This window comes from Saccopteryx bilineata, chromosome X, assembly GCF_036850765.1.
Source record: "Saccopteryx bilineata isolate mSacBil1 chromosome X, mSacBil1_pri_phased_curated, whole genome shotgun sequence".
Classification (NCBI taxonomy): Eukaryota; Metazoa; Chordata; class Mammalia; order Chiroptera; family Emballonuridae; genus Saccopteryx; species Saccopteryx bilineata.
This window is the reverse complement of record NC_089502.1, coordinates 137,776,638-138,353,353: the sequence shown is the minus strand read 5'-3', so window position 1 is coordinate 138,353,353 and position 576,716 is coordinate 137,776,638. Positions and strand designations below refer to the sequence as shown.

The window sequence follows — 576,716 nt, the reverse complement described above, 5'->3', positions numbered from 1 at the left end:
GAGATTTCTGAATTAATGAATATTAAAGCTCCTCCATCTCCTATTAGTATGCTTTGGGCTCTAAGTAAAACAAACCCCAGATCACATAGACTTGAACAATAAGGGTATATTTGTCTGACAAATCACTATGTCCAGAGGTCAGGCAGTGGATAGTAGTCGACAGCTCAATAATGTTGAAGACTCAGTCTCTCCCCGACTCTCCTTCCCTCTCTTCAGCACCAGCTACACCCTGAAGCGGAGTTTTCCTCATGGTCACTAAAGGGCTTCTGAAAGAAATACTCTAGCATCTTCTTTGGTCACATCAAGCAAGAGAGAGAGAGGAGGTACTGGCACTGCACTCGCACAAGCATTGTAAGTCCTTCAGTTTACCTAGAGCTTGTGCCAGTGGCCTGCTGGACTAATAGGGAAAGAGTCAGCTAGGAGCTCAGGTGAGGACAGCAGAACAAAATCGAAGTTTGTTAGGAAGGAGGAAAGGAGAAACTAATACTTTGCAAGGCAGCTCAACAGGAAAAAATCTAGCACCTAATGCAGTTTCATAAACCTATGAACTGTTTAATGTTCCGATTTGCAAACCTGATACTTGGGTATAAATAAAATCTCCTAACACGGAGCTCTACCATCTGTTGCTGACATAACAATTTTACATAATATGAAAAATGCCAGATGGAAGCTACACATTAACCATGTCCAAGATGTTTTATGCTCACAACATACACTGAATAAAAGAAATAGCTTTGTTCCATACACTGTTGATCTTGTAGTTCTCCAGTTACAATTCTGGCCATTGGGGGGACAGCTCCAGAGCTTCGTGATCTCCTGTGTTTCCATGGTGGCTGGAAAGCGACATGCACCAGTGACCCTGGCATTTCTACCCAGGATAGACTTAGAAGCTATAATTGGTTTAGAGCTAGAGCCCGAGAAGGGGAAGGCGTGCATATTGGAACTGTGTTTGCAAGGCCTAGCCATTGTTTTTAGCTGAGAATTTATATGAAGAATTTATAAGAATAGTGAGGTCTCCTAAAGATGTTTTTATTTGGCCTGACCTGTGGTGGCGCAGTGGATAAAGCGTCGACCTGGAAATGCTGAGGTTGCCGGTTCAAAACCCTGGGCTTGCCTGGTCAAGGCACATATGGGAGTTGATGCTTCCTGCTCCTCTCCCCTTCTCTATCTCCTCTCTCTCTCCCCCTCTCCTTTCTAAAATGAATAAATAAATAAATAAATAAATAAAGATGTTTTTATTTTTACTGTATATAAGATCGAGACGATATTATTTGCTCGTATCATTGAATGAGAAGTAAAGGAATAGATGTTGTTTTGGAGCAAAGATGATAAAAAATGTTCCAGGGGGAATATTTCTACCATAAACTCTCTGGCAGCTGAAAGAACTTTATCAAGTATAGACAACAATTTTCCCATTTTATTATAAAATGTTTCAAACATATATTAAAATAGCGATATAACCAACATTTGCATGCTAAAAACTCAGATGTAAACATTTTGACGTTCTTCATCTATTCCTACGTATGTATCCCTTCCTCTTTCTGTAGAGATTACCCCTATCTGGTATCAGTCTTCTGCATATTTCATACTTCCACCATATGTGCATGTATTCATAAGAAGACTATAGTTTTGCAAGTGGCATCAAATGAGGTGTGTCTTTCAGCAGCTTACCATTTTGTTCGCTTTGATGAGTTTTTACCTTTGTTGCTCTAGTTCACTGTTTTGAATGAACTGGTTTATAATATCCCATTACTGAGTGTAGTACAGTCTGCTTCCCTGCTCTTCTGCTGCTGAACATTTAAGCTAGTACCATTTTTTACCATCATAGCAATGCTGCAGAGAATGATCTGCTGTTATTCCTTGTGCATATCTCAGAGAACTTGTCTAAGTTACACATCTACAAAAGTAGAATGAGAAATTCCGTTCCATCATGATTTATCAAGTAGCGTCTACACCAGCAATGTATAGAAGTTCCTTTTTCTTCATTTTACTAATCTGTTGGCTATGAGGTAGCATTTTCCTGGTAACTAGAAAAATAGGACAACTTTTTATTTCTTTGACATTCAGGTTTCCTCTTCTGTAAATTTGCTTCTTGACATATTTTGTCCATTTTGGGGTACTTGTCTTTTTGTTGCTGAATTGTAAACTTTTTACATATTTCAGATACCAACATTTGTTGATCTTATGCATTGCAAATATCTTCTACCTTTCTATGACTTGTCTTTTAAATTTTGGTTAAAGAGTTTTGTTGTTGCATTTAGGTTTCTAATTTTATTGTAGTTACGTTTGGGTGATCTTCCTGATGTTGTCTTTCCTTCTATGAACCTGCTGCATCTTCTCATACAATCAGATCTATTTTTGTATCCTTCAGTGCTATTTTGCTATTTTCTCAATGAAAGGTTTTGCATGTCTTGTGTAAATTTATCCTTAGATATTTTATCATTTTTGTGGCTCTGATAAATGAGACTTTATTTAAGAACATTTTTTAATTTGTTGTACTCTGTGTAGGAATGCAAAAAATGTTAGTATGTTGGTTTTGTATCCAGCACATTGCCAGACTTACTTATCAACTTAAAAGCTTCTTTTAGATTCTCTTGAATTTTCTATGGAGATAATCATATTGTTTACAAATAAAGACTGTTTTATCTCCTTATTAAAAATTCTTAGACTTCTTAGTCCTTTGACTTATCTACTAATAGAATCTCCAATACTAAATTGACTGATGAGTTTATCTTTTCAGTCCTGATGTTCCCATTTCTGTAGTTTCTGGAATGTGTATGTGTGTATACATATACATAAAAAGTCGAACATTAAAATGATTCATCTCTTCTTAAGGGAAGTAGTAAACCAGGAGTCACTGGCATAATTTTTAATAATTTATATTATGGTTTAATATCTAACGGAGCAGCTCAATTAATTACTCTTGGAGTTGTAATCAATATGCTAATTTGTAAAAAATGTAGTTCTGTAATATTCAGTCTTCTCATCCCATTATATGGGCACATATTTATTTATGCATATTTTCTTTGAACCCTTTCAGTAAATTTTACAACTTTCCTCACATAGGTTCATTTTTTGAATTAAGTTTATAGCTGGGTATTTTGAGGTGAGTGGTGTTTTCCCAACTTTTCATATATTTTTGGCTCATTACTTTGGGTAGGTAGGAAAGCAGGTTACTTTTACACTTATCTTTAACCAGCCATTTTATTAAACTTCCGTTAAGATAACCTCTTTTCAATTATCTTGGGGTTTCTCCATAGGCAATTATATCATCTCTGACAAATAGTTTTTGTTTTTTCATGTTTAATAACAATGGTCCTCTATCTGCTAGCATTGTATTACCAGTACAATGGCACAGAGAGCCTTGTTTTCCTTCTCATTTTAATGAGATCCTGCCTCCGGTCTGGTTCTTCACTCAGCAATACATGGTGCTGATGAAAGGACTGCGTTTCTGTCTAGTCTGGATTCTCGAGGCAGCCAGTGAACTCCCTGTGAGACAGCCCACCCTGTGCAGCACACCTGACACTCTGGGTCTGGTTTCCGCAGCCCTGGCACGGAGCAGGGAGCCTGGCCAGGGCCAGAGAGAATCTGTTTTCTGGATTCTGGGCAGGCCCTAACAGATGGGGACTGCTTCTCTCTGGATGCGGCCACGTGTCTGGGCACTTCTGCTCTCCCAGAAGCCTGGAGTGTCTGCTCCAACCCCGAGCAGACACTCGGGCTCTCCTCACATGCTGCTGCCTGTCACTGGTGACATGCTCAGGAACAAATGGAAGTTGCAGCAATTGCATCATCTGGGCTCCACATGACAGACTGAGAATGATGCTAAACAGAACCTAAACAGAAGTATTTACTTGCTATAAAATAAAATATGTGAGATCCCAGTTTTCCACTAAACTTATCACCAGAGGTAAATACTATTAACCACTAAGGGGGGTGTGCACACACATACTATATACAAATGCATCTATGCTTTTCAAACGTATGCATGCTTGAATGTGAACCCAATATAAATATTATTTATTTTTTTCAACAGCTACATAATTCTCCACCACATGGCCATTCTATAATTATCTTTTCCCCTATTAATATATATCTCAGGTTGTTTCCTTGTATCTTGAATCAATATACTTTTTTTTTTGACGGAGACAGAGAGAGTCAGAGAGAGGGACAGATAGAGACAGACAGACAGGAAGGGAGAGAGATGAGGAGCATCAATTCTTTGTTGCAGCTCCTTAGTTGTTCAATGATTGCTTTCTCATATGTGCCTTAACTGAGGGACTACAGCAGAATGAGAGACCCCTTGCTCAAGCCAGCAACCTTGGACTCAAGCCAGTGACCTTGGGCTTCAAGCCAGAGACCTTTGGGCTCAAGCCAGTGACTATGGGATCATGTCTATGATCCCATGCTCAAGGCAGTGACCCCGCACTCAAGGTGGTGAGTATGTGCTCAAACCAGATGAGCCCGCACTCAAGCTGGCAACCTCTGGGTTTCAAACCTGGGTCTGATGCTTTATCCACTGTGCCACCACCTAGTCAGGCGAATCAACATACAATTAGAATACATTTCTAGAAATCTGTTGTCAAAGTATAAAGTAAACATATATAGTTTTTAATTTCATTTAATTTTAAGAGATACTTTCAACTAGTCTTTCGTCCATGAATTTAGAATCTGTTCCATGAACTGTTATTTACTGTTCCATGGTGAGATAAATACAGAACTTGAGAGTGTTTAGAAATGTTTATCTTAATTTGATACTTCTATGATATCCAGACATGATTTTATATTTTATAAAAGTATAAGACTAGAAAAAAATTATTATTTAATAGTAATAATAATAGTGCTAACACAAAAAGAATATGGAAAGGTCTGTTTGAAGAATATGGATCAAATGAGATCAAGAGCCAAGAGCTTTTCATTATGAAAAAATATATATATATATATATTAGGAAAAGTTTCTTAAGAGACATTGAGGGATAAGTATAGAAAATTGTTACAGTTTTTTAAATATTATATTGGGGAAAAGTGCAGGCTGTGTTTAGGGTCAGATGTGAGAGATGATCAGTATTATAATACATTCTTGTCAGGAAAAAGAATAAAAGAACCTGGTTCTCCACCACAAATAATTTGGAAGGCACTGCTCCCATGAGCAGTCAGTGAGTTTCCGTTTTCTTCTCTAAATCCTTGCCACGAGTTCATATTGTCAAGGGTTAAAATCCCTATTAATCCATTGGTTACAAACGTGGTCATTGTTTCTAGGTTAATTTTCCTGATGTTTATATTTGTATTGGTTATGTGGGTTTCTTCTTGCTACTTAAATTGTTTGTGTGGTTTCTATTGGTTTGGAGAGTCTTCTTTCTGGTCTTTGTGAATTTCACATTTCTGTTTTTGAATTCCTCTATTATTTAAGAAGCATTTTTGTTTTAATCTATTCAGGAGTCTATGTATTTAGAGTGTGAGGAATGGCCCTCCCCTGCAGGCTTCTTATAGTTTCTTATTGGGCATTACTGGTTTAATGAACAGGCCCAGATTTTTGTGTAGTTACTTTTCTCTGGATTCTCCAATTGGTGACAAGTTTTGAAGGAAGGCAATTTTCTTTCTCTGTATGTCTTCTTTCATATTCTTTCCTCATACTTGCTGGATATGTCCCTGTGGACATTTGTTTCCCTTGGTAACATGTATCTTGGTCCTTAGTCTGTCAATCTGTTTTCATACTCTGTATGATGGCCCCCAAATTAAAAATGTAAAACTGCTGCTCATTAAGTAGAAATTATTTGGAAAAGGAAATGTTTGGGGTCCCTGTGAGTCAGTCTCTGATATCAGGGCTGTGGATTCTCTCAAACAATACTTTGGGGGCTTCCAGATTTGGCTCATGTCTGTTTTCTGTTCGTGAGTTATTTCCACTCACCACTTCACGTCCTTTCCCTGAAGCCAAATAGCAGGTCACATGAAGCCCTGAAATCGAGCATGTAGGGTGTTGAAGCATGGACGATTGTGGGCAGCCCTGGGAAGCTGAGCATGTGTGTCAGGGCAACCGTTGCTCAGATTTGTAAACAACTGCTGGGCGGCGAGTTGACAGAGGGCAAATGCGCACATGGAAGCAGAGGAAGAGCTTCAAGCGATCAAATGTCAGTGCAGACAGCTGGGCGGTGAGGTTGGCTGACACTGCCTGCTGGTGCACAGCTGTCAGGGGAGGGGAGAGCCAAGTGGCGCAGCCGCAGGCAGTGCCAGCCCAACAGGTGAAAGCCAGGACAGAGAGGATCCCCGAAGCTCTGAAACACAGTTGGGTCACGGCCTGGAATATGTCCTCATGCCCCAGGCCCGCAGTGAGGTGCCCGCCGCTGTTTCTCTGGACTAAGAGACCTCTTCCCAGGCGTCTTCCATAGCTAAGGGTCAGGGTTCTGAGGCAGCCTCTTGAGCCACACTGGCCTGAGTTCTGGGGTTTCCAGGAGTCGGAATGGCCTGTATGTCCGACTACAGGATGGGCTCCAATCGAGATGAGCTGCCAGGTGAGTCACAAGGAGTGGTGCTGGAGACATGAAGGACAGACGTCAGGTGCAGGAACAGTCATGGACCTGGCATCAACCCAGCGTGGCCATCGTTGAGGAAGACTCTACCCACGACCCAGTGCTGGCGAACAGTGAAGGAGCGATCACCTGGAATGTCTGGAGGTCATGCCGGAAAGACTCAACAGAAAAAAAATGGACTCGGGAGTCAGAGTGTCACGCAGTCTGTCCACAGGCTAATTTCTGGAGGCCCAAAATCCTGTCATGATGGAAAAATCTTTGTGATTTAAATGTGCTTATGAATACAGTGTCTGGTAAATAAGGTGTGGTGTCTTGATTTATGGGTCCTATAATTAAGTTGGACATAAAATGGCAAATCATTTTGATACGTTTCTGCTTGTTTATTTAATAAAAAGCTCAGTATAGGCAAAGGGGCAGGGGAAATTATGCCCACATGTACAACACGCAAGAAGCCTTCCTAGGGAGTAATGTGGTGACTCGGACCAAATCCTTCCATTGTGTGGCACCTTTGACCTAGCATCATCAAGTCAATGGTCTTATCTCAAGGAAATGATCAAGGGCATACATCAAAGTAGAGCTTCAAATACGTCTGATGCTGTGCAGCAGCGAGACAGGAGGCCACTGAGCAGGCACGTTGATGCTCCTTGCCACTGTGTCAGCCCCCGGCTCTTCGTGCACCTGTGGTGGACAGTTCCAGCCATGGTCCCAGCCTCCTCCTTATGCTCACGTTGGTGGCTGCAGGCTTTTCTGCTTCCAGACTTGCTTAAATGCCACTGAAGGCCATTCTGCCTGTGCCCAACAGAGTAGAGAGCTGAGGCATTATTAAGTAATGGACCATCTGCCATCAATGGGAGAAAGAGATGGGGAATGACTGTCCCAGCTTCACCTTCCTCCAGAGAGACCGTTGTGGGAACTATTCTACATGATTCCTGGTAAGGACCCCACGGGGTTGAACTCCAGTTATCCACAGTGGCGACAGCTCCTTAGCACACCTTTTGGCTTTGTCCCTTGCCCTGACTCACTCTCCTTACCCCTTCTGCTCCACTTGTAGGATCCCTCCTCACATAAATGGCCTGCACCCAGATCCTTGCTTCTGACCTGTTTTCAGGGAACTCAAGTCAAGAGTCGATCTAAACATCAAAAATCGGGGTTAGATTAAGTGTGGTACATTCGTACAATAGAGTACTATACAGCCATTAAAATTACCTTGGATGCAAGGAGGAAGAAAGCATATGATCATACAAAGATTTATACATGAATGTTTATAGCAGATCTGGTTGTTTTGTCCCCAAACTGGGAACAATCCAAGTGTCCATTAGTGTGAGTGGGTAACAAGTTGTAAATATATACAGTGGAATACTATTCAGCAACAACAAGGATTGGACTGTTTATATAACACCATAGGCCTCAGAATGAGTGTGCTGAGTGAAAGAATCCAGACAAAAATGTATATAGTGTATGAATTTATTTATAGAAATTTTTAGAAAATGAAAATAACCTACAGTAAGAGAAAAACAGACCAGTGTTTGCCTGAGGACAGGGAAAGAAGACTGCAGAAGAGGGGAATGGGTTACAAAGAGGCACAAGGAAACTGGGGGACAAAGGCATATTCATTATCTTGATTACAGTGACGGTTTTCAGGGTATATACATGTTAAAACCTACCAGAATGTACCCTTTAGATACGTGTGCTTTAGTGTTCATCTCAGTCTGAGGATTATAGTGATTCTCTTTTTTTTCTTTTTTATATCTCTGTATCTTCCAATTTTTGTAACAAATATATATAACTTCAATAATGTAGAAAATCAATACGTGAAACACAAGGTACACAGACAACAGTACAGTGGTTACCAGAGGGTAGGGGGTAGGGAGGTAAAGGCTAAAGGAGGTCAAATATATGCTGACAGAAGATTTGACTTTTGGGGTGGTGGTCACACATGTAATACACAAATACTGTATCATAGAAATATATACTTGAAACCTATATAATCTTATTAACCAGTCACACCAAAAAATTTAATTTAAAAAATATGTATCTAAATCCTTCTAACAACCACAAACTCAACAAAATATCATATATTACATGCCAGAAAAATGGTCGAAGCTAATTGTGGGGCAGCTGTGTTAGGCTTGCTGGCTGCTTTACCGGCTGCAAGCCTTTTGCCTGATTAGCACATAAGCACGTGGCAGAGGCACGTGTGCATAGCCCGTATAAGGCTATGGGTGCTTGGGCTCAGGAGGATCGCGGGATCGTGGATTCCCTGCTTGCCATTGTGAGGGGTCATTTTTCTGTTTGCCTGAGAGGCGGTTTCCCCTGCCTGTCTGCCTGTGTGCTTGTCCGCCATTGTGAGATTTATTAAACAGGAATGGCTCAAATGCCTTCCAGCTCCGCAGTTTCTCTGCCGTCTGCTCAAATCCAGTGTGGACCTGCCTGGCCTCAGCCACCGGCATTACAATACCTTTTTCCTGTTATTTCCATTACTATTCAATTCTTCACTTGAGTCAGAGCTAGCCACTGCAGAAGGACCAATTCTAGGCCCAACAGGGTCACTCAGGCTGTGAATCCCAAGGACTCAAGAGCAGTGCCAAGGGTGGTGGGGTGGGGACGCTAACAAAGAGGGGTTTTATTGTCTCCCCCAATTTCCATCAGATCACCTCACCCATTTTTTATGTGTAGTAATCATATTTTCTCAAGATAATATGCATTTCTTTGCCCACACAGCTCTCAGGCCCTGCCAACCCTCCAAATAGGTCACTGTTCTTGTGTCCCTTCAGGAGCCACCACACACAGAAGTGGCAATTTGGAGAGGGCCCCCATGAGTCATTGCCCGCATGAGAAACTCTCCAAAGAGCTTTCTGACGTGTCCAAAAGACCTGCTTGCTTGCTTGCTTTTCTCCCAGGGTCCTTAGCCGCCTTGAGCTTGTAGCAATAAATTCATGACCATTTTGGAATCAACCCAGTGGGGCGTAGGGAGGGTGGGTGACAGGAGCTACTTGTGAGATGTACATGAGGCAATGAACTGGCTTTGCAGGGACTCAGCCCCAAGTCCACAAGCCAACCTGTTCTCCGTGAGCCAACCTGTGCTGCACGAGCCAAGAGGGGGGAGAAAAGGACATGCACGGGGTTTACTGTCTCCTCGGTCCTCAGAACCGAAGCTCAGTATTGGACAAAATACTTCTGTAGCTCCAAAGTGTGCGTGAAGCACTTCCTTTTAGGTCGGTGTTTCAAAGACACTTGAAAGTACACGAATGTCCAAGGCTTGCCAAGGAAGGAAAAAGCAACTGATTTGTCCCCTGGCTAATGGCCAGCTGCAAGACTTTCTTAAATGAGAGCAGGGGAGCAGTAAATCGGTCCAGTGGGGTCCTACCCGTGGAGAGCTTGTCTTTAGAAAGTGTGCTTCACGTCGCATGGTCATGGACAGTTGGACTTTGGAGGGACTGAGAACAGCATGCTCATCGGCTTGAACCTGGGTTCTATTAGAATAGGGAAGTATTCATCTAATCCAGTCCTCCATTGGCAAGCTCAGGAAGATTTGCTCAGGAAGATTTGAAAAGAAGCACAGCTGTGTACTCAGGAATGATTTTCTGATTTACTTGCAGAAAATAAAAAGTTTCTTTTATTCTCACTAGCGAGAGACAATCCTGTTGAAAATCACAGTTTTAAATGCAGCATGTGGGACCCAGAGAAAGTATCACTTGAATGCATTGATATTTCTCAGTTTAGATGAGAGTGAATAGTTAAATTTAGCTTTATCAAGAAAAAAAAATGTTCCACTTAACCCCGTTTAAGGTATTTCAATAACTTGAACATAGTGCTTGTGTTTATGGCTGCTTATATCCTAAGTCATGGCTTCCCAACCTTTCAGGTCAAAACACACGTGGAAACTGGTCACATATTCAGGGCACCATGGGTAAAGTGATGGAGCCTCTCACAGGAGATCCCCGCTCCGACCACCTCGTGTGCTCTGTGTGAGCGTGTGCGTGTGTACAGGTGTGTGTGTGTGGGGGGGGGGCAATATGTATGCACACCTGCAACCACTCGGGACCAGATGAGTTGTAATACTCCAGTTGGGATACATGACCAATCAGGTCCCAGGCAGCTGCTCCTGAGAGGTTTTGGAGTGGGTGGTTTCAACCTAGGCTGCACATTGGCCTCACCTGAGGAATTTAAAAGTCCGTACTGACTCAGGAGGACCCACCCCACAGATCCTAACTGAATTGGCCTGGTCTGGGGTGTGGCCTGGGCACCGGGAATAGCAAAGCTCCCCAGGTGGTCCTGACACACGGCCACAGTGGAGAAGCTGTTTTAGAGCAGGACTCACCACTCACCAGCCTGGTTTTGCAAATAAAGTTTTATTGGAACGAAGCCACCCTTCCTTTACACATGGCCTTCCTGCTACAGTGACAGAGCCAGGTAGGTGCCACAGAGACCTGATAACCTGCGACGTCCGTCACACGCACTATCTGATCCTTTACAGAAAATGCTTGCTGAACCTGCTTTGGAGAGAAACTTCGGGAAGGCGTTGAGTATTGCGTGAAGACCCGTTTTAGAAGGATTTTTGCTCACAGTAGGGGCAGAATTCCCTGATGGGGTTCTAACAGAATATTCAGAGTATGGAGATATCAACACATTCTAAAGATAAATGAGCCACCATAGCTGGCCGTGCTTTCCACCCTCGGGAGCAGTGAGACGGACCGGAGGCAGGAGAGCCTAGGCGGCTTCCCATTGGTCAGAGCAGGGAGCTGCTTTTCGGAAGAAGCCCTGGAGGGTGGAGGCTGATGCGGAGACAGCCCGGAGCACGCTTCAGGTAACGGTTTGAAGGGTTTGTGGCAAGCGGAGGGGGACTGGGGTGCTGTCACCCTGTGAGGACTGACACAGTAGATGTGGTTGATTTGGGTAATTTTGAGAAAGTTGGCTGTGTGCTTAGTCCAAGAGGCTCTTTTAAAGTTGTACATGGTTTCCATACTTGGTTAGACGTCAGTTTAGTCTTTTTGCAATGTGACTCTGCACGGTGATCACTCCGGTGGAGACTGGCAGCATTTGGGCTCCAGAATGAATGTGCCTTAAGACCACCAACCTGCAGCAGCAGTGTTGGGCAGATAAAATATATTACACTCACTTTGTTAAAGATGGCGCTGCCCACGTGGAAGCCCGTTGCCCAGGTGATCATATTATTTGCCCTTTTGCTTGGGATGGGCGTGATTATGTTAATATGTGTTGGGGAGCGCTTTCTCCTCAAAAGGCTTTAAAGGGAAGAAAGATCATGTTGTTCTGGGAGAAAAGTGATTATGTTCTAGAAGGAGAACAGATAAAGACCACGTGGAGGAGAGGAGAAGCAGCCAAGATGGCAGAGTGCTGAAGGAGAAGCCAGTTTGTGCAGAGTTTGTGTAGAGAGAAGGAGATGGAAACAGGTGAATAAGGCTGGTGAGCTAGAAATCTTTGATTCTAGGAAACTCGGATAAGTCAGTGGCTTTGGGAGCCCTGAATGGAAAGGGAAGTGTTTTCCCACTGTGTGTATTTCTTGCCTGCCAAGTATAAGCTAGGATTAAAGCTAATGGCCCAGCAGTTCTTGGCTCTGTTGTTTCATTACCATCTGTCCGAATCAAATGCAAACCTGCCTTGGCGAGGCGGCTGTGATGGTGACCATGGCTACTGGCTTTACAAGCAGGGCCTCCAGGGAGTTGACAGCAGGAAGTAAACTAGGAATAAGGTGTGGGAGTCTAAAATCTTACCAAGAGCAACGTGACATGCCCGGGTCAGTTTCCCCCACTCTGAGCTCGCAGTAGCTCTGATAGGACATGTGTAAAACAGCATCCGCTCCGCTCCTGTCACTGGAGTCCAAGACCACAATCCTCATACAAGTCCACTGTGAGGCCCACAAACCAGCGCTGTCCTGCCCGTCCACAACGACATTGTCGCCGGAGGAATGGCCTCGGGCAGTCCCCTTCGGTGTCAGCTTTCCGTCACCCAGAATCAAGGCTTCCAAAAGGTGGAGGAAAGGAACCGGAACCGGAATGAACAAACGCTGCCCCAGAGAAGGCTTTCCAGAATGATCAGCAAACACTTGTTGAATGACAAAAGCAACAATTTAGTAATGAGTTTGATGTCCTTTGTTGAAGGGAAAACAGTCCATGGGTCGGGGAGTACAGTGCCTCACAAGCAGAGAAATGCTCTTCCCGAGGGATTCTGGGCAAGAGTGGGTTTTATAAAATATTAGAAGAGGCAACATGGAAACGGGGCAGATGGAGAGGGTGTGAGTTACATATAATATTTTCCACCGCCAGTGACTGATATAAAGGAGTCACCAATGAACATTAGCTGAATGTGATGGCTTTTCATTTAAGATGTTCGTCTTCAAATACTGACCAGTGAAACCATGACAAGATAAGCAGGGCTGTGCCTTAGTGTCAAATAAGTGGGGCGCCTGGTTGGGGAAAAACTTTATTAAGTGGTCAATTTCTTAGTACGTATATATTTTTCATGTTGTTTTGACTTTTGCTTCTCTATCCAGTCTGTGTGTATTTGGATAAGAAATATTTGCACCGCAAGCACTACTGAGATTGATTACCAGTCTCCTTAGCAGATGGGCTGTGACTTATTCATCTCCTACCTTTTCACCTAAGATCTTCACCTTCCAATATTTCCAGTCCATCCAGAAAAGACTTTGCATCACCTACAACCTTGCCTAAAAGTCTTGAGTGACTAAAGTAATAATTCCTAATTCATTCTCTCCCTCTCCCTCTCCTTCTTTCTCCCTCTCCGTCTCTCTCCCTCTCTGTTAAAAGATGTTAATGTCGATGATGACAGAGAGTCAAGGTGCCCCCAAAGAAAGAGTATATGCTAATCTGGGCACTCTGGGCGCTTGTTGTCAGTGGGGAGGAATTGTAATGTGCTGATTTACTTCTCCAGCCTTCTGGACACTCTGGCCATTTGGCTTACTTGCTGACTTGCTCTTCCACGAAGCAGCCATAAACAGAAAGCTCTGAATTAGGAAAGCCTAGAAAGCCCCTTTACAAATTAGGAAGATGGGAGGTAATGATCCTCCACTGTTCCCGTTGCATTTAAATATGCACTGAAAAGCACCTTAACTTTCTTTAAAAAGACAGCTAAAATGTCACAAAAGGCAGGAATAATTCAACTGCACTTTAGGCTAATGAGGGAACTGTATCCTTTCACTATTATGTTCTGGGAGCTTTTCAATCAGTTAGGATTGGCAAAGCTTCTGAACAAAGGCAGTAATTACCAAATAAAAATTGCCTTCAGTACATTGTCTGACTGTGTTCACGGTTTGGCATAAACGGATTTCTGATCCTTTTATTCCAACAGGAACTACTAATTCTCCATTCCCTTCAAATAGCCTATTCATCTCAGCATAAAAACAGCTAAAATACACCAGCAGAATATGCCGCCGCTGCACCCCGAGCCACAGACAGCAGGAGCCAGCCTCTTCCAGCAGGCCCGACGTAATAAAGCAGAACAGGCTTTGAAACACTACAAAACAAACGCTAAAAACCTCATGAAGAATTGTTTCGAAAAACAGCAGTTATTTGGTTCCAGTTCTTTTTAGCTACTTTGTATCTTTTGCCGCAAATTTAATCACATTTTGTATAAAATGGTCAAAAATGCAGGTTGCAGTAGGAAATTTATACTTAAATAATAATAGGGCTGCCACTTAGATACATCATTTAATACTTTCTATTCGTTAGGGGAAAGTGGTATATGTATATCATAACGAATCACTTTATTAGAAACAGCCTACTTGAGGGCATTATCAAGCAATTTGCTTCACTCCCAACATCCATTTGCAATGCATTATCTTTTTCTACCTTCTATCCTACATCCCATGCTTGAGGTCAACGTGTACATACATACAAAGCACATATTAGAATCCTGGAATAGCGTTGATAAAGGAAGTCTCCACAGAAAATTGAAACCTTTACACAGATCATTATGTTGCAGTCTAATACAGGGCATGTTAAAATGTTGACCCGAGACTGTCTACAAGTATAACGGTTAAATGATCAGTTCCAGCCACAACTTTCTCGTTGGTCAACATCACATTATGTCCTCAAAGCAGTGGGAGCTTAGCTATTAATCCCTTTGGCTTTGATTATCAACGTTTTTCCATTAGCTGTAAACCAACTGTACACATTAGTTTGTCCCAGATGTACACTGGACATGGTAACTGTTTGGCTAACGTGGGTGTCTGGCTATAACAGAGTGAGGTCTTGGAAAGGGCACTGTCCACAGGTTGGGAGACTTGTTTCTACACCTCAACCTGTTACTGTCTATATATGATATCAGGTGACTCTCTTTGCCTCTCTGAACTTCAGGATGCTAGTGTGAAAAGATAGAGGAAGGAGTTGGTCTAGATCATTCTTTTTGTCTCAAAGTGTAGTTCATGGAAAAATGATCTGTTGAGATATATCATTGCATCTGCTCGTTACTAAGCCCTTCTAGAAGAATCACCATGCGTAGGGCTCCGAGTCACATGAATTCAAATTTTGCAAATGTCTCCTTGCTTGTGGTTTCTTGGTAGATGTAGATAAAGGGTCATCCCTGAGTAATCTGAATGTATATGAAGCAGTAATATTCTGCCTTGTCCAGCTCCTGTCTTTTGAAATCAATGCAAATTATACCTTTAAGAAATCTACACAGATACCATAATCTCCACTCTTAACTTCCCGCATGTCACTGATCCTGCCAGGACTTTGCCCAAACATCATCTGTTTTAAATTCCAAGCGTTCCCATGTTGGCTTACTGCCACCTTCCTCACTCTGGATGCACCCAGAGAACACTGTCAGACGCCACCCATACAGTAGCAATTTGCATACCCAAAGTCTAAATTGTTCCTCAGCCTTCTTTCTTCATTTAATTTACCAGTTTTTAAAAATTCCACCATCCTAAATGTTAATGGCTTTGATTGCTTTCTGTGGACTCTATCCAAGTTCTACATCTCTCCTTTGAACTAAAAGTTCCCAGTTTGAACACAGTGCTTCCATGGAGATATGACTAATAATGCATTTGCCCTGAAATCTGGCTGAACACAGAATTAATTTTTCCTGAATTATAGATTACTGAGCTTCACACAGCCCTGTATGAGAAAAATTAAATTATCAAATTAATTTCCATTGGAATGGCTTCCTTCTAGAAGTCCAGGCCCATTTCAATTGTAATCTCTTTGGGAAGGCTTTTCTGACCAAAACAACTCAACCCCACCCCCACCATTTATAGGTCCCTTTGAGGATTGGATCATATTGCATTATAGTGCTGGCCATATATAGTAACACACCCTTCAGAGACTTTTAAATTGTGAAGTCCCTTACTCTTGTGTTTGTCTTCCCACCCCAGGACTAGAAATGAATCAACTGGCACAAGTCCTCACCATATTATTCTGTATACATTTCCCACCAAACAGCAGCCAAAATGGAGACCCCCTTCAATTTTGAGGACAGAGTACTTGTAATCTGCCTATCACTACCACATGATGTGGTATATAGTAGCTAGCTATTTTAAAATATTTTTTAATGAGATTTTTCTTTTTATTAATTGAGAGGCAGGGAGGCAGAGAGACAGATTCCTAGGATGAGCCCCAACCAGAATCCACCCAGCAAGCCCCCTACCGGGGCAATGTTCTGCCCATCTGGGGCAGCTGCTCTGTTGCTCGGTAACCGAGCTATTTTCGTGCCTGAGGCGAGGCCATGGAGTCATCCTCAGCCATTTGAGCCATGGCTGTGGGAACAGGAGAGAGAGGGGGGGAGGTGTGGAGAAGAAGATGGTCGCTTCTCCTGTATGCCCTGGCCGGGGATCAGACCTTGGATTTCCACATGCCAGGCCAATGCTCCACCACTGAGCCAACTGGCCAGGGCCTCCAGTGAGATTTGAAGCATTCTGGAGGTGGGTGTTATGTCTTAGCTTTTTCATTTCCTAAAGTGGCTGTGCCTAGCATATCATCACGATTCAGTTCTTGTGATCTCAGGACCTGAACCTGAAAGGTAGTTTGGTACACATTTTTTTTTTTTCTGAAGCTGGAAACGGGGAGAGACAGTCAGACAGACTCCTGCATGTGCCCGACCGGGATCCACCGGGCACGCCCACCAGGGGCGATGCTCTGCCCACCAGGGGGCGATGCTCTGCCCCTCCAGGGCGTTGCTCTGCCGCAACCAGAGCCACTCTAGCACCTGGGGCAGAGGCCAAGGAGCCATCCCCAGCGCCCGGGCCATCTTTGCTCCAATGGAGCCTTGGCTGCGGGAGGGGAAGAGAGAGACAGAGAGGAAGGAGGGGGAGGGGGGGTGGAGAAGCAAATGGGCGCTTCTCCTATGTGCCCTGGCCGGAAATGGAACCCGGGGACCCCCACACGCCAGGCCGACGCTCTACCGCTGAGCCAACCGGCCAGGGCGAAGTTTGGTACACATTTAAAAGAATTCCAGGAACAAACAAACAAACATATACCAAGAAAGTCTTTAACTTGCAGAAGATGTTCTTTAAAAGTGTTTCCTAAAGCCATACTAAACCATCTTACGTGCCCAGATACTGAAAACCCAAAGTCATGCTTCTTGTAAGTGTCCCCTGTTTGGTAGGGCCAGGAAGTCTCAGAAGGAAGGCGGCTCCTTAGGCAGTATGCGCCTGAAACATTCAAGTCCAACAAATGAGTCAGCAGACTTCTGGAACAGCCAAGGAGAGGCTTCTCTCTTTAGGCGACTATTTATTTGGTTGCTACATAATACTGTAGATTAATTAGGAGTAACAATGAGTGAACTTATCTGGAAAAAGTGATAGCAGTTTGGAAGCTTAACCCACCCGTTACCTAATGGAGGAAGAAACATTACAACTCATTATTTTGAGGGAGAGTAAGAATGTGACATCAACCTACATGTTATTATAAATATGAAACCTTTTATCATATCAGCCTTGTAAGGTCAAGATTTTAGAAAAAGTGAAGTGTTTCAAAATTTAAATAAGCTCTTGATATTTAAAAGTATAAATTATGTCCAGTGCCACTCCCAATACATTAAGAAATGCATCAAGAGCAAAATCTAGCCAAAATACAAATTAATATGGCATAGAAACATCTTTTCTCATTTTCTAAATAAATGTTTTTGTATCTGGCAAAATGACCAGGGTGGAGAGTGATATTTTCAATATGCTCAAGATTCAAACTAATTTTACAGTGATTACTTGGGCAACTCGAGTTTCTGAAATCTACCTCCTCCTGTCATAGGATGTCCTTGAATGTTTGCTTCTGAGGCTATTTTCTTTTCTTTTCTTTTCTTTTCTTTTCTTTTCTTTTCTTTTCTTTTCTTTTCTTTTCTTTTCTTTTCTTTTTGAGTGAGATCCATGGAGGCAGAGAGACAGACTCCAGCATGCCCCCCAATGGGGATCCACCCAGCAACCTCCATCTGGGGCCACTGCTCTGTTGCTCAGCTACTGAGCTATTTTAGCACCTGAGTTGAGGCCAAGGAGCCATCCTCAGAACCTGGGGCCAAATTACTCAAACCATTAGAGCCATAGCTGTGGGAGGAGGAGGAGGAGGAAGAGGAGGAGAGAGAGAGAGACAGAGACAGAGAGACAGAGAGGAGGGGGGAAGGGTGGAGAAGCAGATGGTCACTTCTCCTGTGTGCCCTGACCAGGAATCGAACCTGGGACTTCCACATGCCAGGCTGACATTCTATCACTAAGCGAACTGGCCAGGGCCTTCTGAGGCTATTTCTCCTCTCTTGGTTATCAACTGCTCCAGCTCTACTGGACCATCACCATGAACATACCTTTTCATGTATTCATCACCAGTTCAAAACAATGACCAACTCATAACTAACTGTATTTCATCCATACCCTTTCCCTTGAACTATTTTGAAGCACTTTCCAGAAATTTTATTGTTTTATTCACCGAGAGTCAACTGTTTATCTCTAAAAAAGTAAACATTTTAGAACGCCTAACCATGAAAGGCATCATCCCACCTAAAAATATTAGTGTTTTTAACAGTCTATTTCTTACTAAGAGCTAGAAACCATACTATTATAGAAGCTGACCAGAGATCAAAGAAAGAACACCTGGTTTTTTGTTTTTGTTTTTGTTTTTTTTTAACACAAAGGCTCTCCTGTCCACCTAAAGAGGGTATGGCCCTCTCTAGTCTACCCTTAGGGGCGGCATGACATTTGGGGATGAGAGAAGAACACTGAAATGTCATCCCTCTATGCCAGGGGTAGTCAACCTTTTTATACCTACCACCCACTTTTGTATCTCTGTTAGTAGTAAAATTTTCTCACTGCCCACCAGTTCCACAGTAATGGTAATTTGTAAAGTAGGGAAGTAACTTTACTTTATAAAATTTATAAAGCAGAGTTACAGCAAGTTAAAGCATATAATAATAATTACTTACCAAGTGCTTTATGTCGGATTTTTGCTAAGTTTGGCAGAATCAATCTTTTTTTTTTTTTTTTTTTTTTGTATTTTTCTGAAGCTGGAAACAGGGAGTGATAGACAGACTCCTGCATGTGCCCGACCGGGATCCACCCGGCACGCCCACCAGGGGGCGATGCTCTGCCCCTCTGGGGCGTCGCTCTGCTGCGACCAGAGCCACTCTAGTGGCTGGGGCAGAGGCCAAGGAGCCATCCCCAGCGCCCGGGCCATCTTTGCTCCAATGGAGCCTCGGCTGCGGGAGGGGAAGAGAGAGACAGAGAGGAAGGAGAGGGGGAGGGGTGGAGAAGCAGATGGGCGCTTCTCCTGTGTGCCCTGGCCGGGAATCGAACCTGGAATTCCTGCACGCCAGGCTGACGCTCTACCACTGAGCCAACTGGCCAAGGCCAGACTCAATCTTTATAAAACAACTTACTATAGTTAAATCTATCTTTTTATTTATACTTTGGTTGCCCCGCTACTGCCCACCATGAAAGCTGGAATGCCCACTAGTGGGCATTCGGGACCAGGTTGACTACCACTGCTCTATGCTGCATCTAGAAATGCTGATTTCAAAGGGTGGGTTTTTCAGTTATCATTCCTTTGGTTTTAAAGAGAATATATACTGATAATTTTTAAAATGAGGGCTTACAACAACAACAACACAAACCTTCCCTTAAACATTGGCTCTGCAGATTAAAGAAGATGGACCATTGTGGTGAGATTGGCCTTGTAGAAGTTTTGTGGCTAAATAGAAAAAAAGGCAGGCAGGTCCCTGGAAACTTTCACAAGGTCACGTTTTCTTCCTAGGCCTGGCTGGTACTACTATTTTTTTTCAATTGAAGAAATCAATCTTTTGTTTTATACATATCAATTTTTTTTACTCATATCAATTCTGTTTGCTTCTTAAGGGACGTGGTTAAGGTGTGTGGGCTGTTAGAGGCTAAGAAAGCCCTCTGTCTTAAGAAAAGGCCCGAAGAGGGAGGGGAAGAACTCAGGCCACAAGACACCCATCAAAATTAGATAGACACTGCCTGGCCCAAAAGACAATCCGCTCTCCTCTGCCAGCCCCTAAATTCTGCCTGGCCCCCAGAATGCAGCCAAGATGAATGCGCAAGTTTTCGGTTTCTGAGCTGAGAACCCTCCCCCAGGTCCAACACCCGCAGTTCCCAGGCTCTTAGGCTCTTCATTGCAGGAGGCAGGGCTCACCAGATTCACTCATCAGCGTGCCCATGGCCTAATTAACACATAATCTAATAGAGCTGGGCTTCTCATTGCTGGCATTGCTGACGTTTGAGGCCAGGCAAGTCTTTGCTGGAGGTAGAGGCCATCTTGTGTACCGTAGGACGTCCAGCAGCGTCCCTGCCTCCACCCACCAGACACTAGCACTGTTCCTCCTCAACTGGGACAACCAAAACGTCTCCAGATATGTCCAGATGTCCTCTGCTTGGGGGGAGGCAAAATCAACCCAGTTGAGAACTGGTGCAATAGAAGCTTTTTAATCAGCTATATGAAGTGTAAAGGTTGCTAAGGGATATAAAATTTTCCATGTGCAGTTTTAAAAGGAACCACTGGCATCATCATTGGGGGGGAAAACAGTGCTAATAATTGAACATAAAATAATAAGCAAAACTACTGTTGCTTTGAAATATTTCCTCAAGGAAGTAGAATTTTCTAAAATTCCACCTTTTTTGCCCACAATGACCGTGATGGCAGGTGCGATAAAAGACATCGTCCAGGAGTCCAACCCTGTTTGCTGGTGAGAACTGTCCCCAGCTTAAGGCTGTACCCACCTCTCTGCTGAGAGTCTTTCTCAGCCACCCCCGAGCCCCCACCTTGTTACACAGAGGCAGGTTCTGAGAACCAGAAATGAAGCTATTTGACCAAAGCGGGAGAATATAGACTAGCCGGCAACTTTTGATTTCTGTGGTTTCTGAGTACTCATAAGTTTGGTGGGGAAGGGTTTTGGAGATGAGCCTCAACTTGTCAGAGGCCCCGTCGTTTCTCTTCACCCACAGCCACGTAAAGAACTCAACTCGAATTCAAGTGTATTTTAGAAATACTCTTTATGGGCCTGGGTTGTTGTATGTGTAAGTTAAAAAGAGTCAAGTTATGCACCTGTGTGCATTCTGGTCGCTTGATTCATGTGCATACATATGGCTGCATATGTAATATAAGTTCATCTCTCTAAAAGCCTAAGGTAATGAAAGTGATGGGAACAGTTTAAAACGTTAAGCACAAATTGGGGCTGAGACACGACCAGGGAAAAATGATCTGTAATGCTGAGAAAGAGCCATCTGTCATGGCTGGAGGCTCAAGCTGAGAAGACATAAGTGAGGAGGCCCAGGAACAGATGGGAAGGCTAAACCCCCACCCAGAGCAGAGGGTCCAACAGCTGGGGCTGATGAATTCAGACGGCTGGCTATTACGTCATGTGTCAGATTACACCCAAGTGCGCAGCTTCATTCCGGGCAAGTTCAGGCCAACATGGAGGCGCTGTACAGACAGTGTCGGCCTTGGGATTCCGTGAGGGATAGAAACACCGTTCAGTCCTGCGTTGTCCTCTATGGAGAGCGCAGACAGAGGGGGTATAAGTTTTCCAGGCTCTTTATTCTTTTTTATTCTCACAGTAAATGGGAGTAGAGAGTAAGAAATTGAGCTTTTTATTTATTTATTTTTAGATTTTATTTATTCATTTTGAGAAAGAGAGAGAATGGGAGGAGGAGCAGGAAGCATCAACTCCCATATGTGCCTTGACCAGGCAGGCCTGGGGTTTTGAACTGGTGACCTCAGTGTTCCAAGTCAACACTTTATCCACTGTGCCACCACAGGTCAGGCAAGAAATTGAGCTTTTAAAGAAGCTTATTGACCTCTGTCTTTGTTTTCTGTTTGCTCTCTAGATTATATTATAGAGGGAAAGATAAGGAACCTTAGTTTATGGACTTCAACTCAACAAAGTGATTCCATAGTCCAAGATGTGTGTATGGGGAGGAGAGGGGGTTGAGCAAGAACTTGATCCATTCATGCTTCTGAGTGATACCACAGCACTTCCAACAATGTATAAGAAGCTGAACTTGATGACTATGCCTCTCCAGTGTCCCTTGAAGTCAGAAACCGAACTCTCGCCAGCCGTCAATCAGTTACGGAGTCTTGTAGAGTATCCTTAGCATCTCTTGAAGCCATCCTGGCTTTGCCATTCCCGTCGCCATTGCCTTAATTCCAGCCTTCATTAATTCCTTCCTGGGCTGTGGCAATTGTCTTTTCCAGCTGGCCTCTTTGCTCCAATGCACTTTTCATAACTTCCAGAATAATCTTTTTAAAACTCTTATCTGTTTATATTATTTTCTTGTTTACAACTCTTGTATGGTTTTCCTATTTTGAAAGGTTTTAAATATATATATATGTCCTGACCTGTGGTGGCACAGTGGATAAAGCGTCAACCTGGAAATGCTGAGGTTGCCAGTTCGAAACTCTGGGCTTGCCTGGTCAAGGCACATGGGAGTTGATGCTTCCTGCTCCTCCCCCCTTCTCTCTCTCTCTCTCTCCTCTCTAAAATGAATAAATAAAAATTAAAAAAAAAGAAAATGTTATACAAAGACTTTGACTTTGCTTGATTTAAATATATATATATATATATATATATATATATTTTTTTTTTTTTTTTGTCTAACAGACACAGTACAGATGAAATTAATCAGAGCAGCAGAATCCTACAGGCAGAGTCAGATTTTAACCAAACCCTATTTTTTTCAGGGACATAAAACTCAGTACAGTGAGTCAAGATGCCTCCTTACAAGGTATGGTGTAGATTATATAGATTAGACAATGTGCATAGTTGCCTTTGTGCTAGGTCTAAGACATCATCTCCCTTTCACAAAAAACACATGTGTTAGTAACAATGTTGATTTCTTTGTCCTAATAAATGTACCATGGTTATACAAGATGTTACCCTTAGGGGAAGCTGGGTGAAAGGTATTTGGGAATCCTCTGTACTATTTTTGTGACTCTTCCAAAAATCAACCGAAAATGTTACTATATTACACTGAGGAACAATTTTTTTTTTATTTTCTGTTGCATGAGGTTTTAGAACTGTTTCTATATATTTCTGCATAGCTGATTCCAAATGTGAAATCCATTTTGTGGTACATGTTCTAGTTTTTATGCAATTTTAATTTCTTTTTGTTACAGTTAATGTCATGCATTGGTTTTTAAATTGGAGTTAAAGGGCAACGACTCTTGGATCGAACATAACCACAAGGCAATTGATGTTTTACAAACATCACTTTTACACAATTGTAGTTGTTTTTTTTTGTGTGTGTGGGTTTTTTTTTTTGTAGTTGTTTTTAAATGTAAAAAAATATTATCTGATAAAAACACCCTCTTATTTTAAGATTGAATCATGGCTTCTTCGAGTAGGCATAAATGTAAGAATAGTCCTGACACTGTCTGTTATATACGTGGCTATTACACACTTCAACGTCAAAAGCACAATATTTCATCATTTGTGACACGTGCATATATTGCCTATTTTCAAGTTCCCCTTGGCGATCAAGATAAGAATTGGGCTCCTCATATTGTGTGTCATAATTGTGAGGAAATGTTCCATGACTGGACAAGAGGAAAACGCAAAGGAATGCCTTTTGGTATTTCCATGGTTTGGCATGAACCTAAGGACCACAGCAGTGACTGTTATTTCTGTCTGATCCATACAAAGGGCATCGGCAAGAAAAAACAGCATATGATTGCATATCCTAATATTCCTTCAGCAATACGACCTATCCCACACTCTTTGAGACACTCCTGGTTCCAGTTTTCAATGGTTTTATTTCTTCTAAGGATGAAGAAAGTGAACATGGTGATCAAGTGTATTTTGATAAGATGCATGAGGAAATGGTTGTAGAATCTGAAGGGTCTTCTTCTGATGCCAAGCAGTCATTAACCCAGTGGTAGTCAACCTGGTCCCTACTGCCCACTAGTGGGCATTCCAGTTTTCATTGCGGGTGGTAGCAGAGCAACCAAAATATAAATAAAAAAATAAATTTAACTATAGTAAGTTGTTTTATAAAGATTGATTCTGCCAATCTTAGCAAAAATCCGACATAAAGTACTTGGTAAGTAATTATTATTATATGCTTTAACTTGCTGTAACTCTGCTTTATAAATTTTACAAAGTAAAGTTACTTCCCTAATTTATAAGTCACCATTACTGTGGAACTGGTGGGCGGTTAGAAAATTTTACTACTAACAGAGTTACAAAAGTGGGCGGTAGGTATAAAAAGGTTGACTACCCCTGCATTAACCCCTCAGCAGTTTAGCCAACCCAAATTGAATGACTTAGTAAGAAATTTGGGCCTATCAAAGAAAGCAGCTGAGTTATAAGCCTCCAGGCTTCAAGAAAAGAATGTACTTCACCAGTCAGCTAAAGCAGTGGTCCCAACCCCCGGGCTGTGTACCGGTACCGGTCCATGGGCCATTTGGTACCAGTCCACAGAGAAAGAATAAATAACTTACATTATTTCTGTTTTATTTATATTTAAGTCTGAACAATGTTTTATTTTTTAAAAATGACCAGATTCCCTCTGTTACATCTGTCTAAGACTCACTCTTGATGTTTGTCTTGGTCACATGATACATTTATCCGTCCTACCCTAAAGGCCGGTCCGTGAAAATATTTTCTGACATTAAACTGGTCTATAGCCCAAAAAAGGTTGAGGACCACTGAGCTAAAGTATCCCATTTCAGGAAGTGTAAACAAATTTTTGTGGACTTTTTTCTGAAGACAAACACTTTGTTTACTGTCATGATATCAGTAGTCTTCTCAGCCAGCTAGGTGTTACCACTTACAGTCCAACAGAATGGCGGTTATCTCTTGACAGCTATAAATGGAGTCTGAAATGTGTTCTCCTACACAATGGTAGTGTTTATACAGTGGTTCCAATTGGTTATTCAACTCATCTATGAGATTATAATGATATAAAAATTGTCCTCGACTTTCTGAAGTATGAGGAGCATAACTGGATCATTTGTGTGGATCTTAAAGGGTAAATTTCCTGCTAGGACAACAGAGAGGTTTCACGAAGTATCCTTGTTTTCTGTGTTTGTGGCACAGCCGAGCTCAGCAGAAAATTGGACAAAAAGGAGTGAATGAAATGTGAAGCTCTGGAAGTAGGGATGCAAAATATTGTGAATGAACCTGTAGTTCATCGAGACAGGATCATTTTTTTTCCCACTTCACATCAAACTTGGCTTAATGAAGCAGTTTGTTCAGGCTTTGAATAGAGAAAGTGAATGCTTTCAACATATTATTTCTGCTTTTCCTGCCTTGTCTTTCAAGAAGATAAAAGCAGGTATATCCAATGGACTTCAAATTCGAACCCTCATACGTGACAAAGAATTTGTCAGGAAGATGAATAAGGAGGAGAAAGTAGCATGGCAGTCTTTTGTGGCAGTTACAAAGAACTTCCTTGGCAACAAAAAAGCAGAAAACTATGAACTTCTGGTTCAAAGGATGCTATTGGCTTTCCGCGACATTGGATGTAACATGAGCGTTAAGATTCACTTCCTGAACAGTCACCTTGATAAGTTTCCCGAAAATCTTGGAGCTGTTAGTGATGAGCAGACTACTGCTGGAGCATCAAACAAGATTGTCCTCAACAAGTACACAAACTCAAGAGCTACAAACGCAAATATTTGCCTGAATAGAATTTAAATAAGTTTTGCACAAATTTTATGATTAAAATAAATGTTTTAATATGTTCTATTTTGAAATTGTAGACAAATTCTGATGCAATCATATCTTTTAGTGTATTAGTGTATTTATTGCATTATATAAATTATTATATTTTCACAAAGATGATGCCCAAGAAGACATTCTACTTCATTATGTTAAACTAAATGTCGAAAAAAAAATTTTTTTTAATTAGGAACACTTTTTTTAAAAGATTTTATTTATTCATTTTCAAAGATTAGAGAGAGAGAAGAGGGAGGAGCAGGAAGCATCAACTTCCATATGTGCCTTGACCAGGCAAGCCCAGGGTTTCAAACCCACTACCTCAGCATTCCAGGTTGACACTCTATCCACTGCACCACCACAGGTCAGGCTAAATGTTGAAAATTTTACAAGATGAAAACCTAAAATCTTGAATTGCAAAAATACTGTAGCTTACAGAGAAAAACTAATGTCAGATTTGAGATCAGCACACTCGAATTAGGGAAGAACAAGTGTTTTTGTGGATGCAACAAAAATTTTGTTCCCCAATGTTATCTATGTCCTTGAAGTTATGTAAGTCTATTCTACCCGAATAGTGGAAACACCATATAACGACGTACTATGGTGAGTCTCTTACCGTGCATCTCTCCCCAACTTCACGTTCAGTGGTACCTAATTGGTAGTTTGATATCAGACAACGTGGGGGTATTTACAACATGACAATTGGTAAATATTATAAGTGTTTATCAGCATACCAAAGCAGCCAGATGTTACTCTCTCTTCCTGAACTATTGATAAATATGGGTTGCTGGAAGAATAGAGGAGAAGAAAAGATGGTAACTGTGAAAGCCAGCTCCCTCTTTGCTCTGCAAGGGCTGTGAGCGTCCTGCTGAGGGCTGTTTCAGAGCCACTGAGCAGCCTGGCCCCAGGTGTATGGCCACGATCCCTGTGCTTCTCCGGGCCCCCAGGAAGGAAGGGTGTGGAGCCCACCATTTGAAATCCTGAAGAATTTGCAGGATAGGGGAGGGAGTGGAGACAGGGAGAGCCAAAGAGGAAGATTCCCATAATTTTAGCCATTGTGAGTAAATTGAGAACCATTCAAAATACTTAAAACTTGGCATCAGGGAGCAGGATAAATCACTTTTACATAGCAGATAAAACTTTCCAGCATGGTTTTCTGTCCATTGAACGTCTGTTAAATGTCCATAAAATAATAGTGTCCTATGCCAAAATCATAAGAATGATATAGTACATAGGAAAAAGGAACGTTTAGGGACCACACATCCAATAGTGGGATGTTGAAAAGGTTCACTCTCCAGATCTTTCATGGCAGAGATGATCAGCATTGAGGGTAAATTTATTTAAGGCAGAAACTCTATTCAACTTGCCATGTGTACAGGGTTTCCTCCTTCAGGGAGGAAAGTGGTTAGAGGTGGGGCTAAGTATTAAAATCAGGGTATAAGGCAAAAATGATTCACGATCATATTGATTGTGAACCATCAATCAATCTCTAAAATCTCTTACCTCTGTGTTTTGACCGAGAGGGGACACCCCTGGGGGGGATTTTGGGGTGTTTCGTTGTGTTTTTGGTTTTCCCACCAGCAGGGAGGGCTAAGGTGCTGGGATTCTAAGCACCCTCATGTTCAGGAAGCCCGGAATGAGGAAGGACCCTCCCGAGTCCTGAGGCACTTGGGCGGGTCCTGCTGAACCTTCAGCTGTGCAAAAACCTGCTCAAGATGATCTGAGGAGAGACCGCATGCCCCTTGACAGATAAACAAAAAGGGTTTTGGCACAGTTTTAATAAATTGACTGTTAAGTAAATTATTGCATAAATCGGATCGAGTTTTGTTTTGTTTTGTATGGAAGTTTAGTACAAGTTGTTCAGAGTTCTGGACAATCATGGCACCGCCAGGGCACACGGGGGCGCCCCTGGGTCCACAGGCGTGTGGAGCTGCTGCACTCTCCGCAAGCCGGTGGGCGCAGGTGGCTGATGGCTCCATGTCAGCTCCTAGCACAGCTTTAAACAAATCAAAGGCGTATTCTTTTATTGTAGAGTCTTTTTATTTCTCCCTGATACGCTATAATCATAACATTATATTGATATGTTAAGATTATTTGCATAGATAGTTTTATTGTTGATAAATTTTATTTCAGGGTAGAAAAGGAGCTGTTATTTTAAAAAAGAGCACTGGGTCTGATGAAGTGGGGAAGCATTGCCTTAAATTTCTTTCAATCACTGGAACCTGGTCTGCTTGGAACCAAGTGGAGAATGAGGTTTATGTTTTTCATGGTGCCTTCAGTCTGTGGTCTCCTTTCTCAGGGATACTGGAGGTCCTGGCTTTGCTTTGTTTAAGACAAGATTTCTCAGCCTTAGAACTATTGCTGGCCCTGGTCAGTTGGTAGAGCATTGGCTTGGTGTATGGGCATCTTATGTTTGATTCCCGGTCAGGGCACACAAGAGGAGTGACCATCTGCTTCTCTCCCCCTTCTCTCCCTCTTCCCCTCCTGCACTCAGTGGCTTGATTGGTCCAAGCATTGGCCGCGGGTGCTGAGGATAGCTCAGTTGGTCCGAGCATCTGCCCCAGATAGAGGTTTCTGGGTGGATCCCTGTCAAGGCACATGTAGGAGTCTGTCTTTCCATCTCCCCTCCTCTCACTTAAAAATATTATAATAATAATTGCCATTTGGGGATGGCTAATTCCTTGTGTACAAGGGGTGGTTGGGTGCAGAGCTGTTCTGTGCATTGTAATATATTTTGTAGGGCCCATCCCTGGCCTCTACTCTTCAGATGCCAGCAGCAACGTCCCCCTAAGTTGTGACAAACAGAAATGTCTCTAGACATTGCCAAATGTCCCCTGAGGGAAAATTGCTCCTGGTTGAGAAACTCTGCTTTTGGGCAACTCTACTCTGGAGTTCTTTCCAGAGAGTGAGGGGGATTTGGTTATGTTTCTGAAAGTATGATCTGCAAATGGAATTTAAAAAGTAAGACCCACCAGGGTGCTGGCAAAAAGTGCAAATCCATATCTGGGGTGGGGAAGGAAATGTGCGTTTTCATGTCGGTGTCATGCGGTGAGCACGTGCAGAGATACAGAGCCACAAAGACCCCGGCTTGATCCCAGTTCGGCTGGGGTCACAGTGCGAGTTCATATTTCCCAACAACAAACTGAGAGGGAAATCGTGCCACATGCCTGGCTTGTTGCAAGGACTCATGAGATGCTGGGCGGGAGAGCTTCACAATGGTGCAGGTCTGGTCATGCCTTGTTATTCGGACCCAAGCCAGGAGCACGCTAAGGGTCCAAGGTCAGAGCCCCTGGAAGCACAGCAAGTGCTTCGCACTGCCCCGATGGCTGGCTGTAGTGCTCCTCAGCTGCCAGCCGTGACCTTGGCGGTCAGCTGCTGTCCAGCCCGCGGGTCAAGGAGCTGACACTCCCTTCTTCCTTTTATGCCACCTTCCTTTCAAGGGATCAACCACAGCTCCAGGAAACAAGTATTAAAAAAGAAAAAAATCACAGAGCTTCTGGGGTGATAACCTTAGCCACCAGGTGCCCAGCTCTCCTTTGTGACACCATCTGCCCCTCACCCAGTAAAGACTGTGGGGACAGGGAGGAGCTAGGTGCCATTCTGGACCACGTCCACATGCGGTGATTGCTGTTATGAGGCCAGAAAGGTCAAGTCTCTCAGCCAGTGTCACACAGCTGGCAAAGGGAGAAAGCAAAGATGTGAACCCAGTCAGTGTAACTGGAGTATATGCCTTAGACACACGAATGAGAAACAACATGTCAAAGTTGCAGTAACATATCAAGGCTTTGACCAGCATCCTCAGATATAGTAGCCCCTAGTCATGTTTGCCTATCTAAATATAAATGCATACTAATTAAAATGAGGTAAAAGTCAGGTCTGAGGGCACATTAGCTGCATCTCAAGTACTCAGCAGGCACATGTGGGGCTGCTGTATTGGTCAGCACAGATATAAAACATTTCCATCATGGCAGAAAGTTCTATTGAACAGCATCGCTCATTTAACTGCAGACGCCTAGCTCGGCATTTCTGTCCTTTTTTAATAGAACTGTGTTCAACTAAAATGAAAATATGCATTGGAAATGTTTGGAGAAAAGCCCTGTTTGCACAACTTAATGGGTTAATTTTTGTGTGTGTGTCGCTTTAAGGAAATATACCAGAGAGGAAATTAAAAAATGAAATACTCCCTCTCCCCATATTGACTCCTCATTAAATTAATACCTGAGTCACAGAAAAGGTATTTCATTTCCCAATACCCTTTGCTACTGCGCAGGCTGTTTTCAAAGAGAAAATATTTGGAAAATGCCCTACTCAGAATTTTCATGTTTTCCCTAAGTATAGAGTTCTCTGTATTTTTTAAATGACAAGATTTACTACAAAATTTACCAGAAGAGAATTATTCAGAAACAGCCATCCATCATTTTCTGCTGGTTACTTCCAGGCAGAGCAAAGGACAACATGGTAGTTAGATCTTTAGCTGAAAAGCTTGTGTTCACAAACCCAATGCTAATGGAGAAAAACTAGAGCTATTTACCGAGGAGGACATGTAACTATGGAAGTACCCAAATAAGACAAGTTGGATCCATTCACTCCTCGGAACAGTAGGCTCTCAGAACTTATTAGAGGAATTGAATCATAAAGTGTCAGTGCTAGAAAAACTCTGAGAAAACATTTTATCTAATCTGCCGATAAAGAGCCCGAGACCCAGAGTGAAGGAACCCCGCCAATTAGTAGCAGAACCGAGACTAAGGGCGTGCCGAGGATCTGTCTGGCTTCAGATCACTGGTGTTTTCCTTTCTGAAGCCTGGCCAGACAGGGAATGGCCTTTGGCCGACGTACTGCGAACAGACCGGCATGTCTGGGTGTCTGTTATAGCCCATATCAGCTTGAACCACATCATGTAACGTCCCCAGATGGGGACTGTCAAATGTCTGACACTACATAAAACTACAAACAGCCCTTCCCATTCACCAGCTCCCAGTGTCTTTGAAAACAGAGAGATCAGCCATTTTTGCCCTGCAGGACCCTCTGATGCTCCCTTCAAAGGAGGCAGCAGTTCAAAGGGAAGTAGCCATGTGGGGGCTCATTGTTTAGGCACGAGCTGGCTGGGTTTCCAAGGCCTCAAAAGAATGGGAGGTTGAGGACCATGTCAAGTTGATTAAGCCTTCAAACAGCCTTTCATGAAGTAATCTTTGAGAAGGTCTCATTTGGGACGCAAGGGGATACCTTTCTCCCTGCCTCAGTGTCTTGTATCTGTTCCCCTCTCTATGCTTTGCCTTCTGTCTCTCCTACAATGCAGAAGCCATTGATATTTATGAGGAAAACCCCCAGGACTTTTTTTTTTTTAATTTTTTTTTATTTATTTATTAATTTTAGAAAAGAGAGAGAGAGAGTGAGACAGAGAGAGAGAAGGGGGGAGGAGCAGGAAGCATCAACTCCATATGTGCCTTGACCAGGCAAGCCCAGGGTTTCGAACCGGCAACCTCAGCATTTCCAGGTCGACGCTTTATCCACTGCGCCACCACAGGTCAGGCACCCCCAGGACTTTTATCAATACTATCCCTCCAAGTTTGTGTACCTCACTAAAGCATAATTCAGTCCCCTCAGCTTTGAGATCAGGCAGCTAGTGCCTGCATCACAGGGTTGTTGCAGGATTAAATGCAATCTTTTGTTAATGAGTTGGAGATTCTGGGTTTATGAATTTCCTAAGGGACTTTCTGCCACTAGAAACTTACTAGCCAAGAGGTGCTCCTCACCAGATGGAAAATTACTTGAGCAAAAACCCTTTAGACAACAGGGAAGTAAAGAGTCATATGTTACATCCACCAATACCAAGAGTTCAGGGAGTGTCTTTCTTGTATGAAACCTTCTTTGCTGTTAGATAGGTGGATGAGAGAAGGAAAATTCCCAGACCCTAAAGCATGCCAACTGGATCCAAATAGCGATATTGGGAGGGCCGGGATTATCTATCGCCTTGTAACAAATTAAGTGTTGTAGCTTAAAATAATGAACAGTTACTAGCTCGCAGTCTCCGAAGGTTGGGAATCCAGATGGTGGTGGCTCAGGGTCTCTCATGAGGTTGTAATAGAGATTTCGGCTGGGACTAGAGTCATCTAAGGCTTGACTGGGGCTGGTAGATCAATGTCCAAAATGGCACACTCCCCTGGCTATGGGCAGGAGGCTCCAGTCCCCTGCCAACTCCTGCCATCCAGCGGGGCTGTTTGAGTGTCCTGATGACATGGCAGCTAAGCCATGAGGGAGAGCAAGGAGGAAACCGCCACGTGGAGACCATCTAGTCTCAGAAGTCACATGTCACTGCTGCTGTATTCTCGATTTAGAAGTATCCTAGGCCCTGGCCGGTTGGCTCAGCGGTAGAGCGTCGGCCTAGCGTGCGGAGGGCCCGGGTTCGATTCCCGGCCAGGGCACACAGGAGAAGCGCCCATTTGCTTCTCCACCCCTCTGCTGCGCTTTCTTCTCTGTCTCTCTCTTCCCCTCCTGCAGCCAAGGCTCCATTGGAGCAAAGATGGCCCGGGCGCTGGGGATGGCTCTGTGGCCTCTGCCTCAGGCGCTAGAGTGGCTCTGGTCGCAACATGGCGACGCCCAGGATGGGCAGAGCATCGCCCCCTGGTGGGCAGAGCGTCGCCCCTGGTGGGCGTGCCGGGTGGATCCCGGTCGGGCGCATGCGGGAGTCTGTCTGACTGTCTCTCCCTGTTTCCAGCTTCAGAAAAATGAAAAAAAAAAAAAAAAAGAAATATCCTTTAGTTTAGCTCACACTCAAGGAGGGGAGAATTAGTCTCTACGTTTTGAAGCGGAAGAGTTTCAGATAACTTGTGGACGTACTTTGCAGCCACCACAGGGCCCGTTCCAGGGTAGCTGACCCCCAGCTTTCTGCAGCGCCCCATCCCTGCTGAACCTCAGTGGTCATCACTGCAGAAGCCTGGTTGGGCAGAAAGGCTCTGACAACCAGAAAGAGAACAAGTGAAATATAATAAGAAGCTTCGCATTGCTCGTTTTTTCATTCTCCTTTGGTTAGATTTTCACAGGAATGTACATTTCCACACGCTCTGCGTAGTGAAACTCCCTTTATGGGCCATTATTAATCTAAAACCTATGGTGATTGAGACAGGAGTTGGATTCTAAAATAAGTCTGTAAGAGCAAATAAAAATATATAAAAGATCTGACAAGCAGTGTTTATATACTTTAACACGGTCACTGCTTTCAGGCACTTTATCGGCAAACTTTTCATTTAGTTGCAGAGGACAGAGTTAAGCTGACAGACAGAAATGTTCGTTAAAAACATTCATCTTGTACCCTGGACCCGAGGGAAAGACGCCGAAGCCCTGGGTGTGTGTTGTATGCACACCGTGTTTTGAGAAAGGTGGATCAGCTATTTTTTCAAGCTGTTTCTCTTTGTTATTTTGCCCTAAAATTCAGTTGTGAATTTTTTTTTAATTTCAGTATGCAGAAAAGTTGAAAGAACAGCACACTAAGTATTTGTATACCCTCTACCTAGATTTTATCATTCTGCCATTTTGTCATACTTACTTCTCTTTCTCCCTCAATAGTGAGTTACAAATCATGCCAAAATATTGCCCTTTTGTTGTTGCTGACCCATATAAAAGTAAGTTGAAAATACCATGGAACTTCCTCCCTAAATACATCTCACAAGAGAAAAGACATTCTCGTATGTAATCTTAATACCATTATCAATCCATAAGGAATTTAATAATCTTACTGTATGATTTCCAGATGCAAATTTTCTTCAAAGGACGTGTTAAAAGACACAGAAGCCAGCTTGAAGGTACTCCTGCTGACAACACCAGGAAATATTTGAGCATCAAAATAAATAATGAAATACAGGCATTCCCTGGGGTAGGAACGAGATAGGTTCTGTAGGTTTGCTCTGAAGTTGAGTTTGTACGTAAGCTGTAACAGGTACATTTACCTATTAAATGAAACTTACACAGATGTTTGTCTTAACATAGTATTTGCATTTACCTCTGTGTACATAGAAATACTTAAACATTCTCAAACCTATTAATAGTTAAAACGTCCATACTGCCCAAAGCAATCTACAAATCCAGTGCGATTCCTATCGAGATTTCAATGGCAGAAACAGAAAAAAAAATAACGTAGAAATGTTATAGAACTTCAGATCCCAAATACCCAAAGCAATCCTGAGAAAGAAGAATGAAATGTAGGTTTTGCTATTATTCATATATGGTAAGGCCAACAGCTCAGTAGATGCTTGTAATTGAAAAGATTGTTGCAGATCCCAAGAGGAGGAGGCATGTCACACCACCCAGGGCCACACGGGGAAGCACTGAGGGTCAGGAGGCAGGGGGGGCTAGACAAGAGCAATAGCCTTTACTGTGGTTTCCATAGGAAGAAACAAGCGAGGCAGGGTCGGCAAGGTTAGGATTGGCTAATACGAATAATTTCAGTGGTCTCTGGGTGTAGAGCTCTCTGGTTGCCTAGTGCCTGGCCCTGGGATGCTTAAGGTGAAAGATTAGTGATCTAAGTGTAAGAGCTTCACAGAGGAAGTGATTGAGGGTGTGGGACCTGAATTGCTTAGTTTGCAATGGAAGGTACATTTGCAGGCAGGCTTTTTGCTATCTCTAGGAACTGGCTCTCTCTGGGAGTGGCAGCTGCTTTATGGTCAGCAAGGCCCCAAGATGTCAAAGCACCAGAAACACATGGTTAATACACACCCCCAGAGATGGCAGCTACCTAGTTTGGTCTTCCAAGAGGGCTCACTCACATGGCTGGCAGCCTAAGGCCTCATCCTCTCAACATGCACTCCTCGATAGGTCTTAAAAATCTGCCATTTCTGACCAAGAAAGACTCACATGGAAATAGCTAAGTAAGATAGAAGACCTTTAGTGACCTGCACACTGAGGTGTCAGCAACTGATGCCACACCCTGCCCTCAGAGCAGGTTTTGATAGACTAGGGCAGGGGTCCCCAAACTTTTTACACAGGGGACCAGTTCACTGTCTCTCAGACCGTTGGAGGGCCGAACTATAAAAAAAACTATGAACAAATCCCTATGCACACTGCACGTATCTTATTTTAAAGTAAAAATACAAAACGGGAACAAATACAATATTTAAAATAAAGAACAAGTAAATTTAAATCAACAAACTGACCAGTATTTCAATGGGAATTATGGGCCTGCTTTTGGCTAATGAGATGGTCAATGTCCGGTTCCATATTTGTCACTGCTAGCCGTAACAAGTGATATGACGCGCTTCCGGAGCCGTGACGTGTGCGTCCCGCATCACGGGAAGTAGTACTGTATGTGAGTGACGCTGCGCTTTGCTGTGCCACCATATACAGTACTCACCACCAATGAAAGAGGTGCCCCTTCCGGAAGTGCGGCAGGGGCAAGACAAATGGCCTCAGGGGACCACATGTGGCCCACAGGCCGTAGTTTGGGGACCCCTGGACTAGAGGAATGACAAGGCCCATGTCCTTTAAGGGGAGAGAACATTTGAATAAAACAGAAAAGGGAGATTGATGTCTGCTGTGCCATTTTATCTGGGATTCCACCTGTCACCCACTGAATGTACTTGGACACTATGGTGTTTCAGATCCCAAGATAAATTGCTTATTTTAAAATTACAATTCCCAACCTGTACTATAGCATTATTTGGCTTTCTTCCCATTAGTCTGCCTTGTCAAGATGCCTCTCTATTAGCATGATGCTTCATGATGAAGCCTCCACTCATTCAATCAGCAATTGTTTATTGAGCATACATCAAGCACTATGCACTTTGTGAGTGCCGGGGATCAAATGGTGAAAAGACAAAAACAAATACAGTCCCCTGCATGAAGCTTACTTTGCGCTCTAGTGGGGAAGCCAGGAAAGCAAGTAACATACAAATAAATCGAAGATTGCAGCAATGATCAATGCTGCAAGTCCCACTAAGCACGAGGGCCGAGGGAGCTGGAGGAGATAGTTTCCCCGAGGAAGTTAGAAGAAGGGTGAGTATCCGATGTTCTCTACAACACGACATCCAGCATTACCACATTGAAGCCACCCAGGGTGACACCGTGTTTTGAGGTTGAGATGAAGGCTGTGAGCAAGTGGCAAAAGTGTCCCATAAACGATGAGGTGTCACCAAGAGGTCAGTAGTTGAGACAGAAGGTGGTACAGGGGTGAAATGTCATGAGCTAGGAAGAAGTTTCATTTTGTTTTTAATGAGAATATGGAGAAGAATAGCCAAGAAGAGATCATGAAGAGCAGGAGGAATAGTGATTTTAAAAAAAATGAATACCAATTTTATAATTTTCTAAAAATACCCATGGGAGATTAAGACAATGTCAAGTTGATTTTTGAAAGGACTCAGTGTTGTTCCACATAGTATTCAGAAGCTGTTTGCTAATGATTCCCCCCACCACTTCCCTTCATGCCTATGACTTCATGCTTTGTCTATATTCCCAAATAAGCATCTTTCAGAATTATACACTTTCCATTGCAGACTGACATTCATAACTCTAGTGCCTTCTAGCACACAAGTTGTTCCCCCATCTCAATGTACTTCTTTCTGCAATAAATTTGTTATCCGAACAGCAGCCTTAAGAAACAGCTAGCACAATATAATATAGTCCATCAACCACAGAGTGAATTTCTCAACAGCGCACTTGCATTTCATAAATCATTGAGCAATTGCTCAGAAAGTTTCATACTATTTTCAGTTCAATTATTGTGATTGATAAAAGTAAGGTGGTTGATGGCTTCCTTTTCTTAAAAAGTTGCAAACTAACTAGCTTGTTAAAATCTTGAAATCCAGCCTGACCTGTGGTGGCGCAATCGATAAAGTGCTCACCTGGAACGCTGAGGTCACCATTTTGAAACCCTGGGCTTGCCTGGTCAAGGCACATATGGGAGTTGATACTTCCTGCTCCTCCCCTTCTCTCTCTCTCTCTCTTTCTTTCTCTCCCCTCCCTAAAAATTGAATAAAAATAAAAAACATGAAATACATCTATGTCATAAAAATCATCATTAGTCTCTCTACCAGTGAGAGAAATTACCTTCTAATGCACAATTAAGAACCTGTGGCTGAAATCTTGGTGAGGCAAAATTTAACCTTTGGCTTCCTGTTTCAGTAAATCTGGTATCTCTGTCCATCTCAATGTCTGCAATTCAAAACATGTACACAGCGATAGTCGGAATCGTCAAGGAAGTAAATAACGTTACTGACCAGACATGCCTGCTTGTACAGTCACCTTTACACCTTGCAGGAAACTTATTTTACCTTCTGAAAATTGTTTTAAGTATCTGTGAGAACGACTATTCCATGAAACAAAAGTTCTACTGGATATGGAGTTTAAGTTTCCCCCCAAAAAGGATTGAATGTTTAAAAGGAATATCAGAAAATAAAAGCCATTCCTTATTCTAGACTTTGGAGACCAAAATATAAATAAATAAATAAATAAATAAACAAATAGGCATAAACTTATATCATCTTTATTAGATCCCATGAACTAAAAATGTATTGTTAGTGCAGATTGATAGAGAAGAATGGTTAGTTATGTTTATGAGTTTATGTGTAGGAAAAAAACAGTCGTGCAAAACTGTCACGTGAAACACCCACTGAGTATTTCCTGGAAGTGTGTTGAAATAAGTTAAAGGGTTAATGACACAGATATGACTATGGCTTGTAAGGACATGAAAGAAGAAGTAAATCGCCTAACAAAAAGATGAAAACAGCGCATCACATAAGATTATGGAGACTGTTCATATTAAGCTCCTGCATTCATGTTGGAGATTATCTAGAAGGGTCAAGTCAAGAATTTCCTACTCTGAGAAGAAGAGGTGACCATAGATTTGTGCCTTGTGACTCTGGTTAACTGCCCAAGAACTTTTTTAACATCCAAAAGCACATAAGTAAATGCCCTGTAATGCCCCCCCCAAAAAAAAGAGTAATAAAGGATTAATAAAGGCCATAGAGAGAAGCAAATGGCCACCACGGCAGTGTCTCAAGCCTGTGAACTTGATACCTGCAACCCCATTCCAAAAGTAGAGTTCAGGGACCACAAGTACTACAGGCACAGATGATTTAATATTCATATCTAGAAAGGATTAGCATATTGACACGAATGCACGCAGCAGCATAGGGCTCTCATAGTTGCCGGAAATGACTCAGGGGTCAGGTTCTGGTGGCCAGGCCGGCTCTACTTTTACTGGAATGCTATGAGTCATGGGTTAGTCGGCTGGGTGAGGAGACCACACTGGCCCCATCCATTCTAATATTTCACACAACCCAGACAGGGCAGCCACCTGACAAAAATTCCAACAAGACTCACAAGATAAGAAGAGGAAATGAATGACATGTTCAACCAGAAAAGAGAAAGTCTGACCCTTTTTAAACCTCCAAACCAAGAAACAAAAAGTAAAACAATTTTCTACCACATGACTTTTATAAGACCAGTAACTTCTATGTTCCCCCAAAAGTATTTAAGAGACTATTGGATTGGTGTTAAATCTTGATTATCCCCCCATTTAAACACTGTTTTTAAAAAGATCTGCATGGACAGCTGTGTAGATTGGAAAGAACAAAAGTCAGATGTCTGGAATACTTCCAAGTCTCCTGTGGAAGCCCGAGCTCTGTGACCATGTCAGTTCTGGTTTCAATATGGTTCATCTCATATTGAAAAGTCCAGAGGTGGTTAGTCCAGACTGGTGTGGTGGCTTAGCAAAGGCATTGGGCAATCAGAGTCCTGTCTGTGTCCCTATTTTCATATGCCCGTGGCTCCGTCCTCACTGGTGTGATGACTGCTCCAGCTGCAGCCATCACGCCCACATTCCAGGCTTCAGGAAGGTACGGAGGAAGACAAAAGGCAATCTTATTCCTTTTTTTAGGAGCCTTTCTGGAAGTGCCTCCCAACAGCCTTCGGATTGGCCAGAACTCAGTTACGTGGCCACAGGTGACTGGGCACAGGCTCTTTTAGTTGGGTTGCCACCCTGAAAAATATCAGGATCCTATGACTGACGAAGAAGAATGAGTACTGTATTAGGTAGGTAACAAGCAGTCTAAGAGTGACGTTTAAAACTGTTAACCTGTCTGAGTCTGTGACCTCATTTATAAAATGGGTGAACGATGCCTGCTTCACATGGTAGGTGAGGTGAAAAACACTATCCAGATTTAGCTGTTAATAGCCTCTCAAAACCTAGCAGAATCATCGACATCCCAAGCGTACGTGCATTAATGCACTCTCGGGTCTCTAGTCAGAGAGTGCAGAGACTCCGTTTCACTTTACTGCCTAATTCTAGTCCTAGTGGCTGGACATCTGCTCTTTTCCTGTGATTTCATTCTTTTCTTATGGAATGAGTTTAGGAAACGGCTCTCTGTCTGCATTCTCTTCCTCGTTCTCTAGTTCCTCCATGACTAGGCTTAGCCATGTTCTCCCCTGAATCCTGCCACCTACTATAAAACCTGATCTCTCCCATGTTCCCTACAACATTTCAGTGGTTTCTAAAGCGTTCCAAATCTCCAGAAGACCATTACCCTCTCATCTTCCTCGTCTTATTAAATTGCCTGGGAAAGCAGACGTAAGCAGTTAGTAAACATAAGCAATGCGACGTGTGTTAGTGACAACTACTGTGCTTTGTCACCACCGTTCTTTCTACCTGATGTTGTAATGAAGGTCAACCTGCAAAGTTTTAAGGATATTTCTCATTAAAATTCTTCAATGTCCTATAAGATATGCTCTTCGGGCATTCCAGCAGTGTCAAGAATAAGTTAATATTTTACAGATGTTAAAATTTTCATTTAAGGAATTAAGTGAATTGTTTCCGAATTGAAGTAGCTTGTCCAAGACCTTCTGGACTACAAGATGGAGGAATAAGATCTATACCCACAGTCTGATTCCAAACCCATGCACTTTTTTTATTTTCACCAAAACAAAAATGCCCAATTGCCCTTCAGATCAATATGAATCATACTGCTGTATTTTACAATGCATTGAGAAAATCCAAGGTTTACAACTTAGAGGTATAAAATCTGCTTCCATCGTGATAAACTATACTATTAACACTCAAAATTTCAAAAAATGAAATAAAGGGGTGGGTATGAAGGAGAAATCTATGCTAGTCATTAGTTTATAAGGCTTTATCCTGTGCTGGTGTATTTGACACATAGGCAGGTCAATCGATCTTCACTATAATGAAATATCTTGCTTATTTAAGAATAGGTATATTGCTTAGACCATGTTTTCATAAAAAAGTTATTTTCCTGTAGGTAGCTTTATAAAAACAGACATTTGAAACGTTAGTAGATTTCGGAACTATTAGTGACATTTGAAGCCACCAAGGCTAAAATAATAGTTTCATATAACCATGCCCTTGCAGGCTGGCCGCAAAGTTGGTATACTGATGAGGAAAGGGAAGGTCTAACCTAATGCAGCCTGACATTTTATAGAGAGGATGCTGAAGACTAGGCATAGAAAATTGACTGCACCAAGGCCTGGAGCTAAACATATTGATTGGAAAGGTCAGCAAATTATAGGAGTCCTAAGCCTTCTCATCCATTAACCCAAAATATTGAGTGTAACCAGGGAAACCAAGTGGAAAATGGAAAGCTCTTAAACAATGAAATGGCTTTTGTCTTCCTGAGACGAGACTTGATATCCATAGCTCCATCCCTGGAGCGTTTCCGGCGGAGCCCAGGGCTCCTGACTGGGGTGGCGAGCGCTGCCGGAGAAGTAAGAAATCCATTGTGGAGCTCAGCTGACATGTGAAAGCTTGCAGCACACTTACTAGCATCAAATTTATCACTTGGTCACAACAATAATGAATATTAGCCTTCAGACCTAAGAGCATAAGGATTTATAGATAATGGCCACCAAATAAGGTTAAAATTATATATAGTATATGTATAAAGTGTTTTACAAATTAACCATATTTATCCAAGTGTGTGACAGGATACAAATGCTGCCTATGGGAAGCACTTTATGGTCAAGCAATCCTGGCCAGGACACCATGGAACTGGCAGAGGGTATGGCCCTGGGCCTCCCAGGTCTGTGTGATCTCATACAGACAAGGCAAGGGAGGCTAAGAAGACACTGCTGGAACCCAGACATGGCTTTGCTAGTGTTAAGGAGAGGGAAGGCCTCCCTCCCTTGCCCTACCTCCCTTAGGCTCCGAAGACCTAACTTGGGAGGAACAAACAGACCAGGACATTCATTCAGCACCACTCCCCAGGTCTTCTGGACTTTCAGTTCTGCCACTTGGATTAGTCTGTCCTCTACTCCTCCTTAACTGGGAGGTTTCACTCAGATGAAGTCTAAGCATATATGTTCAGGGGTCCCATAAGTTCTAGAGAATTTATAGGAATAGAACATAAATTCTCTATAGAAATCATGAAATTTTGTTCATTTCTAGGTTTGTCTTAAAAATATAATAATACAAGCATATTCTGAAATATCTGGTCAACCATTTTACAATTTCAGGGTCCACTTTTACATTTCCCTGGATCATTGTATTGGTGCCAAGTGATCTGTTTATGTGACACGTTTGACTTTTAATGCAGGGTTTCTCACCCTAGGGCAGGGGTTGGGAACCTATGACTCACGAGCCAGATGTGGCTCTTTTGATGGCTGCATCTGGCTCACAGACAAATCTTTAATTAAAAAAATAATAACGTTAAAAATATAAAACATTCTCATGTATTACAATCCATTCATTTCCTACCGCTCATGTTCATGGTTGCGGGTGGCTGGAGCCAATCACAGCTGTCCTGCAAGACAACACCAAAGTTTTATTGGATAATGTGTCACGTACACGGGTCGTTGTATGGCTCTCATGGAATTACATTTTAAAATATGTGGCATTCATGGCTGTCTCAGCCAAAAAGGTTCCCGACCCCTGCCCTAGGGTTAGTTAGCACATATATCCACAGACATAATCTTAGGATCTGAAAATCTTGAGAACTCCACCTCCCTCATTCATCCCCTCAGCCCTTGGGTGTTTTGTCCTAGGTAGTTATTTGAGTTGACATGATTTCCGTGGGAAATTTTTAATGTCTAATTAATGTCTGTCAACCTCATCTCTTGCATAAAGACACTAATTTTTTTTGACTGACACTGTCTTCAGTGAATTTTTTTCTCTTGTTTTCTTTTACCACACTACACTTAATATGCTCTAAATTTTGAAAGATCATTATGGTCAGATCTCGAGAATTGGTAATGGGAGTTGGGGATACCACATATGAGAGAAAAGCACCAGTGAGACAGTGGCAGGGTGTGTTATTCTTGTCTGCTTAGGAGGAAGGGGACAGCAAGAGAAGAACTAACTGGTAATTCCCATCATGTTTACAATGGATGTACAACGTGCTGTGATGGGAGAAAAAGAGCATGGTTTTTGGAGTCATCCAGATAGTCTTATGTGACTGGAACAAAATGCTAGGCTTTTACAAGTCTTGATTTCTTAATCTAAACAATAGCAACAAATACACTAATACCTCTTCAATCAACGGCACTAGAATAACTAGATGTACGTATTTTTAAAAATAAGGACTTTGATTCTAACATCACATGCAAAGAAAATGAAGTCAGGATGAATCATACACCTAAATGTAAATGCTAAAATGATAAAGCTTCTAAAATAAACACAGAAGAATGTCTTTATAACCTTGAGATGGATAAAGATCTATTAGGGCACAAAAAGCTTTAAATGGAAGAGAAAAAAAATGATAATTTGAACTTCATCAAAATTAAAGACTTCTATTTTCCAAGGACACTGCTTGCATTTCAGTAAAATTACATTTCAGTGAACCTCCTTGAGCAGCTCAGTTAGCCTCCATGACACTGAACTACCAAGGTATCTCCAAAGGGCAAGCCTGTGATGGATGATGCTAATGGCCTGGAAACCTCTCTTGAGATGTTGAGGAAAGGGCGGGTAAGTGGGCCAGGGCGGGAATGTTGGGGAGGTTGGAGTTTCTTCGTGCTGTAATGAAAAAGAGTATCTACTTTCAGTTTGACAAAACCATTTGCATGTCACATTTTCTGAATATGCTATTGTGTCATTGCTATTTCAAGTGGGGTGAATTATATATTTCTGAGAACAAAGTAGAAGACCAGTGGGCAACTCAGAAGCAGCCAATTGAATACTACAAGAGGTAGGGGGAGGGTTAAGCTTGGAGCAAAGGTCCAAGAGTAAATTACTGAAATATGCATGCTTAATTATCCCCAGAAAATAACACAAAGAAGTCTTAGATTTGCATACTAAAATTTCATAATGTTTCCTGAAATATTAATGTTTTGTATTGATGCATCTCTTTTTTTAAGGCTCTTAATAATTGAAATGTTTCTATAATACGTGGAAACACAACATGACAATAAGAATTGTGTAGCCTGTGCTCTCTTGTTTTCAAAAGTTCATGACCGTATTAGTGAAACCGGCTCATGGGCTTGACTGCATGTTTGACAGAACGTCAAGGTCAATGCCAAGTTTCCAAGAACAATCTTTTTTATTATTGTTTTTCATATTCCCATCCAGTAAAAGGCATCCAAGAATATAGTTTGAGGTAGGACTGTAGGAAGAATTGATCAACTTTTTCTGCTGCTGGCTAAATAGGAAATATTTTCATCTTCTGGGGCTGTATGGTCTCTGTCACAATGATTCAACTCTGCCACGTAGTGCAAAAGCAGATAGGATTATACACACATAAGTGGGCTTGTTGTATTCCAACAAAACTTCACTCATGGACACTGAAAGTGAATTTCATATAACTTTTGCATGTCATGGAATATCCTTTTTTTATTTTTAAAAACCATTTCACCATATTAAAACCATTCATAGCTTGAGAGCAATGCATAAACATGTGACTGCCTGCATTTGGCCTAACGGGGACAGTTTGTTATTCCTTGGTGACGAATGAACTCAAAGAGAATCTGGAGGCTTTGCTAGAAATAAATGACAGAGATTTATTCAAGGGTCTTAGAGTTTGCACACAGGAAGCACAGCTAGGAGGAAACCCAGAGTGTTTCAAAGAAGAAAGGAAAGGTAAAAGTGCTTATGGTGAAAAGTACATCTTTGAGAATGATCAGTTCTGCGTTCTTAGCCATAGGACTGGCCCAGGACAGTTGTCAACTGTCAGGCAGTCAGGAGGATGCATGCCAGGTGGCCCAGAGGCTGGGCAGCAGGAGGTCCCGTCAGGTCCGGGTGGCCTGGATAGTGGGTGTCAGATGGATGATGTCTACGTGAGTCCTTCAGGGGGTGATCAGAGGGCTCTCCGGAGGTCCAGACCTATGTCCAGGCATTGACACAGGACTAGAAAGTTCAAGGTTTAAGTTCCCAGTCTAGTTAGAGCAAGAATGGAGTCTCTCCTCAGGCCTCAACCTTCTTAATGTTAATAAATCTAGCAGCTTGGTTAAAGTGACTCCATTTTATCTATTCCGTCTTTACTCTTTTCTCACTGGGTTAGCCTAGCACTGATTTTTTTTTTTTTAGATTTTATTTATTTTAGAGAGGAGAGAGAGAGAGAGAGAGAGAGAGAGAGAGAGAGAGAGAGAGAGAGAGAGGGAGGGAGAGAAGGGAGAAGGAAGGAGCAAGAAGCATCAACTCCCATATGTGCCCTGATTGGGCAAGCTCAGGGTTTCAAACTGGCGACCTCAGCGTTCCAGGTCGACGCTTTATCCACTGCGCCACCGCAGGTCAGGCCAACACTGATATTTTCTAACATAGTGACTCTTAAGTCATTTAACTTTCCTGAGTCTTAGTTTCTTTAGCTGTACAACTTGGGTTGTCAGTATGCCTTAGAAGGTTGAGGATTAAACAAATAAAATGAGAGGTTCTGTATATGCTAAAAAAACATTTTAAAATTAAATATTAATATACTTAAGTATCATTAAATAATATATTTGTTGTTATATCTTTACATTGTTATTATGCAAATGATCTACCATATAGCATTATAATATCATCTAAGAGAAACATAATAAATACTAGTAGTGGAGAACCTGAAGCAAAACTCCCCTACAGAAATTGGAGTTTTTTTTCTTTTTTAAAAAGTTGAGTATGTTTGATATGTAGCATTGTGTAAGTTTGGAATTCATTTCTAACAGCAGAGAGCTGGAACTCTGACTGTCCATGTTCCTCTTTGGGTCATTTATTTGGGAAGTCGGGCAAAATTGGAGGGAGTTGGAAACAGGAATTTTCTTAAATTTCCTTGAATTCCTCCTGCTCACCTGTTCTGGTCGATCAGACCTCTCCCTGCCTCAAGGCAAGGTGGGATGATCTCCGTGCCTTTCTCATTAGTGACAGACTCAACCAGCTTCTAAAATTAAACTGAAATTGCTTACCACTGAAGAAATCACTGCAAATATTACTGTTTCTTATATAATTTCTGTTTGGAGAACCTCCAAACAGAAGAATAAGCTCCTGTTTAAAATCATGTCTTCATTTTTGAAGAGCTTGTTTTTAACTTATTAGAATGTGTGGAGATGGAAACTTACCAGACTCCCTCTTTACCTTCTGTTCTCTTAGTCCTCTAGCTATACAGTGCCAGCCAGCCAGCAAGAAAAAAACGAATGTCATCCACAGCCTTATTCACTTACCCAGGATCACCTAGGGCCTTGAACGCTGTAGGAACTTAATAATATTACATTTGAAGAATTGCGTTTGATAAAGTAATTATCTTCTACTGAATAAATCAATGTTAGAATCATGGGGACAACACACTTGGTGTCACTACCCTTTTTCTTTGTTTCTTTGCTTCCTCCTGTCTTCAGCTAATGAAATCATTTAAAAAAGAATCACTAGAAGAGTTTTGCAATTTCAAATGGGCCCACAGGCCTTGATCTCCTGCAAACAGTCTAGACAGAGATGGATATGGAAGCCTCTAGTGAGAATTTCTTTAACTGTTTGTTGTACTTGTTGAGAAAACCATACACTGCAGAGAAAGCAGTGAGAATCTGCCGTACTTGTGGAGTTTATAAAATATTAATTGTGCTTTGTTCTCATGGTATTTTCCCCTCCATATCAGGAAGGTAAACTCTCATTACTTCATCTACCCAGAGAAGTGTCCGTTGCAAGGCCAATAGTTTGTTTGGAGACAGCTCTCCCAACAGCCCTGCCTCCTCGCCAGCACTTGGTATTATCTATTTGATTCTAGCCATCCGAGTGGGTGTGAAGTTGTGTCGCATTATGGTTTTTATTTGTATTTCCCTAATGACCAGTGATGTTGTGCAGCTTTTCACATGCTTGTTGGCCATTTTATATCTTCACCCTCCCTCCTGCTGAAATGGCAGTTTTACAATTAGAGATTGGTTCCTTTCCTTTACTCTCAAAGTGGAAATACATAAATCTAGTGGTTCTCAAGCCAGGAATTTTGGCCCCCAAAAAGCTGGCCAAGTAAAATACAGATACATTACTCATTTAAATGTGAAGTTTGAATATATAGCAAATGATTTTTCAATATATGCATGTCCTAATTTGCATGGGACATACATATACTAAAAAATTATGAGTTGTTTATCTGAAATTCAAATTTTCAAATTGAACTGTATGTACATCCTGTATTTTTATTTGTTAAATCTGGCAGCTTTACCTCAAGGAGGCATTTAGCAAAGTCTGGAGTCATTTTTAGTTGTCTCAACTACACGGGGGGGGGGGTGTGCAGGGGCTGGTAAACATCACGCAGTGCACAAGAGCGTTCCTCACGATGATGAGTCATTTCAGCCCCACCCGTCAGCAGCTCAGAGTTGTATAACCCGGCCTTAACCACTTAATGATAACTTAGTCTGTGACTGAGTAGGGTCTCCCAGAGAAGGGGCTGATGATGTCAGGGGAATGAGGTTCTGAGGAAAAAAGAAGCTGAAGGAATTCTAGGGTGAGTAGGTGGGGGGTTCTCCTGAATTCATTCCCTTCTCAATGAGGATTTGGTTGAGAGTCAAATGACAGGAGTCCTCTGCAGCCTGCAAACAGGCAGGCAGGGACCCTGTCGGCCACTAGAGAAGTCATCACCCAACAGGCAGAGCCCCAGGGGGCACCATGTGCTCCATCTGGCCGCACCAGCCGAGAGGGACCTGAGCTCCTAATAGCAGGCACTGGCAACACAGCCACCCGCCCTCACCCCCAACCCTGGCCCGCAGGGATCACAGCACCTCCATGGGGCTCTTGTCCATGGGAAACAATCAAGTTTGCTTTGAACAGCAGGCAGCCGAATGAAAGATTGCTTACCCTTCCCTGTCAGACCTGTGACACTATCATTTTGTCACTGTCTCCCAATTTTCTGTCACCCCAAACATGAATCACAATGGGCGCAAGCTAGCATTGACCAAGTCCCAATGTGTGTGGATCCTTTCCAGTAACGCCATCATGAATGTCATCTTCATAGAGTAGAAAAGAGATATTAATAGACTTGATTAACGCTGAACGCCAGCACACCGGGCCCTAGAATAGTTCTTCTTTAAAACGGTCTCTGCGGACTGCTTTATCTCCGTTTGCTGTGATTTATGCAGCGTCGCCGTGGTGAACGGGTTCACAGGAGGGTATCTGTGCACAGGGACACGAGCAACTCAATAACTCAGAGGGCTCTTCCTCAGCCGTGTGAAGTTGCCTCAAGTAGTTCCATCAAAAATAATTGAATTGCTAAGAGCCACCTTCAGACTCCCAAGATGCCAGACAAGTGTTTCCTTCCAGCAACACAAACAAGCAAAAGGCTCATCCATCTCAAAAGTGCTTCAGCTCATTCTGTAGAGAGTCTTCTGAGTGACCCTGGTACTTTCATTGTCCCTGTGTTTGGGGCCCTTGTTTCATTACGATGTTTGGCTTTAGTTTCGTGAATCTGTCCCAGAAAGCGAAGAAGATAGACAAGGTGATAACTGTTTTAAGAAACAAGTATTGCGCTCAATTGCTATTGACAAATCAAAGAATAATTGGTGCTGCACATATTTTTTTTTTTAGAAAATGATTCATAATCTCTTTTACATTCATCTGGTTTTTTTCTTCTACTAAACATTCTTTATTCCTCACTGCCTTAGAGGTCCCGTGTTTCTGTGGTCTATTTGGATGACAAGTTGAGGGTCCAAGAGGACTCTGATAAGGCAAAAGTGACAAAGAAGCTGCTCTTCAGAAACAGGTGACTTTTTCTAGACAATGAAACTTTTGGTGAGCCATGAAGTCATGACGTAAGTCCACTGTCTCTGGTCCCGCTGGTTTTCTCTCCGTGACAGCTGCACCCACGGCGTCAAAAGGTGTGCTCAGTCTACTTGTATGGAGACTGCATTGCAGTCAGCGTGCACGTGGTGGGCTCGTGGTCCTGCGTGGCCGTTTACCTTGGCGATAACTGTCGACTCTGGGGTGTCACCTCTTCATCCCCGTACTACTGTTTTAGAGCTTGCCAAATTTGGGAATATCCTCCTGTGCCCTGATGCCACCTTCCATTTCTTGTGATGAGGTGGGAAATACCAGAAAGTTGGGGACAGTTTGTTATCCCTTTCTCCCCAGCACAGGAAGGGCCACTAGTGTGAAGGCATTACCCAGGCTGCTCTCGCCTGAAGCGGAGATTCTTTCCTGCTTGAATGGCCCTGGGTGGGCCCTGGAGGGGGTGGCCCCCTTCACAGGAGAGCTGAGGACGGAACTTGCCAACACCCACACCAGGTCTGCAGCCCTGACCAGGCAGGAGTTCCAAAGGCCGAGCGTGATGGCTCTCCTGTGACCCTGGGGTCCATAGGTACAGAGTCTATTTCACTTCGAGTGTTTGCCTCTACACAGACCTTAAGTCAGTAACACACAAATCAGTCTTACTACTGCACAGCACAATCCACCAGGCTGGGCAGGAGATACTGACGCACTGCCCAGGGATCCAGGTCTATCCATGCTGCTTAATTTTAATTTGAGTACCAGCTCCGAGTACCAGTGTTTCCCAGCTTGTCTTTGAGCAAGCACAAAGCCACATGCTGGGGCTAGAATCTGTTTTCGCCTTTTATTCTTCCCTTTCCCCTTGCAAAAATAAAAAGCTATCTTCTGCAAAAGAATCTTCATTACCTGGACTAAACATGCCACCTTTGTATAATAAAAGAAAGTATGAGGAAAATTGTGGGTTTTAAAAGCCTGGTGGAGCCTGACCAGGTGGTGGCGCAGTGGATAGAATGTCGGACTGGGATGCCGAGGACCCGGGTTTGAGACCCCAAGGTCGCCAGCTTGAGCGCGGGCTCATCTGGTTTGAGCACAAGCTCACCAGCTTGGACCCAAGGCCGCTGGCTCCAGCAAGGGGTTACTCGGTCTGCTGAAGGCCCACGGTCAAGGAACATATGAGAAAGCAATCAATGAACAACTAAGGTGTTGCAATGCGCAACGAAAAACTAATGATTGATGCTTCTCATCTCTCCGTTCCTGTCTGTCTGTCCCTGTCTATCCCTCTCTCTGACTCTCTGTCTCTAAAAAAATAAAAAAAGAAGCCTAGTGGAGAAGACAGGAGGGGTTCTGGGAGTAGGGACTGGGTCCCAAGCCCCAGCCCTACCCACTCCCAGAGAGCCAGTGGTGGATCAGAGTTCTCTTCTGAGGAGATAGGCTCCGAAGTGAAGCCCTTGGAGCGATGCTGCTCCTAAATGTAGGGTGCACTCCACGTGCATTCTGACCGGAAGTGCTGGCAGCAAGTGCACCCACCTGGTGTGTCCTTGTGCAGAGAACACAGCCCTCATTGCAACTGACACTGAGCAGACAAGGGCTGTGTGTGCGTTTAAAGAAGGCCAGGCTTCAAAGACCATCTCAGCAATACATTCATTTCAGAACATTATTAAGAATCATCTTCAAGTGCCCAATTTCCTGTTTCCTTCTAATCAGCCTCTTAAAAGATAGCACTGTATCCCTAAGACCAGGGGTCCCCAAACTGCGGCCCCCTGAGGCCATTTATCCGGCCCCCGCTGCACTTCCGGAAGGGGCACCTCTTTCATTGGTGGTCAGTGAGAGGAGTACATTGACCATCTCAGCCAAAAGCAGGCCCATAGTTCCCATTGAAATACTGGTCAGTTTGTTGATTTAAATTTACTGGTTCTTTATTTTAAATACTGTATTTGTTCCCGTTTTGTTTTTTTACTTTAAAATAAGGTATGTGCAGTGTGCATAGGGATTTGTTCATAGTTTTTTTTATAGTCCGGCCCTCCAACGGTCTGAGGGACAGTGAACTGGCCCCCTGTGTAAGAAGTTTGGGGCCCCTGCCTAAGACAGAATGGTAGAAGCACACAGAGTTCCGGGGAGACAGCGTAGTCATTGTTGGGAAGGCCTAGGAAATGGACAGAAAGGGCGGGGCCCGGCCTCTGAGCCTGTTTTGACAGGTGTCAGGGGCAGGAGTGACTTAGAACAAAATTTACCAGTTGGAGAACTTTCTGTTGTACTTGAAGACTGTACACAGTGCCTGGAAACTTCTCACACATTGGAGTGAATGTACTCTGTATATAGCAGTGTGGAAACAGAATCCAAGAACCAGGCATTTGCCTGTAATGGCCCTGCTCTCCGGTGTGTCAGAACATGACCTAATGTAAGTCAATTCAAATTTAATACACACAGAGGAGGGACACACATCTGAAATGGTGTGTACTCGAAATAGAAAAACAAAAGATACAGTAACCCAAAAGTAATATTCTAGTGAGGAGGCAGAATTAAAAGAAGTAAGCACACACCGTAACAATACATGTAAACACTTAATGTGTATGATCATTTGCTGTAGACAAGGTCCTTGAAACTCAATATAACAAAGACGCACTTCTTGAAGAAGAAACTGGGCCATCTGTTGCTTTTCCTTTACCTTGAAGGTATAACAGGATAGCGTGAGGAGAAAACATCAATAACCCTAGAAGTAGGGCACTCAAAATGGCTGGTCTCCCTCTGGCCTGCTTCCTAATTGCGTTTCCTGCTTTGTTCTTCCTCCTAAAGGTGAATTCAATATCACACGTGCTTCTTGAATTTGCTTATGATGTAAGGCTCAGAGGCAAGGACAGTTTCATCTTCTCTTGCTATGACTGTTCCTTGCAGAAGGGCTTGGCTCTTGGTTTAGTGAATAACCAGTGAGGAGTGATTAAAATCCAGTACATTTCAAGCAAATGCATTCTAGATGTTCATACTTCTTCACTCACATTATTTCATTGTGTTGAAACATTCCCTGCCCTCGGGCCCTAAAACCCTACCCACTGGGATAGGGTCTGTGAGCAGTGGGGTGGGGAGAACTGTCCTGGGTCCCTGCCCTCGGGCCCTAACACCCTACCCACTGGGATAGGGTCTGTGAGCACTGGGGTGGGGAGAACTGTCCTGGGTCCCTGCCCTCGGGCCCTAACACCTTATCCCCTGGGATAGGGTCTGTGAGCACTGGGGTGGGGAGAACTGTCCTGGGTCCCTGCCCTCGGGCCCTAACATCCTATCCACTGGGATAGGGTCTGTGAGCACTGGGGTGGGGAAAACTGTCCTGGGTCCCTGCCCTCGGGCCCTAACATCCTATCCACTGGGATAGGGTCTGTGAGCACTGGGGTGGGGAAAACTGTCCTGGGTCCCTGCCCTTGGGCCCTAACATCCTATCCACTGGGATAGGGTCTGTGAGCACTGGGGTGGGGAGGACTGTCCTGGGTCCCTGCCCTCGGGCCCTAAAACCCTACCCACTGGGATAGGGTCTGTGAGCAGTGGGGTGGGGAGGACTGTCCTGGGCGCATCAGCTTGGTGGAAGCAGTGGGGCGGGGAGAACTGTCCTGGGCGCATCAGCTTGGAAGCAGTGGGGTGGGGAGAACTGTCCTGGGCGCATCAGCTGGTGGAAGAGCCCGGGAAGCCCGAGAGCCCGAGAACCGGAAGTGTCTGAGTGGGGAGGAAATGCCGCAAGGTCAAAGTCATCTGAACCAGTTTCTTCACAATTCACCCCAAAGGCGGCCCTGCTCTGAGTACTGCAGAAGTCTGGACGACACTTTGCCTAAGCACGTGTAGAGGTGAAGCTCCCGCCATTCCCTCTTAGCGCACTGGGCAGGGTGTGCTGAACCCTGACACCAGATCGGCCTCTGTCCCCCTGAGCAGTGTCCCCAGCAGTCGGGCTATACACTTCCCTTGATCAGTTGTACTTGTTCCCAACCTGTGTATGCCAGCCGTGCTCGGAACTTGAATTCTGTTATTTTTTCCAGGTTTACTGAAGTATAACTGACAAATACAAATGGTATAAATTTTGGTTGCCTAGTGTGATTTTTTTTTCCAAATTATACAATGTGATGATTTAATATATGTATACATTGTGAAATGGTTACCACAATCAAGTTCATTAACATCCATCACCTCATATACTTACCTCTGTGATGTGTTTCTGATGAAAACACATAAGATCTACTCTCAGCAGATTTCAAGTGTACAATACTGTCCTTATGACTTTTAGGAAAGCGGTATGGGTGTGATCTCGAACCACACAGAGGAAGACTTGAAACGGAGGTGAACTGTTCAGGGTTTGGCAGGGCCTATAGGCTAACACTCACTCAGCCTCCTGTACATTCTGCTGGTCCTGAGGGTAGAGGGACACAAGAAGATACAGTCTTCCAATGTTCTTCTGTCTCTCTGAGCATCTGAGAACCACCAGGAGGGAGCTTCATCACATACCCTGGACCAGAAGTTGAGAATCAGACCTGAGCCCCAAATTTTTAGAATTGTAAGAAGTTATACGGTCTATTGGAACTTGCAGCAGCAGCAACAGAAAAGTAACTTTTCTTTGGCTTACAACTTGAAGAATATTTGTATTTATTACAATGACTCAAACTAAATAATTCAGAGCTATCACTTGGAAACACTCAAAATAGCAAAATATTTAGGGTGTTAATCTAAAACTCTAGCAAATCAATATTAGTGAATATTTCAGCAAGATTGCACAATGTTTCTTAAAGAAATTGACATTAGAGTTTATCCCACATTTAGAATTAACGGTAAAAATTGTGTAACAAAGCAATAAATAGTGGAAAGTCATTCTGGGTTTAATTTTACTTCACATGAATGTGATAGTCCAATGCTATTTATTGTGGAAAAGGAAAAATTGACCTTCATAGAAAGACTGGTATTTAAAAATGATTTTTAAAATATGAATATGCCATAGACACTGTACTTGGGTTTTAAGTACTCCAAGGCTAGCTATTTCCATCCCTTCCATTGTGAAGGAACCCTTGAAATTCGAAATGAAAATATTCTTTTATGATGGTCATCAATTTCTGGGAAGTGTGCAGAATTGTCAGTGCTTAAACATTTCCTTGTTCTTGGTATACTGTAGAATCTTTACAGAACAAAGAATTATTCTCAAAAGGCCGAGAAGCAGCCAAAAGGCCGAGAAGCAGCGATAGTCATTCTCAATTCAACTGACAGAGCCACACAACTCTACTCCAGCATTGTGTCAGAAATTCTGTATTCGTTACAGGGTGGAACAAAATAATTGGAGATGGGGCTCAGAGACCTTCAGGGGAAAGTACACTTGCTGTTTTCTACAGCTTTTTCTTCCTACTTGTTTGTCTGCCTTTTGCCATCCCTCCCACCCACTTGTTATGCCAGCAACTAGAAGATTCCAGAGAATAAGAATATTGTATGTTCACTAGTTCAATTACTTGGGGTTGATATCCAGGTACCACAAATCTAACCATTCAGGGCTTTCCATCAATTTTTTTGCAGCTTGCTAAGAACAGTTGTCCATAAGAATGATTTCTTCTGCTTCATGTACATATCACATATAATAGGGCCTAATATACCATGTCCTGTTGACATTTAGGCTACTCTGTACTGAATCATACAGCCTTAATCACTTTCAAGTACTGATTTCTGACTCTTGCGCGTGGGTAGTTAGGCTTACGTAGTTCAATTTAAATGGTTCCTTCCTGTACAGACTAGCCCTAAAGGGGAACTACATACAATGTTACCAGAATATAAACACATGCCACTGGCTTTCATTTTTAATGACTGGTTTGAAATTGAAATGATTCATTAATTCAGCTTTTTCTACTGAGTGCCTACTCTCCACTGGGCTATGAAAAATGATATAAACAGAGCCATTCCAAAATGGAGTCGGAGCCACCATCCCAGATGAACTTGCTTTGTACCCGTAAACCTTTGGAATGTTTGAACTGGGCTAATAACCTTTGGACTGGGCCAGACCAACATTGTCTTCCAAACAACTGCTTCTAAAACAAACAGGAAAGCAGACCTCCCGATGACAAGGACTGAGAATTAAGGACATTCTTTAGAATTAGCACCACCATGTACAGCTAAAGAATAACTTAGCTTATCTGTATCAATAGAAATTCCTTCCTTCCATTGATGCGATGGTTCCCCTTTCCTTTCTCATAAATACCCTTTGCCTTCACCTAATTGGAACACTATGTGGGTTTCTGCCTGAATCAGTGCCACCACTTTGGATCTCAAATAATTGCTTGTTGCCACTCACTTTAGTCTTTTATTTATTTTTTTAAATGTTAACATGGCCATAGGCTAAGCTCTGGGATTTTTTTTTTAAATGCCTGGTAGTTGCAATATCTATAGATCACATTTTGTGCTTTATGCAAATCAGTAATCGAGCCAAGGGAATAGACTCCCAAGCGGAGAAGAGAGATGTGCACAGTGGCACGGAAGAGGTGCCACGGAGAGCCTGGAGGAGGGCTGGGCCTCTGCAGTGTTCACACAGATGGTTTCGTGGCTCTTTCTTTCCATTTCTTTTGGATAACACCTAGGAATGAAGTGGTTTGTCAAAGGGTAATTTGATTAGAAACGTTCAGATTGTTTCCATGGACCTGTAGCAGGGACATCCCTCCAGCAGGCTCTGAGTGCCATTTGCTAAAGAACATCACTAACACTTGATATTGTCAGACTTTTTCATTTTACCAAACATTGTCGTGTGTAGTGGTAGCGCAGTGTGGTTTGAATTTACATTTCCCTAAGAACTAATTATTAGTTATATAAGTAAGACTATATATTATATTTAATAAATGTAATTATATAGTTATATATAATATATATTATTACCTAGTTATTATATGTTGGACAACTTTTCACATGCTCATCAGCCTATTGGATAGCTTATTTTGTAAAGTACCTGTTCGAACCTTTTTTCTATCTTTAAATTCAGTTTTTTGTTTTACTGATTTGGAAACATTTTTTTGTGTATTCTGAATACAAATTCTTTGTTGGACATATGTATTGCAAGTATATTCTCCCAGAAATGAATATTCTTTTATACTTGGTAAAGAGATTTCACGTTTGCATTTGGTATGCACTGTTCATAAGTATAGGAACAATTCTATAGATTCTGTTTTACTACTGACTGCTCCAGCATGCCTATACAGGCCATAAGTGAAATGAGCTGAAAGTCTAATGTATGACAAGACACTGAGTTTCAATCAGGTGCTTGTGGGTCTTCAGTCATGTGCGTAGAAAGTGTTGAACACTCATTTGTTGAATAAACTAATAATTGGAAAGAAAGGTGCTCCTTAAATGAAATTTACTTTAAGCCTACTAAATGAAAAAGTAGAATCAGAGCAGACACATTCTTGAAATTATTTTTCAATTAAATCATTCATTCATTCATTCATTCATTTATTCAATAAATACTTAAAGGCCTGCTAAGTGCAGAGCACTTTCGTTAAACCCTGCAGGGGATATAGAGAAACATAACAATAATGCTTTTCTTTGAATAACATCTCACAATTCATAACATGCCCTCAGAAATTGTATTTGAACTTGAAATCTAGTTTCTCAAATTCTGTATTGCTTATTCATTAATTCAAGAAAAATATCTGGGCCTGGCTGGTTAGCTCAGTCGGTTAGAGCTTCATCTCAAAATGACAAGGTTGAGGATTCGATCCCTGGTCAGGGCACCCCAGGGAAGTAAGCAGTACCGCTTCTGTACTGCCTTCCCTCTCTCTCCCATACTCTCTCTGTCTCTCTCTAAAAAATCTATTGATAAATAAAAATAAAGCCCTGACCTGATAGCTCAGTTGGTTGGAATGTCTTCCTGAAGCACAGAGACTGCCGGTTTGATCCCCAGTCAGGGCACATACAGGAACAGCTTGAGGTTCCTGTATCTCTGTCTCTCTCTTCCCATCTCTCTCTAAAAAAAGAAGTGTCTGCTATGTGTCAGAATGAATGTTTTGGAACAAGATGGACAATAAACAATAAATATGTGAATGGTGGAATTGCACTACACCCATCTCTCTATCCCTCTGACAGTGTTAACCTCCTGCCTTCATGAATCCGTGTGAACTTTGGACAAACTTCTTTAATTTTACTTCTTTTTTAAAGTGAGTAATACCTTCACGTGGCTCCAAAATCAAAATGGCATTTAGAAAAGTATATATTGGGGAGCCTTGCTTGCATCCATGGGCTGGTCTGCCCCTCCTCCATCCTATCCACTCATTCTCTGTTTTCATTTCTTATGCGTCCTTCCAACGTTTATTTATGGGAACAGGTGCAAATGCCAATGTATCTTCTCAATTCTCCATCTTACGTAAGAGTTGCCACATTACAGTCATATAAATGAGTGAACGGTGGTAGCTCATGCACATTGGCCTCATGTTTAATTCTTTGCAGCAGGTTAGGACCATTAGCTCAAAGCTCACCAGTGTCAGCATATCTTTAGCCATTTAGAACCTGCCTGCTTTGCATACCCAGTGAAGCTGCACCTACCATGTACTAGCCATAGGTAATATGAGGATACAAAAGACCCCAAGGTGCTGCTGCCGTTGGAGGTCTCTGACCCAGAGATTCCCCAGTTTGCTGCTGTATGACATCATCTAGACCACTGGTAGTCAACCTGGTCCCTACCACCCACTAGTGGATGTTCCAGCTTTCATGGTGGGCAGTAGTGGAGCAATCAAAGTATAAATAAAAAGATAGATTTAACTATAGTAAGTTGTTTTATAAAGATTTATTCTGCCAAACTTAGCGAAAATCCGACATAAAGTACTTGGTAAGTAATTATTATTATATGCTTTAACTTGCTATAACTCTGCTTTATAAACTTTATAAAGTAAAGTTACTTCCCTACTTTATGAATCACCATTACTGTGGAACCGGTGGGCGGTTAGAAAATTTTACTACTAACAGAGATACAAAAGTGGGTGGTAGGAATAAAAGGTTAACTACCCCTGCTCTAAATGCATGAGCCCTCTTCCCAATTCCCCTCTTCCTGGGACTTCCCTTCCCATCTTTCTCTTCTTGGTGGTGCCCATCCTGCACCTCTGAAAGTTCTTTTCTCCAGACATCGCTCTCCCATAACCTGCTCACACACTGCCCACACAGAGAGAATTATGTGCAATTTACTGTCACTGCACAATCATGTCTTCCCTTGACCAGCCCTGAGATCCTCAATATTACCTCACTACTATGTGCATTTTCATCCTGCACTTTGGGATGTCTAATCTGGGCAAAGCCCTCACCCCTTCAGAGTACTTCACTGCACAGCTGTGGTAGAGTGTGTGTAACCAGTCTCGAGGGAAGGACGTTTGGATTATTTCCAGATTTTGCTATTACGATAATGCTGCACTTAATAACCTTATATATCATTTTGTTCCCGTGCAGGCAGATCTATAGGATAAATTCCCAGATGTTTGATTGTAGGGTCAAAGGGCAAACACATCTGTATTTTTGAAAAACATTGACAAGTTGCTCCTTCTAGTACCCGTACCTGAGAGCGTGTTTTCCCACACCCTCACCATCTACCAGTCTGGTATAGGTAAAAGCAAACAAATGCCTAATCCAGCATTTCTCGCATTGTAAATGCTGTTAATATAATATTTGTTAACATGTCTGTCTCTGCCACTGGATTGTGACGCACTTGAAGTCTGGGACCATTTCTTATTCATCTTTGTGTCCTGCTGCTAAACTAGCAAGGCGCCTCATGCTGAATAGCTTCCTCTCCCACCCCACCCTCCCCCCCAAAAACCATATACTGAGTTGAGTGAATCACCACTTCAGTCTAGAGAGTCCCCCCAATCCTTTCCACTGTGGGATGTGCTGCCCGACTTTCATGTTCTTGCCAATGTTCTCTGGAGCTGAGCCTCCGTGGCCCTCCCATAGTAGTAGGCCAGAATTCCCTGAGGATGAACACACCGGTCCCCACCCAGCAGCCCTCAACCAGTGCCTGCAGAGAGATGGTATATAATAGCCCAGCAAGCTTCTCCCTTGGAGGCACATCTCTGAGGCATGTGGTGGTCTGCACTGGGAGAGCCTCATGGCACGAAGCCTTTGTTGCCCACAGTGGGAAGTGGCTTGACCACACTCCCTTTACTGGCCTCCCATCTCTCCTTTCCTTCTGTGCTCACTGTCCTACTCCATCATTGGAGCTTCCTTGAATCACCTCCCAAATACACAACTTCTACTTTCTCAGGGTCTTTTAATGGGGAACCTAAACAAAGACAGCTGCTTTTTCTTTTTTTTTCTCTTCTTTCTTTTCTTTTTTTAATTAACTGAGAGAGAGGCAGAGACAGACTTCCACATGCAACCCAACTGGGATCCACCTGTCAAGCTCCCTACAGGGTGATGCTCTGTTGTTCAGCAACCGAGCTACTTTAGCATCTGAGTCGAAGCCACAGAGCCATCCTCAGTGCTCAGGGCCAACGTGCTCATACCGTTTGAGCAATGGCTTCGGGAGAGGGGGAAGGGGTGGAAAAGCAGATGGTTGCTTCTCCTGTGTGCCCTGACTGGGAATTGAACCCAGGACATTCACATGCCAGCCCAACACTCTACTGCTGAGCCAACCAGCCAGGGTCAGCCTTCTTTTCCAAGTGAAGAAACCAAGGTGCTAAGAAAATAACTGAAGTGCTCATGGCAGAGCCAGTAAGGGCTGGAGCTACATCCTCTAGTTTCTAGCAATGTGCTCTTCTTCTAGAACATAGAGTTTGTCTTCATGAGCAATAAACACAACCGCTGACACTTAGGAGAACAGTACGGGAACAAGAAGAAAAAGAATCTGTATCTCAAAGCCAGGATAAGGCTCTATAAAATGAGTGGTGAATAAGCAGAGCAGTTCTCACCTACATGCTTACTATGTGCCAGGCGGTGCTTGAAGTGCCTTTTTGTGCAGTATAGTCACCCTTTGTTCACAGATGAAGAAAATAAAACACAGAGAGTTGTAAGTAACTTGCCAAAGGTCACACTCACCCAGGTCTGACTTCTGGATTAGTGCTCATTGCCGTCAAACTCCACTGCCTGTGGGGAAGTGCTAGAGAAATCGGAAAAGTGGCAGATTACCGCTGGCTTTTGGCAGCAGGGGTCTTGAAAATAGAAGATGGGATTATGCCTAATTAAGAACTAATTCTTCCTAGAACCCTCAAAAAATCGTTCATGTCAGCTAGGATATTTCCAGGGGCAGAAGTTAATGCCCTTGTAAAATGACTTAAACAACAGGGGGTTACTAAGAAGTTTCACAAAATAAGAGATCTGGAGGCAGGAGGTTCCAGATGTGGTCAATTCAGAAGTTCAATGACATCAAAGCAGCAATAACTCATATATTCATTCGGTTTTCCACCCAGCTCCATCTTCTTTGCAGTTCTCTTGGTTCTTCATCAGGGCATTTTAAAGGTTGCCCTAGTTCCAGTTAGCAAGTACTGTATTGTCCAAAAGGGAGGAAGAAAATTTGTCCCAGAATCCCCAGAAGACATCTCTTTTGGTCCCATTGGCCAGGATTGGGTCACATGATCTAGACACAGGGAAGCTAGGAAAATGAGTGTCTGGCATTCTAAGATGGTAGCAGGCACATCTGCTGGAAACAAAAAAGTGACCAGAGGCTGGCAGGAAAAGACAGCCAATCATGATTCCACATTACTTATATCCCATGTTGAAGCCTTCTTTTTTAGCCATGCTGAAATTTGGAAAAGCACAAAGACAGTCATGGGCAAACAATTTGAGATGGTGTGCAAGATTTAGGCCAGAGACCACACCATCTGATGATGTCATATTTCAGGGCGGGATGTCAGACATGCCAGAAACGAGGAACGGAAAAAGTCAGTGTTGTTAAGAACACAGAGGCACCATATTGACTGTATTTAGGAAGCCGCAGAGTCTGGCTACGAAATCCAGACCGGAGCTGGAAGTAGGGTTGCTGAACTCAGCCAATCAATGGAGCTCAGTGAACGGTGACTGTTCCCTCCTCTTAAGGCAGTGTATTAATACTGAAGTGGGGTGGGTGAGGTGGGAACTGAGACATCAGAAATACATCCTGACCTTAAGAAGGACACAAAAATCTAATAGCATACACTGACCACTTACTATCTACAAAGCCTGTTTACAGCAATTTACATTGTTCTAGACACTGAACTGTGTATGTAATCCTCACAGTGACCCCGTGAGACAGGTTATATTCATTAGCCCCATTTACTGATAAGGAAACTGAGACTAAGAAGGAAATAGAGGCATGGAGAGTTTTAAGTCATCTTGAGGTTAAGATACTCAATATTTGTTGAATGTTTTTATAAAGTAAAATCCAATTAAAAATTGAAGACAGTGTCTGTAAACTGTCAAAAAAGACTAGGTATGATATTCTATAACACTATAAATATCGGGGCATACATTCAAATTGATTTAAAAATTTTTTCCCCATTGATTTGAGAGAGAGAGAGAGAGGAAGGGGGGGAGAGAAAAGGAGGGGAATGGAGAGAGAGAGAGGGAACATCAACTTGTTGTTCCACTTAGTTCCATTTAGCTGTATGTGTCCTGATCCGGATTGAGGCACACTGGGATGATGCTCTAACCACTATTGACTTTTTCAGAAAGGTTGAGACTCAGCCCAAGATGGGTAGGCAGAGAAATCAGCAACCCGGGTAATACAACAGACAGGGTTCTCCCAGTTTCCATGATGATCATGAGGAACTGCAAACATGAGCTTCCTGCTTGCAGGAAAGCTGGAAGGTCATCGTATGCAAGTGGACAGTTGCACCTGACTCAGGGTGCCAGGGCAGTAGCCAGGAAACCAGACAGACCTTCAAAACATTCAGGAGTATAGCAAAGCCTGCTGCCCAGGCTCCGAGGACAATCCCCAGACTTCCAAGGTGATAGAATGTGAGATCCAAAGTAGCTTTCAGAAATACTGGGAGGCCTCAGCGTTTAGATTTACAGCTGCAGATGAGTTCAGAATGGAAGCACCACATAGGCTCTGGCTCTTCAGGCAGCATTGAACCTTTTCTTCCAGATTTAGGGTAACTGGTTCATCCTGGCTTGCAGGGGTCTCTCCCTGCTTCGGCACTGAAAGTTCCACACCTGGGAAACCCTCTTGTTCCTAGGCAAACCCGAATGGTTGGCCAGCCAACAAATGATAGACACACCCAATCTGGGTTGCCCTGACTATCCGATTAACAGATAACAGAGAAGGAAAAGTTAGAGATGAGACTTGAGAGAGGGAGTGTGCCCCTCTCTCATAATTTATTCCATAACAAAGCCCCCTGAAGTCAGAATAAAACATTTTCTAAGTCTCTGCTTGCTGATGGTACAGCACCCAAGCTGTCCAAAATGGTAGCCACTAGTTACATGCGGCTGCTGAGGACTTGAAATGTGCAAATCTGAACTGAGCTACGCTGGGGGACATCCAGTGTAAAACAGCCACATGATTCAAAAACCTATTACAAAAATAATAAAGTTTCTCATTAATACAGGGTAGGGCAAAAGTAGGTTTATAGTTGTGAGTGTACAAAGCAGAGTTTTTTCTTGTATCATTATTTATTATTGTATTATTTTTCATACAATTGTAAACCACCTTTACCCCACCCTATGTGCTTTATATTGATTACATGTTGAATGATAATGTTTTAGATATTTGGGGTTCACTTAAATATATTATTAGAATTAATTGCACTTCTTTTTATTTTTTCATGTGACTATTCAAAAATTTAAATTACACATGTGGCTCACACTTTCGCTTGGCCAACATTCTTGTAAAAAGATAATTCCAGAGAGAATGGCTCTATTAAGAGGGATTCTCTTTGTTTGTTTGCTTTTGTTTACAAAACCAAGTTAGCCATTAATTATCAATAGTTAAATCATGCAAATCGTGCAAAGGCCTGGGAGGTGGTTTGCAGTGGGAACTGCTTTGCCTTGTAGGCGTTGCCTTGGAGCTGTTTCAGGCAGAAATGCTGCCCAGCACACACTCAGACTTTCTTGTGACCAGTGATTCCAGGCCAAGCTATAGCACATTTAAAATAACACTGGTGAGTTCATTATTCTGAACTTTTAGCTAAATGGGCTGCCGGCTCTTCCCATGTGGTTTGAATCTTTTATGACCAGAAAATATAAAACATATTTTTTTAAAACAGTAACTAATGCAATCCAAGTTTGTTTTTTTTAACTTTTGGAAATTGAGCAACTTTTGGCTATCCAAAGATGGTAATGATGATAATGCCTTATGTTTGTATAAATTACTATATTTTCCAAGTGCTTTACAGTTTTTTTTATTGATTTTAATTTATTGTGTTTACATAGATTCTAGTGTTGCCCCAAATGCATCCCCCCCTCCCCTGTATTCCCCTCAACATCTCCCTTGCCCCCCTCCCTACAGCGCCCTTCCCCCTTCCCTTCAGGATTATCCCATCCCATCATCCCCCTTCCCTCTGTCCTCTTTTCCTCTGATCCCTTTGATCCCTCCTCTGTCTCAATTCCGTTCCTCAGTTCACATTGTTCATTGGATTCCTCAGATGAGTTTTTCTCTTGTTATTTTCATTTGAACGTGACTAGATGTCCCTCCTGAGCTGTTGTTTAGTGCACATTTTATGGACGATGGCTGTCCCAAGTCTACTCAATCCTGCAGTGTTCTTTTGGCTCCACCAGTAGTGTGATTGAGCCAGATCGTGCCTACACATGGAAGCCAGTCAGAAGTATCTCTTTACAACACAGTATTCACATTGTGGTGGTGGCTTGAAATTGGCCATGGTGTGAATATTTATACCATGGTAATTGGCAAATGCTACAAATCACGTTTGTTTATTTTGTTGTTGTTGTTTTTCTGGAAAGCCAATTATTAAATATTTAATAGGACACTACTAGGAATATATCCAAAATTAGAGAACTTCAGGATTAAAAGACATGAGTTAGAAAACTTGAGCAAATACACAAATTCTCTGATTTCAAGAACTGAATTATATAGAGATAAGAGTCTTTCGAAGTCAAAAGAATCATGCTACCTTCCATTTGTACGTTGTAAGAAAATGATGATGCCCCTTCTGTACCTAGATAAGGGAAGATCAAAGTTATTTAGACCCGATCTAGCATTCATTCATAAAAGATGGAAGTCACCCTCCCAGCTCTAACACAATTGTTTGCTTCTGTCTTTCTGTTCCCTGTCCCTCGCCCTCATCCTCCCTCTCTTTCTTTCTCTCTCCCATTCTATTCATTTTTCTGTTTATCTTTTTCTGCCTTATCAACATGTCTGCCTCATATGTTCATGGGAGATACCCAGGGAAAATTGAGTAAATTCCTGAGGTGGCTTAGAATTGAGGCTTAAACACCATCTTACTAGAAAAAGGGGAGGATGGATATTGGCCTCCTAAGGGAGAGGAAGCACTTTTTAGGAGAGAAGAGCAGGCCTTTAGAATAACAGGTGGGAGATTTAATAGTTGGAGACAAAGTTTATCTGAGTGAGATGTCACCTTCTAATCTCCTCTCCTGTGGCAAGAGTTGACCTTTCCTGATTGAAGACACTCCTGGGATGGGGGTTTATGACCACTGAATTATTTGAGAGGATCTGACTTGAGGCAAATAAGGGGAGTTCAGAGAAAGTCCACCCCACACCCTCATTTGCTATTTTTCAAATGCCTACTGCTCAAAACAATACATCAAGCAGCATATTTTGGGGTTGCTTCTCCTGAACTCCAACAGTCACATTGCAGAGGCACACTCTGCTTCCCTTCAGTCTCTGTCATACATACACAAATAAACGCACCATTTTGACTACATAGGTCACTGTGGGATAGAGCTACAAACTTAAGAAACCAAATAATACCAGTGCAACACCAGTGAAACTGGTGATAAAGTCCTTCCTTTACTTCAGTGGAAAAACAGGCAAGCACCAAATTCATTGGCGAGGGGGAAATCTTTGAAACCAGCAACCAAAGGAGTTGTCGGAGGTAAAAACCTACCTATACCTAAAAGGAAATCACGTCAATCATTTGCAGTTGTCTCATATCAAATCAAGCCCACTTTTTTCTCAATGACTTCATTATTTCCCAGCAAGAGCGCCAGATTAGATAATCACGTGAGTTTCAGATTGTGCTTAGTAACGGAAGCTTCTTGGCAGTCACTGAAAAGAGCTGCTCTAAGACAAACCGTTCTAAATGAGAGCCTTTGGGGGTCATTTTCTTCCCGGGCCACCCCTCCCTCCCCACACATCAATGAATTAAGCACGATGCTTACCAGATGGCTCCAACTCTGAACCTTGATTAATTCTCCAGTTCACATATTAGACAATCTGCTGATCAGTTGGTGCTGAAAAAAAATGAACCAAGAACCCATGGTCTCAAACTGTATGCCAACCATCCATAAAAGTATGGCCAAATGCTTTATTACCATGTTTGTTTGTTTTTTTAAGATGACATTGAGAAATCAGGAGATTTTCAGGAAAAATACAGACTTGGGGTTTAGGAGCCAGAAGTTGACACAGTACACACATGTCCCTCAAAGGAACAGTAGACAGAGCTTCAGTTGTTGCCTTAGAAACATTTAAGTTTACAACCCTGCAATAAAACGAAAAAGGCATCTTTTCACCCTAACCTTATAGGAGCTATAGGAATGTCATATCATGTGGCTTTTTGGAGTCTCACATGTTATGTTCAGTAGCTTTTGTTCCCAGCAGGCCCGCTAATGCAGTCATGACCCTGATATATGGTTCCAGGTCCCATGCGGCCATCTGCCCTTCTGAAATCAAAGCTTTCTCATAACTCCTTTGGTGCCAGCATGTGACATGAACTGATGGAAAGTTGTTTATTATCTTTACTTTTCCTATATCATGTGAACATTCATGCCTGTAGCTGCAGAAATGTGAACGCATTTGATGCTCTGGCATTACCCACCCCACTGCTGGTGGTGTTTGGTGATAGGCAGCCCAGGCTCCACATTACCTTTCAGAGAAGCCCCAAGCCTGCAGTCTGACCAGAGCCGGCTCTGAACATTTCTGACAGGGGCTTTGAGATCTAACATATAAAGCCCTTGTAACAGTATCATCATTTGGGAAGCACTGATAAGTGGTTGCTATTAAACAATTAGAATCACATTGCCTGACCAGGCGGTGGTGCAGTGGATAGAGTGTCAGACTGGGATGTGGAGGACCCAGGTTCGAGACCCCGAGGTCACCAGCTTGAGTGCAGGCTCATCTGGTTTGAGCAAAAGCTCACCAGCTTGAGCCCAAGGTCGCTGGCTCGAGCAAGGGGTTACTTGGTCTGCTGTAGCCCCCAGTCAAGGCACATATGAGAAAGCAATCAATGAACAACTAAGGAGCCGCAACGAAGAATTGATGTTTCTCATCTCTCTCCCTTCCTGCCTGTCTGCTATCCCTATCTGTCCCTCTCTCTAACTCTGTCTCTACCACACACACACACACACACACACACACACACACACACAAAGAATCATATTGTTACTAGTCCTTAAGAAGTTGACGAATCAGGGGGACAGAAGTCAGTATGGCGTTTGGAAGTAGAATACAGGTGCTGGCCAACCGTGGCTCCTTGGTGGCAAGGAGAGGGATGGAGTTTTAAGTGGAAGGTAGTCTAAGGTCCCATTTTAAGTTGCTTGCTATACTGGTCTGTGATATAATCAATACACACAGTACCATTGCCCACTGCAGTCCATAAAGTCTATTAGAAACGGAACCTTGAGTTGGGAGCAGTCCATGGATGGAAAAGGAAGCAGGACCACCCAGTGCAGAAAACAGTGGCCATGAGCAGGGAGGGGTGAGTAGCAGAGAGAGTCCATGGATTCATCAGAGCCAGGAGTGTTAAAATTTTCAAAATTGCACTGGCTCAGTGGTAGAGCGTCGGCCTGGCGTGCAGGAGTCCCGGGTTTGATTCCCGGCCAGGGCACACAGGAGAAGCATCCATCTGCTTCTCCACCCCTCCCCCTCTCCTTCCTCTCTGTCTCTTTCTTCCCCTTCCACAGCCAGAGCTCCATTGGGGCAAAGTTGGCCCGGGCGCTGGGGTGGCTCTATGGCCTCTGTCTCAGGTGCTAGAATGGCTCTGGTTGCAACAGAGCAACGCCCCGGAGGGGCAGAGCATCGCCCCCTGGTGGGCAGAGCATCGCCCCCTGGTGGGCGTGCCAGGTGGATCCCGGTCAGGTGCATGCGGAAGTCTGTCCGACTGCCTTCCCACTTCCAACTTCAGAAAAATACAAAAAAAATTTTCAAAATTAGTCTGACCCCGTGGCAGCGCAGTGGATAGAGCATTGGCCTAGAGCATGGAGGGCCCAGGTTTCAAACCCTGAGGTCACTGGCTTGAGCATAGGTCACTAGCTTGAGTGTGGGATCATAGACATGACCCCATGGTCGCTGGCTTGAGCCCAAGGTCACTGGCTTGAGCAAGGAGTCACTTGCTCTACTGGATGCCCCCCTACCCCGGTCAAGACACATATGAGAAAGCAATCAATGAACAACTAAGATGCCACAATGTAAAATGAATACTTCTCATCTTTTCCCCTTCCTGTCAGTCCCTGTCTCTCTCCCTCTCCATCTCTCTCTCTCTCTTTCTCTCCCTCTCTCTCTCTCTCTCTCTCTCTCGCTTAAAATTTTTTTTTCAAAATTACATGTGAATTTTCACTTCAGCCTTCTAAAGCAAGCTAGAAGAGAAAGGGACTCCAGTGCTAGCACTTGGCTTGTTGATGCAAATAGCATCATTTCAGTGCCAAAGTCACCATGTGTTTAAAAACTTTAGTATTTCCACCTCACTGCACTGAAGAACCAATTCCCCACCCCTCCTAGTGCTTTAAAAGCACTTTAAACATATTTAACTTAACTCTAACACTAACCTGTGTTACAAATATTTGTGTCATATATGTGTTTGTGTGAGCTTACATCTATATAATATATGTTTTAATATGCACATGTCTATTTTTTTTTCTTTTTCTGAACTAGGATAAAAATTCTCAAGGCAGATAAAATTTCTTCGTTTTTGTTTTTTTTAAATCTTTTTTACTTCAAAATCTCATGCAGTGCCAAGAAGACACTTAATGTTTGTCAAATGACTTACAAAATCAGCTTGACTCAGCCCATCTTCATTTCACTTTTCCTCATCCGCAAGGACCAGAGAGTCTCGACCCTGAAGGACCGAGGGCCTCTAGCTGGTCATGGACAAGGTCACATAACTCAGGTTGGATCTGTCTTGCTGGCAGCTGCCTAAAGCCTCAGATTATTGGGTCATCTGGTAATGATATAAAATACCTCCACAAATCACGGTTCTGTCTTTTAGGGTCTCCAGCCTGGACGGCGATCAACTCCAGTGGTTTCCGTGGTTCTTCCTCGGATTCACTTTGTCCCTCCCTTGCTGTCAGTCCACTTTGTCCCTTTAACCCTTTCTGTTCCTTTTGTCCCCGTTAATCTCCTCCACTCTCGTGTAGTCACTTTGCACATAGTTCCTGGTCCAATGCAAAAACATTCTTCCTCCATCATTCTTCCTCCATCAGGGGACCCCAAACTTTTTACACAGGGGGCCAGTTCACTGTCCCTCAGACTGTTGGAGGGCCACCACATACAGTGCTCTTCTCACTGACCACCGATGAAAGAGGTGCCCCTTCCGGAAGTGTGGCGGGGCCAGATAAATGGATTCAGGGGGCCGCATGCGGCCCACAGGCCATAGTTTGGGGATACCTGCTCCAGATCAACATTCATTCATTCATTGGTTTATGTAACAAGTCTTCAGAACCATGTGCTGATGAAAAGAACAAAAACAGACCTGGTTGGTCCCTGTTCTCATGGAACTTATGATTTCACAGGGGAGTCAAGCACTAAGCAAATAAACACACAAATGGGTGTATGATTGCCAACCAAACAAGAAGGAAACGGAAACAGAAATTATTCTATGAAAGCATGTGACAAAGGGAGCTGATCTACACTGGGAGGCTGGGCTGGGCTTGCTTGAGGTACTACCATGTGAACCGAGCTGGGGGGAGTAACTAGGAGGGAAGGAAGAAGGATCCAGGTGCAGGGAAGACGGTGCCTTGGCCCTGCCGCAGACAGGAGAACAGCAGCTAAGGAACTGAGCAGTACATGGGCCGGAGCAGACTTACCTTATAGACCCCAGCAAAATGGAGACTCCACGCTAATTGCCTATTGATCAAGGAAGAGAAAGGGAATTAAAATAAGCAAGTCATTAACATCTTTGCTAACATAGTTTCTTCTCCTGATTGGGAGGTAATTATAACAAGAAGAGACATGAGCATTCTATACATGCGGCGTGACTGTGGTGCAGTGTAGTGAGCACTAGAGCCAGAAGGTGAACAAACCCCATGTTCCCTGGTAATGATCAAGCTTTGAGAAGCAGCCCTTCAACTCAGAAAGATGTGTCAGGGAGGAAATGCTGGCTGAAGAGTTTGATCATCTTAAAGAATATTTTAAAGCCATGGCTTTGCGGATTCTTTGTGCTGCTGGGGGTTGGTGTTGGAGGCAATTTTATTTATGGCATTGTCTAGCTGTGCAAAGTATGTCCCTAGAGCTTGCGTCTGGGGAACAAAGCTGCCCTGATAAATAAAATAAGTCAGTCACCATTGAAGGCAGAGAAAACCCTTGTTATATTGCCCTTAGGAAAATGTTTTTCTTCCTTGAAATGTATCTGAAATATATTGTCTATAATCAGCTTTGTTCATCTTTGGAAGACATGTTTTGTTCAAAAGCTATTTAAGCCTGATCAGGCAGTGGCACAGTGAATACAGCATTGGGTTAGGACACAGAGAACCCAGGTTCAAAACCCCAAGGTCGCTGGCTTGAGCACAGGTGCACCAGCTTGAGTGCGGGGCTGCCAGCTCGAGCATGGGATCATGGATATGACCCCATGGTCACTGGCTGGAGTCCTAAGACCACTGGCTTGAGCAAGGGGTTGCTGGCTTGGCTGGAGCTCCCCGCCATCAAGGCACATATGAGAAAGCAATCAATGAACAACTAAGGTGCCACAATGAAGAATTGATGCTTCTCATCTCTCTCCCTTCCTGTCTGTCTGTCCCTGCCTGTCCCTCTCGCTCTCTCACACTAAAAAAATAAAATAAAATAAAAATAAATAAATAAATAAAAACCCCACCTATTTAAAATTTTTTTCAATTACTATTTATATTAAATATGATTTTATATTAGTTTTAGACAATCATATACTTTACAAAGTAGTCCCCCTGATATTTCTGGTACCCACCTGGCACCACCCATAATTATTATAATATTATTGATTATATTTCCTCTGCTATAGTGCAAGAGCTGTTTCTATCTCAGCCTAGTGGACGGTGTCAGACGAGCGCCAAAGTGCACCCATTCCAGACTGGCCCACTAAGGCCCTGCAGCCTCCTGTGCTGTTACTTCAACTGCTAACGTCAGATTCGAGGAAATGTTGTAGGTTAGTATATTCTATATGTGGTTACCCAGGTGGGAAAGGGTGATGAACCCTAAGAAGAAACCAAGCCCTATGGATTAGAGAAGGGGTTACATTGGAAATAAGGGTGGCTGAGACTCACACAATAAATAATCAAAAGAGGGCTCTCTCTGATGGTAGAAGGGGAAGGCAGTTTTCCGCTGAAGGTTCAACTGGAGAAGAATTTGTACCCAAGCTCATGTAGTTAGTGGACTGAGTTCCTTGTGGGTTGCTGGACAGAGGCCTCGGCGTCTTATGGGCTGTTGGCTGTTGGCCAGAGGCTGCCTCTGCTCCTCACTGTGTCCTCCCCATATGACAGCACGCAACATGGCAGCTTGCTTCTTCAAAGCCAGCAAGCAGGGCCAGTCTCCTGGCAGACACATGAGACCCTCTGTAACACAATCACACACGTATAGTCACATACATCCCATCACCTTGCCACATTCTGTTGTTTAGAAACAAGCCGCGTGTCCCACTTACACTCGGGGAGGGGATTATGTAAGGGTGGGGACACTAGGACCTGGGCTTCACAAGAGCCATGCTCGAGTCTGTCTGTCCCAAGAGGAAAAGAAGCAAAGCCTTAAACTATTGCTGGCTATTAACATTTTAGCTGTAGTAGTTTATCAATCAAGAGTCACAGGTTAAGTGCAGAATACAAAAAGGCAGAAGTAAAGCCTGACCTGTGGTGGCGCAGTGGATCAAGCATCGACCTGGAATGCTGAGGTCGCTGGTTCAAAACCCGGGTCTTGTCCGGTCAAGGCACATATGGGAGTTGATGCTTTCTGCTCCTCCCCCCTTCTCTCTCTCTCTCTCTCTCTCTCTCTCTCTCTCTTCTCTAAAATGAGTAAATAAATAAAACATTTTAAAAATTTTTTAAAAGGCAGAAGTAAAACCTTTCCAGTCCTGGCCAGTTGGCTCAGAGGTAGAGTGTCAGCCTGGTGTGTGGATGTCCTGGGTTGGATTCCCAGTCAAGGCACACAGGGGAGGCAACTATCTGCTCCTCTCCCTCCCTTCTCTCTGTTTCTCTCTCTTCCCCTCCTGCAGCCATGGCTTGATTGATTCCAGCATGTCATTCCTGGTGCTGAGGATGGTTCCATGGAGCCACTGTCTTAGGTGCTAAAAATAGCTCGGTTGATAGCATGGCCTCAGATGAGTAGAGCACTGGCCCCAGACGGGGCTTTCCGGGTCAATCCCAGTTAGGTGCATGCAGGAGTCCGTCTCAGTGTCTCCCCTACTCTCACTTAAAAAAAAAAAGACTTCCTTTTTATCGACCAAGACACAACCTATATGCAGGAGAACGGCTAACACTATGCCAACTTAAGTAATAATAGTTGTATCTGAATCCTTTTATTTAAAACAATAAAAGCACTGGAAAAGAAGGGCAATACAAAAATGAGGGAATGACAGAAGTTTGGGAAGGGTCCAGAACTGGTTGGAAAATGAGTGAGAAGACAGGAGAGAGTTGCTCAGACTCCCCTCCCCTCTGAGAATAGAAACACCCTGTCACATCTCCGACCTTGCGGGCTCTGAGACCCAGTGTGCTCCTGCCCAGATTTTGTCTGCCTTCCAAGCTCTGACGGCATTGCTCACCCATGCTGTGATGTGGACTGGCTGCCCACTGCCTGGCTCCGATCCCGTTTCCCCTTAATTTTGGTAAATTATCCACTTTCTTCGTGAATGCTTACTGAGTATAACGGAGGATGATAATAACACCTACTTCCAAGAGTTGATGGATTAGAACAATTTGCAACATGGAAAATGCCTAGAACTGCACCAAGACGCAGTAAATGCTTTGTTAATGGGAGCTACTACTATTCTTTGTATGAGTATTGATTGGGTGTCTGTTATGTGTACAATTAGACCATCTCTTTCACCAACCAGTTATTCTAGGACCAATCACAAATTTCATCATGTTTGTCCCTATATGACAGTGTGTTGGCATGCCCTTAGTAATGCAGTGCTTGGCTGTCTCAATTTTTTTTTAATGAAACTCAATGCATAATAAAGTTTTATATTGATCTAAAATTATGGTAATTCATTGCAACAGCACTTAGTGAATGTGGTTCAGCTGATTTATTTCCCCTCTTCAAGAAGAAAAAGCAGCATCCACAGTCCCTCATCTCATTAGGCATGTGGTCACTTCAAAACACCGATCTGTAATGGAAAACCACTCCCACCCATAGTGGTGGTCACCCCTTCTGCATTCGGACCATGAAATTCACCCTTATGTTTATCCTTTATTTTCTGTCTCCCTTATATTTAAAACTAGACTCATGATTAATGGTTCCAGTACTTTAAAACATTTAGTCACAGTAACCCCCAGGACCTAAAGAAAGCTATGAAATCTGATGTTCGTTACGCAGTGTGGGGATATATATAACTCCTGACATAGCACCTCACTACTCAATCTGGTAGCTTTTAGATTACATTCTCAGCTCCACTGTATTTTTGTCTTTGCTTTACAAAATCCCTCACCTATTACATTTCTGCAAAGAGTATTCAAAGCAGCTCTCAAACTTTCATGTGTATGTAGTCCCCCGGCTATCTTGTTGAAGTTCAGATTCTGCTTCAGTAGGTCTGGGCGGGGCCCGAGATTCAGCATTTCTGACAGCTCCCAGCTGAGGCCCATGCTGCAGGGCAAAGGACCACACTTTGGGCAGGAAGGACAAATGCCAAGACCAGTTACAGTACAGACTTAGGTGGGCTTCTTGAGAGAATCCAAACTGCTCTCAGCTGTAAAGTCAGCGTTCAGTGCTGACATTCAATCTGGCTGCTCTGTGAGCACCAGCTGTCGCGGCGTTGCCTAAACAGAGATGTCTTATGGGTGGTAGACTCTGAGAAAGGGTGTTGGCCCCTGAGAAACGCTCTTGTCTTCATCTATAATCAGCGTTTTTAAAAGAAGAGCTGTCTTTAAGCCAAAGGACTCACTTCCTATTTATGGATGTAAAAATTGGGGTGGGGCGAAGGAGGATAAGAAATTACATCATTGATCTTGTATTTATGCTCAGAAAAGATACGGTGTCCTATCCCCCAGCTCTGATCTTGAGATTGTGTTTCCTGAGGGCTTCTGTGTTTTCACCTTCTGCCAAGAACCACATACACAACAGATGGGCCCAGATATGGCTTTGAGCTTTGATCTTTAAAACCCATATGAAGTGGTTGAAAAAATGCCCTATCAAATCAATGGGTTGAATAGTTTGTGAATCACACAATACTCGGCCACAACCAGAGTCCCTGATTTAGTAGCTTTGCCTGAGAATTTGTGTTTTTGACAAGCTTGCAGGTGCTGCTGCTGCCGCTGAGCTGGGGACCGCGCTGGGAGCCGCTGAGTTTGTTATCTTTAGCATTCTGTAAAAGTGGGCTTTCTTACAAGCTCTGAGTGTCTAAAAAGGAAGATGAGTGAATATGTGGTGGCTCTTATGGATACCAGGCCTTCTTCATAAATCTTTGTCAGAGAGAACGAGAGCAGGAAAGAAAGGCTGAGATGTGACTTTGGGATTCCAGTCGGGGAGAGAACCCCAGTCGCAAAAGCCTCTTTCTTCTCGCAGATACTGGATTGAAAGTCAGAGCTCGCAGCAAGAGGCAAATTATTCTCTTCTTTGGAAAGCTGTAATTAATGATGAGTTGGCACAGTTCAGACGCTCAAGCTGGCTTGACAAGCTGTTTTAGGTATAAAAACTGTGAAGCAGGAGAAGTTAGAAGGAACAAGCTCTGAGAGGTCTGCAGCTTGGTGGCACTGAGAAACCAAAGACATTCTGAAAGAAGAAGGCACAAATTTCACATAGAGACTGACAGCAGATGAGTTCGGCGAGTGGAGTCCTTGGTGAAAGCATGTTTTCTGTTTTTCAGTTGCTCCCTATCCTTTGAACCTACCACTCTATGGCACAGAGAAAGCTTCTTAACACGTTGACTATCTCTACTCTGCTTTCCTTTGTGTTCCCTTCATCCACAGGCAAGCTCTTGGTGGCCCCACGCTTCCCTGGTCTTACCGTATTTCCCCATGTACAAGATGCACCTTAATTTGGGGGCTCGAATTTTGAAAAAAAAATGTATTATATAAAGTTATTGAACTCAAGTTTTATCATCATAAAATTCATACAACTCCTCATCCATGCAAAAAAGCGGGAAATGCAAGTAAAACAACTACAACCATTGTATAAGATACACCCAGTTTTTAGATCCCAGATTTTTCGAAAAAGGGTATGTCTTATACATGAGGAAATGTGGTATGTCTTTGCAGCTCAGCAACCTCAGTCAAAAGAGTTTGTATTTCCCAATAGTTGAGACTCAAGGCCAGGGATTGGGTTTGGTGGGATTGACTTTGGTCAGTACCTGTCCTCAAGCCATTCACTCCTGTGGATGCGATACCCTGAGACTGTCCCTGATTGCTTGGGATGGTGTCAACCCTACCCAAACTCCTTGGTGTGAGAGCGGCAAAGGAGGGGTCCCTAGAAGACAAGCAGGAGGAATGGAAGCTGGGAAGCGCAACTCCAGAGGTCCACTTCAACCTCTGTTCCCTGAGGAATGGGACATGACTGCATCTTGACAGTCAGGAGCAGAGACTCTCATACTAGCCTTCGTTTTCAGGATCATGGAGTTTGGGGCCGGCAGGCAGAGGGCTCTGAATGACAAGGGAATGAGAAGGAGCCTGGATGCTTCTGTTTCTGGTGAAGAGCCACATAAGGGTGTAACGAAGGAATAGATTTTGAAGGGATTAATTGAATTGGTTTTATAGGGAAGCTTAGAAAGCAGAGAAACCACTGAAGGGACTACTGAGACAGGGTAGAAGTAGGATGCTGTGGAAAAGGGCTATAATGCTCATGGGAGGAAAGTACTTGATGGACGGTCTTGTAAGTCTAGGAAATTGACAGACCTGTTAGAGACAGATGTCACCTACATGCAGTCACTGCCCTGGACTGGAGCTGGCAGCAGCAGGTTTAGATCCTCCTGGCTTGGCTGGGAGAGCCACCACTCAACCAAGTGCTGCTCGTCAGCCTCCATGGGCAGCTTTACCCCTTACACCTCCAAACCCCCGTCCCCTCTTCCTGCCTCTCTGCCCCGGCTCAGCCGGAATCACCTGTGTGTACATGATTCTGCTCTGTCTCTGCCCTGCGGAGTCATTTCCTTAAGTATGACCTTCTGTTTCTTTACATTTTATTTCTGTATAACTTCATTTGAAATGTTTGGAACTGAGGAGTTCTCAAGCAACAAACTCAATAATGCCATCCTGACCAAAAGTTTGCTCAGTTGCTTGTCTTAAAAGTGTCCCCAGGCATTGCATGCTTTGTGCCAGTCCTGCTTGCTCCCTGCTGCGTCTTTGTCTTTTTCAATAGTAAAGGGAAAAGTTAAGAAACTATATTTTACTTTATAAAAAATGCAGTTGGAAAAAAAATGCATTTGGACAACTTATTTTATACATATAGGTTTTTAAAAATAGCATGATTAGAACCAGAGCTGTAGCAGATCATGGTAAAATCATTTTCAAAGCGTACTCTATGAATTGTGAATAATTCTCCTGACAGAGTAATAAGGAGGACATGGAAACTTTTACTAAAAAATATGAAAAGCTTATGATTTTCATTAGTGGAGGAATGAAACCAGCATAGTGTGTCCTGGTAGGGGAGGGAAAGTGTCAATCAATACCACCACTGAGTTTGTTTCTTTTACTGTCATTCAATGGCGAGTCTCACTGTGTGATTTTCAGATGGACACTGAAAGGGACACAGCCCCACATCTGCCGGGAGTGCTCCACAGCTGTCCAGTTGTATCCCCATTAGTGCCTTTGGCTTCTGCCATCTGGCTCCAAGATGTCTGCGTGGGTGAGCCTAACCAAGTAAGAAAAATGGATAGGTTATGTCGTGGGTGTACTTTTGCAAATGTGGTATTTCAGCAGCCTGGAGAATTACCAAAGCAAGGGAGATGATGCTGTAGGCAAATTTAATTGCTTTTATAGAATGGGCAATTCCTAATTCCAAGTGTCAAATGAAGTTCTTATCTAATTTCTCAGGTGTTTAAACAGGCTACTTTCACTTGGAAATCATAGCTTAGAGGAAAGAATTAGAGCAGATTTAGAGAGACTTGAAGTTTTCCTTTTTAATTACAAAGGTACTAGAGGCTGAAAAAAGATTCCAAACAGTGGTATAGGAATGATAAATTTGAGCCCTCTGCTTGTTGAACTCATCTGTCATTGCATCTTCTAGGAAGTTTGTTCAAAGAGCTTTCAGTCCATTTTCTGTGGATATATTTATGTCTGTAATTATATCTATCAATATAACCAGAGCAGTAGTTCTCAGTCCAGAGTCATTTTGCCCCCCAAGGGACACTTGGGAATGTCTGGAGACATTTTTGGCTGTCACAATGGGGTAAGGGGGAGAGGGTTACTGGCATCCAGTGAGTAGAGACTGGGGACGCTGCCCAACATCTCACAATGCACAGAACAGACCCCACCCCAAAGAACTCTCCTGCCCAAGATGTCAAGGGTGAGAAGCCTAATCTCCAGATGTAATTCATATAGGGACATTTTTAATGGGAATGAGCGAAACCCCATTATTTCTTAGAAGTTCGTATGGGGAATCTAGCCATTAATGATCTAGTATTATTTTCTTTTTCTTTGTAAGTTATACTGTTTTTAGAGCAGACATCAGAATACATTCACTCCCAGTTCCACTCAGTTAGGCAGAGAAGGTCACTGTAGGGATTTGGTCAGGTTGCTCCTAGCCTGGAGAGGATCAAGACAGCAGATCTCGGATTTGGAGGCCCAAAGCTGCTTGGATGAGTATCCCTAGGGTACAGCCTGAGAGCCATGACAAGGGTGTAGCTGTGGATGAGGCCCTGGCTGGGAATAGAGAGGGTCTGAGGCACTGTAGGCTCACGATGGGCCTTGCATCCTTGGTAGCTAGAAAAGCCAACAGTTCCATTTGTGCCCACCTCCCATACCTCCAGGGGACATGGCAACTTGGATATATTTTTTCCCTTTATGCTTATTTTGATTGTCACTTGAATAAAAATGTCAGGAGATGAGAAATGCAGGAAATTTGAAGACAGTGGAACCTAAGGGACTTTTTTCCTTAGGCTCCAGACTCCATAGGGTGCATTCTGAGAATTGCGTCCTAGTGCAGAAATTCTAGCCCCAGCCCTATGTTGGCAGAGAAAGGTGTCTTTGAGCCCCAGTTCATGAGTGCAAACAGGGGCCGCTCTGCCAATGCCAACAGGATGTCCCCTGGGGAAGAAGTTACAGCAGAGGCAATGGGGAAATGAACAGGGCTGGAATGACTCCTGCCCCCGTGTGGGAACCTTGGTTAGGCTTCCCTACGGTTTGTGTCTCACAAGCCCTGAGGACCTTCTGGGAGTGACTCCATAGATAGTGTTGGCCAAACCATAGCCTCACCAACACTGCCACTCTCACCAGCTCTACAGGGTCGTCTCCAGTCTGCTGTGATGAGTTGTCTAGGCAGGTCCACCTCAGAGGAAAGGACTTAAGAAACCCAGCTGGGAGTTAGAATGTCCTGGGTTGAGCATTCTCATGGCATAGCTGTAGGTTTGACTGGTTTGGAATCCTCAACTGCAGAGAATCTTATGGGTGAGTAAGAAAGCAGGTTTCCTTTCCTTCCTCCCTCCATAAGCCCTTCCCTCCTTCCTTTTCTTCCCCCTCCCCCCTCCTCTCCTCCCTCTCTACCCCTCCCTTCCTCTCCTTTGCTCTCCTTCTTTCCAGAGAATAATATTTTAGAAACTTTAAACTTAAGAAACTACTTACGGAAAAGAACAAATATGCAAAATGAGAGCATTTCGGTATATTCCAGAGTATTAGGGAGCAAGACAGAGCAGAATCAAATTTAAGGTCATTCATGGGCACTTTGAAAATCTTGTTATAGAAGCCACATATTTTATAATGTACTTGTTTCAAAATATTAATATATTAAATCATTAATTAGACTTTTGTCACCAATAGATATTTAATGGGAACTAGCATTTGCCAGATTTGATGCATATTTATTCCAGATAAGTAAACATAAAAATCCTTCCTGTAGCCTTTATCAAAGGCCATGATTTGTCACTTAACATGAAACTGAAATATCCTTTGTCCTGAGTTGAATTTGTCTTCATCACTGAAAGCAGGGATAACACAGAGCTGTGAGCCAGGCGAGCCTGCTCTGCCTCCAGACCCTGGTGTTGGCGTGAACCAGCAGGTCTGCACTTTCTTAGGAGAGAGACCTCCAGTTTTACCCAATATAATATCACTGTGACACCCGGATCTTTGCTTCCTCTGGTTGGCTTCTAAGGAAATGAAAAGGAAAACGAATAGATCCCAAATCGAGCCACTTCTCCCCACTCCCGCTGGGCCACCCTGGGCCGAGGCACAGTCTCTTCTAATAGATTAATGCCGCAGTTTTCTCAAGGGTCTCCCTGCATCTGCCCAGGCCCCCTGCCACTCTTCTCCTCAGAGCGGGCAGAGCAATTATCTCAAAAAGGAAGAAAGACCGTGTCAGGCCTCGGTTCAAAAACCTCCAATGGCTCTCCATTTTACTTGAAGCCAATCTTTGGCTCTCCCGTCCCCCAGGCCTCTGCACGTGCCATTCCGCTGCCCGAAGGCCTTCCCTGCCTAGCCAGTCAGGGCTCACTCTCTCTCACTCCTGCCATTCCCGCTGCCCGAAGGCCTTCCCTGCCTAGCCAATCAGGGCTCACTCTCTCTCACTCCTGCCATTCCCGCTGCCCGAAGGCCTTCCCTGCCTAGCCAATCAGGGCTCACTCTCTCTCACTCCTGCCATTCCCGCTGCCCGAAGGCCTTCCCTGCCTAGCCAGTCAGGGCTCACTCTCTCTCACTCCTGCCATTCCCGCTGCCCGAAGGCCTTCCCTGCCTAGCCAATCAGGGCTCACTCTCTCTCACTCCTGCCATTCCCGCTGCCCGAAGGCCTTCCCTGCCTAGCCAATCAGGGCTCACTCTCTCTCACTCCTGCCATTCCCGCTGCCCGAAGGCCTTCCCTGCCCAGCCAATCAGGGCTCACTCTCTCTCACTCGCATGTCACTCAGTGGATCGGCCTTGCCTCCCAGCGTCCCCTGCAGCCCTCCCCTCCGCCACAGCACCCCTGATCCTTCTGTCCCTGAAACTGTCTCCACACCACTTACAGCTCATTCAGTGCACTTTATTTACTGCTTATGATCTGTCTGCTGCACTTGAAGGAAAGTTCCATGAGGGCAAGAATTTTTATCCATTTTACATGGAGTTACATCCCCAATGGCCGGAACTGGGCCTAGTACAAATACACTATTTGTTTAATGAATAAAAAAGAACCACCCCTCGTTTTTCTACCCCAGTGAAAGGAATATAGGTGACATAATTGTGAGGAATGCTAAACAGATCAGGATCCATCCAGATGTCTTTCTATCCAATTTCAAATTTTAACTATCTTGTTAAGCTTGAGGAAGCTGCTGACCACACCGTATTTTCGATGATAGGTTAACGCATGTGGCATACAGGTGAGTGCAGCTGACGTGCTGAACGTGTGTACTGAATCGCAGACCTCTCTTCGTAAACTTTCTACCTGCAAACTCAGATCTTACCACCAGTCAGTCCATCCTCTCTGAGCCATGGGCAGTATTTTGCTAACATGTCAGATGGAGGGCCAAGTATCAGTTAATCTCTTGATTTTTCTTTTTCTTTCTGCCATCCAAGCTGGCTAACAGCAGGTCTCCAATTTCTGTGTGTGGCTGCCTGTGTGGGCGTTGAAGATAAGCGTATAACCTGGCACTATCTATGAGAATTATAGTGTGGGCTACATTTTACATTTTCTAGTAGCTCCATCAACAAAGTAAAAGGGAACAGGAGAAAATTATATTATTTAAGAAGCCTAATCAGGTGGTGGTGCAGTGGATAGAGCATCAGCCTGGGACTCTGAGGACACACATTTGAAACCCCAAGGTCACCGGCTTGAGTGTGGGCTCATCTGGCTTAAGCACGGGTTCACCAGTTTGAGTACAGGGTCGCTGGCTTCAGCGTGGGATAATAGACATGACCCCAAGGTTACTCGCTTGAGCTCAAGGCTTGAGCTAGGGGTCACTGGCTCAGCTGAAGCCCCCACAGCCAAGGCATGTATGAGAAAGCAGTCAATGAACAATGAAGGTGCCACAATGATGAGCTGATGATTCTCATCTCTCTCCCTACCTCTCTGTCTGTCCTTCTCCTTCTCTTTCTATCTCTTTCTCTCTCTCATGAAAAATAAATTTAAAAAGTAATATATTTATTTAACCCAGTCTATCTAAAATAGTCTTTCAACAAGTAATCAATATGTAACAGATTAATGACATACTTGGTATCCCATTTTTGTACTAAGTCTTTAAAATCCTGTGTGTATTTGACACTGAGAGCACTTCTCAATTCGGATATATTTCATGTGCTCGATAGCCACAGGAAGCTAATGGCTACTGTTATGGATTGAATATTTGTGAACCTATGAATTTTGGGATGTGATGGTATTAGGAGGTGGGGCCTTTGGGAGGCGATTAGGATTAGATGAGGTCATGAGGGCAGAGCCCTCATGAATGGGATCAGTGCCCTTATAAATCACAAGAGAGTTTACTGCTCCCTATTGTCGACCCTGTAAGGACACAAGAAGAAGACTGCCATCTGTGAAGCAGGAAGAGAGGCCGCACCAGGCACCAGATCTGCCAGCACCTTGATGTTGGACTTCCGGCCTCCAGAGCTGTGAGAAGTATGTTTGTTGTTTAAGCCATTCAGGCTACGGGATTTTGTAACAGCAGCCAGAACTGACTAAGCTATCACGGACAGTACGGATAGATCCTCTTCTTCAGTGTTTCATTGGCCCATGTTAATAATGTTACTAGTTACTCAGTCAAAACAAATTTCTGCATGTCTACCATGTCAGGAGCTCTGTGTTCTAGGCTCTAGGACACAGCAGTGAACAGAGCAGGCAAACTTCCTTCCCGCCAGAATTTCCATTCTAGTCATGAACAGAAGAAGCAGCAACAGGTTTATAGCAAGGAGGACAGTGACCAGTGCCGTGAGGGGTGACCAGGAGAGCCTGGGCTGGGCTCGAGGGTGGCAGTGGTAGGAGGATGATTCCAGAAGACTACACGGGGACAGGGGCGCCTGAGCAGCCCAAGCGAGGTGAAGGAGCAAGGCATGGGGCCTCTTGGGGGCGAGGGCCCCGGGGAAAGGAAGGACAGGAGCAAAGGCCATCTTGGAGTGTCCTGGGGCCTGCAGGAGAGCCCCTGTGGCTAGAGAGGGGAGAGCAAAAGGCAGTAGGGGAGGGGGGGGGCCAGGAACAGTATCCTAATTTGAGGAGTTTGTCTTTTCCCCGAGTGAGCACAGAAACCTTGCCAGGTTTTCACTGGAAGGTAAAGACCTACATTTCACCAGCACCTCCTGACTGAGCCCCTACAGTTGCTGCAAAGTAAATCCCAGCACTGTCTCTGTCCTGTGTTTACTTCTGCACATTGTCCTAGGCTGTGGCACTGGAACGCACTGTTGAAATGTGAAATGTGGTGGCTCCCATCCTGTGAGCTGCTGCAGCTCTGTGCCCATTTGGCTACGCACAAGGACAGCGGAGCTACACGTTCAGCTCTCAGCAAAGCTACCGGCTGGGAGGGAAAATTGGGTTTCTGGGCAGTGTCTTCCACAAGGCAGATGCTCCTGCAAATACAGCACACCTCCTCCCGACAGTGAACTCCATTTGTTCAGATGGGAACATCTCCTCAGTGAAGTGAAAACGTCTGCTGCAGAGGCCTGGCTCCAAAATGTGGAGGCCAGGACAAATGCCCCCGGACCCTCTGCTCAGGCGGTCCAGGGCCCACAGCGTCCGCGCCAACGGCAGCAGCCCCAGCCTAATGGCGCTCAGTCGGAAACGCACTTTAACAAGCTCTCCGGGTGATTTGTACGCACAGTACAGCCAAAAATCGCTGCTCTAGACCTTTTCATTCTTAATCCTCTCTGAAGTTCTCCATACAAATAATGTTTTAATGACTTAAAATGGCAATAATCCTTTATTATTTTTCACGATTATGATAAACTGGACTCCGCTGGAGTATTCTGCTCCACATGGAATCAGCTAGGACTTTGGCCATCTGAGGCTTGACTGGACTAGAATGACAATGGCTCAGGCACATGGCTGGTGGTGGCATGGGGATCACGCTGTCCCATGCTTGGTCAGCTGTAGATGCAGTTACCTAGGGGTCCAGCTGGGCTGGAGCACCCATGAGGCTCCCTCTCACAGCTGAGAGTTAGCGCCGCTGCCCCGGGCGCTCGGCTGGGGCTGCGGCTGCGGCCCTGAGAGCCCCTGGTGCACGGTGTGTGGACCCTCCGTGCCACTGTCCTTCTCAGAGAGCCGTGGCTTGGTTCCGGGGGGGAGCTTCCCAAGGGCTGAAGCTGCGGGTCTTAGGCCCAGCGTTGGAAGCCACCCAGTGGGACTGTTCCGCAGGTGACAAAGCCAAACTAGATTCAAGGGGAGGGGAAAAGACCACCTCTCCACGGGAGGAGTGGCCAGGACTTTGTAGCTGCCTTTAATCCATCTCCAAAAAGAATAACTGATGTTTATTGAGCAATTGTCACATAAGTACTATTATCCAAAATTATCCGATTTCATCCATTTTAAAAGGCAATTTTTTTTAACTTTTTATAGAGCCACAGAAAGTTGTTAAGAAGGTACAGAAAGGCCTTGTGTACCTCCAGTGGTTAAACCATGCATAATTTTAGTGCAATATCAAAGTCAAGAAACTGACACTGGGACAATGCGTATGTATGGGTCCATGTTATCTCTAAAGTGCATACCTGGCTCTGCCGGATAGCTAGGTTGGTTGGAGCATTGTCTCAAAGTATAGAGGTTGCTGGTTTGATCCCCGGGCGGGACACATACAGCAACCAACAGCTCAGTGTTCCTGTTTCTCTCGCTCTCCCTTTCTTCCTTCCTCTCTTGCTGAAATCAATCAATTTTTTTTTAAAGTGCATAACTGACATTTATGGGGTGGTTGCCATGTAAGTAGTATTACGATGTTTTATCTGTTCTAAGAAGCACTTACTTCATAGTTAACTTCTCTGACACAAGAACGTATCCTACAATTGAACACACCTTACAATAAGAAGCACCATTTCCTTTTCCTTAGTGGTATGTAAAATAATGGTGTGTTCAGTAATATCTATATATGTCTTAGGTTCAATAAAATGTTGGACTACCCCCCTTGAAATAAACCTGCCCAAGGTCACACAGTGAATAGACTAGTAATAGGAACGCAGGGACAGAATTCACACCCAGACACTCTGATCCTAGAGCCAATGTGGTCCACCTAGACTCTCTTGGAAGATAGTTGTAAGATTAAACAGCATCTTCTGTATTTAGCCTGGCATTGGTGAGGTTCAGTGGAAAAAGAGACAAAGCAGCCCTTGTTCTCTGGGTGCAGTACAGTGTGCTCACCCTTCCCTGCATCGCTCACCGTAGTTAATATCCCATGCATCCTGTGGGCTTCCCTTTTCTGATCACAAAGGTATCTGATTTAGACATTTCACAGGAGCAGCAAGCTCAATAGCTATTTGATTGTGAACTCCAGGCAACAGTGCCCTGCACTTCTGCAGCTGCTCAGTGAGCAACGAGCTGTTATACCCCCTGCTTCCTAGAGCAGCAAGACTTTTCCTTAGTACAACACAGTCAACTCTGCAGGAACTGGAAATTGAAGAGGGAAAAATAAAATGAAGAAAATGGGAAGGAGGTAATTAGTTTGATTTTCACTTGTGTGCTGAAAATAATGCAAATTCTGCAGATCAACAGACCACCTATGGGTTGAAAAAATTGTTTAAATTACAAAGCTGTTTCAGCCACTTCTTACAGATGGTGCCCCCTTCATTTTCTGTACCAGCAAAAATAAAAAAAAAAAGTTATTCATTAGTAGTTCGGAGCTAAATATGATGCTTACTACATAAACCACCGCCAAGAAGAAAGGAAATTAGTTTAACCAGAGGGGATGTGTACAAAATAATTACACCTTACGAGTTTAAACTTTCCTCCCCAGCAGCTCTTTGAAACCTTAATCTCTAAATTGGGGATAACAAACAAAAACGCTTCTGGTCACCGAACGGAGCAGGCTTTGGTCCCAGACCAGCCTGGCTTAACACATACTAATTCTTTTTTCTTCCATGCTTTCTTTGATATGAGCTATTTCATAGGCCATGAAATGTAGCAAAATCCAGAAAAATGTGTGCACTAATACGGTACAAGCAGCTATCTAGACCAACTGGGCATTAGTTGGTTCCACTGATCGTTTCTGTATAATCAGTTTCATCTTGTCCAGACTGGTGTGGTCACGTGCTACACTTGAAGCACACAAGACAAATTTCATCAACTTAGAGAAGATGGTCAAATACACAGGCCTTTGCTTGGGGTCAAGGTTTAGCTTGTAAAACTGGATATAGGGAAGGTGTCAGAGGAAAATAGAGCAGTCATTCATCTAACACTTAACTCAAAACCACATCATCTCGTTGAATGCCTCACAGAACCCTGGAGGCAAATGCAGTCGTTCCTATTTCACAGATGAGGCGCTCTCTCTAGGAAAGGTTCAATCATTTCTCCAGGGCCACACAACGAATAAAAGGCCAGTTGGGCTCCAAACCATTCTATCATATGTGACTCATTATACATGTATCTCTGTTGTAAACATGTAAATATGAATTTCAAAACGTACCTAGCCCTAGTAATTTTGCATAAGGGATTTTGGAACTAGATTTCAGGGAGGTGGAAAATCCAGTCAGGGAGCAAGACTCCATTTTCTGCTCTGGGGTCCTATAACCGTGGTGTCTTGCACAACTCCCCTAGTTGGGGTTAACTGTGTAAAGGCAATCCTCAGCCACACACACCTAAATATATTTTTTATTTTAGAAAGGCAATACAGTGTCTATTATTATTTTTTTATTTATTATTAATTTTTATGGGGTGACATTGATAAATCAGGGTACATATGTTCAGAGAAAACATCTCCAGGTTATTTTGACATTTGATTATGCCGCATTCCCATCACCCAAAGTCCAATTGTCTTCCGTCACCTTCTAACTGGTTTTCTTTGTGCCCCTCCCCTCCCCAACCCCCTCATTCTCCTCCCTGACCCCCATCCCCTGTAACCACCACACTCTTCTCCATGTCTCTGTGTCTCATTTTTTTGTTCCACCTATGTATGGAATCATATAGTTCTTAGTTTTTTCTGATTTACTTATTTTGCTCCGTATAATGTTATCAAGGTCCATCCATGTTGTTGTAAATGATCTGATGTCAACATTTCTAATGGCTCAGTAGTATTCCATAGTATATATGTACCAAAGCTTTTTAATCCACTCGTCCTCCGATGGACACTTGGGCTATTTCCAGGTCTTTGCTATTGTGTACAATGTTGCCATAAACATGGGGGTGCATTTCTCCTTTTGAAACAGTGCTATGGTGTTCTTGAGGTATATTCCTAAAACTGGGATAGCTGGGTCAAAAGGCAGTTCGATTTTTAATTTTTTGAAAAATCTCCATACTGTTTTCCACAGTGGCTGCATCAGTCTGCATTCCCACCAGCAGTGCAGGAGGGTTCCCTTTTCTCCACATCCTCGCCAGCACTCATTCTGTGTTGTTTTGTTGATAAGTGCCATTCTGACTGGTGTGAGGTGATATTTCATTGTAGTTTTAATTTGCATTTCTCTAATGATTAGTGATGTTGAGCATTTTTTCATATGCCTATTGGCCATCTGTATGTCCTCTTTGGAGAAGTGTCTATTCATTTCTTTCGCCCATTTTTTGATTGGATTGTTTGCCTTTCTGGTGTTGAGTTTTACAAGTTCTTTATAAATTTTGGTTATTAACCCCTTATCAGATGTATTGTCAAATATATTCTCCCATTGTGTAGTTTGTCTTTTTATTCTGTTCTTATTGTCTTTAGCTGCACAAAAGCTTTTTAGTTTGGTATAGTCCCATTTGATTATCCTGTCTTTTATTTCACTTGCCTGTGGAGATAAATCGGCAAATATCATATATTGCTGCGAGAGATGTCGGAGAGCTTACTGCCTATGTTTTCTTCTAAGATGCTTATGGTTTTACAGCTTACATTTAAGTCTTTTATCCATTTTGAGTTTATTTTTGTGAATGGTGTAAGTTGGTGGTCTAGTTTCATTTTTTTGCAGGTAGATGTCCAATTTTCCCAACACCGTTTGTTTAAGAGGCTGTCTTTACTCCATTGTATGCTCTTAACTCCTTTCTCAAATATCAGTTGTCCATAAAGGTGTGGGTTTATTTCTGGGTTCTCTGTTCTGTTCCATTGATCTATATGCCTGTTCTTATGCCAGTACCAGGCTGTTTTGAGTACAATGGCCTTGTAGTATAACTTGATATCCGGAAGTGTGATACCTCCCACTTTATTCTTCCTTTTCAAGATTGCTGAGGTTATTCGTGTTCTCTTTTGGTTGCATATAAATTTTGGAAAATGTCTTCTATGTCTTTGAAGTATGTCATTGGTATTTTAACTGGTATTGCATTGAGTTTATAAATTGCTTTGGGTAATATAGACATTTTAATGATGTTTATTCTTCCTAACCATGAGCACAGTATGTGCTTCCACTTGTTTGTATCTTCCCTGATTTCTTTTATCAATGTTTTATAATTTTCCAAGTACAAGTCTTTAATCTCCCTGGTTAAATTTATTCTTAGGTACTTTATTTTTTTGGTTGCAATGGTGAAGGGGATTGCTTCCTTAATTTCTCTTTCTGACAGTTCATTGTTAGTGCATAAAAATGTCTCTGATTTCTGAGTATTAATTTTATATCCTGCCACTTTGCTGAATTCATTTATCAGGACCAGTAGTTTATTGACTGAGACTTTAGGGTTTTCTATATACAATATCATATCACCTGCAAATAATGATAGTTTTACTTCTTCTTTTCCAACTTGAATGCCTTTTATTTCTTTTTGTCTGATTGCTGTGGCTAGGACTTCCAGAACTATGTTGAATAAGAGTGGTGAAAGTGGGCACCCCTGCCTTGTTCCTGATCTTAAGGGGATTGCTTTTAATTTTTGCCCATTGAGTATGATGTTGGCTGTGGATTTATCATAGCTGGCCTTTATCATGTTAAGGTATGCTCCCTGTATTCCCACTTTGCTGAGAGTTTTGATCATGAATGGGTGCTGGATTTTATCAAATGCTTTTTCTGCATCTATTGGAATTATCATGTGGTTTTTCTCCTTCCTTTTGTTTATGTGATGAATCACATTGATTGATTTGCAAATATTATACCAGCCTTGCCTCCCAAGAATAAATTCCACTTGATCATGGAGTATGATTTTTTTCATATATTGCTGAATCCAGTTTGCTAATATTTTGTTGAGGATTTTAGCATCTATATTCATCAGGGATATTGGCTTATAATTTTCTTTCTTTGTGTTGTCTTTGCCTGGTTTTGGAATCAGAATTATGCTCGCCTCATAAAAGGAGCTTGGAAGTCTTCCTTCCTCTTGAATTTTTTGAAATAGCTTGAGAAGGATAGGAGTTAGTTCTTCTTTCAATATTTGGTAGAATTCACTTGTGAAGCCATCAGGCCCAGGACTTTTCTTTGTTGGGAGTTTTTGATAACTGTTTCGATCTCATTTGTTGTAATCGGTCTGTTTAGGTTTTTGGCTTCTTCCAGATTAATTTTTGGAAGATTATATGTTTCAAGGAATTTGTCCATTTCATCTAGGTTGTCTAGTTTTTTGGCATACAGTTCTTCATAGTATTTTCTTACAATATTTTGTATTTTTGTTGTGTCAATTGTTATTTCTCCACTCTCATTTCTAATTTTATTTATTTCAGTCCTCTCTCTTTTATTCTCAGTGAGTCTGGTTAAAGATTCATCAATCTTGTTTACCTTTTCAAAGAACCAGCTCCTGGTTTCATTGATCCTCTGTATTGTTTCTTTAGCCTCTATGTCATTTATTTCCACAACGATCTTTATTATTTCCTTCCTTATACTAGTTCTAGGTTTTACTTGCTGTTCTTTTTCTAGTTCTTTTAGATGCAGGGTCAAGTTGTTTATTTGAGCTTTTCCTAGCTTCTTAAGGTATGCCTGTAATGCTATGAACTTCCCTCTCAGGACAACTTTTGCTGTGTCCCATAAAATTTGAGTTGATGTATGCTCATTATTCGTTTCTAGAAATTTTTTTATTTCTTCTTTGATCTCATTGTTAACCCATTCGTTATTTAATAACATGCTATTTAGTTTCCAAGTGTTTGAGTATTTTTCAGTTTTTCTGTTGTGATTGATTTCTAGTTTCATGCCACTGTGATCAGAGAAAGTGCTCAATATGATTTCAATCTTCTTAAATTTGTTGAGACTGTTTTTGTGCCCAAACATGTGGTCTATCCTAGAGAATGTACTGTGAGCACTTGAAAAGAATATATATGCTGCTGCTTTAGGGTGAAAGGTTCTAAAGATATCTATTAAATCGAGTTGATCTAGTGTGTCCTTCAAGTCTGCTGTTTCTTTGTTAATTGTCTTTCTTGAGGATCTATCTAGTGATGTTAGTTGGGTATTGAAATCCCCTACTATTATAGTATTGCTGTTGATCTTGCCCTTTAAATCCATCAAAGTCTGCTTTATATATTTAAGTGCTCCTATTTTAGGTGCGTAGATATTTATAACAGTTATATCTTTCTGTTGGATTGCTCCTTTTATCATTATGTAAATACCTTATTTATCTCTTACTATAGCCTTTGTTTTAAAGTCCATTTTGTCTGATATAAGTATTGCTACCCCAGCTTTTTTTTTTCATTTCCATTTGCATGAAATATTTTTTTTTCCATCCTTTTATCTTTAGTCTATGTGCATCTTTTGTTTTAAGGTGTGTCTCTTGTAGACAGCATATGTATGGGTCCTGTTTTCTTATCCATGCAGCTACCCTATGTCTTTTGATCAGATCATTGAATCCATTTACATTTAAGTTTATTATTGATATGTAGTTGTTTATTGCCATTTTATTCTTTAAAACTGTATTCCTCTTTTGCTATATTCTTTTTTCTCCTTTGATCTGTTTACAACAGGCACCTTAGCATTTCTTGCAGCATTGATTTAGTTGTAGTGAATTCCTTGAGGTTTTTTGGTTTTGTTTTTGTTTTGTTTTGTTTTTTTTTTTGTCTGGAAAGCTTTTTATTTCTCCTTCAATTTTAAATGATAGCCTTACTGGATAAAGTATAGTCTTGGTTATAGGCTCTTGTTCTGCATTACTTTGAATATTTCTTGCCATTCCCTTCTGGCCTCAAGTGTTTCTGTTGAGAAGTCTGATGTCATTCTTATGGGGGTTCCTTTGTAGATGATAACTTTTTTTTCTAGCAGCTTTTAATATTTTCTCTTTATCACTTAGCTTTGATATTTTAATTATGATGTGTCTTGGTGTTGATTTCTTTGAGTTTCTCGTTAATGGAGTTCTCTGTGCTTCTTGAACTTGTAAGACGTTTTCCTGCCTTAATTGAGGAAAGTTTTTAGCTATGATATGTTTGAACAAAGTCTCTATCCCTTGTTCTTTCTCTTCTCCTTCAGGAACCCCTATTATGCGGATGTTATTTCTCTTCGTATTGTCACAGAGCTCTCTTAGAGTTTCCTCAGACTTTTTGAGTCTCTTTTCTTTTTTCTGCTCTGCTTCCGTGCCTTTGTTTATCTTGTCCTCTAACTCACTGATTCGATTCTCAGTTTCATCCATCCTGCTTTTAATTCCTTCCATTGTGTTCTTTATTTTTGATATTGTGTTTGTCATTTCTGCCTGACTGCCTGACTTTTTTTGTTATTTTAGTGTTCTTTTTTATATTTGCTATCTCTTTATTTAGGTGTTCGTAATGACCATCTATTGTTGTTCTAAGATCTTTGAGCATCCTAACAATCGTTATTTTATACTCTGCATCTGGTAATTTGGTTATATCTGACTCATTCAGGTCCTTTTCTTGGGATTTCTCTTGATTCATTTGTGTTGCATTTCTCTGCCTTCTCATTTTGTCTTTGTAAAAGAAGGTTTTGGCCACTAGAGTCCACTGGGTGTGACCTCTGTGTTCCCTAGGTGTGGTCTGTCTGCAGGCCTGCCACCCCCTCTGCTGCTGCTACCTAGGGTGTTCGGGTGCGGGTGTTGCCAGTGCCAGCCCACTGGGGCTGTTGCTTTGGTTTCCACCTCTCCTTCACGGGAGGGGCTGTGATCACCTGCCTGGGTATACAAGCCTCAGTGGCCTCGGCCTTTGCCCTGCCCCTGCGGGTGGGGTTATGCTCAGCCCTAAGGGCAGGGGTGAACACCTTTGCTCAGCTGTGGGTCTCTGCCTGATTCCAGGCTTTTGCCCCGCCCCTGCAGGAAGAGCCCGCTCATGGGACAGCTACAAGCCTTGGCTCCACAGGCTGGGTGGGGCTGCATGCCCTCACTCAGTTGCAGGACTCTACCTGTTCTGAGCTTTCGCTCCACCCCCACGGGAGGAGCCGGCTCCCGTGTCAGGCCACAAGCCTCAGTTCTCGCGGGCCAGGCGAGGCTGCGCTCCTGTGCCCTTGCTCAAAAGTGGGTCTCTGCCCCTTTGTGGCTCCTGCCTTTCCCCACAGGCTGGATTGCAGGCGGCCCACAGCTGGGTTTGACCACTTTCGCCCTTCCCCTCCACCCTAGTCCGGCAAGACTGAGCTCACACCTGGGCCTCAGTGGTGGCCAGCCAGCTTCCGCCCTTGCCGACAGAACCACACTTCCACGTCCCACCGCCTGCCCACCCTCCGGTGAGCCCTCAGCTGTGTGGGTGGGGGCGCTGCAGCTCAGACCCTAAGACTCACTACTGTAGTCCCAAAAGCTCCCTCCTTCTAAGCGACTCTGCTCTGAGTGCCACAGGAAAGCCTGTTTGGCTGGAGTCCTGCTTCCCTTTGCTGTTATTGCTGGTTCCAGGGGAAATATTCACTTCAGATTTGGGGAGTGACTCAGACCAGGGTTTAGGGTGGCTGTCCTTCAAAGTGTTCCTCCCTGTGCCTCCTAGATTTCACTCTCTTCCCACTGCTCTGGTCCTCTCCTCTCTCCCCGGCCCCTCAGGTGAGTGGTTGTGAGAGAGATTTTCTGTGCAGTCCCTTTAAGAAGAATCTTGGGTCTGAGAAATCAGTCTCGTTCTCACAAACAGTATCCTGGCTTGTTTCCAGCTAAATACTGTCCATATGCCTCTTCTAGGCTCTGGGGCTGCAGGCTGGGGCTTTGTTCCTGGGACTCAGGACTGTCTCTCTGCTAAACTCACTTCCCACCATGCGAGTCTCTCCCAGCTACTGTTCACTCTGGGGAGCTGGGCAGCCCTCTCTGCATTTCTGCTTTTCCTACCAGTCTCAGTGTGCCTTCTTCAGTGTTACTTGGTTAAAGAGTCCTCTTAGTTTAGTCCAAAGTTGGTTTTTTCAGATGATGGTTCTTCAAATTAAGTTGTAATCCACTTTGGTTCTGGGAGGTGGAAGTTGGTATATCCGCCTACTCCATCACCATTTTGTCCTCCACAGTGTCTATTATTAAATTCCTCAGCAGGGTTGGGGCTAGCTGACCTATAACCTTTAATTAATCTTTCTGTAGCGAAAGGTATGAATATATTTATCTTAAATGGGAAAAAGACTACAAGTAGCCCCCAGAAAATTGAAGTCAAATTTTGCTAATAAATTACAGATGGAAAAAACTTTGAATTTTCACGGCCTTAGATCATGGAATTGTGTATAAAGAAGTATATACCGGGCCCTGGCTTGTTGGCTCAGCAGTAGAGCATTGGCCTGGCATGTGTAAGTCCCAGATTTGATTTCCAGCCAGGGCACACAGGAGAGGCGCCCATCTGCTTCTCTACCCTTCCCCCTCTCCTTTCTCTCTCTCTCTCTCTTTCTCTCCCATGGCCAAGGCTCCATTGGAGTAAAGTGCGCCTGGGCACTGAGGACAGCTCCATGGCTTCTGCCTCAGGTGCTATAATGGCTCAGGCCACAGCTGAGCAACAGCTCAGAAGGGCAGAGCATCGACCCTGGTGGGCATGCCAGGTGGATCCCAGTCGGGCGCATGCGGGAGTCTGTCTGACTGCCTCCCCACTTCTAACTTTGGAAAAATACAAAAACAAGAACAAAAACAAAACAAACAAAAGAAAAGAAGTGTATACCTATATATCCCATACTTGTTTACCATTTAGAACTAGAATTTTCAGGGATCCTAGTCACTGGCTCCAGAAAGTTCTCCCTTTCTCTATAATAGGTAACCCAGTGGGCTCACACTAGGTGAGGCCCCTCCCATGGGGTGTGCAACTGGCTCTGTGTCACCTTCTGTGAGATCATGAGAGCTTGAGGTGAATGGGAGTAAGACACCTGCTTGTTATCTTTCTGAAGTTTTCCCCCAAGACAGCCCATTTCAAACTTACACCTTCTGGGGCTAGCACTGTGTATGGCTGCATCCCCTCTGTACAGGCCCGTAGAACCTCTCAGCTAGAAGAAAACTTTGAATTCACTGAGTCTAGCTCACTGTGATAGCAGCTTCTAAGAGGCCTACCTCCTGGTATGAACCCCCTAGGGTAGTCCCTTCTGCTACAGTGTTGGTCCCTGTGACCAACAACACAAGAAAAATCCTGATGAGTCACTTCAGAGATTAAGTTAGAAAAGACACTATGGCTTCCATCTCTCTTTCTCTCTTTCTTACCCCCCCTTCCTTTCTCTGTCTCTGTCCTTCTCTCATCAGCAGCTCTGTGTCACTAGCTCAGGGGACACCAAGTGGCCATGTCATGTGGATACCCAAACTATCCTATACAGGAAGGGCCCCTGCGGTGATGAACTGAGGCCTCCTGCCAACACCCATGTGAGTGTACCATCTTGGAAGCATATCCATCAGCCCCAGTCAAACCTTCAGATAATTGTAGCAGAATGACAGACCCTGAGCCAGAAGCACTCAGCTAAACTGCTCCCCAATTCCTGATCCACAGAAACGGAGATAACAAATGTATGTCATTGTCACTAAGTTCTGATGGTATTTTCATATGGCAGTACATAAATAATACACCCTCCCCATTTCATAGATGAGGAGATAGATATGAGAGGAGAGGCTGTAGGCTCCTCCAGTGCTGACTCCAAGAGCCAGCTCAGTTCATTCCACTTGTGTGGAATGGACAGGGCGTCTCTAATTTTATATGGTCTTGGGTGCCATTTCCCAGAATCTTCTGTTTTCTCACAAAGAAACTAGAAGCCCCTGGAAAATGTAGCCATTAATTCAGCTGTGGAAAGAAAAGTTTGACACAGATGTCCTGGTTTTGGAGTCTACCCACTTGCTAAACTTGCCCCAAAAGCCTTCTTTTGTGGGTTTGTTTTTCAGGAGTCAATTTTTGTTTTTCCTGTAAGGGTAAAACTTTCTAGACTGTAGTCATTAAGCAGGGAAAAGGAAAAAGCATTTCTCCCCCTTCCTTTCTTTGTCGTTGAAGAGCGTGTTCTTAATAAACCCTCCACGCTTCAAAGATTTCATCTGGGCATTGGCGCTGGCCTGGCTCATGAGATGACATCGTGTAGCAAGCCGCAACCGTCAGCCTGGCTCTGTTACTGGGTGAGTGGCTCCGTCCCCTGCTCTGATGCTGAGTGTCTCCTCTCTCCGGCTACAGTTTACATACAGGATGCCTTTCCTGTCTGAAGCCCCCGTCTGCCTCCCATATCTCTGTAAACCATATGCTTATGTGTTTTAAGTACAGATGGAGACATTAGTCATGTAATTCATCATATGGAAAAATTCAGAGGCTGGCTATTTTATTTCAATATCAGTATTACTTTTTACCTTTGATACTGGGAGGAAAAGCCAAAAATGTCATTGGGAATTATAGGGAAATCATCTACCCCCACTTAATTTTACTGCATGCTTCTTTTTAAGGTTCAAATGTGGCCCAAGCCATCCAGAAATTATAGGAAGAAGATACATAAAGCTAGTGTGCTGGACTTATGGCAACAATGGCCCCAGCTCCTCACCCCTTCCTGTAGCCCCACTCTTTGGCCTGTGACTTTGTAGACCCTCTGTGTAAACAGTGTCTATTCCTCATCCCTTGAATCTAGGCTGTTCTTGTGGCTTGCTTTGGACAACATGATGTGGCAGAAATGACTGCATAGCAGCTGTAAGCCTTGGCCTCAAGGGGTCTTAGAGCTTCTATTACCTTTCTTGGACCCTTTTTATTTTTTATTTAAGTGAGAGGAAGGGAAATAGAGAAACAGGCTCCTGTATGTGCCCTGACTGGGATCCACCTGGCAACCCCTGTCTGGGGCTGATGCTCAGACGAACTGAGCTACTCTCAGTGTCTGGGGCTGATGCTTGAACCAGACGAGCCACTGGCTGTAAAAGGGGGAGAGATAGAGATGGGGTAGAGGGAGGGGAATAGACTCAGATGGTCACTTCTCATGTGTACCCTGACCAGGGATTGAACCCAGGATGTCTGCATTCCTGGTCAATGCTCTATCCACTGAGACAACTACCTGGGGCCTAGCTGGACCCTTGAATATACCATGTGAACATGCCAGCCAGCCAATCCCCAAACATGTGAGAAGGGCTAGCCAAGATTGAGCCACCAACTTGACCACAAATGCTTGCATAAACATAGCAAACATCAAGAACTACCAGTCATCCTATAAACTCATGAGCAATAATAAATAGTTGGTTTTTTAAAAGATTTTATTTATTAATTTTTGAGAGAGAGAGAGGGTGGGAAAGAGAGAGGGGGCGAGAAACATCAACTCATAGTTGTTTCACTTCAGTTGTTCATTCATTGATTGTTTCTTGTATGTGCCCTGACTGGGCAAGCCCAGGGTTTCAAACCTGCAACCTCAACGTTCCAGGTTGGCACTCTATCTACTGTGCCACCATAGGTCAGGCAATAGTTATTTTTAAGCCACTGAGTTTGGGGGTGATTTGTTATACAGCATTATTTGTGGCAATAGATAATGGATGCACATAGGCCACTTTGTTTGCTTGCTTGTTTGTTTGTTCGTTTTTGGTATCATTTCTATGCTTCAACCCCAGGTAAGAGGCTATGAGAGGTATTCAGAAAGAGCTTCCCATTGCCGGTCTTGGGGTATAAGCCTGACTGACAGTCTGAGGCCCCAATAAGAGGCAGGGCCTTGGGGACTACCCCTCAGTGTGCAGACTTCCAGCTTACTGTCCTGTTTCCTGCACGGTACCGCCACCCTGGACTGGGTTCAGTGCCCTTCTCCCGGAGTCTAGTCGCACTGATGAACACTTCTAGAATAGAAACCTTCTCCCCTCTGCCAGGGTCTGACTATCTCTTACAGAGATATTTGACAAATCCACCTACTTCCAGCTGTCCTCCTATTTTCAGTAGTACCTAGTTCTGCCGGTTCCTGAACATTCGGGATGGGGAGGCTCTTGTTCTGGCTTGAATTGGTTATTGGCTTTCCCTGCAGTCAGCTTGGAGTTCTCTGGGCAGAGGAGGCAGAGCCTTGAGGCAGAGCAGACTCCCTGGCTCCCTTCCTAGAAAGGACTGTACACCCGCATGGGGCTGCGGAAGGGAGAGCCTGGGTCCCAGGCTTCTCAGTGTCATCGGCAGCCACGACCCAGAGAAAAAGAGGACGGGTTAAAGCAATGTGCGAGGAAATAGTCATGGGAGAGATACAGAGAGTCTCTGAATTTAGCTTCAGCAGCGTTTTCACTGGCTGGCATAAAAAAATTGCTAAATGAAAATTTATAAACAAGGACCTGCTTGGATGAAACCTTTCAACCATGTCTTTCCAATTCTATCCCAATAGCCTAATGTTTACTTACACCCCAAAACTATCAATGTATACTTTGGGACTTGAATTTTTCCAAAAGTTGAGTTTTCATGTCATTGGTAATGTTTAGATTCCATGTAGGAACTATTCCATACTTAGTATTTTTATTAACTGTTATTCTTCTTTGAGCTTTTCTGGGTTTTTCTTCAAAACTGTTTCCCAGGCGCTGTCTCAAGAAACAATGAAAGAAACAAAAAACAAAGAGAAAAATGTTCATGGTCACTGCAGAGTACAAACAATTTCATAACCTTCCTCTTGTCATTCTTCCCCACTTCCTTCCCCACTGGATCTGGTTCCTCAGATAATCTTTTTAAAGTAAATGTTACATGAAGAGGAAAATACATCCTACACTAGGATGACCAGACCGCTTCTTGCAAATATCTTTCAAAGGAGAGACAAATTGTTGAGGATTAATTACACGGTCCCATTATAGTAAATGTAAGCTTATGTTCTACAGGTTTTTGTTTGGTTTTCTGGGGCCACTACCACGGGATTTATGCCGCAAGGTCTCATGGGACTTTCCCCCTAACTTCTCCCTTGGTCCAACATCCTCTGACCTCATTGCAGTGTTTGTTTGCAATGTTTTCTTCAATAGGTGGAAATATGTTTTCCTGCTCATTTTGCTATTGCACATTTGGCAAATACTATCTTGCCTTCCTTAGGATCCTATATCTGAGTCCTCTCCTAGCTTATAACCAGAGCTGACATTTTAATTGTCCTTGTAAGTTCTAAGCCCATTTCAGAATGTAGGCTCACCATGATTTATTTAGTACTTTTAAAAATTGAGGTATAAATGACATATAAGATTATATTAGTTTTAGGTATACAACATAATTTAATATTTTTATCTATGTGAAAGGATCTCTATGATAAATCTAATTAACATCTGTCATCATACATAGTTATGGAGTGTTTTCTTGTGATTAGAACTTAACTTTATGCTCCTAGCAGCTTACAAATATTACAATACAGTATTAACTATAGTCACCTTGCTGTGCATTGCATCCTATGACTTATTTTATAACTAGAAGTTGGTACCTTTTGACTTCCTTACCCATTTTGCCCCCAACCAATCCTCCTGCCTTTCGCAACCAATCTTTTCTCTGTATCTATGAACCTGGGTTTTCATTTTTGTATTTTTAGATTCCACATATAAGTGAGATCATATGGTAGTTGCCTTTCTCTGACTTATTTCACTTAGCACAGTACCTTAAAGGTCCATCCATGTTGTCACAAATGGCAAGGTTTTATTCTTTTTTTTATAGCTGAATATTATTCCATTGTGTATATATACCACATTTTAAAATTATTTATTTATTTGTTTGTTTGTTCATTTGTCAGTAGGCAGGCTCTTTTCAGATTTTGTCTATTGTGAAAATGCTATAAAATGTGGGGGTGCAGAGAGCTTTCTGAGTTAGTGTTTCTGCTTCCTTTGGATAAATACCCAGAAGTAGGATTGCTGGGTCATATGGTAGTTCTAGTTTTAATGTTTTAGGACCTTCCATACTGTTCTCTATAGTGACAGCACAGTCTGCATTCCCACCAACAGTGCACAGGGTCCCCTTCTCCACACCCTCTCCAGCACTTGTCCCTTGACGTTTTGATGAGAGCCGTCCTGATGGGTGGGAACTGAGAGCTCACTGTGGTTTTGGTTTGCACTTCCCTGATGATTAGTGATGCTGAGCACCTTTCCTGTGCCTGTTGGCCACCTATATGTCCTCTTTGGAGAAGTGTCTATTCAGGTCCTCTACCCATTGTTTTGGTTTTGGTTTTGGGGTGTTTTTTTGTTTTTTGTTTTTTTGCTATTGTCTTATATATTTAGTACTTTTATTGAAGATGAGTGAAGAGTGGTTTGATAAAGGATTTCAAGATTAGGCATGATTGTAATGCTATATTTACTCCTTGTCTCAATATCTAAAGGATTCTATATGGCTCCCTAGATTTCCTAAGACGAAACAGATATAAAACTTAGAACTCAGAGCCTTCAGAAATGAAGATAGGCAAAACCAGGGGGGAAATAGAAAAAAAAGTTATGCAGATTCCACTCCAAAGATGAGCTGAAAATTTGGCTCTCATCTTTCTGATGGCTCAGTCAGAAAGGGAAAATAGCCTGGCCAGGCAGTGGTGTAGTGGATAAAGTGTCGGACTGGGATGCGGAGGACCCAGCTTCAAGACCCCAAGGTCGCCAGCTTGAGCACGGGCTCATCTGGCTTGAGCAAAAAAAAAAAAAAAAAAAAAAAAAAGCTCACCAGCTTGGACCCAAGGTCACTGGCTTGAGCAAGGGGTCAACTTGGTCTGCTGAAGGCCCACGGTCAAGGCACATATGAGAAAGCAATCAATGAATAAGTAAGGTGTCACAACAAGAAACTGATGATTGATGCTTCTCATCTCTCTCCATTCCTGTCTGTCTGTCCCTATCTATCCCTCTCTCTGACTCTCTCTCTGTCCCTGTATAAAAAAAAAAGAAAGGGAAAATATAGTCAAGTGTGTGATTCATGTTGTCTGAGAAATAAAGTGTGCCAGTAACTCTGAGGAAGTAATGCTTCCCGTCGCACACAGAACTACAAGACCATTCCTGTGCAGTTGCTCACAGGGGGCGCATCAGCTCTGTAATAAGTGTGATTGTGGCTGCGCTGGCGCTGTTTATTAAAAGACCCTCAGTGTGAAGCTGAGAAAGGTGACTGTCAACGCACTTGGCAGCAAAGCCATTTTCCGCGAGAGGCTTCCACAATGCAACCTAAGCGTGCAGCTCTCCAGTGGCCTCCCAAGAATAAAATGACGAGTGTCGCAGGTGAACAGCTGGCATATTTTTAAAATAAACTTCTGTTAATACCATTTCTTTCAACAAAGTTTTGACTTTTCTTCCTAATGCTTTTGAGCAGGGAAGTTCAGTAGAGAAGTTCACTTAATTTGCATTGGGAACACTTTCAGGTTTGTTAATAAAAAATGTCCTGAGATGGTGAGAATAGATTCCTTTCAATATAGTTTCTGTACGTCCATCTTAAAGCACAGAAAAGTCTGCATAAGGCTTTTCCCAGCCCTGTGAGATGTTGATTGTGATGATTCATTTCCGTTGTGCTGGAAACACATGACTGTTTCACTGTGATCCCCGAGTCCAGTGCTGGATCCAGTAGGAAGGGGAAGAGGAAACATAGAGAGGGGCCCCTGGCCAGCCAAGAGCTCCATTTTATTCAGGGTGTAGCTCCAGGTCCACAAGCCTGGAGTCAGGCTTGCAGCCATGTGTGTGAGGTTTTGTGGAAACCAAGAATTCCAGCGCCCGTTGAGGTGGGAGAGCGCCCAGAATAGACTCTTCATTGAACTTTGTTTCTAGTCCCGGATGGAGAGCTCCGGGCTGAGGGATTCTAGGGCTGAGGGAGGAGCTTGACAGGCACCTTTGGAGCTCACACTGAGACACACCATGGCCCTTTCCCACAGAAGAGCTGACCCTTGGAATGAGATCTTCGGACACTCCATATGTGCCTCCTGAGACAAAATGACCCAAAACAAATGCAGTGAACGCTGCTGATGACCTCATGGAGGTCACCAATTGTTTCCAACCCCAACAAAACCAAACCGCATGCTACACTGATCCTAGCGAGTCTGGCTGGTTAGAAGGAGTTCATTTGCCACCCAGTTCCTTGCACCTAGAATCAATCTGTATGAGACTGAATTACCATCTAGTCAAAAAACCTTCAAAATTATAGGTGGGGGCATAAAAGTTGTGGCTATGAATCTTAAAGCAATGCAGACGGGTTGCCCAGATCTGGGTAGAATAACACTAAAAATGTTCTCCTTATGTGCCCGGCCCCACCCGTACGAGGAATATCTTGGAGGTGAACTTTCTCACTGCCTCAGGTCAGCCTCCCCAGAAGCAAAGCCTGAGATAGGGGTCCTTAGGCAAGTAATTTATCAGGAGCTGCTTGCAGGAGAAACCTGTAAGGCAGTAGGGAAGGCCAGATTGCGAGAAAAGCAGGAATGTGATTTCAGAAGAAGCCGGGCCTCTCTGCCCTATCCCTTGGGAAACTCGGGAGCATAAACAGCTGCGTGTGTGGATGTGAGGGGCCTGCAAGCATCTTCAGTTGAGGCAGCTCCAGATGTTCCAGTTCTCAAGAGCACCCTCAGGAGAAGGTTTCAGATGTGAGCTCTTAGCCACAGTACTTGTAGCCATTTAGGGAAAGGGACACCAGGGTATCAGACAAGACACCATCAGCAGCTGCTAACTGGCGCGCTTCTTCAGTGTGCGTATGCACTACATTAAACACAGGCTCCAGAGCTTCTGAGTCACTAACTCTGGGAGGGGACTAAGAATTCGCATTTCCTAGGTGAGACTCTTGCTGCTGCTGGTCCAGGGACCGTGCTTTGAGAACCTCTGTACAAAGCTAACATCTTTTTAAAGCAATCAATCGCCTTTGGAAAGCTAAATCATGGACATCGTCACTCTCTGGGCATTCGCATCAACATATCATTGTACGTAGAGATAAATGCCAAAGCAGTTCAATGACTAGGTGGAAGGAAGGCTGGACTGGAGTTAGGCAATGTGGGCCCTGGTGCCAGCTCTCCCCTGGTGACGGACTATGGGGTCCTTGGCAAGTAGCCTTCACCTGCTCTGCTTCTGTCCCCACAGGTATAATAGGGAGGCCTGAAAGGTTACTTCCAGCCCTGAGCTCTCCCATAACTTCCACTAGTATTTATCTCTGGTACCCCAAGCAAGCTACTGGGCTGCAGGTCTTAGTTTCTGAATCTGTTAAATGGGTATGGTGCACTCAGTTATGTCTCCAGCACTTCGACCCAGCCTTCTTGGCTGATAGTGACTGTATACTCCATTCTTTCTAAACTGCCTCAGAGTCAAAGCCCCAATGATAATTGACATATTCCAACCAAAAATCTCTAGATTTTTAACAGACGTTCTAGTTTAAGACAATTTGTAAACAGGTAAAATATAAAGCTATGGTGATTTTAAATAGAATTGGTGTTCAGATGAAGGCTGTAGGTGTAATTTTGCAACCAGGACAAGCATACTCCAGGGACATTCTGAGGGTCAAATCAGTCAGCTGACCAGCTGGAGTCAGAAAAAACTAGCCCCCTTCATGCCTTTGTGTAAGAAAGGATCAGGAATTGAACTTCATCAAAATTAAAGGATTTTAGTGCATCAAGGACGTTATCAAGAGAGTGAAAAGACAAGAAACAGAATGGAAGGAGCCTGACCTGTGGTGGCGCAGTGGATAAAGCGTCGACCTGGAAATGCTGAGGTCGCTGGTTCGAAACCCTGGGCTTGCCTGGTCAAGGCACATATGGGAGTTGATGCTTCCAGCTCCTCCCCCCTCCTCTCTCTCTGTCTCTCTCTCCTCTCTCTCCCTCTCTGTCTCTCTTTTTCCCTCTCTCTCTCCTCTCTAAAAATGAATAAATAAAATTTAAAAAAAAATTAAAAAAAAAACAGTAGTTAAAAAAAAAAAAAGAATGGAAGGAAAAATTTGCGAATCACATACCTGATAAGGGTATACTGCCCAGAATATATGAATAGCTTTTACAATTTAATAGAAAAAGACAAACAACCCAATTTAAAAACAGACGAGGGAATTAAATAGACATTTCTCCTAAGAAGATCTACAAATGGCCAAAGAGCACCAGAAAAGATGCTCAACATCATTAGTCCTTAGGGAGGTGCAAGTCAGAATTCAGTGAAATACCACATCTAACACACTGGATTTATTGTAATCAGAAAAATACAGAAAAACAAAACAAGTGCTGGCAAGGATGTGGAGAAATTGGAAGCATTGTGCATTACTGGCAGGAATGTGAAATGGTACAGCCACTGTGGAAAAGAGTTTGCTGGTTCCTCAAAAAGTTAAACAGATCATTAGCATCAGACCCAGCCAGTCCACTCAGGTGTATTCCCAGTAAAGTGGAAAATAGGGACTCAAAACAGGTGCTTGTACACCAGTGGATATTCACAATATCTAAAAGGTAAAGTGTTAAAAAAAAGAATCAAAATTCAACTGAGTAAATTTGAAGATGTAATTGGCTTTCTTTGAGGGCAGCGTCCCATCTAGCAAGGACAAGGGTGTTATAAAGAGTTGTACAAAGTGGGAGGTTTTATAGGAAGAAGGGGAGGCAAGGGACTATCAACTAAAGAAAAGAGCGGATTAATCTTGGCCACGCCTCTACTCTTTGGGAGAAGAGAACCAGAAGGGTTTTTACCAAGCAGATGACCTCTTCTTCCTCTGTGGGGTGAGGAGAGCCCTCCAGCTTTAGTATCATGGGCTTTTAGCACGAGTGATGCCATTTTGGACCTGTGGTGTTTTTTTCAGTTAACAGTAGAAACAACCCAGATGTCCATCAACTGATGAATGGATACACAAAATATTGTGTGTACACATGATGAATATTATTCAGCCATGAAAAGAAATGAAGTTCTAATACATGCTTCAGTGTGGATAAACCTTGAAAATATTATACTGCATGAAAGGAGCCAGACACAAAAAAATACATAAGATATGATTCCATTTTTATGAAATGTCCAGAATAGGTAAATTCATGTGGGAAGAAAGGGGAAGGGTGGCGGCCAGGAGCTGGGGGAGACTGGGAGTAGGGAGTGATTACTTCAGGGTTCCTGGGGTTTCTTTTGGGGTGATGAAAATGTGGCACTAGGTAGAGGTGGTAGTTGTACACTGTGAATGTGCTAAATGCTACTGAATTGTTCACTTTAAAATGGTTCATTTTACGTTATGTGAATTTCAGAGTCTATCTCTGAAAGAATGAGATATTCTTTCATAAATAAGCACTAGATGTGTCACATATGGACTCAAAGTCAACGCAACAATTTCTCTTATGCCAGAAGAGCCAACATCTTCCAAAAGGGCGAGCATTGAAAGTTGGTTGTTTTTCAGATTTACATCCATTGCTTTTATATTATTCCATTGCTTAACAGGGTTGAAGGGTTTTGAAAGTAACTCCTAACCAACTAAACAGAATAGTCTGATTCCTTGTTTACCAAAAAGGAAAATGAAAGAGATGGAAAGGCAGAACTGAGCAAACTGTGCCTTTGAAAGCACAGACTGTACGGGGAGGGGCGCGCTGCTATTTCCAGGCTTGTGTGGGTGTGAGGATAACAGTCCTCTTGAAACAGCTGGTTAACAACAGAATGCGAGAGGCATCCTAGGACTCAAAGACCCACCCTCTACAGAGAACCGAAGGAGAGTTCATGAGAGCTAGGAGTGTTCAGTGCATTAGGAAAATTTGAAATGGGGATCTTACACTGGGCTTCAATTGAGCTGCAGTACTTAGCAAGGCTTTGCTCCCTCTGTTCAAAAGAACGACTCCAGGAAACTGAAAGGCTAAACCAGAAACAGATATGGCGTACTTTCCGGAAAAATAACTGTCCTCAAAGCCACTCCTGCAGGGATCCAGCCTCCCTCTGGGGGTCTGACAGTCTGCCCACTTCTGGAAGGAAACAGATTTGGGTGGAGGGACAGTTCACCCCTGTGCGAACTTTTGTTTCAGCATCTAGTATGTGAATTCTTTGTAATGATGAAAGATAGAAGATGGCTTGAAGTCTGAACTTGCTTTCATTTTTGTTGTAATGAATCATGATATCTACCTTTAAGAGGCTGTCCCCATGGACTGGAAAGTAAAACCAACCCATTTACCTCCAGCTACAGAGAACACACTATAAATAGGGCCCAAACGGTGGCTCTTTAATAGCTGGGTGCCAAGGTGATCCATTTTTCTTTGTTTTTCCTATAAAACCTTGAATCTTAAACATTAACAGGAATAAGGTAGAAATCTTATAATTTTAGGTATAATTATTTCAAGAGTGCTATATCTTCAGCCATACTCTAGTCAACAGTTTTAGCATTTGTTTAGTCTATCATTCATTTATTCAGCAAATATATATTTATTGCTTGCAGCATGGTAGACATCACACTAGATGTGGAGATACAGTGATAAGCAAAGCAGACACAGGATTTGCCTCAGGGCGCAGGTCCACACACAGAGGAACATAGAGAACTGTTTACCCAGTTGGAGGCTGAGGCAGGGGAACCTTTTTTCCATCACCCAAGTTCAAGGCCTCCTTTCTGAATCCTTCTTTTCTGTTCTAAAATGAAACTCTATCCATGATGAAATGCAGTGAGACCATCCACTCCCCAAAAAACAGGGACCCTCAAAATCATCACAAGACAATATTCTGATTTTACATTTCCCAACAGGGATGATTCAGAGTCAAACTATGGTAACGCTCTGAGCTGGACGCATGCCTGCAGGTCCTTCCTTCAATTCTCAGGTTCTCAACTCGGCATTTCCTGTAAACAGCTGCTAACACAGCACACATAACTCCTCCCAAAGCAACACTTTCAGTTAAATTTACTGAGAAAAATAACAGCCCATTCTCCTAGAAAACTGCGTGCAATTTATACAGTCAAATAGGAGTCCTGGGATTCCCAGTCAAATCTAGTCTCCCGGATAACAATAGATACTACTTGCTTCATATTCGCATAACTCGGAGGCCCACAGTAAGAGTTTTCTCCAAACAAAGGGATAATTTGCCTGAAATGTAAATCCACATCTCTGCCTCTTAGGAAGCAAAATACAATTCTCAATTTTTAACCACCAATTTTTCAGTATCTACTCTTCAAGACACCTCCCCACTCCACCTGCCCCCAAAACTTTTTTTTCTCAAGTGAGAGGAGGGGAGATATCAAGACAGACTCCCACATGTGCCCTGACCAGGATCCATAAGGCAACCCCACCCAGGACCAATGATCTGCCCATCTGGGGGCACACTTGCAACTGAGCTCTTTTTAGCACCTGAGGCCGTGGCTCTATGGAGCCATCCTCAGCACCTGGGGACAATGCGCTTGCATCAATCAAGCCATGGCTGCAGGAGGAGAAGAGAGAGAGAGAAGGAGGAGAGGAGGAGAAGCAGATGGTCACTTCTCCTCTGTGCCCTGACCAAGAATTGAACCTGGTACATCCACATGTTGGGCTAATGCTCTACCACTAAGCAAAATGGCCAGGGCCAGCCCCAAAACTTTAAATAAGGTCCAGTTATAAGCAGGATCCCTGTTTTATATTTGTTTACAAAATATACAGTTAGTGCAAAGCTGAGTGTGGGTTGGAGAATGGGCCGAAAGGACTGATCTAAATAAGCCTTGACAGGCTGGATTCAGGAAGCAACGTTACCCAGATGACAAGTAACGTCCAATTTAGGGTCCTCCACTTCTGGTGGGACACATCAACCTCAAAGGGATCAGATTGGAAGCTGCCACTTAGCCACCACGCACAGGACTTCAAGCCTGAATTGACCGCAAATCTATATGAAATAAATTAATGGAAAGAACACGGCTTTTGGGATTACAAAATAAGGTCTCAACCTTTATTTAACCTCTCTCATACTCAGTGTCTTTAAACAATAATATTATAATGTTCCTTTAAATTCTCTGATTTAAGTAGTTTGAGGGTGTTTTCCCTTCTTCAACACTTGGAGAATAGAAGTTATTTTCTATGTCCTAATATTAAATTGTTTTAGTGAATATTTGGGTAGGGTAGGAGAGAAGCAGTTGCCTTGAGGTTGAAAGGTCCAATGCCAGTTGAGCAATAATGAGTTTATCACAGTGAACCACTGACCTTCCTAAATTTGGATTTCAGAGTGGCTGTAGAAGGCCTAACATTGAGGGCCTGCAGAGCCCTCAATGAAAACAATTTGTGTAGAAGCAAAATAGTAGGCAGGGGGTAGATGAGAAATCTCTGTACCTTTCTCCTGGTTTTGCTCTAAACCTAAAACATCTCTAAAAACAATAAAATGTTAAAAAACACACATTAGTACCTAGCCTCTACAATGGCTTCCTGGCATTCCTCACACCCTTGTGTGATTACCTCCATTTATGGGTGAGCTGAACCTAATGACTTTTTCTTTTTTTGCTTTTTTATTGAGTTTATTAGGGTGATGTTGGTTAATAAAATTATATAGGTTTCAGGTGCACGATTCTGTAAGCCATCATTTCTTTATTGTATTGTGTGTCCACCACCCCAAGGCAAGTCTTCTTCCATCACTATCTCTCCCCTTTACCCTCCTCCACCTCCTTCACCCCCTTTCCCTCTGGGAATCACCATACTGTTGCCTGTGTCTATGACCTTTTTTGGGTTTTGTTGTTTTTTTCTTAGTCCCTTCACCTTTTATACCCAGTCTGCACCCCCCCCCCCCCGACAGCTGTCGTCTGTTCTCTATGAGTGTGTTTTTATTTCATCTGTTGGTTCATTTTGTTCATTAGATTTCACATATGAGTGAAATCATATCATATTTGTGTTTCTCTGACTGGCTTATTTCATTCAGCATAATGCTCTCCAGGTCCATCCATGCTGTCATGAATGGTAAGATTTCCTTCTTTTTTATGGCCATGTAGTATTCCATATGTAAATGTACCACAGCTTTTTTATCCACTCATCTACTGATGGGCACTTCGGCTGCTTCCAAATCTTGGCTACTGTAAATAACACTGCAATAAACATAGGGGTGCATATGTTCTTTCAAATTAATGTTTCCGTTTTCTTCAGATATATTCCCAGAAGTAGAATCGCTGGGTCAAAAGGCAATTCCATTTTTAATTTTTTGAGGGAATTCCTTAGTGATTTCCACAGTGGCTGCACCAGTCTGCATTCCCACCAGCAGTGAACGAGGGTTCCCTTTTCTCCACACCCTTGCCAGCACTGGTTTGATTTATTGATGAGAACCATTCTGACAGGTGTGAGGTGATGTCTCACTCTGGTTGTAATTTGCATATCTCTGATGATTAGTGATATTGGGCATCTTTTCATATGTTTACTGGCTATCTGTATGTACTCTTTGGAGAAACGTCTATTCAGATCCTTTGCCCATTTTTTAAACGGATTTTTTGTTTTTTCAATGTTGAGTTGTATAAGTTCTTTATAAATTTTTTATTTTAACCCCTTATCAGATATATCATTGGTAAATATGTTCTCCCATTCAGTGGGTTGTCTTTTCATTTTTTTGATGGTTTTCTTTGCTGTGCAAAGACTTTTTAGTTTGATGTAGTCCCATTTATTTTTCTTTTGTTTCCCTTGCCTGAGACGTTATAACAGAAAAAAATATTGCTATAAGAAATGTCTGAGATTTTACTGCCTATATTTATTCCTAAGATTTTTATGGTTGCAAATCAAACATTTAAATCTTTAATCCAACTTTATTGTGTATGGTGTAAGAAGGTGGTCTAGTTACATTTCTTTGCATTTGTCTGTCCAACATTTTCAACACCATTTATTGAATAGACTACCTTTACTCCATTGTATGTTTTTGCTTCCTTTGTCAAATGTGTGTGTGTGTGTATGTGTGTGTGCTGTGCATATTTTAGTGAGAGAGAGGGACAGACAAGGATAGACAGTCAGGAAGGGAGAGAAATGAGAAGCATCAACTCATAGTTGCAGCACTTTAGTTGTTTATTCACTGCTTTCTCATATGTGCCTTGACTGGGGGGCTCTAGCTGAGACAGTGAGTACTTGCTCAAGCCAGTGACCTTGAACTTCAAGCTAGAGACCTTTGGTCTCAAGTCAGTGGCCATAGGGTCATGTCTATAAAAGCAAAATTGAAGATCAGGGGACTCCAGTGCTAGCACTTGGCTTGTTGATGCAAATAGCATCATTTCAATGCCAAAGTCACCATGTATTTAAAAACTTTAGTATTTCCACCTCACTGCACTGAAGAACCAATTCCCCACCCCTCTTAGTGCTTTAAAAGCACTTTAAACATATTTAACTCTAACACTAACCTGTGTTGCAAATATTTGTGTCATATATGTGTTTGTGTGAGCTTACATCTATATAATATATGTTTTAGTATGTCTATGGTCCCTCGCTCAAGCCAGTGACCCTGTGCTCAAGCTGGTGAGCCTGAACTCAAGCCAGGTGAGCCTGTGCTCATGCAGCAACTTCAACATTTCAAACCTAGGTCCTCAGTGTCCTAGGCTGACACTCTAGCCACTGCACCACCCCCTAGTCATGTGTGTCAAATATGAATTGACTGTGAAAGCATGGGTTTATTTCTGGGCTCTCTGTTCTGTTCCATTGATTTATATGTTTGTTTTTATGCCAGTAACATGCTGTTTTGATTACTGTGGCCTTGTAGGTTAGTTTGATATCAGGTAGCATGATTCCTCCAATTTTTTCCATATCAATTTTTGGAATATTTGTTCTAGTTTTATGAAATACACCATTGGTATCTTAATAGGAATTGCATTATATTATAGATTGCTTTGGGTTCTATGGACATTTCAATGATGTTAATTCTTCCTATCCATGAACATATATGCTTCTACTTATTTGTATCTTCTTCCATTTCTTTGTTCAATGTCTTATAATTTTTTGAATACAGATCTTTCACATCCTTAGTTAAATTTATTCCTGAGTATTTTTTTTGATGCAATTGTAAATGGGATTGTTTTCTTGTTATCCCTATCTGATAGATCATAATTGATGTATAAAAGTGCAATTGATTTCTGGATATTTATTTTGTGTCCTACCTTACTGAATTTATTTATCAGTTCTAGTAGTTTTTTTGGTGGAATCTATACTGCCATGTCATCTGCAGGACTTAAGGACTTCTAAGTGGCTTTTATTTTTAAAAAAAGTTTTTAACTGACTTTATTGGGGTGACATTGGTTAATAAATTATATAGGTTTCAAGTGTACAATTCTATAATTTATCATTTGTGTATGGTATTGTGTGTTCACCTCCCCAAATCAAGTGTCTCCCCGTCACCCTTTATCCCCCCTTCACCTTCTTCTGCCTTCCCCCAAGCCCCATCCCTCTGTAACCTCCGTACTGTTGTCTGTGTCTATGAGGTTGTTTTTCCTTTTTGGTTAATCCCTTCTCCTTTTCCACCCAGCCCCTCAACATCCCTCCCCTCTGACGGCTGTCAGTCTGTCCTCTGCCAGTCTGTTTCTGTTTTCTAAGTGGCTTCTGAGGATACGGCAGAAATGATGGGCTGTCACTTCTGAGATGAGGTTACAGAAAGACCATGGCTTTCATCCTGCTTTCCTTCTCTTCCTCTTCACTGGATCACTCTGACGGAAGCCAGTGACCATGTTGTGAGCTGCTTACAGAGAGGACTTAAGTGGCAAGGAGCTGAAGGAAGCCTCAGCCAACAGCCAGTGAGGAACTGAACCTGCCAATGTCCCTTGAATGAGCTTGGAAAATGTTCCAGTAATGTAGTTATGTAAAGTTTCAGTGGTAATTGATTGATTTTCTAATCAAAAGTGCAGGCGTACACTCTTCTTTTCAAAGGACAAAGAACATACCAGTATGCAGGGTTTTCTTTTCCCTCCTCTTCCCTCTCTCTTCCTTTTAATGAAATCAACCCCAAAGAAAACCTTGCATTTGTTGCATTTTTTAGTCTGCAACAAACACTTTACATTTGTTGCAGAGTCGATTTAGGGAAGTATGAGAGTGGAGAGCAGAGATCAGAATGGGATACTAATCACCTGAAGAACACCTCTCAGGGGTGCCAGACAGCTTGGGTGATTAATCTTCTTAACACTTTACAGCAAAACAAGAATGATGACTGACCACTTACTATCCGGCAGCCTTCCCGTCTGCTGGTAACCTGGATTTATTCCCTGTTGTCCAGAACCACATTGGAATTGATCTCCGTCCAATTTGTTATGGACAAGTGCTCAGATCACCAGGCATCCTTCTCAGTTTCTTCTTGGCTAAAGGCAAGAAGATGGTCAAGACTGAATGGACGTGCACATGTCCTCTATAGTGGTCCTGATAGTGCGATTGTGATAATTAGGGCCAGGCCCCCAAGAGGTCATGGACCCCCTCTGATAGGCTCAGCTTTGATGCCTGGACATCCAGAACCATCAGAGGTGATAACTTGGTTCTGAAGAAACACAGGCTAGCGCTATGAAACAGAATGGATGGAAGGCCAGCGCCACGTCAGCAAGTGTGCAATGGAACAGAGTCAGGGGAGCACCCCGTTCTGAGAACGCTAATGACAGCTCAACTGTTGGCCAGATCTTTCCAATAAATCCGTGAACAGTTTTATGCTTTTACTTTTTCACCAACTATAAAACCATACCATCCCAAAAGAGCAATGTCAGGGCAACCCCATAAACAAATTTTATTTTAACACTATTTATGCTCATAAAGACTGTGGAATCTGTACTGGGTCAACCCAAGGCTGTTTAGTTACTCAACTTTTTTCTTTTTCTTTTTCTTTTTTTACAGAGACAGAAGGACAAATAGGGACAGACAGACAGGAAGGGAGAGAGATGAGAAGCATCAATTCTTTGTTGTGGCACCTTAGTTGCTCATTAATTGCTTTCTCATGTGCCTTGACTGGGGAGCTACAGCAGAGCAAATGACCCCTTATTCAAACCAGTGACCTTGGGCTTCAAGCCAGCAACCTTTGGGCTCAAGCCAGTAACCATGGGGTCATGTCTATGATCTGACTCTCAAGCTAGCGACCCTGCACTCAAGCTTGTAAGCCTGTGCTCAAGCCAGATGAACCTGCACTCAAGCCAGCAACCTTGGGCTTTTGAACCTGGGTCCTTTGCATCCCAGTCCGACATTCTATCCACTTCACCACTGCCTGCCTGGTCAGGCTGGTTACTCAACTTTGATACTGCATTCTTCCTTGTATGGTCTCCTGGACCTTAAACAACATTATTATATCATCCAGGATTTATCAAGCACTTTACTTTTAAAATCTCATTTGCTTTTCACTTGAGGGGAAGATCTGTTTCTAACTAGTTAAAAGATGAGTTTATGAAGGATAAACAACATGCCCAGCGTAGGAAAGCTCAGGTCCCAAACCTATTGGACCCCAAGGTCTTTAAGACCACAAGGCCTCTCATTTTAATGGGTAGTCTACTTACTCCATTTCCATGGACAAAGACCATAAATCAAAGGCAGTTCACCACCCAGGAAAAGAGATCATTGATCCACAACATCAAGTAAAAGAAGGACACTCCAGTCAGACAGTGTCCCCACCCTACCAACCCTGCATTATGGGCTTGGAGATTACAAATTATCTCTTTTGGTAGAACCAAACAATGTGGTGTCTTCTAGGTTGCCTGGGAGAAGCCAGAGAACTACACAGAGCGTCCATCTCTCCCTCAGAGGGAAATCCCGATTGCATCTCTGCAGATTTGCTTTAGACCCCTCAAATTCTTTCACTTGGAATCTCTTAGATTTAAGAAACAGCCTGGCTGAGAAGTACAGATGGGCAGTTACAGAACAGTTACAGGATGTAAACTCCAGCATGGGGAATAGAGTCAGTAATATTGTAATAACTATGTGGGATCAGATGGGCACTAGAAATATCAGGGGGGACACTTTGTACAGTATGTGATTGTCTAACCACTATGCTGTACACTTGAAACTAATACAAAATTCAATGTAAACTGTAATTGAAAAAAATTAACGAAAAAAAGCCAAAACATCAAAAACTAAAGACCCTTTTCTGATTCATCTAGTTTTCCCAGTAGAAGTCGTCCGTCTTCTTGAGATTTTTGCTGGGTAGAGCTAGCAGGCTGTGAGGGGACTGGGAGGAAGGGAGAAAGTGCTAGAAGAAGGGAAGGCGATTCTGTAACCTCCTTAGGACATCTGGACAGGAATAACATACCCCATCATTGCCCAAATTCAGGCTATGGACCAGACCCTATGATAGGCTTTGTGAGAGCAAATGACACAAAAAACTGCTGTATATAGTACTTATTATGTGAAAGGCAGCATAGGACAGGACTTTACACACAAATACTCACTTAAGCATCTCAACAGACCGTTAAGGAAGTTGCCATTAGTATGGTCACTTTACAGATAAGGGACCTGAGTCGCAGAGAAGGTTAACAATTTGCCTTAGGTTACACAGCTTGTAAGGGGCAGGGCTGGGATTTGGACCACATCTGGCTCCAAGTCTGTGCTTTAACCACTATACTATGCTACATCTTATTCTTTTAAACATTGTCATTTATGTACTACAGACGCTCAGACCTAGGTATAATAACTTACTTTTAACATTTGAAGACACTGGGGCTCAAAGAGATCAAGTAATTTGCTCAAAGCCCATCAGCAAACATTGTCCCACCCCCTTCACTCAATCTGTCACACAAGCCTGACCAGGCGGTGGCGCAGTGGATAGAGTGTTGGACTGGGATGTAAAGGACCCAGGTTCGAGACCCCGAGGTCACCAGCTTGGACCCAAGTTCACTGGCTTGAGCAAGGGGTTACTCAGTCTGCTGTAGCCCCTCGGTCTAGGCACATATGAGAAAGCAATCAATGAAAAACTAAGGTGTCACAATGAAAAACTAATGATGCTTCTCATCTCTCTCTATTCCTGTCTGTCTATCCTTCTCTATCCCTCTCTCTGACTCTCTCTCTGTCTCTGTAAAAAATAAATAAAATCTGTCACACAAGTCACTGAGCGGATGAGGCTCTACTTTCAGATCTGCACATGTGCCAATCTTTCAGGCACCCACACCATGTAGCAACGTTTCTCTGCATTTCCCCTGCCCCTGTTGTGGATTTTTGTCATAAATTGCTGAATCAATATACTATCTATTGTAGATACCAGTTTCAAAAGGATCCACCGGCAAATCTGGTACAATGCCTATTAAAAAGGAAAGTTTTATTTCCTTCTAAAAATTATTTCTTCCTTTTAAAAATTTTAAAAGAATTATAATTTACATTCACTATTATTTTGTATTAGTTTCAGGTGTACAACCTAATGGTTAGATAATTCTATACTTTACAAAGTGTTTCCCTGATATTTCCAGTGCCCACCTGGCACCATAGATAGTTATTACAATATTATTTGCTATATTTCCTATGCTGTTATCTCATTTTTTAAGAATGGAGGCGTAACATTCCTGTAAATGTGTAAAATCTGAAGTGTACTGAAGCTTGATGAAAATTTCCATGTTTATATTTATGGAACTACCATTCAGTTCAAGATATAAAGGAGGGTGGGCGAACCGCAGGCAGACAGGATTGAGCCCTCTGCCTATTTTTGTAAATGAGGTTTAGTGGACCCCAGACGTGCCAATGTGTGTACGTGTTGTCTGCATGTTTGCCACAGAAGCAGAGCTGAGTAATTGACACAGACACTGCATGCCTGCAAAGACGAAAATATTTACTATCTGGTCCTTTACAGAAAAAGTATGACGACCCCTGTTATGGAACATTCTAGAGCACACCAGAAGGCTCCCTCATGCCCTGAAAATAAATTTTACCCATCAAATCTTGGAATCGGTGAGCAGGAATGATTGTAGGAAGAGGAACATGTGAGGAAGACCGCATTTCCCACGCAGGCTAGAAGGCTCTTTCGGTTTTCTCATCCTCATTGGAACCATCTAGCGTCTAACAGTTTTCAGCTTGTCAGCGGGTAGCCTGCCAATGCATTGCAGAGCTCCTATTTTTAAAGTTATTTCCCAAGAATGACGAAGAATTGCATGGAAAAAAACAGGAGTGCAGGGGGAACAGGTTTCCTAGGCAGCTGCACCCCTTCATTTGGTCTGCCCTTGGCCTGGGTCATCCTTTCCTCCGTGTCGGTACTCACACTTCCAGGACATGGAGAATAGGAGGCAGGCTGAGCTTTCTGGAGTTTGCTTTGGCCCCATTTCTTGCCTTTTTCTTCTTCAGTTGATTTTAGAGCATCTATTGCATCATTTTTGTGCTTTTTGTACTTTCTCCACTTTCAGTCTGCTACTTGAGGTTATATGGAAGTTCTCAAAGGCGTCTGCCCTCTTGACAATACCAATGGTCAAATAAATCAACCCAGCAGCTCAATAGCATCTGTCCTTTTGCTTACGCCAGAAAACACACACCCACAATAAATCACCACTGAGCAACAATGGCATGACCGGATTAATGAGAAGCTTGTCTAGAACACTCCAAAAATATCAAACATGTTGGAACGGCAAGTCAGCTGCCCTGATTAGATGGCAGAGAACAGGTGCCCTCCTCTGCTAGAGATCTTGAGACAAACAGTTCAAATTCTAGAGTATTTTATCCTGTGCACTACCCCATTTATCCAAATACAGACAACCAAAGGGCCACCACAGTGACAAAGAGGACATCCTGGATACACATACCCTAAAGCACAGACAGACAACCAAGACCACGCCCAACACACAAAGAGATTCCATTCTCAAACTTTGTGTTAATGTTTTAAGACCTCCAAAAGCATGCTTATATTAGAATGAGGATTAATGGGTGACAGGCTCTCACCCTAACTCTGTAAAGTCTATTCATTCTAGTCTCAAGTTAAAATAAAATAATTATTTTCCCAATATGCTTGGCATTGGTAGAATGTCTGAATCCAAATCGTTCTTGTGTGACCCTGGGCAAATCAGTTAAGCTCTGTTCCTCAATTTCCCCATCTGTAAACCAAGGGTAATGATTGTACCTTCCTCATAGGGTGGTCACAAGAGTTAAATGAGCATAAAACCCTTGGCATAGAGCTTGGCATTTAATAATCCCCTAATAAATGTCAGGAATTGGTATTACAAGCCAAGATCTTGACCTTGTTTTTTTTCTCTTCAAGATAGAGCCCATTTTTAAAAATTGAATTTATTGGGGTGACACTGGTTAATATATGTATACAGATTTCAGGTGTCCAATTCTACTGTGTTCAATTGTCTGTGCACCATATTGTGTGTTTGCCACCCCCCCAGTCAAGTCTTTGTCCATCACCATTTGTCCCCCCTCTACCCTCCTCTACTCCCCCACCCTGGCAATCACCACACTGCTGTCCGTGTCCATGAGTTTTCTCTCTCTTTTTTTTTTTTGGTCCTTTTTTGCTCAATTCTTCCACTCCCCTTACCCAGAACCCCCCCCCCCCAGCTGTCAGCCCACTCTCTATGTATAAGTCTGTCTCTATTTTGCTTGTTAGTTCATATGCTACTCGTATTTCTCTGAGTGACTTATTTCACTGAGCATAATGCTCTCCAGGCCCATCCATGCTGTTAGTAAAAGGTAAGCTTTCCTTTTTATGGCTGCATAGTATTCCATTGTGTAAATGGGCCACAGCTTTTTCATCCACCCATCTACTGTTGGGCACTTGAGCTGTTTCCAGATCTTGGCTATTGTAAATAATACTGCAGTGAACATAGAGGTGCATCTATTCTTTAAGTTAGTGTTCTGGAATTCTTAGGATATAGTCCCAGAAGTGGGATTGCTGGGTCAAAACGCAGTTCTAGTTTTAATTTTTTGAAGGAACTCCATACTGCTTTCCATAGTGGCTGCACCAGTTTGCATTCCCACCAGCAGTGCACAGGGATTCCCTTTTCTTCACACTGTCCTCAACACTTTTTGTTTGTGGATTTATTGATGATAGCCATCCTGGCAGGCGTGAGATGATATGATAGCTAATTGTGATTTTAATTTGCATTTCTCTGATGATTAGTGGCATTGAGCATCTTTTCATATGTCTATTGGCCATCTGTATGTCCTCTTTAGGAAAGTGTCTGTTCAGAACATTTCATCCTAAAGCAGCAGAGTATACATTCTTTTCAAGTGCACATGGAATATTTTCTAAGATAGAGCCCAGTCTTAACATTGCCATTCTCTTTAGAAAAAGCTCTCTCCCCTCCAGACAACCATTATGCTTACCTTAGGTCCTTTCTCCATCATGACGATCCTCGGCACATACAGGGTGGGTCAAAAGTAGGTTTACAGTTGTGAGTCATCAAAACAGTTTGTTCTTGTATTGTTATTTATTAATTACTCTATTTTCCATATGAACAATTGTAAACCTACTTTTGGCCCGCCCTGTAATAATTTGCAGAAAAATTCAGAATGGAGAAGCCACAGTGTGGACGACTCTAAAAACTCTTTGAGATCCTGCCAGTGGAAGTAAAATGACTCCCTCGTGCTTCCGGTAACCTTCCGGTTTCCTGTGAGTGACCCCTGCGTGGTAGACACGCATGCACATGCACACGTACTCTCTTCCAAAGGACAAAGAATACTCAATTCTCAGGGACTGGCGGAGTCTCAATTGTTTCCTAGTTGAATCTACCCTGATTCTTTTATCCACAGTGGAAATGCAACTTAATTTGTGCAGAAGGCCAGTTCTCTTTTCTCATCCTCCTGCTTCTCTACCATTGCTAAGGACATCTGAGTAACAGGAACCAGAGTTTAAGAAAGTAGCACCTCAAACAGAAAAGCCGTTTACCCTTACTGTTTACTTTTAGCTATATACAAAGACTTAGCTCAAGACTTGAATCAGATGTGTTTGTTTTTTTACCTTGGACTAGAAAAATTCTTTTTTCAGATCAGCAAAAAATATATATATTTTGATGTGCCCCAGGATTTTACTTTCTTTTATTTCCCTTTTATTGAATTTATTGGGGTGACCCTGGTTAAGAAAGTCAGGCAGCTTTCAGGTGCACAGTTCTACAGCACATCATCTGAACATGTGTGTGTGTTCCCTGCTCCAAGTCAAGTGCTTGTCCGTCACCATTTCTCTCTCCTATGTCCTCCTTATCTTCCCCAACCCTGCCTCCCCTGGCAATGTAGAACTACTTCTTAGGAAGGACTCCCACTCCCTTCTATCTGTAAAGAGAAGGAAAAAGTATAGAGATTTATTTTCCTTTGTCCAGAGCTAAAAATGAAGGGCAGTTCTTCTAATTATAATCTTGCAACACTTGTTAATTGGGCACCTGTGATTTGTCGGTGTTAGGCACTGAATGGGAATCAAAGAAGTACAAATCTGGTCTTTTCTTCAAATAGATTCTAATCTGGTCAGAAGAGGAGATGCTAGAAAGGGGCAGAGGGAGAAAAGGAGGGGTGTCCTATGAGTGATTGGTCCTAGATGGCAAAGTTAAAAATATGGTTTAGAAAGAGTTGAACAAGTTTGGAGAAAGCTTAGCATATGTTAACAATCCATTCCAAGCCCAGAATTCATCTTCGCTATGGTTTCCAAAAACCACCTAATATGCTATAGGATTTTCCTTACAAATTGCTTCAATGTGCTCTACCTTGTACGTTCTACAGTATGCACACGAATCCCAAATAGATTGTGCTACCCCACACTACCTGTCAGCTGCCACCTAGTGTCTGTCAGGAGGTTTTAGAAGGACCAGTGTTAGAAAGGGCTAGCTAGCATTTTTAGGAAAACATTTTAAAGTAGGAGATTGAAGAGATGATGATTCTCCTTTTGATCACCACAGCCCTGGGGCATTCATCTTTGATTAACAGATGATGTCACTATGAGAAAGAGAATACCAGGCAGTCCAAAGAGAGAGAATGCTGACAGAAAATACTTCTCACATGTTGTCTCTCCAAATTAAAGAAGGCATTCTGAATGAATGGTGGCAAATACACACCTGCTGTGACCGGCAGCTTGCACCACAAAACCTGTAAACTGAAAGGCATGTAAGCCAAGAGTTCCCCTCCTCTCAACCTTGAGGGAATGAGTCACCAGAGCGGGTTTCATGTTTCTCCATGCCCAAAAGCAAGCGACTTTCCAAAAATGGCTGTGCCTTTCTGTTTCCTTGGTTCCCTGACACACAGTCCAGCCTTATCACAGGCAGGAACAGGCAGGAATCTCTCACCTTATTTGGGAATCCTGTAGCCCTATTTGTAGGGAGAATAGGGCAGACTGAAAAGTCCAGATGAACCCGCCAACTCACAAAAATAAGGGGAATCAGATAAAGGAAGTAGATATTTTATCTAGAATAATGATAGAGAACTGTCTGATCCAAGGAATAAATATTTCCATACCCATTTCCTTATAAAGATCTCCTAGGAAAATACTTACAATCTTTCATTTTCTGTAATGATTTCTCCCATTTTCTCTCTAGCCATAATGCTATCTGCATTTCCCAGCTGCTGCAGGGATGGCTATGCTGGGCGGGAGCGGGGGGGGGGGGGTGAGTCACATTCACTCACAACTGTCTAAGCAAATCCTTCTCAAGTGTCCCTCATGCTGACCCTGACATGTGCTGTGTGACATTCCTTGTGGCATGCAGACAGCAAGAGCAGTCTCAGCCCAGAACAAGGAGACTGTGCCCTGACAGGTGGAGGCTAAAGGTGCAAATGCTCTGGATTTGAGAGGCTCCAGTCTGCCTGCCCTTAGGGGGTGTTACTGGGGGGGGGAAGGGGGCTGGACCCATCACAGACTTCAAGCACACACTTAGGCCTCCTTAGAGAAGCAGGACTTCTAGCTGGTTCTGAAGCACATGATGGTGTTTTTTTTTTCTTTAATCTGTTAATGTTGATTGATTTTCTTAAGTGAATCAAGCTTTTCCTCCTGGGATAAATGTCATTGGTAATGCTGTATTTTTTTTAAATACTTTTGTTTCAATTTGGTTAGGAATACTTGCATCTGTGCTCATAAAACACTAGAAGCTGTTCAGAAACCCTATGGTCCTCTCCTCAGGTGTTCCTTCAGCAAGGCTGCAGCCAGGGATCACTCCTTTCTATTGTTTCTCCAAACATGAGGTCATCCAGCCGAGAGAAAAAAAGAAAGTAGGGAAAGGGAGGGAGACAGTGGAACAGTAAAGGGTGTGTCACCTCAAACTGGAATGTGTGTCCATTGTCAACCCCAAGTAACTGAGAAAAACAAACACAAGTCCAGAATTCCTTCTCCTGGTGGCTAGTGTGTCAACAGCATAGTAAGGGGAAGGGCTCCCTCTGCTGTCACCTGTGATTTTGTTTTAAAAAGGAAAACTTCAAGCTCCATGTCAAACAGCTTTAAGAAATATTCTATAGTCAGAGCAGCTCTCACGCTTTGGTCTAAGTAGAGCCTCATAGTCCGCCAGCCTGAGAGTCGATCCCACATACAAAGGGCCAGTAGCAATCAAGATTCAGTTACAGCGCTGGGGATGGCCCCTCGGCCTCTGCCCCAGGCGCTAGAGTGGCTCTGGTTGCAACAGAGCAACGCCCTGGAGGGGCAGAGCATCGCTCCCTGGTGGTCGTGCTGGGTGGATCCCGGTCAGGCGCATGCAGGAGTCTGTCTGACTGTCTCTCCCTGTTTCCAGCTTCAGAAAAATACAGAAAAAAAAAAGATCCAGTTACAACAGGAGGGCCCACATAATCCATACAAGGGACATTCCTGGATCACGCAGCTTAGGTGATGAAGGAGACTGCACCATTGGACCCAACTGGACCCAACAGAACATCTACTATATAAGGCCACTCCATGAAGACTGGGAGTCACAGCAGATCTATCTAATACATAGAAACAAACACAAAGAGGCAGACAAAACAGGGAGGGGAAAAAAGGCCAAAAATAACAGGAGAGCTCTCCAGAAAAAGAGCTAAATGAAATGGAGATAAGTAATTTATCAGATATAAAGTTCAAAGTAATAGTTATATGGATGGCTCAAGGAACAAAGTGAGAACTTTAACAAAGAGATAACAAGCAAAAAAAGGACATAGAAGACACAAAAAGAAACCAATCAGAAATGAAGAATATAATATCCAATATCAAAAATACATTTGGCCCTGGCTGATTGGCTCAGTGGTAAAGCATTGGCCTAGCATGTGGATGTTTTGGGTTTGATTCCCTGTCAGGCACACAGGAGAAGCGATTATCTGCTTCTCCACCCTTTCCTCTCTCCCTTCTCTATCTCTATCTCTCTCTTCTCCTCCCACAGCCATGGCTCAGTTGGAGTGAGTTGGCCCTAGGCACTGAGGATGGCTCCATGGCCTTGCCTCAGGCGCTAAAATAGCTCAGTTGCTGAGCAATGGCCTCAGATGAGCAGATCATAGCCCAGTAGGGGGCTTGCCAGGTGGATCCTGATTGGGGCATATGTGGGAGTCTGTCACTCTGCCCTCCCACTTCTTAAGGGAAATAAAATAAAAAAAGAAGATACTAGAAAGAATAAACAGTAAGTTGGATGAAGCAGATGATTAAATCAGTGATTTGGAAGACAACTTAGAAAAAAAAATACCCAATCAGAGCAGCAAAAAGAAAAAATAATTAAAAAGAATGAAGATAGCCTGACCAGGCAGTGGCGCAGTGGATAGAGCATTGGACTGGGATGCAGAGGACCCAGGTTTGAGACCCCGAGGTCACCAGCTTGAGTGCAGGCTCATCTGGTTTGAGCAAAGCTCACCAGCTTGGACCCAAGGTCGCTGGCTCGAGCAAAGGGTTACTCAGTCTGCTGCAGCCCCACATTCAAGGCACATATGAGGAAGCAATCAATGAACAACTAAGGTGTCGCAACACGCAACGAAAAACTAATGATTGATACTTCTCATCTCTCCATACCTGTCTGTCTGTCCCTGTCTATCCCTCTCTCTGACTCTCGCTCTGTCTCTGTAAAAAAAAAAAAAAAGAAAGAAAGAATAAAAGAATGAAGATAGTTTAAGGGACCTTTGGGACAACATGAAGCATAATAACACCTGTACCATAGGGGTAACTAGAAGGAGAAGAGAGAGAGCAAGGGATTAAGAACCTAATTGAAGAAATAATAACTAAAAATTTCCTGACAAAAAAAAAAAATACACGAATCCTGGAAGCACAGAGTCCCAAGCAAGATGAGCCCAAAGGGCCCACACCAAGACACATGGTAATTAAAATGGGAAAGGTTAAAGGCAACGAGAGAATCTTAAAGTCAGCAAAAGAAAAGCAGACAAGGAAAAGCTAAAGGAATTTGTTACCACCGAACCAGAATTACAGGAAATGTTAAAGGGCCTGCTTTAAGAAAAAAAAAAATAAAAAACAGAGGAGCATAGTTAAAAGAATAAAATGGTAAAAAAAAACAAAAACGTACCTACCAACAACACTCTAAAAGTAAATGGCTTAAGTGCTAAAATCAAAAGATATAGGGTAGCTGAATGGATAAGAAAGCAAGATCCATATATATATATATATATATATATATATATATATATATATATACTATCTACAAGAGACCCACCTCAGAACAAAGCATACACATAGACTGAAAGTAAAGGGATGAAAAAAGACATTTCATGCAAATAAAAAAAGCTAGGGTAGCAATACTTATTTCTGACAAAATAGACTTTAAAACAAAGGCTATAATAAGAGACAAAGGACACTATATAATGATAAAGGGGGAAATCCAACAAAAGGATATAACCCTTATAAACATTTATGCACCTAATGTAGGAGCACCTAAATATGTAAAGCAAATCTTGATGGCCATAAAAGGAGAGATTGACAGCACCCTGTTGACATCAATGGATAGATCCTCCAGACAGAAGATCAACAAGGGAAAGGCAGCCCACCTCAAAGTAGCAGAATATACATTCTTTTCAGGTGCACATGGAACATCTTCTAGGATAGACCACATGTTAGGACACAAAACAGGTATTAATAATTTTAAAAAGATTGAAATCATATCAGGCATCTTCTCTTACCATATGGTATGAAACTAGAAATCAATCACAAGGAAAAACAAAAAACCACAAAGATGAGGAGGCTAAATATCACACTATGTTACTAACCAATGAGTGGGTTAACAATGAGATCAAGGAACAAATCAAAAGATACCTTGAAACAAGTGAAAATAAGGACACAATAACTGAAAACCTGTGGGACAGTGAGAGCAGAAGAGAAATTCATAGCGTTACAGGCCTACCTCAAGAAACAAGAAAAATCTCAAACGAACAATCTGACTTTACACTAAAAGGAACTTTAAAACGTACAACAAACAAAGCCCAATAGAAATAAATAGAGGGAAGGAAATAATAAAGATCAGAGCAGAAACAAACAAAATAGAGTCTTTAAAAAATACAAAAGATCAATGAAACCAAGAACTGGTTCTTTGAAAAGATAAACAAGATTGACAAACCTTTAACCAAACTCATCAAGAAAAAAAAAGAGAGGACCCCCTTCCCAAAAAACGGGAAAACATTCTACACATTAAATAGGGAAGACAACTTGGGATTTCAGCTGTTTTAACCAGGCTGTGTTCTATGTCAAGTGAGAGACATTTGAGAAAACTCCATCTCACCTGGCTGTTAAGGGAAAATTGTGGCGTGCCAGGAGGCCTGTGGGCTTTACAGACCCAGGACAGTTTGGTCTCTGGTCATACCGCCCTGAATGTGCCCAATCTCATCTGATCTAGGACAGTTTGCCTGGAAATAAAACCATTTCTGGGGAGCAGAGCCCTTTTTGGGTAGTACATACTCTGGCCAGCATTTTGTTATTTTCCTGTTCTGGTTTTCTGTTTGTTTGTTTTTGTAAATTAATTTACACTTGTTATTAAATTCCTTGGTTTGTTTCTCTAGGAAAGAAAAATATGTATAGTTTTCATATAGGAGATAAAACTCAGTGAGTTTGCTCACAAGCATCACATGAAATAAGGATTTAAAATAAATGCATGAAAGATAAGTTATATAATTCAATGTACTTTTCTAGGAATATCAACTGAGATATAAAGTAATTAACCCAGACATTTACTTTAGAGTAAACTCAAATGCAGTCTACAGCTTTGTGCCATAATGGGATGAAAGTCAAATATATATTTCTTACTATAAATCATAACATTACACCCATGCCACTTGTAGGAATTTACCCTGAAATACACTTCTAACAATATGAAAATACATACAGGGGGTGGGCAAAAGTAAGTTTACAGTTGTGAGTAGCATACACAAACCACGGAGTTTATTCTTGTATTACTATTTATTAATTGTTGTATTGTTTATTGGTATTCTATTGTAAACCTACTTTTGCCCACCCCTGTATGCAAAAGTTCATTCATTGCAGCATTACCTATTCAGTTATAGAAGACTTGTTGAATAAACTATGGTGTGTCCACACAATGGAATACTATTCAGATAACTTAAACTTGACAGCTGGAAGCCATATGCCTGCAGATGTACTGCTCTGAATAGAACACAACATCACCCTTATAATGTTCTAGCCAAAGATATGTAACATATTCAAATTTGCATACCTATGAACATTCCTTTTGGACCCCAAAGTAGTTCCTAGAGGGGTTGGGGAGGAGCATCTTGTTTGTAGTCATGTATGAAATAGAGCTTATTTCTTCTGCAGTCCTCCTCCATCTCAGGAAAAGACAACTCGAAGCTTCCAGTTGTTCAGACCAAAAGCTTTTGCTCCTTGAGATTCAATATTCCCTTCTTGATAAGTTGTAAGAAAAATGTATCAAAAATGGATCTTTTTGCTACAAGGCACTCTGATCAGACACCTCAGAGTTGGGAGAAAGAGGTAGAAGATCTGAGGATAGGCAGATCACATCTATACCAACCAAAATGTGGGGACTTTCAACACTGTAGAGTTGGTACCCGTTATAAATGTCATATCTTAATACATTATTAGTTTAAGTCTCACACTATAATTTTTTGGGGGGAGGTGATATCTATAAATCCAGGAAGTCATTAGGTAGAGCAGAGAACTTCAAAGAGGAGGTAGCACAGTGCTAGAGGCCACAATTCCCCTCACCTTCTACTGGCCAGCACTCAGTGACATGGCCAAACCTAGCTGCAAGGGAGGCTGAGAAATGGAGCCTAGCTGTGTGCCCATAGGAAGAAAGAAAATAATTTGGTGAACAACTGGCTAATCTTTGCCACCCTGGTGATAGATTACAAAGAATATCTTCCCTTTCACATATTAATTGACTAATATGAATCCATTAACTAATAAAGTATGTTTTTTATACTTTTTAAATTATGATAACTTGATTTCTTTTTATTTATTAAGTGGATGGCCTACATGAAACTCTTGATAGTGGAGAAAACCCATTAAGGACAGTACGGATGCCAAACATCAAGTAACATTGCACTCAAGTCGATACCAAACCGTTTCTCAGAAATATCCCCTGGTGATGGCACTGAGACTCAAGAAAGAAAGTGGGTGCCTCTGTGAGAAATAAAATTAAGTGTTGCTGAAGAAATTTTCAAGTGGTAGCTGTCCCCATTTTAAAATACTTTCCCATAAAGCCTGGCAGTTTTGCTCCCTAGGGGTTGAGGTGGGATACAACTGGCATCTAGTGGGTGAGGCTGGGAATGCTGCTAAACACTTTACAATTCATAGGACAGCCCCCAAAGTTAATAACTAGTGAGACCAAAATATCCATAGTGCTGAGGTTGAGAAAACTTGACTAACAGCAGTCATATCCACAAAATCTAAAGGGAAAAGCTATTTTAGGGGACTGAATGGCCCATTTTAATGATCAGACAGAGTGCATTCAGTTATACCATGCTTATTGTCATCCTGATATGGACATTGTAATTGACAGGTCCAGAGAGTGGCTCTCTTCACAGGAATTTAGGCCCTAGAGATAAAGAGTTAGCTTATTTTTGTTTTTTTCATAGTTAATGTTTGTATTGATGATGGCTGTTAAAGGAAAAAGCAGACATACCTATTTTCTTGTTCACTCACATATTCTCTATGGCAACTTTCATGCTGTGCTCATAGGGTTGAGTAGTTGTGACAGATTGTAAGACTGAAGAATCCTAAAATATTTACTATCTGGTCCTTTACAGAAAAAAATTTCTAACTTCTGTATTAAGTGCCTCCCCCAAAACCCAAGAGGTAGATTCTATTGTGTTTCTACTTCATATGTGAGGAAACTGAGACATAAAGAGGTTAAGGACTTGCTCAGTGACATTGCTCTTATAGAGTCAGATCTTGACCCAAGTGTATCTCAATTCAAAGTATGTGACATAGCAGCCTCACTATAAGGCCTCTTCAAAAGATATTTGAGTTAAATCTGAACTCTCGTAGTCTTAATTTCTACTTCTATCATAATACCTCCCTTTCAATCAATGATAATGGTTGGGCCTTGAAAACAGTCATAGGTGTCTTTCCCATTGATCACAGCATGCTGGGGTGTAAGTCCTCCAACAGAGACCACATCTCAACTTAAAATCAATATACCAAACTGGAACTCAGGGAGGTGGATGAAAGATTGTCAGGGTCAAGATCTATGAAGAATCTGAGATTTGATCCTACTAGCAAGCTCGTGAATTAGTCTGCAGTTTCATGGATGCTGGCAGAAGACATGAGATGATAGGTCAGACAAAGGGCTTTATTATTCTCAGAACCACGAGCAGTATGAGCTTTATGTTCACATCAGATCCTTCTTGCTTTCCATGTCCCGTAAGGGCTACACAGAGTGGTCCAGATAGATTCTGTATAAACAGTGGGTTTGCATCAAAACTGAGGGAGCCCAAACGTAGGGAACCCAAATATTTTATAATGGGCAGTAGGCAAATCTGCCTTTTCTTTGGAGAGAAATGCTGTTTCTGCCTTTCAAGTGATGTTATGCAAACGTCTTTGAAAAAGAAATCCTGAACAAAGGCCATCAGCACCTCTGCCTACAAGACCTGCAGAAACTTGGGAGACTCATGGAAAACTATCTCCACCCACTATTAACAAAGGCTCTGTGTTCCTGTGTTCTATGTGTTTATTTTTCATTTCCATATGTTCTCAAATAGTAGATAGTATTAAATTTGCCTCTTCATAAACCAGTATGGGGGTGAACTTGTCTTTACAATTAGTAACCCATAATTTCACTTTATTTCGGCTGACTGTGCTCTCTTCTTACAAAGATAAGCTTCTTTTTATTCATGAAACATGACAGTGAATATCCTAAGGCTTATTATTTTGACAGTCCTGCCCAGGTGGAAAATTTGAGACCAGTACAAACTCCCCAACTGTCAGTTCCAAGTCTTCAGCTCTTTCCACTGCACTTGATTCTCTTAGTCTCCAGGAAAAGCAGAGTCTGCGTAATTTAAGTCAGGGGCAATCGTCAGTCTTGCTAAAGCCGAGATGGGTGTGGGTGTAGGGAAGGAAGAAGTGCTGGGTAGGTGAGAACACTGAAAGCAGCTATTTTAAAGCCTCATCTGAGAAGCCAAGTAATGGCATCTGATACCAACCAAATACAAGGCCACATAACTACCTTTACAATACAGCAAGTCATTTTATCTTCTGAAGTGCTTGATGCCACCGGGTATCATGAAAACAAACATGAGACTTAAAACCAACAGTAGAAGATGATGGCTATTAAAGGAAAAAGCAGAAAAGCAAACACATCTATTTTCTTAATGCCTGACTGTAAGCAAAGCAAAACGTACACACTTAACATTGTCAAGAAAAAAGGCAGCAGCACATCTTCATTCAAAATAAACATTGCCAGCAGGTGTAAAACACACACTTGCTTCCTATCCATACTTGTTGATGAGACTGCCAAGTAAACATGTGTGTAAGTGTTAAACCGAAGACGGCAAGTAGAAGTGCACATCTGTCAAGAGAACCGACCTCACTCCTGTCTTCTCTGGTGGATGGCTGACTCCCAGCAGGGCACTTCTGGCCACTGACAAGTCAAAGTTCATGTCTGGACAAGGATCTGAAAGAGGCTTGTTTAGCCATATATTTTAGGGGGCTGGATGGCCCATTTTAATTATCAGATAGAGTACATTCAGTTATACCATGCTTATTGTCACCCTAACATAGAATTGTAATTGACAGGTCTGGAGAGTGGCTTTTTTCACAGGAATTTAGGCCCTAGAGATAAAGTGTAAGCTTTTTTTTGTTTGTTTTTTCATGGTTAATGTTTGTATTGAATATACTACTATATGTCTTTGAAAGCTACCTGCAATTCTTTATTAAATGAAATATATATAATACCTACCTTCAAAGGATTGTTAACCTAGTTAAGTGGAACGTATATTCAAAACTGTTCAAGCTTCATAAAAGAGGCATAACACACTAGGGCCAAAGGAAAGAGGGCTTGTCTTTGGAAAGAAAGCAGGAAACAGTTCTTAGAGGAGTTGGTGGTTGAGATGCTAAATTAAAAAAAAATTCCTCACATTTCTACTACAACACATTTATGGTGTCCAAAATTGACTGGGTCTTCAATGTTGCTGCAGCCCTATTGTGCTTCCCTTGTCAAACCTTTCTCCCATTTTCCACATTAACAATTTAATATATTCTCCATTCTGCATATTTATGTAATGACATGTGTGCGTAACAACAAGAGATTGGAAATAAGCCATGTCCATTGTAAAGAGACTAATTAAATAGACTGATACATCTACCAAATGGAATACTGTGTACCTATTAATAAAATGGAAAGATCTTCAGGATATATTGTTTTAAGTAAAATAAAGTGAAGGTCAAGAGTAGTATTTATCATTTCCTTTGTCCAGATGGGTACATTGTATGCAGTAATAAACAAACTATGACATCTTAGCAGCTTAACATAATCCTTGTTTATTTCTTGCTTATGGTACAACTCAATGTGCGTCAGGTGGCTCAGATCTAGATGTCATCATCTAAAACATGTGGCCTTTGAAGCCATAACAAAAGGAGCATAAACAAGGCTCAGGAAGTTGTACAGGCAGGCCCACAGGTGGGGTAATCACTTCTGCATACCTCCTATTGTCCAGAACCTCACATGGCCTCAACTTAACAGCAAAAGAAACTGAGAACTAGAGTTTTCCTGTGTCCCCTACAGAGAGGAAAAAAGAGGGGAAGTTGCTGACCACATAAAAGTGTCTTGGCCACAGTTACATTTAAGTAAAAAGGGAGGGAAGGAGAATATTTAAATTTGCTTGTATTTGTAGTTTTAAAAAGTTTAGTATAGGATAGCCATAAACATGATTACGTTAATGAGGCAGGGAAGAAGAGATGGACAGGGCCAGGGTAGATGTAAGATTTCTCGGTGTGTGTGCATAAATTACTAAACCAGGTAACTGTTAACTATTTAGCAAAATCCCATTTTAAAAAAAAACTAGCAAATAGCCTGACCAGGCAGTGGCACAGTGCATGGAGTCGAATTCGGATGCAGAGGACCCAGGTTTAAAACCTCGAGGTCACTGGCTTGAGCATGGGCTCATCTGGTTTGAGCAAGGCTTCCCAGCTTGATACCAAGGTCATTGGCTTAAGCACGGGGGTCACTAGCTCAGCTGTAGCCCCCCGGTCAAGGCACATATGAGAAAGCAATCAATGAACAAGTAAGGTGCTGCAACAAAAAACTGATGATTGATGCTTCTCATCTCTCTCCCTTCCTGTCTGTCTATCCCTTTCTGTTCCCCTCTCTGTCTGTCTCTGTCACAAAAAAAACAAACAAACTAGCAAATAAGTAGAACATTCTCCACTTTTCTCAGACCTGCCACCCCCAAGACAGCTTCCTGTGGAGAACTGTCCTACTTCCCAAAGAAAACTGAAGCCATCGGCGACAACTCCCTATTGGCCAAGTTCTGCTCACCCCTCAGGTCTAACTGACTTCATGTCCCCTGAGAAGCCATGACTCGCCCAGGTCTGGGCCACACAGCCCTCCCATGAGTTCTTGGAACACTCTCAACACCTGCTATCATCACACTTTGCTCATTTGTCACAACTGTTGTTTCTCCTGTCTGCCTCCTGCCGCCCCGGAAGCTCCCAGAGGAAGCAGTCCTGTATACTCTGTGCACCCTCCATCCCATCAGTGTTGGCCACAATGTCAGAAGCTGGTCCAAATGTGTCTGAATGAACGAAACAGCAAGTCCACCTGGCAAAGGGTTAGGACGTGTTGTCACAACACCGGGAGTATCTCACCACTAAAGAAAGAGTCTAGTTTGTAGCCAAATGAGATACTGTTCCTATTGATACCTTCTAAGTAAAAACTGTTTGACTTAAGGGAGTCGCATCCTTGGCCTTGAACTGATCGCTTCTATTATATCACAGATCACGAGGCGACATCCACACTTTCTTCTTCCAGGGCTCCTGTGTTCTCAGGAGATGATAACGAACCTTCTGATTTTCAATAATTTTTAAAATACACATGAACTCCTAGCTCTTGTTCACTCCTTCCTGCAATTCTTAAGAAGTTGAGAAACAAAGAGGGGTAGTTTACATATAGAAACTGAGGCAGACAGTGAGGGAGGAAGGCAACTTCGGGCTTAGCTGAGGTGCTTTGGCTTGCTCTTCACAGATGGAGCCAGCTTGTCTGTCACCTGAGGTCTCACAGCCCTTAGTGACACCCACTCCCTGTTCGGTTGCATTCTCACTCATCGCCTGCCACAACACTGCTTTTACTGATCTCAGCATAGCTCCTCCTTAGGAGAAGAAAGTGAGTCTGGCCCAATGCACTGCTGCTGCAGCAGGTCCCAGCCTTCCTGGAGCAGTCCTGACTGACCAAGGGGGGAGGCGGTAGGAAAAGCCCAGGCTTGGGATTGAGAAGGGCTGGCTCTAACTACTGCTGCATCCCCTTCTGGCTCAGAAACCTCAGGCAAATACCCCTTCTCTGAGCTTCAGAATCCTCAACTACAAAAGAAGGATAATCATTTTTATAGGGTTGTTATAAAAATTAAAGTAATCAAAACAAAGTGTGTTATATCATTCCTGGTATATAATAGATGCTCAATAAACTATAACCATCATTCCTATTATTATTATTAATGATGATATCAGAATACAATTCCTACATATGAAGAGGGACCTGCAGTTCCTGGGAATATATATATATATATTCGTTCTCCTGAACTGCAAACTGGAAACACAGCTTGCATTTGCATTTGCATTTGAATTTGTACTTGTATTTGCAGTTCATTCCTTACTTCCCATAACAATCGTATCACGAAGTCTGGGACAGCTAGCCCCATTTTCCAGATGAGGAAAACAGAGCTCAGGGAATTCAGGTCACTTGCCCAAGGTCCCAAAGGTCAGAAATTCAGAGCTGGGACTCAGTTCTTTTGACTTCCTGCCACACCAGAAGAAACCAATGAAGCATTCCCTTACTTCCGGTTGAGGGGAGTCCCGGCAATTTTTTTTAGCAGATTCAAAGCAGTGAATAAACAACGTGGGGAAGAGAAGGAAGGTGGTTTACTGGGATTGCATTTGGGGATTACAGAGCCGGAGCAAGAGAAAGCCTTGGCCATGACTGCCTGGCATTTCTCACCCTGGTGCTGAGGGCATGGTGGCTGGATCAGGCTTTGTTGAAAACCACTGTCTTTGCCTAGCCTTTCTTGGATAGCGAAGGCAATAGGAACTGACTCAACTCAGGTGGGGTCCAGCGGCTCCCAGCAGAGCAGAGGTCACTGTCTTTTTCTTCTTGGAGGCTCCTCCAAGACTCCATAAGGTGTCTTCAATGACTGGCTGACAAATGGGCAGGAAATGACATCTGGCCAGTCGCCTACACATACTAGGAGAAAGTACTTGGACCCAAACCAAGGCATGCTAGTGGGTGGCTCTCAGTTTAAAAAGTAAAGAAATGGAGAAGAAGAGAGAGAACAAAGGGAACAATATTATTAGAAGACTGCTTTTTATTTCACTTGTTTTATAAGTGATTTGATATGCTCAAGCCTTCTGTTCTGCTTCGCATCAAATGGAGGTAATCAAAATGTTTAACAATATGATAAAAGGCATTTCAAATCAAGAAGGGGACAAATGCTTGAAAATCTGCTTTAGAACCGATTGTGATTATGTTTAAAGCCCCCGCCCCACCTTCCTTCCCATCTTGGCTCTTGTTTAAGAAACAAAGGAGAATGATACAGTGCTCAAGTTTCCCTAATGTCCTCCTGTGGGATTAATGGCCCTTGACATCTGAATAATCAAGCACTTTTATCAATGTACAAATACCCAGCGATAGAGCAACGCCAATGTCCTTGAGTTTTCAATTGCTGTATTGTGCAGGCCCAATTTATGATCCCAGCCAGGAAAACAACTTAAAAACTCCTCCCACTAGGAGATTAGAACCACTTGACCCATTTTGGTCTACAGTAGTGATTCAAAAAGTGTGATCCGTAGATCAGCAGTGCCAGCATCAGCTAGGAGCTTGTGAGAAATGCACATTCCCAGGCCCTGCTGCGGACCTGTACCATCAGCACCAGCTCTGGGTGCGAGGAGCAGCGATCTGCATCTTAACAAGTCCTCCAGGTGATGCTCATGCACGTGACAGTTTGAGAACCACTAGTTCTGGAACTACTGGCCCAAGACTTGGTTTTATAAATAAAGCTTTATTCTAACACAGCCACATCCATTTATTTATGGATTGTCTATGGCTGCTTTCATGCTACAAGAGCATGCAGAGTTGTTAGTGCAGGGCCTGTCTGGCCCTCAAAGCCTAAAACATTTACTATCCAGCGCTTTACAGGAAAAGTTTGTTGACGTCTGATATGGAGTTTGGGGAAAAATAAATGACAAGGCTTTTTATTATTATGGAAAGATCTTGAAATGTATTATTTCTTAGCCTTCAAACTCCTTCCCTTCTGCCCCCAACACACACACACACACACACACACACACACTGGCTGAAGAGACAGTATAACAGGCCGTGTGCAATATATACTGCTCACAAGAATTAGGGGATATTTTATTGCTTCATATTTGTTTTGAAATATCCCTTAATTTTTGTGAGCAGTATATTTATGCAGTTACCAGTGTTGACTCTTGAAGTCAGATGGCCTGGAATTTCATTTGGACTCAGTCATTGACTATCTTTATGACCTTGGGTGAGTTAAGACCTTTGGCTTTCAGTTTCCTTGTCTGTAGAATGGGTATAACAATAGAGCCTACCTCATAAGATCGTTGGCAGAATTCAGGGAGTTGGTACGTGTTCTGCACACTGAGCACTGAGCACTCACACTAGTACCTGGCACATAGTAAGCCCGATCTGCGTTAGCTACGCCATTCCTGGCTTCCAGTGCAAAATAGCTATATGACAGATGTTCACTATTGTGGTTATCTGAGCCATACTGAGACACTTTCTGCTTCATCATTCAATACTTGGGGGAAAATCTGAAGATCTAAGGAATTTTAGGAATTGAAGAAACACCAGTGTGTTGTCCATCCAGCCCCTTCTCCTAGCGATGTAAATCTAAAGGAACCAGAAAGACTCTCTTCCCTGCACCCCCATTCAACTCCGCCCCCTTCTCCAAACCTTTGCCAAGAAGGAAGAGGAGGAGCACAAGAACGTGTCTCCAGGGCAGTTTGTGATGGTGAACCTAGCCCCTCCCCCTTTAGTTAAGCCACTTTCCTCTCTGTCCCTCTGCAGAGAGGTGAAACGCAGAGTCTGTTTCCAGGTTCCAAAGTCACTGGGTTGTCTACCTGCTGAAGTTGACAGCTGGGCTCATTCTCCTGGCTCACTTCACCTAGGACCTACTTCAAGGGTGTGTGACCTGTGCAATGGCACAGGACCCCATCCTCAGAAGGGCCGCACACTTAGCTCAATGCTGGATGGTTGCTCTTTTGAAATTCTTAAATTGTGAACCAGCCCTGGCTGGTTGGCCTGGCGTGTGAAAGTCCTGGATTCAATTCCTGGCCAGGGCACAAAAGAGAAGTGCCCATCTGCTTCTCCACCCCTCCCCTTCTCCTTCCTCTCTGTCTCTCTCTTCCCCTCCCGCAGCCAAGGCTCCTTTGGAGCAAAGTTGGCCTGGGCACTGAGGATGGCTCCATGGCCTCCACCTCAGGCACTAGAATGGCTCCGGTTACAACGGAGCAACACCCCAGATGGGCAGAGCATCATCCCCTCGTGGGCATGCCGGGTGGATCCCTGCTGGGTGCATGCAGGAGTCTATCTGACTGCCTCCCTGCTTCTCACTTCAGAAGAAAAAAAAAGTTGTGAACCAGAGTTCACACATTTACACTTTATACCGAGTCCCCACGAAGGCTGTAGCCTGTCCCACCTTCATCCTTTGCAAAAACCGATTCTAACCTAAGCCTTCTGCCCCAAGACTTACTATCTATTCAGAACTCTGTAGAAGCATGAGAAGCTATTTTTAAAGTAAATAACAGCAACAACAAGACAACTTAATTGTTAAGAAGGTGAAACATATCTGGCACTTTCCAAAATAAAGCTGCCCAATATCAGACAGCAGATGGCACTCTAGGTGCATGGCAGGAGAGGAGATGAACAAGGTAGCTTGTAATTTCAGATATTTGAGCCTTTAGAGAAGCAAGGCCTTAAAGGTGCTGGATCTAAGAACTGTTATTATAACATCTTGCTCCTGATGAGGATACAACAACAAAGACAGGAAATCTACCACCCATCGAATCTAAGCAGGAGAACTACAAATAATAACTGTAACAAGGTACAGAGGCACCTTGAGATACGAACAGACCAACATATGAATTTTAAGATACGAGCTCAGACTCGGTCCATATTTTTATTCGAGATCTGAGCGACATTCCAAGATACAAGCTGTGATTCGGGAAGCTGCCGCTAGTTGGCACATTGGCACACAGGTCCAGTATCGGCAGTCTGATATACGAGTTGACTGACTTACGAGCTCAGTTACAGAATGAATTAAATTCGTATCTCAAGGTAACACTGTATTAACATGGAATGGCCTCAAATTTTTAAAGGGAAGGTACAGAATATTGCGTTTTTTTGTGGATATGCAAAGAGAAGGCCTTGAATGATGCAAAAGAAACTGGTTGCAGTAATTTCTCTGAATTGGAGGAAAGGGTCTGGCCTAGGGGTTATTTTATAACTTTCTCCTGTTGGAACTTTTGCCAGTCGTACTGTTTTGCCTCCTTGAGTCAAGAGAATAGAAGGTGGAATATGCCATAATACCAAACTCCCACCGTTTGACCTTACAAACACCTAGAGCAGTAGTTTTCAACTGCCAGCTTGTGGACTGGTGACCCTCTGCCCAAAAGTCTGTAATCTTCATACAAATCAGGGTGGTTAACTCTTTCACGGATCGACACTAAATTTCTGGTGGCCCGACACTGGTCCGCACACCAGTGGTTGAAACCCAGTGCTCGAGCACTCAATATAGCTAGACATTTGCTCCACACATCACACATCATCTCCCTTACACACCTGCTCAGCTTGGAATGCTCCATTTTTACAGGTGCTTCTGAGAAGTTAAATTACTTCCTGAGTCATTCAGCTTATGAGCAGCAGAGGGAAGATGTGGGCCCCAGTGCTTCTCCAGAGCCGCCATTGGAGACACGGACAGGGGGCTTTGTGGGGGTCAGGTGTGTCTTTCATTCCTCAAGGGTAGCTGAGGCCCTGCTCTCTACACGGGGAAGGCTCTCTCCTGTGAACACCTGTGCTTCTTGGCTTGATAGATAAGGATGCATAAGGATGTTTGATGAAGCAAAGTGTTGGAAACATAAGTTCCAGAAACACCATTCAGCCAAATGCGCTCCCTCGCCTCCTTGGCTAGGCTAACTCTTAGCAAGCCCAGCAGCACAAGTCCTGTCTGTCCCTCTACTATCAAGTTTCCCAAGATTCCACCCTCCGCCCAACTCCCCTGACTGCTTGTATTTGTTTTCTTGCCCCAGGGAGTGCTTCTGGGAACCTCAAACTGTGACAGCAGGAAAAGCAACAAAGTGATCATTACCCCAACATCACTGGGAGAGAGGAGACTCAGAGCCTTCAGTTTGTAGGTGGATTGAAAACAATGCTGACTCATTCCATTCCAAGGGCACATCTGATTTCTTATCCACACACCATTGTGTGTGCTCCTGGATTCTTCCACATCACTTTGAGTTGGTAAGCCCAAGAGTCCAGCGCTTTCCATTGGAACGCACAAGGACAGAGGGACAGCTGTTGAACATTTGTCCAGATCACATGTGACCTGGTCGTTGGGAGACTGCGGAGTCGTCTCTGTCTGTGAGGAAGTGTTGGGCCGACTGCCGCAGCCTGTGTCAGGACTCAGAGAGAGCAGAGGCACCTGCTCAGATGCACTTCCGCTGGGGTTGTGCCGCAGAGATGGAGCTAACGCGTGCATTCGCCTCTCTCCCTCCCTCCTGGCCTCCAAAGCCTGAGTGCCACTCTGTCCAGACCCTCCCTCTCTTTGGGCAGGGACTGACTGATCACTACGTGCCTTGGGCTTCGTCACAATACTTTATACCTTTTAATAATTTGGAAAGAGATTTTTTTCTCCTGTTCTTAGCAAAATATGATATAACTCAAGATGCATGGAAATTGCATACTTGAGTAACGGCACAACTCAAGAAAAGACAAATGCGCAGTCGTCTTGTCCTGTTTACACTGTTCCCACCGTCGGGCGTCGTCCCCTCCGTCTTTGTACCAGTGGAAACGAAGAAGAGCTGCGAGGAGGCTTGGACGCATGCAAGGTACGCGGGAAGTGAGGGCTGCTGTAGGTTAAGACCGGCTGTTTTACGGGATGGTAGAAATGATGAAGATAAATATTGTGTGTTTTTCATTGTCACTTGCTTTGAATTTGGGTCACACCGAAGTGTGAAAGTGAGATGGAGGATGGACTTCACAGCTCGCCCTTATGCCCCCTCACTGTGATCTCTGGCATGACACCTCCGCACGCCTCTGACTTAACGCCTGGAGTCTGGGTTGGGGCAGCCCAGCTGCTGGCTCGCAAACCAATCAGCTCGCTGACTTTCAGGAGAGCGCGCCCACTGCCGCGCGTTCCTCTGTAACGGAGACCCCGGTCCCAAAGGCAAGGGTATTTTTTATCGTTTTGGTCACTACTTCGCCTCACGTATCAAATCAATCACTAATCAGGGGTTTGTCTTTCCTAGCACCTTTCTAAGTCACATTTTCCTTTCCATTTCTACTGCCTCTGCCCGGGCAGGTCCTCATTAACAGGAGAGCAGAGGACTGTTGGAGTATCTGGATTCTTCTGCTAGCATCCTAATGGAGTTCCTTACTGGAGTTTAAGCCCTTCTCAGAGGCAGGGTCATAGTAATCTTCAAAGCTGCTGATTGTGACACAGCACAGCAGAGCAACAAGGGTGACACTTTAAAACACAAGTCCTCCCGTGTCCTCTACTCAAACCCTCCAGTGGCTCCTTATTCCACTCATGGTATAAATCAGTCTTTTCTATATGCCAATATTTTATTTAGATATAACTGTCATATAATGTGATATTAGTTTCAGGTGTACAACATAATGATTTCATGTTTATATACAGGGTGGGGCAAAAGTAGGTTTACCATTGTTCATGTGGAAAATAATACATTTTTTAATAAATATAGTACAAGAATAAACTGTTTCACATACAACTGTAAACCTGCTGTCACCCCACCCTGTATATTGGGAAATGATCACCACAATAAGTCCAGTTAACGTCTATCACATATGTAGTTAAATTTTTTTTCTTGTGATGAGGATTTTCAAGAGTTACTCTCTTAGCAATTTTCAAATGTGCAACCCAGTGTTATTAACTATAGTCACCATGCTGTACATTGTTACATTCTTATAGTGCACAAGGGTTTCCTTTTCTCCACATCTCGCCAGCCAGCACTGTTATCTCTTGTCTTTTTTATAGTAGCCATTCTAACAGGTGTAAGGTGATTATTTCATTGTGGTTTTGATTTGCATTTCCCTGATAGTGATATTGACCATCTTTTGATGTACCTGTTGGCCATCTGTATGTCCTCTTTGGAAAAAATATCTATTCTGATCCTCTACCCATTTTTTATAATCAGATTTCTTTTTTTTTTTTTTTTGCGCTAAGCTATATGAGTACTTTATATATTTTCAGTATTAACCCCTTATCAGATATATGATTTGCAGATATTTTCTCCCAAAAATCCAAAAATGAAAAGTGGATTACCTTTTCATTTCGTTGATGGGTTTTTTTACTGTGTAGAAGCTTTATGGTTTTATGTAGTCCTTGTTTATTTTTGCTTTTTTTGACTTTGCTTTTAGAGACAGATCCAAAAAAAAAAAATCATAACCAAAACTGATATTAAGGAACTTACCACCTAGGGTTATTATTTCTATGACTGTTACGGTTTCAGGCTGTGTGTTTAAGTGTCTAATACATTTGGAGGTAAGTGTTGTGTATGGTGTAAGACAGCAGTCCAGTGTCATTCTTTTCATATGGCTGTCCAGTTTTCCCAGCACCGCTTAGTGAAGAGGTTGTCCTTTCTTCATTGTGGACTCTTGACTCCTTTGTCATAAATTAATTGACCACATGTACATGGGTTTATTTCTGGGCTCCCTGTATTGTTCCATCGATCGGTGTACCTGTTTTTAGACCAGTATCATACTGTTTTGATTACTATGGTTTTGTAATATAGTTTGAAAGTGTGATGCTGCCATCTTTGCTCTTCTTTCTCAGACTGCTTTAGCTGTTTGGGGTCTTTTATGGCTCTATACAAATTTTAGGATTTTTTTTCTATTTCTGTGGTTATAAATTAAACTTTATCATAGGTGTGTACGTATGTATAGGAAAAATCTAGTATATACAGGGTTCCTTTCTATCTGTGGTTCCACGCGTCCACTGGGGGTCTTGGAACGTATCCCTGTGGATAAGGGGGCCACTCTGTGTGTATACGTACTACAAACATGTTGACAGCAAAGAATTATTCACTAATCTAATTCAATTGACAAATGTTTATTGGCAATCACCTTGTTAAAATGGAAACAAAGGGAAAAAGAACTAAAGGGGCTACAAAGGGTGTAGGGAAAGGCCCCATTGTTGATGTTTTGTGAAGAAGAGAGGTGTGGCCATTAGGAAAGCAGCAGAGGAAAGCTAGCCCGTGAAGGACACGGAACCTAGGAGCTCCAGGGGCGGAGAGCCAGCAAGAGCAGCGGGAAACCATGGCGAGCAGGTGACTTAGAGGAAGCCAGAGTTAACAATGAGCCACCACGCAGGGAGGCCAGGGCAGAGGAGGGCCGAAGAGCAGCCACTGGGTGGCCGTGACGAGGTCCCAGTTCGTGTAGAAGGTTCATTCCATCAGTATGCTCCCTGGTCACATTTCCAGAACACATAGACAGGAAGTCTCCACTTTCAGACTTTCTTGCAGTTCAGTTGGGGCTGTGTGACTACTAACCAATAGGAGGTGGGAAGTAGTGATGTATGCCCAGTCCTAACAATTCCTCCTCTCGGCTTGTTGGCTGGCAGAAGGCACAGGATCCAGCACGGAAATTCAGGAGAGCTCTGAGGGAGGGCAGGGCCATGGCGGGAAGGAACCTGGACCTCTGGGCCACCAAGCGGAGGACTCATCCTGCATTGGATTATGACAGGACAAGAAATAAATGCTAACTATGTTAAGTCCCCTGGGAATTGGAGGGTGTTTGTTGCTGCAGTTGTGTTAGTTACCCTAATGTAGTGACATGCGGAGGGGGATTTTAACAAAGGGGAGGACAGCAACCAGACTGTTGTGGGTTTAGAAATAAAGAGAGGGGCTATAAAGTGGAGACAATCTGGACAATTTCCAGGGGGAACTGGGCTATAAAGTGTGCTTTGCCGATATCTGCAGCAGCCGAGGGACTGAGTGCTTCAGTTTTGAGGAGTGAAGTCGGGCTCCAGCTTGGCGTTCTTGCCCCATCAGTGTATAAAGAGCTGCCTGGTTACTGCTCATGGGCGCGCAGCGTCTCATCACGTCGCGTCGCCTCATAGGAGCATGTAGCAGCTTATTAACGTTTTACTTACCAGTCAATGTTTAGATTGTTCTAAATCTTTTGCTATGCCAAATATGTATTATATATTCTCTATATATTCTAATATTCTATAATATTTAACTTAAACTTGCCAACGTCACGTAAATTCATTACTTTTCTGGTCTTCAGATTTTATTATATGTGTGATGAGAATAAAATGGATAGATTGTAGGTGAAAGAGAGAAATGATCCCATTTATTTTTTCCAATGAGGTCACCTGAGATAGAAAGCAAAGAACCTGAAAAAGAGCCAGTGAGAAAGATGGAGGATGACCACAAAAAGGACCAAGAAAGGACACAAAAAAGTTACTTTTATTAAGAAATTTGGCTATGCGTTAAGACCAAAACAGTCTTCCTACTGCAGTTCTCAACAGCTGAGAGTGTTCTGAAGTAAAGCAGTTTCGCCGAGACTGTCCGAGCTTCCAGACCTCAGAGCACACGCTGCCCCTGCACATCGCCGGGTGGCTCTGCCCTGAGGGAGGCTTGGCTTCCCTCCTGCATGCTTTCCATGCCGCAGGCGGTCCATTGCTTAGCAAACACGGCGGTCAACATCCAGAATGTGAGCGCAGCACACCACCCATTCTGAGAGTTTGAACACTCTCAGTCCTGAGTTTTCCAAGTTCTAAAAGCAGTGCTCCCAATGGAGGACTGGCAGCAGCCTGGTGAAAACTATTTCAGTCACCAAAAGAATGTGTAAATTCCTCATTTTTGCCAGTGTCTATATTTGATTCATGCAGGGCTTGCTCAAGATGGCGCTGAGCCCTGAAGGGAGTCGTGTGGAGAATGCTTTCTTTGCTGGGCGTGGGAGTTGGCTACTACAGTATGGGTAGCATTCTTCATTTCTTTACAGTTTTATTTTAGAAAAATATATTTTGTAACCCACTGACACATCTGTGGGCCACATGAAGGTCCAATCCAGATCAGTATAAATGAGAAGAATTTTGCACCTATCTCAGGAAGTTAGGTAATGAAAAGAAAGAGAGCTTCAGGAGAAACTTGTCTGGCCTCAGATCTGTGTTAGCAGCGGCGCCGGACGGGGGAGCCTCCCGTCTGCGTCTGGGGGCCCCTGTGTGCTCTGCGCTCTTACCAGCATGCTGCTGCCTCCTGCGCCAAACGCCAACTTCAGATCCCTCGTGGCTCAAACCGCTTCACATGTGTTAAGGAACCGAAGCTTTGACTTTTAACTGCTCAAGTGGGGACCACCCAGGCACGAGAGAACTGCTGGGGTCCAGCTTTTCAGACTAACTATTCAGAGGATGTTTGCATTCATTTTTTTCTAAGTTTGATGAAGTTAGCTTGCTATGTCATCTACAAATTGTTTCTCTGAGCTGTCGGGAGTGGCCACTGTCCTGGCCTGGTTCAGGTGATGCCATCCATGAGACACTGAGGCCAGTGTTCCCTTATACAATCAGGCATATGGGTGGGGAAATGGGCTGATTGAGTTCAGCTCAGTTACTTCTCGTTCTTATAGACCCTGGAAACACAAAGCGTTAATTCTTTACTTTCCGTATCCTGATGCTGATGCTGACCCTGACCCTGACCCTGACCCTGGCTCTGACCCTGACCCTAACCCTTACCCTGACCTAAAGTAAAGTACCAGTTCAGGATCTCATAGATGACTTAATTACTCAGAGGGCCTTTCAAGTCACGAGGAGAAATTCCTGGCCATCTAACCCACCCCCCATACTGCAAAATTTTCACAGCAAAACAGTGATTCACTTAAATTTTTTAATTGATGATCTATAATGAAGCATGAAATATGCTTGCATTATAAGCAAACCTGATCCCATAAATCTTTATGTCCCACTCAGGGCTCAAAACATGAAAGAGTGCCTTTCTAGACCGATGGGACCATTGATATACCTAATCACAACTGTGAACAAAAAAATACCATTCTGACCCAAAAATACTGTCAACACCATTCTATCCCACTACAGCCAGATAAATAGTAAGTGAGCAAAACCTCAAACTACCTCTTCAGAAACGTTATTAGTCAGTTTTCAGTGACATTTATCTGTTATGGCTTTTTCATCTTCATTTGGGGGCCGAATGGTGGCTCATTGCTACTGTGACAAAATTTGAAATGCTATTAAATATTGCTGAAATGATGTGAGACTGTGCAGTATTGAGTCACAGCTATTAAACCGGTCCCATTTGCAGTCAGTCTCTCTACCAGCTCCCAGTCTGTGAGGACAGCCACCAGCTGTGATGCACAGATTCTTCCATCTCTGACTCACTACAATCAGGAACACCTTTACTCATGTGATGATATGACACTGAGTTATTAGCCTCTGCTGCTTCTTCCGCTCTTTCTTGTTGTCCCTTCCCTTCTCCTTCAATGTACAAGCAGCCTTGGTTCACTCAGGGGCTTGATGATATGAGCAAAAGCAACTAACCAAGTAGTCAAAGTTTTGAGTTCCGAAAGCCCAGGTGTGAGTGTGATATGAACATCTGGACAAGTGCATGGCAAAGAAAAGCAGGGTTGTTGCATGTTGAAGCCTACAGAAGGCTATGGGAACTGAGAATCATTTCAATGCCAGCGGACCCTGAAGAAGACTGTGTCCTTGACCAGGCCAAGCAGGGCAGATGGGAGGAAGTAATAGAAGACCAGCCTCACTGGGGGATCTGAGTGCAGAGGGGCCCTGTGCCCTTCCCCTGGTTACAGTGGAAATGGACAGAAGATCCTGCTAAGGACATTTCTTGGACTCTGTATAGAAGTCCTCATTCCTTTGAAAACTATAAATGAGGAGGCCAGAATAGAGGTCTTTTGAATAATATTTTTCAAACCTATGGCAGGAAATAAAGTGCAAGCATGCCAACATATTTACAGCACTTCAGTTTTTTCTCCCAGCGCTCCTTACAGTAGTAAAAACAAGGAATTTCAAGTGCCTTGTCACGAACCACATCAACACAGAGCCTCTCTTTCCTCAAAACCAGGTTCCTGTCTTTGAAATAGGAAGAGGAAATTACATGGCATGGAATGTCCTCCCACCCACCTGTCAGGAACAGAATTCTATCACATCTCTCCGGCATTTCAGGTCGCCTTTGGGATGAAAGAGTGAACTCCCCCTCTCCCTCCCTTGTCGGTCAACAAGCTTTAGCTGTCCCAAACATCAACAGAGCCGCCTCCCAGCAAAAGATGTAGCTTCTCATAGTTCCTACAAAGCCCCAGAGGGAGAACAAAGGAAGCACCACCCTGATCCCAAGTCCATTCTTAGCTATGCAGCTAAACCCAAATCAGGTCAAATAGAAATTCATCTTTTCTCTTCAGTGAGGACTCTTACAGTGGAAAGCAGGAATGTTCTCACCAGTGGGTGGTAAGTGGCTTGGCCCGAAGGGGCACCTCTTAGCATTTCACAGCTAGTGCAGAGCGGGCCACTCCTTCAGGGTGGAACTAAACCAACGCTGGGCATCTCCTCGCCAGTGCGCCCTCAGCTGGACCGCTCCTGCTCCTGCGCTGCTCTCCCGACCACGCCCCCTCTCGTTTCCATGAAAGTGGTTTTAAAACTCGGCAGCAATACGGAAGAAGAGCCCTAGGAGAGTGTCGTCAGGGCACATGCTCAGGGGCTAGGCCAGAGTTTAAAGTAGAAGAAATTTCTGGAGCTTTTTCATCCGCTTGTCAGAAGAGGTCCAAGCCTGTACTGCCTCAACAACCTGAGGGCTTTGCTGTCTTTCTTTTTTGTTCTTTTTCTTAGTCTCCTATTCATCCTCTCCCTTTTATATTCTAGAAAAGGATTCCTATTAGTTTGGATTGGCCCAGGAATCTTGAGGCATGTCAGGTTACCTTAGCTAGGTACATCGTTTCTCTGTATTGTCTGTTAAGAGTGGATGTCATTCACATCATCATTGTTATATATGAGTTTAATTCAAATCAATTCAGTAAGCACTGAGGATATTTTATGTTTTTTAAGGCATCAAATATATAACATCAAGGTCTTTCCATCCACCAATGGCATTTTGAGCGTAGCTCAGATATACAGAAGCAGATTCCCTAATGACATAGCACCTCAGAAGGTCAAGGATCTAAAGAAACAGATGGAATCCGGGTTCTGACCAATGGAATAGTTGACATGTGTCCAGAGACACGTGGGTAGGTGGGGGAGGAAGGATGCCTGTCAGAGATGCCTCTTTGTGGGCGCCCCTACTCTGGTCAGTGGCCCCCTCTGTTATGTTGGGGTGAGCTTACTGGAACAATTGGCTGGGATGACAGAGGAGTGGGACTCCAGGTGTCTGCACTGGGAGTAAAATTTGAAATTCAGTCTTTTTGTAAGATTTTCCAGAAAAAACATATTTATGGAAGCTCACCAAACAGTACATGGTCCATCCATTGCTCTAGGTGAGCATTTCTCACAGGAGGTTTGCATCAGAACTAGACCTGGTAAGAGACTGAAGAACACACGTGGCTCCAAAGGCATTTATTTTTAGGTCTAGGGTGAGGGCTAGGCAATTCATGGAGAAAGTCCCTATGTGGGTTTTATGTGCATGCCTGGTTCCCTCTCACCAAAGCCTCCATTCTCTGTAAGATTCCTATTATGTAGTTTGACAAAGCTCCTCAGTTCATTCATTTCTGTACTTACACCAAGAATCACAACTTTACAATTTATCCTTAGTTTAGATAGTTAATCAGATAGCTGTTTGTTTTAGTGAGAGAGAGAGAGAGAGAGAGAGAGAGAGAGAGAGAGAGAGAGAGAAACAGGAAGGGAGAGAGATGAGACGCATCAATTCTTCGTTGCGGCACCTTAGTTGTTCATTGATTGCTTTCTCATATGTGCCTTGATGGGGGGGTGATACAGCAGAGTGAGTGACCCCTTGCTCAAGCCAATGACCTTGGACTCAAGCTGGTGAGCCTTGCTCAAACCAGATGAGCTTTGGCGACCTCGGGGTTTCAAACCTGGGTCCTCCGCATCCCAGTCTGATGCTCTATCCACTGTGCCACCACCTGATCAGGCAGAGCTTAATTTTTTAGAGGAGTTTTAGAAGTTCAGAGAAGAAGGCATGGAGAGTTCCATATACTCCCTTCCCCCATACAGGCACAGCCTCCCCACTATCACTACCCCCACCAGAGAGGGACGTTTGTTACAATCGATGACTCTACATTGATGCATCCTTTTCACCCAGAGTCCATAGTTACCTTAGGGTGCACTCATAGTGTGGTACATTCCGTGGCTGTGGACAAGTGGAGAATGATATGCATCTTTCCTTATTGGGGCTAAATTTTGAGTTAAATACTGCTGGAAAGTGCGGGCATTCCTGGAAAGGCAGCCCCGTATCTACAGAGTCACAATGTGTCTGGCACGCATGCCTGTCTTAATCCTCCTGTTCGCTTTTGGAGGTTTGCCAAGTAGATACAACTGCACCTGCTATGAATTTGGAAAGAGTTGGGGGAAATTCTGATGGCCAATTCTCGCTCTATTGTCCCACTGTTGTTAAAAACTGTATGTAACTGTTGCCTGGAGACTAAATCCAATCCGCAGAAGCAATTTTATTCTTTCTCTACCTTGAAGTGATTTGCCAAGGGGCTTGGCTGCCAAACCTTTACCCTATTCTGTACATAATTATACAGCACACATATTTCATGCAAAGTTAGCACAACTCACTAATACTACAGAAGATGTGTCAGAACCCATTTCAGAGCAAATGAAAATGTTAGATAAAAGAAGCTGTTTTAAGCCTTCTGTGGGACCGTTTGGCATGTCCCTAATTTAATCCAGCAGATATCTAGATGGTGCTTAACATTTGTTTTTTCTTACCTGAAATATAGTTATCAACAACTGAAAGAATTTTTCTTTCGCTTAGTTGCCCTTTTCAAAACACTCTTGCTTTTAACCTCATCACAAAAGCAATCTTGAATGCTTGCTGAAATAACGGTTTTGTGGGTGCTCCTGTGCCTCTGAGACCAAGACAGCTGTACCAGCGGAAAGGGTCTGAGATGACACTCCCTACAAGCCTAGTTGGCCTGCCAGTTTCCTGGAGGTGGGCAGAATACAGAGGCTCCTGGGACAGAGCGACAAGCTCAGCAGGCAGCCTGAGCCCCTAAGTCCCATGGGTGATGTGGCGCTGGGCCCATGTGGAGACTCTGTCAGAGTTTAGGAGCCCCAAGCTTAGGAAACCCACAGTGGCAGAAGTGGACTGCAAGCAAACCAACCCAACCGCTACCCTGGAGACAGACAGCATCTCTACTGCTCTGGTCAGGAGCCAAACCTGCACTTTGCCTCAGAGGGAGACACTGCCCCTGTTTTCCAGGCTGCGTTGCTATACAAACACCCCTGGAAAGATCATCTGGAACAAAAGTTGGCCATGCCTTTGCTCGGAGGAAGGGCAGAAACACCCACGGAGGGTGGCCCCCCAACACCATTGTCCGTCTCCATTCTGGTGTCTGCTCTGATGTCCTTTCTCTAAAACAGCCCCAATCACATATGATATTATAAATTTACTTATTTGTTGTATGTTTCCTCCACTACAACGAAAACCCCAAGATATCATTTGTTTTGTCATTACTATTTCACCAGGGTTTAAAATACTGCTTGGTCCACAATAGGTGCTCAATAAATATTTACTAGATTAGTGAATGTGTGAGTGAATGAATGAATGAATGAATGAATGAATGAATGAATGAATGGATGGATGGATGGATGACTAGTCTGTGTTGAGTATCTTCTTTGTGCTAGGTGGTTCAGTGAGAACACTTATTAAGTGTTCCCGAAAGAGTTTCCCTAAACACTCTGCTCAGTCATGGGAGTCCCTCCAAAGTGAGCAGGATTCCTTAATCACCTCACATTCTGAAAGATCCAGCTAAGTTTGAGATGCAAGTTCATGGTTAACCCATCGAATAGTGAGTTTTTTCATGCTCGCTAACCCCCGGGAGTGAGGGGGTTTTTTCTCAAAAAATAAAATTAGTTACAGTTACAGTTTTATTAACTTAAAATCATGTTTGTTTGATAACTAATTTATGGAAACAAGAAGAACATAAATTTGCCTTGTTTTAATGTTGCCTTACACATTTTTAAAACAAATAGATTGTACTGTGGATGATCGGGAGGCACGAGTTTATACGTGAATGTTTATACTACTCAAAGGGTTAAAGCAGATGCCTCATTTCAGCCTTTTAGTACATTTAGCATTTGTCTTTTTGGAGAAAGGGCAAGGCCCCAGTAACCATGTGTCCAGTGATCCTAAGCCTGGAGAACTCGAAGGCTGGGCACAAAAGGCCTTGGAAAGTAATTCCCAATGGTATGGAAAGCAGACCTCAGGCTCAAGAATTTAAGATAAGACACTGTCATTTATAAGAACTTTACTGCAATGGAAGAGAATGCTCACTAGCCCTGGTTCTGTAACACCACAATTAGAAGCTGTCCCTTATAGCTGAGCATGCACAAGACATTCTCCACTGTCCCCACCATCCTTGTTTAAGAATGACTTGGGATTCATAAACAAGCTTCAAAGGAGCAAGTTGATGTTTTACCCTCCCAGCCATGTCAGAAGCACTGGATCAGATGAGAAACCCACTCAGAGTTCTGGGTTACAGCCCCACAGGGACTCTTCTGCCACCTTCTAGGTTCAGATAACCCCAATCACTTCCCTCTGTTCCCACCAAGCCTAAAGGTCCTGACTGCTTCCGGAAGGTATTGTCTCCACGTTCCCTTTGTCTGTTTGCAGTCCTTCTAACACCAACTTCTCTAACTCCTATTAAAGTCACTCTGTTGAATGAACTGTCAGAAGTTCTGTTTCCCTGCCGGGACAGTGACTGAAACAGGGCCTATTCACTGGACACAGTGTCATAGGAGGCACAGTCTTCATTCACATGAGTAAAACATTAATCGTCTCTTTGTTAGTTTAGCTCTTTAACTTTTAGAGTAGTTGACCCGAAGCTCTGTTGATTATGGAGGGATTGGCACCATCACTGATGGTGACAGCGTCCCTTCATTACCTGAGCTAGAATTTTCCTCCTTATTTCATTGGACCCATGAAGAAGTGACACCTGAGTACTTCACGCATTGTGGGATGCAAGCACAGAACCCTGTGTTCTAGTTACAACTCTTACATTACAGTCAAGCATGCATTTTTCATCATATCACAAAGATGTGTGGTCTGTGCCAGATGTCACCATGCTCTGTTTTCAGTGTTTCTGAATGACAAGTACTTCCACATTACACACAAAATAAGTGGGTAATTTTTCACTGAAATATAAGGGGAGGAGACATTTAGTGCAATCCTGGGTTCCGTCCTGACCCTCTGTGCTCAAGAAGCCTTCCTCAGCAGGGTCGCCCAGGCTCCCTCCGGGCAGGATTACCTAAGCACAGCTGGCCTCCTTGGAGCGTTGGGGATGTGCTGTTCAAGTTAGTATTTCATACCTGAAAACAGACAGCATGCATTGTTCTTGTAAAAATGCCTTAGGGATAATGAGATGGAATGTGCCTCCTGAGGAAAGGACACACCGCCCACAGGCTTACCGAAGACAATGATCTTGAGTCCGTTCAGACCTCTGAACCCACATGACGGTGGAAGGAGATAAAGAGGACAGCAGTCAGGGTTGAACTGCCCAAGAAGAGGAAATAGTCAAGTCCAGACATTGAGAAATTTTATAGATCGAATAGCCTTAATTTTTCAACAGATAAATTATAAGGAAAAAAAGGATGGAGAGAAAATTACACATTCAAAGAGACTCAAAAGTTATATCAAGTTTTTAAAAATGAACAGAACTAAAGCACAATGTCTAGGGAGAGACCTCATGTGAGAAAGTGGGAAAGAAACACAAGAAGTGATGACTGTGACAGTCCAGTGGCTCCCTTGGGGCTGTGACTGATCGGGGGACCTGCGGGGCTTCTGGTGTGGCTGGCAGATCTGGACTTCGACCTATGGGGTGTGCACAAGGGTAGTTATTTATAAAGGTTCATTCAGCAGTGCTTTTATTCTGGAGTGGGATTTGTTCCTGCATTTTATTTCATGGTAAAGATTGAGAAAAAGAAAAGCAGCTCCTGACAGCACCAATATGAGACAAGGCCACTCTGACCAGGATGGACTAAGACAAAAACATGGCATCCCTGTGTGAGTATAGAAAACAAAACGTGAACATTGCAAGGTCACAAAAATCACCAAACACATCCTACTCTGGCAAATATGATGACTGCTGTGCCGTCCAATTATAGTTTTGCCCTCAATCTAGTCTTTCTACTTTATCAATGAGATTTCAGATATCCAATCATAGAATTACCCCACTTCACCCCTGGCCGGTTGGCTCAGCAGTAGAGCCTCGGCCTGGTGTGTGGAGGTCCAGGGTTAGATTCTCAGTCAGGTCATGCAGGAAAAGTGGCCATCTGCTTCTCTACCCTTCCCCCTCTCCTCTCTCTCTCTCTCTCCCTCTCTCTCTCTCCCCCTCTCCCCCCTCCCCCTCTCCTCTCTCTCCCTCCCCCCCCCCTCTCTCTCTCTCTCTTCCCCTCTCACAGCCATGGCTCAGTTGGAGCAATTTGGCCCCAAGTGCTGAGGATGGCTCCATGGCCTCGCCTTGGGTGCTGAAATAGCTCAGTTGCCGAGCAACAGAGCAGTGGCCCAAGATAGGCAGAGCATCACCCTGTAGGGGGCTTGCCAGGTGGATCTCTGTCAGGGGGCATGCAGGAGTCTGTCTCTGCCCTCTGCTTCCTGCCTCTCACTTAAAAAAAAGGAAAAGAAACATTTCTTCATGCCATCCACTCTAATGCAAAACCCTACTTCCTTCGATTCTTTCTGCGTTGCCTAATGCAAGCCCAAATCCTAAAATAAGTCCTTTCTAAACCCTTTAAAGAGATGCCCACTAACTGCCCATGGCATGTAGTCTCCCTTGTTGCAAACAGGGGTAAACCCAACATGTTCTACTATAGTGTTGAACTACAGCTTTGTGTCAACTATGGGTGTTCCTGGTGGTGCTGGTAGGGAGGTCTTTGGGCAAGGTAAAGAAACAAAGAAAGGGGGGAAAATGCTCAGAAGCTATCAGTTCCTGTCTGTTGGGGAAAGAATGTTCCAGGCATCCAGAAATCTCTTCAAATCAAGGTGCATGTTTGCTATGACAGAGTAAACAATGCTATGTGTGGAAACATTTCTATTTTCTGATTCTCTAGGGAAATGGATGCATACCATTGCAGTTGAGTATAAATTGGAAAGTGTGGTGAAAACATCTGGATGCAAGTTCCAGAACTCTCTGGCTTCTCTGCTGGTTTTATCCACAGGGAGGAAGCCACATTGCTCTGGACTAATCGGCCAGTCACTGTGAGACTACTTGGCAATGACCAAATTTAGGAATCTGAGAGAGTGTGAGGCCCCACACAGAAGTCTCCTGGAAGTCTCCTGAAATATTCATATTCACTTCAGACTGGAGAAGCTGTGAGCACATCATAACCACAGTCCCTTATACTTGTGAAGCTCTATGAATCTTAAAGGAGCTTTCTAAACCTTGTATTCATTTACCTTCAAAACAACCCTGGAAAACACTGAAAATACGTTTTCATAACTATTTTACAGATAGGAAAACAGGAAAGTGAGGTGACAATCTCAAACACACACCATTAGCCAGGGTCGAAGCCAGATCTGCGAGCTCCTTAACTTCTGACTTTTCAAAATGCTCAGTTGTGGCAAACTTTGATCCTCCCAGGATTGATTTGATTACTCCGAAGAGTCGCGTTTCATTTCAACAAAGTCTGGCAAATGAGGTGAGTAATACTTAATACTTTTTCATGGTTAAAGTAATATAAAAGTTATTATCCTTAAGAATAAGGCAGTGTGTGTGTGTGTGTGAGAGAGAGAGAGAGAGAGAGAGAGAGACATTCTCTAGCTCCTTGGCCAATTCTCTTTCCCAAATACCACATGGTCTCCATGTGGACACTATAAATTGTGTATTTATGTAGTTCAAGGGAATGAAGGATTCACGAGGAAACATGTTTAACATATTATCACTCTATTACTCTTCATGGATTTGTGAACATGGACCAACATAGTAAATTCTATGGAAACAATATCATGGTACAATATTTGCTTCTGGAACTTTCTGTTCATATGCTTAAGGAGTCCAGGCCATACTAGAAGGCTCTTCATATTTTGAGGTGAATGTGAGGGCCCTCAGATGAGGCATGGCACCTTGCTGAGTTTTGATTCCCTTGTCTGTATAGTGGACAGTGAGGCTAGAGGAATCCAAGTGGCTTCCTGCTCTGCTCTGCAATACAGCAGCCTCAACACAATCTCACAGCCCACGTCCTTTCCTGTCTCTGGCCTCATCACTTCCGAGGCATAGCTCAGGCCGTCACTTTCCCTCTACGCCAAGGCACATGGCTCGACAATGGCTCACTACCTACCTGAACCCCTACTGTCTCTTATTACAAATAGTTTACAGTCTCTGCTCTCCTATACTTATGTGAAATTCACACACAAATATAATCTACCTTCACATACATTTTTCCCTTCAAAAGTTGGTATGAAAATAGTTCATAAAATATATTTCAACAGGCCCTGGCCGGTTGGCTCAGCGGTAGAGCGTCGGCCTGGTGTGCGGGGGACCTGGGTTCGATTCCCGGCCAGGGCATATAGGAGAAGCGCCCATTTGCTTCTCCACCCCCCCTCCTTCCTCTCTGTCTCTCTCTTCCCCTCCCGCAGCCAAGGCTCCATTGGAGCAAAGATGGCCCGGGTGCTGGGGATGGCTCCTTGGCCTCTGCCCCAGGCGCTTGAGTGGCTCTGGTCACTGCAGAGCGACGCCCCAGAGGAGCAGAGCATCGCCCCCTGGTGGGCAGAGCGTTGCCCCTGGTGGGCGTGCCGGGTGGATCCCGGTCGGGCGCATGCGGGAGTCTGTCTGACTGTCTCTCCCCATTTCCAGCTTCTGAAAAATACAAAATATATATATATATTTCAACAGGTAAACAGTCAAGCGTGACAACACTACAAGCACCCCTGCCCTCTACTTATCAGCAAATATTTTGTTTTCATCAGCAAATATTTTTAAAGGACTCCATGATCAAATAAATTTAGAAAATTTTCGATTAAACAATGTGTAGCATTTTACAGGACTGCTCAGAGATTTGAACATACTACTGTGTATTGCCAAGTTATAAGGGAGAATTTGGTATGTAGCATTTTCTCAAATCATAAGATCATGCAAGCCAATCTTTCGGGATGGTTCACACAACTAGTGTTCTTGAGGACATGCCTTGAGAAACATTTTCCTCCATCAGTCATAGGTGACACCCAGCCATGAGTGACATCACAGTCGCATGAACTATTTATTCTCAAGGCTGAATGCTCTTGAGTCTAGGGACACATGATAAAAACAGAAGTTTGGAGTAGTGACGTCACGGAAATGGCGCCGTGAGCAGCGCGTCCGACAGATCTCCCCTAAATCACAACAAATTTATCAACTAGAAACAGAAAAATTTATCCTCGGAGCATTCCGGAGTTCCACACAAACTGAAAGCTAAAGGACTGTTATCACTTGAATCTGAGAGACGAGGGTGTGGAGGAAGCTACCGCAGCGACGTTCATTCAAGCCGCGAGGGAGTGCGCCTGTGGTGAGTCAGCCCACACTCGGGAGCCGCGAGCAGCCGCGGGCGCGCACCCGGTACAGTTGCAGAGCGAGCACCACCCACACTCCAGAGCGCGAGCAGCCACCGGCGTGCCCGGTCCGGTTGCAGAGCGAGCATCGCCCACACTCAGGAGCCGCGAGCAGCCGCCGGCGCGGGCCTGGTCCGGTTGCAGAGCGAGCACCGCTAACGTTCCCAGCGGCCCTCGCACTGCGAGTGAGAGTCGCCAGCCACCGGTGCCTGGAGCACCCCATTCGCGCGCGTGCCCTGGGCATTCCACACGCCCAGAGCACCCTACTGGCCCGCACACCCAGGGTGCCCCATTATCCTGCGCCTGGTGGGATTCAGCCGCCAGCAGCAGGGCGAGCGGGAGAGGCACCAGGGTGGTCTTCTACTTGGGAGATTCTCTCCGTGGGCGGGGCACCTCACCCAGCCATTCAAGCTAACAATCAAGCGTTGGGGGAGGGGCGCGCGCAGGCAGGCTAAAATACCTTCGGGAGCACAGCTGCGACCCAATCACTGAAATTAGCTTAACCCATGAAATCTGCGCACCCTCGGTTCTAATTGATAAGATCTCTCTCAGTTCAGCGACCCAAGACAAGAGGCGTGATATTTTTTAGTGCCTCTCGCTAAAGGGGCGGGGGCAACTTCTGATTGATAGAGCCTCCATATTCAGGGATAAACGCTAACAAGAGGGACTTGGCAGATAATAAGATCTATACTACACTAGTCGCAAGCAGAGACTAGTGCCTCTTCTTCCCAGCCAAAACAGGCTACAAAGTGTGGAAAGCCTGGGTTGAGAGGTCCAACTGAATGCTAGGCGCTGAACAGTCACCTTGACAACAATTGACTCCCACCCCCGCCTGATTACACTGGAGGCCCTGACTGCCAGAGCCTTTCCCAAAGCCTTGCACTGAGTGGGGATAGAGTGGGGATTTCCCAGCTCTTTGAGCCTCTTACTCCCCAGGGAGAAGCAGTTGCAGCCTTATAGCTGGATCACCAGGCTGCTAATTCAGGAAGGGGGGACTAGGAGAGAGAATCCAGGAAAGCAAACTCTCTCATCGTTGGACCCTGCAAACGCCAACAAACCTTGACTACCAGCAAGACTAAAGCCAATTATATGACATTGCCATAGAATCCCATCAACTGCAAATCCCTACCTAAGTGTGACACAGGGGCAGAGCCTGGGGTACAGAGTCACCGACCAGGAAGAGGGAGAGAAAAGAAAAAGGAAGAAGTTAACCTCTCAAAATCAAGAAAAATCCACAGACTTTACAACTTGTTCCACTAATTTTTTTGTTGTTGTTGATTGTTTCTTCTATCTTATTGCCTTTATTTCCTCCACCTCGGTCCTTCTATTCTCTGCCCATCTTATGCTTCCCTTTTCTTGAACTACACTACCCATAACTGTTACATTTTATTTCTCTTCTTCATCCTCACCCTCCTTTAAGGTTATATTCCAAAACACTTAACTCTCACTCTCTTTTGTTTTTTTTTGATTTGCTTTATTTTGGTTTTTTCTCTTCCTTTTTTATTTCTTCCTTCGTTTTTCTCTTTTTCTTATTTTTTCCTTTCTATTCGTTTTTTCTTTTCTCATTTTACTTTCCTCCCATTTAATCCTTAATCACGAACAAATTAGTTAATTTGGGACTCAAGGCTTTTTTTGGCTTTATTTTTCTTTTTTGCTTTTGTTTTTGTTTTTTTCTTATTTGTTTATTTTTGTGGCATTTTGGGTCCTCCCAACCCAAGGTCTCCATTATATTTAGTCTTCGCTCCACTTAATACAACAGATTTTTACTTATTATTTTTATTTTTTTCTTCTTTATTATTCTTTTTTTGGTCCTTTTTTCTGGTTCCCTCTTATCCCTCTCATTATATCTCTTAGTTGACCATCACTTACAAGCAAATCATCTTATGCTTGTCTAAAATTTTCTTCCTTTTTTTTTTTTTGCATTTAGTAGGTCTCTACTCCCTTTTTTTGCCCCTTGAACTCTTCACCCCAAATCAGGCCCTCCATTATAGGCACGATATTTCCCTGAGGAGGGGAGAGGAGGGAAAGAGAAGAGAGAAAAAAAGGGGGAAATAATAAATTATTACTGTTTTTTTTTGTGGGGTGTTTTACCTTTTTTTTTTTTTTTTTTTTACTTTTTACTCTTTATTAATTCTAATTAGTGCTATCAATAAGACCACCCTCAGATGCCGATAAGAAAGAGGAAATCGAATATTATGGATACAAAAGAAAGAGAGGTAACACAAATAGATGTGGAAAAATCTATGGAGAAAAGACTTAACATATTGGAAGCCTTGGAGCTAAATGACAGAGAATTTAAAATAGAAATCTTAAAAATACTCAGAGATATACAAGAAAACACAGAAAGGCAATATAGGGAGATCAGAAAACAACTCAATGAACACAAAGAATATACTACCAAGGAAATTGAAACTATTAAAACAAATCAAACAGAAATGAAAAACTCAATTCACGAGCTGAAAAACGAGGTAACAAGCTTAGCTAACAGAACAGCCCAGATTGAGGATAGGATTAGTGAAATAGAAGACAAACAACTTGAGGCACAACAGAGAGAAGAAGAAAGAGACTCAAAAATAATAAAAAACGAGAAAGCCCTACAGGAATTGTCTGACTCCATCAGAAAGAATAACATAAGAATAATAGGTATATCAGAGGGAGAAGAGAAAGAAAATGGAATGGAGAATATACTCAAACAAATAATAGACGAGAACTTCCCAAGCCTGTGGAAAGAACTAAAGCCTCAAATTCAAGAAGCAAACAGAACACCGAGTTTTCTTAAGCCCAACAAACCCACTCCAAGGCACATCATAATAAAGATGACACAAACCAATGATAAAGAAAAAATTCTCAAGGCAGCCAGGGAAAAGAAGAGTACAACATATAAAGGAAGGCCTATTAGATTATCATCAGATTTCTCAGCAGAAACTCTACAAGCTAGAAGAGAGTGGACCCCAATATTTATAGCCCTGAAAGAGAGGAACTTTCAGCCAAGAATACTATACCCATCAAAGCTATCCTTCAAGTATGAAGGAGATATAAAAACATTCACAAATACAGAAAAGATGAGAGAATTTATCAACAGAAAGCCCCCACTCCAGGAAATACTAAAGGGGGTTTTCCAACCAGATTCAAAGAACAAAAGAAAACAACACCACAAGTAACAGCTCCACCAAGAACATAATAAAACCAAACTTAAACTGTGACAACAAAGGAAAAAAAGGGGGGAGAGGATGGAGATTAACAGTAGCAAAGGACGATGAAGTGCAGAAATACTTATAAGATAGGGTACTACAATGAATATGGTAGGTACCCTTTTCATTACTTAATGGTAACCACCCTTGAAAAAACCACCACAAAAACACTGACTTAAAAAAGGTAGCAACAGAGGAAAGAAGTATGGAACAAAAACAAACAAAAACAAATGATAGAAAAACAAAAGAGAAGAATCAAACTAGATACAAAACTAACAGAAAGCAATTTATAAAATGGCAGTAGGGAACCCACAAGTGTCAATAATTACACTAAATGTAAATGGATTAAACTTACCAATAAAAAGACACAGAGTAGCAGAATGGATTAAAAAAGAAAATCCAACTATATGCTGCCTACAAGAAACACATCTAAGTAACAAGGATAAAAACAAATTCAAAGTGAAAGGCTGGAAAACAATACTCCAAGCAAACAACACCCAAAAAAAAGCAGGTGTAGCAATACTCATATCTAATAATGCTGACTACAAGACAGAAAAAGTACTCAGAGACAAAAATGGTCATTTCATAATGATTAAGGGGAAGTTGAATCAAGAAGACATAACAATCCTTAATATATATGCACCAAACCAAGGAGCACCAAAATATATAAGACAGCTACTTATTGACCTTAAAACAAAAACTAACAAAAATACAATCATACTTGGAGACCTCAATACACCGCTGATGGCTCTAGATCGGTCATCCAAACAGAGAATCAATAAAGATATAGTGGCCTTAAACGAAATACTAGAACACCTGGATATGATAGACATCTACAGGACACTTCATCCCAAAGTGACAGAGTATACATTTTTCTCTAGTGTACATGGAACATTCTCAAGAATTGACCATATATTGGGCCACAAAGAAAATATCAGCAAATTTAGAAAAATTGAAATTGTACCAAGCATATTTTCTGATCATAAAGCCTTGAAACTAGAATTCAACTGCAAAAAAGAGGGGAAAAAAAACACAAATATGTGGAAACTAAACAACATACATCTAAAAAATGAATGGGTCAAAGAAGAAATAAGCGCAGAGATCAAAAGATATATACAGACAAATGAAAATGAAAATACGACATATCAGAATCTCTGGGATGCAGCAAAAGCAGTAATAAGAGGAAAGTTCATATCACTTCAGGCCTATATGAACAAACAAGAGAGAGCCGAAGTAAACCACTTAACTTCACACCTTAAGGAACTAGAAAAAGAAGAACAAAGACAACCCAAAACCAGCCGAAGAAAGGAGATAATAAAAATCAGAGCAGAAATAAATGAAATAGAGAACAGAAAAACTATAGAAAAAAATCAATAAAACAAGGAGCTGGTTCTTTGAAAAGATCAATAAAATTGACAAACCCTTGGCAAGACTCACCAAGGAAAAAAGGCACAGGACTCAAATAAATAAAATCCAAAATGAAAGAGGAGAGATCACCACAGACATCATAGATATACAAAGAATTATTGTAGAATACTATGAAAAATTATATGCCACCAAATACAACAATCTAGAAGAAATGGATAAATTCCTAGAACAATACAACCTTCCTAGACTGAGTCATGAAGAAGCAGAAAGCCTAAACAGACCAATCAGCAGGGAGGAAATAGAAAAAACTATTAAAAATCTCCCCAAAAATAAAAGTCCAGGCCCAGACGGTTATACTAGTGAATTCTATCAAACATTCAAAGAAGACTTGGTTCCTATTCTACTCAAAGTCTTCCAAAAAATTGAAGAAGAAGCAATACTTCCAAACACATTTTATGAGGCCAACATAACCCTCATACCAAAACCTGGCAAGGATGGCACAAAGAAAGAAAACTATAGACCAATATCTCTAATGAATACAGATGCTAAAATACTAAACAAAATACTGGCAAACCGAATACAACAACATATTAAAAAAATAATACATCATGATCAAGTGGGATTCATCCCAGAATCTCAAGGATGGTTCAACATACGCAAAATGGTTAACGTAATACACCATATCAACAAAACAAAGAACAAAAACCACATGATCTTATCAATAGATGCAGAAAAGGCTTTTGATAAAATACAACACAATTTTATGTTTAAGACTCTCAACAAAATGGATATAGAAGGAAAATATCTCAACATGATAAAGGCCATATATGATAAACCATCAGCCAACATCCTATTAAACGGCATAAAACTGAGGACTTTCTACCTTAAATCAGGAACAAGACAGGGTTGTCCACTCTCTCCACTCTTATTTAACGTGGTGCTAGAAGTTCTGGCCAGAGCAATCAGACAAGACAAAGAAATAAAAGGCATCCATATCGGAAAAGAAGAAGTAAAGGTATCACTTTTTGCTGATGATATGATCCTATACATCGAAAACCCGAAGGACTCCACAAAAAGATTATTAGAAACAATAAACCAATACAGTAAGGTCGCAGGATACAAAATTAACATACAAAAGTCCATAGCCTTTCTATATGCCAACAATGAAATATTAGAAAACGAACTCAAAAAAATAATCCCCTTCACGATTGCAACAAAAAAAATAAAATACCTAGGAATAAACATAACAAAGAATGTAAAGGACCTATATAATGAAAATTACAAAGCATTGTTAAGGGAAATCGAAAAAGATACAATGAGATGGAAAAATATTCCTTGTTCTTGGATAGGAAGAATAAATATAATCAAAATGGCCATATTACCCAAAGCAATATACAAATTTAATGCAATTCCCATCAAAATCCCTATGAGATTTTTTAAAGAAATGGAACAAAAAATCATCAGATTTATATGGAACTATAAAAAACCCCGAATAGCCAAAACAATCCTAAGGAAAAAGAATGAAGCTGGGGGCATTACAATACCTGACTTTAAACTATATTATAGGGCCACGATAATCAAAACAGCATGGTATTGGCAGAAAAATAGACACTCAGACCAATGGAACAGAATAGAAAGCCCAGAAATAAAACCACATATATATGGTCAAATAATCTTTGATAAAGGGGCCAACAACATACAATGGAGAAAAGAAAGCCTCTTCAACAAATGGTGTTGGGAAAACTGGAAAGCCACATGCAAAAGAATGAAACTCGACTATAGCCTGTCCCCGTGTACTAAAATTAATTCAAAATGGATCAAAGACCTAAATATAAGACCTGAAACAATAAAGTACATAGAAGAAGACATAGGTACTAAAATCATGGACCTGGGTTTTAAAGAACATTTTATGAACTTGACTCCAATGGCAAGAGAAGTGAAGGCAAAGATAAATGAATGGGACTACATCAGAATAAAAAGTTTTTGCTCAGCAAGAGAAACTGATATCAAAATAAACAGACAGCCAACTAAATGGGAAATGATATTTACAAACAACAGCTCAGATAAGGGCCTAATATCCAAAATTTACAAAGAACTCATAAAACTCAACAACAAACAAACAAACAATCCCATAAAAAAATGGGAAGAGGACATGAACAGACACTTCTCCCAGGAAGAGATACAGATGGCCAACAGATATATGAAAAGATGCTCAGCTTCATTAGTTATTAGAGAAATGCAAATCAAAACTACAATGAGATACCACCTCACCCCTGTTAGATTAGCTATTATCAACAAGACGGGTAATAGCAAATGTTGGAGAGGCTGTGGAGAAAAAGGAACCCTCATTCACTGTTGGTGGGACTGTAAAGTAGTACAACCATTATGGAGGAAAGTATGGTGGTTCCTCAAAAAGCTGCAAATAGAACTACCTTATGACCCAGCAATCCCTCTACTGGGTATATACCCCAAAACCTCAGAAACATTGATACGTGAAGACACATGTAGCCCCATGTTCATTGCAGCACTGTTCACAGTGGCCAAGACATGGAAACAACCAAAAAGCCCTTCAATAGAAGACTGGATAAAGAAGATGTGGCACATATACACTATGGAATACTACTCAGCCATAAGAAATGATGACATCAGATCATTTACAGCAAAATGGTGGGATCTTGATAACATTATAAGGAGTGAAATAAGTAAATCAGAAAAAAACAAGAACTACATGATTCCATACATTGGTGGAACATAAAAATGAGACTAAGAAACATGGACAAGAGTGTGGTGGTTACCAGGGGTGGGGGGAGGGAGGACATGGGAGGGAGGGAGGGAGAGAGTTAGGGGGAGGGGGAGGGGCACAGAGAACTAGATAGAGGGTGGCAGAGGACAATCTGACTTTGGGCGACGGGTACGCAACATAATTTAATGACAAAATAACCTAGACATGTTTTCTTTGAATATATGTACCCTGATTTATTAATGTCATCCCATTACCATTAATAAAAATTAAAAAAAAAAAATTTTAGTTAGCAGCACCCCTGGTCTCTACCCACTGGATTTCAGTAGCAGCCCTCTCCCAAGTCCTCTGGGGATCAAAACTGCCCTCAGTTGAAACCCACAAAACATATTTAAATACACATATAATAAATCATTACTTTAGAATTTTTCCCTGTTCACATTTTATAAAAGACATTTTATTCAGATTCTCCAAATGCATCTTCAAACAATGATGCCTTTACTATTCTGGAAGGTACTTCTTGAGTCATCTAAAGGAATCTTCCAGCTTTCAATCGCCTTTCCTTCTAGGTTGTTTTGTGATACAGCCACTTTCTTGTATCTCATGTCACTTTCATGCAAGTAAAAGGCTTAGCCAGTGCTTGGCTCCCAGTAAGCAGTCACAACATGTTGGATATTATCATATGCCCAGGAATAATGGCCAAATCTGTATCATAACACAACTTTTACTACTGACTTCTTTCAGTGACTTCTCTAGGTATCCAAAATTAGTACTGATTCAAGTCATTTAATGTATTGTTGTATCCAGTTTGCTATATTTTGTTGAGGATTTTAGCATCTATGTTCATCAGGGCTATTGGCCTTCAATTTTTTTTCTTTGTAGTGTCTTTATCTGGTTTTGGGATTAGGATAATGCTGACCTTATAAAATGAGCTTCAGAGTTTCCCCTCCTCTTGAATTTTTTTGAAAAGTTTGAGAAAGATAGGGGTTAGTTCTTCTTTGAATGTTTGATTCAATTTACCTGTGGGGCCATTCAGTCCAGGACTTTTGTTTGCTGGGAGTTTTTTTTATTACTGCAATTTCACTGGTTGGAATCTGTGTATTCAGATTCTATGATTTTTCCTGATTCAGTTTTGAAAGACTGAATGTTTCTAAGAATTTATTCATTTTGTCCAGATTATCCAATTTGTTGGCATATTGTTGTAATATTTTCTTACAATCCTTTATATTTATTTGGTGTTAGTTGTTGTTTCTCCTGTTTAATTTCTGCCTTCCACCAAAAGTACTTTGTTGTTAATAGAATTTAGGAAAGACTTTGTGATATGAAAGACTTTCTATGAACTCAAATATAAGATGACGCCTTTTCCCTCCAAGGGGTGCTTTTGAGAATTGCTTTCCTTAAACTCAGAAAACTATGGTAAATTAAATTTAAATTTATATAATAATGACAAGAGCAAAGTATATTGATTGGTTCAAGTAGACAGTCTTTACTGAGAGTTTACCACATAAAAATGGAGCTCTTAGGCAGTTACCTAATGTCAACTCATAGACTTGAAAATGAACTCCCATATAGGTGTTTCCTTCAGATGGCCAGTCCCTCCTTGTCTCTCACAGGCCTGGAGGGGACAGCCACATGTCCTAGTACATCATCTGCTTATTGCTTTCTTTCAGACTCAAAGGTGTTCTAGTTTAGAAAATAAATTATTTGTATATAATGATACATCTGATAAGGAGTTAATATCCAAAATATATTAGGAACTCATATAGCTTAACACCAAAAAACCCCCAAAATCATTCAATTAAAAAAATGAGCAGAGGATCTGAGTTGACGTTTCTCCAAAGAGGGCAAATGGATGCTCAAAAGACATGTGAGCAGATGCTCAATGTCACTAATCATCAGGGGAATACAAATCAAAACAACAATGCAATGTCACCTCACAGCCATTAGAATGGCTATCATCAACAAATATACAAATAAACAAATAACAAGTGGTGAGATTGTGGAGGAAAGGGAGCCCTTGTGCACTGTTGTTGGGATGTAAAATGGTGCAGCCATTGTGGGAAACAGTATGGAGACTCCTCAAAAACTTAAAGGGAGAACTGCAAGCTGACCCAGGAATACCAGTTCTGGGTATATATCCAAATAAAACAAAGACACTAATTCAAAAAGATACTTGTAGCCCTAAGCTCATTGCAGCATTATTTACAATAGCCAAGATATGGAAGCAGCCCAGGTGTCCATGGATAACACTGGGGAACAAAATGTTTGTTGCATCCACAAAACACTTGTTCTTACCTAATTCGAGTGTGCTGATCTCAAATCTGACATTATTTTTTCTCTGTAAGCTAGAGGTTTTCTTGCAATTTAATATTTTAGGTTTTCATCTTATTGTAAAATTTTCAACATTTACTTTAACATAATGAACTAGAATGTCTTCTTGGGCATCATCTTTATGAAAATATAATAATTTACAGAATGCAGTAAATACACTAATACACTAAAAGATATGATTGCATCAGAATTTGCCTACAACTTCGAAACAGAACATATTAAGACACTTTAATCATAAAATTTGCGCAAAACTTATTTAAATTTTGCTCAGGCAAAAATTTGCGTTTGTAGCTCTTGCGCTTGTGTACTTGTTGAGGACAATCTCATTTGATTGTCCAGCAGTAATCTGCTCATCACTAACAGCTCCAAGATTTTTTGGAAACTTACCAAGGTGACTATTCAGGAAGTGAATCTTAATGCTCATGTTACATCCAATGTCACGGAAAGCCAACAGCATCCTTTGAACCAGAAGTTCATAGTTTTCTGCTTTTTTGTTGCCAAGGAAGTTCTTTGTAACTGCCACAAAAGACTGCCATACTGCTTTCTCCTCCTTATTCATCTTCCTGGTAAATTCTATATCATGTATGAGGGTTTGAATTTGAGGTCCATCAAATACACCTGCTTTTATCTTCCGGAAAGACAAGGCAGGAAAAGCAGAAATAATATGTTGAAAGCATTCACTTTTTCTAATCAAAGCCTGAACAAACTGCTTCATTAAGCCAAGTTTGATGTGAAGTGGGGGGGGGAATGATCCTGTCTCAATTAACTACAGGTTCATTCACAATATTTTGCATCCCTACTTCCAGAGCTTCACGTTTCAGCCACTCCTTCTGTGTCCAGTGTTTCTCCCAAGCTTGGCTGTCCCACAAACACAGAAAGCAAGGATACTTCGTGAAACCTCTCTGTTGTCCTAGCAGGAAATTTACCATTTTAAGATCCACACAAATGATCCAGTTATACTCCTCATACTTCAGAAAGTCGAGGACAATTTTTATGTCATTATAATCTTCTCGCAGATGAGTTGAATAACCAATTGGAACCACTGCATAAACATTACTGTTGTGTAGGAGAGCACATTTCAGACTCCATTTAGAGCTGTCAAGAAATAGCCCCATTCTGTTGGACATAAATGGTAACACCTAGTTGGCTGAGAAGACTACTGATATCATGACAGTAAACAAAGTGTTTGTCTTCGGGAAAAAAGTCCACAAAAATTTGTTCAGGCTTCCTGAAATGGGATACTTTAGCTGACCGGTGAAGTACATTCTTTTCTTGAAGCCTGGAGGCTAATAACTCAGCTGCTTTCTTTGATAGGCCCACATCTCTTACTAAGTCATTCAATTCGGGTTGGATAAACTGCTGGGGGGTTAATGACTGCTTGGCATCAGAAGAAGACCCTTCAGATACTACAGCCATTTCCTCATGTATCTTATCAAAATACACTTGATCACTATGTTCACTTTCTTCATCCTTAGAAGAAATAAAACCATTGAAAACTGGAACTGGGAGTGTCTCAGAGTGTGGGATAGGTCGTATTGCTGAAGGAATATTAGGATATGCGATCATATCCCGTTTTTTCTTGCCGATGCCCTTTGTATGGATCAGACAGAAATAACAGTCACTGCTGTGGTCCTTAGGTTCACGCCAAACCATGGGAATATCAAAAGGCATTCCTTTGCATTTTCCTTTTGTCCAGTCACAAAGCATTTCCTCACAATTATGACACACAATAGGAGGAGGCCAATTCTTGTCTTGATCGCCACGGGGAACTTGAAAACAGGCAATATATGCATGTGTCACAAATGATGAAATATTGCACCTTTGACTTTGAAGTGTGTAACAGCCACATATATAACAGATGGTGTCAGGATTATTCTTACATTTACACCTACTCGAAGAAGCCATGATTCAATCTTAAAACAAAATAAGAGGGTGTTTTTACCAGATAATAATTTTTTACATTTAAAAACAACTACAATTATATAAAAGTGATGTTTGTAAAACATTAATTGCCTTGTGGTTATGTTCAATCCAAGAGTCATCGCCCTTTAACTGCAATTTAAAAACCAATGTATACCATTAACTGTAACAAAAAAAATTAAAAATGCATAAAAACTAGAGCATGCACCAAAAAACGGATTCAGATTTGGAATCAATGATGCAAAAATATATAGAAACAGTTCTAAAACCTCATTCAACAGAAAATGAAGAACTATTTGTCCCTAGTGTAATGAATGGATAAAGGAGATGTGGTGGGTGTATTCTACTCTCCCTGTATAGTTCCCCGGTGTAATGAATGGATAAAGGAGATGTGGTGGGTGTATTCCACTCTCCCTGTAGAGTTCCCCGGTGTAATGAACAGATAAAGGAGATTTGGTGGGTGTATTCCACTCTCCCTGTAGACTTCCCCGGTGTAATGAACGGATAGAGGAGATGTGGTGGGTGTATTCCACTCTCCCTGTAGAGTTCCCCGGTGTAATGAACAGATAAAGGAGATGTGGTGGGTGTATTCCACTCTCCCTGTATAGTTCCCCGGTGTAATGAACGGATAGAGGAGATGTGGTGGGTGTACTGTACTCTCCCTGTCTAGTTCCCCGGTGTAATGAACGGATAAAGGAGATGTGGTGGGTGTATTCCACTCTCCCTGTAGAGTTCCCCGATGTAATGAACGGATAAAGGACATGTGGTGGGTGTATTCTACTCTCCCTATATAGTTCCCTGGTGTAATGAACGGATACGGGAGATGTGGTGGGTGTATTCTACTCTCCCTGTATAGTTCCCCGGTGTAATGAATGAATAAAGGAGATGCGGTGGGTGTATTCTACTCTCCCTGTAGAGTTCCCCGGTGTAATGAACGGATAAAGGAGATGCGGTGCATGTATTCCACTCTCCCTGTAGAGTTCCCCGGTGTAATGAATGGATAAAGGAGATGTGGTGGGTGTATTCTACTCTCCCGGTAGAGTTCCCCGGTGTAATGAACGGATAAAGGACATGTGGTGGATGTATTCCACTCTCCCTGTAGCGTTCCCCGATGTAATGAACGGATAGAGGAGATGTGGTGGGTGTATTCCACTCTCCCTGTATAGTTCCCTGGTATAATGAACAGATAGAGGAGATGTGGTGCGTGTACTCTACTCTCCCTGTAGAGTTCCCCGGTGTAATGAACAGATAAAGGAGATGTGGTGGGTGTATTCTACTCTCCCTGTATAGTTCCCCGGTGTAATGAACGGATAGAGGAGATGTGGTGGGTGTATTCTACTCTCCCTGTATATTTCCCTGGTGTAATGAACGGATAGAGGAGATGTGGTGAGTGTACTGTACTCTCCCTGTATAGTTCCCCGGTGTAATGAACGGATAGAGGAGATGTGGTGGGTGTATTCTACTCTCCCTGGTGTAATGAACGAATAGAGGAGATGTGGTGGGTGTACTGTACTCTCCCTGTATAGTTCCCCGGTGTAATGAACGGATAGAGGAGATGTGGTGGGTGTATCCTACTTTCCCTGTCTAGTTCCCCGGTGTAATGAACGGATAAAGGAGATGTGGTGGGTGTATCCTACTCTCCCTGTATAGTTCCCTGGTGTAATGAACGGATAAAAGAGATGTGGTGGGTGTATTCCACTCTCCCTGTAGATTTCCACAGTGTAATGAATGGATAGAAGAGATGTGGTGGGTGTATTCCACTCTCCCTGTAGAGTTCCCTGGTGTAATGAACAGATAGAGGAGATGTGGTGGGTGTATTCTACTCTCCCTGTAGAGTTCCCCGGTGTAATGGATGGATAAAGGAGATGTGGTGGGTGTATTCTACTCTCCCTGTAGAGTTCCCCGGTGTAATGAACGGATAAAGGAGATGTGGTGGGTGTATTCCACTCTCCCTGTATAGTTCCCCGGTGTAATGAATGGATAGAGGAAATGTGGTGGGTGTATTCTACTCTCCCTGTATAGTTCCCCAGTGTAATGAATGGATAAAGGAGATGTGGTGGGTGTATTCTACTCTCCCTGTAGAGTTCCCCGGTGTAATGAACGGATAAAGGACATGTGGTGGATGTATTCCACTCTCCCTGTAGCGTTCCCCGATGTAACGAATGGATAGAGGAGATGTGGTGGGTGTATTCCACTCTCCCTGTATAGTTCCCTGGTGTAATGAACAGATAGAGGAGATGTGGTGCGTGTACTCTACTCTCCCTGTAGAGTTCCCCGGTGTAATGAACAGATAAAGGAGATGTGGTGGGTGTATTCTACTCTCCCTGTATAGTTCCCCGGTGTAATGAACGGATAGAGGAGATGTGGTGGGTGTATTCTACTCTCCCTGTAGAGTTCCCCGGTGTAATGAACGGATAAAGGAGATGTGGTGGGTGTATTCCACTCTCCCTGTATAGTTCCCCGGTGTAATGAACGGATAGAGGAGATGTGGTGGGTGTATTCTACTCTCCCTGTATAGTTCCCTGGTGTAATGAACGGATAGAGGAGATGTGGTGAGTGTACTGTACTCTCCCTGTATAGTTCCCCGGTGTAATGAACGGATAGAGGAGATGTGGTGGGTGTATTCTACTCTCCCTGGTGTAATGAACGAATAGAGGAGATGTGGTGGGTGTACTGTACTCTCCCTGTATAGTTCCCCGGTGTAATGAACGGATAGAGGAGATGTGGTGGGTGTATACTACTTTCCCTGTCTAGTTCCCCGGTGTAATGAACGGATAAAGGAGATGTGGTGGGTGTATCCTACTCTCCCTGTATAGTTCCCCGGTGTAATGAACGGATAAAAGAGATGTGGTGGGTGTATTCCACTCTCCCTGTAGATTTCCACAGTGTAATGAATGGATAGAAGAGATGTGGTGGGTGTATTCCACTCTCCCTGTAGAGTTCTCTGGTGTAATGAACAGATAGAGGAGATGTGGTGGGTGTATTCTACTCTCCCTGTAGAGTTCCCCGGTGTAATGGATGGATAAAGGAGATGTGGTGGGTGTATTCTACTCTCCCTGTAGAGTTCCCCGGTGTAATGAACGGATAAAGGAGATGTGGTGGGTGTATTCCACTCTCCCTGTATAGTTCCCCGGTGTAATGAACGGATAAAGGAGATGTGGTGGGTGTATTCCACTCTCCCTGTATAGTTCCCCGGTGTAATGAATGGATAGAGGAAATGTGGTGGGTGTATTCTACTCTCCCTGTATAGTTCCCCAGTGTAATGAATGGATAAAGGAGATGTGGTGGGTGTATTCTACTCTCCCTGTAGAGTTCCCCGGTGTAATGAACGGATAAAGGACATGTGGTGGATGTATTCCACTCTCCCTGTAGCGTTCCCCGATGTAATGAACGGATAGAGGAGATGTGGTGGGTGTATTCCACTCTCCCTGTATAGTTCCCTGGTGTAATGAACAGATAGAGGAGATGTGGTGCGTGTACTCTACTCTCCCTGTAGAGTTCCCCGGTGTAATGAACAGATAAAGGAGATGTGGTGGGTGTATTCTACTCTCCCTGTATAGTTCCCCGGTGTAATGAACGGATAGAGGAGATGTGGTGGGTGTATTCTACTCTCCCTGTATAGTTCCCTGGTGTAATGAACGGATAGAGGAGATGTGGTGAGTGTACTGTACTCTCCCTGTATAGTTCCCCGGTGTAATGAACGGATAGAGGAGATGTGGTGGGTGTATCCTACTTTCCCTGTCTAGTTCCCCGGTGTAATGAACGGATAAAGGAGATGTGGTGGGTGTATCCTACTCTCCCTGTATAGTTCCCCGGTGTAATGAACGGATAAAAGAGATGTGGTGGGTGTATTCCACTCTCCCTGTAGATTTCCACAGTGTAATGAATGGATAGAAGAGATGTGGTGGGTGTATTCCACTCTCCCTGTATAGTTCCCCGGTGTAATGAACGGATAAAGGAGATGTGGTGGGTGTATTCCACTCTCCCTGTAGAGTTCCCTGGTGTAATGAACGGATAAAGGAGATGTGGTGGGTGTATTCCACTCTCCCTGTAGAGTTCCCCGGTGTAATGAACGGATAAAGGAGATGTGGTGGATGTATTCCACTCTCCCTGTATAGTTCCCCGGTGTAATGAATGGATAGAGGAAATGTGGTGGGTGTATTCTACTCTCCCTGTATAGTTCCCCAGTGTAATGAATGGATAAAGGAGATGTGGTGGGTGTATTCTACTCTCCCTGTAGAGTTCCCCGGTGTAATGAACGGATAAAGGACATGTGGTGGATGTATTCCACTCTCCCTGTAGCGTTCCCCGATGTAATGAACGGATAGAGGAGATGTGGTGGGTGTATTCCACTCTCCCTGTATAGTTCCCTGGTGTAATGAACAGATAGAGGAGATGTGGTGCCTGTACTCTACTCTCCCTGTAGAGTTCCCCGGTGTAATGAACAGATAAAGGAGATGTGGTGGGTGTATTCTACTCTCCCTGTATAGTTCCCTGGTGTAATGAACGGATAGAGGAGATGTGGTGAGTGTACTGTACTCTCCCTGTATAGTTCCCCGGTGTAATGAACGGATAGAGGAGATGTGGTGGGTGTATTCTACTCTCCCTGGTGTAATGAACGAATAGAGGAGATGTGGTGGTTGTACTGTACTCTCCCTGTATAGTTCCCCGGTGTAATGAACGGATAGAGGAGATGTGGTGGGTGTATCCTACTTTCCCTGTCTAGTTCCCCGGTGTAATGAACGGATAAAGGAGATGTGGTGGGTGTATCCTACTCTCCCTGTATAGTTCCCCGGTGTAATGAACGGATAAAAGAGATGTGGTGGGTGTATTCCACTCTCCCTGTAGATTTCCACAGTGTAATGAATGGATAGAAGAGATGTGGTGGGTGTATTCCACTCTCCCTGTAGAGTTCCCTGGTGTAATGAACAGATAGAGGAGATGTGGTGGGTGTATTCTACTCTCCCTGTAGAGTTCCCCGGTGTAATGGATGGATAAAGGAGATGTGGTGGGTGTATTCTACTCTCCCTGTAGAGTTCCCCGGTGTAATGAACGGATAAAGGAGATGTGGTGGGTGTATTCCACTCTCCCTGTATAGTTCCCCGGTGTAATGAATGGATAGAGGAAATGTGGTGGGTGTATTCTACTCTCCCTGTATAGTTCCCCAGTGTAATGAATGGATAAAGGAGATGTGGTGGGTGTATTCTACTCTCCCTGTAGAGTTCCCCGGTGTAATGAACGGATAAAGGACATGTGGTGGATGTATTCCACTCTCCCTGTAGCGTTCCCCGATGTAATGAACGGATAGAGGAGATGTGGTGGGTGTATTCCACTCTCCCTGTATAGTTCCCTGGTGTAATGAACAGATAGAGGAGATGTGGTGTGTGTACTCTACTCTCCCTGTAGAGTTCCCCGGTGTAATGAACAGATAAAGGAGATGTGGTGGGTGTATTCTACTCTCCCTGTATAGTTCCCCGGTGTAATGAACGGATAGAGGAGATGTGGTGGGTGTATTCTACTCTCCCTGTAGAGTTCCCCGGTGTAATGAACGGATAAAGGAGATGTGGTGGGTGTATTCCACTCTCCCTGTATAGTTCCCCGGTGTAATGAACGGATAGAGGAGATGTGGTGGGTGTATTCTACTCTCCCTGTATAGTTCCCTGGTGTAATGAACGGATAGAGGAGGTGTGGTGAGTGTACTGTACTCTCCCTGTATAGTTCCCCGGTGTAATGAACGGATAGAGGAGATGTGGTGGGTGTATTCTACTCTCCCTGGTGTAATGAACGAATAGAGGAGATGTGGTGGGTGTACTGTACTCTCCCTGTATAGTTCCCCGGTGTAATGAACGGATAGAGGAGATGTGGTGGGTGTATACTACTTTCCCTGTCTAGTTCCCCGGTGTAATGAACGGATAAAGGAGATGTGGTGGGTGTATCCTACTCTCCCTGTATAGTTCCCCGGTGTAATGAACGGATAAAAGAGATGTGGTGGGTGTATTCCACTCTCCCTGTAGATTTCCACAGTGTAATGAATGGATAGAAGAGATGTGGTGGGTGTATTCCACTCTCCCTGTAGAGTTCCCTGGTGTAATGAACAGATAGAGGAGATGTGGTGGGTGTATTCCACTCTCCCTGTAGAGTTCCCTGGTGTAATGAATGGATAGAGGAGATGTGGTGGGTGTATTCTACTCTCCCTGTATAGTTCCCCAGTGTAATGAATGGATAAAGGAGATGTGGTGGGTGTATTCTACTCTCCCTGTAGAGTTCCCCGGTGTAATGAACGGATAGAGGAGATGTGATGGGTGTATTCTACTCTCCCTGTAGAGTTCCCTGGTGTAATGAACGGATAAAGGAGATGTGGTGGGTATATTCTACTCTCCCTGTATATACTCTCCCCGCAAGAAGCCATTAGTTTGTCTTTTCTAGTAATCACGTTGTTTGTGTTTTGGGTGTGTGGTTTTTTTGCCATTTTTAATAGTTTTGTTATCAGATATGTGTACCAAAACACTATATAGAGTCTTGTTCATGTTTTTAAATTTGATGTGTCTTCTAAGTCTCTTTCAATCTGTAGGTTCCCTGCCCATTCCTTCCTTTTGCTTACAGTTTATCTGACGAAGGACCTAGGCTGTTTGAGCAGTAGCCTTTCCACAGTGGGAATGTGTAACTGCAGGCTGGTGGTTTCCAGCTTCCCAGACAGTGGTCCTCTCCTGCTGCTGTTCATAGGCCTGGTAGTCTGGGGGACCGACCCGATACCGCCGAAGTGGTAGTGTGCAGCTCAGTTTATCATAAAATCATTGTGCGCCTCCTGCACTTCCCTCTCAGATTGCTCAGCGGGAAAAGGCAGATTCCATGTTGTGAGGACTCTCAGGCAGCCAGGGACAGGCCCATGTGGGGAGGAGCCGAGGCCTCCCTCCAACAGAGGCCGATAAGACAGGCTACTGTACAGACTGTAGGGAAGGACACGTAAGAACCTGGGAACGGTGGTCTCCAGGGAGCAGAACGGGAGATGGGTGTCCCATGGAAAACACATCTAGGCTTAGTCATTAGAGACTTTGTTGGAAAGGATTATTGCAAGAGAACACAAGAGACCATCACCATGAGCCAGACACTCCCAGCAAAGATCCACCAGCTCTCAAGGCTTCCCTTTGTAGGGAGGAGTAAGCAATCCTAGAAAGAGCCAGGGCATGGGAGGGGGGTGACGGGGAGGGCACCGTGGGGCTGTTCCTCGGCGCATGCCTGCCCCCAAGACCTGCCTGTCCTGGGGAGACGTTGTCTGCCAGCTCAGACTGAGCATGCGCAGAGTTCTAGGCTCTGGGGGAAGGAGAGCTTGACGAAATTTTGGTTAGAAAGCATTTTGGCCGATTGATCAGTGGTAACAAAAGAGCTCAGTGAATAATTTTTAAGACCAAAAAAGGGAATTTGGAGAGTCTGGGTCTGGCTTTGTGCTAGGCAGACAAGGGGCTTGTCCACAAGTCTTACCAAAGTCATTTGGCAAAGATGGTTGTTCGCCTTTTCCAGGAACACAAAACAGTGCGGGGAGATTTGTTTTGTTTTTTAATTGAGGTATAATTGACATATAACACTACATTAGTTTCAGGTGTAGGAAATAATGATTCAATATTTGTGTGTGTGTGTGTGTGTGTGTGTGTGTGTGTGTATATATATATATATTAAAATAATCACCACAATAAGTGTACTTAACTTCTGTCATTTTACATAGTTACAATAATTTTTTTCCCTTGCCTGACCAGGCGGTGGCGCAGTGGATAGAGCATCGGACTGGGATGCGGAAGACCCAGGTTCAAGACCCCAAGGTCGCCAGCTTGAGCAAGGGCTCATCTGGTTTGAGCAAAGCTCAGCAGCTTCATCCCAAGGTCACTGGCTCAAGTAAGGGGTTACTCAGTATGCTGAAGGCCCGCGGTCAAGGTCAAGGCACATGTGAGAAAGCAATCAATGAACAATTAAGGTGGTGCAATGCACAAAACTGATGATTGATGCTTCTCATCTCTCTGTTCCTGTCTGTCCCTGTCTATCCCTCTCTCTTCCTCTGTCTGTGTCTGTGGGGGAAAAAAATTTTTTTTCTTGTGATGAGAGCTTTTAAGATTTACTGTCTTAGCAACTTTCAAATAGAGTATCTAGTCAAATGTAGTCAGCACCCTACGGAATTTCCTCACTTCCTGCAGCTTTCCCGGGGCCCAGGACTTGGGCAGAGTTCAACATTGTCATTTCCGACAGAAGCAACAGGGCATGAGTTTTCATGGCATATTCTTTTGTACTTTTGATTTTTAGCTACCTAAAAATATACTAAAAATTTTAGCAAATACTACATTTTAAAATAAATATTAAATGAATAAATAGAAGAGCACAGATTCTAGAAACCTTTTTTGCTACAGTTTCTTCCCAAATGACTGCGGCTGCAAAAAGAAGCATTAGTCAGGGTTTACTGAAACTCCGTGCAAGCGTGGAGAGGTCAGAAATGTTCTAGTGTTTTGAGAACTGGATTGCGAGTTTCAGTCCTAAGATAGGAGGGGCAATGTGCAGTCAGCCGGCACCACGCTGGGAAACCACCCCCGTCTGGGTTTAATCTCTCAGGCCGGCATTGTATTGCATTCCCACGAACATGCTGTGTTTCCTAATCTCCACTTCTCATACAAACCTGACCAAATCATGAAACAGGAGACAAACTCTAGCCCAGGCAAATGCAAATACACGTAGGGTATTGCCATTCCATTCGTCTGCTCTAGGGGATTTTTCCTACGGGGCTGATGGGGCTGTTGGGCAAGGTCCCGGACTTTCTCCGGCCTTCAGGGCTGCTCTTTTTCTGCTATACATCTTCCGCGCCATCAGCCAGGGTCTCCTTCCTTTACAACGCTGCCACTGCCTCTCACATTGCGGCCATGGCCTTTTGTCCACCAGGGGCCTGGGCGAGGCTTACCTCCCTAGAGGAGCTTACCTCCCTGGAGGGGCAGACCTTCTCAGGGCCCAGGCTGCACAGAGCACTTGTCAACTTGAGGTGCCTCTTCCGAGCACCGGAAACTTGCTTTCAATTGCCAAACTTCACCAGTCCAATTCTTGGTACAATAACTGAGAGGGTTGTTTTACTGAAGATAGCATAACGACAACAGGAAAGTTACTCAAAATAATGAAACCCACCCTAGGGAGAGAAACGATACACAGCTTTCTAAATAATTAACATTAGGGATTGATGAGGGCAAGGCTGGTGATGGATTGCTTATGACATCCAATTCCAAGTCGGCCTCAGATGGCAATGACTGATTCGTACGCAGGAGGCCTGAGAGAAGTCTCTGTCCTGGCCTGTGAATGCACTTTGCAGACCTCTAACTGCAGGAGCACAGTTGATCCAGGGCCTCGGCAACTGTGCTCTGAAATCCATCTCAGCGTTTGTGTTGAGGACACAACTCCCATGCAGTTCTCCCTGCCAATGACAAAATCTAATGGGACCCTGAAGCAGCCTGTCACTGGGAATCATGACTTTCCTCTAGTGATGGTTTAGGTTCCAAGACTTTGTAGCAGCTTGGCTGAACCTTCCCTAGTCTGCGCAGCTGTCTCGTCTAGGACGCGTCCACCGACGTGCCTCTGCCGCTCCTGCACTGAGGGCCAGATGAGGTCTGATGACTCCAGCCTTTCCCAGCGTCCTCCTGCTTTCTCCCACAGGATTTCTGCTAGTGCAGGGGTCGGGAAACTTTTCGGCTGAGAGAGCCATGAATGCCACATATTTTAAAATGTAATTCCATGAGAGCCATACAACGACCCGTGTATGTGACGCATTATCCAATAAAAATGTGGTGTTGTCCCGGAGGACAGCTGTGATTGGCTCCAGCCACCCACAACCATGAACATGAGCGGTAGGAACTGAATGGATTGTAATACATGAGAATGTTTTCTATTTTTAACGTTATTATTTTTTATTAAAGATTTGTCTGCAAACCAGATGCAGCCATCAAAAGAGCCACATCTGTTTTACGAGCCATAGGTTCCCGACCCCTGCACTAGTGAAATCTACCATCCCTAGCACAGATTTAAGAAATCCCAGCAAATCCCATCTCTGCTTTGATAGTCTGGAATTCCCTCTTGAAGGTCTCCCATCCCTGTGCTGCAGAATTTGGGGGCATTCTGGGCTTTGCCTTTCTAAGTTGCACAGATGGTGTTGAAGAGGGTTAAAGTTGCAGGATTTGTGGTGCAGGAAGAGTAACTTATAGATTCAATATGATCCAAAAAGTGCTCCCTGGCACAGAAGTCACTGACTCAATGACAATTCGGGTGTCTCCCACCCAACTTTACCCACTGACTGTTTTACTGCCTAACCTCTTTACACTCGTTGTGCACCTACACAAATAAGGGGCAGATCTCATTTCACTTCATTGACAGTTATTTTGTTGAAATGGAACTTGGCTGCATCAAATATTGAATAATGTTAGTGCAAAAGAGTTTGAGCTCAAGGCTTGTGTTCATTTTGAAAATGAATCATCTCCATGTAGGAAATGGTAACTATTATCTCTGGGAGGGAAAATGAGCAGCTACTGGACAGGGGCAAAGGGGACAGGCTTTTCACTTACAAGCTTTTGAACCTTCTGAATTGCTATGTACTGAGTATAAAGCCAGTATACAAGGCCACCATCGCAGCCACCTGGCCCATGCAGGTTCGCATTGGATTTGGACAGTCAGTAAAGAAACAACGGAGCCAAGAACTGGTGGGCCATCATCTTTAATCCTAGCTTACACCCGGCGGGCAAGTAAAACACACACTGGGCTCCAAAACCCACTCACATTCAGTGCTCACAAAGCTACTGACTTATCCGAGTTTCCTAGAATCAAACGTTTCTAGCTCACCAGACTTATTCACCTCTGTTCCCCATCTCCTTCCTTCTCCCTGCACAAACTCTGCACAAACTGGCTTCTCACTCAACACTCGGCCATCTTGGCTGCTTCTCCTGGCCTCTTCCACGTGGCCTTTCTCTGCTCTCTCCTCTCTGCTCTCCTCTCTAATGCTAATCTCAGGAACTAAGAGCGCACAAGGTCCTGGTCTGCCCCACTTTATAGTGTAGAAATCAAAACCTTTAATCCAATATACAAAATAGGAAGTCTCTAATACAAAGTCACTTATCTGGGGCATGATGGGATTGTACCACCCCACATCAAAAAGGGTGGGAAAGACTTAGTCCTAAAACCAAGCCCCAGGCTACAAGCATCTTGCCTGCCCACAGCCTGCCCCCAACACACATTAATATCACCTGGGCGACAGGCTTCCATGTGGGCAGCACCATCTTTAACAAAGGGAGCATAATATATTTTATCTGCCCAACACTGAGGAAGTGTTACTATTTTTTCTAGAAGTTTTTAAACAAGAAAAAACCCCGAATTAACTCATAATAGCTAACCAAACAATGAAAATGTGATTCTCCTTGGATTTTTTAGACATTTAGCTTTACCTCATCGAATGACTCCTATGCATGGCCCATTTAATGAAAGCTGGATGGCGACAATCCTGACTGACTTCACCTTGAACTTGACTGACTACCATTCCTCTCTTCCAATGCCGTTCTTTGTGCAATAATGTAGAATCTGACTATTTTTGCTAGGGGAATTAATTTAACTACTTTTGTTTCCAATGATGGTCAACTTTCAGTTAAAGTCTTTGTAGAGTTTATATATTTGTATAGGCACAAAAATATCTCAAAGAGAAAGTAACTATAACATTATGATGCTCTTCCTACTTGAAAAAGTAAAACATCCCTAATGTCTTTAAAACCTGGTGGCTTTTCGAGGGGGAAAAGGCTGCTAACAGAGAGGTGTAACATTGCTAAACCAACATATGGAAAGTATTATAGGCCCAGAAGGGAAGGGGTCCTGAATTCCATCCAGAATATCTCCCTGGTTATAATTATAAACACTTATGAAATCACTGATGTATAAATGCAGCAATACGAAGCCATCAACTCTTGGCCAGAGGCAAGCAAAGATTTTTTTTCAGTCCAAAGCTAATTATTTATAGTTATAACACTTCCAAGTTAAACTAAGCACTCTCATTGCATTTATTAATAAAAATAATAAATGGGCCATTTCCTGATGAATGAGCAGATTTCCTTCCTACCATTCAATGGAAAATAAAGTACAAAGCATCTATGTATCTTTTATCTCTGGACAGACAACCAAAAATAACATGAAAAATGAGTGTCTTGCAACCGTCTAAATTCGATGTCACCTCAGGGCTCCTGAGGGTCAATTCTCAGGTATAACAAAGCCAGGAGGCACTAACCGACTGTGTCTAACTTTCCAAACGAGGCCGCAGAAGCCCCGTGAGGAGAGGAGAGTGCAGGTGGTCTGGGATAACCAGCCTAAGACCTTGGACTCTGCAGGCAGCGCCTGGGGTTGCTGATCCATGGTGGGAACTGCTGCTGGCAGGGCGTTAACGGAGAATTAAATCAGCAGTTCTGACTTCCACCCTGCATTTACTACTGGGCCTGGTCAAATGAGTCACTTGTCCAAACCTACAGTTCATCTTTTTTCATCAATGTTGCTTTTGTATCCCTCCCAGCTTCTACAACGCTTTGTCTCTCTCAGAATTCTTCATTCTTTTCCACAATTCTCCATTCCCTCCCATAATTTCAATCCTTTCCCACATTTCTCCATCTCTCCCAAATTTTCTCATCTGCCTCACAATTTTTTATTCTCTCCCACAAGTCCCTGTATCTTCCAAAGTTTTAAATCCATCCCACAATTCCACGTCCTTCTCACAATGCTGTGCTCTCCCACAATTCCTGATCTTTTCTTACAGTTTCTTGTTTTCCTTTACAATTCTCTGTTCACCCACACAGTTCTGATTTTATTTTCTCACAATTCTCTATTCTCTCCCAGGTTTACATTTCTTCTCACAATTCTCATTTCTTCCTATCCTGTCCTGCAATTCCAGTTACTTTCAAAATTTTGTCTCTCCTACAATTCTTTTTCTCAGAGAGAAGGTTCCCACAATTCTTCCTTCTTGCTGATAATTGTCCATTATCTCCCATAATTTTCCATTCTCTCTCCCAAAATCTTGATCTCTTCCATAATTCCTAGCTTTCCCATAATACCCTGCTTCTCCCACAATTCTCTATTCTTTCCCACAATTCCCAGTTTTCATCATTGCTTGCTTTACCCACAATTCTTGTTTCTTTTACTTTGACCCTTTCCCCTCAGTTCCTACTGCCAAAACTCTAAAGCTTTTTTTTGAGAGTATGTTTGTTAAAGCTGGGGACAGTGAAACTAGGAAGGGCTTAGGATAGGAGAAGCAACAGGAGACTAAGTGGGGCTGCTTTGGCTCTCTGGAAAGTCAGAGAAGGGGGGCCGTGGAGACGGGTTTGGGGAATTACCCTGTTATAAAGTACCATATCCCAGATTCTGAAAGGCATTGTACCTCACTTCATTGAGTCCACGTAGAGACATCCAGTCCAGATGAATTTTGAAGACTTTTATTGAAGGAGGAAATTTGTTAAATATGCTGGCCGCCTTTTCTGACACGGGGCATAGCAGGCCCAAATTGTGTACCCTGAGTATATTTCAGAGGCTGGTTATATACCCTTTGACTATATACAGGTTGGGGAGGCATGACAGTGTGACATAATCATTAACAAGATTAACATTTAACAAGATTTGTGTTAACAAGATTAACAGTTAAGACTTTCAAGGTAACACAACCAAAGACATTAACAAATCTTTCAGGGTTCCTCTTCCCTCACTAGCCTAGAGGTATTTTACTCTCAAGATACCAGGAAAGGGAAGAACTACAATCAAAGCAAGGTGGTATGTAAATTCTACCTCCTATAGAAAGAGAAGAAGTTTCTCAGGTAACCTTAGCCCTTTCAGAGAACTTAAAACCAAGTGACCCTAGCCGTCCTTGTAAGTCAGGAGACTTTTACATTCCTTTTCCCCCATTTTCCAAGGAAAGGACAGGAAAGCCTGATATTCCTAGAATATCAATATTAATTTGCAGCTTCTTGGTACCTTACAACAACCCCAGGAGGGCCTGCCACTGCCCACTGCTCCCCTGGTCGCAAGTCTTGCGGAAACCCTTCGAGCTTAGAAGATGCACACCTAAGAGGGAAGAAAGGCATAGGTTCCTCCCACAAAGGGAGGAGCATGCCAAGCCTTCATTTTTTTTAAAGATTGTATTTATTGATTTTACAGCAGAGGGGGAAGCAAAAAGTATAGTTGCTTCACTTTAGTTGTTGCTTGTTGCATGTGCCTTGACTAAGCAAGCCCAGGGTTTTTTACCTCTGAGACCTCAGCATTCCAGGCCGATGCTCTATCCACTGAGCAACCACAGGCCAGGCAAATAACTTTTTGTTGTTGTTGTCTGTTTTTGCTTTTTTGAGAGAAGCACGGAGAGAGAGAGAGAGACAGGAACATCAAGCGGCTCCTGTATGTGCCCTGACCAGGGAATTAAACACGGTTCTGACAGCTGGGCCTGTATTAAGTCATTTTTTGTTCACAATTACCCTAGGAGGTAGCATCTTTCTGTTTTACAGCTGAGGAAGTAAAGAAACAGAAATTGAACTTGCTCAATGTGATTACAGCTAGTCTGTTTCATATTTGTAAAAATGACCCAGGTCATTCAAAGTTCTCTTCTACCTCTGAAATTTTATATCATAAAAACAAAGTCAGCCAGACCAGGCGGTGGTGCAGTGGATAGAGCATTGGACTGGGATGCGGAGTGTAAGCCAGGAGCCGCCATCGTGGCCATTCACATGCAGGTTCGCATTGGATTCGGACAGTCGGTAAAGAAACAGCGGAGCCAAAAACAGATGGGCCATAGTCTTTCATTCTAGCTTGCACCCGGCGGGCAAGTAAAAATACACACTGGGCTCCAAAACCCAGTTACATTCAGTGCTCACAAAGCCACTGACTTATCCGAGTTTCCTAGAATCAAAGGTTTCTAGCTCACCAGACTTATTCTCCTCAGTTCCCCATCTCCTTCCTTATCCCAGATACAAACTCTACACAAACTGGCATCTCACTCAGCACTCCACCATCGTGGCTGCTTCTCCTGGCCTCCTCCACGTGGCCTTTCTCTGCTCTCCTCTGCTATCTCTTGCTAATCTCAGGAACCAAGCGCACAAACTCTGGCGCTCTTGGTTCCTGGGATGATTAGAGAGAAAAGCCACGTGGAGGAGGCCAGGAGAAGCAGCCAAGATGGCGGAGTGCTGAGTGAGATGCCAGTTTGTGTAGAGTTTGTATCTGGGATAAGGAAGGAGATGGGGAACAGAGGTGAATAAGGCTGGTGAGCTAGAAACCTTTGATTCTAGGAAACTCGGATAAGTCAGTAGCTTTGTGAGCACTGAATGTGACTGGGTTTTGGAGCCCAGTGTGTATTTTTACTTGCCCGCTGGGTGCAAGCTAGAATGAAAGACTATGGCCCATCAGTTTTTGGCTCCGCTGTTTCTTTACCGACTGTCCGAATCCAATGCGAACCTGCATGGGCCAGAAGGCTGCCGTGATAGTGGCCCTGGCCGTGGCTTCTGGCTTTACACGGAGCACCCAGGTTCGAGACCCCGAAGTCGCCAGCTTGAGCGCGGGCTCATCTGGTTTGAGCAAAGCTCACCAGCTTGACCCCAAGGTCGCTGGCTTGAGCAAGGGGTTACTCAGTCTGCTGAAGGCCCACAGTCAAGGCACATGTAGAGACAGTAGCCAGGGCTACCATCACAGCAGCCCGGCCCATGCAGGTTCGCATTGGATTCGGACAGTCAGTAAAGAAACAACGGAGCCAAAAACTGGTGGGCCATCATCTTTAATCCTAGCTTGCACCCAGCGGGCAAGTAAAACACACACTGGGCTCCAAAACCCACTCACATTCAGTGCTCACAAAGCTACTGACTTATCCAAGTTCCTAGAATCAAAGGTTTCTAGCTCACCAGACTTATTCACCTCTGCTCCCCATCTCCTTCCTTCTCCCTGCACAAACTCTGCAAAAAATGGCTTCTCACTCAACACTCCGCCATCTTGGCTGCTTCTCCTGACCTCCTCCACGTGGCCTTTCTCTGCTCTCTGCTCTCTAATGCTTTCTCAGGAACTAAAAGAACAAGATCCTGTTCTGCCCCTATTTTATAGTGCCTCTGTATTTGCCTGTGTGGACATTTCCCATATGTTGGGCAGATAAAATGTATTATGCTCACTTTGTTAAAGATAACACCTCGCCCAGGTGATATTAATGTGTGTTGGGGTGGGCTAAAGGCAGGCAGAATCCTTGTAGCCTGGGGCTTGGTTTTGGGATTAAGCCTTTCCTACCCTTTTTGATGTGGGGTGGTACAATCCAATCATGCCTCAGAAAGTGACTTTGTATTAGAGACTTCCCTATTTTGTATATTGGATTAGAGGTTGTGAAGCTACAATATAAAGTGGGGACGAGCGGGAGCTGGTGCTCTTGGTTCCTGAGATTATCATTAGAAGAGAGAGCAGAGGAGAGCAGAGAAAGGCCACGTGGAGGAGGCTAGGAAAAGCAGCCAAGATGGTGGAGTGCTGAGTGAGATGCCAGTTTGTGTAGAGTTTGACGCTGGAGAAGGAAGGAGATGGGGAACAGAGGTGAGTAAGTCTGGTGAGCTAGAAACCTTTGATTCTAGGAAACTCGGATAAATCAGTAGCTTTGTGAGCACTGAATATGATTGGGTTTTGGAGCCCAGTGTGTGTTTTTACTTGCCCACTGGGTGCAAGCTATGATTAAAGATGAAGGCCCATCAGCTTTTGGCTCCGTTGTTTCTTTACCGACTGTCCGAATCCAATGCGAACCTGCATGAGCCAGGTGGCTGCCGTGATGGTGGCCCTGGCCATGGCTTCTGGCTTTACACCATATGTAAAGCCAATAGCTGCAGCCACCATCACAGCTGCCTGGCCCATCCAGGTTCGCATTAGATTCGGACAGATGGTAATGAAACAATGGAGCCATGAACTGGTGGGCCATTAGCTTTAATCCTAGCTTGCACTCAGCGGGCAAGTAAAAACACACACTGGGCTCCAAAACCCACTCATTCAGTGCTCACAAAGCTACTGACTTATCCAAGTTTCCTAGTATCAAAGATTTTTAGCTCACTAGCCTTATTCACTTCTGTTCCCCATCTCCTCCTCTCTGTACAAACTCTGCACAAACTGGTTTCTCCTTCAGCATTCCATCATCTTGGCTGCTTCTCCTCTCCTCCATGTGGCCTTCCTCTGCTCTCTCTCTAATGCTAATCTCAGGAAACGAGAGAGAGCAAGCTCCTGGTCTGTTCCATTTTATAGTGTAGAAATCAAAACTTTTAATTCAATATACAAACAAGGAAGTCTCTGACACAAAGTCACTTAAGGTGAGAAAGGCTTAGTCTTAAAACTAAGCCTTAGGGTATAACGACCCTGCCTGCTTACAGCCTGTCCCCCACACCCAATGCAAACTATAAGCGAGCAAACATATATTTTTTTTAATTTTTTTTTTTAGAGAGGAGAGGGGGAGATAGAGAAAGAAAGAGAGAGAGAGAGAGAAAGAGAAAGAGAAGGGGGAGGAGCAGGAAGCATCAAGTCCAATATGTGCCTTGACCAGGCAAGCCAGGGTTTTGAACTGGCAACCTCAGTGTTTCCAGGTTGACGCTTTATCCACTGCACCACCACAGGTCAGGCTATTTTTTTTAATAAATTTTTATTAATTTTAATGGGGTGACATCAATAAATCATGGTACATATATTCAAAGAAAACATGTCCAGGTTATCTTGTCATTCAATTCTGTTGCATACCCATCACCCAAAGTCAGATTGTCCTCCATCACCTTCTATCTAGTTTTCTTTGTGCCCTTCCTCCTCCCCCTCCCCCTCCTTCCCTCCCCCTACCCCCTGTAACCACCACACTCTTGTCCATGTCTCTTAGTCTTGTTTTAATGTCCCACCAATGTGTGGAATCCTGCAGTTCTTGTTTTTTTCTGATTTACTTATTTCACTCCATATAATGTTATCAAGATCCCACCATTTTGTTGTAAGTGATCCGATGTCATCATTTCTTATGGCTGAATAGTATACCATGGTGTATATGTGCCACATCTTCTTTATCCAGTCTTCTATTTTTTTTTTAAACAGAGTTGTAACTGTTACAACCCTTGAGGATTTTTTTTAAATTTTTTATTTTATTTTATTTATTCATTTTAGAGAGGAGAGAGAAAGGAAGAGAGAGAGACAGAGAGGGAGAAATAGAGGAGAGAGAGACAGAGAGAGAAGGTGGAGAGGAGCTGGAAGCATCAACTCCCATATGTGCCTTGACCAGGCAAGCCCAGGGTTTCGAACCGGCGACCTCAGCATTTCCAGGTCAACGCTTTATCCACTGCGCCACCACAGGTCAGTCCTCTTCTATTTTTTTTTTTTTACAGTGATTAAAACCTTTAAGCAAACTCTTGGCCAATACAGCAAGAATCCATAAAAAAGTAGTGTCCTTAACAAGTTCACCAAGTCCAAGTTGGCCCCAACACCATGCCAAGTCCCTGAACCCAACCCCAGTTCAGTCCGTTAGGAGCTGTCACAAGGAGCAGGAGTCCAGGAAAAGTCCACATCCAGGAAAAGTCAGCATGGCACTGGAATTGTTGTCACAATTCTATACTTTGCAGCTCACGTCCAAGTCCCAATGACCACTGCTTCTAGCTGGTAATGATTCAGATAGACTGGAAAAGCCATCTGCAGCATGTGTGGAGATGGAGCTTCTGTTCTCCTCTGCCTGGAGAGATGAGACCAGGTTGCTTTTCCCTGGAGCTCTGCGACTGTGGCTCAGTAAAGAGAACCTTGGGATACACTAAGCTGGGTGGCAAAGGTAGGTTCATAATAGAAGTTGGCAAAAGGGGGAAAGAGAGCTCTAAATTAGGAGTAGGTCCCAGCCTGAAATATGAGTAGGGCATTGAGGTAGAAGGAATAGAGGAAACACTATATATCAAACAAAGCTGCAGAAAATAGGACTATCAACACCCACAACAGAGATCTTTGAGGGAAGAATAAAAAACCTGACTATTCAGGCAACACATAGTTAAGTGGCCCTTGTGCAAATGAGATCAGTTTACCTGATTCTTGGAAGAAATACCCTAGGCTCGTCCACAATGTCATAGAGGGGGCCGATGGCCCTGGGCACCTTTAGCCTTTAGTGGCAAACCCAGCATTCTGGGCAAGGTTAGGTCATAGGTGACTGGAGCAGGGCTGGAAGAGACTGAACCCTCCCTTAGAGGAGCTAGGGGGAAGCCCACCTTCCAGTGTCCCTGTTTCCTCACAGCAGAGGCATGTAAGTCTGGCAGGCTTTAGCTCAATGACCTTCCTTTCCACTATTGAAGCAGGACCCAAATGGCATCCTATGAGACACCTTTGGGGTGTTGGAGCCTTTAAGGGCGTATCCTAAAAGCTGGTAGTTCCCCTGATCTCTATTGGGCTTTTTCTGCCTCTTGGTATCTTAAAAGCCATGCTCAGAAGATCTCGCTGAGGGGTTTGAGGATCCCCATCCGCCTATATAAATCTTTTCCATATATCTGGGGCTATTTAGAAAAAGACAAAACAGTGTTATTAGCTGGATCAAATAAAGAAGGTAATAGTTTGCAGGAGAAAAAGATTTGAGGCCCTGGCCGGTTGGCTCAGTAGTAGAGCATCAGCCTGGCATGCAGAAGTCCCGGGTTCGATTCCCGGCCAGGGCACACATGAGAAGTGCCCATATGCTTTTCCACCCCTCCCCCTCTCCTTTTTTTCTGTCTCTCTCTTCCCCTCCCACAGCCAAGGCTTCATTGGAGCAAGGATGGCCGTGGCACTGGGGATGGCTCCATGGCCTCTGCGTCAGGTGCTAGAGTGGCTCTGGTCACAGCAGAAGTGAAGCCCCAGATGGGCAGAGCATCGCCCCCTGGTGGGCGGGCCGGGTGGATCCCGGTCGGGCGCATGCGGGAGTCTGTCTGACTGCCTCCCCGTTTCCAGCTTCAGAAAAATATAAATAAATAAATAAATAATAAAAATATTTGGCATCTCCTGTTCATCAGCATTCAAAAGAAATCTAAAATTTATTAAGTAAAAAGCATGATATGGTAGACCCATAGTAGTTCCAGGATATGACTCCCCCCTTTTAAATTTTTTTAATTGACCTTAAAATATTTGCCGGGGCCTGACCTGTGGTGGCACAGTGGATAAAGTTTCAACCTGGAAACGCTGAGGTTGCCGGTTCAAAACCCTGGGCTTGCCTGGTCAAGGCACATATGGGAGTTGATGCTTTCTGCTCCTCCCCCCTTCTCTCTCTCTCTCTCTCTCTCTCTCTCTCTCTCTCCCCCCTCTCTATAATGAATAAATAAAATCTTTAAAAAATATTTGCTGGGTACACTTTAATAATACCTTGACTTTAAAGATTGTAAGAAATACACATAATTTGAAAGGTTTGACAAAATACAGTAAATGCTTTTGCTCCATATGCAGGAGCATTGTCAGTTTAACCAGTTTAGGAAATCCAGTAATAGAACAATGCATACAGACAATGAGCTATAACATGCTTAGCAGCCTCTCCTGTTCTGGCAGAGGTTACTATAAATCCAGAATATGTATCCACTGTAACGTGGACATAGGACTGTTTGCCAAATGAAGGTATATGAGTAACATCCATTTGCCAAAGTTGTCCTGGTAGGGGTCCTTGAGGGTTAACTCCAAATTAAGGGACAGATTGTAGTATAGGACCCCTTGGACAGGATTTCCCAATCTGCTGTGCTGCTTCCCGAGAAAGTTGAAACTGTTTACACAGGGCTGCAGTGTTCTGGTGATGAATAGTATGAGACTGAATTGCTCGATCTGTCATGGTTGCTCCAAATAATTTTCTTTCGGGTAGCTTGATCAACAAGGGCATTCCCTTGTGCTAAAGCTCCAGGGAGCATGGAGTGAGCTCAAGTATGTCCTATAAAACCTATATATTATATTTACAAACTTATTTGACCAACACCTACATTCTCTTGTTTTCTGTCCATTTATGAAGCTGGCCCTTGTAAAGCCAGTAGCCACAGCCACCATCACAGCTGTCTGGCCTGTGCAGGTTCACATTTGACTTGGACAGATGGTAATGAAACAATGGAGCCAAGCACTGGTGGGCCATTAGCTTTAATCCTGGCTTGTACTTGGCAGGCAAGAAATACACATAGTGGGAAAACACTTCCCTTTCCATTCAGGGCTCCCAAAGCCACCAACTTATCTGAGTTTCCTAGAATCAAAGATTCTATTTCACCAGTCGTATTCACCTCTGTTCCTCATCTTCTTCTCTCTGCAGAAACTCTGCACAAACTGGCTTCTCCTTCAGCACTCTGCCATCTTGGCTGCTTCTCTCCTCTGCGTGGCCTTTCTCTGCTCTCCTCTAGCATGGGCTCCTCTGTCCCATTTTATAATGTATAAATCAAAACCTTTAATCCAATATACAAACAAGGAAGTCTCTGATACAAAGTCACTTTTCTGAGGCATAATGGGATTCCTCATGAGAGTGCACCACCCCCTATCATGCAACAGTCAAGGGTGTGGGGAAAAGCTTAGTCTTAAAACTAAGCCTTAGGCTATAACGACCCTGCCTGCTTACAGCCTGTCCCCCACACCCAATGCAAACTATAAGCGAGCAAAAATATACATCATATTTACAAACTTATTTAACCAATAGCCCTTCAACCTTCCTGCCATTTCTGTTAGCCACCCAGCATTTCCCCTGTCAATTTCCTTTCTGCATAAGCTAACCTGAGGCAGATTCTCTTTTGTGATAGTCAGTGTTGCTTAACTGCAAGAGGAAACAACCCTACCCCTTCAGTGGCTCAACACAGTAAGTGCTTCTTTCTCATTCATGCAGCTGGCTAGGAACTCCTATCACCTTCCTCCAAGCAACAGCCTGGAGATCCCAGTTCCTTCCATCTTGTTTGTGGCTTTACTACCCCCAAAGTTCTCCTCAGCGTCCTCCCCAGGATCTTGTTCATCTGGGTGACCTATAAAGGAAAAACCCGAGGGGAGGGTCCCATAGCGAGTTAGGGGACCAGGCCTGGACATAGTATTCTTCACTTCTGGCTCATTCCATTGGTCCAAACCCCATATCAATACCTGGAGTCAAGGAGATATAGTCTAGCTGTATACTAGGAAGAAAAAAATCTTTGGTGTACATCTAGCCATTCCCTGCCACATCTTGTTTGCAAGCTGGATCCGAACCAGGAGAGCCGATACAGACAGGAATGCCACCTGAGAGACAGAGGCCTGGAAAACAGGGGTGAAAGGACAGGGCACCCTAGAGGTGGCAGTCTGAGGTTACAAGGAAGGTGCAGGTCTTGGGAAATACAAACATGTCAGTAGGAGATGTATATTATAATAATAATGGCATGTTTTGCTACATGATTTTCATTTTTGTCTCATCCATTCAGTGAATACTTATTCACTCATCTATCCATTCATTCATTTATCAAGCACTTACTATGTGCCACTTTGCCAGGTTTTAGGGATGCAAAGGTGAGCAAAGAGACACAGTCCCAGCTTTCATGGAAATTTTTTTTTTTTACAGAAACAGAGAGGGATCGACAGAGACAGACAGACAGGAACAGAGAGAGATGAGAAGCATCAATCATTAGTTTTTCATTGTACATTGTGACACTTTAGTTTTTCATTGATTGCTTTCTCACATGTGCCTTGACCGCGGGTCTTCAGCAGACCGAGTGACCCCTTGCTCAAGCCAGCGACCTTGAGTCCAAGCTGGTGAATTTTTGCTCAAACCAGATGAGCCTGCGCTCAAGCTGGCAACCTCGGGGTCTCAAACCTGGGTCCTTGGCATCCCAGTCCGACGCTCTATCCACTGTGCCACCGCCTGGTCAGGCTTTCATGGAGATTTTATATGAATGGTTAAAATATGTCTATGAGGGCCCTGATTGGATGGCTTAGTAGGTTAGAGCATCATCCTGAAGCACAGAGGTTGCTGGACCAATGTTCTTGTCTCTCTTTCTCTCTCTCTCTCCCTCTCTCTCTCTCCCTCTCTCTCTCTCTCTCTCTTCCTCTATTTAAAATTAATAAATAAAAGTTAAAAAATATAAAATATGTCTAACAGGTAGATAAGGGACAGAATGAGAGAGAGAGAAGCATCAGCTTGTTGTTCCACTTAGTTGTGCATTGATTGCTTTTTGTGTGTGCCCTAACCAGGGATCAAACCCATGACCTCTGTTGCGCCAGGTCAACACAATCCACAGAACCACCCATCCAGGGCCCAATCCCTCCTTTATGCAGAAGCCTCAGTGCTCTCAAACTCACATATGATCATATATTGTGTCAGTGTCTTGTTTAAAGTCCCCCCAGGGCTCCCACAGGACAAAGCCCATCAAATTAGTCCAGTGCTTCATGACAGGATGCTACCACCTTGAGGGTGTTTTGGAAATGTGCAGTGGGCTTTTAGGTAGTCATAATAATTGGGGACACTGATGATGATGACACATGATGTCAGTTGACACTAGACACTCTGAACATTCTATCACCGACACCAAGCATGGTGCCTGGCACCAATGGGAAAGGAAGAAACTAACAAATATGTGTGCAGGGTCTACCAGAGTGTGTGCGATCAGAGCGAGAAACAAAGCAGGCTGGATCTTAGCTGCAGTGGAAGAAACAGGTCATCTACTCGTTTATCTGCCCGTTTTTTCATTGAAACAAAATTCCTTATTTGCTGAAATTAAATCAGCTTTGCAATTTCAAATGCAGTCTTTGGGTGATAGTTGATTTTTCCTCCTACCTTCCTGACAAAGGAAGTGTTGGAATCACATAACTTTGGAGAAAGACACTTGAGGATCCAGAACCTTTTGCAAGCATGGGATAGATGTAGGAAGGCTGCCCACAGAGGTGAACTGGCTGCTCCAAGGTGAAATTAGTTGGGAGAACCCTGAACTATACCCCGATTCTCCTTGTTTCCAGTCCTGGGCTCTTGTTACCAAACAATGCTGCCTCACCCAAAAGTAGCAGAGCTATGTCTCTTCACAATGTGGTTTGAGGCAAGTTGTTATCTGCACAAATACAATTTGCAAGATTTTCTATTTTATAAAAATCTTCCCATCTAGAAATCATTTTATAAAATGATTCATGAAAGTAGGAATAAAACAGGGACAATCACTTTTATGTATAGAACACAAAGAATTTCTCTTCTTCCTTTCTTATTTCCATAGCACTGTGAAGTACTTCCATTACCACTTATGTCGTTAATTCTAATAATATACTTACATTTCTGTCACCCAGGGAAATGGATTGTGTCCCATTCATTTTTCTATCCCAGTCAAACTCAGTGTCCAGTACATGACTGGCATGGATACAACAGATGTTTGTTAAAGGCATGAATAAGTCTGTAACCATGCATGAGAACTTTTTGAAAATACAGAGGTATACATGTAAAAAAGAAAAAAAGTTGTTTTAGAAAGTTTTGCTATTTTTATTCTTTAAAAAGAGGGATTAAAAATGTAGTTGTAATTTTATAATCCACAGAACGTTTCTTAACCAAATTTTCTCAAATTACTTTGGAGTGACTTTGAATTAGAGTCTTTATTTTTAACGCCCATCTAAACTGAGTTGCCTGGGTTTAGTTCTTATAAATCATTATATAACCTTTATAGATGAAAAAATAAATAGATACGCCTAGCATGGGTATGCCAGGTTATTATACCTTCCATTGTGAACAGGAAAATAGCAAAGGGTATTTACACATGAAACAGGAAGGAAGTACACAGGATGGACTCAAGCCATGCCTACTCCCAACAGACCCAAAAAGAAAACCCCTGATGACTGAGGGCCTGAAGTTGGAAACTTAAGAATTTGGTAAAAGTCAAGGAAGCTACCATTCAGACAATGAGATTTCATTCACGGCAAGGGGACTTTTCTATATAACAGTGACATTTAAAGGGTCATAGCCTCGAAAATCAGATGAAAACCATGTTGTTTCTCACCAGAACATACTTCCCTACGCAGAAATGTTGTTCACTGTTTCTGGTGGTGAACTGACTGCAACCCTCCATCACTAGGTTATGAATCTGCTATGAGGAATGAAGTCTGGTGGCAAAATTAATCTCTGGTGGGATCTGACTTCAGAATACATGTTCTTTTCTATTACATTGATAGATGACCTACGACGAGATAGCTAACTGCTCTAAACTTTACATTCTTCGCCAGAAAAATGGTGTAATAATATCTATCTTATAGATGTTGTCAAGAGTAAATAAACTACTCTCTATAAAATGTCTAGCCTGTTGTAATCATCCACAAATATCAATTTCTTTTTCTTCCTCAAGGAGAAAGTGGAGAGTTCTAAGAGGGGAAATGAATCATGGTGTCATTTTATTTCTCTTTCATTTCCACCTTAGTGATTCTCCCCAAGAGGTGATTCTCATTATATTAAAGAAGAAAAAACATTCTAAAAACTACATGTTAAGTTGTCCATCCCAGGTCACTAGGGAGAAACAAAAACCAGCAACTGTCTGGTAGACACATCTCCACCCAGTGATCCCCACTGCCTAGCACAGGGGCAGTTTGAGGGTGAGGACTATATGATGGAAACACAGAGACAAAAGCTCACCAGCTTGGACTCAAGGTCGCTGGTTTGAGCAAGGGGTTACTCAGTCTTCTGAAGGCCTACGGTCAAGGCACATATGAGAAAGCAGTCAATGAACAACTAAGGTGTCGCAACGAAAAACTGATGATTGATGCTTCTCATCTCTCCATTCCTGTCTGTCTGTCCTTGTCTATCCCTCTCTCTGACTCTCTTTCTGTCTCTGTAAAAAAAAAAAAAAAAAAAAAGACTCAGGCCTCATTCTAGAGCTACAGAGTCAGAATTACCATTTTAACAAAACCCATCCAGGTAATTTGTGTTGAAATTCAAAACTCCGGCCTAGATACCCTCCCACCCAGCCCTTTCTTCTGGCAGTGCTTTGCTTCTGGTGCTGATATTTCAGTGTACGTTCTGGATATCGGTGCCAGGCACATCGTTAAGTGTTAAACGTTTTCTAGGTTTGTTATGTGCATATATTCAGAAAGCACAAAAATATCCCACAACACCTGTTCTACGCGGGGGCTAAGTGGAAATAGACTTGCAGAACAAAATGTAGCCCTGTAAAGGGTGTGAATGATTTTCTGAAATTTTGATCAAAGATTGTTTTCCTTTTTAGAATGGAGTAGAGCCCACTACAGAGCAGTTCTCTTCAAAGTCAGCGAAGCCAGGCGTATTATTAGAAACACCTGCCTCTGTGTGGCAACTTGTATATCCAGCCTGGCAGCACATCATTGCCAGGTTCCTGCTCTGTTCCTCACACTACCTGGTGGCACTTTTGTCCTCCAGGAAATAGTAGGTGGTTGGCCGAGGAGCGTTTGACCTCTGGAAGTTTCCTCTCATAATGTTCATCAACTCCTTCAAGCCTACAAAAGGGAAGTCAGCTCTTATGCAAAAAAATAAAATAAAAGAGTAGAAACAGCATCGAAATGCTGAAAGCAAAACTAGATTGTGACAGATAAATGTTATACAAGAGGCTACTCCGACCCTCTATAACTCCGGGCTAAGAAAGCAGGTTGTCTCCCACATTCTAGGCTGATCATGTTTTATTAGGACTTTTTTTGAATAAGAGTGTATTTGGAGGACACAGTGATTTGGATCTGAATGGTTAGGAAGAGGTGGCATGGCCACAACCATAGTTTTCTATTCGATTCAGTTGCTAGTCATTCGGGGGCAGCCAGTGTGAAGCCCCACCCTTCTCCTCCAGGCTGGGCAGCGCCAGCGGCACATCAGCAGTCAGCATCTGCGGGATTTTCTCTGCCCTCAGCGGTGGCGGTGGCGGAGGTCCTAGGATCAGCACTCTGGTGGAAGCCTTCAGGCAATGCCTAACTGGAGATGGTGTCTAAATGCCTCAGCCCCCTGGCCTTTCCGGTGAGATCACGGGAAGACGCATGTTCTAGGCTGGCTCTGGGAGGTGCTCAGCAGCACGAAGCTGCAGTCCCCCAGTGATACCTTGATACACACCTGCTATTGTTTGCCTTCCGTCCCTGTGTTTACTCCCTCTCTCCCCTGCCAGGGCTCCGTGCTCTTCCAGAACAAACTGCTGCCACTCCAACCCTTGCCTCGGGGTCTGCTTGTGGGCAAACCCACACCAAGACAAACTTTCTATTCCATCTGCTTTAGGATATTGGCAGGTATACAGTTCATGCCTTATATTCTTTCCTTTCAACTTTACTATTTTCAGTAAATAAAACTGGTTATGGTATGAAGAGTTCAAACAGCCTTGACAAGGTCATCTTGTTACCTTATTCATGAGACTCAGTTCACAGCTGGACCGCAAGGAAGTAAGATGAGGAAGGGGCGGTGTTCAAGATGGCGACTATAAAATGTTTAGGACAAAGACCTGTCACTGTTGACTATGAACAGCTCAGTGGCCTAACTGGTTACTAACCAGGGATATTGAATCCATTAGGATGTTTTCAACTGTAAAACAGGAGATGAAACTGAACACGGCTTACGTCAGCAAGGATAACTCCAGTATAAATCGGGAAGCTGCAGCAGCAAGAACCTTCCTTATTCTCACTTATCACATTTCACTGGCTAGAAGTATGGCATCAACTTGTCAACCTATGGTCATTGGCACCAGTTCAATGCTAACAGGAATCCCCACTTTGGAGTGAAGTGAAGAAGGAAACTACAGCGTGCAGTGCAAACAGTTCAGTTGTGACACAGCATAGCCAAGGAACAGATGGATTGTGAAATAGCAGTGCTGTGAGGCAGCCCTGGGGCCAGGCCCCTTTCAGGCTAGACAGTTCTGCTTGCTCTGCTCCGTTGTTTCAGTCTTCAGTCTTGGTGGACACAGAACAAGGTGCTCCCCAAACCAGAGGAGAGCAGGCTTATATGGACAAGAGTCCCGCTCCTGATCCCTGATTGGTACAGCCATGAGGACTCCAATTTCTCACAGTTTGATTGGTCCAAAAGGCAATTATCACAACAGAGCTGCTCTGATCGGCTAGAGCTGTGCAGCTCCAATTGGATGAGGAAAGCCACCGTCCTATTAGTTGAAATAGGATTCCAGGAACTCATTTATAAGGGTTGGCTCAGTTGGCAGAAATACGGTGCAGGCAGGCAGTTCAGGGAATGCTTCTCCCTGAGTTGTGGCTTGTGTGAGAGGCCCCTGTGCAGAAATAGCTGCTGGGCTCCTTTTTTTTTTTTTTTTTTTTTTTTTTTTAATTTGAGCCCATTTAGCCACCAGGAGCCCTTCGTAGTAGGTGTCTTTCCCCCTCAGGTTTCACAAACCCATTATAAAACCATGAATGAAGCTTATAATCAAGACAAACCTCCTCTTTCTCCATGTTCTTTATGTCTACACCAGGTCATAGGCATGTCAGCTGTAGCGTGCGTAACAAACCATCCCAATAAGCCTGGGTAGCTCGGCCCGCACCGCTGACCTCAGCTGCTACACACTAGGCTTGACCGAGTAGCTTTGCTCTAAGCGATAGGTCTACAAATTGGTCAGGTACTCTGTTTCACCTGCATCTCATCCTCCTTGAGTTTCTGCCATGAATTTCTGCACTGGTTACTATATTACTGTATCACTTGGTGTCTCCATATAAGTAACCTGTCGCAAGTGAATGTGGCAGGACACTTGTCAAAGAAGGGTTTGCACAGGACTTGACTTTCCAGCTCTAGCAGCCCATGATTTGTGGTTTGTGGAAGAAAACTCCGCAGAGTGTGAAAGTCTACACAGAAGTGTCATTCTCAACTGTCGTCCTTGGTTCCTGCTTTGACTCCGCAACCAAGGTAAGTCCTAGAGCTCATCTGCCACTGAAAGCTGCCCGTGTCTGAAAGAGCCCGGATACGCCTAGTGAAGTGAACTGAGCGTGGGGTAGGGTTCTTGGCGAACGCTGCACGGAGGATGCGCGGGTGGGGCTGGAGGCGGCTCCCAGCCAGATGTGCACGGTCCCTCCCCGCCCTCCCTCGCGCACCGATCCCACTTCACCCGCAGAGGAGCTGCTGCGTCCCGCCCAGGGCGCCCCCAGCTCTCCAGGGGCCGAGAGCGCCCCAGTCCCAGGGCCGGCCTCCCTCTGAGCCCCGAGCCCCGCAGGACTTCGCGAGGAGCTCGGAGGCCCCGAGCAGCCAGCCAAGGAGAGAGGAGGTTGCAGCCCCGCTGCGCCCAGGTCCCGCACCCTCCCGGGAACAGGAGGAGGAGCGGCCGGCGACAGCGGCAACAAGGGGTACCCCTGCACAAAGATGCCGTGGCCCTGGGCCTTTGCGCTCCCTCTGCTGCTCCCCTGGGTGGCAGGTGGGGTAGGGAACGCGGCCAGGTTAGTGACTGGCGATCGCTCCCCGTGGGGCCCCTACTCTTTGTCCCCGCGCGCCGGTGTGTGCCAGCTTAGCCAGGACTCAACGAGGATGCCAGTTCCTGGAGCGCCCACGGGCTTCGCTCCAGCTCCCTGTGCGTCCGCGGCACCCCACCCGACCACGTCCTGCGGGTCCGGGAGGAGGGAGGCTCTGCGCGCAGCCCCATGGGTGTGTTCTGGCTTCGTGGGCTGCAGACATCTACCGTGGGGCCGGGTGTGTGAGGGCCTGTCTGTGGCTGGGTGGGTTCTGTGTCTGTGCAGTTTTGTGTTTCCCACTCTCTCCGAATGGCGCCAACTGATTGTCAGTCGCTAGTTTTGCTGGGGAAGGAGGGAAAGAAACTGGGGAGGACGCGGACTAAGCGCTCACTGGGCTGAGCCCACCGGGAAGGGGGCTCCTCTACTCAGTGCTTTCTGATTAGTGTTGATGAACTAGAAAGAAAGAACACTGTTGTCGGATGAAATAGACTCATTCATTCTTGCCGCGGCAGTTCAGAATCTGAAGCTGTTGCTGTACTGCCCATAACCTTTTCTAAGCCCTGAAGCCTATTTTAGCAGAGATCAGCAAAGCCACTTAGGAAACGCACACTCATATCGTGCGCCCTGTAGACCTGGCACTGTTCCAAACGCGGCAGGACTATTAACCCATTTAAAGCTCCCATAACTGCAGTGTGTGGAAGGTCCTATTATTGTTGTAGAGGAGAAAAATGAGGCTCAGAGAGGGGGGGAAAGGTGCAAGGAGGCATGCAGCCAGTAGGTGACGGCCCGGGGAATTGAAACCCAGGCGTCCTGGCCCAGAGTCCCTGCTCTTCTCCAGTGACTAGGGCCACCTTTGGGGAATCACTCACTGGGAAAGGTTTCCCGGTTCCCTGGCTGTGATGTCTTGCTTTCTGAGTGTCCGCTAGAGCAGGGCTTCTCCACTGTGGCACTATTGGCCTTTCAGGCTGGGATTGACAACTATTGGGGTGTTGTGGGGGGCTGTTCTGTGCATTGTAGGATTTGTGGCAGCGGCATCTGTGGCACTTCTACTCACTAGATGCCAGTAGCAACCTCCCCAAGTTGTGACATCCAAAAAATGCCTGCACATTGTCCAAGGTTCCCTGGGGAGAGGGGACAGAATCACCTTCTGCTGAGTGGGAACCACTTCAGTTGAGATTTTTTAGTGGGCAGTTCCTGTGGAGAGCAGGCTGAGAGCCTTGCTTTGGGACATGGTCCAGGCTTCCTTAAGGTGAGCCTATCTGTGTTTGGTTTATAGAAAAAAGCTTTCATCAGAGTCTGCCATAGTATTCAGGGATATTGAAGTTCAAAGAGAACAAACCTCAAATCAGGTTCTTAGAACGGACGTTCACAAGTTTCAATTTTCTTTTCGTGATAAAAATATGAGCAGGTGTCATTTGCTCATGAGCAGGTTGTCCGGGAACGGTGGCGGTTCTCGCATTGCTAGAAAGCCCAAGTGCTCTTTGGAGATGAGATTTCTAGTTCTCTAACAACCAAGAAGTCGAGCTCCAGGATGTCACTCTCAAAGTGCCACCAAATTAAATGAAAAGCTGAAGAGCCCAAAAATAAACCAAAGGGAGTTCAAATAGAGAATCCATGGCAGGATTCTGCAGTTTTCAAGATGTAAAATATGGTTTCTTTACACCGTATGAGGTTCACCCGTGGGTGTGTTTTTTATCTCAACATGCTTGGAAATGCACCGTTCTTAGTCAACTCCAGGCTCCCAAGTTACAGGGACACACTAACATAAAAGGCTAGACATTCACTGCAGAAAATTATGTCTCCTGATTATTTTCTGACGTTTCACAACTTATAGCAAAAACTGCCCCCACTATAGGTTTTTAATATAATCACCAATTGTTTTTTTAATTGAAAAAGTGCCCCCATAATTTTAGTAACCTAGAAACTTATATGCCTCTTAAATGGTGCTCAGCACATAGTGCACAATTAATGCTCGTCAAATGAATAAATCATTAGCAGCATGCATTTCTGTGGTCTTACACATCGATATTTGGCTTGAACCCCAGACTTTCTATATGCCCTTTGGGTATTGGGACAGTTTAGATGCTCTAAACCAGCTTAGTCTGTTCCTAGCTTCCCATAATACCCTGCTTCTATCACAATGCTCAGTACTCTCCCATAGTACTCCATTTCTCCAATAAACCCATTCTCAACCATAATCCCCTCCCATAGTTCTCTGCCTCTCCCATACTCCTATTCTTATATAATTCCCTGCTTTTCCCATAAGACCATTCTCTACCATAGTTCTCTGCTTCTCCCATAATCCCATTTTCTCTCACAATTCCCTTCTCCCACAATTCTCCAGTCTCTGCCATAATCCTATTCTTACCCATAGTTCTTTGCTTCTTTTATAATCCCACTTTATAGTTTCATGTTTCTCCCACAACTCCCTTCTCTCCCAGTTTCCTGCTTCTCCCAGAATCCCACTCTCACCCATAATTCTCCATTCTCATAATCCCTTTCTCTCCCATAATTCTCCATTGTCATAATCCCATTCTCTCCCCATAGTTCTCTGCTTCTCCCATGGTATCATTTCTCACATAGTTCCCTGCTTCACCCATAATCCCATTGTGTCCCACAGTTCTCTGGTTCACTAATCATTTTATATCCATTGCATATTGAAATGATAATGTAGATATTAGGTAAAATATGTTATTAAAATTGATTTCATCCCTTGTATAGTTTTTGAAATGTGGCTACTAGAAAATTTTAAATGCCATCATGTGACTCTTTCTATTGGACAGTGTCAGACTAGAACATTTGTTGATCTGAACTCTAAGCCCTAAGTCTGGCATCTTTTTGCCTTGGTGACATAAGATAGATATGTTATTAATTTTGATATGCTTAAGATTCAAGTTTGGAGCAACTCCCTACTTAAAATATATTTCTGCTATACATTTTTTTCTCTATTGAATTAAAGTGCAAGTAATGTGAGAGAGGAAAGAATGACTGTGTTCATACAGAGGGTCTGCACTCATGGTTTCCTGTCTGCAAACCACACTCTGCATGGAGAATTGATTCTTCTCAGAGCCCCAGGAAGTAAACGCCATTGTAAGAGTTGACCACAAACTTAGTAGCTTAAAATAACACAGATTTGTTATCTGATAGTTCTGGAGGTCAGAAGTCCAAAATGAGTGTTATGGGGCTAAAATTAAGGTGTTGGCAGGCTTGTTCCTTCTGGAGTCTTCAGGGAAAAACAAGTTCCTTGTGTCCTACAGCTTTTAGAGGTTTCCAACAATCCTTGGCTTATGACCACATCACTCTAATCTCTTTTTCCTTCATCACCTTGCCTTTCCTCTGACTCTTAGTCCTCTTTCTCCCTTGGAGAAGAACCCATGTGATTATAACAGGCACACCCCCACTCCCCACCAGATAATCCAGGATGATCTCCTCATCTCAAAATCCTTAATTTGATCACATCTGCAAAGTTCCTTTTGTAAGGAACTTTGTAACTGTAAAGTTACACTCAGGTTCCAGAGAGTAGGAGGTAGACATCTTTTGGGGGGGGGGGACATTATTTAACATTCCACAGGAAGCTTGAGCCATGAGTTTGTTGTTTTAGATTTATAGAATAGATCTTATTTTTAAACATGGTTTTAGTGATTTGTGAATGGTTGGCATGTCATTTATTTCTTTATTCTTTTTTTTGTGAGAGAGAGAGGAAAAGGAGAGGAGAGAGGGAAAGTGGGAGAGAGAGAGTGAGAAAGAAAGAGAGAAGTATCAAGGCATTGTTCCACTTGGTTGTGCACCTCATCGATTGCTTCTCATATGTGCCCTAATGAGGGCTTGAACCAGTGACCTCAGGGTTGAGCCCACTACCTCGAGACTGAGCTAGTGACCCTGGGATTGAACTAGGCACCTCAGCACTCCAGGACAATGCTCAATCCACTGCGCCACCTGTCAGGGTTATTTCTTCTTAAAACCAAAATTTGTGGGAATATACACAAAACTAAAAAGCTGAGTGTTTATAGGAAATAGTGACCATGAAATGTCCAATTACAATATAGAAGTTATTTCTGAGCAACTTTATTTAAATTGTTTCATTGGCTTAGAAGGCATTCAAGTCCTATTTATATGTGATTTATGTGTATAAACCACAGTTGTATGGGTAAACATAAAATGAGAATAAGTATATTATCTAGTCTTCATAAGTCAGGTTGGCATTCAGAAGATATTGTTGAGATCCTACTATGTGTCAACATGTTTCACTATGATTTCAATCAATTCTCTCATCATCCCTAAGAAATAGGTGTTGTGTCTATTTGACAGACAATGGGAAGGCGAAACTTGAAGTGAGATGATTTCCCCAAAACTGCATTTGATTTAGTCTTCTGCTCTAAGAGCAAGGACATTCTAGTATAGGCATACCTCATTTTATTGTGTTTCACTTTATTGTGCTTTGCAGACACTGAGTTTTCATTGACATGCGGGCAAGACCTCCACCAGCACAAAGGTTACAGCTCACTGATGGTTAGCATTTTTTTAGCAATAAAATATTTTTAATTAAGATATGTACATTGTTATTTTAGACATAAGGCTATTGCACACTTAATAGACTGCAGTATAGTGTAAACATAACTTTTATATGCACTAAGAAACCAAACAATTGTATGAATCACTATATTGTGATATTCACTTTATTGTGGTGGTCTGGAATTGAACCCATAATCGCTCTGAGGTATGCCTCTATTCCAAATGTATCCCCCGTCCAAATTGAATACATAAACGCTGACGTTTTTACAAAGTGCTTTCACACACATTATCACCAGTGATCCTGTTAGCGTGACTCTACCCAGCACAATCAAAGAACATGTGTAGAATAAGTGGGAGTTCCTGCTGCTCCACCCCCCTAACACCACCACCTTCCCCTTTAAGTTTACGTTATCTCAGAAGCAGACTCAGGCCAGGGTTTGAGTGTACATGGCTTATTTGGGAGGTAGCCCCAGGTAGTTCTAATAGGGAAGCCGGGAAGTGGGACAGAGAAAGGAAAGAAATGTTATATAAGTAAGTTACCACTATGATTGAATCCTGCTGAGGAATTCTGGGAGATAGTAGGGCATGAGCATCAGAATATGAATCCACATAATATAAAACAAGGGAAAGAAGGCAGGTACTCCACTGCCTAATTTGTAGCAGGTATTGCATGAGAATGAATGGATAGCTGTCAGGATAGATACATACCTGCAAAAGGAATGCAAATAGAAGGCTTTGGCCCAAAATGCAGAGTGAACTGGCCAGCATCTGGGGTCATGAGCTCACTGGCTGCCAAGCAGCAGAGAAGGCAAGCTGGAACCAGGCTGTGTGGAGCCCCGTATGTCATGCCAAGGAGTTTGGATTTTGCTCTCAGAGCAGTAAGAGCCAAGCAGGGTATGCAGGCTCTGTGTTCTGTAAAGATCATGACCAATTCATATTCATAATTATCACACAATTGCACAGAATTATCATTAAGGCAATGAGCCATGTTAACATTTTTTCTTTCCTAATGTGCATAATGACAGTGTACCTATAATTCATGGACTCTCAGCTTTGGTTAATATGAATGCAAAATTAAAAATCAAAGTATTGGCTCTGGCCAGCTGGATCAGTGAATAGAGCATTGACCTGGTGTATGGACATCCCAGGTTCAATCCCCAGTCAGGGCACACATGAGAAGTGACCATCTGCTTCTCTCAGCTTCTCTCCTTCTTCTCCTTCACAGCCAGTGGCTCAATTAGTTGGAACATCAGCATTGGCCCCAGACTGGGGATTGCTAGATGAATCCCGGTGGGGTGCATGCAGGAGTCTATCTCTGTTTCCCCTCCTCTCACTTGAAAAAAATAATAATAATAAGTAAAAATCAAAGTACCAAAGCTGCAAACACTTTTAGAAAGATCATCACCTTGCTCTTTTTTTTTTTTAAGATTTTATTTATTCATTATAGAGAGGAGAGAGAGAGAGAGAGAAGGGGGGAGGATCAGGAAGCATCAACTCCCATATGTGCCTTGACCAGGCAAGCCCAGGGTTTTGAACCGGCAACCTCAGCGTTTCCAGGTTGATGCTTTATCCACTGCGCCACCACAGGTCAGGCACCTTGCTCTTTAAGTATTTTCTTTGCTTGATTTCTGGGCACCGTATGTATTAGTTGTCTATTGCTATTCAACAAAACACCTAAAAACTTAGTGGTTTAAAACAATACGTATTATCTTGCAGTTTCTGTGAGGCAGGAATTTAGGATCAGTTTAGCTGGATGGGGCTTGTGGATTTTCACTAGGTGGCAGTCAAGTTGTTAGCCAATGCTGCAGGCATCTGAAGGCTTGACTCCCACTGGAGGATCTGCTTCCAAGATGGCGCACTCACATGACAATGGGGGGGAGGCCTCAGGTCCTCGTGTTATGGACCTCTCCATAGAGCTGCTTGAGTGTCCTCACGACATGGCAGGTGAGTCCCCTCATAGCAAGAATTCCAAGAAAGAGAATAAGAAGGAAGTTGCAATACCTTCTATGTTGTAATCTCAGAAATTACTCTCCATCATTCTCACCGGGTTTCCTTTATCTGAAGCCCGTCCCTAAGTACACTCCACATAAGGGGAAGGCATTAAGTTTTATTTGTGGAAGGAGGGATATCAAAGAATTTATGGCCATATTTTAAAACTAACACACCACACGTGCTGGTTTTCCTCTTCCCACACTGGTTACACCTTCTCAACCTCTCCTACCAGCCTCCATTTCCAGAGATCAGTGTGACCTACTTTCTCCCTATCTGCACCCTCTTCAGTCCAGTGCCTCTAATACTATATCTATATGCAGATTATGCAAAATAGGGATCTCAAACCACAGGCTCTCACTGAGCTTAGGACATCTAAAACAGAATTTTTTAAAAAATACTTTATTGATTTTACAGAGACAGGAGAGAAAGGGGAGCATGGAATGGGAAGTAACAACTCATAGTTGCTTCATGCTAGTTGTTCATTGCTTGCTTGCTGTATGTGCCTTGGCCAGGGCAGCCCAGGGTTTCAAACCAGCAACCTTGGCATTCCAGGCCAAAGGTTTATCCACTGTGCCACCACAGGCCAGGCTAAAAACAGAATTTTGATGAGCTCTTCAGAACTCGCTGACCCCCGCCTCACCCTTTCTCCCTATCCCAGAACAAAAGCATCCAAACCCATTTAAGCCCCAAACCTGGGCATCCCCGCTTGTATTCGGTCTGGTGCTCAGCCCTGTTACCCACCGTGCCTGAAGTCCGCCGGCCCTCCCCTCCCCTCCGCCTCCACCTCTGCCGCCCAGCCACATTGCCATGGTCTCACCTCGGCCCGCAGTAACTTCCGTTTGCTTCTGCTTTTGCCTTCCCCAGTCTGCAGCCCAAAGTGTTGTTCTTAATTACAATTCAAATCAGATCATGGCAGCCCTCTCCTTAAAGCCTTTCAGTGACTACACTGGATTAGGAATACAATCCGTTCTATTTACAATGGTGTGGAACGGCCCGCCCGATCCAACCTCTGCCTATTTCTCCAACTCCATTTTATGTCGTTCTCCCCCATGTTCACTATGAATGAATGAATGTGGTGGAAAATAAATGTTGCTGTCATGCTAACGCTGGCTTTTTTGACCACCTTCCCTTCCTTGTCTCAATTCCTCACTCCCATATCCATCTGCCCTTCACCTCCTCAATAAACCACTTGCGTTCAAATCCTTGTCTCATGGTCTGCTGCTGGGGGGAGTCTAAACTAGCACACTCCTCTTGCCCGATTTCTGCCAACCTCCTGAGCTTGGAAGATAAGTGAGAGAAATAGAGGAAGCAATGGAAAGTTCCAAGTTTTGCCCTACCACTCATGTTCTGGGGACTTGAAGATGCACGCTGGGACTGGGCAGCTTGATAGCCTATACATTCAGGTAGGTGAGAGGCTTTAAGGTATCCCTGGGCCTGTTGGACTTGGACTTTGTAGAACGAAGATGGATTGAAGCCTAGAATTAATCTTAACTCTGTAGGTATAACAGACTTGCCATGCTGGGAACGATGAAGAAAACACAACAGAAATCAAAAACAAAAATAAAAAACCCATCACAGTTAGACTTTGTTATTCCTATTTAGAAAAGAACAATTGTTTCATTTATTTGGCAATATTTAAACAGATCTAAACATCAGTAAAAGAAGTTCTAACTTCTCCATTTGTCTGGAAGAATATCATGAAGTTTCCTGGAACTATAAGCAAGCATACAGGGAATTCTGGCACAGTGTATTTTTGCAGAAAACGAGGAATCCCATGAAGAAATACTACACTACTTACACAATCCCTGGAATGTTTTTAAATTAACTTCAGCTGTGGAGACGGCGATTTTCTGATTCATTTGATCAATGGAGGAGACAGCAGGCTGTATAATGCATTCAGGATGCTCTGGTGGCTCAGTGTTTTAGCTCGGAGTTCCGCAGCTCAGGGCCTCCTCTCCACAGAGACATGCTCACCCACATCAATCTTCCCTGCCTCAGGACCAGGTTCCCTGCACCTGCTATTGTTTGAGAAGAAAAAGGGAGGGGGAAGGGGAGAGGGAGAGGGAAGCTGGCTTAGCCAGACCTCCCAAGATGGCAGAGGACAGAGGATGTTGGGATCATTTTTGTCTAAGATCAGGGATTCTTTTTCTGGGTTCAGAGACTCCTTTTTTCTTTATGACCTCAGATTTGTCAGGTTCCATGGGGTTGGGTCAAACCAACCAAATGCATAAAAGCTCACTATACTCAGATAGCTGATAAATTCCGATGATTGATACTATGCTGTAACCATGTATCCTTGATCACTCCAGAAGGCATGGGTCTAATTTTATACATTTTTAAAATATATATATGCTTCACTAAATAAGGACCTAAATGCAATTGATGTAGATAGCTTTGTAAGTATTTTTTGTATGAAAGGATTCACATATAAGGACAAAATCGTGCACTGGACTTTAAAAAAAGAAATGGTTCTTGAAATACTACTACTGCATTGGTCATGATAGGCTAACACTGCGTCAGATACTTTCAAAATCTCAATGGCTGAATACTGTAAAAGTTTATTTCTTTGCCCCAAAGTCCAAGGCATGTTTGAAAGACAACTGCATGCCTTTATACGGGGCCACGCTCCATCCATCTTGAGAGGCACCATCTTCCTCCAGTTTGGCAGAGTCTTTAGTCAATGGGTTGATGGAAGAGGAGCACATCAGGGGTCACTTGGGGGTGTTGTGAGCAGGCATGGCGGTGATCTCCCACATTCCATTGGCCAAAACCAGTCCTGCGGCCCCAGCTCACTGGCAGGCTGGCTGGGAAGCACAGCGTAGCTTTGGAGACACAGATGCACCTTGATAAGCACTTAACCTTCTCTTCTGTGGCCATTCAGTTGCAACATATGAAATTAAAACTCTTTGGCCTCTTTTAACTTTAAAAATGGCAGTTTCGTATAGTTTAACCTACTAGTTTATGGCCCTTATCCAGAATACTCACAACAAGATATTAAAGAAAAATAATAATTGACTTAGTGATGGGCAAGTTCATAAATAGGCCTGGTATTTGAGAAGGAGAGGCTGATGGGAAAGTAATTTGAATCATTTGGCAACATTAACATGGAAGGGCACGGGAGAACTATGTAGAAGCTAAAAGTTAGGGCTGTTTTTAGCAGTTTTAAAAAGATTTTAGAAAGCAGTATTGTCAATGTCATCCTTGCTGATGCTGGATTCCTTTCTTCCCCTCAATAATATTGTTTCAATTAAAACAAAAACATTTATCATTAATTTTCTTTTTATTCACAATTTAAAATAGCTGCACATGTGCATTTAGTAAGAACTGGCAAGCAGAGAATGCAGAGCTCAATTTCAGTGTAATAAATCAATTTCTTCTGGCATCTATAAATCAGCAAGAAATTATTAGCAATTCTGTCCAGTAGTGATTTCCCCCCTTTAAACTAACTTTCCATTTTCATGACCAGATGCAGAATGTGATGACCAATCAGTAAAATCCCATTTTTAGCTGTCCCTTTGAAGCTCTCTCTCAAAACTGGGAGAATATATGGCTGGCACGCCCATTCATTAAAGAGCATGCTCCTCATTTATGGGCGCACATGATTCTCTGATGGTTTTTCCTTCATGTTGTTTCAAACTGCTTGGTCGTCTTTAGAAAATATGCACAGAGCATGTTGCTGCATCCACAGAGCAGCTGGAAGCTGAACCAGTGTTTTCTAATTTGTATAGTTGCCTAAACATCAGAATCCATTTTATTGTTTCTAATCGCGAGTTAATTCTTAACTATTATTTTCATTTTTTAAACTAAAATGAGACTAAGGCTAGATTTAATGACAAATTTCTGTTCTAACCGAGCTTGAATTCTAAGATGCATTTGTGACTGGAGAAGGCATTTCTTACAGTGAATAAAAAATTTGTATTAACAAGTTTTTGATGACCCAACTGTTACTAATTAACATTTGGGAAAGTTTTACAAGTGATACTTTGTACCACGTCAAAAACAATGACTTGGGAGAAAGTAATACACCTCAGATTTCTAAGTTTCACCTTTTCACCTACAGGCAAGCATGTGAAAGCAATAAAACTGGAGAAAGAGGATGTCTCTGGAGAGTTGTGGTATCGTGCAAACAGTATATATGAATTTCATCTTTTGGTAACTCTCTCCTGTTAGCTAACCCCAGGCCACATTCTGCATGATCGAAAGTAATTGACTTGCCCAATACAAATGAAATGAGTTTGGCCACCGGTGTTGGGGAGCCTGGGTTCTTTCACAAAAGTTTCTAATTAGACTTTTTGAGAAATACCTGATTTCAACAAATTTCAGTTTGTTTTTGTGTGATTTCACATCTAACAGTTTTAGTAATTTTGTTAGAGCTTATCAGGTTCACCACAGTTCTATGGAGGCTGGTTTGTATTTTGTCAAATCTTTGATATTTCCCACCACTTGGAATCCTTCCACAACTCTCCGGAGCTTTCAGGATGGACAAAACATTTCACATGACACATGTCTTTTCTTTCTGGTCCCTGGCAATCTTCCTGCTCCTTCTCCATACTACTGTTCATTCTCTCTGCTTCCCTTTTCGCTCCCCTAGTCCAAACACACTGCTTTCTGTGCTCAAGTCTATAAGCCACCAACTCATGTTCTTTGTGGCTGCATCCTTGACACAGACTGTGTTCTCTGCCTGGAACACCTTCTCCACTAAATAGACTTCTCCCCTGCACCTGGGCAAGTTCCACCAGTTACCAGAATTCATATCCGGCTCCATTTCCTCCAGAAAACCCCTTGATGAGGGTGTTACAGGGATCTGGGGGTCCCCCTAGGGATGGTCTGTGACCCACTGTAGTTCTTGAATTTGCACAAGAAAGAGTTCAAACACAAGCCAGCGTAGAGTTTAAAGTGAAAGAGAGTTCATTAGTGAAGCAGTGAGACAGAGACTGTACCCCTCCCTGGTGGGTTTTACTCTTTTTTAGTTGAAGTTCATTTAATTGATGGGTGGGACATTCGGTAAGGGGGAGGAGGAGTATTCAGGATCTTTCCAGGGGAAAGTGGTGGAAATTCCTGAGAAGAGCCTTGGGGACCATGTTGTGTCCTTATATGGGTTTTCTGTTTCTGGTCATGGCTGCTCAATGTGTGTCATTTATATGCTAAGCATTTAATGAGGCTGGGGTCACCATAAGGTGAAATTAGTCACCATGTTGGACCAAACTGGTCTTCTGCCAGTTCTAAGCCATAAATCCTTTGAGGGATGATCTTACTATTTCCTTGATAACCCTTGTAGCCCTTCTTGATTACATCCATTTTACCACATCCCTTCTATGTCCCTCTCACCCACCCACCTCAACCTAACAACTCCTGTATCTTCCCCTAGCTCCTGCGAACTCACCCTTTGGTAGGACTCATCATGTTGGAGTATAATTAATCTGTTACTTGCCCATCTTTGTCCCTAGACTACAAATTCTTTGTGGCAAGGGGCTGTTCTTATATACCTCTAGATCCCCAGTGCCTACTACAATGCCTGACATGTAGTTACATAATAAATTTTGGGTGAGTAAATGGCTAGATGGATGGATGAATAGTATAGAGGAGGAAAAATAATTTTCCTTAGACCCTTCTAGGTTCTTGGTGAAGACACCTGCCTCCATAACAAAAGACAGATTAACAGCAGAAAAATAAACAGAAGTATAATAATGCGGATAGCTCCTAGGTACATGGGAGAAACCCAGGAAAACTGAGTAACTTCCGGAAATGGCACAAGACAGCACTTTAAATATTATCCCCATTTATTTTATTTTATTTATGCATTTTTATAGAGGAGAGAGAGAGGGAGAGAGAGACAGACAGAGAGAGAAGGGGGGAGGAACTAGAAGCATCAATTCCCATATGTGCCTTGACCAGGCAGGCCCAGGGTTTCGAACCGGCGACCTCAGCATTTCCAGGTCGTCGCTTTATCCACTGTGCCACTACAGGTCAGACCAATATTATCCCCATTTAAAGACAAAAGAAGTTCTTTGGGGGGGGGGGGGTGAGACCAGTTACGGCAGGTTATTAGGTAAGCACAATAAACAAGGTTAGGGTGGTTATACAAATTTGAGCCTTTGACTTCTCCATGGATACTGTTCCTAGAGATTTAGAGTCAAATGAAGATTTCCCTTAAAAATATAACTCTTGCCTGACCAGACAGTGGTGCAGTGGATAGAGCATCGAACTGGGATGCAGAGGACCCAGGTTTGAGACCCCGAGGTCACCAGTTTGAGCGTGGGCTCATCTGGTTTGAGAAAAAAAAGCCCACCAGCTTGAACCCAAGGTCGCTGGCTCGAGCAAGGGGTTACTCGGTCTACTGAAGGCCTGCGGTCAAGGCACATATGAGAAAGCAATTAATGAACAACTAAGGTATTGCAATGCGTAATGAAAAACTAATGATTGATGCTTCTCATATCTCTCCATTCCTGTCTGTCTGTCCCTATCTATCCCCCTTTCTGACTCACTCTCTGTCTCTGTAAAAAAATAAAATAAATTAAAAAAATTAAAAATATAACTGTTACAAGGGGGTAATTTCTATTGGGTTTTTCAATTTCCTTTTGTGTCTGCTGTTACTTAAAAATAACCAGCCCAAAGAGGAGTATTTTGGGACGGCAAATTCTGCTCCCCTTTAATAGTTTGGTGAAGTGAATTCTCCTGTGACTTCCAATACCAATGAAATGTCACCCAGTCTTTCTTGGCCCTAGTTTATTCATGTGTAAAATGATAGGTTGGCCCTGGATGCTAAGGTCACTTTCCTTAATGTGAAAATCTATGACAATCACCCCTTCCCTTGTAGTAAAAATTGATTCCTACTTATATTTTAAAAATCAAGTCATGTGGAAACTGGCAGCCAACAGCTGGGGGCATAATTGACCATTGACCCAGGGGAGGCCCCAACTTTTCTGCTCCAATGAGCCCTCAAAATCAGCGCATCCCAAAGAGAACCCATCATTTACTCTATTCCCTAACAAGTTTCTCCATCCATAGCCCTCATTCCAGAAACACAACACTGCCCTCTACCCAGCATCCCTCTCACACTCCCCGTTCAACTGGCCAGAATATTATCTCCATGAAGGCAGAGATCTTATGTCCTTCTTGGTTGCTGCTGAATCTCTGGAGACTAACCCAGTGCCTGAAAGATTGTAGGTACTCAACAAACAAACAGACAAATAGTGAATGAATGACTAATCTACTACCAAGTCCTCTGGTTCCCGCTTGATTCCATCCACTTGTCCCAACCTCCATTACTGCTGCTGAAGTCCAAGCCACTAGAACCTTTCTTCTGAGCCAACTGGTATCCCTGCTTCCATTCGACCTCCCTCCAGTCCATTTTCCAGATTTCTGCCATAATAACATTTTTTTCTAAAGAAAAATCTTTTCAAATGACCTCCCTACCTAAAACCCTTCAGTGCTGTCCTGTTGCCATTAGGATATGAGGCCCCACAGTCTTAGTTTGACTCATAGGACCCTCAGTGGTGTAGCCTCTGCCCACCTCTTGAGGCTTATCTCCCTCCCTTTCTTCAATCCTCTGGTCTTCTATTTCTTCCTCTTACCTCTTACCCCACACTCATTCTCTGACCTCTGCCTGTAAGATTCTTTCCCTCAGTGCCTGTGTCTGACTCCTTGTCATCTAGTCTCATTCAGAGGTTGCACCCTCAGAGAGAACATCTGGATCCCTTTGAACAGATTATGTTTCTTTGTTTTAAGGTTCCACAGCTGACTGAATATGTTCAGTGCCTCTCTTACCCTCACCTGCTTGCCTAAAAGCTCATTACCAAGGGGTTCTGTCTGCCATGTTCATCTTCACAAACCTATACCTAGCACAGTGCTCGATACATATCACTGCCCTGTTGAGGATTAAGCTGGGCTTTTTGGCATCAGGAAATAAGTAAAGCCCTTCCTTTGGGAATTGCAGAGCGTATTTCTTGCAAACCTGCAGTCAAGAATTGGCAGGTCATCTCTAAGGTTTTGTTGATAGGTTGAAATCTAATTAAGCGAATCCCACATTCCTTATAAAATATACAATTAAAATCCCATAGGCAGAAGGTCTCCTATCTAGCTATCCTGTCTATCATGTTTTCTTTTAAAACCCACCTCGTATGGCACCTACCCCCTCTTTCCCAGGTACAGTTAATTTCTCCTGCCACTCGGCTCCCCAAACATCAGCACCACGTTGTTAAAGGAAGAGATGTAGGCACTTGGTCACTGTTTCTTACAGGTATGTATGGTCAAGAAACAGACTCTCTGAGGATCTAGGTAGAAGAGGTTTTCGCAGGATGAGACAAAGTTACATTACCTTATTCACCAAGGTATGGGAATAGTTGTTTTTACTGACCAGTCTTTGCATTCCAGTCTTAAGGACATCATGACAAATAGTCCGATGAAAACAATGAGCAAAGGACCTGAAAAGACTTTTCTTCCAACAAGGTGCACAAATGGCCAATAAACACATGAAAGGTACTCAACGTTATTAGCCATCCGGGAAATAAATGCACATCAAACCGCAACGAGACACCACTTCTCACCCACTAGAATGGCTGCAATTTAAAAGTGGGCATTAACAATGCCAGTGAGAACTGGAGAAAATTCTAACCCTCCTACATCTCTGGGGAGAATGAAAAATGATGCAGCCATCTTGGAAAACAGGCAGTTCCTCAAAAAGTTAAACATAGAGTTACCCTACTGTCCCAGAGACCATGACTACTTGGAGACCACACGGAGTGCACCAGGGTACCCAGAGGAGACTATCTCACAGTCCCATCTATGTTCAGGTCTCATGAGATGGCCCCGACCCCCAGTCCTAACGGGTATTCATTGATACACACAAATAGAAGCAGGGACAGAATAAGGAAGTAAAAAAGCAGAGACAAGAATGAAGAAGTCACCTGACCAGGCGGTGGCGCAGTGGATAGAGCATCGGACTGGGATGCAGAGGACCCAGGTTCGAGACCCCAAGGTCGTCAGCTTGAATGCGGGCTCATCTGGTTTGAGCAAAAGCCCACCATCTTGGAGCCAAGGTTGCTGGCTCCAACAAGGGGTTACTCGGTCTGCTGAAGGTCCGCGGTCCAGGCACATATGAGAAAGCAATCAATGAACAACTAAGGTGTTGCAACGCGCAATGAAAAACTGATGATTGATGCTTCTCATCTCTCTCCATTCCTGTCCATCTGTCCCTATCTATCCCTCTCTCTGACTCACTCTCTGTCTCTGAAAAAAAAAAAAAAAAAAAAAAGAATGAAGAAGTCAGGAAGGGGAACTTTTTTTTTTTTTTTTTTTTTTTTTACAGAGACAGAGAGAGTCAGAGAGAGAGAGATAGGGACAGACAGACAGGAATGGAGAGAGATGAGAAACGTCAATCATCAGTTTTTTGTTGAGACACCTTAGTTGTTCATTGATTGCCCTCTCATATGTGCCTTGACTACGGGCCTTCAGCAGACCGAGTAACCCGTGCTCAAGCCAGCGACCTTAGGTCCAAGCTGATGAGCTTTTACTCAAACCAGATGAGCCCACGCTCAAGCTGGCGACCTCGGGATCTCGAACCTGGGTCCTCCTCATCCCAGTCCGACGCTCTATCCACTGCGCCACCTCCTGGTCAGGCAGAAGGGGAACTTCTTTAGAGCAGACAAAAGGGTAAGGGAATTAGCTCACCTTTGAGATACCTACCCCACCTATTGATTAACCAGAATGGCTATTTCTTCCCCTATTGTGCTGTATTCAGCACGATACTATATTCAGTACTTCCTGTCAGTGATGCCACTGTGGCTTTTACCTCAGTGCACTGAACTCTGTTCCTGTTCTGTGTTCCTATTCAGGACCTCTACACCATATGACCCAGCCATTCCACTCCTAGGTATATACCCAAGAGAAATAAAAATGTATGTCCTCACAAAACTTGTAGACAATTGCTCATAGCAGCATTATTCATAATAACCCAAAAGTAGAAACAACCAAATGTCTATCAACTGATAAATGGTTAAACAAAATGTGGTTTATCTATACAATGGAATGCTATTCAGCAATTGAAAGGACTGAGTATGGCACATGCCACAGTATGGATGAGCCTTGGAAACATGCTCAGTGGAAGAAGCCAGACACAGAAGGACCATGTAGTATATGATTCCATGTATGGGAAATGTCCGCATAGGCAAATCTAGAGGCAAAAAGCAGATTTGTGGTTTGTAGGGGATGGAGTGATGGGAGAATTTAGACTAACTACTATTAGGTGTTGGGTTTTCTTTTTGGAATAATGGAAGTGTTCTGGAATTAGATAGTGATAGTGGTGATGGTTGCATAGCACAGCAAATATACTAAAGCCCAATGAAGTGTACACTTTTAAATGGTACATTCTACGTTATATAAATTATCTCTCAATTTTCAAAGTGCTAAAAAAATTCAGTACATCACTGTGTTTGGACTAGCTCTTATTTTCTCAGCACACTCACATTCAGTAGTCTGTGGTTCCTTCTTTGGGCATTGTTAGTTACATGCAGACTGGGTCAAGGTTATGGTATCCCTTGTAGAATTGTTAGTAATATCCAGATTAGACTACAACAGATAGCTGCATTATTTCTCAGCTGCAATCCTTTCTGCGAGCTTTGTAATACTGCTTACCAAGCTGCCTTTTACTGGAATACATCCGTTTACAATAGACTAAGAACCTAAGAGAGCAAAGAGCAGGTCATTTTCATCACTCCCTGTGCCTAAGACCATGTTTGGAATATACCAAGTGCTCCGTAAATGTTTCACTTAAATGCACTAGTACATCACAGGGCACAGTTTTGTACTCCAGGGGACATTTGGCAATGTTGAAAGACATTTTTGGTTGACACACTGGAGGGGTAGATGCTACTTGTGTCTACAGGTGGAGACCAGGGATGCCACTAAGCCTCGTACAGGGCACAGGACAGCCTCCAACAACAGAGATTCATCTGACTCAAAATAGTGGTCATGGTGAGGTTGAAGAGGTTGAGAAACCCTATTCAGAGGTTGAGCAAATGACTTATAAGTCTCCAAACTTAATTCCATTAGAAGATGGAAAAATGGTTCCTTCAAGAAAAAGTCAAGAATAAAATCATCCTTGAATTTAGTGTTCTCAATGGCCATATCTTTGTCGCTCTCGACTGAATAGCCCAGTTGGTGGGTGGCACAGCATGAGGGAAAACAGCAAGGCTGTTCAACTTCCTAACCTTGACCCAGGTGGTATTAACTGGCATAAAATCCAATGCTGTAGCAGAAAGCACACAGTAAAACGTGCATTCCTTGTCTGTTAAATAGCCCAGGAAGCATTTTACAGTGTATTTAATATGCGTGTAGAAAACAACTCCAACCCTCCATAAAATATACAACTCAAGTCTTTCCTTCCAGGATCTGGTAGCAACCCTGTCCCCATACTAGGCCATAAGCAGGTAAACATGCAGCGAGCTCCGGCCATGGCCCAGAATGCTTAAGGGCAGTTGATAGCAGGGCTCATTTGATCAGGGGTCAGCAAACTACAGTCTGCCGGCCAAGGCCAGGTAAGCATCTGTTTTTACGTGGCCCGTGAGCTAGAAATGGTTTCTACTTTTTAAAATGCTTAAAGGTGAATCAAAAGAAGAATACTATTCATGACACGTGAAAGTATATTAAGTTCAAATTGTAGTGTCCATAAGTAAAGCTTGACTGAGCACAGCCACTGCACTTGTGTATGCTTGCCTGCAGCTACTTTTGCAATTGGACAGAGATGGTATTAACCCACAAAGCATAAAACATTCACCATCTGACCCTTTATGAAAAATGTCTGCCCGCCCCTGCTGTACAGTTAAAGAGTTTAGCAAACTGTGTTTCCAGGAAGCTCTGAGGAAGGAGGAGGCGCCATGGCTGTTATCCCTGACGCCGCTCTGCTGGAGAGGGGCCCTTCTCCATTGCCTGGAACTTCTTTATCTGTAACACAGCATGGTTTGGCCAAGGGGTCTCACGAGTCCTTCCAACTCTTACCCAATGACAGTGTGTGGACCTTCCAGTTTATTCAGTGGTTCCCAGGTGGCCAATGGGGTAAAAGCGCAGTGTTCTTGTCTGGGACAGAGCCACAGGGCTGCGGAATCACATTACCACACTCTGCACAGAACCACAGACCCGGGAGCCGCTGTGTCTATGCGGAGCAGGCTGGAAAATTGGCGTTCTGTGAGGTTTGGGAACATAAACTTTTGGCCACTTTTGTGTACCCTAGTTTTATAGATTATGAAACCCAATTCTTTTAACCCTGGGAAAGAAGGAAATGAGCAACGCTAATTATTGGGGAAGGCTGGTAAGGGATGGTAGCAGACTGGCCCCCCAAAATTCAGGTTTTCAAAGTGGAATTTAGCACTTGGGGGGGGGATTGAAATTAACCAGGTACCCGACATCTCTGCTGCTCACTCAGTAGCAGGGAGGGGTCTCTGTTGCCCTTTCTGTTTTCTCAGTACTAACATGTGGCTCTTTGTCCACAGTCCGGAGGATCACGGGTTGTCAGCAGCAGCACTCCAGCCTGGAGTCTGTCGCTATGGAGCCAAACTTGCCTGTTGCTATGGCTGGAGAAGGAGCAGCAAGGGAGTCTGTGAAGGTAACTTTGTGAAAACTTAGGCCATCCTGTGCTCAAGTAGTATGTCAGGGTGTTTAGGTTTTTAATCTGTGACACCATAAACTGTGGGTTCCCGAGGAGGGACACGGATAACCAACTACCAACACCCAAGTTCTGGGTTCCTATGAGATCTCTTCCCTTTCAAAATGTGGCTGATGCCATCACCCTAGACATGATCTGTGTTAGGAGACCTGCCCTGTCACTTACTTCTGTTGCTATCTTAGCATGGCTGGGTTGGTTGTTATTGTTTTAACCTGGAGAGACCAAGTTGGGCAAAAATAGGTGAATAAATACCTCTTTCCAATTATATATATTTGCAATTGATTTCTAATGATATACACTTTTTAATTATGGATCATGTAACCAGTAGGCTTTAGTCACAAACATGAAGTAAGCCATTTACTTTATAATTTTGTTACTCACATTTTGAAAGTCCATTGTACTGGTTTCTAGATAGTTTCAAGGAATACTGGCATATATGCAAAAATTTTAAGTATTTTTCTGATTCTTTGTACAAATTTCATACTAAAGAACCATAGTTTTCGCCTGACCAGGCAGTGGAGCAGTGGATAGAGCCTCAGACTGGGATGCGGAGGACCCAGGTTCAAGACCCTGAGGTTGCCAGCTTGAGCACGAGCTCATCTGGCTTGAGAAAAAAGCTCACCAGCTTGGACCCAAGGTCGCTGGCTTGAGCAAGGAGTTACTCGGTCAACTGAAGGCCCGCGGTCAAGGCACATATGAGAAAGCAATCAATGAACAACTAAGGTGTCGCAACAAAAAAACTGATGATTGATGCTTCTCATTGCTCTCCGTTCCTGTCTGTCTGTCCCTATCTATCCCTCTCTCTGACTCTCTCTATGTCTCTGAAAAAAAAAAAAAGAACCATAGTTTTCTTTGGACATTGCTTCTTAGATTGTGCATTAGGAACTCTGAGAAAAGGCCTCTGGTAATTTTAAGAAGGTTGGGGAGAACTGGGATTTCTTTTGTGTGTGTGATGTTTTATTTTTATTGACTTTTTATAATAACCAACACTCTCATTGCTGAGGAATCAAATCCGCATTCATTCCTCTAGCTGAGCTGGGATGCACTCCTTCATGGCAGGAGGCTGGTCTCACTATCCCTGTGTCCCTAGGTGGCACATGCCTGAACCTCAGTGTTTTATCTGTTAAATGGACAAATTCACCCCTGCAGGCCCATGCACTTTGGGTGTTGATATGAATTGTACTAGATTACAAACTATAAAGTATGAAGATTTTGCCATTTCTAAGAATACCAATGCTGCCTTCTTTTTGCCTTTTTGCTGGTCTGTCCCTACCCCAACCTGCTCCTCGCTCTCTGGTTCAAAAATATCTGGAGAAGTGAGAACAGAACTTGCTAATAACCAAAATCCACGGAACATTGAAACACATTGACATCACTTCTACATGCTCAATATGATTCAAAACCTGCCACTATCACAGTTTCCTTGTGACAAGATAATGAGAGTGTGAAGATAACTTGAAAAAATATTTAAAGATCATCATTGCTTATCCAAATAAAGAAAGTTAGACACCCCCCGGGGCTTTATGACTTAAAAGGGTGGGTCCTCACACTGGTAGTATCGTTCTGAAGGTCATTGCCTTTAGAACCAGAATGGTGTGGCCTTGGGCAAAGTGGGTAAGGTCACCCAGGCTCCGTTCTGTCCCCTGCAACACGGAGAGAGAAATACCTACTTCAGAGGGTAAGGAGTGTAAGCATTAATGAGTATGCTCATTACCTGGCATGCATAGAAAATATCTCATAAATTACCCTTGGTTCCGGAAAAAGTCAATAACTCTCCTCGCAGACTTCTGTCTATTAGAGCACCAGGTGATGGGGGAATTAGGTGTCGGTTTATTCTTTTTCCAGACACAACATAACACATTTTTATTTGAAGTCAGCCAGGTGGAAAGGGGCAACACCACGTGAGTCACATGATTTGGAATCTCTCTCACAGTCACACGAACCTCAGCACTTACTGCCAGAAAACTTGCGTGTCTCTGGTGAATAAATGAGGGTGAGCTTTGACTTTCTGGATGGGCTATTCTGTAACTAGATCAGAGCAGTTTGGCCACGGTATACCTGGCCAATCACATTCTCAATGCTTTTGTGGACGATACAATACTATAGGCATGAAAGAATATAAAGCAAGATGTTAGAAGAGCAACTGCAGACAGTCCAAGGAAAATGTTCACTATGCAAGTTTGGCTAGCTGAAGAGGTTGTTGGAACCCCTTGTCCGCAATCAGATGTTCAGGTTAATACCAGTGCCATGATTTTTATACATAAAATCTGTATTGTATTTTATTCAATTTGCATAGTCCTACTTGATAGTAAAGTCATATGTTCCTTGGAACACCACATAATGAGTGGTTGTCCCTGATCGCCAGGTCTCTGATTTCCGGCCAGAGTGGGGGCTGCGTAGTAATGAGACGGGAACGCAGAGCCTGTGGGGCCCGATCTGCCCCGGCCTCCACCCCACCCGTCTCTTCACTCTTGATTCCTCGCAAGGCTCTGCCTCGAAGCCAGAGCTCCCGAGATCTTGGCCGCTGCCTTGCCTCAATCTGCTCCCCAGGCAGGACCTGCTCAATGCCTCATGATTGACCTTCACATGTATGTCAGTGGGCCAGACGCTGTCCATGAGCAAATGACTAATGAAAAGCTACAGATGGCAGAGTTCCGGGGAGAATTGAACAGGACAGCTTTACTTTCTCTAATGGCTGCATGAATCTCAAACCATTTTAGACACGAGATGAATTTTGCTGTGGATTGGCTACTTGAGCCACAGATCCAAAGTTACTGTAAATTGAAATATCTTTCTGGAGCCTTGACCTGTGGCAGCAAGAGTGTTATTCACCATTGCCTCTGTGTTCTATCTGGCATTTATCCTGGGCTTTCCTATCTGGACCCCATTGAGAGAAACTTTCCAGGGCACAATCAGAGGTCTTCAGGTCTTAAACGGACAAGACTTTATTTTGTTTACATCTAAACTTAAAGCTGTACCCCAAGTACATATCCAGAACAAAACATACTGGAAATCAAAATCTATCTTTTTGTTTCCAAAAGTGGAAGGATTTTGCTGGGAATCATTTTTCCCCCTACCTCCTCATTTTTTATTTTTTCAGAACCATAAAATGTTTTCTTGTTAAACGTTCCAAATTTTATCTATTACTATTATTTTATTTACTATTCAGAACTATTTGGGTATCTACCATGTTCACAACACCATTAAATGCAGCCGTAGAAACAAAGATGAATGTTTAAGTCCCTGGTTTGAAGGTATTTAGCATCTGGTAGTAGATAGAAGCCAAATATATGCCTAATTATTTAATAAGATGAAGACTGATCGATTTCATGGGGGAAGCCCACCCAATTTCTGCGGTGCTCTCAGACTTGAGCGGAAGTTCGCGTGTGACTGGGGAGATCTGCAAAAGCCGTGGGAAGGCCGGGTGGGGCCAGGTGGTCCTTGAAGGGTTGGGAGGGTATTAGCCACTGAGGGTGGGGGAGGGGCACGCCAGGTGGGTAACAACAGATAGGAAGAGGCAAAAAACAAGGGCAGGCATGCAGGCAAGCTAGTTTGACCACAATCTTGTCTATATGTAGGGAACAGAGTAAGCTAAGGCTGCAAAAGGAGACGGAGGCCAGAGTATGGTTATGATACCCGTACCTTATGCAAGAGGCAATAAAGATTACTTGATGTCTTTTGTGCAAGGCATGTTTGTTCCCATCTTTAGGGCTGGAGTTTCCCATCCTCCCTGCCTCCAATCTGTGAGTTGTTCTTTTTTTTATTATTGTGACAGAGACAGAGAGAAAGACAGAGAGAGAGAGAGACGGATAGGAACAGAAAGACAGGAAGGGAGAGAGATGAGAAGCATCAATTCTTCCTTGCGGCACCTTAGCTGTTCATTGATTGCTTTCTCAAATGTGCCTTGACTGGGGGGCTACAGCTGAGCTAGTGACCCCTTTCTCAAGCCAGTGACCTTGGGTTCCAAGCCAATGACCATGGAGTCATGTCTGTGATCCCACACTTAAGCCAGCGGCCCCGCACTCAAGTCAGCAACCTTGGGGTTTCAAACCTGGGTCCTCTGTGTCCCAGTCCGACAGTGCATCCACTGCACCACTGCCTGGTCAGTCTGCATGTTGTTCTTTTTACTGATCATGCACAGTATTAAAAGGATTTTGATCATTCAAATGGAAAGTAGGAGAGAAAATATGGGAGAGAAGAAAGAAGCATGCAACAGAAAGAAGGGAAGGGACCTTGGCACCTGCCCCACGACTCTTTTCTGACTGACTTATTATACTTCTTTTCTTAAATCTCTTGTGTTTACATGCCAGAGTGCTGATTGTGGTCTGGAAGGCTTGAGTTTTCTGTGAGTGCCCCTGGAGGTGTGGCAGTACTAAGTAAAGTGACAATAAACTTGCACTTGTTGGGGTAAAGGGATGGTAAGGGGTAATCTAGCTCACAAGGAGAACATTTCCCAGTATACTAACGGTGAAAACAGACCAGAGAAAGCCTGTCGCCTTCTGAACGTCCCCATGGCGTTCTCTGCCAGACAGAAGGTGGCTGAGTTTGGCATGCGTGCACTTCGCCGTGCTAACTACTGTTCCTTTATCGTCAAAGCTCCTTTTCTTTCCACAGCTACATGTGAACCTGGCTGCAAGTTCGGAGAGTGTGTGGGACCAAACAAATGCAGATGCTTCCCAGGATACACTGGGAAAACCTGCAATCAAGGTCAGTCCAACCAACCAGGGTCCTAGTCCAAACCTACCCCAGACCTTTCACAAACATTTCCATCATTGCAGCGGGCTTGTGACATGATATTGTGCTCAGGGTTTCACAGGTTTCAACTGCAATCTTCTGACACAAGTGGTGTCAGTCCTAGAAGTTTCAGTCAATCTCTTCTCCCAGAAGAATGGAAAAGTCATTCTGATGCTTTTGTCAAATGCCAGATAAAAGGTCTTTTTCTCTAAATAAACAGGTTTATTGTATTTTCAAGCTACATTAGTGAAATAATGCATCTTTTTCACTAAAAAACAAAAACCAATGTAAAAGGATATAAATTAAAAAGTGAGTGTCCAGCCTGATCAGGCGGTGGCACAGTAGATAGAGTGTCGGACTGGGATGGGAGGACCCAGGTTTGAGACCCCAATGTCGCCACCTTGAGCGCAGGTTCATCTACTTTGAGCGAAGCTCACCAGCTTGGACCCAAGGTCACTGGCTTGAGCAAGGGGTTACTTGATCTGCTGTAGCCCCACGGTCAAGGCACATATGAGAAAGCAACCAATGAACAACTAAAATGCCACAACAAAAAACTGATGCTTCTCATCTCTCTCTGTTCCTGTCTGTCTGTCTCTATCTATCCCTCTCTCTGACTCTCTCTCTCTGTCTCCATCAAAAGAGAGAGAGAGAGAGAGAAGGACAGATAAAAAAAAGTGAGTGTCCATCCTGAGTCCCTACTCTAGCCATAGTTAGCAGTGGCTCAATGGATAGATCATTGGCCCGGCATACGGATGTTCTAGGTTTGATTCCCGCTCAGGGCACACAGAAGAAGCGACCATCTGCTTCTCTCCCTTCTCTCCCTCTTCTTCTCCCACAGCCAGTAGCTCAATTGGTTTAGAGCAGGGGTCTCAAACTTGCGGCCCGCGGCCCGCATGCAGCCCGCCGAACAATTTTGTGCGGCCCGCAGACTAATCCACGAAGTTCAAAATATTTTGGATAAAATTAAGTAAGCCTAGGGGCCTACTTGTATTTTTCATTTCTCTAGCATCCTAGCTAGATATTAGCTTAGTTAACAGCAGTTGTGATGCGAACTACAGTTTCTGGTCGTTTTGTGACACTGAGTAAACTGCATGTACGATTGTGCTTGTTGTACTGATTTTTTTTTGTTTTCAACTGCAGTGAGAAAAGTGTTGCGTAACAGTTGCCTTTTGTAGACCTAGTGCGGCCCGCCCAACGGCTGTGATCTTGCTCTGCGGCCCACATGCTGAGTTGAGTTTGAGACCCCTGGTTTAGAGCATGGCCTCGGGCATTGAGGATGGCTCCGTCTGCATGCAACAACCTCAAGGGGCTAAACATAGTTTGGTACTGGAGCTTGGTCCTGGACAGGGGTTGCTGGGTGAATCCCGGTTGGGGCGCAAGCAGGATTCTGCCTCACTATCTCCCCTCCTCTCACCTAAAACTACTACTAATAAATGCCATTTGTCCTAGGTTCCTGCAGGCCTCTTCTGTGATGGGCCTGACATCAGTATTTTTCCTATGTCTCCCACGTCAGCACATACAAAGCTGCCTCACACTTTTTAAGCCTGTATCCTAGTCCCTACTGTGAATGCTTTTATCATTTATATAAAAAATGCTTTATTTGACCACTATCATCTAAGTCAGTGGTCCCCAACCCCTGGGCCGCGAACCGGTACCGGTCCATGGGTCATTTGGTACCAGTCCGCAGAGAAAGAATAAATAACTTACATTATTTTTGTTTTATTTATATTTAAGTCTGAACGATGTTTTATTTTTTTAAAATGACCAGATTCCCTCTGTTACATCCGTCTAAGACTCACTCTTGACGCGTGTCTCGGTCACGTGATACATTTATCCATCCCACCCTAAAGGCCGGTCCGTGAAAATATTTTCTGACATTAAACTGGTCTATGGCCCAAAAAAGGTTGGGGACCACTGCTCTAAGTTATCTCCAGTTATTCACCATTATAAACAAGGCTGGAGCAGACCCATCGTTCCATGCATGTCTTTGCACCTTGAGTGGGTACTTTTATAGGACAAAGTCTAAAAATGGAATCATTAGGCTGAATAACATGCATATTTTTCATTTTAATGGACATTTTGAAAGGCAATTTGTGACTTTTGTCATAGGCTGTTTATTTCAAGACTGAAGGGTATATTTCTGGTACTGAGCACAGCGGTTCTCGGTTTGGGTAGCACTGCCCCAGGAAGAGTGCCAGATAAAACGCTCAGCCCCAGCGAGATTTAAATTTCAGATGAACAATAATTTTGTAGTGTATGTATGTTCCAAATGTTGAATGGAATATATCTATATATACCTATATCTATAGATATATATAGATAGATCTCAAAAAAGTATTAGCCATTTATCTGAAATAGAAATTTAACTGGGCATCCTGTATTTTTATTTGCTAAATCTGAGAACCTTACCCCAGGGGACATCTGACATGTTTGAAGAAATTCCTCCCAACATCTAGTGGATGGAGACCAGGGGTGCTACTAAGCACTCTGCAGTGCACACGGCAGCCCTACAGTGAAGAATGATCCGGCCTGACCAGGCGGTGGCGCAGTGGAGAGAGCATCGGACTGGGATGTGGAGGACCCAGGTTCAAGACTCTGAGGTCACCAGCTTGAGCGCGGGCTCATCTGGTTTGAGCAAAGCTCACCAGCTTGGATCCAAGGTTGCTGGCTCAAGCAAGGGGTCACTTGGTCTGCTAAAGGCCCACGGTCAAGGCACATATGAGAAAGCAATCAATAAACAACTAAAGTGCCCCAATGAAAAACTGATGATTGATGCTTCTCATCTCTCTCCATTCCTATCTGTCTGTCCCTATCTATCCCTCTCTCTGACTCTCGCTCTGTCTCTGTAAAAATAAATAAAAAATAAAAGAATGATCTGGCCCAAATGGCAGCAATGCTGAGGCTGAGAAACCATGGTGTGAAGAAAGCTGCAATCATTCAGAAAATGTCCCCGGTTCTATAATGCAGCTGAGCAAAGAGGACAGCTGTAAAGCCTGTAGCCATGGCCACCATCACAGCCACCTGGCCCATGCAGGTTCGCATTGGATTCGGACAGACAATAATAAAACAATGGAACCAAGAACTGGTGGGCCATTAACTTTAATCCTAGCTTTGACCCGACGGGCAAGTAAAAACACACACTGGACTCCAAAGCCCACTCATTCAGTGCTCACAAAGCTACTGATTTATCCGAGTTTCCTAGAATCAAAGGTTTCTAGGCTAACCAGCTTTATTCACCTCTGTTCCCCATTTCCTTCTCTCTGCATAAACTCTGCACAAACTGGCTTCTCCTTCAACACTCCGCCATCTTGGCTGCTTCTCCTGGCCTCCTCCACATGGCCTCTCTCTTCTCTCCTCTCTGCTCTCTCCTCTAATGCTAATCTCAGGAATTGAGAGAAAGCAAGTCTGCCCCACTTTATAGTGTAGAAACCAAAACCTTTAACCCAATATACAAATAAGAAAGTCTCTGATACAAAGTCTCTTATCTGAGGCATAATGGGATTCCTCATGAGAGTGCACCACCCTACATCAAAAAGGGTGGGAAAGGTTTAGTCCCAAAACCAAGTCCCCAGTTACAAGGATCCTGCCTGCCCACAGCTTGCCCCCAATACACATTAATATAATCACATCCATCCCAAGCAAGAAGGGCAACCAATATCATCACCTGGGTAATGGGCTTCCGCAGGAGCAGCGCCATCTTTAACAAAGTGAGCATAATATATTTTATCTGCCCAACACCTTCTCTCTGCACAAATTCTGTACAAACTGGCTTCTCCTTCAGCACTCTGCCATCTTGGCTGCCTCTCCTCTGCAATGCTAGTTTCAGGAAGTGAGCGAGAGAGAGCCCCTAGTCTCCCTTATTTTATAATGTAGAAATGAAAGCATTTAAGCCAATATACAAATAAGGAAGTCTCTGATACAAAGCCACTTACCTGAGGCATAATGGGATTCCTCGTAAGAGTGCACCACCCCACATCATGCAACAGTCAAGGGTGTGGGGAAAAGCTCAGTTTTGAGATGATCTTAGTATTAAAAGGGCGGAAAGGCTTAGTCTTAAAACTAAGCCTTAGGCTATAAGGACCCTGCTGGCTTACAGCCTGTCCCCCACACCCAATGCAAACAATAAGCGAGCAAACATATACATCATATTTGCAAACTTATTTGACCCACAGTAGCTGCACACACTGTCATAGCCTTCGAGCTGCAGCCCTGCAGCCTCAGAGAGGAGTCTGACACTTCCGACCTGCCCCCGGCACGTAGAGGCCAGTGTGCCCTGAGATGCTTCTGAGAACCACGTCCAGCTCTTGGAAGCAGTGTGTCAAGAAGCACATTCTCATAAGTAAAAGTTCAGCTGTATGCCTTACTAGGGTCTTCACATCAGGAAACCTCATTTTCCATATGTCTTGGATTCCGTACCAAGATGCCTTTTAAGAGATTTGGAATAGAGAAGCTATTTTTCCTGCTGGTTTTCAAGTCCCAGTAAAATATTAGGACTGAGGGAGTTGTCCAGCTGGCTCCGGTTTGGGACTGCCTGTCTTCCCCACACAGCCTCCCTGTCCCGGGACAGCCTAATCAAAGTCTCGTTCTATATCCGTTAATGGCAACAGGCCTCAGCCCTCCACTGATGTCGTTCCCAAAAATGATTCTTCCAAGAGATGAGTGCGTCACCTCTGAGCTAGGGCCAAATGATGGAGATTTCTGGATTTTCCATTATGTCCAACCAGCATTCTTTAATTCCCCCTTTTGAAGCAGTTAGGGTCCATGTGGGAGATGGTAGGGTGCAGGTATAGGCAACGGACAAGGGTCTTCCAAATGTCCAGCTAGGGCATCAGAAAATCCCCATATAAGGTTCTTTTCAGAGGTGGAAGCAGCTACTTCCTTATTTTCCACAGTCCACTTGGCCTGCTGCCCTGCTGAATTTTGTCCACCGAGGAATGTAGTTCTTTTCTCCTTTCCATATCTTTCTTGAGAGGGTTAAGATATGGGGCACCCACGTGACAGCATTTCCAACCACAAGCTCCTCTTCCCATGATTGCTTTCAAAGTTTTCTGTCTGTATCATTTTGTGTATGTGTGTGTGTATATATGTGTGTATGAGAGAGAGAGACAAAGAGAGAGCCAGGGACAGACAGACAGGAAGGGAGAGAGATGAGAAGCATCAATACTTCCTTGCGGTACTTTACTTGTTAATTGATTGCTTTCTCATATGTGCCTTGACTGGGGGATTCCAGTCGAGCCAGTGACCCCTTGCTCAAGCCAGCGACCTTGGGCTTTAAGCCAGCGACCATGGGGTCATGTCTATGAGTCCGCGCTTAAGCCAGTGACCATGGGATTTCAAACCTGGGTCCTCTGCATCCCAGACCAATGCTCTATCCACTGCACCACATCCTGGTCAGGCTCCTTCTGTATCATTTTTTATTGTAATAAAAAGTTATTTGTTCTTAATGTTCAATTTTTTTTAAGTAAATGCTGAAAAGCACAGAGAAGAAAGTCCCCCCCAGTCCCACCACTGGGAGATAACCATTAGTAGTATTTAGAGTGTAGCCTCCTAAATGCATTTTTATTTTATTTTATTTTTTTACAAATTTGGCATTGATCTGTGTAGGTGACTTTGTCATCTTCTGTTATCACTTAACAATACCCTCTGAACACCTTGACATGGGGTTAAATATTGTCCTGGCACCTGACAACCACCAGCTGCCAATTCAGGGCCTCCCAAAACAATAGCCCCTGGAAGGAGGCAGTGCTCTGGGCATCTCTCACAGGCTGCTTGGATAGCATCAAAGCTGGCATTATCTACAATGTGTATCTCTAACTTTTTATTCAAGTAGTGTACATACAGAACTCAGCACGTGTCAAAAAGGTACAGTTCAATGAATTTTCAAAAACACCCATGGAACCGGTATTTGAATCAAGAAACAGAAACAATAGCCTACCCAAAGACCCACCGAAGACCTGCTCCCCTCTGGGCGCCTGTCCTCACCCCCAGCCACGAACCATATCTTAACCTCTCCGTGACAGATTACTTATGCCTGCTTTTTACCCAACCTCTTCCACTCAATATCATGTTTGTGAGCTTCCTCCACTGTGGCTTGTAGTTGTAGTGTGTTCAGTCTCATATAGTAGTGTATTTCATTGCATGAGTATACAAGTTGGTATCCATCCTTCTGTTGGGAGTTTTCTGCTAAGCAGTGTCTATGTTTCTGTTGGATAGATACCTGGGCATGGAATTGCTGGTCATAGGTATGTCTCTATTTAGATTTAGTGGATTCTGCAAAACAGTTTCCTCAAGTGGTTGTACCCATTTACATTCCCTCCGACAGTGTACATTCATTCCGTTTGTGCCACATCCTCACCGGCCCTTTAATGTGTTAGGTCGTGCCTAGAAGGGGGCCAGGCCAGACGTGAAGATAAAACAATTCATTGGAGCATTTTCATGCAGATAGGCTGAGATCCTGAGCAGTGTCAGCCCCAAAAGGCAGAAAAGCCTTTGCAGATGTAGGATGGGGTCTGGCACGTCTGGCGTGATTTCTCACCCAGGGTGAAAACTTCTGGTACCTTTAGATGTTAAACAATAGGGGAGGGTGGTGATAGCCAGAGGCCAGATTCCGAGAAAACAGGTATTGAAGCCAGAGGCCAGATTCCAGCCTTTGGGGGTTGCTTTCTTCTGGCCTGACCAGCCTTCCCCAATCAACTTGGAGAAGAGGCCAGTCATTGTCCCATGTCCCCAGCCCCACGGGGCTCCAAGGAAGCCAACCCAGTTCTACATCTGGATGTTTCCTGATTCAGGTAACCTTTCTCGTGTTCTCACTGCCCCCTGCAGATCTGAATGAGTGTGGCGAGAAACCCCGGCCATGCCAACACAGATGTGTGAACACACATGGAAGCTACAAGTGCTTTTGCCTCAGTGGCCACGTGCTCATGCCGGATGCCTCCTGTGCCTGTAAGTGTCTACAGCCAGGCTGCTGTGAGTCAACCTTTCCCCATTGGACGCTTGAGGGAAAGTTGACTTAAGTGATTAACAAAAACAAAAACAACAACAAAAACTAACATGGCCCTGGACTAAAATATCTTTGAGCACTTTTTTTTTAAAATTGGGTAAAATACATTTAATACAAAACTCGCCATGTTAACCATTTCAAAGAATACAGTTCAGCGGCATTTTATACATTCACAATATTGTATAATGCTCATCACTAATTTCAGGACATCTTCACCCCAAAAGCAAACTCTCCCCATTAGCAATCACCTCCATTCCTCTGATGACAATGCATCGGCTTTCTGTCTCTATGGATGTGGCTATTATATAAAACCACTAGCTGAGGAAAAAATGAATTCTGTATCTATATATATGTAGGAATGTATCAGGTTTCTTCATGGAAATAAACGTGTGGAATAAAATAAGCATATTGTTTAGGAAGGTGATAAATTTAAATTCCATCTTGGGACATCAATCCCAGCAACCACTTTTCTCACGCCCTTTGCCCCAAGCTAAAAGATTAGTGACTATTGTTGCAAATATACTCTGATTCACATTCCTGAGAAGAAAAGCCTTTCTGTGATAAAGAGAAAGCATGTCCTGTGGGAAGGTGAGAGTCTATACCCATTCATTTATAGAGAAGGAAGGCTTTTCAGGTAAAAGGTAAACCCATCCTCCCTGCCTGCCTCCCCTCCTCCCTCTCCTCTCCCCATCTCTCTTTTCACTGCCCTGCAGCCCCCAACCAGCCTGGAGTCTGTGCCTTCTGCCAGCTTCTTAGAGTTGCAGAGTCTCGTGGACTCCCCAGCCTGTGCTGGGCTTTCCTGCCGCTGTGAAAACCTGGCTGATGCATGGCTCGCTGCTTCCCTGCTCACATCCTTGTGCTGTCCCCCCTTGGCAAAGTGCCTTAACACCACAGTCATCTAGATTCTTCATTAGCAGGCAGGCTGAAGAGATAAGCAGGAATTCAAAGAGGCTTTAAAAAAATCCTCACTGTTATAAATTAAACAGAAACCCACAAAAGATAAATACATAGCTTAATGAATTCTTATATGGTGAGCACCCGTGTAACTACTACCAAATAGAACTTCGCCAGAGTCCCACCCCACCCCCGTGGGAACCACTAGCTAGGCTTTTCTAGTAATCACTTAACATTTTTGAAAAGATATATACTAATGGATGCTTCTAAAACATCCTATGAAAGACATGGCCAAAAAACATGTCTTTCTTCAAATGGAAAGATAGAATTAAGTAACTTTGATGATTAATTTTAAAAGAAGACAACTAAAGAGAAGGAAGAAGAAACTAAAAGTAGAAACAGCGGTAGGTGTTTGTTACATTACCTTACCCTGTGTATGTAACCCTATACCATCTTTGTCTATTTCTACATATGTAAGGGTTGCCTGTGCCTCCCTGTTTATAGCTCAGAGTGCCAAGGTAGCCCTGGACCTCTCTCCTGGATGTTGATTTGAGTATTTCGCTTGGTCCTTTGCAGTCTCTTTTGCCCAGCTGGGTGATGGGCATACTATGGAAGGGGTGGGTGAAGGGAATATATTCACCATGCTTCCCTGTTGTAGAAGCTTGTGATTCACACATACTGGACTCCGGTTGAGGAAATACATTTTTGTGAGATAAGTTATGTTTAGCAATTAGTGACAGAAAAATTCAACTAAATCATCTCATTTGCTTAAAAAAAAAAGAGCAGGAGGCAAGGCAGTTTCATAACAGCTGAGCAAGGACTCTGTCTCTGCCATCCTCAGGTTACTGATTTCATTCTTGTGCTTGTTGCCTCCGAGTCATAATGTGGCTGCACTTGCTTCAGATATCACACATACATTTAAGATAGGAAAGGCACCTGACCTGTGGTGGCGCAGTGGGTAAAGTCGACCTGGAATGCTGAGGTCGCCGGTTCGAAACCCTGGGCTTGCCTGGTCAAGGCACATATGGGAGTTGATGCTTCCAGCTCCTCCTCCTGTCTCTCTCTCTCTCTCTCTCTCTCTCTCTCTCTCTCTCTCTCTCTCTCTCTCTCCCTCTCTCTCTTTTCTCTAAAATGAATAAAAAAAAAATAAGGTTTAAGATAGGCAAGGCAAAGGGGAAAGGAGTGATGTCAATGAATGAACACCTTTATCATGACCACCCCTTTTACTATTAATTTATTTAATTTCTTTGGCCATCCCTTTACATTTATTTTTTTAAATGGAACGACTGTCCCTTTATCATGCAGCAGCATCTTTCCCAGAAGTCCCACTCCTTCCAGCAGACTCTTCTATGTATCTCTTTGGCCACAACCGGGTCACATGGCCAGTCCTTTTTGCTGCAAGGAAAACTAGGGGAAAAACAAGTACCTGGCCTTGTGATGGCAACAGCAAGAGAAGAGAGGGTTCAGAGTGCCTTTCTGGCATCCGGTCAGCTGTATTGGCCACATGTTTAAAACTGGCACCTGAATGACCAAGTCTCCTGACTCAAGTGACTCTCACTGAGCCTAGACATGCACGGAGAGCTCTCTGGAGTAGATTCTTTTACCCCAATTCCTCAGATCGACCCCCTGCATCAGTGCTTGGATTTCAACCTTACAGAGACCAGCCGGATGCCATAAAGGAGGGATTAGAGCTCGTGCAGGAGGAGAGACAGATGTAGTCTGGAAATTGAAGGGTGCGAGTCCTACCGAAAGACAGTCACATTCAATACACTGGCCTACGAAACAGACCATGGGGCCACCAAGGCGCCGCCCTGCCCGGATTCCATTTGGTTCTCAAGCAATGAAGTTTATCCTCAAATTCCATTCCGTGTGTTCCATTGAGCATCCCAGAACTCAGAGACAGTTTCCCAGCGGCACTATTTGGTCATCTCGGCAGGAAAAGGCTAATCTTTTTCTACTTTCTCAGACTCCAGGACGTGCGCCAGGACACACTGCCAGTACAGCTGTGAGGACACGGAGGACGGACCCCGGTGCCTGTGCCCATCCCTGGGACTCCGCCTGGCCCCCAATGGGAGAGTTTGCATCGGTAGAGCAGCGGGCCTCACCTCCACATCCTGTCCCCTTCCTTCGCCCCTCTACTTAATTCCTCCGTTTTCATTTATCACACTCTGCTTGTTGACTAGACACTGCAAGCTCCTAAAAGTCCATTTTACATACATTTCTGAGACATTGTTACCCACGTATGCTCTAGGCAAACTTTACAGTGCTAGAAAAAAACACTATTATTTTGGAGTTGTCTAATGCCATACTGGGAAAAGAATTAAAATAATTTTATTTTGGTATATTTACCCTGCACATGTTACTCCAGCCACCAAACTGTATATCCTTATAGTATGGTACTTAATTATATTGCATCAAATATACATAATATTTAGAGCAAGGAGCACATAGCATTAAGAAGTGATGTCCAGCTAAATCAGGATGTTGAAAGTTCTTAATCTTTTTGATTTAAATAAGAAAATAGCAGTATAATTTAATGTTCTTCCAACTACAATAGAAATATTTTTCACTCAAAGTGCTAGAAGTTTGTTTATCCTAAATGTACATGACTTGGTAAACTGCATTTAGAAAGCTCAGCCATGCCCTGGCGGGTAGCTCGGCTGGTTGGAGCATCGTCCTGAAGCATAGAGGTTGCCGGTTCGCTCTCTGGTCAGGGCACATGGAGGAGCACATCAGTGTTTCTGTCTCTGTCTCTCCCTTCCTCTCTCTCTAAAATAATCAATAAATAATGTTTTTAAATTTAAAAAGGAAAACTCAGTCAAGTACATCCTAAATCAGTTAAATACTTTTTAAAAATTATGTAAACTAAAATTTTGGCCTCTCTGACCTGTGGTGGCGCAGTGGATAAAACGTTGACCTGGAAATGCTGAGGTCGCCGGTTCGAAACCCTGGGCTTGCCTGGTCAAGGCACATATGGGAGTTGATGCTTCCAGCTCCTCCCCCCTTCTCTCTCTCTCTGTCTCTCTCTCTCCCTCTCTCTGTCCTCTCCAAAAATGAATAAAAAAAAATTTGGCCTGACCTGTGGTGGTGCAGTGGATGAAGTGTCGACCTGGAAATGCTGAGGTCTCTGGTTCAAGACCCTGGGCTTGCCTGGTCAAGGCACATGTGGGAGTTAATGCTTTCTGCTCCTCCTCCCTTTCTCTCTCTCCCCCTCTCTCTCTCCTTTCTAAAAAAAAAATGAATAAAAAAAATTTGCCTCTGCTCTTTGACAGCAATCAAAGATTTAATTAGAATCACAGGTTTGGTACTCTGTAGTAAAATAAGATTTCTACGACAAGGCTAATTCCTGACCAAACTGAATCCACATTTTCACCCACCTCTTGGATTAGTCGGATGCTATTTTTATTGGAAAGGGAAAAGGAGATACAGGAAAGTGATCACTGAAAAATAATTTTTGTCAGTCTATCACTTGTGTCTTTTTTTTTTTATTGATTGATTTTTAGAGAGAGAGGAGAGAGAGAGAAGGGGGAGGAGCAGGAAGCATCAACTCCCATATGTGCTTTGACCAGGCTAGCCCAAGGTTTCGAACTGGCAACCTCAGTGTTCCAGGTCAACGCTTTATCCCACTGCGCCACCACAGGTCAGGCTACTTGTGTCTTATTTTAAGAATGCAAAGGAGCCTGACCTGTGGTGGCGCAGTGGATGAAGCGTCGACTGGAACGCTGAGGTCACTGGTTCGAAACCCTACACTTGCCCAGTCAAGGCACATATGGGAGTTGATGCTTCCTCCTCCTCCCCCTTCTCTCTCTCTCCCCCCCTTCTCTCTAAAATGAATAAATAAAATGTTTGAAAAAAAAGAATGCAGATGAAACAGTAAGCCAGCACCAACTTGTATGTTTAACCACATTTCTAAAGTAACTGCATAACAACTACGTATTTGATTTGATGTCTGAAAGTGAACACAAAGCCCGAGTCTCAGTGGTTCAGTGAACAGAGCTGTCACTCCTCTGTAACATGCCTGTCTGTGCTAGAAAGGGCAGGAAGCCTGTTGTCTGCTACAGTTGCATCGTTACATCATTACACTTGACCCACAGTTATGTATAAGTACATTCTTAGGAAACCACATTTCTGTGATTTGGGTCAACATTGCAGGACTTGGAGGAGCCTGCTAAATGAAATAATTCTTTTCATTTTCATTTCATGAATAAAATTTTGTAAAATACAAAATTTAAATGTTTGTGTATTCAGTTTGCTTAAAGTGTAGCTATCTGACTCTATTTTGAAAAATTGTATATGCTATGCAGTATACGGAACTAGAAAAACATTTACTCACTCAGCAAACATGTAATGTGTGTATGCAGATATGTGCGTGTGCGTGTGTGTCTCAGAGGGAGAGTGCTTTTCTTGCTATCACTGACACCTGGTTCTCTATCCTAGATATCGATGAATGTGCCTCTGGCAAAGCCATCTGCCCCTACAATCGAAGATGTGTGAACACATTTGGAAGCTACTACTGCAAATGTCATGTTGGTTTCGAACTAAAATATATCAGTGGCCGATATGACTGTGTAGGTAAGATTTCATGGCAGCTTTTTCTTTTCCCTGTCCTCGCCAAACCTGTAGGCTTTCTCTACAGCTATTTCAACTTGATCTATTAGTTGAACAATCTTTGGTACCAACCAGCTTAACAACACAGAAAAAGTTACATTCTTTTTTTTGTTTGTTTGTTTTTTGTTGTTGTTGTTGTTTTGCATTTCTGGCATTTAGGGAACTCTGATGACATCAATTATATGAAGCCAGGTCAGGAAAGATTTAAACTAAGGAACTTCAGTCTGTATAGCTTTGTTATGAGGCCAAATATCTTGAGATGATTTTTGTGGTCTTTTTTAAAATAATGGGTTTGTTTTTTGTTTTGTTTTTTAATATTTATATACTCTTTTTTTTTTTTTCAGAGACAGAGAGTCAGAGAGAGGGATAGATAGGGACAGACAGGAACGGAGAGAAATGAGAAGCATCAATCATCAGTTTTTTGTTGCCACACCTTAGTTGCTCATCGATTGCCCTGTCATATGTGCCTTGACCGTGGGCCTTCAGCAGACTGAGTAACCCCTTGCTCAAGCCAGCGACCTTGGGTCTAAGCTTTGCTCAAACCAGATGAGCCCGTTCTCAAGCTGGCGACCTCGGGGTCTCGAACCTGGGTCCTCTGCATCCCACTCCGACGTTTTATCCACTGCGCCACCGCCTGGTCAGGCTTTTTAATATTTGATTCTTTGTCCAGGTACCTAAGAGTGGGAACAACAAAGCAGTTTTTATATTTGATAAAAGGAAGAATAGCAAGGCTGTTTAACCTGGATCTCAGTGATCTGTTCACGACAGTCGCCGTTGGGGCGGCTTTAGAAAGACAGCGGAAGGAGACGAGACATGTGCTCTCTCCTCTCTCCTCTTCAGCCCTTTCACAAGTCAAGCTTCCACGTGCCCTAAAATGTCCCCTTTGCAGGGCTACTAAAACGACTCTGCTAAGATTCTGGCGTCAGTGAGCTATGGGACATTTGCAGAGCCCTTGGGTACATCCCCATCGCCCTGACATGTGGGACGAGGCGTGTCCTACCACAAGGGGAAGTTCAGGCTCCCTGTAGAATCCTAGTCACATCACAGGTGTGGCTAACATTTGCAGGCCATGGATAGCTAACACTTGGGGAAGAAGTCAGATTTCATTCAATCCTGCTCTCTGAGCAACCAGGATGCATCCTGTGTAACCTCATTGGGCCAATGCTCAGTTCCTGGGTTTTAAACTATCTTGTGAAGCTTCCACAGCTCTTTCCTCTAATCTTCTCAAACACAAAGGCCACCCTAGACAGGCTGGTAAGATCCCTGTTTCTCACGGGGTTGGACCACACACCGTTCGCGGACGCGTCCAGCTCTGTATTCGGTGAAGCTGTGCCACAGAGCAGAGGCCCGTTCCCTGATACCTAGAGGAACAGGGCGTGAAGTCGCATGGAGAGCTTTCAAAGGAAATGAACCTCTGTGATATTAAAGGGATTTTAGATTAGTATCTGAGCTCCCTTTGTGGCCCAATTAAAAACAATAGGCTATTTTCTATGCATATGTCTACAAAAGCATAGCTCAAAAGCAAGATGAAGAAGGGGACTGATGAACTCCGCACCTGGGTGGAATTCGGCAAACTTTCCTAGTCGCAATCCAGCAGACAAGCTCGGACCAGCCTGACCTTGCTCCTGGCATTCTATGAACAAAATGCCTATATATTCAGATGATGTCAGTGGCTCCCAGCCAGTCTTTTCCTTTGTTGGTGAGGAGTTCCAAGCCCTTCTATGTATAGAATTTATTTCCTGATGTTCTGATTCAGTTCTAAATTAGCAGATGAAACAGTTAAGAAAATAACCTAGACATTTTACAGATTTCAGCAGTATTGATAAATAGATGAAATTGCTGTGGGAGTTGTGAGCTATAGACATACTTCCTACCCACTTGATATCATGTGAGATGGGGCTCTGGCCAAGGCACTGGGGGTTATGAACATCTCTCAGTTGTTTGTTTGTGGTAGTGATGGTTGGCTCAAGTGTAAGGGGTGGTAGTCTTTCAGCATGCCCTGTCACCACAAGCTTGTTCACGGGATCATGGGATGTTCACATTTTTAGATATAAATGAATGTGCTATGAATACCCATACGTGCAGCCACTACGCCAATTGCCTCAATACCCAAGGATCCTTCAAGTGCAAGTGCAAGCAGGGATATAAAGGCAGTGGACTGCAGTGTTCTGGTAAGTAGCATTTGGTCATGGTGTCTTAGCTAGACCCGAGAAAGCACTCTCTCCATGTCTCCTTCCTCCCCTCATCTGCACCCCACCCTGGGGGCGGGTGTGCCTGCAGTATTTGAAACTTAAACTCTGCCTCTCTTATCTTTTCTGCCAATTGGGCCACATCTCTAACACTACGAGTTGTAGGCACTACATTTATTTTTTATTATTTTTCATTTTTTTTAATTTTTACTTATTGATTTTTTTTTCTGTATTTTTCTGAAGCCGGAAACGGGGAGAGACAGTCAGACAGACTCCCGCATGTGCCCGACCGGGATCCACCCGGCACGCCCACCAGGGGGCAATGCTCTGCCCCTCCAGGGCGTCGCTCTGCCGCGACCAGAGCCACTCTAGCGCCTGGGGCAGAGGCCGAGGAGCCATCCCCAGCGCCCGGGGCCACCTTTGCTCCAGTGGAGCCTCAGCTGTGGGAGGGGAAGAGAGAGACAGAGAGGAAGGAGAGGGGGAGGGGTGGAGAAACAGATGGGCGCTTCTCCTGTGTGCCCTGGCCGGGAATCGAACCCGGGACTTCCGCACGCCAGGCCGACGCTCTACCACTAAGCCAACCAGCCAGGGCCTTACTTATTGATTTTAATGAGAGAGGAAGTGAGAGAGAGAGAGAGAGAGAGAGAGAGAGAAAGAGAGAGAGAGACAGGAACATCACTCTGTTCCTGTATGTGTCCTGACCATAAAAACTTTTAAAAATTGAGATGTGAGTGTTTCAGCTAACACCATCAGTGTCATATTTACGGACCACGTGGACAAACTAGTTTGTTTGCGTGCGATAGAAGAATACGCAGTGACGTGGCATATGAGTGAGGCATATTTGATGTCCCCCAGTATGCTTACCTATGCCATTTTGAACTATTTAAAGCACAAGTGTTCTGTTTGTGTTAGGCTAGGGTATATTTTGACTTATACCAAAATTTGGGTTATATCACTGTCATAGGAACAGAACTGTGTCATATCCCGAGGATGCTCTGTACTGAAAATAAGATTTAAAGACAAATGACACTGAGCAAATGTGTCTGTTTGGATAGACTATGGTGCAGCAACAAGCAATCCTAGAATGTCAGTGCCTTAGGACCATAAAAGTTTTTTAACCATGTGAATCAGGACTTTTTCCAGAATGTACAATCAAAACAAAGTATGATGAAACTGATGTCACTTCATCTGTCATCCTCAAATCTGGATTCACATTCTTAATGTATAGCAGAATTCCGTTGTTCTTTGTCATGAATTCCTTAATGCTTAGGTGGCAGAATCTTAAATTTATAAACCAAGTGTGTAATAGTAGATGTCACTGCTATTAACATCTGCAACAATGGTTTACTTCTCAATTGTGCTGTTTCCAAAGAGAGTGTCCAAGAGTTTCTTCTCCATGTCACTGAGGGACCCAGGCGGACAGAGGCCCCACCATCTTACGGTACCATGGTAAGGGTTTGTCACAGCAGGGAAAGAAGCAGGGACAATTGTGCATCCGCTCTTCATTAATTTGGTTTGGAAGTGGGGGCAAAAATATGTATAATCCTGTTTGTCCCAAAAGAGAAGAGACTAGAAATCATGATTAGCAACCAGGATGCCTCTCAGTGTTTGATGTCAGCCAGGTTTTCCCCTCTGGTTGTATCCCTTTTGGCTCACTGGGTGACTAGATTTGTCTTCTGTCCTGACTCTATTCCCTCATGTACCCCTGTAGCAGTTCCCATATGTTCCAGTAAATATGGCTGCAAGTTGTACCTTAATCCGTATCATAGCCCAAATCCCCATCTGGCCACTGCTCCTGGTGACACAACACGAGTGGCCACTCAGCGATGGCTTAACATGGGATCGGTGTGCCCATGACCCATGGCTACTCCTCTGAGATGGAGACCTCTCCTGGGCCCCTCGTCGACAAACCCTCATGGTTAGCTTTTCTGCCTTCCTTTCCCCTTCCTGTTTCCTGGATCTCACGGTGTGGTACATCCCACAATGAGGTACATCCCTCATTTGTGATTAAGCCTCTTCTCCCAGGACTGTGTCCAAAGCTCAGATGAGGGGAGCGTTTCTCCTGCCAGATAAATGAGAAATCATCTGGTGAACCAAACAGGTTAATGCAAGTCAAAGTCATACTCCTCCTAGGAAAAATGGTCTCACACATCATACTGATCTTTTCTAAGTAAAGTTGGGGTTTTCAGGTAGGTAGACGTTTTTGGCAAAGTGGATATTTAAAGAAATCTCAAATCTCCTCCAGAGATATTGCCAACTTCATCTACAGAAGACTGGCTTGTGAATCTGAAAACTCTGGAATTTTATGTCTGAGGTCCCCCACTGTGTCAAAGCCTCTCCTACTGCAACTTCCTCCCACATGTTTATATTCTCAAGATGATGATGCAATCAATAATCAAGAAATTTTAAAGAGCAAAAAGTGAGTTCTGTAAAATGTGAAATAGTAATACCCAGATACAGCCACATCTGTCCATTCCTAGTCATGCATATGCCTGGCTTTTTAAAATCATTGTCCCAGCTCTTTCTTTACATACTAACGGAGTAAAGTTGTTGACACAACAAAGGTGGTGGTGGCTTGATTTTTTTTTCAATAGGAGAAATCAAAACTTCAAAGCAAAAAAATGAAAGCAGATGTTTAGGTTTGCCTGGTGTGGATTGAAACCCTCTCCTCATTATTTATTAGAGGTCCTGGGTTTTATGTTACTGATTGCATCAAGGAAATTTCCAGGGAATGGGTGTTTCCTGTTCATTTTTCATGTTGGGTCCTGGGAAAAGATTCAAGGAACTATGCACAGAATTACACAGTGGGGTCTCCAGGGGAAGGTCTATATCTGATCAGCATGTTATAATCAAAACTTAATATGTGACCTCTGGCAAAGAAGCTGAAACAGGCATTCTAAGGTCAGGAAAATGAGTAATGATGTTTTGCTTGTGTTAGTAATAGTTGGATTCGAGCTACAGGCTGTCACATTGATAAATAACTAGGATATTTCATTGAAAAGGGAAATATAGCTCTTGTTAGAACAGCCTTAGATTGATTTCAAAGTAAAAGCAATACATTAATTAAGAGCATGTATATTCTCAAAGCATTTTTCTTTCTCTTTTTGATTGTCCCAAATATTGTGGACTTCTCCTTGTTTATTTTTATACCACTTTGGTATGGATTGAATCAACCAAATGGTGGAGAAGGAATTGAGCAGAAGAGATTAAAATATTGCCAAAAAATGTTATTTCCAGTTTCTTTTGTAGTGTTCTTTTCAGAGACTGAAATTGATGTTTATTCCTTTATTTCATTTCCCTCTAAACTATATCCAAGTTGTAGAATTGAATAAATTGGTTCAGATGTTATTAGGCCCTTTCTTGCTTAGTTTTAGGCGAGCACATGGTTAGATAATTTATAAAAGTACAATACAGTGGTACTTTGAGATACAAATTTAACTCATTCTGTAGTTGAACTCATAAGTCAGTCAACTCGTATATCAAACTGCCGATACTGGACCTGTGCGCCAACTAGCGGCAGCTTCCCGAATCATGACTCGTATCTCGGAATTTCCCTCGGATCTCGAACAAAACTATGGACTGAGTCGCAGCTCATATCTTAAAAGAAAAAAATTGTATGTTAGTCTGTTTGTATCTCAAGGTACCACTGTATATTGATTTTAAAGATCAGTGTTTTTAATTTTTAAAGTGTTTTATATCAGTTGGGTAGTCTGAATTACCGTGTGTTTTATATCAGTTGGGTAGTCTGAATTACCGTGAGTAGGTGCCAGGAAAGAGGGCGTGTCTCCTTGGATTCTAGGTCTCAAGGACTTCGAACCAGTCTAGAGAAAAGCAACCCTTAAGCCTCACGCAGGAATAAACCTGTCATAGAAAGGAAAGAGGACTGGAAAAAAGGGCCCTTCACCTGCTTCACGTCAAGTCCTCACTCTGCCCCTGGGCATCTGAGTGTCTTTGGGCAAGTCACTTAAAATCGCCCAGTTCTGCCTCATATATATATATATAAGGTGTTGGGCTAAATGACCTTTTTTCTGCCTCTTGAGGTTTCCCACACCGGTTTGCCCCCACCCCATGGGTCATTGATCCCCTGAGGGCATGGGGGATCAACCTGAAGGTACAGTTCTAGTGGTGAGAAATAAGAAATGAATGGAAAATAGTAAATGTAGAGGCCGCTCTATAAATATTAAATAAATAAAATTATTTCACCTTAGTTAGAAGTAAATTGAAGTTAAGAAATTCAAAGCAGAGAGAGAACAGGGAAAAAGTATTAAGTGTATACATATTGAACTCTAAATCAACATTTTTATAGGTCACATATGGCCTATTATTGCTAATTTATATGGTTTGGCCCTAATGCTATAGGACTCTGAACAGCAAATTTGGACAAATCTATAGGGCTAGCTGGACAACACCAGCTTTGGAGAATACCTGTGTGAGAGCAGAAAAATTAGAGGACCTCGGCAAACCCATCCCCTTAGAACCTGTAGCCCAGCATGGCAGGAGCAGGTGTTTCATCATTGGAGGCGCTGAAGGAAAAGAAAAGTGTGTCCTCTAAGGCAGTGATTTTCAACCTTTGTTTCTCACGCACTCATGAACTAATTACTAAAGAAAAAGGGGCCCTGACCTCTTCTCCCTTAGTAACTAATTTATTTGTGCCATGAGATGAAAATGGTTGTATTTAGTCAGGGGCACTAACCTTAGTAATTAGTGTGTGTTTGTGCCATGGAAAAAAAAAGGTTGAAAATCACTGCTCTAAGGAAAGGTAGTTAAGATACTACCATAACATTGGAACTGCTTAAAACAGATACAAATATAGTTCTCCGGAAACTATCAAACAGTCGAGTCTCGTGTGGGTTGACTCTGGAAGCATCCATTTCCTTCACTTGAACACTTTTTAAATGCTCTGTGGGGTTGTTTTTTAGTTATTTAATTACCAGCCAAGGTAGAACTTCTCACCTGTTATTGTTTGTTTTAGTTATCCCTGAGAAATCTGAGAAAGAAGTCCTCAGAGCACCGAGTACTGTCAAAGACAGAATCAAGAAGTTGCTTGCTCACAAAAACAGCATGAAAAAGAAGGTAAAAATAAAAAATGTCATCACAGAACCTGCTGGGACTCCCGCCTCTAAGGGTAATTTGCAACCCTTCAACTTTGAAGAGAGCTTTTCCAGAGATGGGAATGCAAAGAGAGGAAAAGAAGGGCATGAGGAGAGAAAGAAAGAGGGGCTGGAGAAGGAGGAACGAGATGAGACAGCCCTGAAGAACCATGTGGAGCAGGAGCAAAGCCTTCGAGGAGACGTGTTTTGTGAGTAGTGCTTTTATTATTTTATACGTCTTACGGAAAATGAATTGTGGTTTCTCTGCAAAATGAAAGAAGAAAACAGAGTTTCAACTCCTTAAGTACAATGGGCTCAGCTTTCAGTTCTAAGAAGCAGGGGTCTCTCTTCACGGTCTGGAAGCTAACTTCTTTTCCAGATACGAAATCAAATTTGCTCCTGTCGGAAATGAGGAGCTAGGTCTGTTCCCCTTTGACACAGACCTTATGTTTCCAACCTTAGCACAGTCAGCCCGCTTGTTCTGCAAACACAGTGGTCTGTCTGGCTACCCAGATCTCCATGCAGTACCTCCAAGCCAGTGAGACCCTTATCAGATGGATCTGCCAAACTACATTTTGCCTTCTGGAAGATTCCTTTTACAGGCCCGGTCAATGAAAGGAGAATTTCCCAGTCACGTGGTTATGATGTTAAAAGCCAAAGTAGACAGTTCTAGGGAAGAGCATTCTATAGCAGAGCTTGTGCTTTGGTTTTCTCCGTGAACTGGATGGCTGCGGAACCCGCCTAAGTCCCAGCCCTCCAGGACGGTTCCCTGTTAACCCACCCTGAGTCCCCACACTGAGACTTTTCCATTGCACTCTCACTGGCCATCTGTTGCTCCCTCTATATTTTGACTTCTCTGTTCTTAGCTCCGTGGCTGTTGGATTTAACCATGTGAGAAGTAGACCCAGGTCCACTCATCCAAGAACTAGTGTGCCAACGATATCATCTCCCCTAATAGAGAGTGGAAATCTCACAAAAGTATATTTCCAAAACCTGGTGAGAAGGGACGTATTATTAATGTAGATGCTTGGGTCAACTGGGGGAACCTTTGGAAAAAGATGTTCTGGATGAGGAAACTGGACCCTAGTGAATGCTTTGCAAAGGTTAGAGCACACTGCTCTACCATATGCTGTCAGTAGAATATGTGATCAAACTCTCCTTGTTCAGTCATTCGTTCATAACTTCTAAGCATGTGGGGTTTGAGGGTTGTTCCTAACTGATCAAATGTTCTCTGTTAGCCCCTAAGGTGAATGAAGCAGGTGAATTTGGTTTGGTTCCGGTCCAAAGAAGAGCTATAACATCCAGACTGGAACACAAAGGTAAATAATGCTTTCTGCCAAGTATACGCTCTGTCATGCTTCCCCTGTCACTTTCTTCATAGGGTGACGTGATTGTTTATGAGTCACTGGTTCATTCCTAAACACCAGAGAGAAAAATCATTACATGGTGACACACAGTGCCAGTATGAATATAGCAGGTCCTTACTCCATTAATACCAATGATTACAATATAGTAAGCCTGTTATCTCCTCTCCACCACTCGCACTTGACACCTAGATTGAAGAGCTGAGGCCAAATGTATATAGGGAGGTGGGAGAAAAATGACTCGTTTGCTCCATCTCTGACACCTGAGGGCCCACAACCTGAAAATCAGCATGTACTAAAATCTAGCCCAAAGTGCTTGTGTCAATTACCCATTGCCACAATAATGCTGCATAACAAGCAACCACCAACCCTCAGTGGCCTACAGCAATAAATATTTTGCTTATGAGTCTATGGATTGGCTGGACAGTTCTGCTGATCTGCGCTGGACTGGCAGGGGCTCACCCGTGTGTCTGCGGTCAGCTGTGGGCCTGCTTCGTGACTACTGATTCTAGCCGTGCTCTCTCTCGTGCCTGGGGCCTCAGTTTGGACAACTGGGCTGATTCAGCTCTGCTCCATTTGGTCTCTCATCCTCCAACAGGTCTGATTATAGAATTTTTGCAACGATCAAATGATGTGCTATATCTTGCCATTTGTCATGTCAAGAACCAGCTGCTGCCACTTGTCTCTCTCACTTTTTCTCTTTCCTTGCCATTCCTCCATTCCTTCATTTCTCAGCATAAACTGCCAGAGACCCAAGGCAGAACTAGAGGCTGGCATGAGTTATAACCAGAAGCACCTCAATCTTGCCCTGTTTCCAGTTTTATTTTCTGTTATCTACATCAGGGATCAAAAGACTTTTCCATAAAGGACCAGAGAGTAAACACTTTAAGCTTTGTGAGCCATACAGTCTTTGTTGTAACTACTCAGCTCTGTCATCGTAGCTCAAAAGCAGCCATAGATAATATGTAAAGGAATCGGTATGGTATGTTTCAATAAAACTTTATTTATAAAAGCAAGCAGTGGGCCAGGATGTTTGTTTGCCCACCTTTGATCTAAATAAAAGTAACTAGAGGCACTGGTCCAGATTTGTAATGCTGGCCCAGTACCCTATATGGTCATTAGGATTTTGTTAATTTAACCCCAGGGTTCAACAAAAGACGACAAAATAAATTGAGATAGAAATGTTTAGTACTGGTAGGTGCTGGAAGAAGTACATGGCCATATGGGAAGGTCAAGGCAGGGTGCTAACAGAGAAAGAGGTTGGACCCGGGGCACATGCCTTGAATAGGGTCCATTTGTGGAGCACTTGGGGTTCCCAGGCTAAGGCTGGATTGGTCGAGTCAAACCAATAAGATTAAGGATTTGGTAAGCTCCATGGGGGTCTTACCCAAGGGGAAGACCCTGGGAGGCAGAGGACACTATTCATCACCAGGGCTACCGGGGGAACCACAGCAGGAACTTACATTTACTTGTGACACTGTAAGCTGTAATCTGGGCATGCCTTTGCAGGAAGTCTAGTGTCGGTTTAGAGTCCCCACAGGCTGCTTGGCCAAACAAAGTGGAGGCCGAGGCAACAGCACCATGGCGTAGCCTAGCTAAACTCTCAACAGCAACTGAAAACATGGCATTGCCTTCCAAAGCTCCAAATGTTAGACATGTTCTCAGTGCTCTTAGTGATTATGAAATGCATCCTTTTTCTTAGCAGACTTAAACATCTCAGTTGACTGTAGCTTCCACGGCGGAGTCTGTGACTGGAGACAAGATGTAGAAGATGATTTTGACTGGAGCGCTGCTGATGGAGATAATGGTATTAGATTTCGCTGCTTCATGCTCTGCTATACGGTTCAAAGCTCTCTGGCAACGGGAGGGTTATTACTCCTAGCACTTTTTAGGTCAGGGTTGTTGGTTGTGTTTGGAAACTGTTGGACCTCCCCAAGTCTCCTCGGATGAATGATTAGCTTGGGTCAGCGTGTTATATTCTGCTCCATTCCTCTCTCACCCGCCTGCCCCCACAGAGGATGCTCCAGCAAACCTCTTCCATCTTCACTCTGTCCTGCTGCCCAGAGAGACACTGCGATTCGTAGAAGGTTTAAGGAGAAGACGTAGAAAGAAGTTGTTTCTTTTTCCCGGTTAGCCAGATATGGTGTTCGGTAGTTTTGTTTGTTTGGGGAGAGGGAGAATAAATCTTGAAAGAAAATAGGATCCCTACCTGAGCCTGAAGTTTGAGTCAGATCACCCCTCAAAGCATCAAAACCATAATGAGCGTCAAAGCAGCCACCTGCACTCCGAGACTGAACTTTCCTTGAGGATTTCTTTCTTTCTACTTAAACTTGGGTGTTTCTCAGCCTCAGCTCTGAGCTGCCTACCTTCCACTGCCTCCCTAAACACTCTTGGTGGGACCTAGCTTTCTTTTTGGGCAAAGCATTTGGCTGGCAGATCCCATTTGGAGAATGAATTGAATCTCTGTCTTTTAAGGGTGACGATATAATTAGAGACAGTTGTTATACCTTCAGGGACTACAGCTACTTACCAAAGAAATTATTTATTTGGGGATATACAGGCTCACCCCTAAGATCTGTCTTCTAGATCCTTTCTCTAGATGAATTCCTTCCTGAAGTTTTTTCTTTCAACCCCTCACGCAGTCAGGAAACCTGGATCTCTCCTGACAAAAATTCCTTTTAGAATTTAGGGTTAGGCGCCTGACCAGGTGGTGGCGCAATGGATAGAGCGTCGAACTGGGATGCAGAGGACCCAGGTTCGAGACACCGAGGTTGCCAGCTTGAGCAAGGCTCACCAGCTTGAGCAAGACTCACCAGCTTGGACCCAAGGTCACTGGCTCAAGCAAGGGGTTACTTGGTCTGCTGGAGCCCCACGGTCAAGGCACATATGAGAAAGCAATCAATGAACAACTAAGGTGTCACAACAAAAAACTGATGATTGATGCTTCTCATCTCTCTCCATTTCTGTCTGTCTGTCCCTATCTATCCCTCTCTCTGACTCTCTCTCTCTGTCTCTGTAAATTAAAAAAAGAATTTAGGGTTAGGTTAGAGGGGATACACCCCACAGAAAGAGTTGTTTGAGGGAGACTACTGCTAAACAATTTGAGCAAGCACAAGGCAAGTGTAACCAAGTTAGAGAAAGTCCATCTTCCAATAAGCTATCTTGTTAGTAACTAATGTGATTTTCTTCTTTCTAACATCATGGAACCTCCAAGTTTGTGTCAACCAGAGCTCTATTACATTAGGAGCCCATCAACTGCTGGCACCGTCAGCAATGTCTTAAGTTGGGTTTTCCATCAATGGGAAGTCCTCTATTTATTAACACCTGATTCACAAAAGACCCTGGGGCAGTCATCACCCAAATCCCACTTCCTCTCCTTCTGCACCTCCATCTCTAGGTGGGCTTGTCTTTCCCTACAGAGTTAAATATAAAAAAGAACCATAGGATGAATCAGTATTCTTAGAAGGATAAAGTCACGAGGACGGGTTAAAGTGGGTTTTAGCTGGGAAAGGAGGGGAAACCTGCCACAGTGGGTCACAGAAGAGAGAATGTAGCTGGTAGACTGGCCTCATGAAACAGAGGATGCCTACATTTCACTTAAGCAATGAGTACTTCATCATATATCTCAGACATGTTGCTTATCTGCAATTCAAACTCCACTGGACACATTGTATTTTTATATGCTGAATCTGACAACCTTACCAGCTGGCTAAGAAGACCAGACAGTCAGTGCTCCAGTGAAAACTAAGGCAATGTCAGCCTGGGTCCTCAAGCATCTCTAGGAATTGTACTAGGAGAACACTCTATCCTACTCGTGTCTTCCACCCAGCTTCTATAGGAATTCCTCTTTCTCACCAACTTCCTCAGATCCCACTCAAGGAAAATTTTTGTCCGAGTTCAGCAAAGCCACAGTCAGCATATTGGAGATAAACAAACATTATTACCGTTGATTAAAACATACTTAGAAGATAGATACTCAAAAAAAGATATATTCCTGTCATCCTAAATCAGAAGTTCGAATGATATGCTACACGTGGTGGATGAGCTCCATGAAAGCATTAGTATAAATCCAGGTATGTTGTGGATTAGATACCATACTATGGAGCCACCAAAAGAGCTGACTGTCACACATATCATTGACTCAGGGGGGAATGCCTTCTGAGGTTCAGAAACCAATGTGGACATTCTGGAGCACAAGTTCTCCATTAGCTGCACATTATCTACAGTGCTGAAGGATTATTTAATTCGATCCTTACCCCATGTCTGCTACTGCCAAGCTTGTGAATGTGGACAAGTTCCTCAGTTTCTCCAACTCTCAGTTGCCTTTTCTATACAAAAAAGGATTTCACCTACATGATTCCCTAAAGTATATTTTAGCATGAAAATTTTGTTACTATGTTTGAAATGAAAATGACTTCATCCTTTTCTATTGGAGACTACTGTCCATGTTTGGGTTTTTGGTTTTGTTTTGTTTGTTTTGCACATACATGAGAGAGACAGACAGACAGACAGACAGGAAGGGAGAGGGTGAGAAGCATCAACTTGTAGTTGTGGCTCCTTCATTGTTCATTGAATGCTTCTCATATGTGCCTTAACTGGAGGGCTCCAGCTGAGCCAATGACCCCTTGCTCAAGCCAGTGACCTTGGGCTCAAGCCAACAACCTTGGGCTTCAAGTGAGTGACCTTTGGGCTCAAGCCAGAGACTTTGGGGTCATGTCTATGATCCCACTTTCAAGCCAGCGACCCCATACTCAAGTTGTTGAGCCTGCATTCCAGTTGGTGACCTCTGGGTTTCAAACCAGGGTCCTCAGCATCCCAGGTTGATGCTCTACCCACTGCACCACCACGGGTCAGGCATATTGTCTGGGGTTTTTTTATATCTATAGCCAAACCTTTAACTATGGCCTCATTACCTATGCATCTTTCTTCTCTTAAAGCTATTGGCTACTATATGGCAGTTCTGGGCCTGGCAGGACATGAGAAGGATGTTGGCCGATTGAATCTTCTCCTCCCCGACCTGCAGTTCCAAAGCAACTTCTGTTTGCTCTTTCATTACCGGCTGGCAGGAGAGAAAGTAGGGAAACTTCGAGTGTTTGTGAATAACAGTAACAACCCCCTGGCATGGGAGGAGACCAGGAGTGAGGATGAAAGGTGGAAGATGGGGAAAATTCAGTTACATCAAGGGATTGACACTACCAAAAGCGTAAGTGGAAGAACAGTATTACACTAGATGTTTACATTCTTTTTCAATGATTTGACAAACAAAACACTAACTGAAGTACCTAGGCACTGGGGCAGCAAAGGGAAATGGGGCTCTCACCCTACACTTAAAAGCTTATATTCTGGAGCCAAATAGGCAAGGCCATTGATGAGCACAGCTAATGATCATACTTGCCGAGTGCACACATCACACTGTGGGAATGATCTGTATGTATGTCAGGCTTCTCTCACCAACTTCCTTCCGATTCAGGCTGTCGGTTCCTTAATATGCAAAAGAGCATCTTGCTCATTCGTCCTATGCCCAGCACTTACCCCAGTGAATGAAAGCTAGAAGGTCATTTCTAAAATGTTTTTTTAACTGAACTGAGAGAATGGCTGTTATCTGGGGTCCCTATAACCACCTTCATGGTCCATGATTCCAAAGAAGGACTCAAAGAACTCAAAAAAAAACTGTTATATCCATGGTTACAATTTGTTACAGGGAAAGAATATAGACGAAGGGCAGAGTCCAGGAGAGACTGGGCACAAGCTTGTAGTTGTCCTCCACCAGTAGAGTCATATAGACAGCTCTTAATTCTCTCAGCAATGATATGTGACAACATGTACAAAGTTCTGCCCTCCAGGGCAGCTAACCCAAGCCTTGGTGTTCGGATTTTTGTTGCGCATCTGCCTGCCTGCATGACTGACCATGTGGCTGACCTTCCTCACTGAGTTTCTAGCTCCTCCGGAGGTCAGGCTGATAGTTGTGGGACTCAAGGCCCTGCCATAAATCACATTGTTAGCATCAATTGTCTGGCATAGCCAAAGACACTCCTTTTAACTTTTTAGAAATTTATTGCTTTAAGAGAGAGAGGAAGGCAGAGAGAGAGAAAGAGCGAGAGACAGAGAGAGAGAGAGAGAGAGAGAGAGAGAGAGAGAGAAACATCAATTTGTTGTTCCAGTTATTTATACATTCATTGGTTGATTCTTGTATGTCCATGATGGAGGATCAGACCTGCAACCTTGGAGTATCAGGATGATGCTCTAACTAAACCACCCAGCCAGGGCCAAAGACCTCTTAAGAGGTAGAATATTCCAGGGACTTAGAGGTGATCACCCAGGAACCAAAGGTCGCCCCACCTTCTATTGGCATTGTCTCCTCAAGGATGTTAAACTTGTGGGGGAAAACATCAGGAAGGGAATTGTCTTGTAGAAAAGTCTGCTTTTAATTGTTATATCTCAAATGTCCTTGATAAAAGAGAACGCTGCCCAACATTTTTGTACCACAGTAAAGAAAAATGCAGTTAAATACAAACACAAATTAGGATGACAATGAATTATTCCGACATTTATTTTCAGTTACCTGGAGCATCAGGGATTTCAGTGAGGGAAAGCTGCCATGTCCCAAGATCTACACTTGCACACCCTTGTCCCATCTATCACAGCTGCTGTGAGAGCCGCTTTTTGGCTTACTGCTTTTTAAAATTACCCAGGACATCTTCCTGAAAGTATACTTCCTTCCCGAGAAGAGCCTAGGGGAGGAAGAAATGTCTGTGCCCAGTAAAGCTATCATTGCTGTTCTGTGATAGCCTGTCTCCAGCAGTTCTCAAGAGAATGAATCCAGGGAGCGTACGGGCAGCAGAGACCGGCCCGGCAGTGGTCAGTCCCAGTCTCTCTGGGCCCCGCTTGTCCTCTGAGCCGTCCTCTGCTCTCTTTGGAGATCCTGGGAAGTTCGGACACAGTGATGGCAGCAAGCCTAAAACTGCTTCATCTCCACCACCTTGAAAACTATTCTGTGATTACTGATGACGCAGGAAAGAGACGCTGTTGGGGATGGTGAACAGTTGCATGATGACATTGTTGTGAGCATGATTCTTAAGGGATTTCTCAAAAGGCCAATTTACTGTATGTGTGAATTTATTTTTAAATAAGTTTAGAAAAGACAAAGGAAAATCACTATATTGAAAAAAAAAAAGAAAAGATTCACAATCATTCCACAGTAACATCAGTGTTTCCATAGTTTGCATTTTACTTTTCCACGTGAATACATATTTGGATCTATTTATAACCACAGTCCATACACAGTGCATGTTGTTGAACTCATTTTGATGGAATTACATGTGTGTGGCATTTTAAAGAAGAATAACATGTTTCAAATTAAATATTCTTTTCTCTCTAAAATTTTTATTCCAGGGTTACCTTAATCATCTTTGAATCAGAATCATTTTTCTGTCCTCTAAATCTGCTTATCTCTGATAATGACAAATAATTAAAGAGAACACTAGGTATATTACCCTCTTATTACTTCATATCATAGTGAATGGTAGTTAACAGGTGTTATATCAATTGTAGCTATTATTATTTCATAGTTATTGAATTACAAAATATTTTGATTCCCTGGCCAGATAGCTCAGTTGGTTAGTGCCATCCCAAAGCTCAGAGGTTGCCTGTTTGATCCCAGTTAGGGCACATACAGAAACACCGGACTCTCACTCTCACTCTCTCTCTCTCTCTCTCTCTCTCTCCCTCTCTTCCTCTCTCATTAAAATTGATAAAGTAAGCATTAAAATTTTTTTAAAAATATTTTGGTGTCTTTTCTGATTATGAACTAATAACTTTTTTTAAACACTACAACATTGAAAAAGCTTATAAGCATCATCCAGCAAAATTTTATTTTAATAATATTTCTTTGAAAATATTTTTGGATGAATGAGTGAATATAAAATAGTCACTGTATATCCTCATTTTTGTTAAATTAGTCACCCCTCTCATTTTGTGTACAATTTGAAGATTATTTTTAGCACTCTATACAGTAAGAATTTCTAACATATAAAGAAGTTTGCTTCTCTCTTATTATTAATAAATATCTTAGATAAAAGTGATTATAACCCATCAGGAAACATTTTTGTTCTTATGGAACAATGACATGCCACATAAGTTCTGAATATGTGAATCAACATTTTAAGAAAAATAACTATACTACTATGAACTACCAAAATCTGAAAATATCAAAATAATTTCCTTTCAACTATATAGTTTTGAATTAGATGTTCCCAGGGAATATTAGATTTATTCTAGCCAATTGTGTTTTTTTTTTAAAGGAAACCATATTCTTTTATTTTTGCTTTAAAATTTCTTCCTTAATCTTACCCTTCTCAGCTTTCCAGTGCTTTCCAGAGTCTTGTAGTTGTTACAGTGACTCTGTTTTCTCTGAGCATGACTTGCTCAGAGCAGACATCTGGATCTGGAGAATAGAACACATTGCTACCACTCAATGTCAAAGCCTGTTTCTATACAATAGGGACACATGAATTTAGTCCTTTTTAATAGCTGTTAAATAGTTTGATTATATCATTGTTTTGAATATTTTAAAGTAATTTTTATTCCTTTTCCATTATTAGATCACTTTTGAAGCAGAACGTGGCAAGGGCCAAAGCGGAGAGATTGCAGTAGACGGCGTCTTGCTGGTCTCAGGCTTCTGCCCAGACAGCCTTTTATCTGTGGATGCTTGAGTGTTCACGTGGTCTTTCATATCTTTATACTTGACTTTTAGTGTCTGCCTCTGTTTTTTGATATTACATCATAGATGCCTCTCATTTTAAAGATACAAACTGAAAAATTGTAATGTACCAACAGAAACCTTATCATAAGATGCCTTTCTTGTATAGAGGGATCAATATTTGCTTTAAATTCATTTCTCAGTTGATAAAATATGGAAATGTCAATTCAACTTTTTCTACCAGTAAATCTGATTTGTCTGCATGAGTTCACGAACCTTCCCATACAACATCTTTAGAATGATAAGAAAAACCTCACAGAACTGTTTAACTGTGTGACTTTTATAGCACTTCTTAGAAACTATGACTCCACAGGTAGACTTTGACCTAAGTGGCTTGACCTGATCTTTTATAACCAAACTTGTATATTTAAATTCTTCAAAATAATAATATCTAAATAATCACCTTGTGTCATGGTTTAAGTTTTTATAAGTAAGAATATGTGGTTGTTTGAGTTTATGTTTAGTTATATGTATGACTATTTGCTTCGTTGGAAAATGGGCTTTCTTATTCTTTTATCTAAGGAAATATTTTATATTCTTAAAAATTCTTAAAATTAGTCTACATGGTAACACAGAACTGCTTTACTGGGCCTTATCCATGCAATGCAAATTAGCATAAGTTGTTGAATTCAAGACCTCAGAAAACCTAAAACTAAATTAAGCATGTATCAGGACTCAAAAAAAGAAAACAGCCTGACCAGGCGGTGGCGCAGTGGATGGAGCATCGGACTGGGATGCGGAGGACCCAGGTTCGAGACCCTGAGGTCGCCAGCTTGAGCACGGATTCATCTGGTTTGAGCAAAAGCTCACCAGCTTGGACCCAAGATCACTGGCTCAAGCAAGGGGTTACTTGGTCTGCTGAAGGCCCGCGGTCAAGGCACATATGAGAAAGCAATCAATGAGCAACTAAGGTGTTGCAATGCATGACAAAAAACTAATGATTAATGCTTCTCATCTCTTCGTTCCTGTCTGTCTGTCCCTCTCTCTGACTCTCTCTCTGTCTCTGTAAAAAATTAAAAAAAAAAAGAAAACATGGATGCTTTCTTTTCTGTTTCTCTTTACTTCCAAATTTAAGAACATCTCTGTGTGGTGATGAGTCCTGAGTGAATTCTCTGAGGGTGAAAGGATATTCTGTTCTAAGGTTCTGAGTTACAAAGAGCTCCAAGAATAGGCGGTTGTTAAGGTATTTTCTGGCTCTCCCCTAAAACAAGGGAGGCATTGGGCCATTGTGGGAAGGAAAGAGAGAAGGAGTTCCATTTATTAATCTTTAAAATTTGTAATCTCACTCTTAAAGTTTTTTATACTGAAACTCTTGGGGGAGTGGGAAAACACTTTGTTTTTCTTTAGTGTGGAGTAATTTGGGCACACAATGGAATGTACAGAGGAATGTAGCTGTAGCTGTTGAGTAACTGGTAGTTAGCAAACCCCCGAAAACAGTGTTCCTAGTGAGACCATTGAAGATCTGCCCATCTATATTGAAGCAGCCCACAGAATTGTAAGAGATAATAAAGTAGTTGTTTTAAGACATTCAAATTCAAATTCAAATTTGGGATGGCTTGTTACACGGAAAAAGCTGACACATGTAGTTTCAAATATTGTGGTAGAATCTCAAGAAGACTTCCTGTCCATTTAGTGACCAAGGAAATTTGAGACCATAATTGTGGCTTAGAATAAAGGAATATGGGGGGAGAACTTGCAATAGACAATGTCCCAGAGGTACAGATTAAAGGGAGATGTTGAACCAAAAATGAAATAGGGACGCCTGGGAGTCATGTTATACATGGATAGAAAATCAAAGCATGCCTGACCTGTGGTGGCGCAGTGGATAAAGCGTCGACCTGGAAATGCTGAGGTCGCCGGTTCGAAACCCTGGGCTTGCCTAGTCAAGGCACATATGGGAGTTGATGCTTCCAGCTCCTCCCCCCTTCTCTCTCTCTCTCTCTCTCTGTCTCTCTCTCCTCTCTCTCTCCTCTCTAAAATGAATAAATAAATAAATAATTAAAAAAAAAAGAAAATCAAAGCATGAAGCTGGGCTGAGTTGACTTGAATAATAATATTTCATGTTTATTTAATATCTGTAGTAGAGACTTCTAGATACCTAGGCAATATCCATTCTCATCTTTCTCCTTACTAATATAACCATATATAAATATGGTATATGTAAATATACTTGGGGGTTAGGGGGTCATGTGCTCAACTAAGAGACTGCCTTTCTCACAGTCCCTTTCAACTGGCGGAGGCCACTGAAACATGGCTGGGGCTCCCAAGAAGGATCACTGAAGAGGGCTCTCAGCTGGCAGCCCACTTTTGCCGTTTCTCTTCCTCCTTCCTGCCTTCAATGTGGTGGTGGTGGCAGGAGCTCCATGAGCTACCCTGTGATCATGAGGGCAAGGACCACACCTAATGAAGGAGTGCACAGCTGGGGGAAGCTTGGGTCACTGATGACATTCTGGCATCTCTACCCCTGCCCCAGACTGACCACTGCCCAATAGTCCATTTAGTGAAAAAATAAATCCTTTCTTGGCATACCTAGGATTTCAAACAGAGCACAACCCAGACTCAGAGGACCACTCTCCCCAATCCCTGGGGGCTGCTCCTGCCATTTTCACCACAAGACCATAGTCTCAGGGACTAGCCTCTTAGACCCTTAAATACCAACATTGTTTTAAATTTCAGTCAGCAGCCTTCAGTGTCATGGAGCTCTAGCTTGTACCAGCACCGATCATACTTTGCTTCCTTTGGGGAAACCTGAGGTCTGCTGATTCAGCCATGGATCCCATAGCTGGTGACCCTGGCCATCATCCAATGTGCAACCCCCATCCCCTCATGTCATCCATTCTCTCCCACTCTGTCACCTCCACACTGTTATGGGCTTCCTCTTCTGGACACTAATTCCCACTGTTTCTGCCCCCTCCTACATCACACATACTCCATTGTCTGGTGAACAAACTCCACTCTGTCTTAATTCATGCCAATGGTGTCATCATCACTCATGCTCAACTGAACTGAGCTCTCTCGCAGAGCCACCTCCACCCCTGCAGCCTTATCAGATGGCTGCCACTCCTCCTCCCGCACTGCACACATGGCAGGGTCTGGAGTTGCAGCCCCTTGCCCTGCTCTTCACAATGTCTTAGTTCTTGACATCCGGTAAGAGCCACTGTTCACTGGAGGTGCTGTTAAGTATCTACAGTCTCTGTCCTTCCTAGCCATTGATATCAACCAATCTGCAAATGACCCATCCAATATCCTGGCCTCACAGTTCTTTGACCTTTATATCAGTTACCATCACCTCCTCTCTGTCATTGTCCTTTAAAAAGTTTTTTTTCCCTCATGAGTCCAAGCTGCGGCCGCACAACTCTCCTGCTGAATGTTAGACACTGCCCACTGGCACCAATTGTTTTTTTCAGGACCTTTCTCAGAGTTCCAGCAACGCCCCCTTGTGGCAGCCTATGTGCAAATGTGTGTGGCTGCCACCAGGTAAACAGCTAAAGGGACTTCCTTAGCATCTCCTGCTTCCCCCTTTTCTCCATTTCTTCCTTTCCCAATGTCTTGTGAACTCATGCTTCTTTCTGGGTACCCCGAACATTACAATAAGTTACCCTTGAGAGCTTGAATCCAATCTTACAGACCTTTCATGCTCTCCTGTCAACACTTACTGGTCCTATGTCCGGTTCCGCTGGTCTCTGACAAGTGAAAGGAGGCTACCCTTATAAGATGACCCAAGAGTCAGGAATAACAGCTGCAAGTGTAATCTTTACTAACTAATAATTTCTGTTTGATAATAGCCGCTTCCAATGCCTTCATACAAAGGAATGAATAAGAAGGCAATTTCAGTACCATGGTAAGATCAGGGATTTTCTTCTGATGGCCCTCAAATCTCACAGCTACATTAAGACAGGGGCATGTCAGTGTTTGCTGGTAGCAAGCAACAGAAGCAGATCTCAGCTAACTTATGTCACAGGGAAGATGCAGTAAAGAAGCAGGAGTGTGCAGACAGGTAGAAAGACCAGTGACCCGGCCTGAGAAAGGGGCTGCAGGACTAGAAGCAAAGAAACACAGCTCTGGATAAAAAAGTCATTGCTGATCAGTCAGGATGCCAGCATTGCCAGAATGACCTCTCACCACATAAATCTCTACATTACTAAGTTCAAAAGCCACATTCTGCGGAGAGGTGTGCAATCAGACCAGCCTGAGCCATGTGGCTGCCTGCTAGGGCAGATCGGGGTACCTGACTAGCAGTTTAGAAAGCTGCTGGCCCAAACCCACCAAAGTCCACCAAGTGGACCCTGTCACATAAAAGCTGGGATTGAGAACATGTGATTGTCCCAGCGGACATACCAATCCAAATGATTTATTCTTGTCAAGACATAGAAGTTGATGCCTTCATTCTCTTTGGCGACTAGAAACCTAGGTGGTGTTTGGTTCAGGAGTGACATGAAGAACTAATAAAAACTATTCAATGAGCCAAATGATGCAACAAGTACAACGTGTTAGGTTGTTAGGGTGGGGGAGAATGAGACCAAAGTGGAAAACTGCTTCTCTTGGGCACCATAAATCAGAATGGCACACTCTGGACAAACATGTCTCCTCCCTGAGGACTTCGAAGACCTCAAATGAATGGGATTATCTTTTATATTGTCCTTTTGTGTCTGTGGAGGGGGTATTGAGTTTATTGGGTAACACTGGTTAATAAAATTATAACCAATGGTTTCAGGTGTACAATTCTATGATACATCATCTGTATATTGTGCTGTGTTCAGCACCCCAGGTCAGTCTCCTCCCATCACCATCTACCCCCCTGTTCCCTCTTCTACCTCTCCATATCCCCCTTTCCCTCTGCTAGTCACCATGCTGTGGTCTGTGTCTATCCGTGTGTGTTTGTTGTTATTGTTGTTTTTGCTTAATCCCTTTACCCATTTTACCCAACCTCCCAACGCCGCTCCCCTCTGACAGCTGTCAGTCTGTTCTATGTATCTATAAGTCTATTTCTATTTCATTTGTTAGTTTACTTTGTTCATTAGATTCCACATACTGGCTTATTTCACTTAGCTTAATAACATAATGTTCTCCAGGTCCATCCATGCTGTCACAAAAGGTAAGATCTCCTCCCTTTTTTTAACAGCCAAATAGTATTCCATTGTGTAAATGGGCCACAGCTTTTTCATCCACACATCTAGTGATGGGCACTTGGGCTGCTTCCAAATTTTGGCTACTGTAAATAATGCTGCAGTGAACATAGGGGTGCATATGTTCTTTTGAATTCATGTTTCGGGTTTCTTCAGATACATTCCCAGAAGTGGAATCACTATCCTGAATGTGGTATGCTTCCGCTTATTTGTATCTTCTTCAATTTTTTTCTTCAGTGTCTTATAATTTTCCAAGTACAGAAAAATTACATTCTTGGTTAAATTTATTCCTAGGTATTTTTTTTTAATTTTTTATTTATTTTTTACAGAGACAGAGAGTGAGTCAGAGAGAGGGATAGGCAGGGATAGACAGGAACGGAGAGAGATGAGAAGCATCAATCATTAGTTTTTCATTGTGCATTGCAACATCTTAGTTGTTCATTGATTGCTTCTCATATGTGCCTTGACCACGGGCCTCCAGCAGACCAAGTAACCCCTTGCTGGAGCCAGCGACCTTGGGTTCAAGCTGGTGGGCTTTTTGCTCAAACCAGATGAGCCCATGCTCAAGCTGGCGACCTCGGGGTCTCGAACCTGGGTCTTCCGCATCCCAGTTCAACGCTCTATCCAGACCCTGGGTCTTCCGCATCCCAGTCCAACGCTCTATCCACTGCGCCACCGCCTGGTCAGGCTATTCCTAGGTATTGTTTGATGCAATTATAAATTGTATTGTTTTCTCAGTTTCTCTTTCTGATAGTTCATTACTGGTGTATAAGAATGCAATTGATTTCTGGATACTTAATTTTTATCCTGCTACTTTATTGAATGTACCGGGTCTAGTTGTTTTTTGGTGGAATCTTTAAAGTTCTCTATGTCAGTGTCATGTCATCAGCTATACTGGTGGAGTTTTTTTTGTTTTTTTTTGTTTTTTGTTTTTTTTTTCTGAAGCTGGAAACGGGGAATGACAGTCAGACAGACTCCCACACGCGCCCAACCGGGATCCACCCAGCACGCCCACCATGGGCGAAGCTCTGCCCACCAGGGGGCAATGCTCTGCCCCTCCGGGGCGTCGCTCTGCCGCGACCAGAGCCACTCTAGCGCCTGGGGCAGAGGCCAAGGAGCCATCCCCAGCGCCCGGGCCATCTCTGCTCCAATGGAGCCTTGGCTGCGGGAGGGGAAGAGAGAGACAGAGAGGAAGGGGGGGTGGAGAAGCAAATGGGTGCTTCTCCTATGTGCCCTGGCCGGGAATCTAACCCGGGTCCCCCGCACGCCAGGCCAACGCTCTACCGCTGAGCCAACCGGCCAGGGCCTATACTGGTGTTTTTGATGAATGGTCCCTCTGGCAGTATGCCCAGATTGTATCATGAGAGGAGGTCTGTGGATGGTGTGCAGAGTCAGTCCCTGAGAATGAGTCCTGAAGCTACTCGGTGCAAGAACAAAAGATAAGGGAGGAGCACAGACCAGTGGTTTTCAGTTCAGTGCTTATGTCTTGCTACTCTGAACTGCTCTTACAAAACGACCCCCCTTTAAAAGTAAAACCTGAGAACTAAAATGAAGTGAGGCATTTCATGGGGCAGTCCTTATGTCGGGATTGCTGACAGACTGTACGCCTCCTGGTAACAAGTCACTCTAACAAAACGAAATCCCACTGGTGGGCTTCAGCTCAGATTTCTTAACACCAATACAAAAGGCAACTGAATAGGCAGGTCATTGAATAGAGTCGGCATCCATTTGTCCAATTTCTTTTTGTACCTTTTCTATATTTTTCTGATTAAATGGGATTTTGAAGTATCCCCAGTAACAAAGTAACATAATATTGTTTCATTGCTATCCTATGATCTACACCAAAAAGTGATTACAGCCAGACCTGCTGGCCCTTCATCTCTCTGCTATTTTGTTGCCATAAATCTATGGTAGAATAACTCACAGTCTGGAGAAAAGGCAAAATGGATTAATGGTGTCAGAGAGGAGAACAGGAGGGCCCTGGCCAGGTAGCTCATTGGTTAGGGCATTGTCCCAATACACCAAGGCTGTAGGTTTGATCCCTAGTCAGGCACATACACGAATCAACCAATGAATGCATGGTAAAGTGGAGCAACAAATCAGTGTTTCTTCCTCTCTCTCTAAAGTCAATTTAAAAGGTTAGAATAAAGAAATTAAAAGAAAGAAAGAAGTATGGAAATGACCTAAAGATTATCACAGGTAAAAAGAGGGTTTTAAAAAAAATTATTTTGCTAACCAACCAAGCTATCTGGCCAGGGCACAAGAAGGTTTTAAACGGGACTCTTCCTCAGTTGGAGTTTTGTTCAAGGTCCCAAAGCTGAGCACACTGTTACGTACTCACTGCTTCTAAAGAGACACGCTAGGCCATCCACACAAGGCTAAGTGGAGAGCCCAAACTACTTCTGCCATCCGTGGTCCCTGACCCTGTACAGCTTATGTCAAAGGGAAGGCAAGAGTGAAAGAGGGCTGTTAGGATTCTAGACACTTCCTCCCACCTTCCAGGCAAGTGAAGGGGACTAGGGCAGAACCACTCAGAAAGATTGACAGGTTTCCCATCGTGAAAAAGCACAACAGGTGAGAAGCCAGCTGGGGCTGCCCGAGACCACCCATGACAGTGAAGGGAGAGGCTGCAGAGGAAGCAACCTCTGTTCCCCAGAATTAGCGGGGGGGGGGGGCAGAGCTACTGGGGGTTTTCAACAGACTAAGTGCACATCAAGCAAACAGCTGCGCTTGGGTTGTTTTGGAAGGACCATGCTCAAAAGGCCTATCTGCAGGTGAGGTAACCAAACTGAAAAAGGCTGGGTGGGACGTGTCGCCAACAGCAGGAGCCAATGATCACCAAGACAGTGTATCATCTGAACCAGAGAATGGGTGGAAAAGGGCCCTGAGCAAGGGAGTGTCTCAAAAAATTCCCAAGCATGAGCCCATAAGAAGAACAAAAGAGGCAAGCTTTGGACATTAGCACACACAGTTCCGATGCCAGGTAACAACATCATTAATCATATTAGTTTATTGTGACTGCCATACCTGGGTGGCTTCAAATAACAGAAATTTATTCTCTCACAGTTCTGGAGCCAGAAGTCCAAATTCAAGAGGTTGGCAGAAGCACACTCCCTCCACGAGCTAGGGGGAAACCCCTGACTGCTTCCGGCAGCTCTGGCGGCTCCAGGAGCTCCTGGCTCGTGGCTGCATAACTCCAATCTCTACCTTTGCCTTCTCTCGGCCTTCTCCTCTGTCTCTATGTTCCTATTCTGTCTCTTAAAGTACCCCTGTCATTGGATTTAGGCCTCATCTGAGTAATCCAGAACAATCTCATTTTAAGATCCTTAATTACATCTTCAAAGAACTTCGTTTCCTCCCGAAAAAGGTCACATTCACAGGTTCTGAGGGTTAGGAAAGTGTATATATCTTTTGGAAGGAGTGACCACCATTCAACCTACAACACTAATCAAATAAGACCTTTTTATCACTCCTCCCTCCTCCTGCCCTCCCCTGAGAGAGACCAGAAAACAGTGGAATAAGTAAAAAAAAGGGGGCAATCGGTGAATGAAGAATTGATCCACGGCTTTCCCTTTGCTGTTCCACAGAGTTACAAACACCACATCTGAGCTGAGGAAAGGCAGAGCTTTGATTAAATTGGATGAGTAAATGAGTTTTTTGTATTAGGTTAGAATGGACTGTTTAACAAGTTAAAAAATAAGATGGCCCTGGCCGTTTGGCTCAGTGGTAGAGCGTCGGCCTGGCATGCAGGAGTCCTGGGTTCGATTCCCGGCCAGGGCACACAGGAGAAGTGCCCATCTGCTTCTCCACCCCTCCCCCTCTCCTTCCTCTCTGTCTCTCTCTTCCCCTCCCACAGCCAAGGCTCCATTGGAACAAAGTTGGCCGGGGCGCTGAGGATGGCTCCATGGCCTCTGCCTCAGGCGCTAGAATGGCTCTGGTTGCAACAGAGCAATGCCCCAGATGGGCAGAGCATCGCCCCCTGGTGGGCATGCCGGGTGGATCCTGGTCGGGCGCATGCGGGAGTCTGTCTGACTGCCTCTCCGTTTCCAACCTCAGAAAAATACAAAAAAAATTCCAAAAAAAATAAGATAATTTCTTTGCACCTGAAAGTATGTAATTAGAAAAGCTCTGTGGGGTTTTCTCAGGCCTCAGGCTCCAGCCCTGGAGGAAGCATCGTGCAGGCGAGAGAGTCAACACGTTTGTTGCAATAATGAGGGAAAAAAATAAGGGTTTCTTCTTAACATACACTCCTACAGAGCCCAGACTGTTCAATAAATTATTGTGATAGAAATAATCTTATAGCAATAAACTTTTGAAACTAAAGTCTGTTAGCCTACATCCAGGATGGACCTGCTGTATTTTAACGGGTTTTAAAAGAGTCACTGCTGCTTTTTTACTAATTACAGCTTTAATCTTGGTCTGGTCTTCCTTCTAGGTAAGGCTTATTACATTGCTCAGTCGTAGACTCGCCCTGCTTCCTGACAGCCTGCAATCCAGAGCAAAGCCCTGCTTCCTAGAAACTTTCCCTTCTAGTTATCTTATACGAGAGGATCAGCAAAGGAGGCTGCCACATTCTCTAGTTCGACCATCACTTTGGTTCTTTTGGACCCTTGCAGGAAAAGATGTGTGCAGGTGATCAGTGCGGGATGCACACGGCTACTTAACGTCTACTACTTTCACATTAACTGAGGTATGCTAAGGGGTGCAATAAATACTTGTGGAATTAATTGCTGCATTAAATAGATAACGAACATTTTGTCCAAACTTTGTCAATATTTAGCTGAGCACTGTCTTGACTGGAAGCAGAAAGGGTGCGTTGTAGAGAAGTTCAACAAACTCTGCTGCTCAAAACATTATCCCGGATAGCTTTTCACATTCGTGCTGGGACGTTGCAGTGTCCGCCCCAGCGTTGACCTTCAGCTAGCGGCTGAAAGGCAGCCCCACGGCCGCTGGTCGCTCTGCGCAGGCGCTATTGCCCTAGCACGCATGCGCCGAATCCGCCCTATACTCCAGTCTACGAGCTTTGATTGGTTGAGTTTTCGTGGTCCCGCCCTGGTAACGGGAGTTCTCTCTGGACGCGGAGGCTGCCTAGGGCTCCCCGCTCCGCTTGCTCTTCTCGGTGAGCCAGTCCTCGGGTTCGCCTGGGTCTCTGCCCACCCCCGCTCGGGGAGGGTCTCGGTGCGCCCTGGGCGGGGTAGACCCGAACGTTCCTTTGTCCCCTTCTCTGCCCCACCCGAGGTCGCCAGGGTTGGCAGATCCCTCGGAGCCGCCGCTGCTTGTGGGTTGGGTGCCAGGCTGTCACCTTGGGACGGTTCGCAGCAGGCTTGGCTTGTCGGTTCGCCTCACCCACTGAAACCCGAACCCAGGCCAGAGCGGGCCCTTGGGCTGGTCGCTTCCACTCGCTGCACCTTTGCTAGGGATCATCATAACGTAGAGGGCCCTAGCGCAGCATCAAATGACAGTTCAGAACCTGCGAGGCCCCTGACATTTGGCGTTTCTCTGCATAGAAGAAGGGGCTCCCTGTGTAGCTGGAGAGGTGTGTGTGGGTTACATCTAGAAACTTAAATTTTCTCTTTAGATCTTACATCTGAAGAGCTAAACAGATCTGGATTACTGCTGATTTGTTTCCGGCTTTTGGACTTTTTTCTTTGATCTTTCCGCTCTTCAGGGTTTAGGCCAGATGTTTGTACCTTGCCCATACGGTATGTAGAATTAATATTTCCAAGCCTTTATATGCATTTAGTCTACACATATTTAGGGCCCACTTTGGTGGCGATGTATAAACTATTTTTGCTATGTATTCAGAAGCTAGGGGTATAGGTGTGTATCTAAACATTTGTATTAGGATATCCTATGGAACTTCTTTGTCTACTATGGTAGCCACTATCTACATAAAGCTATTGAGTACTTGAAATGTGCCTAATTCAAACTATTGTGCAGCAAGAATAAAATAACGAATTTTTGAGAATTAGTATGAAAAATATATAAAGTATCCTAATTTTTTATATGTATTACATGTTGGAATAGCAGTATTTTCGGTACACTGGGTTACATAAAATATATTATTAATTTTGCCTGTTTGTTTTTTAATGTGCCTACTAGACAATTTTAAATTTTATCTGTGGTTCGCATTATTTCTATTGGGCAGCACTGCTCTAGAAGGGACCAGCAAACTATGTTCTGCAGCTGAGTCCAGCCAGCCTGTCTTTGAATATGTTTATTAGAGCAAAGCCATACCATGTATTTATGTATTGTCAGTGATTGCTGTCTCTGCTACAAGAGCAGCAGAGTTGAGTAATACATACAGAAATTGGACTGCCTCCGAAGTTAGTTGTCCCTTTAAAGAAAAAGTTTGCCAAGCCCCTGTTCTAGAACAATGCCTGGTATGGTCGATATATGTAAACCTTTTAATGGTCGTCCTGTATAATTGTCAGTCAGGCTTACTGTGTGACAGGTGTAGTTCTAAGAACTTTATAAGGACTATCTAGTTCAGGGGTCCCCAAACTACGGCCCGGGGGCCACATGCGGCCCCCTGAGGCCATTTATCCGGCCCCCACCGCACTTCTGGAAGGGGCACCTCTTTCATTGGTGGTCAGTGAGAGGAGCATAGTTCCCATTGAAATACTGGTCAGTTTGTTGATTTAAATTTACTTGTTCTTTATTTTAAATATTGTATTTGTTCCCGTTTTGTTTTTTTACTTTAAAATAAGATATGTGCAGTGTTCATAGGGATTTGTTCATAGTTTTTTTTTTTATAGTCCGGCCCTCCAACAGCCTGAGGGACAGTGAACTGGCCCCCTGTGTAAAAAGTTTGGGGACCCCTGATCTAGTTTAATTCTCATATTAATCCTAGGTTGTGGATTTCCCCCATTTTGTAGATAAAGAAAATGAGTCACAGAATGGTCATGAAGTTTCCCAGTGTGCTCACCTCACTTCTGGGAACTGTTCCTTTTGACTCTCCTCATCCCCAAGTGGCTTGGCATGCTGCTGCTGCTGCTGCTTTTTTTAACTAGAATTTTTGTTAATTTTTTTACATTAGATCTGAGATGAGGTTAGTCCTCGTGAAAGAAGATGAGGGGACCCTGAGCCTAGGTGCTGTGGGGACAAGCCAGGTGATATGTAGTGACAGAATTAGGTTTGCAAGAAGACAGGAGAGAGCATCCTGAATGCTTTTCAGTCACTTAACAAAAAGGATCTGTTGAATAATAGCACTGGCCAGGTGCTCGCCAGGTGCATATCAGTGCATGAAACAAGTCATTCTTATACTCTTGAGGAGAAGACAGACAATAAAAAAACATTTAATGTGATACGCACCATGAAAAAACAATTTGCAAACCCGTGATGTTTTTAACAGATTTCCTCATCTGTAAGATGGAGATAAGCCTGTCTCAGTTCTTCTGGGAATTGAGATGACATGAGTGTGTAGGGCACATAGAGTTGCTCAATAAATGTCCATTGCCTTCTGCTGTTAAGAGGTAAGCGAGGGAATGGATGCCGGGAACTGGGTGCGTCATGACACTTAACATTGCCATCACCGAGGTTCTCAGACAGTTGTGCCCAGGAGGTGTTGTGGGTTTTTTTTAAAGTTTTTTTTTTTTTTCACAGAGACAGCGAGAGAGTCAGAGAGAGGGATAGATAGGGACAGACAGACAGGAACGGAGAGAGATGAGAAGCATCAATCATCAGTTTTTCGTTGCGACACCTTAGTTGTTCATTGATTGCTTTCTCATATGTGCCTTGACCATGGGCCTTCAGCAGACTGAGTAACTCCTTGCTCGAGCCCGCGACCTTGGGTCCAAGCTGGTGAGCTTTGCTCAAACCAGATGAGTCTGCATTCAAGCTGGGGACCCTGGGGTCTTGAACCTGGGTCCTCTGCATCCCAGTCCGATGCTCTATCCACTGCGCCACCGCCTGGTCAGGCAAGATTTTTTTTTTAAAGAATCTATTTTGAGGTCCAAGTGCATAGCATGACCCCCCCTTTTTTTTTAGATTTTATTTATTCATTTTTTAGAGAGAGGAGAGAGAGAGAGTGAGAGAGAGAGAGAGAGAGAGAGAGAGAGAAGGGAGGAGGAGCAGGAAGCATCAACTCCCACATGTGCCTTGACCAGGCAAGCCCAGGGTCTCGAACCAGCACCCTCAGCATTCCAGATTGACGCTTTTACCCACTGCGCCACCACAGGTCAGGCCTTAAGATTTTATTTATTGATTTTTTTTTTTTTTTTTTAGAGAGAGAGGAGAGAAAGAAAGAGAAAGGGGGGGCGGTAGGGCAGGAAGTATCAACTCATAGTTGCTTCTCATATGTGCCTTGAGCGGGCAAGCCTAGGGTTTCCAGCTGCGGACTTCAGCATTCCAAGTCCACATTTTATCCACTGCGCCACCACAGGTCAGGCATGTGTTTTAATATTTCCTGATTTAATTGGTATCTAGCAAATCACAGAGAGGTTCTGAGTGTTCAGTACGGGAGCGGGACCAGGAGCTGCGTTGCGGCTGGCTGCATACCTGGCGTGGTCCTGCTGCGGGGAGGGAGTGCGCATGTGCAGTGGCGGCAGCTCTGGTTTAAATCAGAATCACCTGCAGAGCTGAAGCAACACCCAGCCTACCTTCAGAGCTTCTAATTCATTGTGATATTCTGTCAGACTGGGGCCTGGTATTGTTTGTTTTTGTTTTTGCTGCTTAATTTCTCCAGATGGTTCAGAGTTGCAGTGAGAATTGAGCGCCACTCATGGTGAAAGATGAGCCAGGCCAGGCAGCTACTGGAGCAAGGGCCCAGAGCCATGAGGGGGGCAGTGCCAGCCAGTGGTTCAGCGGGGGCACTGAGGGGGCTAGAAGGCGGTTTCTCATTACCTGGCGAGGGCCTTGGCTCCAGCCCGAGAGCAGAGGGAACCCCTGACGGGCTGGATGGGGGAAATGTGGGAGTATCTGGCTGAGTCTGTACTAGAGGATGACCCCGCTCACAAAGGGCCGTGAAGCCGGTGAGGAAGGAGTTGGAGCTGGCCAGGTGACGGGAAGCCCACCTTCGGTTTCAGTATCCCTCCTATGCGTGTCCCCGTGGTTTATCCTTGGGGAGTTTCATTGACTCAGTTTTTTGTCTTGACTCCTTCCACTGGGCTGTCAGCTCACTCAAGGCGGAGAGTATCTCTTTAGGCTCAGCACCTGTAATGTACTAGATACATAATAAATGTGTGTGGAATGAGCTGTGTAGAACTCTAAACTGAACACACAGCTTACTTTGTCTCTTTACAGCAGTTCTTAAATTTTGCATCCCAGGTGTTTCCAAACTATAACCTCCTAGAGTACTAAATGCTTTATGTTCACATGATTGTCCCACAGGGGAATAGAAAGTTTGACAGGATTTAAATGCTGTTGAAAATACAAAGGAGAATGGAAAACATTATGGCAGATCCTCAAAACATTGAAAATAGAATTACCATATGATCCAGCAATCCCACTTCTGGGTACATACTCAAAATGAAAGCAGGGCCTTGAAGTCGTGTTTATACCGTCATGTTCATAGCAGCATTATTCATAAGAGCCAAGAGGTAGAAGCAACCCAAGTGTACATCGGTGGATAAATGCATAAGCAACATGTGGCTTCTTCATTTGATGGAATGCTATTCAGCCTTAGAAAGGAAGCGAATCCTGACACATGCTACAACACGGATGAAACTTGACGATATTATGCTAGCTGAAATAAACCAGTCAAAAAAGATAAATACAGGGGTCCTCAGGTTACTACACAGTTCAGGTCCTACGACAGCGATATAACCAGAATTTTGGTGTAAGTCGAAACACGTCCTAGCCTAAGTCACTTCCCTATCCTAACACAGTTGTAAAATCATAATCTAGAACATAGAAACACAACTAGGCCACAGAAAAAGAAAAAGGACATACATATACTGTAGTGTACACTGTACCGTGTTTTCTTCAGTCCTGTGCAACCAAACTAGTTTGCCCACGTAATCCATAAGTACGTTGCTAATGTCATAAGCCAAAACACGTCTCAATCTTTTTAAGTTTTTATGGGAGTGAGCGTCATAAACTCAAAATGTCATATGTGGAGAGACTGTGGCAACCCGAGGACCCTCTGACTGTGTAATTCCCCTTATATGAGGTATCTAAAGTAGTGAAATTCATAGCATAGAGATGAAAAGTAGAATGGAGGTTGCCTGGGTCTGTGGGTTTAGGGGGAGAAAGGAACGGAATGGGGGGGAGGGTTAGAGTTTACTGGGTACAGTTTGTTTTGCAAGATAGAGTCCTGGGGGCTGGTTGCACAACACTGAGTGTACTTAACACTTCTGAACTGTACACTTGAAACAGGTTAAGATGGTAAATTTTGTGGTACGTGTAGTTTACCACAGTTAAAAATTGAAAGTGAATAAATAGAGAGGAGAGGTAACTAGAGGAGCATATGGAGTGAAGAGCAAACGTGCTTGCCCCTGAGTGCATTACCTTCTATGGATGTTCGTATGAAGGAATACGTGTGCTGGGATGCCTGACGGCTACTCTCATGGCAGTGATGCCCGGAAGCCACCGTTCAGTTTCCCTTCAGAATCTCCTTGAGACTCTGACCCTTTGTTGAGAAATTCTGACCTAAGTTAAATATTGCCTAATCTCCTTGTGGGGACTCTAGATCTGTCTCTTATTAACCAGCTTGCTAACTAACATCCAGTGAACTCCAATCCTGATTTCTTCGGTATTAGTGTATGTAGAAGGAATAAAGAATGCAGGCACGGTGGCTGTTTCTTCTTTGTTAGGAAACTTTCCAGCAAGTGGGGGAGGACTTGTGACGTCATCATCATGACATAGCTGCTTGCCTTCCTCTGGATACCGAGAGCTCAGGCGGACAATCTTGAGACAAATATCTAGCAATTGAGGGTGTGCATTTTTTTTTTATTTTTTTTTTTTTTACAGAGGCAGAGATAGACAGGGACAGACAGACAGGAACGGAGAGAGATGAGAAGCATCAATCATCAGTTTCTCGTTGCGCGTTGCGACTTCTTAGTTGTTCATTGATTGCTTTCTCACATGTGCCTTGACCGTGGGCCTTCAGCAGACCGAGTAACCCCCTGCTGGAGCCAGCAACCTTGGGTCCAAGCTGGTGAGCTCTTTGCTCAAGCCATATGAGCCTGCGCTCAAGCTGGCGACCTCGGGTCTCGAACCTGGGTCCTTCCGCATCCCAGTCCGACGCTCTATCCACTGCGCCACCACCTGGTCAGGCAAGGGGGTGTGCATTTTTAATTTTTCTGTGCTATCTTGCCTGTTCTTTATTATTATTATTATTATTATTATTGATTTTAGAGAGAGAGAGGAAGGGATAGAGAGAGAAACATTGATTTGCTGTTCCACTTATTTATGCACTCATTGGTTGACTGTTGTATGTGCCCGACTGGGGATCGAACCCACAAAGTTGGAATATGAGGACGATGCTCTAGCCAACTGAGCTACCTGGCCAGAGCCTGTTCTTTGTTTACTGAGCCTTTGATTTTGGGGAAGACCTCTTTTACTGTTTTCAGTCTTTAGGAGTAGAATCTTAAAAAGGAAAAACAATGATCTTGAAGTACTGAATCTTGATAATTAGAAAAATAGCAACTTAAGATCCTGAATTGATTGCCCAATGAGTGACTATTACATGATGAAAAAAAAAAAAAACAACTGCCTGAGTTGTCTACATTCCAGGTGTAAAAATGCAAGAGCTGGACCCTTGGCCATCCCCGAGCTGACTCGCAGGGAAGCACCAGGAGGCCTCATAGCCATGGCCAGGGGTACTTCATTCTTACATTGGTGGGAAAGTTTGAGGGGAGAGTTAGCTGTTTCAGAGTCAGCAACAGACTTCTGAGGAAACTGTGAAGACTAATCTGAATGCAAGCCACAGGTAATGGGCTACCTTTCCAGTATTCTGATTCTAGAGTGAAAGTCCATTGATCCATTTACATTGCTGTTTATCAGTAGGTGTATATCTTAAATGTATATAGAGTTTATCATGAAATTATATTAGACTAATAACTCTCTGATTATGAAAACAATACATACTCAGCACACTCTCCCTCCCAGAAGCACACCCACACCTTTCTTACCCCACAGCCGTGCATCTCCTAAACTCTAAGGGTCCCCACTAGACTTGCAACCAGGGCAGTGGGATTTTGTCCAAGGCTAACCCCCTGAACCGGTCTCCAAGACCCCTTTCCTCCGACTTTCCAAAAGTGAGCCAAGGCAGCCCTACCTAGTCTTTCTTCCCTGGCTTTTTCTGTCTTAAGCTTTTCTTGTTTCACTGTCCCCAGCTTTAATAAATGCACTTTCACAATAAAAAAGAAAGAAAATACATATTCATCATAGAAAATACAGAGATGAGTAAGAGGACAAACAAAAATCACCAGTCTAAAATTTTGTGTTTCTATTTTCAGCCTTTTCATATGTGATTTTTAAGTATAATTGTTGTGACTCTATATATTGTTTTTATTTTCTTAAAGTTTTTAAGTAAGAGGAGAGGAGATAGAGAGACAGACTCCTACATGCTCCCTGACCAGGATCCACCTGGCAATCCCCATCTGGGGCTGATGCTTGGATCAACCAAGCTATCCACAGCACCTGAGGCCAGTGCTCGAACCAATCAAGCCACTGGCTGCAGGAGGGGAAGAGAGAGAGAAGGGGGAGAGGGAGAAGGAGGGAAACAAATGGTCGTTTCTCATGTGTGCCCTGACCAGGGATCGAACCTGGGATGTCCATACACTGGGCCAATGCTCTATCCACTGAGCCAACTGGCCAGGGCCTATATGTTGTTTTTAAATAGCAGCTTTATTCAGATATAATTTATATACCATACAATTCCCCTATTTAAAGTGTTTACTTTAGTGTACAAGATGAAAAGGGTCCTGGAGGTTGGTTGCACAACACTGAATATACTTAACACTTCTAAACTGTATTCTAGAAAAGGGTTAAGATGGTTCATTTTAATGGTATGTGTGGTTTTCAGTATATGGACAGTTGCACAACTCGTCACCACAACCAACTTTAGAGAAGATTATCCACCTCCCCCAAGAAAGACTCTCTACCCGTTAACAACCACTCTCCTTTTCATTCCGCCCACTGGTCCTCCCATGCCTGGTCTTCGCTTGTTCCCGGTCCCCCCTGCCTCCAGCCCTAGCCAACTGCTTATTTATTCTCTGTCCCCGTGGATTTGCCTGTTCTGGACATTTCATATAAATGGAATCATACAACGTGCAGTCAGTCCTCTGTGCCTTTGACATAGCATAATGTTTTCAAGGCTCATCCACGTTGTAGCGTGTATCAGAATTTCAGTACTTTTTATTGCTAAATAACATTCCATTGTGTAGATTAGACCACATTTTGTGTATTCATTCATCAGTTGATAGACATTTGGGTTGTTTCTACTTTTTAAAAAAAATTTTATTTATTTACTTTTTTTAGATTTTATTCATTTTTATTAGAGAGGGGGGAGAGAGAAAGAGAGGGGGAGAGATAGAGAAGGGGGAGGTGCAGGAAGCATCAACTCCATATGTGCCTTGACCAGGCAAGCCCAGGGTTTTGAACCGGCGACCTCAGCATTTCCAGGTCGACGCTTTATCCACTGCGCCACCACAGGTCAGGCCATGTTTCTACTTTTTGTCTGTTATGAATAATGCTGCTATGAACATTCATGTGGAAGTTAACCATTTTGGAACTTCTAGTTTCTTCTCACTTTGAAGAAAATTCTCGTATACCAAGCCTCAGCATCTCTCATTTCCTCGAAGTAAATTGATGGAGGGAGATTTGCTAACTCAAAGGACGTTATCTCTTACAGCACTTGTCACATAGTTTCTAAGAAGACTGCATTCAGCCCCTCTGTAATCACCTCAGTGTCGGTAGCCTGTGTATGTTCAGTGATGGTTGTGAACTATCAAGTGCTGTAAAATGTGAGTCATTAAGTTTTTAGAAGACAGGGTCCCTGCCATCGAGATGCTTATGTTCCCATCCAGACCAGGTGGGCAGACATAGCCAGCCCCACAGGCATCTTGTAGGCGAGCTTATGTATATTCTGAGAAGAGAAAAGTAGACTGCATAGGTCAAGTGAGCGTTTGCCTGTCCTGGGTATGACTTACATAGACATAATAATCAAGCAGCTTTTTACACCTAAAAGTTAAGGAAAAAAGTGAACAGAACCAAACTCTGGCCTAGGGGCAGTTAGTCCAAAGTCACAAACCCTCTAGCTCCCTTCCTCTGAACCTTTACCCTGTTATTCAGAAGACTCGAAAGTCAGCACAGTGGGGCTTGTTGAACACTCTGGGGCCCGTCAGACCTGGCTCCAGCTGCCTCCCAACCTTTGCTAGCTCATGACTTCTTTAGATTCCTTGGAACATTTAAATGGATCCCCTTTTGGCCTGTTTCTAATTCTCTTCTGTTTGGAAAAGTACCACATCGAGATGATAAAATCAGCAAGTGGTTTCATTAGATAGCCTTGCTCAGCCGTACCCTGTTGATGTTGACACTGGCCTGATTTCATCCCCACGTGACCACTGAATTCCATGCAAGGGCACTGACAAATCAGGATCCAGAAAGCTCATTGGTTTGTAAAACTAGAGGTGGCAAGAGTTATAGCAGATTTTATCGCAAGCTTCCTTTAAGCAGCTGTTAATGCAGAAGCTGTTTGCAGTGGCGTTTTTTATTTATTTGTTTGTTTTTAACTACTGAGAATCAAACTTTTGAAATTACACCATGCCACACAGAAGGCCCCATTTTCTAACATGTCACACTCATTTTTACTACCTAAATCCTTTAGAAAACATAGGTAAATGACAGAAAGCGCTGTGCCACCTTCAGGAATATGTGGCTGGCAAACACAAGTCTAAGAAAACGGAAACCTTTTTCTCTTTGCAGCCGTGAAATGTCTGACCAGACCCAGATGGCTTCCAGAGCTTCCCTGATTGAGCGGCTGACATCCGAAAGGAACTTCGGGGCTCTGAGCAGCCACCTGACTGAGCTGGAAACTGTGCGTGTGACCGAGGAGCTTCTCCAGCAGACGGGTGTGGTCAGGGCTGTGTACGGGGTTCTCAGAAACTGCCCCTCGGCGGCTTTGAAAAGGAAAGCCAAGTGTTTGCTATCACAATGGAAAGCTCTTTATAAGGATCCTCATTTCAAACCAAGGGACAGCCCGAAATTCTTATGTACTGGTGGAAATGACAAAAATTCAGGACTTTCTTATGACTCAAGTCAAGATAAGATAGTGGGTGGCTCCAGTCCTGATTCTCTGCCGTCGTCCCAAGATGTCCTGGCAAAAGCCACTGAAATGCCTGTGCCAGAAAACAGCCCTAGTGGACTGGAGCGTAAGGAAGAGCATGTCCGGGGTGGTGACCCTAAGTCGAACGACGAGAGAGCCAGCGGGCTGGATGCTGCAGTGCGCGTGAGAACGAAATGCACAGAGCTTCTCGCCGAAGCTTTAGCTAGTTCTGCCGCCGATCAGCCCAAAGCCGAACTGTGGCAAAACTTTGCAAGAGAGATTGAAGAGCACATTTTTACCCTTTATTCAAAGAACCTCAAAAAATATAAAACGTGTATCAGAAGCAAAGTCGCCAATCTGAAGAATCCCCAAAATTCTCACTTACAACAAAACTTACTCTCTGGGACCGTGTCGCCAAGAGAATTTGCCCAGATGACTGTCATGGACATGGCAAGCCCGGAGCTGAAGCGGCTGAGAGCCTCCTACACGGAGTCTGGCATACGGGAGCATTGCCTTCCCCAGGTGACTGAGGGCACACGGACAGAGAAGATCAAATGCAGGCGCTGTGAGAAGTTCAATTGCAAGGTTACCGTCATCGCCAGAGGAACACTGTTCCTTCCAAGCTGGGTGCGGAGGTCAAACCCGGACGAAGAGATGATGACCTATGCCATCTGTAATGAATGTGGGGAGCAGTGGTACCATAGCGACTGGGTGTGCTTGTAATCGCAAATAAACGTTCTCAACAACAGAACACCAGACTGGCACCTTTTATTTGTATCACCCTTTTATGCTTGTTTTAAAAATCTTATCCCCACTGGTCTTAAAACAACCCTAAGAAGAAGAGTCGTTTGCTGAAGTTCACACCATTGCACTAAAAGGTGATGGTTTGGAGAGAGGGTGGATGCCCGTTTACATTGCGCTTTGTGGCCACTTAGTGCTTTGCTACCCTCACAGTTGTTGAGAGCAGCTGAGCAGGACCTAGGAGCAGGTTAGAAATGCAGATTCTCAGGCCCCAAGCTACCGAATCCGAATCTGTATTTTGGCAGGGTCCCTGCATGATCCCCGTTCAAGGCAGTTGAGAAGCGCCACTTTAGTATTTGTTTTCCAGAATGTCTCACAAAACAGCAGAATATACCTCTGAAGACAAGAGGCAAGTAGTGCTAGCTCTGTGAATTGTCCCTTCTCGTGTGAATCCATAAACTGCCACAGACTGACAGAAAGGGAGAAGTGCTACCTTAGCAATCGGCCTGGAGTTCTCAGCGGGAGCTGCTTATCAGAATCCTTCGGGGAGCTTTGAAACCCCGCCATGGCTGAGGGCCCACCCTACAACAATTCCATCTGAATGTGTGGGCTGCAACCCCACAAGTGTCAACATTTACTTTTTAATTCCTCAGGTTATTTTAAGACATCACCAGAATTGAGGACTGCTCATACCTAAGCTCTCCCTTGATCATTCTCACGGCTCTAGGAAAAGACGGTTGTTCTGTAGACTTGACAGACGGTGAAACGGGTCCGCAGGCGTGCTGTGACTTGCCCAAGCTACGCAACCATAGAGAGCCGGACTCGAACTCCCCCAGGGTTTCTTCCTCCACACTCACTGTGGAGACCGCCTCAGTATTGCCTTCCGAGAAATGTGTTCCTGGAGGTATGGGACTAACTGAATGGTGCCTTCAGGCTCCCACATTGGCTAACTAGAGCTTTGTTATTTTCCCTCTCTCTACTCACTTTACAGGTTTCCCTTAAGGCACGAAAGTTAACCTACGACTAATCCCACAGCATTTTGTTTCAACTTCTTGATTAGTGAAGCAGTCACGTATTTTTTATTTTTCTTTGCAGAGGTCTCCTGGGCATATAAACCCTTCAGCTGTGACATTTGGTTTCGGTGTTGAGGAGTCCTCATGTCTCAAGAGCATGCGTATTAGGTTTGTAGGGGGAGGACAGAAACCTCCTAGGCTCTGTAACTGGAAGGCTGCAAATTAGACTGAGGAAAGACAGATCAACGAGCGGAAACCAGTGTATCGACACTCCCAGTGTCCTACATGCAGGACAAATTCAGTGATGAGTACTACAAAGGGGTGGTTATATGGCACCTTGGGGTTATATGGCATCTTAACAAAGAAAAATAAATTTGTAGAGAAGTGACAAGACAAAGGGGAAGGGCTTTAGGCTTCCAAGGGCAGCAAACTGGGAAGGTAAATATGGAGGGCTTAGTAAAGGGTCATGGTTACTAGGTTGGTTTGTGGAGTGTCGGCTCAGTGCCTTCTCATCTCTGGTGATAAGCGAGTTAGCTACCTCCTCCCCGCTATGGAGTTCATGCGGGAAATGTTCGTTCTGCTCTCAGGGAGGGCAGACAGCTCATCCTGTGTCTGATTCTTCTCGTTTGTTTGCAGCTCAGAATACTCCTTGTGCTAGGGTGGCACACCTGGGGTGGCATGCTCTGAACCCGTCTAGGTCTGAAGTCCCAGTTCTGCTCATGTGAAAGCAGGGATTAATCTGGCAGAGAAGGTCTGTGGCTGCAGCGTTTGAATCTACCGACATGTCTCTAGCTAATTAGCTGAAGAGGAAATGACTTCTTTGAGGCCTTGCAAACAGTGTTGAACCAATCAATATAATCATTTAAACACAAGCCTTCTACGTGATTATAGCTTTTTTTCCCTTTTAAAAATTCATAAATGTTAATTGTACTAGTTTTAACTAGTTTACTTCTGAGTTATCTACAGCCTAGATAACACACATTTTCTTTTCTTTTTTTTTATAGAGACAGATGGAGGGACAGATAGGGACAGACAGACAGGAAGGGGGAGAGATGAGAAGCATCAATTCTTCGTTGGAGCTCCTTAGTTGTTCATTGATTGCTTTCTCTTATGTGCCTTGACCAGGGGGCTACAGCGGACCGAGTGACCCCTTGCTCAAGCCCGCGACCGTGGGCTCAAGCTGGTGAGCCTTGCTCAAACCAGATGAGCCCACGCTAAAGCCAGCGACCTCGGGGTTTCAACCCTGGGTCCTCGTCCCAGTCCGACTCTGTATCCACTCACTGCTCCACTGCCTGGTCAGGCAGCACACATTTTACCAGTCCTGTTCTAACTTTCTTAAGTTGCTCCGCCAGCACTCTGAAGCCTAAGCACACGTACAGTTTACCAGCCTCCTGGCAGAATTCCCCCCAAAGTGCACAAAACTGAAGGAGCTTTGTGTTTTCAAATGATTTTGAAGAGATCGGGTGAGGCCACCAAGTGAGAATTCTATTTTGATCTCTTCTCTCCCTGTGACTTCCCAGGGCTGCTGACTGTGATGTGACATGTTCGTCTTTCAAAGAGAAACTTGCAAAGTCACCTAAAACTCTGCGTTTCACAAAGTGTGGTTTCATGTGACTTGGAATGGTCTTAAAAACTATTCATGGGTCTAAAAGACCACAGTATGCAAAAAGCAAGTGTGATTAGTGCATGCCAGTGGAGGCTTTTTGATTAGGGGTTTTTTGTGTGTGTGTTTTGGGGTTTGGGTTTTTTTGGAGGGTAGTTTTTATTTATACTGGAATTTTACAAACTAAATTTGTAGATGAAAGCACCTGAAATGGAAATTCTTTTACTCTCCAAGATGTAAAAGTCTGCGTAGTCTTCTTCATTTTGTATTAACTTCGTTAGAGACTTTTGTGACTAAAGTTCGGAGAATAGTAATCTGGATTTTATTCATTTAGCCAATGAGATAGGAGATAGTATTATTTTTTCTAAGCATAGATCGTCTTTCTTTTACATCCTATGTCTTATTCTCTAAAAATAAAGGGTTGTTTTGTTTTGTTTTGTTTTGTTTTTTTTTACTGCTTCAGGGTAAAGGATCTTTCATTTAACTTAAAATCGTTTTTACAGGAAAAAGCCCTAGGATGGGAAGGTGCGCGTCACAGAGGAGGTACAGCAAGGGTCCGCTGGGGCTGCAGTGCAGTGGGAAGGGGGAGGAAGGGGAGAGGGGACGTTAGAGAACCATCGAGCTCATTGAGGCCCTGTCAGTCATAATAAGGACTCTGGGTTTTCCCAAGCCTTGGGAAACCCTCGAAGCTAGGGAGTTTGTAGTGATAAGATTTGAATGACCTTTAGGAAGGATCTCTGTGGCTGCTAGGTACCTGTAAGTGGCCATAGCAACAGTCCAAATTTCCTATGCCTAGTTTCAAACACGAGTACACAGAGACAGCTCTGTCTCCTTAGAGTTGACAAAGCCCTTGATGATGTCATTCAGGACATGCTGCCCCCAAATATGGCACCTTGGCTCATTGGATATTTTAAGCTGAAGGAATTTGGAAATGGCAGACACGGGAAGGACTCTCGGATCTCCCCTTTCCCCCCTGAGGCAGGTCATAGGCTCCTCAAGGGAGAGGTGACCTCCCCACCCCCAAGGTAAAGGCTGTTGTTCTGTCTGCATGGAGAGACGAGAGGAACCCAAAGGGACAGGCCTCACCAGGTTTCCCCAGATTACTACCCTGGGCTCCTAACCTTAGCCTAGCACATTTCCCATGACTTTGCACTCTTCATCAAACCTAGTATAAAAACACGGGGTGAACCATTTCTTTGGGTAGTTATTTACGTATGAAAGCTCCCATGTCACGTAAAACTTATGTTAAATAAGTGTGGCTGCTAGGTACCTGTAAGTGGCCATAGCAACGGTCAGTTTCCTCTTGTTCTCTGTCTTTCGTTACAGAGCCCCGCCAAGAACCTAAACAGATAAAAGAAAAACAACTTTTTTTCCTCCCTACATTGGTAGTATTCCAAGCGGATGTTTCATAAAATACAATCAACCCTAAAGTCCCTACCTATAGCCCATAATAAAAAACAGCAAACAGCACAGAAACTCCACACAGCGCAAGTATAGCCTGGATCCTGGTTGCCATGGTGATGAGGAGGTGCTCTTCATCGGGTACAAACCTCAGTTGTTATACCTGAATGCAGAAAGGCTCTCTTCATGGGTTTTCCCACACTACTCTGCTTTTGTCCCTGTCACTTCTTTCAGATCAGAAGTTGGTACAATTGCCGCTCTGTCTCTTCCCTAGCCCTTCCTGTGATCAGAGGCTCCTTTCATTCCTGATTTCCATTTCCAAGGACCAGTGAGGAAGCCCGCCACTGGCAGCTGGCGGTGCTCCACAGCCCTGCAAGGCCGGGCCTTCATCTTCTAGGTCAGATTGCTTTGTTATTTATAACTTACCAGTAAATGCAAAATATTGGACTGAAATATATATATTATCTCTCAGAGGTATTCACCATAGGGCCTAGGTTATAGAAGGCACCTTCTTGCTTTCAGAAGAACCCACAATCTGCAGGGGTAGTCAACCTTTTTATACCTACCGCCCACTTTCGTATCTCTGTTAGTAGTAACATTTTCTAACCGCCCACTGGTTCCACAGTCATGGTGATTTATAAAGTAGGGAAGTCACTTTACTTTATAAAATTTATAAAGCAGAGTGACAGCAAGTTACAGCATGTAATAATAATTACTTACCAAGTACTCTGTCGGATTTTCACTAAGTTTGGCAGAATCAATCTTTATAAAACAACTTACTATAGTTAAATCTATCTTTTTTTATACTTTGGTTGCTCCGCTACCGCCCACCATGAAAGCTGGAACGCCCACTAGTGGGCAGTAGGGACCAGGTTGACTACTACTGAAAAGGAAGAACCTATGACAACTGCATATAATCTCATTTGCAATATTATTTTAAAATTAGGTTTCCAGAGATGTGACTGTGTGTTAGTCACATCAGGAAGACCATGCAGAACGATTGCACATTTCTTTACACTTTGCCAGGTGCTGGGGGCAAAGAAATGACCAAGACTCCATCCCAGGCCTCAGGGCCCACAAATGCTGGCGAAATACCAATGCCATGTGGCTAGTGGTCATTTTACATGGTAAGAGACTGAAGAGGGAGGTGGGAGGGGATGCGCGGCAATCAGGGAGGGCTTCACAGAGGCTGTGACTCTTCGGGAAAATCTTGAAGTTAATCAGGCAGAGGAGGGGCAAGGATATTCCATCACCATACTCACTAGATTAATGGCACTTAAAATATATATAAAGCATCTCATATAATTTTCATAAGCACTCTGCCAACATTTAAAAAAAAATTTTAAGATTTTATTTATTGATTTTTACATAAAACTTGGAGGAAAATGCATGGGTACATCTATATAACCTTGGATTTGGCAATGGATTCTTACATATGACACTAAAAGTATGACCAACCAAAGAAATAATAAATTAGACTTCAAAATTAAAAACTTTGTGTAAAGAACATTATAAAGAAAGTGTAAAAACAACCAACAAAATGGGAGAAAATATTTGCAAAATCATATATCTGATAAAGGGCTAATATTCAGAATACATAAAAAACTCTGACAACTCAACAACAAAACAAACAATCCTTTTTTTTTTTTAATGGGCAAAGGACTGCCTGACCAGGTGGTGGTGCCAGCCTGGGGCACTGAGGACCCAGGCTCGAACTCCCAAGGTCCCAGCTTGAGCACGGGCTCATCCAGCTTGAGCACGGGGTTGCCAGCTTGAGCATGGCATCATAGACATGACCCCCACGGTCACTGACTTGAAGCCCAAGGTCACTGGCTTGAACCCAAGGTCACTGGCTTGGCTGGAACCCCACGGTCAAGGCACATATGAGAATGCAATCAATGAACAACTAAGGTGCCATAACTATGAGTTGATACTTCTCATTTCTCTCCCTTCCTGTCTGTCTGTCTGTCCCTCTCTCTATCTCTGTCTAAAAAAAAAAGGCAAAGGACTTAAAGATATTTCTCCAAAAAATATACACAAATAGCCAACGAGAACATGTCAATGTCATTAGGAAAATGCCAATCAAAACCACAATGAGTCTGACCTGTGTTGGCACAGTAGATAGAGCACTGACCTGGAACGCTGAGGTCACTGGTTTGAAGCCCTGGGCTTGCCTGGTCAAGGCACATACAACAAGCAACCAATGAACAACTAAAGTGAAGCAGCTATGAGTTGATATTTCTTACTCCACCCCCATCCTCTGTAAAATCAGAGGATTTGTTGATTTTAGATGAGGAGAGAGAGAAAGGTGGGAAGGAGGAGCGGGAAACACCAGCCTGTAGCCACTTCTCATATGTGCCCAACCAGGCAAGCCCACGGTTTCGAACCAGTGACTTCAGCATTCCAGATTGATGCTTTCTGTATCCACTGCGCCACCACTGGTCAGGTGGTTTTTTAAAATTTTTATTGTTTCATTTTTAGAGAGACAGAAGAAAGGAGAGACAGAAAGAGAGAAAGGCATTCATTTGTTGTTTCACTTAGTTGTGCATTCATTGGTTGCTTCCTGTGTGTGTGGCCTGACCAGGGATGGAAGCTGCAACCTTGGTGTTTTGAGTGATGCTCTCTAATCAGCTGAGTTAGCCAGCCAGGGTGCCTTGCTAGCATTTTAGAGGTAAGAAAACGGAAGCTAAGAGATTGTTACTTGCCCAAGGGGACATAGAAACAAAGCCAGGACTATTTCATAAAACAGGTGGGGGTGTCTTTGGCATATCAGTTTGCTTCCAGAAAGGGCCGGGCTTCCTGTTAGTTCCACATGAGGTTCAAGGCTTTTTTCTTTTAAATCCGGGGTTTGGTTTTTCAATGACAAGAGCATGTGGTTTGGAGACTGGACCTTGGCTGTGGATTCCTTCCTCTGATGGAGACATAGCCAGGGAAATGGCGTGGGTGGCCGCTTTCCTAGCACAGGGAGACCTTCCTGAACCTTCTGCTGTCACATGTTGTGTTATCTGATTTTCTGAAAAGGAAGTGATTTTCAAAATACTTATCTTTTAAAATATAAGAATGTGTAGCTTTTAAAGATATTTATATGTTTATATTTTTATGAATTTGAAGACTATAGGTATATACAGTTTCAAATACCATTTTCTATAAAATTTAATTTTAAAAGATTTTTTAAAAGATTTTATTTCTTGATTTTAGAGGAGAGAGAGAGAAAGGGGGAAGGAGCAGGAAGCGTCAACTCCTAGCAGTTGCTCATTGCATGTGCCTTGGCCGGGCAAGCCCAGGGGTTAGAACCAGCAGCCCCAGCGTTCCAGGCTGATGCTTCAGCACTGCACTGCCACAGGTCAGGTTTAATTATTTTTTAATAGATTTTTTTTCCCATTGATTTGAGAGAGAGAGAGAGAGGAAGAGGGTGAGAGAGAGAGAGATAGAAGCATTAACTCTTTGTTCCAGTTAGTTTTTCCATTTATTTGTACATTCATTGGTTGCTTCTCATATGTGCCCTGACCAGGGACCGAACCCATGACCTCTGTGTGCTGGGATGATGCTCTATCCACTGAACAACCCGGCCAGAGCCTTCTATAAAACCTAGTGACTTTTATGTCTTCATTCTTTTGTCTGTATGGCCTAGGGAAAATATTTAATACAGATAATAATTATGACAAAATAGCCAAGCTGTTTTGCATCCTTTGTTAAATTATTGCAAGCATTCTATAGGACAGTTAAAAAAATTAATTTGTTGGGCATATTTCTGGCTTTCTTTTCAAATATAAACAAGGTACAAATAGAGGAATACAAATAGTCATTAATTTTTGTCTAATGATGACTCATGTTTTTAAAAAATCTAAAACAGCTGTGGGAAATTTACTGATCTAATTAATAAGCAAATTAAAATATCGGTCATTCAAAATTTTCTTATTATTTTTGGAATATGTTCACTTTCAAAACGTATAAAAACACAGATATAGAGTGCTTCCCAGCAGCTGCTTTTATTTATTTTATTAAAAAATTTGGAAAAAGAAATTGGGGGGGGGGCCTGGCTGGTTGACTCAGTGGTAGAACATCAGCCCACCTGTGCAGGTGCCAGGCTGGACTCCTGGTCGGGGCACACAGGAGAAGTGACCTCTGCTTCCGCACCCCTCCCCACTCTCTTCCTCTCCCGCAGCCATGGCTCAGATGAGCAAGCTGGCCCCAGGCGCTGAGGATAGCGCCATGGCCTTGCCTCAGGTGCTAAAATAATTGGGTTGCTGAGCAAGAGGGTAGATCGCAGTGGGTGCACACGTAAAGGTCTGTCTCTCCGCCTTTCTGCCTCTCACTTGATACAAACAAACAAACAAAAAAACAAAATGTTTTTCATCCCTGGCCAGGTAGCTAAGTGGTTACTATGTCACCCTGATATGCCAAGGTTACGAGTTTGATCTCTGGTCAGGGCACATACAAGAACCAACCAATGAATGCATAAATATGTGAAACAACAAATCAGTGTTTCTTTTTCTCTCTCCCAGCCTCTCTATCTCTAAAATCAATAAATAAAAATTAAAAAAAAATTTCAATTATAGTTGATATTCAATATTGCTTTATATTAGTATATATATATATTAGTTTATATATATTAGTATATATATCCCACAGCTTTTTTATCCACTTGTCTATTGATGGGCACTTGGGTTGCTTCCACACCCAGCAGCTGCTTTTAAATCATCAAAATGGTATCATAATTTGCAAAATCCACCTTTGTAGATGGAAACCAAGAATTAAGACATATCTAAGGGTGCTCAGTGAGGCCGGACCCCACCTGCCATGCCTATGACCGAAGGCACAGCGCTGCAAACCAGTTTCCACTTTCCTTCCCTACCCACAAGGCGCGTCCCCCAGGGCTTATCCAGCCAGGGTTCCACTGAGCTCTTGCCATCGGCAGGGGGGCAACATGCCCCTCTGTCGGGACGAGCTGAAGTGGAGGTTCACCATGTCTGCCAGGAAGAACTCCCGGGTTGAAGTGGACGCAGTGTTGGCTTCTCCGAGGCCCCCGTGCCTTGCCTTTAGTGTCTTCTCCATTGAGGACTCCCATCTCTGCAGTTTTGTTCTCATACAACAGATGGACGTCTACTGCCCCCCCCCCCCCGCTCTGTGAACTCTCACACATTGTCGAGCCTTTGAGTGGATTTTAATACTTAAAAATGAGACAATAGCTAAAGGGTGTGGGGGCTTCTTTTGGGAGTGATGAAAACACTTAGAAACTGATTGTGGTAATGGTTGTACAGCTCTGAATAAACACCATTGAATTATATGCTTTGAATGGGTGAACTGTATGGTCTCTGAATTATATTTCAATAAAGCTATTATGAAAAAATCAAGTGAATGGAGAGGGAATTGGAGACAGGATCTCTATTGGATATTTATCTCAGCGAGTCATTTTGTCCATGCCTATCATGGAACTACTTTATTCATACCTATCATGGAGAAATACGGCAGTCCTCCTCAAAGGGGTCTCCTTAAGAGGCGCCCTGCCAGCTTCACTGACAAATAGAGGAGACAGCTGGCATCCAGTGGCCACTGTCTCAGCAGCTTGCTGGGTCCTGGCCTTTGTATTTTCTCCATAGAAAGCCCCTTCCTCTCTCAGTCGCACAACAAACAGGGCCAAAGCTTCATTCCACAATCATTGCTCCCCACTTCTCTCGGTTTCTTCCTCATTTCTCAAGCACAGATTTGAGCTGCACTGTCAATGATATTAAGCCCCTGGAACCTAGAAAATCTAGAATCAACCCTGAGCAGTTGCCATATACGTCCGTGGTAGGATCCGTACTCAGAAAAGAAACTGCAGATAAAGTCAATCTTACACTCTCGCTACTCACAGCGAGGCCCTGGTGTCAGCAGTGTCGGCATCACCTGAGAGCGAATACCGAAACGGGGGCTCCATTGAGACCTACAGAATCCGAATCTCCCTTGTCACAAAGCCCTCAGTGAGGCCTACGCATGTTCCGATTTGCACAATGCTGTCCTGACCACAGCAACTGGACCTGTGAACTCTGCCTCCCAGTCACACCTTTGGATGAAATGCCTGAGTTCCTAGCTAGCAGTACTCTCTCCACTGGTCTTGGTCACAACTCTCTCCACCCTCCACAGTGCTAAATTCAAGGGACACTTCTCAGCCAGGAAACCTATCAGCAGCATTTACATACTTGCTTCCATCTTGAAAACAATTTGTTTACAGGCCTGCAGTGGGTCACTGGCCTCCGTACTGGTCCTTGACTGTGCCAGGCACGCACCACAGGACCTTTGTACTGGCTGCTGCTTCTGCTTGCAATGCTCTTAGCTCAGATGCCCAATGACTTGACTTACCTCTCTCAAACCCTAGCTTACATGTCATCGTGGGCAGTGAGGCTTTCCCTGGCTCTTTACTATATCCCCAAGGACCCTTTCAGATTCTTTTTTTTTTTTTTACAGAGCTTATTCTCTGTTGAAAAACAATGCTTTACTATTGATATTGTTTACTGTCTGTCGCCCCCCAACTCCCACTCAATTGTAAACTCCATAGGAGCAGGGATTTTTGTCCTTTTGTCTTTTTGGGTCACAGCTTATCCCCAGCCTCCAGACAGTTACTGGCACATAGAAAGTCTTCAACAAATATTTGTTGAATTAATGCACTTAAGAAATCAGACAATCTAGAAATACGACACCAATACATAGGTACATCTATGTAAAGGATTAAAAACAAGTTTAGAGGGAGTGATTGTAGTCTACAACAGGCAAAACAATTTGAGAGTGGAAAGAATGAAGAATTGGAAAGAGAAAACATGTTTTTCCCAGAACAGTATCTTTGAGCATCAGATACAAAGTGTCAGGCCATACATGGTCACAGGGTATACATAACTGCCCAGTTGTCCTCTGAGCTCTCCCTTTCTCGCTATTGTTTTCCATTTTAGTATTCAATACCATTTTTGCCAGAGATAAATAAGGCAAAGGAGGTAAAAAAAATAAAATTATATTCATTGTTTTACTTGTCTAAAGACCCTACAAGTATTTAATAAGAATATAGTTGAGACGCCTGATCAGTGGTGGTGCAGTGGATAGAGCATCGATCTGGTGTGCTGAGTTCCCAGGTTTGAAACCCTGAGGACACTGGCTTGAGCTCAGGCTGTCCAGCTTGAGCATAGGGTCGCTGGCTTGAGCGTGGGATCATAGACATGACCCCATGGTCGCTGGGTTGAGCCCAAAGGTCACAGGCTTGGGCCCAAGTTCGCTGGCTTGAGCAAGGAGTCACTTGCTCTGCTGTAGCCCCAGGGTGAAGGCTTATATGAGAAAGCAATCAATGAGTAACTCAGGTATCGCAACAAAGAAATGATGCTTCTTATCTCTCTCCCTTCCTGTCTGCCTGTCCCTATCTGTCCCTCTCTCTGACTCTGTCTCTGTAAAAAAAAAAAAAAAAAAAAAAAAAAATTAAAGAAAGTAATCATCCTCAAATCATATATATAAACACTTTGCAACTTGTGAGTTTTAAAAATTCATGTGCGTTTACTTATTTTTGTTACAATCCAGTGATTTTTATTGTATTCACAAAGCTGTGTAACCATCAGCATTATTTAATTTCAGAACCCTTTCATCCCCTAAGGAAAGCTAGTCCCTCGAGCAGTGACTCCACCCCCCACCCCCAGAGCTCGGTCCCGCTCATCTGCTTTCTGTCCCAATGAGTCTGCCCACTCCAGACAGTTCATACAAATGGAATCAGACAACATATGGCTCTTTATGACTGGCTTCTTTCACATGACTTGTTTTTCTTTTAAACTCAAAAAGTAAACCACATTTTACTAACCAAAGGAACTGTGCTGACCTTTATTTAAAGTGCAGCTTTAACTGAATTTACCTAAATAATTTAACATTCACACCTGTCACAATTACACTTCTTCAAACTTTTGTGTCAATGATTATTTTTGGTTAACCACATGCAAAACTTGACATACTGTCCTCAGAAAAACTCGACTCTTAGCTACAAGATAAAGGTCATATAATTTTTTTTTCTCTAAGAAGAAGGATATATGGATATTTCCCCTTATTTCTTAACTTAATTGGCAAAGGTGAGTTCAATCAAATTTTATCACTGTGACCACTGCATTTAGTAAGGCACTGTTTTTAGTGAGTACTAAAGTTTGGGATTCTAGCAACATGTAGGATCATTTTTTCCTCCCTGCGTATCTCCTTCCAGACACACATACCGTCTGGCATTGAATTACTGTGCTTTTGAATGTATGGCTTGTTGTAAAGTAGTCCCTTCCTCACATTATTCCATTACGTCCCTAGGCTCAGGGATTTCACACTCAGCTCATCTGGTCAGTTTTCTGTATTCTGTCTCCCCTATTTTATCCCTGTTTTATAGTATTTGTAGACATGTGTTTTTTTTCTTTCATTGTCCATCAAGTTATGTTTGTATCTTTCAAAGCACCAAGGTTAACTCTGTGCATGCTCGATGCTTAATGCAATTTTGTAACATCAATTTTTACTTCCCAGTGGGAGTGGAATTTCAATATGAGTTCACACATGTTTCTGTTCTGCATATTTCACCCCACACTTTGAAAGCACTGCATCTAATTTTAATAAACTAGATTGTGTTACTATTATTAATGTTTCGATTCCAATCTCCAGAAAGAATAATTTATTCCAAATAAATTTATTTAATCCATGTTATGGAATTTGAAGCTTACCAGATTAATAAAACAAAGCCCTGAGTCATAAGAGTGGAGTTGGATTTTATTATTGTTCAAATATTTGATGACCCTTCCAGGGGGACAATTCTAGAACACCACAGCACTCAGATCAGTGCCCTTGGCTTCAGAAGAGTTGCACATCACAATGTTGGACTTGCTCTGGCCAATGATATTTAGGTGGACATGATGAATGTCACTTCTTGGGTGGAGATTTTAAGAGCCGAAGGGATATTATCATATTTTGGTCTCTTACTCTCAGCCAACGAGACCTGCAATATATCAGACAGAGTTAGCTCCATTAGTTCAGGTTCATAAGCCTGGGTCCAGAGGGAAGATGACATAGAATGGAACCACAACTGACCCATGAGGACATTACATGAGAAATAAATCTTTGGGTTTTTTTCCACTGAGCCACCTGTCCAGGGCCAGTTAATCTTTCTGTTTTTTTCTTAATAATAAAATTTTTATTGATTTTTAGAGATAGAGGAAGGGAGGGTGAGAGAGAGACAGATCAATTTGTTGTTCCACTTATTTATGCATTTATTGGTTGGTTCTTGCATGCGCACTGACCAGGGATTGAACCTGCAACCTTGGCATATTAGGACAGCACTCAAACCAACTGAGCTACCCGCTGTGGCTAAATGTTTGCTTTTTATAAGCCACTGAAGTTTGGTGGGGGTGGGGGAGTGGTGATTTTTCTTCTTCCCACAGCATGGCTTAGCTTTAACTGACATGAAGTGTTGAGAGACGCGTAATGCCATGTGCCTGCATTTACATTATGAATCACAGTAAGCTAGTGCATGCTAGTTGTGTACCATTCAGAGTTTGTAGCTGCAAATAAACACATTAACTCCTTCTGACTTAGAAAAGGAATTTTTTGGGGAGATAATGTTTTTTTGGAGTGTTGTTGTTTTGTTTGCTTTTTTTTTTCTTTAGTGAGAGAGAGACAGACAGACAGGGACAGAGAAACAGGAAGGAGAGAGATGAGAAGCATCAATTTATACTTGTGACATCTTAGTTGTTCATGGATTGCTTTCTCATATGTGCCTTGACCCAGGGGGCTCCAGCCAAGCCAGTGAGCCCTTGCTCAAGCCAGCAACTTTGGGCTCAAGCCAGTGACCATGGGGTCCTGTCTATGATCCCATGCTCAAGCCCGTGACCCCATGCTCAAGCTGGTGACCTCAGAGTTTTGAACCTGGGTCCTCAGTGTCCCAGGACAACACTCTATCTACTGTGCCACTGCCTGGTCAGGCCCCTGTCATAATTTTAATGATAAGTATTTATTATATCTGAATCTGGGGCCCACTTGTAGCTTTTCATCAGAGATACCAGCAGTGATTTCTTTCCAACTCTAGCTCGGAAAGGGATATTAACTCCCAGTGCTCATGTACTAATGAGTAGGTGTCATTTAAGGAAAGGAATCATTAGTGCCTAGCAACCTTGACCTCTTTTTCCTCCATGAGTGATGCAATGGATGTTTACAGAATATAAACATGATCCTAATTAGATGAAGCGTGCTAAACTAGGTCAGCTCTTAAATGGTTTTCGTCAGCAAACAAGTTCATGGAGCAAGAGAGATAGAGAGCATCAACCTAATTTGTGTTGGCTTGCCAACCATACACGTTCCACCACAAAGGTCCCCCAAACCTGCCCTCCAGGGAAAAGTCTTGTGACCCATTCTACTCTTCCACTGTCAAGGCAATAACTGGATAGAGGAGTGAATGGTGGAAGAAACTACACGAGGATTCTTTTTTTCTCCACATAAACATCCATTTTATTCCAAATAATGACATCATTTAAAGAATTTTTCTAAAGCAGTTTTACAAAGAATAACCCCAGTGTCATTAATTCTGGAAATTCTCTTTTGCACATTAGCACTACCTAAGTGGAACTGCAACATTCCAAAAATTCCAGAGCTTCTATAGATTTCATATCTGAAATTAAAAAATGTTTATTTTATTATTTTCCATGATAAATTGATGCTCCTGAAAACTTTACATGGTAGACTTTTAGTTACTTCGATGCTTTGCAATCTTACAAAGTAACACACACACACACACACACACACACATAAATTAATAATAAGCCAGCCCTGGCCAGGTACCTCAGTTGGTTGGTTTCAGGTTTGATCCTAGTCAGGGCACCTATAAGGATCAATCAATGAAGAATGCACAAATAAGTGGAATAACAAATCAATATTTCTCTCTCTTTCTCCCTTCCTCTCTCTCCAAAGTCAATAAATTAAAAAATATTTTAAATAAAATAATAATAAACTAGTCTAATGCCTTGCATCGGAGGCCAGGGATTGGTATTTCATTAAACTCAAACTGAGCAGAGTAGAATTTAGGTTAATACAGAGAAAGGCATGCTCTGGATGTCTCATCCTTTGTACTTCCTGAGGCATCAGATGAATTGCAAAAAGGTCAACGAGTTTCTTATTACTCTTGATTTTAGAAAGTTTTTCTAGAATAATACTGAGCGTTTCTAGTATTTGAAGACCAGGCTTAGGGGTCCGAAGAAGCACAGAGCAAGTACGAAAAAATAAAGTGTGGCTCCAGGCTTCTAGGAAAGGCTGCAAGCAGTTGGATTCCCTGTCATCCGAAGCAAACTGTCAGTGACATTGGATAACAGTCCTTTCCTGGATATTTTTAGATGATTTAATATTCCTGCCCCACATAGGGCAGCGCAGGGCTCAGAGGAGGCCCCTCAGAGTTCCTCTTCACCCTGCCACCCATCTTGCCCTCTGGCTGAGGGGTCTCCAGACTGCTCCACTCCAGCCTGAGGTCCACAGTAGGCCACGCCCCTGGCAGAATCACACAACAGTGGGCACGGGAACCCCCCGCACCAGATTCTAATTCCTGACACACCAAGACCCCCTGGAAGCTCAGGTCCCAGGGTCATCCCAGCCTAGCTCAAGCCTCCTGGCCCATGGCGCCACCTGGTGCAGGTGAGAAGGCAAAGTCCAAATCCAGGTGTCCCTCCATGGGAAGGACGCCACCTCAAGCCAGGGGCCTGGTAAATAATGAGTCTTTTTAAGTGTCAGTTGGTTAGTGTCCAAGTAATAGTTATTTCAGAAAAAGTAACTTTTCTTATTCTTTCTTCAGGTACTGACTGTAAACTACACTTAGATATGCTGCATGCTTCACTTACATTTTGGAAAAGCCTAAGAATCACTTTTAAAACCTACTTAGAACACTTTGAAAACTCTTGGATTTCTCAAGGCTTTCTTTACGCCAAGATACACTAGTCCTGTAACAGTAGCATTTCCTTAGTGCCCGTATGCATTGCTTGCAATTTAGTCCAAAGTACACGACACTATGTTTTTTTGTTTTGTTTTGAAAAATTAACTGCAATGCTCTTATATGTTTTATTGTTTAGTTTTACTTATTACATGTTTTAAAATAACATCTCTTCCCCCTACCTATTTTCAACAAATTTGAATTTTACAAACCTTTACTCATATTTTCTTGGAGAAATATCCTGAATGCATAAAATATAGGATTTTTTTCGTATAAAAGAAAAATGTATTTAAACTCAAACTAGAACGCAATCTCATTTTCACAAGTATTCTAAAACTTGTCTTTTTATATTGCGAGAAACTCAAACATAACCATTCTAGCATTGAATAAAAAGACTACATTGGATTCATTGCCTGAAACTGACTCCCTAAAGAGCCAAAGGTTATTTAATGATAATCCAGCAAACCATAAAAGTGAGAGCTTTCTCCTGGGAAACAAAATATGGAGAGGTCACCGTAAGCCCTCAGGCCTCCAGAGCTTGAGTCGTTAAGATCCATGAGCTCAACTCCGTAAATAAAGTGAGGAATTGAAAACTTGCCCAATACTGTCTTTCCCTCACCACTGCTTTATATTTAGAGAGACAAAGGCCGTATTTTAACATGATTAAGAAAAGATTTAAATCTCATTTCTGTTATTCCGCAGTATCGCAGCTGTTTTCATTTTTCATCTACCCATTGTTTGCACATTCGCTTTCTCATCGAATTCACAGCATCCCGTGATGGTACTTCTGCGATGTGTTTATTGCCACATTACATAAAGTTTTAAGGTACGTCGTGCCCTTTGTCGCCAGAACACAGGCGGAGGACCTGAGGCACAGCGGAATAAGGCTTTTTTGAGCGAAGACCAGCCGCGCGGAGTGAGCGAGGTTGCGGCGGCGGAGGGCGACGTGGGTCCCTATTCCTCGGCCCCGCCCCTAACCCCGCCCCGCTCCAGGCCCCGCCCCTGCCCGTCGCCATGTTGTTCCCGCGGCGCTGGGCGGGAGCAGCTGCATTCGGACTCGGGAAGCGTCTCCGCCGCCGCGTCCAGCCCGCGGGTCCCAACCCTCTCCCTTTCCCTCGTTGCTCCTGGACAGGCCAGGCCGGAGATCCTGGACCCTCCGTGTGGCTGCGAGGTGAGCGGGGTGCGGGGGTCCCTCGGGGATCGGCCGAGCGGGGCGGGGCGGGCCGGGGGCGGCGGCGTCTGGGTGTGAGCACGCGCGGCCTTGGGCGGCTGGGCGGCTGGGGCGGCTGGGGCGGCTGGGGCGCGGGGCCCGCGCGGGGCTGTCGTCCTCCGGGGAGGGCGCGGCTGGCGGCCCCCTGCCTCCACGACCGCTGCGGCGGGCAGGACGGTTCCCGCGCCCACATCCCCGGGCGAGGGGCACGGACACGCGGGCAGGGCAGCCGTCCCCCAGCCCCGCGGGAGCGCACCCGCCAGCCCCGCACACCCGGCCCGGGGCTCGGCCGCTGGCTCGGCGAGCCTCCCGAGCGGGTCGTGGCCACCGGGGGGAGGAATTTGGAATGTGAAGCCAGCCGGGGCGAGAGGCGGTTTGGGGTGTTATCTGATTCGGACCGGCTCGGGTTTCAGGACCGCCTTCCCTCCTTTCCTCGCGCGTGGTGTGTAAGGGGGCAAGACGAGAATCCTGAGTGCTGACCAAGTCGCCGCGGAGCTATTGGTTCTGTTTCTTTTCAAGTTGATGACACATCCCGTGACCACGGCTCTTTTGAGGAATGATTTTTTTTTTTTTTTGCTGGTTTCCAAATTGTCACGTGACCAGCCTTTTTAAAAGGATTTCAGAGTCCGGATGGAGCCAATAGACAGAATTTGCTTTTTGGAAATTAACGAAACGTTTTCCTTTATTTGTCTGTCTTTCGGTCTTTACCACGGTGGTAATGGAAAATTCCTAAATTGCCTGTAGTCTTGAAAACTGGTTCGTGGATCTAAGCTATAGAGATGAAGGAAACCCAGGACTCTTCAGTCAGAGGCTTTTTTAAAAATTGGATTTTTTTGGGTAACATTGGTTAATAAAATTACATAGGTTTCAGATATAGAGGGACTTTTAAGAAGACTGTTTTTAGGTTCTCGTTTAGAAACTTATGTTGAATTTATCGCTATTTGAACTCTCAGTATCTTGTTTAGATTTCCAAATCTAAGACAATGGTGTGGCAGTCTAGCGTTTTCAGTATTTTTGTGCAGACATTGTAGTAACTTCCTCTTGCTTATACTAAAAGGTTTCTGGCTTCCACGATTTATTTATTTTGGGGGTTTTGTGAGCAAATAATGTCACCCAGGAAGCTAAGTAGAACACCTTTGGCCTTGATTCCAGCCTGGATTCTTGGAGATTAGGGAAATCCTTTCATTCTGTTCCCTTTTTCCAGCCTCTCTCTTCTCTTTTCATTTCTTTCTATCTCAGCCACTTCTTCCATCTAAACTACACTCCCTGGAGGTCTGAAGTTAAGTTCCTTTGGTTTTAGAAGTGAAGTTTGCCCCTCCTCTCATGTCTTACCATTTCTCGGGCAGGCACTCTGGCTCTGCGTGTTCCGTGGGTGTAAATTATGTACATAGTACATACATCACGTCATTTAATTTTCACAGCATTCTGGGTTATTAGCTCCGTTTTATAGGTGAGGAATTTGCTGGGGCGTTGGAGGGTCAGGTCTGTTTCCTGTGGTCACCATGGGCAGAGCCAGCATTCAAAGCAGGCCTGTTGGATTTTAGAGTGGTAGTTCTCAACTGGGGACTTGGATAATGTCTGCGGGCATTTTTGGTTCACACCTTAGAGTGCTGCAGGCATCTGTTGGGTAGAGACCAGGGCTGCTGCTCAACAGCAGACAACGCATGGGGCAGGCCCCACCACAAAGAGTTGTCTGGCCTAAAATGTCCCTAGTGCAGGGGTTGGGAAACCCTGTTTTTACAGCAGTCTGTGTAACTTCAGAGCTCATATTTCAGCACTTCTGTAGTTCTTCAAAAGCAATGTCGTTTTCCTATTAGGATAACTCCTTCTCATTTTAAGAAAGAGCAGGGGGGAATTTGAGAACTTGAAGAGATTCCCCTGGACTAAGAAGCCTATTCATTCATTTGAAAGATTGAGGCATGAACAAATAATTTCTGATAAGAATCCTTTTATTTTTTTTGAAGGCAAAAGTGACAAAAGGCACTTGAGAGCCATTCAGATAGATCCATGGCAGCAGACTTACAAGTTTGGTTTCCATACTATTCCAGTTGTCAACAAGCATTTTCTGATAGAAAGGTGCGGACAGGAAGGGCAGTAGGGAGCTGAGAGTAATCACAATCATACAATCTGATCACAGTCCTACAGTCTAATCACAATGATAAGATCAGGTTCTGACTTTGTCCTAGAGCAAATTTATTGCCTGGGCTTCTCAAGGTCAGGGGCCAGGTGTCATTAAAAAGACAAACCAGGCCCTGGCCGGTTGGCTCAGCGGTAGAGCATCGGCCTGGCGTGCGGGGGACCCGGGTTCGATTCCTGGCCAGGGCACATAGGAGAAGTGCCCATTTGCTTCTCCACCCCCCCCCCCCTTCCTCTCTGTCTCTCTCTTCCCCTCCTGCAGCCGAGGCTCCATTGGAGCAAAGATGGCCCGGGAGCTGGGGATGGCTCCTTGGCCTCTGCCCCAGGCGCTAGAGTGGCTCTGGTCGTGGCAGAGCGACGCCCGGGAGGGGCAGAGCATCGCCCCCTGGTGGGCAGAGCGTTGCCCCTGGTGGGCGTGCCGGGTGGATCCCGGTCGGGTGCATGCGGGAGTCTGTCTGACTGTCTCTCCCTGTTTCCAGCTTCAGAAAAAATACAAAAAAAAAAAAAGACAAACCAGCCTGACCGGGTGGTGGTGCAGTGGATGGAGCGTCAGACTGGGATGCGGAGGACCCAGGTTCGAAACCCTGAGGTCGCCAGCTTGAGCGCGGACTCGTCTAGTTTGAGCAAAACTCACCAGCTAGAACCCAAGGTCGCTGGCTTGAGCAAGGGGTTACTCAATCTGCTGAAAGCCCGCATGAGAAAGCAATCAATGAACAATTAAGGTGTCGGTGTCGCAATGTGCAATGAAAAACTAATGATTGATGCTTCTCATCTCTCCGTTCCTGTCTGTCTGTCCCTGTCTATCCCTCTCTCTGACTGTCTCTGTAAAAAAAAAAAAAAGACAGACCGAACAGGTCCTGGATCATGGTATTTCCTGTGCCTGCGCACCCCTCTGTGAGGTGAGGAAAAGCGGTGTGCGTTGGGTAGCTTTGTGGGTTGAGCAGATGTGAATACCTATAAGAATCAAGTTGACTAGCCATTGTTGATCACAAAATTTCTTAAGTTTAGCCTCAGTAGACAATAATTATGCATTCATTTTATCATTAAATCAAGAAATAAATGAAAATATTTTTTAAAAATGAGCTTTGCATCATTTTCTTTCTTCTTTTCCTCCTTCCTTCCTCCCTCCCTCCCTTTCTCTCTCTCTCCCTTCCCTCCATCTTCTTCCTCCCCTTTCTTTCCTCTTTTTGTTGTGAGAGGGACAGAGAGGGACAGACAGGCAGGCAGGGAGAGATGAGAAGCATCAGTTCTTCATTGCAGCTCTTTGTTGCAGCTCCTTAGTTGTTCATTGCTTTCTCATATTTCCTTTCTTTCGCGTTATTTTCTTGCATTTTCCAGCCTGTTTTCACCACGCCTATCTAAGACTAGGCCCTTCAGTATCTGTACCACTTCATTCTGGTGGCAGATGTAACTTTTAGGTCAACTTTGAGAGTGATCGATTGAGAGGAGCAAACAGGGCGAGCTCGTTTCAAGAATCTCTGAATGGTATTCATGCGGTGAACATGGCGTCTTTTGTGGGTAGGTTTGCTTTATTACTCCTGCTGATGGACAGTGTTCTTTGCTAATGAATAGATTTCTCTGCCTTTCATCAGGATTTGTCTGCTGTAGGATAGAAGGGATGCCAGATTATACATCTAAAATGATTGCAGCCCTGGCCAGTTGGCTCAGTGGTAGAGCGTCGGCCTGGCGTGCAGGAGTCCCGGGTTCAATTCCTGGCCAGGGCACACAGGAGAAGCGCCCATCTGCTTCTCCACCCCTCCCCCTCTCCTTCCTCTCTCTTCCCCTCCTGCAGCCAAGGCTCCATTGGAGCAAAGTCAGCCGGGGTGCTGAGGATAACTCTATGGCCTCTGCCTCAGGCGCTAGAATGGCTCTGGTTGCAACAGAGCAACGCCCCAGATGGGTGGACCATCGCCCCCTGGTGGGCATGCCGGGTGGATCCTGGTCGGGCGCATGAGGGAGTCTGACTGCCTCCCCGTTTTTCCAACTTCAGAAAAATAAAAAAATAAAAATTAAAAAAATAATAAAAATAAAATGATTGCTAACAAAGGAATGTGTGTCCTTGTCTTACTGGAGGGGCTTTATTCTGGGAAGGGTTAAGAGGAATTGGTGCAGGAAAAACATCTCTTGGCTCCGAGGAGTCTTGTTGGACCTGTAGTTGGCTTGCTGCTCTGGCCAAGTTAGGTCACCACATTTCTTTCTTGGTAAAATGAGACAGTTATACTGTATAATCTCTGAGATTACATGACTCCAAGCAGAGACATCAGATTATTGGTTTCAAAGTAGTTCCCTCCCACGCAATTTGCTGGATCCGCAGCAGGAGGAAATACCGTATTTTTCGCTCCATAAAACGCACCTGACCATAAGACACACCTAGGATTTTAAGGAGGAAAATAAAAAAAATATCCTGAACCAAATGGTGTGTCAAAATCTTTAATGAAATACTGTATTTTTCACTCCATAAGATGCATGGGCATTTTCCCCTCCACTTTTGGGGGAAAAAAGTGCCTCTTATGGAGCAAAAAATACAGCAAGCCAAATGGAAGTGTGTGTGTGTGTGTGTGTGTGTGTTTGAAATGTCTCACTTGAAAGCTAGCTAGGTAATAAATTTGTTAGTCAAAGCCACGGACAAGAAAATAGGGTTTGTGATTAAGTAGGTCATCAACAGAGAATATTTATTAAGGAATTTGGGGCGGGCAGGATGAACCCACAAAATGCCTTGGGAAGTTTGGAAAACTGACGCAGATGAAAGGTCAGAAAACCTGAGGGAGGAGACTTGGGACACTGAGGTGTATAGTGGGGGAGGGGAGGCTGGAGGCTGTTCCAGGCCCTGTTGACTGGGGAGCTGGGCTGCCTGGGCTCATTCCATAACCTGGAGGGAAACCCGTTTCCCACAGTGAATCTTGCTACTGCACATGTCGTGAAGTTGACATGTCAGGTTTTGCCACATTTCGGCTGATGCCATTGCTGTTTCTTCAGTTTTGACCATTGTGGGTTCAAGTTTTGGAATGCTGTTGCTTACTATGAACATAGAGAGGCTGAGTGTATGTACATGAACGTACATACGTTCATGTAACAGCTAGATCTGCATGGGTGGAGAGATGGTGTGTTTTGGAAGAGACGTAGAAGTGAAGCCGGCAGTGGAGGCTTCACTGAGCCTGGCTTATTTCATCACAGGGAGTCTGGACACAGACTTCCCTTTTGTCCCAGGCCTGATGCCGTACAAATGTAGGCTATTGTTTGACCAGGGACGGAGAAACAGTATGGCACAACTTGATAGGTTCATTCTTGGCCACAGTCACTAGCCAGTGTGAAGGGTGGCAGAGCAGTATAAACCACAGACTGAACTGTCAGTGTTTTCTGAACTGTTTTCATTCTAAACTCTTGTGCCCTGCATTAGGTCTTTGGGTACAGAGGCCAAGGTAGTTCTCATAAAAGTGGTTGTGTAACTAGTGTGAGAAGCCTGAGGAAAACCTTATAGGTTTCCCTTTTTAAAATTTATTTATTGATTTTGGAGAGAGAGAGGAACAGAGAGGAAGAAGTGGTGGGCAGAGAAAGAAGCAGAGATCTGTCCCTCTGTGCCCTGACCAGGAATGGATACAACTTGCAGCCTCCAAATTTCGGGACGACAATCTAACCAACCAAGGTATCAGGCCAAGGCAAAACCTTACAGATGTCTGTTTCTAGAATTTGCTATATAAAACTAATAGAGGAGTGTTTAAATGATTTAGCAGACTCAAAAAAGTCACAGTGTACTGGGCTATGTATGCTGTAAGGCAGTGGTTTTGAACTGTTTTACACTTAGGGACCCGCGAAAATAGACTTGTTTCCGGGACTGCTAAGGCAGAAATCAGCCTGAGCGTAAGTAACTTTGACTAAGATCGCTGGGTCTGGAATCATCACCCATCAGCGTGGTTAACTCTTTTGCATACCAGCACGAAATTTCCGGCAGACCTGGTCCCTAGACCAGTGATTGAAAACGAGTCCTGTGAGGTGACTAGTCCTCCAGCCTCAGGCTTGTGCTCAGAGCAGTGATTAGATGAACAGGCCTAAAAGACCTACACAACATGGCTTAGTTGGAAGTCAGGACAGAAAACAGAACTCCTTGAGGACCATGCATTGGTAAACGCAGAGCATTCTCCGTAATGAGTTCCAGTCTTCTTAAATAAAATTTCATAAACAGTTGTTTTGGAGCAAACAGCTGCCACTCTCATACCCTGTCCCACATTCATATTTGTGCAGTACTTGAGGTTTTGGTCACACCGGCCCTGGAAAACCAGCTTTGCAAAGATGTGAGGTCATGGAAGGAAGTGTGGTATGATCTCATGTTGAAAGGCACTGCCACTTCCTCGAGGTCCAGTTTGCACGGTGTCCTGCGAACTCCCTCGGGGCCAGTACCTCTGTGGTTTCCTCAGTTACAGCAGCCTGCCTTGCCCGTGTCCCATGCGGACTGGCCCTTGGTCCCCTCTCTCTCCTTGGTCGCAGTGCTTCCTTCCCATTTTCTGCTGCTCACACTTTTTTTTTTTTGTATTTTTCTGAAGCTGGAAATGGGGAGGCAGTCAGACAGACTCCCGCATGCGCCCGACCGGGATCCACCCAGCACGCCCACCAGGGGGCGATGCTCTGCCGCAACCAGAGCCATTCTAGCACCTGAGGCAGAGGCCATGGAGCCATCGTCAGCGCCCTGGCAAACTTTGCTCCAATGGAGCCTCGGCTGCGGAAGGGGAAGAGAGAGACAGAGAGGAAGGAGAGGGGGAGGGGTGGAGAAGCAGATGGGCGCCTCTCCTGTGTGCCCTGGCCAGGAATCGAACCCGAGACTCCTGCATGCCAGGCTGGCACTCTACCACTGAGCCAAACGGCCAGGGCTGCTCACACTTCCTTAGGAGGGAGCTCCTCAGGTAGAGAAAGGGGTCTCTGGGGGCTGAGGGGTCCGGGGGTCTCCGGCCTGCCGGAGAAGCCCTGGCCCGCCACACCGCCCCGCCGGGCTGGCGCGTGTCTGGCCAGCAGTGTGTTGGCTTCCCTTCAGGCTGCCACTTGTGGACCGTTTGTTTTCCATCTTCTCAATTTTGTTGCTGTCTCTCATCTGTAGTTCCTTCTTGTCCTTTTTGGGTTTGTACATTTTTTAGCCTTTCTGTCATTTGGTGGGAGTCAAAGTAGCACATGTTTGACCTGCCCTGTTTATTTAGACTGGGAGAAGTTTTTTCATCTTTGTGAACTTGCATTTGTTGATCTATAAAACATGGATGATAGTGTACAACTTGCAGGTGATTTGAAGGTGCTGTATGCCTACCAGATATTTAATAAACAGTGGTAGCTAATATTATTCTGGTCAGAGCATTTGTTTATTTTTAATTTTTTATTGATTTGAGAGAGAGAGAGAGAGAAACGTTGATTTATTGCTCACTCATTTCTGCATTCATTACTTGATTCCTGCATGTGCCCCAACTGGGGATTGAACCCACAGCCCTGATGTATCAGGACGCGACTCCAACCAGCTGAGCTACCCAGCCAGGACAGCATTGGTTATTTGAGCAAACATGACAGTAGCAATGAGTGGGGAACTGCACATGTTTCTTGTCCATTGGGTGAATGAAGTGAGTAAGACAGAAGAAGAAAGAGATTCTGGAAATGGGGAAATAATTAGCTTGGTTTTAGATATGTTGAATTGGAACTGTCATCAGGGTACCAGAGGAACGTATTATAAAGGGGGCTAGAATTCTTGCCTGGTCCCAAAGGGGGGAAGGGTGGAGGTGGATTTAGTTTAGAGATTACTGGGTTTTATATCCCAGGAAGATATGTTTTGGGAAGAGATAAGGGCTTCAGCCTTGCCACATACCAACGTTAAGGAGTTCCTCTGGAAAGGGAGCCGCCTAGGTTGCAGAAAGCTAAGGGGTGAAAGGGAGAAAAGGTGGAACCTATTGTCAAAGGTAGTTTATGGATGATTTACGTAGGAAGCATTTTCAAGATCACTGCCAGGCTGTGGCTGAGTCCTTGTGCCTGCAGCGCAGGTGTGATACTTTGCAAGATTCTTTCCCAGTTGGGCCTCCATTGCCTTGTTGTGTGTGTGTGTGTTTTTTAAATGCTTGCTTATAAAAAGAAAATAAGGAACCCCTCCCCCCCCAAAAAAAAACAAAAAAGAAAATGCTTACTTAGGGGCTTGGGATGTGGTTGTTGGCAGTACATTTTATGGTGGGGTCTTGAATTGAATGATGAAATGTAAATTAAAACAAGCCAAATTATAGTGGTTTTTAAAAAATTTTCACTAAACAAGCAATTGAAATACATGGCACAAAAATAAATGGTAAGATTATTGTAAAATGAAATGGATAGAATATTCTATTTAATTTTCTATCTATGATAATTTCACAATAAAATCATAGTTTATTTTGTTAAAAACAAAGAATGCCTAAGTGCCCTTTAGAGATTTTTATGTCATCTACATCCAGACACATGGCTACATCTGAGAGCATTCACTGTCGGCTGGCTGGGCCTCCAGTGGGGACACTGGTTAAGCCTGAGGGTGTTTTCTGGAAGTTTCCACTGCAGTCCTAAGAAAAGCACTTTACTCTTGATTCACTTTAGGGCTACATGTGCCTTAGGGCTTAGGCCATCTAGATGGCGACTGAGGAAGCCTTTGGATTGGCTGTTAGGAGTTGTCTGGGACTTCTGTGTATACGGGAGTGTGTGGGGGTGAAATTGGGAGCCTGTGTGTAGTGAGCAGAGTGGAAGGTTGGTCACACATAGATGTGAAATGGGTAGTGATTCATGGTAAGCGTAGGCTTGGAAAGGTTTTTGTAAGCAAAGTCAGCTTTGTTGCCTTGGTGGGGGCAAATAGGCATCATTGCTGGAGAAGTGGGATGAAGTGAACTTTCTGGAAAGCTACCTGAAGCATTGTTATGTTCTTATTTTGACTTAGTGACAACTTTCCTGCAGCATGGGAGCCTTTAATCTGGCTGAGTCCTATGTGTCAGATATATGGCTATCCTCTTGAAATATATCTTCTTGGGAAATTTCTACTTCTCTTACTTAATTTCTCTAATAGCCAAGGAGCTCCACTTTGTTGTGGCTTATGCCTCCTGTTCTCCAAACCCTTACACTTTTCTCCTTCAAATTAAAGACATCTGGTTTCTTATCTAACTTGAGAGTCAGAACCAATGTTTCCTTAGGTTACAGCAGATCATTGTAGATCATGTTTAATTTGTGTCTACCTGCTTTTTTTTTTTTTTTTTTTTTTAAAGATTTTTTCTTTATTTTTTTATTTATTCATTATAGAGAGGAGAGAGAGAAGGGGGGAGGAGCAGGAAGCATCAACTCCCATATGTGCCTTGACTAGGCAAGCCCAGGGTTTTGAACCGGCAACCTCAGCGTTTCCAGGTTGACGCTTTATCCACTGCGCCACCACAGGTCAGGCATGTCTACCTGCTTTAATGTATTGTTCTAACATGCATATTCAAATTCATTTCTTTTATAATGCATTCCTAAAATAACCAGCCTAATTCCTAGTGCAGCCTGACCAGTGGTGGCGCAGTAGATGAAGCGAATAACCAGCCTAGTTCCCAGCGCAGCCTGACCAGTGGTGGCGCAGTAGATGAAGCGAATAACCAGCCTAGTTCCCAGCGCAGCCTGACCAGTGGTGGCGCAGTAGATGAAGCGAATAACCAGCCTAGTTCCCAGCGCAGCCTGACCAGTGGTGGCGCAGTAGATGAAGCGAATAACCAGCCTAGTTCCCAGCGCAGCCTGACCAGTGGTGGCGGAGTAGATGAAGCGCTGACCTGGAACGCTGAGGTCGCCAGTTCAAAACCCTGGGCTTGCCTGGTCAGGGCACAGATGGGAGTTGATGCTTCCTGCTCCTCCCACCTTCTCTCCCTCCCTCTCTCCCTCCCTTTCTCCCTCCCTCCCTCCCTCCCTCTCTCCCTCCCTTTCTCCCTCCCTCCCTCCCTCCCTTTCTCCCTCCCTTTCTCCCTCCCTCTTTCCTTCCCTCCCTCCTTCCCTTTCTCCCTCCTTCCCTTTCTCCCTCCCTCTCTCCCTCCCTCTCTCCCTCCCTCTCTCTCTTCCTCTCTCCTTCTTCCTCCCCTGCTCTAAAAAAATGAATAAATTAAAAAAAAACTAAAAAAATCACCTGGATTTGTGAAATTTTTCTGCGTAAAGTCAAGATATATATTTTCCATGCCTGGATCTGACTCCCCCTTTTTTATTATGGTATAGGGCAGTGGTCCCCAACCTTTTTTGGGCCACGGACCAGTTTAATGTCAAAATATTTTCACAGACCGGCCTTTAGGGTGGGATGGATAAATGTATCACGTGACCAAGACACGCGTCAAGAGTGAGTCTTAGATGGATGTAACAGAGGGAATCTGGCCATTTTTAAAAAATAGAACATCGTTCAGGCTTAAATATAAATAAAACGGAAATAATATAAGTTATTTGTTCTTTCTCTGCGGACCAGTAGCGGTCCACGGCCTGCGGCCCGGGGGTGGGGGACCACTGGTCTATGGCTTTGGAAACCATCAGGGGCTTGGAGAAGACCAGAGAGAGGGTACTGCTGATAAACTACCCATAAACAATAGGTAGTGCAAGATTCAAGTCCACAATAGAAGAGTTGGAAAAACCGTATTATAAAAAAGGAAGAGTTGACATACAGTGCTCTCTTTTTATTTTTATTTTTGAGGTATTGACTACAAATATGATGCATTTTTGTTCCTGCCAATGATCTACTTACCCAGTTTCCATTGAGATTAATGTGTGCCGTATACATGTGTTAGTTCAGTACTTGGTATTGAAATCCTAAAATAGTATCTATTGTGCCTGTAAGTAGTCTGTCTAAAAGGACATTGCTGCTTGGACAAGTTGATTATTTGTGGTTGTGTGTAAATCTAATTTAGGATCTTGCTGCTAATAAGACTTTAGGCCATATATATGTGTATGTATCTATATTTTTATATAACTCACCATAAAATTCATCCTTCTAATATATGCAACTCAGTGGTTTTGGTTTTTATTATATGTATAAACTTATGCAGCTATCACCATTCTGTCATTCCAGAATATTCTCACCTTTCTCCCCCAAAGAAACCCTGTCCTCATTAGCAGTCACTCCCTATTTCTCTCCCCCTCATCCCCTGAAACTAGAGATTTCCTTTCTATCTATTGATTTGCTTGTTCTGAAATTGTCATAGAAATGGAATCCTATCATATGTGGCCTTCTGTGTCCGGCTTCTTTCACTTAATTATAATGTATTTGGGGTTCTTCCATGTTGTATATATCAGTGCTTCATTCCTTTTTATGGCTGATTAGTCTTCCATTGCATAGATCTACCTGCTTTATTATCCATTTGTCAGGTGATGGACATTTGGGTATCTACTTTGGGGCTGTGGTGAATAATGCTGCTTCAAACATTCATGTACACATTTTTTTAATTATTTTTATTCTTTTTTAGAGAAGACAGAGAGAGAGAGAGAGAGAGAAGGGGGAGAGGAGCAGGAAGCATCAACTCCCATATGTGCCTTGACCGGACAAGCCCAGGGTTTTGAACCAGTGACCTCAGCATTCCAGGTCGCTGCTTGATCCACTGGGCCACCACAGGTCAGGCTCATGCACACATTTCTATGTGTTCTCATTTCTCTTTGGTATATGCCTAAGAGAGGAATTGCTGGGTCGTTTGGTAATCTGTGTTTAACCTTTTGAGGAACCAGGCTGTTGCTCATTATCATGATACTATTCTACATTCCCGTCAGTAGTGTATGAGGGTTACAGTTTGTCCGCAACCGTGTCAACACTTGTTATGGTCTATCTTTTTTATTCTAGCCATCCTAGTGGGTGTGAACTGGTATCTTGATGTTTTCATTTGCATTTCTCCACTGGCTATTGATGTTGACCATTTTTGCTCATTTTTAAAAGTTGAGTTATTTTTTTATTAGTGAATTTTAAGAGTTCTTTATTCTGGATACAAGTCCCTATTTGGTTTCCAAATACAGTATGTCCGTGAAGTCATGGTGCACTTTTGACCGGTCACAGGAAAGCAACAAAAGAAGATAGAAATGTGAAATCTGCACCAAATAAAAGGAAACCCCTCCCAATTTCTGTAGGATGATGTGGCAGCATGTGCGCATGCGCAGATGATGACGTAACACCGTGTATACAGCGGAGTAGCCCACGCCCATGCCAGTCGAGATGTGGACGGCACAGAGGAAAGTTCAGTGTGTTCTGTGGTTCGCTAAATTGGAATCCGTGACCAAAGTGCAACGTGAATATCGGCGCATTTATAATGAAGCGCCACCACATAGGAATAACATGACTCGGCGGGATAAGCAGTTGAAGGAAACCGGCACTTTGGTGGAGAAACCCCGTTCTGGTAGGCCATCAGTCAGTGATGAGTCTGTAGAGGCCATAGGGATAGCTACCTAAGGAGCCCTAAAACATCTGTGCATGAGCCCACATCTAACTGCACTGAATAGGTATGAAACTGGGAGAGTTTTCCTTTTGTTTAGTGCAGATTTCATATTTCTATCGTTTTCTGTTGCTTTCCTGTGACCGGTCAAAAGTGCACCATGACTTTACGGACACACTATATTTTCTCCCATTCTGTGTTGACTTTTCATTTTCTTGATAGCGTCCTTCTTTTTTTTTTTTCTGAAGTTGGAAACGGGGGGCAGTCAGACAGACTCCTGCATGCGCCTGACCGGGATCCACCTGTCATGCCCAACAGGGGGTGATGCTCTGCCCATCTGGGTTGTCGCTCTGTTGCAACCAGAGCCATTCTAGCTAGCACCTGAGGCAGAGGCCACGGAGCCATCCTCAGTGCCTGGGCCAACTTTGCTCCAATGGAGCCTTGGCTGCAGGAGGGGAAGAGAGAGAGAGAGAGAGAGAGAGAGAGAAAGGAGAGGGGGAGGGGTGGAGAAGCAGATGGGCACTTCTCCTGTGTGCCCTGGCTGGGAATCGAATCCAGGACTCCTGCACGCCAGGTTGATGCTCTACCACTGAGCCAACTGGCCAGGGCCTGATAGTGTTCTTTTAAGCTCAAAAGTTTTTAATTTTTGTGAATTTTAATTTATTTTTATTTTGAGAGAGACAGGAAGGGAGAGAGATGAGAAGCATCAACTCATAGTTGTGGCACATTAGTTGTTCATTGATTGCTTTCTCATATGTGCCTTGACCAGGGGGCTCCAGCCGAGCCAGTGACCACTTGCTCAAGCCAGCGACCTTGGGATCATGCCAGAAATCTTGGGCTTCAAGCCAGTGACCTTTGGGCTCAATCCTGTGACCATGGGACCACGTCTCTTACTAACACTGTTGAACACAAACAGTTTTCCTCTAGCGTTGGAAGTTACTGCTTTTTCTTTAACCTAGTGGCTGGTGAAGTAGGCTGGCTGTGTAACAGTCATGTATAACACTGAAGTCCATCTGATGACCAGGATCACACAAAGCGCTGAGATACACCTGACATGCCCACACAAGGGGCCCGGGGCTGGCTGAGGGAGCTGCAGGGTTACATATCACATCTCTCACGAAGGGAGATGCTGGCAAAATCCCCTGCACTGTTTAAGTTGTTCTTTGGTTCTTGGTTGAGTGTGAATAGTTGTATTCAATACCAAGGACAGACTCTCATTTGTAGGACTTACCACAGTTGTAATGCCAATGGCTTGTGTGTGGATTGTCACCTCCCCCAACTACCAACTCCAGGAGACTGCGTGTGGCTGCATCCTCAGGGTGTGGCACATGGTGGGCACTCAACTAAGTGCTTGCTGCAAACTGCTTCCCGCCTGCTCCATTGAATGCTAGGGCTGTGGGGTGGTGCTTCTGAGTTCTGCAAACATTGAAAACATGCTTAAGCTGTTGAAACTAATAAAGCTTAGGCACACTCATCATATGTGCTTTGTACTGTATGTCGGTGGATTGACTTCTGCTAGTTCTGTCAGGTTCACTTGGTTTTTGTGCAGATCTTGAAGTAAAGTGAGCAGTTGAAAGACTATTGCAGCTGCTTATTTTCATTACACCCACGACAGCAACAGAAAAACCCTCCGAAGTAAATGCATAGGCAGCTGAGCTGAGCGGGTTAAGTGCAGGGGTTTAGAGCAGTCTGCCATATTTATATCGCCTCCACCTTTTACTAGCTGTATGACCTCGAGCAAGGTGTGTAAGCTGGCTGAGTCAGTGTCCTCATCTGCAGTATAGGGATAAAGCGAGACCTGTGAGGACTGAGTGCAGTGAAGCAGAGTAAGTGGTTTACAGGCCTCAGCTGTTGCCATTATTACAGCTATACCTCATTTTATTGTGCTTTGCTTCATTGCCCTTCGAAGATATTGTAGGGGGTTTTTTTTGTTTGTTTGTTTTTGGTTTTTTTACAAATTGAAGGTTTTTGGCAACTAGTAGCAAAAAGATTATGAGTCACTCAAGGCCCAAGTAAATGGTTAACATTTTTTTTTAACAATAAAGTATTTTAAGGTATGCACATTGTTTTTTTTTAGACATGATGCTCTTGCACACTTGATAGACTGCAGCATACTATAAAACATGGCTTATATGCATTGGAAAACCAAAAAAAAATTCATGTGACTTGATCTGTTGTGATAATTTGCTTTATTGCCGTAGTTTGGAACTAAACTCCCAATATCTCCAAGATATGCCTGTATTATTATTATTATTGTATTCTTTTTTTTCCTTTTTTTTAGTGAGAGGAGGGGAGATAGATTCCTCCATGCGCTCTGACTGGGATCCACTGGCACCCCCCCACCCCCGTCTGGGGCAGATACTTGAATCAACTGAGCTATTTTCAGCACCAGAGGCTGATGCACTTGGACCAACCAAAGTATCCTCAGCGCCTGGAGTGGACACTTGAATCAATTGAGCCACTGGCTGTGGGAGGGGAAGAGAGCAAGAAGGAGGAGAGTAGCAGATGGTCGCTTCTCATGTGTGCCCTGACTGGGGATTGAACCAAGGACGTCCACACACCAGGCTGATGCTTTATCCACTGAGCCAGCTGGCCAGGGCCTTAACTATTCTCAACTCCAAAATGTCAGGGTTTTAAAGAGTCTTTATTTTTTGACTGATTGAATTTATAAGTTAAAGACTGCTATATGTAAGTCCCACAGAAATGCCCTTCACTTTAAGGTGGTAGTGGGTTTGAAACCATTGGTTTAGAGAGGGGGGCTAGTATTTTAGCACAGCTGCATTCATCACTGGGAAAGCTTCACTTTGGACTTGGTCTCTAGGGCTAGGATACTTTGGTTTCCTAATGTCTGCCTGCACAATCTTCTCATTTGTTCTGCCCATAACTTGTTCTGAAATTTGACTGAAGAGATGGCCATAAAAGAAACCTTGCTGTGATACTGCCAGTAAAGATTGCTTTGTGTATTCCGTCCACAGAAACTTCCTGCACGCCTGTAGGGAGCCTGGCCCAGTGGTGGATCGCGCTCCCCGTTGTCTGTGTCTGAGCGAGTCTTCCCAAGACACCTGGAGGTAGGTGCTGTTGTCACTGTTGTCCTGTGAGCTTCAGGACATCGAGTAGCTTGCCTGCGGCTCTGTGTTCTTGGCCTTCAACAGCAGGAACCAATTCTCCTTTCTGACAGTGGGCTTTTAAATTTGGTCACAAGAAAGCTTTCACCTTGGCCTTGGCTGCCCAGAGAAACTGACTTTTCCTGTGTCCCATTGGTGTTCCTCCCTCTTGTCGCCCTTCTCTTTTCCTTGCTTGTGTTAGCTTGCTTTTATTATTATTATTTAAGATTTTATTTATTGGTTTTACAGAGAGAGGAGGGGGGTTAGCAAGAAGTGTCAACTCAGAGTTGCTTCACCCTAGTTGTTCACTTGCTTGTCGTATGTGCCTTGACCGAGCAAGCCCAGGCTCTCAAACCCGTGACCCAGCGTCCCAGTTCAGTGCTCTCTCCACTGCGCCACCATAGGCCAGGCTGTGTCAGCTTGATTGTATTCTCTGAAATAGGATTATTCGAAGCCACTCAAAATTTAGGCAAATGTTGAAGAATGAATGAAATTTTATCTTAATAAAATTTTATAGCTGTCTGAGTGTGAAACTTAGGAAAGGAGTTTGGTCAGGTGAAAGATTTCTAGAAAAAACAGTGATTAATGTGTATTTGCTTCTAGGACTCCTAAGGTTGAGCAAGATCATGGGCAGTTTCCCTTTTAAATTAAGAATTTAGCTGCTAATAGAAGTCAGATATTTCTTTCACATTTTTTAAAGTGTTTATTTTATTGACTTTAAAGAGAAAGGAGGAAAGAGATAGGGGGAATTGAATGTACGTTGCTAAGCTGAGCTTTCTAATTTTTTTCTTTGTAGATAATGATGCTAGAACTGAACAATTAAGGTGAGATTTATGAACTATGAAGCATGCTTTTCTTACTCAGATTTCCTTATAGAATTTAGTTGAATTGTTAGAATTGTGTTTTAACCTTGGTGAAAAGTGTTGCCTTTGGGCAATCGTTCCAAACTGCGGATTATAAAAGATTCACATTATTAAGGTAAGTTCTGAAAATAACATAGCAGCGTACCTTTATTCATTCAGCTTATACTAAAGAAATTTCAAAGAGTTTTACTGTTTTTTAGGAAAAAAGGAAACATTTTTTAATGTCTGTAAACTGATTATGGTTATGTTAATGTATAGATTGCATGAAGTGACTTACTGTTAGATGCCATTGGGAAATGAGATGTTTTATTTTTTTTATTATTTATTTATTTATTTTTTTTAACAGAGACAGAGAGAGTCAGAGAGAGGGATAGGTAGGGACAGACAGGAACGGAGAGAGATGAGAAGCATCAATTATCAGTTTTTTGTTGCGACACCTTAGTTGTTCATTGATTGCTTTCTCATATGTGCCTTGACCAGGGGCCTTCAGCAGACCGAGTAACCCCTTGCTCGAGCCAGCGACCTTGGGTCCAAGCTGGTGAGCTTTGCTTAAACCATATGAGTCCGCACTCAAGCTGGGGACGTCGGGGTCTTGAACCTGGGTCCTCCGCCATCCCAGTCCAATGCTTTATCCACTGCGCCACCGCCTGGTCAGGCAAAATGAGATGTTTTGTATATTATCTGTATCACCACGTATGTTTATATAGAACTCTATAGTTAGAATCAGAGAGCTTTGTGTATAATAGTTGTTTTAGCAAATGCTAACATACTCCCAAATAGGATATCTGGGAGGCCTCAAATTATAGATGAAACAATGTAAACATTGAACCCCCTTTCCTGGTATGTCGGTCTAGCATTCCTCAAATTTATTTGATTAGAATAATGGCACAAACTAGGAAATCCCATATTATTATGAAAATAAAAAGAACTGTAAACATGTTCTGATTAAAATGATAAATGACAAACCCTAAGGAACTTCTAAGACTTAATTTGGTAGATGTATGCAACCAGTCATCTGAGTGGAGGTCGTTAGAGTGCATAATCTGGTTTCTAATTTGATGTCGAGATTTTGACAGATCAGTGCTGTACAATAAAACTGTGTTTGGCAAGGGCGTTGTAGACCTATTCAAAGACTGGGGTAAATGACAGACTAGAGTAACGTACATCCGCCACTCCCTCCTAACAGAACATGGAATGTTTGTGTTCACCTATCTTAAACACTGTGTGGAAAAAACCTTGGAACGGGGGCTGCTGCGGAAGGTCTCGTGTTGGTGGTGGCCATGCCAAGCAGCTCTGAGGTCCCAGCGGGTAGCGGGGAGGGAGGTGAATGCTGTGGGGTCAGCAGCGGGAGGAGACCAGCATGAGCCAGGGCGAAGGCAAGGGGGAGAGTGTGAACTGAGCAAGTGGAACTGAATTTCCGTTCCGTCTAACTGTGCTTTTCCAAAAGACGGGAGCAGGGAGCAGGGCCAAGTGTCTGGCCTCAGAAGTTAGACTTAGACTAGAATCTCTGGAGGACTACTGACATATGTGAAGGAGGGAGCATCTGACAGATACTTTCCCTAAGGCAGAATAGTTGCTGTGCTTTTCTGTTTTTGTAACTCCTTTTCCTGTAAGTTGAAGTTGTTGAAGCAAGATTGCAAAGAATTAAAGGAACTGGTTTAACACGCTGTTACATGTCAGGAAATTAAGATTCTTCAGATTGTTTCAATTTCCTCTTTAACATTAATTTAGTCTGGGCATTGGGCAGAGTGATCCATTGGCAGTCAAGTCTCCAAGAGGTATGCACCTTGATTGGCTTATACTTCTGTTGGTCAATTTAAATTGTCTTAATTATAGCAGTAATTACTATAGTAGTGATTTAAAAGAGCCAGTAAGAGTAAGGGCCCAGTTGCTACAGGTTTTACCAGAACAGTATAGCATGTCATTGGAAATAGACAGTTTTTGCACATTATAGGAAGTGCTCAGTTACATTACACTGGGTCACATTTTCATATAACTAGGAGGTAGCTAGATAATGTTTTACTACAGTGATCTTGCAGTCATCCTCATCACAATTGTTCTTGTCTTTATTTCCTTCCTATTGAGGGATTCACAGTGTTTCCTCTCATTTTAAAGCTAATTCCCATTTTTGTTGGAGAGCTGTGCTGTCCCGTGTAGCTATTGGCTCTCTAAATATGGCTATTCAAATTAGTTAAAATTAAATAGAGCTTGAAATTCAGTGTTTCACTCCCTCAGTCATTTGCCAGGTGCTCAGTGGCCACAGCTGGCTAGGGGCTGCCGAAGCGGACACATGGTCGGGGACATCCCCCCCATTGCAGGGAGTTCTGTTAGTGCCACTCTGAAGGTTGTCTCTCATGAGTAGTAGTATACTAAAAGCCACTCAGTACTAAAAGATTTACAGATTCATTGATACTTGATTCAAAACAACTAGGAGAAGGCAGAATGGGGAGGTAGAGAGGAAATAGGATTTGCCATATGCTGTTAATTGGTGAAGCTAGGTGTAGGGTCCATGGGGTATCATTATGTTATTCTCATTATTCAGAAATTTTGTGTATGTTTGCAATTTTCCATAATAAAACATGGAAACAGAAGCTTAAACTCGAACAGCACTTGGAAGCAGCCGTCAGTCAACAGGCATGGGAAAGCACGCCCCAGCAGGCCGGTGCCTGGCGTATAGGAAAGTTTTTAACTCTGCCCCATGGTGTTCCCTAAGGGGTGCGCAGAAGCAGCACGTTTTTATTCATTCCCCCTCAAAACACACACGGAACAGCACAGGCTTGCTTGCGCTTGTTAAGTCAGAGCTGCCCAAATGGGTCTTGTGGGTAGAATGTGCTGTATGCCAATATTAACAAGTCCATTGCTGCTGACTGATTTTGGCAAACTCAAAGCAGTGTTCTTAAGAAGAGAATCAAGTTCATTTGCTCAGTGGTCAGCTTATATTTGCTCCCTGCCAAGTAAGGCGACCTCTGTCTCTGGTTCTCCAGTCGCCAGCTTGCACGGTGATAGCACTGGAAGAGAGGTGGGGTCGCGGACCGAAGCCTGGGCAGGAGAGGAAAGCTACTGGTGAACGCTGTCCCTGGGTCACCCAAGGGCTGTTGGAAGTTGTCCTAGACACTTGCCCACTTCAGTCTCCAGCTGCATCTCTAACAGGTGGCAGGGCTTATTGTAAGTAGAGAGAAGTGGTGGAGAGCAAGGTGTCTGGGGTCTGACTTGGCCTTGAGTGTCAGTTTCAGTCCGCTGAGAGCTAAGGAAGGGACGAGGGAGCCCTCAGCAGCTGTCGCAGGGAGTAATGGGGGAGCGCCTGGCGCACGGCTGAGTGCTCTATAAATGACAGCTTTGCTGTTAGGTGTTCCCTGTTCAGAAAGGACCTGGGGGGGGGGGTCTGTGTTTATTTCCCTCAAATGCCAACACTCAGAATCGTGTAGAGCTGCACCGTACATGTCTAAAGGAATGTAACGGTACCTTTTTATTTTACAGGGTTCTGAAGTCAAATATCTTGAGCTTAATAATGGCAGGAAAATCATCACTTTTTAAAGTAATTCTCCTTGGAGATGGTGGAGTTGGGAAGAGTTCTCTGATGAACCGCTATGTGACTAATAAGTTTGATACCCAGCTCTTCCATACCATAGGTGTGGAATTTTTAAATAAAGATTTAGAGGTAGATGGACATTTGGTCACCATGCAGATTTGGGACACGGCTGGTCAAGAGAGATTCCGAAGCCTGAGGACACCGTTTTACAGAGGATCTGACTGTTGCCTGCTCACTTTCAGTGTCGATGATTCTCAGAGCTTCCAGAACTTAAGTAACTGGAAGAAAGAATTCCTATATTACGCAGATGTCAAGGAGCCCGAGAGCTTTCCTTTTGTGATTTTGGGTAACAAGATCGACATAAGTGAACGGCAAGTGTCTGCAGAGGAAGCCCAAGCCTGGTGCAGGGACAACGGCGACTACCCTTACTTTGAAACAAGTGCAAAAGATGCCACGAATGTCGCAGCGGCCTTTGAGGAGGCAGTTCGCAGAGTGCTGGCCACTGAGGATAGGTCAGACCACCTGATTCAGACAGACACCGTCAGTCTGCACCGGAAGCCCAAGCCGAGCTCGTCTTGCTGTTGATCGTGAGAGAGGTCGCCCGAGTGTTCTGACCAACTCACACATACACACAAATGAACACGGGGAGAGGAGCATTAATGTTTGCAGCAATGGAGCATCGCTCACAGTTAAACTAACCGTATTGCTGCTTCGTGTCGTAAGTGGGTAGGAGAAGGGCTGCGTCCATTCACAGAAAAATCTATTTACTCAATAATGGCATCTTACGTTTATAAATTGTAACGGTTGTCTAATAATGTTTAATTTAAATATGTAAGTTACAGAGCTAATAGGTGACCAAGTCTTAATGATTAAAACAAAACACTTGAATATTCTAGAAATTACTCTTCTTTTCCTGGGAAAATGGATAACTACTTTTTATATGTGTATATTTTTATGTAATTAGCATTCTGTTCTCAGTTCGGGGGAAATTTTCCTAAAGTAATAATGTTAGATATTAAAGATTAAAATCGAGTGCATTTGCTCTGCAGTTACTTACTTCATTCTCTTTGAAATTGTGTTCACATTTTCATTTCATGTGTCAAAGAATTGATCTCGCTAGTAATCGTTGGTTTGTATGCCACACATCCGCTGCCCCTCCTCCGCCCCCGCAGCCAGCTTTATCATTCTAGAGGAAATGGGAAAAATTGTACTGTGTGAGAGTAATAGGAGACATCTTTATTTGGTTGTGTTTATATAGTGTCTTCTCTTTCACTGAACATGAATGATTTCCTCTCAAGACTTTTCATCTTGCTGCAGTGATCAGACTTGCTGATAAAGCAAGTTGTGGTCTTCTGTGGGTCAAGTTCATATGCTGTGCGTTCAGCCGATTCCATCCTCCGGGGCAAAGAATACATAGAGTGTGACAGTGAGCACAGGACCCTGCCTGTGGAGCGGGGGGCAGTTTTTGAAAAAAAAATTGATATATTTCTTTCCACTCATGGGGAACCACTGAAAAAAGAGTATCATTACAGTGAGCTAAGCTTTTGAAAAAGTATATGGTAATTTCCTAAAAGCAATTTGGCTGTAAGTAAATATTTTAACATTTTTATTTTTTTTTAATTTTTCTTATTCATTTTTAGAGACAGGAGACAGAGAGAGAGAGAAGGGGGAGGAACAGAAAGCATCAACTCCCATATGTGCCTTGACTAGGCAAGCCCAGGGTTTTGAACTGGCGACCTTAGTGTTCCAGGTGGACACTTTATCCACCGCGCCACCACAGGTCAGGTCATTTCAACATTTTTAAATCGGGGAAATTAAATCTTTATATTCTCAGGTTAGAGAGAGCTCTAGTTTTATTTATAATCAGTGCTCCCCCCCCATAAAACTAACCCTTCATACAAAAACTGAAATAGGAATTCATGTTAACAAGTTGGTATGTATTATGCTTTGTTTTGTTTTTTCTTGAGGGGACTTTTTTTTTTGTATTTTTCTGAAGTTGGAAATGGGGAGACAGTCAGACAGACTCCTGCATGCGCCCAATGCTTTAATTTTTAAAATCAAGTGTGTAGCCACTGTTTTGTGACTTACCCTTTTCTCAATATATCTGTACATACTAACATTCTAGTAGACTCTCCCTCATTTACTAGCCATAGGGATATCTAACAACTATTCAAGTCCTCTCTCGATAGACATCTAACAGGAGTGGAGGCAAGTCCCCTTCCCAAACCGTGGTCCACAGTATCTCGCTCTGCATGCAGGAAAGGGGGGCAACAGTGAAGCATTGTGGGAGTCACATGGTTCAAAATCCTAAGGCACAAGGGACATTACTGTTGCCACCCAGTTCCTTTCCTGGAGGCATCGATGTGTCAATTTCTTGGGTGTCCATGAGTACATAAGGAAAGCATATTGTATTAGTGTGCTAGGCTGCCACTGTATGGCTCAACCATGGGAACGTTTTCTCGCAATGCTGGAGGGTAGAGGTCTCCTATCAAGGTGTTGGGAGGTTTACATTCTCCTGAGGAGTTTCCCTGTGGCTTGCAGGTGACCTTTCCTCTTTGTTAATCCCTCCCCCCCAAATCTATGTCCAATTTTTTTCTTAAAAGGACACCAGTCAGATTGGATAGGGCCCACCCAGATAGGCTCATATTTTAACTTCATCACCTCTTTACGGCCCCATCTCCCAACGCAGCCATCTTCTGAAGGTCTGAGGGGTTCAGACTTCAACATGTGAATTGGGGGGGGGCAATTTGGCCTATAATGTATATAGTTATTTACACAATATATAATTTAGGTACTTGCATAGGTTTAACTAATATGCTCTTTTTTTCTTAACTTTTAAGCATCTTTCCAGCCAATGTATTTTCAGGTAGATATTTGAGGATTAGGCCTCCTCTCCTAGGACACCCCCCCCTAGTCCTTTCCCCTCCTCTTCCCTCACAGATGGGAATCTCCTACTCTGTGAGGGTCCTCACGGGATTGCAACCAGGGAGCAGTGGGCAGTGGCAGCTCGTCCGGGCTGACCCCGACCGTCCCCAGGGCCGCCCCTTTCCTCTGATCCCAGTGAGCTGACAGCAGCCCGCCCTGGCTGGCTTCTCTCCTGTAACATTATTCTCGACAGCCAAAGTAGCCCCAGCTGGTCTCTGGGGGCATCTCTCCTGAGCCCCCCGGTCCCACTGCCCCCAGCTTTCCTAAGTGTGCTCTCAAAGGAAATAAGGATTGGGTCAGTTGGCATTCAAGAGGTCTGGAGTTGGGCAGCAAAAATGATCAAGGGAAGGTGTAGACAGGCTGACAAGGGAGAGGAATTGAGCCTCACAGCACAACTTCAAGGGTCCGGGAAATGGGCGACATACCCAATACGGTCCTGAAACGTGAGGACTAAGAACAAAACGACTGAACAGCTTTGTCCTTCAAAGAATGTACAACTAACTGATGGAGACCTTCAAACAGCAGCCAAAGGTAGCTGAAAACCTGCTTTTGAAGAAAATAAAATGCTTTAATTGGCTGGTGTTACCTGCACAAAGATAAGAAATACGGGAAAAACAAGAGTTGGGGAACACAAGGGGGTACTGGAGGCGTGGAAATAGCTGCAGAGCCCCCCAAACAAGTGGAAGACCCGTCCGGGAGGAGGGGCTTGTTACGGTATGTCTGCCCCTCCGCGCTGGGTCAGCGTGCGCTTCCCCACTGTCTGGATTAGAAAGCCTTTGAGGCCAGTGCTAAAGGCAATAGTGACCACGGAGAACGGACAGAGACATTTGCCTGCCGAGATAAGTTCCAGCGTCCTGTGTGGGAGATGGAAAGGGACAGCTTCCTCTGGGTTACTTGAAGCTTTTGTTAATGCAACATCGACAGTGACACCATTTCTCTCCCAACACCAGTGGCTTGTGGGGCAGCGAAGTGTTAAGTAGAATAATACATACCTGAATTTGGCACTTAACAACAGCAGTACGCTCACTGGGGCTCGTTACTTGTTCCCATGTCACCTCACAAGTGGAAGAAAAGGACCGCCGTCTGCAGGGCACTGCTGTCGCCTGGCTGAGCTGGGACCCGACCCGGGGCCACCCCAGGACTGTCTGCTGAAACCCTCTGCTGCTGCTCCCTGCCAGCCGGCGTCCCAGCCCTGTGTTATATGGTCACTGATGGCAGCACCAACTGTGTAAAATAAACACGTGTTTGGGTCTCTCCAGTGAGTATGGCTGAAATTACTGCTACATTTCTAGCTGAAAATCTGTTTCTGCTCCCAAACCTCTGGCATCTAACTTGAGACGATCCGAGTTCCGTAAAATGGGTTAAGATATATATTAGTCTGCAGATTTCCGATAGGGTAAATAGAACTAAAACGATAGTTGTAGCTGGGTGAGCAGCACTTAAAAAATTTGGTATTAAACTTTCACAATCTTGAACAAACATCTTTATTTAAGAAATCAAATAAATAGATGGGATAAAAAAAATTATGGTAGCAACTTCACACAAAGATACAAGACCAAACTTAGAATCACCTGCTCAAGTTACTCAGAATGGAATAAAAGTCTTCCAAGTGCACAGAAAGTATGTGCTTATATTACTTGCTTTTCGACCAACATCTACGCGTTCACAGTAAGATTCCACACTTGTTACAGTACAGAGACCACTCCTGCCCTCCCGGTCCACAGCCTAGGCGGACAGGAGTGCAAACGTTAATGCAAACCAGGCTTTGCTTCGTTCACAGCCCTCAAGTGGCCTTGCAGTCTTTCCCGAGAACAGCTATCTACAGATTCATGTCATCGTTAGCAGACTGCTACGGGAAAGGAAGGAAAGGACAGCCTGCCTTTGGGGCCAGGACCCAGTGTCAGTCTGGACCCCGGGTCCCAGGGTTCCAGAAGGACGGCAGATGACTGTCCCTCGTCTCAGATGGGGTAGGCAAGTGGCACGGGGTTGCTTCAGTTTCTCGGGCAGTGCTGTGTGTAGGGCCTACATGGCTATAACATCTCTAGATGTATGGCTAAGGCCATGGACATGCTAGCAACTTAACTCTAGCACTCCATTCCCCACTGCAGACGCTCCCGTCTGAAATCTACCGTGTCTTGACAGTGACACTTGGTTCCGGAATGTTACATCAAGATCAAGCTATCTGAATGAGGAAAGTCAAAAGCTTATTCTCAACTTGTAATATAAAGATATTTCAAAATTATTGATAAAGAACTCTATAAATAACTTCATAAGCAAACAGTGATCTACTGAGAAATCTAAAATTGAATGTACTATTTTTAACTATAAAAGGAATTTCATTAGGTTTAGATAAATTGAGACTACAAGTAAAACATTTCCAGGCTATTTAATCAACTTACAATGTACACATTCCTGAGTATACCCCATTGTAGTGATGTTTATTTCTGAATTTCTCTGCATTCAGTTTAAGAGGTGTTTCTTCCCAAGAAACTGAACTTTTCTGTCAAATGCACTGGATCGAATAGGAGAATTGGGTTCATAAAATGGATTCATTGCAAACTAGGAAAGAAGAAAGTATTCGTGAATTTGTCAGAGTAAAAAGGATAACGAATCATAGGTCTACATTATTTTTAGTTTCACATGCACTGATCAAAGACATTCAAAACAGAAGTCTGAAGACCACATTTCTGTTTCCATGAAAATGTCCTATTTTTTAGTAACTTCCCTTAAGGAGATTTTTGTCTTGGTGTTTTAGTTTTCAGAAGTACCTGGGGAAAACTGACGGTGGTATGATAAGTGTTGTCTATGTTAAGCGAAACTAACTTTCAGGATTCAGCCCATGTATGAAATATTAATCGCCTTACATTCATTACAAATACATGGGTTAATCTGTAAGACCCCTTAACTACATAAAATACAAACTAAAAATCTTCCCTATGCTCAGAGTTGAGAAACTTACAGCATACTAATATTAAAAGTTAACTCTTCTGTGATCATTTTTAACAATCAGGTTCTTAATACAGTGGTATCTTGAGATACGAACAGACCAACATATGATTTTTTAAGATATGAGCTGCGACTTGGTCCGTATTTTTGTTAGAGATCCGAGGGAAATTCCGAGATGCGAGTCATGATTCAGGAAGCTACTCCTAGTTGGCGCACGGGTCCAGTATCAGCAGTTTGATATATGAGTTGACTGACTGACGAGCTCGGTTACAGAACGAATTAAATTCATATCTCAAGGTACCACTGTACTCTCCTTTGCCACAAGGCTAAGTGACCAGTTTCTCAGATAATGTAACGAGTGTATCATAACATGTCAGAGAAAATGATTAATAACAAATGGACTCAATAACGAGGAAAGGCCTTACCAATTTTTACACCTTAATCACTTTGTCCACCTTTATAAGAGGGTGAAATATTCTAATTTGCTACTGCTGACGAGAAATACTGTTAGCTGTGCTGACACACAAAACTTTGTTCCCATACAGAACATTTAAATTATTAAGAACATGATGTTGTTAGCACTACAGTTCAACCACCATCATCCAATTATTACTTTTTTCAAATTAAGTATCAAGAACTGCTGGTGGCACCATTCTCCTTGAATAACTATTTGATATGAATCACTTCCTGCTGTTTTATGATCTGTATTCATTGGATTGTAACATTGGTAGATGGAAAACATTTTAGATTAAAATTATAAAGCAAATTCCCTTATGGAAAGTGCTTCCTTCTCTGTCTTTACGGATCCTTAGTAACTCTAGGTACCAAAAGGAGGAGAATGAAATCAATTTAAAAATAACCAGCATGACTTATTGTCCTAAATACTTATTTTTTAAAAATTCATTTTAGAGAGGGTGGAGAGAAGAGGGGAGGAGCAGAAACCATCAGCTCCCACATGTGCCTTGTCCAGGCAAGTCCAGGGTTTTGAACCAGAGACCTCAGCATTCCAGGTTGACGCTTTACCCACTGCGCCCCCAGAGGCCGGATGAGGGTGCTGGGGATTGCTCTGACCGAGGGTGAGACAGTCAGAGAGGCAGACTGTGCTACAAAGGAATCCCTTAACCAGCCAGTTCCCTGTTAGTTTAAGCCCTTCAGATAGGTTTAAAATGTTATAGAACATACCATACCTTTATATATAAGTCATAGACATCAGTAAAGAAGTTCTTTATTCCATCTTCTTGCCTCATGTCATGAAGCATAATAAATCTCATATGTAAAATAATTAAGGTGTAATCTTTCTTAGAAATGAAAAACGAAAGGCAATCAGTTGGTACAATATCTTGAAATTAGTGACATGCATGCATTTTGTGATGGAAAAATTGAACATAAACTGGGTTCAAAGTTAGGTTGATTTTATCTTAAAGAGAACATAATCTTTTACTACAAAATAAAGTAAAATCATCCTTGATAGGGTTCAGATAAACCTTAGTTTTATAGATGAGGCTTGGTTTTAAAGTGATAAACAAAATGCATTTTCCCCCTAAAAAAAAAAAAAGTAGCCCCATAAATGGCCATTTTTCCCTGACACTTTCAAGTGCATAGACTCATCCTGGCACCTGTGCCCCAAGTTCTAGCTTGTTACCCCAACCTTTCGTCAGACATCTTGATTAAAAACGCAAGGATATGGCCTGCAGTAACAAAGGCTGAGACAAACCATTCGTTGAACTTGTCCACAGTTTTCAAGTACATGTTGTTTGACAGCCACATGTTTTCATCTACCAGGTCCAGGGCAGCGTGAGCTATGAACTGGTTCAGATGGCGATGGTCGTCCTAGATAACAGTGTGAGCAGCAGCAGGTTAACATTTCCACATGGCATCAAGACAGCCAACACTGCACTCTGTACATTCTCTAGTTTTTCTTGTGGGGGGAGACTTTCTGCTGCTTTTACTTTGCTTATTATTGGCAAAAGACTTATAAAAGATCTTCAGTGTTTTCCTATCATATTCTGCTTTTAAACTTGGTGTCTAAACCTCAAATAGCCAATTATAATTATAATACACTAATTATAATATAACATAATTAAATATAATACTGATGATTATAAATTGTTCAAGAAACTAAAATATTTTTAAATTTTGCAAGGAGGAAATGACCAGTTTCTGTAACTGGTAAAGAAAAGAAGAGTACATTAAAAAAATAGTAGATCCTCCCTTGAAGAAGCTTGTTTCTAGAGGAAGACAGGAAGAGCATCTGAGAGGCAGTGGTTCCCGGACAGTCACTGAGTCAGCGGGCTAAGGAAGAGGGGAGGGAGCACCACAGAGGTGCTGGTGGCACAGGCCTCAAGGCGACCAAGAGGGAGGCTTCCTGCCTAGTGACACCTGGTGAGCAGTGAAGACAGGCCAGGAGGTGGCCCTCTTACAGGGCGGCATCTGCTTGTTTCAGGTGTAAGTTTACATGGCAGGGGGGCCTGGGAGCGGCAGGAGGCCATGCTCAACCCTGGGAGCAGTCAGTCACCTGTGTGACAGCAGGAAACAGTCTGTCAGAACCGGGAGTGTCCTTTTCACTGGCTGAAATGGCTTAGCTGCAGAAGGTGGGAATGTCCCACCATAATGTGGAGAGGGAATTCATAACCCGGAATGCAGTCTTACTCCTGTGGAATTCTTACCTGCAAAACGCAGGTTTTGAAGAACACCTTTGTTACGGGTTGTGTCCCTCCATTCCCGTTCCAGTCCTAACCCCCAGTACCTTAGAATGTGGTCTTATCATGTTCCTAGGAGATCACTTCCAGGAGAGAAGGGGGTGGTGATGAGACCGTACTAGAGTGGGTCCCAGTCCAAAGTAACTGGTGTCCTTATGAAAGGGGACTTTTGGACAGACTCGCAGGGAGAATGCCCCGTGAGGACTGGGATTCTGTGCCACAAGCCAGAAACCAGGAGAGGCCCGAACAGACCCTTCCTAGCGCCTCCGAGGGGCGCGGCCCTGCCCAGCCTCCATCCGGACTTCTGACTCTGGAACTGAGACACATTTCTGTTGTTCTGTGCCCCCAGATTTTGGTTTTGGTAGTCTGCCACGGCAGCCCTGGGGAACCAATACAGCCTCTTTGCTAAGGAGGCTGTTTCCGGGGCTGGGCTGCAGGAAGGCCGCCAGCTGCCCTGGAATCCCTCACAGCGCTAGAGCATGTTTACTTCACTCCTGTTGCCATGACGCTGCCGACTCAGTCCTTATAGAAATGGATGTATCTTGTGTCTGGCTTACAGCAACGTTTTCCATTATTTTACGCTGACGATCAATCTTCAGAGTTTCGGAAAAAACTGTAGAAATGCTTTCAGCAGGTAAGTGGTAGCAGGAAAAAGAACTAAAATCAAATCTTGCAATGAAGTATTTTTATACACACCGCTTTACATACTAGCAGGCCACTGGCGTGAGTGCGTGCACAGGAACTCTGGGTAAGCAGAGGTAACACAAATAACTACTGCCACAGAGATGCCCAACGCAGAGCTTACTGAGCAGCACGCTCAAAGGAATGTGGGGAAGTAATGTCGCAACAACACCCGGTAAGATAATCACTTAAATTTTTCTCATATTTTGGTGACAAGATCTGAATAGTAGAAAAGCATCACCCACTTGTCTGGACATTATGCATTATTATTCATTTCAAAAATCAATTCCTGTCTCAACATTAAAGCTTGCTTTAGGAGGCTGGGAGAGACAGCACAACTTGTCAGCAACTAGGAACATGGACTAGTACAGAAAGATGGAAGGGAGACAGCTATTCTCATTTCAAGACTCTGGACATTACTGTGAATGGAGACAGGTTCTCCAACCACACCTGTTTTTCTAGAACCATTCTTGACCATAAGGAAGTTGGGTATACCCCTCCCTCACTGGAGAGGAGCGCATGTGGGCACCACCCAGCTAGCAGGTAATGGAGAAGGCCACTGAAAACCGCCCTAGTCTCAGGGGCAGCAGGAAGACATGTAATAGAGGGTCTCTTAACCCCCCCAAGCATAGACGGATCACTATGTATGTCCTGATGAAAAATACAATGTGCTGGGACACAAGAGGCTTTTACGGCATTTGAAGGCAGCGATGACTGCTCTTCCAGACCCACTATGGGCGGACCGTGTGTCTATGTGCTTAAGGAGTAGCTTTTCCTAATGTGTGGCACAGTGACCGGAAGACCAGGAAGAGTCCCAGAGCATCCTGCTAAGTACATGTTAAGTGTGTGCTGAAGTAAAGCAGGAATAAATAATGCTAGTACATGCTACGTGTGTGCTGGGTGCAGGAGGAGTCAGTGCGAGTACATGCTACGTGTGTGCTGGGTGCAGGAGGCATAAACAATTCAGAGACGTTCCCTGACTGGCTTCTGTTGACCCGTGGACTGCAGAGCAAGCCTCATTTAATGGTGGTGCATTCCAGTTACCTCATCTGTCAGTATCCCCTCCCGCTCTAAAATATTACTATACCATTATCACTACAACAGCATAACAATGCTTATGGGATTTCAAAGGTTCCATACGCACTTTGGATTCTGCTTTTCCAGCTGGCAAAAACTCCATTTCAAAAACTGGATTATCATGGTGGCCAACAATTACAAAGTAGAAGCTTCCAGACATTGTCTTCTATATATGACTCCTAATTAAATGGAAATAAGACATAGTTTTAGTAAAATGTTAGTAAGAAATCTAAAATTCAAATTTTTACTTAAAACTGACACTGTAGAGAAAGCCACTGAGCGTGGCCTGCTTCTCAGTATACTAGATAGACAGATGGCTTTTGGATTATACACATTTATACCTGGGATGTGTCCTGTAGAATCCAGTACCATATTTTCATAGGGAAAACCATAACATTCTTATGGCCTGACCTGTGGTGATGCAGTGGATAAAATATCAACCTGGAATGCTGAGGTCACTTGTTCGAAACCCTGGGCTTGCCCGATCAAGGTATATGAGAAGCAACTAGAAATTGGTGCTTCCTGTTCCTCCCCCACACCTCTCTCTCTCTTTCCTTCTCTCTCTCTCTCTCTCTCTCTCTCTCTCTCTCTCTCCTCCCTCCCTCTAAAAATTTAAAAAAATATTCTTATGACCTGAAAGTTTGGAGCATTTAGAGCGAGACAGGCTATACTTGCACTGGACTAGTAACATTAGCACTAACACCTGGAAAGATTAATAAAGGCTGATGATTAGGAAATAATTGGCTTGCATTTGGAGTTTTCAGGAGAGATGGTTCCAGAGAAGCTAAAAACAACTCTACCTCATGTCATTTACACAAAGGAGATACACTACAGCACTTCTCTATAGCCCATTAGCTGTATTTGTTTTCTTCCTACCTGAAGCACGTATGCTACAAATCGGAGTTTCTGTAAATAAAAGAGCCTACAGTATACCTCTCCCAACACCATCAATGAGAACGGAAGAAGGTTTTGTGTTCTAGAACAGATGGAAGACATAATCCAAAAAGGAAGGCATTCTGAGGCATTAGGAAGACTGGGAACTAGGTTAACAGGTGTGCTAACAAAATAAAACTCAGAGAAAGTGGTGGTGGTGGAGAACTGGTTCTGTGGCTTCCAGCACACACAGTCAAAGTCTGGACGGACGGACGGACACATGCATTTCCAGCACAGGGCATTTACAATCAGACAAAACCAGGTTCAAGTCTAGTTCTGCCACTTCCTAGCAATGTGACCGCCCAAGGGTCCTTAACCTCCCACTCCCAATGTGTTTCCTTCTTGGAGTGGGGTGTTCTCCTGGGTGAAACTGAGAATACAGTGATAGCTCCTAGGGTCAGCTTGAGGATTACACGACCTACCGCATGTAAAGCACCCAGCAGGGTCCGGCTCATAGGATGTGCTCTGTGAAATGTATCTAGAACAACACAGAAGAGCATCCACACAGGGAGACGTGGTGACTTGTAAGGCTGTAAGGCCTCCACGTGGGGCCGGAATCTGGTTAACTGGGAGTGGACAGTCCCAGGGAAAATACAGCCGAGCTATGCCAGAGCCCAGGGCACATCAAACCTCACTGGGACGCCTGCTCATGCACACACACACACGAAACAAAAGCCAAAGTAATCGGAAATAGATTTCCCAACGAACACATTTTGTAAAGGAAATCAGGGCAGAGCTGGCACATACAAGCGGCTCCCGTATGTGCCGACCAGGGAGCCGAAGCAGCAACTTCCCAGTCCAGGAGGACGTGCCAAGCCATCAAGCTGTCAGGTTAGGGCGTACTTATTTTTTTAAGAGACAGAAAGGAAGGGAGAGAGGGAGGAAGGGGAAGGGAAGGATTCATTTGTTGTTCCACTCAGTCATGCATTCATTGGTTGCATTCCGTGTGCCCTGACTGGAGATCGAACCCACCTTGTTCTGGGACAATGCTCTTAACCGACTGAGCTAACTGGCCAGGCCTGAGCTGGCACTTTTAACTCTGGAATTGGAAGGCCATGTCTGGAAAAAAGGCAGACAAGATACTCGGTTGGCATGATGAAGTAGGATTTAAAGTATCATTTGGGATGGGTCGGCCCACTACAGCCTGCAGGCCAAATGTGGCCTCATCTATTCTTCTACTATCGTGGAAGGCTGCTTTTGCCCTCCAGTGGCAGAGCTGAAGAGTTGTGACAGGGACCGCCTGCCCTTTACAGAGAAAGCTGCTCCAGTTTGGGGGGACAATGAGAAAAATGAGTAAAACTGGACAATAAAGACAAGCGGGGGGTGATACAAAAGCTATGCAAAACTAGGGAGAACTGGCCATAATTCTCAAGAGAAAGCGAGCAGAACAGGGGTGGGAGCTTGACATTTTAACCAGGTCAACATGACCCATTCCCTTGGGTCGGAATAGGTTTCCTAGCTGGAGTGTGCCAGGGGAAGGCTTCCTTGGGCACAAACATTTAAGCAGCAACAGAAGAGCATACATGTGTAAGGAAGAGCACACGCCCCGGACGGAAACCATGACCGGAAGAGAAGACGCTGTGAGGCTGAGTGGTGAACTGAAGGAGATCTGCTGAAAAGCTGTACACCGGCGCTGGCCACGGGCGGCCAGTGAGCACTGGAAATGTGGCTGGTGTGTCTGCAGAACTGAACTTGAAATTTTATAGACTTTTAATTGATTAAAATTTAAATAGCCACATGTGGTTCATGGCTGCTGTACTGGACAGCACAGCTCCAGATCAATGATTCCAAACCTTTTATCTTTTGAAGTTCTGTGACCTCCTCGACCTTCCCTCCACCCACAGAGTATTACTTAAACTCCAATATGCAACACGAACAATGCGAATAAAGCAACTGCTGTTTGTGAGTTGTGTGTCTGCTGAACTTTCCCATCACCCAAAACAGGGTCCTTCAAGCATGTCCAAGGAAGGCTAGCTCTCAAGGTGTGGAGGAGGTAGCTGGATGAAACTGGGGAACTGACGATGTTTCCAAATGTCTGGCTGAGATGACCAAGCAGAATATCAAGATGTGAGGTACTCACTGAGCAAAGTAACAAGGGCAGAAAGAGGGATGAAAATGAGCATGTCAACTGTGAAGTTGGTGTGGTAGGCAGGAATAGTGTCCCCACCCCCACCGAGATGTCCACATTCTAATTTCAGGAACTCGTGAAGGTTAATTTACAGGGCAAAGGGGAATTAAGGCTACAGATGGCACTAAGACTGTCCATCAGCTGACCTTAAGAGTGGGAGATGAGCCTGGACTACCCAGGTGGGCACAGTGCACTCACAGGGGGTTTAAAAGTAGAAAAGGGCAGCACAAGAGGAAGTCGGAGCAAACGTGACTATGGAAGGAGGGTCTTGAGATGCAAGGTTGCTGGCTGTCAAGATGGAGGGAGAGGCAGCCGGTCACGGAATACGGGTGGCCTCTAGAAGCTGGCAAGGACAGATTCTTCCCGAGAGCCTCAAGAAGGGAACACAGCCCTCCTGCTACCTGAATTTCAGCCCAGTGGGACCCGTGTCGGCCTGCTACACTAGGAACTGGCATGTAGTATGGCTGTTGTTTTAAGCCACAAAATCTGTGGATTTGTGGGACTTCATATGGCAGCAGCAGGAAACTAACACGTCAAAGCTGAAAAGCAACACCTTGCAGGTATGAGAAAAAGGGAAATAATCTAGGAAGTGTCAGCACAAAGGTAGAAAGTGCATTCTCTAAAGAGTGGGGACAAAGGGAGTTCATCTCCCATGGACATGGGTTTCAAAGCACTGGTGGAAAAGGCTGGGGGTGGGTGCAATGGTGTGTCAAGATGAGGCTACTTAGAGCAATTTGGGGATGACAGTATGGAAGAGAATAGGCTATGGTTTTTTCCAAACTGAATCCTTAACACTGAGCCCAGCACAAAGGAAGCGCTCAATGTTTGCAGAATGGAACTGCGAGGACACGGCTGTAGTTTAGACAGTGCGGAATGACCCTGGAGTACGGGAAACGCAGGAATGAGAAGCATGGTGGGATTACCTAGACCAGTTGAGGCCCTGTGCGGTGCTGGTGTGGGATGTGGGGTGGGCTTCGAGGCCCGATAGCTGAAGTCTGTTCAGGTGATGATCAGCACCTTTGTGAGAAGCTGCTGAAATTGTTAAGGTTCTTACACATACATAAATTCTCCAATACAGGGGACTAGGCTTGTTGGCTGAAGGGAGGGGAAACAGAACTCGTACCTGGGGTGAAAACAGCTCTCTCTGGTAGCGAGGGTGACCTGAGCTGCTTTCAGGAGAGAGACAACTGAAGAAATCAAGGTGATGCTACAAGGAGTTCTAGACTACCATGAACTCCAAAGAGGACGTGTACGCAGTGTCTGAAGTAGGGCACTAACTAGTAATAAACATGGGAGTGGGACCGGGGACCACAAACCATCAGAAGGGCTCAAGCCCCAGATGAGCTGAAATGTGTGAAATGTTAAACAACTTTTTTAGGCTACAATCAGGAAAAAGCAAGGGAGAAAGGTCCACTGCTTCTAGCGCCTGGTATACAAATAACGGAGGGCGCACATCTCCTGAACTGCAATTAGTTCAAAGACTGATTTTCCAGCAGCAAATGTAGAAGAATCATCAGTAGGCAGCTTGGGAACTTCGAGATGGTATTTTGAAAAATCTATGCATTTCAATAAAAATGTCTTCAGGTCTCAGCAAACATTATCTTGGATTAACAAATGTGATTATATACATTTGAGAAGTTGCAGGAACAAAAAAGAGCCATATCATCAGAAATAGGTGTTATTCCTGTTTTCAGAAACAAAAAGGCTTGTTTCCTAGTCTATAATTGGGTACTTTCAAAGAAATTAAAACACCAACAGAAATATGTATTAAACAGCTGTCCTTAGCCAGACACCACGCTAGGAGCTTACATTAAGTCATTTAATGTGAATCCCCAGACAAAAATAGAGTAGGGTATTATTCATTCACATACTCCTGGTTAAACTGAGAACAAGTCATGCCAAACTTAAATTTTTGGTTTTTGGGCAGAAATAAGTCCTTTTAGGAAGTAATTTGGTATCTGTCTAAAAATGACTAGACTAGACTCTAGTCATTTTTAGGCATCCCCAAACTACGGCCCGCGGGCCGCATGAGGCCCCGAGGCCATTTATCCGGCCCCCTGCCGCACTTCCGGAAGGGGCACCTCTTTCATTGGTGGTCAGTGAGAGGAGCACTGTATGTGGCGGCCCTCCACCGGTCTGAGGGACAGTGAACTGGCCCTCTGTGTAAAAAGTTTGGGGACCCCTGGTAGAGCTTGCCTTTTAGCCAGAGCTACAACAGTGCTGGGGTCCACGAAGCACTCATTATATGCTGACCAAGGGACACAACTCATAGCTGACTTGATCTGAATGTTAATACTCCAAATCAGACAGCGTAGGGTCTCTGGGGGAGCCTTTGAAGTGGACCTTAACCTGGTCCAGCTCAAAATTTGAATTAAATAGCTGAGATGAAGCCAACCTGTCACATTCAAAGGGAACACGCCATGGGCAGCAAATTTATTAGAAGGCAAAGACTCAAGATTCAAAAATACCTCTGCAGCAAAGAGAATTAGGTGTGAAATTTACAGAGAATTTAATGGGATGCAAAATAAAACAAAGTCCTGTACTTAAAAGAACTGAATGGCACAACAATAGGATGAGAAAACCTAATTTAAGAGTAGGTCATCTACAAGAACCCAAAAGTTTTCATTTATTGCAAGCTCAATTAAGAGGCAGCAGTCTGATACACTGGTTAAAAAAAAAGCTAATGCAATTCTAGGCTGCATTAAGAGAAAACAGTGTCCTCTTCACTAATATCTCTAAGAAATGTACTCAGTTCTGGGAATCGCATTTTAAAAGAATAACTGAATTGTGTTGGGAGGAGGAAAGGATCTTGGACTAAGAAATGCTCCGGACAAAAACTACTGAAGGAATTGAGGCCGTTTAAACAGAGGAGGGGAAAAGACTTTGGCTTTTTTTTTTTTTTTTTTTGGGGGGGGGATGTGCAGCACAACGTTATCTTTAAAGATATGCTGTCTGGAAAAAGGATTTGACTAGAGATGGCAAATGGGTTCCTTTCCTGAGCCAGTTCTAAGCAACTGGTAGTGGCTGCCAGGAAGTGGTGCTGAGAAAGTTTCTGAGAACCAGTGTGGTCAGTGGGGAGTCACTGTGATAAATTTCCACTGTTATGGATGTGGAGAAGGGCAGCTGCCTACGTGAGTGCCACGTATTTCCCTTTTGCCACTATCCAAATCATACCCATTAAGGCCCAGGTTGAAGTCACACTTTTTCCAGAGATGTCCCTACTGGCTTCCATCTTCAACCACCTTTTCTTTTTCTAAACTGTCTACCCGGTCTACAGTGCATCTTAGTTCTTATCAATTCTCGGGCCATGTTTTCATGACTGCTTTTGGACAGACTGCTTCCCTTTTCTAACTGGATTTAAGCATCTTGGGTACCCGCATTCTCTTTATTTTCCTCACCGTATGCAAAACGATGGGTAGTCAAAATGTAGCTCACTGATTTTTGCACCAGTGATTTCTGCCTACTAGACACATCTGGCAACGTCTGGAGACCTTCTCGATTGTCAGAACTGATGGGGAGGTGGTACTGGTATCCAGTGGATAGTGGGTAGGGGCCAGGGATGCTGCTCAACACCCCACAGTGCATAGGCCGGCACCCACAACAAAGACTTTTTGGGCCCCGGGTGAGCCGAATGAGCCAGTGAAAGGGAAAAGAGGCAAAGCCCCCGAAACCCTGAGCTGGCGGACATGCGTGGGCTGTGACGGCATCAACCAGCCAACGGCTAGCAGGGTTGGGCCCGGAGCTCCGGGCCACAACAGGGTGAAAAGACAGGGTCACCACCCGGATCACGCGGGCCCAGTCATCCCCTGGAGCGCCCTCCTCTCCCCCAACCCTTGCTCTGTCCCATACCTGCGCCTAGACGCAGACAACGTAAATATCCAGCGAGTTCCCGCAGCAACAGCCGGTATTCTGCACCTTCACCATAGACTCCGTGAGCAGGCCTCGCGAGACTCGGTGATGTGGGCGGGGCTTCCGGTGGGAGCGCGGCTTGCCAGCGCATGCGCTGTAGCGCTGCAGGGTAGCCTGGCTCGGCTGGGAGGGCCTGGGGAGGGGCGGGACCACTCTTGGGTACTCAGCCTCACGTGGCGCCTCGCCTTCTCGAGCCTTCTGTCGCCCCGGCTTCGTCTCTCGCGGTGTCTGCCCTCCAGCGCCCGGTCCGGTGAGAGGCGCCCTCGCGCCTGGTACACGGCCCCGCCCACCGTTAAGAACCCGGAAGAAGGAAGTGCGTGCCTCGGCCGGACTTCCTAGGTAAGAGTGGACCGCGGAGCGGTAGGTCTCCTACCTCTTCGTTTCTCGGCTCTGTAGTGTAGTCTGAGTTGGGCTCTGAGGGCGGGGCCCATGCTGGTCCCCGCCTCCAGGTGGGCGGGGCTGGCTGCCGGACAGCTCACGCTTGAGGGCAGAGCCAGGTGGCCCCACGCGCCCTCCTTGGAAACGGGAAGAGATAGAATTCTGTTTGTTTTTGTTAGGACGCGGTTTCTGCCAAGCCTAGTCCCTGGCTTGTTTCCGCAGTACCCATTCCCTCTGCCTGCCTGCTGACCCGAAACCTTCTCTTCCAGTCCAACATGCCCCCCAAATGTGACGTGTTAATTCAGGATGAACTACGAAAAAGACTGTACCAGACATTTAAGGACCGCGGTATTCTGGACATGCTCAAGGTATCAGTTTTAGGCATATCTGTTATATGACTTTTACAAAATGTAACCTATAGCAATAAGTACACGTTTACATCCATCCAGGTCTTGGGTTTTGAAAGTAGTACGTACGAGACACAGATTATGTTAGTGACCGACATTTTCATGTTTTGTATAGCTAGTTATCCTGGAACAATAGTCTCAAACGGTTTTAAAGTTAGATTTATTAAAGTGACATTAAGATGGGAGGAGGAACTTTATGAAATGAACACATTTTAATAAGGTTAAGCTGTTTTGTGAAGCTGGTTTATAGGTTCCTGAACTAATACGTGGTTTTGTAATAATCAGTTTGCCTGAACGACATTGACACCATATGTAACGTATTAAGTGTATTGCTTACTGTAGAATAGTTTAGGGAATGAGAACTTTCTTTAAAACATTTTGAAAGGTATGTATGTATATTTGACTTGGGCAGCATATACTTATTAGTATGAATTAACAGCAAGGAATAGGATTACCACAATCGTGTTCCCATTATACATTTCAGAAGTGTATTTTACACTTAAATTGGAAATTAAGGAAAAATGAGCTTGTATTTTTTCTTCTCCCTCCCCCATTGTTTTTGTAACTCAAAAAAAAAAAACAAAACCCCACTTCAGACTCATATGAAAAATACAGAAAAACAGAAAGGAGAAGTCGGTTGTGATGCAATCACTAATTGGCATAATGGGGTGTGTATTCTTTCTAGTTACTATTACATGGTGAGCATTTTCCTGTGTCCTTAAAAGTTTCTTGAAATACTCCTTTTCAGTGGCACCAGGCTCATTTTTATATGTGTGTGCAATTTATGTGGCAATCACCACATAATTGAGGCAGCAAATATGTATTAGTACACTTTATATATAAATTAACAGCAAGGAATAGGATTAGTTCAAATGTGCTTTCATTATTATTGATATATATGTATATATTTTAGAAGTATATTTTACACTTAGAATGTTGAATAGGTTATATTCAGGTTTAGACCTCCTTTAGTTACATTTCTCATTTTTCCCTAGAATAGATTAAGTGGTTTCATGTGCCTGAATGACTCTTTATCCTGGACAGTCGGATCAAAGGGCATGAGCATTTCTTTTAAAGGCTCTTCACCTCTGGTTCTAGAAAGATTGTAATAGTATCTAGTCCACCAGCAGTTTGACAATGCTTGTCTCACTCCAATAGTACTGTCACGACGTTGTAAAAACCAATCTAAGATTGAAAATCTCTTATTTTAGTATTTATCCCTTTGATTATTAATGAGGTTGCACATATTTTCTGGCCATTTACATGTTTTGCAAGAATTGGTAGTTCATGTCTCTTGCTTATTGGGGGGGTGTTAATGTTTTCTTATTAATATATAAAAACTTTGAATAGAAACAATCCTTTTTCCATTTTTATGGCAATACTTTATCTCAGTGTTCAATTTTAATTTGGCTCTAAAAATATTGGTGTTGTATTTTTATATCGTTAAATCTATTGATTTTTTTGGCTAGTTAGTCTCAGTAAGTTTTTCTCTACTAAGAACATGAATATTCACTTTTAAGTTTTTAAAAAGGCTTCAGATTTTGTAGTTAACACTTGATTCCACCTGGAATTAATTGTAGTGTATAATGCATTAGTAAGCTTTCCAATGTGGAATGGTCCTTGCATTCCTGAGCATGGCGGGTTTTCTTTTTATTTTTCTGTTTTTCTGGGTTAGTTCTGATCGTGTTTCACATGCTGTCTGTAGTCACAGTTGATATTGACTTACCCTGTTTGCACTATCCCTGTTGGGCTCTGGTATGGGGATTTTGTTACCCTTGTTCACCGCAGCTGCAGTGTATCCTTGGGAGAAACTGTCCTGTTTGCAAAGCTGGTGGTGGTGCTGAAATCCAGCTTGGTCAATGGCAGGGCAGAATTTCACTCTCTGAGCTAGTTTTTACTTTCAATTCAAGGGCTGTGGCCTGGGTGAGTTCTAATTTTTAAAATTGATTGAATTTTTAGTTGCCTAATTCTATTTGGATGTTTGATAAGAATTTTTATTTATGGTTAAGTACAAAGTCATGACATTTATCAAATCTTTTTAATGTTGGAGTCTACTCAGTCTGTCCATTTCTGGGGGAGACGTGCTGAGGATCCCAAGTCTCTTCTCCCACTTCCCCTCCCCCCACATTAATTGTATGTATTTTTGTCATTGAAAAGTTAATTCTGAGTGGGTTTCCCTCTTTACATTGGCTGCTTTAAGATGGCATGCTTTTTGTATTTGTCAAGATGGGAGTTTTTAATGTCATTTTATTTTTTTCTACTCTTACTTTCCTTTCAACCTACTTAGAGCATTCAATTAAATTCTATCCTATTTCAGTACTTGTCTATAAGACACCTGGAATCACTTTTATCAATTAAGGTGGATCTAAATAAATTACTTCTTTAGCATGTAACAAATCTAATTAACCCTTTGAGTAGTACAAACATTCATGTACGTCCTCGTGCCTCCTGACCATCCAGCGAGCATGAAAAAAACTCACTACTCAAAGGATTAAACACCTCTAAATTTTATTGGTGGAGAATGCTGTAGTTTCTCTTGTTTTATTATTTCTGTTACTGAACTGGATTAGATGAGGCAGAGCATGCATATTTTTCTCAGTGTCACTGTCTTTCGTATTATAAGATTGTCGATGTATAAGTCCTGTTCTGTACTGGTAGTTGCACACTGTTTTTCGCTCTAGCTGAAGGCTGGAAGACAGAGGTCTAGCAATTCCATTTGTTTCTTGCTTGTATTCTGTTAATATGAATCTATTATATATTATTCAGTGTTGAACCCCATGGATATGGCAATATACTCTTAAGTTCAGCCCAATTATATATTTTCAGATTATATGCAAAATTGCAAAATAGATTAGAAAAAATACCCAGTAGTTCAATGAATTTAGAAATTTATTTATCTATTTATTTTTTATTTTATTTTAATTTTTTTTACAGAGACAGAGTTAGAGAGAGGGATAGATAGGAACAGACAGGAACGAAGAGAGTTGAGAAGCATCAATCATTTGTTTTTCGTTGCGACACCTTAGTTGTTCATTGATTGCTTTCTCATATGTGCCTTGACCGGGGGGCTACAGCAGACAGAGTAACCCCTTGCTCAAGCCAGCGACCTTGGGTCCAAGCCGGTGAACTTTGCTCAAACCATATAAGCCCACGCTCAAGCTGGTGACCTCGGGGTCTCAAACCTGGGTCCTCCGCATCCCAGTCTGATGCTCTATCCACTGTGCCACTGCCTAGTCAGGCATTCTTCTTCTTCTTTTTTTTATTTTTTTTTTGAAGACAGAGAGAGGGACAGATAGGGACAGGCAGATAGGAAAGGAGACAGATGAGAAGCATCAATTCTTCATTGCGGCACTTTAGTTGTTCACTGATTACTTTCTCATATGTGCCTTCACTGGGGGCCTACAGCCGAGCCAGTGACCCCTTGATTGAGCCAATGACTCAAGCCAGTGACCATAGAGTCATGTCTATGATCTCATGCTCAAGCCAGCAACCTTGGGGTTTTGAACCTAAGTCCTCAGCATCAAAGGCCGATGCTCCATCCACTGTGCCACTGCCTGATCAGGCTGGAGATTTTCTTAAAATACTAGTTATAAGCTTTAAAAAATTGCCCATCTTGAACCTAAATTTCCTTACTTATAAAATGTGAGAAAATTACTGTATTTCACAGTGTCTTTAGATGTAAATAGTGTATATATATATAATATATATATGTATATATATTATACTATATATATACATATATATTGAATATATTATATATATTATATATAATATATTTATGGAAGGTTCTTCTTTGGGTTTACTGATTTCTCTTCTAGTTAGTCTCGTTTACTGTTATTCTGGGTTTACTGTTATTTCCTTTCAGGGAACCCAATTTTATATTCACAACTATGCCCAATAACCTGGTTTCACCCAGTATTGTTTCATATCCTCCAACAATCCACAGAGGTGGTGAAGCTGCAAAATTTTAATTTCTATTGATACCCCAATCAAGAGCTGCTGAAACAGACTCATAGAGAAGACAAGTTAGAGATTGCATGTGTTCTGGCTATCTTAGCAGGTCACTTGGAAGCTGTTGAAAGCAGGCTGCTTTTCCCAGAACCCATGGGCTACTTGTCTCACAGGGTGAGACAGAGTGTGCGGCAAGATAGTTCTTGACTTCTGACCATGGAGCTAGAAGCGGGAAATAAAATGGAGAGTTCTAATTCATGTGGCCATCTGTGTCTCTGCAGTGCAACAACCCGCTGAAGGTTTGCTCCCTCCTGTTTCTTTTCTGTTTTTCTTTGTGACCTAGACACAGCTGAGGAAGCAGCTCATTCAAGAACTGATGCACCCTGCCCTGAGCGGAAAAGTGCAGCCCCAGTCCATGGCAGTGCAAGGCAATGCCCTCTTGATAGGGGCTTCTAACTGTCTTGTGGCAGACCACTTACAGAGATGTGGCTATGAGTACTCACTCTCGGTGTTCTTTCCGAAAGTGGCTTAGCAGAGGACAAGGTAAAGTTTTTCCTTCCTTATTCTGAGTTTTCTACTAACAGCCTTTCTCCTCAGATGACTGTAAAGTTCTTCATAATAGCTGAGTGCTACTTGGCGGGCCTGGTCCTCCAAGTTTCTCAGTCATCTTTAAAGCTACGTCTTGGAATTGTTATTTAATGCAGCAAAGCAGTACTCATTTTGATATTTTATCAATTCCTTGGCATTTCGATTATTAGTCTTTTGTTAAATTGGGATGTGTAGAATCGTGCAGTGTTTCAGAGCTCGAGTTGATGTTATGATCCCTGTAGTCGACTAAGATACAGAACTGCCATTTATGTTGAATTTCTGTTGTGAGCTCAGCCCTGGGCTAGTCACTGTGCAGGTGTATGTGTGGCCCAGGTGAGAAATCAGAGTCTGGAGAGAGGGGTGATTGCTAGAGGCCACAGGATTTCTAGATCTCTAAAATGTGCTCTTTTAACAATGCCACAGACTCTGTCTCTAGATACTGCTCTTCTTTGTGAGGTATACATTATTATTTTTAAAATCTGTGGTCTACTTAAATATTAAAACATGTTTTATCACTTTTCTAGTTATTTGAACTGTATTCCTCCACCATTGCTATTGAACATATTAGTCACACGTTATTATTTTAAAGGCAGATACAGCAAACTTTCCCCATATTTTTAAAAATAGACTTAATTTTTTAGAGCAGTTTAGGTTCGCAGCGAAACTGAGCAGAAAGGGAGAGTTCCTGCATGCTCCCTGCCCCCACACGTGTGCAGACCCCCTTGTCAACATTTTCACAATTAATGAACCTTCACGGTGGCATCAGTTTTGTCTGAAATCCAGTCGAACTTAGGGTGCACTCCTTGTGTTATCCCTGTTTTTACTCTGTCTTATCCAGAATTGTCTAAAGTTTCATATTCAGAAGTTTTAAGAAAACCTGAACACTGTTAATACTTAAAAAATGTAAAACCTAAATATACTGTATTTATTCATTAATGACCAAACTACATATTAACATTAGAGGAATTCTTTTTTGGTCCATCAGTCTCTCAGGTTCTAATTATATTTCATAATTTTGCTTATTGCATGCATAACAGTCAATTATATTATTATTAGAGCAGTAATTAATGTAGTTCACAAACTTAAAAGTTTTTACTACTAAAAAATGCCATGCATGGCCCTGGCCAGTTGCTCAGTGTAGAGTGTGGGCCTGGCTTATGGATGTCCTGGGTTGGATTCCAGGTCAGGGCATGCAGAAGTGACTGTCTTCTTCTCTACCTTACCCCCTTCTTTATTTCCTTATCTCTCTCTCTATCTATCTATCTCTATCTCTTATTTCTATCTCTATCCCCCTCTTTATCTCCAGCCACCATGGCTCCATTGGAACAAGTTGGCCCCGGACACTGAGGATGGCTCCATGGCCTCCGCCTCAGGCGCTAAAAAAAAAAAAAAAAAAAAAAAAAAAAAAGCTCTGTTGCTGAGAAATGGAGCAGCTGCCCCAGATGGGCAGAGCATCACCCCTAGAGGGTTTGCTGGGTGGATTTCGGTGGGTACACACATGGGAGTCTGTCTCTCTGCCTTCCTTTTTCTCACTGAAAAAAAAAATAACCATGCAGAATATTTTCTTTAAAGGAAAACCAATAGAAAATAAATCGTCTCATTGTTCTCACGATAGATATAGTAAATGATACGTACTGTACTGGAAATGTATGTTAAGAATAGCTACTCAGGGACTGACGTCAGAGAAATGGCACCATAAGAAGTGATACCGATAAATCTCCCCCAAAATTCAACAATATCTTCAACCAGAGACAGAAAAATCTATCCTTGGAGCCTCCAGAAGTTCCACACTAAACACGAAGGCAGAGGCAGCAGCAACCCCATAGCTGGATCATAAGGCTACTAATTCAAGAAGGAAAGACTAGGAGTGAGGCTCCGGGAAAACGGACTCTCTCATTGTCAGAGCCTGCAAATGCTAATGAGCCTCGACTGCCAACGAGACTGAAGCCCAATATATGACATCGCCACAGAGACTTATCAACTGCAAACCTCTACCTAAGCGTACCACAGGGGCAGTACCCAGGGTACAGAGTCACCAACCAGGAAGAGGAAAAGAAAAGAAAAAGCAAGAAGATAACCTCTCAAAATCAAGAATAATCCACAGACTTTATAACCTGTCCCATTTTATTATATTTGTTCGTTTGTTTTTCTTCTTGTCTTGATTATTTTCTTCCTCTTCAAATTTGGTTGTTTAATTCTCTGCCAGTCTTACTCTCTCCTCTCCTTGCACTACACTACGCATAAGTGTTATAATCTCCCATTATCTTTTCTCTCTTCTTCCTTTCTCTCTATGAGGGTTGCACTCCAAAACCCTTAACTCTCTCTCTCTCTCTCTCCTTTTATTCTTTTTTCTTCTTTTTGTGTTTTCCTCTTTTTTTTCTCCCTCTATATTAGTTTCTTCTTTTCTCATTTACTTTTCCTCTCATTCAATCCTCAATCACGAAAAAATTATTTTATCTGGGACTCAAATTTTTCTTTCTGGCGCTTTGGGGTTTTTTTTTACTTCGCTTTTTTAACTCACTAGCAGTGCTCCCAACCCTGGCTCTCCATTTTATCTAGTTCTTGCTCCACTAAATACAATAGTAATTTTTTAATTTTTTCCCCTTTTTCCTGTTTCCCTCTTATTTCTCTCATCATATCTCTTAGTCAACCATCACCTAAAAGCAAGTCATTTTATTCTTGCCCCAATTTTTTCCTTTTTTGCATTTTGTGGGTCCATACCCCCTTTTTTGCCCCTTTATCACTTCTCCCCAACTCAGGCCTTCCATTGTAGGTAGTTTTTGTTCTATTTAGCACAAAATATAATTCACAGTTCACCACAAGATTTTCTCAATAAGGAGGGGAGAGGAGAGGAGAGGAGAGGAAAAAAATGGGGGGGGGAATAATATTTTTTTTTTTTACTTTTTATTCTTCATTAATTCTCATTAATAATATCAACAAAACCACCCTCAGATACCATTAAGGAAAAGGAAATCGAATATCATGGATACAAAAGCCAGAGAGGTAGCACAGATAGATGAGGAAAAATTTACTGATAATTATTTTTTTATTTTATTTATTCATTTTAGAGAGGAGAGAAAGAGGAGAGAGAGACAGGGGGGAGGAGCTGGAAGCATCAACTCCCATATGTGCCTTGACCAGGCAAGCCCAGGGTTTTGAACCGGCGACCTCAGCATTTCCAGGTTGACACTTTATCCACTGCGCCACCACAGGTCAGGCAGATGAGGAAAAATTTATGGAGAAAAAATTTAATATATTGGAAAACTTGGAGCTAAATGACAGAGAATTTAAAATAGAAATCCTAAAAATACTCAGAGATATACAAGAAAACATAAAAAGGCAATTTAGGGAGCTCAGAAAACAACTCAATGAATACAAAGAATATATTACCAAGGAAATTGAAACTATAAAAACAAAACAGATAAAAAACTCAATTCACAAGCTGAAAAACAAAGTAACAAGCTTAGCTAATAGAACAGGCCAGATAGAAGGTAAGATTAGAGAAATAGAACACAAGCCACTTGAGGCACAACAGAGAGAAGAAGAAAGAGACTCAAAAATTAAAAAAAAATGAAAAAGCCCTACAGGAATTGTCTGACTCCATCAAAAAGAATAACATAAGAATAATAGGTATATCAGAGGGAGAAGAGAGAGAAAATGAAATGGAGAACATATTCAAACAAATAATAGATGAGAACTTCCCAAGCCTGTGGAAAGAACTAAAGACTCAAATTCAAGAAGCAAACAGAACTCCGAGTTTTCTTAACCCCAACGAACCTACTCCAAGGCACATCATAATGAAATTGGCACAAACCAACGAAAAAGAAAAAATTCTCAAGGCAGCCAGGGAAAAGAAAAATACAACATATAAAGAAAGGCCCATTAGATCATCATCAGATTTCTCAACAGAAACTCTACAAGCTAGAAGAGAGGGGACCACAACATTTAAAGTCCTGAAAGAGAGGAACTTTCAGCCATTAGTACTATACCCATCGAAGCTATCCTTCAAAAACGAAGGAGAAATAAAAACATTCACAGATACAGGAAAGATGAGGGAATTTATCATCAGAAAACCCCCACTCCAGGAATTACTAAAGGGGGTTTTCCAACCAGATACAAAGAACAAAACAAAACAAAACCACAAGTAAAAGCTCCACCAAGAACACAATAAAACCAAATTTAAACTGTGACAACAACAAAAAAAAGGGGAGAGGGCGGAGATTAACAGTAGCAAAGGACAATGGAGTGCAAAAATACTCACAAGATAGTGCATTACAATGAACAGGGTAGGAACCCTTTTCATTACTTAATGGTAACTACCATTGAAAAAACCACAGAAGCACATGATTTAAAAAAGGTAGCAACAGAGGAAAGATGTATGGAATACAACCAAACAAAAACAAAAGATAGAAAAACGAAAGAAGAATCAAACAAGACACAAAACAGAAAGCAATGTATGAAATGGCAATAGGGAATTCACAAGTGTCAATAATTATACTAAATGTAAATGGATTAAACTCACCAATAAAAAGGTACAGAGTAGCAGAATGGATTAAAAAAGAAAATCCAACTGTATGCTGCCTACAAAAAACTCATCTAAGCAACAAGGATAAAAACAAATTCAAAGTGAAAGGCTGGAAAACAATACTCCAAGCAAATAACATAAAAAAAAGCAGGCGTAGCAATACTCATATCTGATAATGCTGACTACAAGACAGCAGAAGTACTCAAAGACAAAAATGGTCATTTCATAATGATTAAGGGGACGGTGAATCAAGAAGACATAACAATTCTTAATATATATTCACCAAACCAAGGAGCACCAAAGTATATAAGACAGCTACTTACTGACCTTAAAACAAAAACTGACAAAAATACAATCATACTTGGAGACCTCAATACACCGCTGACGGCTCTAGATTGGTCATCCAAACAGAGAATCAATAAAGATATATTGGCCTTAAATGAAACACTAGAGCACCTAGATATGATAGACATCTACAGGACATTTCATCCCAAAGTGACAGAGTATACTTTTTTCTCCAGTGTACATGGATCATTCTCAAAATTGACCATATGCTGGGCCACAAAAACAACATCAGCAAATTCAGAAAAATCGAAGTTGTACCAAGCATATTTTCTGATCATAAAGCCTTGAAACTAGAATTCAACTGCAGAAAAGAGGAAAAAAACCCCACAAAAATGTGGAAACTAAACAACATACTTTTAAAGAATGAATGGGTCAAAGAAGAAATAAGCGCAGAGATCAAAAGATATATACAGACAAATGAAAATGACAATACGACATATCAGAATCTATGGGATGCAGCAAAAGCAGTGATAAGAGGGAAGTTCATATCACTTCAGGCATATATGAACAAACAAGAGAGAGCCCAAGTGAACCACTTAACTTCACACCTTAAGGAACTGGAAAAAGAAGAACAAAGACAACCCAAAACCAGCCGAAGAAAGGAGATAATAAAAATCAGAGCAGAGGCCCTGGCCGGTTGGCTCAGCGGTAGAGCATCGGCCTGGCGTGCGGGGGACCCAGGTTCGATTCCCAGCCAGGGCACATAGGAGAAGTGCCCATTTGCTTCTCCACCCCCCCTCCTTCCTCTCTGTCTCTCTCTTCCCCTCCCGCAGCCAAGGCTCCATTGGAGCAAAGATGGCCCGGGCGCTGGGGATGGCTCCTTGGCCTCTGCCCCAGGTGCTAGAGTGGCTCTGGTCGTGGCAGAGCGACGCCCCGGAGGGGCAGAGCATTGCACCCTGGTGGGCAAAACGTCGCCCCTGGTGGGCGTGCCGGGTGGATCCCGGTCGGGCGCATGCGGGAGTCTGTCTGACTGTCTCTCCCCGTTTCCAGCTTCAGGAAAAAAAAATCAGAGCAGAAATAAATGAATTAGAGAACAGAAAAACTATAGAAAAAATTAATAGAACAAGGAGCTGGTTCTTTGAAAAGATCAACAAAATTGACAAACCCTTGGCAAGACTTACCAAGGAAAAAAGAGAAAGAACTCATATAAACAAAATCCAAAATGAAAGAGGAGAAATCACCACGGACATCATAGATATACAAAGAATTATTGTAGAATACTATGAAAAAACTTTATGCCACTAAATTCAACAACCTAGAAGAAATGGATAAATTCCTAGAACAATACAACCTTCCTAGACTGAGTCAAGAAGAAGCAGAAAGCCTAAACAGACCAATTAGTAGGGAAGAAATAGAAAAAAATATTAAAAACCCCCCCAAAAATAAAAGTCCAGGCCCAGACGGTTATACTAGTGAATTCTATCAAACATTCAAAGAAGACTTGGTTCCTATTCTACTCAAAGTTTTCCAAAAAATTGAAGAAGAAGCAGTACTTCCAAACACATTTTATGAGGCCAACAAAACCCTCATACCAAAACCGGGCAAGGATGGCACAAAAAAAGAAAACTACAGACCAATATCTCTAATGAATACAGATGCTAAAATACTAAACAAAATACTAGCAAATCGAATACAACAACATTAAAAAAATAATACATCATGATCAAGTGGGATTCATCCCAGAATCTCAAGGATGGTTCAACATACATAAAACGGTTAACATAATACACCATATCAACAAAACAAATAACAAAAACCACATGATTTTATCAATAAATACAGAAAAGGCATTTGATAAAATACAACACAATTTTATGTTTAAGACTCTCAACAAAATGGGTATAGAAGGAAAATATCTCAACATGATAAAGGCCATATATGATAAACCATCAGCTAACATCATATTAAATGGCACTAAACTGAAGGCTTTCCCCCTTAAATCAGGAACAAGACAGGGTTGTCCACTCTCTCCACTCTTATTTAATGTGGTGCTGGAGGTTCTAGGCAGAGCAATCAGACAAGACAAAGAAATAAAAGGCATCCATATCGGAAAAGAAGAAGGAAAGGTATCACTTTTTGCAGATGATATGATCCTATACATTGAAAACCCCAAAGAATCTACAAAAAGACTACTAGAAACAATAAGCCAATACAGTAAGGTCGCAGGATACAAAATGAACATACAAAAGTCCATAGCCTTTCTATATGCCAACAATGAAAAATTTGAGAACTAACTAAAAAAACCAATCCCCTTCATGATTGCAACAAAAAAAATAAACCTAGGAAACATAACAAAGAATGTAAAGGACCTATATAATGAAAATTACAAAGCATTGTTAAGGGAAATCAAAAAAGATACAATGAGATGGAAGAATATTCCTTGTTCTTGGATAGGAAGAATAAATATAATCAAGATGGCCATATTACCCAAAGCAATATACAAATTTAATGCAATTCCGATAAAAATTCCAATGACATTTTTTAAAGAAATGGAACAAAAAATTATCAGATTTATCTGGAACTTTATAAAAAACCCCGAATAGCCAAAGCAATCCTAAAGAAAAAGAATGAAGCTGGGGGCATTACAATACCTGACTTCAAACTATATTATAGAGCCACGACAATCAAAAGAGCATGGTATTGGCATAAAAATAGACATTCAGACCAATGGAACAGAATAGAAAATCCAGAAATAAAACGACATATATATTCCTGCTCGGTGTTCAAAGCACAGTGCAATAGAAATTCAGTATCTGGCATCGTTGGTTTTCTTGGCTTTGTGCATGCTAAACCTGGTATTTCTATTGATATAGTATAAAAGAAAAACCCCACCACATATATATGGTCAAATAATTTTTGCTAAAGGGGCCAACAACACACAATGGAGAAAAGAAAGCCTCTTCAACAAATAGTGCTGGGAAAACTGGAAAGCCACATTCAAAAGAATGAAACTCGACTACAGTTTGTCCCCTTGTACTAAAATTAATTCATAATGGATCAAAGACCTAAATATAAGACCTGAAACAATAAAGTACATAGAAGAAGACATAGGTTCTAAACTCATGGACCTTGGTTTTAAAGAGCATTTTATGAATTTGACTCTAAAGGCAAGGGAAGTGAAGGCAAAAATAAATGAATGGGACTACATCAGACTAAGAAGTTTTTGCTCAGCAAGAGAAACTGACAACAAAATAAACAGACAGCCAACTAAATGGGAAATGATATTTTCAAACAACAGCTCACATAAGGGCCTAATATCCAAAATATACAAAGAACTAATAAAACTCAACAACAAACAAACAAACAAACAATCCAATAAAAAAATGGGAAGAGAACATGAACAGACACTTCTCTCAGGAAGAAATTAAATGGCTAACAGATATATGAAAAGATGCTCATCTTCATTAGTTATTAGGGAAATGCAAATCAAGACTGCAATGAGATACTACCTCACACCTGTTAGATTAGCTGTTATTAACAAGACAGGTAATAGCAAATGTTGGAGAGGCTGTGGAGAAAAAGGAACCCTCATTCACTGTTGGTGGGAATGTAAAGTAGTACAACCATTATGGAGGAAAGTATGGTGGTTCCTCAAAAAACTGCAAATAGAACTACCTTATGACCCAGCAATCCCTCTACTGGGTATATACCCCCAAAACTCAGAAACATTGATACATAAAGACACATGCAGCCCCATGTTCATTGCAGCCTTGTTCACAGTGGCCAAGACATGGAAACAACCAAAAGGCCCTTCAGTAGAAGACTGGATAAAGAAGATGTGGCACATATACACTATGGAATACTACTCAGCCATAAGAAATGATGACATCAGATCATTTACAACAAAATGGTGGGATCTTGATAACATTATACGAAGTGAAATAAGTAAATCAGAAAAAATCAAGAACTGCATGATTCCATACGTAGGTGGGACATAAAAACGAGACTAAGAGACATTGATAAAAGTGTAGTGGTTATGGGGGGGGAGGGAGAGGAAAAGGGGGAGGGGCACAAAGAAAACTAGATAGAAGGTGACGGAGGACAATCTGACTTTGGGTGATGGTTATGCAACATAATTGATTGACAAGATAACCTGGACATGTTTTCTTTGAACATATGTACCCTGATTAATTGATGTCACCCTAGTAAAATTAATAAGGAAAAAAAAGAAAAAGAAAAAAAAAGAATAGCTACTCAAAATATCTGTTTAAAGCTATTTTCCATATACTTTAATCATTCATATTTGTAAAGACAGTAAGAATTTACTTTATTTACATTTTGATGCAATAGTCCTTTAAAATAATTAATTGCAATAAAGGACCCTGGAATTGACTTATGTATTCATTGGTTCATTTGATATTGGAGTGCTTGTCATCCATAAGGCATTAAGCCATTTCTGTCATTTCTGTTAGGCATATCATCTTCATTATGAAGTATTTGGAGGTTAATTACATGATCAACAAAAATATTTTATGTATATGACCTCAATATATTTATTTTAATTTATTTAATAGTATAAGGAAGAGCTTCAATTTTTTTATTAGCACAGTTTTAATTTTATTTTTATTTAATGTGAAGATAATTCTTAGTCATATATTTAGAAACATCCTAATTCCTCATTTAAACACTGATGTAATGTCTGCTTAATTAATCTTTTTTTTCCTTAAGGAATTTATGATGCAGGATCTATTACAACACATTAAAGTCAAACCTGACTCCAGTCTCTACAAGTCACTGGTAGGATTACTGAATTTTTATAACCTGCTTTGGCTTGTTAATTATACCTGAATAGTCAAATAAAAATAAAATATTTTCTTTTAACAGATTTCAGGATTTGATCAAGAAAACCAAGGAGGTAGGAGTCTGCATCTTTGTAGAGATATGGTAACATTTCTGTCATGTATTTTTCCTATAAAAGTATGAAACTAATTTTTAGGGAGAAGAACAGGGAATCTAATTTGAATTACGATTTTTTTTTACTGACAATACCTGACCTTTTAAATAAACAGAACAATTCATCTGTTGTTTTGACAAATGTAGATCATTTCCTTCAAATCTCAATTTATAATGGCTTTATATACTCAAGAAAATTGCAGACAGTATTAGTAGCCCCACAAATGGATTGAAAGTTTCTACAAGGTTGAAATCACACAAAAAACAACTAACTTAGGCTAAGTATCTTTAGATCCTAGATACTGATTTACAGAGTATTGTATTGATACTTGCTTAAAGAATTAAATATGTGTTCCGTGATATGTTATAGGTCTTTAGTCTGAAGTATTTATATTGGCCTGACAAATTAATTTTGGCCTTGATAATCGCCTTTGTAGACTCCATAGCTGCTATGAGACAGTATCAGTCTTTGCCTCCAGTTTCTGGCACCGAGCTCCTAAAACCCTTGTGACTTCCTCGGTGATAGGAGTGTCTTCTGTTCTAATGGAGCAATCTGGGTGGGCTCCCAGATGGTCCTGGGTGTCTCCTGGGTGAGGGCTGGTCACTGGAAAGACCAAGCCAGGATTAGAGACTTGGACTTTTCACTCCACATCCGCATTCCCTTGAGAAGGGAGAAGGACTAACAGTGGAGTCCATGATTGATTAGACCTAAGTGATGAAGTCTCCATAAAATCCCCAAAGCCGAGGTTTGCAGAGCCACTGAGTTGAACACCTGGCGGTGCTGGGCAAGCGGTGTGTCCAGCTGGGGCGTGGAGGCTCCGTGCCTTTCCATACACCATTTCACTGGGGCGTAGAGGCTGTGTGCCCTTCCGTACACCATTTCACCGAGGCGTGGAGGCTCTGTGCCCTTCCGTACACCATTTCACCGGGGCGTAGAGGCTCCGTGCCCTTCCGTACACCATTTCACCGGGGCGTAGAGGCTCCGTGCCCTTCCGTACACCATTTCACCGGGGCATAGGGGCTCTGTGCCCTTCCATACACCATTTCACCGGGGCATAGAGGCTGTGTGCCCTTCCGTACACCTTTTCACCGTACGTATCATTTCTATCTGGATATTCACCTGGCTCCTTCAGCATATCCTTAAATAAAGTGGTAGAGCTAAGTTCACGTTTGCCTGCGTGGGTCTGAGCCCATCACCGGTGGCATCTGATTCTACCTCCGGACAGACCATATTGGAATTGAGTTAAATTGTAGATACCCAGAGGGGTCACACGGAGTTGTTGGGCATGTGGAAAAGCCCCACACATTTGGTGACCGGACGTGACAGAGTGCTGTGCTATATGTCGTGTTCTCTGTAAAAGGAAAGGAGACTCGCAGGGAAGCGAGACCTAGCAGGGAAGAGCTGGGTTTTTCCCTCTATAGAAAGGGTGAAACTGAGTTTTGTTCCTCCACAACTGCTGTGACAGGGAAAGCATGGGCTAGGCTGACAATGGACTTTGTTGTGTGAGCATAAGCTGGGAAGTTGCCTGTGAGGCATAATTATTCTTGAGGTTTTTACAACAGTCTGCAACATTATGTAGTACTACTTGAACGTTGTCCATGCCTGGATCTTGTCCGTTGTCATTGCTACTGCCCCCGCCAGGACATTTATTCAGAACTTACCATTCAACAAACATTGGAGTATCTACTCCCTGCCAACCATTAGTGTGTGACTTAGTTGCCTGGTCTTTTGGGAGTAATGTTAGCAGAGATAAGGAAATAGGATCACGGGACATCTAGACTGCCTGCCAAGCAGGGCATGCCTGTGGGACTTCAGTACGGTAAGTGATGCTAGATAGAGACTTATTCTAAGCCAGTGCCATCCGGTGCACTTCTCTGTGATAGTGGGAATGACTGTGTCTCTGCTGTCTGATACGGTAGCCACTAGCCACATGTGGCTGTTGAGCATTTGAAAGATGGCTGGTGTGACTGAAGAACTGAAATTATAACTTAAATTCAAACGCCTACATGTGAATAGTGGTTATCATATTGAGCAGCACAAGTCTAAGGTATATAGCAGGTGTCTGTAGCTTAACTATTGTTTCAGAAAGAAATTAAGGCTTTAAAGGGATAATAAGAAATAGTCCACTTATTATAGGTATTTATAATTATCTTTAAAAATAGCTTTTCACTTTTACATACTCTCTTTAAATATTTCTGGTTCAGAAAGACAGCTAGCTGGCTAACAGCTTCTCCGGGCTTCACCCAGCATCCTAGTAAAACTTTTTTTTTATTTAAAAAAAATTTTTTAAGGCACACTCTTAGGTAAGAGGTGCTTTTTTTAAAAAATTCATTTTAGAGAGGAGAAGGAGAGACAGAGAGGAGAGACAGAGGAAGGAGCTGGAAGCATCAACTCCCATATGTGCCTTGACCAGGCAAGCCAGGGTTTTGAACCGGCGACCTCAGCATTTCCAGGTCGACGCTTTATCCACTGCGCCACCAGAGGTCAGGCGTAAAACTTCTGAAACTCAGAAAAACTAGGAGGAGCAGACATGTCAGACATCCTAATGGCAAAGTTTGGATAGAACTCTTTGCTAGCAATAAAATAGCCACTGTGAAAATGCAGAGATTTTAAAAATTGGTGGCTTCCAACGAAGAGACTGAGACGGTCAGAAAGCATGTCGGGAGATATTTGCCCTGCACTGCTGTCTGTTCCGGGACAGGGACTTCGGTCTTATCTTCCCTGTCTGTGCTCCACCGGGGTATTTTGCATGCACGTAACTGATCGATTTTTCTCCTGCTGACGGAGCCTGCTGATTTTCCCACTCCCTTGTCGACACTTAAGTATGATCAGCGTTTTCATCTTTGCACTCGTATTAGGAAAATCGGATTTCTCTGTCGTACTATGTATTTGCATTTATTTATTATTCTGTTTGTTATTGAACATTAAATTTTTTCTATAAACTCTTTTTATGCACTTTTCTTATTTTCTTACTGATTTATAAGAGTTCTTTGATATGAAAATTAATACTGTGTCCATTTTGTAGCAGATTTCTTTTCCCGTGTATCATTTGTCTTTTTATTTTATACCATATACAAGTTCTTAATTTTATGTTGTTAAATATTTCTATTTACCACTTCTAGATTTTTGTGTCATGCTTAGAAAGAATTTCCCTCAGAAATTATTCTTAAAAGATACGTAATGTAAGAAAGGATAATGTTATAAAACCAAACTTTATAAACAGTGTCTGAGCAATGTTTGAATGAAAGAAAGTTGGAGACTAAACTGTATACATTGTGTTTTTTAGGTTTTCTCCTGGAGTTTCTAAGAGAAGTAGCAGAATATCATCGTGATAAAGAAACTTGTGACGTGGACACCCAGACAAGTCTGACGTTTCCTAGCAAAGACTCTCTTGGTAATTGTAGGCGTCTTTCATAAGTTTAAGTCTTGCTGCTTCCCTTCTGAGTGGAGGAGATGACCTGCTTTACTGTGTTACACGTGTGTCCTAGTCTGGGAGGGATGTCAGCCGCAGACAGCATGCCCGTTTCCTCTGCTGTCACTGCTGGAAGGAACCAGCCCTGCTCTCCAGTGCTGCTCCTCCCTCCACGACCACCAGGGCGACACTGTCTAAAATCCGTGGGGATGCAAAGACCCACATTCTTGTTGGTTGGGTTGAACCTTCCACCGGGAGGCTCTTCCTGTATCTGATTTTACTTTATTTCATAGCTACTAGCGTGGGCAGATCCTATACTATTTGCATGCTAGAGAATATTCTAGAGACATCAGTGGCCCGTGGCTTCATTTTATAGTAGAGAAGGTAGAGGTAGCCCGAGGAAGGAAGCCCCTTGGGAACCCCCAGTCCGGGAGGCCCTGGTTCTGCCTCCAGGTTCTGTGGGCTGACCCAGAGCCTGTGCCGCTGTGTGGCCTTTCTGCAGTGCCACTCTGCCCTGCAGTTGTGTGCTCCGGAGAGAAGGGAAACAGCTGGCGCACGTGCTGTGATGAATCCATTTCTGGGCCTTTCCTTACTCTTAAGGAGCACAGTGCCTTTAACTTGTAAGACAGTAAAAGTTGAGTTACCTTACTCGACTTCTGTCAGCCGTTTTCTCCTGTACATACTCTTCAGTGGCATTGGTGTTCACACGACTGGGCTGCTGCTCCCGGTCTGGGTGTGCACTCAGCTGTGTGGTTGCTTCCTGCGCACGTTCGGCTTGAGGGCCGCAGGCCGCTGCAGAGGGCACTGCAATGAGACAGTCAGCAGCCCTGCCTTTAGTCCCAGTTATGCCTTTATGTAGTGGCTTAGCCCTCTGGGAGTCGCTTACACTCTGGGCATCCGTGTCCTTTGTCAAAAGGAAGACTTGAAACTCAAGGTCTTTAATTTATTTGAAGGTCAGTATTTTGAACACATGACTCGACTCTCACTAAGGACCAATAAAAGAATTCTCTGCTTTGGCGGTTCAAGACTGGAAAGAGATGTTTTCTGATTTAAACTTTGATTTCTCTTTCTCTAACATTTTATGATGAAAATTCTCAAACATTCAAAGCAATTGAAAGTTTTACAGTGAACACTTATACACCTAGATATCCTCTATCACTTATCTGTCCATTTATCTTAATTTTTAAAAATTACTTTACAGTAAACTGCAGACATCCGTGCACACTCTTCTAAATATGCTCTTTGCTTTTGAACAGGCCTCTGGCCTCTTGTTCACTGACAACATTCCTCTAGCCTCATTCCCTCTTTATTTTTTTCCTTTTTAATAGCCAAGAAGCTGCAGGCTATTGATGATCAGTTTGCAGGTGCTTATCCTCCTCATCCAAAGTTAGCATCTTTAGAAATGAAGCTAAGAATATAAGAGAGAAATAAAACAGCAGCTTCAGGCAGAAATGCATGAAAAGGTAAGTTTAGGCCTGGCCTCTGGTCCGCCAGTGGATAAAGTGTCGACCTGGAACACTGAGGTTGCTGCTTTGAAACCCTGGGCTTGCCTGGTCAAGGCACATATGGGAGTTGATGCTTCCTGCTCCTCCCCCTTCTCTCTCTCTCTCTACTCTCTAAAATGAATTAAAAATAAATTTAGCCTGACCAAGCGGTGGCGCAGTGGAAAGAGCGTCGAACTGGGACGCAGAGGAGCCAGGTTCCAGACCCGAGGTCGTCAGCTTGAGCGCGGGCTCATCTGGTTTGAGCAAAAGCCCACCAGCTTGGACCCAAGGTCGCTGGCTCCAACAAGGGGCTACTCGGTCTGCTGAAGGCCCGTGGTCAGGGCACATAGGAGAAAGCAATCGATGAACAACTAAGGTGTTGCAATGTGCAATGAAAAACTAATGATTGATGCTTCTCATCTCTCTCTGTTACTGTCTGTCCCTGTCTATCCCTCTCTCTGACTCACTCTCTGTCTCTGTAAAAAAAAAAAAATTTAAATTTAAATGATACTGTTAACAAAATGACATTTTATATATCTTTCCATTCTTAATCTTAGGTATATAGGAAAATACCTAGAATCTATTAATGAACGTGATACTGCCTTTATGTGCGTGTTGTTTTCCTTTCCACTTGATGACATTTCTTTTTGCCTTTTGAATGAATCCTGCAGGTACAGTGAATGAGACAAAACTAAAGATGAATTTAACTATTTAGAGCATGAATGTTAAACCTAAACATGGAGAACTTGTTACTATTTTTTTAGTATCGTTATTGGCATTTACAATTATTTGTGATCACTTGGCAGTTGAAGCATTTTAAAGATAGTGAAATAGAAAAAATTAAAATGGAAGAGAAGAGAAAGTCTGAGAAGGAATTAGCACAGTTACGGAATGACGTGGAAAGAACTTCTCACGCAAAATCTGAAGCCCTCCTTTCTCGGGAAAAGATGTCCCTTGAGAGAATTCAAAGGCACCAGGAGGTAATATTTTAAAGTCACTGACTGGGTGGCTCTTTGCTGCTGCTGTTAGGAGATTGGCTCACAGTGCCGGAGTGAGGCAGGGCAGTTGCTGGAACAGTCCATGGTGCCAGGTCCTAGAGGAGTAAGGAACTGTGGGCAAGAGCACACGAGCAAGACTCAGCCTCGAAAAACCTAGCAGATTTCCTTCCTCAGGTTTGCCGGAAGGGAGAATGGGTAGGAATGGCCGCGTCAGGAGTGGAAGTTGCTCTGAGTGAGTGGCGGATGTGAGATTAGGCAGCAAGCTTGAGGAGAGGACCAGGGCTAGGAAGTTGCTGCCCGGGGGCAGGGAAGAGCAGCTCAGAAGCAGACAGGGCAGCTGAACTGTTTTGGGGGCCCTGCTGCGGCCGCAGCTTGGAGGTGAAGTAGACCGAACCAAGTTCTGTGGGTGACTGTTCTGTTGTGGCTCTCAGGAGGGCTTGGAAGGTCAGCGAGGCCCGAAGGTAGGGTATTTGGAGAATGGAGCCTTACAGAGCTAGCTGAATCGATGTGAGCTGAGAAAGGCAGCCTGTTTAGTTGAAGACTCAGGTTCGGCACGATGGTGAGGGGACCCGGAGGACAGGGTAGGAGGCTACTCATCTAGGGAGGAGGGTGCGCTCCGGGGCAGTCTCGCAGACACGGAGTAGGTCTGGGGAGACTGGTGGGTGGAAGAATAAGGGGAGACCAAGAGGACAGTGTTGCAGGCTGAGGTGTCAGATGAATTTGGACACCAAAAACAATGTGCGTCCATTAGAGCAAAGGTGAAGGTCCCTGGAGCAGAGGAGTCCAGCACTGCAAGTACCATCCAGGTGTCCACTGGAGCTTGTCACCTGGGAAAGTGACTGGACAGGAGCTGGAGAGGGTGAGGAGTGGCGGGAAGTGTGTGTCGGCAGGAGGGATTGGATCCACTCCTTTCGGAAAAACAGGTTCCTGTCCCAAGGGTGTGTCAGACCAGACTGGGTTTGGGGCACGGTTTCCTGTGTATAGCCAGAACAACGGTACCAGGAGACGGCGGAAGTCAGAGCCTTCCTCCTGGCATCAACCCTTGCTTGGGGCTTCTCAGTGAGACCCGGTTATTAATGGTAATTGCACCCCCTCTCTGGTTTTGTAGAGCATTTCTGGGAATTGGGCTCATCTTAGCTATGATGATGATGATCATCATTTTAGCTATTATGATGATCATTTTAGCTATGATGATGGTGATAATCATTTTAGTGATGATGATAATGAAGAAGAAGAGGAGGAGGAGGAGGAGGAGGAGGATGGAAGCGCAGGTCTTTGAGATGATTGGATTGTATTCAGACCATCACTTTCATCTTCACGATGGGTGACTGCCTGGATCAGATCAACCACTTAGTAAACAGCCCCGAGTCCCCATTTAGTTAATGGATTCTCAGAAGGTTCTGGAGAAGGCTATTGTCCTCATAAAGTACCATGCCTTCTCTCCATCACCTGGAATGTCCTTCCCCTTCTCTCCCGGATAAAACTGCCCTGTCCTTCGAACTCCAGCTTGAGTGTCACCTCCTACTGATGCCTTCCCTGCCTCCCACTGTGGCCTCATTTAGGCGTCATTCTTGCCGTGAACCGTGAATTCTGGTTTTGAAATCATCACGTTGTGGCAGGATTGTTTCTCTCCCCTAGTAAAGTGAAGTTTTTAAAAGATGGGACAGCATCTCTCCGTCTTTGTATCCAGCTCCCAGTGTGTTTTTTGACATAATCGGTAAATTCTCACAGTGCACACACAAATGGAAGCATGGCCTGTTTATTCAGGGGTTCATAGGAGCTTGCTAATGCTGAGTCGTAATGACCCTTGGATTGAAACTTTCAGACAACTGAACCTTGGGGATTTGGTTTTGTTAAGTTTTATTGCTGAATGTGCATTTTGTTGTTGTTTTGTGTTTTCTCTGTAGAACTTATCAGAATTTTAAATAAGTGTTTGAGAGATGGTAAGTAGTATAATTACACAAGGGATGTTAGGACTATAGGGTAACGTAGCTTAACAGTCATTTGGGGAAAGAGGCAATTTTTGTGCAGCCCATACAGGCAGAAAGCATACCTTGAAGTGGAACCTCTTGAAAGTAAAATGGTTACTCTAAATGTACGTACATCGATTGTTTTTTTGGAATTTAGGAAGCACTCTATTAGTTCACATCTGTTTTTTTAGCTTGCTTGCTTAAAATGAATGCTCTCCTGTACAGATGGAAACAAAGGAAATTTACGCTCAAAGGCAGCTTCTGTTAAAAGATATAGATTTGCTAAGAGGCAGAGAAGTGGAGCTGAAGCAAAGAACTGAAGCTTTTGAATTGTAAGTAATATGTTCTCATTTTGGATATTCAGAATCTATGAGATTAAAAAGAACTAAACATGTCTAAGTGTTCTAATGCTAATTGCCAAGTAGAGTTCTTGGTTATAAAGGTGCTATCACCTGGCTTTAAAAGGCACAACGTAAGAGAAACAAAGACTAGGATCTCGCTTTTGAAATATTAGACATTAGGATGAAAAGCAGAATGTGATACCATCATCAGACTACAATGAAACCGGACAAATAATTTGAAGAATCTAATAATTCTTTAAAGAATCCTACTGCACATTTATGTTCATTCAAATCTAATGGTTGCATGTGCCCATGGTACTGAATTTCAGAGACGTTTACCTGCCTGCTATCCAAGGAAATTCGACGGCTCTCACTTGACTTGTGCTGGGTGAAACTGTCCTGTGATAGATGTGTGTACTTTTTCTGTGTGGTCACAGATGTTTCATTCTTCAAATCATACCTGGGATAAATAGCAAGCTCATTATTCTTGAATTTATGGAATAAGCTTTTTTTCCTATTAGATTCTGCTACTGACACTCACAGATACCTGTATTTCATTAAAGGATTTGTCTTCATCTTCACTAATGTCATTCTTTCATTTGTATAGGCTTGAATCATTTGATTTTCCCTCTCTGCCAACCGTACTCTCTTTTTGGCAGTACTGAAATGGTAAACTAACGAAGTTTGGGTGGAGATAGCTTATGATTATACTATCACTTTACCTCCACTTCCCCTAACTGTTCCTCCCTGCTAAGCATATAAGGTAATACATGTAGTATACTGCAGTGTTTTTCAGCCGCCAGTCTGCAGAACAGTTAACCACCCTAATATTGTAAGAAGCTTATAGACCCAGTGATTATAGCCTCTGTAGTCTTCATACAGCATCAGGGTGGTTAACTCTTGTGGACCGGCACGAAATTTCTGGCGGACCGGCAGTTGAAAACCACTGTTTCACTGCTCCTTTGCTTTACGGATTAGTCAGCAGAGGGAGCTAACACACTGCGCTTTTATCCTTTGCTTGGCATAGTCAGTGTTCCCTGGCACTTCTCACGGCTGATCTAAGTACCCGTGAACCTGATTACCTGGCTCTGGAATTGATCTGTGCTTCATTTAAGGTCTATGAAGACCATTCCATTCTTCAGTATTTGGAAGTTGTGATTGATCATGTATCGTTTGCTGTCTCTTTCGGCACTCTTTTCCGTATTCAATCTCTAGATTATTAAATGCCAAAACCAATCTTCTACCTTTAATACCTATGGGTTAATCAATTAACTCTCACAGAAACAGTCTTTTGGAAGAAACGAGCACTAAAGTAACTTAAGTTTGGTTTGTAGCTTTGTGACCTAACATCATTCTTTCTCCTCTGCCTTGATTATGGCCACTTCTCACCTTTGACCGTTTCTAAGTGTGAACCGTCTTCTGTGAAAAAGCATTTTGGTCTTGACGCTTTCACGCTCCCTCCAGCCTGGTGCCACTGTATATAGTTCCATCTGCTGTGTGAGAACCATCGTAACTTGGTCAGTTCATGGAATAGATGGAAGACTTCTGGCTCTTTCTGTTTACTTCCCAGTGGTGACAGTCACAGAACAGTTTTAGTCTGTGGAGCTAAAATCACATGTTATTTTTTCCCCTATTGTCTTTATTTCAGGTATTGTAGTTTTTTATTTGCTCTTTATATTTTTGCTAATTTCAGGGCCCAGAAGCTACAAGAAGAAAAAAATAAAAGCGTGACGGATGCACTTAGGAGACGGGAGCTGAATATAGAGAATATGGAGGAAGCCTATGACCAGAGGCTCAAGAGTGAAATTCTAAAGTAATTGGCATTTTTAAAGAAATAATATGTTTGAATTAAGTTGATGGAAACATGGCAACAGTAATGAAGTAGATAAGACGAATATTTTATGGTGAAAAAATTAATGTTTAAGAAAATACCTGTTTTCATTGACGGTCAAGGCTTTCCCATGAGTATTTGAGTTCAGATAGTTTGAAAACGATACATACAGACAATAACATTCTCTGCTTGCTCTCACTCACAGCTTCTCTAACAAGTATCAGGGGCCTGTGATTTGCTGTAGTTTTTAGGGCACCTTGTGACTTGCACTGCTGATGAGCTGTGAAGTTTGAATTATGATCACTTTTATGTCTCTTTTTCTCTACCTCACTGGTACTGCCACTAGGATGGGGGTATATGACACTTTATAAGTTATTCTATCTAGTGGGTTAGTATTTGTCAGTGAGCATATGCCTTGTAGTCCTTCAAGATTCTGCAAAGACAGGATCGAAAGAAACAAACTGAAATTAAGTATATGAGGCAAAAAAAGTGCTACAGAGAAAAGGAAATAAGGATAACTGTGGTTACTGTGGCTTTCCTATAGTCTGAGTTATTGTGACAAATATCTTAATGCAGAGACATTAAGTCCATTTGGTAACCTTTTCCTCTAATGCTCAGTGTAATGCCTGGCACATAATAAGTGTTCAGTTAGTATTCGTGAGTAAATGAATTCCTGGTGAAGAGATGACTCATGTGAGCTGCTCTAGTATTTCATAATCATTGACCTCTTTCTGCTGCCTTGCCCATAATTTGTTATTGATAATTCCATTGCATAGCACTTGCAGAGGTTTCTTAAGGTTATTCTTTAAAATAATTTTAATAAAAAATAGAGTACCTTTCCATGTGTCAGTTTTGAAATGACGGGTGATCTCTCTACATATTTGAGGTCAGCTTCTCAAATATAGTAGCAAACACTAAAGTATCTGTAGCTGTTAAACTCTTAGGAAAAACAGAATACATGTTTGGTAACTTGACACCGCCATGGAGATCATGAACTGTTTGGTATTATTTGTCTGCGTTGGGTCTCCTCTAAGACTTTGGCAAGTATTGGTGTCGGAAGGTACTCACCACAGGAGTGCTTCTCTTCCTTGCTACTTTCTCTGAACCAGAAAGTCTGCTAGTCACGGTTGGTCGAGATAAGTAAAACTGCTTGAAAATGTGCCTTTTGGTATTGCTAGCACAGGTATAAAAGTGTTGGCAGTTGGCTCTCAGTACTGTGCTCAGCACCCAAGGCAGAGTTCTTCTGGTAGGAGTGGAGGGGAGACAAGGAGGTGGGTTGGAAGTGACTGACTGCTTTTTACAAAACAAACGTATAAGAGTTTATTTGAGCCAAACTGATAACATACATAAACCAGGGTGCAAGACCTCAAATGCTTCTAAAATTATGTATTTTAAAAAATTAATTTTAGAGGGATAGGAAGGGAGGGAGAGAGAGGTGTGCATCAATGTGTTGTTCCACTTCTTTATGCATTCAGTGGTTTATTCCTGTATGTGCCCTGACCGCGGATTGAACCTGAAACCTTGGCGTATTGGAACAGCACTCTAACCAACTGAGCTTACTGGCCAGGGCTGGAAGCAACTGACTTCTTACTTTTGGTATTTAGAGTCAGTTGTATACTATGTAAATTTAACTTACTTTTTTGCATCAGTCCAGACCAATGTGCAATTACCGTTCTCAGTAACCTCACAATAACATGAGTTTTGGGGACCTGGTTTACAGGATCGCATCAGGCTGTTACTGGACTTTGTATACTCAGAATTTGAATCTCTGGCCGTATACTGAGAGACCTTGACATTACGCATGGCCGTGTTCAGTGCCATAGATAAGCTCACACACTGATGGACTATGATCTCTCCAGGAAAGGGAGAAAAATCTCACTTTTAGCCATTCTGATTTTCAGGTATCAACTTGAGCTAAAGGATGACTATATCGCCAGAAGGAACAGACTGGTTGAAGACGAAAGGAAGAATAAAGGTGATTCTTGGGGAGGGGGCTGTACTTTTCATTTCTGATATAGGTTATTAGCTTGCTACATTGGTCATGTTATATGTTGTGTGTTTGTGTGTGTGTGTGTTATATATACACTGCTCACAAAAATTAAGGGACAGTTTATCGCTTCATATTCATTTTGAAATATCCCCTAACTTTTGTGAGCAGTATATATAAAAGCTTATACTTCATTGCTACTATAAAATTACACCTTTTAATTTTACAAGATATAAAAAATAATCATTGCCTTTCACTGTGCTTTGGCAAACCTTCATGTATTTTAACCTTTTGTATATTAACAAAGGTCAGTGATTTACCGGCAGGATTTTATCCAACTTTACATGTTTTGGGGTTTTTTTAATAAGAAAAGAAATATATATTAAACTGAGAGTAAGTAGTATATTCAGTATTTTTTCCCCATCTACCCCCCTCCCTCCCTTTTGGCAACCATCAGCTTATCTGTATCTGGGGGTCTGTTTTTGATTTTTTTAAGATTTATTTGGTTTTTCTTATTTGGATTCCACATATAAGTTAATTGTATAAGTTAATTATATAGTAGTTATCTTTCTCTGATTTATTTCACTTACCATAACACCCTTTAGGTCCATCCATGTTGTCACCAATGGCAAGATGTCATTCCTTTATATTGTTATAAATAATATTCTGTTGTGTATATAAGCACCACGTCTTCTTTACCCACTTATCTGTTAATAGTTCTAGGAAGTTTCTTGTGACGAGAAACTGGCTGCTTCCGTATCTTGGCTGTTACTGTACTGCTGCAGTGAACACGGGTGCACACGTATGTCTTTTTGAAGTAGTGTTTTTCAGAGATACCCTGAGAAGTAGACTTGCTGGATCATATGGCAGCTCTAGTTTTAATATTTTGAGGCTCCTCCATACTGTTTTCTGTAGTGGATGCACTAATTTATAGTCCCACCAACAGTGTGTGAGGGTTCCCTTTCCCCACAGCCTCGCCAACACTTGCTGTTTGTTGACTTATTGATGGTAGCCCATCTGACAGGTGTGAGGTGATATCTCAGTGTGGTTTTAACCATGAGAGTTCGTTTTTTTTTACTTATGGAAAACTTTATTTTAACTTCCCTTTCTCCTGTGACAATTCCTTATTTCTTTTACTTTTTTTTTTTTAACAGAGACAGAGAGAGGGATAGATAGGGACCGTCAGGGACGGAGAGAGATGAGAAGCATCAATCATCAGTTTTTTGTTGCGACACCTTAGTTGTTCATTGATTGCTTTCTCATACGTGCCTTGACCAGTAGTTGGGTTACAGCAGACCGAGTAATCCCTTGCCGAGCCAGAGACCTTGGGTCCAAGCTAGTGAGCTTTGCTCAAACCAGATGAGCCTGCACTCAAGCTGGCGACCTCGGGGTCTCAAACCTGGATCCTCTGCATCCTAGTCTGACGCTTTATTCACTGCGCCACCGCCTGGTCAGGCTCTTTTACTTCTTATGTGTATATGTATTAAAATAATTTTAGATGGATATTTATTTATTTATTTATTTATTTATTTATTGTATTTTCCCAAAGTTAGAAGTGGGGAAGCAGCCAGACAGACTTCCGCATGTGCCCACCTGGGATCCACCTGGCATGCCCACCAGGGAGCAATGCTCTGCCCATCTGGGGTGTTGCTCCGTTGCACCCAGAGCCATTCTAGAACCTGAGATGGAGGCCATGGAGCTGTCCTCAGCACCTGGGCCAACTTTGCTCCAGTGGAGCCTTGGCTGCAGGAGAGGAAGAGAGAGATAGAGACAGGAAAGAGAGGGGGAGAGGTGGAGAAGAAGCAGATGGGCGCTTCTCCTGTGTGCCCTGACCGGGAAACGAACCCAGGACTTCCACACACTGGGCCGACACTCTACCGCTGAGCCAACCGGCCAGGGCCTAGATTGATTTTAGAATGAGTGGAAGGGAGAGAGGCAGAGGGAGGGCTGGGGTGGGAGAGAGAAATATCAGTTTGTTGTCCCACTTACTTGTGCATCCAGTGTTTGATTCTTGTGTGTTGCCTGACTGGGGACTGAATCTGTAATTGTGACGTATTGGGACAACACTCTAACCAAGTGAGCTACCTGGTCAGGACTAATATATTTTTATGCTTCAAGATATTTTCACTTGACATATAACCCCCTAAACTGTTGTGTATGTTAACCCAGGACTGGATAATTTTTCAGTCTCCAGATAGATTACATTTCAGTATAGTTCTAGGAACTTTATTGTGAAACAAGAAGTTGAACTTTAGGTGGAAATTTCAAGGGAATTCTTGGAGTAAACTAGGGCTGGTTACTTGATGTTGACCTGTAAGGTCACCCAGTGTGTGGCTGCTCCTTTGTGACTTTCTGTGATGACTAAGACTTCTTTTGGAATTGGTACCATCATGTTGTCATCAAAGTATTATATTTTAGAATTTGATTTATTGATTTTAGAGAACGGGCGGGGAGGAGGAGGAAGCATCAACTTGCAGTTGCTTCTCATAGGTGCCTTGACTGGGCAATCCCGGGGTTTCAGACTGGTGACCTCAGTATTCCAGGTCATTACTTTGTCCACTGTGCCAGCACAGGTCAGGTACAAATTATTTTTTGAGGATATAGCTATATAGACTTGTATTAGCTAAAGTGAAAATGACAAAACAGTGACTATAATATCCTAAGACAAGTCTTTGTCTCTGAGGAAGTTCTGATCTGTCGGCATGAGGGGTCTGAACACATGCTGTGAGTGTGGCTGGTGTGTGTAGCACAGGGAAGTTCAGCACAGAGGTGACTCTTAGAAGTAACTTCCCAGCACTTGCTGGGTAATGGGACTTACTCCTTCTTTGCCCCATTGGTTTTTAAACTATCATATGTAACTCTGACATCTCCTAGTTTAGATTATGAAACAATGCTCATTAGGTCTTAAATATTGGCCATGGATTCTTAAATGAGTTTTGTATTCAGTAGGAAAATATGTTTAATTGGTTGGCTCTCTCTTTCAGAAAAAACTAGACTTTTGCAAGAGGAGCTCACATCTCTTAATTCAAAGATGGAGGAACTCAAACACTCTGCAAATTATGTGAAAGAACTTGAGGTAATTGTTAAGCCTGTTATTTTTTTTAAATTGATGTTAAGCAATATGAAATTTTAGGTTCAGTCATACGTAATTTACCTTAAGTTATCTTTTCGGTGTGTTTCGACTATTATATGACTAAGAAGGTGATGGTCCAACTTAAGTTGACTCAGTAGTTGTTCATTTCCATCTTAGTCTCCCAGGGAAGCTTGGAGCGGACATCCTTTGGGGCTTGGGGTCCTGCTTGACTCCTGTCTCTCTCCTTACTGCCTGTGTGCCTCAGGCGAGTTCCTTCAACACTGGGCGTTGCCCACAGTCCATGGCGTTAGGGGACGTCAGTGGGCTGGTTCACGTGCCTGGTCCGTAGCAGGGGCCAGTGCATCTTAGTTTCTGCCTCGGCCTCCTCTCTTTCCCATCAGCAATAGGTCCGATTCCTTTCATTACATCGGGATGCTGCTGAGAAAAACAAAATGAGATGCATTTCTTCACGTGCCACTGTTAACTTCATTTCTGTTTATTCATATAGTCTTAGGTACTTAAATATATTCTGTATATAAAGTTTATTTTTGCAGCTGTAATGACATTTACTTGATAAAATTGTAGGCTTTTCTATGCAAACGTGAAATATACTAAGAAACGGAATGCTCTCACATATATTTAAAAACATATTGCTACAGTCTGTAACTGCTATTGGGACCTTTGCTGCATCTGGAAAAGGGGGTGGTAATCTTAATCGGAATATTGCTCTGTAGGACGGGGTTCTACCTAAGTGTGAAGTTGGACGAATGGCAGCTGCCCCAACTGTAGGGCTAAGATGACTCCCTTTATTGTAGTCAGGGTCTTATTCTTACAGAGAGCCAGACCTCTGTCTGCGACCTCAGTTAAACTGTGACTCCAGCTCAATGCGGCCTGCCAGCCTTTCTGTGAGCAGTACTGTCAGGTTGCTGTCCAAGCACAAGGTTTCTCTCTAATTCCAGCTTGAGCTCAAGTCTGTCAAAGCCCAGTCTGCGGCAGTAACAAAGCAAAACCACCTGCTGAAGGAAAAGATGAAAGAGATGAGTGACTACTCACTTCTAAAGGAAGAGAACGTAGAGCTGCAGGCACAAACTAAGTTACTTAAACAACAACTGGAAGAGAGTAGAAATGAAAACTTGCGTCTCTTAAACCGTATGTGCTTTTTCCTGGTTTGCATGTTTTTGTAACTCTGTAGCCTAGTAATACGACACTGTGCTCTGTACCTCCAAGGGAATCTTCATTTGGGAAAATTATAAAAGAAGAATCTCACTTTGAAGTTACTTCATTGTTGCTTTCTATTGCATAATTAGTAGTGTCACTAAGAAATATTTTTAAACTACAAATCTGCCTCTCTGGATGGTACTGGTCTTCCCTCGCCCTCTGCTGCTCGTGTTTGGCTGGTGGGGTCACCCGTGCACTGGTGGAAGGGCAGGAGGATGAGTGAGGGGGAGGTCGTTGTTACCCTGTTGCCCACCCTCCCCGCGCAGTGTACGGTGGCTCTGGGCTGGCCTCTCCTCTCAGTCAGGCGACATGTCAGTGATTGCGGGACGGTCTCTCCCAGGCCCTGTGCTCCCCAGCGCCTGCGCCGGCTCATTCTCTGCAGTCCATCTAGGCCCAGGGAGTGATAACTGCACGGCCTCATCCCTGGCCCAGGGAGCTACACTGCCCCTTGTGGCTGCCCTACGGAGTCGCCCTTTATTGGAGGGTCCTCCAGGGACTGCAGGGGCAGAACTCCATCTGCTGTCTGCCCGGCCCCCGAGCGCTGCTGACAGATGAGAAATCGGGTTTGACCTCAGGGCAGTCGTCATCAGATTTTGGTGGAGGGCCCCTTCTATACCTCTGTGCATGGAGAGGAAAGAGTTGCCCTTTCAAATTAATTCAAGGGTTTGAAAGAATTGTTTGACTTGGAGGAGGACTAGGAAGAGTAGCAAAGTTTGTATTTGCATGCATTAACTTCTTTTATTCTGAAATTTGTGAGTCAGGATTGCTCTTAAGTTCATTTAGTAGAATTAAAATAATATTAATTACGTGTGAACAAAGAAAAGAATTTAAAATTTCTTGAGCTGCTTTTGCTGAGTGAAATGAGAAAACTTACGGTTGATCATCCCCAGGCCTTTTTACCTTCTCAGGTATAGCTGAGCCATCTCCTGAGATGGCAGATTTTCAGAATTAAAGAAAGCAATAACTGCATTTGTGTTATGGCACAAGTTCAAAACCCACAAGGAAACTCTGAACAAACAGCTGCAAAGTGAGGTGAGTCCTCTCTTCCCTTGGCCCGGTGTTCGGCCAGTCCACTCTGTCCACGTGGAACTTGGCATATGTCACACCGGCGTCAATCAGACTGATTTTTAACATCAGAAGTTACTCCCCGGACGTGTTAAGGGGCAGTGGTCATCTGAGAAACTTCTTGAGGGATTATGCGGCTTTACAGTCACTATAGTAATGAAATGCAGAGGAAAGCAGGTGTGCGTAAACACAGAATGGTGTTTGGTGTCGCAGTGCCCGCTCGTAGTCTCTGTCTTGAGTCTCCCTGTGACTGAGAAAGAAATAGTGGCACCCTCTTTCTGGTGTCTGCCTCATGCCCTCAGTCGCTGTGTTTTGAGATGAGTGAAAAGGGAGGTGGGAAACTTGTGTGTTCTGTTGTTTTCTAGGGACCTGTGGATTGCAAGCACGAAGCTGCTCAGAAATGGCAAAGCAGAAGAAAGAGAAGAAGGCTGATGAGAGAGAATTGGGCCTTTGGAAGTGAGCGGGGATTTCTTTCACACTGACCTCTTTTCCCTCTCTGACTCTTTTCAGATTGAGCCCTCTGCAAAGCTGAAGGCCCAGACCCCAGATTATGATGCCTCTGTAAAGAGGTTAACTACGCAGGTGACTGATTTAAAATTGCAACTGAAAGAAACTCAGAGAGGTTAGTGGCATTTTAACCTATAAATGTGTACGTGTGTGTAAAACTTCTGAAGTATGTGGAAATGCCGTGATCGTTTCTCATTGAGTTTGTAGTAATTCTCCTCGTAGGGGGAAAGCCATAGAAATATGTCATCTTAGAAATAAAACTTCTATCCATTTCAGGAATACCAGCCAGCTGGGTCATCAGCTAATGTAACTTGCTTCTGCAGGTGCCACATGGCTTGGGAGAGCCTCACCCGAAATAGGAGCGGTGTAGTGGTGACACCAGTCCCTAAATTCATCGTGGGCCTAAGAACTTTTTTATATTTGTCACCCCAATAGTAAGATCAGTCTGGCTCTCCAGTGCTTTTACCTATGCCTTGAGAGATGAGTAAACATACGGGGCAAGCCGGGGGCTTGTGTCATATCATCATGAATCAGATAGATTATATATATTTTTGCTTTTGCACCCTGAATTGGATGTTAGTTGATGGACCTTGGGCACACTGAACTTCCTCGGACCTCAGTGTCCTCGTTGATAATGGGGCACGAGACCTACCACGCCCTGGTGAAGAAGATGGAATGAGATGGGCCTGCGACATCAGATGCTCAGAATGGTTCCGGCTTTCACGGTGGGCCAATCACGGTGCCGTTTGGTTGCTCCACTAACTCATGAAGCATGGAATGCCCACTAGTGGGCGGGAAGGACCAGGTTGAGCAGCACTGCAAAATTGGGCGGTTTTTATAAAAAGGTTCGCCATCATGGGCCTAGGCATCTGTATGAGTGGTGCTTCTCTTAGTATGTTTGACACAAAGAAATCTTTCTGTTCTAGTAGGTGGCACTGACTCACAAGATGTTTTAGCTCTTTCCCTTTTCTAGCTTTTCAGATTTCCAAGGGTAGTGGTTACCTCCCCTTGTGGTCCTCTTGCCCTAGTCCCAGGGGACCACCCCACAAGAGAATGGGCTGGGCTTGGGGCTCCAAATCCGTGAAACCCCAGCGCTTTCTGCTGCAGCCAGATGCTGCCATCAGTATATCTGCAATGCGTGGGGGAGGGTGGGCTAGGGCAACTTGGCAACCTGGCTGCCATCTTAAGTTTCTTTGCCCTCCCAGAAATGGAGACCTCAGACCTCCACAGATTCCCCGCTGTGCCGTGATCCTGGGACCATTTACAGAATGGGCCCTTTGCTCAGGGAAAAAATGATTCTATAGCACCCGTTCTCAGGTTTGCAGACAATGTGCTCCACAGCCTTGCCTCCCGGGCAAAGGGAGGTGAGCTTTGGGAGGTTAGGGGCAGCTAGTCTCCATGGCTTTCTCTATCTTGAATGCCGACAGCCGGACAGTTGAGGTCACACCTCTGTGCTGTGTCCTTGGCGAGGTCTTGGGACTCAGCTGCAGCTCGTACTGACCACTGCTGCAGGAATGCCCACAAACTTCTTTGCTCCTTGCAGCTGAAGGTCGTGTCAGCCATAACCCGAATGTCCCCTCTTCGGGCCGAGTCCTGCCGTGCGTTCCCAGTTGGAGGGCTGTGACTGTGGCTCAGCTGAGCATTTCTGTCCCTGCTTCCCCAGTTTGCTCCCACTTGCCCACCTTCAGGTCTCTCAATGCACAGGTCTCGGGTGTGTTTGTGCATTCAGCCGGGACTCTTTGTGGAAGTACAGCTTTCCAAGTTGCTGTAGCTTTAAGGGGAGAGACCAGGGGTATCTCTCCTGCTGTGATTCCTTTGATGCCAGTCTCTTATTTTCATCATATTTCTTTGCTCATTTCTGTGCTTTCCTATTCCTTATTTTCTCTCAACAATTCCATTTGCCAAACTGTCCACAGCTGAAATCAGTGATCTTGAATCATGAAAAACAGTTTGAGGATGGAGTCCTTTCAAACACACGCACTGTCCTGGAGGCACTGCGGGAAAGTAGTGGCCACATATACTGGCTTTGTGCTCGGAAGTCCCAGTGTGTGTACACCTTGCTACCTGTGGGACCCGGCCTCAGCCTCCTGTCTGTAAGAAGGGAGGAGTGAGTTCTTAGCCCACAGCATTGTGACTGCAGATCCTCATTCCCTTATCTGAAACTTGGACCCTACAGTGATTTTGTCTCAGCTCGGGGATTTCTAGGGAAGGGGAAGCATCCTCAAATGAAACATGTTTGCAGTCAAATGTATGAATATCCATGCTGGGTAGAATAAATAAAGATTATGAACGAGTTTGCATCAGTTTGGGTAAAATTTATCAAACAAATGGGTTTAGGTACAGTTAGGCTATGTGAGCAAATAAATTATGAATAAATTTTCAGCTCTCAGAGCTTTTTGGATTTCAAGAATGTGTATTATGGATTGTGAAATAATATATATTAAAAGAGAAGGCTAGCCCTGGCCGGTTGGCCCAGCGTGTGGAAGTCCTGGGTTTGATTCCCAGTCAGGGCACACAGGAGAAGCGCCCATCTGCTTCTCCACCCCTTCCTTCCTCCTGTCTCTCTCTCTCACTTCCCCTCCTCCAGCTATGGCTCAAATGGTTTAAGCAAAGTTGGCCATGGGTGCTGTGGATGACTCCATGGCCTCGCCTCAGGTACTAAAATAGCTCAGTTGCTGAGCAACGGAGCAGCAGCTCCAGATGGGTAGAGCAACGGCCAGTAGGGGGCTTGCCAGGTGGATCCCAGTTGGGACTCATGCGGGAGTCTGTCTCTCTGCCTTTCTTTCTCTCACTTAAAAAAAAAAGGCCTATGAAGCTGTAGCTGGTATATAAAAACTTTCAGTAAATGCTAGTAATTGTTAGCATTACCACGACTTCAGACATTGTTTAATGTGCATATTTGTTCGTATTATAATCTTTCATTTTTCAAAAAAACTCTCAAGCATATTTGAATTTTACTCTCTGCTCATGTGTGACATTATCTCTGTAACCCACAGCTCTTGAGAATGAAGTGTCCTGCAATCTGAAGCAGCCTCTCCGTCTTTCTGCCAGTGAATTCTTGTCTGCCAGCAGTGAAATAACAGGAAATCCTCTCAAACAGGAAAAGCTGATGGCACGCACAGTTACACCAAAGATCACTAGTTACCCAAACGCCAGCACAGATAGTAATTCCAAACTTGAGTTTGTAGCCAACACCAAGGCAAAAATGAAGGCGCTCGAGCAGGAAGCCAAAACCTTAGAGAAAGTTTTTCAGGATTACTGTCAAAGAGTTAGTCAGTGCCCCTCCGCCAGAAGCCCACCAGCATCCGGCAGCCCCCCGCCCCCGCACGGGCAGGGGACCCGCAAGAGCATCTCTTCAGGCTCCTCGAAAAGATGTATTTCTGCGGAGAAAAGAGCTGCGCCCAGGTGGCCTCTGGAGAGGAGCACATGGGCGGGCAGCACGGCCTGCCAGCTGCGCAGAGGCCCGGGCAGGCGCCTAATCTCCACGCCCCTTGAGAAAGCTACACGGAGCCTTGATGCTGCGATGCATCTGGAAGGTAAGCTTCAGCACAAAGGATTGCGGGATGCTCTGGACTTGGGTGGTCTCGGTGGACCCTTAGCTGAATGACAGCGAGCCCTGGACGGAAGGAAGCGGCGGAGAGCGCGTGCTCAGCTCAGCCCGGGCAGTCTCTAGCCTGAGCAGTGTGTCCTCCCTGCACCTGTGGTGGCCTGCTTACCAGCAGCGTCTGTCTCCCGTATGGCCCAGGGCTGGTGGGGGAGGCAGTGGACAGAGTGGCAAGTTCCAGCACTCTCTTGGCATGCAGAGGTGCTCAGAGGGTGGCAGTCGGTGGCTTCTCCTTTCCTGCTGATTAGTTTTACACATTTTATTGTAATCACTGCAGTTTCATTTAGGTGCTTGAATTGTTAATGCTGTGTGTCATTGATACATCCTACTCAGCTGTTTGCAAGGATAATAGAATTTCTTTTCAAACTATTAATAATAGAATTCCTTAGAAACCTCGTTACTTTTTTTCTCCATGTAATGTGTACTATTCTTGCCCTGATTTCTTCTTCCCCTTAGGTCTGGGCCGATCCCACGTTGCTGCCCCCAGTCCTGGCCCTGAGAGGATGCTCCAGCCTTCACCTGCTGAGTCTAGACACAGCCTTTCCAACCCTTTGCTCCGCAGCCCTCTGGAGCAGAAGGCTGGGTAAGTCCTGTGTTCGGGTTGGCCTCAGTCAAGTCTGGTTCACTGCATAAGGTCTTAGCCTTGACGTGTTTAGTTTTTTAAGGTGATACTCAAGACCACAAGGCTGCATAGAATTTTCAGTCAGATTGTAAGGTGCCGTGTGATCTTTGAGAATTACCTGGGGGAAAAATTCCCTTTAGCACATAAGCGATTTTTTCTTGTTTACTAAACCTGATGTATAGAATACGCACTATGGTATCAATAAGCATCGTCATAGTGCCATGAAGAGACACAGTGAATAAAGATAAAAAAGCAGTATTCAAAATCTGTGAAAGGAAATTGAGTTTATTTTTAAACTTGAAATAGTTTCACACATCTTTAGAAAGTTATTTTAATAATGTTTTGGCAGCCTGACCAGGCATTGGCACAGTGGATAGAGCATCAGACCGGGATGCAGAGGAACCAGCTTCAAAACGCCGAGGGCGCTGGCTTGAGCGTGGGCTCACCCGCCTTGAGCGCAGGCTCTCCAGCTTGTGTGCAGGGTCATAGACACGACCCCATGGTCGCTGGCTTGAGCGTGGGCTCACCGCCTTGAGTGCAGGCTCACCAGCTTGTGTGCAGGGTCATAGACACGACCCCATGGTCGCTGGCTTGAGCGTGGGCTCACCCGCCTTGAGTGCAGGCTCTCCAGCTTGTGTGCAGGGTCATAGACATGACCCCATGGTCGCTGGCTTGAACGTGGGCTCATCTGCCTTGAGCACAGGCTCACCAGCTTGTGTGCAGGGTCATAGACACGACCCCATGGTCACTGGCTTGAGCGTGGGCTCACCCACCTTGAGTGCAGGCTCACCAGCTTGTGTGCAGGGTCATAGACACGACCCCATGGTCGCTGGCTTGAACGTGGGCTCATCTGCCTTGAGCACAGGCTCACCAGCTTGTGTGCAGGGTCATAGACATGACCCCATGGTCGCTGGCTTGAACGTGGGCTCATCTGCCTTGAGCACAGGCTCACCAGCTTGTGTGCAGGGTCACAGACACGACCCCATGGTCGCTGGCTTGAGCGTGGGCTCACCCACCTTGAGTGCAGGCTCACCAGCTTGTGTGCAGGGTCATAGACACGACCCCATGGTCGCTGGCTTGAGCGTGGGCTCACCCGCCTTGAGCGCAGGTTCACCAGCTTGTGTGCAGGGTCATAGACACGACCCCATGGTCGCTGGCTTGAGCAGGGGTCACTCGCTCTGCTGGAGCCCTGCAGTCAAGGCACATATAAGAAAGTAATCAGTGAATAAGGTGCCGCAACGAAGAATTGATGCTTCTCATCTCTCTCCCTTCCTGTCTGTCCCTATCTGTCCCTCTGGCTCTGTCAAAAATAAACAAACAAATAAATAAAATAAAAATATTTCAGCAAACAAGACTCGAACTGGTCTATTGAAAGAGATTCCGAAGTGGTAGTGGGTTGCAGGGTCTGACTGCTGCAGCAGGGTGGAGTGGACGGACTTAGAAGCTTGGCGGTGGGCCTCCCAGGCTGGGATTCAAGTCACAGCTGGTATTCCTTCCTGTGCCTGATCCTTAAGGTGGGAGACGATGAATTTTCAGCTGGGCTCCACGTTGGACTTCTGTTTGCATTCAGTCTTACTGTACAGAGTGGAAGCTGCCACGTGTGCCTGCCATGGTCCTAGTGCATGCAGTGTCCATGTATATTTTTATGTTGCTCACTCTTGTGATAAAGCCAAGAGGAGAGATGGGACAGCACACGGTGAGTTAGGGCACCTTGATCCACATGGGCTTGTAGTATTGCATGCATTATTTCTGACTTGTACTCACTGTGTCCAGAATTTGCGTTTTTCAAAAATGTTTGTGGTACTTGGTAAAATAAACAGCACTGAGAGTGTAATATTATTCTGTGTTAACAGTGGTAGCACCCTGCCTCACAGTGTACGGTGGTTCTGAGGAGGCCCTGAGCTAATGGCTTAATTGCTTAGAATGCTGCCCGGTGCACAGAGAGTGCCCAGTGCTGTGTGGCCCTTATTCTCAGTGAGCACAGTTCATTTTCTAAAGGGTTTTCTCAAGTCACAACATGCTTTTCATCATTGCGTGCTCTTGGTTTTTGTGTTATTACAGCTTCACACTCATGAACTTTATTCTTCCCACCCAGTCTTTATCAGAGAGAAACTGAACTTCAGGACAGAAATGAAGTTCCAAGTCCAGATAAGCTATCTCTTAAGAATAATGAGGAGTTTGGATCATCTTTTGGATGTAAGTTCAAATGTAAGTACCTGTACTGGTTTTTATAAGTTGAAAATGTAGAAAACTTAGCTTTGATGAGACATATCGATTGTTATAAAAATCAAACAGTTACAAATTACGACATTTATATTTTGTGATAAAACCATAAATATAGATATATTGCTTTGTTTTTATATCACAAAGATTTTCAGGGGTACATTTGAGTTCCATTTTAAAAACATTTTAGGATAACCAATAATTTCTAAGTTAGAGTTAAACCCACAAGTGAACTCTTAATTTACCAAGTTTGGGATGGCCTAAGATTTAAAATGTTTTATTTAAAATAAGATTTTTAAACTTTTCCCCCTATTTTTATGGAATATGAAGATGCTAAGATGCTAAGTTATTTTCTTTAAGTTGTGCAGATTCTGTCGGGAGCCTCGGGTTTAGAAAGCCCATTCTCAGTGAAAGCTCGGAGGTGGATATGTTGGCTTCCCTGTCAGACTGGTGGCCGGCTCGGCCAGCAGTCTGCCTTAGACTGCTCCCTGGGCGCCGGCTGCTTAAGTGTGAAAGGGGATGTAAAGCAGTCCGCTCAGGTTCCTTCCAGCGTGGGAAGTCTTTATACTTGTGTATAACATGTCGTTCTGCCTTTCGGCTTCATTGCCAAGTTGCAAAGTATATTTGGAACAGTTAAATGTCAGGGCTTAGTAAAATTTTCAAATTCTTTGCAACTGACTTGAACAACTTTGTTAACTCATTGCTATTTAAATGGAGTTCAAGTGATTATCAGCAAGCCAGGTGAATTCTTCTGTCACTTTCCTGTTGCGTCATGAACCTGATTTGGAAACAAATCTAATTCTTCAAAATTGACGAACACTTTGAGAAGTGAGAACATTGGCACCTGGTTCTGCTGAACATGCCTTAGAATGAGTTCCTAAGGCAAGGCCTGGCCTGGTTGCTCAGGCTGGCACTTCTGTGCTCTGTGATGAGTTACCCCCACGCTGCACCGCATTCTCTTGCTGCTGCTGTTCAGGACTCATGGGACCCTTGTCTGTACCTCATGTAGATTCAGGGGACATGCCAAAGCAGTTCCAAGTGGATGGCCTCCATCCTGCTGGCAATTCGCCTCGCCTGGATGCTGCTGCTCCCTCCCCAAGTAAGTTTCCTTAACTAACAGGTGGCATGAGTGCACACTGATCGTGGCTCCACCCTGTATTACATTATTTCATGTATGTTGGAGGACCTTCTGAAAGCGTAAATGATTCAAGCGTCAGGGTTGGGGTATTACCAGTGCTAATGACATTTCTGAAGTAACTCCCGACTCGAATATGTAAAGACAGTGCCGAGGAGGAAACTGTGAAGAAGGTCTTCTCATTGAGTCTTCTTGGGCCAGTGGCTTTTCATATTTTTTTCTTTACTTGTCCACAGTCTAACAGAGCAGTTACTTTTTTGCTTAAGAACTTCTGCAAAGACAGTTCTGTCTTGGGAAGTCATAGTGTAAAATTCAAACAATGGTAAGTACCCGTATACACTGTACATCTACAATAGTAGTTTATACATTTTTTAAAATTTTATTGCTTTTTTTATAGAGGAAGAGAGAGAGAGAAACACTGATTTGTTATTCCACGTATTTATGCACTCGTTGGTTGGTTCTTGAATGTGCCCTGCCACAAGATGAAACTTGCACCCTCGGTGTGCTGGACGATGCTCCCGCCCACTGAGCCACTGGGCAGAGCAGTATCTGTTTCTGTCCCTTTGCTTCATTACGTCTTTAGAAATGAGGACAGAAACAGCTTTGCGTTTCCGTTATTGCAAAGCTGGTGAGACTGGAGGGAAACTGGCCATCAGACTGGTCTGGTCCACTTCCTCTTTCCTCGTCTCTGCTCCATATTACCCACTGCCCTCACCAGCGGGGCTGGGCCGGGAGGAAAGCTGTAGGGGAGATGAGAGCCTCGTTCCCACCAGGTCCTTCGCTCCTTGAAACAGAGTTTAAGCCTCGAACTAGAAATTGCTCAAGTCAAGCTGTTGTTTTCCCAGTGTTTGGGCAGCCCTGTCATCCCCCAAATCCCGCGTAGGCAAAGCCTCTTGTAAGTAGTTTCTTGGTTTAAGTCAGCATGCTCAGGAATATGAGGAATTACTGAAAGAAGCAGGAGACTTTGAACGGGTTGTAGTTGCTGATTTAGAGTAAATCCTCGTGGACAGCACTCGTTCCGTGAGACGTGCTGAGGAACCTTTGCTGTGCTGGCGCTGTGCTGGGAGCCGGGCACACAGCAGGGAGCCAGCCCAAGTCCTGGCTTCACGGGGCTTCTGTGGGCAATTCCGAGAGTCAGCAGCAGTCATCGAGGGCCTCTGATGGGATAGGTACCGAGTAGGGCTGCTGGCCACCCAGAAGTGGTATGCTGGCAGCTGTGTGGCACAGACCTGGGTGAATAGGGAATAAAAATAATGTAACAGAATAAGGGAAACAGACTTAGACAGGTCTTCTACCACTGAGATGTAATGGGAATTATAGTGGCTTTTAAATTTATTATTAAGTAAGTGGTCACACTTTGATCATTGAAATACTCTCTTATAGTCGTCATTTCCCCTCCTTGTCTGGGTACAAAGGGAGATGGGAGAGGCCGAAACTTGGTATTTGAGGTGCCCAGGAGAAACACTTTTCTTTGCTCTTACACCTCAAGAGGCTTCTGTATGTCGCTGTGCAGCTACGAAGTGCAGGCATGTGCCGCCTGACAGCGGGGATGCATTCAGAGAAGTGTGTGCTTCGGCGACTCGTCAAAGTGTGACCGTCATAGAGGCACTTACATAAACCTAGACGGTGCAGCCTGCTGCACACCCAGGCCGTGTGGTACCCCTTGCTCCTCGGCTACGAGCCTGCACAGCGTGTTACTGTACAAAACATGGCATTAAATCAGTGGTTCTCAACCTTTCTAATGCCGTGACCCCGCAATACAGTTCCTCATGTTGCGGTGACCCCAAACCAAAAAATAATTTTGGTGGCTACTTCATAACTGTAATTTTGCTACAGTTATGATTCGGAATGTATTCTCATTGCTTTAGGCGACCCCTGTGTTTTGGTTGTTCGACCCCTACAGGGTCACGACCCACAGGTTGAGAACCGCTGCATTAAATCAAACAAGAGAAAAGGATGCCATCAAAGGCATGGTCAAGATGAGGTGTGTGAGGTAGGGTTTTGTGGGAGAGGTGGGAGAAGGGGGTGTGTCCGGCCAGTGAGAGAGTGAAAGTGGAAGCCCAAGCAGGGGAAGTCCAGCTGTGCTCAGGCAGCAGGGCGTCTGCCTCTAGTCCAGCTGTGCTCAGGTACCAGGGCATCTGCCTCTAGTCCAGCTGTGCTCAGGTACCAGGGCATCTGCCTCTAGTCCAGCTGTGCTCAGGGAGCAGGGCGTCTGCCACTAGTCCAGCTGTGCTCGGGTAGAAGGGCATCTGCCTCTAGTCCAGCTGTGCTCAGGGAGCAGGTAGCCTGCCGCTAGTCCAGCTGTGCTCAGGGAGCAGGGCATCCGCCGCTAGTCCAGCTGTGCTCGGGTAGAAGGGCATCTGCCTCTAGTCCAGCTGTGCTCAGGGAGCAGGGCGTCTGCTTCTAGTCCAGCTGTGCTCAGGGAGCAGGTAGCCTGCCGCTAGTCCAGCTGTGCTCAGGGAGCAGGGTATCCGCCGCTAGTCCAGCTGTGCTCGGGTAGAAGGGCATCTGCCTCTAGTCCAGCTGTGCTCAGGGAGCAGGGCATCTGCTTCTAGTCCAGCTGTGCTCAGGGAGCAGGTAGCCTGCCACTGGTCCAGCTGTGCTCAGGCAGCAGGGCGTCCACCGCTAGTCCAAATGCAAAAGGAAGTGGTACTCCAGGTAAGTAAGATACTCCAGAAAGAAGAAGGCAGATGTCAGCTTCTAGAGTGCCGTGGGTGTGGACTGTGCAGAGCAGAGGCAGCAGCCCCCGATGCAGGTCTCAGAGAGGAGGAGGGGAGCGCTGTGGTGAGGCTGGGTTGCTGGAATGCAGGGACCGTGCTGTCAGGGACTACATGGACTAGGTTGTTTCAGCTGTCCGGGTAAACAGTGATACGGACTCAGATTGCAGCAGGAGGCGGCGTTAGCACCTGTACGCCCAGGTGGCCTAGTGACCGTAGTGTAGAAAGAGCATAAGTAAAGGCACAGGAGTGATAACTTCAGGTATGAAGCTGGTGTTCTAGGGCTTCCATGTGTCGCTGGCAGGAAACCCATCAGAAACATGCGGTGAGGCTAGGAGAGAGATCAGGACTCCAGGAAAAGACGTGGGCGTAATCAGGACAGAGGCTGTAGCTGAGCCCAGGAAGGGACCAGCCTGGAGGAAGTGGGGAATGATGGCGAGCTGGCTGGGGGCCGTTGGCGTACAGGCTGGTTTTACACCATTCTGGGCAGCAGAGGCTCAGGCGCCTTTGTGGAGGTCACCAGAAGAGTTCTAAAAGGGCTGCGGCAGTAAATAGGGACTGACGGTTTGGTCAGAACCCTAAGGTCGTGGAGGGGTTATAACCAACCAACTGTAGAGGTAGAAATGCAGGGCTTGGGAAGGATGAAGGAGGGAGCAGGCGGTGAAGAAGAGGAGAAAGTGTGCTGCGGAGGGGAGGACCGTTGAAGGTGTCCATGGGGAGGGTGACCTGTGTGCATCTCAGTGGAGTAAAGGGGTTGCGTGCTATGAGGGGTGCTGGCGGCTGGGGGACCGTGAACATGGACCAGCAGGCCACAGCCAGCTAAGCACGAGCATCTCTCTGCACCCCCCCAGGGCCCCTGGGAACCAGCACTGCGTGTGTTTGAAAAACTGATGCTGGAAGCTGCTCTTTATTTTCTGCCTCTTCAGGTGTAGATCATAAGCGAATCAGAGAAGAGACTGACGATGACAAGAGTGAAGAAGAAAAAATGTGGAGGCTGCCAGAAGAAGAAAAAGAGAAGGCAGAGTGAACAAGAAGCTTTAGAAAGGGAACAGAGAGAACTAGAAAAGCGGGATCAAGAGAGGGTAATCAGGCCCTGGCCGGTTGGCTCAGCGGTAGAGCGTCAGCCTGGCGTGCAGAAGTCCTGGGTTCGATTCCCGGCCAGGGCACACAGGAGAAGTGACATCTGCTTCTCCATCTTTCCCCCTCTCCCTCCTCTCTGTCTCTCTCTTCTCTGCCCGCAGCCAAGGCTCCATTGGAGCAAAGATGGCCCGGGTGCTGGGGATGGCTCTATGGCCTCTGCCTCAGGCGCTAGAGTGGCTCTGGTCGCAACAGAGCATCGCCCCCTGGTGGGCAGAGCATTGCCCCCTGGTGGGCGTGCCGGGTGGATCCCAGTCGGGCGCATGCGGGAGTCTGTCTGACTGCCTCCCCATTTCCAGCTTCATAAAAATACCAAAAAAAAAAAAAAAAAAGAGAGAGAGGGTAATCATTGTAGATGTAGTGAATTCCCCGTGCTAGCCTCTGCATGGTCCACCCTCAGTCAGTACCTTACTCTCAGGGAGGTGAGTCCCCAGAGTGTCCCAGAGTCAGAGCAGGATCGAGAGAGGGTAATCATTGTAGGTGTAGCTGAATTTCTTATGCTAGCCTCTGCATGGTCCACCCTCAGTCAGTACCTTACTCTCAGGGAGGTGAGTCCCCTGAGTGTCCCAGTATCTGAGCAGCAGGTTACTTAAATGCCTGCCGTAGGCTTCCTGAGCCTCTCCTTTGCTTAAGCACGCTGCGAGGGGCTGCGCACACACACCCCAGGACTCGGCAGAGGAGCTTCTGCAAGCCTGTACGCGCATTTCCACCGGGTCCTGAAAACACACCCGTTAAGGAGGTGGACTGTGCTTCGCTATAGGCCCCCCTTAGTAAATAGGGTTCACACGTCAGCCAGCTGGGACCAGAGGAACCCCGGGAGGTGACTGCCAGTGCATGGTGGCTTCCTCAGGCTTCCCTGCCCCCCACCTGCCTGATTCTCTTTGGCCGTCTATGTCCTGATTCTGTCCCAGACAAATGGATGACGCTGGCCACTGCACATGCCTGCTGAATCTTACATAAATTAGTCTTCCATATGAATGTTCCTTCGGCTCCTGGTTGATTTGGTGTAATGCACAGGACACAAATTAATCCCTTTACACATTGAGAAGACACGCATATGTCCGCCTTTGATGGTAGCATGACTTCAGTGAAAAAGAAAAGGAAATCCATTTTCTGGCATGCAGATTTCACTTAAAGGATTAAAGTTATATTACTGTGCGCTTTTAAACTGTATTTGTCTGTTTCCTGTTTGGTGACCATGTGTTTCACAGCAGATGAGTGAAGAGTCATTGAAGATTGAACTAGAGAGGAAATTAGAAATGAGTGTTCAAGAAATGAAAGACGAATCTGTTTGTGGTGAAAGTCCTTTGGAGAAGTACATGAAAATCATCCAGGAGGGCCGAGAGCAGAAGACAGATCAGGTGCGGACGCTGTGGATGGCGGTCTGGGGCCACGGGGGCTTCTGTGGTTTGTTACAGCGCCTTGGGACGCGAGTCTGCCTTCTCCACTGGAGACAGAAAGGTTAACGCAGAGGAAATCCAGACTTCAAGTGGAGCCTCGAATTTGAAATACATTACACCCTTGACAAATTTTATTTTTTCACATTTGCTTGGGTAAAAAATTAAACAGATTTTTATTTGTTGAAGTTTATAAAGGTTGAGATGTCTCATTATTTTCAGAACAGGTATGAAATATAATGAAAATTGTGACAATGAGTGCATTGGTGCTAAGACAGTAATACATTATAGAAGTCTGAAATACTGTGGGTATTGAGAACACGTGCTAGGTAGTTGATAGGCTTGCTAAATTTCATGTTTAAATAGCACCTCTTCTCTTGGACTCAAATGATATGTATATTTCAAAGGTTCTTAGAGAAAGCAAAGTGCTTAATAAAATTAATACATATCTGATTTGAAAATAATTCTTTTCCCCTCTGTACCAGAGCTCAACAAACCTTGTCAGAGAAGATTCAGAAGTGGACACACTGCCATCTAGTGACGAGGACGAAAGGTATAATAAACGATACATTGTGTTCTTATGCACACTATTATGTTGCTGGGTTTGTTGGCCAAGGGAAACTTTCAGAAGTTGGAGTAAGACATTATTGAATTAATCAAAATTACTGACTCCAAAACAGATCTGTTGCATTGTTAAGTTATGGTGTTCCTACTGATAAAAACTGTTAAGTGAGGGCAGACACCCCACAGGGAAGGAATGAGAACGTTATAAAGGTCCCCAAATAAACTGGAAAAGAATTTAACAAAAAATTTAAATGTTTCTTTCCCTAATTTAGTTTCAGTGGCTTTTCTCTTGAAGAACCAGATGATGCTTGGTAAGCACATGTGCTGCCCTGCTTCTTCCTCGTATAACACAATGAGAGGCCTGTGAAGTGTGGCCAGCTGCTCGGCGGAGCAAGGCTTTCCTTCCGGTGAACTACAGGCGTCCCCAAACTACGGCCCGCGGGCCACATGCGGCCCCCTGAGGCCATTCATCCGGCCCCTGCTGCACTTCCGGAAGGGGCACCTCTTTCATTGGTGGTCAGTGAGAGGAGCACATTGACCATCTCATTAGCCAAAAGCGGGCCCATAGTTCCCATTGAAATACTGGTCAGTTTGTTGATTTAAATTTACTTGTTCTTTATTTTAAATATTGTATTTGTTTCCGTTTTGTTTTTTTTACTTTAAAATAAGATATGTGCAGTGTGCATAGGGATTTTTTTATAGGTTTTTTTTTATAGTCCGGCCCTCCAACGGTCTGAGGGACAGTGAACTGGCCCCCTGTGTAAAAAGTTTGGGGACCCCTGGCGTAGAATGTACTGCCAGGCTCTTGTCTGGTGTTCGGCCTGGCTTCTGATATCCAGGTGAGAGACCTGGAGAAGTGTGCCTCAGGCCAGACTTTTGAGCTGATTTTCAGTCCTCGCTCAAAAGAATTTGTCCCAGATTTCCCCCTTTGCCCTCCGAAGAAGAAAGAGGTTTCCCTGGAGGACATTCAGAGAAGTTAGAAGCTTCAGAAGAAAGATGCAAGTCCCATGAAGCTGAGAGGTCTTGAAGCAGCTCGCTGAGAAAGAAAAGCACAAGAAAGAGGTGCTTCAGAAAGCAGTAGAGGACAACTGCAGTGAAATGGCGGAAGAGAAACTGACCCACAAAGTGGAAGCCAACAGGGAGAGCCGAGAGACACAAAGGGCTGCCACACTGGAGCGCTTGTGAGACGAGGACAAGCACATCGGAGAAGTGCGGAAGAACAGAGTCCCGAGATCCTGCCCATGAAACAGGCTGATCAGTTTCTTCTGAGGACTCCCCCCTCCCCTTCCTAATTACCCCAAGACTGTCCTGGCCAGTGTCATTTGTGCCCTCCCGACAATTATTCTAGAAGCTGATGTGGGACCACAGGTAGATGTAGCCTGTATGGTGGTGTTTTAGGGGGTAAGGGGAGAAGAGAAACTGAAGTGTTTTACTTTTTTTCTAGTGTTGAAGGCTTTGTAATGTAGCTGTTTTTCTTGTATTCTTTCTCCAGTGACCTGTGTACTGGGTCTGTAGAAACGTTTGTGAGGAGTCTGTAGTGGCTTTCAGGTTGTTAGATGCTGACTATCTGTTCACATTTCAGTCCCAATTCTGTCCTGATAGGCCTGCGACTTCTCTGTAATAAGATAGTATTCTCAATAAAAATTGTTTATGGAATCCAGTGTGGGTTTCTTTTCATAGTTTTACTTGGTCTAAACCGAAAGTAATCTAGCCAGGTGACACCTTTTCAGAATTTCACATTCTTAGGCCTTTACACTAGAATGAGCTATGTGTTTTTTCTTTTTTGTGTTAGGTTATATTTCTTTGAAAACTTACCTTATTGGTCAAATTCCAGTTCGGCATTTTGGAAGTTTCATCTGTGTCTTCCTCTCCAGAGTCAGTAGCCACCTGTCACCTGTCACACAGGAAGCCATCTTTCCCACCCTGTCCTTCTGATTTGTCCCTCAACACAAAGACATAGGTTTTTCTATTCTACTTTCCAGAAATAGTACAGTATCACTGCAGGTCTTTCCTTTCCACATCTTGGTCTTGAGAATCAATACACACCCTTAGCTGGTAATTGACAAAGGTAACATTTACTGGGCTCTTAACATGTGCCAGATACAGTGTTAGACCTGCACTGACATTAACTCACGCAATGCTCATGTTAGCCACATGAAGCGTAGGTACTGTGACTCCACATTCTAAAGATTAAGAAGTGCGGGGCACAGAGAGGTTAGCGACTCGACCAAGGTCCTGTGACTCAGCAGGTTCTGCAGGTCCTGTGACTCAGCAGGTTGTGCAGCCAGGACTCGCAGGTGTCAAGACCAGAACCGCCTCTCACCTGGGCTGACCTGGAGCCGCGCTGGAAGACGTCCCCGGACCCAGAGTGGCTCACCCACGAGGAGTTCCTCTCCAGAATGACCTTAGAAACTGCCCAGCCCAATCAGGGTGAGCGCAATCGAATGCAGCGCCAGCATAACTTCCACACAGGTAAGAGGAGACCCGTTTGCTCTTGCCGCCCCCATCTCTGTCAACGTGAGCTCTCAGCCCAGCATCGTGCTGTGGGAGTATCTTGGGAGTCATTTTACTGCCACTGCCACTATAGTTACCAAAAGCACAGCCAGAACTGCGCAGAGGGGCACAGCAGCCCAGCTTGCCCGGCCTGGGGGTCTCCCAGGACTGACACTTGTAGTGCTGACCAGTGGCCACCCAGCTCCTAGGACAGGAAGGGTGTGTCCACTCTGTCTTTCCAGTAATCCTAGAGCAGGTCATTTTCCCTTACAAATCAAATGGCTGAATTGTTTTTGCCAGTGATGCTCGTCTGGCCGTAGAGTTCCGTAACTAACTGGGAAGGCTTTTTAATGTTCATCATTCCTTAGGCTTCTAAGGAATTTTTCGTTGAAGAATACGTTTGGAAGTCAGCGAAAGAAATAAGTTGTTCAGGCACTATCCATTGTCACACTTAGCATATCAAACAATGAGCCATATTTCCACCAAGAATTTGGCATCTTTCAACAGCATCTCAGGTAACTTTTTTCTGCTTTATTGAGATATAATTGGCATATAACATTGTGTGAGTTTAAGGTATACACTGTGTTGATTTGATATGTTTATACAGTATGTCCATAAAGTCATGGTGCACTTTTGACTGGTCACAGGAAAGCAACAAAAGATGATAGAAATGTGAAATCTGCACCAAATAAAAGGAAAACCCTCTCAGTTTCTGTAGGATGATGTGGCAGCATGTGTGCATGCACAGATGATGACATAACACCGTGTATACAGCGGAGCAGCACATGACCATGCCGGTTGAGATGTGGACGGTACAGAGAAAAGTTCAGTGTGTTCTATGGCTTGCTAAATTCGAATCCGTGACCAAAGTGCGACGTGAATATCGGCACGTTTATAACGAAGTGCCACCACATAGGAATAACATTACTGGGTGGGATAAGCAGTTGAAGGAAACCGGAAGTTTGGTGGAGAAACCCTGTTCTGGTAGGCCATCAGTCAGTGACGAGTCTGTTTTTTGGGGTTTTTTTGTGTTGTTTTTTTTTTTGTATTTTTCTGAAGCTGGAAACGGGGAGAGACAGACTCCTGCATGCGCCCTACCGGGATCCACCCGGCACGCCCACCAGAGGGCGATGCTCTGCCCCTCCGGGGCGTCACTCTGTTGCGACCAGAGCCACTCTAGCACCTGGAGCAGAGGCCAAGGAGCCATCCCCAGCACCTCCGGGCCATCTTTGCTCCAATGGAGCCTCGCTGCAGGAGGGGAAGAGAGAGACAGAGAGGAAGGAGAGGGGGAGGGGTGGAGAAGCAGATGGGCGCTTCTCCTGTGTGCCCTGGCCAGGAATCGAACCCGGGACTTCTGCACGCCAGGCCGACGCTCTACCACTGAGCCAACCGGCCAGGGCTTCAGTGACGAGTCTGTAGAGGCTATACAGGATAGCTACTTCACATTTCTATCGTCTTTTGTGCTTTCCTGTGACCGGTCAAAAGTGCACCATAACTTTACGGACATACTGTATATCACAAAATGATTACCACCATAGCATTAGCTAACACTTCCATCACTTCACATTTGTTTTGTGGTGAGAACATTTAAGATTCACTCACTTAGCAACTTTCAAGTATATAATAACTATAATCACCATGCTGAATATTGGATTTCCCAGATTAATATTCACCTCCTAACTGGAAGTGTGTGCTCTTTGACCAACCTCTTTCCCCCGCTCCCTAGCCACTGGCAAACCCCCGTTTTAGTTAGTCTCTGTTTCTACGACTTTGTAAGACTCCAGCTATAGAGATCACACAGTATTTGTCTTTCTCCGCCTTATTTCACTTAGCATAATGCCCTCAAGATCCATCCATGCTGTTGTAAATGGCAGGCTTTTCATTTTTCTCATGGTGAATAATATTCCATTGTACATATGCAATGTCTTAATCCATTTATCCCTTGATAGACACTTGGCTTGTTTCTATATCTTGGCTACTGTGAACATGACTGCATTTTATCTGCTAACAGGGGTGCAGATAATTCTTCAAGATCCTGTTTTCATTTCCTTTGAATAAATACCCAGAAGTGGGAGTGCTGCATCAAATGGTAATTTTAAGCTTTTTGAGAAACCTTCATGTTGTTTTGCATCGGGGCTGCACCAATTTACATTCCTATCAATAGTGCACACCCGTTCCCTTTTCTCACACCCTCACCAGCACTTGTGGTTCTTGTCTTTTTGATGAGCGCCATTCTGACAGGTGTGAGGGGACGCCTCGTTGTGGTTTGGATTTGCATTTCCCCATGATTAGGCCAGTGAGCCTGTGTTAGCCATCTGTATGTTGTCTACTCAGTTCTGCACATTCTTTATTGGATTGGGGCTTTTTTTGCAAGTTGTCTGAGTTCTTTACACAGGGTGGGGCAAAAGTAGGTTTATAGTTGTGAGTACACAAAAACTGTTCATTATTTATTAATGATTGTATTATTTTCCATATGAACAACTATACACCTATTTTGCCCTACCCTGTGTATTTTGGATGTTAACCCCTTATGAGGTATATAATTTGCAAACTTTTCTTCCATCTAGGTTGTTTATTGCGTTGGTGGTTTCCCTGCTGTGCAGAAGCTTTTTACTTTGTAGTTTATTTTTTCTTGGTTGCCTTCACATTTGGTCTTAAATCCAAAAAATATCATTGCTAAGTCTGACGTCAAGGCGCTTACCCCTATGTTGTTTTTTTTTCTAGGAATTTTACTGTTTCACGTCTTATATTCAAGTCTTTAATGCATTTGGGGTTGATTCTTGTATGGAATAAGATAGGGGTCCAGTTTTATTCTTTTGCATGTGCCTACCCAACTTTCCCAACACAAAATTTTGAAGAGATGGTCCTTCGCTACTGTACATTCCTGACTGTGTCAGCGTCCCAATGGGGAGGTTCAGTCAGCACCTAGACGCGTTTTGATTGGAAGCCAGACTCTCGGACAGCAGCTAGGAAAGGGCTTACAGCAGTTTTCTATATCCGATGTTTCACTTCCTGCAGGTTGTTACCCATGTCAATCATGGTCTGAAAATAGTAAATGGAAATTCTAGAAATAAACAATTCGTAAGTTTTAAATTCCACATCATTCTGAGTAACGTGATGAAGTCTCACTCTATCCTGCCTGGGGTGTAGCGTCCTTTGTCCAGCGTCCCCATGCTGTGTACACTACCTGCCCATTTGTCACTTTGTAGCTGTCTCAGCGGCCAGCTCTACTGTCGTGGTATTGAAGCGCTTGTGTTCAGGTCACCTGTGTTTTACTTGATAACGGCCCTGGAGCCAGTTGCATAACTATTATTACAGTATTATTGTTATAATTGTCCTGGTTTATTTGTCATTGTTGTCAATCTCGTACTGTGCCTAATTTATAAGTAAAACTTGATCATAGGTATGTATGCATAGAACAAACATAGCATATATAGGACTTGGTATGATCTACAGTTTCAGGCGTGCACTGGGGGCCTTGGAGTGTATCACCCGCACATCACTGCACTACTGTCGTCCCGAGATGAACTGGGGGGAGGTGGGCATTTTGTCTACTCCCTGTGCGCTTGGCCTGGATGTGATACCATCTAGGTTACTGTTAACGCCTGGTAAGAAGTGCTGCTTTGTTTGCTACAGTCCTGCGGGACTTGTGAATGTAAGCGCTGTTGGCTGTCACAGGCAGGCAGTCCAGACGTCTGTCCCTGGGGTGACAGCTACAGCTGGAACACAGGCGTGTTTATAGGCTCCTTCCTGGGAGAGACTGGTGATCCATTAGCTTCTCCTCTAGGGAGGGTGGTAGTCACTCCCAGATGTGTGCTAAACTAGAACCTGGGGCTCTCAGGAAGCAGCTTCTAATATATGCAAATAGACCCTTTTCAGGGAAAGACCAGGACGTGGTGAGTCCTCTAGAGCCAGATAAGAACTAGTTCTTTGTTAGTCCTGTGGACAAAAGCCCTGTTGTTCTTAAGCTAGGTATTTGGGGCCTGTCCCTCAGGTGGGATTCTTAAAAGCTGGGGCGTTAGATCTAAGGTCCAAACCCTTCACTCTTCAGGTAGAACTGTGGGGTTGGGAATCCTCCTGAGTGTACAGTGTCGTGCTGGGGATGGGGTTTAAAGCAAGAGCATGTCGCAGACTGTCCTTGTTTCCATGTGAGTATTACCTTGTTCGCTGCATGTGCAAGAGCAGCTCAGCTAGTTTCGGGGTTTCTGTCACAAAAACATACTCCGTGTGTAGTGGCACATTCGGTGTGTCCATGGGAGAGGGGAGTTTGGGAGTCTCCTATCGTCACCATCTGGGACTAGAACCCTCACATAACTTAATGCTTTATGGTATTGCTTAGTTTTTAACCCCACCTTGTATTTCAAAGCCCTTGTATAAATAACTCACTGTACACTTCGTTTTCTAGCTTGGGGTTTGATAGCTTCAGTTTTTGTTTTGGGTGTTTTTGTGTTTTCAGTCAACTTAAATTCTAAGTGTTCTTAATGTTCCGTGTCAGGGCAGAGTCCATTTAAAGAAAACGAAGTCATTTCCTACGTAGCATTTGGGACGGCACATCACCATGAACACCTATGGAAACAGTTCGAGATGTAAGCCCCGCGGCCTCCCCGCTGCGGCCTCTGCGATGCCGAGTGAGCCTGTCTTCCCCAGGTGGGTACAATAACTTAAATATTAAACAGCCGGGAAGATTAGTGGGGCAGTTTAGGAAGAGTTGGTTCTTTGCCACACCTGGTTTCTATTTGTATTTTTATTTCCTCAAAACTTTCTGTAGTTTTATTCATCCTAAATATTCATTTTTGTGTTACCTTTAGTAAAATGTAGAATTTCTCAGAAACATCTGGGAACACATTAATTAGCCTTGCACTAGCTAGAGAAGATGCCATAATTTAGGAAAAGATGCTAATTGATTCTTAAATCATATTATAGCTATCATAACATTAAAACGCCCTAAAAGGATTTTTCAAAATTTTTATTGTGGATTTTTTGATCCTCATTTTCTAATGGACTTAGGCAGTGATTTTCAACCTTTGTTTCTCACGCACTCATAAACTAATTACTAAAGAAAAAGGGGCCCTGACCTCTTCTCCCTTAGTAATTAATTTATTTGTGCCATGAGATGAAAATGGTTGTATTTAGTCAGGGGCACTGACCTTAGTAATTAGTGTGTTTGTGCCATGGAAAAAAAAGGTTGAAAATTACTGACTTAGAGTATTTTGCTTGTTGGTTTTTAAATGAGTACATCCTTCCCCTAAAATTTTGACTTTCTTTGCATCTGATAAAATTTGTTTCCCAAGGTATAAGTAGAGGAATGGACAGGCCTCTGCTCTGGGGGTCTTTACCTTTGTGGCAACCTTACTACTGATAGTGGAGAGACTGCGTGTGACCTTATCTAGCCATGGCTTGCACACAGTTTAGTCAGCTGAGTTTTGTAACTTAAGTAACTGCACAAGTGCTAAGCAGTAGCAGGTCTGACGTAGTGACAAATAGCCAGCTAACTGGGCTCGGAATTTGTTCTCCGCTGAACGGAATGAAGGGCGGGGATCCGGGGACAGCACTTCCCTTAGAAATGCCATGGCACTGGCGACAAAGGCTGGTCTTTCCTCAGAAAGGTCAGATGGAGAAAATCCAAATGTGTCATCATGCTTCCAGAAGTGGCTTAAACAGGTTATAAAACCAAATCTTCACAGACTTAGCTCTGTTGCTTTAGAAAGTAGCTGTTAGCTCTAGATCTTCTTATTTTTAACTGAATTTATTGGGATGACACCAGTTCGCAAAACCAGATAGGTTTCAAATGTGCAGCTCAACGTCCCAGCATCTGCCCAGTGCATTGTGCGCCTCCGCCCCTGCTCCGCCTCTTCCTGTCCCCACCTCTCCTGCTCTGCCCACCTCCACTAGCCCACCCTCCTTCCCTCTGGCCATCACCACACTGTCCACTGTGTCCGTATGTTATGTACTAGGCTTTTTGGTTCTAGAACATTTCCTATATTTATGTATTCCCAAATAAATCTTTCAGTAGACTTTTATACCTCGGGTTTGTAAAGTCGCCAATGGCACATGGACTCTTAGGACGATCCTTCCTTCTTTCCCCGAACTTAAGTTGTATGTTAATCCCATAGGTATACTGCTTCCATATATACTTTTTACAGAGAACTCTAGTGTTAATGGCACCTTATGTAAAATACAGACTAGTGGGTGACACCATTTTCTCAGGTTGCTCTCACTTAAAAAACATTTGTCAGAATGAAATATGTAGCACTCTTATAGACTTGGTTTTGTATGAATGTGAAATCTTGATTATGCATACTATTTAAAAATGACATTAATACCGAGAACGGAGAAAAACAGTATTTATGTATGTAAAAAGGCAACTGCGTGAAGCTATAATTTTATTTAATTTCTCTTAGTACATCCACAACTGTTTCCACCTAAATAGATCTTTAAAATAAGCATACACAAGTATTGACTATTATCTACAAATATTTATTGTAACACTTGAATAGAACTACAGGAAGCCCTTGGCACTGATAGAAAATATTGATCCACTGTTAGGTTACAAAACTTTATACATAGCAAAATTTAATGCTCTTTACATAAAAAATATTAGACTACTTAAACAAAACTTTCAAAAATTCTTGGTAATAGCTACCAGAATTAGAAAAGTAAAATTAGGCGTTAGACACTGCTGCTTCTAGAACACTGGACTCTAACAGTACCTGCACTGCTGGAAAAACATTAAAGTCTGTCATGCAACAGGAGAACAAATCACCAAGGTATTCCGGAACAACTGTTCTACACGGGAGAGAGCTTCCCCCAATTAAAATAGTCAAGGTCCAGATAGGCATTTTTAGGCATCAACAACAACAACAAAAAGAATCCAAGTGAAATGTAACTGATGATTAATTTTAATAGCGTATCGATAAAGGTATGCTTCCCTTCATTTTAATACATTTCTGCACATGTATATGTTTTAAAATCCAGGAAACAGCCAAACCACAAGTTAATTCTTAACAAGGATATACATAGTTAACCCTATATTATTCAGCCCCTTTTTAAAAGTACTGATGCCCCCAACAGTTATACATATTTCAGAAAGAACAACACAAAGTTCACCATCACTAATACCCAATACCTATAATCACTTCATGTTCTGCAACACAATGAGTTAGAAGGCAAGTTTCTTTTGAAAATGGCTTAAACTCAAGCAGGTGGGGTTTTTTTTGTTGGTTTTTTTTGGTTTGTTGGGGGGGGGGGTTGTTTTTTTTTTTTTTTTTTTTTTTTTTTTTGCTGAACATCGAACTTTATTATTCCAGGAAACTAAGATTTAGATAAGAAAAAGTGAAATAAATACCAACCCTAATTTAAATTACTTAAGTATTCAAAGCTATAAAAGTAGGAGGTCTGTGGTCTATTTGTAATTAGGTTTTAGATAGTTGGTAGGAAATTGTAAACTCACTTTTCAGACCACATAAAAATGGTTTAGAATGGTGGTCATTTTAATAAGGTAACACTTCTTAATTAAGAAAAGCATTTGTGGGAAAAATTCTATGAAGGATTTTGGGTCTCCTGTTGTGATGTAAGTTCTTAGAAATTTACAGCAAGTACTCATTAAGGCAGAGCTGACATTTATTTTCCTAGAAGGATGATGACAAGTGGGTCATTTTATTAAAATGAGACCTCTTATAAAATTGATTTTGGAAAACTTGTCAATGAGTCAGAATTCAACTTCTTCAATAGTAGATATAGCAGAGTTATAGTAGCACATATAGTAGCATTATTGAAAAAAATTTCTGACTGGATCATGAGATTAATGTGTTCCAGTCAATTGTAAAGAATCACATTATTCTTGAGGTGCCACAGTTTAATAAATGTCAGGTGTCAGAAATGGAACTTCACACCAATTCCGTTTTATTTCTTATTAGATCCATTTATTGAGGACAGACGGCATACGTGACTTTACGGTCACATCCCTGTCAGGGAGTATACCATATTCTCAAGGACTGTCTTGGTATGATTGCTCTAGCAATAAATGTGAACATGCCACAAATTTCAAAAGGATGAACAATCATTTTGTCAAAGTGTTGCCTTTTAAAATGGCTAACATGAAACCTCCAATATCTGTTCTAAAGAAAAAGATTTCTCTACTGGGAGGTTTTCCTAGAAACACATCCCAGCAGCTGACAGCGAAGTATTGGTAGTGGTGCATGAGTTTGGTGGGAAACATCTGTACTGCAGAGCAGCTGTGTGTGATGACGTGTCACAGCTGTCAATTCGTCGGCTGAAGCACTCTGGCAAACATTTATGTGTACGAATTGAGCTGTTCTTTTGACCGGGACTGGATGTCTTGCAGTTCTTGTTCTTCCTTTGCTTTGATATCCTGGTAAGCCTGCATTTTGCTCGCATCCTTTAAGTAAGCCCAGTTAGAAGACAGTATCATGAGGAAGTGGATCTGGAAAAGAAGGGTGAGCATGATGGCTAGTGAGCATGTCAGAGGCAAAGCAAGCCGGGGGCAGTTAGATGGTCTTGACTGTAAAAGGGGAGAGGGTTATTCTGTATTAATACTCATTCTGGTCAGAGGCATCAGATACTGGGAGCATGCTCTACTAGTAGGCTTAATATTAAAAGGCAGAAGAAAAGTTAGTATATAGAGACATAATGAACTTGAAAAAATGGCCCAAGTTATTATTTATAAAAAGGCAAAAATTAAATACAAGAGGGTGCTTTTTACCATTTTGAGAGTACTTTTCAAAACTAATGCAGAAGTTCAGAAACACAGTGGTGGTTATTTTTAAATAAGAGTGGTGCAAAAATCTCTCCTATCTGTGGATAAAAATTCCCCAAAAGGCCTAAAAGTGTGAACAATGTTTGAATAATAATGAAAAACTATGTATTTAACAGGAAAAAATTAAGTGAATGTCAAAACCAAACTTAAGAACTGTAAGCAAAGCATGGAGTCTCTGTGTTAACAGTTTTAGTAATAAAAATACAATTTCCATTTGATGACTGCCATTATTTCAGTTCACAGACTGTAAAAAGCCATTCTGTCATTCTTTACAGTTGATGTGGCCAACATTCCTTCCCACTGATTTTCCTCATATTTCCTGCAAAATCTACATCTCAAGGTCCTCATATTTCATATTTTCTTCTCAACATATTTGAGACTTTCTGATCCAGGAAGAACTCCTCTTCCATTAAAATCTCACATGCAGTTTGAGAACTGGCTTTGAGGACTCGGTTACTACTCACCAAAAACAATTTAAGGTGATCAGTTTTGTGGGTTCTGAAAGAAAGGATCGTGTTACATTAAAAAAAAGACCCCCACATATATATCCTTTTTGGGGGAGAAAATAAATGTGTGGCTTTTTTCTTCAAATTTTTGTTTGTATTTAAGGGGCATTTATTTGGTAACCATGAAACAATGTTAATCAAATCTAAAATATTTTTGTAAAATGTTTCCAGAAGGAGCCTGCCCAAGCCAAATCCCGAGTAAGACGGTGTGCTCTTCCGCTTCGTCTTCGGCCCTTGTTTTCACCTTCACCATTGAACTTGGGTATCAAGCCAGCAAAAGGAACGGAAAATGCAGGTATCGCAGTTTTAATACTTCATTCAGAGATACTGCTCAAAGTTTAATGTCAAGAAATTATGTGTTTTAATGGGTGCTCAGCAATGTCAGTAAAGAACTGAATCCTTTTCAAAAGGTAGAACTAGCCAGATCTCCCAATTTTATAATTTATAAGTGGTAAGTCATCTTATTAATCTCCCATGCAAAATGAGTGGACTAAAGCTATTTACAAATTAATTCCTGGTACAAAACTGCAGAAAGCTAGACTCTGCTTTAGTCTGGGGTGTCAGCGATACTCAGGCCACATCGTATAGCTCGCTACAGCTCCTTACGGGCCTTATGCAATTTAGAATTTAGTGCAGCAGTCTTCCCGACTCTTAAACTTCAAAACCGCATAGTTATATGTAGTAGCCATCATGTAGATCAGCTGGTGGAAGAGAACAAAACAGGACAGTAAGATACAGGCAGTGAGGGCCGGTGCCACGACACTTCTACACTTGGGTGTCTCTTTTTCCCGTTTATAATCACAACAGAAGATTGTCATGTCTAGCACACGCAAACCTTTTCTCATGTCACGTATACCATATCAGTCCTCAGCTCTGGCCTCAGTACGTTTATTAGAAAGACTGGGATGTGTTAAAGAATGACAAGATGGAGTTCTGGGTCAGCAGCAGCCAGCCCTCCTGCCTGTCCAGCTGAGTGCGCGCAGAGCAGTGCGGACAATGGGCCGCCCCGTGGTGTACCGGGTGGTTGCTTTGCATGGACGTCATGGGAAGGAATGACTTCCTGGTTGGTAACCCTGGGTGTCACTCATTTCCCAGCAGATGCGATGTCCCCCTTGCTGTACATATCTCAGATTTCTTGAAATCACAAGCCAAGCCCTCCAAAGTACATATTGGTACATACACCTGTTTATACATTTGATCCTCATCATTCAGATTCCGTATTTGCGAATTTGCCTACGTACTAAAATTTCTTTGTGACCCCCAAATCAGTACTGAGAGCACCTTCACGGCCATTTGTGGACACGGGCAGAGTGGTGAGAACGTTAAGATGCCCCTCAGAGGTCGACCAAGGTGACCCCGCCTTGTTCCAGCCCTCAATCTGTACATGTCCTTGTTGCAGTCTGTCTAGTGCCATGTTGTTTGCATGCTTGTGATGTCACCTTTTAACTGCTCCCTACTGGAAGTGCTTGTGTCGTGTTTGTAAGTGCAAGAAGCTTGAGGAGCCTTCCAGAGAAAATACATGTACTGAGTGAGCTTCATTCAGGTGTGAGTCAGTGCTGCTGGCCGTTAGCGCACTGTTTAATAAGTGAGATGTCTTTGAAAGACTCACACAGAACAAGGCTGTGTACTGGATCAGTTTGACCAAATATGTTGTGACCGGAGGCTCGTAGAAACCTATCCCTGTACTTCCCCAAGGCATCATGACTCCGTAGTCATTGATTCAGTGTTCCAGGAGACTTCATGGAGCATAAATGCTGTGCCGATAAAGATCCACTATACTAGTATGTATGTATATGTGCATATTCCCTTTTGAGAAATGAGTAAGTAATGCCTCAAGTGACCATTTGTCCACAACTGAAGTAATGAATGTAAGGGCTAAACAGGCCACAATGCAATGTCCAGTCCTAGTTCCCAGGTGTTCCAGGGGTCGGCACCCTCGCTTCTGTCCACAGAATCCAGTTTACATTACCTACACTCGGTGCCGGGACAGCCGAGTGCACCATGCCATCTAGACGTGTGCTTGGTTTACAGGTGACATTTCACCAACCTGGAGTCCCGGGAGTTTGCTGGAAGGGAAGTCTGTCGTTATGAAGACTGCTGGGAGAGGGAACTAGACCAGGCCAGTGCTCGGGCCATTACTCACCAGGGCGATGACGGTGGCGCCAGCTCCAGCGCAGGCCACGATGAACAGGTGGTAGGACATGTAGAACTAGGAGAGAGCAGGGCACCCACATAAGCATTTCATGTGCAGGGAGATGGCCTGTGTCACCTTTCTCTGCAGCGCTTTGCTCCAAGGCTGGGTGGGTGTGAGTACACTCCCGTCAAGCCCAGCTGGGGCCACCTGGTGGGTTGTAAACCTTTCTGATGCTCACGCTAGTTGATTCCCAGACTAGTCTGTTTTTCAATTGCGGGTCTGCCACAAATTTTGTGCCATTCCATGAAAGAGCTAACCACGCTGATGTTGTGTGAAAAGTATAGACCCAATGATCTTAGTTGAATTTGCTTCTGCTCAGGGTGATTTCTGCCTTAGCAGTCCCCAAAATAATTCTCCTATTTTTATCAGTCCCCAGGTGTAAAAGGTTGAAAACCACCACCCTAACCAGTGGTCAGCAAACTCATTAGTCATCAGAGCCAAATATCATCAACAGTACAACATTGAAATTTCTTTTGAGAGCCAAATTTTTTAAACTTAAACTATATAGGCAGGTACATTCCTTATCGAGGTAGCGCCCGCACATGGTATTTTGTGGAAGAGCCACACTCAAGGGGCCAAAGTGGCACACGTGGCTCGCAAGCTGTGGTTTGCCGACCAGGGCCCTAGGCCGATTAAATCTGAGCATGTGAGGGCTGGGCCTCAACCATCAGTATATTATAAGCTCTCTGATGACTGCAACGTGCAGCCAAGGTTGGGAGCTCGTGGTCAGAGCCAGCCCACATTGTGGACATACAAACTGAGCACCCAGGTTGGTCGGGCCAGTTATTTTGGTAACCAATTGCTTTCCTTACTGCGTATGAGGATTCTCTGACACGTGCAAGCTCCCACTAGTGCATTTAAGGCTTCGGCAAACAGTTATGAACCAATGCCTGAAGAATAATCTAGGGCCCAGAGATTTTTTTAAGCCCAAATGTGTTAGGATCTAGTGCCAATTAAGGGTGGATGAGAAATAACAGCAAACCCTCTGGAAGTATAAGTTATAAAAATGTGGCATACATACAAAATCGGGGAATCTTTGAAAATTAATTTACATTGGTTCTGTGACAAGTGTTACTTTGAAAACTGTCTAAAGGTGAAAGAAAAGGGTATATATTATTCAGATTTGCAGGATTGGGATCACTTCAAAGTAGTGCCTAAAGAGAAAGCTTTGATTGCTAAAATCCTCACTGGAAGGGCTGGACCAAATGAAAGGGCCATTTTCTAGCTCAAAAATGGCTGAATATGGGCAGTTACCTACAATTCACTCGTTGAAAGTGTGCTAAGAAAGTGGTCCTTAGCGGCACTCGAGCCGTCACCCCTGCCATTTCTCCCCAGGAGAAGCCATCTGTACTGTGTGACCACCGGGAGACCCCAGGCCGGGCTTTACCTCATTGGTGTTGCAGATGTTCTCCAGGGCAGAGCCGCATATTTTTCCTGGGAAGGCATTCCACGGAATGATACCTGTGAAGTGAATCCCAACAGAATGTTCGGTGCTGCTGCAGACTGCAGTGCTCCCTGCGCGCCGCGGTCCTCCCGCTTGGGAAGCCAGGCACAGTGCACTTGTAGGGGGTGTCCTTCATCACCAGCTACTCTGGTGGCTTTTAGGGATGCGGAGTAAGTCCTACTTGGACTAAAGGGCAACAGCAAAGTCAACTAGTCTGTAAGAGACTTAACTAACCTGAGATCATTTTTCCTACAAATTATGCTTTGATTAGTGGAGCTGATAGCTACAAAATTGATTTAATTTTTTACTTATTGAATTTATTGAGGTGACATTGATTAATAAAAGATTTTTTTTAAAGAGAGATGGACAGAGATGAGAAGCATCAACTTGTAGTTGCATCACTTTAGTTCACTGATCGCTTGCTCATATGTGCCTCGATGTGGGGGCTCCAGCTGAGCCAGTGACCCCTTGCTCATCCCGGGCTTTAAGCCGGTGACCTCAGGGTTTCTCAGAATTTTGAACCTGGGTCTTCAGCATCCCAGGTTGACCCACTGCGCCACCAACTGGTCAGGCTAAAACTTGACTTTCAAAGCTGAGTTATCCCTCCTGTGAATTTTGAACAAACCCCCTCATAAAGCATCTCATCATGCAGAAGTCGAGTCTGTTTCACCATGAATTCCCTGGCCTGTGGCCTTGTTACTCGAACTCTTTGGTAATGCTTTGCCACAAGATAAGGTGAAAAATTGAGAGTCTGCACCCAGAAAGTTTCATGGAGGTTTGACAGAGTAATTTGTTATGTAATTTGGAGTTGTATTGTGTAAGTCCTTGCTTTTGTATTCATTTTTATTGTGTTTTTCAAATGTATTGGAAAAAGCTGGGGATTGAAAACACCAACCGTTGTCACAGAGAGTGGGCCCGCATGGTCTGTGGCCTCACTCGCTGTGACCTGGACTCCCCCTGTAGTGACATTGCCCATCAGTATGGTTGTCTTTTCGTCATTAATGAGCAGGTGAGCACTTAAATATTGAACAGCTCAAACTACACTTCTCCCAAGAGGTAAAGGAGGAACTTGAAAAAATTCCTTATTTGCTCCATCCTTGCCATAAGCCAAAAGTAAATTTTCATGCTTCAGAAGAGGAGGAAATGATAAGTCTATCAATCATCACTGAAGCCAATGATTTCAAATACAGATTGAAAAAGATAATTACCAATGACCCAAAATTTGTAGTGAAAATATTTAAGAATAGGGAAATGATATTTATTTGGACATTCATTTATAAATACTTTAAAAAATCAACTTGAGGCTATATTTTCAACCCATCATAAAGAACAGCACGGTTGAGCCTTGGTCTTTATGAGAAGAAATGATTAGCCTGATGGGCAGCTGTAGGCGAGTTTGGTATTATGTCATAAGGTAAGAGGCTCAGGACAAGCCCTATGGGGAACACAAGCAACACACATGAAACAGTCATCTCTCAGAAAGCTTTGAAGTTATTTTCTCTTTGATTCTAGTGAAAAGCTGTTTTCCCCTAGTTGTTTCTGCCAAGAACAGGATTTCCTGCCATGCTGGCAAGAAGCACTAATTAAACGCTTTACTTAGGGGATGCTGCCTTCTCTCAGCAACTAAGTCAAGTCTCAAATGAACAGACAGGCAAAGCAATGCCCCCCCCCCCCAGGAGGCTAGTCAGAATGAAGCAACCTGAGCTGCCCATTGGGATGATCCCATTCATTTGAAAATATGCTGGAACCTGTTTCTAAGAGCCAGCTTTTATAGGATATATTCTGATGACTTTAAAATACATTTGGATTTCCTGTCGTATTTTTTGGTATAAAGTTTAAGCAATTAATTGGCCATTTTAAAAAGACCTGCTTTGAAGAGTCAGACATACAAATTAATTGGATTCTACAGTGCATGCCATAATTTAGTTGGAAAGTGAGATGGTATAAAACTGGAAAATTGAAAAAATATGTAACCTTTTTCCTAGTGGACATCCAGAAGTCTTTTTTTGATTGAACTGCATTATGAAGTAACTTCTCATTATAAAATTTTTTTTTACTACACACTTGAAAATATAACAAAATTTTGAATGGCACCTTTTAGCAACTCAGACCCTAAATGAGCTTTGCATTCAGAAAATGGAGCATATTGAGAGAAAGAGTATACAGCATTGCAGTAAAAGAATGTAAGAAACAGATCATGAGGATTAAGAAAGATGCCCATGTGGTAACTAAGGTGCAAACAGTGCACTAGAGCACTAGCGTTAATGGGCATTAAAGGAACTACCTACCGTACTGTCTGATATCCACGCAGATCTGCTCCACACCGGCTGTGCCGTTGGTCTGGGGGGACTTGATGACTTCACAAGTTGACCATATGTTGTAGAACATAAACACAGGCACTGCAGAGAAACCAAAGACGCCGAGCCAGGCCACTCCCAGCACATAGGTGAGGAAGACAAACTATGCCAAAAAGGACAAGGAGAAAGAATTGTCACTGAACCTGCCACGAAGTGATCTCCCTTGTCTAATGTCACAGCTAATTAGTGTGACAGACCTCCCGTGTGGCATTCTTTGTAAACATCAGTTCTGTACTTACTACCACGGGACAGTGTCTGGTGGTTTCACAGGCCACTTGAATTGTAACTTCATACTAATTTCCCCCAAATTACCTTTATTTTACATAATAGATGGGCGGTATAATGGCAGTTGCTATAGGAAACCCTTTCTCAAAAGGAATTTTACTAGTTTCATGATCTTACAAAATGACTGAAAATGTTAGGTGCTTGAACCTACATGAAAACTTTAAAATAGCCTCAAACACAAGCTTAACACACAGGGAATCTGATAAAATTCTCATTTCCCTCCAGTTTTCATCTTTAAGATTCACAGCAGCTCTGCAAGCAAAGCCCTGGTTAGGAGAAAATCGTCGTGTTCACCCACACGTTGCCGTGGGCAATTTCAGGAAGAATATAATCCCATTGCTTGACTTTTTTCCTAACCTGCCTTGACTACCAATTTGCAGAGGGTTTTGAAAGGCTGTTTGAAAAGCACTGCGGTGTTTATATTTCCAGGATGTGCGCCCACAGAGCGTGTGGGTGAAGGCTGGGAGCCCTGCGTGGGTTTTTCCATTCTCCAAGCTGCTGCTGCAGACCTCCAGCTAGCAGCTAGCATGCCCACTGCAGGAGCTGTGGGTGGGCTTCGGACCAGCCCCTGCTCGGCCCTCAGGAGACTGCAGAGGCCAGGCGTTTTGTCGCAAGGACATTTACACGTTTTAGAAGCATTTGCATTTCTAAAAATATTCCAAGAAGCAGATTTCAGCAGTTTCACAGCTTCCTCCCCAGTGCTGGGGCTGGGCCACTCCAGGCTTTCCTTTTCATACCCTTTAGAGAAAAACTTTCCTTGCTTTCTAATAAAGGCACAAAGACTCGAAAACGGGTTGGTGGTCCTTTGCCTGCTGAGCCTTCCCTTCCCGCAGTGGTCAGAGCTCCAGGGGATAGCCAGTGCCCAGTGGACAGGGCTTGAGGGGACATTTGTGTCCTGGGGACCTCCAACATTCAATCTATCCTTAGTGACAGACCGTGAGGGGCCCCCAAAGCCTACTGATCCCCATCAGGCCCTGTGCAGACAAGGTGTGCCGACCTCTGATCTAAACGAGGACAATGCTTAAAAAGACGGGGTTACAGCCTGACCAGGCGGTGGCGCAGTGGATAGAGCATCGGACTGGGACACACAGGATGCAAGTTCAAAACCCCGAGGTCGCTGGCTTGAGCACGGGCTCACCAGCTTGAGCGTAGGGTTGCCGGCTGGAGTGTGGGATCATAGACATGACCCCATGGTTGCTGGCTTGAGCCCAAGGTCACTGACTTTGCTGGAGCCACCCGGTCAAGGCACGTATGAGAAAGCAATCAGTGAACAACTATGGTGCTGCAGTGAAGAACTGATGCTTCTCATCTCTCTCTTCCTGTCTGTCCCTCTCTCTGATTCTGTCTTTGTCATCCAAAAAAAAAAGGGTTAAGAGAGCAGCAGCTTGGAGGGAAACTCAGGGTGGGTTAAGAGGCTAGTACAGGGAAGTCTCTATGGCCACAACCCACATTCAAGACGTGAAGAGGAGCACCGAGACGATATGTGATTACCTCCTTCCATAGTGGGAACTTGATATTTGAGAAGTAGTTCCCTCATTAGCTATACACTGACAAGGGAAATGTTTACTGCCAGCCATAGACTTGAACATTTCCAGTAAAATAGTGAAGGTGTTTTCATATTCTCAGTTCTAAACTGGTAAGAACACTACAGGCACAGATTAGTTTTACTGCACTTCACAGATGTGTGTTTTACAAATCGAAGGCAAGACCCTCCACCACCAAAAGATTGCAGCTCACTTTCTTGGGATACTTGCTTCACTGCTGCGGTGGTCTGAACCGAACCTGCAGTGTCTCCGAGGTGTGCCTGTGTTTGTGTCACGGCCTCTCCCTGCACTGCTAGCTCGTAGCTTTTCTCAGCTCCAGAGAAGTGCAGCGAGGTGTGGCTCTGCCACCTGCCATTCGAACTCACCATTCCACTGATGCATCGGCCACAGGCGGTGGTTTTAAATTCCCCGTGCAGTTCCTTCACTGCGCTCGTGGTGTAGAAGCCTTCAGCCAACAGAATGATCCCATACAAGAAGAAAAAGGACGCGATCCCGTAGATGACGTACTGCATCAGCTGGATTCTACAAAAAGGAAGGAGAGAGCCGGGAAAGGTAAACCCGCCGCATGGTGAACCGCTCAGCCTGTGGGGGAGGGTGGACATGAGGGGGGATGTCCCTGGAATGTCTGCCCCTCCGATGGCTGCGTGGGGCCTTCCCTCCGAGGTGGGCCTGCTGCTATAGCAGACAAGGGAGGTGTTTCCTTTGGTCAGGGCGAGTTGTAATATTGCAATACTTACACAAGTCCTGTGCCGTGAGGGTTAGAACCCTCATTTTGTAAATAGGTCAACACAGGCACTGAGGAGTCAAGTTACTCTTCCAAGGATACAGGGTTAGTGGCAGAGCTAGCATCTGTGCTGGTCCAGTGGACATGTTCCTTCCGCCATATCAATGCCTCCAACCAGGCCTAGTGGTTAATGTTGTCCTGATACTCCCTCAGTAAGCACCACCAGAGCTTCCTTAAGAAACCACTCGGGCAGCTAATTTTTGCATGTAGCTTCTTACTACACAATTAATCATGTGTCAAGTAGGTTTAAGCTACAAAAAGTTACTTCACAACTAATTTAGTCCTATGAAAGCTGACCGGGACCCAGATGACTGTTTCTCAACCTTTGGCCGTCCTGGGGAGCTTTCGGAAATACTGGTCCCTGCTGCCACCCCCAGAGGTTAGGACTTAGCTGTTCTGGGGTGAAGCATGAGCACGGGGAAGTTTTCAAGATTCCTGGAAGTTTGAGAGCCCGCCATCAAGCTCACTAGCTAACCCCAGCAACACACCTTTCCCGGGTCTGGTCGTGGTAACTACTGGTCTCCTTTGCACACAGTTGTATTCATTTAGTTAGGCCCTCATCCTGCTTGACCCTCCTTAGGACCTCCTCCACCCCTGCTCATTTCTTTAGATGTCATTCATGACAAGATAAAGAGTAAAATTCCCTAAGCACTCTTCCAACCTGAGTTTGTATTGTTCCGTAAACATTCGTGCCTTTTCCAGTCTGGAGAAGTTTTTTATAATCACAGGACCTCTAAGTACTGTGAGACTTTGGGAGTCAAGGAAAGAAAAAGACTGAAGGCCACAGAGAAAGGGGAAAGAAAGCATATGAAGGAAAGAACGAACAGCGTTGCTGGGCTTGCGCAGTTAAGAAACTTTGTGTGGAAGTTGTTGAGACTCCACTGAGACTGATTCTAGAATGAGGAGGCTGAGGTTTGGGGCCCAGCCTCCCAAACTCCCTTTTCTGCCTTGGAAGATGCTCTGTGATTTGTTCTTCTGCCTAAAGAATTCGTGTCAAAGTCCTGCTCCTGTAGAATTAGGGGGTAGTCCTCAACAAGGTTCCTATTATTCCAGGAGTGGTCGTTTCCTGTGAGACCACTGGAGGGCGCCTGTTACTTGAGAACCATGATAACCGGTGTGGCGGTCAGCGGCAACACCTGTCACCCTGCACAGCTGCCCATGTCCACGGCTAGTGTGTGGATTGTCCTCCGTGTGTACCTTGCCATTCCCACATGAGATCCCACACACTCCCTGCAGTTTTGGCCCCTTTTCTCCGCATATGGTGAGCTTTCACGAAAAGCACCAGCTTTCTGCCAGGAAAGCACACTAGTCTTTTTTAAAACATGGGGTGGCGGCTGCATTTCTAAATACATTTTTAAAGGGAAGCAGGTACTTACACCTCACTCAGCAAGGCGTGGTCGCTGGTATTAGTGGAGAAGTGTTGCTCAAGAATCGCCACAGTGCCCGCAAGAGCCACATGTCCACAGCCACAGAACAAGGCGACTCCAGAGAAGCAGAGGATGGTGGCCACCAGAGAAGCATAGGGGACTCCTCCCAGACACTTGATACAGCATTCGAAACAGCCTGGACCCCCAGGAGAGAAAAGGCAGCTGTTAGGGGCCTGGTGCATCTGGTCTTCATGAACACCACACCTTACCCGGGACGGCTGCACTCTTCCATCTTCCCTCTCAGACTCTATGGTTAATAGTGCGACAGCCCGAGGACCAGTGTGGTGGTGGCCATCACCTCACACTCTGGGTGAGGACCCTGGGGCTCCAGAGTGAACGTAGGCTAATTTGCTCGGGGTGACTGGTCAAGCAGCCACTGGAAAACGATGCAGGAAGTCACAATTCTAGAGCTTCCTGATGGACCGGGGTTGGAGGGTGACCTGCTGCATGGAAGATGCGGAGCAGTTATTCCAGTTAGGAGAGGGCAGCGCTGAGGCCGCCGTTCAATGCAGAAAAGCCACCATTAAATTCCCCCCAACCTCAACCTTCTGGGCTTTCAAGACCTTCTATTTCTGTAGCACAATGGCTTTGCCCAGGCCTTTACCTCCTGGGCAACCAGAAAAACCAAGTACAGTAATTAGACTGTTGCTGCATTCAGGGAAACATCAACATAATCATTTTGGAAAGGTGATGAGTATTCTGATCCCCAGAAGTACAAAGGCACTAACCCCACGCAAGTGGATCCCCTCAAGTTTCTTTCCTGTCAGTATCAGAAATGACTTTGCTTGTCATTAAAGTGCCCTCTCTGCCCAGGCAGCACAAGCAGTTTATTCCTAGTCCTCCCCCTCCCCGGCTTCCATCTGCCCCTCCCCGACACACGCTCAGACCGAGAACCCAGAGCCAATGGATGACATTGAAGTACTTGCAGAAGGAAAGGGAACAGAAGGGGGGAAAAGACAAAATGAGCATCCATGAAGTGAAATGGAGGAGAGAGAGAGAGCCACAATTCACTCTTCATCTTGAGAAGAATAAGACTGATTCATTTTTAAAACCAACTTTTGCTTGAGATGTCCACGGAGACCTCCCCGAGGGGCAAAGCCAGGTGCCATTTTCAGTTTGGAGACATTTATGTTTCAGTAGAGCAGTGCTGGCTTCAGGATAACGTCACTACCTTCCTGACCTCCGATCCTTGTTTCTGTCATCCAAATCCTTAAGTAAATGGCTTGTCAGGGAAATCGAACTCTGAGTGCATTATGAGGTCTAACAGCAATCAAGAGCAGTTCATTACTTCAAGCAAGCACAGTAAGCCAGCTGTGTTTCTTTCCCCCAAATGGTCTTTACAGTAGACAGGGAGTGACTGCCCCGCATCAAACACTGCGGACCGGCTTTTCCATTTTGCTGAGTGTCCCATTTTAAACTAGCATCTGCTTAAACCCACCAATTACCAAACTTCTCTTCAGTTCATTGGAAAATAAGAAATGTCAGGGTTTCATTAGAAAGTGTATTTCCTTTCATTTCAGAAGATGACAAGCAGCTTTCATGAAGACCAACCTCCCTGAAATGGCTTTCTGGGACTATATACATAAAATGGTAACCAGTGCACAATACAGTCCAAGTTCACTAGCAAGTCAGTACCTTAAAGAGCTCCGGACACAGGATCTGTGAACAAGCATGATGGAGTTCAATCTTATTTTGACATACAACTTTCTGGGGGCTGAGGTGAGGTAAAGGAATGCAACTCAAAGACCAAATTCTTTCCAGACTCCCAAACCAAGAGCATCCCCAGCTTTGATATGTCCCATTACATAAAACAATATAGACCTGTGTGCGTTCCCTCATCCACACCCTTCCTACTCAGCCCCCAGGCTGTACGGAACAAGATGAGTGCCTGCTTCCCTGTAACAAAGTTACATCAGGTCCCTAGTGGATAGAGATGTGTGGTCCTAAGACTGTGCTATCCTGTATGGTAGCCACAAGCACAGTGGTCCCCAACCCCCGGGCTGCGGATCGGTACCGGTCCGTGGGCCATTTGGTACCGGTCTGCAGAGAAAGAATAAATAACTTACATTATTTCTGTTTTATTTATATTTAAGTCTGAATGATGTTTTATTTTTAAAAAATGACCAGATTCCCTCTGTTACATCGTCTAAGACTCACTCTTGACGCTTGTCTCGGTCACGTGATACATTTATCCGTCCCACCCTAAAGGCTGGTCCCTGAAAATATTTTCTGACATTAAACCGGTCTGTGGCCCAAAAAAGGTTGAGGACCCCTGCACTAGCACATGTGGCTATTTAACTTGTTTAGAACTAACTAATAAGTTCAGTCCCACATTTCACATGCTCAGCAGCCACATGTACTAGTGGCTGTCCTATTTGGACAGAGCAGATAGAGGACATTCTATTATTGCAGAAAACTGCTTTGAGAAGATGCAGTTTAACCTGCCATATATTTGATTTTCTGTAACATGACCCGAGTTCTAAGTTTTACTTTGGGTTTCATTCATTATTTTTTGAAGACCTACTGGATGCCAAGCACTGTGCTTGGCACTGGGTATACAGTTATGAAATCAGACATCTTCTTGCCTTCAAGGAGATCAGTGTAATGCTGCAGGCAGACACAATATAATTATTATAGGACAGCATCATAAGATACAGATTGCTGGAGAGCCAGTGGATGGTGGGCAGGGAAGGAGAGAGAGAAGAACGGAAGGGATATATCTGTTACTGGAGAGGAGTTAGGAAAGGCTTTCTACAGAAATACCTAGTATGCAGAATATAGCTGACATGGTGACATTGATATATAATCTGATACAATGCTCATTCCTGAATTATTTGTGTGTGTGTGTTTTTATATATATATAAAATAAACCCACATCCTTATCATTTGGAGTTAGATTAGGTATTATGTCATAGCACAGTTGCCCTTTAACAATGTAACTCATCTTTCCAAATCCAGTTGCCACTTCAAAAGTCTTTCATCCAAAGGGTTATGGTATTCTGCTTCTTTCAAAGGAAATATCACAGCCGCTCCCTGACTCTACAAGACAAGTGGGGTTAGAAGAATGCTGCTGTTCAGTCCCAAATTCAGCACCAGATCAAGGCTGAAGTTTCCTCCTAATTCATATCTCTCAAGGACTCTATATACCCCATGCTGTGGGTCTGGGTTTTATAACAGCGGGGAAAACCAAGGGCTCAAGGATTTGGGCGACCACATCAATGAATCATAGTCTCCCAGCACATGGTTTCATTTGCAGCTATCGGAACTCCAGCTTCTATAGAACAGAAGTCACCATGTTGATCATTATTCCACATGCGCAGATAAAACTCTTACAGACCCTGCCAGCGATTGTGAGTAGAAGCTTGTAGAATACCACACAGGAAACATTTATAGGAAATAATACAGCTGGATGCATAGCTTATTCTAGTTTGGTTGCCAGTTATCTGAAATATGTGTGGTGGATATCCAACTATCTATAAATGGATTGCTCCCTACTTCAGTGCTCACCTAGAAGCTACTTCTATCCACAGGGTGTAAAGTATCTTTGGACACTGGGTAGTTTGGTCATATGCCACATACTTATCCAAGAGAAACTAAAACTGAAGCAAAAAGTAAAAACCTAGGTAAGATGGATTAACAGGGCCCTAATTTATTCTCCTGCCTGAAACAACTAATACCCTGGACAAAACATATGAAATAATTGTCTTCAAGATATTGGACATCAGGCTATGAAGAACTGTCCATGGCTAATGAGTCAGCTATTAAAATACTCAACTGAACCAAAGAACCAATGTCAGAAGACCTGTAACTCATTTCAAAGAGGCAAGTTGCACAGGTTCACCTGAAGGCACAGCTCAGCCCTCCCTCAAACAAGAGAGACTTCATAACCTTGCTGTTATCATCACTTTGGGTACTGGGGTCTCTTAAAGGTCTTGTTTAGTTGAAGCTGTCAGTTAATCGGAGTAACAGATATGGGTGAGGTTGACAGCGTTGGGAGGGAGGGAGCAGCTGGCCATTCATTCTATTTCATTCACTTAGTGGATATTCAATGCTCACCAAGTGTCTTCGATGTCCCAAGCACATTACTGGGCACTGGGGACTCAATGGTGAGCTAAGATAGGCATGCTCCACACTCTAATGAAGTTTATAGTGAGTGGGGGAAGTGGACATTAACCAAATGGTTCTTAGCTCAGAAGTGCTAGGAGAGCAAACATTAAGGACTTACTTAGGCTTCGGGGGGGTGGCCAGGGATGGCTTCCAGAGTTTAAATATGAAAGATGAATTTGAATTAATTAGGTAAAGAGAGAAAAATGGGTTAGGGAAGGTGTTTCTGGAACAGAAGGAACAAAAGCTCTCTACTGAAAAAGAATAGGGCATGAGAAAAAGAATAGGGCTTTCCTGGGCATGAGAGAAGCCATAACAGAGTACACAGATGGTGGGACAAAGAAGGCAGGAAAAGACTATCAGAGGTCGACCATTAGGGTCTTAGTCTGTCCTCGGAATTCTGGACTCTATTTTCAGAATCATGTGAAGCCATTGAGCATTTTTAACTATAGGGAACAGACTGGGGTTGCAAAATATCACTGGGGCTGATGTGATGAGGACAAAGTGGAAGTGGAGATGAGAAAATCCAGTGCAATGGTTCACCCAAGGGATGACAGGATCTTGGACCAGGGCAAGGGTGTCGGGCATGGGCGAAATGAATGGGTCTGAGAGATGATTAAGATGTCAAATCGGCACAATTTGGTGTGGCTCATGGGGATTATTTGATCATGGGGTTGGGGGTGGATTGCTGAGTACCAAGGGTGACTCCAAAATACCTGGCACATGTAAGCAGATAGATGTCGCAGTGTCCTCTGAGCTAGGTAGACCGGAAAAGGGCTAGGCTTTGAGGATGAGGATGTTGAATTCCCTTTTAGACATTTTGAATTTGAGGTGACTGGAGGTCATCTTAAGGGAGGATTTCTGGTAGGCATGGATACATGGGTCTCTAGCTCAGAAGAGCAACAAATGGATACTGTCAGCTTCTACTGGACAACAATAAAAACTTTCAGAGGTCAAGAAAAGATATGAGTGGACCATTTATTAGTTGAAAGTGTTTTAGACCTTTTGTTTTTGCAAAGTGTGGTCCTTGAATCAGCAGCAGCAGCTTAGGCAGGGTGCTTGGGAGAAATGCAGAATTTTAGACTCTCCCCCAGACCAGCTGAATCCGAACCTGCATTTTGACAATACTTCCCCTGCCCCACAGATGACTTGTGTGTACAAGAGAGTTTGAGAAGCCTATTATTAGAGTCCCATCTTCCCAGTCTCAGGAGCGGTGTCCTGAGCCCCTTGGAAGTGCCTGCTTTGTGTTCAGCCATATTTGGGTGTTTTCCCCTTAAGAGGTGGCCTGCTAGGCTTGGCCATAACTCTAGCAAATCAAATGGCAAGTTCCAGGGGCTGCAATGAAGAAAACAAAATGTTCCAAGTTGTTCAGCTGTCTTGAAAAGAGAGCAACTAGAGTGCTTTTTCTGAGCCAAGCAAGTCCTCTTAAGCTCAGAATTTTTGACAAAGATGCTTTAGAGCCACGCCATAGATACGGCCTGAGAAAACAGACTTATTCCCACCCCCACCCCCCACCCCGCCATGAGGCTAAGTGCGCCTGCGCAAACAAAGGAACTGGATCTGTGATTCCGGCCATCCCCAGTCCTCAGTGTGAGAAGTCACAGGGCAAGGCTGAGTGTTGAAGTACGGAGGCGGTGCCGAGCATCAGCAGAGCAGCGCACTGTTCAGGCTCACGCTAGCTAAGGAAGCTCAATGCCTTTCTTGGATACTCCTGTAAATCCATACTCAAGTTGCCTCAAGCTTCAAACCAGCAAGGACAACATTGGTTAACGTGAACCAGAAAAGGCAAGGAAAGCATTTTTGATGACTGTGCTCTACTCAAGTAAAAAAAAACAAAAACAAAAACAAACAAAAAAAAAACAATGCCATGCCTTCAAGCACATTTTGCTAGCATTTCTCAATGTCTCACTAACCTCCCAGAACTTATTAGGTTAATAATGTCATTAGCTGGTTTCTGTAGCTCAAGAGAATTTTGAATTTTGGGTTTTAATTGACACAAAAACTCCAGCGTGCATTAGCCTAAGACATTTAAAATATAAACCACATAGTAGGGAGTAAGAAATACACATCAATGCCTCTTTCAATGGCCATTTTGTTTCCAGTATCTCTAGAACCTTCTGTGCAGAACAACAGAATAAAACCCATTTGTCCTTGGGCTTGTGGATGGCCGTTGCCATGGCTGTGAGTTCACAACGGCCCAGTGATTTGCCCCAAGTTGTCTGTGATCCTGGCTGCACATTTAATGCTGGCTGGAAGGAGGGCCGGCGGGAACAAGGGCTCAGATTCTTCCCCAGGAAATGAATGTCATGCGCACGCGCACACACCCATATACACACACACCACACTCCACACATGGCCTTCTACTCTCTTGATTCCTAATGAGCCACAACTTTAAACAGAAAAGGAGAAGTAGCCAAGGTTTGCAACTTTCAAACAACCAGCATCAGGAAAGTGGAGGTGGCCCAAGAATCCTATTTAAAAGAAGCAAAAGTGAATGTCAGCTGACAAAGGCCTCCCAGATTCCCACATGGCTTCGCAGCAGTTCTCAATGGGGGTTGACTCTGCCCCCATGGGACATTTTATAGTGTCTGGAGATTATTTTTGGTCATCACAATTGGGGAAGGGGGTGCTAATGACTCCGGTGGGTAAAGGCCAGGAATGTTGCCAATCCTACAGTGCACAGAACAGCGCCCCCAAGTATTCAACCCCAAATGTCACTAGTTTGCAATTGGGGAATTTCTGAGACAGTGTGAACAAAAAAACAACTATACAGGATTTAGATCAGTGGTTTTCAACTGGGATGATCTGGCCTCCCAGGGACATTGGGCAGTGTGTAGGGAGATTTTCAGTCATCACCACTGGGAGGGCACTGGCATGTAGTGAGTTGAGGTCAGGGGGGCTGCCGAACACCCGACAGCGCACAGGACGGCCCCTCCCGGAACAAAGGATGATGGGATGCCAAGTGTCAGTACTGCCATAGGTGAGAAACCCTGCTCTGGGGCTATACTGCACAATCCTAGTCTGAGACACGTACAACTAAAAAAAAAAGCTTAAAATAAACTTTAAAAATACATAGCAGAAGTCCTCAAGTTTTGCTTCACAGTTCAATTACCTGGAGACCATTTGAAAGCCCTGACTTCACCCTAGACCAATGAAATCAGAATTTCAGGGTGTGGGATGCAGGGATGAGAGATTTTGCTATTTTAAACACAAAGCTCCCCAGGTGATTTCAATGAGCGCCCATGGTGGAGAACAAGTGTTACAGAGCAGGGTCAGCGAACTGTGGCCCACAGAAGAAGAATATCTGTGACACATGAGAAGTATATTGAAATACAGATTTCTGTCCATAAATAAAGTTTTGTTGGAACACAGCCACACTCACTTGTTGATTGTGTATGGCTGTTTCCAAGCTACAAAGGCAAAGTTGACTGGTTGCCACATATATTTACCATCTGACCCTTTACAGCAGGGGTCCCCAAACTATGACCCGCAGGCCGCATGCAGCCCCCTGAGGCCATTTATCCGGCCCCCGCCGCACTTCCGGAAGGGGCACCTCTTTCATTAGTGGTCAGTGAGAGGAGCATAGTTACCACTGAAATACTGATCAGTTTGTTGATTTAAATTTACTTGTTCTTTATTTTAAATATTGTATTTGTTCCCGTTTTGTTTTTTTACTTTAAAATAAGATATGTGCAGTTTGCATAGGGATTTGTTCATAGTTTTTTTTTATAGTCCGGCCCTCCAACGGTCTGAGGGACAGTGAACTGGCCCCCTATGTAAAAAGTTTGGGGACCCCTGCCTTACAGGAAAAGTGCACCAATACATCCCTGGGGGAACTGGTGAAAATGCAGGTTATTAAGTCTGGGGAGAGGGCTGTGCATTTCTTACCCTCTGCCTGGTGGTGATTCCATTCTGTCAGTCCACCCCAACACTGAGCCAAGAGGGTAGAGTTCTCAAGAGAAGAATGGGTTTGTGCAGCCCTGGAAGACCCTGAGACTCTTTCAGGAGGTCCATGAGGCCCACGCTTTCATAACAGTACTAAGATATTGAACTCACTGTGTTGACATCTGCATAGTAAAAGTGCTGATAGCACAAATCAGGCAGTGGCACTAAAGAGTAACAATCAGCAGTGCATTCTTCACCACTGTGCACTCATATCCACAGATAGAACAAAATAGATGTTTTCACTTAAGACTGTCCTAGACGCAGGAAAAAAATCATGAATTGTCTTAAATCTGAACCCCTAAGGATACACCATTGAAGATTGTGTATGATCAGATGGGAAGGATGCAGAAAGCACTTCTGCTGAATACCAGAGTATGACATTACCTTGAGGCAAACTTCTTGCATGCTTCAGTTACTAGCTAAACTAGGACGTTTTTTGGTAGAACACCATATTTTCTTCAAAACATGGCTGACAAGCTATAGTTATTAAGACTTGGATATCTCACAGAAATTTTCTCAAAAATGATCCAAGTAAGCTTGTCACTTCAAAGAAAACAATTGACAGTATTGGTTGCCAGTCAATTTTGGGAAACTTGCACCTGCCAGAGGTAAAGAACCAGCTTCCCAATACTTACCAGGCTTCTTGATAAAATTGGTAATACTATTAGCAAATGTGACTTTTCATATGGTATAATGAAAGCTCTGCACAGCTCAGAGAACCAATACTTTCCAAATGACCAATGTGTGATGTTACAAAATCATTCTAGAATACAGAGCCGAAATAGAGCAACAGATTTCTTTTTTTTTCTTTTTTTTTTAAATAAATTTTTATTAATGGTAATGGGATGACATTAATAAATCAGGGTACATATATTCCAAGAAAACATGTCTAGGGTCTAGGTTATTTTGTCATTAAATTATGTTGCATACCCCTCGCCCAAAGTCAGATTGTCCTCCGCCACCCTCTATCTAGTTCTCTGTGCCCCTCCCCCTCCCCCTAACTCTCTCCCTCCCTCCCTCCCATGTCCTTCCTCCCCCCACCCCTGGTAACCACCACACTCTTGTCCATGTCTCTTAGTCTCGTTTTTATGTTCCACCAATGTATGGAATCATGTAGGTCTTGTTTTTTTCTGATTTACTTATTTCACTCCATATAATGTTATCAAGATCCCACCATTTTGCTGTAAATGATCTGATGTCATCAACAGATTTCAACAGAACAGTCATTGATATGGTTTCGGACTCCACATAACAGGTAATCTTTTAGACACCACCACTTGCTGAATTTTGGTGTAGTAGCAGGAAGAGTTCCCACATATGTGAAAAGGCCCTTCTTCAAACAGATACCTGTGAGACCCTGTTTTCTTCATATACTTCAATAAAAACTCAATATCCCAAGTAGCCTTTAAATGAATGTAGAACCAGATATAAGAATCCAGCTGTCTAATATTAAGCCATATATTAAGGAGACTTACAAAAATGTAAAATATTGATAGCACTATGCTTCTCACTGAAGTTTTATTTTGTTTTGGAAAATAGTTATCTCTCCTAAATACTATTTATGTTAACATGTAATGGGTTTATTATTGGTTTATTATTGTTTTAAATAAATGTATTATTTTATAAAATTTTCATTTATTATTTCTAATACAGAAAATATTCACAGATATAATCCACATGAGCAAAAGCTTTTGGGGTCTTCAATTACTTTTACTGATTGATGAAAGTGAGAATGAGGGAGAGAGAGCAGTCACTTGTTCCACTTAGTTGTACATTCATTGGTTACTTCCCATGTGTGCCCTTCCCATGGGGGATCAAACCACAACCTTGGTGTTTTGGCACAACGCTCTACTGACTAAGCAAACCAGCCAGGGCTTTACTCGAGTGTAATGGGACCTAACCCCCTAATGTCTGTGAACCACTATTATGATGCATTAAGAAGGTATCAATAGCCTGACCTGTGGTGGTGCAGTGATTAAGGCATCAACCTGGAATGCTGAAGTCACTGGTTCAAAACCCTGGGCTTGTCCAGTCAAGGCACATATGAGAACCAACTACTATGGGTTGATGCTTCCTGCTCCTCCCCCCTGCCTCTCTCTCTCTCTAAAAATCAATAAAATAAAATCTTAAAATAAAAGGTGTCAATAAGTCAGTGGATGGGGAACTTCCTGTTAAAGAGCTAAGTGAGAAACACTTAAATGATAGGTTGCTTTGCATTTCTCTCTTGACCTTCTTAAAGTTTTTGATGTAAAATTTCAATTTTATAATTCTAAGAGTGCTGAAACTTTTTTAACAATATAAAGGGAATTGCGTTTCAGCAGATTCTTTTAAAAAGCTTGTCCTAAAATCTATTAAATAGATTAAAATCTTAAAATAGATTAACTCCTAATATTTGCAATATGGCACCAGCAGTAGACATAAGCAATTACACAAAAGTAGATACATTCACATGGTGAGAATAACCCAATTCTAGAAACAGATGCTTGTTAGCCTCTTCCTTTGCCTTTGTGGGACCTGACTTTGGTTTTCCTAAAGACCATATGTGTGTCTTAGCCTCGTGAAGTGGGGAGCAGAGAATCAGGGAAACCAATGGTGGGTAGGAAAAGCTAGCTTTGAGTTCAGATGACACAGATTTTAAGAGCATGAAGATATGTAGGTTAAGAAATTTGAGAACTATCTGCATTATGAAGCTTTGGCAGCACTCAACCTCCTTGACCAGCTGGGTAATGGCGTCTATGCTTTCTTGGATTCCACTGAATTCAGTGAGTGTCCATGGCAGTGATGCTATGTGCCAGGCATGGCAGTGGGGGATGCAGTGTTTTGCCCTCCTAGCATTGACACTTCGGAGTGGGATAAGGGACAGAAACACATAAGAAATCATTAAAGCAGAATAAGAGAGAGATGACTCTGAGACATGAGGAGTGAGGTAGGAACAGGTTTCCTTGGTCTATCTAGTATGAGGGGGTCAGAAAAGGGTGTATGGTGGCAGCAGTGTGGACAGGCCTTGAAGAACAGGAGCCCATGGCCAGGCCAGAGGGAAAGGCTTGGGGGAAGGAGAGCAGGACCCATCTACTGAGGGGCGTGTGGGGGGAGTGCATGGCACAGCCAAGTTTATCAAGGACGGCAGGGCAGTATCAGGGGAGGAGCTGGAGAGGCAGGGGGCCCTCCTATGGGGGGTCTCCAAGCCAGCCTGCAGCCCTGTGGGCTTTGTGTTGCTGGTGGTGAGGAGAGAGGGAAGGTTGGTGAACAGGCGAATAACATGGTCCAAGGTATGCTTTTAAGAGTGATCTGAGGCCCTGGCCGGTTGGCTCAGCGGTAGAGCGTTGGCCTGGCGTGCAGGGGACCCGGGTTCGATGCCCGGTCAGGGCACACAGGAGAAGCACCCATTTGCTTCTCCACTCCCGCCCCTCCTTCCTCTCTGTCTCTCTCTTCCCCTCTCGCAGCCAAGGCTCCATTGGAGCAAAGATGGCCCGGGCGCTGGGGATGGCTCCTTGGCCTCTGCCCCAGGCGCTAGAGTGGCTCTGGTCGTGGCAGAGTGAGCATCACCCCCTGGTGGGCAGAGCATTGCCTCTGGTGGGCAGAGCATCACCCCCTGGTGGGCGTGCTGGGTGGATCCCAGTCGGGCGTATGCGGGAGTCTGTCTGACTGTCTCTCCCCGTTTCCAGATTCAGAAAAATACAAAAAAAAAAAAAAGAGTGATCTGACAGTGGGGTGTAGGCTGCATTGGAGTGGGTGCAAACTAAGCTCTTCTACTGTAGGTGGTAGCAGCACGGGTCTTTCTGAGTTTTATTCAAAGTACACAGGGTGTGTTCCATGGAGGCTGGAAGGATGAAAATCAGACAAAGCTCAGAGCTATTCAACAGTCACTGTCACACAACATTTTATGGGAATAGTTTGGCCAGAAACAGAGAATTAGGTCATTCTGGAAAATGTAAACTAATCCAGAGACAGAAAACAAACCAGCAGTTGCCTGGAAGGGAGGGCTTATAGAGGGACCTGGGGAGAGGTCAGGATTAATGGACACATCACCATCTTGCCTGGGCAGATACATAATGTCAGAACTTATCAACTAGGTTGCTTTAAATATATGTAGTATTATATATGTGTGTCAATTATACCTCAAATATATATATATATATATATATATATATATATATATATATATATATATCTGCTTTTTAAGTTCATTTTTTACAAAAGACACGAGTAATTTAAAAATGTTGCAAATCCCTTTTGGAAACTAATAATTGGCAGCAAAAGGCAGTAAGCACATGAACGTGGGTGGGGTGCTGTGGGGAGACATGTCCCATGGCTGCAGAATCAATAGGCTCCTTTCACTTGGTGACAGGTAAGTGAAGGCGCCAGTGCCACCGAGGAGAGAAGATGGTGCTCTGAGGACCAAGAGTGCATCTCCACTTTGATGCAGCAGGCACTCTTCTAAGATACCCCAGTGATCCTGCCTCCTGAGGTTCACACCCTTGTGTCATTCCTGAGTGTGGGCTGGACCTACTGACTTGCTTCCTTGATTAGGGTTCAAAAGACTGCGGCAGCGCTTGGCCAGTTGGCTCAGCGGTAGAGCATCAGCCCAGCATGGGAAGTCCCGGGTTTCATTCCCAGCCAGGGCACACAGGAGAAGTGCCCATCTGCTTCTCCACCCTTCACCCTCTCCTTTCTCTGTGTCTCTTTCTTCCCCTCCTGCAGCCAAGGCACCATGGGAGCAAAGTTGGCCCAGGCGTTGAGGATGGCTCCATGGCCTCTGCCTCAGGTGCTAGAAGGGCTCCAGTTGCAACAGAGCAACGCCCCAGATGGGCAGAGCATCACCCCCTGGTGGGTATGCTGGATGAATCCCATTCAGGCACATGTGGGAGTCTGTCTCTCTGCCTCCCCGCTTCTCACTGCAGAAAAATATGAAAAATAAAAGGACTGTGGCTGATGTGTTGCCAGCTAGCATTCCCTGTTTCTTGGTGGCACTCTCTCTTACCCACTCACTTGCTCTCTCTGATGAGGCTGGCTGTCAAGTTGTAAGAGAGCTGTAGGAAAGCCCACATGGCAAAGAATGAAGGGAAGTCTTGGGCAAGCAGCTAGTGAGGAGCTGAGGCCCTCAGTACGAGTGACGAGGAACAGAGTCCTGTCAACCATCACAGCAGTCAGCTGGGAAATGGGGGATTCCCTGGTGGGGCCTTCGGATGAGATCCAGAGACAGACAAGCTGTGCCCAGACTGCCAGCTGACAAAATACATTGTTGTTACTAGCCCCCGAGTTTAAGATTCATTTGTTATGCAACAATAGATAGCAAATACACTGGCTTTTGCTTACAGCTCTACAAAAGAATCTTTTTCTATTTTTTTAGATACACAGAGATGTAATGACAATATGAAAACATCAAGAGGAGCTTGCTTCAAATTCAACAGCACTGTCTGCTAAGGATGAAGTGGGTTGGTTTGGGGGCACCTTAATAGTATATATGTATACAAGCTGCCTATGAATTTCAAGTTTATGTTCTTCAGAAAGGTATTTTGAACTGAACACTTTAGCAAAGATGTTGTAATGAGGATCTATTTCCTTAACCAAGGTATGATCCTCTATGTATATGGTAGTGATGGTTAGACTTTAGTGTGCATCTGAATGGCCTAGGTAGCTTATTACAACATACCGATTCCTGGGGCCCACCCCAAAAATGGTGGGTAGGTCCTGGGAATCTGGATGTTTAACCAGCATCCTTGGTGATTCTGATTCAGGGCATTAGAGACTGGTACTTTGAAAAATCACTTAAAGAAGTGACCTCCCAATGTTACATTGAATAAAATATAAATCATCTCTTACATATCACGGAAAATAAAACTTGCTAAAGTACACTGAATGAAACAATAGATGAAAACAGCTCCATTTGACAGGACTTGGTTTATTATGGGATCACTCAGAGAACACCCTGAAAGAGGTCAGAGGGGCTGAGCTTCCAGAAAAACCCAGGAGCCTTATCTGGAGAAGGGCTGAGCTTTAGTCTAAAGCCTGTGGGAAATGGGTCACCCCTCTCCCAAGCAGCAAGGATTCGGGAGCCTGGAGAGAAAGTGACAGTTCCTGGATGGAGAAGATTTTTGGAAACTGAGACTAGCAAAATTCTTAGGTGTTGCCCACCCTAAGTAGATTGTATTTGCACTAAATCGGGTTGGCAATTTTTTTTTTTCTGTAATGGGCCAGATAGTAAATATTTTTGGTTTTGCAGGGCATATGGTTGCAACTGCTCTATTCTGTTGTAGCAGGAACGCAGGCAGCCACACTGTAAATGAATGGGTGTGGCCGAGTCTAATAAAACTTTATTTACAAAAACATCAAACCGCAACGGAGACTCCATAATGCACACAAAAAGATTAAGGTGTATTTCAAGTGTTTTCAGAAAAGATTTCAAGCGTATTGGCCTTACAACCTCACGTTAGGAAAGAGTGACGCTAAAGAACAATAACTAAATCCAATAGCATTTCCTAGGACTCATATCCATTGGTGTCACTATATAAAGCAGACCCAGGAGAGAGAAGTCTCAGGCTCGGCCTCGCCACAGCCAATGGGATAAAGGCTAGAGATTTCAGGGGGCCCTCTTTCTCAGGTCACTGGTGGGCAGACACGCAGAACTCACAGTGTGACCAGAGTCACAGCAGTGAACAAGTGAGATACGTTCGCTTATCTGTCCCCGCCGCTCTCTCCAGCTTCCTGTCCTTCCATGGCTGCTCAGGAATCCATTCTTGGCTATGGAAATACCAACACTTGGGCTTCCTGCTAAACTCTCTTCCTGCAAAACACCACCATTCTCCCACACTCTCCATTGTAGAGCGTATGTGAGAGGGCTCTCTCTTTGGACCTCTAGAATTATCTACACCCATCTTAACTCAAGTACCAGAGCACTTTGGATTTGGGAAATGGGTAGAGGGGGAAATTGGTGATCAGTAAAGGGGAGTGGTTTTTCCACTTTTTACCTGTCAGAGGGTTGAGCTACAGATTTACGGGGGGTATGAATAGTCATTCTGGCCCGTTTGTTTATCGCCTATATTAACAGCACCTTGCATGTCACTGGATACTAAAGAACACGATGAGTGATACTTGAGAATCTGTCCCAAGGCCCCATCAACTACTTTCTCCTTGCCCTCTCTTTGCCACAAGAAAAAGGAACCTTTCCCATTTTCACTGCTCCTCCCCGGCCTCCTTTACCTAGACCAGGGGTCGTCAACCTTTTTATACCTACAGCCCACTTCTGTATCTCTGTTAGTAGTAACATTTTCTAACTGCCCACCGGTTCCACAGTCATGGTGATTTATAAAGTAGGGAAGTCACTTTACTTTATAAAATGTATAAAGCAGAGTGACAGCCAGTGAAAGCATATAATAATAATTACTTACCAAGTACTTTATGTCGGATTTTCGCTAAGTTTGGCAGAATAAATCTTTATAAAACAACTTACTATAGTTAAATCTATCTTTTTATTTATACTTTGGTTGCTCTGCTACCGCCTGCCATGAAAGCTGGAACGCCCCCTAGTGGGCGGTAGGGACCAGGCTGAGCACCACTGCTCTAGATTGTAAACAAAGGAATAAGAGGAGGCATGTTTTCAGACAAGTCGATAAGAGAATCAAAGGTCACTGTCTTTCAAACTAATCAGGGCTCAATGCATTAATGACTGGCAATTGTTCTGTACACCTCTCCAGAGAGACTGAAAGCAGAATTCTGTTTTTCCCTAGGCTAAACAGAGGTCTAGCTCTCCAGGGTAAGTTCACTTCAATTCCTTTTTGTCCTTTCCTCACTCCTGGACCTTCCTCTAAATTAGTGTTTCTCAAACTTTAATGTGTATAGGAACCATATAGAAATCTTGTTGAAATTCAGGTTCTGATTCTACAGGTCTGGGCCAGGGCCTCAGATGCCGCCTTTCTAAGAGGGTTCCAGGGGATACCAATTCTGCTGGTCCACAGAGCACACTTGGAACAAAGGGTCTAAATTCTCTCCCACTGTACACTGAAGCCGGCGAACACAGTCCACCGCAGCCCCAAGCAGTCCCTACATGGTCAGCGCAATCGCACACTGAGCACAGGCATAGCGCTACTCATTCCTTCTAACACGAATGCCAGCATCTCAGACTGCAGTCGCAGGCCTGGGCCCTAAGGCAGCACCACCCGGCGTGGCCCACGTGGCCATCCATCCTCGGGTTCCCTGTGGGCCTAGAGAGGATGTGGGTATTACCTGAGTAAAGAAGTTAAAAAATGAAAAAATAAAAAAGCAACAGATGGTGAAGGACTAACTATCCAAGTTCTAAAAATGTACTTCTAGTGGGAAGTTACACTCAAAAAATGAAAGGATGAAAAGACCAGGGGAAAGGAATTGGGAGCTACTGGCCTTCTGCAATGGGAAATAAGGCAGCTGGGGGCGGGGGAGAGGCAGTCCCAGCTGTAATAACTGCACGGGTGAGAGGGTGAGAGACGTCCTCCGGCAAGGTGTGGTCAGCTGGCGGCAAAGCCTCTTCCCCCCCACCGCCCTCACTACAAAGAACCTGAGAACGCTGCAAGCCGGAAAAAAAAAAGACGCAAGAGCCATATGGAATTCTCTATTTTTTCTCTCGCACCATCTGGTTTGGAACCTAAGTACAGAATGGCAACTGCATTGATTTAGAAGTCGACAAAATCTCCAAGCAACTAGGAAGGCAACAGCATGGCTGGGCTTGGGCCCCTCACTCTGAGGTCTGCACTGTAATCTTTCTACTACGCTACGTGCAAGGTCTCTGCGGCTGGCTCCGGGCAGGAACGGTCCCACTGTGTGGGCCACAGAAGCGCATTTTGTCTGATGATTTCAGTCACTGCACAGAGAAAGTCGAAACTACGTAGAGATGGTTTCAGGATCTCAAAAGAGGATTCTATAAATCAAGTTCAGTGCTTTCGTTTCTCCCCCTCAGACAAGAACCTGCTTGTTCGTGTAATTCTCACATGAAATATCACCAGCAACTAGATAGCATTACAGCCTTACAATTCCTCCTCAGACCCCTCTAGAAGCCCCCAAACTCTAAACACTAAGGATTATTTATTTATTTATTGGTCTAGTGCATCTGGCAACAAAACCTGTTCCGATCTAAACTTCTTTGGTACCAACACTCAATCGAAACGGACTAGAGGCTATCTACAAGCTTCATGCACGCACACCCACAAAAATGAATCGATGGATTTGTGGGAGCACCCAGACTTAGCTGGTGATGTCATATGCTGTGTTACTTTGCAAACACTGAAACTCTTCTGAATTCTGGAACGAATCTGGCACCGAGTGTTTCCGAAAAGAGACGGGAGCCTTGTGTTTTTCTGCTCAGCTGCAGCTGCTGTTGAAAATGGCCAAGCTCCGCTGTGCGGTTGGAGGGTCAAAGCACGTCTTTTTCTGATGCTCTTACAGTGAACTGCTCAACCAGTGAAAGGCTCATCAAGGGCAACTCTGAGAGGCTCTCCCCTAATAGTGATGCTTACTCTTTGCCACATACTCCAAGAATTTTTTTACCTCAATCTCCAACCTGCCTGGTGTCTTCCAACACATTTTTAAAGTGGAGACTCTTCTCTCAAGCAGTTTCTGATAACTTGGGGATCTTCTGCTTATATTAACAAATGCCCTGCTTTTTTATTCTGCGCTATTGAACTCTGCATATCTAATAGTGTATTTGGGGGGCTGTTTTTAAAAACAGCTTTAATGAGATATGGTTTACTTATAAAATGCACCTGTTTTAAGTGTATAATTTAATGGTTTTGAGTAAATGGACAGAGTTGTATAACCATCACCATGATCAAATTTTAAAATATTTCCATCACTCCAAAAAATACCCCTTGTCCGCCTTAGCTGTCACTTCCCTCCCACCTCAGCCTCTGGTGAACACTTCTTTACTTTCTGTCTCTATGAACTTGTCAATTCCAGAAATTCCATATAAATAGAAGCATACACTATTTGGTTTCTTGCAACTGACTTCTTTTACGTGGCATAATGTTTTTGAGATTCATCCATGTTGTAGCATGTGTCAGCAATTCATTCCTTTTAATTGCTGAAGAGTATTCTTTCGTTATATGGATATATCATGTCCAATGGCAATGTTTAAAAATCAAGATTCTAGAACCTTCCTCCATTCTTAAAGGACCTATAAGAACAAATGTGTGATGTCCCTTCTTGCTCCCTTTTTCTAACCAGCACTGCTTAGGCACACACAGGGCTGGCTGGCTTCTAATAGCCCTATGTTGAATGACGGAATGTGTAACTTAGTATGTAAAAACTAAATCCCGAGTCAGAGTTGATGCTAATCCGAAGTCACAATTTAGGTTTTAAAAGAAAAGTAAGTTTTGCTAAATTAACTACAGGTATTATGACTTTGTATTTCCACAGGTGTACGACATTGTACTTAACGACTGTTCTTTCTAGAGTTGTAGATTCTACACTGTCATTTCTGAGGTATTCCTGAAAAAGGAAGAAACTCTTTGGGAAAAAAATGACGCTGTGGGTTCATGCAAAATTGTAGCAAAACTTTATTGTCTTTATTTGACCCACCACCATCCCTTTATGGTCACATTTTAAGTAACTTGAGATCACAGAATTTTAGCTTCAATTGAGCTGAGTATAAAGACGCATGTAGACTTTTGGGAATGTGGTGCATGGATGTTCATATTACTCAGCATTCTCCTCCTTCTGAGCCCCCCCATTCAACTGATGCACATTCTACCCAGGCCCAGAAACTAGTGGTTCCTCATGAAAGGCCATGTTCCTCATGAACAAGGAAACCGGAAGCCAACCCAATGGCCTACCTGTCAGTAGTTGGCAAACTCATTAGTCAACAGAGCCAAATATCAACAGTACAACAATTGAAATTTCTTTTGAGAGCCAAATTTTTAAAATTTAAACTATATAGGTAGGTACATTCCTTATCGAGGTAGCACCCGCACGTGGTATTTTGTGGAAGAGCCACACTCAAGGGGCCAAAGAGTTGTATGTGGTTCGTGAGCCACAGTTTGCCGACCAGGGGCCTACCTGACGGGATCAGGTACACAGTAACCCGATCCCCATTTCGTGATCTTTGACTTTCCCATCTCATAAGCAATAACAGAAATGAAATCAGAGCGGTGCACAGTATCGGGGCCAAGATGACACTTGGGTACACTCACGGTACGCTTGGAGCCAAGGCTCCTCGAGTGTCCTGGCTTAGTTCTTGGTCCTAAGGTGGACGTGGGTGACATCTCGCCCCCACCCATGATTGATTCAGACACTGGGAATTTTGTGATCGACCCAAAGGTGTAGTTCACTATATACCCTTGGAGAAGAGGTAAGGGTGAGGAAAGGGGAAGGAGGGAGAAGAAAGAGACGAAAGATGCGGTGGAATGGAGAGGAGAGAAAAAGAGATGATTAAAAATTTTTAAAGGGCCAATTCCACCCACGTCCCTGTGAACAAATTAATGCATCAAGCAAAACATAAAATATCACCAATCTGAAAGAACCATTACAAATAATATTAACGATAACAGATGACTTGCTATTAGAATTCACCCCAAGGCTGTATTTACCTGGACTGCTCAAGGGGCTAGCCCTGTCCCCCAGGGTTGGCACGGGATGGTACTGGTGGTTCTTTGAGCCTGGGTACATCCAGTGGTACCTGCCAATTTCCATTTCAGCTCTGCTGTTCACTGCCAATTTCAGGTGGCAAAGAGTCAGTGTCTCTATCTCCAGCAAAGATTCGATATCAGCATTTTTAGTTATTCTTTTACCATACAGTTCAAGGAAAAGAGGGAGTTTCAAATATGCGATTGGAATGCAATCTTTCAGTACCATCTTATCAACTCAGCATGATAAATTGAAAATGTTGGAATCTGCTGCTTCGTTTTTCAATTTCAGTGTACAAAATCACCATAATTGTCTTTTCTTCCCTTATTTTATCCATATCCTCCACCCCCACTACTTACAGTGCTCATTTTGGGAAGACACTATAAGTAAAGTAAGTAAAAATCTCGCTTCTCACAATGATATTTTTCTTTGTTCATTTCTTTTCAGACCCACAGAGTGCCAAAATTATTGCAGCTGCACAAGCAAAGGTGACTACAGGTCCAGTCTCCATAATGGGACCTAGTCCCAGCCTCGAACACCTGGCAAAGAAGCTGCCGGCCTGCTGAATCTGAGATGAAATGCCTGTCCTCCTCCTAACATCTGCAGTATTCTCTGTCACCTCATCTTAAACTCAGTACTTCAGAGCCTAGAATGTTCTGGATTAAACCCTGACCCAATGATCTCCCAGTGTTTTATAGACCCAGGGATGTTGGGCTTGGACCACTGTTTACTCACCCACAAGATGGCAATTGGTATCTTGGGGACTTGGGTCCCTCTCTGGTAATATAATGATATTTCCTACTTCATAAGGGATTGGAGAGAAAAACATCTTCTAATTTGCCTGACACAGAGTAGGCTGCTGGTAACTATTAGTTGAATCACAGTCTTGAAATTCCCAAGAAACCATAGGTCAGTATGCCAGTTTATGTTTGGGAAAACCATAAAACCCAATAAGGTGTTATGTCCTCTGGGGTATCACAATATTTCAGGATAAAAAGTATATGATTCCAGCACTGACATAATTAGTTATTCCATCAGAAGATCAGGTTATAATGCTCCATGTGGCACCTCAGAACACTGAGGATGAGGACTAAGGCAAGGAAGAACCTGCATTGCGAGACCATAGAGCAAATCAAATGCCCCAGTCGGGTATTCTGCAAACCTCACAAGGCTTTACAACATCCCAACAAACTTCCTATGGCCTCGCAAAAACTCTCAAGGGATTTCCGATTGGGAAGTGGACACTTTCTTCTCTAGGTAGTGTTTTAGAAAAAGCCTTTTTTGGCTTCAAGTTAAAGTAAAATGTCTTGAAGACTTTTAAAGACATTGAAGGGGGGGAGATGTTAGGACAACCAGAACTGCACATTGGAAATGTTTGGCTGTTTTTGTTGTCCATGATGATTCCAGCTGCATGTTACCGAGCACTTAATGGTACGTGGATCATCACACAAAGCACATTGCAGTCGGTACCTCATCTGTCATAAGCACCCATTGAAACAGGTACTACTATTCTTCCATCTTTACAAGTGAAGAAATGGAGGGAAATGAGAAGTCAAGTCACTTGCCCACGACCATGCAGCATTGGGTGGAAGAGCCCGGGTATGAACCTGGGCATTGAGTCCAGAGGGCATAGACTTGAAACCCCCATATTATCCTACTGAGCCTTGTGCAGTTGCTACCATTTTCTACTGTTTTTCTGAAGCAATGGTTAGCTCAACAAGAATTTTTCGGATGTCCATTTGGAGGTGAGCTATGCTTCGGAGCCTCCTAAAGAAATGTTTCAGGTCCCAAGCTTCTGGTGCTATGTCAGGCTTCTGAAATCTTCTTAACTCCCAGCCTTCCCAGGGGTTAGGTTTTTGCTTTACTACTCAGGAGACTCTCTCTCAGACATGGGCTGTGCCACATTTTCTGAAAGCAAAATGACTCAGTGGGCTGGTGGGAGAACCAGAAGAAGGGCCAGTCACCTCACGCTGGGCCTTGGTCTCCTCTTGGGAAAGTGGCTGTGAGCCCTCCATATTGACCTCAAGCAAGAGGATTCCATGTAGCTCTATCACTTTTCATCTGAAAAATTTTAGCCTCCTTTAAAAAAATTTCTCTCTTCATCCCCAACACACAATAGATACCCCCAAAAATGTGTGCTGGATAAATATTTGGATGTTAAGGAGCTTCTTGAGACCCGTGGACCAAAGAAATGAAGAGCCTCAGATCTCCCTGCACACTGACCTTGCCTAGGCCAGGCCACGTGATTCAGGGACTCTGCACAGGACACACCTATTCTCTATCCTCGTCTCTTCACGGAGTGGAAAAGTCATTTGGATAGTCAGGCTCAGGCTGCTAGGTAATGACAATGAAAAGCATGGACTGTCCAGCACTAAAGTGTTTTCTGGGAACAATATGGCAGCCATGCCTGAGATGCTTAACTCAGCATAAAAATACTACTACTCCAGCAGATACGGAGATGGGAGCGGCAAGCGGATGGAGGTTTTCCAATACTTCTGGGAAGGCCTTTTTATGACAGTAAGTCTTAAGATATGAAAGAAAAGAAACTCATGTCCATTTCATGTATTTGAGCCAAACTTAAAGACGTTAAATATAAAATTATTTACTAAATTTCAGAGAATACTGTACACATTTTGTTTAAAAAGACAGGGTCCCAACACTTAGAAGAGAGTCACGTGATTGCAAGGAGAAACCTCAGCTGGAATGGTATATTAATATGTCAATTCTGGGCAATTGGCAAGAAATGGGAGAATGTGTACACCAGGACCCTGCCTTACAGAGGAAAGGCTGCAGATGCTCCCCTGAGAGTAGAAGAGAGAGATGGGCAAGAGGCCAATCTATATTCTTGAAGAAGCACAAAAGACTGACATCTGAGATACTGTTTATGGTTGGAGCTGCAGTGAGCGATGGTGACTAATAGCCATAGACACAGCTGTGGTTGGTCATCACCAAAGGTGGGTATGAAAGAAACAATGGAAATTGAGAAAAGAAAAACAAAACAATGCCTTGTACACTTCTTCATTTACTTAGATAACGTGATTTAGTGGCAAGGCTGAATGACCTAGACTGTAGATTGCTAAACTTTCTAGCATCTAGGAAATTATCACTGGAAGTAACTGAGTAACAAAGGCTGAGCTTTCTAGAAAGAGCATAACACTAGGCAAGGTCTTTGAAAGCTATATCATCCTTCATTTTTAGCTATTATTTAAAATATGAAAAACTATAACCACTCTATAGAATATAGCAGAGGTAATGAATAATGGCCAACTACTTTTTAAATAAAGTTTTATTGGAACACAGCCACACCCATTTATTTAGATACTATCTATGGCTACAAATGACCGACTAGAGTAGTTACAATAGAGACTGTGTGGCTCACAAAGCCTAAAATATTGACTCTCTGGCCCTTTACCAATGAGCTGGGCTAATTATTCATTTGGATATAGCTAATAAGGCTAGACTATATAAAGAAGTTAATGCAATTAATCATATCAGCCTACAAAATAGGAAATCGTTTTTCTTATTTGTTCTCTAAAGAGAAATATCTCTGGGTTGGCTAAGGATCAGAATTCTCTCTGACATTGTCTGCTATTTAATCTGCCACCACTGAGCAAAATTACAGTCAAAACCATGATTAAACTACACATAATGGTCCCTAAAATGAGTTAGCATCCTTCTACCCTTATGACATGAGCTGAGGACAGAGAAAGGATGATGGTTCAGAGGAGGACATTATTAAATGAATAAACGAACGAACGAATGAATGAATGAATGAATGAATGAATGAATGAAGGAAGGACTGTAGCATCCCTCTCTTCAAAGCCAGTGTGCATCATCTCCTTCTGTCCCACAGCAGTCCTGTTCCTGGCCTACCATCTCACGTGGATGTACATTTGTTATAAGAAGAAAAAAGCAAGAGAATATCTTTGGAATAATCCAATTCATCATCGTCCCAGTGAGGGGGAATTTATGTCCTGAGGATAACTGCCTATCTCACGTGCTCTCAGATACATCAAGGCTGGTAAGTCATGTTGTTAAGATTATTTACTTTAAATCAACCTCTACTTCCAAATAACAGAGAAATATAATTGTTAACATTACAATTTTAATTCAAGATTTCCACTCATGTTCAAAGTTAGGCAAATCTAAATTTCCAGAACTGGGCCAGAGTTCTTGGTCTAATGAAATAGCAAGACCAAGTCTTGAAAAGTATGCTAATGGCAACAATAGTGTAAAAGTAGGAGATGTACCAAATGGCTCATTGAGATCTTCTCCACACTTGTTTTCTTTAAAAAATGAAATAAAAGCAAGCTGTATCATACCTACCACATATGTCCAGCACCATCTGGCCGGCCACGCTTTTCTCTACAGCCTATCCCCCAGACACCCTCTCTTCAAATGTCCTCCTTGGCAGATTCTTATAGGGAAAAACTGCATCTAAAACATTCTCTGCACCATATTCATATATTCAAGTTAGAGAACATCAGTAAAAATCGTAAAATCAGATCATTCATAGATCACCAGAAATAGTGTAACATGTTAAATGTGTTACTTTGGGTTTAAACATACAGGTCATACATTCTAGACAATTCATGCACATTCTTTCTAAACAAATAAACAAACAAAAAAGAGAGGGTCTAAAAGTATACACATTTTACAAAAAAAACAAAAACAAAACCTAAGCACATAAGAAATTATAACTATTTGATTAAAATATTTAAATGGATGTATTAATTTTTAAATCAAGTCAACAATTTTAATTCATTTCTTACTTTGACTATGTCCTATAACTGATTTTAATTACGCATTATTTCCAATTTACCACCTTTTTCTTTCTATGTGGTTAGGGACTGCATTTGATGCCTGGAATTCTGGAATTTATTTCAGCAATGATTCATAGGAGCTCAACTAGCCTGCTATAATTGCTTCAGGGGCTTCCAATCTCCTACATGTAATAAAAGTAATTTTCATCACAGATACTTAATTTTTTTTCACGCAATAGAGCAATTGATGCCCTTGTTTTTCTACCCTGCAATTCTGTACTCCCAGCAATTCCAAATGTGTTGGTTTTCAGAAACGAATTGACATCAAGTAATAGTCCACAGAAATAAACAGAAATGGAACTCCGTTCTTTATTCAGTCTCATGATCTATTATTTCCTTTTATTCTAATTCATTTCCTCCACTTACTCCATTTCAGTGAATCTGCTTACTCAGTTCTCACAATTTGATTTAATTTAATGCTTCCACTTTAAAGACTGTCATTTGTAATAATTTGGCATTTCTTACATCTGTCTGAGAAAACCTGCTTGCTTTCCTTTAAAAATTCTTGAGTAACAAATACTTCTTGTGAATTTTGATCATTCGGTAGTGTTCTCTGACAAAAACGATGAGACTGTTTCAAAAACACAGTTCCTTTCTTTTTTAAAAAGGACTTGGATTATTTTTGTTTCAAATAGGAACAGAGTTCTTCTGATTTAATTTAAAGGAACAGCTCTCTTTGTCTTGTAAAAGCTCGTGGGAATTGACACCAACTAGAAAAGTTGAGGTCGATTTATAAAGCTAAATTTAATTTATATTCTTAATAAACACTGTAATAAACTAACCAAAGCCAGTAATTTAGAAGCTACTGAATACTAGCCACTGGGCAATAATAGCCTAGATTAAGAGACAGATAATCGCCTCTAGAGCTAACTATTAAAAATAAAAAAGAAACAGCAGGGGAAAATATATGTGCATAAAAACTGTGGGAAGTGACAAAATACATAAGATTAAATTTGGTAAATTAACTCCCTTGCTGAAAGGTTTAAAAGAAAAAGAACAGCTCTATCAGTTCAAGAATTATATAACGCATTCTCTAATTATGTCAAATTCTTAAATGTTCATTTCAATGAAGGAATCATTTATTTTATAAATTGAAAATGAAGTCTGAAGGAAGACTAGCGTGACAAACATGCATAAACATGTGTGATCACCATTTTATGCCTTGAATAAAAATGGTTGAGCAAACTAGGGACCCTGCAAAGATGATACCTGTGTGAGTTTTGACTTGTGAAGTAGGATTAGGAGAGAAGCCACCCTCCAGACCAACACTTATGGTAGGTGGGGCACAGTGGTCACAACCCCTGGAGCTGCAGTGACAACACACTCCCTGGTCCATGTTCTTGCTGCAGCCTGTCCTATCTATGCAACCAAAGCTTGTGTCAACATGGCATTTTTGAATTCCTTAACAAATTTGAATTCCTTATCAATTTTGGTAAATTTTAAAGTTCCTCCAAGAATTATCTTTTGCTTCTCCTTTCTCTCTAAAAGCCCAGCTAACGAGTTTTCATACACAGATGGTCGATGTACGTAGTGGCAGCTTGTAGATTTGGTATTAAATAATATTTAATTGAATAAACTAATAGCAGTCCAGAAGACTAAATGATGACGATATACACAATTGTACAGTAAGGATTTCATATTGGTTCTATGCCCCTTGCTTGCTTTTGGAGAGAAAAACAAATGGTTTGTTTTTGCAGAGACCAATATGGTTTTATCTGCCACTGGCAGATGGACAGCGTCTTAAGAAAAAGTGTGCGCTCTACAGAGTCATTTGTTTTAGGAAAAACCTGTTGTCAACTGGGGTAGGCCTCCTCACGACAATGCTCTATCACCTGATTGCATCCGCAAACTTCGTCTCTGGTCATCGTGGAAATGAAGCTAAACTGTCATCTCGACCCTCTTCATAAATTCTCTTCTTGCTGTTTGTTCATTCATGTGCATTTCAAATACATACAAACGAGAGAAGGCAGGTTGCTGGGGGATTGAGGGCTGTTTGTTATTGTTATTGTTGTTGTTGTTTTGGTGGGGGAGCGGTAGGATTGGTGCAAGCATTGAGCTAAACTACCAATTTTAAAATTGAAGTGTTATGTACTTTAATGGCATGAAATTATACACTTAAAATGGCTTAAATGACAATTTTTATATATGTATATTTTATCATGCTTTGAAAATAATAATTTAAGAAATGAAATTGCTCTGTTTAAAGTGCAATGTTATTAAAGTACTGTGTGCAGAAGAAATTCCATGGAAAAACATGCAGCCGCAACCCCAGGCAGCTGGTAAGTCGCAAACATGCCGTTACCGCTTTTCCCATGTAAAATGGTTGACGAGCAGCAATTTCACAGTTCAGCCTATGTATTCATAAGTAAAACTTCCCTCCTGGACAATTACTCCTGTTTAGTGACTGTCAGCGGACGGCAGGGCCGTGAGAAATAACCTTCCTTCGCAGGATGGCTTTTGATGCTGGAGCCACCGTGGTTACAGAAGCCGTGCCTGTGCTTTTCTGGTCATCCAGAACTTCGGGGAGGGAGAGAACTTACCATGCAGGGAAATGCCCTTAACCTACCTGCAGCTGAGCTGATTCTGCGGGTATCAAACTTGCAATCACTCATTACTTAGAAAAAGATCAGTTTTAGCTATTTCTCTGCCACTTTCTTACCACGAAACATTTCTTTCTCCAAAAATAAATAAATAAATAAACCTATATGTCAAAATCATGGTATGTTCTAAGATTCCCTTTCAGGCACAAGAATTTTTAAAATCAATTTTCTCCCCCAAATCTCCAACTCATAAATAGCAGAAGAACCCCCCCCCCCAGCATACCCCTTTCCATCAGCAGTAGGCAAGAGAGCTGACATCCAACTTAAACAGCTATGACATGTTATAGCCAGGGCCAGATACACAGAACTAGCAATCGTATTCAATAAGAAAGTGAGAGAATGTCCGAACTGCTACAGCATGAGTGGAACCAAAGCGTACTTAATATGCTTGCCCCTCCGGTTCCTCCTTGGCATGAGCAGCAAACAATGCATCCCATGTCCCTGGATGACAACATGCAGAACACAGAAGCTAAGTTATGACATTCCATTAACAATTTAAAAAAGACCGTTTCCCCCAATCCAGCTCCTCAAGGTAGCGAGCTGTGGACACCCTTCTATGAAATACCACATTTTGTAGGAAGATTTGGAACAGGAGTGGATTGCAGAAAGGCTGTTCTATTAAATTTAACATCACGCTATCGGGGGGAACCACCCCAAAAGCAAGACCATGCCATAGGGATTACTTCTGAGCTGTTTTACAAGAGACACAAAACCCGGCTACCCCTTTTTAAAGCACCCCAGTGAAAAGCTTTAAACAGGCTATTGTCAAGAGCTGGGTACCTTTTCTCTCTTGGCTTTGTTCAGTATTTTCCTCGGCTGCAGTTTCCATGGCTGGCTTCATACCATCCACCAAAAATGCTTTTCCCCGCTCCCCCCAAACACACTTTTCCCCTCCTCTTCCTTTTCTTTGGACTCCCCTCCGTCTCTTATTTACACTCGCGTGATTGAGAGGTTCTGTTCTTCACTACAGTAGATTACAGTCCCTTCCAAGATGCAAAAGTCTCGTCAGCGTCAATTTCCCTCTGCCTACCGGTCCATAAAGACAGCTGCCAAGGAGCAGGCAGCCATACGTCACCAAGGGTCCCAGTTATGAAACAGGCATTCTGTGCTTGACTGTGCCTCCAATCTCAGTGCGGCTCGGCTCCGAGGGAGGAAGGCTCACTCCCCACCGGGCCCCTTCCTCCCTGCTCTCCTACACACACTCAGCGCATCGCCCTTCTTTCTCCTTGCCAACTGCGCCCAATGAATGCTAATTAATTCTCCCAGGGGAGAAGAGATTCGTGACATCAGAGGAGGGCATGTGGAGAAGAAAAGAGCCCCCTCCCACCACGTGACTCAGCTGCCTGGCCGTGAAGTCTGTTTTCTCAGGAGAACACATGTCTTCCATAAGCAAACTCTTTCTTTTCCATGGGATCCCTTTATGGGGCATCGCAACTGAATTTATTGCATTTACCTCATCCTGGCAGAATCTAGTCTAAGGTCTTGCCTATGGTCTCTATTTTACTTCTTTTGCTTTCTTTCAAACTTGTGTTTCACAAATCTCTAAGTAGATTGATTGATTTAAATATATATATGGGAGACAAATACCTAAGAAGGAAGAAAATCCATATTAGACTATAACAATAGCAGTGTAGCACTAGTATTGGAACCTATTTGCTGGTCTCTAGCTAACATAAATGATAGAAAGAAAAACTTGACCTCAAGCCCAATTCATAAAGAGATACATGTCATTTTAAAATAATCATAATATGCTCCAAGTATATCTAGCTGACACTTTCGTGGCTTCTTGGGCTGCAAACTAGAATACAGTGGGTTTCTTACTGCATGTGGTTATTTCTATATGGAGCTTTATTCACTGGAACCCCTGGCTCAAAGCGAAAAGAGTAGTTTCATTCTAAATGTTCAGCCTAAGGCTATTGTACCAATAGTGACTTTGATTGCTGCTTGCACAATCCTTCTTGTATACCCAGACACCGGTGGACGAATGTCCTCAGTGTTCCCACCCAAGCCTTAGCATCGTTGAGCCACGTGTTTCTAAGCATCACTAATTTCTGCACCATGTTTTAAGCATTTGGTGGACCCACTTAATTTTTCCTATCAAAAATTTTATAGAAACTCAAGTCAAGTACAGGGATGAATACCGATAACCACAGGGTAAAGGGTTCCCTGTCCAAGAACAGAGTCTGGTAGTTGATTGGGTGAGCAGCCATCTTGGAAGCAAACAAAGACAAGATAGAGACTACACTCTCTAAAGAAAATCTCTCCCAAGTTTTGAGGGTTTCTTGCTCAACACTGAAAAAAAAGTATAAGATCCTGAATCAAACCCCTCAAACAACTTGATCCTTTTATTAGCTCGAGATAATCCCCAAAGCCTTCTACATTCAATACCTAAGGCCCTATTAAACCAAAACAGATTTTCAAAACCAGTTTAGCCTGTTTGAACATTTTAATTTTACATCTCATTTTTCACTTTAATCATTGTCCAAAAACACCATACCCGCAATCAGCTATTTTCTTAAATTATGGCCCCAGACAACTTTATTGTCTCATGGTGAGAGGATTGACAAGCATGGCAGTCTAAAATGTCAGACTTTAAAAAAGAGATTCATTGTGTAAATGTACCACAGATTTTTTTAATCCATTCACCTACTGATGGGTACTCAGGCTGCCTCCAAATCTTGGATATCGTAAACAACGCTGCAATGAACACAGGGGTGAGCACACAATAAAATATACAGATAATGTGTTATAGAATTGTACACCTGAAACCTACATAATTTTATTAACCAAATAAATAAGGCAAAATGGTACATTTATGAAGATATGCCTATACTCTAAATCAGTGGTCCCCAACCTTTTTTGGGCCATGGACCGGTTCAATGTCAGAAAATATTTTCACAGACCGGCCTTTAGGGTGGGACAGATAAATGTATCACGTGACCGAGACAAGCGTCAAGAGTGAGTCTTAGATGTCACAGAGGGAATCTGGCCATTTTTAAAAAACAAAACATCATTCAGACTTAAATATAAATAAAACGGAAATAATGTAAGTTATTATTCTTTCTCTGCGGATTGGTACCAAATGGCACGCAGCCTGATACCGGTCTACGGCCCGGGGGTTGGGGCCACTGCTCTAAATAATCAATGGAAGCATTGAACACAAGATCAAGGTGAGAAAATCCTGTGTATGCACTATGGACATCATCCTGGTTGGTTGACTGGTCGCTCATGCATTCATTCATTCATTTATTCATAATTCATTAAGCACCAATTACATGCTGAAAATTGAGTCACTATTCTATATCAGATGACTGTGATTGTTCAACTGGAAATTCATAAAGTTGCACAACCATCTACCCACATTTTCTTATCATAGTCATATAGTAATCAATAGTTTGTCAAATGTCTACTCCTTCTAAATTTCTAGAATTATATTTTAAGTTTCTTTTGGCCTCCAAATGAATCTTCAGTGAGGAGTCATTAATCACTAAGAAGGGATGTGTCCATATCCCTTCAGATTAATTCCTCTGAAATTTTCATGTTTCATAAAACATTTTTCCCCAAAGTCCAGCCTCCCACTCAGTACCCAGGGAGAACCTCCTAGTGGTGCTGCAGTCCAGGGGACAGAGCCTCATTCATCTCCCTCCCTCCCTCCTTCCTTCCTTCCTTCCCTCCCTCCCTCTTTCCTTCCTCTCTCCCTTCCTTCCTTCCATTCGATAAGGATCCACCTGGCGCTCTGCCCCACTGTGGCATTGTTCCATTGTGGCCAGAACCATTCCAGCACCTGAGGCGGAGGCCATGGAGCCTTCCTCAGTGCCTGGGCCAACCTTTCTCCAATGGAGCCTTGGCTGTGGGAGGAGAAGAGAGAGATAGAGAGGAAGGAGAGGGGGAAGGGTAGAGAAGCAGATGGGTGCTTCTCCTGTTGCCCTGGCTGGGAATTGAACCTGGGACTTACACACACCAGGCTGACGCTCTACTGCTGAACCAACTGGCCAGGGCCTCATTCATCTTTCCATCCACCTCATTTACCATTCTTGGCATTACTAATTTCTTTCTGGACTGTTTCTTTTTTCCTGGTTATGGATGCTTTCTCCTTTCCAATGAGCCAGCATGCCCTCTAGATTCCTTAAGCTACCTCATCTCTCTACTGAGTAAGGAGCTAAGACTGCATTTGTAGAAGAAGACATTATGGTGGCAACCTCCAACAAAAACAAGCAACTCAGAGCCAGTGGGTTTCCCAAAACCTATTCCTTCCACAGTGTTTCTGGGGCATAGAAGGTATTCACAAGTCCCCACACAATTCACATGCCCAGCATAACCCTTCCTCTTTGCCCCTCAAAGGAAATCAATACCGAAAGCAACAACCTCAGAACCAAAGACAACTTCACTTCACATTCTAGTATGAAAATTCCTCACCTGCTTGAATGGGTGAGTTTTAAATAACTGTCTTAAAAGAAATTGTTAAGTGACTACTATTCTCACATTACTCAAAATTAAAGATGTGTTCTAGCAGCAAATATCTGAGCCTTTGGAGAGAACAGAATTAAAAATATATAAGAATGCTAAAATCTTACATTTAAAGCAGAAAAGACTTTTTTTTTTTTTTTGTATTTTTATGAAGCTGGAAACGGGGAGAGACAGTCAGACAGACTCCCGCATGCGCCCGACCGGGATCCACCTGGCACGCCCACCAGGGGCGAAGCTCTGCCCACCAGGGGGCGATGCTCTGCCCCTCCGGCGTCACTCTGTTGCAACCAGAGCCACTCTAGCGCCTGGGGCAGAGGCCGAGGAGCCATCCCCAGCGCCTGGGCCATCTTTGCTCCAATGGAGCCTTGGCTGCAGGAGGGGAAGAGAGAGACAGAGAGGAAGGAGGGGGTAGGGGTGGAGAAGCAAATGGGCGCTTCTCTTATGTGCCCTGGCTGGGAATTGAACCTGGGTCCCCCGCATGCCAGGCCGATGCTCTACCACTGAGCCAACTGGCCAGGGCAGAAAAGACATTCTTTATATAAAGTAACAATAATATTCAAAATATTAAGACTGTGCTATATTCAAAATGTTACATAAATTAAACAAAGAAACTAGAAATGTAACATAGAGCCAGAAATTTAGAATATGATTGCCTAGAATTGGGTCCTTTCCATAATTAGATCTTCCGGAAGCTTTATCAATTTGGCAAAGCTTTGTCTCCCATTACCAGAATGAAATTACTAATTTTACATCCAGTGTGAATTTTTAATGTCTTTCGATGCCTTACTCTATTCTCTTTTCTGATGTATTTCCTCAATACCTCCTTTATATTTGTTATACTTTATAGGAAATGACACCACATAAAGCTAAAAGCTGAAATGACAAACCAAATTGGATGATGTATATTAAAACTCATAAATTGCAAAGCTCTTTAAGTATAAACCATCATCATTAGTGTTTCTCTTTAATGGTAGAGGTGGTTGCCAGGCAGCCACTATCATGAAACTGGCTAATATCCGTAACAATGAGCATGGAGAAAGCTTCTGTTAGCCAACCTTTTCCCAACTAATCAGCTGTTCATTTAAGATCAGGCAGTGTCCTCATTAGGAGCTGTGTTCACCACCAAAGTAGTGATTGCCGAGTTTCACAAAAGCAACTTGAGAGGTGATGAGCCTTTCTCTTCTGGTACACTGCCACCAAACCTCATTTTCAAAAGTAGAGCGGTAGGATACATTTGGCAGGAGAAGGCTGAAGCTTCCTATGACAGATAGGTGTGGCATGAAAGCTTCCAGCATACCAGGACAAATGGCACACAGCCCAGGCAGTACTGTGGCATGAGACAGAGTGTGCATTTTCCTCACTGGTGTGGACTTCATCTGTCTGTTCAAAGCCAAGGTTAGCATTGCTGTTTCTCCTCCATTTCTTAAACCAGTGAGGTCCAAATTCAGAACTAGTAACATCTGGAGCTTAGGTATGGGGGCTGTCCTGTGCACTGTAGGCTGTTTAGCAGCATCCCTGGTCTTTATTCACTGGATGCCAGTAGCCCCACCCTAGTTCTGACAACCAAAAATGTCTCCAGACACTGCCAGATGCCTCCTCCGAGTTGAGAACTTTCTTAAACCTATCTTTTCTTTCTTAAGTTTCCTCTGTCTATTGTTATTCTATCGGCCAGTGGTTCTCAAGCCCAGCTACATATTGGAGCCATTCAGGGAGCTTTGAAAATAATGATTCCCAGTCCCTTTGCCCAGAGATTCGGATCTGAGAGTTCAGGATATGTGGCAGCACCAGAGCTTTAAAACCTCCCCCATGTAATTCTAATATGCAGCCATAATAAGAGCTGTTGTATAAAAACTATAGAGAGCAGTATGACGGATGGATAAGAGCCCAGAGAGGCCAGAGACAAGGTGACCACACTCAGCTGGGGAAGAGGTAGACACTACACTCAGCCAAGGCAGAAATGAAAAACTGGGCATCAAGGTGAGGGAGAGGAGCTTCAGGACTGATTCCTAGATGGGGGTTGGTTCTAAGATGTCAGCTTGGATTCCTAAAAGGATGGTGAATGCCATAGGGAATACTTGGGACGATCAGGTAATGTGTCGGTTTCCTAGGGCTGTAATAACAGAATACTACAAACTGGGTGGCTTGAAGCAACAGCAATTATTCTCTCACAGTTCTAGATGTTATAAGTCCAAAATAAAAGCTTCAGCAGGGTGGCCATGCTCTCTGTGAAGGCTCTAGAGGAGCAGCCTTCCTTGCCTCTTTCAGCTTCTAGTCCAGTGGTCCTCAACCTTTCTAATGCCGTGACCCCGCAGTACAGTTCCTCATGTTGCGGTGACCCCAAACCAAAAAATAATTTTGGTGGCTACTTCATAACTGTAATTTTGCTACAGTTATGATTCAGAATGTAAATACCTGATATGCATTATGTATTTTCCGATGGCTTTAGGCAACCCCGCTGGGGTCGCGACCCATAGGTTGAGAACCGCTGTTCTAGTGGTTACTGACACTCCTTGGATTGTAGATGCATCATTCCAACACCTGGCTCTGTTATCACATGTCATTCTCCTTGTGTTTCCATGTCTCTTCTAAGAACATCAGTCATATTGTACTAGGGCCCATCCTAATTAAATATGGCTCATCTTAAGTTGTTTTTATCTACAAAAACTCTGCTTCCAAGTAAGGGCACATTCACAGGTACCAGATGTTAGAGTTTCAACATATTTTTCTGGGGGACACAATTTAACCCACAATGGTAAGAAGAGTTAGTGAAAAATACTATCAAGTTTTGAGGTCACCGGGGCTATGTCTGTACAGCTGCTCAGTCTGGGAAGAATTTGGAAATGAAGACTTGAGTGTTACCAGCAGAGAGGAGTCAAGTAGCATCATGGGAGTGGATGAGGTGCCAAGGGAGATGATACAAAGGAGAAAACCTCATGGGTGCCACCAAATTTGGGGGTCTGTAGTGAAAGAGGTACTTTCAAAGGATGCAGAAGACATTGGAGGAGATCCAGGATAAGGCCCTGTCACAGGGAGGAGGGAATTTTGAGAATGAGGAGGTGGTCCACAGTCAAGTCAGCTAGAAGGCAAGGACTTGGCAAAGGCCATTGGAATGTAAAATTCCAAATTCCTTACCACTGTCAGTAGAAAGATTAGAATGGAACCCAGTTCATAGAGGAGTTCCTGAAGGACTGGGAAGCGAAGAAGGGAAAGCAGGGGCAGCCAACTTTCTTTAAAAATTTGGTAGTGGGGGGAAAGCAAAAGAAAGAGGCAGGCAGATTGAGGAAGGGGGGAACACAGTAGGGAAGAGTCCCCAAATGATTTATGTTGCAAATAAGGCAGCAGTAGAAAGAGAAATTGGAGAAGATGCAAGTGAAGGTGGATAAATGATGAATCAAGATCACAGGAGAGGCGGAGGGCCAGCTGTGAGTAGGAGGATGGAACAGTGTCCTTCCGAAGTGGGAGTGCGGAAAGAGAAAATAAAGGGAAAATAGAAGTTGATTCAAGATTTAATAAAGTTCATCTTTAAAAAGGTGGTAGGGATAGGGAGCTTAAAAGGGCAACCTGTCTGGCATTAGGAAGGGTACATTTGTTACCTCACTTAGTCTACATTGCAGCCCTAATAGGGAGGTATTATCAGCCCCATTTTATGGGCAACACAAGGAGACATGATGGCTTTGGTCTTAGCAAGGGAGGCAGCTTGCCCTGGGTCTAGATTCCTTGGGACCTGAGTCTTAAGGGGATCAGAGAGCCCAGTGAACCTGAGGAGATTAGAAACTGAAGGTAGAGTGAGGGAGACAATACCCTCCTCACTGTGTGTCTTACCATATCGGGGGAAAGTGGACCCCAGCAGGATGGAACCACATTTAAAGCCAAAACAGAAACAAAGGCAAGCTGTTGGGTTTTTAAACTGGTTTTGATTAAAAAATGAAAGTTTCTATGTTGGTCAAATAAGTTTGTAAATATGATATATAGGTTTGCTCGCTTATAGTTTGTATTGGGTGTGGGGACAGGCTGTAAGCAGGCCACCAAGCACATGGCCAACACAAACAAGGGCAGGTCTTCCAAACCTGTTAGCTGTTTGGGATCTCAGTCATGTCTTCAGAGCAGCCAGGAATGGAGGCAGAGTATTCTCTTAGCCAGAAAGAGTTGGTGGTTATCCTCACAGCAGGGTGAAATGGGGGCGTTCTGCAGGGGACTGCCCTTATCTCATCTGCCAAAACTCCAAATCACACTGCCTCGCCTACTCCCTTTCCCTTTCTGACAGGCACAGCCCAAAGCCAGCTGCCCTTAGGAAAGGGTGCCTAGGTAACTCCACTCATTTTCTTCTTGGAATTCTAACCACTCCTCAGTTTCTCAATTAGATATGCAAGCCTCTCCAAATGGCAGTTATCTGCACTGGAAAGACATCTGCCTTTACCTGCCTCCCACGTAAGTGGAAGACGGAGACTTGCACTAACCTGGACCAACCTGAATCTTCAATGTTGTACCCCCAAGGAAGGTGAGTGTCAATGATCTCTGTCCTATTTTGCTGAAGGAAGCCAGACATTTTCCAATTCAAGGTTAAACCACAACACATGTGGGCTGTGAAAATTCTCTCAACAGAAGTTGAAAAATAATGGAATGAGCCTTGCAGGGCAGGGATAAAGATGATATGACCCCTTTCAACTCTGAGAGCTCAAGGTGCATTGAGGCCTTATTCTTGGGTAGATTCAGAGTCACTGTCACCTTTCCCTAAAATCAAGCCCATGTGTGGATTGATGGGTTTCTGTCTGTTGGATGTCTGGTAGAGGTACTTTCTCAAGCAGGCACACAGACTCCCAGGTATTCCTTGGGGAACTGGACCCCACCAAGCCCACCCCCAAGAGTGCTCACTTCATACTGAGCTGAGCAACAGAAAGCATACACAGCCCTGGGAGCTGCTTGTATTTCCCCAATCTTAAAAAAAAATTTTAAAGATATTATTTGAGAGAGAGGAAGAGAAAGGGAGGGAGGGGGAGGGAAGAGGAGGGAGGGGGAGGAAGGGAGAGAGAGGGAGAGAGGAAGAGAGGGGGAGAGAGGGAGAGAGAAGGGGGGAGGACCAGGAAGCATCAACTCACAAATGTGACTTGACCAGGCAAGACCAGGGTTTTGAACCAGCCACCTCAGCATTCCAGGTCAACGCTTTATCCACTGCGCCACCAGGTCAGGCTTCCCCAATCTTTGTAATGTTTGTTTGCCTCTATCACCAAGTCATTACACACACACACACACCAAAACAAAACAAACAAATAAATAAAAAAAAACAACTATAAGCATCAGATACCAGGGACATTTGGTCAGTTCCCTTCAAGAGCTGTTTCCATTTGCCATAGGTGGAAGGTCTCTGTACCAATGTTGCTGTACGAACTTTCATCCAAAGTTCATTTGTCTTCACAATGGCCGGGAGACATGGGCATAACCGTCCCCATTGTATGGATGAAGACACCAAGACCACAGGGAGCCACACGGACTTGATCAAGGTCACGTAGCTGCTCAGAAGCCAAGAGGAGCCTTGACTCTGGCCAGTGGGTGCCACAGTTGGAGATTTGGGACTCAGACAAGACTGAAGCTAAACAAGGGCCCAAGTACCTAGATGAGCAGCTGCATCGACTACTTCACTCAGAGAACCCAGGTCACCACCAATGACTTGCTTAGAATGGCTCTTCCACAACTCGCTCCCTTCTCCCCAAGCATGGCAGTCTAGAGGTCCGCACACTCACCATCCCAAACCTCTGGTACCACACAGGGCTGCACACCTCCGCAGCTGAATAAAATTCTCATGTCTAGATCCTTGCCACTGGGAAGGCGGAGGGATGCTGGGAACTGAGACAAAAACTGTCCTCAATTTGTAAAACAGAGAGAAGAGAATTCTCTCTCATCACTGAAGAGACTTCAGAGGAGATTTTTCAACAGATCACTCATGAATACCAACAGGAAACTGATGTCTAGAAGCCAGCCTCAATTCTTGAAGAATAAGTAACACCAAACTACTTCGCTTTTGGCTTCTCTTTAAATATTTCTTTTGTGAACTTATCATATTCAAATAACAGTACAGTAGAAAAAATTGCTTTCTCTCAAGAACATTTTATGAATCAATTTTATTCAAACTCTTCTGTATCTTCCACATTGTTCATTCAGCTAATCAGAATCTTTGCCATCACTAGAACGCCACTTGGAGTCACCTAAACTTTCTCTGAGCCCGTTCGTTATCTTTGCTGCCTTCTGAGCTGACACCTAGCACTTCTGCAAAGTCTGTGAAAGATGCTGAGATCTGCCCAACAGACAAGTACCCACTCCCAGGACTCAGAACTTTACATGGGTCAGGTAGTGTCAGTTCCTTCTAAATTATATAGTGTTCATAATTTTCACATCAATGGCATACTGGGTTCCTAAAATGAATATTTATTTATTTATTTATTTATTTATTTATTTATTTATTTATTTAAAAAATAGGACCACTGAACCAGGTGGATGTCATCTTCTATGCTGACCTTGCAAACCACTCAATAAAACCCTTCTCATATTTTTGGGATTAAGATAATATAATATCAGCAACATACTGGTATGCTTTAAAACACTGTATTCATTCTGCGCTTTTAGTCAGCGAACAGGCTAAGGTCACTTATACATTCAAGAGGGATCAGAATGGCTTAGTGTGCTTTCAAAGTGGTTACTGAATGGTTGTCAACGCAGAGAGGAGAGTTTGTAGCACTGTGCCACTGGATTTTGTACATGGACTGTGCAACGGAGGTGGCCATGTTACCCAGGGCCCTGAGACCGTGGGCTATCACATTAATCTGCCCGCCTAGGCATTGAAGGTGAAGTCACTGGAGTCAAGTTACCTAGAATTTCTTTAGAGAAACTACAGTGAGAAGAATTTGGTTCAATTCTTCCCTGATTTTCTGGCCCTGCTTAAAATAAACATTATATGCACACAGAATTCTAAAAGCAGGAGGAAACTTTTTAAACCATCATGCTTTTCTTTCCTTTTCTAGCCTGTAATTAGGAAAGACAGGACTCAAGATTCAGATTTCTTGACTCACAGCCAAATATGCTCTTGCTTTTGTCTGATGCATAGTTATCAAAGTAAGTATTCTGTTAGGATATGACCCAAATTCTTCCTGAAATATACATCATATCTTTGTAAAAACATATTCATGTATTTTACAAAATACCTTTAAATCTCATTGGGCCAAGACAGAGTATAATATAGAAGACAACATAAATCTTTGGCAATCAATGCTTGTTAACGTCAATTTCTCTTTTTAATGAAAAGCCTCTGATAATCCATGCCATTGGATTCAGTGAGCTAATGCATGCCATGGGCTTTGCATAAGAGCTAGGAACATTCAATAAAAAGTAGCTGTTATGATTAATAGGCAGGACCAGAGTGGGGTTGCAAAGGCTTTTTTGCAAAGGCAGTAAAGCTGTAGGATGGAGCTTGTCAGCCAGCCCCCACCAGAGCACAATGGATGGATAATGGTCACCTGCTCCACCCACTCTCAGGGGTAACCTACGATTATTAGCAATCAGCTCCCAGCTGAGTTCCCACTCAGGAAAGTGGATGAAACTGCAAGGAAGCGACAGTGGCATATGATAAGAATAGATGTGTACATTTATAAAAAGAAAAAGGAAACCAATGCACATCTCCGTGCTTCATTATTAGTAACAGATTGGCATTTCTCACCAATTGTACCACAGGAATGCGATATGTTCCACAGCTGAGATTGGATGCTTTGGGTGAATATGAAATGCCTCTAAGCACTTTAAACGATAAAGCATTAAAAGAATCCAAGCTCTTGTTGTCATATTGCCAAAGAGGAAATGCACTAATAGCGAAAAATAAGGAAATTCTTGATTTGGGCTAATTTTTCCATTTCTGAAGCGAAATATCATTTTGTAGCTATTTTTTAAGTGCCTGGCTGACCCTACGAGTTGGCATATAAAGGATAAATTGAACAAGGCACTGTGATATAAAATGAAACAAATGAATTTAGAAAATTTAAACATGTTTATTTCTATTTGGCCATCCTGATAATTAGCTTGTTTAAAATGTCAAAAATCTTGTTCTGAGGGATTTGCTGGGTAACCTTTTCTGTTGCTCTGTCAGTTTCATGGGTGAAAGCGACAGGCAATTTGTCATGTTGATCAATCAATATGTTAATAATCCAGTATATTTACTCCTTTTTTTTATTTACTCCTTTTTAGAAAGTAATTTGATTCTTTTCACTAATTATTGCTAACCTTAGTAGAAGACCCAAAAGAAATGAGATATGACTTTCAAGCCTATTAACCTCATACTTGTTTTAATATATTCAATTGGGGGAAAGAGAAATTATTACACAATTTATTGTGCCCGTGATTACTTGTATCATTGTGAATAAAAAGCAATGAATCTATTTGCTGTGATACATCCCAGTGAGGCTTCTCTTACCATTCTCTAAAACCTCTGCCTAAAATTATAACTGCTCAACATTCAGCCAGAACATTGCCATTCCCTTCTGTTTGCCCTCCTCTTCCTCACCCATCAATAATCTGATCTTATTATTTCTGGATTAAAAACATATTAATGCCTAACCAGGCAGTGGCGCAGTGGATAGAGCATTGGACTGGGATGCAGAGGACCCAGGTTTGAGACCCCGAGGTCACCAGCTTGAGTGCGGGTTCATCTGGTTTGAGCAAAGCTCACAAGCTTGGACCCAAGGTCGCTGGCTTGAGCAAGGGGTTACTCGGTCTGCTGAAGGCCCACGGTCAAGGCACATATGAGAAAGCAATCAATGAACAACTAATGATTGATGCTTCTCATCTGTCTCCATTCCTGTCTGTCTGCCCCCCCAAAAAAAAAATATATATAAAGGCTCACAGTCGGAATACACAGGTGATGAAGGCCAATTCTTTTTAAATACCTGTAATTTACTTCTAGCAATATGTAAGGCAAGTTATAAATATTTTAAACCTTAATAACAGTTGTTTGCTTGACATATGCTTGACAAGCGCCAGACATGTGACAGGGACGGTGCAGACACTGTCTTTAAAAACAGAGTGGAGATGGTTTCACATTCAAGGAGCTATGGTGCTCTTGGGAGCAGAGGGACACCAACCCTCACTTCTGATTCAGCAAATCTTTACCTATCTGCTCATGTGGGGGGGGCACTGTCCTGGTGGCTGGACTCAGAGTACTCATCTCACCAGAATGGACAGTCCCTGAGTGGAGGCTCCATATCTGATTCATTCCTCAGTGCAAACCCAGCATCTGGGGCAGGGCAACTGTTATCGGTGGTGCTGACTGGCCACCAAGAAGGATGTGGTCCTCAGCCTCCCTGAACTCATAGCACCCAGGGAGGATGCGGGGAACCATAGGAGCAGGGATGGAGCAAACTAAACTTGGGAGTAGAACGGCCGATAAGGGCTGAGGCGGCGTATGGTAAGGAAGACTCTGTAGAGAAACACCTCTGATTGCGGACCTGCGGGATAAGGAGCCAGAGATTGTTTCCTGTGATACTTGAAGGAATTTCATAGTTTCTTTGAAAGTCTTAGACCACACTGCAAACACTAGGAATTTAAGATCTGACCCAACTTTACCAGGAAAGCAAGTCACTAAACTCCTCTGTGTCTCCGATCCTCACTCACCCATACAGCCAGATAATATTTCCTCTACTCATCTTAAAAATGACAGAGAAGATTAAATGAGGACATAACAAAGTGGTGGGAGCAGTCCCTGGTACTGTAATAAGTATTAAAGATATGGTAATGTAGATAAAAGCTAGCCATTTACATGTGCCTTTTAAAAAGCATTATACAAGGCTTTTTCCAAGTCGTAGCACAATTATCAACAGTCAGCCTAAACCATCAAGAACTCGAAAAGGGCTTTACGCATCAATGAATTTCAAATCAGGAGCAAGAGTCTCACTTTTGGGGTTTGCTTAACGCTGAGTTTTGTTCAACTTTTACATTTTTAAAGTGAAATGTAGAAATAAATACATGTTACTACTACATGTGGAAAATGCTCAACAAGGTACGCAGCAGCTTTCTGCTCTTGGAAATGAGAGCAGTGCAGCAGCTCACAGATATGACGAAGCTGATTCAGAAACATGCGAGACCTTGCTAAGAACCACACGGCTCTTAATTAAGTGGCCCATTGCTTCATCACTATGAGATTCTTGACCTGCTGTAATTCCAATCAGAAAAATAGATTAATGGTAGCTGTTTACAACCTGTGGTTTTTAATGCTAAAGTGTGTTTACCATGTTAGCAAACAGAACCCAGACCTTAATTTAAGGTAGAAATGAATCCACACAGTCTCAGTACCTGCATGCATCCAAGTATGTGAAATACTTCTTTGTCAAGGTGAATGAACCAACTCTAACCCTAGTTTCTATCCAATGAAGGTCCATGGGTATAAATAACTTCCATTCCTATAGTGTAAAGACTTACCATGTTTTAACTTTTCTAAATTTATCAAAAAGAGAAACAAAGATGCAATGTTTATTTTTTTAAAACACATCTAGAGACCATTGCAATAAAGGCATTCTATATTATGTTTCACACCTAATGTATACTACAGTCTGCCCTCTGGATCTGCAGGTTTTGCATCCACAGATTCAACCAACTGCAGATAGAATACATTTAGGGGAAAAAAGCTCAGGAACTTCCAAAAAGCAAAACTTGAATTTGCCAAGTGACGAGTACTACACTGAATCCACGAGAATGAAATGATGTGTAGGCATACCCTGCTGTAGCTTATAGGTAAATACGGTCCATCCTCAGGACATTGGTTCCAGGATCATCCCCCAACCAAAATCCCTAGATGCTCAAGTCCCTTATATGAAACAGCATAGCATTTATATATAACCTATGCCGCACACCTTCCAATTGCTACGTGACTGATAATATCTAATATAATGCAAATGCTATGTAAATAGTTGTTCTACTGTATTGTTTGGGGATCAACTTTCTGTAATTCTTTTTCCTGAATATTTTCGATCAGTGGTTGGTTGAATCCAAAAATATGGAACCCAAAGATACAGAGGGCCAACTGTGTAGTTCTGTGCAAACACTATGCCATGTTATATCAGGGACTTGTGCATCTTCAGATTTTGGCATCTATGAAGAGGGCCTGAAACCAATCCCTCAAGGACACCAAGAGATTACTATACCATCATTATCTGCCAAGTACTCAACACAAACCTAGAATTCAATTAGCATTCATTTTATAGCTTTATACAGCGGTATAACATTCACTTTCATGAACTATATAGAATACACTACAAGTGTACCTGACAAATATACAAATTGCCTCCAATGAGTCATGTGAAGTTTCAATTTGGAAGTACTTTTGCAGGTCTTAATGGTTGTTTGGTAATGCACGCATTATTCTTCAGTTATAAAATTCACACATTTAAAAAACTAACTGAGTCAAAATGTGCCCATAAGGAATTAAATCAATGCACTTCCCTGCATAAAAATCAGCCAGTCAGAGCAGGAAGGAAAACATGTTTTCCCTACAGTTGAATGTAGGATTCCACATCCAATACTTCATCTCATTGTATAGAAATCCCAGTGAAATCTGCCACATACAAATTCAAGCTTAATGCATAAAAATTTAGCTCAACATCTAGTTATCCAAGGAGAGGACCAATTGAATAATCTGAGAAAAGTAAATACAGTCTAAATTGTATTAAATTGTGATAAGACAGGCTTTGAAAGCACAAGTATCTTGATAGCCATTCAAGCACGGCTTTGGCATAAACAGTTCTTGCTGCCATTGCAGAACACCAATTTCTTTTTTCTTGGCTATGCTGTATCTAGGAGGAAGGTCCCCACCTCCACTCTGAGTCCTTGCATAATTTCCCCACCCTGACACATTTAATAATTTTAAATACACAACCTTCCTGCAAGGGAAGGGGGAGTGGTGCCCCGAGTCCCTACAGAAAGTGACTGTCTAGCACAGATGACAGGAGGCGGCGCCTGAGAAGAGGGCAGAGCGAACCCATGAGAACCCACTCAGCTCTGGGCAGCCCAGAGACCTGAGGGGTTTCACGGGTGACTGGAATTGTCACCCTATTCATCCCCTTTCTCCTTGCACAATAGGGAGCCCGAGCCCAGAGAGCCGCCTCCTCCCTTTATCATCATTCATATCTCAGCTATGACAGGCCTGAAAAAAGACTCCGAGGGGAAATGTGCCTCAAATTAGCATATTTCTTCCCTCCACACAATGAAGGCTTTTGAGCTTCAGCTTTTTAAAAGCAGAGGAGAGAGGGGAAGAGGGGGAAGCAAGGGTACCCTTAGCAACAGTGTCTGAATGTAATGATTTGCCTCCCTCAAAGCAGCTTGTGTTTCTGAATTTTCTTAAAGCAAGCCTCCTGTCAAATGGCCCCAACACTTATTAGAAAATATTTATTGGGCCACTGTGTAATAAACATCCTCCCTCTTGTTGTTAAATTGCAATTAAACTCTTTGATTAAAAAAATAATTATGAACCCTAAACTCTTCCTCCAATCCTGCAATGAACCGTGACAGCTTCCTTTCTCCTGGAAAAATCCACACAGTGAAGAAATCCAGTATACTCATTGAGGGAAGTCCTCAGAGGGGACACTCTGGCTATGTTTATTTATACATTTTCAATCTCCAGTAATAAAAACAAAAGGCTGAAAGGCAGCATGGTTGCTTCAATGACTCCAAGACTGACTATGGGGTGCAAGCCATCACTTCACATCATCTTTCCCGAGAGGCTGTCCCTGTCCCCAATGTCTTTGCTAAAGGAGCGTCCTAAAGCTGCAACAGGCGCGGGCTAGCAAAACAGACTGGAACGTTTGAAAGGTCATAAAAACAGCAGTCTAGCAAATCTAGAAGAGGTCAGCGAAAGAAATGATTTATGTTCTGTGCCACAAAATATTAATTCCTCTCAGTTTGAGGGGGAGACATTAAGATTTCTGTGGCTCATGCCCTAGCTGGGTAGCTTGGTTGGTTAGAGCAACACCTGGAAGCGCAGAGGTTGCGGGTTTGACCCCGTCACAGCACATACAGAACAGAACAATGTTAATGTCTCTCTCCCCACCTCCCTTCATCTCTCACTAAAATAAATAAATAAATAAATAAACATTAAAAAAAAGATTTCTGTGGCTCAGAATGAGTTCTTTGAAAGGGCTCTGCCTTTAACAGTAACTCAAGATCATTATGGGTACTTAAAATGACAATTCTCTTCATGAAGTTCCAGTGCCTTAACCGTGGCTCAGGTTCACTGGTTTGCAAGCCCTCCAGGAAGAGAGAGGCCAGGGTGATCCCGAGTGTTGGAACTCTCCCCAAGGGCCACAGTGGAGCCAGGAACCAGCCCCGCTAAGCTTGGCTTGGGAAGGCAGCCCATGAACTCTTGCCTTCCCCTTCCGGGAGGGAGAAGAAGGCTGCTGAAAATGATTGTCGAGGCCATCTGCTTTGCCTGCAACCATGCCCCTGCAGAGCTAGCCTCCTGCCTCTTTTAGATGCCTAGATATAACCCCCTCTGCCAGGCGCAGCCCTCCTGCGCCGACAGGGACCAAAATTCACCTTTTAAAATTTTTATTTATTGATTTTAGAGAGAGAGAAATGGAAAGAGAAAGAGACAGGAACATCCATCTGCTCGTTTGTGTCTTGACCAGGGATTGAACTGAAAACTTCTGCCCTTCAGCACGATGCTCTAACCAACTGAGGTATCTGGCCAAAGCCCAAAGTTCATCTTTGTGTGTGTAATTGAGTCTGAAGCCACTAATCTTGACTCAGCCTCTCTCTTTGCTTTCTCTAATTTATCTCCCAACCCTTAGAACTGACCTCCATCTTGCTTTCTTACCTCCAGCACACACATAGCACCTTTTCCTCGGTTGCTCACCAGCCTCAATTGTTTCTTACTTTGGGTCTCTTGTCATTCTAGGTTTTCTAGGGATTAAGGCTGAACCTAAAAAAAATGGATTTTCAAAATAATAGTTTAATTCGCTCCAATTTGATCTGTAGATCTAATGCAAATAAGTCAAAATTTTGGCAAGCCTTTTGGTAGCAATCAACAAACTGATTCTAAAGTTCTTGTGGAAAGGAACTAGAACAGCCAAAATCATTCTGAAAAAGAAGAACAAAGTAAGAGGACTCTCATTACCCGATTTCAAGACTTACTATCAAGCTCCATCACCAATCAGGACTGTGTGGTTGTGACAAAAGGATAAATGCATAGATCAGTGGAACAGAATAGAGCCCAGAAATATCCCCACACAAATATAGTCAACTGACTTTTGACAAAGGTAATCTGATGGAAAAAATATACTCTTTTCAAGAAAGGGTGTTGGAACAATTGGATGTCCATATGCAAAACATGAACTTAGACACATACATCAAAAAAAATTAACTCAAAATGGATCGTGTGTAAAATGTAAAATATAAAACCATTAGAAGAAAATATGAAATAAAATCTCCATGATCTTGGGTTTGGTGGCAGGCATTTAGATACAACACGGAAAGCACAATATACAAATGAAAAAATTGCCAAGGTTGACTTTATCAAAGTGATAGCTTAAAAGAACATGAACTATTTGGTTTAAAAGTTTTTAAAGACATCTACCTGATTGAGCTAATAAATTTATGTGAAATACCTCATTTTGGACAGCAGTGTCACCGTCCTGTCCTGTGTGGGGTACACCTGGCTGAGCATCACATCACCCACCCCTCAGGCTCAGCCCTGATCTTCCTCCTCCAGGACCCCACAGACTGGAGCTGCCCTGCTCTCTGAAGCCACAGCACTTTCTTTCCCTCACTGTAATGTTATGTTAGTGATGTGAGCATGATTTTCCTGCCTGTCTGAGACTATGAAGAGTGGCACTATGTCTGAGACTTCTCAGTGTCTCCTGTGCCCTCACTTGGTGCCTGGTGCATAGCCGCTGCACAGTAAATACTAAAGGACACTGCCAAACATTTCCATGCCATTTGTTGAGTTCCTATTTCCAGTCAAACACTATCTATATGAGAAAGAACTCCTTCTTTCACCAGTGCTCTCCTCCACTGCTTTGGCCACACTTCCTAACCTCCTTGTGATCCATCTGTGAATGTTTAAGAGTTTCTGTTAGGTGCCCAGTCTCTCACCCTCTCTAATAGGTTCAAATGGTTCCTCTAGGTTGAAACCCCTCAATTCTAAATTTTAGGCCACAATTTCTTTTTTAATCTCCAGTGGTTCACTTACAACACACATACATACATGTGTGAATTTATATACATACATTCATACACACATATATGAAGGTAAGAATGAAGAAAGTTCTCATGAGAATAGGGAAGCTGAATTCAGCTTAGAATATTTTGAATTTAGAAGGAGAGAGAGAGAGAGAGAGAGAGAGAGAGAGAGAGAGAGAGAATTTCAAATTTCTCCTTGGCCCTTTATGCAATCTTTACTGACCTCATACTTAAATGGTAAGAACAGCTGACAACCTCCCATCTCAAATCCCATATCAAGGCATATCTGTCCAAAATGAACACTTTCGTTGAGTTGTTCCCACAGTCTACAGCGGAATCCCTGCCTACTAGTTCAGGTTGACTCTCAGACCCACATGGCTCACCTTCTTCCAAACTGAGTCATCCATGCTTACACCATGCTCCTCTCAGTCACTCACAAGTACTGCACCTTCTTGCCTCTGCCTCATGTGCCAGTTGTCTTCTCACTCTTCCCTTTCTCCTTCCACTTGTGCTAATTCTATTCATTTTTGATTTTCAAAGCATAATTCAAGGGTTACAGCTTGTGTGAACCCTTCCCAATGATTCATTTCTCACATCATCTCTGGTTTATAGCCCCTGATTTACCACATTATGACATTCTGTCTTTTTCTCCAAAGCATCCATGTATTTATTAAAGTCTTACATTCCAAAGACTTGGACCTCTGATTGAACAGGGACCATATATGTTATTTCTCTAGTGCCAGGCCAAAACATCTAGCCTAGGTTTAGAAAAATGTTGTCACATTCAGTGAGAACTCACTGATTTTTCAAATAATAATATCAGATTATTTGCAATGCTTATGTCCTATAACTTTTAAAGAGTATGATTTTTCTGAAAGAAATAAAAACAGAACACATAGTAGCATTTATTTTAAGAAACCAGTAAGTAAACAGCACTTCATTACCATAGAGGGAAAATTTGGCAAAGTATATTATAAAGTATAAATTTACATATTTAACATTAAATTGGTAGGGCTCAATGTGTAGAAACACTAAGTGGTTTTAATTTTCTACCTATAATTTGTGAAGCCCAGGGGCTCAAAATGACCTCGATGTTGAACAGGAGGCACATCCATCTGCCAGCAGTAATTGTTTTTATTGACCTGATTAAAGAATAACTATTTCCATGGTCAAAAGACCTATTCAAATCCATTAGCCTTAGGCACACAATAGCAGTAATTAGAGATGCATATTTCCCTAATTAAAATATGAATCAATAGGCAGAACATAAAATAATGTACTATTAACATTTAATCAACATATTTCTTTTACTAGTTATGATGTAATATTAAGCCAAAACCCATTTTAAAAAAGTACCCTACAAATCACCTACTTAATGTGTATAATTCAATGGTTTTTAAATATTCTTCCCTATCTAGTTGTTTAAATTCGATTGTGGCAACTGTCACCGCAATCTAATTTGGTACATTTTGGTTGTCCCTAAAAGAAATTCTAATCACATTAGTGTTCAATCCCCATTCCTCTCTACCCTACCCAATACCCCAACTCTGATTCTAAGAAGCCACTAAACTACTCTATAGATTTTCTTTCTATAAATTTGCCTATTCTGGACATATACATGGTTCTTTGTAACTGGTTTTTACTGAGCATAATGTTTTCGGGAGTATTCCATGTTGTAGCATGTATCAGAATTTCCTTTTTTTAATTGATGAATAATATTCTATGGAATGATATACCACATTTTGTTTACTAATTCATGAGTTTATGGTCATTTGTTGTTGTTTTTTCTTACTTTTGGGTTACTATGAATAATTCTGTTATGAACATTGGTATACCTGTTTTTACATGGACATAAATTTTCATTTTTCTTGGGTATATATCTAAGAATGGAATTGCTGGATTATATGGTAACTGTGTTTAATCATTTGAGAGCCTGCCAGAGTGCTTTCCAAAGCAGCTGTACCATTTTACATTTACCTGCTACTGCACCAACACTTGTTATTAGCTATCTTTTTTATTCTAGTCATTCTTGTGGTATGAAGTGGTATTTCACTGTGGTTTTGATTTGCATTTCCCTAGTAACTAATTATGTTGAACATCTTTTTATGTGCTTATTGTTCATTTTTATTTATTTTTTGGAGAAATGACTATTAAATCCCTTGTATATTTTATTTAGGTTATCTTTTTATTAGTGAGCTGTAAGATTTTATTAAAAATATATTCTTATGAATACAAGTCCCTTAGAGACACGATTTTCAAATACAGTCTTCCATTCTGTTAGTTGTCTTTTCACTTTCTTAATGGCACTACAAAATTTTTTCCTTATGATAAAGTACAATTTATCTATCTCTGTTGTTGCTTGTACTTTGGATGCTGCATCTAAAAAACTATTGTCTAACTCAAAGTCATTAAGATGTACTTCCATGTTTTCTTCTAACAGTTTTATACTTTAGTTTTTACTTTTAGGTCTATGACCATTTTGAGTTAATTTTTGTAAACAGTGTGAGGTATAGATCTAACTTCATTCTTTTGCATGTGATTATGCAGTTGTCCTAGTACCATTTGTTGAAAAGAATATTTTTTCCTCATACAATTGTCTTGGTGCCTATTTTGTTCTATCCAGGCTGCTATAACAAAGTACCATTGACTGGGTGGCTTAAACAACAAACATCTATTCCTTACTGTTCTGGAGGCTGGGAAGTTTAACATCAAGGCACCCTCGGATTTCACGTCTGGTGAGGTTCCACTTCCTGGTTCATAAACAGCCAACTTTTCATTGTGTCCTCACATGGCAGAAGGGCTGAGGGAGCTCTCTGAAGCCTCTTTTATCAAGACACTAATCTCATTCATGAGGGTTCCAACCTCATACCCTAATCACCTTCCAAAAGCCCCACCTCCAAATACCGTATTATTAGGGATTATGTTTCAACATATGAATCGGGGTGGGGGGGTGGCCACATACATTCAGTCTATAGCATTACCCTTGTTGAAAATCAACTGACTACAAATGTAAGGGTTATTTCTGGATTCTCAATTTTATTCATCAATCTATATGGTCATTCTTAAATCAGTACCACACTGCCTTGATTACTATAGTTTTCTAGTTTTGGTTATTTTGGGGTTCTCAAATTCCATTTTGATAAAATTTTATTTTAACACAACGTTTTGTTGTATTAGAAGTGACTGGAAAAACCTAATTTCACATCTGACTGATGTTCATTAGAAGACAACTTTTAGTGCTATAATCTTATGATAGTTAAAAGGTGCTTTAATCACATACAGAGCCTATTAAAGTGAAAGATCCCATTTAACAAGTTCATCAACTCAGTACATTCAGAATTATTTGAACAAATAGCATCAAAATTATTGTTCCAGTTGAATACAAGAAAGTGATTGCCAAGCCTTGGACACAGACCTGGAGATGAAGAAACTGGAGAATGTTATCCTCCATGTCAATGCTGGGTTCTAGAAGGATGTGTTACTTAGGTAAAACAAAATGTTTCATGGTGTGGTCTACAGTGTTTTTCAGTTGTCTATAGCTACAGGTGGTTCCCCCTTAGAACCTACCAACATATTTCCTAGTGTCTGACCTATTTAGACTTCTAGAAGCATTCTTTACCACTGACTATATACTATGAAAAAAATCAGAAAACAAAAGAGGCAACTCAGGGTCTTCAATATGAAATAAGACCAAGTAAGCTGGGATATATCTTGCCTCACTTACTTGATTATCTGCTAACATTTGCCTGAATGTTTTGTTTTCTACAGTGGAAGTTTAAGCACCTGAAAACCTTCTAGCTATTTCAATATTTATTTAAGATAGACTGCTATTTTCTGTGTCACAAATTTTTTTAAAGATTTTATCCACTGCACCACCACAGGCCAGGCCACAAAATTTTTGTTCATTGGTATGAAATGGCCTTCCATCCAAACTATTCCAACAGCCTATTCCAAAAACAAAAGGCTTCTTTTATACATAGAAGATTTTATTTTTCCATGCAAAAGCTGAGAATAAAAATTCTCTCTCCTATATATGTACATCTGTATTTATATCTAATATACTTAATATATAATACATATATGTAAATATATATCTAATATATACATATATTTGTATTTATATCAGCTTACCACTAGTGATATATTTATAAATTAACTTTTAGGGTTTGGTATGAATCTTTGGCATTCTCTCACTTCTGTGGTATCCGGTAGATTTTTAAGACTAAGGAGAGCCAGTCAGCAACTTCGCAAGGAGACTTTTCATTAACAGGTGTTGACTTTTCAGCTGTATGTTCTGAAAGGGGTACATACCCACACAGAACCTGATGTGATCTCCAAATAACGAACCTCATTCTGTGCTTTCTCTGAAATGTCCCCTTCTCCATGAAGCAAGTCATGTCCCTCTGAGGATTCTTCCCAAACCACAAAGGGGCACTGTGCCCAAAGTGGTGGGTTCTTTGTTTTAAGAGAGAATGGCTGGGGAGTCCTATTCCCAGAAAAGTGCCAAAACCCTGCTATCCGCTCTCCATTCCTTTCTCCCTTTCTCATTTTCCATCTTCCCTTCCTCTTCCATTTCTTTGGCTGCCTTCCTGTAACAGTTAAACCTCTGGTTTTCATACCTGAACACTGTTCCTTTTCCATACTTGCATTTTCTCTATGGAATTCTGAGTTTCTACACATCTATTGATCACATCTCACAGTCACCCCAGAATTTCATTTGTCTAATTCTGATCTGTGTCCCTGGCCACTACTATCCATGTTCCCAGGTCCTCCTTGAACCAACTAACCAACCAACCAAAGAAACAAAAACTAGATGCTTAGAAAATCCACTGCTCATGATGAGAAGGCTGTCTTACACTCATTGTAGGCTCAAATTTCTGTTTTCTTGTTCCATATAATATAGAGTAAAGAGGCTTACTTTGACCAACCAGAGCAGTTTAAACTTCTCTCTCCCATCCATCCTTTTTATTTTTATTAACCTTTTCTTCTTTGACTAATCACCTTTCCTAGTACTGAATAGCATTTTTAGGCAAATGTCAGTAGGGTGGAGGACCACCAACACACACAATTGTTTGTTTCTTGCTCTCATCAGATGCATGTACAATAAGAGTGAGCGCTCTCTATGAACTACACCAATGAGACTACTACTAATGGACAGAGACAAGCAGATGCCTTAGTTGTTCTGTCAATATGTCTACTCGTATTGAGCTCTCCCCACCTCTCACTAGCATTTGTCATGATTCCATATGTACATCTATAAACATGGTCTTATAAGTACAAAATCCCAAAATCAGTAATGAGATAAAGATGAGACTCTATGAAACTGAGAGGAGGGAAAATACCATCTATACATTTACAAGTATCCTTATACACAAGCTGCTGCCACGGTTCTCAGTGCTGAACATAAAAATTTGGCAGAAAATCAGTCAAGAGAACAATACAGCAATTTTTAAAAATCTAAACTATTTTTAACGTAATATTCAGACTAACTTTTAATATGTACCAATGAGTTTCTCTCTCAAAGTTCACTTAAACAAACAAAGATTCTTGTTCTTTATGGATTTCAGTATATTATTTTTAAACTGAATTTATTGAGGTGACACTGGTTAGCAAAATTACATTATTTCTAAATACCCCATGTAAATGCTAATGAAACATTAGCCCTACCTATATCTTTACATAGTTTGAATACATGAATTATGATTCCACTCAGCCTCCTTCTCACCATCACCCCAGCTTTCACAATATCCATTTCTTCATAGAAGATGGAAGTGTTTTCTAATCCATTAGTCACTCAGCTTTAAGTGGATTAATACTGGTCCATTAGAAATGGCTTCTATATATTACATCAAACGACTAATTCCAATATTGAATTTCATAATAAAGCTAAAAAGGCATTCCATGTTACAGATTTTACACTAGCTAAAGAGCAGGGTTCTTTTTTTGTGTGTGACAGGGACAGAGAGAGAGAGGGACAGATAGGGACAGACAGACAGGAAGGGAGAGAGATGAGAAGCATCAATTCTTCGTTGCAGCACCTTAGTTGTTCATTGATTGCTTTTTCATATTGCCTTGATCGGGGGGCTACAGCAGATCAAGTGACCCCTTGCTCAAGCCAGCGACCTTGGGCTTCAAGCTAGCGACCTTGGGCTCAAGCTGGTGAGCCTTGCTCAAATCAGATGAGCCCAAGCTCCAGATGGCGACCTTAGGATTTTGAACCTGGGTCCTCCGTGTCCCAGTCGGAAACTCTACCCACTGCACCACCACCTGGTCAGGTAGAGCAGGGTTCTTTTTAAAGCAACTTTACAAACACTGTGATTTAAAAATTGACTTTTTAAATTCTTCTGTTATTTCTTTAAAAAAACTTCATTGACTTTATTGGGGTGACATTGGTTAATAAAATTATACAGGTTTTAGGTGCACAATTCTATAGTACATTATCTGTATATTGCATTGTATATTCCCTACTCAAAGTCAAGTTTTCTTCTATCACCATCTATCCCACATACCTTCCTCCACTGCTCCTCACCCCCTGTCCTTCCTACCCTCTGTTATTTCTTTGACTATATTTGTTTCAGGATAAAGAAGGTGAAGTGCAGAGTGAACACCTACATTTTCTTTCCATAGTCTAAGCCTGGAATTATGTGAATATTCAGTGGCCATTATAAAGATATTAAGGGAAGTACCAAAAATATGAGCTAAGGATTTCAAACACTTCTCTGGTTTACTCAAACAACTGCCCCACATCACAAATGTTTTTCCCTGGAAAAACTGCATGTGAGAATGAGATGTTACTTTACAGAAACTAGAATGACCATAATCCAAAAGATAACACCAAGTGTTGGTAAGGATATGGAGAAACTGGAACACTCATACACTGCCTGGAATGTTAAATTCAAGGAATATAAAAAATGGTGCAACCACTTTGGAAAACAACATGTAAATCTCGCCAAAAGTTAAACATAGTTACCATATGACAATTTCACTCCTACGTATATACCCAAGAGAAATGAAAACGTATGTCCACATAAAAATGTACACATGAAAGTTCATAGCATTAGTCATAATGGCCAAAAAGTGCAAATAACTCAAGTGTCTATCAACTACTGAATGGAAAAACAAAATGTGGTCCATTCATATAGTGGAATATTTGGAATATTATATAAATAAATTACTGATACATGTCACACACATATGAACCTCAAAAACATGCTCAGTGAAAAAACCCAGACATAAAAATCACATGTTCTATTAGTCAATTTATATACAATATTCAGGAAAGGCAAACAGAGACAAAGTCAATTGGTGGTTCCCCAGGGAACCTGGGGCTGGGATGGGAGTAGGAAGAGGGATCAGCTGTAAATAAGCTCAAGGGCTCTTACTGGGTGTGGCAAGGCTCTGAAGTTGGATTGTGGTGATGTCTGTACAATTCGGTAAATTTACTAGAAATCATTTAATTATCTTTAAAGCTGGCTAACTCTATGGTATGTAAATTATATCTTAATAAAGTTATTAAAAATAGATGTGAGATAAATAACCAGGAAGCAGGTACAGTCATTCAAGTCAGAGATAATGGTACCCTGGATCAGGTAGGAATGAAATTAGAAAAATATAGACTGATTAAAAAAAAGCTGAGAAAACAGAACTGCCAGGATTTCCATAATGCATTTTTTTACCCACTTTAGCATTCTGTGAATTCTTACAACACCAAAGCTCTGTCCTATTCATTTTGATAAAATCACACACTGTCTTACATTATCAGTTGATTGTTTTGTGCACACTGCCATTGCCTGGAGGCTGATGTGTACATGGGTGCACCATAAATACTCATGAACAAATGAATGGTGAACAGTTGGACATAATCAGCCCATGTGGAATATCAATGATTATTCTGATTATATTAACAGTCATAATGTTCAGATAATAAAACTAACAATTATCTTAACATAGGGGTTGCTCAAGTCATCAACACAATAATAGAGTAAAAATAATAGAAAAACAATTTGTTAGAAAATAACCACCATAATTGATGGAAAAGGAAACAGAAGACAGAATCATGAAGCTAGCCAAAAACATTTGCAATAAATATATTTTTGGGGAAAAATAAAAATATAGGAATACTTTGAAGAACATATTTGTCATAATTAAGAGTCTTTACATTTACTAATTCAAGTCTTAAGCCCACGTAGTACAGTGAACAGAACAGGGTCCAGGATATAGGAGTCTAGACCTTGGCTGAACTACTCATGTAAATTTGCACAGCTTCTTTGGAAAAAAAGGAGAAAACTAAACATCTTTCACAGACTCCATGGAAGGCATCAATAAAATTATGTGCAGCCTTTAGGACATGCAATGAATCAAAGTATTATTATTTTTATTGCAATTATTTAAAATATTTATAGTGATCTATTTTATAAATGAATTAAACTCACTTCTTGGGGGGAAAAACTTTGAAGTTCCTTGAAAAGAAGAACTGAATAACTAATTTTTGTTCCAAGTCATTCAAGTTTAGGGAACAGAATTGAGATTTTGAGTCAGAGCTGGGTTCAAATTTCAACTCTACCACTTACCAAATGGATGACCATGGGCATAACTTAATCTCTCTATGCCTCAGTTTTCTCACTTGTAAATTGAGGATGATAACCTCTTAAGAATGATGGAAAAGTTAAATAGATCTAATAATACACATGAAGTACCTTATATACTGTGTGGGCACAATAGCTCCTTGATGAACTGTAACTACCATCATTATTATTCATATAAGGTCATGAGTATTTAAAACATGACTTGCTTACGGTTCTACACAAAATTTTTGCTAAGCACCAGATGTCTCAAAGAATAACACATTTTGTTCCGGAAGGATGGATGAAGTCATCTCAGACATGCAATGAAATAAACACTTGAAATTGAGGGACAATTATCCAATCCTGAACACTGCAGGCCTCAGTTTCCTCTAGAGAAGTCCAGTTTCCACAATTTTTAACGACATGAACCTATAAAGACAGCATTTAGCCACGGTATCATTGCCAGGAAGATAGACCCCAATCTCAGAGGCATGTGTATTTTTAGAAAAGAGATCACTCATTACTTTACATCTTAATATTTTACCAATGAACTAATAATGAGTCTTTGTAGAAAAGAACTACCCCCACCAACCCTAAGCAATCACACAGCCCACATAGCACATACCAAATTCCATGGAGATTTGTTCAAACTTGGTTAAAAATGGCCTCTTTGAAATGATTGCCACTTGCCTTGCTTATTACAAATGAATGACCGAACCAAATTAAAATGCATCCCAATGTCCTTAGATAGGACATCAACTTTGATCAAGAAATGGAAACCACTTTTAAAGTTATCATGGACGACTCTCATATTTTCAGTGAGAATGAAAAAAATTCCCTTTATACAGCCTACTTCATTTTGCTCCATAGAGTAATTAACTCTTTTTTGGAATGATAACTAAGCATGTGAGAAATTCTCTGGTGTGTTAATTTGTGAAATACAGAAAGAATAGAAACATTTTAAATATTTCATATGTGAGCCTAACAATAACAAGAAAGATGTTTCATAAGGATCCTATGTTAGTTTGAGTTCTTCCAGGAGCTGAGCCTGAAACAGGACTTGGTTGCAAGAAGATCCCAGGAAATATGGGTAGGGGAATGGGAAGTTAGAGAAGGAAAGAGAATGTTGTCAATAAAGATAGGTTAACAAGCAAGTTATTGCTATGGGTGACTGGGTCTTAGGCCCATGGGGGGATTGGAAGAGACAGTATACAGCAGTGGTCCCCAACCCGCGGGCTGCGGACCGGTACTGGTCCGCAGAGAAACAATAAATAACTTACATTATTTCCGTTTCATTTATATTTAAGGCTGAATGATGTCTTATTTTTAAAATATGACCAGATTCCCTCTATTACATCCAACTAAGACTCACTCTTGACGCTTGTCTCGGTCACATGATACATTTATCTGTCCCACCCTAAAGGCCGGTCCATGAAAATATTTTCTGACATTAAACCGGTCTGTGGCCCAAAAAAGGTTGGGGACCACTGGTATACAGCATGGGCTGCAGCATCACCCCACCAAGAAGCAGGAGAGCAGGGGTTTTTATACACCAATTCCCATCAACCTTTGGTTGAGGGCTTTTCCCGAGGGTGTCAATTCTCTAGAACTTCTGTCCTAACAGATGAGCAAGGTGGTCTCTGGGGAATATGGGCAGGGCCTAACAGCCTCTGCTATAGATACATTACTTAGACTAATAAAAGGAAGCCGTACATAAATGTACATTAAGATGAGGGCTAGAACCTTCAAAATTGCCAATCCTGAGCCATTCTACTGGAAAATGAACCTGATATAAATCCACAGAGTAGTGAAGAGATACTTTTATCTTGCCATTCAATGTTTTTCCTATAAATGAAATATCTACTTGATAAAAAGCAAATACATTAATTATAACATAAGCCATAAATAATCATCACAACTTATGGTTTATATCATAATTATATCATAATTGGGTACAGGGTTGTCAACAATTTTTAGGCTTTGTCCACCATGTGGTCCTTGTCCTACCTATTCAACTCTGTGGTTGTAGCAGCCATAGACAATATGTAGGAGAATGGGTGTGGCTGTGATCTAAAAATGTTTATTTCCAAAATCAGGTGGCGACTCATGGGCTATAATTGATATAAACAAAGAGTAAAGATTCAAAGAATGTAAAATTTTTCTTACTTCACTTATAATAGCAGGATTTCGATATACCTCTTCTATAATGTCTCCTCTCAGCACTTTCTATTTTTTTATTTAAAAAATTTAGTATGTAATACAGTGACATGATCATAAAAGCAAAACACATAAGGAACTATACATTGAGAATTCTCTCTTTCTGGCCTTTCTATTCACTGTCTTACTTGCTCCTCATAAGTCACCACTTTTAATAGTTAAAGCATAAACACACACACTTCTCACCCTTCCTACACAAAAAATAACAGTATATTTACCATTCTGCAGCTTGTTTTTTATTTAATACATACAAGAAATCCTTCTATATATTTATATATACCCTCGTCATCCATTTTTTCCAGCTGCATGGTAATTCCTGGTGTGACTGTACCCTGAGAGACTCAGCTGGCTCCCCAGTCAGTCAGACACTGGTTTTCAGTCTTTTTCTATTACAAGTAAGTATTGAGGAAAGAGTACAATGAACACCTTTCACATGTATCATTTTGTACAGGTCTAGTACAGCTGTAGGATACATTTCCAGAAGAGGGATTCCTGGATCAAAGGCCCAATGAATTTATGACTTTGATAGAGACTGACATGTCCCCAACAAGGGGGTCTCCATGCTTGCACTCCCACCAGCATCACATGGGAGTGTCTTCTAAACTCATTTTCACAGGGAAGATAGCAGAAAAACTACTTTAAATACTTGAAATATTCACTTAGGTATCTGTGTCTCACGACCATCCCTATGCTCAGAGGTTCACTAGACAGACTCATGGCACTCAGCACATGCTTGCGCTCATGGCTAGGATTTATTAGAGCAACTCAGAATCTAAGTGGAAATGACACAGGTGGGGTCTGGAGGAATCCACACACAGGCTTCCTTATGCTTGATCCCTCACATGAAGAGACACACGGGGTGCATATGATATGTTTCTGCCCAGGGAATCCATTAGAAGGACTCATGCTGGTCACATAGTTACCCTTTGCCCAGACATATCAAAATTCCAGACTTCAGGAAGGAAAGCAGATGTTCATCATAAAGCATATGTTTGTACAGTTTAGGCCCCCTGACCAGCCTTAATGGTCAGGGCAAGTTTCATATCCATGAAGGTAATGGTGTATCAGTTTCCCAGTGGCCAGCCAAGGACCAACCTTGCAAGCAGGCCTCATTAAGTAGAGCAGCCTCAGGCCTGCTATGTCCACTCTTTCCTGCATAATCTCATAGAATAAAATTATTTCAGGTAAGCTAAGCAGCTAGTTTGAAACTAGATGGCCAGTGGTAGGAAAGTAGATGGGGCTTTTGATGAACTCCAGCTCAGAGGGATGAGTTCTGGTTGGTCAGCTGCTTCACTTCACACCATTTGATTCCAACTGTAGCATCCAGGCACTGCTGCAGGAAAATGTGCTTGGCATGACAAAACTGTCTCCTAACAAAATTACTATTTATTTCAAGTTGCTTCTTTCCTTCCTTTTTTTTTAAAGACCCTATTCTTTCATTCTATAGAACTACCAAGAGCCAAAAAGGAACCAAAAGCTGGTTCTGCCTTCATAGATTTTCATGAAAGAAAGACTGTATGAACTCAGGAAGATAGTAGAATACAGATTAAGTATCGTTCGGTTTCCAACTGAGATTTTAAATATAAAATTTTTTTCAAGAGGAGATTTCTCTCTGTAGCATGTATTTACTGATTCTATGAAAGCACACACATTTTCTAATGCAATCTATCTGTACACTTAAAAAAATCAAAACTGAATTCATCAGAGCTGAATAGTAGAAAGGCTCATGAGAGGTTCTTCTCTAAACCTTGTAGTCCCATTTTAATTTTTAATTGAAATATGGCAATAAAATGTACAAATGAGAAATGCACAACTCACTCCATTTTCTCACCAGTGTAAGCAGATCCCAGATTTTAGGAAATATCACTAGCCCCCCACGACCCACCTCCCCATTGTGCCCCTACCATTTTCCTCAAAGTTAGCCACTAGTCTGACTTTTGAGCCCACTGATATGTTTGCTCAGTTTTGACATTTATATAAATGGAATCATATAGAATGCTCTATTTTGTGTCTGGCTTCTTTCGTTCAACACCTTGCTGGTGAGATTCATCTATGGTGCTGTATGATACAGAGGTTTTATTTGCATTATTTCCAGTTTGGGGCTATTATGAAGAGTTCAGCATGTTCACTTTCAAAATGCTAGCAAAACATTTTTAAATTGAGGAATAGGTATACAGTCACATACACAAACCCTAAGTATACAACTCGATGCATTTTATACATACACACAGACACACCTATATAACCAAACCCAATGGATATACAGAGTATATCCGTTACCCCAGAAGACTCCAAGACTCAATTTTCAATCACTTCAAAAAGATAAGCAGCTGTCAATCTTTAAACACACTGCATCCTCAAGTGAGGTCAACCAGTAAACGCGGTCAAGCCACCAGCTCTGTCATTTGCTTGTGACCTTACAAAGGTCAAACAGCCTCTGTTTCATCATCTACAAGTGAAGGGGCGGAAGCTAGATGGATCCCAGGGCCCTTAGCAGCTGCAAAAGTCTACATAGTCAACAAGAATCACAACTTCCCTGCCAGTCCCTTGTGCCTAAACCCAAATTCTTTTTTGTTATTATATCCTGGAGCCAGCTCAGTAAAGAGAAGGAGCAGTTAATCACCATTTCCCACATATTAACTTTCCCGTTTCTTACATACCATTATTAATTCATCCCTCAGCCTTCTCTTCCTCAGGTTGAATAATTGCAGCTCTTCTTCCCAGGTTGGCTCTACTCCAAGTCTTTGTGGCTCAACTCAGAACGTTTGTAATTCTCTACATGCCTGTAAAAACTAAGGTGCCCCAACGGGATGTAACATTTTAGTAATGTTGACCAAAGAAGGTTAACCTTTTGAGTAGTGAGTTTTTTTCATGCTCACTGACCTCCAGGAGTGATTTTTTTTTTTTTTCAAAAAATGAAACAAGTTCCAGTTCCAGTTTTATTAACTTAAAATAATGTTTGTTTGATACTCAATTTATGAAAACAAGAAGAACATACATTTCCCTTTTTTTTAAATGTTGCCTTTCACAATTTTAAAATAAATCGATCGTACTCTGGATGGTCAGGAGGCACGAGGATGTATATGAACATTCATACTACTCAAAGGGTTAAGGAGAGAAAGCCAGACAATGAGTACTGCCTCCAGAACCTTCCTATTCTGAGTGTGGGCTGAAACCACCTGCAGAATCACGGGATCTCAGTATAAATGCAAACGTTCCTGCTGACCCGAGACCACCTGAACCATAAGCTGCATTTTTATACGATGCCAGGTTATCGCATGTTCATTGAAGTTTGTAAGGCAAAAGATGCTATAATTAAAGTAAATCTTGAGAAGAGATGGCTTACTAGTTTCTACTGCTGCTATAACAAATGGCTACTGATTTATTGGCTTAAAAGGACAATTTTAAATCTTTTTCATCTCATGGAATATATAAACTAATTACTAAAATTCTGTGGCACAACCAAAAATATGTTATATTTTTGCAAATCTGACAAAGAAGTTATAATTTTGATTGATTTACAAAAAGATAGTGATTACCCACCGCTTTGCTCCAAAGTGACTTAAAAAAAAATCAGGTGCCTATACTTGTATATAAGAATTTCTGTTCCCAAGAATTAACCAATCAAACACAACCTTATTATGCAATGTGACCAATAAGGTGAAACTTTATGATATGACCTATATACTTATGGTTCAAGACAGGGCATTCACACAGGATGGTAATTTTTGACTGCTGTGTTATTTTTTTTTTTATTTGACAATCTAAGGAAATAGTCAGGTGTTGCACATTTTAAAAATTCTTGCAGCACCCTGGTTGAAAATCACTGTCTTAAAACAATACAAAATTATTTTCGCATAGTTCTGGAGGCCCAACATCCAGACTCAGTTTTACTGGGCTAAGGTCAAGGTGTAGGAAGAGCATAAGTCCCTTTGACATCATTCTTTGTATCTATCCATTCTTTGTATCTATCACCACAGTTAGTATGGCAGAGCTCAGTAGCTCCTGCATTAATTCTCCTTTGAAATAATCTAATAGTCTCAAGAACAGGTAAAAACCATTCATTCCTGTTCTAAAATACAAGAAAATATAACATCATACAGCTTTACAATTTGCAGGAAGTGTATTTTCTTTAGTTTTGAGGTATAACTTACATACACTAAACTTTACCCATTGTTAAGTGTCCAGTTTGATCACATTAGTAGTAACCACAATCACCACAATCAAAACACAGAATATTCCACCCCCCACACACTTTACAAAGTTCTCTAGCACTTTCTGCAATTGATCTCCTTTTCCGACCCTTGGCAACCACTGATCTACTTTTTATCGCTATATTTCCGCTTTTCAAGAATGTCATATAAAATAAATGAAACCATACAGTATGTTTGCATTTGTCTTTTTTCAGTTAGCATGTTTGAGAGTCTTTCATATTGTGTGTATGCATATGTCTTTCCTGTTTATTGCTGAATAGTATTTCATACTACGTATATATCACAGATATTTTTGATTCATTGAAAAGATATTTGAGTAGTTCCTAGTTTCGGGTTATTGTGAATGCTGCTGCTGTCTATGCTCGCTTTAAGTCTTTGTGTAAACAGATTTTCCTTTATTGCTAATTATTTTGTACGTATTTGGGTTTTTTATATATTGGGCACAATTATAAATCTATTATACCTATTATCTCATTTAATGCTAAAATCAATCCCAAGGGATGGGTCCTCTTAGTTCATCTAAAAAAAAATAAGTAAGTTGCACACATTTTCATGGGTAGGAAGTTGAGGAGTCAGAATTTGAACCCTGCTATCCCATATGATTGTCATAGGGATTAGATCAGTTCATAGCTATAAAGTATTTAGAATAGTAAGCATTCAATAAATGTTAGCTATTATAACTATGCACACTCCCACACACAATCTTACCACCCACAGAGTATTCAATAGTGTTTGAAAGTGAGGCATTACAGCTACTGAAATAAATGAACAATGTGCCTCACCAATGTATGCCTGTCCCTTTTTCTTGGCTCACCTCTCTTTTTTTTCCCCATCCTCCATTCCTGTCCCAGATCAAAAAAGAGACCCATGTTTCATCACCTTGGCAATTGATATCACATTGTAGCAACTGAAACATCACTCATGCTAACACATGCCATAAAACAAACACTTCACAGTGAGTTGAAAGAAAATTTCATTAGGTGGCCAGGTGGTTTTCATACAGGAGGGAATTTTAGAAGACAAGGGAATCCTCTCTAGAATTATTTTCATCACCTACCTCTTTTCCCCACCCTTTAGTTATTTCAGTTTTATAGATTTTGAAGAATAGAGCACAAATATCTCGCATCGACCTGTTGTAAAGTACAATATGGCTGTCATTTAAAATATATAGGAATCTTACAATACTCTGGTACAGTGAAGATTTAGTATAAAAGATGGCTCCCATAGGAGCTCAACCAAGGCAAAAACAGTTGCCAAAATTCCAGAAGATTCTTTTTAAATAAAACAAGACAATCACATAAGATAAATTTTGGTGAGAACAATGTAGGGAGATGCCGTTCTTACCCTTTTGATGCTGTTGAGTAGCCATTTTGGCAACTGTAAGATCTTTCCCATATAAATGAGATCATTAACACAGTCAAATCCTGAATATATTTGTATCTGCTTTTGAAAAGGACTTTTTTCATATTCTTTGTTAAAAATAATTCAGTAGACTAGGCAAAAATTCCACAAAGTTAAAACCACAAAGCCAATCAAGTAGATATTGTGCTGTAGAAGCTCAAAAGCCAGAAAGAAACTTTTGTTTGCCCTCAGCTATGGCCTCATCTTCCTGGGAACAGGGTAGCCAAGAGGCAGGTAGACAGCAGGGAGAAAGACAGAGAGGACACACTGGTAGTTCTCTCTTTGCTGAGGTCACATGGCTAATCTCCTGAGAGTTAACTGTACACATCACAGGGGCCACTACAGCCAGTGAGAGTTCCTTCTGAACACAATAGAGATTTGAGCACACTTGCCTTCTGTGACTTCTTAAGAATCGGCCCATGATTTCTGTTTTGAATCCCAAACACTATTTTTATAACATAAATGATGAGTGTAATATAACATGGTCAGTAGGTACAATATAAATAACATGAAGCAGTAGCAATAAATAAAAGTACATTGTAGAGCTTTTGGAAAGCACCCAAAAGAAAAGTATATTACTCCCCCACGCACCCTCAAAGAGCTGTCTCTTTCACTTCTAATTTTGTATGTGGAACTATAGTTTTAAAATTGGCATAACATAATCATAGAAAGCCATAGGGCCTGGAAGTAAACTCCCCTCTCTCCCAAGCCCACCAATGTCTTGCATCTTGGATAAGCAGCAAGCAGGATCTTTGGGAACAGTATCCATCTCAATTCTGCTCAGATGACAGGGATCTTGTGCATTTTTACATATTATGTCATTTCACTCAACCATCCTTTGGGAAATCTTTGAAAAATGAACAGCAAAAGCTATGATTTTACACAGCCTTAGTGCACATCTCATTTCTGGATAAGAACAAATATCATATTTACATGCCCTATCCATTTGAAATAAAAATTTACCTCGTTTTGTTCACTCATGCCATAGTAACTGTTGCCATGTACCATGCAAATGGTAGATTGTAATTCCACAATGCAGAGAAGTTTAAAAGGAGACAGTCAGACTCAGTGGAAACTTTGTTTGAAGACACCAGGGATTCAGCCCCAGAAAAAAACCACAAAAGCTATAACAGTGCAAGCAAAAATAAGCTAGTAGTAGTTATTCAGACGCCAACTGTCAATTGTGCGACCTTTCCATACTGGCCACTTCCCAGGGCTCATTATGTGAAAGGTTGTTCTTTCTCTCTCCCGAATGAATGCAGCTTTTGAACACACTTTTCTAGTTACATTTGGTCCCAGCACTGATGGATTATTATAACCATGATCTCCTAATGGGAAACTCACTTTCTTTCTAGAGAAAGAGCTGCCTTGTGATAATTATAGTGGTTTTTAAAAATCCAGGATGTGTGACATTTTGAAAGAAAAGAGATGAAGTCTTTGGCATAACAACAGAGAAATATTTTCCCTTTGGTCCATCCTTGTTCCTTAAGTTTTCAGTGAAACGGTGAAAGAAATCAGAAAGAAATACTAATGTTGTAGTTTCATATTTTGTATCATATTTGATAACCAAATCCATATTTTTCCTAAAGCAATTTTTATGATATCTTATTTTATTATATCCAGAATTGAGAACCAACAACTACAGGATGTAGCCCATTTATTTCTGGAAAGCAGTGAAAGTTAATGAAGGAAAGAAAAAGTTGCCATAAATTGAATCAATAGACCTGACCTGGTGCAGTGGATAAAGCGTTGATCTAGAACTCTGAGGTTGCAGGTTCAAAATCTTGGACTTGCCCAGTCAAGGCACATATGGTCATTGATGCTTCCACTTCTCCTTCCCCCCTTCTCTTTCTCTTCCTTCCTCTTTCTCTCTTCTAAAAATGAATAAAATCTTTAAAAAAAAACACATCAGTATTGAATAGAATAAAAAAATTGTATCAATAAAATTACATTAAAAAGGTGATCTTTTTTATTCTCCCCTGTATAGTACAAAAGGAACATGAAAAGTCAGCAGGAGACTTGGAAAAATCTGAAAGAAATAGATGCTGACCTTTAACCTTCTGCCCATCTTTCCAAGGACATGCATGGTAATGTAGGTAAATCACTGAAGCAGATCCATGGAGTGTCTTATTCAGCAAAAAAGAGCAGCTGATAAATTCAGAATCACCTCGCCTGGTGCTGCTGCCAATTTTCTCTGATAGAAAGCAGACAGGAGGCTGCTACACTAGACCAAGTGCTGACACCTCCTTTGGGGAAGAGGTTGGTGAAGTGAAGGGAATTTTGGCAGGAAGTGGCCATGTCTTCTCACACTGGATGGTGGCGCAAGGGTCTGACGCCGGAGCACATGGCACATGAAGGCAGAGTCCAGGCTTGAGGGCTTTCCAAAGGTTCAGAAAAAGGCACTTTTGAGCCAAGGATCAGAGTTTTTAATGGAAGACAGCTTTAGAGGATTGGGGTGGTCTCAGAAATGATATTTTGGTAATATAGCCATCAATGAGTCCTTAAAAGAAGTGAAAAAGGAAACAGTCAGAAGTTGAATAGTTTATAGGAATCGCCCATCCCATACAGTGTAAATGAAAGAGAGAGAAAGGGGCTATGTTAAAGGACAAACAAGAATTTTGAAGGATCAGTGTGGGAGGTCAATGCACCAGAGGCTGTGTGGTGGGAAGGCCAGGAGGGCCAGCTCTTCTAGCATCAGGCTTCATGGACACTTGGAAAAGTCACTCAACGCTATGTCACAAAATGTCAAGTTCAATTCTGTTTCCTCATTTTTTAATCTAGGTAGTAAAATCACCGGATTCCAGGACAGTTATAAAGATCAAATGTACTTGGTAAACTGTAAGGCAGTCCATGACATCATGATCAAAAAGAGCAAAGAGGTCCTGAGCTCAATTGTGTTTCAATTCCAACAGGTAAAAAACCCAATTATCTCAACTTCATTTTGCTTGATTTCTTGGACAACAATAACGACCTTCAGCCAGGAAAGAATAGAAAAAAAATACTAGAAAGAGAGAATTGAGGCCCCAAGTTGATTACAACAGATCCTAAAGGAATTTAAGTATAACATATTACACCCAGGTACTCAGAGAGCTGGAAGATAAAGTGGCTAATCCTCCCCTGTAACACAAATGGAGTTGGGAAAATGTACTTGTAATTTCAAAAAAGAAAAGGGAGATTTGTACCTCAAAAAATATGCATTGCTGAATTTGATAGCCATTCTAGTCAAGAGTCTAGGAGAGATTATTAAAGAATGTTTTGTGAGTGCTTAGGAAAGGAGGCAGTGATTATTAGATATAAGAAGATTACCTTGCTTTTTTTCTGAGAAGAGAATTAGATTGTTGGGCTGAGGGAATTTTCCAGACATGAACTATCTGGATATGGCAAGGCACTTGTATAGGTCTTTCAAACTGCCTTGTGCACAAGGGACTGTGGAAGAGATGACCTTCGTGATATTGAGGCAGAACAGCTCTCAAAGCTGTGGCCAGTGGTGGTGATAAGCTGCAGAGAAGTCTCCAGTCATTGGACTGATCTGGGCTGGCCCTTCCTTTCATGCTTATCAATAGCTCAGACACAGTTACTGACACCTTCTTGATTAAATCTGTAGGTGATATAAAACTAGGGAGTGAAAAAAACCCAAAAATCTAGGGAGTGAGGCCAACCCACTCCATGACCAAATCATAAGATGCCAAAAGGAACTTGACAGAATGAGGAGAATCTGAAAAGGATAAATATCACGGGACAAATGTCATATCCAAAATTTAAGTCGTAGGAACCAAATGCATGATTTCAAGACAGGGCAACATACAGAAAAGGACTGATGGGTTTAGTTGTAATAAATATCAACTTGAGCCCAATAATATGTTCACCTAAAGAGGCTAATTAGAGCTTACGCTGAATGACCAAAAACAGGGAACAAAGATGATATCGGTTGTTGGATGTTCAGTTTTGGATGGCACATTAGAATAACTATAAGGAGTTAAGGAACTGGGTGAAAGGGTTGGTGGGAAAATGAGAAATAATGCATGCAAATACCTAGCATAGGGCCTCATTCTGAACTTAGATTCTGTGAAATGTCTCCATTTCGCATCCAGGTATGACAGCAGAACTCTGAGAAAGATTGAAGCTGGGCAAAGAGTTTTGCAGAAAGTGAAACGTTCTTCATAGGCATTGAGAGAGAGAGAGAGAGAGAGAGAGAGAGAGAGAAGATACTTCTGGAAAAAGTTATTTAAATGAGATGCAATGCTTTGTACTAAAAACACTTTTAGAGTACAGTAACTGACAGCTGGTCAATGTCAAACATAAAAAGTCTATGCCTCAGCAAAGAGTAGGTTAACAGTTTACTGAGTTTTGAAGGTAATCTTCACATCTGACTGTAACTACTGGATTTTTAAATCAGATCCTAAGCCAGTCTTGGGTTTTTGTTGCAATTCTTACTTCCCACAACTTTTGCTAATAGAACATGAATTAGATATGTAAATCATCTTTCACTAAAAGCGAAATACAGGATCTTAGTCATCTTTTCTGAGATAAAATTGTCTATTGTTGGTTATTAACCAGCCTATTTATAAAAGAATAACTTTTAAAATGTTATAGTTGCATAAGAGTTTTCCTTTACCCCTTGGGTCGAATGAGGGGAAATTCCATGGCACAGAATAAAATGTACGCTGTTTCCACAGAAAAGATTGCTTCCACAAAGTTTGGCAATAGCATTCTTGGACAACTAATATCTTTTCTTTCTCACACTTATTCAATAAAGTGACTCATTGCATGGCTCTCTGAAGTGGTGATTATTGATTTGGACATAATATAACCCACATTTTTCCTCTTTCTGGGACCCTGGGGTTACTTTTTTGCCTTAATTCGAAAGACATTCTAAAGTGGTTAATCGTGTACATAAGTAAACAATACTGCTTGGGATACTTGGAGACGGCACTTTGTTCCAAGAGTCTATCTTCCAGAGCAACAGATGCATAGAACATGGGATGCTAAAGGACTCTTCTACCCTAGGGTTTGACAAAAAGAAAGCCATCAGAATAATGTTCAAAATATTAGGTTGTCTATCAACTGATGAATGTGATAAACTAAATGTGTTACATATCTATACAATGAAGTATTATTGATCATAAAGAGGAATAAAGTATTGATACATGATATAACATGGCTGAACCTCAAAGATATTATGCTAAGTGAAAAAAGCCAGACCCAAAAGATCACATATGATTCTATTAAAAATAAAAAGTCTATAATAGGACATGAATAGAAAATGATCTATAGAGACAGAAAGTAGATTAGTGGTTGCTTTGAGCTGGGACAGTGAGTTAGGGAAAAATGTCCAGTGACAGCCAGTAGGTATAGGGTTTTTTTGTTTGTTTGTTTTTAGTGGGACAAAATATTTTAAAATTAGATTGTGGTAATAGCTACATACCCCTGAAAATGTTCTAAAATGGTCAATTGTGCATTTTAAATGGGTGACCTGTGTGGTATGTGAATTATGTATCAATAGAGTTATTCAGAAACATTAGGGAGTCATGATGAAAATGTAGACCATCAACTTGTAATCTGTGCATATCCACCTTCGATTCCATGTTGAAATTGTCTCTACTTCCAGAATAACCTGCTCAGTAACATTTTTCATTTCTTCATTTATTTTTAACCAATCTTTGGGGGGGGGTTGTTAAGATCATTTGAGACTTTCAGAAGTGTCACAAAAATATTAAGAGTCTCCTATATCCTTCACCCAGCTTCTCCTTATGTTAACATTTTACATAACTACAGACCATTTATCAAAACTAAAAAATTTAACCTTGATACAGTGTTATTAACTAAAGTACAGAACTTGTTTGGATTTTGCCAGTTTTCCCACTAATGTCCTTCTTCTGTTCCAGGATCCAATCCAGGATCCCACTCTGCATTCAGTTATCACTTCTCCTTAGCTTCCTTCAATCTGTTAACAGTTCCTCAGTCACTGTTGTTCATGACCTTGACTCTTTTGAAGAGTACTAGTCATGTCTTTTGTAGAATATCTTTCATTTTGAATTTATCTGCTGTTCCTCATAATTTGGTTGAGATTATGCATTACTGGGAAGGAAACTAACAAACATGATGTGTCCTTTGCAGTGCATCGTATCAGGGGACAAATGGCGTCAATATAAATTACTTGTGATGTTAACCTTGATACTTTGGCTAGGATGGGGGTCTGCCAAGATTCTCCACTGACATTTAAAATGTAAAACTTATTTCCATACACTCAAAAATATTTATTCAATATTTGCCAAGTGTCAGAGAATACATTAAGCTCTAGGGCAGTGATGCTCAATTCTGTCTGCAAATCAAGATGGTCTGTAAAGACTTTTAAACACACTCCTGGGCTCAGCCTCTCAGGCTCCTGAACCAGTAGGTCTGAGGGACGTTTCCTAGGAGATCCTGACAGTGGCTTGGGTGGAGAGGCAGAGAATAGTAGGATAGTGGCCCTAATGTGGAGGAGCTCTCAGTCTAGAAGGAAGAACGCAGATAAGTCATAAAGCCATGATAATCATTCTAATGAGGTAAGAACTGAGGGCTATGTGAGTGCAGAGAACAGAGCCCTTAACACCACCTTGGTTGAGGGCTCTGAGTTCCTGGACCCAGTCTCTAGAGGCACCTGACATTAAATAGCTCTTCTCTCTGTATTTAATTCTTTAACTAAGTTCTTTATATGATGAATGCATGTGTGCAAAGAAAACTATAAACTAATTCACAGGGTCTTCATACATTTTCTCACAAAAGTCACATGGTCTAGAACAGCCTTTTGTAAAAAGGTAAATTCTTTCTAACTACTGTGAGGCCAAGTCTGTATGGCACCTTCCAAATCTGATTTTAAAAGAGCTGTACCAACCTCTGGCAGGATCAGGAGATTTGGAGGAGGCAGGCAGAGGCTCCATGCTGCAGATGAGTAGGTGCCACACAGAAACACCCCAATGCCCAGGTTACAGCCTGAGCTTCTGATGTAACCAGCTTGGGGCAGGGCCTGGGGATCTGACAGATTTTTAGACCTTCCAAGTGTGGCTAATGTGAGCCAGGGCTGAGAATCATTGGGTTAGGCTAGGGCCCTGCTCCTCACAGTGTGGCCCTCAGACCAGCAGCACTGGTTTCACCTGGGAGCCTGTTAGAAATGCAGAATTTCAGGTCTTGTCACAGACCTACTGAAGCAGGTTTTGCCTTTTAACAGAATCCCCAGGCGACCTGCATGCATGTTAGTCTGAGAGGTATTGAAGTAGAGCACTCTGTACCATATAGTAGTCACTAGGTACATGTAGTTATTTAAATTAAAAATAAACAGAATGTTAAAGTCAGTTCCTCAGCTGCATGAGCCCCATTTCAAGTGCCCAATAGTTAGCTAGCTACATGGGCTAGTAGTCACTAGGTACATGTAGTTATTTAAATGAAAAATAAACACAATGTTAAAGTCAGTTCCTCAGCTGCATGAGCCCCATTTCAAGTGCCCAATAGTTAGCTAGCTACATGGGCTAGTGGTTACCATATCAGGCAGAACAGACATAAAACATTTCCACCATGGCGGAAAGTTGAATCATACAGCGCTGGGCTAGAGTGTTAAAAGAGCAATAACTCTTGATATCGAAGGGAGGGTGAATGTCAGGGAACAGAGGTGGAGGTCCATCTGTTCCTCCAGGTATAGCAATCTCTCCTCATCCTTGGAAAGCAGGGCTCCTTAAACATATAATTAACACACATAGAGAAAACCATGGCAGCACAGCCTTTAGGCAAGACAATAGGGAATCTGCTTTTGATCTGTTGAATTTCATGTCTGCTGGACATTCTATGAGAATTAAGGCATTGGGTAAAATTGTAGTACATGAACATGTCACTTTTGAATGTGACAGGAGGCACTGCCAATAATAATTCTAAGACAACAGGAATAAATTGGGAGTTTGCAGGCCAACCAGGATATATGATCACTGAGGGTGAGCAGGGAAGAAAGAACAGGGTTAGAACTGTAGGTGTGAGAGTCATCAACACACAGATTGCAGAATATGAGTGGATGGGATGACTCAACTGGGTATGGAGAGCAAGGGAAAAATACAACCAAGCACTGGCTGCCAACATGAAGTATGCGGAGGAGGAACCTCAGAGAGGACTACAATCAATGATCAGAGACAGGATGAAGAGTTTGGAGGGGGGACCCTCGAAGTCAACAGAGGGAAGAAGTTAGAACAGGGAGGCAAGGAATGAGAGGCATTAACAACTGAATGACCTTGGCAGAGGTGCAGGGCAAGGCTGGGACTAAGGTGAGGCAAGAGAGCCCTGACCCTGAGCTTACACAGCCCTAAGAGTGAATACCTCCAAACATTTTGCACCCTAGGCATCTCTCTTGCTTTACCTTACTCCCAGCTCCGGTGAAGGGGTTGGAAACTTCCAAAATGGGTGGATGAGTGCAGACATAGAGAGATGCATAGGTGGAGTATAAGAACAGGGTATTCCCACCTGGTGTTTTGTTTGCTTTGCAGAACTGGTGTGGAAGTCTGACAGAGGAAGAAAGGTGTGGCCTGATTCTTAAGGGGAGCAGTGTAAGAAATTCTGAGTAGCTCTGAGGTCTCAGCAACAGGCAAGCATTTCACCGGCTTTTTCTTTTTTCATTTTTTTTTGTGACAGAGAGAGACAGAGACAGAGAGAGACACAGAGAAAGAGATGGACAGACAGACAGGAAGGGAAAGAGATGAGAAGCATCAATTCTTCATTACAGCACCTTAGTTGTTCATTGATTGCTTTCTCATATGTGCCTTGACTGGGGGGGGGGTGCTACAACAGAGCGAGTCATCCCTTGTTTAAGCTAGCAACCTTTGGGCTCAAGCCAGCGATCATGGGGTCATGTCTACGGTTTCATGTTCAAGCCACTGATCCCACACTCAAATTGGTGAGCCCCATTCAAGTCAGCGACCTCAGGGTTTCAAATCTGGGTACTCTGCATCCCAGTCCGACACTCTATCCACTGTGCTGCCACCTGGTCAGGCCTCACCTGCTTTTTCTATGAAGATCATAAAGTTAAAAGAGGCTAAGTGCTTTGCTGTACAGTGCCCAGGGAGGAAGGTGGAGCCAGGACTCAAGCACAGATCTTCCAACAAGGCTACAGAACAGCCTGAGTTCTGGTACTCAGGTTCAAACACGGCCTCCATCACTTACCAGTCAGGTAGCCTTAGGAAAAGGGCTTATTATCTTATGGCTTTTCCCTGGTTCTTAAGAAAGGGATAAAAGGGTTTCCTTTTAGGGAAATGAAAATTTTTGGGGACTGGACAGAGTTGCTGGTTGCACAACATTGTGAATGTACTAAAAGTCACTTAATTGCTTATTAAAATGGTTAATTTTGTTATGTGAATTTTGTTTCAATAAAAAAAAAAGGATGACTGTATCTACTTCATAAAATGATCTTGGGATTAAATGGGTCAATCCACATTAAGCAATTAGAAGAAAGTCTGACACAGTAAGCTCTCTAATGATACTGATTATAATTATGATTATACCCTAGTCCAGCTGCTTCATTCCATGTAAGTGCCACTAAAATGTGCTCAAGGGACCCAGGCCATGCATGTGTCTCAATTTTTGCCAAATGAATAATTTAAAACAAATATTTGTATTTTGAAATACATTTCCTTTTAGAATGTATCTGAAGTATCCCATTCTCCACATTCTCCGTCATCAAAATAGCAAGTTCCCATTTCTATTAAGCTGTACTGTGTCTTCGAAAAACTAAATACAGCATTAAAAAAGGACTGGGATTTTTCAAATGACAAAAAAACACCCCAAAACCCCACAAAACACTCTGTCATCTTTCTTTACCCTGAGCAACAACACAGGAGAATACTTAATAGTACGTATTGTGCAAAAAGACACATTTCAAATTGAGCTGCCAGTGATTTACAATGGATATATTAATACTATTTCTATCCAAAAGAATGGAATTAAGAAGACGTTATAAGGTAGTCAAAAGCTTTGTTTCAACAGTTTGTAAACAGATGCAAATAAAGATTGAAGCTCCAGCCTAGAAATAAGTTGGAACAATTTCATAAAGAAAAGCCTACACTTTTCTCAAGCTTAAGGAGAAAAATTAACAAAAAAGAATGAATGTTGGGGAAAATTAACATAATCAATGGCATATTCCTTGGTAATTAGATTCAACAGATATTCATTGAGCAATGAGCATACCCAAAACATCTTTAAGGTGCTGTAGAATACAGAACTGTTAAGCCACTTATAAAGCTGGAGGGTCATTAGCATACCTACAATGGCAGTATAGAGACCTGATGACAGCAGTCCATCCTCAAAATGACATGGTGTGGCAACAGCCAAGAGCTTGTGCACTGTCGAAAAACTAACATATTGTTGAGGATTGAATTTGGAAATAGGGTCTTTACAAATGAAATCAAGTAAAGACGAGGTCACAGTAGATTAGGGCCGGCCCTAACCTAATAACTAGTGTCTTTATAAGAGGAGGGAAACTTGGACAAAGAGGACAGACACAAGGAAAATGTGAAGGTAGAAGCAGAAATTAAGAGTGATGCTTCTACATGTCAAGGAATGCCAAGAATTGAAGGCAACATCAGAAACTGGGGTAGCTCCTTCAGAAGGAACCAACCCTACTGATACCTTGGTTTTGGACTCTAGCCTCTGAATCTGTAAGAAAATAAATTTCTTTTGTTCAAGCCACACTGTTTGTGGTACTTTTTTACAGTAGTCCTAGGAAATGAATACACATGCCATTTTGGGTATACTCTCTTCAAGGCCCATAAGAGATTAAATAGAAGAGGGGTCAAAGGCCCAGCCTCTGCAGTCAGACATTTCCACCTTGCCAGGTAAGAACCATGTGGCCATGATCCAGGCACTAAATCTCTCTGGACTTCAATATTCTTGTTTTTAAGTGTGGATAATGATAGGCTCCTCGTGACACAGTTGTCATGAAGATTAAATAAGATCAAAGTCAGGAAGTCTGCTTTAATACTATTATTATTTTACTAAAATTTTACATTTTAACCCTACACACATAACAATCCTTACCTTCAATCTCCCATTTCCTCTTTGGTCTACTTTTTAATTCTCTGACAAGCTAGTATTTTAAACATGGGATAACTTACAATGCCTATATTTTGATGAAAATCTGAGTTTTGTGAGCAATAGAATGAAACCTAATTTTGTAATATCCAGTTGTTACTAGAATAGCCCAACAACAGAAAGCCAAAAATAGTACTCAAGTGAGCATGAAGAATGTGTGTTTTGTTCTTGAGAGACTGTAGATGGCACAGGTAGAGAAACAAATATCTTGAAGCCTAAAGAAGCATGGTAGACACAAAAGATATGAAAAGCACCCCCCCAAAAAGGAACCAAACTAGGTAAAGTTTCTCTAGGTGGAGCTGAATGAGAGGCACTCATGGGCATGCCAAGGATGCACAATTCACTGGAAGCTGCAGGGAACCACCAGGAGAAAAAATCATGGCGGAAGCAAGTCCTCACATGGGTTTGAAAGAGAATGAACACACAAGGCTGAGGAGGATTGGTGCGATAGTGGTGATGTTTGTAACAACATTGTGAGTGTACTAAATGCCCCAGAATTGTATACTTTTAAATGCTTAGATGGTAAAGAGTTATATGTATTTTATCATAAGCTAAAAATAAATGAAAAGAATAAAAGCAAGGAAGAATTCCACAAGAACAACAAAAATCCATGGTAAGTGAGACAGGGCAATGAGTTCGTGGAAAGAGAAGTAATGGTGATACATTTGTCACAGAGATGAGATTAATTTGATATAGCACCTAGGCAATCCTTTTTAACCAAAGATCAAGAGAAAAGCCAAAAGCAACAACTGATGGTCATCCTCGGGGCTCTACACCATTTGACACTGTAGATCGGGTCCTACACCAACTTCTGGATCACTCATAGGTGTATTAAAGTCTCTTTTGATGGTCACTGATAAACCGCTGCTGTTTGTTTATTCAGCAGGGGAGATAACAAGTTAACGTACAGGAGGTTTACATCTTTGTCTTCAAAATTTTAAGTCTCACTTATTAAAAATTTCTACATGCAAATGTTCTCTGATGAATGCCCATAGGTCCTGCATTCCCAGCATAACTGGTCACCCAGGAGTAGTATCAAAAGCTCTGCATGAGTAGATAAAGACACAGGGAACTGTTCAACAGAAACGTTAGGGAATGAGATACCAGTGTGCAAGGCAGTTGGTGGTATGAATCTAGCCAGATGGTCAAGGGTGGTCTGGAACAATCTACTGCTTGTGATGGTGGCATGCTGCTGACTCTGGGGGCAAAAGGAAGCTTCCACAAGGCTGTGCAAGCTCAGGCACAGCACATCCACCTATAAACACTGGGGGCAGTGGACAAGAGAAAGGCTGTTTCCCAGCGGAACCTAGCCTCCATTATAGAGTGCTGTATGTCCGACTTGAGTGGGTCTATTGTCTGGCAATGCCTGAGGTGACATCATGCACATACCATGATGCTGTGTCATCCCCTGTCCAGCTTCAGAAATAATGGCCAAGCCATTGGGGTAATTTGGGAGCACTGTCTCAACTCTCATGCTGGGTAGTGGAGTGGGGGAATCTGGGGTTTGTGTGAGAACACAGGCAAAGCCATTTTCTGGGTCACAATTTCCAGCTGTGTGTTTTGGTGTCATTGCAAGGTCTGGGTCATGGGGCAGAAGAGGATGCTTTCCTGACCATAGCCTCCCACAAAGCAGCCTCTGACTGCACCCGCACAGCTGAAGATCAAGAGGCAAATGCATAGCAGCTCGAAGAGTTGGTGGTTACGTGAGCTTTCTGTCCTAAAACGTAATGCTCTCCACCTAGAAGTGGGATGTACCCTTTAAAAGTTGGAGAGTGGCCTCTGATATGGGATAAAGCAGATGTACCAAGACGTCAACATTCTCTAAAATGTTAATTATGCTTCCCCAAAGAACACTGGGAGCATGTGAACTTGACAGGGATACTTAGGTACAGTTTTCTTAAGGCTCCTGAGAAAGTTTCAGTTATGTAAACAGGGAAAAATTTGGGAACTGGTGGGCTATAATCCACAGAGCTCCTAAATCCAACTTACTTCTCCAGGGTAGTACCAAAAAAATATTGGTTTCAGAAACTATTTCTGGCCATGTGGGTCCTTTGATTCACTTGATTGTATCTAATATTTTCAAATTGATTCCACTATATTTGCTTCATCTCTTTTCTCTAAAGATATTTCACAAGTAAGTATTTCAGTACGTATTTTTAAAAAGCATATTTTCCTATATAACAGGGGTCGGGAACCTATGGCTTGCAAGCCAGATGTGGCTCTTTTGATGGCTGCATTTGGCTCACAGGCAGATCTTTAATAAAAAAAATAATGCCGTTAAAAATATAAAACATTCTCATGTATTACAATCCATTCATTTCCTACCACTCATGTTCATGGTTGCGGGTGGCTAGAGCCAATCACAGCTGTCCTCTGGGACAACACCAAATTTTTATTGGATAATGCACAACGTACATGGGTCATTGTGAGGTCAGGAAGTAAACTTCCCTCCTTTTAATCAAGTAGTCAGCTAGCTAATTGCAGAAACTCTTTTTGACGAAGAAGATGGCTAAAAGAAAAAAAGATGAGTATTGTACTTTTTAGCAGGAATGGACAGAGGAATTCGCCTTTGTGGAGAGAGCAGGTTCTTCAGTGTGTCTAATATGCAATGATAAAATTGCATCGATGAACAGTCAAATAAATATAAAACGGCACTTCGACACACACCATACTACATTTGCATTTGCATCGAAATATCCAGCGGGGAGCAGCAGGAAGAAAGCATGTCAAGAGCTACTGTGCAGAGTGCAAGGTAGTCAGCAGCAACTCCGTGTTTGGACCCAACAAGGTGATTGGAATTCGGCTAGCTTTGCTGGGGCTTTAGCAATTGTGAGAAATGGAAAGCCATTCACAGATGGGGAGTATGCCAAAACATTCATGCTTGATGTTGCCAATGAACTTTTTTACTTTTCAGATAAAGACAAGATAATCAAACAAATAAAAGACATGCCTCTGTCAGCAAGAACTGTTCACGATCATACCATCATGATGGCGAATCAAATTGAGGCAACACAAGTGAAGGACATAAATGCAGCACCATTCTTTTCTCTCCTTTGGATGAATCAACAGACATAAGCCATTTATCCCAGTTCAGCGTGATTGCAAGGTATGCTGTCGGTGACACACTACGTGAGGAAAGTCTTGCTGTTTTGCCTATGAAAGAGACCACAAGAGGGGAGGATTTATTCAAGTCTTTCACTGAGTTCGCTAAAGAAAAAAATCTACCAATGGATAAACTTATGTTGTTGTGTACTGATGGTGCTCCGTGCAAGGTGGGGGAAAACAGAGGATTCATAGTGCTTCTTCGTAAACATGAAAAGAGATCCATCCTAAGTTTTCACTGCATCCTACATCAGGAGGCATTTTGTGCTCAGATGTGTGGCGAGCAGCTTGGTGAGGTAATGTCACTGGTCATTTGGGTGGTCAACTTTATTGTTGCTCGAACTTTAAATGATCACCAGTTTAAATCACTGCTGGATGAAGTTGGGAATAATTATCCTGGTCTGCTTCTGCACAGCAATGTGCATGGTTGTCAAGAGGGAAGGTGCTCAGCCATTTCGCGGCTTGTCTGAGTGAAATCCAGACGTTTCTTGAAATGAAAAACATCGAGCATCCTGAGTTAGCTAACACAGAGTGGCTCCTGCAGTTCTACTATCTCATGGACATGACTGAACATCTGAACTAGCTCAATGTGAAAATGCAAGGCGTTGGAAATACAGTCTTATCCCTTCAACAAGCAGTGTTTGCATTTGAAAACAAGCTGGAACTCTTCATTGCTGACATTGAAACAGGTCGTTTACTACACTTTGAAAAACTGGGAGAGTTTAAAGATGCATGCACAGCAAGTGACCCTGCTCAACATCTTGATCTTCAGCAGCTAGCGGGCTTCACATCTAATCTCCTGCAGTCATTCAAAGTGTTCTTTGGAGAATTTCGTGAGTGCACTCATCTTTTTAAGTTCAACACCCATCCACATGAGTGTGCAGTGGACAGTGCCGACCTGAGTTACATCCCCGGTGTCTCCGTCAGAGATTTTGAGCTACAAGCTGCTTGACCTGAAGACCTCAGACATGTGGGTGAATAAGTTCAAGTCACTGAATGAAGATTTGGAAAGTCTTGCATGACAGCAAGCAAGTTAGTGAGCAAACACAAGTGGGGAGAAATGAAAAAAAACTTCAACCCGCAGACCAGCTGATTGTCAAAACTTGGAACGTGCTTCCCGTCACATACCACACACTGCAGCGTGTGAGTATTGCTGTACTGACAATGTTTGGCTCTATGTATGCATGTGAGCAGTCTTTCTCACATCTAAAGAAAATTAAGACCAACCTATGATCACGTTTAATGGATGGAAGTCTCAATGCCTGCATGAAACTCAATCTCACCACATATCAACCAGACTACAAAGCCATCAGCAAAACCATGCAGCACCAGAAGTCACATTAATGGTAAGAAGTACTTTATTCATCACTGGTTAGCAACAGCATAACAACGTTATTAAAAAGAATTCAGAGACTTATTGTACTTTAAAAGTGTTGGTCTTACATAAAATGCACACATTTACTTGTATTTAGTGTTAAACATATTGTATGGTTCTCACGGAATTACATTTTAAAATATGTGGCGTTTATGGCTCTCTCAGCCAAAAAGGTTCCTGACCCCTGCTATATAACCACAATACTATTATTACCCCACAAGAATTAACAACTTCTTAAGCTCATCCAAGATCTGTCTATATTCAAATGTTGCTAATTATCCCCCAAAATGTCATTGTCAGTTGGTTTGATTTACTAGGATTTGACAAGGCCCTGGATATGAGCTAATCAGAAGGAAATCCAAAAAGCACTACACACTAAATCTGCTGGCACCTTGACTTTGGATTTCTAGCCTCCAGAACTGTGGGAAATAAACTTCTGTTATCGATAAGCCCCTTGTGTAGTGTTTTGTTGCAGCAGCCCGACAGACTACAAAAAGCAGATAATCTTTAACGAAGAAGATAGACATACAAACAGGTTGTCTGGCGGCATGAGCCACCCATGGATTAAAAACTCACGGAGGGAAGCTGCAGTGTAGACAGTCCACCTGTGGGCAAGTGAGAATATGGTTTTTAAATTCAAATACAATGCTGCCAGCTGTTCTCAGTAGGAACTTTTTATCAGAACTGCCAGAAGCTTCTTCCAATGCAGACTGTTAAATTTGACTCAGGGAGGACATAATTACATCAGTTCTACAACTCTGAGAATTCTGATAAGCCATCCCAGAAACATTATAAATATTCTGCCCTGCAGTTGTACCCGACAGAAGAACCTAAATAAAACATGAATAGCTAGGGAAAATTTCAGCTTCTGTGAGGGTTTCCTTTTCCCTTGCTTTTCAAAGAACACAAAACCCTTTGCTTACACACCCACTGATCGTCCTAGAATCTTATGTGCACATACATGGTATCTCAGTCTAAAGTAACAGACCACAGTAGGGTAAAAGCCCCCCTCCACACCTGCACAAGAGTAAAGGCCCCACTACACATCTGTAGAAGCAGAAAATGATGTATTTTGGACAGCTAGGCTGGCAGATGAGCTGGCTGCAGGGGGATTAGTGATGTTCAAAGCAAGCAATGGAGAGTGTACCCAATCTCACGTTGTCACAGAACACAGATAGGCATGGTCCTCTCCCCCAATCTCATAAAATTCTCTGAAGCCAGAGTGCCATTTTCAAAGTCAATTCAGATCCGAGCACTTCCTTGCCCTACACCTTTTATTGCCCTAAGGATAACATTCCAAGGTCTTCAAGGGTGCAGCCCATGCCTACTTCTTGACTTCATCTCTCTGCTGTCTGCACCCCAAACACGAGTCAGTTTTCGGTACTTCAAATAGTATACATCAGTTTCTCCATGAGGCTGTTACAACCTGCACTTCCTTGGGCCTGACACTATGCCCCGGATCTGTGCCGGCTGCCAGCATCTGCTCATGCAGGTCTGCGCTCCTACCATCTCTCTCCTCTGTGGCTAGGCTTCCCTTGATTGCTTGTCTGACCCCACCCCAGCGCCTCACAGTCATGTTAACCTGTTGTAGAGACACGGAAGCACTGCTCACACTCTGAAATGCTCTTGTTCATTTGCCTACTCGCTTGTTTATTGCCCATGTCCCTTCACTAACATGCAAGAGGTGAGAGCAGCACTCTTGTTCTCCTCCGCTACTCCGGCTCCAGTAACTGAAACACTAACTGCAATGCAGAAAGTACTCAGTGAGTAGTTATCAAGTGAATACATAAGCCAGTCGAAAGTGAGACCTAGGGCAACAGAACAACTTTTCCATGAGAATGATGCTTGTAAGAGCTAATTCTATTATACAATATAGTAGCTCACTTCTTAGTACTCAGTCCTTTGTGTCTATTAGCTCATTTGATCCTCATAACCTTAGAAGATAGTTACTATTACTAGCCTGAGCCTCCATGCAGCAGGAAGAGGAATTTGCCCAAGATTAGAAAGCTAGCAAGTAGTCCAGGTGGGACTCGAATCCAGATGCTGTACCTACAGAGGTCTGCACTTAACCGCTGGAGTACAGTACACCGCTTCTCAATGTCATCAGGAACTAGTCTTTGACAAGTACAAACTGCTCTTCCAATTCACAAGAAAACATTGTAGAGAATGGTCCTCAAATGAAAACAAAGATTTTTTATGTAAAGTGGTTTAGTTCCTAATACCAATTGTTACAGATTTCTATCACATTTCTTTTCAAACAGCTCCTTTTCTGAATGTTCAAGTCATCTTTCTAAATCTGAGCAAGAATCTTGATTAGTTATCAATCTCTCACTACGTGCATTTAGGAATGAAGAGCTGCAGTCGTGTTGTCCAGCACTGTAGCCCCTGGCCACATGGCACCAATGAGCACTTGATTGGGACTAGTCCTGTTGAGAGTGCTGGAATTACAAAGTTCATCCTGAACTTCAAAAAGACCTAGTATGAAAAATAATGTAAATATCTCACTTTCTTATATTGCTTACATGTTAAAATAACATTTGAATATATTGCATTAAATAGAATGTTACTAAATTAATTTAACCTCATCTTTAACCTTTTAAATAAGTTGTAATAGCCATTTAATAATTATATAAATTGCTTACATTATATTTGTATCAGACAGTGCTGGTCTAGAGTACTCCTTATTTATTTATTTATTTTCAGGTTCAGTAAGTTCATTAGTTTTTTTTTGTTTGTTTTTTTATTTAGACAATTTTAATGGGGTGACATTGATTAATTATGGTACATAGATTCAGAGAAAATATCTCCAGGTCATTTGACATTCGATTATGTTGTATACCCATCACCCAAAGTCAAATTGTCTTCCCTTACCCTCTATTTGCTTTTCTTTTTCCCCTTCCCCTCCCTCCACCCCCTCCCTCGCCTCTCTTCCCTTCCCCCGGGTAACCACCACACTCTTGTCTATGTCCATGAGTCAACAACAAACAAGTAAACAATACAATAAAAAATGATTTATTTTTAAAGAGAGAGAGGAAGGGGGAAGAGAGAGATAGAGAGAGAGAGAGATGAAAGTATCAATTTATTGTTCCATTAGTTGTGCATTCATTGGTTGCTTCCCATATGTGCCCTGACCAGGGATTGAACCTGCCACCTTAGTGTTTTGGGATGACGCTCTAACCAACTGAACTAACCAGTCAGGGCCTGGTTTAGAGTATTCAGTTCATATTGGATAAAATATTTAGAATAGTTTTCATGTTGGAAATGCATAGTCTTTTTTGTGGCAGAGACAGAGTCAGAGAGAGGGACAGACAGGGACAGACAGACAGGAAGGGAGAGAGATGAGAAACATCAATTCTTTGTTGTGGTTCCCTAGTTGTCCATTGATTGCTTTCTCATATGTGCCTTGACCGGGGGGCTATACCAGACCAAGTGACCCCTTGCTCGAGCTAGCAACCTTGGGTTCAAGCTGGTGAGCTTTTTGCTCAAACCAGATGAGCCCGCGCTCAAGCTGGCAACCTTGAGGTCTTGAACCTGGGTCCTCCATGTCCCAGTCCGATGCTCTATCCACTGAGCCACCTCCTGGTCAAGCAGAAATGCATAGTCTCTTAATCAGGTTTTAATCTAGAAACAAATATTAGATCCCTCAAGACTCTGAACGTCAAATGAATTCATCAGGACTCCTCAAATGAATGAGACGAACTAATGTGATGTTCTACACTTCACCCATTTCAAGAGTAGTACATTTAGTAGCCATAATGCAACACTTCATTGTTCTGAGATAGAAAATATTTTAAGGACCCATCAACCAATAATGCAAACTTCCTAATCTAAAGATTCCGCAGATCTTACCTCATCTTTATTTACTCCCATTAAAAGGTTCTGGAACCATGGTGTAAGAAGAAATAACAAGCAGTCTCCATTTTCTTGGCACACTTTTTCCCCTGAGAGCTACAAAATAATGCAGCATGTCCTTAAGTGGGCTGAGTTTTCCCATAGATGTTAGGTAATTGAGCCTGGGGTCCCAACCAAGGGCTCAAGATCAAAGAGACAAAGACATAAACAAACGCAACAGAAGGAAAATAGGCAACCTCCAGCCTCCGGAAGTATTCAAATTACTGACAGGATGACCCAGAAGTAAATGGGTCCAGATGAGGTGACCACACCGAGCATTTGGCCTGCCCAGAAATTTATACGAGATAAATGAAACCCAGAGGAAGGGTTAGAAAAATAACATTCGTTGATCATCTGTATATATTTGCATATGTCACCTTAGTTAAGAAGAGATCCAGTAACTTGTTACTGCAGGAGTCTTGTTCTCAATTCCACATTCACAGAACAGAGCTATTTTTTTAAATGATTCTGTACCACTTTTCTTACAGTCTAAAAGCTCTGCATAAATAAACTATAATTATACATGGAAGACTGCTTTATTATAAAGTATATGGGCATTGTATAATAAAAGAAAATTTTCCGTGACACTATTTCATTGCAACGAACAGATTAGCTAACACAAGCACTAAACATTCAATTAGTTATCTTGCTTGTCACCTTAGAAAGAGGAATTTCTAGCTATTCAAATAGATGTCCAAGAAATACCTTTCCCCCAATTAAGTCCTCCAATTCCCTGGCAAGTAGAGGCAATCTCCAAAAATATCCCCTCTAGTTTTGCACTAGTGGAGGCGCCATGAAGGTTTGGCTGGGAAGGTAGCAGGCAAGGACTTCTAGAGGCAGACCGGCCCTCCATACTGCCCTTTGCTATTTCTACCCCTCCTCAGCACAGTCTTCTGAGGCAGGGCAAGGGCATGAATGGGGCAGGACTTAGTCATCCCTCTCAGGACACAGAAGTGCTAAATCTATGTAAATAGACCCCAATGGCAGGACTATCTTTTGAGGTCCTTCCTCCCTGCACCTTTGGCCACTGCTGCAGACAAGAATGATGGATGGAGTCGAGGTAGAACATTCAACAGCAACAAAGGATCAGAGAAGGAATGTGTGCATGGCAGAGAAAGCCTTGTCCTTATACAGAAAAGCCATATACTATTTCATGTTTGGATTTTTGAGAAGTTTGTTTTCATTTTTTTTACCCACATTGCTTCCAACTGTTACCATAAAGGTTCCAAGTGGAAAATGGACATATCTTTTTGAAAGCTAAAATATGCAGAACAAAGACCAAATACCTGACAAGCACAAAAACACTGTATGCTTTGTGATACATTTGTAATTTGTTAAATCAACAGAAATGCAATTCTGACCTTGTTATCTATCCCCTTCTCCTGATTCTACAACTCATAAGCATAATACGCGTATTGTTTTTTTGGTTATGTGCTGCAAGATTTCATTCAATTAGTAATCTACATATGCATTGATGCAGATTTATTCAAATTTAAGCAATGAATTAGAAAGCAAAATCTCATCCTGAAGTTTCACTTTTAATTAATGATTAATTTAACCCAATGCCTTTAGGAACTCAATTGATGTTTGCAGGTTACCACATTTTTCTCCAGCGAAATCTTGAAACACTCCCTTCAATATTGCATTTCTTCATCTTTATGGTTCTAGTCCTGTGTGTTTCAGGATAGAGCTGTTTCACCTGAGCATGTGAAAAATGTTTCCACACATACAGTATTTATAAGCTCCCAGCACTGTTGACGCTACAGGCCTGGAAAGGATAGAGTCTCTACGTAATCCAGTCATCAGCATTCAAATTTCAAGACATACTTCCTCTCTTAGCGTACAGGAAGAGACCATGACACCTAAAAATAGTCATTCTCCTGCTGACATCATCATTTCCTCAGCTCTCAACATAACTGACCAACATCAAACCAAAGAGAATGACTTCTTCTGAGTCCCACCTCTCTCCACCTGAAGTTACTACTAAATCAAATATAACAAAGTAACAAAATATAAAAACTCATTCTCAACAGTTGATGTGAAACTTAGGTACCAAGCTCCAGATGCGCCGTCTCATAGTGGCCCTTATCTTTCAATAACATTAATTACAGCCTGTTTATGCCTACTATGCCCACTAACAAATGCTTTGTGTTTCCACCTCTGGTAACAAAAAGGTAAGTTAATCTCAAATGATGATGACCAAAGTGGGAAGTTAAGTTTATCACCTCGGGTTTCTCTTTCAGGACAGTGTTGGGGCAGTCTTGGGGGAAGACCTTGACAAGGGCGCTAGAATAAACGACATGAACGCCCTCATACCAGCTTGACTGCACCACAAACACCTGTAGCCAGAGGACACCACCTCTCCCCACAGGAAAGTTTTAGAAGCCCACTAGTGGGTTTCCATCGCAGACCTGCCCCGACATGATCCCCAGTCTTACTTCCCTCCTTGGTGACGCCTAGGATGAGACAATGATTCCCAATGTCGGGCAGGACAGTGGACTAAGGCAGTGAGTCTCCATGTTGGCTGCACATCAGAGTCACCTGGGGAGATTTTCAGGCTCCCACCAGGTTACATGTATCCCAGAACAATTGCATTTGAGTCTCAGGGCCAGGGAGGGAGCCAGAGAGCACAAAAACAATGTATGCTTTGTGATACATTGTGCTTCTAAAGCTGTCCAGCTGATTCCAACATACAGCAAAGTTCATGAACTAGTGGTAGATAAAACATATCAGAACTGCTGAGCACTTTTTCGCTCCAAAATGACCTCTCTGTTCTCAAAATTCTTGCATTATAGAGCCCATGCTCCTAATTGCTGGGTTTTATATCCTACGGGAGGGAGAGGACAGAAAACCAGAGAACCGCCAAATTAGATAATGTCTAAGTCCCCTCTCAGCACCCAAGGTCTACTTCTCTGTGATCCTAGTAGAGTCTCCTATCACTTATGGAACACGATAAACACTAACGGAAACTATCACCGTTTTGGAAACATTCTGCATGCAGCTATGGATTGCTGTCAAGTTCACTTTTTTGCAGAATACCACTCGGTTACAAGCTCAGTATGGAGAAAAGGCTAAGCTCTCCGTCATAACAGTTTGCCAGTGCACATTAATTACCTTCCATTGTCTCTCATGCAAAGCCTGAAAGGAGAAAGAAAAAAATACACATTTCTTTCTCTTCCGCCCTGGTAAATGAAATCAACAGTGGCATTTGTCACATGGTTTCTAACCAAGCCAACATTTGGCAGTTCAGACTCTGTCCTTTCAGCCATTTCCCTCTTCTTTGTTTAGCAGCGGCGCGCACACTGAAGCATTCTGCTCCGCTCCCAGGCAGGCAAACAGGAAACGCATTCTTTTCTCTGAAAGACATAGCTTTTTGCCTTTCATTTTTCTTCTACATGGGGCAAGGTTACTTTATTCTGTCCATCTCCCACCTCCCCGCCCTGTTTGTTCTTGTTTAACTTGGTGATGATTTTAAAACAGGCATTAGAAATGAAGTAGAAAAAAAGTGAGTTTTTTTTTTTCCTTTTGTGTCCCAGGCTAATTATCTAAAAGAGTCATCACTGATTCTGATGGTAACAATACTTCTTTCTCTGCATACTGTTTTTGCACTGGAGACCTCTCTCCAGCCTCCAGAAATATACAGTGCTTTCCTTCATGGGAGAGTCAACAGCTCTCCAGGCCAACTAGAATAAAGGGACATTAACCAGAAAGAAAACTATAGGTTTCTCAGACTTGGATATGCAAACAAGTTACCTGGGGGCTTTGTTAAGAACACAGGTTGATTCCACAGGTGTAGGGCAGCAACTGAGGCTCTGGATCTCCACCAAGCTCCTGGGAGATGCTGATGCCACCGGTCTTGGAACTGCATCTTCAGAAGCAAGGACCGAGACGGTGCTCGTTGACGGCTTTAAATGCTACTGATGCCCATCCTCCCGCAGATGAACTGAATCAATGGGGAGGGGCTAAGGTATTACTAAAATACTCCAAGTGATTCTGATCTAAGCCAAATCCGAGAGAGTAACATCAGAAAAATAGTGCTTAGCCACAAACCCTCCACCTTGCAGGTCCTCTGGTAAAAAACAGAAGATAGTAAATCTGAATGTGTGGATAAAGGCGAATACCCATTCCCAGGGAGGTTAACATATATACAGTACTAGTAGGAGATCTATCCCCCCAACAGATATTTGTGGCAGCCTACTAGATCTCAGGAAAACCGGGCTGGACATTGGGGATATAATGGAGAACAAAATAAAGTGGTCTATTACCCTCAAAAGCTGACAGTTCAGGGCTAAAAGGCATTTTTCAAACAATCACTCAAATCTCCATGATCACAAGCTACGACAACTGCTAGAAAGCGCAAGTACCGAGTATGACGACAATGTGAAGCAGGGTGGCGGGTTCACATCAGGCCCAGGAAAACATATGACTTATTGTCCAACCAATGATCCTTTTTTTAATGTTGCTAAAATATGTGTAACATAAACTTTATAATTCAGTAACATTAAATACATCCACAAAGTTGTATAACCATCACCTCTCTCCATTTCCAGAACTTTTCCATCACCGGGAGCAGAAACTCTATAATCATTGCACAGTATTCCTCATCCCCCTTCCCAATCACAGGATGTCTGAACTGAGAGGGACTTGGGAGCCTGCACTTTCACAGCCTGATTTTACAGAAACCTGACTTTCCAGTTCAGAATCCTTGCCACTGCAGCATGTTGTTCAGTAGAACAGATACTCAAGACAAGCTATTACTACATGCTATTAGTGAATCACTCTCAGTAGTCACTGAAGAAATAAGTGTTGAACTTCCTGATTTGTTGAGGGCAGGAGTTAAATAAGTTAGACCAGGTCTCTCTAGCTGGGCACTGTTGATGTTAGGGCTGGATCATTCTGTGATATGGGAACTAGCCTATGAAGTGTAGGGTATGTAGCAGTAACCCTGGCATCTGCCCACTCAATGCCAGCAGCACCCTGCTCCAGTTGTGAAGCAAACATGTCTCTAGACATTGCCAGTTATCCCCTTGGGGGCACAATGTTTCCAGTTGAGAACTAGCGAGTTAGAAAGATGCTTTCTTCAAGTGCCACCTCTTCAAGGGCTGAAGAACTTGGCTCAGTCTGACTCAGCACACAAAAAGAAGACATACCCTCCATTTGCTGAAGAAAAATCCACTTCTTAGAGATGCAGAGCTGTGAAAGCTCCACCACAGTGCCTATTAAAACCACCTGTGGATACTTGAAATCTCTCTTTGCCCAGGCCACATAGCAAACAGTTAAACCAGACCCTCTGGAGGCGGGGCCTGGGCATCAATATATTTGAAGGCTTCCCACGTGAGTCCAATGCACAGCCAGGGTTGAGAACCACTGGTTTAGCACTTGCTACTCAAGCGTGGCGGTCCATTGATCAGCAGTGTTGGCATCGTCTCAAGGTTATTAGAAATTCAAAGTTGTCTCAGGCCCCACCCCAGACCTACTGAATGAGGTCCCAAGGTGATTCAAATGCACATTCAAGTTTGAGAAACTCAGCTCTGGAATTCATAAAAAAATAGTGCCTTGACTTGTGAGCAGTCATGCTAATCTTTTCTTCCCAGCTGCATGAAGCAATTCAGATGAAATCCAAAGTAAACTTGCAAATGGTAATTTTGAAAGAGCTGCTTCTCAATTTCCCTCCTTTAAGCCCAAGAGAACCACACTTTTGGGGGTGGAAACATCAAGGGAGAAATGTGGCCTGTTTGCCATTGTGGACATTTATCTGAGCTTGCAGTCCCTCTAAGGGGGCCGGACACACTGCTATGTGCTCCGTGGGTGCTTAATAAATATTTGTTGGCTGGCTGACCAGCCCAGATGTGAGAACAATGTGTATTTCTCTCAAAGCTGAGGAAATTTATCCACCTAACCATTTCATATGATTTAAGGCGAGAAGCCACAAGTCTGCTTGTCTCTCAGTTTTGGAAAGCAGTGAGGCTGGAGGAGCGGAAGGCGAGGGAAGACTAGAACAGTCAGGGGCAGAGCAAGAGGCTGAGAGCACAGAATGCATTACTGTACTCAAGGCATGAAATAAACAGAAGCAAAGTATGCCAATCACTGCATAATGAATTTGCTTCTGGCTGCCAAAGTGGGAGCCACAGAACAATGAACAATGTGAGCAGCTTCTGTTTCCACAATGCAGCCTTGTGAATGTCCACAGGCAGAAAATTTTGCCTAACATGCAGTGGGCATTTTTCTTTCTGGGCGGGGCTCCAGACGTGGGCAGCAAATTGTGTACCTAAGACCCATTTCATTTCGGAGTTAGGATAATGAACATTTGAACCTCCTGTCCTGCATCATCCTGGGGTATGACAGGATTTCCTTTTCAGGAAACCACTTTATTAGCAAAAGCAAGTGTTCAAAAGAGCAGTGGTGCTGGCATACCAAAAAGCTTTCAAGAAGCTTCTTGTCAACTAGACTATTTCATCGGCACAGCTTGGGAATATTCATGCCACTTTTGAGTACTGTCATTATTTGTCAACAAACTTGACCAGTCATGTCCGTATCCTCCATAAATATGTTTTGAGATGTAATAAAGTAGGTCATGATAATGCACTCCACCCCATCAACTTATGTGTATGATTATGTCCCAGGTAGCCTACCCAAATTGTCCCCAAACTGGCATTTTGAGAAGTCCAGGAATACTTATTTCTTCAGACAAAAACTGGAGTCTTTGTCCATGTTGATCTGCTAAGCATAGGATGCATTTTCACTTTAGTTTCTCTTCTGTAAAGCTCCTTTCAAGCAACAAAATGTCTACTTCTTTAGTCACAGGTTTATACATGCCTAAGCCAAAGATAGGGCACATTGCTTTTCCTCTCCATAGCTCAGCTTCCTCATCTTCATGCTGGATTGTTGGATGTTGGCTACACTATGTGATTTCTGGGGAAACAACAGGCTCAAAATATACCTGTAATGCTGCAACTATGAGAAAACTGCTAATGAAAACAAAGGCGACCTTCCTGTACCTCCAATACCCTACTTTCCCAGTTAAAATACAGAAGTTCTTTGGTCCATTCAATTTTCTTGAAGCCAACAACCACGTGTGGTAACCACCCTCCTTCCCTTTCCCCTTCCTTCTATCTTTCCTTCCCTTCACAGTTCCCAGACACCCTGGAGGTTCCCGTGTATTCCACCAAGAGCCTGAGGCCTCTTCCCTGAGGCTTCTATCTAAAATAAGTGGCCTTCAGTGTAGCACACAAGGGTTACCAAGTATATACTTTAACTTTTTTTTCCAACAGTCTCCAAAATTGTTTTTATTGATATACCTCTATTTAAAAATAAAAGCTCATATATTCCCAATCCATGTAAATTTAGGTACATATTATATCCTTAAAGTACTAGAAGTATGTGTGTTAAATATAAAGTTAACTATTTTTATTTATTTATTTTTTTTTTTTTTTTTTTGACGGAGACAGAATCAGAAAGAGGGATAGATAGGGACAGACAGACAGAAATGGAGAGAGGTGAGAAGCATCAATCATCAGTTTTTTGTTGCGACACCTTAGTTGTTCATTGATTGCTTTCTCATATGTGCCTTGACTGGGGGGCTACAGCAAACCGAGTGACCCCTTGCTCAAGCCAGCGACCTTGGGTCCAAACTGGTGAGCTTTGCTCAAACCAGATGAGCCCACACTCAAGCTGGCAACCTCAAGGTCTGGAACCTGGGTCCTCCACATCCCAGTCCGACGCTCTATTCACTGCGCCACCACCTGGTCAGGCTTTTTTTAAAAAAAAAGAAAAAAAAAAAAGAAAAAAAGCTTTATTGAAGGTAATTGATATACAAGAAATTGTAGATAGTTAGGGTGTACAATTTGAAAAGTTTTGACATATGTATATGCCCATAAAAGCATCACCATACTCAAGGTAATGAACATACAGGTCACTCCTAGTTTCCTTTTGCTCCTTTGTAATCTTACCATCTTGTCACTCTGATCCCCTTCTCCAGGGAAGCACTAATTTGCTTTTTGTCACTATAGTTTGCATGTTCTAGAATTTTACATAAATAAAATCTTACAGTACATGGTTGTTTTTTTTTATGTTGGTTTTCACTCAGTACAAGTATTTTGAGCAGGGGTCCCCAAACTACGGCCCGCGGGCCGCATGCGGCCCCCTGAAGCCATTTATCCGGCCCCCGCTGCACTTCCGGAAGGCGCACCTCTTTCATTGGTGCTCAGTGAGAGGAGCATAGTTCCCATTGAAATACTGGTCAGTTTGTTGATTTACATTTACTTGTTCTTTATTTTAAATATTGTATTTGTTCCCGTTTTTATTTTTTTACTTTAAAATAAGATATGTGCAGTGTGCATAGGGATTTGTTCATAGTTTTTTTTATAATCCGGCCCTCCAATGGTCTGAGGGACAGTGAACTGGCCCCCTATGTAAAAAGTTTGGGGAGCCCTGATTTTTTTTTTTTTTTTTTACAGAGACAGAAAGAGAGTCAGACAGGGACAGACAGACAGGAACAGAGAAATGAGAAGCATCAATCATTAGTTTTTCGTTGCGCATTGCGACACCTTAGTTGTTCATTGATTGCTTTCTCATATGTGCCTTGACCGCGGGCCTTCAGCAGACTGAGTAACCCCTCGCTCGAGCCAGTGACCTTGGGTCCAAGCTAGCGAGCTTTTTTGCTCAAACCAGATATGAGCCCGCACTCAAACTGGCAACCTCGGGGTCTTGAACCTGGGTCCTCGGCATTGCAGTCCGATGCCCCATCCACTGCGCCACCGCCTGGTCAGGCTGGGGACCCCTGATTTTGAGATTCCTCATTGTTACATGCCTTGGTAGCTCGTTCCTTTTTACTGCTGAGGATTTATTTCATTGTATGGACATACCATAGTTTATCTACTCACCTGCTGATGGGCACCTGCGTATTTTCTAGTTCTTGGTTATTATAAATAAAGCTGATTTAAACATTTACATACATAGTTTGTGGACATATGCTTTTGTTTTTCTTGGGTAAATACGTAGGAATAGAATTGCTGGCTGGATGCATCACACTGTAGGTATATATTTAACTTTTAAAGAAACTGCCAAATTGTTTTCCAAAGGGATAGTACAATTTTACATTCCTACTAGAGTGTATGAGAGAGTTTCAATTTCTTCACATCCTCTCCAACATTTGTTTTTATTTTATTCTAACAGGTATGTAGTGCTCTCATTCTGATTTTAATTTGTTTTTTTCCACAATGACAAATGATGTTGACCATCTTTTCATGTGATTATTTGTCAAATGTATATCTTTTGTGAAATGTCTGAATCTTTAACCCATTTCTAAAATTAGGCTGCTTGCTTTTGAGTCTTTTATTCTGAATGCAAGTCATTTATCAGATATGTGATTTGCATATTTTCCCTTCCAGTTTGTGACTTAACCATTCATTCTCTCAACTGTGTCTTCTGAAAGCAGAAGTTAATTTTGTTAAAATCAAATTTATTTGCTTTTATGGATTGCACTTTTTTGATGATATGTATTTATTACCATTTTATTACTTATATTTTTTATCTATTTTTTTCTTCTTAAAGAAGACACTTTAAATTTTTTTTTTACAGAAACAGAGAGAGAGTCAGAGAGAGGGATAGACAGGGACAGACAGACAGGAATGAAGAGATGAGAAGCATCAATCATTAGTCTCTCATTGCGCATTGCGACACCTTAGTTGTTCATTGATTACTTTCTCATATGTGCCTTGACCGTGGGCCTTCAGTAGGCCGAGTAACCCCTTGCTCAAGTCAGCAATCTTGGGTCCAAGCTGGTGAGCTTTTGCTCAAACCAGATGAGCCCGCACTCAAGCTGGCGACCTCGGGGTCTTGAACCTGTGTCCTCAGTATCCCTGTCCAACGCTCTATCCACTGCGCCACCGCCTGGTCAGGCATTTTAATATTTCTTATAACGCTTGTTTAGCAGTCATTAACTACTTTAGCTGTTTCTTGTCTGGAAAGCTGTTTATCTGTTCTTCGATCCTAAATTATAGCTTTGCTAGGTAATCTTAGCTGTAGGTCCTTGCTTTTCATCACTATATATTTTGTGCCAATCCCTTTTAGTTTACACAGTTTCTGTTGAGAAAGCTGACAGTCTTATGGGAGCTCCCCTGTAGGTAACTAACTGCTTTTAAGAGTCTCTCTTTTATCTTTAACCTCTGGCATTCTAATTATGATGTATCGTGGTGTGGGCCTCTTTGGGTTCATGTTGTTTGGGACTCTGTGCTTTCTGGAGTTGTATGTCTATTTCTCTCACCAGGTTAGAGAAGTTTTCTGTCATATTTTTTTTCAAATAGGTCTCCAATTCCTTGCTCTCTTTCTTCTCCTTCTGGCACCCCCATGGTGCGAATGTTTTTATGCTTGAAGTTGTCCCAGAGGCTCCTTAAACTATCCTCATTTATTCTTTATTCTTTCTTCTTTTTGCTGTTCTGATTAGGTGCTTCCTGCTTCCTTATCTTCCAAATTGTTGATGTGATCCTCTACTTCATTTACTCTACTGTTGATTCCCTGTAATGTATTCTTCATTTCAGTTAGTGTATTGTTCATTTCTGACTGGTTCTTTTTTTATGTTTTCTATCCCCATTTTTATGTTTTCTATCTTTTTGAAATTCTCACTGAGACCATTAAGCATCCCTATAACCAATGTTTTGAACTCTAAATCTGGTAGATTTCTTGACTCATTTTTTCCTAATTCTTTCTATGGAGTTTTGTTCTGTTCTTTCATGTGGGATGTGTTCCTTTGTCTCCTCATTTTGGCTGCCTCCCTGTGTTTGTTTCTATGTATTAGGTAGAGCTATTCCATCTCCTGGTCTTGGTAGAGTGGCCTTATGTAGTAAGTATCTTGTAGGGCCTAGTGGCACAGCCTCCTTGGTCACCTGAGCTGGGAACTGCAGGTGCACCCTCCTGTTATAGTTGAGCCTTGATTGCTGTTGGCACATCAGTGGGAGGGATTTACCCAGGTTGATTGGCTGTGAGGACTGGCAGTGATCATAGCAGAGGATCTGCTGTGCAGGGACTGACCCCATGGAACAGAAATCACTTCAGTGGGGCTCAACTACATACTGCTGAGTATGCCCCTTAAGTGTTTGGTTCATGGAGGTGGTTGGGTACTGCTTGGGCACAGTCTGAAGCTGTTCGCCAGGTGTGCTAGCTCTGGGATCTCCCAGAAGATGCAGGCAAAGGTCAGCATCTGCCTGTGCCCTGCCCAGGGCCAACCAGCAATCTGAGATACAAAGCAATCTGCAGGTGGCTGCTACTGGTGCTAGGCTTGGAGGTGCTTAGAAGAGGCCAAGCTGTGAACCAAGGCTAGCTGCCACTAGTGCCAGGCCTAAGATCACTTAGCAAGAGGTGTGGGGCATGATGAGGCCAGATGTAGCTTCTTCGTGAGTTGTTAACCTTTGAGAGATTTAAGGAAAGTCTGCAGTATGAGCCATGACAGGTGATTTGTATGGAAACACCACTGGAAATGGCTTGGTTGGGGTACAGAGTCAGGGAATCACAAGGGTGGGGCAAACAGTGTGAGCCATGTTGATGGAGACTCAGATATGGCACTTGCCTAACAGCTCTGTGGGTGGAGGGCTCAGCACAGGAACAATGGCCTCTGCCAGCACTTCTGTCTGGGAGAAAACTTCCCCTCCAGCCCTTTTTCTAAAGCCTGACAATTCAGTTTCTTCCCATATGCCCTTGATGCTTTTTGAGCCGCTCCTCCAGAGCTGGAGCTCAAAGCAAGTAAGTCTGAATATGCCCATATATGGACCCTTTAAGAAGAATGCCTGGGACTCCAGCCACCCTCCATCTCACTCAGCCATAATCCCTGCTGGTTTTCATAGCCAGAAGTTTGGGGGACTTTTCTTCACAGCACTAGAACCCTGGGATGGGGGACCCGGTAAGGAACTGGTACTCATCATTCCTCAGGAGGACCTGTACAGCTGAGATATCCCTCCTGATTTTTAACCACCACATGTGGGTGTGGGACCAGCCCATTCCACATCTCCACCACTCCTACTAGTCTCGATCTTCTTTATAACCTTAGTTACAGGACTTCTGTTCAGTTAGAATTCAGATTGTTGCATGATGGTTGTTCCATAGCTTAGTGGTAATTTTCATGTGCTTGTGGGAGGATGCAAGTACTGTGCTTTAAATTTCTTTATTTTTAAATAAGTATAGAGGTGTCAGTATTTTCTTCCTATGCCCAAGTGCTTCCCACTGTGGTGAACATGGCTCTTTCTCCCACATTCTACTCAAATGTGTCCCACTGGGTAAAGGCAATTTGAAGCAATGAGGGAAAAAAGAAAACATGAATCTGTTTTCTCTTATTTGTGTTATGAAAATTTGGTTTTAACCTCAAATGCATTTCCAAGAGTTTCATATCCTTTACAGAATGCTCTGCTGTGGAATTCCAGTTCCCGTTCCCTTACAGCACTTTGTGGCATGGTGTGGTGACTCATTATTAAGAAGAAGATAGAGGTTCACACTCTCATCACTCATTACACCAAAGTAAAGTGGTAACACTAAAACAGAAAGCCAAAGCTAGGTTTAAGGATAAAACTTTTATGAGTTCAAAAGACTGCACTAACTTATTTAATTCTGGAGAAGGGAGTTCTAAGAATGATCTACAAATACAAAGCATGTTTAGTCTTTCATCATAACTATAGAATGAAATAAACAGTGAATGTGCACATCCCATCTATCCATTAGACCGAGATTTATTGAGCACCTGATCATGTATCAGGCTTGGTTCCCAATTTAAGAAGTTACAATCACTGACCAGAAAGTGCTTACAGGCTCATGAGGGAAATAGACATATAAACAAATAATTGTAAAACCATGTGATCCAATGGATAAGAATGGCACTTCCTAAGCAGAATGACCACAAATTAAAGAATCATAAAGTTGCCTTTAGGAGGATGGAATAAAAGGGTTCTAAGAGGAGTACTGAAGGGCAAGTAGGAATTAGTAAGGCAAACAAGGCAAGGAAGGGAACCAGAACAAAATATGCAAAGGCATCGCATCATGAAAGATCGTGGCAAGTTTGGGGAGACATGAACGGGTTGGTATGATGGAAGTGAAAATATATATGAGAATATATTGGGAAATGAGCCCAGAAATATAGGTATAAGCCAACCAAGACTTATACAAAATGGTACCTTTATCCTTTTTATCAATAATCAAATTCATTTATGAGATCTTTAACAAAATTCTTAGGGTGGTTGAGGGAATGAAATAATCCCCCCAAATCACTGGAATTTAAGGTTGAACACAGTAAGGTTCATAAGAGGAACATGAGAGGCCTTGTGGGCTCAGAGTAAGAGGGAGGGAATGATGTCAAGATCACTTCTCCCTTTAGTTGTCTGAATTTAAATTTTGTGGTGGTTTTCTCCTAGAGGTCGCTGTTACCTCCCATGTCCAAACTCCGGACAGATACATGGGAGCAGAAAGAGCCTGCCTGCAATTTTTCAAAAGTACAGGTACACTTTTATGAGTCACTCTACTAGTCAAGAGGTCTGGGGAAGGTTTTTGCTAGGTAGGTAAGTGAGCAATGTGGTGTAACTTGATGGTTTTTCTTATAGGACAGAGGCTTTGAACAACTCAAGCAACAATCATGCCTTAATGTAACCTTGTTCTGAGTAAGCATGTAGTAGATTCTCAGGGGTCTATCAGTTCTTCACAGCAATTTTAACTATTTGTATTTCATTTGGAAGGGCACCTCGCAAAATTTCAAACAAGCATAATAAGGATCATTTAAATCAGAGGTCAGCAAACTCTTCTGGGAAAGAGCCAGATAGTAAATATTTTAGGTTTTGCAGGCCACATACGGTCTGTTGCAATGACTGAACTTTCTCATTGTAGTGCCAACACAGCTATAGCTAATGTCAAAACAAATGGGCATGGCTGTGTTGTAATACAATTTTATTTACAGACACTGGATTTGAATTTCATTTAATTTGCACATATCATAAAATATTATTCTTTGATATTTCTTTCAACCATTTAAATATATAAATACCATTCTTAACCTCTGAAGCATTCAAAACCAGGTGGCAGGCCAAATTTGGTCCATGGGTTATAGTTTACCAACTGCTGATCTAGATGACCATTTTATAACCAGGTTTGATCCCCAAATTACACATCTGATTTAGAAGTTGTGTTTGTCCTAATTTCTACCAAGTTAAAGATGTTCACTGTAAATATAGCATTTGTTAACCATGGTCTCAGGGAGCTTCAAGACCTCATGTCTGAGAATTTTATCTTAAAGTCAAATTATTACCTTAGTTTCTCAGATGACAGATTCTCCTCCTGGTTTAAACTGAGTTACCTGCCAAAGTGAGACAGTGTGGCAGCTACACTAAATCTGCAGGAAAACAGCGTTCTTTCTATTGATATTGGCTTCCGCCTCCCCTTTGATCAACACATTATTGGAGTTGACCCCATTTTGTAGAATGTACCAGCCTACATTTCACCTTTCCCTGCTGTGTCTGAGAGCCGATGCTAAGGAGACAATGGTCATATCTGACTGATTGGCCAGAGGCAGGCAGAGGGGGAAGGAAATCAGGATCACAGAGTGCTGTGTCCTGGCTTCCTGGTCCCTGGAGAGCCAAAGGTATTTAATATTCTACAAGTAAGGGCTCCTAGCTGTTGTTTTACTTTGTCACTCATGATATGGAGGTGCCCAAGTCAGTGAGGAGAAGCCTTCCACAGATCTGCTGTGTTTCATCCACTAAAGGCAACTAAGCACAGAGTGTGTATGCTTTTGTCATCAGAGGGCCGTGCGAGGAGAAGAGCTTTCCTTCTGCACAGGGCCGCTGGAGTGCTGGTGGAGGTCTCTCGCCTCTTGTCCCAGAGGACCTTAAACATGCCGGGGATTCAGTGTAACAGGCTGCAGCTCTGCAGGCTGTCCCGTCTCTCCACGTCCTCAGAGACTCCGTGGAGAGAGCTTGCTAGCATGAGCCTGGGATCCTCCCCCACAGTTAAGCAAAGCTGGTTCCAAGACCGAAACTCCCTGTTGCGTGGGGAAGGGTTCTCTCTCAAGGATATCTCAGGGAAAATTCACTGTTTCCACAGGGCATAGGCGAGACAAAGAGCAAAGCCTGGCCACTCCGATCCTCTCCAGGTAACCCAGAAGCATCTCAGTCCACTAAGCCAGCAAGCAAGCCCACGGATTAAATGAATGGGCATCATAGCCACTGTATGAATGACACAGAACTCTTCCTCTCCGAACTAAACCCCACTCTTCTATCAAGAGACTTGGGGGGGGAAAACAATGCTGTGTTATTGTAGTGAGTCTAGACATGCTACTGTGAAATCTAACTAAGCAGACCAGCTAGATAGTAAGAGTTGATCTCAGAAATGCCGCCCAAATTTGATCACCCTATGAGCATTTGTATAGGGCAGTTCTTTTCACTAAGGATCTTTGAGTGTATTTCATTTATCTTATGGTTAGACATGAATATTATTATTTAACATAGTCATAGCTGACGCCTAACATAGCTGAATCATATGCTGAGGTTATTTCATTGAAATTTTTTGTAACAAACTAAATCAGAGCCTCAGACATTTATTTGTCACCAATCGTTTATGTTGAGCAAAAATTTGTAAACCCCATGAGAAGAAATCATATAGCATATCAAAGCTGGTTAGAAGCACAATGTTGAGTTCTTTTCTGGACAGTGATTTGCTATGAAAGCACTTTATATTTTATATGTCACATCTGTTACAAAAGGGCCTGGTGATTTGAACCTACTCAAGGAAGTAGCAGACACATTTGGTAGAACATGGAAGTTTCTATCAGCAGAGAACCAAAGCAGGCCTTGCATATACTCCTTCTCCTTCTCTCTGAGGACTGCTCAGCCCTAGGAGATATACATTACAATAATAAATGAGTTGCAGTCACTGTTTTTTCCCTGAAATGTTACAACATCATTTTGGTGAGAAAAGAGCTCTTCGTTGCTTGCCATGCAAATATTTTCTTTTGGAGATTTTTCTCGTAATGGGAGAGATCTTAATTTGAAAATGTCTACTGGGGCATCTTGGCTGATGCTCTGCTTTCATTACAGCTTCTAAATATACCCGCATAATCACAGCAGCCTGGAGGGGTCAATAAGCTCCTTAGCATCGCCCTGCTATGATCCTGCCCCACAGTAAGACACTGGCAACAGCCACAATTAAATCTGCAAATCTACTTTCTGCAGAGCATAATAATAATCTGGGTGGGGTTTTTTTTTCATTTTTAGTTGTTTTAAGATTTCTAAGCTTGTGTTGAAACATGCTGCTTTCATTTCCCTAGGGAAGAATAATATTCCTTTAGCAAAATTCTTAGGTCAAGTCCATGTATATTTTGGAATAGACCAAAAGCTGAAAAAAAATAACAGATATCATCTGGGGGGAAGATCATAGCCAATTTGTAACAAACCCTTCTGGAAGAGGACTAGCATGGAACAGAACATTTCAAAAGGATCATGGAATAGAATATTTCAGACTGTATGTTGGAGATTGCTGGTTCCATAAGATTGTTAATAGGTGTTCCAGTTAAATATATTTGGGAAAATGATACAACTGATATGTTCATCATGTAAATTAGTAATGGATTTTAGAAGGTTAGCAGAACAGCAACTATTTTTTAAATTGCAGGATTCAAGACACTTCTGTGACCTTAAAATCCCCATTCTCCCCCAAGGAATATGTCAATATCTTGAGATACTACTATCTAGTTGATGGGACAGAAATGCTGGGATACAAGTTGGGCGGATTTTTTTTATCTTAAATATGGCACTTATGAACAAGAATATAAAAACATATATAGCTAGAAGATAGTTCACTGTTTTACAAATTAAGTAAGAGAATTGAGACCTCTGTATAGCTGGAAAATAGCAGAATGAACCACCATGATTCACACGTTGTGAGTTTCAGCTGCCAATCCTAAGTAAAAGGTGTCACTGGTGTGAAACCATACCCTCTACAGAGATGAAACGCCCTGGTCATGTAGCTTAGTTGGTTAGTGTCGTCCCAATGCATCAAGGTTGCAGGTTCCATCCTTGGTCAGGACACTACAAAAATAAATCAGTGATGGCATGAATAGGTGGAACAACAAATCAGTGTTTGTCTCTCCCTTCCTCTCTCTCTAAAATCAATTAAAAAAAAGAATCAGCTACTCAGAAAACACATTATATCACTCCTCAATCCTTATAAAAGCTATTTTTAACAGAATAAATAATATGCATTACTAAATAATATTAGCACCTATTGGGCATTTCATATGGTAAACTCTAGCAGAGGACTTACATATTGCTAGGTAGAAGATAGGGTAGTCTAGCATTAAAAAAATAAATGAGAAATTGTAGTGGTTCATGTAATGAATTTGATTTCACTAGTGGGAACAAAAAATAAAGAACATTTACTCCAGAGGAGAGTCAACTGTTCAACAGACATGTTTTCATTTGTAGGAAAAGTCTGGATATTCTCGTTTCAAGTATATGTAATCCACAAGATATACACATAATACACAAACACACATACAGTATACAGTTTCAAGTATATGTAATCCACAAGATATACACATAATACACAAACACACATACAGTATACAGTTTCAAGTATATGTAATCCACAGGCTCAGCAATTCCTGCCCAGCAGCTGAAATCAGTCAATAAAATTTCACTGACCTTAAGACGTTAGAATTGTGTATGCTTCTCTCCTTCAAGGTCAACAAGTCTAAAATGAGCCAACAAATTTTATTTTCCCCTCTATGAATGGATTGGCATTATTCAGTTGACATTAGTTGACTATCATGCTTTCTTACAAGAAAGATTATAGTTAGTATAAACTTAAAAATGCCTCTCAGGAACATATTGCATATTAAAGTTACTTTAACTCAAATGGAAAATTACACTTGACAGAAAAGAACTTTGAAATAGTCTATCCTTAGATGAGCTACTTTTATCTCTTGCTACTGCTGTTTCAAATGATTCAAATACAAACTGATTATATGACTACAATGAAAAATCCAGATGCTTCCAAGTGTCTAACTCATGAAACAAGGCTGGTTTGTTAATAACCATACCTAGACCTATGTATCAATCTGTATTTGTTAGTTTTGTGCAGGGAAACTCTCCCATAGTGAATTATTTCTATGAGTAAAAAGAATGTTCAATCTGTGGGTCATAACATTGCACCACTTTCCTACCCAGCTGCAGGTCATATTCAAGAATCCAAAGGAATGTCCCAAGTTTGTTCCAACAATGTCCAGATGGGCTCACTCGCATACCACTCCAATAAACAGTGCCGGCCAAGCATGCGTAGCCTGGTCAGCCTACCACATTTACACTCCGCTAGGTGCAGGCATTCCCATCCTTCTACCAACAGGGTCTCCTGCTACGTGTACATGTACAACTCCCTGTAGATTTCATGATTACAAAAGTGATTTCCTTTTAATCTACTTAACTGCAATTCTTCATATTACCATTACTTCATTTCTCCACTTAACTTGATTAGAGATATCTATTAATGTCAATTGCACAGCTAGACCACTGCAAACCATTAGGTGCTACCATACTGGGTTAATAGCACTATCAAGGAGGAGAGGGAGTATTTGTATCAATCTGTGCTGCCTTACTGGGGGTAAGTGTGTCATTTCCTTTAGGCAAGGCTTCCAATTTCAGCACTAGTGACATTTTGAACCAGATCATTCTTTGTGGAGGGATTGCCCTGTGTATTGTAGGATATTTAGCAGCATACCTGGGCTATATCCACTAGATGCCAGTACCACCCCCAGATGTGACAGCCACAAATGTCTACAGATATTGTCAAATGGCCCCTGAGGAGCAAATCACTCCTGGTTGAGAACCATGGCATTAGACTTCCTGAAATTCTGAAACTAGTTTGAGGACCTTCTTCAACTGCCTTCATGTTCTCTCTGAATACTGCTGCTCAAAGTGCGGCCCCTGGACCAGCAGCATCTGCAGCAGCTAGGAGCTTGTCAGAAATGCAGTCTTGGGCCCCACCCTAGAGGTAATAGAATATGCATTTTCAAAAGGGGCAGATCATCCCAGTTGGATGAAAATGGGTTCTTGTAGGGCAAAATAAAACCTTACTCTTTTTACGTATAGAGCACAGATATACACATAATACACAAACACACATACAGTAGATCTTTGGTACTAAGATTTCACAGGAATCAGAGAAGGTGAAGGGGTTAGTAAAATTATATATACATAACAGAGAGATACAGATAACAGGACAGCAAATCCCAGAGGGAAGGGGGGGAGTTAGGGGGAGGGGGGAAAGGGGGTGCAATGGGGGACACGGGGGTGGGAGTGAGGGTGTTATATTAAAGGAGACAATTGACTCCATGTTAACACAATAAATTAAAATTAATAAATATTTTTAAAAAGATTTCACAGGAAAGAAATTAGGGGGAAAAGTCTCTAAAAGGTTTTGTGTGGGGGGGATAAAAAATAAAAAGGTTGAAAAATACTGATTTTAAAAAGTGATCTCGTAAAAGACAAAGTCTTCTAAAGCCGCAGTGTAGTCTTGGGTAACAACCCACAGGCACTCACTAGGCCCATATTTGCGTCAGAAGACAAGAACACACACAAGTTGGAATGGGAAAGATGGTGAAGAACAGGGACAGAGAGCAGTCTGGGGCCCACGCTGCCGTAGGGAGAGAGGCTGCTTCTCAGCTGAGAACTCTGGTCCCTCACTTCCCAGCTATAGGGACTTTGCCAGTTTCCTCTCTCCCTCCAAGCCTCAGTCTCCTACCACCTAAGCAGGTTGCCATGAGGATGAAATGCAGTGATTAGTAGAAGGCGTCCTACATGATTTGAAATAAAATAAGTTTGCAGGGAACATTAGCTTTCTCTTTTCCTGTTAGTCATCTTCTCCAGTTATAAAATTTTTAAATGTCATTAATTTAGGGGTTTTGGCAAATGAACCGATTTCTTCTTGTTTGGATTCTGAATGAATCATAAATATAACTTCAGTATACTATAAAATATCTGCAAATAGATATGTCTCTTATCCCCAAAATAACTTATAAATAGGATGAAGTCAGGTGGGAGGTTTCATGCAAAAGCTCTCAAGTAACTTATGCTATAATGCCACATCGGTGATTCTAAAAATCATCATTCTTTGCAAATATACACAATAAAAAACACAGTGTTTCTCACCTCTCTGAGCCCCATTATCAAATCTCTAAACTTTGGGGATCAGATGAGATAATATATCTTGAAATTAGCTGGGCCAGTGTTTTCAAATATCTGTTGAATGTCAATCTGGACACAGATTGACTCATAATCATAAAGAAAGCACAATCTTTATTCTTCCAAGAGGTAATGCATTAAAAACGATCCCTTATTTTACTGCCTTAGCATAAAATGATAATTAAAGTAGCTATAAAAATGCAGAGAAAGTAGAAAATAAACATCCCAAACACTAAGGTAGTTTATAGACACAGGAAGACATGGAGGAAGGCAGCCACTTCCATCAGTTTAGAGAGAATTTCATTTTCTCCCCCAAGTTTTTACTAACTTTTGTCTCCCTGGTGTTTTGGGTTACAGTCTGGAATGTCCTACTTCCTTGTCTAAAAGAGATGCAGCCTCCTGAGTCTATGAAAATTATTCTTGCTCAATCCATCCGTCCTGCCGTTGCATCTGAAGAAACTTCAGAGTCATCTGACTTGGTTTCATTCTTCCCCTAATCCTGCCAGGAGCGAGGACCTCCTGTTCCCAAAGTCCAGCCAGACAGACAAGGTCATGGTGAAAATCCAAAGACTTTCACTTGCTTGTTTTGGAAACTCCAAGTTCAAATCTGCTCCTGGGGCAGAGAACACATACTTGTACCCGAAGTTGGACCTAGATTATAAGAACTGTGCTGTGAATTCGGCAAATTCTCCTCACTATTACTCTATGCTCAACTTGGTACTGATATTTTAGACCCCAAGGAACTTTTCCAACCAAGAGAGAAATGCTTTCAAGGTTGAAGTCTGTCTGCTGACTTTATTTCCTATTAAAAATAATTTAATGACCTCCAATATTAAGGTTTATTTTTAAATAAGAATTGCCAATTGTCACATAAAAGCAAAGGGTGACAAAACACAAGGTTACACTAGAAGTGCACACTACTAGCATCAAGACTCATGATTTGCTGGTCTTTGAGTTCAGAATTCCTACTTGATTATGAGGCTCTTAGTGGATGCAGAAAATGAGTTCACTGTGCAACAGGAGTCCAAGTGTGAGGTTCCCCGGTAGACTCAGTCCACCATCACTACAGTACATCTTCTGTAATGCATAGCTTTCACAGTAGAAATATACAAATAATTCTATTTAATAAGGTCTTTATTTCTTTCTGACAATGGTAGGTACCTTCAAAAACAAGTGGGAAATAAGCCAGGTCTAAATACATGAATGTTTCCCCTCATTTAATTTGTTATTAAAGGTGACTTCATAAAAGTGGATTGAATTTATTGTAGAACTGACAATGATTATCTCATTTGACCATTTTAGCCACTCTTAGCTAGAGACAGCATGCTTCCTGTTGTGTTAATGAAAATGGCTTACTCATAAAATGATTTCTCAATATTGCCTCATTCACTCCTCAGGGAGGAGGTTAAGTAGCTTGCCTAATAGCATGAGATGGTTAATGGAAGTCACAGCACTAACAGCCAGGTCTCTGACCATTCGTCTAGCACTCCTGCTTGGCCACAAGAAGCTGCGACCTGAAGGCTCTGTCCAATGGCCAATGTAAAATCAGTAAGGAAAACAGAAGAACCTCAGGCTTCTGTCTCCCTCTCTAGTCAGGACTCATGATTCATACAACAAAATGCCAATCCAATCACAGAAAAGCCTGTCTCTTTTTATACCAACAGCTATAATAATTCCAACAACAGTTACTGATTCTTCCTCCCCCCTCCCCGAGCACATGAGCTGCAGTGCCACAGCCTGAATCACAGGAGGTCCATGTGACCCATCCCACACAGAAAGTACTAAGAATCAGTCTCCATCAAGATGGGAGGAAGTTCAAGGAAGGGCACCTAGTTGGATATAAGTGGGTGTGTCCATAATTTGACCTCACTGGGTGATCCTGGAAACATCCCGGGGCACTAGGTCCTAGAAATGACCATAGCCTGACGTGGAAGTTAGGCTCGAAGCTTCACCTGAGGGGACTTCATTAAGGAATAGCTGTGTAGGAGAGCCTCTCAGGCTTTGTTATGGCCACTTTGTCTAAGGGGTCCTCTCCCGGCCCTATCACTGGCCACAGTGACTCTGAAAGGGAAATTTCCCTAGATACCATGTCTCAAATGTTTCCATTCCTTTGTCTCCCACCTAGGACTTCAAGGCATCTCTGGGACTCATAGGGCCAGCCTCAGCATCTGAATTTACACCAGAACCCCAAGGACCCAGCTATCAACCAGCCCAGGCAATATTACCTCCCAGTTACTGAGCATGACCAGGCACCATGTCAGGTACTTTTCTTACAGTGCATTATTTACTCTTCAAACCCTATCAGGTAAAGACAATCCCCAATTACTAATGGAGAAATAGAAGCTCAGAAATAGAGGCATTTGGACAAAGCAGTTGACAGAACAGAGACATGAGCATTCTTCCCTTAGGCTCGTGTTTATCATCATTTTGTTGTGCAAACCCTCAATGCAGGCCCAGCTTCTGGGCAGGGAGATGTCAGGAAGACACAAGGTTGCCATCATGGTCACCATCATATAACACCAATGTGTTTCCCTGACTATACAGGGTTCTCCAAGGCCTAGGAGGAGTGATTCCTTCCTCATGGAATCACAGACCCATTGGGTTTTGGAGCTGACTGTCTCACTGGGGCCAGGACATAAATATAAACAAATACGACATGACCACAAGGCGGGGCCAGGCGTCAGTGTCTGTAACTGGCACAGGGTGGCAGAGCCAGAGGGAGGCAGGACCAGAGGCAGCCATGTTGCACTGTGAAAGCTAGGCTAGCCATGGATGTGAGGAGAATGAGGTGCTCTAGGCAGAGCTAGAGACGAGTGCCCCTTAGTGGTTGGGAGGAGAAGGACAGGACCACTTGAAAAGTGGGGTTCTCCCCAAGACATCACAATGGTAGGACAGGGTTTCTTCCCAGGTGGCCATCCACAGAACCCTCTGGGCTCCCTTCTCACAATAATGTGTTTAATGCATGAAATAAAACACATAGGAATAGAAAGAAAACTAAATAAACAAATTTGAAATATACATCATAAATATATGTAACCATATAATGTAATTTTACATGCATGATAATATATATGTTCTTTATTAATAATGCTGGTCAAGGTATAATATACAATTTATAAATAGTGACGACAATAACAGTATTTTGAGATTTCTGTAATTGCTGTAACAAGATATGAAAATACCTGTGATTCCTATTAATGGCAAAATTGCACAAGTGACTGTGTGTGGTTGGTTGCCCACATTCATAAGGGAACAAATGCTAAGTTTCTGTTAGAGGTTAGTGAAAATACAGGTGTATTTTTTTCTCCTATTCCAATTCTTCCTGAGTTCCATCCCCATGGACCCCTTGAAGGTATGTGGAGCCCTTCAGAAGCCCTCGCTCTAGACCAGAGGGCAGCAGACTATGGCAGGAAAGCCAAATCTGGCCTGTTGCTTGTTCTTATAAATAAAGTTTGGTTGACACACAACCATACCTATTCATTTACATATTGTCTAGCGCTGCTTTTGCACTACAATGGCACAGTTGAGTAGTTGTGACAGATATTTACTATTTGGCTCTTTACAGAAAGTTTGCTGAGCCCTGTGTTAGACTCAGTGTGCTGGGAATCTTTTGAACTTCTGGGACCAGCTGGGGCACAGTCCTGACCCTCTTGAGGTGGCAGAAGGGCTGAAGACTCCAAGCAGATCCTTAAGGCTTGACCAGGCAAGCACCTAATGCCTCATTATCCTCGAGGCCTCCTGAACTCTAAAGCTTTAGAAGGCAGGAGCTTACTACTGCATAGTAGTCTGTCTCTGGGCTTGAGATAGAGTGAGGCCAGAGTAGGCTTTCTGAACCCTGGCCTGCTCTGCCTTTAAAAAAAGTCAAATTAAATGGTGCTCTAAGGATGCACTAAGGACTTTAGTAAACAACACCATCTGGACTCAAATGTGGCTCTCTTATTAAGAGTTCCTTTCAGTGCTTTAGAGTTTGTTAGATTCAATGGCTGACATGCAATATTTACTAAGTACTATGGAAAAATTACCTTTCAGAGAAGGCTTCCTTGTAAAATGCAGAACTTGTTTATAGTATAAAGAAATGCAATGATATAAATATTGCATATTCATAAGCCATCTGTACATTATGGAAATGAACATCTCCAAGAGAGTTTTCCAGGCCAGGCCATTCTACCTCTTTCATGTTGCCCTGGGTGATTCTAAGTTTCAGAACAGCCATCTATGCAGTTTTCTCTAACAAGAATATCCCATGGAAGGGTCAAGGTTCTATCACACTTCCTGCCTTCCAAGTTGACCCAAGCTTAGATCACATGTATTTGTTGTTCTGTTGTTATAAGGATAAAAACCTCTATTTGAGATTTTGCTTGAGACTGCTATGTCCTTCGTTCATGAAACAATGGGATACAACCAAACAAAACAAACCTCTGAATTCATCTTGATGCTACATATTAACCAAAAGTTTAAAATGAAGCAAGGGCTATGTTGATTCAAGAGTCACTGGTCTCATATCCATTTCATCTATACATTAATCAACCGGCTTCGTGCACATGCTTCATTTCCTTTCTTCCCAAATAAAGAACATCTAAAAACTTTCAAAATCTTTAGTGATCAAATGCAATTTGAGGGCTTCCTCTTTTGATAAGTTGAGCAGCTGCTCCTGCAGAATTGTTTTTCTTCACTCCCTTTCCCTGGGTTTTCTCTCAAGCAGCTGCTTTTGTTTTTTGTTCATGCGCCTCCTCCCACTTCCCCTCCCCTAACCAGTTACAAAGTTGGGGGATGGGGGGGTGCTGAAAGACAAAGCAGTGCTTGTGAAAAATTTGAGTAAATCTGGGCTAATAGCCAAATTTAATTCTAAAGGCCCATTTTGGAGGCTCAGGACTAAAATGGAACCTAGTATAGGTCTGGCTGTTTCTAGGACACCATGTCCTTATTGTGGGGGAGGGCAGCGAGGGGGCAAGAGATTAATTTGATTCTATTGACTGCCATGTTTTGAAGATTTGATACATATGAAAAACCATTTCCCATAGAGAGCTATAGCTATAAAGCAATTTTTAGTTTGAAATAATTTATGATTAAATCACATTCTAAACTTTGTGATTGCACTGCACATGGGTCATTTATTTCTATATTTTCCAAACCACAACCTTACTAGACCTTACCTTCCTAGAAATAGAGCAAATCTAGCATTTTTATGTGCTTTTTTCTTCTTTTAAGAAATATCTAACCCAATGGCCACATTTTAGGGTTAAAACTGTTAGAAATATCTAGTGCTTCAACGGCTAGAGTAGCTGTTGGAAAAGAAATTCACCACCTAAGTTCATAAACTCTTTTCAATGATCAGATTGCTCCCAAAACTGAATCCAAAAAAATAATTTCAATAAGGTAATCTCAATATAGCATTCTTTTATTAGTAAATTCCGTGGTAGTTATAGGAAACAATGCTCATTTGTGTTTTTAGTCATCCCCAGAAAGCTTATGGAATGATGGTGACAAAATTTTGAGGGAATAAGTGTACAAAAGAGTCTGGAGGCTTTTCTCGTTTCTATGTCTCTCACTAGTTCTACAGCCAACTGCAGACAAACTAGGACATAAACTAATCGTTTATCCTTCCATGCTCCATCAAATCTTAAGAAGCCACAAAGTCCTGTGTGGGACAGAGTCACTGATGTTTACTGGGCACTGTCATGTACAAAGTGCCTGGCATGTCCCTTACATCTTCCCATTACTCTTCATGACAACCCAGAGGTTTCTAGTGTGGAGACTGTCTTGGAGAAGTTAAATAATTGGCTACTAAAGGGCAATACAAGATTCAAATCCAGTTTTGTCTAACTTTAAAATGGACTGAAATATTGTACTTCATTTTTAAAGTTAGCAGAAAACAACTGCTTCAAAGAACACCTATTAAGGTTTATGTACCATGTTTCCAGAGGACTCATTCAAATCTTAATTTATAACTTAGTAATTTTTACTTTACACACAATTATAACAGCTTGATCATTCCTTTATCATTCACTATCTGCAGCTAACTTTTGAAAATGGTGAGAAGGCGGCATTGAGAGTACAAATGAGATTAAAGAGAAAAAACGATGAAAACAACAAATAAAACAGCAAAAGCACAGCCATTTTGCAACTATTTAACACTTGGGCATAATTCCTCCCATTTCATCCTTATATTGTAACATGGCACATGAATGGTGTCCATTATCAAAGATAGTTATAAAAACTAATTAAAGTCCATTGATGCCCCCTCAACCAAATGATCAGGGTTAATATAACAGTAATGGGACATATTGACATCATGTGTCCCCTCATATAATATATCGCAAAGACAGAACATTAAACATTCTGTGGCATTCTTGCCCTAAATGCATAACCTTAATATAATCATTAGAAAACACCAGACAAACCCAAATTGAGGGACATACTACAAAATACCTGACCAATACTCTTCAAAAGAATAGAGGTCATGAAAGACAAGACAAAACTGAGAAACTGTCACAGGTTAGGACAGTTTCTAAGGAAATGTGACAACTAACTGCCATATGGGACCCTGAAACAGAAAAATGGCATCCATGGTGGTGTAGCGCCATCAACTAGCAATGTTTGGGTCACACTTCAAAAAATGTCCACTCTCTCTTGCCAGGTAGAGGCTGGACCAGTGGTTCTCAACCCTGGCTGGACATTAAAATCACCCGTGGACCTTTAAAAAGTCCCTATGTCCAGGCAACATACCAGAAAATTACACCACAATCTCTAGGGATGGGACAGAGGAATCAGCATTTTTAAGCTGCCCGGTGACTCCAGCATGCAGCTGGAGTATGAACCTCTGGGCAGGCACACGTTTCCCTTTATCCACAAGGACACCAGGGATAGGGCTCCCAGTTCTGGATCTGGACAGTACCCTGTTCTTTCAGTCAAGGTGCTCACTGACAAAAGATGCTAGCCACCTGTGGGGTGCCACAGAACCTTTATGAACACAATACTGGGCCTTTGTAATTCATTCACTCCACGGCCTAAGGAGTTGGGAGAGATAGGAACATAAATATCACTGAAGGAGAGGCTGCTCCTAGAATTTCTCCGCATTGACACCAAGCTCATTAATTTCTCTTGAGAAGAACTAATTATACAGCTGAAATATCGAAGAACAAACCTTGAGCACACCGTTGTAAATAATTTATTCTCCAAACAGGCTTAATTTATGCAGGTCAACATAAGCATTAAGATTCTGCGATGTGGCATGCTTATACATATCTGTGTAGACTAGAGTAACACGCTGCAAAGAGGTTAGGAAAAACACAGAAAATACCAGTAAATGGAAGCCATCATTTGTAACAAAAATTTTTAATAGCACCTTATACTCTTCAGTAGATAAAATGAATAATGAGGATGATAGTAAGAACAGCTTAAACACTGAGTATTTTCCATGGCCAGGGCATTGTTCTGTGCACTTTTTACATATAAAACCATTCACTGTTCAATCATACAAAGCAGGCACTTCAACTGTCCGTTTTCCAGATTTGAAAATCAAGGCCCTGGCCCTGGCCGGTTGGCTCAGTGGTAGAGCGTCGGCCTGGCGTGCGGGGGACCCGGGTTCGATTCCCGGCCAGGGCACATAGGAGAAGCGCCCATTTGCTTCTCCACCCCTCCCCCTCTCCTTCCTCTCTGTCTCTCTCTTCCCCTCCCGCAGCCAAGGCTCCATTGGAGCAAAGATGGCCCGGGCACTGGGGATGGCTCCTTGGCCTCTGCCCCAGGCGCTAGAGTGGCTCTGGTAGCGGCAGAGCGACGTCCCAGAGGGGCAGAGCATCGCCCCCTGGTGGGCAGAGCGTCGCCCCATGGTGGGCGTGCCGGGTGGATCCCAGTCGGGCACATGCGGGAGTCTGTCTGACTGTCTCTTCCCGTTTCCAGCTTCAGAAAAATACAAAAAAAAAAAAAAAAAAGAAAATCAAGGCCCAGAAAAGTACACTTGTAAGTAACTGGTATTTAAATCCACCAACCTGGCTCCGAAGTCCTCTCTTTTAGCCATAAAATGACACTATTATATCTGATCCTCTTAGCTGTATAATCTACACTAGCATACAAATGCAGTAGTTGCAGTATATTGACATGTTCACTGAAATCTAGAGTGGCTCACAGACAGATAGGATCACAGGGCTTTCAAGGGCTCAAGTTTGGACAGAAGCATCTCTTGACATCCATTCCAAGCCTCCTTCTTGCAATACTATAAACAGTTCTTTCTTAAATGCCTATCTATAGATAGCGGTGTCCAATAGGATATTATGTGATGGTGGAAATATACTAGATGTGTGTTGTCCAGTATAGTAGCCTCTGGCCACATTTGACTGTTGAGCATTTTAAATGTGGCTGATGTGTCTAAAGTACTGAATTGAATTTAATTTTCACTAATTTAAGTTGAAATAGCTAGTTCTATCATATTGCACACATAGCCAGAGAAGCCACGGAAAATCTATCATTTTCGCCTTTTACAATTACTTTCCAAACCAAATTAACTTCCAGCCTCTGTTTCCATTCTCATTTAACAGCTCATCAGTCCATCACAAGCTCTATTGAAAAAAAAGACCGCCAAGGGGTTTATACAAGCATGAGCTCTGTGCTATCACTGGTAGTTGCCTGGCAAATCCACCACAGCAGGCCCAGCTATAAATTGCAACATATGACTCACAAAATGTAGACAAGGAAAATGTTTCCTGAAGAAAAGCCATCACATGTTTCCTTGCACATTGATGATGTAGTTTGTTTTCAAAGAGCTGAGAAAGGTCTCAGGATAAGGCAAACGTGAACTCCACTGGCTAGCAGCAAATCATCTGGCCTGCCTGAAATAGTACTGCAAACTGAAATTGAAGAGACTACCACCCCAAGTCCTTCCCCAGTTGCCAACCACAAAGGGTGTTCATTATTTCCTCTTTCCTTTCATCAATTTCTTTTCCTAGGAGAGAAAACTGATGCCAAGATGAAGGTGAACAATCTTACCAAATAGTCATAGGCTTAATAGATAGTAAATCCAAGAATAAAATCCAAAATGTTGACTTCTGTAGGGGTTCACAACAAGCCACCCCAAGAGAAGGGTTTGCCTAACCTTTTCTTCTTATTAGCGGGAATGTGAAAGTGATGATAGGAGCTATGGCAGCCATAGTGGACCATGAAATGGAAGCCAAGCCTTGAATATGACAGAACAACAAGACAGACAGAGCCTAGGTCTCTGATTCCTTTTTGAAGGAGAGCTACCATACCAGTTGGCACTTTTACATCAGAGGGATAGAGACTTCTGGCATGTTGTAGTTATTATTAACATTATTGTAGATAAACCTATAACCCAGCCAGTTAGTATGATAACAAGTAATAAAATTGTCTGTATTTTGTTCTATTAAAAATGATTACAGAAGTGCCACTTGGCATCCAATGGTGCTGCTGAAGTATCTCCAGAGAGAATAAACAATTTACATTACTTTACTGGGTCCCAAAATGGCAGTCCTTGGGTTGGTCACTCACCTTACTTATTAAATCTGGACCAACTAATACAACCGCTTTCCAAAACCCTAAGCCACCATAAAAAATCTGCTACCATTGAGACCCTTAAAACAAATGAGCCACAGTTTCCCTATTCCTTTTCCTATACTGGCAGAAAAATGGGTAGGAGGAATGGCATTCTCCATGCCCCGGCTCTATCTATATACATACACTGCTCACAAAAATTAGGGGATATTTCAAAGTGAATATGAAGTGATAAAAAAGAAGCATTTGATCTTTTTTATTAAAAAAGAACATCAGAAAAGCAAACAAGTCAAAGAAAGTTGTTCAATTATGCAAATGAGATGCAAACCCAACTTTTATTTCATTGGTGAAAATGCACTAGACAAAAGGCTGAAAGGCCTGACCTGTGGTGGCGCACTGGGTAAAGCATTGACCTGGAATGCTGAGGTTGCTGGTTCGAAACCCCGGGCTTGCCTGGTCAAGGCACATATGGGAGTTGATGCTTCCTGCTCCTCCCTCTGTTCTCTCTATCTCTTTCCTCTCTCTCTCTCTCTCTCTCTCTCTCCAATAAAAATGAAAAAAATAAAATAAAATCAATAAACAAAAACAAAAACAAACAAACAAAAAAAAGGCTGTAAGTACTGGAGAATCTGCCTGTTCTCTGATCCCCTAATTGTAGTTGAAGGTCCCTCTGATTGTAAGCAACAATATTCAAGAAGTCAACCATACCATTAAATGATACTGACAGCAACACCTCCATCAAAAGGAGGTGAGGGACAGAGTGTTGGGGTTCAAACACCAGCTATGACACTTCCTGGCTCTGTGGCCTCAGTGGTCATATCTGTGAAATGGTGAGGATTATGTTGCTTGATGTAGGACAAGCGTTTAGAACAGCACTTACACATAATAAGGACTCAGTAAACGTTTCATGTGTGTGTGGGTCATATGTATGTATACATACATGTACCACACATGTATATATTGTATACAATAGATATGTATGCTATACATGCTACTTGTATATGCATTCATATCTGTCTGCATACATGTATGTTATATATAATATACATTCATTTTATATATACTGTGTGCATATATATATACATGTACGTTTATATGTGTATTTCTGTTTCTTGACTTATTTGCACAAATATTCTGATTTCTGTGAAAATCAAGTTGATTCATAGAAACAAAGTACTCTTCTGTCCCAAATTCAAAACCTATCAAAGCTTATTCTCCTGCATTTATAATATACCTAATAATTAAGTGCATCTGCCACTTAAGCATCCCTCAAGGGGCTCTGAAAGGCACAGCAGGATTTTCAGCTGCTCAGGCATAACCCCAGGAGAGAGATGTGGATATGAGGACAGAGCAGGAAGGGCACCTAAGGTGGCAGTCTCTGGCTGCCTCACAAGGCTTTGAACTATAATTTTATTTTCTCAGAGACCAAGGGAGCTTGTTTGTGCCATCAGAAAAGGATGCTAACACAGAAATACAAACACACTGCCCATGAAAGGTTTCCATAAAGGCAGAAATGGATCCCACAGAAGCTCACAATAGAAGCAATTCTCTTCCCTACACTACCCCTAAGTTTTTGGAATGGACATTTAAAAAAAAGGCAGCCTTGTCATTGCCTAAGTCTCCAAAGCAGGATAGATTTCTAGCCCTGGTGTGGATACAGAATGCAGTTTATGCACAGAAGCATCTACAGTAACTGCTATTGCCCACTATTCCAGAATTTGAAACGTTTTGTAAGCCTCGCTCATTTGCAAAATAGTCATGTAGAAAAAGACTTGGAGTGGTCAACAGCTGTCACAAAGCCCACTCCACAAAGGAGCCACAAAGCTCCCAGGCACCCACTCCAGGCTACTACATGGAAAAGAAGGCAGCCCTCGGAACGGCTTCAGTTACAAAGAACGTGTATTCGCTTATTAATTCACGTGTGTGGATTTTAAGGAGGCTCCATCATCAAAAAATCAAACAAGACAGCAGAATGGCCACAATGGAAGCTCTCTGACAGCACAGGGGAGATAGAAATACCTGAGATATTCAAGTCCAGCACTACACTAAGGACTCAAGTGAAAAAGGGGCACTTCTGCCTCAACACCTGCTGCTAACTGAACACCCCCCCCCCCAATCTGGGGCCAAAGCACAAACATCCTGAGTCATCCAGTTATCGGCAACCAAGCCGGGAAGGTTGTTTCACGCCATTAACCATGGCAAAGACACACGTAACCTATTTTTAAAATATTCAAGTTTTTAAATGGTGGAAATTTTAAATTTCTTTAGTGCTTTAGAGTAATAACCTCTGGAATTTCTCAAAAGAACTTATGTGATCAAGTCATTTGCTGAAATGCCCGTTAAATGAGGAGTGACTCACTGGATGTGAGAAAATTGTGTATAGAGATTTTTATCACAATCAAACTGTAGATATTTTTAAAACAAGTAAGCGTGGCCTGCCATTTTAAGTACAAAGTTACCATGGCAACAATAACATACCCTCTCTTCTCTACCCTAAAGATAAGTTTTCATAGGTAACAAAATTATAGAAATAATTAAATGAAGCATTCCATTCAAGACTAAACTATGGAAGAGACTAGAATTTGTCAAGCATTCAAGCTACACTGCAATTAATTTTCAGATTCCTGCCATGGTGTCTCCGGGCTTCTAAAGAAGGAAGCATCACATAATGATGATGTTTCATTATGATTTATTCTGTGACACAACTTGTGGTATGATGTCTTATTACTAACCCTCCCTATTTTCCTAATTGTGTTAAAGTAGCGATGATAATTTGCTACATTTAAAAAAATGCCCTTTTACAAAGTTTTGATTCTCTCCCAAATGAATACCTTTCAGCAAGATGTTCATTTGCTGAAAGATTCAGATAAAACTAAATCTGAAACCTATTAATACTCTCATTAAAATACTCACTACTATGTAAAAGAGCAATGTCTCCTCCGGTAATACATGTGGTAGGAATGTAGACCAGTATTGGTGCCATTCTATCATCAGAAGACAATGCTTTTTTGAATATATTTCTTTTGTTCTGCTTTTAATCTTTATCATGGTTTCTTTGCTTGGAGGTACATCTCTCCCACCAGACTGTGGGTCCTTCCTCAAGGCCAAGGGATCTCTTACATACCACTGCAGTTCTTGCATTTTCAACTGCACAGGGGCAATGTATGTATACAATGAAAGCTTAGAAGCTGGCTGGTAAAACAAGCTGTCTCTAATAATGCTTTGATAATGTAATAAAAACATCAACATCACAGCAAATAACTACCAAGGACGTTCAGACAATGGGCTTCAGCTGCTGACAGTCTTTTCTTTCTCCCCAGGCATCTATGTAGCTAACTGTGACAATGACAAAATGTTAGACCTTCTCTGTAGCATCATGGAGACATTTCCTCGTGGGAATAGAAGCAGAGACAACTCCCAATTACTTGGGCAGATGCTCTACCATGGGTCAAATCTTTCTTTCCTTCATGGTCACTTCCTTTCTTATCTTCTCAACTTTTTTTTATTAACTTACTTGAGGAAGCCATCTAAATTGTCTTCAACTTTAGGGAATGGTCTATAGAGGCCAAACTTTTTATCCTACAAATTTCAAATAATAGTATACAGTAAGGCGGACATCACAAAGACAGACTAGACAAAGGACTAGAGGTAGGCGTGGGAGATGGGAAGAAGAGAGTTTCCAGACTGGCCAATATATGGCTATGTGATTTTTGTTTGATAATATTTTCATTAATAAATGCCGGTTTTCAAATATAAGTTTAAGTACTATAATAAATAGGGTTCTGATTACTTGATGTTTTATATTAGGGTGAATTCTTAATTCAAGGAAACCAAGGTATGGACTTCCCCATTCTTAATGTCACCCTCAAAGACCAATTTTATATTTATTTCAAGTTAGGCCCATGAATATTTATTGGTTTTATAGATATAATACTAAAGAATAAACTTTCAAACAAGCTGAATAGAAATCTCAGTAGGTGAAATTATATTAATTTTTTTTCATTACAAAGCTGTTAAAGCTAGATGCACCAAGAGAAAATTCTCAGAAAGATAGTAACATATTCATATATGTTTAGGAATAAACTATATGAACATAAAAACTTAACACTTACCCAGAAATGACCACACTTTTAATGATTTCAAAACTTTCCTAAAATTATAAACTATAGTTAATTTTTTAAATATTTTATTTATTGATTTTAGAGAGGGGAGAGAGAGGAGAGAGAGAGAGAGAGAGAGAAAGAGAGAAAGCCAGGGGGGAGGGAAGAGCAGGAAGCATCAACTTACAGTTGCTTCTCACATGTGCCTTTACGGAGCAAGCCCAGGACCCTGGACCAGTGACTTCAGCATTCCAGGTTGATGTCTTGTCCACTGCACCACCATAGGTCAAGCTACAAACTATAGTTAGTTTTTATGCCAATATTAAGCCGCCAAAAAGCATTCATTATATATAAGTGAAATGACTGACCATAACTAGAGAACTTCCTCCATGTCATACTTAACAATTACCCAGACAGATGTACCAGACATCTGGAGGGAACACAGCACACACAAACCCCCACTTACAGAGGAGACAAATTGGGAGATAATTCTTTGTTTCACCAAAGGAGTCACTGAGGAACAGCTTTCTTTGGTTCTTACGTATTTGTGAGGAAGACTCCAGGTTTGGGGACAGAAAGCTAAACCCTTTGAAGGCTAATTAGAAGGAGGCTATAGCCTCATCAACAGAATTTCAGAAGCTGGGCCTGTGCTGGTGCAGTGGATAGTGTTGAGCTGGAACACTGAGGTTGCCAGTTCGAAACCCTGGGCTTGCCTGGTCAAAGCACACATGAGAAGCAGCTATGAGTTGATGTTTCCTGCTTCTCTCCCATGCCCCTCCTTTCTCTCTCCTTTCTCTAAAAAAATAATTTTTTTAATATTCAGTGGGACACTTGAATCAATGTTACCACAATAAATTAAAATTAATTTAAAAAAATGTTTCAGAAAAAAAATGAATGGGAACTTCGTTTGTCTCGCTGCAACAGCAGGCTGGAAATGGCCCCTGGGAGAGAATATTTAGGCAGCTACCTTATTTTTAGCTTGTTAAACAGCCAGCATGTATTAGATTGAACCATATGAAAATGCCATATTATACAACAAAAATGATCTAATATGTTTCAACTTAAGAATTTCACCAAGGATTGAAAAAATCAGGAAAATGATACTTAAACCAGCTGTTGTACTATTTATTCATTAGCAGCTCTTAGAATAAAATTAAACGATTAAATCTATTGTTTGAAATTAAATGGTGAATGAAAAAATAATTGGCTCACGTCAATGTTCTATCCTATCTTCCTTTGTTTCATGAAAATTTGAGTTTGCCAGAAAGAGGCTGAAATAAATAAATAAAACCTGCAGGTGAAAAGAATTTTATGATTCAGTTTTATATCATACATGGCATTATCATTTGTTTCATTATCCTTATTGTGAAGAATGCCTTGCTTGTGGTAAGGAGAGTTGAATGGATATCAATTGAATTAAACAAGTAGGTCTATATCAGCACCAGTGATTAGCAACACCCAGGACTGGGTTTTCTCTGCAGCAAGAGAGGCTTGTCCTGAAGGCACCTGCTGAACTGGGTAACTCCCACATCTGTGTCCCTTTATTTGGTGCCTAGAATCTCTTGCCCTATTTCAGCCCAAATCTCAAACCTTCCCATGGACTATATATTTTAAAGGTTTGCAAAGACCATCTTTTACAACTTCAAAAGTTCTGTTTAAGTCAGTCAGCATATCCCAACCTTGGAACTCTTGACATTTGGGGCTGGATGCCTCTCTGTTTGGGAAGGGGGTGTTTTGGGCACTGCAGGATGTTTAGCAGTGTCTCTGCCCTTTATCCACTAGATGCCAGTAGCACCCTCCCCTGGCCTCCAGTTGTAACAACTAAAAATGTTCCCAGGCACTGCCAGCTGTCTCCTAGGGGGCAAAACGGACTCAAGCGAGGAACCACCAGTATGACAAATTCTTCAAACAAAAAATAACTCCTTGTTGCTCTCTAAAGAATAAGACGCCCCCATTTCTCACCAGTCCCTGAAAGAATAAGTGCCTGGCTTTCTAAACCCTGCCTCCACGCACTGAGGAAAGAGCCTGCCCAGGCAGCAAGTCAAACATCTTCGAGCTGCCAACCAAGTTCTTTTTTTCAACAACCCTCTCTGTTGCAGTTACTTTGGTCAAAAGTTGTTTTGTTTGTTTTTTTCTTAGTGGAGAAGCAGATGGGTGCTTCTCCTATGTGCCCTGGCTGGGAATCGAACCTGGGACTCCTGCACGCCAGGCCGACGCTCTACCACTGAGCAAACCAGCCAGGGCCTCTTTTTCATTTTTTTTTTTGAGAGAATCAGAGAGAGGGATAGATAGGGACAGACAGACAGGAATGGAGAGAGATGAGAAGCATCAATCATCAGTTTTTCGTTGCAAGACCTTAGTTGTTCATTGATTGCTTTCTTATATGTGCCTTGACCGCGGGCCTTCAGCAGACCAAGTAACTCCTTGCTGGAGCCAGCAACCCTGGGTCCAAGCTGGTGAGCTTTTTGCTCAAGCCAGATGAGCCCGCTTTCAAGCTGGTGACCCCGGGATCTCGAACCTGGGTCCTTCCGCATCCCAGTCCGACGCTCTATCCACTGTGCCACCACCTGGTCAGGCGGTCAAAGTTTCATTTGTCTTTTTAGTGATAGCTCACTTGTTATGTTAGGGGGAGGAAACTGCAAGTCATTCACGAAGTAGAAATAACGCCATTTTTGCTCAAATCCCTAAACCTAAAATAAGATGATAAAAAGTAAAAAGAACTTAACTTTTTTTGTCTGAATTTAGATTTCAGTTTTAAGTCCTAGAGTTTCTACACTGAGAGATCATTCTAAGACAAAAACATGACAAAAAAAATGAATGTCAAAAATGGATCCTTATGACTGGGGCCTTTCAGGATTACTTAAATCTAAATGTATAGTGTGTGTGTGTGTGTGTGTGTGTGTGTGTGTGTGTGTGTGTGTGTGTGTTGGATGGTGGGGAGACAGCAGACAGTGGGTCAAAAGTGTCCAGTAGTCCCATTTTGTTCTGGCCTTCATCATCAACAGTAAAGGAGTAACAGCACTCTATGAAAAATTTCATTTCCAAAGATATGTTTCAGGACAATTTACATTTGTGAATTCCCTTGCCTCTGGGTAAATAGAAGCTTGAGGCCTTGTGCAGCAATGAGAATATTTCTGTGAAGTGATGGGTAACAGTTGTACATGTAATCTCATTTGACGGCTGAATAAACCACTTTCCGGAATAAATCAAGCTGGCCCTCCAGCTCAGTGCTGGCCTCCTCCTCTTTGCAGGGTGAGCAACTATGTAAAAATATTCCAGGAAAAATTTTCCATTTAACTACCTAGGGAAACTAAGTAATCTTGAAACAACCAAGAAAAGTTCATTTTCACAAGTAACATCACCAAACATGGAAGTAACACGCCAACAGGAGAGCCGTGTCTAAGTCATTTCAGGGTTACCTTAGCTACATCGCTTTAAGGTATTAGTGGAAAATGGGTTTCTCCCCCCTTTTTTTTTCAACTAAGACTTTATATCTTGAATGGAAATGTGTTCTTTGTAATGAAGCAAGTTGGGTTATATTTTCTTTTAGAAGAGATCTACATTTTAACATATTGAGGATTTTATTTATTATCTTATGTCAAGAGTTGGTTTAAGTAAAAATACCTCAGTTTGTTTCACTTCTTACAAGCAGGCTGGTACATGATAGCTCAGATCACCTTCCCCCACAGCTTCTATGTTAATCTAAACAAGTTTGTCCATCCAGTTGCACTTTCAGAAGTCACAGGTTTGTGGAGGGAAACATGACTTCCCATGGCATTAGATTTAACCCCAGTTGATTGAGTTTTTCTTTTTAAAAAAGCCACAGAAACTATGAGGGGCCTTTAATAGATTTTTAAAAGGTGTGTAGAAACATTCTTCAGGGATGTAAAAGGAGATCTAATTGTATAAAGAGATACACCATGTACATAATTAGAAGGTTCACTATAGTAAACACAGTGCCTATCATGAAAATATTCTGTAAATTCACTGTAATCCCACTCAAAATCCTAGTAGAAATGTTTGTGGAAACTGAACAGCTGATTCCAAAAGCAATAAATAAAGCATATTTCTCACATTTTTAAAGAAGAGCAAGAGGTGAAAAGTTCTCCTAGGACATATCCAGGCTTATTATAAATCTACAGGAATTAGGGTAGTGCAGTATTAGCACACAGATGGCAATGTACACCAAAGAACAGAATGGAGTCCAGAGATACACAAACATACAACATGGAAATGTAGTACATGAACTATGGTATTATATACACATCAGTGGGGAAAGGGTGAATTATTAAGTCTTTGGTGGTTTATGCATAGAAAATATAAAATAAAAATAAATTTCTAATTCATACTATTCCAAAATAACTAAAATCCCAGACTGAAAAACAAAAAGTATATTTAAAAAAAAACTTTAAGAGAAAATACATTGGAATAAAAGGACAGATTCATCACCTTGAAGATACAACAATTGTAAAACAAGGCAAAAAATTAAAATAAAAGGCATAAATTATAAAAGACTAAAGAAAAATATTGATAATTAGGGCTTTACTGAAATAAAAATATATTGACAACATATTTAAATAAGAGTTAGCTCTGGCTGGATAGCTCAGTTGGTTGGAGCATCATCCTAAACTGCAGAGGTTGCCAGTTCGATCCCTGGTCAGGGTACATATAGGAGCAGAAGGTATTCCTCTCTCTCTCTCTCTTTCTCTTTCCTCCTCTTCTCCTTCTCCTTCTCCTTCTCCTTCTTCTTCTCTCATTAAAATAAATACAACTTTTACAAACAAGCAATCCAATAAAAAAATGGGAAGAGGACATGAACAGACACTTCTCCCAGGAAGAGATACAAATGGCCAACAGATATATGAAAAGATGCTCAGCTTCATTAGTTATTAGAGAAATGCAAATCAAAACTACAATGAGATACCACCTCACCCCTGTTAGATTAGCTATTATCAACAAGACGGGTAATAGCAAATGTTGGAGAGGCTGTGGAGAAAAAGGAACCCTCATTCACTGTTGGTGGGACTGTAAAGTAGTACAACCATTATGGAGGAAAGTATGGTGGTTCCTCAAAAAACTGCAAATAGAACTACCTTATGACCCAGCAATCCCTCTACTGGGTATATACCCCAAAACCTCAGAAACATTGGTACGTGAAGACACATGTAGCCCCATGTTCATTGCAGCACTGTTCACAGTGGCCAAGACATGGAAACAACCAAAAAGCCCTTCAATAGAAGACTGGATAAAGAAGATGTGGCACATATACACTATGGAATACTACTCAGCCATAAGAAATGATGACATCAGATCATTTACAGCAAAATGGTGGGATCTTGATAACATTATAAGGAGTGAAATAAGCAAATCAGAAAAAACAAGAACTACATGATTCCATACATTGGTGGAACATAAAAATGAGACTAAGAGACATGGACAAGAGTGTGGTGGTTACCAAGGGTGGGGGGGGAGGGAGGACATGGGAGGGAGGGAGGGATAGAGTTAGGGGGAGGGGGAGGGGCACAGAGAACTAGATAGAGGGTGACGGAGGACAATCTGACTTTGGGTGAGGGGTTTGCAACATAATTTGATGACAAAATAACCTAGACATGTTTTCTTTGAATATATGTACCCTGATTTATTAATGTCATCCCATTACCATTAATAAAAATTTATTAAAAAAATAAATAAATAAAATAAATACAACTTTTTAAAAAAGTTAGTTAGTATCCAGGATGTATAAAGATTGCTACAAATCAATAAGAAAAAAACAAAGGATATAAATGAAAGAGAAAACACAAATGGCCCAAAAGTTTCAAACACTTTAGGGAAATTCAACCCCCAAAACAATGAAATACCACCTCAAACCTATCGAATTTTCAAAAAATTAAACACTGTGACAAATAGCAAATGCTGGTGAAGCTACTAGAATGCTCACACACTGCTGGTGGAAGTATAAAGTGACATAAAATTTAACCCAACTTTATGTGATGGCAGAGCATTCATTTTACAGACTACATCATTACTTCAGTCAACAAAATGGCAAAATTCCTCACTGAAGAAATGAAGGCACATTATTATCATCAATGTCCAAACAATACAAGAAGAAAAACTTATTTTGGCAAACATGAGTTTATATCATTTCTAAAAATTTTCAGGATGAAAAACCAGAACCAGGCCCTCAACGCTTTTTCCAAATCTGTACTCCTCTTGGAATACCCACCACCCAGCAGTTGACTACTGTTAATTCAGACAATTTCTCAATTTCTGAAATTCCATCTTCTATGGGAAATTGAAGGGAGGTCTCAACAAGTTATATCCTTATACTCTGAAGATGTAAAATATTCATACTGATCATATCCTGAATAAATACGCAACATCTCTAACTTCCTCTTTATTCACAACCCCTAGTGATGTATTTTTTTCCATTCCCAGGTGGATAATGGGGCTGCCTTATCTTTGCAATCTCTTTCACAGTGTGCATATTTTCCATGTATCATTCTTATCTCTCATCAATTATTCTCCAAGTCTTTCTCACATCTGTTGTGTCAACGTTTCCCCCTTAAAATGGAGGTGAGGAATCAGTGGTTCATGCACTCCCTAGCACAGCTCTATGCATGTAGGCATTTAATAAGGGCTTTTAACCATAATGATTTAGGAGCAGTTCTATTTTCTGGATGGAAACTATCACTTGATTTTAAACTATCAAGTTTTAAAATAATGGTATTAATGTTGATCAAAAGATGCCAGACATGAGTTCATACTGTATGATTCCATTTATATAAAGTGCAAGAACGGGCAAAATTATCTTCGCAGAAATTAGGAGTGAGTAGCCCTGGTCAGAGGTGCCTGAAAGGGAGCTGGCTAGGGATTTCTGAGGGGATGTTCTGTTTCTTTCCTTTTTGTGTGTGTGACAGAGACAGAGAGAGGGACAGATAGGGACAGACAGGAAGGGAGAAAGATGAGAAGCATCAATTCTTCGTTGCGGCACCTTAGTTGTTCATTGATTGCTTTCTCATATGTGCCTTGACTGGGGGGCTACAGCAGAGCGAGTGACAGTGACCTTGGGCTCAAGCCAGTGAACTTGCTCTCAAGCTGGTGAGCCTGTGCTCAAGCCTGCGACCTCGGGGTTTTCGACCTGTGTTCTCCGCGTCCCAGTCCGACGCCCTATCCACTGCGCCACCGCCTGGTCAGGCCGTTCTGTTTAATCTATGTACTGACTACTTAAATTTGTAAAAAAAAAAAAATCAAGCAGTATGCTTATGATTTGCCCACTTTCTGTGTATATATTTCAGTAACAAATTTTAAAATGATTTTTATAACCTTTGTGTATCTTATAAAACATCTATAAATATTTGTGACAAGATATTATATGATAGACCTCAAAGCAGTTTTAGATAATCCAGAATACTGGCTTTGCAAAATGGTAATAATTCATGGAGTAGAACTTCTCTTTAATGCTCTTAATTCTGTCACACTTACCATGGAAACTGTCAGTATATGCCGCATAGAAATGAAAATGAAAATACAAAATAATTGGTGCAAAAAGTAAAGTTATCTTAAGGGTTTGAATTTCTCTGCTAATTACATTGCTCCTTGTGTGAAAGAACAGATGCCTGAATTTAAGTTGCCATTTTAAAATCCACCATTTAAACACTCTTTTCAGGGAGTCAATGTGAAACACCATATTCTTAAGCCTGAAAGAGTGGCCTGACATACATACAAAATAGCCAATTTTCTAGGCCCCTTCTAACCTGTGCTGCCATGGTTCCTGTTCTTTTTACACTATAATTATTTTGCAAGTGTGCTCAGATGTCTCAGAAAAAAACAACTTACAGTCCCCATCAGTGGCTAGGAGTTGAGGATGGGGGAAGGGCTAGAAGATGACTGACTGTCATTAAAGGCTTTTTGTGATCAACAAGGGAAAAAGCAGTCCTTTCTATTACAACTTTCGCAACTCTCAAACTCATAGAGAAACAGAATGAAGTCATGAGTAGAGACCCTCAGGATGGGACAAAACGTGGCAGGTTGCCTTAAGGCTTAATCTGGGTAGATTTGATTGGAGCTAAGGAGATGAATTCTAAATTTGGAAAGGCCATCAAGGTAATTAAGGATGTTAAGAAATGGTACTAGATCTTTGATGTCTTTCTACTTAATGAAGAGAACAAAAGATGATGAAAACGATTTTAATAAGCAAAATGAACTTCATATCGATTTAGTCCTCTCAAAGATAAAGTGCCCTGAACCTCAGAACAAGTTGCCACGGAAAGCCAGGCACTCCATTTACGGTGGGGGTTGGTCTCTTTCTGAGATGCTTTAGGTGCCCTTTTCCCGCAAAGAACGGCTGAATTAGGTGGTTAAAAGGCTTCACCTTATGGCTCCAGGTTCCCTGATAATTTTGAAAAGAGGTTAAAAAAAATTTCCTTCAGCTAGAAAAGTAAGGCATCCCTTTGAAAGCAGAGACCTTCCCATGTCACAGCTCTGTTCCATCCCTGAACTCTAAAGCAGTGATTCCCAAATGGGCTGATTTTCTACTTTATTCTCCAACAGTTGTCATTTGGCAATGTCCAGAGACATTTTTGGTTGCCACAACAGGGGAACGCTACTGGTATCCAGTGGGTGGAGGCCAGGGGTGCTGCTAGGCATCCCACAGTGCACAGGACAGCCCCTCAGAACAAAGGGTCCTACAGCCCAACATGTCAATAGTGCTGAAGTTGGGAAACTAGGCTTTAAAACAGAGGTTCCCAAACTTTTTTCACAGGGGGCCAGTTCATTGTGCCTCAGACCGTTGGAGGGCCAGACTATAAAAAAAACTATGAACAAATCCCTATGCACACTGCACAGATCTTATTTTAAAGTAAAAAGACAAAACTGAAATAAATACAATATTTAAAATAAAGAACAAGTAAATTTAAATCAACAAACTGACCAGTATTTCAATGGGAACTATGCTCCTCTCACTGACCACCAATGAAAGAGGTGCCCCTTCCAGAAGTGCAGCGGGGCCGGATAAATGGCCTCAGGGGGTCGCATGCGTCCCGCTGGCCTTGTTTGGGGACCCCTGCTTTAAAAGTACACTTGAATGAGAAAAGGAGGCTTCTTTCATTCAGTATCTGTCTCCAGCTGCCTCAAAGAAGAAAGTAGAATTTAATAATCGACCGAAAACAAAATTAATATACAAGCAAATACTATGCAATAACAGTAACTCAAGATTATTTACAACAGATCCAGCTATTAAAACTAAAATTAAAAAGATCAGGTTTAAGTACTTTTTCCCTTGGCAGTTTTTTTTTCTAACCAAGTTTAGTTCTAGACATTAAAATCCTATTTTCTGATTACTAGAAAATGTACTCTTTTTAAATTAAGTAGTCAGCTCATCTATCCGACATAAGTATCAAACCACAAAAACAAATTTTAAAATAAATGGTCAAGATTTATCAAGAAAAATAAAGAGAACACAAATTACCTACATCGCTAGGAATAAATATCACTACTAATACTGCAGACAGGAGGATTAAACATATAATACAGAACTGTTTCGCACAACTTTATGCCAATAAAGTTAATAATAGAGAAAATGGAAAAAGTCCTTGAAAAACACAACTTATCAAAACTGAAACAAAGAGAAACAGGAAATCTGAATAGCACTATCTTTGTTAAAGAAATATAATTTAAAACATTTCTACAAAGAAAATTCTAGACCTATATAGCTGCACTGGTGAATTTTTTCAAATATTGAAGAAGAAAATGATACCACTTTTCAAATTAAAAATTAAATAAATACATAGACAAGAGCCAGGTTCTATTTCAGCAGCCCTTCTAGAATCACAGGAAGATGGCCCTCTCACCCCAGAAAGGAAGGCTCATCCTTCCTTTCTTCTGCAATTTATCTTTTGAAAGGCAGGAAGCAATAGACAAGATTAAAATCATTTTTGCAAGACTCGTTTATATGTACCCATTTGTAATCAGTTACATTTTGTTACTTCCCACCTGGCTTTCTGTGTCGCTCTCCCATCTTACATTCTACTCCCTCCACCCCCACACACCTACTCTCTGCTATGACCACGCCATTTCCTTCAGAATCCCCCAGTAACCCTTGCTCACTCCTATCCGTCTTCCATGTAGACCCTAACCCTTTCTAGTCTCAAAACACCTGAAATCCAAGTATCCACCTGAAGCTTCACATAAGCTAGGTCTCACCCTCCTCAGAACGCCTTCTAGACTTTTATTTGGAATTCTACAATTAGACATTAATGATTCTATCTCACTGGGTTTCTTTTATCTCCTCGGATAGACTATCACTCCCTAGCTATTGCATCCCTGCTTAAAACCCCTTCATGATGACTAAAAGGGTAATGATCAAGGTCTTTGCTGGCCTGGCCTCTATTCCAACCTCAGTTCTCCCCAATCCTCCCACACTCAGGCCATGCTCAGCTCCTCAACGTGCCCAAGCAGCAGCCTCTGCCATGCTTCCTGCTTTTGCACGTCTGTACCCAGGGCCTAGGATGTCTTATTCTGGACACACTGTCATCCTGCTGATCCTTCAAGAGTCAGATGGAAGGTAACCGCCTTCCCTGAGAACCCTTCTCTGAAATACAACCCACTTTCCCCCTTCAGACAGGGGAAATTATTCTAAAGGACCTTGTACTTATTTCTATTATAATTGTTTATCTGCCTCTCTGAAATGACTATGAGGCTCTGAGGACAGGGCTAAATTTTATTTATTTGTTCATTTTTTGCTCCAAGACTTAGCACAGTACCTGGCTCATCTGAGCAGGACTCTGAATGTTCACAGAGTAAACACCTGTCTTAGAGTCAAGAGCCTTCCCGGTGATGGGCATAGAGCAGGAACTCTAAGGCTTAGCTAGAGATTGGCTTTCTCGTTGCATGGCACTGCAATAGGTACTCATTTAACACAGCTGTACAGATGAGAATGGAAACACAAGACTGTTGTTACCTTTTAATCCTCTGGGCAACAATGAACTTCACTGAAAGAGTGTTTCACTCCAAGTTTCCCTGAACTTCAAAAAATCTGACAAAAAGGAAGTATTTTTTTTTACCAGAGAAAGGAAAAATATTCTATAACATGAAAAGAAAAATAAAGCTAAAGAAAAAAAAACAACCAAACCCCAATGCAATAACACTCAAACTGCTCTTGAAACTGTTTTTGTGTCTGTGTATGCCAACAGCAGTCAAATTACTTCTAGAGTGGCTTTAAGCTCTGAATTCTGTTACTCAGTGAATATCTGTGCCGAATGATTAATATTACTAAAGAACAATAATTAATATTATTTTCCCTATTTAATTTAGTCTATAATACATAAATAGATACCTTAAAATATATACATATTTAATGTCGGTAGACCTTAATAAAGTGCATTTTGTGTGATAAAACCTCTATCTTTTCAACAAATATTTGTGGAGCACCTATAATATGCCAATCATCTGAATGAACATCGGGATACAACAATGAACAAAATATTCTTTGTTTTGGCCAAATTTGATTTTTAAACAGAAAAGAAGATAAACAACCAAAAAAAAATCAGGTTAAAATTATTAAATAGATGATGTTGGCTTAAAAATACAGTAGAAGCTCTTTTCCCAAGAACCCATATTCGCTATTCTTTTTGTAAACCACACTGACCGCTGTTCACAGAACTTGACCTCAAAGCTATTCTCAAGACATCTCTGGGTTACTTGTCCCACCTAAGAAGAGTCAGTTATTCCCAAACCTTTATGTCAGTTGTACTTATTACTTTCATTCTGAAATGTAATACAATATTACACAAACCAATAAAATATGAGTGCCCCCAAAAGAATTTTTATTTCTTTGAAAACCAAGTTGGTTTCTTTGGAAAGTCCTAACAAAGAGGAGTCTCTTGGAAAAATAGTTGCAAAAAATAAATAAATAAAAGAAGTGTAGGCAAGACCATTCTAAAGGTTTAAGGGGATATGAAAGAAGTCTGTGCACAGACTGGTTCTCAATGCCTTTAAGTTCTCATTCTACTTAAAAAATAACTGAAACGGAAGGCAGAAGCCAACCAATTTTGGCTGTGTAGAAAGACTTCAAGGAATTCCAACCAGGGCTCCCATTCAAACCAAAGAGCTGGACTCTACAACAAAATATTGGCGAATTCAATGTTTAAAGTTAAATCAATGTTTAAGACATATACGTGGCACTCACCACGTAGGCATTTTCAATAAAACCATCGAACTGCTTGACCCTGATACAGCAGATAAGGATCTTCTCTAAGAAACCCTTGGAGGGGTCAAGTGGTTAGGGCAACAGCTTTTTCTGGAGCAAAAATATTCGAAATAATTAATTACTTCCTGCTTATCACAAACAGTACTTGGTGCTACTGGGCTACAAAGTGTCTTCACAATTTCAGTCTGCATGGGAAAGCTGAAGGGAGTGCTCCCCAAGGCTGAGCTGTTACTAGATCCTTTCACTCCGAGGGAGGGAGGCTAGCACATTCTGGCTACTTCCTGCCTGGCTGTTCATCTAGACACCAGTCCTTTGTCTCCAATTGTATCTGAATTCCTGAGCAAACTTCCAGGACCAAGGCGTGTCTGCATGGATCCTCTGAGTTTTGCCTCTGAAGGTGGCCTTGGCCCTGTGTGGGGGTTGAAGAAAAGCTCTCTGGAACAGCCAGCTCAAAGGGGAAGAGGACAGAAGCCAAAGCTGGAAGCACTCCTCCACCAGTCTCCTTGGAGAAAGGCCAGTTGTCCTGTTAGCAGGCACGTCAAGATGCCAGCATTCAAAGCGACTACAAATGATGCCTGTGATGCTGGCTTCATGGAAACAAATAGTGTTCAATCAGGGGGCTGTTTTCTCATGTTTTTCAGGCATAACATTACCCTCTCATTTCTTTTTCTAAATTTCATCTATTTTGATCTGTAAGAGCCCCCTCCCCAGATAATTTCATCGAATCTTTTATTTTGTAGTAAACTGAGATTAAGAAGAGAAAAGGATTTACCCAAGGTCACACATCAAGTTAGTGGATTTGCTGGGGTGGGCCCCTGGACCTCTGGCTTACCCTGATGTCCCCATTTCTTGGTCCTGGAAACAACAGCACCAGCAGCACCTGTGAGCTTGCTAGAAACACAGAAACTCAGGCCCCATCCAGGACCACTGAATGAGAAGCTGCTTTTTAAACAAGATCACAGATCATCTATGCACATTACAGTTAAAGAACTGCTCCAAACCAGATTTTCTTAATGCTATTTTGTGAAGTGATAAGTTCATGTCTTCATATAAATTTCCTTACTACAAGATGGAGCAAAACAATCACTCAGCTGTTTTGCTGTATCTTATCATTGTACATACAATTTTCATAATAGCAGCTACTGAAATAAAACCAGTCATTCTCTCTAAATACATGGTCCATATTAAAGCAGAATGGATATCTCACACATGCCTTATAAGAAGTGACTGCAGCCCTGGCCGGTTGGCTCAGCGGTAGAGCGTCGGCCTAGCGTGCGGAGGACCCGGGTTCGATTCCCGGCCAGGGCACACAGGAGAAGCGCCCATTTGCTTCTCCACCCCTCCGCCGCGCTTTCCTCTCTGTCTCTCTCTTCCCCTCCCGCAGCCAAGGCTGCATTGGAGCAGAGATGGCCCCGGCGCTGGGGATGGCTCTGTGGCCTCTGCCTCAGGCGCTAGAGTGGCTCTAGTCGCAACATGGCGACGCCCAGGATGGGCAGAGCATCGCCCCCTGGTGGGCAGAGCGTTGCCCCTGGTGGGCGTGCCGGGTGGATCCCGGTCGGGCGCATGCGGGAGTCTGTCTGACTGTCTCTCCCTGTTTCCAGCTTCAGAAAAATGAAAAAAAAAAAAAAAAAAAAAAAGAAGTGACTGCATAGAATCCATTCCGTTACTATGTCTTCAGGCCTATGAAAAAGGTAACGGAATCAAAATTCTGTTAGACAACATGAGTTCCCATCAGATTAAAAGCAGAGGAACACTGAGAATGTGTGTGTGTGCACACACACTGGCACAGTGGCCAAATTTGGAACTCTTAGTTGGTGTACTGTGTACAAACAATACATCAACATCTTCCCATCGTGCAAAACAACTGAAGTTACTGAATAGTCAAACACACCGCAAACATCAATTGGCTCATTGCATTTACATGAACAGGCCGGAATAGAGAAATCCATACAAAGTAGATTAGCGATTGCCCTGGATCGGGCTGGGGGGAGGGGCGGACGGGAAGTGACTTCTAACGGGTCCAGGATTTCTTTTTGGGGGATGACGATGTTCGTGGTGGTGGCTGCACAACTCTATTTATACTAATAATCACTGATTCTGTACACTTAAATGTGCCTATTGTAATGGTTTGTGAATTATATCTGAACAAAGTCATAAAAGCATCTATTGGCTCATCAATAAAAAATGTTTTAAGATGCCTTGAAACATACAATTGTATGCACCACCACTGCTCATTACTTTATTTCTCAACTTAAAGATTTTGAATACCTTAAAATTTGAGTTTGAAGGGGATTTTATTTCCACAATCCTCCCCCATTTTACCAGGAAATTAACTGATGCCAGCTTAAGGAAGTGACGTGCATGAGAACCAAGGTCTCAACTCAATGGACCAATGGTCAGAATTTTCCCAGCATTACATCATTTCAATTAAAACATTCATCGGGTACGTTCGGTAATTGAATACATCTGGAAAAATAATACCAGTTCATGGCCCTGTGGTCTATTTACTAAGAACCTACCAAAGAAAATCAGTATGTCTCCTTTTTGCATGAAGGAAACTTTCTTTTTTTATGTAAAAACTAAAAACTAAAACCAAGGATACAGGCAGAATCAGTGAGGTATGCACAAATTACCATAAATTGGCTATTGAAGTGTAAAACCAACAATTGTCCGAAACACAAAGTACTTCCTTGAGAACAGGCCTTTGCTTTGGGCATTTGCTCCATGAGAACTTCCACACCTACTGAAAAATAAAACCCTCACTTAAGCCCAGGGCATTGTGAAAGCCATTCTCAAAGAGCCCATGTGAAAATTAGAGGCTCAGTTTCTAACCTGTACAAATCCCAAAGCCTGGCGTTAAAAAATCAGAAATAATTTTATTTCAGGAAAATGAGCAGTGCTTTCCTCAACACTGCGCTTGGCGGAACTTCAATATCGTTGCCCCAAGCATTGCCGAGGTGGCTACGGGCTGAGCAGCAGCCTGGACTTGGGTGAGCCTCATTAAAAGGGAGCAGAAAAAAAAGGGGGGGAGCAGGGGCCGCTGTGACCTCTCAGGTGGGGGCATTAGAAGTAGGAACCAAAGTGACAGGTCCCACAATTCCACCCTTTCTAGAAGGATTTTTATCCTAGCTCTTCCTAGCTTTTCTTAACTCTGGTAAGAAAATTTCCTGTTGGGTTCAGGGAACTTACTTCATTTCGAATTTTGATCACCTAGTAAATTTTTTAAAATGATAAAATTCTTTGTACTTCATTTTAAATGTAAAATACCATGCTCTCCTTACTGTCCCTCGCCAAAATTTTAATCAGCACAAAATGAGCCCCCCAACACACGCCCACGCCCACGCACACCAAGCACACTCCCTAGCAGAGGGGTTGTGGGGCGGGGGAAAGGGTCAGGACGGCAGTTGGAGGGCCCGGCAGGGAATTCCCAGTCCGTCACCATGAACGCGCAATGGTTAAACCCACTGACTGCCTCGTTAGGAATTTTTCGGAGGGGCTTTCCAGTCTGCGGCTTTTGTGGCGCTGGTGGCTGTGGTCTGTCAGCCACTGGAGAAGGGGAACAGGAGAGGGAGAGGGAGAGGGAGAGGGAGAGAGCGCGCGCACCCTTTCCCCAGCACTGCGCTCACACATTTCCACGGGTGCAGCGGAATTGGGTTGATTTCCACCGCACTCTTCGAGTTTCCCTTCCCATACAGAACCCCCATTTAACGACGTGCGGCTGAAGGCAGCGTTTCTGGGTGTTAGGTGATGGAAAGGATCCTCCAGCCACCTGACATCCGCCCGGCTCAGGTTGGAGATCCGGAACCTCCGGAGCGGGGCTTTCGCCGTCACTAGTCGATCCCTAACTGCACTGGGACCCGGTTGCCACAGTCGCCACCTGCGCCCACGTCCGCACTTTGATAGTTGGAACAGGGTACAAAGAAAATAAGCCCTCTGTCCCATCCTGTCCCCCTCCCCTTCCACCTTCCTGGTTTCATGGGCCGTAATTCTCAAATGGGGTCTTCCGAGGGACCTGGGCGTTTGTTTCATGTGGGTTTAAGGCCAAATGAACCACGGCAGGGTGGGACAGGACCGAACTCTGTGCTGGGAGCGCGGGCGACAAGACGGGAGAGCGTCCCGGAAAATGGGCAAGAGCTAGGTGCTCTCTACCAACCCCTTCCAATGAAGCAGGAGCCGGCGACCCGGGACGCGCCGTCGGCTCTTCCTGCAACCTTGCCGGGAGCCCCGTGCTCCCCTCCAGCGCGCCGCGCGCCGGGTACTGCAGCCAAAGCGCAGCGGAGGGGACGCCCCGCGACGGGGCAGGAACGCGCACCTGGGCGTTGCGGACACCTGCGCCGCGCCCCTCCCACCTGCAGCCTCCGCCCCGGGCCGGGTGGCGGAGCGCCCCAGGAGGCCCCACCTGAGCAGGGGTGGGCGCGGGCCGTGGCGGCGGCACGCTGCCTTACCCATGGTTGAAGACGGGCGGGAGGGGCGCTGGCTCCCCGGGGATGGGCCGAACCGGTGCTACGAGTTTGCAGGTCGGGCGAGCACGTGCGCGGGCCGGCTCGGGGAGTGCGTGCTGCGCTGGGCTGCTGGGCTGCTGGCTGCTGGCTGCTCTGGCTCCTGGGCAGGGGTGGGAGAGCGCGCGGCTCCGCCTGCACTGGGGGCTGGCCGCGGAGAGGGGCCCTGACGTCAGCGCCCGGGGGCTTTGTGCGCCCGCAGCAGGGCCCGAACCGCTGCAGGCGCGCCAAGGAGGCCGGCCGAGCAAGCGCCCCCCCCCGGACCGCCCCCCGAGCGAGCGCCTAGGGGGGCAGAAACCGGAAAAGCCAGCGGGGGAATGGAGAGGGCAGTGGGGCTGCCGCGTCTCGGAAAAGAGAACTCTTCCAGCTGGAGGGGCTCTACGCTCTTGGTCGTCACCCATTGTGCAGATAAAGAAACTGAGGTCCTGGGAGCTGCCCCAAGGACACCCAGGGTCCGCAGTCCCGAACCCTTTTGTTCACATGTGGGCTGCGGGTGGTTTGCCTAATTCAGGTCTCCACCCGGGTTGCACGTTCGAGTCGGCCGGGGAGCTTCCCAACACCGATTTTATCAGGACCTGGGCGGGCGGGCCAAGTCACAGAGCTCCCCGGTGATTCCAGTGTGCAGCCGAGATTGCCAACACTGACTGGAGTCACTTGTGGGTAACAAATGACTTTGCAGGGCACAGGCGGCACTTTCCAATCTGGCGTGGTGGCAGATTTGGTGGTGTGGGTGATCAGCCCACTCGCGCCCCGGAAGCCCACCGCCAGCAGGCCGCTAGGGGACATTGCAGACTGGCCCCAGTCACCGTGACTCCGCTCAGGCCTCGCGCTTGAGCCTGTAAGCGAATTAGTGGTTTAGCAGTGTCCGGGGTGTAAATTCCTGCTGTCTCCTTAGAGAAGAATTTTCCTGTCTGCAAAGGTATTAGAAAAGCGCCGAGACCCTAGCGGTTTTTCTATGGCCACTGCTTTCTGAGACATTTCTGAGCCCCTTATAGTTGATGTTGTGCTTTTTCATTGTTTTGAAAATATGTCGTGTTACTTGAACCGAGGGTTACATAAACAGTAACAGTAGATAGTACACTTCAGGGACATTTAAGCCAGAAGAAAGAGGCTTTGGGACTGAGCAAGGGTGGAGGAGGCAAACATCGTCTATTGAAATTTATTGGATTAGAGAAGATTTTATCAAGGCAGAGCTCTAGAAAGCCTACTAATATTTTTGCATAAAAGGACAGAGATTTGTGCTAGGCGGATCAGTGGCTCATTTTCACAATCCCCGGGGAGTAGTCATTGCTAACCAATCCCATGTAGTAATAAAATAGCAGGGAGCTCATAGGTTTAACTTTTTGTCCTCCTGTTACAGGGAAGCAATCCACTTGAATGAAGCTTGAATGCAGGAATCCAACTGCAGGTGACAGTGACCAGGATGGCCTGCAAGGGGCAGAGACAAAGGGGGGAGTGGATAGAGGCAAGGAGGAATTCATTCTAAGTCCCGGTTTAGGGAAGAGGGTTTGGTTTGGTTGGTTCCTGCATAGTAGGAGGCCCCTTAGGACAGTGGTCCCCAACCTTTTTTGGGCCACTGACCGGTTTAATGTCAGAAAATATTTTCACAGACCAGCCTTTAGGGTGGGACGGATAAATGTATCACGTGACCGAGACAAGTGTCAAGAGTGAGTCTTAGACGGATGTAACAGAGGGAATCTGGTCATTTTTAAAAAATAAAACATCGTTCAGACTTAAATATAAATAAAATGGAAATAATATAAGTTATTTATTCTTTCTCTGTGGACCGGTACCAAATGGCCCAGGGGTGGGTACCAGTCCGCAGCCTGGGGGTTGGGGAACACTGCCCTAGGAGACAGGGCAAACAACAAAATGGGAGTCGGCCTGGCAATCTTAGTATTTGGGCACAATGTGACCCCACTCAGCCACTATAGGAGCAAGAAAGCTAAGGTTTCATGCACTGGGATGAAAGTAAACCCTTTGTCCACTTTCTGTCATTCCCTAGAAGTCTCAGATTTTTTTTTTTCTAACCAATGAAAGAAATAACAGCTGTCCAAATATTGGAGCTACTCGCATGGGATGCTGTGATAAAAACCAAGTTAGAGAAACTGTATACACAATGTCAAAGGAAAGCCACATTCTAATAGAAAATTTTACTCACTTTGGAAATGTCATGGTCTGATTTCAATAAACAGCTGTCCTGAAAATCCTTAGGAAAAACAAAGCAGCAGTTGGAAAATTAGCAAGACCACTATGGCCAAGGTGCAGAGGACACCAATTAGGCACATTGATTATTAGTCAAAGAAATGCTATTTGAAAGTAATAAAATATTTTGTTCATATTAAGTAACTAAAACCTTTTACAAATCAAACAAGTCTACTTTGCAGGTGGATGAATAAATTGGTAGAGCCTTTCTGGAAAGCTATTTGGCAGTATGAATCAAGAGACTTCAAAATATTCATTACCTCTGACCTGATAACCCTGCTTCTGGGTCTCTCTCCTAACTAAATAATGACTGTTTCAGTAAAAAGTAATAGAAAAAGATGGTTATCACAGAGCAATATGTAATAGCAAATGAAACAATAAAACAAACAAAAAAAGAAAGCAACAACTGTTAAAAAAAGGGAAGTAGTTATAGAAATTATTATTGGCTTAGCTCAGTGGTGCTCAGCGGTGGATGGTTTTGCTCTGCAGGAGACATTTGGAAATATCTGAAGACAGTATGAGTTATCATAGCAGGCAGGGGGTGCTTACTGGTAGCTGGAGCTGGTTGGTGGAGGCCAAGGATAAATGCCCTACAATGCACAGGACAGCCCCACTGCGGCCAAGATTTCTGATCTAGCCCCACCCAAATGTCAATAGTGCTGAGACCAGGCAACTCTGATCTATTTGATTGTATATTACACAGACCTGTTCCAAAGAATTATGTGGGAAAATGCCCAGACATATACATTTATTTATTTTTAAAGCAGAATAACAAGCTGAATGTACAATATAATCCTAGTCATATTTGTATGCACATATATATGTATTTCAAAAGACTGAAAGAAAATATACTATGACAGGAACTGTGGGGAGGAAGGAACTTGCCTCTCCCCTCCGAGGTTCTTTCGGCAGCTCTGATAGTTAAATTGACATGAGACAGATTTGCAAGAGAAAATAACCACATTTAGTTACATGTGGAAGTATGGGAATCCCACATATGTGAGAGAGTCAGAGACCAGAGGCCACACAAGCAGGGGAGGTTCGCTTACAGGGGGATTGAGGTCTGTAAGGTATTCTGAGCAGGGGATGAGGTGGTAAGGTGCCTTGGGGGCCTCATAGGGTCATTGCAGAAGGGTAAGATGTTTAGTGAATAGAAGCTTAGCTGCCATACAGGTGGGTCATAAATTTACTTCTGGTGATAACTCCTTTTATGGCAAGGCCCCTAGCTTACATTCTTTAAGGGAGAGGTAAAGGTTTCTCTTAAGCCTGTAGGGTCTTGATGGCCTTCAGTTCAAAATATTTCACAAGCCAAGTGGCGCATCTTGGAGAGGCCTGTTTTGAACCCTAACAGATTCTTACCAAACATATATTGTCTAGGTGGCCACACAGTAAGACTACATTTCCTAGACTTTGTTGCACTTAGGTGGGCTAAGGGTGTGCCTCTAGGAATAAGGCCACCAGTTGGGAGCAGAAGGCTGGGAAAAATTTTAATCAAGCCCTACTATTCTATTTAATTGTTATCACATATATGTGTTATTTATAGATATAGAGGTATTGATATATTTAAATAAAGTACCTGTGTCCATTGAATGTTTAGTTCTATGTCTTCTGAGCTCCTGAGACCTTATTTCCAGATACTCTCACTATGTAAAATGGGTATAATTATAGCCCCTACCTCATAGAGTTGTAGGAATTAAAGGAGATAATATTAGTAGGGCATTCATCATCTGGGGCTCAATAAATGATAGCTATTGATGTGGATGTTGTTGCTGGTGATGTTATCATTGCTGTCTCCACCTTTTCCCCTGAGGAGTCTGAATGGTCACCGTAATCACCAGAAAGCATCTTTAGGGTGAGGGCATTCTGAGATTTTGCACTGCAAAATGAGATGGAATTCTCTGGTCCAAAACTTTGCCTTATTTTCTTTTAGTCAGGCAGAGGAGCCCTCACTCGATTCTGCATTTGTTCCAGAGGGTGGAAGGAAATAGATGATTTCCATTCTTCTATTATACTGTATTTAAATGTTTTATTTACCTATTGGCGAAGGGTGGGAATCAGGTGGCCTTGAGTAGTAGGAAAATAGGAAGTAGAGGTGTAGCAAGAAACAACGGGAAATGAACAAAATAACTTTCTTATAAAGTTAGACAGTACTTAATTTAATTAGCAAAAAATTAAGTTGAAATGCACACGTTTTAAGACTACAAATACTCCCTAAGACTAAAGCTCCCTCACACCTTGGGTGTGGATCCAGATGGTTTTCTAAATGTCCACATTTACATCGATAGTAGGAATATCAACCATCCTGAGAGTTGGCACATTGAACGTAAGGATAGATGAAAAGTACACAAGCTAGGGGCAGTCAGTGCCCAGTTAGGGAGTGGCAGGGGGTGTAGGAATGGAGTGGGAGCCAAGAAGACCTGTGAGGAAGAGCTTCCTGGATCTTACAGAGGAAACAGATAAAGATGAGAGCACTTCTGTCTGACCTGTGGTGGCGCAATGGATAAAGCGATGACCTGGAAAGCTGAGGTCACTAGTTTGAAACCCCAGGCTTGCCTGCTCAAGGCACATATGAGAAGCAGCTACAAGTTGATGCTTCCCGCTCCAGCACCCTCCTCTCTCTCTCTCTCTCTCTCTCTTTCTCTCTCTCTTCTGTCTAAAAATCAATTTTTAAAATCTTGAAAAAAAAAAAGATTAAAGTGCCTCTAAGATGATCAACTTTGCCTTTGGCATTTTCCCATGTTCAACTTGGGGATGGAGTAGGAGAAGGTATGATTTTTGCCTGCCAGATGTTTAAGGTGCTAATTGTCCCTTGGGATCTTCATGACTCAAGTGACTTTTCCAGTCACCTGCAGAGACAGATGAAGTGTCCCTGCTCTCTGTGGCCCTGGTTCTCTCCTGAGGAGCTTCCTGAGCCTCTGCGAGGAGGGTCCTCGATTTCTTTTTGCACTTTCCTGGTTACCTTATGGCATCCTGGCCTTTCTTGTGTACCTTTCAATGAGGAAACTGAGTCCAGGAGATATTAGATAATATGTCCCAGGTCTCACATTGAGCACATGGCAAATCCCGAGTTACATAGAGCCCTGCTCTATCTGAATCCAAGCTCTGTCCACTCCACTACATTACCATCCAGAGAACATGGTTCCATATTGTAAGATTTCGGATGTGGACTATATAAACCAAGTGCAAAGCCACGCCCAGGGCTCTGTCCAGGGCCCCCTTTCAGAGTCAGTCTCCGGTTCAGCTGTGCCTTAGAGGATTGGGAATGTGGCTCCATCATGCCATGGGTGTTTTAGAGTTACAGACTCAAGTGAGTAGGATGCAGGCAAAATAAAACACAACTGCACCCCAGGAGACCCAGGATTCAAAGCTGGCTGAAAGTGGATCCTGCCTTTAAACACAGGTCATTTAATGTTGTCTTTCTGTGAAGCAGAGCAGTTGGCAAAGGATGATTCTTTGGTTTGTACTGAGCCTTTCACTCCGTAAGTCTGGGTTATGTCCACCTCTAATGCTTGTCTCTCACAGTCTCTGTAAATTTAGACTATGGCTGAGTCACCAACATACAAGAATCTAGATCGGAGTTCACAGTGGGCACCAGGAACTCACAACAGACAGCAAAGAATGTAGCTAATCTAACAGTGTGTGCTTGTTTTTGCAGATGAAATTTTAAATAAAAGCATGTGCAGAGCTCAAAATTATTTCATTAACCCATCATTTTTATTAGCTGACAATGATTTCTCTTACTCCTCCCACACTTCCCATTTGCCTAGTAATCATAAATTTGGTAGCGTCTTGGAAAAAATAATGTTGCTTTGGGTAAGGATTTTTCTATCATTTCTCTCAAGTGATTCTTGAGAATGTGTCATGGTCTCCAAGTAAAGGGACTCTGTAACTCATGCAGTCCAGTCCTCTTCATTCAGAAACCCCTTGTGTCCTGTTCATGACTGTTAGTCATTCAGGTATATTGAATGCTTCTCAGGATGGGGAGCTCGCTACTATTATTTCTCAACAAATGTAACTGTTAAAATATTTTCCATTGCAAGTTACTGTGGGCCTCCCAACCTCCACTGTCTAACCCCAAGGGGGCTCCTTTTATTCCAAGCTAGGTCAAGCCCCTTTGTTCTTTATTATGGAAGTTTTAAAAATCTCTCAGCACCCTGGCTGTCCTATGGTGGACCTTCTCTTATTTTGCAAAGTTCCTCTTTAAGTAGGAGGTCTGAATGAGCTGTAAATCTCCAGCTGGTTAGGTTGGAACTCTTCCTTCCCTTGAATTAGAAACTAAGTAATACATATTTTTTTTGCTTGCTTTTATTGAGGTAAAATACACACAACATAAAATGAACACTTTATTTACTTTTTATTTTTGAGACAGAGGAAGGGGGGGAGAGAGCAAGAAAGAGAAGCATCAACTCGTCCTTCTGCTTAGTTGTGCCATTGACCACTTCTTATATGTACCTTGATTTGGGACTCGAACTGGTGACCTCAGGGCTCAAGCCTGTACCCTTGGGATTGAGCCAGTGACTCTGGGCTCAAATCAGATACCTCAGCGTTCAGGGCCACTGCTCTATCCACTGCTCCACTGACCAGGGCATTAAAATAACCATTTTAAAGTGTAGAATTCAAGGTATTTGGTATATACACAATGTTGTGTAAACAACATCACTATCTAGTTTCAAAACATTTCACTAGTGCAAAGGGAAACTGCACCCATCAAGCAATCACTCCACATCCTCCTTTCCCTTCGAGCCCCTGGCAATCATTCACTTTTGTCTCTATAGATTTGTCTATTCTGGACACTACATATAAATGGAATGACATAATAGGTGGCCGTTGTGTCTTGGCTTCTTTCACTTAGCGTAATGTTATGGCACATACCAGTACTTCATTCCTCTCTCTCTATATATATATATACTTTCTTTTTGAAAAATATTCCATTGCATGAATAGACCACATTTGTTTATCCATTCATCTATTGGACATTTGAATTGTTTCTACCTTTTGGCTAGTGTGAATAATGCTGCTGCTATGAACATTGGTACACAAGTATCTGTTCGAGTCCTTGCTTTAAATTCTTTTGGGCATATATAGGAGTAGAATTGCTGGGTCATGTGGTAATTCCATGTTAACTTTCTGAGGAACCATCATACTGTCTTCCACAGTGGCTGTACCATTTTACATTCCCACCATCAGTGTCTGAGGATTCCAATTTCTCCACATCCTTGCCAATACTTGTTATTTCACATTAAAAAAATTATAGCCATCCTAGTAAGTGTGAAGTGGTATTCTAAGTAATATATTCTTTTTAAGTGAACATAGGGGAAATAGAGAGACAGACTCCCACAGGCACCCTGACTGGGATCAACCCAGTAACCCACACCTGTGGCCAATACTTGGACCAACTAAGCTATCCTCAGCACCTGAGGCTGCCACACTCAGACCAACTGAGCTATCCTCAGTGCCTGAGGCCAACACTCGGAAAAATCAAGCCATTGGCTGTGGGAAGGGAAGAGAGAGAAAAGGGGGGAGGGAGGGGAAGAAAAGCAGATGGTTGCTTTCATGTGTGCCCATACACCAGGCCGACACTCTATCCACTGAGCAAACTGACCAGGACCAGTAATCTACTTTTTAAGACCTCCTTGACATGGTCTTAAAGGCCCTGCCTAGGCTGATCCTAATTTCCCACTACACGCTCCCATTCTCCATGCTCCAATCTCAATGCTTTCACAGGCCCTCCCTCACATGCCAACCCCACTGCCTCTTTGCCTGGCAAGGGCCCACTCATCATGTGGCTTGTAACCTGAGCATCACTTCCTCAAGAAAGCCCTCTCTGACCTCCCCATGAGGTTTAACCCTCCAGTTGACAGTCTCATCACACTATCCACCTCCCCTTCCTAGGTCCTGCCACAGTTGCGATTTTACTTTGGATTATGTGAATATATAATGTATGTTTTTCTCCTCTGTTGGGCCATGACCATAGTGGGAGTAAATTTAAAAATCCTGATTAATTAAAAACTTATTGAGGAACCTTACGAGACTTCATGTCCCATCTCCTCCTTCCCAGGACTGGGTTTCTACAAGAATAGACTTCTGTTTTTCCTGCATCATCAATAACTTTCTTTTTACTTAATCATTCCTACTGATTCACACACACATGCCAGCCACTGCCTTACTTTCTTGCTTCTTTTCCTAGAAAAACCTCTTGGAAGAGTCACTCATACTCTTCTCGTCCTCCCCTCTCAGTCTCTGAAGCCCACTCCAGTAAGCCTTGTGTCCCCATCATTCTGCTGAAACTACTCTTGCCAAGGACACAAATGATCACATATTGCAGTAGAGGCCTCCATTATTCTAGAAACATGTTCTTATCTAGGCTTTCATTAACCCACCCCTTTCTGGTTTTCATTCTACCTCATCAGATGAAACTTCTCTGTCTTCTTTGCTATTACCTAAATTTATCTTGTCATGACTTTGTTCACTTCTTATTGTAATTTTTGCTGTATAGATTGGATGCTCCAGGTAGGCAGAAAGCCTGTTTATCTTGATCACCACTATAACCTACATGCACAGAATATATCAAATGTATAAATTTTTATTAAGTATTTTTTCTATTTAGTTTATATGTATAATTTTGAACCTAAGGATCTTTAAAATTCTTCTTTGTATAAAAATATCATAATATAAGTATCATTCTGAGTTTTCATTCTTCTACCAAATATATTAGCTACCTCTTGTGAAAATGAATAAAGGAAAACCACATTCAAAATGGAGTCAGGAAACCATGAAGGGAGGGCTTTCCTGTATATACCTGTTGCAGCTTACTTTACATACCCTAGCAGAAAGATTTTCTAGTTGCCTAGCAACAACTCAACCAATGAGAAGCTACCAGAACTAGACCTCTCATTCCCTTCCAATGAACTTTTGTTTAGAATCACCCCTCCCAATTTCTTCCCTCCCCAATAAAAACATGCTCCTCTCCTCTGTTCTCTGTACTTGCCTATGGTGAACCATAGTTTGCAATTCCTCTGCTATTTCAGAATAAACTTGATTTTCTTGGCTAAACTACTTAACCTTTATGTTTTAAAGGTTGACACCCTCTTACTTTTGGTGAACACTCTTTCTAAATTTTTATCTATCTTGTAGATAAAAATATTGATTCTGACTATATTTATTCCTTCACATTGACTTCAGTTCATTGATCAGCATTATTATTTTTTATTCTTTTCTATTTATTCATTTTAGAGAGGAATGAGTGAGACAGAGGGAGGGGGAGGATCAGGAAGCATCAACTCCTGTATTTGCCTTGACCAGACAAGTGCAGAGTTTCAAACCAGCGACCTCAGCGTTCCAGGTCGACACTTTATCCACTGCGCCACCACAGGTCAGGCCAATCAGCATTCTTTGAGCACATTTGTTTTCAGCCAGCAGAATAATCCTTGATTGTGTTGACACTCAGCACACATTTCTGTATGTTGTCCACAAGGAAATAACAACTACTGTTGTGGAAAAAGGTCATTGTCTGTTTAGCACACACAAAGTTCTAGGTTGATTCAGCTGTTCAGCTGGGCAGACACCTGTTAATAGGATGTTTTCCAAAATGTATTGTGAGCAAGAACCATTTAAACCCAAGAAATAGGAACAGATGTGACAATTATGTAGCCTCTGCATATTTTAATGCCTGTTTTAAACTGTTTCTCCTCCCCTCCCCTCCCCTCCCCTCCCCTCCCCTCCCCTCCCCTCCCCTCCCCTCTCCTCTCCTCTCCTCTCCTCCCAATGGCAATCTCTCCTCTTTAACTCTTCCTAAAGTCCAGAGAGGATGTTGAGCATGTCCTTGTTCTCTCATCTAGAAAATTTATCCAGGAAAACAATGAAGTTAGAGATGGCAGGTGAAAGGAAGGTGAAGGTGGGAGTAGGGGTGGGAACTTCTGGACCTTAATATATGAAGGTTCCCTACAATCAACTTTTTCCTTTAAAAATGCTCAGAGATCCTAATTGTAACTCTACTGTACATTTGTTGATACACTTTACACATTACTCCCAATAGATTCATGAGATAGAAGTAGGCAAGGTCAGCGTTATCAAAAATTGGAGAAGAGATCAGTAAGACTGGGACTGATGTAGTATCTTAGCCATGGTTATAAGACTTACGGAAAATTAGAACTAGAATTTGTTGACTGGAGCCACAATGACTCTTTGTCAATTTCCGTTCCCATCTACCAATATCAGCATCCAGTTAAAAGTGTGACAAAGTGACTGTTGAACCTGCTGTTTTCTTCTGGTCAAGTGATCTAATTAATACCTTTGAACCTGTTTGCTTATGCTTGAGAAGCAGATAAGAATACTCACGACACATGCTACCTGTGAAATTTTGAGGAGGTTCACAAGAATATTTGAAAACACATGGCTTATGGTAAAGCCCTACCTCCAGGCTTATATTTTTGTTATTGCCATGATCTGTCAAATTTGTGTCTCTGTTTCTCTCTCACACTCCCTTTATTCAAGATAGAGGCTCCTTCTTCAATCCAGTTTTCTGGTGCATCTTAACATGACCCAAAGGTTCTGTGATCATATCTGCAAAGACCTGCAGGATCCAGGAATGTAAATTGACAGGCTTGAAACCCTGCACTTATGTAAAAGAAACAAGAAGTGTTCATTACCAGCTTGCCTGGAGACATTGTAAGGACCAGCTAGACGCTTCCCCCTGTTCTCTGTGTCTTCAGTCCCTCATAACATTTGTTGAATGAATGAATGACTACAAGGAGCAGACAGACTTGGAATACAACCTAACTTTGGGCTCTGATTAGCTAGGCATCAGTTTTCCTATCTGCAAACTGAAGACAATAGTATTTAAATTTTATTTTATATATTTTAATTTAAAATTTTTTATTGAATTTATTGAGGTGACATTGGTTAATAAAATTATACAGGTGACAATAGGCTCTTTGCAGGATTGGTAGGAGGATTAAATAACAGCTACTCAGTATATTTCTCTTTTCCACATTCAATTCACCCTTGGTTCCACCTGAAATAATGGTATCTGCTATAGATTTTTTGTTTCTTTTCAATTTTTGGTCCTTGTCAGAGGCAGAAAAATAACTAGAAAGTAGATTGTTCTGCCTTCTCCCTGTCATCTGACCTACCCCCAAACTAGTCTTTGTCCCTCCTTTGTCTACTCATGAGATTATAAATATCTTTTGTGCTTTGTGGGTCACAAATAAACGCACTGCACACAGAAGGATAAAATATTAGCAAATCAGTCTACCTTCATGGATCTTTTTTCTTAAATAAGGCAATCAGAAAACATAATTCTAATTCTAAAAACTGTTAGATTTCTTAAAATGCAATTGAATTTGAGATAAAGAATCAAAATCTTTTAAGAGAATTACATTGGAGTCACTTTGTATTACCAAACAGGTCATATGTTGGGAGCAATTTCCCAATCTGTGAAGTGAATAATGATTGCTTTAGAATAATCATGATGACATCCCCAAACGGCAATTTTATCTCAGTTAATTTTTTTCTTTGTACTGTCAAATGACTGATTCTGAAGCAATTTAAGGCCCAGCATTATTTTTCACCACTGAATAGTGTGCCCATTATCCTATCCCTGTGTTTCCCTGCTATGCAGGCATTTGAAAACAGTGGTTTTGTGATTTAAACTTATCAAGCAAAATGTTGTTTAGGAAACTGATTTGGTAATCCAGCTTTACATGTGTGAGTCTTTGTACCACAGTAAAGGGCCAGGAAAGAAATATGTAGGCATGTGGCTGTGGAGGTAGGATTAATCCTCTATCTGTGCTTGTTTTCCGCTTTGTCACAGAGTTTTGTGTGGGCGGTGGGAGCAGATTGGCTATCTGATAAATCCAGGCTCCTCTTCCTCTGTGAAACAGAGGCCCCTTCACAGCAGCTGCGCAGTTTCTTTGCCTCGCCTGTGTAAGGCTGCATTTTGTGTCTTTGTTTAGGGCCAGGTCCTCCGGGGATGTGATGCATCTTCCCACCTCTTCCTGACGCCGGTTGTATTGCGTCTCACCTCTCCACAGGTCCACTTGAGCCAAGCTGTCTCCTAGGAGAGGTTAATTATCACATGTAGTAAGAAAGGCAACTGGTCCCAGTGGGTGGCACTTTGTCCTAGTTAAATACACAGTTGACAGGTGTGACCTGCTGATGCAGCTAAGAGCTGGGCTTTGAAGTCAAGTGGACTGGGTTCAAATCCTACCCCTGGTTTCACAGAAGCTGCAAGAACTCCAAACCACGGGGACTCCAGACAAGTGACTTGAACCTCTTCACTAGTCTTTCCCCACTGCAGAAAGGGAGCAGAACGCTGCTGCCTCTCTTGAAAGGATTGCTATGAAGAGGCAATGAGTCGATGCGCTTTAAGAATGTGGTGGAGAGCGGGGCTGTCAGAATGTGCCCCAAAGACAGGAACTCTGGTTAGAGAAGCCAGAGGGACCCTGGGAGGAACAAGTGGAGGCGAATCCTGTCTCATCTTCACTCCTTCCACTTGGCCCTGTCAGAAGGCTTTGTTGATTAGTTTTAGTTTGTATGTGTGGGTGCTGTGTCTGTGAGGCCCAAGAACACCTTGCAGCTGCACAGTGATCTCCAGGCTTCCACTATGTATATATGTAGATGGGTGGTGATATAAATTTATACTATATATACTTACACGTATGCTGGCACCTCGTGCCTTTTGGGAGCATTCAGTGGTGTTTTCCTTGGTTGTCTTATTACAGCAAGGTTTTAGCACAAGGAAAAGGATTTTATTCTTGGAGTGGATTTCTAAACTCAACCTAAGTTTTCTTTTGGGGAGCTTTGTCTCCCCCAAACCGTGTAGTAGCTTATGGCTCCTTGCTATGGGTGATGTGAGCAGGCACGCCATCCTGCATAGAAAAGAGACTCCAAAGTGGAGGACGAAGGCCGTGGTACAGCCTGGTGGCTTTGCCGGAAGCTGCCAGCTGCACAAACAGTCGTCACCCCCACCCTGTCCTTGGCTGGGACCGCATAGCAGTTGTCACCCTCGCAGCCCCCACATCTTACTCATAATTACTGACTGTTCTCAATCTGTCTTTTTCTGATTTCCTTTTACTCATTCCTCCACCGCCTCAAATTTTTTTTAACTTCCATTTCCTCCTCCGAGTCCCAGCAGCCCAGCTTGGCAGGCTTTCCTCTTTTATGCCGTTCTCCATGTTGAGTGGACTTCTCAGTCCTTTCTGCTTTCTGTGAGGCCAAAGCTGAGTGATGTTGTGTGTCTCCCGACCCCCAGGAGAAGTGGTTCATGCTCTCTATGAATCTCTTTTCCGTGTAGACAGTGGGCAAAGTCCTGGTAGCCCCGTGACCTATTTCATTTGGCTCAGCTGACTCAGAGGCACAGTGAGTGACCCCTCTGTGTGGTGGACTGATGAATTCATTGGTTCAAGAGGGCCTCAAAGCCTCTCTCCGGCACTGACCTGCCAGACAGCAAGGAGTTCTCTCGGTGCTGCTCAGGTTAAGTTTGTGTTTCTGAATATGACTGCTGGCTACCTGGTATAATCCACTGGGATCTTGTGAGCTGGCAGGCTCCTGATCTCCCAAACCTCGCCTTCTAGAAGTGGGGCCCACGGCTCTGCGAACTGGAGGAAGGCAGTGTGTTAGTTTCCTCTTGCTGCTGTAACAAATTACCACAAATTTGGTGCCTTAAAACAACACAGATATATTCTCTTCTGGTTCTGGAGCTTAGAAGTCTGAAATCAGTTTCACTGAGATAAAGTCAAGGAGTTGGCGGGCTGTGTTCCTTCTAGGGGCTCCAGGAGAGAATCCACATCCTTGTGCCTCTCAGCTTCTCACTGCCACCTGCATTTCTTGGTTTGTGGCCCCTTCCTCCATCTTCAGAGTGTATCAGTCCGGTCTCTGCTTCTCATATCACATTGCCTGTTCTCTCATTGCTGCCTTTAAAAAGGGAGATTATAGGAGTAGTCTAACTTCACATGGGCCCTGAAAAGCAGGGAGTTTTCTCTGGCTGGTGGGAGAAGAAGGCAGAACAGGAAGTAAAAGAGCTTGGAAGCCTGAGATGGCCTCACCTTGCCACTGCCTGGTGGCTTTGCCGGAAGCTGCCGGCTGCACAAACAGTCGTCTGAAGATGGCTTGAAGATGGCGGGGGCCTTGAGAGAATGAATGGAGGCATCTTACGTAGCTGAGAGAGGGCCCCTGGCTGACACCTAAAAAGAACGGAGACCTCGGTTCTCAGTCCTGCAACCATGAAGGACTGAATTTGGCCAATAACCTGAAGGAACTTGAGAGCATGCTCTTTCCCAGAGCATCCAGAAAAAAAAAATGTAGGCCTACCAACCTTTTTATTTCAGCCTCATGAGACCCTCTGTGGCAAATGCAGTCATGCTGGGCCTGGACTCCTTGCTAGGATAACTATGAGATTACAACTTTGTGTTGTTTTAAGTGACTAAGTTTGTGGTAATTTGTTATGTTGTAACAGAAAACTAACTACAGTGAGCCTGACCAGGTGGTGGTGAAGTGGATAGTGCATTGGCCTGGGATGTTGAGGACCCAGGTTCAAAACCCTGAGGTTGCCAGCTTGAGTGTGGGGTCGCCAGCTTGAGCATCATAGACATGACCCATGGTCACTGGCTTGAGCCCAAGGTCGCTGGCTTGAGCAAGGGGTCACTGGTTTGGCTGAAGCCCCCATGGTTAAGACATGTATGAGAAGCAATCAATGAACAACTAAAGTGCCTCAACTACGAGTTGATGCTTCTCATCTCTCTCCCTTTCTGTCTGTTCTTTTCTCTCTCTCTCTCTCTCTCTCTCTCTCTCTCTCTCTCTCTCTCTAAATGACAACAACAATAACAACAAAACTAATGACAGTGAGCTAACATACTACCGGTCTATGGTTGATAACTTTGACTATGGCTAACCCTGAGTGTCAATCAAGTTATTAATAGAATGAAAAAAATAAACTCAACAAGGAGCAAGCAGCTATGGACTATGAATAGACCAATGTGATAAGAGAATAATATCTGTACCCCCCAAAGATGTCCACATCATAATTCCACTGACACTATATTACCTTATATGGTAAAAGGGACTTCACAGGTGGGATTAAGTTAAGGACCTTGAGATGGAAGATGATTCTAGATTATCTGGGCAGGCCCAATGTAATCACCAGCATTCCTATAAAAGGGAAGTAGGAGGGGCTGGGAGTCAGACAAAGGAGGTTTGAAGAGGGAGCAGAGGTTGGAATGCTGTGTTCTGACAGTGCAGGTAGGATTCTCCCCTGCAGCCTCCTGAAGGACTGCAGCCTCACCAAACCCTTTATTTTAGTCTTCTGATCTCCAGTGCTGTAAGAGAATAAACGTGTGTTGTTCTAAGCCACCGCATAAGTGGTAACATGCTATGGCAGCTACAGGAAATGAACACGACCCCTTGCTGAACAGTGTGGTGATTCCATGAGGAGCAGTGTACAATGGCCACAAGCAGACTGAGGGAAGTGGCGCAGAAAAGCTTCTGTACATTTTAGTATAAGAATCTAACTGGAGAAGGTTCAGGTAGTTATCACACAGTGAAAGCCCTCAGGAGAGAGGGAACAAGCATTGTTCATTTCACAGAAAAGGGCTTCTGACTCATGATTGCTTTATTCTGGGGAGGCCAACAGCTGAGCGGCCATTTGTAATAATGAAAGGAATTATGGATTGGTTCTAGGAACATTGAAACTGAACTCAAATCACTGAACAGGGAATAAAAATGTTCTTTCTGTTCATGCTAAGTATTCTTATCCCAGTTTAAATAAAATGTGGCAAAATCTGTAATCATATGGAAAACTGACATTTTCTCAAGCTTATGTCCATGAATAAAAGCATCTTTGGGAAAAAAATAAAACCAACCTGGGGGGAAGTCCGGCTGCTTGGCTCTCCGTGGTGCCAATTTACAGGAACCTTTTCCTGACGTTAACAATCCTCAGTGGGTGTTTTTGCTTGTTCGTTTGAGTTTTGATTTTTAGACAATTTGTCTCAAGAAACTATTAGCCCCTTTGCTACTCCAAGTGTGTTTCATGCATCAGCATCTCCTGGGAGCTCGTTAGAAATGCCGTTTCAGGTACCCCCAGACCTGCTGAAGCAGAACCCACATTTTAACAGGGTCCTGGAGTGATTTGCATGCACGTTGAAGTTTGAGAACTACTGTTCTAGACAACCAGAAAATACAGACAATAGTCCACAGTCATAATTTTTTTCTATAAGTAAAAAGTAGCATTTTAATTCTCCTAGTGACTTTTTTATTTTTGTATTTTTTCGAAGTTAGAAGCAGCTAGGCAGACAGACAGACTCCCGCATGTGCCTGACTGGGATCCACCCAGCATGCCCACCAGGGGGCGAAGCTGTGCCCATCTGGGGTGATGCTCCCTTGTGGCAGGGGCCATTCTAGCGCGTGAGGCAGAGGCCATGGAGCCATCCTTACCGCCTGGGCCAACTTGGTTTCCATGGAGCCTTGGCTGTGGGAGGGGAAGAGAAAGAGAGGAAGGAGAGGGGGAGGGTGTAGAAGTAGATGGTCGCTTCTCCTGTGTGCCCAGGCCAGGAACTGAACTTGGGACTTCCACACGCCAGGCTGATGCTCTACTGCTAAGCCAAGCAGCCAGAGCCTCTCCTAGTGATTTTTTTTAAATTTTAAATTATTTTATCCTAAAAGTAATAAAAGCTCATTATAGAAAAGTGGTAACAAATACCACCTGGCCTCCCAACACCCTGATGTAAGGACCATTTTTACATGTACACATTTCCACATATTAACATTGTACATCACATCACATTGTCATTACTTGATGGCTTTATGATAGTGGAATGGCTTATTTTATCATTCCCCAATTTTAGGCAATTTTTCACAAATCTAAGCAATTCTGTCATAATACATGTCTTTGTGCACATAGCTTTTTTTTTCTAAATTGAAGATTATTTCTTCAGAATGGCTTTCCAAAAGTGAAATTACTGACTGTATCCTTGGTAATGAACACTCAAAAAGCTCATTTTAAGAAATTAGAGGTACTCTGTGTGTGTGTGAGCATGCGTGTGTGTTTCGGGAACACAGAAATCTAATCTTTTTCATCTAGATTCCACTACGGAACAATAACAGCTTACCTTTCTCTCTTGAACAATTTGGCCTGGGTTCAGCCTATGAAAAATAACTGGCTCTAGGAGATGCCTGGTGACAGTGCTGTGATGGAAGACGTGCTCCCAATCTGAGATTCTTGACTTCTAAAACACTATCCTTGGGTCATCAACATCATCCCAGGACAAAGTGGCTTATGGGACTTGCTCACCCCTGTGATCATTTATGATTTATGGAAATAGGTGGGTGCCAATTTTAACTGTTTTGATGGACCACATTAATAGCAGCTGTTGAGTCACTGTCATTTGATTTCTGTCCCTTCATTTTTCTTATCTGTCAGCAAAAGTGGGACAAAGCTTTGGAATTTTTTTGGTCTAGTGTACCTTTTTTTGGTGTGTGTTCAATTTCAGTTTTCAATAGCAACTGTCACCATAATAAATTTTATAACATTTCCATCACCTCTAAAGAAAACGCTAGACCAAATAGCTGTCACTTCCCATTGTCTCCCAAACCCCCCACCCAAGAACCACTAATCTACTTTCTGTTTCCAGAGATCTACCTATTCTGAATATTTTCAATACAGTTGACCCTTGAACAACATGGGGTTTAGGGGTGCTGATCCCCTCTTCCCCATGCAAAAATCCACATATAACTTTTCATTCCCTAAAAACTTAAGTATTAATAGCTTAGTTGACTGGAAACCTTACTGATAACATAAATAGTTGATTGATTAACTTATCTTTTATATGTTATATGTATGATATATGCTAGAGAAAAAAATGTTATAAAGAAAATACATTTACAATACTGTACTGTATCGCTACCATAAGTGTATATCATCTATTTACAAGATGAACCATTTGTCAGTCAGCCTGTCAGTACTTACATTAATATTGTCTTATATGATACAACACTGTAGATATATGTACTACTAACACTAGACATCAAAACTAAAAAGATGTGAAAAATTCATATTTATTTACAGGTACATAGAAGAATTCATGCATTGAAACTGAAGAAACAGCAATATGATTGCTTTATGGTAGCCTAGTTTAATCTGACTGCTTCACTGTAGTAAGGGGATCTCCAAAAAAAAAAAAAAATCCAATATATTTATTGAAAAAATCCACATATAGGTGGACCTACATAGTTCAAATCCATGTTGTTAAGGGTCAAATGTACATTGAGTCATACAATGTGTGACCTTTTGTGACTGGCTTCTCTCATTTAGCATAATGTTTTCAAGGGACACCCATGTTGTAGCATATGTCAATATTTCATTCTTTTTATGGCTGCATAACATTCCATTGCATGGGTAGATCATATTTTATTTATCTATTCATCAGTTGGTAGACACTGAGTTATTTCTACTTTTTGGCTGTTGTGAATAATGCTGCTATGAACATTCATGTACAAGCTTATGTGTGGACATGTTTGCATTTATCTTGAGTATATACCTAAAAGTAGAATTGCTGGGTGGTATGATAATTCTGTTTAAGTACTGCCAGACTGGATACACTACTTGACATGCCTACGTTCCATTTCTCCACATCTCCATCAACACTTGTTATTGTCTATTTTTTGATTATAGCCATCTTAGTGAGAATGAAGTGGTACTGAATTGTGGTTGAGATTTGCATTTCCTTCAAAGCTAACGGTGTTAAACATCTTTCATTATTTACCGGCCATTTGTGTATCTTCTTTGAAGAAATAGCTGTTCAAATCTTGTGCCTATTTTATAGTTGGGCTATTTATCTTGTTATTGAGTTGTAAGAGTTCCTAATATATTCTGGATCCAAGTTTCTTATCAAATAAATGATTTACAAATACTTCCTCCTGCGGGTTGTCTTCACTGGTAGCCTTTTTTTTATTATTATTGTACACAAAACAGAAGCTATAATATTTAGAAATTTGCTTTTGGTCTTTTTCCAACCACAATTTTCTAGTGTGAGTGTGTATTAAATCTACACAATAAGCACCTTTTAAGAACAGATTCCCAGAGCAGGAGGCAGATCATTTGTCTGCCTATTTGATTCTAAAGGTCTGATTCTTACAGTGAATGAAACTGAACCAACAACAAAATGAGGGTTTATTTTCTCTCTTCTGTGCTGCCTAGCCGTCTTACCTAAACACAGATTTCCAGAGATGGACAAATGGAAAAAAGAAGTAATAGCTCACCCACATTTCGGTAGGATCATCTTGCAAACAACAATGTAATACTCCAAGTGAGAGGATGAGTCCATAAATTGACCCTGGTGAAATTCACTGTAGAATAAGTGGAATTAATGGAAAAGAATAATAAAAAATTTTCAGGAAATTAGCCCCATGTTGACAGAAAGGAATGTTCAATGTGTTGGGCAAATGGTCTTTCCTGAAGAAAACTGTTGCTCCTTTCATTAATGACACAAGTATGAAGGTTGATTTAAAATGATAGCTGAGCATCTGAAGAAAAGTAGGCACACTGTTTCCCAAAGGCCCCTGCCACATAATGGAGCAGTGTCAGGAAAAAGAACAGGAAAAAGAACAGATGGATATAGAAGGCCCTTCCCCTTCTTTCCTGTCTGCACACATCCCTACCACACAGCCCTCAAGTTCAATCAAGTCCTATCTCTCACCCCCTGCATCCTCCTGACCCCATCAACCCACACAGGTCCCTGGCTCTCTGATTGCCCCCAGGGCATGCTGTCCTCCCAAACAACCTTGGACTTCAGTTTCTGCTTCCTGAGATTGCTTTCTCTGTTAACATCTTGTCTACCCCATCTCCCTGCAAGTTCCTAAGGCTGGGCGGTCGCTCCTCACATAAAAGGGATACTGTGTTTGCTCAAGTGAGTGATGTTATGGTCTCTAGGAGAGGGAAATGCTGCTGGGTCAGCTCGACGCCCTCCCATGGGGTTGTTTTGCCACAATTCACAAGGGCTACTGGCAGAGGAAGGGAACAGCAGGCCTGGGGGTGATGCTTCTATCACTACACTGCTTGGCTTTTCCTTTCTGCCTTTTCCTTTCCTGTGCTGCTTTCCATTTGTGTCCTTTTGTTTTGTTTTGTTTTTTATAATTTTCTCTCTCTCCTACTAACTGATGAGAAATAAATAATGGTCATAGAACTCAAAGACTAGCAAAAGGAAGGTAGCTCACAATTATTAGTTTGGTGCTTTTACATTTTTACTTTTGTCTTCCCTTTTTAAAAATTATTTTTAAATTAAATTTATTGGGGTGACATTGGTTAATAAGATTATATAGGTTTTGAGTGTGCATTTCTGTAATACATTATCTGTATCTTGTACTGTGTGCCTACCACCCAAAGCCAAATCATCTTCCATCAACATATATTTGGCCCCTTTTACTGTTTACTACTTCTATCCCCTTCCTCTCTGGTAACCACCACACTGTTGTGTCTGTGTTTTTATTGGTTTGTTACTTTCAGTTTTATATCGCATATATGAGTGAAATCATATAGTTCTTAGCTTTTTCTGATTTATTTCACTCAGTATAATGATCTCAAGGTCCATCCATGTTGTCATAAATGGTGCTATGTCATCATTTCTTATGGCTGAGTAGTATTCCATTGTGTGTGTGTGTGTGTGTGTGTGTGTATACCACATCTTTATCCAGGCATCTAGCAAAGGACACTTTGGTTGTTTCTATTTCTTGGCTACTGTGAATTATGCTGCAATGAACATAGAGGTGCATATATCTTTGCAAATAAATCTTTCGACTTTTTTGAGTAGGTACACAGAATCTTTCATCTTACTATTTTTTTTAATTTTGTAAAATTTGGCTAAAATGACTCTTTGGAAATGTGTATCTATTTAGAATTGCAGGTGGTAGAGGAACTTGAGATAGATCATGCAGCCCAATAACCCTACAATAAAGAAAGGGAGTTTCAGAAAAATGTTAGATAAAAAAAGAGGTTTATAAAAGTGTCTGTCCCGATAGACCAGCAGTGTGTGGTCAGGCCAAGGCTCGCATCGTGCTGTCTTGACTTCTTGTCCAGAGCTCTCGCCCCTGCCCATGGGGTGCGATTTAATGCATATGAATGCCTGATTCGTGGGGAAAGGATGTTTGATAAATGTCAGTATTACCACAATCAGCAATGTCTTCAAACCTGTACAGGTTTCTTTTTAATTTAGGCTGAGTTACTAGTTTAAAATCTTGACATTAACTTCAGTATCAGATAGGAAAAAAAAATGCATTTCTCTGACTGTTTTCCTAAAACTCACCATGGCAGAATTTCCTAAAACTCTACCCTACATAACTGCTGGCTTATTTCTGGCAGATGATTAAAACTGAGCCCAAGACAAAAGCAGAAATTGGGAGCAGAAAAACTGGTACAATATCAAGTTCAGAAATGAGTGTGAATGTCAAGAAACCTCTACTCGCATTCTCATGGCTCAACCCCGGTACATGCGGCTTTGGGCCAGGCTGTCCCGTGTAATTAACAGTCATGTCATATGTCAGGGGAATAGCATGTTCCAGAACTAGTGAGAAATGGTGCCGTAGGAAAAGGTTCCATGAAATGTTTCTGTTTCATGGAATTATATGAAATATATCTGTGTGAGAATCAGCTGATTTTATGGAGCATCATGACCCTCATTATCTTGCTTTGAGAAACCTCCAATGAAAATAGAAATAGGGCTTCCTTCCAGCAGAAGTCTCAGGATTAGTATCTTCCACTTTCATAATCAGTAGAAACAGCATTCTCTTGTAACCCCTTCTTTCAGCATAATAATCTTGGCTATATGATGTAACAAATGATAAAAGAAACAGGGGGAAATGGAATGAAGACATTAAGATAAAAGGCATAGCATAATTTTTCTGTTTGATGTTTTCTGAAAAGTATGATCTGATTAGATTTTCACTTCTTTCATCCTCATGATGGCTGAAGCCCTGGTTGTAGCAATCACAGTCGAGTGAAGTATCAGTTGAATCTGTTCCCAGGGTAGTGCAATTCGGGGAGAACTGTTGAGCTCAGAGCTTTAGATGTAATGTTCATCATAATCCTGCTGACATGCTGGTTGTCAGGGAGACGACTGGTGTAGGAATTCTGGGAGCCTGCAGCCCAAAGTCTTCTGTGACCTCTTGCTTCATCAATATGCCCCAGGAGAGCATAGTGCCTCTGCAGAGCGACAGGACACCAGGGAGACTCCCATGTTATTTCAGTCCTGTCTCTTGGGCTCTTATGGTTCATATTTTATATCTCTAAGAATGACAATGGAAGAGTGTTAGGGCTTGTGTGTCTATAGACTAACCATTTCTGATGTTGTAAAAAAGCAAAGCATGGGGCTTCAGTGGTTTATTGAAATATTGAGGAGCTAGAGAGTATTTGTTCTATAAACACTTTGAGCATATGCTGGGGGACCATCTCTCTGTGAGAGCAGTGAAAGCTGGGACACAGGAACCCACCCCTCTGGGAACTTAGAGTCAGAGTTTGCCTTTTGAAGAAGGACTGTGATTGATTGACCTCGTACAAAGATGATCATTTATATAGAGCACTTTTGTGTCAGTGAGACTGAGACACCTCAGTCCGCACTCTACCTCAACCCAAGAGTCATGGCTCCTTAGGATCCTGGGACTCGTAATAAAAATGCAGGAACTGCCTAGTTCAGAGAATCTTAGAATACTTATTTGTCATGTGGCATCTGCCACGTGGGAGTCAGATGGTATCCCACGTGGTCTATGCCTGATTTCAAAAGTGAAACTTTAGAAAGGTCTGGTAAATTCCAGTATATCAGGATTTTCTCTAGGTTTCTTCTACTTCCTCTCATCAACAAGTGCACCCACAGAATACAAGCTGATATAGAAAAGGGAATCCAATGGTGTTGTCTAACCCTTTCATAGTCCCTGATTTGCACAATTATGTCTTGGGTTTTAAAGATTGCAGAGCACTTCAATTTGAAAGATCAGGATCTGGGTTTTTGCCATATCGGTTGAAAAACAGCAGAGTCATTCCAAAGAAGAAAGAGTGAGAGAGCAAGGGAACGAGAGAGTGAGAGCGTGAGAGAGAGCAAGAGACTTTATGCAGATGTTGAGGAAGTCCAGTGTGTTCAGCCTTGAGGTTTAATTAGCTAGATCAGTCATCTCAGCCCCAGACACTTCAGAGCAGTGATTCTCAGCCTGGCTGCACATTAGAATCCCCTGGGGAGCTTTTAAAATATACAGATGCCCCATTCCCACCACAGATGAATTAAATATGAATCTCTGGGGGTAGTTCACAGACATCAACATTTATTAGAGTTTCTACTACTATAGAATCATCAGACGACAGACAGCTACTGAATTATATTTCTGGTAGAGGATTTAGGAGGACCAGATTTCAAAATGTCCTGCTCTTTCTGTGTGTACTTCAATTTTATTTAAATATAAAACCTTGGCATGTTAGTATGAGGCCTCAGTAACTTCAAATTGCCACTATCCTCAACATTTGTACTACCAAGAGAATACTGGTTATACTTAGGCACAAACATATTTAAGTATAGAGAAATGTATCTATGCAGAGAGAGGTTGGTTTATCACTATCACTATGTTTCAGAAACCATTCTGGCTTCAATTTTATGAGGGAGGCATTTGCCTCCTTTTGTGACATGGGCCCTTGAAAACTCATCCTTTCCTTTAGTCCAGGAACACATGTTGAGCCTGTGTCAGGCACCAAAGCAGGTACAAAGGAGAGAAGGCATGTGTTGAGCCTGCCCTGTCTGTGGGGGAGAACAGCATGGTAGCATCTAAGGAGACGGAGTTGCAATGAGGTGTACTAGGTGCTAATGGAGGTTTGGGACTAGATGAGGGTATTAGGGAAAGAGCTAGAAGAAATGGGTTTTCTGAGACTTGAAGGAGTAGCTTGCCTGGCAGCTCAGGGTGGGGGTAAAACAGCAAGACGGGGACAGGGCAGGCTCAGAGGCAGGAAAGAAATTTGTACATGGGCTTCCATCTTGCCCTTATCTCTAATACACCATTAAGAAAGAAGACAAAACAGGGGTGTATCATCCTGTTATTTCCTCCCCCAGGGTTTTTTGGATACTTCTTCACTTAGGTGAATGAGATATCACCCTCGCCCGTTAGAATATTTCTGTCTCAGTGGGGGCTCAGAATGATGGCCTGTATTACATGTTTTCCTTTTGAATAGATTTCCCCGAAGCAGATTATTGAATCTGCTATAATTGAATACAAGACAACCCCAGCGAGAGGAATTAAAGCACCTCATTATATATAAGTACCCAAAGCAGCTCGCCTGAGACTTCAATGTCGTAATAAGACCCTATGGTTTTATATCAATTTGCCACTTATTAGCATATTTGATCTTCATAAAAGCTTTGTGAGGTAGTTGAGACAAGACAGGCAATATTAGTCCCACTTTACTTGACTCAAAGGTTCAAGTGATTGACCTGGAGTAAGGAAGTAATAAATTGTTCTAGAACCCACATCTTCCTAATCCTTATCCCATCTTTCTACATATTTATTTTCTTCTGGCCAAACACTAATTTGTCACAAATGACTTCATGTTATACCGGTTAGAAAGACGAGAAGACTAGTCCTGGAATGACTCAACTTGAGGAGAATATGTTAAATGTAATTTTTAGTCCCCATTTTAGTTACTTAGCAACGACATATATTTAGTGATGACTACTTGTATGCGTATAAAGCATACCCAGCGTGCACCTGGTTTCATATATATTCCTTGAGATGGATCATAATTTAACTGCAGCGTTGGTTTAAAACTCTAATGATCTTTCATACTCAGAACCCTATTTTTCACCCTCTCTGCTATGCATATGATGTGTAAAATTCTGACATTTTCTCATTTTAAAAAGAAATTTTCCTTAAGAGGATGATGTTAATAAAATATTTTTTTCTTTAAAGGTTGTTTATGATTTGGTAAACTTATGGGTATTTATTTATATAGGCACAACCTTTTTGGAGAACAATTTGACAGCAAATATGAAAAACCTAAAAGAGATTCTCTGTTAGATTGTGAATTCCACTTCTAAAATCTGTCCTGTGGAAAGCAAATTTAAAATGCAGGCCAAAATTTATGTATAAAAATCTTCACTGATGCATTACTTACTGGATTGGTTGGGTTAGATTTTAAATGGCCATAAAATAGAATATTATGCTTCCATTAGAATAAATAATTCGTTTCGAGGTAAAATGCTTATTCTATTAGGTGAAGAGATCAAGCAGAATAGCAACGTGCATGCATGTTGTGAACCTTACTATGTAAAAACAGATGGATAAGAGGAAAACACATCAAAATATCAACAGTAGTTGCATCTGGCCAGATTTTGTACTGGCAATATTTTTTCTCATGCATATTTTTGTTTTTCTCAAGTTTTCTGCAGTATGTGTTATTCTTATGATCAGAAAGAAAATTAGCTTTTAAGACTTTGACTTTGATTATGTGTTGAATGTAGGCTCTTTCTGGTGCATCTACTTTGAATAGTGCTAATTAAGAGTATGCTTCAGGGACTGAAATGAGAAGTAAAGAAAACAGTCTGACACTGGCCTCCCTGCTTCTACCCAATTCCTTGCAGCCTATTCTCCTCACAGAAGCCAGAGGGATGCTCTTAAAATGTGAGAGCAAATTTCACTTTTATTCAATGTTCTTCAGTGGTTTTCTATCTCATTAAGGTAGTGTTTTAGCAGTTGACAAAGCCCTCTGGTATAATCTGCCTCCCCTTCACCACCTATATTTCCCCATACATCTACTCGAGCCACACTAGCCTTCTTGCTGTCCTTTCAATCTGCCAGGAAAACTGCCTCAGGGCCTTTGCACTGGCTGTTTCTTTGCCTGGAAGGCTCTTCTTTCAGACACCACCTGGCTGCTCCTTCTCCATCTTCACATCTTTCCCCAAATTTCCCCTTCTCTGTAAGGATTCTTAACCACCCTATTCAGGTCTGTGCACCCATTCTCATCTTAGATATTCACTTCCCACTTCTAATCACTCATACTGAATTCACTTTTCTTTTATCTCTAGGTTGCATCATCTTTTACTACACTATACAGCCAGCCCACTTATTCACCATGGGCCTAAATTTGTAATTGGCAGGCCAAAATGGAGCTCTCCTAGCTCACTTGCCCTGAATAATATGCAAATTGCACCGTGTGTCCTTTTTCCTTTTCCAAACACTTTTTTGGGTATTTAGCCTCACATTTGTCTATCTGTGTATTATTACAACTGGACATGTAAAGATACATCATATAGGTCACTGCATATGATTTAGATCTCTACTAGTTCTGTTTGAGCCATTGTTGAATAAATTTCCAAAATGGCCCTAATATAAAGACATAGTTTATCTCATTAAAATTTATATCTTTTGTTTTTTGAATGGGTAGTATATTTGCATGGCTTAATAGTCCAAAGACAAAAGAGGGGATATAGTAAAAAATTTTATTTGTGTCCCTGTCTTCTAGTTATTCAGTGCCCCCCCTTAGTAGTAACTATTAGCATTGTTATACATTCATTTTTTAAAAATATTTTTTTACTCATTTTATAGAAGAAAGAGAGATAGTGAGAGAGAAGGGGGAGAGGAGCAGGAAGCATCAACTTCCATATGTGCCTTGACCAGGCAAGCCTGTGGTTTTGAACCAGCGACCTCAGCATTCAAGGTCGATGTTTTATCCACTGCGCCACCACAGGTCAGGCCAGCATTTTTATGCATTCTTATAGATGTATTTTATTTCTATCAAAGCAAATTCATACATAATATATAGTTAGCTTTTTACCCAAATGTTAGCGTAGTATATACACTATTCTATACCTGTTTTTATTCTTAGTATATCTAGGAGATTATTCCAAATTCATACATGAAGTTTCTCCTTACTCTTTTCATACCTTTCATTGTGTTCATGCATTAAAATTTACTTTGCTGGCCCCATACTGGTGGGTACCTGGATGTCTGCATTGTTTTCAGTCTTTTGCTACTGTAAACAATGCTTGTACATTAGTCATTCTGAACTATGTCACAGTATCTATAGAATTCACTCCTAGAAGTAGATCAGTTTGTCATTTTGTGCATTTATAATCTTGCCACATACTATATTTTTGGATACAAGGATACAGGATTATAAAGATGTCATCTTCTGTAAATTAATATAAAATTTTAATGCTATCCTAACCAAAACACCTATAGCATCAAATTTTGGAACTTGAAGTCAGCTCATGACACATCTGTGCTCAGTATGCTCCCGTGGCACCCACCTTGCTCAGAGAAACAGTCCAGATATTTTCGTTTGCCCACAAGGCCCTCCCTGTTGTTTCGCTGACCTCATCTCCTCGCTGTCACCTTCAGTCTGCTTCAGACTTCTTGGCCTTTGACCTCAGGGCCTTTTTACATGTGGATCCTGCTTGTCTGCTGGCTTGTTCCCTCACCTCAATGGGCATGTTCTCAATGAGGCCTTCCCTGAGTACTTGGTTTTGCATACTCCTCACTTCTTATCTCTCTTCTTTATCTTGTCTTTCTCCATCTCACTTGCTAACTTTTCATGCTGAGTGCATTTGACTGATTGAATTAGTTTATGTGTCTCACAGCTGGAATGTCAGCACCATGAGGGCAAGGAAGAAACATAGGTACTCTCACCCTGTTAGCGGAGGGTGCTTTCCAGGGATCTCTTTGTAGAGCACTGTGGTAATACCTGTGAATATTCATGCTGGTCACGCTGTTTGATTCAGCAATTCCACATCCAGGAATTTGTACTATAGAGAGGAGTGGAGGAAGATGGGGATTCAAGGATATACATGGTAGCATTGTTTGTACTAAAAGTTAAAAACTTAATTGTTCAATAATAAGGAAACTCTGCTTAAATAAACTACTGTCTTCTGCATCCATACAAAGGAATACTATGTAGCCATTTAATAAATGACCTGGGATCTTATATGTGATTATGTGATATAAGATATAGTAAATGCAAACAGCGGTCAGCCTGAAGGGATAAGTCTTGATTGATAGAGGCAGGGTAGGAACAGGGTCTTCTGCAGGAGGGGAAAGGACATGTAGACAAGTACAGTTTCTTTCCATGTCTCCACCCTTTTAATATGAGAGGATTTACGGGATGGGTGTGACCATAAACAGAAGAGACCACAGTTGAGACTAAGTCAGTGGGAATGTTTTGGGAACTCCATTTGACCATGGAGTTCAGGTCACATTCTTCAACCATCTTATCAGTGACAAACAGTATTTTCATCTCCATTGGTTAGACTCCTGAATTTATTTTTCAATTGGTTCTGAATTTCAATTGGTTCTTGGGTGGAAAAAGGGTTGCAATTTATTAGACTCTTAGACCCCAAAAATGATTATTAATTTTATGAACTGACTTACTTTTTTACATTTTTTTGAATTTAATTTAATTTTTAAAAATACTTTATTCAATTTTCAGAGAGGAGAGAGAGAGGGAAATAGGGAGAGAGAGAGGGGGAGAAAGAGAGAGAGAGGGAGAAGGAGGAGGAGCAGGCAGCATCAACTCCCATATATGCCTTGACTGGGCGAGCCCAGGGTTTTGAACTGCGACCTCAGTGTTCCAGGTCAACACTTTATCTCACTGCACCACCACAGGTCAGGTCAGGCCTTTTTTTTTTTTTTTACAGGATCTAAAAATTACTGTGAAAGACTTAAACAATGCCCAATTTGTGAAATGAATGTCTTGTGGTTATATTTGCTCAGGACATTTGTTTATATGAAATAAGACTAAATACAGAGTATAGAATGTTGTATAAAAAATCTGCTTTTCCAACTAGTACACAAAAATGTTTTTCTGGAAAGATGACAGAAAAGTCCTGTGTACTGGAAAATGCTCATAATGGATTAATACTGTTCTCTTCACAACTTGGGCAACAACGAACTTTGATGACCTAAGGAGACACACTGTATTCTAAAACAGAAATAACAAATGTGCACGTCCACCATAAGGAGAGACATGCTTGGGAGTGCCATTTACACCTGGGAAAGTGGAAGGAGCCATAGATGAGACAACAGTAATGCTTTTTATGGTTTCCTTTAAGAAACTTGATTCTTATACCCCTTTGCTTTTCACTCCATGTATGGTTATATAGAGATCCTCTGTTGGTTGTGTTGTTTCTAATGGTAACTACTTCTATCTTTAGAGTCAGGACCCCAGCCACTGCATCAGAATTCTGGGCATTAGGAAAGGAAGCAATTAAGAAGAAAACTGCACAATGGCCTGTGCCAGTTGTCTTATAAAGGAGGTACCCGGAAGCAGCGAAGGGACACTTTTGTTCCCATTCCATTAGCCAGAACATAGCCACGTGGCCACATTAAACTGCATGTTGTATCTGGAGAGCCAACTGGCGGTCAGGAGTGGGAGGGGGCTGGCCTGGCTGAGCCCAACCCCTGCCTTTGTGACTGGGCCTGAAGACTCCCTCTGGCCACAGAGCCTTCTTTCCCTGTGCTCTGGACAAGTGGAAGCGTTAACATGCCTGGGAGCAGCCCTCAGTCATTGACTAATGGGAATTGATGGAGAAATGCACCAAATTCTCTACCTCCTTCCTCTCAAGGAGGAAAAACCTTTCCAGGACCCTTTTCATTAATGACTCACTGAGCAAGTAGTGGGTTACACGGCACCCTAACTGCCCACTGGCAAAAGGGCGGGGAGTCCGTGTCTGGCTTAGAACAATCATGATTCATTCCCTGGAGCTCAGCTTGTTGTCACACAATATCTGAAGTCTCAGGAATCTGGACACCCAAAGGTGTCTGCCACAGCTTCTTTCTGTCCTCTCCTTGCTGCAGGCCCTTCTGTGAGAGAGTATCTAATTCCAAAAATGTACCTATGTACCTATTACTGCTCTGCTGACAACCATCCTTAGAGACATTTTTGCATGTATAAATATAAATATACATGCAAAAAATATATTATATATATTATATAATATAATATATAATTATATATAATATATAACACTGGGGAACAATTTTGTTTTCATTTTCTGTTGCATGAGGTTTTAGAACTGTTTCTATATATATCTGCATTGCTGATTCCAAATCTGAAATCCATTTTTTGGTACATGCTCCAGTTTTTATGCAATTTTAATTTCTTTTTGTTACAGTTAATGGCATGCATTGGTTTTTTTTAATGGTTATTATTTTTTTAATTTTTAATTTTATTTTATTTATTTATTTTAGAGACGAGAGAGAGAGAGGAGAGAGAGAAAGGGGGAGGAGATGGAAGTATCAACTCCCATATGAGCCTTGACCAGGCAAGCCCAGGGTTTCGAACCGGCAACCTCAGCATTTCCAGGTCGATGCTTTACCCACTGTGCCACCACAGGTCAGGCGGCATGCATTGGTTTTTAAAATTGGAGTTAAAGGGCAACAACTCTTGGATTGAACATAACCACAAGGCAATTAATGTTTTACAAACATCACTTTTACATAATTTAGTTGTTTTTAAATGTAAAAAATTATTATCTGATAAAAACACCCTCTTATTTTGTTTTAAGAGTGAATTATGGCTTCTTCGAGTAGGCGTAAATGTAAGAATAGTCCTGACACCTTCTGTTATATGTGGCTATTACACACTTCAATGTCAAAGATGCAATATTTCATCATTTGTGACATGTGCATATATTGCCTATTTTCAAGTTCCCCTTGGTGAACAAGACAAGAATTGGGCTCCTCATATTGTGTGTCATAATTGTGAGGAAATGCTTCATGACTGGACAAAAGGAAAACGCAAAGGAATGCCTGCTGGTATTCCCATGGTTTGGCGTGAACCTAAGGACCACAGCAGTGACTGTTATTTCTGTCTGATCCATACAAAGGGCATCGGCAAGAAAAAACGGCATATGATCGCATATCCTAATATTCCTTAAGCAATACAACCTATCCCACACTCTGAGACATTCCCGGTTCCAGTTTTCAATGGTTTTATTTCTTCTAAGGACAAAGAAAGTGAACATGGTGATCAAGTGTATTTTGATAAGATGCATGAGGAAATGGTTGTAGAATCTGAAGGGTCTTCTTCTGATGCCAAGCAGTCATTAACCCCTCAGCAGTTTAGCCAGCCCAAATTGAATGCCTTAGTAAGAGATTTGGGCCTATCAAAGAAAGCAGCTGAGTTATTAGCTTCCAGGCTTCAAGAAAAGAATGTACTTCACCAATCGGCTAAAGTATCCCATTTCAGGAAGTGTGAAGAAATTTTTGTGGACATTGTTTCCAAAGACAAACACTTTGTTTACTGTCATGATATCAGTAGTCTTCTCAGCCAGCTAGGTGTTACCACTTACAGTCCAACAGAACTGGTAGCTATTTCTTGACAGCTCTAAATGGAGTCTGAAATGTGTTCTCCTACACAATGGTAATGTTTATGCAGCGGTTCCAACTGGTTATTCAACTCATCTGTGAGAAGATTATAATGACATAAAAATTGTCCTCAACTTTCTGAAGTATGAAGAGCATAACTGGATCATTTGTGTAGATCTAAAAATGGTAAATTTCCTGCTAGGACAACAGAGAGGTTTCACGAAGTATCCTTGCTTTCTGTGTTTGTGGGACAGCCAAGATTGGGAGAAACACTGGACACAGAAGGAATGGCCAAAACGTGAGGCTCTGGAAGTAGGGATGCAAAATATTGTGAATGAACCTGTAGTTCACCGAGACAGGATCATTTCCCCCCCACTTCACATCAAACTTGGCTTAATGAAGCAGTTTGTTCAGGCTTTGAATAGAGAAAGTGAATGCTTTCAACATATTATTTCTGCTTTTCCTGCCTTGTCTTTCGAGAAGATAAAAGCAGGTGTATTTGATGGACCTCAGATTCGAACCCTCATACATGACGAAGAATTTGCCAGGAAGATGAATAAGGAGGAGAAAGCAACATGGCAGTCTTTTGTGGCAGTCACAAAGAACTTCCTTGGCAACAAAAAAGCAGAAAATTATGAACTTCTGGTTCAAAGGATGCTGTTGGCTTTCTGCGACATTGGATGTAACATGAGCATTAAGATTCATTTCCTGAACAGTCACCTTGATAAGTTTCCCGAAAATCTTGGAGCTGTTAGTGATGAGCAGACTACTGCTGGAGCATCAAATGAGATTGTCCTCAACAAGTACACAAATGCAAGAGCTACAAATGTAAATTTTTGCCTGAGTAGAATTTAAATAAGTTTTGTGCAAATTTTATGATTAAAATAAGTGTTTTAATATGTTTTATTATGAAATTGTAGACAAATTCTGATGCAATCATATCTTTTAGTGTATTAGTGTATTTACTGCATTATATAAATTATTATATTTTCACAAAGATGATGCCCAAGAAGACATTCTACTTCATTATGTTAAACTAAATGTTGAAAATTTTACAAGATGAAAACCTAAAATCTTGAATTGCAAAAAAACCTGTAGCTTACAGAGAAAAACTAATGTCAGATTTGAGATCAGCACACTCGAATTAGGTAAGAACAAGTGTCTTTGTGGATGCAGCAAACATTTTGTTCCCCAGTGTAATATATATAATATATGATAATGTAAATTATTTATTTATTTCACTTATACAAATGGGATCACTCTATACACATTTCTCTATACTTTGCTTTTGTATTTAATAGTATGTTCTGGCAATATTTAGTTGCAGTCCTTTCTTTAATTTCTTCCATTTGGCTGTTTTTATCATGAAAAAGTTCAGATTTAGAGAAAAAGAACTGCAATAACTTGATTGAAAGAATGCAAAGATGTCTGTTAAGCTTATGGATGTAAAAATCAAGCTGTTTTTTGAGACTGAAGAGTTTGGTTCAAGGCATTTCAGGATGACATAATTTTCCTGTTAAAAACAAATGGGAATTTGCTTGGTGATAAACTCAGGCAGTGTGTGGACTGAATAGACAATTTAATAGGCAATCAATGCATTAGCCTCCTAGGATGTCTGCAGTAGCAGAAGCCAGCTCTCTCCAGGGTAGGGCACCCACAGCTCTGCTATTGACTTGCTATGTCATTGTTGAAGTCCCTTGATCTCTCAGGGTTTCTGTTTTCTTGTTTATTAGGTGAGAATGGTAATGCCTATCCTACTCTCTCTCACTGGGGTTGAATGCATGAAGCACAAGGGGTGGCAAACCTAAATACCCCTACATGGTCAAGCTCCTGAGTCAAGTGAGGCTATCGTTAGCAATAGGGAATAGTAGGGACTATAGCCAAGAGGGAAACAAATCTCCATCCCATGTCTGAGATTTAAAACTTTAAATACATACTATCCTTGCCAAACAAAGCTTATCTGTGAGCTACCTGCAGCCTTTCTGCAAGATTGTGCATCCTATAAACTTGAGTTATAATTTCTGTGTAGAAGAGATGCCACTACTGTGACTGCTTACTAAGCTTCATCCTTATTGACTTTCAAAACCTGTATCTCTCACTTCAGCTCTCTCTCCCTACACCAGTCAGGAGAAGTTGGGTTGGCTGTGGAAATTACTCTAAAATGTCAGTGCCTTTAAACAACAAAGATTTACTTCTTGCTCATGCTAGGTGTCCTTTGTGGGTTGCTGGGTCATATGGGAACTCTATTCTTAACTTTTTGAGGCACCTCCATACTGTCTTCCATAGTGGCTGCAGCAGTTTACATTCCCACCAGCAGTGAATGAGGGTTCCTTTTTATCCACAGTCTCTCCAACACTTGCTATTACCTGTCTTGTTGATAATAGCCAATCTAGTAGGTGTGAGGTGATATCTCATTGTAGCCTTGATTTGTATTTCCCTAATAGCTAATGAAGATGAGTTTTTTTAAGATTTTATTTATTGATTTTAGATAGCAGTGAAGAGTGGGGAGAGGAAGAGTGGGAAGCATAAACTTGTAGTAGTTTCTTCTTGTGCCTTGACAAGCAAGTCCAGGGTTTTGAACCAGTGAACTCAGTATTACAGGTCAACTCAATATCCACTGTGCCACCACAGGTCAGGCAAGCATCTTTTCATGTATCTTGCTTTGTAAGAAGCTTTCAAACTGTCTTCCAAAGTGTGCCATTTTGCATTTCCACCAGCCATGAATGAGAGTTCTTGTTGCTCCACATTCTTGTCAACATTTGGCATTGTCAGTGGTCTGCGGTTTGGCCATTCTCTAATACAGGTGTAGTCAACCTTTTTATACCTACTGCCCACTTTTGTATCTCTGTTAGTAGTAAAATTTTCTAACCGCCCACTGGTTCCACAGTAATGGTGATTTATAAAGTAGGGAAGTGACTTTACTTTATAAGATTTATAAAGCAGAGTTACAGCAAGTTAAAGCATATAATAATAATTACTTACCAAGTACTTTATGTCAGATTTTCGCTGTTTGGTAGAATAAATCTTTTTTTAAATTTTATTTATTCATTTTAGAGAGGAGAGAGAAAGGGAGAGAGAGAGACAGAGGGGGAGAGAGAGAAGAGAGAGAGACAGAGAGAGAAGGTGGGGAGGAGCTCGAAGCATCAACTCCCATATGTACCTTGACCAGGCAAGCCCAGGGTTTTGAACCGGCGACCTCAGCATTTCCAGGTTGACGCTTTATCCACTGCACCACCACAGGTCAGACGGCAGAATAAATCTTAATAAAACAACTTACTATAGTTAAAGCTATCTTTTTATTTATACTTTGGTTGCTCCGCTACTGCCCACCATGAAAGCTGGAACGCCCACTAGTGGGCAGTAGGGACCATATTGACTACCACTGCTCTAATAGGTACGTAGTGGTATCTCAGTACTATTTTAATATGCATTCCCCTGATGACATACTATGTCATGGAGCATCCTTTCATAAGCTTCTTTGCCATTTGTATATTTTCTTTGTTGAGGATTTTTGCATATATGCTCACGACAGATATTGGTTTGTATTTTTCTTTTTTTATAATAATTTTATTTTTTAATGGGGCGACATCAATAAATCAGGATACATATATTAAAAGATAACATGTCCAGGTTATCTTGTCGTTCAATTATGTTGCATACCCATCACCCAGAGTCAGATTGTCCTCTGTCACCTTCTATCTAGTTTTCTTTGTGCCCCTCCCCCTCCCCCTTTCCCTCTCCCTCTCCCCCCTCCCCCCGTAACCACCACACTTTTATCAATGTCTCTTAGTCTCACTTTTATGTCCCACCTACGTATGGAATAATGCAGTTCCTGGTTTTTTCTGATTTACTTATTTCACTTCATATAATGTTATCAAGATCCCACCATTTTGCTGTAAATGATCCAATATCTGACTTCAAACTATATTATAGGGCCACGACAATCAAAACAGCATGGTATTGGCAGAAAAATAGACACTCAGACCAATGGAACAGAATAGAAAACCCAGAAATAAAACCACATATATATAGTCAAATAATTTTTGATAAAGGGGCCAACAACACACAATGGAGAAAAGAAAGCCTCTTCAATAAATGGTGCTGGGAAAACTGGAAAGCCACATGCAAAAGAATGAAACTGGACTAGTCTGTCCCCCAGTACTAAAATTAACTCAAAATGGATCAAAGATCTAAACATAAGACCTAAACCAATAAAATACATAGAAGAAGACATAGGTACTAAACTCATGGACCTGGGTTTTAAAGAGCATTTTATGAATTTGACTCCAAAGGCAAGAGAAGTGAAGGCAAAAATTAATGAATGGGACTACATCAGACTAAGAAGTTTTTGCTCAGCAAGAGAAATTGATAACAAAATAAACAGACAGCCAACTAAATGAGAGATGATATTTTCAAACAACAGCTCAGATAAGGGCCTAATATCCAAAATATACAAAGAACTCATAAAACTCAACAACAAACAAACAATTCAATAAAAAAATGGGAAGAGGACATGAACAGACACCTCTCCCAGGAAGAAATACAAATGGCCAACAGATACATGAAAAGATGCTCATGTTCTTTAGCTATTAGAGAAATGGTTTGTATTTTTCTTGCAGTGTCCTTGTCTGGTTTTGTTATTAGGGTAATACTGGCCTCATGGAATGAGTTAGGAAGTATTCCCTCTGTTTCTACTCTCTGAGAGAGATTGTAAAAATTTGGTATGATTTTCTTAAATGATATGTAGAATTCACCAATAAATCCATCTGGACCTGATGCTGTTTTGGAGGGTTATTAATTATTGATTCAATTCCTTTAATAGATATAGGTCTATTTAGATAATCTATTTATTCTTGTGTGAATTTTTGAATGTTTTGTCTTCCAAGGAATTGGTCCATTTTATCCTAGGTAATCAAATTTGTGGGATAGAGTTGTACACATTATAATCTGTGTTGTTCAAGAATCAATTGTGCCCTGGCCGGTTGGCTCAGCGGTAGAGCGTCGGCCTAGCGTGCGGAGGACCCGGGTTCGATTCCCGGCCAGGGCACATAGGAGAAGCGCCCATTTGCTTCTCCACCCCTCCGCCGCGCTTTCCTTTCTGTCTCTCTCTTCCCCTCCCGCAGCCAAGGCTCCATTGGAGCAGAGATGGCCTGGGCGCTGGGGATGGCTCTGTGGCCTCTGCCTCAGGCGCTAGAGTGGCTCTGGTCGCAACATGGCGACACCCAGGATGGGCAGAGCATCGCCCCCTGGTGGGCAGAGCGTCGCCCCATGGTGGGCGTGCCGGGTGGATCCCGGTCGGGCGCATGCGGGTGTCTGTCTATCTCTCCCTGTTTCCAGCTTCAGAAAAATGCAAAAAAAAAAAAAAAAAAAAAAGAATCAATTGTATTCTTTTATTATTTCTTTAATTTCTAGGGGATCTATAGTGATGTGTCCTCTTTCATTTCTGATATTAGTAATTTGTGCTTCTCTCTCTCTCTTCTATATTTTTAATTTTTTAAAATTTTTATTTATTTATTTTTTACAGAGACAGAGAGTGAATCAGAGAGAGGGATAGACAGACAGGAACGGAGAGAGATGAGAAGCATCAATCATCAGTTTTTCACTGCGCATTGCTACACCTTAGTTGTTCATTGATTGCTTTCTCATATGTGCCTTGACCACGGGCCTTCAGCAGACCAAGCAACCCCTTGCTGGAGACAGCGATCTTGGGTTCAAGCCGGTGGGCTTTTTGCTCAAACCAGATGAGCCTGTGCTCAAGCTGGCGACCTCGGGGTCTCGAACCCGGGTCCTCCGCATCTCAGTCCGACACTCTATCCACTGTGCCATCGCCTGGTCAGGCTCTTTTATATTTTATTTATTGATTTTGAGAGAGAGAGAGAGAGAGAGAGAGAGAGAGAGAGAGAGAGAAGGGGGAAACAGGAAACATCAACTCCCATATGTGCCTTGACCAGGCAAGCCCAGGGCTTTGAACTGGTGTCCTCAGTGTTCCAGGTCAATGGTTTATCCACTGCGCCACCACGGGTCAGGCAATGTGCTTCTCTCTTAGAGTTTTGTTTCTATTTTTATTTTCTACTTTTTTTCTTGCCTTTTATGGTTTTTATTAGGCATTTTATATAATTCTATTTTCTCTCCCTTTTTTAGCATATTATACTTTTTTAAAAAGATTTTTAGTGGTTGCTCTAGAGTTTCCAATATACATTTACAACTAATCCAACTCCACTGCAAATAATACTACACTACATCATGAATAGTATGGGTAGCTTGTCAAAACAAACTCGTAATTCCTCCCTTTTGTTTCTTATATCATTGCTGTCATTCATTTCACTTATATATAAGTATACTTAGGCATGCAGATATATACACACATAAGATATATACACAAGCATATGTAATTAAATACATTGTTATTATTATTTTGAATAACCTATTATCTGTTTAATTAATAATAAGAAAACTAAAAAGTAAAAAAATAAAAGTAAACAGTAAAATAATTTTATATCATACATAAAAAACAACTGAAAATGTATTAAAGACTTGTATGTAAGACCCGAAACCATAAAACTTCTAGGTGAAAACATAGCGGATAAGCTCTGACATCAGTCCTAGCAATGATTGTTTTGGAGTTGACACCAAAAGCAAAGGCAACAAAGGCAAAATCAATCCATGTGACTACATCAAACTGAAAAGCTCTGCACAGCAAAAGAAACCATCAACAAAATGAAAGGCAAGCTAAGGAATGGGAGAAAATATTTGCACATCATAATCTGATATTTGAATGTTTATACATCCAAAATATATAAAGAACTCACACAACTTAATAGAAAAAAATTAACCTGATTAAAAATTAGGCAGAGAATCTGAATAGACCTTCTCCCGAATGACATACAAGTGGCCAACAGGTACATGAAAAGGTGTACAACATCATTATCAGCAGGGAAATGCAAATTAAAACCACAATGAAATTTTACTTCACATCATTTAGAATGACTATTATCAAAAGGACAAGTAACAAGTGTTGGTGAGGATGATGAGAAATAAAAACTGTTGTGCACTGTTGGCAGGGATATTAATTGGCACAACTACTATGGAGAATGATATGGATGTTCCTCCAGAAATTAAAAATAGAAGTACCATATAATCCAGTAATCCCACTTTTGAGTATATATCCAAAGAAAATGAAAACAGAATCTTGAAGAGATATATGGACTTCCATATTCATTGCTGCACTATTCACAATAGACAACACATGGAAACAAACTGTGTCCCCCAACAGATGAGCTGATAAGAAAATGTCTCTAAATATACAACAGAATATCATTCAGCCACGAAAAGAAGGAAATCCTGCCTTTTGCAACAGCATGACCTTGATCAGGGCATTACGTTAAGTGAAATAAGTCTAATAGAGAAAGACACATCCCATATGGTTTCACTCATATGTGAAATGCAAGAAAAGAAAAAAAAAACCCAAAATAGAGACAGAAAACTGATTGGTGTTTGCTAGAGATGGGGGTGGGCAAAATGGATGAAGGTGATCCAAAGGTACAAACTTCCATTTATAAGATGAGGAAGTCCTGGGGATGTAATGTACAGCATGGCAGCTATAGTTAACAATTTATATTCTATATTTAACAGTTGTTAAGACAGTTTTTTTAAAAAGAGAGGAGACTAGAGAGGGAGAGAGAGAAAGTGCTGGGGGCAGGAAGCATCAACTTATAGTAGTTGCTTCTCATATGTGCCTTGACCAGGCAAGCCCAGGGTTTTGAACCAGCGATCTCAGCATTCCAGGTCAACACTCTATCCACTGCGCCACCCCAGGTCAGGTGAGAGTTTTCTTATAAGCTCTTGTCACAAGAAAAAGATGTAACTATGTGTGGTGATGGATGTTAACTAAATGTAATGTGGTAATCATTTTGCAACATATACATATATAAAATTATTATGTTCTACACCTAAAACTAACACAGTGTTTGTTATATGTCAATTATATTTCAATAAAAATATTTGAAACTTTTTTAAAAGTAAAAATAATAATAATAAAATTAGACCCATGTTGGAATTCAGCTTCCAGCAGAGGTAGCTGGCCAGGTTAACAAGACATACTTTTAAATGATGGGCTTTGCTTTCCGCTTTATAGGTAACTGCTTTCCAATGATCACATCTCAGAGTTGGTTTCTAGCTTAGGGTTAGGCCTCATGCCCTTTGATGTAAGTGTCCTCCACACGTTGCTTGTTAGCTCACCAGCTGAATCGCTACTCACTACCCATTATTGTGGGATGATGTTGCAGCATTTCCCAAACAAGGTGCCTGTAACTTTGCAAAATGAATGTGCTCGGACATCCTCAATTTGGACCTTGGGCAGGCCAGCGGTAAGTCCTCCTGTACTTCTATGCACAGGTACCGTAAAGCAGGAGTGGGGATGGAAAGCATACCCTAATTCTTCCTTTCCGAGATTCTATTCTTTTTCAATCTCTTTTTACACTAGTTAGAATCCCGCTTTCCTGACTAGCTCCTGCCGTGCACGTGTGCCCTTGCAGAAGGGGCAACCACAGCATGCTAATGAAGAGCATTAGAAGTGCTTTGCCAAGCTTGCTCGCTCCTCACTTCTCTGTGATCACCTCGAGCTCCCACGACTCCTGGGAGAACGCTGATCTCCAGCTCAGGTGGGCTAACCGCTCGGGGAGGCTGTCCCCAGAGGAAGGAGTCAATAGGCAAACGTTTCCAAACAACTTGAAGGGATAAAAAAGGTTCCAGAAAAAAAATCCTACCATGTAAAGAAAATGTTTTTGAAAAACGGCTGCAAAGTTATGTTTAAATTTGATAAATTAATAAAATAGAAGCTGTTAGTGTTTTCTTTCAGATATAAATGAACCACTTAACATCCCCACTGCCTTGAACAATGAAATTGCATCAAAATGACCAAACTTTAAAATAAAAAATAAAGAACAGAAGTTTTTATTTCACCTTTACTTATCCTTCTTGATTGCTTTTCCTTTCTTTCTGTAGATCTTTCTGACATCTATTGTTTTCTTCTCTCTAAAGAATTCCCATTAAGATTTCTCTGAAAGCAGATCTAGTGCCAACCAAGTTCCTCCCTTTCTGCTTGTGACAGTCTCTGTTCACAGCCCTACGATGAGGTCTGTGTTAGTGAGCCTGGGCCTCTGGACTGGGAGCTTCGCAAGTGCTTCTCAGCTGCCCCTTCCAGCCCTCTAGGCGGCACAGCAGGGCTGGAGCGGGCTGGGGTTCAGCGTTTCCCACACCCAGCTCGGTTGGGCCCCATGATACCCCAGTAGGTTAGGCTCCAGATAACTGGTTTTACCTGAGGGCAGGTGTTGTTGACAAAAACCAGAGTACTCTGAAGCATTTCAAAATGGTTCTTTCTTGCCCTCCCCCTGTGGAAACCAGAGGGGACTATTTTTCTCCAGTACTTACCGTGGGAATCTGGTTAAGGTCCTGGAGATCAATCTCACAATATTGTGGGGCCCCCCTATGACTGGGACCCCCTGGGTCTTTACATCCCAGAGTTGTCCACACTGAGTGTCCAGCAATTTGTCATTTCCCGTCCCTGTTTCCTGCCCCGCACTGGTTCCCACGGTGCTGTCGGTTGAGTCCCCACTGTGGTGAGCCACGGCCGGTTTGCGCTCGCTGCCCTCCGATCCCAGGGGAGTGGTTCGCTCTGTGTCCTCCCTGCTTACAGAGTCGAGGAGAGGTGTTGATTTTTCAGTCTGTTCAGCTTTTTACTTGTTAGAATGGAGTGGTGACTCCCAAGCTCCTTACCCGTGGAACTAGACTGACAGTTTATCTCAACAGACAAACAAGTGCAAGGCATATATGCCCCTACTCTAGAAGTCAAACAATTCTGCGAGACTTAGGCTCAAAACAGCCGTAGTCCAGACCCCATCCCTCCACACCTGATTCCACTTCCCAGAGAACATTGTTTTCGGCTGGTGATAAGCACTGCAGTGGGGGTGAAGGCAACCGAGGGGGGATGGGGCCCTCGGGTTGGAGGGATTGCAATTTTAAATAGAACATTGAGAAGGTGGAATGTGAGGAAAGGAGAGAGGGCGTGATTTATGTGGCTACTTCGAGGGCAAGCTGTCAGGTAGAGAAGTGACAAGTGCCAAGTCCTGGGGCAGCGGTGTCCCAGGCTGTTCTGGGTCACTGCTCTCGCTCTGCTGGTGTAGAGGAGTCCCCTGAAGGTCTTGTTCAAATGCAGATCCTGACTCAGTGGATCTGGGGTGGAATTCAAGACACTGTATTTCCAAGGAGTTCCCAGTCGATGCTGCTGCTGCTGGTCTAGGGACCATCTTGCTACTTTGAGTAGCAAGGTCCTAGAAAGAGGTCAGGGGGGCTGGGAGAAAATGAGGGAGTGGACAAGTAAAGTGAACGGAGGGCAGAGAGATAGCAGTGCCTGAAGGCCGCCCCGTAAGGACTTGAGCTGTTAGCGGAAATGAAATGGGAGCAGAGGGAGATGTAATCTGGCTCAGGTCTTAGAAGCAGCTCTGCAGGCGCTGTGCTGAGTGGACTGTAGGAGGGCAAAGGCGATCAGGAAGCCAGTGAATGAGTGTGGGTGAGAGAGGGCCGTGCTCTGGACAGTGCAGCCGTGGCGGCAGCGGGAGGGTGACAATTCTGCCACGCCGGCCGCTTTCTAGCAACTGGGTGGAGGACGGACAGAGAAGAGTTGCTTGCGCACCTGGAAGGATGGGGTTGCTATTTCTGCACCATCTCTCACATCTATCTTCTCTCTCCAGTTCCCCTGCCACTTCCCTAGTCAAGCCCCATCAATTCTCATTACTGTAATAGCCTTCGGAACAGATACTGCAGACAGCTTCTTGAGAAATGGCTTCGTTCAGTCCAGGCCTTCGGAAAGACCTTGCGGTGGTTCAGTTCATAGCGTAGTGGGGAGACCCTTCCTATTCTGGTGCTTCCCATTCTTCTGGGCCATTCCTCTCCTTCACGGGCCCGTGACTCTATCCCAGGTCTCTGCGACCTTCTCCCCGTGGTGATATATATGCTCTGGCGGATGAAGGGCTGTGGGATATTTGCTGTCCTGGCACAGCTGTCCTAAGCCACCATGTCACCATTCAAACTCCTGAACTCACTTTTCTGACTACGTTTTAAGAAAGCATGCTATCTGCGAACCTCCTTCACTGTTCCTCGAGTGCTATTGCACTGCTGACGCCAGTGCTCCTCACTGCGAGGCCCGGGAGCCACAGTAGCAGAGTCACCTGAGAACTTACTAGATGGGCAGGCTCACGGGCCTCCCCCCCCCGCACTGCTGAGCCCGATTTCCCAGCTAGGCCCAGGAATCTGGATTTTAGCGAGCTCCCCAGGTGATTGTCGCACATGCTTACAGCTTGAGATGTAGCGGATGACAGCAAACTGAACATCGCTACATGCCTACACCATATTTGAGAGCAGCTCAGCCCTGGCTGCACACCGCATTGCCTGGAGGCCTCTAGAGAGAGTGGTGGTGCCTGGGCTTCCCCTGCCAGCGAGTTTGATTCAATCGGCTAGAGAGGGGTCCCAGTGATTCTAACGGGCAGCCAGGCCTGAGAACCGTGGGAGTCTGGCAGATGAGTGTGCATTCTGCTTCCCACACGCAACCCTGTCTTCTCCCTTTTGCTGGTAGCTCTACCTGGCGCGTGTGTCCGTGCATCTGTGCACTGCCAAATCTATCCCCTCTGGGAATAGACTGGCAGATGAGTGTGCATTCTGCTTCCCACACGCAACCCTACCTTCTGCCTTTTGCTGGTGGCTCTACCTGGCGCATGTGTCCGTGCATCTGTGCACTGCCAAATCTATCCCCTCTGGGAATAGACTGGCAGATGAGCGTGCATTCTGCTTCCCACACGCAACCCTATCTTCTGCCTTTTGCTGGTGGCTCTACCTGGCGCGTGTGTCCGTGCATCTGTGCACTGCCAAATCTATCCTCTCTGGGAATAGGCTGAGCCCACATACAGCTTCTCCTCAAATGGGTCTCCGATGCTTTTCTTCTCTCAATTACCCAAAGCCACACAGGTGGCTTTTATGACACCAAATAAGACTCCTGCCTTGCTCTTTGTTAAAATGAGGCCTCATTCAATGAGAAAGTGTTTCTCAAACTGCGTCCTATGCAGTATTGTTGTTCTGTCATGCACTAATATCTGTTTTGTGGAACTGTTCTTTGCCCCTCCCCCCAAAAAAATAGAAATTGAGAAACATTACACACCACATGATTACATGATTTCTGCCTACCACTCTCTAGGTTTTCTCTAATCCCTAGAACACAGATTCTCAAACATTCCTTTTTTAACTCACATTTTCTTTCATGGAGCTGAAATTTATACAACAGAAAAGTAAACATTTAAAGTGAACAATTCAGTGGCATTTAGTACATTGCCAGTGTTGTATAATCACTACTTCTATGTTCCAAAACATTTTCATCACTTCGAAAGGAGATCCTGATCCCATTACCAGTCCCTCCTCCTTTCTACCCACCCCCAGCCACCAGGCCGCTATTTCTTCTCACTTGAATTCATCTGCTCATCAGAAAGGTGGGGACCATGCTTCACTGGGCTGGTTGGAGAAACAAAGCACGTAACACGCTCCGATTGTTCCGCACTGTACACAGCAGGCGTCTAATGGTCAGTTCCGTTTCACTTACTCACCCTCCGGCCTTGTCATTCTGCTATCTGAGGTGCCAGATTCGAAGGCACTCAAAAGAATAAAAAAAATGGCTTTGTAAATTCTTTCTTTAGAAAAATAAAAATATATCTCCCTCTTTTAAAGGTGGGACAAGAGTTACATATTAAGACAATAAGCAATATTAAATTTCTGTTTTTTATTTCAAAATTTTATTTTGGAACTACTTTAGATTTATAGAAACATTGTAAAGACCATACAGAGTTCCTATAGAACTTAACCTAGTTTCCCATATAGTTACCATTTCACATAACCATGGCTCATTTGTCACAAGTAAGAAACGAACACTGACGCATTCCTACTTAATGGAAGTATAGCCTTTATCTGGATTTCACCCGTTTTTGCACTAACATCCTTTTTCTGTTCCAGGATCCAGTCCAGGGCCCCACACTGCATTTAGTCATCATGTCTCCTTCGACTCTTTGTGACAGTGTCTGACTTGCTTGCTTTTCATGGCCTTGAGGGTTCGAAAGAGTTCTGGTCAGGTATTTTCTAGACTGCCCCTCAATTCAGCTTCATGTGATGTTTTTCTCATGATTGGACTGCGCTGATGGGTTCTGAGATTATGAGAGATGAAGTGTCCTTATCACATCAGATCACGTCAGGTGGCACATTGTACCCACAGAATTTATTACTGCTGATGTTAGCCTCGAGCACTTCAATGATGCAGTCTCTGCTGGGCTTTTCCACTGAAAGTTCTTTTCTCCTTTCTATACACTGTCCTTTGGAAGTGAGTCATTCATTTAGCCCCTACTGGGGGGGGGGCAGGAAGAATAAGGATGCCTCAGGATGCAGGATCTATAGATATTATTTGGAATTCTGTAAGAAAGATTTGTCTCTTTTCTCCATTTATTATTCAACTATTCATCGCTATGAACTTATGTGTACTCTTTTTAAATTTTAAGTCATTTTAAAATTTTCAATTATAGTGGACATATATTATTCTATTAGTTTCAGGTGCACACCCCAGGGATTAGACATATAACTTAATAAGTGATCATCTCGATAAACCTCACACCTGACACCACACAGATATTAGACTATTACTGACTGTATTCCCTGTGCTGTACTTGACATTCATCCCCGTGACTGTTCTGTAACACCCAACTGTACTTCCTAATCCCTTCACCTTTTCCAGCCACCCTCCCAAATCCTCTCCTGTCTGGCAACCAGCAAATGTTCTCTGGATCTGAGTCTGGCTCTGTTCTACCATTTCGTCTGCTTTTTTAGATTCAGTCGTTGATAGATATGTATTTATTGCCATTTTATTGTCCTGTGACCCCTTCATACTCACTGTGTCTCAAGTAGAATCAATTACCCTTCTTCCCACACCGGTTTCTGTTTCCTTTACCTCAATGACTAGACCCAACAGCCAAGACAGAAACCTGAGCTATTCTAGACTTTCCCTTACCCGCCCCAAATCGCCAAGCCATGCAAAGTCTATTTCCCCAATATCTCAAGTGTATCCTCTCTTCTCCTGCTGCGATAGCATCAGTCCCAAAATCAGACAAAAAGTACAAACGCATTACCCAGAGCCACACATTCTCAAGCAGAGCTAAGATGAGAACCTCTATGCTCTAGCACCAACTGGACCGCGACCCTGCTGAGGGCTGGACGTGGCCCCAGAGTCTGTGCGGCACTTTGGGCACAGTGGGCCTTACGTACATCGGCAGTCTGCTTGCAGAGGCCGAGATCAGGGCGAAGCAGCTAGCAGTGGGGCGTTTAGAGCCAGACTGCCTGGGTTTGACAGCTCCTTCTCCCGCTGGAAGTGAACCTGGGTCAGCGGGTTCATTCTTCTGTGCTCAGGTTCCTCATTTACAAAATGGGAATAATATTCCTTCACCCCTTTTCTGAAATTCCCAAAGTTCGGGAAGCTGGAAGTTGCTTTGTTGTTGTTGTTTCTTAATTTTTCCATTGTTGAGAGAGAGAGAACCGTCAATTTGTTGTTTCACTTGTGCATTCAGTGATTGCTTCTCGTCTGTGACCTCACCGTGGGTTGACCCTGCGACCTCTCGTGTGCCGGGTCAACGCTGTAGCCACTGAGCCACATGGCCAGAGCCTGTTGTTGTTCTTTAAATTGGCAGCCAAATCTGACTTGAACTTTAATGATGACAAAACCTGACCTGAATGGAATTTAAAGTACAATATCTGAATTCTGAAACATATTTGACAGAACTGTTTTGGAAAACAGGTTATGTACCTGTTATAGCTACTTTATAGGTTTGTCATAAGTTGATTGTTAAAAATAATTATTTGAAAAGTAATTAGAAGAATGTGTAGCCCACTATAAGCCCTATATAAGCGTTTGATAAACATTTCATATAAGTCAACCCTAGAAATGAAGTGAGAAATACTGTATTTTGTATCAGAATAGTTTGATGAATTTGAAGGCCTAACAAAGCTTTCTGTTATAAAGAAATTAAATGTCAAAGACAGAAAAACCCCTTTTGAATCGCATGCCAGTCGTTTCCCTGGTCAGAACTACCTGTGACCCTGAAGCTGGTGTGTATGAATCGTTTGCGTGCAACTTCTCTATTTTAGTTCATATAGGAGTCCATAGTATGTATTTTTCAAAGAATAACAAAGGATGATCAGTCCCAAATGTCAATAGTGCTGAGGCTAAGAAGCCCCACCCTCATCCCTCTTTCCCACGCTCTCGCAGCTCCTGTGCATGCGTCCAGCAGTGCACTTACTGCAGCTGTTACCGCTGCACACCTGTCCGCCTGCCCTCCTAGAATGCAAGTTACAGAGGGAAGAGACTATGGTTCACCTACCTGGAATGGGAAGAACTCAGCTTTGCTGAATAAATGAATGAACAAATCATGGGTGCCTCCTATCACAATTTATCCATGAGGCATCTGGGAAGGACAGGTGCGAATGAGATATAAGAAGCCAGTGCATCCATTTGAAGAGCTGACACGGAAACGTTTCCCCAAATTTGGAAGAAGTTTCATACCCAATATAAATGTCAACACCGAGTATTTACCGTGTGGCCAGCGCTGTCTTATAGGTACTAGCTCAATGTGGTCCTCACAAGGACCCTACGTGGGGGAATCATTGACACTAATACTAATATGGAATGAATTTAATGTTAGTAGTGAAGAGTGAGGCACTCTGAATAGTCCAAGTGCAGTCACAGAGCCGGCAGGGCGGCGCCGGCACGCTGCTTTCTTCAGGGGAACGTAGGAGTCCTTTGCAAAGAAACAGTTCACTTTCAAATAGCTAAGAACCTGCTGCAAATACAATTAATTTGTATTTGTGCCTGAGTGACATGTATTTTCTATTTAGGCGTATGAGTTTGAAATAAAAAAAGAGAACTACTAAAGACTTGAAATTTTAGTCATGTGTCACCTCAGGGGAAATTAATTCTGATTTTTGTCTGCAATAGCCCGGCTCAAATGGCAACTCCAGTAATAAAATGAAAGCTTGGAAAAACAAGCACCTGGGGCTGATGAGTGGAATGCATTTGTCACAGGGCAGGGGCTGAAATGTGGCGCTGAGTGTCCTCAGGGAAAAGCTGTCAATACTAAAGCTTTTCACCAACCCTTGATGGATGTGCTAGTCTTCTCAGGCCAACCAGGCTCGCCCGGCCACGCACCATAATAACTTATTTAAAAGGCAGCTGGCTTTTTAAAATGGGCTGCTCCATCAATTTTTAGCTTTTCATCTCAGAAATGTATTCTCTTATCAAAACGATATTTGGTACACAAAGTGAGAGTCCAATGATACCTTGTTGACAACAGGGGAGACTGCAGAGGGGAGCAGGTTGGGGAATTACTGTTCTCTGATCTCAGTTCTGTGGGATATTGCAACTCCGTAAAGAGATAGAAGAATGTCAGATAGGCAGCTTTACCCATTAGAGCAGGGGGCCACAGACTACTGCCCATAGGCCAAATCTAGCCACGGCCTGTGTTCATAAGTAAAGTTTTATAGGAACACAGCCACACCCACTTGTTGACTCATCTATGAGTGCTTCCAGGATTCAAGGTCAGAACTGAGTAGTTGTGACACGTAGTCACGACACACGGATCATGTGGCTTGAAAAGGCTAAAATACGAACTCTCTGGCCCTTTTGCAGAACGTACATGCTGACCTCTGCACGGCAGAGAAGTGGCCATTGGCTGCATGCTCGATCCTGTTCCGTGGGGAGTAAGGAGTTCCAGTAGACCACATCTAACACATTTAAGGCATCTATCTAGTTCGGTTGGGTTCAAGATAGAGAGCGGACAAAGGCAAAAAAGAAAGCAGTGCGTCTAAGTAAGAAGAACTTCAACGAAATGAACAGTGTAATGTATATGAAACGATCATTTTATTTCAAGAGAAAACTTCTCACGTTGGCAACAGTACATGCCCTGCTGCTTAAACATGGGTGCCATATTCCATCACCCCTGTGATGGGCCCACCAGCACTTTGGTGAACACGCTGATTCCTCGGCATAAAGTCCCCTTTCACCCAGAAAACACACAGAAGCAGAGGAAGGAGCAAATCCCAGAGGAGGCGGTGACTGCTGGGGGCCCAGGGCTCAGAACTTCAGTGGAATGACGGGCCAGTATTTGGGCCGCTTTTGGTCAACGTGTTTGTTGAAACTCAGCTGCACAGCGGCCTCCATGGCTTGGATCTTGGCAGCGCTGTCCCCGTACAAGCGCTTCATCTCGGCCTGGCGCCGCTCCCCGGGCCTCTCGGATGGGGGTTCCACAGAGCGGCAGGTCTTGTAATAGAGGTCGTGGTCGGCGTTCACATAGTCCTCCAGGCGCTTCTCGTCCAGCAGCTGCTGCCGCCCTGAAAACAAGCTAACGCAGTCACTTGGGTGAATTCTGCGGGTGCCAGGCGTTCAGTGGGCAGTCCCTCATGACCCCTAGCTTTCTCTTTCACACCAGGAAGCTGGGCCCAGTTCTGCCAGCTGTGGTGTTCTCTAGATTCTGAGTCACAACTTGCATATTCCTATCTCCTCAGTTATGAAGCTCCCTGTTCCCTTATCAGGGAGCTATACACTGGAACAGCTAAAAGCCACATGAAAACATGCCACCCCAAACTATCACACCTCTGGAAAGAGCCCGGGAAATACAGGAGAAAACGATGCCACTGGGGTTCCTCTCCGCATGCACACGCCACCCCAGTGGGCCCAGCGAGGAAGGGGCTGGCGGAGCGCACTGGGTTTTAGTCACTGAACCAGGCCGGCTGGGAACCGCAGTGCTTCCTGAAAGGCCAGGGTTCTAAGAAGTAGCACTTCCCACCACAAATGAGGTGGTGGGGGAAAACTGATTTCAGGTAATCCAGAAAGGACAAGTGCTAGTAACTAGAGGATGGCTACAATGACCCAGGTCCTTCCACGCATCCAAACATAAACTGTACCAAGCAACAGGAGGTCACGTGATTCAACACTTGCCTAAGGTCAAAGCACCGAGCAAGGGCAATTCTGCAAATGGAAGGGAGACCTCTGATGTCTAATCAAAGCTGTAACTGGGTGTCGACACCCTCACTGTGGGATCTGAGTTTTCACTTCACAGGTGAGCTCAGGCTCCATTTCAAGTGCCATCACTGTATGTTTCCAATCCTACTAACTTAAATGGATTCTTGTAAAGCAAGAAATATTTACTCATGCCTGGCCTGTGTTGGTGCAGTGGATAAAGCTTCGACCTAGAATGGTGAGGTTGTCGGTTCAAAACCCTAGGCTTGCCTGGTCAAGGCACAAACGACCAGCAACTACTATGAGTTGCTTCCTGCTTCTGCCCCTGCCTTTCTCTCTCTCTCCCTCCTCTCTCTAAAATCAATAGATAAAATCTAAAACTATTCAATTTGTTCTCCACCTCTATTATAACAAGCACTAGGTAAATTTATTATGTAAATAAAACATAAAAATATCAGCAAAACAATGCTGCAGAAGGTAAAGCTAGCCTACTTACACAGTTTTTTAATTTATTTTTTAGAAGGAGAGAGAAACATCAATTTGTTGTTGCACTTACTTATGCATTCACTGGTTCATTACTGTATGTATCCTGACTAGGGATCGAACCTGCAACTCTGGAGTATCAGGTAGATGCTCCAAACAACTGAGCTACCCGGCCAGGGCTACTTACTCAGATTTTTGTAAACATTGTCAAGAACAGAGAAATTGATAGTAAAATGCACACATCTGTAGCTACTACTGCTACCAAGAGAAATGCTACTAAGTAAGGAGTAAAGAAGGTTGCAGGAGACAAAACAACAGTATAAATTCTTCTTACCTTGTTAAAAAGAAAGAAGCAGAAAGGAAGCTTGGTATAGAAGGGGCCACAAAAGTGAGCGAATCAAGTGTGAATAAAAAGATATTTACGTGGCTATGCATACTCACTCTGGTCAATTCCTTTCTTTATAAACGACACCTTGGGGTTGGAGGGAAGGAGTTTTATAAACTTGAAACACTATTAAAAATGTATGTGGCCATTTCTGTCAGCACATCTGCAATTCGTTTTCACATAAGGGAGCAATACAAGGATATGCCAAATGACTGTCAAAATAAATACCCTATCTGTTACCTTATCCATGGAAAAGACATCGTTGACTTACTGTGAAATGCAGACCTAAACCAAAGTAGTGACCTAATATGCAAATGGTGGGAGGTCAACAAGCACTTGTTTCTAATTTTTGCTCTTTCTGACAAGTTTGAAACATTAGGATGTGAGTTGTTCAGTCCTCATGGGTGTTTAACTCTCCTCCCCACGCTGCTAGGAATAGTCTTCTGGGGGCCTGGCATTTCCACATTGGCCAGGGGCAACAGAGTGCCCGGTGAGAGCCGTGGTTCCGTGACCAATCCCTGTGCTCTCCTTCCGTTGTTGGACAGGCCCCCAGGCGCGCGCTGCTGGGGCCTCAGAGTGTCTGCACATAGAGGACACAGGTTCCCAGACCACAGTCCTTTCACTCTCAAGTTTGTCCTAACACTGTCATCAGCCTTCCTGTCAGATTGAATGACACAGCAGATGTTCAACTTCCTGCCTAAATCTGAGTCTGAGTTTAGAAGTTTGAATAAACACTGGAATCTTCTTGGTGTTGCTGTCTGCCGTTAGGGTATGTGAATTTCACATTTTTTACGTCTGCCTCTGTATTTTTCCTTTCCTTATAATTTAACATGGTTGTAATTATACTTCTTTCTGCTGCCTTTTTTAAAAAAAATTTTTCTGAAGCTAGAACCAGGGAGAGACAGTCAGACAGACTCCCGCATGCGCCAGACCAGGATCCACCCGGCACGCCCACCAGGGGCTACGCTCTGCCCACCAGGGGGCGATGTTCTGCTCCTCCGGGGGGTCGCTCTGCCGCGACCAGAGCCACTCTAGCACCTGGGGCAGATGCCAAGGAGCCATCCCCAGCGCCCGGGCCATCTTTGCTCCAATGGAGCCTCGGCTACAGGAGGGGAAGAGAGAGACAGAGAGGAAGGAGAGGGGGAGGGGTGGAGAAGCAGATGGGCGCTTCTCCTGTGTGCCCTAGCCAGGAATCGAACCCGGGACTTCTGCACGCCAGGCCGACGCTCTACCACTGAGCCAACCGGCCAGGGCTCTGCTGCTTTTTTGACAAAAGCTATCTTAACTATATTAAGGTGCTGTCCTAATTCTATGGCGAAGCATTTTCTCTTACTGTTGACATCTGCGGATGACACTCTGTTAATACAAAGGAACCCCCACTGGCACTCCATGAAGCCTGTGCAATCTTCCAAGTGTGCACTCGGCATGTGCTCACGGGTCGCCATCACTGTGTTTTAGTTTTTAACGAAGTTCCTACAGTGTAAGAATGAGACACAGACCTGTGCTCTGTTCTCTACTTGTATCTCCTTCCCATGCAGCCTTGCTCATGAAAATGTAAGGCCCAACCCTGTCCCCTCTCTGCCCGCAAGAGGTTTTGGAGGTTTTCCGGTTTTCTGCGTGGTGGGTAGTTGTCCTGAAACATAGATCTAAGGGCAGGAGGCCTGTCTTCTGCACGGACAGACCAGCTGGTGAACAGGCCTGCAGGAGTCGCCTATGGAGGGGGTCCTGTCACCTTTGTTCACCCCTATCCCCAGCCCTGGGGGACACAGCGCCTGACACAGAGCGGGTGCTCAGGAAATGATTGTTGAGAGGAAGTGTGGACAAAGGCCATACATTCTTTCTTTGTAAACAACTGTTTCTTCCAGATGCTGTTAAAAAACAACAACAACCCAGGGACTGAGAAACAGATGCTCAAATCACAGAAGGTGCTGGGCAGAGCTCCCCTTCAGCTGGTTCCTCAGAGACTCCTTGCAGAGGGGGGCAGAAAATGGGGGGAGAGAAGGCGGGCAGGGAGGGAAGGCAGAGGGGGTGGAGAAGGCGGAGGGGGGAAGGCAGAGGGGGGAGAAAATGGGAGTAGAGAAGGCAGCAGGGGGTGGAGAAGGCGGAGTGAGGATAGAGAAGGCGGGGGGGGGGTGGAGAAGGCGGGGGGGGTGGAGAAGGCGGGGGCGGGGGTGGAGAAGGCAGAGGGGGGAGAAAATGGGAGTAGAGAAGGCAGCAGGGGGTGGAGAAGGCGGAGTGAAGATAGAGAAGGCGGGGGGGGGGGTGGAGAAGGCGGGGGGGGGTTGAAAATGGGAGTAGAGAAGGCAGCAGGGGGTGGAGAAGGCGGAGTGAAGATAGAGAAGGCGGGGGGCGGGGGTGGAGAAGGCGGGGGGGTTGAAAATGGGAGTAGAGAAGGCAGCAGGGGGTGGAGAAGGCAGAGTGAGGATAGAGAAGGCGGGGGGGGGTGGAGAAGGCGGGGGGGGGTGGAGAAGGCGGGGGCGGGGGTGGAGAAGGTGGAGGGGGTAGAAAATGGGAGTAGAAAAGGCAGCAGGGGGTGGAGAAGGCAGAGTGAGGATAGAGAAGGCGGGGGGGGGGTGGAGAAGGCGGGGGGGGGTGGAGAAGGCGGGGGCGGGGGTGGAGAAGGCGGAGGGGGGAGAAAATGGGAGTAGAGAAGGCAGCAGGGGGTGGAGAAGGCAGAGTGAGGATAGAGAAGGTGGAGGGGGGAGAAAATAGGAGTAGAGAAGGCAGCAGGGGGTGGAGAAGGCAGCAGGGGGTGGAGAAGGCGGAGTGAGGATAGAGAAGGCAGGCGGGGGTGTGAGGAGAAGGCAGGGGAGGGTACCAGTGATTTGGGGTTTGATCTTGTTCCCTTACATTTGAATCACTTCACCTCCACCTACTCACACTTTTACAAAAATGTTCTAAGGCTAGGCCAGAGATCTGAAACCAGCCCACTTAAAACACAATACCCTCAAGACTGGCTGAACGTGCTTTAGGGTGCCCGTGCGTGATTGGGACGGAGCAGACTGGTTTGGTGGGACCCACTTATTCTGCTTCCTTCCTGCCACTGGAAGGAGTCTCCGTCACTCACTGGCAGTTTTTCTTCCTGTCAAAACAAAGCGAGGGTTTACCCACCCGGATGGAGAACCAGCTGGCTGAGGCCGGGAAGGGGTATCACACACTTCACATGTAACCAAACAAGTGCCTTGTCACGGACAGGCCGGTCATTTGTACTGAAAAGCGCTGTGGGACTTGAGGATGCCAAGAGATTTTTTTTTTTTCTTGTGGCATATTTGGAAATTTGTTTTACTACAAGTCATCTTTTTAGATTCCAGCTTTAAAACAGGGTTGGTGTGGGTTGACTAGTGTCCTTCCAATATTCATATCTACTCAGAACCTCTGAATATGATCTGATTTGGAAACAGGGTCTTGGCAGATGGGAGGAAGGGAAGGACTGAGGTGAGATCATACACGATTAGGGTGGACCCCATCCAATGAGTGTGTCCTTATGTGAGACAGAGGACATGTGGAGACACAGGAGGAAAACCGTGTAGACCTGGAGGCAGGAACTGTGCTGTCACAAGCCAACAAGTGCCAGGGCCCAGAAGCTGGAAGAAACAAAGGCCGAGAGCGCTGGGAGGAGTGTGTTCCTGCCAAGCCCCGAGGGCGCACTTCTGGCTCCAGGCTGAGGACACAGTTCTGTTGGTCTAGGGCCGTCCAGGTGGCTGGAGTTTGGTACAGCAGCCCCAGGAAACGGATACGGGGTTAATACGTACACAGGGCTAAAACAGAAAACCAGTATGTACTAGCAGGGAGAAACTCTGGGCTCATCTGGGTTCAGGATCTACGACCTTGATATATATCGCCCCAGTCTACATACTGACATGATGTCACCAACAGAAACTTCTAGTCCATAAAGGAAAAAAGGCATGGGAAGCGACATGGGCTCTAGAGAACCTCACCCAGCAGGAAAACATGCATCGGTATTCCACAGATAATGAGCTCAAAGGCAGAACAGTTTGGAGGACAAAGCACCAAGACAAATGAGTGGTAAAGAATGTTATTTTTCCTCATTATTCCGGCATTAGCATGTCTTTCTGATTATATTCTCTGCTACGTTGCTAGAATCAACAATCTTAGCACCACGGAGGGAAAGCACAGACTTGATTTATGTCGTGAATGCCTCATTTCTGACTTGTCAGCAATCCAGCCAGAACCCAGGTGCAGACCTGGGGCCGTTTGTGATGGGTCTCCACCCCCAGCCCACACCCCACACTCCATAATGAATAGAAGCTGGTGGACAGCCACAATTTCCATTTTTATAATACAGTACATTTCCAGCCCTCCCTTCCACTTCTCTACAGCCTTTCACACATTTGTTCTTGCTGATTGGCTTTATACATGTCTGAACATCTGGACTAGCTCAAAAACACATGGAGGGATTATGCTCAATCAGTACAATTCCACACTTGAATCTCACTGACTAAACCAAAATGGCTCACTAAATACCCGGCTGTGACTTCCGCTATGTCCTCTAGGTTTTTCATAGAGAGTGGACAGAAGGAAAACCAACTGGATGGACTTCCAGCCCACTGACAGGGCCCCAACCTCCCTCCGCAGGGAGACACCACCAGTGGAGCAGACGTCTCCCAGCAGACGTGTGAAAAACACATTGAAGTCCTTCGGTAAGAAGAGCACTTTGAATGCCAAGAGGGGGCGGACTTACCCCTTTCTTTCGCTCTCATTTCCCATTGACCCCACCCTTCAAAGCCTCGAGCACACTCCATTTCTCGGCATCTAGCCCATAGAGCTCCTCCTCTGCCCAAGTTCACTGTCTACTCCTCATTTGCAAAAGTAACCATTGACCACACCACTGAGGGCTCCTGTCGGTATCATTTTTAATTTGATTATCTCCTCTTCCCATCTGGGTTTGTTCTTTGCGGACTGTCCCTGTTCTGACCCACTATCTAGCCCCCAAACAAGAGAGAAGTATCTGATGGGCGGAGCCC

At 42.9% G+C, this 576,716-nt stretch overlaps 7 protein-coding genes, 1 long non-coding RNA gene and 2 pseudogenes across 22 annotated transcripts in view; 7 read left to right on the top strand and 3 right to left on the bottom strand.

The window, feature by feature from the left end:
* The first annotated feature begins 190,259 nt into the window (after positions 1 to 190,259).
* Positions 190,260 to 244,761, top strand: EGFL6 (EGF like domain multiple 6). Of its 2 annotated transcripts, none has more exons than XM_066249253.1 (12): positions 190,260 to 190,597; positions 209,599 to 209,711; positions 214,386 to 214,478; positions 221,328 to 221,447; positions 224,366 to 224,485; positions 226,837 to 226,971; positions 229,056 to 229,178; positions 234,169 to 234,495; positions 235,525 to 235,605; positions 237,356 to 237,457; positions 240,588 to 240,853; positions 244,251 to 244,761. In XM_066249253.1, the coding sequence occupies exons 1-12, from the start codon at positions 190,524 to 190,526 to the stop codon at positions 244,359 to 244,361; spliced, it is 1,665 nt and encodes a 554-aa protein (XP_066105350.1). In that variant the 5' UTR covers positions 190,260 to 190,523; the 3' UTR covers positions 244,362 to 244,761. The 2 variants fall into 2 exon arrangements, with proteins under 2 accessions (XP_066105350.1, XP_066105349.1); XM_066249252.1 differs by having other exon boundaries at positions 237,353 to 237,457.
* Positions 244,762 to 254,594: 9,833 nt separating this feature from the next.
* On the top strand, positions 254,595 to 265,488 carry TCEANC (transcription elongation factor A N-terminal and central domain containing). Of its 4 annotated transcripts, none has more exons than XM_066249163.1 (3): positions 254,595 to 254,653; positions 261,211 to 261,406; positions 264,406 to 265,488. In XM_066249163.1, the coding sequence occupies exon 3, from the start codon at positions 264,413 to 264,415 to the stop codon at positions 265,466 to 265,468; it is 1,056 nt and encodes a 351-aa protein (XP_066105260.1). In that variant the 5' UTR covers positions 254,595 to 254,653; positions 261,211 to 261,406; positions 264,406 to 264,412; the 3' UTR covers positions 265,469 to 265,488. The 4 variants fall into 4 exon arrangements, with proteins under 4 accessions (XP_066105260.1, XP_066105259.1, XP_066105261.1 ...); XM_066249164.1 differs by lacking the exon at positions 261,211 to 261,406 and adding an exon at positions 255,113 to 255,236 and having other exon boundaries at positions 254,612 to 254,653; XM_066249162.1 differs by lacking the exon at positions 261,211 to 261,406 and having other exon boundaries at positions 254,598 to 254,653.
* Positions 265,489 to 269,765: 4,277 nt separating this feature from the next.
* Positions 269,766 to 274,701, top strand: LOC136316855 (uncharacterized). The gene is made up of 3 exons (XR_010727811.1): positions 269,766 to 269,900; positions 270,530 to 270,630; positions 274,366 to 274,701. It is a non-coding gene; the product is annotated as an uncharacterized lncRNA (long non-coding RNA).
* Positions 274,702 to 282,441: 7,740 nt separating this feature from the next.
* On the top strand, positions 282,442 to 306,847 carry RAB9A (RAB9A, member RAS oncogene family). Of its 5 annotated transcripts, none has more exons than XM_066250249.1 (4): positions 282,443 to 282,612; positions 298,148 to 298,240; positions 299,073 to 299,100; positions 302,617 to 306,847. In XM_066250249.1, exon 4 carries the CDS (start codon positions 302,648 to 302,650, stop codon positions 303,251 to 303,253), a length of 606 nt encoding a protein of 201 aa, XP_066106346.1. In that variant the 5' UTR covers positions 282,443 to 282,612; positions 298,148 to 298,240; positions 299,073 to 299,100; positions 302,617 to 302,647; the 3' UTR covers positions 303,254 to 306,847. The 5 variants fall into 5 exon arrangements, with proteins under 5 accessions (XP_066106349.1, XP_066106346.1, XP_066106348.1 ...); XM_066250251.1 differs by lacking the exon at positions 282,443 to 282,612 and adding an exon at positions 294,250 to 294,367; XM_066250250.1 differs by lacking the exon at positions 282,443 to 282,612 and adding an exon at positions 294,896 to 295,136.
* A 206-nt stretch (positions 306,848 to 307,053) lies between these two features.
* TRAPPC2 (trafficking protein particle complex subunit 2) lies at positions 307,054 to 320,058 on the bottom strand. 2 transcript variants are annotated; one of them, XM_066250254.1, is made up of 5 exons: positions 319,907 to 320,058; positions 313,064 to 313,175; positions 310,226 to 310,369; positions 309,727 to 309,813; positions 307,054 to 308,152 (listed from the first exon to the last, which is right to left on the bottom strand). In XM_066250254.1, exons 2-5 carry the CDS (start codon positions 313,154 to 313,156, stop codon positions 308,054 to 308,056), a joined length of 423 nt encoding a protein of 140 aa, XP_066106351.1. In that variant the 5' UTR covers positions 313,157 to 313,175; positions 319,907 to 320,058; the 3' UTR covers positions 307,054 to 308,053. The 2 variants fall into 2 exon arrangements, with proteins under 2 accessions (XP_066106351.1, XP_066106352.1); XM_066250255.1 differs by lacking the exon at positions 319,907 to 320,058 and adding an exon at positions 314,902 to 314,982.
* A 134-nt stretch (positions 320,059 to 320,192) lies between these two features.
* On the top strand, positions 320,193 to 367,231 carry OFD1 (OFD1 centriole and centriolar satellite protein). The gene is given in 27 exon segments (XM_066250247.1): positions 320,193 to 320,305; positions 320,614 to 320,712; positions 325,046 to 325,220; positions 325,223 to 325,245; positions 334,829 to 334,897; positions 334,985 to 335,015; positions 338,341 to 338,448; positions 339,795 to 339,876; positions 339,878 to 339,929; positions 340,757 to 340,930; positions 343,144 to 343,250; positions 344,953 to 345,072; positions 346,992 to 347,065; positions 350,062 to 350,153; positions 351,110 to 351,299; positions 352,277 to 352,309; positions 352,312 to 352,400; positions 352,944 to 353,055; positions 355,937 to 356,476; positions 357,001 to 357,127; positions 359,262 to 359,374; positions 360,399 to 360,488; positions 364,168 to 364,237; positions 364,239 to 364,323; positions 365,590 to 365,739; positions 366,261 to 366,328; positions 366,612 to 367,231. Coding segments are annotated over 26 exon segments (2,910 nt in total). The 5' UTR covers positions 320,193 to 320,305; positions 320,614 to 320,619; the 3' UTR covers positions 366,655 to 367,231.
* Positions 332,874 to 332,975, top strand: LOC136318006 (small nucleolar RNA SNORA8; annotated as a pseudogene).
* Positions 366,787 to 367,940, top strand: LOC136317869 (stathmin pseudogene; annotated as a pseudogene).
* Positions 367,941 to 375,288: 7,348 nt separating this feature from the next.
* GPM6B (glycoprotein M6B) lies at positions 375,289 to 521,362 on the bottom strand. 6 transcript variants are annotated; one of them, XM_066249173.1, is made up of 8 exons: positions 415,991 to 416,437; positions 407,751 to 407,870; positions 388,099 to 388,285; positions 386,304 to 386,460; positions 384,041 to 384,212; positions 381,696 to 381,769; positions 380,258 to 380,323; positions 375,289 to 377,275 (listed from the first exon to the last, which is right to left on the bottom strand). In XM_066249173.1, exons 1-8 carry the CDS (start codon positions 416,049 to 416,051, stop codon positions 377,126 to 377,128), a joined length of 987 nt encoding a protein of 328 aa, XP_066105270.1. In that variant the 5' UTR covers positions 416,052 to 416,437; the 3' UTR covers positions 375,289 to 377,125. The 6 variants fall into 6 exon arrangements, with proteins under 6 accessions (XP_066105270.1, XP_066105274.1, XP_066105273.1 ...); XM_066249174.1 differs by having other exon boundaries at positions 377,162 to 378,815; positions 415,991 to 416,438; XM_066249177.1 differs by lacking the exons at positions 407,751 to 407,870; positions 415,991 to 416,437 and adding an exon at positions 521,201 to 521,362.
* A 48,371-nt stretch (positions 521,363 to 569,733) lies between these two features.
* GEMIN8 (gem nuclear organelle associated protein 8) overlaps positions 569,734 to 576,716 on the bottom strand; it is a 21,141-nt gene continuing 14,158 nt past the window's right edge. Inside the window, exon 4 of the mRNA XM_066248835.1 lies at positions 569,734 to 570,235. Within this exon, the coding sequence (XP_066104932.1) occupies positions 569,979 to 570,235 (257 nt within the window). The 3' untranslated portion in view covers positions 569,734 to 569,978. The remainder of the gene's footprint in view (positions 570,236 to 576,716) is intronic.

Coding starts and splice junctions, on each gene's coding strand:
- EGFL6 (XM_066249252.1), top strand. CDS start 190,524: ATGCCGTGGCCCTGGGCCTTTGCGCTCCCTCTGCTGCTCCCCTGGGTG. Junction 221,448..224,365: donor GCCGGATGCCTCCTGTGCCT/GTAAGTGTCTAC, acceptor CTACTTTCTCAG/ACTCCAGGACGTGCGCCAGG. Junction 235,606..237,352: donor ATCCAGACTGGAACACAAAG/GTAAATAATGCT, acceptor CCTTTTTCTTAG/CAGACTTAAACATCTCAGTT.
- TCEANC (XM_066249163.1), top strand. CDS start 264,413: ATGTCTGACCAGACCCAGATGGCTTCCAGAGCTTCCCTGATTGAGCGG.
- RAB9A (XM_066250252.1), top strand. CDS start 302,648: ATGGCAGGAAAATCATCACTTTTTAAAGTAATTCTCCTTGGAGATGGT.
- TRAPPC2 (XM_066250254.1), bottom strand. CDS start 313,156: ATGTCTGGAAGCTTCTACTTTGTAATTGTTGGCCACCATGATAATCCA. Junction 309,814..310,225: donor CAGCCTTTGTTACTGCAGGC/CATATCCTTGCG, acceptor TTAATTATTTTA/CATATGAGATTTATTATGCT. Junction 308,153..309,726: donor TCTATGACTTATATATAAAG/GTATGGTATGTT, acceptor CTTCTTTCCTAG/TTTGCAATGAATCCATTTTA.
- GPM6B (XM_066249173.1), bottom strand. CDS start 416,051: ATGAAGCCAGCCATGGAAACTGCAGCCGAGGAAAATACTGAACAAAGC. Junction 384,213..386,303: donor GCCGATGCATCAGTGGAATG/GTGAGTTCGAAT, acceptor TTTTTGGCATAG/TTTGTCTTCCTCACCTATGT. Junction 380,324..381,695: donor ACATCTGCAACACCAATGAG/GTAAAGCCCGGC, acceptor GCTCTCTCCTAG/TTCTACATGTCCTACCACCT.